Here is a 547,044-nt window from a genome sequence, read left to right as displayed (position 1 = left end):
AGTTAGTTTCAGGTGTAACAGCAAAGTGATTCGTTTATATTGATATTAATACATATACATTTGTCTGTTCTTTTTCAAATTTTTTTAGCATTTACATTATTGCAGATTATTGAGTAGAGTTCCCTGTGCTGTACAGTAGGCTGTTGTTGGCTATCTGTTGTAAATACGGTAGTGTGTAGGCGTTAATCCCAAACTTCTAATTTATCCTTCCCATGTCCCATCTTTCCTCTGTTGGTAAGCATAAGTTTCTTTTTGAAGTCTGCAAGTCTGTTTCTGTTATGTAAATAAGCTCACTTATATCATTTTTAAGATTTCACATAGGAAGTGAATGGTTTTCTTTCTTTGACTTCACTTAGTATGGTAATCTCTAGGTTCATCCATGTTGCCAAGATGGCATTATTTTATTCTTCTTTATGACTGAGTAGTATTCCATTGTATGTATATACTACTCTTCTTTAACCATTCCTGTATTGATAGACATTTAGGCTGCTTCCTTGTCTTGGCTGTTGTAAATAGTGCTGCAATTAACATTAGGGTGCATGTATTTTTTGAATTTGAATTTTGTCCAGTATATGCCTGGGAGCAGGATTGTTGGGTTATATGTTAGCTCAGTTTTTAGTTGTTCAGTGGTCATTTATAGTATATCGCTGAAACAATGAAAACCAGAACAGTGGCAGACCTTGTGTTTACATAGTACTTTATGATTTTCCTAGGCTTACTTTCTATGAAATTACTTATTTTGGATAGCAGTACTATTTCCAGTTTAAATGACTTGCTCCAAGTCACAGAAGTTGCCGACACCTTGATCTTGGACTTCTAGCCACCAGACCTGTCAGAGAATTAACGTCTACTTTTTCAAGCCACTGAGTTTGTGGTACAGAAGCCACAGGAAACTCTTGCAACCTTTTTTTCTGAGACAAGATACTGAAAGGAGAGAAAAAACCACCAGGGATGAAGTTAAGGGATGGGAAGCTTTCTAACAAAGTGAAGGGCCTTAGTAGGAGTAAGAAAGTTTTGAGTACATTGAAAACAGGATAAAGAGTAAAAAAAGTTGAATTAGGCAGTGACTTGGATCTCTGACCTTCTCTACAAGAAAACAAGAAAAGGAGGTTTATGAAACTGCTTTCTTGAACACTCCAGCCAGTGGGGCCAATGTGTATTTAGGGTGATAACTACACGTTGAAATCTTAAGTACAGTCTTAGAGGTGAGGCACCATCTCCTATTTATGTGAAAAAAATCATTAAAATAAAAAGAATAAGAGCTTAGAATTCAGATCAATTGCAAGTTGATAATGGTGTGAAGGGATCAATGGCCTGAAGATTAGAAGAAAACGAGAAGGTTGTCTTTAGTTCTCCTGTTCCTAGTTTCTCCTTGTTGGGGTCTCTGAGCCCCTCAGCTTTGGAATCCGATCCAGTCCCTGTTCCTGAGTCAGGAAGAGAACTGGTCTAGCCCCATAGACTTCTGGACAGGAGCTAAAGATACACCAAGAGGGAGCCCTGTGGTCTGGTGGAGATTGGCCAGGGTCACCGCTGGGTCCTGAGAAATCCTTGGTCCCTGTCCTTCTGTGCACCGGACTCTCCTCCTTCCTTTGCCTCTGGTCTCCAGGACAGAGCTTCTGCTATGAACTAAATCACAAGCTCAGGGAGAGCAGAACCCTTGTCCGTTTTGTTCATTGCTATGTCCCAGCACCTTAGACAACCTCTGATGTGTTCTAAGTGTTGATGAATATGCCTTCAGTGAATGAATGAATAAATCGGTGCATGAATCCATGACTGAATCTGGCTGAATTCAGTGCACCATTCCTGTCTCTCAGATCTTTATGACTCCCAAGCCTTCCTATCTTCCATTACTAACAACTTTGAGTCACCTATTACCTTGATAAGGAAGTCCTTGAACAAACAGTGACTAAGAGTCAGTCGGTATGTCACTAGGACTCTCCCTCTGGGTGATAATAACTTAGGGATGATTAACTCTTTTTGTATAACTGCCCTGGAAGATCTAAGACATTGAGTGAAATATCCTACTGATGAACAAATAACATCTGTCACACTTGCCTTTTCTGCTTTTCCAGTAAGCTGGAATCAAGATTGCTGGGAGAAATACCAATAACCTCAGATATTCAGATGACCCCACCCTTATGGCAGAAAGTGAAAAAGAACTAACAAGCTTCTTGATGAAAGTGAAAGAGGAGAGTGAAAAAGTTGGCTTAAAGCTCAACATTCAGAAAACTAAGATCATGGCATCCGGCCCCATCACTTCATGGCAAATAGATGGGGAAACAATGGAAACAATGGCAGACGTTATATTTTCACTTCAGTTCAGTTGCTCAGTCGTGTCCGACTCTTTGCAACCCCATGAATCGCAGCACGCCAGGCCTCCCTGTCCATCACCAACTCCCGGAGTTCACCCAGACTCACATCCATCGAGTCAGTGATGCCATACAGCCATTTCATCCTCTGTCGTCCCCTTCTCCTCCTGCCCCCAATCCCTCCCACCATCAGAGTTTTTTCCAATGAGTCAACTCTTCATATGAGGTGGCCAAAGTACTGGAGTTTCAGCTTTAGCATCATTCCTTCCAAAGAAATCCCAGGGCTGATCTCCTTCAGAATGGACTGGTTGGATCTTCTTGCAGTCCAAGGGACTCTCAAGAGTCTTCTCCAACACCACAGTGCAAAAGCATCAGTTCTTCGGTGCTCAGCCTCCTTCACAGTCCAACTTTCACATCCATACATGACCACAGGAAAAACCATAGCCTTGACTAGACAGACCTTTGTTGGCAAAGTAATGTCTCTGCTTTTGAATATGCTATCTAGGTTGGTCATAACTTTCCTTCCAAGGAATAAGTGTCTTTTAATTTCATGGCAGCAGTCATCATCTGCAGTGATTTTGGAGCCCCTCAAAATAAAGTCTGACACTGTTTCCACTGTTTCCCCATCTATTTCCCATGAAGTGATGAGACAGGATGCCATGGTCTTCGTTTTCTGAATGTTGAGCTTTAAGCCAACTTTTTCACTCTCCACTTTCACTTTCATCAAGAGGCTTTTTAGTTCCTCTTCACTTTCTGCCATAAGGGTGGTGTCATCTGCATATCTGAGGTTATTGATATTTCTCCCAGCAATCTTGATTCCAGCTTGTGTTTGTTCCAGTCCAGGATTTCTCATGATGTACTCTGCATATAAGTTAAATAAGCAGGGTGACAATATACAGCCTTGACGTCCTCCTTTCCCTATTTGGAACCAGTCTGTTGTTCCATGTCCAGTTCTAACTGTTGCTTCTTGACCCGCATACAGATTTATGAAGAGGCAGATCAGGTGGTCTGGTATTCCCATCTCTTTCAGAATTTTCCACAGTTTGTTGTGGTCCACACAATCAAAGGCTTTGGCGTAGTCAATAAAGCAGAAATAGATGTTTTTCTGGAACTCTCTTGCTTTTTCCATGATTCAGCGGATGTTGGCAATTTGATCTCTGGTTCCTCTGCCTTTTCTAAAACCGGCTTGAACATCTGGAAGTTCACGGTTCATGTATTGCTAAAGCCTGGCTTGGAGAATTTTGAGCATTACTTTACTAGCGTGTGAGATGAGTGCAATTGTGCGGTAATTTGAGCATTCTTTGGCATTGCCTTTCTTTGGGATTGGAATGAAAACTGACCTTTTCCAGTCCTGTGGCCACAGCTGAGTTTTCCAAATTGGCTGGCATATTGAGTGCAGCACTTTCATAGCATCATCTTTCAGGATTTGAAATAGTTCAACTGGAATTCCATCACTTCCACTAGCTTTGTTCGTAGTGATGCTTTCTAAGGCCCACTTGACTTCACATTTCAGGATGTCTGGCTCTAGGTGAATGATCACACCATCGTGATTATCTAAGTTGTGAAGATCTTTTTTGTACAGTTCTTCTGTGTATTCTTGCCATCTCTTCTTAATATCTTCTGCTTCTGTTAGGTCCATACCATTTCTGTCCTTTATTGAGCCCGTGGGGGCTCCAAATCACAGCAGATGATGATTGCAGCCATGAAATTAAAAGATGCTTACTCTTGGCAGGAAAGTTATGACCAACCTAGACAGTATATTAAAAAGCAGAGACATTACTTTGCCAACAGTTGTCCATTTAGTCAAGGCTATGGTTTTTTCAGTAGTCATGTATGGATGTGAGAGTTGGACTATAAAGAAAGCTTTCTAGCACCGAAGAACTAATGCTTTTGAACTGTGGTATTGGAGAAAACTCTTAAGAGTCCCTTGAACTGCAAGGAGGTCCAACCAGTCCATCCTAAAGGAAATCAGTCCTGAATATTCATTGGAAGGCCTGATGTTGAAGCTGAAACTCCAATACTTTGGCCACCTGATGTGAAGAACTGACTCATTTGAAAAGACCCTGATGCTGGGAAAGATTGAAGGCAGGAGGAGAAGGGGACGACAGAGGATAAGATGGTTGGATGGCATCACTGACTCAATGGACATGAGTTTGGGTGGACTCTGGGAGTTGGCGATGGACAGGGAGGCCTGGAGTCCTACAGTCTGCAGGGTTGCAGAGTAGGACACTACTGAGCGACTGAACTGAACTGAGTAAGCCCATCAGTTCCCACCAATGTAACCTGCCTTTATGAAATTCTAGCAGTTCAGTGGCAAAGAATCCTCCAGAGTTTGCTCAAAACTCATGTCCATTGAGCCAATGATCCCATCCAACCATCTCATCCTCTTGTCCCCTTCTCCTCCTGTCTTCAATCTTTCCCAGCATTAGGGTCTTTTCAAATGTGTCAGCTCTTCACATCAGGTTGAGGAAGTATTGGAGCTTCGGCTTCAGCATCAGTCCTTCCAATGAATATTCAGAACTGACTTTCTTTAAGATTGACTGGTTTGATCTCCTTGCTGTCGAAGGGACTCTCAAGAGTCTTCTCTAACACCACAGTTCAAAAGCATCAATTCATCAGAACTCAGCCCTGTTATGGTCCAACTCTCACATCCATACATGACTACTGCAAAAGCCATAGCTTTGACCATAAGAACCTTTGTCAGCAAAGTAATGTCTCTGCTATTCATTATGCTATCTAGGTTTGCCATAGCTTTCCTTCCAAGGAGCAAGCGTCTTTTAATTTCATGGCTGCAGTCACCAACTGCAGTGATTTTGGAGCCCCCCAAAATAAAGTCTCTCAGTGTTTCCATTGTTTCCCCATCTATTTGCTGTGAAGTGATGGGACCGGATGCCATGATCTTAAGTTTTTTGAATGTTGAGTTTTAAGCCAGCTTTTTCACTCTCCTCTTTCACATAAGAGAACACTTAAATGTGTCAGAAACATGATACAACAAATACAGGAGTTAAAGTGAGATAGCAACATATTCTTCCCTGGCAAAACACTCAGGGAAGATGGTCCAAAGTGGGTTTGATGGCTCAGTGATGTTGGGACTTAGGCTCAATTGTCAATAAATCCGTCCCTGAGGTATGTCCCTCCCCCAGGCTATTTCCCTGCTGCTCAGGGATATTCCTCAACCTCTTCTATCTCTTGCTCTCTCCAAATCCATCTGGAACTGAAACTGTGGATTCTAGCTCTGAAATTTCCCTAACACTCAGTCTCTTCTTCTGATTCTTACTGATCTAACAGGGACGAGCACCATAGCATCAGCCAGATAATTTCCAATCAGGTGCTCTCCCTCTGACACCTTCCTTTCAGTCAGTACTACACCAGACAGCCCAATGTGCTGTGCTTCCTCACCTGTTGGTCTGGTTATGTTATTCCCCTGCTCTGCTCGCTCTCTCTCTCTCTCTCTCTCTTTTTTTTTAGTATAGTTGCTTTCCAATGTTGTTTTAGCTTCTTCTGTACAGCAAAGTGAATCAGTTGTACCTATACATATATCTTTTTTTTTTTTTTTGCATTTCCTTCCCATTCAGGTCACCACAGAGCATTGAGTGGAGTCCCCTGAGCTCTACAGTCGGTTCTCATTAGTTATCTCTTTTATACACAGGGTATACATGCCAATCCGGATCTCCCAATCCCTCCCTCCCTCTGTCCCCACCTTGGTGGTGGTGGGTTAGTTGTTAAGTCGTGTCCAACTCTTGTAACCCCATGGACTGTAGCCTCCAAGGCTTCTTTGCCCATGGGATTCCCTAGGCAAGAATACTGGAGTGGGTTGCCCTTTCCTTCTCCAGGGGATCTTCCAGACCTAGGGATCGAACCCTCATCTTGAGCCCTCATCTCCTGCATTGCAAGCAGATTCTTTACCACTGAGTCACCAGCGTAGCTCCTACCCCCTTGAGAGCCAAACGTTTGTTTTCTATGTCTGTGTCTCTATTTCTGCTTTGCACATAAGTTAATCTATACCATTTCCCTAGATTCCATATAGTTGTGCTAATATATGATATGCACTGCTCTTGTTGCTGTTCCGTCACTAAGTCTGACTCTTTTTGACCCCATGGACTGCAGCACACTAGTCTTGCCTGTCTTTCACCACCTCCTGGAGTTTGCTCAGACTCATGTCTGTTGAGTTGGTGATGCCATCCAACTAGCTTATCCTCTGCCAGCCTCTTCTCCTTCTGCCCTCAGTCTTTCCCAGTCTTTTCCAATGAGTCAACTCTTCACATTAGGTGGCCAAAGTATTGGAGCACTGCTCTTAAAATGAAATCTAAACAGCTTGGCATGACTTTTGTTTGCACTGCCAGCCTCCTCTCCCACTAACCCTTCCACCTACCCCATGAGCCTCAAGGTCCAGCCAAGAGTAGGGAAAGACAGAGAGGAGTAAATTGAAATGCACTGAGGGCTTTCTGAATCATCGTTGCTATGGTCTGAGTGTCTGTGTAACCCCCAGATTCATTCGCCGAAACCCAGTCCCCCATGAGATAGTATTTGGAGGTGGGCGACTTAGGAGGTAATTGAGTCATGAGAGCTCGGCTATTTTGCACACAGTCCTTATAGTAGCCTCACTGGATCTCTGAGCCGACTCCTGGATCTTAATTCCTGGGCTGTAATGGTCAGTATTGCCTGTTTCTCCCCAGAGACACTAAAGTTCCTTACGGTCCCGGAGAGTCCCCTTCCACCGAGCCTCCTTGGGTGAAGGGAGCACCAGGATCTTTTACAGGGGTCGCAGGCAGGCACTTGCAGGCTGGGGAGGCTGAGGTTGAAATGGGCTCCACCAGTTCTGTGGGTATCAGGATCCTGGCTGGCTGATTGCAAGATGATCCCTTCCTTCCCAAAGGTTTCCAGAAGAGGCAGCCAGGCCTGGTCTGTGGCTGTGCTTACTGAGTCATGGACTTATTAGGAACCGAAGCTGCAGGTGGTCCTCAGAGGGCACAAACGCCAGGGCTGGTGAATGGGGCCTGGCCAGTGTCGCTGCACTGAACTCGGAAGGCTCTCGGTAGATTTCAAGGCCTGGATCTGTTCACACCATGTGGATTCGAGCCTTCCTGCTGAGCTCTTCCAAAGGGCTCTGAGTTCTCTCCTGGGGACCCAAGCATCTTTCAGGGTCAATGGGACCCAGGGTCTCTGTGAATACCAACTCCAGGGGGCTGAGATACCCCTCGGCTCTACTGGGGAAGGAGCTGCTTTCCAGGGTCAGATTATAGAGCCCTGGGACAGAAGAAGTGATGAAAAGAAGTTCGGGCTTTGCCAATCACCATGGTGTCTTAAATAGGGCCTTTCACTTCCAATGCCAGAGTTTCTCCCATAAAACAGAGATAATGCCACCTGTCTCATCAACTACACATATCCTGGAAGGGTTATTCCCCCTGTCTCCTTTCCCTCCCCTCTTCCTCCCATCCAGAGCTGTGTGTCAGGTGCCTGCCATGTGCTAGCCCCAGTTTTAGGCAACTTGGGATACATTAATGAACAAAATTGATAGATATCTCAGCCCTCATGAAGTTTATGTAAGAGCAAGGAAATACACATGACAAATAAGAAGCATAACAAGGAAGTGAAGTGTTTAGTAATTAAAATGACCTTAAGTGCAGAACTTGCCTGATGGTCCACTGGTTAAGACTCTGGGCTTCCAGGGCAGGGGGCACAGGTTTGATCCCTGGTCAGAGAACTGAGATCCCACATGTGGGGCAGCCAAAAATATATAAATAAATAAAATGACCATAAGTCCATGATTGGTAAAGAGAAAAGAAAGGACTACAAGGCAAGGAAACCCGAATTATGAGTGACAAAGGACCATTAAGATCTAGTGCATTGGGTGTCAAATCTTCTTATCTCAGGATACCTCTACATTCTAAAATTTCTCATTTATGTGGATCCTATACATTTTTGCCACATTAAAAATCAAAGCAGAAAAGTGTTGAAAATATTTATTTTAAAATGACAATAAACCTATTATATGATCATTTGAATAACAATTCTTAATAAAAGGTGACTCTATCTTCTAAAACAACAAAAAATTAGTATGAAACATGCAATTGTTTTACACTTTTGAGAATCTTCTCAATGTCTGGCTTAACGGAAGACAGTTGGACTTTCTCATCTGCTTCTGAATTCAAACCCTTACAATATCACGTGTCATGAAGCCTCTGAAAAGCTCTACTAGACATTTGTGAAAGATTGAGAGTGAAACAATTATTTATGTAAATTTTGACTTCACAGATGCCAGGGAAAAGGCTCAGGGACCCATAGCCACCCTGGAACACACTTTGAGAACCACCACTCAGGTGTATTCCAGTCTCATTTCAAATGAGAAAACAGGGTCCCAGTGTGAGTTTCTGAGGTCTCACAGCTGATCAGTAACTCTTACTGAGGACTGGATGCACAACTTCTTACCTTAGCCCAAGATTCTGTCCCCAGCAGAAGGTTTATTTGTTGCTTGATCATTTTGATGAAATGCAAAAGCCTAGGTACTTAATCACACTCAAAATGAAGGCACAACTTTTGAAATAAATAAGGTACCAATGCAATGGCCACCCACAGTGCAAGGTAAGCCATCCAGGCCCTCGGAGCACAGCTGTCACAGCTGTTTACTAGGCCATCCGTCTCACTGGGCTCTGGTTTGCACAATGTTCTTTTGTGCTTTCTGAAAAGCCTGTGTATTTTAGGTGTAGCCTTGTGTACAGTAAGAGGAGTCATTACATTAACAGTAATTATTCCCTTTGATGAATGGAACAGAGGTGGTTTAAGCCGAATCTTGATGGAAGGAGGAGAGGTAATGAGCTGCTCTGTGTCAGCTGGTCACACTTAGAAGAGCATCTTATGTCCTGGACAGGTGTATTTGACACACCTCGACTTCGGTCCCAGGAGGCCCCAAGTCGGCTTAATGGATCAGCCCCTCTCATTCAGGGACTGTGGGGACATAGCTGCTAATTGCCACCATTTGATTTCAATTCCTGGAAGGACAGGCCCTTGGAGGGAGTGTGGTCTGAACAAACAGTGCCCTCTCTGAGCTCCCCAGGTGTTGTAGGCATTAGTCATCTAGGTGTTATCAAGATGTAGAAAGTCCTGACTGCGTTGGGAGTGAGTCACTGGACTCCATCAGAGACCGATGACACAAACAGAGACGAAACAGAAAAGTCCATATGGTGTCCTTCACTTGATGAGCCAGGGATTGTGCAAGCAAAGACTTCACCACCTGGAGGGGAAGGTGGTGTCCCCACAGCCCCCAACCCCTGCACCAGCTGATTGGGGTCCAGGGAATTGTTGGGCATCCCTAAGCTGGTGCACAAGACCTGTTATGTTCATCCACAGCCTCTCTGATCTCTCACGGTGGTCTGTCCCCATTTTAGACTGTAAAAATGTAAAATCAGCCACATGGGGACAAGGTACAGGGGCTTCTGGGGACAAGGGAAGGGGGCTCTGCAAGAGAAATAAATGAGTTGTTATTGGAATTAGGAAGAGTAGCTCCAGAGATTTGAAGTTTATTCTTTCAACAAACAGCTTTAACTAAAGGACCTTTATTTTAAGATTTGAGTTCCTTGTTTCTCTTTGGACATTTTTTGATATCATAAAATAATTTGGTTGATAAGGCTTTTATGGCCATCATAAATTTGAATTGTTAAATATTTTACCATGCTTACTGAGACTTTGGAGTAAGTTTAAGGTAACATTTAATGCACTGTATTCTACAAAATAACTCATTTTCACATTTCCCTTTTCAGATTTTCAACACTTCGCTTGTAAAAGATTAAACTGAAAAAACTAAATTTAGTCACTCAGTCGTGTCTTTGTGACCCATTGGACTGTAGCCCGCCAGGCTCCTCTGTCCATGGGATTCTCCAGGAAAGAATACTAGAGTGGGTTGTCATTTCCTCCTCCAGGGGATCTTCCCAACCTGAATCTCTTGTGTCTCCTGTGATTGCAGGTGGATTCCTTACCCTACTGAGCCATCGGGGAAGCTTGCTTTTAAAGCTGTGCTATAATTAAGCATAGATGGAAAAAAAAAAAAAAAAAAAACCTGAGCCTGTAATTACTGTCTCGTGAGAGGGCTCAATATGAATGACAACTTAAAAAAAAAAAAAAGTCATTGCTATAAAATCTAGAGCAATGACCTAGCTGAAAGTTAGAATACATAACTAATTTTACACTGTTTAATGCTAATGTTAAATATTGGTGGTTGAAAGAACTATTGACTTATTTCTATTGAAATGGCCTTTACATAGGCTTATGTCTCTGGACTTGTTTCTGGCTGAGATGGGTCTTCACTGTGGCTCTGGGCTTTCTCTAGTTGTGGCTTAAAGTCTTCTCTTGCTGTGGTTCATGGGCTCCAGAGCCCGTGGGTTCAACAGTCGTGACGTGTAGGCTTGGTTGCGCCACTGCAAGTGGGATCTTAGCTCTCTGACCAGGAATTGAACCAGCACCCACTGCATTGGATGGCAGATTCTTAACCACTGGACAATCAGGGAAGCCCCCAAGAACTGGACATTCTCACAGGTGACATTCCCTCATCTGTATCACTTACAATTGGGGACAGTCACTCATCTAATACCCTGATGTCAGGCTTTCTGCACCGGGTCAGTATTGTGGGGATATGTAATATGAGAAGCTTTGCTTTTGTTTTTGTCTGATCAAGTTAATGCCCATCTTCCGTGTATCCTAAGGGCTCAGACCACATACTGAATTTAGCATTTTCATAAGAGCATTCTAGATCTACCAAGTCAGATACACTATGTTTTTCCCAGTGGTATAATACGGTGAATGAGAACATGTAGGCTTCTTAATGATGCTTGTTCTGTTTCTCCTTACGTCAATTCACTCATTGGGTGTGTGCGTGCTAAATCACTTTAGTTGTTTCTGACTCTTTTCAACATCATGGACTGTAGCCCATCAGGCTCCTCTGTCTGTGGGATTCTCCAGGCAAGAATATTGGAGTGAGTTGTCACTTCCTTCTCCACAGCAGGTAGTAGATGGTCAATAAGTATTTACTCTGGGGCTTCCCAGGTGGCCCTAAGCAGTAAAGAATCTGCCTGCCAATGCAAGAAAAGGAAGAGACGCGGGTTCAATATCTGGTTCAGGAAGATCTGGGTCAGCAATAAGTGGTAACCCACTCCTGTATTCTTGCCTGGAAAACTCCATGGACAGAGAAGCCTGGCGGGCTGCAGTCCACTAGGCCACAAAGAGGCGGAAAAGACTGAGCGACTGTGCTCATACATACAGACACATAAATATTTACTGAATGAATGTCAGGGACAGGTTGCAGTAGAAAAAATAATGTATTACAAAGTCAGTAAACCATAAAGTTTATAAGAAAATTCCCATCTTGATAAAAGTTTTTTTTTTTTTTTTTAATGGTTGCTTAGTGGTGGACACGCAGGATGAGCAGGAATTTCAGGAAAAACTTTGGGAAAGTTAGGCAGAGACTATAACCCGGCTGTGCTCCCAGGCATCTGGCTTGGCCCTCACAGGGGAAGATAACGTGAGTCCCCCTGGAACCTCCAAACCCCTCGCTGGGAGGGCCAAGCTGACCACTGATCTCTGCAGCTTTTGGAATTGTTGACATGACCAGGCCCCAAATGGAAATGCTCTGGCCCTGGGGGGACCATGTCAGCACGTGGAAACAGATAAACCTGGTGACCTTTACATGCACTGCTTGACCAGAAACACGGTGTCTCAAGTCGGCCACTCCCCAGCGCCAAGCCTGCACTGGGTTCTTCTACACTCAGGCCCTTGGCTTTTATCCGTTATTATGTACAAGCCTCCTGCCTTCTGCCCCATTTTGTCATTTTCCTAATGTAGACCGTCCGTTTCACAAAGGGTTAAGCAGGTTTGCTCGTATCACCTAAGTTATCTTCTTTTCCTTTTTTTTTTTTAATTTCATGGGAGTGTAGCTGCTTTACGATGTTGTGTTGGTTTCTGCTGTACAGCAAAGTGAATCAGCCATAGGTATATACACATATCCCCTCTTTTTCTGGATTTCCTTCCCATTTAGGTCACTGCAGAGCATTGAGTCGAGTTTCCTGAGCTACACAGTAGGTTCTCATTAGTTACCTATTTTATACATAATATCAATAAGAGTATGAGCTTCCCTGTTGTCTCAGCTGTAAAGACTCTGCCTACCAATGTAGGAGACACCAGTTTGATTCCTGGGTGGGGATGATTCCCTGGAGAAGGGAATGGCAACCCACTCAGTATTTTTGCCTGGGAAATCCCATGGACAGAGGAGCCTGGTGGGCTACAGTCCACCAGGGGTCATAAAGAGTCAGACACAGCTGAAGCCACCGAGCATGAACATCAATACTGTATATATGTCCATCCCAATCTCCCAATTCCTCCCCCATCTTCCTCCAAAACTGTCTCTTTAATCATTTTTTAACATGTGCCTTTAGGGCCCATTGAAAGATGAAATAAGGCACACTAAATTTTTTTTTTTTTTTTAGTTTCTTTAAGCAAAAATCTATTCAAATTGGGCAGGACCAAACTGGAAACGGTTAGCAGCCCTTCACCCACAGGCCCCAGAGAAGAAACATACATACATAGACAGTACATGTGGAGGCAGAGATGGGGAATCATTGGTTGGTTGTAGCGAGAGGCAAAGTTGACTGTTTCTGATTGGTTGTCCTTAGCTTTAGATTTCAGAACCTTGAGGCATCTACGGGCTGAGATTCTAGTTTACTTATGAAGTTGCCATTTCATGAAGGTATATGAGACTGATGGCTTCCTTGTTTAACTCATTAATTGAACAGGCTTAAACTGCCACACAGAGAAGGCAATGGCACCCCACTCCAGTACTCTTGCCTGGAAAACCCCATGGATGAAGGAACCTGGTAGGCTGCAGTCCATGGGGTCGCTAAGAGTCGGATACAACTGAGCGACTTCACTTTGACTTTTCACTTTCATGCATTGGAGAAGGAAATGGCAACCCACTCCAGTGTTCTTGTCTGGAGAATCCCAGGGACGGGGGAGCCTGGTAGGCTGCCGTCTATGGGGTTACACAGAGTCGGACACGACTGAAGCGACTTAGCAGCAGCAGCAGCAGCAGACTGTAGTTCAACTTGGTAGCAATCCAGTACCTCTTCCCATGATACAAAGCATGAGTTCTGTTTTGGGTATATCTTGAGAGGGAACCAGACAACATGGAATAGATCCTGCCCTGGATCAGATCTTAGTTCTGTCTTTTCCTAATGGTGTGAACTTAGGCTGGGTGCTGACCCTCCCTGGGTCTTAGCTAAAGCATGGAGATCATAGCACCTATCTCAGTGGTGTTGTGCAGGTTGGTAGCCACCCTGACCATTGATATCTATCATCTATCCACCTACCTATCAATCACCAAGTCTATAGACCAGGCTACAGTGTTTTGGCACAGTCTGTGCAGGAAACACAAATGCTTTCATTGACGACACTGCATCTAAAAATGATGTGATTTGATGCTTTTCTCCCTCTCTCTCTTTTTAATTGAAGTATAGTTGGGAGTTCCTTGGTGGCTCAGATGGTAAGGAGTCTGCCTGCAATATGGGAGACTTGGGCTTGATCCCTGAGTCGGGAAGATTCCCTGGAGGAGGGCACGGCAACCCACTCAGGTATTCTTGCCTGGAGAATACCATGGACAGAGGAGCCTGGCGGGCTACAGTTCATGGGGGTTGCAAACAGTCGAACATGACTGAGTGACTAACACACACACACACACACACACACACACACACACACACACGAGTTGATTTACGATGTGTCAGTGTCAGGCGTCCAGCTCAGTGATTCAATGATAAATATATGAATACAAACATCTATTTTTTTCAGATTCTTTGCACTTATAGGTTATTATAAAATATTAAGTATAGTTCCTTGTGCTATATGGTACATTCTTCTTGGTTATCTGTTTTACATCTAGAAGTGTGTATACATTAATCCCAAGCTCCTAATTTATCCCTACCCACTTCAACCTTCTCCTTTAGTAACTGTGTTTGTATTCTATGTCTATGAGCTTTTTTCGTTTTGTAAATAAATTCATTTGTCTATTTAAAAAAAAATATTCCACATACAAGCAATATCATATGATGTTTGTGTTTCTCTTTCATGCCAAAAACTCAGCTTCTGTGCACTGGTGTCAAATAGAATCTCAGAGACAGAGTGTTAGGTGAAGTGGAGAGGAATAGCTTATTTGCTTTGCCAGACAAAGGGGGACACAACAGGCTTGCACACCTCTAAATCGTGCATCCTACCTGGGAGGATTTGGTGACCAGTTTTGCAGCAATGGTTCGAGGTTGTTGATAAGATTAGGGTGTGTGCAGATCCTGCACTCCTTAAAGTGAAGTCGCTCAGTTGTGTCTAGCTCTTTGCGACCCCATGGACTGTTGCCTAATAGGCTCTTCAGTCTATGGGATTTTTGAGGCAAGAATACTGGAGTGGGTTGCCATTTCCTTCTCCAGGGGATCTTCCTGACCCAGGTATTGAACCCGGGTCTCCCGCATTGTAGGCAGACACTTTACCGTCTGAGCTACCAGGGAAGCCCTGCACTCCTTAATCTGACCTCAAATAATCCCTTGATGAGTTTCTCTAGTTCCTTTACTCTGGTTTCAGGTGCTCTTCTCTGGAACAAAGAATGCTACATCTTTAATTTGTTGTGGGGTCTAGATATGTAAAGACCTCAAAGATATCATTATGTGTATCCCTTGGGGTAGAATCAGGACCTGCCCCAAGTCTACACTGTTGACTCTTGGTTGCTTCTCCCTTGTTTCTCCATACCCTCTCTTCCCTGATTAGGAACTGTTGAAATCTGCCCTTCAGAACTCAGGGAAGGTCATGGAGGCTGGAATCTGTTCCCTACAAACAAGGAATGGAAGACACAGGAAGGCTTCTGTGCCCAGGAGCCCCACAGGGTCCTGCTCGGTTTCATCTGTGTGACCCACTTCACTGTGATAATCTCTAGGTCCATTCCTGTTGCTGCAAATGGCATTCTTTCATTCTTTTTTATGGTTGAGTAATAATCCATTGTATACATGTACCACATCTTTTTCCGTTCATGTGTTGATGGACATTTAGGTTGCTTCCATGTATTGTAAATAATGCTGCAATGACCATTGGGGTGCATGTATCTTTCCAAATTATGATTTTCTCCAGATATATGTCCAATGATGGTAGGACCATTCAGTAACCCTACTTTGAGTGTCTTAAGGAACTGCACCAATTTACAATTTCCGCCAACAGCAGGAGGGCTCCTTTATCCCCACACAGTATCCAGCATTTATCATCTGTAGACTTTTTGATGTTGGTCTTTCTTGTTGAGGGAGGTGATACCTCATTGTGATTTATGTTTTTGTAGGATTTTATGCTTTTGTAGGACTGTTTCATTCTCTAATTTGAGAACTTATTAGATTGACAGAAATTTGAAAATCTAGTAGGACACAATAAAAATGGAAAACTGAGAAGAAACCATAAGGTATTATTTTCTGGTCTTTGTTCTGTCCTACACAGAAATGATTTTTTAAGTGTTTGGTTTAATTGTATTAGACAATGGTATGAATCAGCCTACTGTTTTCAATGAGAGATTACAGCCCCCAGGCTATGGGTAGCCAGTTGGGCACTCAGCCTGTTTCTTACTTATAAAAAGAAACTCTGAGCTTCCCTTTACTGTCCTGGGGAAGATTAATGAGACGATGTTTGCTCAGAGCCGGCTGGAGCGAATACTTTGAACAAAGCCTGTTTCATCCTTCTCGGAAGGCGTTCTTGAAGTTGTGTAAATAGAAACTATTTTGATTTAACCTGCTGCTTGGTTAGCAATGAGTGATGTTTCTGGCATGCGCAATGTAAACCACGAGGTGAAAATGAATTACAGTCCTGAAAGCCTTCCTCTCTGATAAGGACTTGATTGGGCCGATAACTTCCACAGAGAAATTCCTCCCTCTCTCTTTTTTCTGGAGAACCAAATATGACTAATGCACACTCAAGTTAATATGCCAAATTAATCCTTTACCTTTAAAAGTTTTCTATCTACGATTTCAGACATGAAGTGGTAGACCAGAACCCTGCAGCCATTCAGTCAGTAAAGCTGGAGATCCTGGACAAGAGTTTTCCTTTCTAACTGGGACCCTTCCTTCAGGCCTCACTCTTAGTGTCACCTCAGAGGGAGGATCTTCCTGACCTCAGTGAGTGTGTGTGCTAAGTCACAAACTTAGCAGAAGTCTGACTCTTCTGCTACCATATGGACTGTAGCCCACTAGGCTCCTCTGTCCATGGGATTCTCCAGGCAAGAATACTGGTGTGAGTTGCCATGCCCTACTCCAGGGGATCTTCCTGACTCAGGGATCAAACCTTCATCTCTTATGTCTCCTGCATTGGCAGACAGGTTCTTTACTCCTGGTGCCAGCTGGGAAGCCCCCTGACCTCAGACAAGGTTACATTCCGAGCAAAGTGACCCAGGAAGGCTTCTGGCAGTGGGTGGTGAAAGAGATGCTCAGGGTAGCTACAACAGCAGAAAGGAAATGTCACAAATTTCAAGATCACCTTGCTCCATCCCCATTCTTCCCCTAACCAGTGTAAGTGCCACCAGCATGTTCTGAATATTAGTTCCTCTTCCTACAGGCAGATTCTTCATCCTGGCTTTTTCCCCAGATGCATGAGCAATGCCCATTGACAGGCCACCTCCCCGGGGAGGTCTGACTTTGGTTACACTGTGACATCTTTCTTCGAATTCCCATCATGTCAGATTTTGGGAACCAAGGAGGTGGATCTGAACCCCAGCACTTGGCCCAGCACTCCATTCCTGGCTTCAAATGATACCATCAACTGTTATGCAGAAACAATCATGATCCTGTTAACTTCACCCTTTATGAAGCTTTCACTTTTCTCTTGAGAATTAATGCAGATTTATACACAATGCAATAAAATTCATGTAGACTTAGCTGTTGTCTCCAAAGTACACAGTAAGAAGTTCAGAGGTGGGGACTGGGCTGGAGGTGGTGGGTCAAGGCAGTGAGGTGAGAAAATTCTCATTCTAGGAACATCTTTGTGGCCACTGTGTAGAGAACAGGTGAAGAGGGGACTCCTGTTCCCATGAGGCCAGGTTAGAAGAGGGCTGTGAGGTAAGGGGAGTGGAGATGCAAGGAGGCTTTGCTGAGTTGAGAGCGAATTCTTAATTGTGGAAATCAGTGAGGGAAAAAAAACCATCAAATGAGAAATAGCAGGCTACATTACATGTTAAAAAACAACAAAAGTGGTGATTAAAATAACCAAAACAGCTAAACATGTGTGGAAATAAACAAAGACTGTCAAAGTGAGAAAAGCAAAGACTATTTCTAGCTGGCAAGGGAGTTGGCCCCTCTTGAGTCTCTTTGCCTGACCCAACAGGTATAGAAGGACCACAAATCTGAAACCATTCCCCTCAGACTGGGACTTGAACCCACGGTGCTTGGATTCAAACCCAGCCAAAACCCACAGTCTTCCAACTGAGATCACACACTTAGTATCAGGACTTAATGAAGCTTGGTTTCTAGATGTCTCATCAGAGAAAGAATTCAGTGAGAGGCAAAGTGATAGATAAGAAGTGGATTTATTTAGACAGAGACACACTCCACAGACAGAATGTGGAGTGCATCTCAGAAGGCAAGTGCAGCCTTGAAATATGGCATGATTAGCTTTTACTGGCTGAATAACTTTACAGGCTAATGAATGGCTATGGTCTAGTCAAGGCTATGGCTTTTCCAGTAGTCGTGTATGGATGTGAGAGTTGGACTATAAAGAAAGCTGAGCTCCAAAGAATTGATGCTTTTGAACTGTGGTGTTGGAAGAGACTCTTGAGAGTCCCTTGGACTGCAAGGAGATCCAACCAGTCCATCCTAAAGGACATCAGTCCTGGGTGTTCATTGGAAGGACTGATGCTGAAGCTGAAACAGCTCCAACACTTTGGCCACCTGATGGGAAGAACTGACTCATTTGAAAAGACCCTGATGCTGGAAAAGATTGCGGGCAGGAGGAGAAAAGGATGATAGGATGAAATGGTTGGATGGTATTGCCAACTCAATGGACATGAGTGTGAGTAAACTCTGGAAGTTGGTGATGGATGGGGAGGCCTGGCGTGCTGCAGTCCGTGGGGTCTCAAAGAGTTGGAGATGACTGAGCAACTGGATTGGACTGAACTGAACTGAATGAATGGGAGGATTACTCCAATTATATTGGGGAGGGGTCAGAGATTTCCAAGAGTTGGGCTTCTGCCCACTTTTTGGTCTTTGATGGTCAGCCTTGGAAGTGTCATGGTACTTGGGGGAGTGTTGTTTAGCTTGCTGATGTTATGATAAGCATATATTAAGGCTCAAGTTCTAGTGAAAGTCGGACTCATCCTTCATCTTGGACCCATTTGGTTCTAATCAGTTTATGTTGAGTCCTCTGGCTGTGCCATTCTTTTAAATGTTGTGCCCTGCTCCCTTCCTTCTTGTTTCAAAACCATGACTATATAGATTTACCTTTTTGTCAAGCACACATGGAATATTTACCTCAATGTGCACATACTAGGCTAAAAACCTTAACCAATTTCAAATGATTGTTAAAGTGCAGACCACATTTTCTGACCACAGTAGAAATCAACAACAAAAAGGGAACTAGAAGCAAACCCATGTGATTGGAGTTGAAGAAACACAGTTATACATGATTTATAGATGCCCAGAGGTGATTCAGATGGAAAAAAAAATCTCTCTGCTATGCAGGAGACCTGGGTTCTATCCCTAGGTTGGGAAGATCTCCTGGAAAAGGAAATGGGAACCCAGTCCAGTATTTTTGCCTGGGAGAGCCTATGGATGGAGGAGCCTGGTGGAATACAGTCCTTGGGGTCACAAATGGGGTCATGACTGACTGACTAACAATCCTAAGATTAAAGATGGTGTTCTTATCTGCTATGGTTTTCACCACAAACTCAGTGGCTTAAACATCAAAAATTTATCCTTTCCTACACCCTTCCATTGGACAGTTAGTTTTATCAATATATATTCTCTTTTATTTATATATATAATCTTGTGTGTCAACTTGGCTGGGCGAAGGAATACCTAGATAGCTGATAAAACATTATTTCTGAGTGGGTCTGTGAGGGTGTTTCTGGAAGAGATTAACATTGATTCAGCAGAGTGATCAAGGTTCTCCCTCACCACTATGGGCAGGCATTATCCAATCCACTAAGGGCCCTGATGGAACCAACAGAGGGAGGGGAAATTCTCTCTATCTTTTTGAGCTGGCACATCCATCTCTCCTACCCTTGGACATCAGAACTTTTGGACTTCAGACCAAATTATACCACAGGCTTTTCTGTTTTGTCAACTTGCAGATGATATACTGTGGGACTTCTCAGCCCATATGAATTGGGAATATAGGAACTGTGTGAGTCAATTCCCATAATAGATCTCCTCTTATAACTTATAACTATATATCCTAATGGTTTTGCTTCTCCAGAAAACCCTGACTACTACACGCATTATTTTGCTTGAGGTACCCAGAGTTGATTTTGCTACTGGCAATCCTAGAACTTCAACTAACTTAGACTTTCACCTCTGCTTCACCACTTACTAGGCATATGACCCCATTGTTCAGTCGCTAAGTCTTGCCCGACTCTGCAACCCCATGAACTGCAGCACGCCAGACTTCCCTGTCCTTCACTGTCTCCCAGAGTTTGCTCAGATTCATGTCCACTGAGTCAGTGATGCCATCGAACCATCTCATCCTCTGTTGTCCCCTTCTCCTCTTTCCCTCAATCTTTCCCACCATCAGGGTCTTTTCCAAAGTCGACTCTTCGCATTAGGTGGCCAAAGTACTGGAGCTTCAGCTTCAACATCAGTCCTTCCAATGAATATTTAAGGTTGATAAGGAACTTAACTTTTCTGAGCTTTACGTTTCTCATAAAAAGTACAATAATAAAAAAAAATGTAAACATGTTAAGATTAAATTAGATAACACATATAAGTATATAGAAGATCCTTCCTTATGTCTTTAAAGGGAGCTGTAGTTCAATACAGCAGAGGAATAATTGTTATTATTTAGAATGAGCGCCATGATTCTAAGCTAGATTTCATATTGAATATCAACAAAAATAGCTGACTATATTTTCCTTCAGAACTGCCAGAAAGGAGAGACGACAACTTCTCCTGGCATTAATTTGAAGAATTCACAACTTTTCTTCCTAGAAGCTCGTATAACCCTCTTGTTATGACCTAATTCTCAAGAAGAACAAAGCAGTTAGTTACTGCTCCTACTCAGTCAAAATCCTGAATATATTTGAGTACATGGGATAAAAGTCCTTATCTTCCTACGCTTGTTGCCATTTCTTTTTAAACTTCCCCATGGGCTTCAGCCTACTGCTGCCATCTTTGTTAGCTGTTCTCTTTGTATCAGTTGTCATAACTATATTTGTTTGAACTTGATGGGAGGGGAATTCTGCTTCAGAATGTCACAGTTTATTAATAGTATGATTCCTGTTGCTAGAACTGCTTTCTATACAATTGGTGTTACTTTTCCTGTTAGTGTTGTTCCGGTGTTATTTCTAGCAGTTCCTTAGCTTTCTTAAACTAAAAAAAGAAACCCAAACAACAGCAATGATTTATTTTGTAACAATTCTGAAGGCCAGAAGTCCAACATCAACGTGTTGGCAAGTTTGGTGTTTCCTGACAACTTTTCCCAGTATAATTATAAGTCAGCCATACCATAAGATTTGATTGACCTACTTAGAATTTCGGTTCTTCTAAACATTCATTAAACTTGCAAACTAAGTTAAGAAAGAAAAAGGACACCAGCCAGATTGAATTAAGGACCGCCCTATTGACCCTATTTTTTAAATTTATTTTCAATTGGAGGATAATCGCTTTACAGTGTCGTGTAATAGTTTCTGCTGTACAACACATGAGGATACATACACTGCCTCCCTCTTGAACCTCCTTCCCACCTGCCCCCATCCCACCCCCTAGGTCATGTTAGAGCATGAGCTAAATTCTCTGTGTCATAAGCGGCTTCCCACTAGCTCTCTGTTTTATTCGTGGTAGTATGTGCGTTTCAGCACCACTCTCTTTTCAGTTCATCCCATCCTCTCCTTTCCCCCATGTTCTCAAGTCTGTTTTCTATGTCTGAGATAACGACTCTCAGCTCAGCTCAGTTCAGTTCACTCCAGGCGCTGTCATGTCCGACTCTTTGTGACTCAATGCACTGCAGCACGCCAGGCCTCCCTGTCCATCACCAACTCCTGGAGTCCACCCAAACCCATGTCCATTGAGTCAGTGATGCATCCAACCATCTCATCCTCTATCATCCCCTTCTCCTCCTGCCCTCAATCTTTCCCAGAATCAGGGTCTTTTCAAAAAATAATGACCCTATTTTAACCCAATTACCTCTTTAGAGAATCTACCTCCAAAATGAGGTGCTAAAGGTCAGGGTTTCAACATATGAATTTGAAGGCACACAATTCAGCCCAGATAGTTAACCAGAAATTCCTTGCCATTTCTCCCAACCAGAGGCAGGGTCTGTGTCCCTTCCAGTGAATCTGGGATGTCTCTGGGGCTGCTTTGAGCCACAGAATATGGCTGAGGTGGTGCTGTGCCAGATCCCAGGTCTGAACCTTAGACCAGCAGCTTCCCCGGTCCTGCATCATTCTTTCTAGGACCCTGAGCCCACTTGAATTAGTCCAGACATCCCAAGAGTACTGTGTGATGCCACGTGTGCACACACCAGCCAACAGTCTCATCCAAGCCTACCCATCCCTCTCAAGAGGCAAAACATGTGAGGGAGGCTGTCTTGGACCTTCCAGATAAGTCCATTTACTGCCCGAATATCACCAGTTACCTCAGTCAACACTTAGGGGAGCAAAAGAATCATCTAGCTAAAAGTTGCCCAAATTTATAACCCACAAACTCATGAGAGAAAATAAAATGATTGCTGTTTTAAGCTGCTCAACTTTTTATTTCAGTGCAGCACTAGATAACCAAATCAAAAGGTCACGGAAGAAATCATAATGAAAGTTAGAAAATATTTACAATTGAATGATGAGGAATAGACTAAAGATTAAAACATTGGGGATGCAGCTAAAGCAGAACTTAGAAACACAGTCACAGCTTTAGGTGCTCATATTTGCGGGGGGTGGGGGAAGGCTGAAAATGAATGAATTAAATATCTATCTTAATATACAAGAGAAAAAACAGCAAAATAAACTTGGGATCCCAGTTTGCAGATTAAATCTTCAAAGAAATCAGTGGGACCCCTGACCCTGCAAAATTTTGTGTGCATGTGGGAGAGAGTCTACATATTTCAACATATTTGCAAATTTTCTCTGGCTGGTCACACAGATTTTTCGACTTTATTTCAGTTCAGTTCAGTTCAGTTGCTCAGTCGTGTCCGACTCTTTGCAACCCCATGAATTGCAGCTCGCCAGGCCTCCCTGTCTATCACCAACTCCTGGAGTTCACTCAGACTCATGTGCATCGAGTCAGTGATGCCATCCAGCCATCTCATCCTCTATCGTCCCTTTCTCCTCCTGCCCCCAATCACTCCCAGGGTCTTTTCCAATAAGTAAACTCTTTGCATGAGGTGGCCAAAGTACTGGAGTTTCAGCTTTAGCATCATTCCTTCCAAAGAAATCCCAGGGCTGATCTTCAGAATGGACTGGTTGGATCTTCTTGCAGTCCAAGGGACTCTCAAGAGTCTTCTTCAACACTACAGTTCAAAAGCATCAGTTCTTCGGCGCTCAGCCTTCTTCACAGTCCAACTCTCACATCCATACATGATCACTGGAAAAACCATAGCCTTGACTAGACCAACCTTTGTTGGCCAAGTAATGTCTCTGCTTTTGAATATGCTGTCTAGGTTGGTCATAACTTTTCTTCCAAGGAGTAAGCGTCTTTTAATTTCATGGCTGCAGTCACCATCTGCAGTGATGTTGGAGCCCAGAAAAATAAAGTCTGACACTGTTTCCACTGTTTCCCCATCTATTTCCCATGAAGTGATGGGACCGGATGCCATGATCTTAGTTTTTTGAATGTTGAGCTTTAAGCCAACTTTTTCACTCTCCACTTTCACTTTCATCAAGAGGCTTTTTAGTTCCTCTTCACTTTCTGCCGTAAGGGTGGTGTCATCTGCATATCTGAGGTTATTGATATTTCTCCCGGCAATCTTGATTCCAGCTTGTGCTTCTTCCAGCCCAGCATTTCTCATGGTGTACTCTGCATATAAGTTAAATAAGCAGGGTGACAATATACAGCCTTGACATACTCCTTTTCCTATTTGGAACCAGTCTGTTGTTCCATGTCCAGTTCTAACTGTTGCTTCCTGACCTGCATACAAATTTAGTTGCCTTAATTGCTGCAGCCACTATGGCTGTGACTATGGGGGCTACTGTTGCTTTTTTTTATATTTGTCCGTGTGTTTGCACCATCATTCATGTCTCTTTTGCAGTAAGACTGTTAATCTAATCATTAAAGCTACGTAGGAAGCCCGTGGTGCTGCTCATTTTTCTCAGGTCTGTTCCCTAATGTGGGTTCTTGAACCTGGCCCTTCTTGGCCACCACTATTACTCAAGTCCCTAAAGGACCCTAATGACATGTCCTGGCTACATTGTCCTTAAAACTCATCTAACCCTGGCTACCTGGCTTTGAGTACCACCTTGACATTGAGCATGCTCCAGGATCTGTTCCCCCATCCATATTTGCCCTGCTCCATTCAGGACACACCGGGGCACCTCAGATACTTGCCAGCCTTTCCTTCCAGTCCTGCCCTGCACATGACTCATGAGCTCCTCCCACGGTACTCTGTCTCTTGTGTACTGATAAGAAAGAGTCTCAGGGGAGTGGAAGGGCAGGAGCCCTAGACTCAGGCTGATCCAAGTTTAAATTACGGCCTTACGTCTTACTGGGGTGTGATCTTGAGCATGTGATCATACCTATTTCCAGTTCTTTATATTGCTATTGTGAAGGTGAAAGGAATCATTCTTCAAACAGTTAAATAAAGAGTTACTGGTTATTAACCAGCAATTCCAATCCTAGGCATGGACCCAGAGGAATGAAAAGGTACATCTACACAGAGACATGAACATGAAGGTTTATAGCAAACGTTACTCATCATAGTCAAAAAATGAACACAGCCCAAATGTTCATTAACAGATGATAAACTGTGATGTATGCACACAGTGGAATATCATGCAGTCATAAAAAGGAATGAAGTACTACAACGTAGATGAACTTTGGAAATATTATGTTAAGTGAAAGAACCAGTCACAAAAGATCCCATATTGCATGATTTTATTTATTTGAAATGTCCAGAATAGGCAATTGTATAGAGGCAGAATATAGCCTAGTGGTTGCTTAAGACTGGGGGGGACTGGAGGGATAATGAGGTGATAAATAATAGGAACCAAGTTTTGCTGAGGTGATGAAAATACAGTTGACCATGGAACAACATGGAGGTTAAGGGGGCTGACCCCCTGTGGACTTGAAAATTCAAGTGTAATTTATAGTTGGCCTTCTTTATATGATGTTATTCATATCTATGGTTCCCTGTTACCCACATTTCTACATCCATGCATTAAACTGACCAAGGATCTGTGGCACTCTAGTATTTATGGGTGAAAAAAAACTTTTGGTATAATTGGATCTGCACAGTTCAAATCCCTGTTGTTTTTATTGTAAAAAAGAAGCCAGACACAAAAGGTCACATATTGTATGATTTTCTTCCTATGAAATGTCTAGAAGCGGTGAATGCAGACAGAAAGAGAGCAATCAGTGGTTACTGGGTGGTGGGGGGAGAGGTGAAGGGGGAGTTATCATTTGATGGTATTTTTCTGGGGTGATGAAAAAGACTTGAAACTAGAGACAGGTGGTGATAGCTCAACATTTAGTGAATGTATTCAATGCCACTGTGTTGTAGACTTTAAAATGGCTAATTTATGTTATGTGAATATCAAGTCACTTTTTTTTAAAGATGAAAGGAATCAATGGCACATGATAAGTGGCGATGATCATTATTAATAATCCACAGTTATTATTACCAGTGTCCTTATTCTGTCAGCCATACTGTTATTCCTTTCTGCCCTATAACCAGCAGACTGGTTTTATGTTTTGTTTCACATTTATCTTTATTTTTTATTGAAGTGTAGTTGATTTTCAGGTGCACAGCAAAGTGATTCAGTTACACACACACACACACATATGTATGTATTTATATGTATATTCTTTTTCAGATTCGTTTCTATTATAGGTTATTATAAGGTATTGAATATAGTTCCCTGTGCTACACAGTAGGTCCTTTTTTATCTACCAGCAGACCAGTTTTAACAGTCTCCCTCCCAGAGGAGCCTGGTAGACTGCCGTCTATGGGGTTGCACAGAGTCGGACACGACTGACGTGACTTAGCAGAAGCAGTCCCTTTTGAAGAAATCGCAATGCATTGTATCACTTGTATTAAAATGCACCTATTTTGCATCTTAAACGTTTCTTGAATGTAAAATAACTTGAGAAGAATTCTTAAAAATAACATTGCTTTCAAAATGAGTTGGCTACAAGTAGCTAATCTATCGTGCATACTTAAGAATTCTGAATTCTGGAAAACTGAGAAAATCAACCTTACAAATTATTTTAAACGTAGTGGAATTTGTACCTACTTAAATATCCAACAATTGATGAATTGAGATAGATTACAGTTTGCAGTCATTCAGCAAAGACATTTTGATTTCCTAATTTCTTACCCAGGCTTTCAAACATTTTCATAGGCCCCTCTAAAAGTTATGGGCTAAATGTACAAACTCCAGATGCCAAGTTCCCTTATGGCTTCTGGCCTATTCTTTGCAAATAATCCTGACAGAGTCCAAGTGGTGTTTTTGATGGGTAAGGCCAAGTGTGGATGTCTGCACAGTCTTGAAGGTTTGGCAGGCATCTCAACCTGGGAGGAAGCTTGACTATGAAATAAGGATTAAGGAACAATGGCTTAGGGTGAATATGAATGGCAAAATGAGGGTTTTAAAATAGGATACTCAAAAGAGCCTTGGAGAATAAATAATCATTGATACCATCTATTAAAGTGTTGAATAGGTTGATGTTTATTTAAATGGATTTTTCTGGGAAGCTCCGGATAAAGTTAGTAACTTACTTTCTGGGGTACAGTGGGATGGTATAGTCATGTTAGGGAGGGCAGACAAACACTGAAGCCATATCCTTGCAGATAGGAACTGAGTGGGTGCGGATATTTCAGCTCCTGGGGACAATCTGAGGCCACATCATAGGGTGCTTTAAATAATATTTGAAATTTTAATTTTTTTTTTGTTTTTTAAAACTTTTTATTTTGTATTGGGGTATAGCCAGTTAACAATGTCATGACGGTTTCGGGTGGCCAACGAAGGGACTCAGCCATACACATGTACGCATTCTCCCTCACACTCCCCTCCCATCCAGGCTGCTGCGTAGCACTGAACAGAGCTCCATATGTTATACAGCAGGCCCTGTTGGTTATCCATTTTAAATACAGCAGTGTGTCCATGTCCAGCCCAAACTCCCTAACTATCCCCTCCCCTCTGTCCTTCCCCCTGCCCCCCTCCTTGGCAACCATAAGCTCATTCTCTAAGTCTGCGAGTCTCTGAAAGAATTTAAATTTTATTTGAATGAAAACGACAGGGCCAGAACTTGTACTGGAGGGTCCGCATGGTGGCAGGCTGGGATGGAAACAAGATCAAAGGCCAAGTGACTGCCGAGGTGGATGGTGAAACAGTTCAGGCAGGAGGGCATGAGAACTTCCTAGAGAATCTGTAGCCTTTACTATCTATGTGGTCACCACCGAAAAAACCCCAGGTTTCATTTGTGCGCAGGTCCTGTCCTCCACATGGGTGTGCCTGGGGACCAGTGCAGGCAAGGACCTGTTTTTGTGGTGCTTACAGAGACCTCCTGTGAGGTACATGTGTAGGATAATGATGTCACACCTTCCAAGCCCAAGATTCTGATTGGTTTCCAGGTTAAAGTCTCACTAGCCTCAAATTTAAAGTCCGTGTATCCATTTCCCACAGCTAGTGTAAAAAAGTACCACAAACTAAGTGGCTCAAAACAACACACATCTATTCTTTCACAGTTCCAGAGGTCAGAAGACCTAAAGTCAGGGCGTCTGCAGGGCTGCCTTCCTAGTAGAGGCTCCAGCAGAGAATCTATTTCTTGGCTTTTATTCAGCTTCTATAGGTCACCCACATTCCCTGACTAATGATCCCTCCCCTGTCTTCAAAACACAGCACCATAGCAGAGCACCTTGAATTCTCTTTCTCTGACTTGTCTCTTGCTATGATATGTCCTTCTCTGAGTCAGAGATTCCCGCCTACCTCTTACAAAGACTTTTGTGATTGCATTTAGATTCCACCTGGTTAATCTAGCATAATCTCTGCATTTCAAGGTCTTTAACTTAATCACTTTTATAAGAGTCCCTTTTATAAGGTAACATTCATAATTTTGGGGATTAGGACTTGGACACCCTTGAAGACATTACTTTGCTGACAAAGGTCCGTATAGTCAAAGCTATGGTTTTTCCAGTCATCATGTATGGATGTGAGAGTTGGACCATAAAGAAGACTGAGCACCAAAGAATTTATGCTTTTGAACTGTGGTGCGGGAGAAGACTCTTGAGAGTCCCTTGGACTGCAAGGAGATCAAACCAGTCAATTCAAAAGGAAATCAACCCTGAATATTCAGTGGAGGGACTGATGCTGAAGCTGAAGCTCCAATATTTTAGCCGCGTGGTATGAGGAGCCAGCTTATTGGAAAAGACCCTGATGCTGGGAAATATTGAGAGCAGGAAGAGAAGGGGATGACAGAGGATGAGATGGTTGGATGGTATCACCAACTCAATGGACATGAATTTGAGCAAGCTCTGGGAGACGGTGAAGGACAGGGAACCGTGGCATGCTGCAGTCCATGGGGTCACAAAGAGTCAGACACAACTGATCAGCTGAACTACAACAACCCTTGTGGGGGCCATTGTTCTACCAACCACACCTTCCAAGACCAGATCTCATTTTTCTTTCCCTTGAGCCTCTTCCCTGCTCCCAGTGCAAGTTTCCACTCCAGCTGACCTGGGGTTCTCACAATCTCACCCTATGCTCATCCTGGCCTCCAAATTTTCTCGTAATGTCCTTACCCTTGTCTTGACTTTTCCATGTTCTCACCATCTTTTCGGGCCTCTGGAAGCCCACCTCTTTGGGGAGGGAGATTGTAGCCCATCTTTTCTTCCTTGTCAGATTCCTCTCACTCATTGTTAACATAACGATGTTGTTGTTCAGTCACTAAGTTGTGTCTGACTTTTTATGACCCCATGGACTATAGCATGCCAGGCTTCCCTGTTCTCCACTCTATCCTGGAGTTTGTTAAAATTCATGTCCATTAAGTCAGTTATTTTATCTAACCATCTCATCCTCTGTTGTCCCCTTCTCCCACCTTCAGTCTTTCCCAACATCAGGCTCTTTTACAATGAGTCAGCTCTTCTCATCAGGTGGCCAAAGTATTGGAGCTTCAGCTTCAGCATCAGTCCTTCCAATGAATATTCAGAGTTGAAAGAGGAGAGTGAAAAATCTGCTTAAAACTTGACATTCAAGAAACTAAGATCATAGCATTGGGTCCCATCATTTCATGGCAAACAGAAGAGGACAAAGCAGAAGCAGTGCCAGGAGGCATAATAAGACCCTGCCAGCTCTTTTGTGTATCTGTCTTATCTCCTTGAGGGCAGAGACTGAGCTTCAATCATTGGCTTGTTGGATTCAATAAATTTCAGACCAACACATTATTCTACCTAGTGAGGAAAGAGCCACGAGGCATTTATGTGATGTCAGGAAGCAAAGAAATGAAGACATACAGTGTGGAAACTGAGCAGCAGGCTGCCCCTCATTGAACAGAATGAATGGGAACAAGGCATGGCCGCCAACAGGCTTGGGTCAGCTCTTAAGAAGAATCCCCTGGTCCCCGAGTTTTGAGTCACCGGATTACTAGGGTGGGCCGTGGACGCTCAGGCTTGGCTTCGTTTAGGAATAGGTTAACAGACTGGCCCTCAAGGGTGACCAGGATGTAATTGTGCTTAGAATCAGGGAATGAACCGAATGACCCTTTTGTTCTAGGAATTTATGTGAATTGGGTCTGGAGTAAGCATCACCTCACTCTGTTCACTTTCTATTCTCTTCCTCTTCCCATCTGGGATCCTTTGGGACTGAGTTGAACCACACGCCTGATCAGGAAAAAAATCTGAAAAAGAAGTTACCTGTAAGCACACTGCTGGGCAGCATCTGTCTATGCTTCCTAGATTTAGATGCAAGCATCAGGATAATAAATGCTATCAATGAATGCTAGCTGCTGTAAGCATCTCCAAACCTCAGTGTCTTAACATCATAAAGATCTCTTTTCCCTCCTCCACAGTCAAATGCCACCTGGGAAGCCCTCCTGGGACCTGTCCTCCAAGTGGGAGCCCAGGGATCCAGTCTCCTTACATCCTCTGAAACCATCATCTTCACGCATGACCTCCAGGGTCATGATGGAAAAGGAGTGTGCATCAGAGACCACGCAGGGTGTGAATGGCCAAGCCCACAGGTAACTCTCAGACCTTCTGCCCACTTTCCACTGGCCAGAACCCAGTAGAATGGCCAACCTGACTTCAAGGGTGGCTGGGAAATGTGTCCTCCTGAGGACATGGACTCTGACCGTCTCGCCTTGTCCACTTGTACTACAGCACGTCTGCACGGACCAGACATCGCCTGTGGCCACATCTGAAAGTTTGACTAATATGACAGTTCATCCTGATACTCACAGATGTCTGGGGACAAGGGGACCAAATCTTGTTCACTTGACCAGGCCACTGACTGGTGATGCTATCGTATCAACGCAGCAAAGATGTTCCTGCAACTCCTGACAACCTGTCCAGCCTGTGCACACAACCTAGAGGTAATTTTCTATAAATACTAATGCCCGGTCAAAGACCCAAGTAGATGTATCCCTAAAGAAGACATACAGATAGCCAACAGACACACAAAAAGATGCTCAGAGAACTGCAAATCAAAAGTACCGTGAGGTATCACCTCACTCTGATCAGAATGGCCATCATTCAAAAGTTGACAAACAATAAATGCTGGAGAAGGTGTGGAGAAAAGGGAAGCCTCCTACATGCTGGTGGGCATGCCAATTGGTGAAGTCTCTACGGAAAATAGAACTGAAAATAGAACTACCATATGATCCAATAATCCCACTCGGGCATATAGCTGAACAAGATTCACTGCAGCACAATTTAAAACAGCCAAGGTATGAAAGCAACCTAAATGTCCATTGACAGAGGAATGGATAAAGAAAATGTGGTACATATATACAATGGAGGGTTTCCCAGGTGCCACTAGCGGTAAAGAACCTGCATGCCAACGCAGAAGACATAAGAGACATGGGTTCAATCCCTGGGTCAGGAAGATCCCCTGGAGAAGGACGTGGCAACCCACTCCAGCATTCTTGCCTGGAGAATCCCACGGACAGAGAAATCTGGTAGGCTACAGTCCATAGAGTCACAAAGAGTCAGACATACATATCCTAAGTATATGTGAGTTAGGATGGATATACAATGAAAGTGAAAGTGAAGTCGCTCAGTCGTGTCCGACTCTTTGCGACCCCGTGGACTGTAGCCCACCAGGCTCCTCTGCCCATGGGATTCTCCAGGCAAGAATACTGGAGTGGGTTGCCATTTCCTTCTCCAGGGGATCTTCCCGACCCAGGGATTGAACCCAGGTCTCCCGCATTGCAGGCAGATGCTTTAACCTCTGAGCCACCAGGGAAGCCCCTGGATATACAATGGAATATTATAAATATACAATGGAATATTATAAATACAATGGAATATTACTCAGCCATAAAAAGAATAAAATAATGCCATTTGCAGCAATACGGATGGCCCTAGAGATGATCATACTAAGTAAGGTAAGTCAGAGAGAAACACACCTCAGATCAACTGAGTCACATTTGGTCTTTTTATGGCTGAGTAATATTCCACTGTATATATGTACCACACTTCTTTATCCATTCATGGGAAGGAGGCTCAAGAAGGAAGATACATATATATATATATATATATATATATATATATACACACACACACATATATATATATCAGCCATGAGACATATATATATGTTTATATATATATATATATATGTTGTAGTACAGCAGAAACCAACACAACTTTGTAAAAAAAATTATCCTCCAATTAAAAATAAATTAAAAAAACAAATGTGTGATATCACTTATATGTGAAATCTAAAATATGATACAAATAAACTTGTACACAAAACAAAAACAGGCTCACAGACATAGAAAGCAAACTTATGGTTACTAAAATGGAAGGAAGGGATGGATAACTTAGGAGTTTGGGAACTCCGGGAGTTGATGATGGACAGGGAGGCCTGGCGTGCTGCAATTCATGGGGTCGCAAACAGTCGGACACGACTGAGCGACGGAACTGAACTGATATATGAAATACATAACCAACAAGGACCTACTGTATAAAACAGGGAACTATATTCAGTACCCTATAATAAGATGTAATGGAAAAGAATCTGAAAAAGAATATCCATACCTAGGAACTGGGACTTTGTTTTGTCTTTCTTTTCTTACAGTTTAACTAAGAACCAAGTTCCAGGTCATTTGGTTTCATGACAAAGGAAACAAAAGTGGGCCTTTTCAACCTTAAACCTCAGTCAGCCAGAGTGACCACACCTGCATGAGGTCAGCAAGGCTGCCAGGCCCTGAAGGCACCAACCGTCCCTCCCGTGTCCACTGGCTGGGCGGGCAGGGGCTTGCCAAAGATGACCTGCGGGCAGCTTTCCAGGCTGTTTCACCCCTAGCCCTCCCATCTCAGTCCTCACCCCCCTACAAAGCAGTCACAGCTTCCGTCAGCGGGGGAAGCTCCAAAGGCAACAATCTTTGCCACACGCTTCTGCAAGAAAGGGAACCTGCTTTGCAAAGTCCGATAGCATTTTTTTTTTTACCATATAAAGGGTAGTATGGTCAAAATCCACACTTTTCCCTGTCTCTAATTCTTTCAGAGTTTTAAATGCTTTACTGCATTGCTTACATTCAGCGAGGAAATGAATGCATGTGAAAATGCTTCCAAGCACCATGCCTGACACGCAAAAAATGTGAATTGCTCTATTTATAAATGACCTTTTCTGCCTGGTTTTAGTTGTCTTCATAGTCTCACTGAGACTGTTCCCCTCCCCACTGAAACGGGAATTCCGGTATCAGTGTCCGGATCTTGGGTTCTTGCTGTGAGAGGAGAAGAGGCGGGTCTCTTCCCAGGAAGAACTGTGGTCCTATGGCCGCTCTGACTTCAGAATCCTGCCGGCAACCTACCTTCTTCCCCAAATTTCCAATGACTTATTCCCAACGCCTCCTGCCTAGTGCTCCCTGAAATAACATTCTGAGGCAGTCTGCGTCCAGGAGGCCTCTGGAATGTTCTTCAAGTAAATACCATAAGAATGTGTAAGAACTTACCAGGACACGGGCTATTGGATGCTCGTCTTGACCGTATGCTGTTCACACGTCTCTTTCGGTGGCACAAGACAAAAGATTCTCTCTTCCATACCTTTGCTGAAATAGCCTGTTGAAGATTCACCTCCTGGGGGAAAACAGATGGAAGCCTAGATGCCTTTGAACTTAACCGTTTTATGTGTTTTCTTAACATTTTGGGCTGGGACATCTGTCTTTGCTTAAAAGCACATCTATTTATATCAGCAACCGTTTACATTGAGTCCCGGGAGGCTGATTCACACAGATGTTGTATTATGTGGGTTTTTAAATACAATTCACTTTGAAAAAATGTGGCATTCATTTCTACTCCACTCCTTCCCCCACTCAAGTTGAAGCCTAGAAATCTACAAACCTTAGATTTCTGGGTAGGCAGCATACACCATACGTCCTTTGGGCTTGCGTAACACGTGACTCAGGTTATTGCGTGATGGATGAACGGATGAATCAGTTTTTTAGGAGGAGGCCTGGAGGACAGTGCTTCTGGAGGAGCTGGCTTGCTTAGAAGACTGGAACGAGGTGACTCATTCAAACAGAGACCAGCGCGGAGGCTGGGAGCCGCACACCCAGTGATGTTTACATAGCCACTGCCCTGGCACGGAGCACGGGGCCTGGGTAGCTTGGAAGTGGGTGGGAAAGGCTGAGGCTGGTGTTTTAGAGGGCAGTGATGCCAACAAGGCAGAGGCTGATGGGGATCTGGAGGAGAGACCCAGGGTGAAACCACACTCCGCTCATCTGAAAGCTGTGCTCGGGCAGTGAGATTTCTTAGGCGTGGTGGATTCTTCTGGTCTCTTCTCCATAGGTCTGTGCTGGCTCCAGGTGGTGGGGGTGGGGTGGGGGTTTGGGGTGGAGGGGTGCTTCCGGCTTTCAGGGGCCCCAGGAGGTCTGCATTGCCTTTAGGGGAACAGATCCACTAACAGAACCCTGTTGTGTTTGTCTATTTGATTGTCCTTCTTGCTGGCTTCTCTCTCTCTCTCTCCTTTTTCTTTTTAAAAATATTTATTTGGCCACACTGGGTCTTCGTTGTGGCATGCAAACTCTTGGCTGCGGCCCATGGGGGCTAGCTTCCTGACCGGGGGTCAAACTGGGCCCCCTCCTGCATTAGGAGCACAGAGTCTCAGCCACTGGACTCCAGGGAAGCCCGTCACTGCCTTCTCTTCATCTTGCCCAGATCCATCACACTCATCAGTGGCACACAGGAAATTTACTCCCATTCAACTCACATTTGCCTTGGATTTGTACCTGTAGAGAGTTCTTACTGATGGGATGGAATTTGTGAAGCCATTTCGTCCTTATTCTGTGAAGTGACATGTGTGAGCATATATACACAATGGCTTCTTTTATTGAAGGATACTTTCTGCTGACTCAAGGCCGCTTAAAATGAACTTAGGATGATGAACGTGATTTCGTAAAACCAGTGGAAGAAAAATGACAGCTGGGACATCTGGACATTGAAAATAAAACTTCAGGGACTTCCCTGGCAGTCCAGTGGTTAAGACTTTCCCTGCAAGGGCTTGGGTTTGATCCCTGGTCAGGGAACTAAGAACGTGCAAGCTGTGCAGGGCAGACTTTTAAAAAATGATAAAATAAATATTTTGGGTTTTTTTTATTAATACATTTTAAATTTTAATTGCAACACCAGCCTTCACCACAAATTGAGTGATTCTAGCAGTTCCTCAGTCATGGTCTTTCACATCAGGAAACCTGTTATTCCAGGCGAGGTTTGAAGTTTCACTTTGTCGTTGACTTGCATTGTTTTTGCACTTTGTTTTCTGATGGTTTCGCTGTTTGTTTACAAGACTGATGTAGACATCAGCCCAACTTTCTGTAGGCCTGGAGTTGGGTGTTGGGGGTGGGTTTGAGTGTCAGCTCCTTCTCTAAGTGGTGGGTCCATTAGAGAATATTTAAGAAGTATGGTTACTTTGGCTTTACTATGCAATACTGTCGTAAGTTCAGAAGGAATATCCCGATAAATAGAACCCTCTTTGATACATATTAGTCTTCATTATGAGCAAGGCACTTTATTCCCATTAATTCACCTGAACCTCATAATGATTCAATAAGTTAACTGTGACTGTTCCGTTTTATAGATACAAAAATCAGAGGCTCAGAGAGGTTGAGTGACATGCCTGATGTCACACAGTAGATTCCGGAGGAGCGGAGATCCATAGTCAATTGTGCCTGATTTCAACACAGGTGGCCCCAGCCTCTCCACACCCTTCATCCAAGTCAACCGTGCTGGGTGGCCAAACATCTAAGGGTCAAATCCACCCACCCACAGTAACCAGCCGTCATTTTTCCAAATCTCTGACCTGGATTAAAAGGAACTCTCTCAATTCAATTGAAAGGTGCAACCAGTGGTGGAAGCTGGTTTAGGCCAAACCTGAAACAGGACATCATCTTAATCCTATGGGCCTCTGTTATGAGCCACTCCAATCCTCTCACTGTCTCAGAGCATCTGTCTGAACTTCAGAGCATCAGAAACATTCCCACAAGGAATAACAGTCCAAGGACAACAGAAACCCTGCCTGGCAGTGACTGTCTCTGTAGACCAGGTACACTTCGTTGCTGGATTTGAGCAAGTTGACATCCCAAGTGGCGTCAGTGGTAAAGAACCCGCCTTCCAATGCAGGAGACATAAGAGACGCAGGTTCAATTCCCCGAGTTGGGAAGATCCCCTGGAGGAGGGCATGGCAACCCACTCCAGTGTTTTTGCCTGGAGAATTCTATGGACAGAGGAGCCTAGTGGGCTACGGTCCATAGGGTTGCAAAGAGTCTGACACGACTAAAGCTACTTAGCTGAAGAAGGCACTGCAGGACCCTCATGGTTAGGACAGTTTTCTGGTGAACTTTCCAACAGTATTTTTAAAAATTTATTTATTTTTAATTGAAAGATTACTTTGCAATATTATGTTGGTTTCTGCCATATATCAACATGAATCAGCCAGAGGTATACCTATGTCCCCTCCCTCTTGAACCTCCCTCCCACCCCTCTAGGTTATCACAGAGCCCCAGTTTAAGTTCCCTGAGTCACACAGCAAATTTCCTGGCTCTCTATTTCACATATGGTAGTGTATATTCCCAACCCACTCCAGTGTTCTTGCTTAGAGAATCCTGTGGACGGAGGAGTCTGGTGGGCTGCTGTCTATGGGGGTCGCACAGAGTCGGACACGACTGAAGCGACTTAGCAGCAGCAGCAGCAGTGTGTATTTCAACAGTATTTTACAGGGTCTTTGCTGTCAACCAGTGGAACAGGCAGTCAGCAGCCTGACACTGAAGATGATTTTTACTTGTTTTTACTGTGTTCTGTCTGGAAAAGATTCTGGTGAAAATGTCAGATCCTCCGTAGATGCTAAATGTACAACGCTGACTCTGGCAGGTGGAGGGGAGCTGAGTCACCTCACCGGGTGTTTGTTTTGGTGGCCCCTGATTGGCTGCTGCGCCTGGGGCCCCGCCCACAGGGAGTGATGCTGCGTGAGGTGATGGTTCATAGCACGGAGATCAGGTCTCTAGGACAAATCGGATCTTTGCAGGTGAGCTCCCTAAGTAGGTGAACCTAAAGGCCAGCCGGAGGAGATCTTGTGCTGGCCAAATCACTGTTTCGTTCTTCAGTTTCCTCACTTCTAACATGTAAAAACAACACCACCACCACCACCAGGATCCTGGAAGTATTCTGAAATCAGATGAAATTTAGATGGATAAAGTTTGTGAGTGTGTTGTTAGCTGTAAAAAGCCGATTTCTAGGGAAGGGCTGATGAAGAGCGATTGCAGTTTGTACACAAAGTGAATTTTCTTTTTAATTTAAAATTGCTATGCTGTCACTTCAGTCGTGTCCGACTCTTGTGCGACCCCATAGATGGCAGCCCACCAGGCTCCTCCGTCCCTGGGATTCTCCAGGCAAGAACACTGGAGTGAGTTGCCATTTCCTTCTCCAATGCGTGAAAGTGAAAAGTGAAAGTGAAGTTGCTCAGTCGTGTCAGACTCTTAGCGACCCCATGGATTGCAGCCCAACAGGCTCCTCCATCCATGGGATTTTCCAAGCAAGAGTACTGGAGTGGGGTGCCATTGCCTTCTCCGAATTTAAGATTAATGCTTGTTTAATGACAATATCATATTGCCACGTTTGAAGACACTGTTTTGGAAGAAGACATCTGGGCATTCAAATCCAGAGAAAATCAAAACCAGAACATCCCAACATAGCGCTTCAAGGAAACAAAACTTCCATGAACTTGACACTGAGGACTGAACTTCTGAAGCTGATGTTAGACTGTATCCTAAATGACTCTCATTAACAACGCTCTCACCATCATAGTTACCAGAAAGGTCATTTATATGATACATTTAAGTTTGAGATACAACCACCATCCCACTGCCAACCCCCATGTAATGAACTAGATTCCAGTCCCTGTTAATCATTTGTGTAGGGTGTATATTTGGATGTGATGTATCTGCAATTAGGCTTAATTAAAACCACCCACTTCGGGCATGCTGAAAGACCAGCATTTAAAAATAGGAGCTGAATAATCAGGGTCGTTAATAGGAACTGATTATTTAGTTTATGAGAGCTTAAACGTAAATAGGGATCAGCAGCCTTCTCATTTCTGATGGAAGCAGAGGGCAGACCAAAGCTACTTGGGAGGGAATCCCTCGTGATACGCTCAGGGGTCTTTCTTGTCCTGCATTTTGCTCCACAGCGTCTTCATCAGGCTGTGGAAAGTCGAAACTGCACGCTGTGAAGTTAGAGGAAAATCCCTCTTCCTGGGGAGGAAGGAGGTCAACCAGGTGGGGGCTGGAGTCAGGTTCCTTGACCCTGGATGGAGCCCTCGAGCTGGGTCTGCGCTGCACCGCTCCAGGTGGCAGCCCTCACCCCTGCAGAGGCCTCGAGGAACGAATTCTCCGGAGTCTCTGGTACTGCGGTTCCGGCGTGGATGTCTCCAAGGCTGCTGTGAACCTATGGATGAAACTCCTAGCTCACCCACAGTCTATTACTCCCTGCCCTAAAGTAAACAGTTTATGTACGCGATGTTGCAGCTGTCTGAGACATGCACATTCTTTTGCCTCCTGGTGGGCACTGGGAGCTTCACGTGGCTTACTAAGACAATGGGGACTTGGAAAGTGGATGTGAGGCAAGGAGATACTCAGCCTGTACCAGCACCCAGGGTGACCTCAGGAGTACAAAATCCACAGCTGAGCCTGGGTGGGGTGGGGGTGGAGTGGTGACACGTTCAACTCATGCAGGGCACCAGAGGCTCATACCAGTTGGCTGGTACCCAGGGGAAAAGGGAAGATTTCTTTTTTTCCCCTTAATTTTGTGGGCTTTATTCACAGAAATCCAGAATAAGTGGTGTGTGTGTGCGTGTGTGTGTGTATTGTTAAACAATCAACCACAGAAGAGGCCAAGTTTTTCTTCCTTCCTTTTACTATGGAAATAAGTTTAAACCTTGTTCTCCAGGCTTGGAGTGTAGTTTCAAACTATGAGTAGGTTTATTGTGAGAGACCCAGATCAGCTTCATGAGAATCGGCCCTTCCCTCCAGTGTCTGAAGTCATGTCTGGCTTGCCTAGAAGTCCTGTTCTGTTTTGGGTACCACTGTTTAACCTTACTTCATAGTTTTTCAAGGGAGTATATCTCATTCACAATTTTCATTCCAGCTTTTTTGGGAGGAGGGGGAGTTCGGTAGTTGAGATTGGTTTAGATTCATAAGAAAATTATATTGTTTTTGATGTGTTTTGAAATGAACATGTTTTTGATGTGTTTATGAATTTGGTTGAGTAGGATTTTGTATCCATTATAACACAAAAAGCAATCCCTTTAGAAAAACTGTAACACAGGGCATGTCAGTCCCATCAGTTCTGACATTTTAGGCTGGGTAATTTTTCATTGTTGGTGGCTGCCCTGTACTTTGTAGAGTACTGAACAGCATCCCTGGCCTCCACCCGTTAATGCCAGAAGCACTGTCCCCCACCCTCACCCCAGGGTGACAGTCAAAGCCGCTTCCCTCGTGCTTCAGTGGTAAAGAATCCACCTGCCAATGCAGGAGTCAGAGGTTCAATCCCTGGTCGGGGAAGATCCCACACGAGTCAGAGCAACTAAGCCTGTGCACCACAACTACTGAGCCTGAGCTCTAGAGCCCAGACACAGCAACGACTGAGCCCACGCGTCCTAGAGCCTGTATTCTGCAACGGGTCACTGCAAGAGAGGCCACTGCAGTGAGGAGCTGGGCAGCCAAACTAGAGAGTAGCCCCCACCCCCAGCCACAACTAGAGGAGAGCCAGTGCAGCAACAAAGACCCAGCACCGTCAAACTTAAATAAAAAATTTAAAGTCCTTAAAGGGACATTGCCACATGTCCCCTGGGGGCAGGGGGGCTAAATGCCCTAATTGAGGACCTACTGTAATGTGATTTATCAGGGTGAGTGAAGTCGCTCAGTCACGTCCAACTCTTTGCAGCCCATGGACGGTAGCCTCCCGGGTCCTCCGTCCATGGGATTTTCCAGGCAAGAGTACTGGAGTGGGCTGCCATTTCGTTCTCCGGGGGATTTATCAGGGTAGGGAAAATTCATTCAGCCCTTATCAATGTCTAAGCTATCTTGAACTTTGTTTTTCTGTGGTTCTCAAGGAATTATTGAATCTCAAGATTGTTCATCTTCTTCAAGAAGATAAAGTCTTCTACTTTCTTAAAGACTTTTTTTGGGGCCCTGTATTTTTGTGCTTTTGCAATGTACTCTCCAAATTTTTAAGATTTAGGGATGAAATTGTACATAAAGCATCCTTGCACTATGTAAGTTAGGTCTACCTTCTACTTGACCCGAGATTAAAAAAAATATATGTTTTCCTGTGGCTTTTCCACTCCTTTCTATATACTGACAAAATGTCTAACCATCCATAACTGTTGACTCTTTCAGGAGCGTCACTGGAGACCACTTTTTCCCAGCCACGGAAGAAAAATATCGCACATACTGTGGCGGGAAGCCTTAGGGTTAACACTGGTTGGTGAATCTTTTTCCGCTTCTCCTCTTGACCGCCTTCAAATCTCTCTCCCCAGAATTTGTGATGTGCACACTCACAAGTTTCAGGTCACACCCACAGAAAGTTGTGGCATATTTCCTCAAGGCCCATTGTAAATTTATAATCACCCAGATATCTTACAGAGTTCCCCCAACTCCGATTCACAGTTCCTTTCTAAGATAAATCTCTCTTTACTTGTGTGGGAAGATGAAGACAATCTAGCAACAAATGAAAAAGGAAGTTGTTAGACGCTGTGCTTTAAAAATAAAACAAAAGGAAACAGACAGTGTGACAGCATGTCCATATGGGCAAAGGAGATTCTTCCCCTAGGCAAACCCCACACATGTTATAAATGGTAGTTCCTGGGGAGGACAGGTTTAGGGGTAAAAATCGTGGCAAAGGCGCGTCTGTTTTGACTTTTTACATACTTGTATAATTTTCGTGTTTTGTGTCACCATGCACTGATTTTATAAGTGAAATCAGTGAAACACTTTCTCTTTCACTAGACAGGTGGCACTTTTGTGTTTTCACTTCTGGCCTTTCTTTCCTCAGTTATGACGTTATCTTTCAGTTGCTGTTTGAGCGTTCATACTCAGTCGCTCAGTCATGTCTGACTCTTTGAGACCCTCTGGCCTGTAGCCCACCAGGCTCCTCTGTCCATGGGATTTTCCAAGCAAGAATACTGGAGTAGGTTGCCATTTCCTCTTCCAGGAGATCTTCCTGACCTAAGGATCAAATCTGCGTCTCCTGCATTGCAGGCGAGTTCTTTACCGCTGAGCCCCCTGGGAGGCCCCGTTTGAGTAAGAACATCATTTGTCATCAGCCAAGGACACCAGTCAAGGATACTGTACAGTGCAGGATATCCTCAGTGAGCAGTTCCCCGGCCTTAGCTTACCCCGCCTGTGTAATGGCGTGCTGGGGGTAGAATCTGCCATCATTTCTAAATATGTGCCTTTGACACGGCAGCAGAGGTGTTGGGCTCAGCAGGTTTGGCAAGGCCTCCCCGCCGCTTCCTTCCTGGCCCCCAGGACTCATGAGCTTCAGAGCTAAGATCTCCACAGTTAGAGACCCCTGCAGAGCACAGGTGGGCAGAGGCAGCTGACTAAAGCAAGCGGGGGTGTTTCTGCTGATGTTGAGTGAATGCACAAACACTCCCAGTCAACTGGGCCTGAAAGCAGTTACTATTCCTGCTGCTGCTGCTGCTAAGTCACTTCAGTCGTGTCCGACTCTGTGCGACCCCATAGACAGCAGCCTACCAGGCTCCCCCGTCCCTGGGATTCTCCAGGCAAGAACACTGGAGTGGGTTGCCATTTCCTTCTCCAATGCATGAAAGTGAAAAGTGAAAGTGAAGTCGCTCGGTCTTGTCCGACTCTTTTCCTAAGATCCGTCAAAATAAGCGCAAGGAAAAAGGCTGGAGACGGAATGGCAGCTAAACCCTAGCTTTACCGTTGTGACTTGGATACCATACGTGTGTCCTGCAGTAACAAACTTCCACGGACTAGGAGGCTTAAACAACAGAAAGCTATTCTCAAAGTTTCGGAGGCCATTAGTGAGTCAGCAGGGCCATGAGTAGTGCAAGTGGTCAGTCGTGTCCGACTCTTTGCGACCCCATGGACTGTAGCCTATCAGGCTCCTCCATCCATGGGATTTTCCAGGCAAGAGTGCTGGAGTGGGGTGCCATTGCCTTCTCCAGGGATTGGGGGGGGGGTCCACTTTAATCCAGTATGATTACTCCTGAATTTAATTATAACTGCAAATCATCAAATCAGGTCATGGTCTAGGGCCAGGGTCCCCAACCTCTGGGATCCAATGCCTGATGATCTGAGGTGGAGCTGATGCAATAATAATAATAATAGAAATAAAATGCATGATAAATGTAACGCATTTGAATCATTCTAAAACCATCTCTCACCCCCACCCCACTGCTCCATGCAGTCTGTGGGAAAATTGTCTTCCACGGAATAGGTCCCTGGTGCCAAAAAGGTTGGGGAGGCCTTGGGGATGCCCTGATGTTCCAGGGCATCAGGGGTTATGACTTGAACACATTCTGGGGGGACAAAATTCAACCCATAACAGAGTCCTCCACGGGCTTAATATTTTGGACCGTGGTCATTACCACATCTTCCTGGTCAGACCTAGGTGTGGGGGCTGGGGAGGGTTCTGAGTCCCTTTGCAAGGGGCTTTCTGCTGGCATTTCCTTTCTGCTTTCTGCTGGTTTTCCTTTCTGCTGGCATTTCACAGCCCCCTTCCCAGTTACCTGCTCAGCTCCTGAGCCATCTTCTCCCACACCTTCCTATGTCCTGCAGAAGTGACGCTGAACCCATGACTCACCTGCCGTGCATTTGGGTTCCCACTCAGCCTCCTTGAGTTTCTCCAGAAGAAATATGAGGATGTTGGTCTAAAGAGTCTCCCACTTACTTTCCTGGATTTGTTACCAAGTGTGATTAATAGAAAAGCCTGTGATCCCTACCGATTATCTCTGGAAGCAGTTTGGCTATGAATTGCTCTAGAGAGGGCATTTCAACTGAAGGGGAACGAGAATCCGATACAACACCAGTCATATATGATTTCAATTACATGAAACGTTTCCCAACAGACAAATTTAGAGACCCAGCAAGGACATTAATGGTTGCATAACTCAGTCACTATATTAAAAAACATACTTTAAAAGGATGCATTTTAAGGATACATTTTATGGTAGGTGGATTATATCTCAATTAAAAAAAAAATCCTGGGGGAAACAGAGACTGTGCCTACTGTCAACATCTTCAGAGAGATGAGAAGATTTTCAGCTATGAATCAAGAAAAGTAAAAGTGAAACTTAAACATAGCCTGCCAGGCTTCTCTGTCTATAATATTCTCCAGGCAAGAGTACTGGAGTGGGTAGTCATTCCCTTCTCCAGGGGATCTTCCCAATCCAGGGATGGAACCCGAGTCTCCTGCATTGCAGGCAGATTCTTTACCATCTGTGATACTAAAAAAAAAAAAAAAATGCTCACCCAACATTTAGAAAACAACAATATCCAAAGATGCTTTGTGGAAGTCACAACATGATGGCAGACATAGAAGACCCAGTGGATGGGTTGGAAAGTGTGGCTGAAAAGCTCTATCAGAAAGTAGAGCAAAATGACCAAGAAGGGGAGAAAATACAAGAAGGTGGAGGCCTGGTCTAGGTGGTACAGTATCCAGAAAGAAGGAACTCTAGGAGGAAGGAACAAAGATGTTCAGAAGTCTTTAAAACACAAATTAAGAAACTTCTCCAGGAATGAAGGATGCCAGTCTGCAGGTTGAAAAGGACCCCTGTGGTGGGTAAAATTAGACCCACACAAAGGCCTAGTGCTGTGAAATCTCAGAACAACCAAGGCAGAAGAAGATCCTGCAAGCTTCCAGAGTGAAGAAAAAGGCAGCCTGTAAATAATCGAGACGCAGAATGGCTGTGGCTTTCCCAGCAGCAACTCTGGAAATGAGAGATCATAGAGTGTTCTGGAGGAAAGGTGACTTTCAAGCTGAAATTCTATATCCACAGAAACTATCATTCAAGTGCAAAGGCAGAATAAAGTTACTTTCAGAAATTTGGGGCAGCAATTACAAGGAATAAGTTAGATATTCATTCTGCCACAATGATGGAGCTTAAAAATAGTCCTAAGGGAAAAGAGTCAGAGACAGTGGAGTAAGTAATAGTGGGGCTTACGGCAAACACAGTGCACCCCGCAGATGGCTGGCAAAAGAGGAGCCTGGAGCGGGTGCTGTGGTGTCTCCTTGAGACCCCTCTCCTTGGCCTGTGGATGGCTCTTTTCTCCCTGTGTCCACCCGTGGTCTACCCTCCGTGTGCATCTGTGTTCCTAAGCTCTTCTTCTTATAAGGACACCAGTCATCTTGAGTCAGGACCCACCCTGATGGCCACATTTTAACTTTTTCACATCTTTAATATAAACCCTATCTCCAAATAAGGTCCCGTTCTAAGATACCAGGGCTTCCGTGGTGGCTCAGATGGTAAAGAATATGCCTGCCATGCAGGAGACCCAGGTTCGATCGCTGGGTCAGGAAGATCCCCCGGAGAAGGGAATGGCAACCACTCCAGTATTCTTGCCTGGGAAATTCCATGGACAGAGGAGTCTGGTGGGCTATAGTTCATGGGTCACAAAGATTTAGACATGACTGAGCAACTAGCACTGGAGAAGGCAACGGCACCCCACTCCAGTACTCTTGCCTGGAAAATCCCATGGACGGAGGAGCCTGGTGGGCTGCAGTCCATGGAGTCGCTAAGAGTCAGATACGACTAAGCAACTTCACTTTCACTTTTCACTTTCATGCATTGGAGAAGGAAATGGCAACCCACTCCAGTGTTCTTGCCTGGAGAATCCCAGGGACGGGGGAGCCTGGTGGGCTGCCGTCTGTGGGGTCGCACAGAGTCAGACACGACTGAAGCGACTTAGCAGCAGCAGCAGCAGAGCGACTAGCACACGCTGAGGTAGCAGGGGCTGGGGCTTCAATGCATGAATTTGGGGAGATACCTTTTAGGCCATAGCAGCTGGACAGACACCTTTCAGACATACAGTTTTCCCACCTCTAACATATACAGAATAACAGGGCCAAGCTCCCAGAGGTACCAGGGAATCAGCTGGATACAGTGTCTAAGAGGACATTGTTCAGAGTTTGAGCAACAAACACACCTTGATAGTTATTTCTGCAGGTGAAGGACCTGTGTTTTTGTGATGTTTAATCTTAGCAAAGACAAGTTGCTGGAACTGTTCCTCTCTTGTCATCAGAAACCACATTCGCAGGGCTTTATCTTAAAATGCTTTTCCATCACGTCATCTCATGGTTTGTTGCTTTGATCTGATAGAGACCCGTCACTGGGATGGGCAGTTTCTGTCTTGTCATTGGCTGGGGACTGAGCGGGTCCAGCGCAGGGTAAGAAGACGGAGTTTGTCCCTACAGGTCTTCTCATTACCCACCTAAGAGTCTTCAGCTCCAGAAACGTGGGCTCTTTCTTTGGTATAAGCAGAAGCACAAATGAAGGTTTGAGGCTTTTTTGCAGTTTGGAAATAAGGCTCTTATTTTTGTTTTTGCCAAACTTGGCATCTTACTGTGGATGGTGAAGGGGCCCCTTTCTTCTCAGAAGTGAGGCATCTTTGCTGTCTGGCCTCCAGGGCCTCCCGTGGAACACAGTGTTTAACGATGAGTTATGGGAGTCAGAAGCTTTTGTGGGACTGTGTGGGTGGAAATCGCCTTCTAATGAGAATAGAGTCTGAGTTTGCTGGCATCACTGTGGGAGCTGTTTACATGCAAACCTGAAACCCAACCAAACTGACAGAGTGAAACCTTCCAGGCCCTAAAATGTCATTTTACAGCATCCAGCAAATACCAGATAAACACAAACAGCTGTGGGAAAGCCCCAGAGACTACCAGCCAGGCAGACGGAGGCTCCCAGACGGTATGTGTCATGTGTTGCGGGGAGAGTGATCCAGAAAATTCCAGAAGCTTCCAGAAATTGCTAGTGGGTCAGGTTAAATGAACGGAAAAGTCCTGAAAAGATTTTCTTTGGTTTAACAAAATTGTATCAGTCATGCCTAAGTGCTGTGTTAGGCCTTGTGAGCATTCAAACGTGAGGCAGATATTGTTACTGTTGTCAAGGGGTTGCCAATACGTGTGTGTGTGTGTGTGTGTGTGTGTGTGCGCACGCGTGCGTGCACGTGTGCCTGTGTGTAGCATCAAGGACAAAGCACCGTCAAGTTGGCCCTTCTGATCATAAAACAGGGCAAGATGGAATGTATAGTTGTGCTAAACATGGTACTTCCCACCCCTTCCTCCTGTCAGTCCTTACCGGGAAAGATTTACTTTGCCCTGTTTTATTTTTCTGCAGACCATATGAAACGTGGTGTTACCTTACACATTCATTTGTTTACCGTACTGCGTGTCTCCTTCCCTCCCCAGGCTGTTATTTCCACCAGGGCATGTACTTTCCTTTATTCCTACCACTTGGAACTACGCCCGGCGTATTTAGGCGCCATAAATATGTGTTGAGTGAACAAATGCAAATCAGAAGGGCAAGCACAAGGTGAGAGGGGAGGACTGACTCCCCCTGAAGTCAGGGGACACACGTTTCGAGAGTCCTACACCTACAAAAGTAGGGAAACTGAGGTTCCTAGTTCCACTAAATGGTGGAAAGCCTGGGCCAACAAATTGAAACTGTGTGCATCTTTATGTCACCCTATAACAGATGGACCGGCTATCATCCAAAGATTGTTTTCCAACTCTTTCTTGGGTGAGTGATACAAGCACACAAAAAAGTACGTTGTTGTTCATTCACTAGGTTGGGTCCCACTCATTGCAACCCATGGACTGCAGTACGCCAGGCTTCCTTGTCTCTCACTATCTCCCAGAGTCTGCTCCAAAGAAGAAATGAAACTAGTACCTAGTTTATGAGAAATAGTGCCACTAGCAATTGAGGAAATGGAAATTTAAGGAAAAAAAAACCCATTTTCAACCTATGAAATTCACAAGAAACACATAAAATGTCATGCAATTCCCCTGTACTACCAAGGATAGGGTAGACAAAATAGTCAAAGTTAGGTAAGTTAATGTGGGTTGCTTTCTGATGGTGGAATTATCGGGAATTTTTCTCTTTGTTTAGCTTTTAAAAATTGTTTCATTTTATAGGTGTATGTACATACTCATGAACACGTACAGCTTATCACTGCCTTACAGGAATTCTGATTTGGGCTATGGCAGGGCTGAAGGTCTGCTCCCCACACGGGTGAACATGAATGCTTTACAGGAATTATGCTGTACAGGAATTGTGCTTTACAGGCACAAAAACATCAGAAACCTTCTTGACAACTTCAATCTCCTCCAAAGAAATGTGGTTAGGGGAAGGCAATGAAAGAATAAGACAGAAGATTTCTGTGGCTTGTGGAATCTGTCATTATTTTGTGGGAACTCTTGGAACTTGGGCTTCTTAAATGTGTTCATGTACTTGTCAGAACATTCATGAACAGAGATGTTATCACACCATGAAGAAAGACACCACGAGGGTGCTTCCTGACAGTAACCCGGGCCTTAGGGAAAGCAGCGTGATGCCTGTAAAAGCAGATAAAACGGTTAAAGGAGATCAGATCATAAGAACAGAGCAGCGGAAGGCAGGCAGGGGGCAGGGAGGATGATGCACTGTGCTCACGTTTCTGGACATTTGGGAAAATCCATTTTCAGATTGGTCCCCAATTGGGAAGTAATTTTTTTTTTTCTTTTAGCCAAAAGGGTGGAGTTGACCACCTCCCTCCTGTTATTGACCTGTGAGAGAGATGAGGCTCAGAAGTCATCAACTTAAGGACAAGCCCTTTCTCTTACTTGCTATTGAAAAGAACAGTTTTGTGAATGAAATTGATGAAGACTTCATATTTGGAGTGAATTGCAAACAATTAGATCAGCACAATCTAAAAAAAAAAAAAATCTAGTAATAGTCAAGGTGCTAAACTAGAAATGTGAGCAATGGCATGCAGAGCAGAATGTGGAGGAAAGAGAGTAAAGCCAAAAAAGATAGAAATAGAGATCTCTATCACCTCAAAAAAAGCAGAATCTCACTTGGGCCAATTCTAGAACATTCTCATATTCTCACTAATGAAGAGTTCTTGTGGGTTCCTTAGAAAGCAGAGCCTGGCAGGGTCTGCTTTAACCCAACAGTACAGCTTCACAGTTTTTGTATGTACTTATCTTCAAGTTGATGAACAGGAAAATGGACATCGTCCTTACTTCATAACATGGATTCTATCATTGACACATTATTTTGCCACTAAAACAAGCATGCTTGCACACACACAGGGCTTCAGTTTAAGATAGGAATTTTTATATTTTAACAGTTGGCTAGGTAATTCGGGAAAGTCAGAAATTCTGGTGAAAATAATTTAAGAATTTTTCTTCCATTAACAGAGGAATGGATAAAGAAGATATGATACATAAACACAATGGAATATTACTCAGCCATGAAAAAGAATGAAATAATGCCATTTGCAGCAGCATGGAAGAACCTAGATATTGTTGCACCGAGTAAAGTAGGTCAGACAGAGAAGGACAAATACCATTTGTATTGCTTATGTGTGGAATCTTAAAAAATAGCACAAATGAACTTAACTACAAAACAGAAATAAGAGTCAGAGATGTAGAAAACAATCTTACGGTTGCTAGATGGGAGGAGGGATAAATTGGAAGACTAAGGTTGACATACACACACTGCTGCTGCTGCTGCTAAGTTGCTTCAGTCGTGTCTGACTCTGTGCGACCCCATAGAGGGCAGCCCACCAGGCTCCCCCGTCCCTGGGATCCTCCAGGCAAGAACACTGGAGTGGGTTGCCGTTTCCTTCTCCAATGGATGAAAGTGAAAAGTGAAAGTGAAGTCACTCAGCCGTGTCTGACTCTTAGAGACCCCATGGACTGCAGCCCACCAGGCTTCTCCATCCATGGGATTTTTCAGGCAAGAGTACTGGAGTGGGGTGCCATTGCCTTCTCATACACATACTGCTATACATAAAAGTGACAACTGATAAGGACCAGCTGAATAGCAGAGGGAGCTCTACTCAGTGTTCTGTAATGATTCATGTGGAGAAGAATCTAAAAAGGAGAGGATATGTGTATATGTATAACTGATTCACTTTGCTGTATAGCAGAAAGTAACACAGCATTATAAATCAACTCTATTCCAATAAAAATTTCTTTAAAATTTCCTAATATAGATTTCTTGGAATTTCCTAATAAATAAAAGCACTAATACATCTGAAAAAAACCTTTTCTTGAGAGCATAAAAAAGCCAACAACTAAACAAAAACAAAAGCCAACAACCAAAAAAAAAAAAAAGTAAAGACTTAACCAGTCAGGATGCAAGGGAGGACAAAATTCGAAAATGGATAGTCTGGATCTTAAGCTGCTTTTTCTTCTGATTCCTGAAAAGGCAGCAGAAAGGTCAAGAGGCTGAGCTTTATGGGGATGAAACTATGAAAGCCAGGGTTTGTCAAGAAGGGAGAGGAAATATTAAAGATAAGAGCAGGAATGAATGAATCATAGATCTATGTAACAAGCACTTAATAGAGCTAATTAACAAAGCTAAATAAAGTCAATTTTCTTAGAAAGATTCACGAAACCGATAAATCTCTGGCAAGACAGATTAAGGTGAAAGAAAAGACAGAAGACACAAATAATCAGTACTGAGAATTAGAAGCAAGATGAAATTGTAATTTCTACGGTAAGTGGATATAATGGCTACCTTTGTTGCAAAACATTTAAAGCATTAAGATAATAATTGACAAACTCCTAGAAAAAATACAGCCTACCAAAGTAATGGACTTCCCTAGTAACTCAGATGGTAAAGCATCCATTTGCAATGCAGGAGACTAGGGTTTGATCCCTGGGTTGAGAAGATCCCCTGGAGAAAGAAAAGGCAACCCACTCCAGTATTCTTGCCTGAAGAGTTTCATGGACAAAGGAGCCTGACAGGCTACAGTCCATGGGGTCACAAAGACTCAGACATGACTGAGCAACTAATACACACACACCAAAGTAATATTTAAAGGAAAAATTAGAATAGTTCTACAACCATTAAGACAATCGAGTCCAGAATTTAACGCTGGCTATTTAACCCTTCTACAACTATTAAGACAATCGAATCCAGAATTTAACACTGGCTATTTAACCCTACCCCACCCCCCACCAACCACAAACAGATAAATCCTTGGGATCAGAGGGAGCCTCACTAGCTAGAGAGCAAATCTAGCAAATATTTAAGGAAGGAATGTCACTAAAATTATACAAACTGTTCCACAGAATAGAAAAAGGAGCCGCTTCTCAACCATTCATAAGAGCATATCTCTGATACAAAAACCTGACAAAGACATCACAGAAAGAAAAATTACAGGCCAGTCTTATGAATGCAATATAGATGCAAAAATCTGAAACCAAATCTTAACAGATGAAATCCAATAATATAGAAAAATAGCACACGATGACCAAGTTGAATTTAATCCCAAAATACAAGATGGGAAACATTTGGGGGAAAAAAATCATTGAAAATTTACCATATTAACAGAATGCAGGAGGAAATAATAAGGTCTTCTCCGTAGATGCAGGGAAAGCATTCTATAAAATTCAACATCCATGCATGAGAAAAAGTCCTAGCATATCAGGAATGGGTAGGAATTGGCTTGATTTGTCAATTGATATCTACAGGAAACCTATAAAGAAAGAGCATCCATTATGGTACAGTGTTGAAATCAGCAAAAAGGCAAGAACATTGTTACTTTTATTCTCCACTGCACTGGAGAGCTTAGCCAGTGCAGTAAGACAGGAAAAAGAAATAAAAATAAGTGTGGTAAGGCAAGAAACAGAAACACAGATAAAAGGTTTGCAAAGGAATAAATAAAATGGTCAGTATTCCCAAATGATTTAATTATGTACATAGAGAACAAAAAATGAATTAGGATTCAGGTTAATTAGTCATATTAATAAGAAAGATTAGTGAGACTCTTTGTTATGAGGTGTATATACAAAACTCAAGTTACCCAATAGAAAAGGACAAGACCTGAAGATGCTTGACCAGGAAGGGTATTCAAATGACTGATAAATATAGGGAAAGATGCTCAACTTCATTAATAATAGAAAAAATGCAAATTAAAAACACAGAGAGATTCTACAACACATTCACCAGAGTAGCTAAAATTAAAGGGAGTGCCCACAATGAGGAGTGGTGATGTGGGGAGCAATGGAAACTCTCCCACACACTGCAGTGCTAATAACTGATGGAAGTAGCGTGGTGTGTGCTACTAAAGAGAATATGTGCATGCCTTCTTTCCTAGTAGTTGAACTTCTAGGTAGATGCACAGAAGAAAAGCATGTCTGTGTTTACCAAGGGGCTTCCCCAATAGCTCAGTTGGTAAAGACTCCACCTGCAATGCAGAAGGCCCAGGAGATGGGGGTTCAATCCCTGGGTTGGGAAGATCTTATGGAGGAAGAAATTGGCAGCCCACTCCAGTAGTCTTGCCTGAAAAATCCTATTGACAGAGGAGCCTGGAGGGTATTTACCAAGAGACTTAACAAGAATCTTCACAGCAGCTTTATTCATAGCACCCCACTCCAGTACTCTTGCCTGAAAAATCCCATGGACAGAGGAGCCTGGTGGGCTGCAGTCCATGGGGTCACTAGGAGTCGGACACAACTGAGAGACTTCACTTTCACTTTACACTTTCATGCATTGGAGAAGGAAATGGCAACCCACTCCAGTGTTCTTGCCTGGAGAATCCCAGGGACGGGGGAGCCTGGTGGGCTGCCATCTCTGGGGTCGCACAGAGTCAGACACGACTGAAGCAACTTAGCAGCAGCAGCAGCAACCTACCTATCTATCAACAATGGAATCGACTTATGAAAATATTTTCATATAATAAACTGCTCTAAAGCAGTAAAAATAACTGAACTCTAGTCACATGAACATGAATGGCTCTCAAATATAATAATGAGCAAAAGAAGCCAGATACTCAAGAAAATCCATGGTAGAACTCCACTGACACAGAGTTTTTAAAAAACAGGCAGGAGTTAATGGTGTTAAAGGAGCCCTGCTTAGGAGGTAAAATTATAGAAGAGCAAGAAAATGTTTAGCAAGAGTCAGGAAAGTGGTTTGCCTGGTGGCTCATAAGGTAAGGAATCTGCCTGCAATGTGGGAGACCCTGGTTCGATCCCTGGGTTGGGAAGATCCTCTGGAGAAGGGCATGGCGACCCACTCCAGTATTCTGGCCTGGAAAGTGCCACAGACAGAGGAGTCTGGGGGGCTGCAGTCCGTGGGATCACAAAGAGTCAGACATGACTGAGTGAATGACACACACAGGAAAGTGTAACTTTTGTGTTTGGAGGTGGGAAGGGAAAAGTACCAGGAGGATACACTGGGGTCCCAGGTGCTACCAATGTTCTTTTTCTTGACCCACAGCACTGTTACGCCCGTGTGTGTGTGTGTTCGTGTGAGAGAGAGAGAGAGAGAGACAGAACGATATTCACTGAGCTGCTCATTTTTCTCTTGCACACTTTTCTGTATGTGAAGTATATGTAACATGAAAAGTCATAGCACAACCTCTCTACATTTAAAAAAAAATATAAAGTTATTTGGGTTTACTACTGATGATGTTTAGATGCCCATAGTGAGGAAAATCAGATAATCTATACTAGGGTGCCTTGATGAGTCTCGGTTCCACCTGTGTGTCTTAGCAGTTACATAGCCAGGGTATGAAAGAGCACATTGGTCAGAATGGGGGAGAACACTAATCATTATGATTCTTACGTGTGCACAGCACTTCTGGGGGTATTAAATGAGAAAGGAAGGTCAGAGATCAAATTTTTTTCAACATGCTTTAAAATTTCACCCAGTCTAAAGAAAAAGCAGCACTACTGGGAAAATAGGATGACAGCCGAGGGGGCCTGTGAGTTGTTGCCAAGGCTAACACACAAAAGCCGTACATCACCTGAGTCACTGAACCCACACAATGGGAGCCCAGTATACAACCACTGTGGCATATGGCGAGTCTAGATTCAAAGTAAATCCACGCGGGGTTTTCTTGCACATGGGGGGTCTACAGATCCCAGGAGAAAAAGTGCTCCTATTGCAGTCTTGGGGACAATAGATCAGGATGACGAAGCTGAAAAAAACTGCAACCCGTGCAGTCCTCTGCCTCACAGGAGTCGTGGGCCAGGTGGTTCCTTACGATAAGCTTTCATAAGAATAAGCTATGTGTGTGGTGCTTTGTGGTCTACAAAAGTTGTCTGTGTACATCGGTTTCATTTTCTTTTAACTCTACAGAGTAGGGAGATCTGCTATCATTACTCCCATCTGCCACAAAAGGAAACCAAGACTTGGGGAAATCACGTGAGTTTGCTCAGGGTTCCATAGCGTGTAATAGGATCAAGTCTTCAGTGTTTCAATTTATCACTCACCCCCTTGCATCAGTGATTCTCTTAGGGATGGCCTCTGGAGTGACTCCTAGGAGTTCAGAAACCCATAAGGGTGATAAAATAATAACATACACATATGCCACCATTTTTTACATCTATGTATTCATTGTGTGTGATAAAAGACAAAATCTTTCAATGCTGTTGGTGAATTCACAGTGAGTTTTGTCATTAGAATCCTTCGTTAATTAAGTAGCTCTACAAACATTTATTGAGCATCTACTATGTGTCAGATGCTTTTCTAGAAACTGGGGATACAGAAGTGTATAAGAGAGAAAAATTTCCTGTTTCCTTGGAGTTTATTTTCTTGTCAGGAAAGAAAGACCATGCAAGAGTCAAGGGCCGGTATAGTTGAGAGAGTGTTAAGTGTTATGAAGAAAATAAAGCGGCTTAAGGGGAGAGTATGATTCTGGTAGAGGTGAGGATGGCCGCGGAGAATAACCCCCTCCAGAAAGCTGAGAATACTCCAAAGTACAAAGTACAAAGTGAAGTTGCTCAGTCATGTCCGACTGTTTGTGATCCCATAGACCATAGCCTACCAGGCTCCTCCGTCCATGGAATTTTCCAGGCAAGTGTACTGGAGTGGGTTGCCATTTTCTTCTCCAGGGGATCTTCCCAACCCAGGGATTGAACCCGGGTCTCCCACATTGCAGGCAGACGCTTTACCATCTGAGCTACCAGGGAATATCCCAGCCCTCCACGAATCCTGCCCCATCAGCAAAGGATGCGGGAAGATCATTTTATAAAGTCAACATCCATTCATGAGATGTTGGACCTCCACAAGTCCTGGCCGGCAGGAGGGAGGGAAACAATTTTGTTCAAAGAAAGTGATTTTTAAAAAAGTTACAGAAAACATTTTTTTCCCTCGAGGGAACGGGAACATTTTTATAGCCTGAAGAGATTGGGGACAAAGAGGGGGCGGTTTATGGCATAACATCACAATGCTTTTAAGTCATAGATGGCTCTCAAAAAGAATTAGCTTGGATGCTGTTAACAATAACCGATTTTAGGGACAAAATGTCATAGTTCTAAATTTACGACTCTGCGTGTGGGTTTTTTGTTGTTGTTGTTTTTAAACCTACTTATAAAAACGTCAGCACTTAAAATATTTGACTTTCTTGCCCAAGAAACTCTCACTTGGCCATCATCATGATTATGTGTGCAACGCCCAACTCTGCAAGTTTCACGTGGCAGGCTAAAAGAGGAACTATCTTCCACCAAGATATCACTGAAGCAACAGATACATTTTCATTTTATTTAAGAACAATTAAGGACAGATCATCCTGGCTTTCAGCTAAAGATTTCTCCTGGCCAGAATTTTCTCCAATTACAAAATAAATAATGGATGTCTCATACTTCAGATTATTTCCACATTTGTTGTACAAGCTATAGCTTGCTCTCAAACGTAAAGCACATTCAGCTGTAAACTGGGAATGGAATGTTCTTAAGACTTGGAAACACTGTGTACTTTGCTTTCGTCTTTTTTTTTTTTTAAATACTATAGAGCTTGTCTAAACAAATTTAGCCCAGACTTTAACCAAACCTAGTTAGGACAGGAAATGATAAGGTAGGTACAACATTAAAAAGACTTGAGAAAGAGAGTCAAAGGGATGAGATGATATTACATTTAAAAATTAATTTTTATTGGAGTATAGTTGGTTTACAATGTTGTGTCAGTTTCTGCTGTACAGCAAAATGAATATTATACATATACATTTCTCCACTCTTTTTTTCTGCTTTATGGACTATGCCAAAGCCTTTGACTGTGTGGACCACAACAAACCTTCGAAAATTCTGAAAGAGATGGGAATACCAGACCACCTGACCTGCCTCTTGAGAAACCTGTATGCAGGTCAGGAAGCAACAGTTAGAACTGGACATGGAACAACAGACTGGTTCCAAATAGGAAAAGGAGTACGTCAAGGCTGCTGCTTATTTAACTTACATGCAGAGTACATCATGAGAAATGCTGGGCTGGAAGAAGCACAAGCTGGAATCAAGATTGCCAGGAGAAATATCAATAACCTCAGATATGCAGATGACACCACCCTTATGGCAGAAAGTGAAGAGGAACTAAAAAGGCCCTTGATGAAAGTGAAAGAGGAGACTGAAAAAGTTGGCTTAAAACTCAACAGTCAGAAAACTAAGATCATGGCATCTGGTCCCATCATTTCATGGCAAATAGATGGGGAAACAGTGGAAACAGTGTCAGACTTTATTTTTTTGGGCTCCAAAATCACTGTAGATGGTGACTGCAGCTGTGAAATTAAAAGATGCTTGCTCCTTGGAAGAAAGGTTATGACCAACCTAGACAGCAAATTAAAAAGCAGACACATTATTTTGCCAACAAAGGTCAGTCTAGTCAAACCTATGGCTTTTCCAGTAGTCATGTATGGATGTGAGAGTTGGACTATAAAGAAAGCTGAGCGCTGAAGAATTGATACTTTTGAACAGTGGTATTGAAGGAGATTCTTGAGAGTCCCTTGGACTGCAAGGAGATCCAACCAGTCCATCCTAAAGGAAATCAGTCCTGAATATTCATTGGAAGGACTGATGCTGAAGCTGAAACTCCAATCCTTTGGCCACCTGATGTGAAGAACTGACTCACTTGAAAAGCCCCTGATGTTGGGAAAGATTGAAGGCAGGAGGGATGACAGAGGATAAAATTGTTGGATGGCATCATCGACTCAATGGACATGAGTTTTATTCAACTACAGAAGTTGGTGATAGACAGGGAGGCCTGGTGTGCTGCAGTCCAGGGGGTTGCAAAGAGTTGGACATGACTGAACTGAACCAAACTGAACTCTTTTTTGGATTCTTTTCCCCTGTGTAGGTCAGAGTACTGAGTAGAGTTCCCTGTGCTATACAGTAGGTTCTTATTGGAAAGTGAAAGTGAGTGAAATGAAAGTGAAAGTCACTCAGTCTTGTCTGACTCCTTGCAAGGCCATGAACTATAGCCTACCAGGCTCCTCTGTCCACGGAATTCTCCAGGCCAGAACACTGGAGTAGGTAGCCATTCCCTTCTCCAGGGGATCTTCACAACCCAGGGATCAAACCCAGGCCTTCCACACTACAGGCAGATTCTTTACCATCTAAGCCATCAGGGAAGCCGCAGGAAGAATAATAGGTTCTTATTAGTGATCTATTTTGTACATAGTCATGTATATATGTTAATCCCAATCTCCCAACTTATCCCTCCCTTTCTTTGCCCCTGGCAACTGTCAGTGTGTTTTCTATATCATGACTCTGTTTCTGTTTTGTAAAGAAGTGCATTTATGTCGTATTTTGGGGGTTCCACATATAAGCAACATCAGGTGATACTTGTCTTTCTCTGTCTGACTGACGTCACTCAGCATGACTATCTCTCGGACCAGCCATGTTACTGCAAGACATTTCATTTTTTAGGAAAATCAACCTGATTTTTCCCTCCAGAGTTTTTGGAAACTGTGCACTGCAGCAGAGGCAGAGATGGATAAAGTCAGCATCTCCGTTTCCTGAAGACGTGGTGTGAGCTGCCTTGCGTGGCTGTGGGCCCACCTCTCACCCACTTGCTGTCCACTCTCACCAGAGTGCCACTGCCAGTCTCGCTGCCCATCAGCTTTTTCAAAAACAAATTATTTTCTTTCCCCCAGAGGTAGAAGCAGCAGGATAGCTGTAGGGAGCAGAGTCCCCCATGGCCCACCGAATGGAGAATTTTGGCATGGTCTCCCGTTTTGCCCCTGGGGCCAGGTTGTCACTGGGATCTCTGGGAAAGTGGCCCCTCATCGGGGAGGTGGAGGTTTGCCCAGGCCCATCTCGTGGGTCAGTGGTGTCCTGTCCTGGGAAATCAAGCCGATCTATCCTTTCTGTCTTACTGGGGTGACAGCAGGGACCCAGAGGCGATGGTCCTGGGAGTAAGGAGGGCCACTTGGTGGGAGGCGCTTCTCCCTGCTGGCACTGGCCGGGGGCGGGGAGGGCGCTTATCTGTGCAGCACAGGAGGAAGCCCCCCTGGGCTCTGTGGCGGGGGTGGGGACGATGTGGCCTCCTGACCCCCGGGAGAGGAAGGAGATCCCCAAGAGGCTGTTTGGAGTCCAGAGTCTCCGGATCACTTATACATGTGATGTCCTTTCCCCCTTCCTGTGACTCCACCAGTGGGTCCAGCCGGTGGAATATGTTGGAAAGCGCAAGCTCCTACCCTTCTCACCTTCCCTAAACAGCCCTCTGTGGCTTGATGGGGTCTGAAGTGGCTCGCAACGGGGTACCTTTCTCTCCCTGACATGAGAGGAAGCTGGAAATGCAAAGAACATGGCAACTTAATTCCTGCCAGTGATCAGTGTCCAATCTGGGAGCTTTCTCCCCAAGAGTCATTTTCAAAGATGCCTGACGGGATGGAGAGATGCCTTTCTGTTCATGCGCAGGGCAGGGCTCAGTGGGGAGCAGGGGATAGCAGGCGCGGAGAGAACCTTGGGAGGTCAGGGGCAATGTTGGCTCCCACCTGCAACACACGGCCCTTCTCTACCCAGTCCTTGGGGACTGACTTTTGTTCTGAGACGTGGTCCAGGGAGGGATGCCATGGTATGAGACGCTCGTGTCTTGGCAGAGGGAGACTGACATGGTGTCTTTGATCTGCCGCTTCCACAAGGTGAAAACTCCCTTCCCTGGCTTGTGTCTCCATAGGTGTGCGTTAGTGTCCAGACCTCCTTCAGGTCTTGCTGCTGCTGCTGCTGCTAAGTCACTTCAGTCGTGTCTGACTCTGTGCGACCCTATGGACAGCAGCCCACTAGGCTCCTCTGTCCACAGGATTCTCTAGGCAAGAATATGGAAGGGGTTGCCATTTCCTTCTCCTTCGGGTCTTACAGTGGTTCTTTCCATGGTCGTGGGAGGGGTGTGAAGAGAAGGCATGAGAGGACATGACCGAGTAGAACTGAGTTTGGTTAACTGGCGGGGACTTGAAAAAGTGCAACAGAGCAAAGCAAGCCCCTAGTTCCAGGGTTCCCTCATCTGGTTCTTACCCAGCCAGGGATCCCCACTCACCCTGCAGTGAGTTCCTGTGCTTGTTAAGCTAGCAGATATGGAAGCTCACCATGTCCGGATTGCTCCTACAGGCACGTGTTCGTGGACTCATTGCTTCGTTGGTGGCCTCATGGTTCCTCTGGGGGTTTGGGGGGTTGTCAGTCCTGTGTGATTCTGAGGGTCTTCCTTGGGGGTCCATCCAATGTTCTGTAAACAAGAGTCCCTGTTTTCTAACTCCCTGCCGTGTGACTCACCTACAGTAGTTCCTGACCTGAGCATCCAAGCACTCCATGTTCTCAGACGGCATCTAATGTGTTCTCCCCCATGATGGGCTGAATCAGTCCCTCCCCTGCCCCCCACCCCCGCCCACATGGTGAAGCTCTCACCTCCAGTCCAAGCGTGACTGTATTCGGAGGCAAGTTCTTTAAAGAGGTACATGAGGTCGTTACAGTGGGTCTGATCCAGTCCTCATAAAAAGAAGATAGGGAATGCACACACACACACACACAGGAAAGACCATGTGAAGACACAGGAAGAAGATACCATCTAAAACCCAATGCTGTGTATATGCTAGTCACTCAGTGTCTGACTCTTTGCAACCCTGTGAACTATAGCCTGTTGGGCTCCTCTCTCCATGGGATTCTCCAGGCAAGGATACTGGAGTGGGCTGCCATTCCCTTCTTCAGGGGATCTTTCCAACCCAGGGATTGAACCCAGGTCTCCTGCATTGCAGGCAGGTTTTATACCGGCTAAGCCACCACAGAAGCCCATAGAGCCTCAAAGAAACCAACTCTGATGACACCTCAATCTGGGATTTCCAGCCTCCATAGCTGTGAGAAGATAAGTGTCTGCCGGGTGAGCCTCCCAGTCTGCGCCACCTGTTGAGACAGCCCCAGAGGACTAACACTGCCACCCTCACTTTGCCTCAACTCCACTGGCATCTTCGTGGCTCCACAGGCATAGAGACAAGCTCCTGCCTCAGGACCTTTGCACTGGCTCTTCTCTCTGCCTGGAATGCCCATCCCCCACACTCCTCACAGCTCACCTGCTTCAGGTCCCCACTCAGAGGCCACCCTCCCTGACCTCTCAGATGAAAGCGGGAAGCCCCCAACTCTCCCGATGCCTTCCCCATTAACTTCTTTCCTTAGCGCTGAGCACCCCTGAGCACGGTCCCTCTTCTGCTTCTCCAGCTTGTCATCTGTCTCCCTAGGCCAAAGGAGGCTCCCTGAAGGCACGGTGCTGGTACATGTATTTCTCATACAAACGAATGTGCTGCATGCTCTCCGAGTGCCACACAGTAACTCCATCCTCACAAACAGCCCCTGTGCTCAGTCACTCAGTCGTGTCTGACTCTTTGCGACCCCATGGACTGTAGCCCGCCAGGCTCCTCTGTCCATGGGATTCTCCAGGCAAGAATACTGGAGTGGATTGCCATGCCCTCTTCCAGGAGATCTTCCCAACCCAGGGATCGAACCCAGGTCTCTGGCATTGAAGGTAGATTTTTTAGTGTCTGAGCCACCAGGGAAGCCAAACAGCCCCTAGAAGTAGGCTACTTGTCATCTCCAACTGAGAGCATAAAAGTTAAGTGACGCACCTGAGGTTGCATTCTGTGTTGGCAGGAGAATGGGGATTTGAACCCAGGCAGCCTGTCTCCAGTGTCTTGGCCTTGGACCAGAGGTTAACTGTCCTGTGCAGAAGTACAGCTGGGGCTGTGGTGTGTTTGGCAGGGGAGGAGGGGTGGTCCCAAGCAGGGAGCTGGAAATGCAAATCCAGGGCCTGGGTGTGGGGACCAGTTTGGGATAATCTATAAATGAGTGATGTTTGAAACCCAGGTCCAGGGTGAGACAAAACCGTGTCAAGTTCTCAAGTTGTCTTTTTTTTTTTTAAAGGAGGAGACCCCTGCCTACATCAAATCATACATTTTAAAATGTAGTCACATCTCAATTCGTATACACATGCATTTGGCTATAAAATAGTTTGAAAGATTTTTTAATACATTTATTTAAAAAAATGAGTTGTTTCATGCTTGGCTAAGATGTCTAGGCAGTCACTCTGTGTACTTAGGGAAGCTTTCAAGTCATAAAATCAAACCTACACTTAAAAAAAGACAAGGTACTTTTTGAACACCAAATTTAGTTATTTTTAAAGTCAATAAATGCTGTGTTGTGTGCACAGTTAATTAAGTGGATTGATTTTGAAAGAGGAGATGGAGTGGAGTCAGGAGTAGGGGATTGGAAGGGGGTACCACAATGGAGGGGACGTGGAAGGGAGAGCTTATGATACAGGAAGGATCCCTTCTGAAGATGGGCCCCAGTCCAAGCCACACTGATAAGTGGGAACAGGGATATGAAGAGTGTGGGAGGAGTACGCTTTCATATAGCGCCGTGGTCCATTTGGGAAGAAATGAACCACGTCACATGTATAGACATTTAACATATACAGCATTTGCACATTCCTTCAGGACCAGAAAAAGCAATCACACACTTTACAAAGCGATCTTAATAATCAATGGGGAAGATTTCACTTGTCCTATGACCTTAGAACAATTTTATCAGCAATTAAGAGTTGTCTTAATACCAGTTATAAATACACAGGGAAACAAAAAAAAATTGTGCAGCTAATGTTTATATCATACATTGTGATTTAAACATTAGAAGCATGGAGAATCAGCATGTTTTCTTTGCAAAGAACTCATTGGGAGTAGTTTGAATAACGCTTGTCTTCTTCTCATCATAGAGCTTACGATATTGAGTGAGCATCATTCCTTTGCCTTGGAAAATTGCCGCGCTCCACTCTAAGTTTGGATCAGCTTCCCACATTTTAGCTTTGGTGCTTTCGATGTTGTGAAATATCTATGAGTCCCTTCAATGACAAGATGTTTACTTCCTCTGGGACACTGTCATCCTTTATCCGCAACCACTGAGCTCATTCATGTCATTCAGCAGCTTTCACTTGGTTCCTCTGGCTGCATGTTAGAAGTTTCTGGAACAGCAGCAGTGTTGGCAATCCACGATCAGCTCTTTCTTCTATAAAACTCCATGAACACTTGATTCAAATTTAGCTTCAACATTATCAATTTTTTTTTCCCCTCTGATGTACTCTCTTGGGGCCAATTCCCTTTTTCAATTGTCCATTTTTGTAAAATGTCGTGTGAGCTTATCAGTGGGATACAAGGAAGCAACACAGCTTCACACTTTGCTGCCTGTGTGCGAGCTGAATCACAGATGTGCAGTGACCAGTCAACCACAGACTGAAAGAAGTGACAGGATTATTATTTGGGCAGTGATTCGGGCTTTCCGTTGGCTCAGACGGTAAAGATTCTGCCTGCAATGTGGGAGACCCACGTTTGATCCCTGGGTTGGGAACATCCCCTGGAGAAGGGAATGACAACCCACTTCTGCATTCTTGCCTGGAGAATTCCATGGACAGAGGAGCCTGGCAGGCTACAGTTCTTGGGATCGCAAAGAGTCGGACACGACTGAGCAACTAACACATAATTGGGATGCTCCAAGGACCTAACATGTAAACTTCAGAAGGAAGCCTCATGTGTTTAGGGTATGGAGACTCCAGGGTCAAGATCAGGGTGTCTACCCATTTGTCGATATTTCCCTGTTCCCTGTGAGTGCTCTGTCATGTTCAACTTGAGGAGTGAAGGGCCAGCATGAAGGTTTGTACCTTATGCAATTACTCAGTTAATAGACCCTGGAAGCTGAAATTTGAACCATGATGAGTGAAATTTGTGTGAGACCACAGGCTTTAATTTTCTAACACCAATGACTCTGCTTTCTGGAATGTGATTAACTGGGGTTCCCAGTGCTGTTTCCTTGCTCTGGAGATCACCTTTCTTTTCTGCTGAAGATGATCTAAGTTTCTATAGCACGCTTCTGGAGTAAGGGGTTTGTGCCCAGCCTACTTGTCGGCTGTGTCCAAACCCTCTGTGCTCTACGTCCTCTGTGGGGATGGAATTAGTGACACCTGTGTGTGTGTGTGTGTGTGTGTGTGTGTGTGTGTGTGCACGCACACATGTGCTCAGTTGTGTCTGACTCTTTGCAAACCCATGGACTGTAGCCCATCATGTTCCTTTGTCCATGGGATTTTCCAGGCAAGAATACTGGAGTGGGTTGCCATTTCCTCCTCCAGGGGATCCCCCTACCCAGGGATCAAACCTGGATCTTCTGCGCCTCCTGCGTTCCACTGAGCCACTCGGGAAGCCCTTACTAACACCGATTTGCAAGGAGTCACAAAGAGTCAGACACAACCGAGCAACCGAACAACTCACAAGGCAATTTTGAGGGTTAAAAAAGATAATGTGCATAAAACAATGGCAACAGAGCCTGGGTCATACTATGATCATACAATGACAACAGCCTGGGTCGTACTATGAGTGTGACTTATTATTTTTATTCTTTAAAATAGCTAATACGGGGTCATTTCCTTAGTTCAGAGGCAGTGCTCAGAAAACTACAGGTATCGCCTTCTCACGTCCCAGTAATAGTACAGGAAGAAGGTTCCAGAATGCCCATTTTACAGATGAGGAGACTGAGGTTTTGAGAGATAATAACATTACCATGGCCACATTGGACTCAAACTGTCCAACTCCAAAAGCAAAACTTATATTTCTTCAATCATCAAAACTTTGATGATATCTGGTTGATAACCTTTCTCATATACACAGGTAACATGCACATACATCAAGTTAGTGTAATAATCTAGCTTATTTTTCGGTCAGGTCATATCCATATATGTCCTTATATTGTTATCAGGGTCACAAGGACTCTTTGTATCCTAAAAAATAGATTTCTGCCTTCTGGCTTATTCTTCAAGATTTACATAAATTTAGGTCCTGGAACAGATCTACTCAGCCCAAAATTTGGGGCTCACCACCTAAAATGATGGAAATAACTTAGTTTTGTAGTAATTTCCGGGCAACTTCAGATTAAATTTCTTTCAATCTACAAAGAGGTGTAAATATTTCTCCTGGGGAACAATTGGTTTTGGTTTTCTAATTTGATTTCGAAAAAAAGGAAGTGGAATCTCTGTGTTTTGCAGAGAGCAAGGCATTTCAGTGCATTTGGGAGATGTTCAGATATCCGTGTGGGTGTTTTTAATAAGTTAGTTCACCTAATTGTATTTCCTCTCTACTAAAGAAGAAGCATCCTACCCTAATGGGTTTAATCTTCCTAAATTATTTTCTGGTTTTAATTGTGCTCTTTCCCACAAGCACCTAATTTCATTATAAGATTGTAATGCTTTGCTGTGAAAAGCTTGCTTGCACATTAGGAATGCTGGGATTCAAATGTTTACAGGGGATAAAAATGCAAACTTACTCACTTTCTCAAGAGGGAGCAGCAAAGTACTTGAATGCCCACCTGCCCCAGTCCTTGGGGTCTTTGGGAGGTGCAGAATGGGAGGGGCCTGACTCGCTCAGGGGCTGAGAAAGATGCCCAACCTGTCTCAAGACAAGCTGGGTTGTCACTAAAGACTCACAGTCCAAAGTCTAGGCTGATGGTCCACAGCCAGGAAGAGCTTCACTTCTATACGCATTTGTAGATTTCCCTGGTGGTCCAGTGGCCCGGATTTCGCCTTCCAGTTCCGGGGTGGGGCGGGGGCATGTGGGTCCAACCCCTGGCTGTGGAGCCAGCATCCCACATGCTTCGCAGCCAAAAAGCCAAAACATAAAACAGAAGCAATATTGTAACAAACTCAATACAGACTTTTAAGCAAAAACAAAAATCCATTTGCTTTCACTGAAATAGCAAAGTGACTACTGACCTATAACCCGGCCAGGGATTCAGAAAGTACATCCCACTGAAGAGTTCATGCCTGGAGTGAGAGTGAGCAGTTATCTCTGTAACATTTTTTGGAAAATGTTACACTCCATGCCAAATAAAGGACGAAGCAGAGGAGAAGCACATTTTTTCAGGTGGGAGAAAGCTGCATTTTTTGAGCGTGAAGTCTTCAGCTGCAGGCTTTTGGTTTGTGAGATGCTGAATTGGCCCTATATTTGCAAAATCTACGAGTCCCCTTCCCAGCTTTATCTTCCTCCAAGGACAGCAGGGTCCAGAGGGGTGTCCTGCCCCAACACCTCAATTGTGAACTTGAAAGAAACTGCCTAAGTTGCTCAAAGCTCATATGAGTTCTGGAGCCAGAGACAGGCTGGGGAGCAAAGCAGGTACTTAAGAGGGTACCCGTGGCAGACAGCAGTGGCTGGCACTCTGGACAATGCCCACCACGGGGCAAGACGGAGAGGGCCACCCAGAGGAGACAGACACAAGGCCCCCTAATGATTCTGCCCTGGCGATTCCTAAGGGTCTTGAGCATCTGAAGCAGCAGTGTGGAGCCATGTACCCAGACACCAGATCTATTTTCTTGGTAAACTAGCTGCTATACTGGGAGAAGGGGAAGAAGGAAGGATTATTTATAAATGTGGGACGTCAACTCTGCTGCTTTAATTGGGAAATTAATGGCCTAACAGCTGAGCCAAGGACAAGGATTGACCCCCTGGCCTTTCCCTGGACCACAGAGCCTGTTAGAGACTAAGCGATTCCCTGCCCCCTTCCTGACTCTTATGTTGAAGTCCTGACCCTGATGTGACTGTATTCAGAGACGGGGCCTTGAAAGCTGCAATTAAGATGAAATGAGGTCACAGGGGACCGGTGTCCTTAAAGGAAGAAAAAAAGACAAGAGGGAGCTCTTGCTCTGCACCTTCAGAAGGAAGACTTTGTAAAGAATTTGCTGGTACCTTGATCTCAGACATCTGGTCTCTAGAACTGGGAGTGAATAAATGCCTGTTGGTTAAGTCACTCAGTTCAGTTCAGTAGCTCAGTCGTGTCCAACTCTTCGTGATTCCATGGACTGTAGCATGCCAGGCCTCCCTGCCCATCACCAACTCCCGGAGTTTTCTCAAACTCATCTCCATTGAGTTGGTGACGCCATTCAACCATCTCATTCTCTGTTGTCCCCTTCTCTTCCTGCCTTCAATCTTTCCCAGCATCAGGATCTTTTCAATATGAGTCAGCTCTTTGCATCAGGTGGCCAAAGTATTGGAGTTTTAGCTTTAGCATCAGTCCTTCCAATGAACACTCAGGACTGATCTCCTTTAGGATGGACTGGTTGGAGCTCCTTGCAGTCCAAGGGGTTCTCAGGAGTCTTCTCCAACACCACAATTCAAAAGCATCAATTCTTCAGTGCTCAGCTTTCTCCACAGTCCAACTCTCACATCCATACATGACTACTGGAAAAACCATAGCCTTGACTGGATGGACCTTTCTTGGTAAAGTAATGTCTCTGCTTTTTAATATGCTGTCTAGGTTGGTCATAACTTGCTTCCAAGGAGTACGCATCGTTTAATTTCATGGCTGCAATCACAAACTGCAGTGATTTTGGAGCCCCCAAAAATAAAGTCAGCCACTGTTTCCCCATCTATTTGCCATAAAGTGATGGGACCAGATGCCATGATCTTAGTTTTTTGAATGTTGAGCTTTAAACCAACTTTTCCACTCTCCTCTTTCTCATCAAGAGGCTCTTTAGTTCTTCTTCAATTTCTGCCATAAGGGTGGTGTCATCTGCATATCTGAGGTTATTGATATTTCTCCCAGAAATCTTGATTCCAGCTTGTGCTTCATCCAGCCAGGCATTTTGCATGACTCCATATAAGTTAAATAATCAGGGTGACAATATATAGCCTTGACGTACTCCTTTTCCTATTTGAAACCAGTCTCTTGTTCCGTGTCCAGTTCTAACTGTTGCTTCCTGACCTACTTACAGATTTCTCAAGAGGCAAGTCAGGTGGTCTGGTATTTCCATCTCTTTCAGAATTTTCCACATTTTAATGTGATCCACACCGTCAAAAGCTTTGGCATAGTCAATAAAGCAGAAATGGAAGTTTTTCTGGAGCTCTTGCTTTTTCAATGATCCAGTGGATGTTGGCAGTTTGATCTCTGGTTCCTCTGCCTTTTCTAAGCCACTCAGTCTATCGTATTTGGTTAAGGCAGCCAAGATACAGCTGGTGTTTAGGAACCAAGGGTCAATGGGGAAAGGCCCGGGTAGCTAAGACATGAGGGGAGGGGTGCCGGATGTGGCCACTGTGTCTAGTTGCTCAGTTTCTGTCCTCCTCTTTGTAACCCCCCTGGACATAGCCCGCCAGGCTCCTCTGTCCATGGGAGTCTCCAGCAAGCATGCTGGAGTGGGTTGCCATGCCCTCCTCCAGGGGATCTTCCTGACCCAGTGATCGAACACACGTCTCTTTTGTCTCCTGTATAGGTAGGCAGGTTATTTATCACTGTCCCACCTGGGACGCGTGGCTCCGGGGGCCCCTTGAGGATAGTCCTGGAGAGAGAGGAATGACTAGCAAGGGAGGAAGTCCAGGAACCATGTTAAGTGCCTCTTCCTTTGATTATAAAGGGAAGAAGAGCCGAAAACTCTGTAAGGAAATCCCAGGTAGATGAAAAATCATGGATTTCTGGCCATCACAGGGAAAGGGAAGTGGAGGAAACCAGCATCACAGTTTCAAAACGATTCATCTCTTTGTGCTTCTGATTTCAAGATGAGCTGGTAAGGGTACCCCAGTGGGATGTTATGAATCTTAATCGAGCTGATCTCTGTAACGAGCTTCTAAAAATGTGCGTTTCTACAAACTCATAGACACAGAGATCAAACTTGTGGTTGCCAGGGGTGGGCGAGGGAGGGACAGACTTGGGGTTTGGGTTTAGCAGATAGCAAACTGTTATATATAGAATGGATAGCTGAATCACTTTGCTGTATACCAGAAGCTAACACAGTTGTAAATCAACCGTACCTCATTGTTACATAGAAAGTGTGTTTATGAAATAAAATAAGATAAAACGGAATAAAATAGACAGGAGCTAGCATTTATTGAGCATTTACTAAGTGTGGGCACCATGCTAGGGTTTTTAGACACTATGTCTCATTTAAGAGTCAGGAAACTAACATTTCAGAGTTCCTGGTACAAGCTGTGATGTATTTCAATTACATGCATGAAAAAGCACAGCTACAAGGTTGTAGTATTAGCTTTATTTGTTAGCTCCCCTGCTAAAGACTTTCTCCCCTAACAGCTCGAGGCAAAGGAGGTACATATTGCACAGATGTAAACACAAATCATATACATATTGATTCCACTGATAAAAGCCAATCAACACTTTTGGTTTCATAGAATTAAGAGAGATATACTGATATTGTCCATTTGGTTTTTCTAAGCAGTACAATCAGTCATCACATCTCAAATCAGAAATATCAAGAGGTTTTGTTTCAGTTCAGTTCAGTCGCTCAGTCATGTCTGACTCTTTGTGGACTCCCCATGGACTACAGCATGCCAGGCTTCCCTGTCCATCACCAACTCCTGGAGTTTACTCAAATTCATTTCCATTGAGTCGGTGATGCCATCCCACCATCTCATCCTCTGTCATCCCCTTCTCCTCCTGCCTTCAATCTTTCCCAGCATCAGGGTCTTTTCCAATGAGTCAGTTCTTTGGCATCAGATGGCCAAAGTATTGGAGTTTCAGCTTCAGCATCAGTCCTTCCAATGCATATTCGGGGACTGATTTCCTTTAGGATGGACTGGTTGGATCTCCTTGCTATCCAAGGGACTCTCAAGAATCTTCTCCAACACCACTGGGAATGCATATCTCAATTACCTCTCAACATCCTCTATGGCTGTGATTTAGGAACCCCAAGGGATGCCTTCCTGGAGATGCAAAGGTCTTGATGTCATGATTTTTGTGGTTTAGAGAAATGCAAAGCAAAACTATAATGAGGTACCAGCTCACACTGGTCTGAATGGTCATAACTAAAAGGACTATAAGTAACAAATTAAGGGAATGGTGTGGAGAAAATGGAATCCTCCTACGCTGCTGGTGGGAATGTAATTGGTACAACCACTATGGAGCACAGTATGGAAGTTCTTTAAAAAACTAAAAATAGAGCTACCAAATGATCCAGCAATCCCACTCCTGGACAATTATGTGGAGAAAAGTAGAATTCAAAAAGGTATATGCACCCAGATACATGTATATGTTTAGCTGATTCATCTTGCTGTACAGTAGAAACTAACACAATATCATAAAGCAACTATACTCCAAGAAAAATTAATTTTAAAAAAGATACATACACTCCGGTGTTCCTTGCTGTTGTTATCATTGTTGTTCAGTTGCCAAGTCATGTCTGACTCTTTACGACCCCATGGACTGCAGTACCCCAGGCTTTCCTGTCTGTCACTATCCCCAGGAGTTTGCTCAAACTCATGTCCATTGAGTTGGTGATGCCAATGGTGCCCATGTTCACAGAAGCATGATTAACAATGGTCAAAGCAGGCTAAATGAAAATAATCGAAATGTCCACTGATGGATGGATGGATAAAAAAGGTGTGGTGCATGTACGCAATGGAATGCTACTCAACTGTTAAAAAAAAATGATGAAATTATGTCATTTGCAGCAACACAGATGAACCTAGGGATTATCATACTAAGTGACATAAGTCAGAAAGAGAAAGGCAAATACCATATGACATCACTTATATGTGGACTCTAAAGAAAAAAAAAAAAAACAAATGAAATTACTTGCAAAATAGGAACAGACTCACAGACATGGAACACAAACATTGTTACCAAGGGTGAAAGAGGATGGAAGAGGGATAAATTAAGAGTTTTGGATTAGCAGATACAAACTATTATATACAAAATAGACTAACAAAAGGGCATAGCACAAGGAACTATATTCAATATCCTGTAATAAACCACAGTGGAAAAGAATATGAAAAAATATTTATATACACACATATGTACGTGTGTTTGCATATGCAAATCACTGAATCACTCTGCTGTACTCCAGAAACTAACAAAACTTGTTTTTGAAGATTTATTTATTTATTTATGGCTGTGCTGGGTCTTTCTTGCTTCGTGTGGGTCTTCCTCAGTTATGGGGAGCAGGGGCTACTGTCTAGGTGCAGTGCATGGGCCTCTCACTGCAGCGGTTTCGCTTGTGGCAGAGCCTGGGCTCTGGGTGCCTGGGCTTCGGGAGTTGTGGCACATGGGCTCAATAGTTGCAGCTCAAGGGCTCCAGAGCACTGGCTCAGTAGTTGAGGACTTAGTAGTCCCACAGCATGTGGCATCTTCCTGGACCAGGAATCAAACCCATGTCCTCTGCATTGGCAGATGGATTCTTTACCACTGAGCCACCAGGGAAGCCCCACTAACACATTTAAAATCAATATAGTTCAATAAAAAAGAAAAGAAGGGCAGAAGAAAAAGAAATGCCAAAATCTTAACTGTGATGGGATTACAATTTTTTTCTCTTAATTTTATAATTCTAAAATAATTTTCAATGATGATACCTATGCATCATTGCATGTTTGCGTTGAGGAGAGAGAGAGAGAGGACATGTAACAGAAAGATAGCTGTTTTGACTGATGAAGATGATATTCTTAGTTGAAGTAAATTTTAAAACAATTTACTAAGAGAAAAAAAGCACAAGATACAAGAATGAATTCTGGGATCTTCCATAGCAGGTGAACAAACCTGGACAACATCATAGTTTTGCTATTTTTTCCCTAAAGCAGTGTTCTTGAGAACTTCCTAAAGGATCTGTTCTTTAGAACAATTGTCTCAAGACGTGTTCCGTGAAAAAAAAAAAAAAAAAGATTCCAGGATTAGATGACTTTAGGAAGTGATCATCTGTTGGCAAATCCTCTATTTACTTATTTAATATATATTTGTTGAGATCTTACTATGTTTGAGACATTGTCCAAGACACAGAATATTTAAGAAGACTCAGTCTTTGCCTTCCTGGTGCTTGTACTGTAGACAAAAGAAGGAGAGAGGGTACCCAGGGGTAGGACCAATGTAGCTGCTGTTGACACAGACAGACACCCATTCCTGAGGTGCTAGATCAAGGACTCTGACCCATTTTGTGGTCAAGAAGTCTACTTCATTTCTCTTCATCCCATCTTGCCAAACTCTTCTGCATAACATGGGCTGGCGTCTCTCTAAACATCCACAGTCCACACTTGGGGAAATTCTGCCCTTTAATAAACCTGACGATTCAGCTGAAGTTGACCTCCAACTTCTCTAAAACAATTACAAGGAAGCTCTTGTAATTGGACCGTTAGGGACCACAGTGGTTTTTTTGTTTGTTTGTTTTTTCGTTTTTTTGCATAAGTGAGGTAGGGCAGCTCTCTTGGTTCCCCTTCCTTCCTCAAATGATTGGGATCCTGAACATTTATTGCAGAGGCCAAACCTCCTGTGCTACAATGAAAAATGAGACATAAAGAACAAGTTGCAGATGTGACTGAGATACAAACAATGTGAAATACATTCAATATGCTAGTGGGAGATACTGTAAGTGGCGCAGAAGGTACATCTTTGTCTAGGGAGAAGAAGATGGATACTGTGGTGGGGAGATGCTGGGAGCCTTGGAGTTTGCAGATGAAAGCTGCACTAGACTTGCTTGTATGTGGTTGATCTTTGCACTCAGAACAAAACCCACACTAGCCGTGCATTTTCCAAGGCCATGCAGGAACTGGCCCTTCCTGTCTCAGGATGTCATCTTGTGTTCATTTCCGCTAAGCTCCAGCTGCTTAGATTAGAAAGCACCTTTCTAATCTGGGACTTACAAACAAGGCTCTCTGTGGCCTTGGCCATGTACACTTACCCCTCAAGCTGGCTCCTTCACTCCTTCAGGTCTCCTCCTTAATGTCCCCTCCTGTAAGGTACACCCCTCACTTCCTCTAAGAGCACTCCCCTTTTCCTTCTCGGAACCAGGAGTATATGGAGCAATCTATGAGTCTGCATGCTCCCCTGTTTCCTATGAATTTCCTTCTTCAGAGAGTCACCTCATTGCGGGAACATTCTGTTTTGTCCCCACTGGACACTCAAGCTTCACAGGTCCAGCCACAGAAGATTAGGCTCTGAAATATTTGTTGGATAAATGAATGGCTCACTGGCTTTCATCTGGTTGCTGGAAGGATGGAAGGACTGGCAAATAATAGGTAGTATGAAATGTTTGGTCATGCATTCCCAATGTTGTTGTTCAGTCACTCAGTCATGTCCGACTGTTTGCAAACCATGGACTGCAGCATGCCAGGCTTCCTTGTCCTTCACCATCTACCATCACCATTTGAGCTTGCTCAAATCCAAGTCCATTGAGTCAGTGATGCCATCCAACCATCTTGTCCTCTGTCATATCCTTCTCCTCCTGCCTTCAATTTTCCCAGCATCAGGGTTTTTTCTGATGAATTGGCTCTTCCCATCAGGTGGCCAAAGTATTGGAATGTCAATTTCAGCATCAGTCCTTCCACTGAATAGTCAGGGTTGATTGCCTTGAGGATTGATGGGTTTGCTCTCCTTGCAGTCCAAGGGACTCTCAAGAATCTTCTCCAATATCACAGTTCAAAAGCATCAATTCTTCAGCACTCAGTTTTCTTTATGGTCCAACTCTCACATCCATACATGACTACTGGAAAAGCCATAGCTTGACTAGATGGACCTTCATCAGCAATATTCAGTTCAGTTCAGTCACTCCAACTTTTTGCAACCCCATGGACTGCAGCATGCCAGGCTTCCCTGTCCATCACCAACTCCTAGAGCTTGCTCAAACTCATGTCCATTGAGTCAGTGATACCATCCAACCATCTCATCCTCTGTCATCTCTTTCTCTTCCCACCTTCAATCTTTCCCAGCATCAGGGCCTTTTTAAATGGGTCAGTTCTTTGCACCAGGTAGCCAAAGTATTGGAGCTTCAGCTTCAGCATCAGTCCTCCCAATGAATATTCAGGGCTGATTTCCTTTAGGATGGACTGGTTGGATCTCCTTGCAGCCCAAGGTCTCTCAAGATTCTTCTCCAACATCACAGTTCAAAAGCATTAGTTCTTCAGTGGTCCAGTTCTCACATCCATATATGACTACTGAAAAAACCATAGCTTTGACTAGATGGACCTTTGTTGGCAAAGTAATGTCTTTGATTTTTAATATGCTGTCTAGGTTGGTCATAGCTTTTTTTTCAAGTTTTTTAATTTCATGGCTGTAGTCACTATCTGCAGTGATTTTGGAGCCCAAGAAAATCAAGTCTGTCACTGTTTCCATTGTTTCCCCATCTATTTGCCATGAAGTGATGGGAACAGATGCCACGATCTTTGTTTTTGAAATGTTGAATTTTAAGCCAGCTTTTTCATTCTATTCTTTCACTTTCATCAGGAGGTTCTTCAGTTCCTCTTTGGTTTCTGCCATAAGGGTGATGTTACCTGCATATCTGAGGTTATTAATATTTCTCTCAGCAATCTCGATTCCAGCTTGTGCTTCATCCAGCCAGGCATTTCGCATGACTCCATATAAGTTAAATAAGCAGGGTGACAATATACAGCCTTGATGTACTCCTTTGCCAATTTGGAATCAGTCTGTTGTTCCACGTACAGTTCTAACTGTTGCTTCTTGACCTGCATACAGATTTCTCAGGAGGCAGGTTAGGTGGTCTAGTATTCCTATCTCTTTCAGATTTTCCACAGATTGTTGTGATCCACATAGTCAAAAGCTTTGGCATAGTCAATAAAGCAGAAGTAGATGTTTTTCTGGAAATCTCTTGCTTTTTCTATGATCCAATGGATGTTGGCAATTTGATCTCTGGTTCCTCTGTCTTTTCTAAATCCAACTGGTACTTCTGGAAGGTCTCGGTTCACAGAATGTTTTAGCTGCGCTTGGAGAATTTTGAGCATTACTTTCCCAGCATGTGAGATGAGTGAAATTGTGCAATAATTTGAATATTCTTTGGCATTGCCTGTCTTTGGGATTGAAATGAAAACTGACCTTTTCCAGTCCTGTGGCCACTGGAGTTTTCAAAATTTGCTGGTATATTGAGCGCAGCACTTTCACAGCATCCTCTTTTAGGATTTGAAATAGCTCAGCTGGAGTTCCATCACCTCCACTAGCTTTGTAGTGATGTTTCCTAAGGCCCACTTGACTTTGGACTCCAGGATGTCTGTCTCTAGATGAGTGATCACACCATCATGATTATCTGGGTCATTAAGATCTTTTTTGTATAGTTCTGTGTATCCTTGCCACCTCTTCTTAATGTCTTCTGCTTCTGTTAGGTCCATACCATTTCTGTCTTTTATCGAGCCCATCTTTGCATGAAAAGTTCCCTTGGTATCTCTAATTTTCTTGAAGACATCTCTGTCTTTCCCATTCTGTTGCTTTCTTTAGCAATATTAAGTTCTTTGATTTCTTGCCTGGGACTCTAAGGGGATACTGAAAAACCCCAAGAGAAGAGTCAGAGCTGGTGATGGCGGGTGGCTTCCAGTTCCATCCCTCAGGAGGGTAACTTCGGCTCAAGCGTGATCAAGAGAAGCCCTGAGTAGAGGCACCAAGAGTGTCCTTTAGAACTTGGTGGGGTGAGAAGGACAAAGGTCTTCCACAGAGCTCAGTAAACTCCATGGAGAAAGGCCGTTTCACTGCCTCCTGGCATTTCACCATTCTTTCTTAGAACCACAATGTGAGAACAAGGAGGAGCCTTGGAGGGACTCCGGTTCAATCTCTCTTTTATTTCAGGTACGGAATCAGAGGCTTGAGAGGTGAAGGGTCATCCTCCTTACCACCCGAGTTCAGGACCGTGAACTTCCTTGAACCCTGGAAATTCCAGGTCCCAGGGACGCACCAATCACTTTTTGCTTCCTGGGGTCTAGACACATCTCCTAAAGATTCTTTCTTAGACACAAATTGTGCTCAAACCTGTTGCAATATGTCAGTTTCAAAGGCCTATCTTAAAAAGAAAGAAAGACTTTTTCACACCTCAAGACAACCACTTTTGATCTGCCAAACAGGAATATTTTAGAATTTAGGGGCCATTTCCTGGGCAGATCTCCATGTGCATACTGCTTACAGAGAGATGAAAGTGTTCTACTTTCCTGTTTCCTGGTAAGACTGGGGGACAAAAGCCACCCCTTAGTTTAATTTTAAAGGCTAGAAGGAAGTCAGTTTTAAGGGTAAGAAAGCTTCTTTGATTAACGGTAATGGAATGAACTCCAATGGTTTCCTTTTAGAAATCATGATATTATGCAATTGTAGGATGGCCATTGTAATCTGATTAAACAAACAGTAAAACAAAAACAAAAAAAAACAGGGAAAGCAGGAGGATGTGGTTTTATGCCAAGTTTGAGCCCATGAGGGTGTGTCCTGCTTTCAAGTCTTATGTGGTGTGTCAATTCTCCAAAGTTCACCACTTGGGTGATGCTGCTTGCTTGTTTTAGGTTTACTGCTGGCTCACTGATGAATAAATGAGCATCTGTCATCTTTCCCAGAATCTTTCATTAGTTCTGTTGCTCGTTTCCACCTCCCAGCACCATCCAAGCCCTTGTCCACCGTTTTCATCATTTACCAACATGCTGTCAAGGAGAAGTCTTTATGTTCGCTTCTTTGAAAGGAAGCTTTGTCCAGAGTTGACACTGCATAGTTCAGCATGTTCTTCGTGTTCTGTTTCTTGAGATCCAAACATCTGTAATCCTTAACCTCAAACTCCTGGACTGAGCAGGCATCTCAGAAGGATTGGCCAACTCTTTTAAATCTTAGAAATGTGACTGGCACAGTAGAAGACAGCCGATAAATATTTGTTGAGTGAAAACATTTGAATGTCAGTTAATGGGGTGAATGACCTTGGTCATTGTAATCTGTCACCTCCCATAATACTAGGATCTTGAATCATCAACTCTTTTTATAGATCAATGGAACAAAATAGAAAGCCCAGAGATAAACCCACGCACCTATGGACACCTTATCTTTGACAAAGGAAGCAAGAATATACAATGGAGAAAAGACAATCTCTTTAACAAGTGGTGCTGGGAAAACTGGTTAACCACTTGTAAAAGAATGAAACTAGAACACTTTCTAACACCATACACAAAAATAAACTCAAAATGGATTAAAGATCTAAACGTAAGACCAGAAACTATAAAACTCTTAGAGGAGAACATAGGCAAAATACTCTCCGACATACATCACAGCAGGATCCTCTATGACCCACCTCCCAGAATATTGGAAATAAAAGCAAAAATAAACAAATGGGACCTAATTAACCTTAAAAGCTTCTGCACAACAAAAGAAACTATAAGCAAGGTGAAAAGACAGCCTTCAGAATGGGAGAAAATAATAGCAAATGAAGCAACTGACAAACAACTAATCTCAAAAATATACAAGCAACTCCTGCAGCTCAGTTCCAGAAAAATAAATGACCCAATCAAAAAATGGGCCAAAGAACTAAATAGACATTTCTCCAAAGAAGACATACAGATGGCTAACAAACACATGAAAAGATGCTCAACATCACTCATTATCAGAAAAATGCAAATCAAAACCACAATGAGATACCATTTCATGCCAGTCAGAATGGCTGTGATCCAAAAGTCTACAAGCAATAAATCCTGGAGAGGGTGTGGAGAAAAGGGAACCCTCTTACACTGTTGGTGGGAATGCAAACTAGTACAGCCACTATGGAGAACAGTGTGGAGATTCCTTTAAAAACTGGAAATAGAACTGCCTTATGACCCAGCAATCCCACTGCTGGGCACACACACCAAGGAAACCAGAATTGAAAGAGACACGTCTACCCCAATGTTCATCACAGCACTGTTTATAATAGCCAGGACATGGAAGCAACTTAGATGTACATTAGCAGATGAATGGATAAGAAAGCTGTGGTACATTGTGGTACACAATGGAGTATTACTCAGCCATTAAAAAGAATACATTTGAATCAGTTCTAATGAGGTGGATGAAACTGGAGCCTATTATACAGAGTGAAGTAAGCCAGAAAGAAAAACACCAATACAGTATACTAACGCATATATATGGAATTTAGAAAGATGGTAACAATAACCCTGTATACGAGACAGCAAAAGAGACACAGATGTATAGAACAGTCTTTTGGACTCTGTAGGAGAGGGAGAGGGTGGGATGATTTGGGAAAATGGCATTGTAACATGTATCGCCACTCCAGGTTCAGTGCAGGATACAGGATGCTTGGGGCTGGTCCACTGGGATGACTCTGCTAGTAAAGTAACATGCATTTTTGAAAACCTTACAAAACATGATGTATTAGACACAGGATTACTGAGACGTGGTGGAAGTGAAGCCTTTCATCTCTGTGTTGGGAAACATGTCTTTCCTATGAGAAATAGTAGAAGAGTGAAATTCATTGAGCACCTTGTATGTTCTTGCCCCAGAACCTGTCTCAAATGCTTTACATGTATTAACTTGAACCTTGTAGCCACCTAAGAATGGTGGTTATTTCCATTTAGCAGATGAAAACACTGAGGCACTGTAAGTTTAAATCACTTGCCTATGCCGCTGCTGCTGCTGCTGCTAAGTGGCTTCAGTTGTGTCCCACTCTATGCGACTCCAGAGACGACGGCAGCCAACCAGGCTCCCCTGTCCCTGGGATTCTCCAGGCAAGAACACTGGAGTGGGTTGCCATTTCCTTCTCCAATGCATGAAAGTGAAAAGTGAAAGGGAAGTCGCTCAGTCGTGTCCGACTCTTCGAGACCCATGGACGGCAGCCTACCAGGCTCCTCCGTCCATGGAATTTTCCAGGCAAGAGTACTGGAGTGGAGTGCCATCGCCTTCTCCACACTTGCCTCTGGGCACCACTCTAATAATTTGCAGACATGGGATTCAAATCCAGGAAACCTACCTCCAGAAATTGCATTCCCAGCCACTTAATCTTTTATGTAGGGGTTTTATTCTGGATATTTAATCAAGAACTCTGTACTGCTGTTTCCCTTCCATTATTCTTTACCAGGAAGAAAAAAAAATAGGTCAAGGATATTTTGGTAAACTGATACTTTTTCTGCTTATAGGGGCCAAAGCTTAGACAAGCTTTCACATAATGAATTATTTAGGCATTTGGTTTTCTGAACTCTAATTTAGTACTGGATCAAAATATCAGTGGTTGCTTCCCACCCTATTTTAAATTGGGTTATGGTATAACTTTGAGAAAATGACTACATTGTTTTCAAATAAGCATTTCTCTTTTTTTACTGACCATGACCTTGTAATTCACAGAAGTGTACATCTCCTGTAAGGAATGTTTGCAGCTGGAAAAAACAGAGATTGGAGTGTCTTTCTTGTGCAGTCCTTATCCAATCAGCCACCCGGAAAACATTTAAACAACACATTTTCCATTTTTCTGTCTCCTCCAAATTGCGTGATGAATAGCTCATAACACAACATCTGCATACACTCTTGGGGGTTATACGAGAATTGTTTGGGGAGAGAAACCACACGCACAAATATATTCAAAGGGTGTTTCCTGGGGGAAAGGAGTCTGTTTTTCATTCTTAGCTTTTCATATAGTACTTGACTCCTCCCAGAACAGAGAGCCCTTGTGGGTTTGAAAGTAAAGTCACAGAGAATTTTCAAAAGACAAAATGAAACAGAAAACTAGGAAATGACACTGCAGAGGATCTTGTTCTCTTCTTTCACTGCAAAATCTTTCTTGAACTTGAGTGTTTCTGGGTGAGGTGTATGATACTCTACTCAATTTGTTTCATGATTCAGCCTCATAAAACGTGGTTCTTGCCCTGGAGGATCCTGGCTTTTTCTTCTGATTGCACCATTTTGAGCCACAGGGCTTTCTTTTTGTCCTTCCCTAAATTTTCAAGGAATGGAATGAAGTTCTTACAACTATGACTCCAATTACAGATTATTCAGAATTTAGAAAGGAATCCAAATGAACATTTCTAGATAGTTTATTTTATTCTTAAAAAGGGCATATGCTTTGTTTATTGAAAAGACTAGAAAATTCTGGGACATTTCATTTTAGAAGTCTTCTCTTGAAAAAATGTGCAGACTTAAGCTAAATGTACAGTCCTAGCTTTTAGGAGCACTTCCTTCCTCAAATTGAACTTTTTTGCCTATGTGCTCCTTTTTTTTTTTTTTTTTTTTGGTTTGTTTAAATAGAGACAAGAATCACCCATATTTAAACAGCGATCTGAAGGACAGGTCTTGTTACCGTACTTACAAAAGGTGGTCGTAATTTTGCAAGGTAATAAGACACGGGGGAGGGGCGGGGTAAAACAATCACTTTGAATTCATTTGCGTGTGAAAGGAGAACTAACTAACTTGACAAGTCCTCCCATGACATCTGAAAAGGGGAAATAGGGGTTAATTCTGAAATGCTGAATCCCAGTAAGACTCTCTAAGATTTGGTTTCGGTTCGCACTTTTACCTGCACAGCCTGGTTTAGGATGCATACCGGGCCGAAGCTGCTGGGTGCTCCCAGAGACCATGCCAAGCGCCCCCTTCCTCGCACAGGAGGGCCTGGGGTTCCCTCCGCCGAACGGCAGTGGTTTTCACACAATTCGTTTCTGTTCGCACAGCTACACCAGGTGCTGCGCGGGGTCCAGGCTACTCCGGCGCCTCCTCTTACCCAGTGGCCAGATCTCCCTTTGGGCTGCCCCACTCCTTTTGGGTCTTTTTCTTCGGCTTTATGCAGAGCCATGTCTTCTGGGCACACTTTCCAGACGCTTATCCCATTCACCCCAAAGCGATGTTTCCGACCGTCTCAAGTCCTCTCTGACGGTCCTGTTTGGATAGCGCTTTCAGGATCAGCGCTTCCAGGCCAATTGAGAAGCAGCGTTTGCCTCGAGCGTCACCACCTGGTAGAATCGGGAATGACCGCCGCTTGTTGCTGAGGATCAAAATGGAAAATGACTGAGGTGGCATTTCTAGTTTTTGTATTCTAAACATGGGAAAAAACCAAGATCATGGCACCTGGTCCCATCACTTCATGGCAAGTAGAAGGGGAAAATGTAGACGCAGTGACAGATTCACTGCTGACAATGGTTGCAGCCATGAAATTAGAAGACACTTGCTCCTTGGAAGGAAAGCTATGACAAACCCAGACAGCGTATGAAAAAGCAGACCCATCACTTTGCCTACAAAAGTTCGTGTAGTCAAAGCTATGGCTTTTCCAGGAGTTGCGTATGGATGTGAGAACTGCACCGTAAAGAAGGCTGAGCACCAAAGAATTTGCTTTCAGACTGTGGTGCTAGAGAAGACTTGATTGTCCCTGGGGCTGCAAGACTGTACCAGTCCATCCTAAAGGAAATCAACCCTGAGTATTCATTGGAATGACTGATGCTGAAGCTGAAGCTCCAATCCTTTGGCCACTTGATGTGAAGAGCCAACTCTTTGGAAAAAAAACTGATGCTGGGAAAAATTGAGGGCAGGAGGAGAAGGGGACTACAGAGGATGAGATGGTTGTATGGCCTCATCAATCCAATGGACATGAATTTGAGCAAGCTCCAGGAGATAGTGAAGGACAGGGAAGCCTGACGTGCTGCAGTCCATGGGGGTCACAAAAAGTTAGACATGACAGCAACTGAACAACAACAAATTTACAAGATATTAAGAGTGCGAGTTAAGAAATGATTTACTGGAGACTTCTCTGGTGATTCAGTGGTTAAAAGTACAGCCTTCCATTGCAGAGGGCACAGGGTTGATTGCTAATATCTAAGATCCTGCATGCTGCATGTCATGGCCAAAAAAAAAGAAAGGAATGTTTTACTGATAGAAGTTTGTGACCAAAATGCATTTAAATATCTAAAAAGATGCATTAAACTTAGGGACGTTCTCAACATTAGTCCTAATTGGCATTGCCAGGCAACATAGTAGATATCCAGACAGTTGGAGTAGGGACAGGCTTGCAGGAAATCTAGTTGGGCTCTCTCTCTGGGTGGGGGACCAGGACTGGATTAGACTCAGGGGGGAATTCTAAACCTGCCTCTGACAGTGTTATTACGAAACCTGGGTAAATCATTTCACATCCGTGAGCTTTATCCTTTGCTTAACAAATGTGTAAAGCGAATCAGCTAAGTGCTGGACACCAGATGGGGAAGTGTGTTGAGATAATAGGTGACAGGAGGTTGAGCTTATCATGAGGAGTTCACAGTCAAGGCTGACTTTTGAAAAATTGCATGAAATTTCAAAATAAAAGTATAAGCAAATGTAAAAGGGAAAGATCTAAAATACCTAAAAGAAGATGAATGCTAGAGGCCTCTTAAGCTCTTGAAGAGTCTGCCTCTGCTTGCAGAAGTTTAGTGCCTTCTAAGCAGATGATCCTTACCAACTGAAAAGAAATGAGAATGGAGAGAGCACTAATTTGAAAAGACACACGCACCTGAATATTCACAGCAGCACTGTTTTTAGCAGCCAAGATGTGGAAGCAGCCTAAGTGTCCACTGACAGATGAATGGATAAAGATGTGTGTAGACACCCACACACAGACACACACACACACACACACACAATGCAATATTACTCAGCCATAAAAAAAGAATGCATATGCGTAGTCACTTCAACCAGGTCTGACTCTTTGCGACTGTGGTCCATCAGGCTCCTCTGTCCATGGGATTCTCCAGGCAAGACCATTGAAGTGGGTTGCTGTGCCCTCCTCCATAGGATCTTCCCCACCCAGGAATCAAATCTGTGTCTCTTATGTCTCCTGCATTGGCAGGCATGTTCTTTACCACTGGTGTCACTTGGGGAGCCCTAAAAAAAAAAAAAGGATGACATAATCTAGTTTCAGCACCATGGATCGACCTAGACATGATCATACTAAGTGAAGTAAGTCAGACAGAGAAAGACAAATACCACATGAGACCGCTTATATGTGGAATCTAAAATGTGACACAAATGAGCAGACACAGACTCTCAGACATAGAAGGCAAACTTATGGTTACCAAAGGAGAAAGAGGGTGAAGAGAGATAAAGTGAGAGTTAGGGATAATGAAAGTGTTAATTGCTCACTCTTTGAGACCCCATGGACTGTAACTTACCACGCTCCTCTGTCCATGGGATTTCCTGGCAAGAATACTGGCGTGGGTAGCCATTCCCTTCTCCAGGAGTCTTCCCAACCCAGGGATTGAACCTGGGTTTCCTGCATTGCAGACAGCTGTTTTACTATCTGAGCCATCAGGGCAGGCCAGGATACACACTGCCATATTGTTTGTTGTTCGGTCGCTAAGTCATGTCCAACTCTGTGCGATCCCACGGACTTCAGTATGCCAGACTTCCCTGTCCTTCACCGTCTCCTGGAGCTTGCTCAAACTCATGTCCATTGAGCTGGGGACGATATCCAACCACCTCATTCTCTGTCACCCCCTTCTCTTCCTGCCTTCACTCTTTCTCAGCATTAGGGTAATTTCATGACTGCAGTCACCAACACTACTATATATAAAACAGGCAAACAACAAGGCCCTGCTGTATGCTACAGAGAACCACACTCCTCCTTATCCGGCAACAATCTGGAAAAGAATGTGAAAAAAATAATATACACACATATGATATAAATATGTATAAAACTGAATTACTTTGCTATATACTCAAAACTAACACAACATCAAAAATTAAACTATACTTCAATAAAAATAAAACAGTAACACACACATAAAAGTGAGAACCTTGTATATTAGATCTGCATTATATCTGTCTTTGAATATATCTGTTTTTCCCAAAGTGGATGGAGAAAACAAAATTAAAGGTCCAAGGGCTGAATTGCCTTTTTTCAAAGATCATTTTTGATATGTGTTTGGATAAAGAAACCAGAAACTCCAGTTTTAAAAGGAGAAGTGGGAACATTTTAATATGCAGCCCTGGCCTTGGAATGGGGATATAAATTCTTCTTCAAGTGACAGCTTTGACTGAACTCTGAAACCTGTATGATCCCACCGATGTGACCTAAAGCACTGTAGGTGACAGAAATCTTGTCTTGTTTTAGGAGAAAGGCAAAAGACAAAGGCCTATGTTTTTCGTTTACCTATGACTTGCTGACAGCTGTCAAATTTATTATTATTTTTGTTCTAGATTCGAAAATAGAGGTTTCCCTTTGAACAGCTTGAGGCCAGGACATTTTATTGGTGTTGGATCTTGTCTGCAGTGAATAGCAAATTCCTCCTCGAATGGGTCATTTGGTGACTGTGTGGGTGAGGGAAATCATAATTCGACCATGATTTGGAAATGTTCTGGCATTTTCCAAGAGGTGCAGTTTCTGGAATCACTGAAGACACAGAGTGTTATTTGCTTTGCAAGAGAGTCTGTGGGTGGTCAAAAGTTGACAGATGGAGGGGTAACATCGCAGGCTGGGGAATCTCTGCTTGGTGGGTATCACCTGGTTCTTTGTCTATCTTCTATATTTGAGGAGATGCTGTTTGTTGTTCCTGAAATCCGCTGGAGAAGGAAATGACAACCCACTCCAGTATTCTTGCCTGGAGGATTCCATGGACAGAGGAGCCTGGCGGGCTACAGTCTATGCAGTTGCCGAGTCAGACACAACTGAGTAACTAACACTTTTTCTTCTGGGCAAGGCACCCAACTGAACTGGGCCCTCTTTCTTCATCTGTAAAATCTGAGTTTGGGTGCATTGGGAGGGCAGCATGATTGAGCCAAGAAACCTCTAGCAAAGGGCGTTGGGATTTTATCTGCCCTGGTGGGAATGAATATTAGTCAGGCCTCTTGGGATCACCATTTGGAAGTAGGCCTTGTTAGCCACATCCACGCTTTCTGACCCAGCAGTCTTGCCTCTAAGAATTGATCCTAAGGAAATCGTCCAGTGATGGAGACAGAGACTCATGGACACACTCATTTACTCCCTAAATTTTAAGACTAGCTAAATGTGTAAGAGTAAGGGCATTTCTAAATAAACTAAGGCAATTTGTTTAATGGAACACTGTGTAGACATTACACATTACATTTTCAAAGCAAATGTTCATTGTATAATATTAGATTGAGAGATCGGGATTGATACATATATATTATTGACTCTATATAGAAAATAGATAACTAATGAGAACATACTTAATACACAGAGGACTCTACCTAGTGCTCTGTGACCTAAATGTGTGTGTGCGTGTGTACTAGTTACTCTAATACTGACTGTTTGTGACTCCATGGACTGTAGCCCACCAGAGTCCTCTGTCCATGGGATTCTCCAGGCAAGAATACTGGGGTGGGTTGGCATTTCCTTCTCCAGGGGTTCTCCTGACCCAGGGATCGAACCCGGGTCTGCTGCACTGCAGGTAAGTTCTTTACTGTCTGAGCCACCAGGGAAGCCCCACGTAAATGGGAAGGAAGCCCCAAAGGGAGGGGTTTTATATATATGTATGGCTGATACATTTTGCTATATCGCAGAAACTAACACAGCATCATAAAGCAACTATACTCCAGTAAAAAATTAATTTTAAAAAAGATTGTAAAAGGCAAAGCAGAGTGTTGAATTGCATGATACTAATTTCACATCAAATATTTGAGACATACATTGGCCTGCAAAAAGCCTGGGATAAAAACAACCACATGTGAACAGTGCTCTTCAGTGATCTAATAGTCTAATTTCCCCCCTGGATTTCCAATTTTTCTTCAATATGTATCTTTTTATAATTGGAAAAAACCTAAAGTTCCAAACTCGAACCACATGGAGTTTGTGGTCTGATCACCTTTGTGACTAGTGTGATTGTGGACGTTTCTGAGACTCAGAGGGAGAGCTGCAAAGGGCTGTAGACCACAGACTTAGGAACCAGACTACTTGGGTTTGAATCCTGGCTGTTCTTCATCTTGTTTGCATGGCTGGTGATCCCCTTAGCCTCTCTGTGCCTCGGTTTCTTCAACTGTGAAGGGAAGATAGCCCTGGTACCTACCTGGAGAGAGTTACGGGTCAGCATAAATAAATCTCTGGCCCGTCTCAAGCACTCAGTGAGAGCTAGCTATTAGCATTGCATGCATGCTCAGTGCTTGTCACTTCACTCGTGTCTGACTCTGCAACCCGATGGACTATAGCCTACCAGGCTCCTCTGTCCATGGGATTCTCCAGGCAAGAATACTGCAGTGGGTTGCCATGCCCTCCACCAGGGGATCTTCCCAACCCCGTGATCAAACTTGTGTCTTTTGTATCACAGGCAGATTCATTACCCACTGAGTCACCTGGACACCCAGCTGTTATCATTAACATCTGTAAAATGGAAAAACTAATATTAATTCAATAACTGTTTACTGAGCACTTACTCTGTGCCTGGCACTGCCCTAGGTGCTGGGCACGCCACCATTCAGGAGTGATCAATGTTGGCGATGACTCTGCTCTCAAGGAGCTGTATTTTAGTGGAAGACAGCAACAAATAAGCAGGGCAGTTAAAGTGTTAAGAGAAAGAGAAAGAATGGGAGAGGTGTGCTTGTCAGGGAGGCACTGGATAAAGTAACACTGGAGTACAGACATAAGTGACCATGGGGTGAACCAATCAGGTATGTGGAAGAAGAGCACTGAGGCAGAGTGAAGCGTCAGTGCAAAGGTCCTGAGGTGTGCTTGGATTGTTTAAGGAACAGTAAGGAAATAATGGGGAAACAGTGGAAACAGTGTCAGACTTTATTTTGGGGGGCTCCAAAATCACAGCAGATGGTGATTGCAGCCATGAAATTAAAAGACGCTTACTCCTTTGAAGGAGGGTTATGACCAACCTAGATAGCATATTCAAAAGCAGAGACATTACTTTGCCAACAAAGGTCCATCTAGTCAAGGCTATGGTTTTTCCAGTGGTCATGTATGGATGTGAGAGTTGGACTGTGAAGAAAGCTGAGCGCCAAAGAATTGATGCTTTTGAACTGTGGTGTAGGAGAAGACTCTTGAGAGTCTCTTGAACTGCAAGGAGATCCAACTAGTCCATTCTAAAGGAGATCAGCCCTGGGTGTTCTTTGGAAGGAATGATGCTAAAGCTGAAACTCCAGTACTTTGGCCACCTCATGTGAAGAGTTGACTCACTGGAAAAGACTCTGATGCTGGGAGGGATTGGGGCCAGGAGGAGAAGGGGACGATGGAGGATGAGATGGCTGGATGGCATCACCAACTTGATGGACGTGCATTTGAGTGAACTCCGGGAGTTGGTGATGGACAGGGAGGCCTGGAGTGCTGCAATTCATGGGGATGCAAAGAGTCGGACACGACTGAGCGACTGAACTGAATGGAAGGAAATAATGGGCTTCCCAGGTGGCACTAGTGGTAAAGAATCCACCTGCCAATGCAGGAGACGTAAGAGATGTGGGTTCGATCCCAGGGTCAGGAGGATCCCCTGGAGGAGGGCATGACAACCCACTCCAGTATTCTTGCCTGGAAAATTCTATGGCCAGAGGAGCCTGTCAAGCTACAGTCCATAGGATCACAAAGAGTCAGACCCACCCAAGCAACTTAGCACACACAAGCATGCAGATAATGAAGCTATGTAAGCAGACTCAGAGACAAAGATTCAAGTGCAAGTAAACTGCTTGGAAAGTGATCCCAGAAAGTATAGACAAGTGGAGAAGGGAGCGTGGGAAGGAAGGGACATGAATGAGGGAGCCATCCCTGGGGCCAGCTGCCCAGGACAACAGAGGGTGATGTCTCATCTGAGGCATGAGGAAACAGATGAGATTACTATTTAAATAAGCAGACTTTGAGTAAAGCATATTGCCCTACATAAAGTCGGTAGGATTCATCCAACTAGTTCCTTAATAGAAAAAAGACAGGCTTCCTCCAGAGAAGAACCTTCAGACTCTAACTAAAACCCCAGTTCTTTTCTGGGTCTCCAACTTGCTAGTTTATCATGCAGATTTTGGACTTGCTAGCTTCCATAATAGTGTGAGCCAATTTCTCAAAATTAATCTACCTATTTATCTCTCTATCATCTGTCAAGAGATTTATTGGTTCTGTTCTTTTGGAAACTGATACAACATCTCTGAGTTTTTTTGTTTTTTGTTTTTTTTAACAATTTATTTTACTCTGGCTGCCAAAACTTTGCCTGTATGGCTATCTCAAAAATGTTCTGTGCATTATATATATTTGGTTTCAGACTACTCCATGTACCGAAACCACACACATAGTTCATTTTGAGATATTCATCTCTCAGTGTACTTACTGGTATTATAGGCATCTCAGGCTGAACTTGCACCCCTCCCTTAGGCTTTCTAAATGTCTTTTTGTCCAACTAAGAAAGTATATCAGACTTCACCTTAATTCTTACAAAATCTGCTTAATTTGGTCTTTACTCAGAGGTCAGGTCTTACTGGAGGTGTCATGGGATTAACCATTGTTGCCAGGCTGTATGCTGATTTGAAAATGTTTTGCTACCCAGAAAGGATGGTAAATGAGACACACTTATTTTCTAACTCAGCGAGTTCTGAATTCCTATGTTCCCTCCCAATTCTGCTTGTAGACTGGCCAGTTCTTTTCTGATCCCGTCTCTTCATTGAAGTAACTCATCATATGTGCTAAAAGTAACCAGCTCACATTTTTGGTGTTTTGCCTGCGGATCTCTTTGTCCAGGTTCACAAGTTCATCAGGTACATTGTCCATATTTTACTCTCACCATCAGTTCAGTTCAGTCACTCAGTCGTGTCCAACTCTTTGGCGACCCCATGGACTGCAACATGCCAGGCTTCCCTGTCTATCACCAACTCCCAGAGTTTATTCCAACTCATGTCCATTGAATCAGTGATGCCATCCAACCATCTCATCCTCTGTCATCCCCTTCTCCTCCCACCTTCGATCTTTCCCAGCATCAGGGTCTTTTCAAATAAGTCAGTTCTTTGCATCAGGTGGCCAAAGTATTGGAGTTTCAGCTTCAACGTCAGTCCTTCCAATGAATACCCAGACTGATCTCCTTTAGGATGGACTGGTTGGATCTCCTTGCAGTCCAAGGGACTCTCAAGAGTCTTCTCCAACACCATAGTTCAAAAGCATCAATTCTTTTGTTCTCAGCTTTCTTTATAGTCCAACTTTCACATCCATACATGACTACTGGAAAAACCATAGCTTTGACTAGGTGACCTTTGTTTGTCTCTGCTTTTTAATATGCTGTCTAGGTTGGTCATAGCTTTTCTTCCAAGGAACAAGTGTCTTTTAATTTCATGGCTGCAGTCACCATCCACACTGATTTTGGAACCCCTCAAAATAAAATCTGTCACTGTTTCCATTGTTTCCCCATCTATTTGCTATGAACTGATGGGGAGGTGATGGAATTCCAGTTGAGCTATTTCAAATCCTGAAAGATGATGCTGTGAAAGTGCTGCACTCAATATGCCAGCAAATTTGGAAAACTCAGCAGTGGCCACAGGACTGGAAAAGGTCAGTTTTCATTCCAAGCCCAAAGAAAGGCAATGCCAAAGAATGCTCAAACTACCGCACAATTGCACTCATCTCACACGCTAGTAAAGTAATGCTCAAAATTCTCCAAGCCAGGCTTCAGCAATACGTGAACCGTGAACTTCCAGATGTTCAAGCTGGTTTTAGAAAAGGCAGAGGAACCAGATATCAAATTGCCAACATCTGCTGGATCATAGAAAAAGCAAGAGAGTTCCAGAAAAACATCTATTTCTGCTTTATTGACTATGCCAAAGCCTTTAACTGTGTGGATCACAATAAACTGTGGAAAATTCTGAAAGAGATGGGAATACCAGACCACCTGACCTGCCTCTTGAGAAATTTGTATGCAGGTCAGGAAACAACAGTCAGAACTGGACATGGAACAACAGACTGGTTCCAAATAGGAAAAGGAGTTCGTCAAGGCTGTATATTGCCACCCTGTTTATTTAACTTCTATGCAGAGTACATCATGAGAAACACTGGAATGGAAGAAACACAAGCTGGAATCAAGATTGCTGGGAGAAATATCAATAACCTCAGATATGCAGATGACACCACCCTTATGGCAGAAAGTGAAGAGGAACTCAAAAGCCTCTTGATGAAAGTGAAAGAGGAGAGTGAAAAAGTTGGCTTAAAGCTCAACATTCAGAAAACGAAGATCATGGCATCCGGTCCCATCACTTCATGGCAAATAGATGGGGAAACAGTGGAAACAGTGTCAGACTTTATTTTTCTGAGCTCCAAAATCACTACAGATGGTGACTGTAGCCATGAAATTAAAAGACGCTTACTCCTTGGAAGGAAAGTTATAACCAACCTAGACAGCATATTCAAAAGCAGAGACATTACTTTGCCAACAAAGGTTGGTCTAGTCAAGGCTATGGTTTTTCCTGTGGTCATGTATGGATGTGAGAGTTGGACTGTGAAGAAGGCTGAGGGCTGAAGAATTGATGCTTTTGAATTGTGGTGTTGGAGAAGACTCTTGAGAGTCCCTTGGACTACAAGGAGATCCAACCAGTCCATTCTGAAGGAGATCAGCCCTGGGATTTCTTTGGAAGGAATGATGCTAAAGCTGAAACTCCAGTACTTTGGCCACCTCATGGGAAGAGTTGACTCATTGGAAAAGACTCTGATGCTGGGAGGGATTGGGGGCAAGAGGAGAAGGGGACGACAGAGGATGAGATGGCTGGGTGGCATCACTGACTCGATGGACGTGAGTCTGAGTGAACTCCGGGAGTTGGTGATGGACAGGGAGGCCTGGTGTGCTGCGATTCAGGGGGTCGCAAAGAGTCGGACACAACTGAATGACTGAACTGAGCTGATGGGACAAAATGCCATGATCTTAGTTCTCTGAACGTTGAGTTTTAAGCCAACTTTTTCACTCTCCTCTTTCACTTTCATCAAGAGGCTCTTTAGTTCCTCTTCACTTTCTGCCATAAGGGTGGTGTCATCTGCATATCTGAGGTTATTGATATTTCTCCCAGCAATCTTGATTCCAGCTTGTGCTTCTTCCAGTCCAGCATTTTTCATGATGTACTCTGCATACAAGTTAAATAAGCAGGGTGACAATATATAGCCTTGAGGCACTCCTTTCCTTATTTGAAACCAGTCTGTTGTTCCGTGTCCAGTTCTAACTGTTGCTTCTTGACCTGTATGCAGATTTCTCAAGAGGCAGGTCAGGTGTTCTGATATTCCCATCTCTTTAAGAATTTTTCACAGTTTGTTGTGATCCACACAATCAAAGGCATAGTCAATATCACAGAAGATGTTTTTCTGGAACTTTCTTGCTTTTTCAATGATACAATGGATGTTGGCAATTTGATTTGTGGTTCCTCTGCCTTTTCTAAAGCCAGCTTGAACATCTGGAAGTTCATGGTTCATGTACTGTTGAAGCCGGGCTTGGAAAATTTTGAGCATTACTTTGCTAGCATGTGAGATGAGTGCAATTGTGTGGTAGTTTGAGCATTCTTTGGCATTGCCGTTCTTTGGGATTGGAATGAAAACTGACCTTTTCCAATCTTGTGGCCATTGCTGAGTTTTCTAAATTGGCTGGCATATTGAGTGCAGCACTTTTACAGCATCATCTTTTAGGATTTGAAATAGCTCAACTGAAATTCCATTGCCTCCACTAGCTTGGTTCATAGTGATTGCTTCGTAAGGCCCACTTGACTTTGCATTCCAAGATGTTTTAGGTGAGTGATCACACCATCCTGATTATCTGGGTCATGAAGATCTTTTTTGTATAGTTCTTCTGTGTATTGTTACCACCTCTTCTTAATATCTTCTGCTTCTGTTAGGTCCATACCACTTCTGTCCTTTATTGAGCCCATCTTTGCATGAAATGTTCCCTTGGTATCTCTAATTTTCTTGAAGAGATCTCTCATCTTTCCCATTCTATTGCTTTCCTCTGTTTCTTTGCTTTGAGCACTGATGAAGGCTTTTTTATCTCTCCTTGCTGTTCTTTGGAACTCTGCATTAAATGGGTTTATCTTTCCTTTTCTCCTTTACCTTTTCTCGTCTTTTCTTTTCTCAGCTATTTGTAAGGCCTCCTCAGACAACCATTTTGCCTTTTTGCACTTCTTTTTCTTAGGGATGGTCTTGATCACTGCCTCCTGTACAATGTCACGAACCTCTGTCCATAGTTCTTTGGGCACTCTGTCTATCAGATATAGTCCCTTAAATCTATTTCTCACTTCCACTGTATAATCATAAGGGATTTTATTTAGGTCATACCTGAATGGTCTAGTGGTTTTCCCTACTTCCTTCAACTTAAGTCTGAATTTGGCAATAAGGAGTCATGATCTGAGCCTCAGTCAGCTCCTGGTCTTGTTTTTGCTGACTGTATAGAGCTTCTCCATCTTTGGCTGCAAAGAATATAATCAGTCTGGTTTCTGTATTGACCATCTGGATTATCACAATTTCAGCCCCTATAACTGTCTCCTCCCCATTTTCTCAGCTCCTTTAAGTTTCTCAACATCCTGCCATTCATCTCCCAAACCAATTCAATATACCTTGGGTTTCATTAGAACAGCACTCCAATCCTGGTACCAGTTTTAATTCTGGTTCTGTGTGGCCAGTGATGCTGTGTAAGACATAACCACAACATCTCCCTAGCTTTCAACAGTAAGCATTTATTTAACTCATTCATCTCGGAGTCTGCTGGGGGTCAGTTATTCTAGACTGGGCTTGGCCAGGCAGGTTTGACAATTTTATCCAGATTTACTCACAGGTGGTGCTAGAAGTAAAGAACCCACCTGCCAATGCAGGAGATGTAAGAGATGTTTGATCCCTGAGTCTGAAAGATTCCCAGAAGCATCTCCTGGAGCAGGAAATGGCAACCTGCTCCAGTATTCTTGCCTGAAAAATTCCTTGGACAGAGGAGCCTGGGGGGTTGTGGTCAATGGGGCCGCCAAGAGTTGGACACGACTGAGCGACGGAGCTCAGTCACACATCTGGGAGTCATCCTGTGATGAGCTGACCTGTGTCTGGTCCATCTGGGGGTGATTCAGTTCTGCTCCACGTGTCTCTCGTCCTCCCCCTCTGCCAACAGTCCAGCCTAGCAGTCTAGTCTCCTGCCAGTGGCGGGAGTAAAGGAGGGTGAGTTGAAATACGTAAAATCTCTTAAGGCTGAGGCTCCCGATTGTACTCATTTCTCCTGATTCCAATGACAAAAGGCATATGAAAAACTTAAAGCCAAGGGATAGGAAATATTCTCCACCCTTTAGGAGAAAGATGGAGAGTGAATACTTCTGAGCAATAATCTGACCTTCCCACTCTCCTATCCTTCCAGCGATGCTGTGTTTCTATATAATGTTTCACCAGAACCTCCAAGTTGAATGAAATGGAGTACATCTGAGTGAGAGTGAACCAGGGGAAAAAAATGTGTGTGATACTTGAAAGGCAGTGAAGCAGTGGCCCCTCCTCTTTGAGGTCTTTGGAGCGTCTGGATGGTGGTGGGTAGACACAGAGTCTGGGGGGTTTTGGTTATTTTCTCCCTTCTCTGCTCCCCACTGCTCTGAATCCTGACTCGGGGCTTTCTCAGGCTACAGATCCTCAGAGGTGATAGCCACCTTCTCTTCAGATCTACCTCTGTGTTCTCATATGAGCAGCTTGCAGTGATTGACCTTCAAGTTGATGGGCTGAAAGTGATGGGCTGGGGGTCTCCAGCACTGAGCCTCTCCCGGTCCTTCTGGACATCTGCTTCCTCAGTTTCTCCCACAGTCGTGGAAGTTCTAATTCTTGCAATTCCTCTATCCTGTGACACTCACTGTGACCTTGCTCCTTGGCCTGAGTGCCACGCAGCTGAAACAGCCCCCAAGTTATCCCCAACCCTACGCTCCCATCATCCCCATGACTCAGCCTTGGACCCCGAGTCCTTGTTCTGCCTCTTAACTGCCCAAAAGCTCAATGCCTAAGTCTGAAATGCTCCCTCCTTGCCTGAAGCGATCCTTCCCAGCATCCCTTTATCTTTTTAAATTAAATTAAAGAATATTTATTGAAGTATAGTGGATTTACAATGTTGTATTCATTTCAGGTGTACAGCAAAGTGATTCAGTTATGTGTGTGTATATATATATGCTGCTGCTGCTAAGTCACTTCAGTCGTGTCCAACTCTGTGTGACCCCAGAGATGGCAGCCCACCAGGCTGCCCCGTCCCTGGGATTCTCCAGGCAAGAACACTGGAGTGGGTTGCCATTTCCTTCTCCAATGCATGAAAGTGAAAAGTGAAAGTGAAGTCACTCAGTTGTGTCCAACTCCTAGCAACCCCATGGACTGCAGCCCACCAGGCTCCTCCGTCCATAGGATTTTCCAGGCAAGAGTACTGGAGTGGGGTGCCATTGCCTTCTCCGAGTATATATATATATGTGTGTGTGTGTGTCAGATTCTTTCCACTTTTACGTTATTATAAAATATTGAGTACATTCCCCTGAGCTATACAGTGGGTTCTTGTTAGTTACGTCTTTTACATATGGCCAAAGTACTGGAGCCTCAGCTTCAGCATCAGTCCTTCCAGTGAATATTCAGGGTTGATTTCCTTTAGGGATTGACTAGTATATGTCCATATATGTCTCCAGTATATGTCCATCCCAAACTGATAATTTATCCCTTTCACCCTGCCCCAAGTCCCTTTAAATAGGCTCCTGCTGTCTACTCCCCATCGTTTACCTAACCAAGGTAATACCCAGATCGTGCTGCTGCTGCTGCTAAGTTGAGTCAGTCATGTCCAACTCTATTCGACCCTGTAGACCGCAGCCCAACAGACTCCCCTGTCTCTGGGATTCTCCAGGCAAGAATACTGGAGTGGGTTGCCATTTCCTTCTCCAATGCAGGAAAGTGAAAAGTGAAAGTGAAGTCGCTCAGTCGTGTCCAACTCTTCGCGACCCCATGGACTGCAACCCACCAGGCTCCTCCATCCTTGGGATTTTCCAGGCAAGAGTACTGGAGTGGGGTGCCATTGCCTTCTCCCTTCCTTCTCCTGGTGGGTTTCAAAGTGTTACCAGGTCACTTCCTCGTTTTACATCGCTATCTTTCAGCAGGACCTCTGGGTACAATGACAACCCAGCGCAGTGACAGTGTGAGTTTCAGGCTCTGTGAGTCACGACGAAGCTACTCGGGCACCAGCCAGGACCTTGCAGAGTCCCCTCAGGACAAGCGGGTCTCGGTGGTTCCTCAGATACTGGGTTGGAGCTGAATTAAACCCACTCTCTTGCTTCTTTGCCTAAATAAATTTTGCTTTTCCTTTGAATAGCAGGGAAATTCCCTTGTGACCTCCTTCATCACCAAGGTGGGGGATTATATAATCCAGACACTTTAAAAACAAATCAACGTATTAGAACTAATATAAACAGAGCTTTTCGAAGTAGCCACCTTGTAAGCTTACATGCTTACTCATAGGAAGTCTTTCAGCCAGTCTCAATACCTTTTTGTAGGCCTAGTTCAGATTCTATGAATAATACCGTTAATAATAAGAAGTAACAACTGATTGCACCTAAAGATAAGCTCAATCTTTTGAAGCAACCAGAAGTTGGTTAGTGATCTACTTGATGAATAAAGGGAGTTGTCAAGGTAAGTGCAATTATTATATAAAAAATTAACAAAAAGGTGGTGGTTCAGTGGTTAAAACTCCATACTTCCAGTGTGGGAGGCATGGGTTCGACCCCTGGTTGGAAAACTAAGATCCCACATGCTGTGAGCACAGCAAAAAAAAAAAAAAAAAAAAAAGGTGGTTCTGAAAAGCCACAGCAAAGAGATTCTTGACGTCAAAGAGGTTAACCCTGGTAAAAAGTCACAGTCTTCCAAAGAGACGTCTTTAAAGACAGATGATTGAATTTAGAGGTTACATCTTGGTATTTGAAATCATCTGGGTTTTCTCAAGCCTAACACCTCTAATGTCTTTTTATTAGTGGCTCTTGTTAATTAAATATTATTGGGAATTCTTATATATAAAACTAATACTCCTTTCACTTCTGAGCTAACACACTGCTCCTGACAGATACTATTTCCTTTCCTAGCAGAGTTTAAACAAGGCTGATATATCCTGGAGGGAATTAAAGGATATTAGCCCACAATATCCTAAACAAATTAGCACACACTGAACTGAAAATGGATGGTTTTGCCTCTTCCAACTTCAGAAGTGACTTGCATCTTTGTTGGCCAATCTCTCCAGCAGGCAGATTTTCTGTGTTTTTTTGGAGATGAGCTCAATCAGTGCATCACTGGGAGCCCCATCATGGAAACAGAAGTTAGAAACTGCCTTTGCAGGCACAGAATGGACCAATATTGGTGATTTAATATGGTTAACCTAGTATTTCCACTAGTTTCCTGCCAGTGATCCCCAGGCAAACCCAGATGGAACACAGTGCGTGGGGGAGACCAACCTGAAGGGCTGAGCGGGAAAAGGGGGCTGAGGCAGGAAACTTGGAAGAAATGTCCAGAGCGTCCAGGACAGATGAAGACCATCTAGGCTTCGACAAGAAGAGCTTCTCCTGTGACAGGACTACAGTGTCGTCAAAGCACTGTTGCCGGTAGATTTCATCTCTTATCCATTTCATCTCTTGTCCATCTGTCCGAAAAGCCATTTCTCTAAGTCCTGGTGGCTGCAGGCGCTGGAATAGCAGGTCCACTGGGACCACATGACTCTGGGGAGCAGAGAACTATGTGGACATAGCAGTAGGGGTAGATCTTTTGTTATCCTCACAAACAGCCTGCAGAGGTTTGACATCTTAAGTGTAATTTTACATATTTCTTATGTCTCACCTGTATGATCGAGGGGCTGTTTACAGAGTGTGATTTGAGGAGGTCCTATGGCTTGAATTGTGTCCACCGATTCAACCCATAGTGAAGCTCTAACCTCCACCACACCCCCTACCTGTGAGATTTACCTGATTCAGCAACAGGGTCTTGGCAGGTGTCTTCACATTAAGATGAGGCTGTACTGGGTTGGGATGGGTACTAGTCCAATAACTGGTGTTCCTAAAAGAAGAAGAAAATTTAGACACAGAGAGACACAGACACCCAGGAGACTCCATGTGAAGACAGAGGCCCAGATGTGAGTGATCTGTCTACAAACTAAGACCATCGAGGACTGCTGGCAGGCTGCCAGGAGCTGGAAGAGGCAGGAAGGACCCTCCCCTGGATTCTTCAGAGAGCGCTCAGCCCCACGAATACCTGATGTTGGACTTCTGGCCTCCAGAACTGGGAGGGACCACACCTCTGTTGTTTTAAGCCGGTAATCTGTAGTCATTTGCTATGGTGGCCCTGGAGGGGTGGGGGCTCATCCAGGGGGTATGCAACCGAGGTGGCTGTCTGAGAGAATTGATATGTGGGTAGTTCTGGGCTTGCCTTTCCGTTTCCACATTCATCCCTCTGCTCCTCTCCTCTGGGGTCACCCATGTCTGAAACAAGTGCTACCAACAGAGCTTTCCATTCCAGAGTGCAGATGGCAGGCTCATTAGAAGTTTCCTGTGGTCAGAAAAACTCCACAGGGAAAAAATACTTCAACCTTACACCCCAAAGAACTGAAAATTCGTGGACACACATGTTCATAGCAGCGTTATTCCCAGTAGTCAAAAGGTGGAAACAACCTAGATGTTCGTCAGTGAATGAATGTGGTATATCTACACAATGTAATATTACCTAGCCATAAAAGGAATGGAATATGGACGCAAGCTCCTACATGAATGAACCTCGTAAACTTACTAAACGAGAGAATCCAGACACTAAAGGACACATGCTGTATGATCCCTTTTTTTTAATGTAATATCCAGAAAAGGAATAAAACACACAGAGGTGGTTGCTCACATCTGGAGGCAAGGGAAATGGAGGAGAAACTGATTAATGTGTTAAGGGCTTTATTTTGGAGCAGTTGTTGTTGTTTAGTCACTAAGTCACGTCTTACTCTTTGGGCTTACTCAATGGACTGCAGCACGCCAGGCTTCCCTGTCCTTAACCATCTCCCGGAGTTTACTCAAACCCATGTCCATTGAGTCGGTGATGCCATCCAACCATCTCATCCTCTGTCACCCGCTTCTCCTCCTGCCCTCAACCTTTCCCAGCATCTGGGTCTTTTCCAATGAGTCGGCTCTTCACATCAGGTGGCCAAAGTATTGGAGCTTCAGCTTCAGCATCAGTCCTTCCAATGAATATTCAGTGTTGATTTCCTTTAGGATTCACTGGTTTGATCCTCTTGCTGTCCAGGGGACTCTCAAGAGTCTTCTCCAGTCCACAGTTTGAAAGTGTCAATTCTTCAACACTCAGCCTTCTTCATAGTCCAACTCTCACATCTGTACATGACTACTGGAAAAACCACAGCTTCGACTGTACCTTTGTAACTGGAGTGTTTTGGTATGAGATGGTGTCTGTACAACACTGTGGAGGTACGGAATGCCCCTGAATAGTTCCCTTTGAAATATGCTGTGTGAATTTTATCTGAATAAATTAAAAAGAAAAGAAAAAAAGATCCACAGGGTATTTTAAAGAAAGTCAAGAAAAGGAATGTTTCCTTTCCTTCTTCTTTTTCTCTTATTTTTTGCTCCTGGCTGGATTTTGAACAAGAAGAGGGAAGAGTCCTTTTGCTCCTCTCCTCCTTCCTCCCTTCATTTCTTCCTTCCTGCCTTTTGTAAACTTCCTCCCTTGTGTGTGCATATGCTGTGCACAGTCATGAGCACAGCTCTGCAACCTCATGCACGGTGGCCCGCCAGGCTCCTCTGTCCATGGGATTCCCCAGGCAAGAATACTGGAGTGGGTTGCCATTTCCTCCTCCAGGGCATCTTCCCGATTCAGGCATCGAACCCACATCTTCTGTATCTCCGGCGTTGGCAGGCGGATTCCTTACCACTGAGCCGCCAAACTTCCTCTCTTACGTGTATGTTATTTGTTGGCAGAGGTGTTAGACAGACATTAGGAAGCAGGTTGTTCAGACTCTGGATTGATCCTTAAACCTTTAAGGGTTTATAGTATATGTGCCTTCTGGGAGTAGGAAAACACACCACAATCCCCTTTCCTTCCTTTTGGAATGTGTCTCTGTTACTTTATGACAGAATGTTCTAACTGGGCTGGGCTGATTTTATGCTCCTTTCAACACTGTGCAAAAAATGTGAAGAATGGATGGGAACTGAGCCCCACCTGGTCTGAATTATTGGCTGTCCTCTTTTCTTCTGAAAGCTGCTGTTGGACATCTTTACAGAAAGCAACACCTAGGTGTTTCTGTGTATCTCTGTCTCCTACGTGTATCTCTCGAGAGCCATCGGGCTAAGTAAAGGAAAACCCACTCCAAATTAGCCAAGACTGGATGGAGTAGAAGCCGGTTGGTCTCAGTCAGCATTCCTTAAGGGGGCTCTTCTGCTTGTGGACTGAGACATTTCTTGCTGAAGCATCATCTCAAGTATGTTCTCAGCCAGTTAATACAGGTAAAAGAGAAAGTGTCCATCACTCAGTCATGTCCGGCTCTTTGCGACCCTATGGACTGAGCCGGTAGCCCACCAGGCTCCTTTGTCCATGGGATTCTCCAGGCAAAATACTGGAGCAGACAGCCATTTGCTTCTCCAGGGGATTTTCCTGACCCAGGGATTGAGCTCAGTTCTCCTGCATTGCAGGCAGATTCTTTACTATCTGAGCCACCAGGGAAGCCCAAATACAGGTAGGCACCCCCAATTATTGTGGCAAGCAAAATCCACCTCCTACATGCACACTTATCCCCAAAAGTTGTTTGTCACAGATGTTGGGTGTCCCTGGATGTCATCTATGACACAGATGGCTCCTGAGTGTGAACACGTGAGACTTTCTGCCTGCAGGCTTGTTGCCGGATGATCACAGAGCACACTCAGATGTGTAGAAGAGCCGGAAACTCTGGAGTGTTCACCCTACTCATCGTGGGACTTCCACTCAAAGACGAAGCAGTGAGTGCTGGAAAGGCCAATAACAAATGTCAACTACACTATCTTTTCTTTCTTCTCTTTCACTCCCTTCCCAAGCCTGCTGCATGTGGGTCAATGCAAGTATAACACAGGACGGCTGAGCAGGTCTTAGGCAGTGCTCAGTGAATGCATTTATTTCACAGATTTCAAAACTGCGTGCTCAGGTGCTTCAGTCACGTCCGACTCTTTGTGACCCCATGGACTGTAGCTAGCCAGGCTCCTCTATCCGTGGGATTTTCCAGGCAAGAATACTGAGTGGGTTGCCACTTCTTCCTCCAGGGGGTCTTCCTGTCCCAGGGATCAAATCCAAGTCTCCTGTGTCTCCTGCACTGCAGATGGATTCTTTACCTGCTGAGCCACTGGGGAAGCCCCAACAAAAGCCAGGAATTGCTGTTGGCTATACACCAGCGTTGTCAGTCTTTCTGAGAATATCTGTGTCCTGATTCTAGACCCTGGGTCCTGTCCACCACAGTCTGACCTCTCCCAGACTGCAGACTTTTGTAGCTTAGGTCAGTTTTGTATTAAAATAGATACAATTAGGATGATAGTGGTAGTTATGTCTCTTAGTAATTCATGTTTGTTTGTGTTTATTTGTTTGCTTTTATCCCTACCCCCAGTTCACTTTTGTGGTAGGGTGCACACACAGGTAGCATGGTGTAGAAGCAAATTGAAACGTGCATTCAGCAGACCACACGGAAGATAGTCAGTGTGCCTTGTAATACTGATGTGATGGCTCATTGCACATGACACTCAAGAAATGTGGTGGTGACGATTAATAACAAGTGACATTAACAAGGAACATGTCTTACAACTTCAAAATCTGCAGCCCATTAGATATCCATGTGGGGATGGAGAACCTCCTTTGGAACCCTTAGATGATCAGATTTTTTCCCAAGAATTAACCCCAGGAAATAGAGATCCATTCCCTCCTTGCATCATCTATAATATGCATGACAAATTCACAAAGCAAAGTTTTGAGAGAAAAGTTACTCCTCTCTCTGAAAGATGCCACTTAGAGTTAGAGCAGCTGTAAATCAATTCAGTGTTTCTTGGGCTCAGTTCTGCATGGACTTCTCTCCCATCCCGAGTGTTCTCTGGAGTCTCTGCTATTTGGTTATCTCCTTTAAGTCACTCAGTGCAGGTGGAGGTGGCTCAGTGGCAAAGAATCCGCCTGCAGTGCAGCAGACCCAGGTTCGATCCCTGGGTTGGGAAGATCCCCTGGAGAAGGAAATGGCAACCCTCTCGAGTATTCTTGCCTGGGAAATCCCCTGGACAGAGGAGCCTGGCGAGCTACAGTCCATGGGGTCACACAGAGTCGACACTGAGCAACTAACTTTCGCCCACTCATTGTGTCTCAGTCTTAATTTTAGGTGAGACTTTCAGCCAACTGTTTTTCTTGAACTGCTTTCTTTGAAACAAAAATGAAAATAGAAAGCAAAAGCGGAAACGTCTTTCCATTCAGCATCTTTGAAATAACCTGCAGAATCCTGGGGGTGGGGGTGAGAGAGTGTGAAACCGTGGGTACGCACACTTTCGGCTGGCTGTGTGAACGCACACGGAACATTGACCAGTGACGGCTGGAAGTCAGTTCCCCCCCCCTGCTTTCCAAATGACAAACACCACCGTCGGCAGAGAGAGATTGCACTCTGAGCCGGCAGAGTGGAGGTGTGCAGAGATTGGTCCATCAGACCTTGGTCTGGACCTGGGGTGTTGGCGTGGTGGGGAAGGTAGGTGACCAAGTGGGAAAATATGTAATTTTGATCCTATTTCCCTTCTGTTTTATCATCTTCAGGTTGGTTGAACATAAAACACATAAATGCAGCAGAGTATTTTCTCTCTTTCTTTTTTGTTTTTTGTATTTACTTCTAGGCCAGTTGCAGCCCAACATAGGAAGAGAGAATATGAACAAACTGCATTGTTTAATGTAACAGAACAATTACGATTGGAAGGAGAGGTGTGGGAACCTAGAAATCTTTAGGCCTTGGAGGGCTTTTTTGTTTTGTTTTGATTTTTGTCCTTTGCTGCGTCTTTGTGGCTTCATGGGCTTTTCTCCAGTTGTGGTGAGTAGGGGCTACTCTTTAGCTGTGGTGCATAAGCTTCTCACTGTGCTGGCTTCTCGTGTTGGGGAGCATCGGCTCAGTAGCTGTGGTGCACGGGCTTAGTCGCCCTGTGGCATGTGGGACTACCCGGATCAGGGATCAAACCCTCGTCTCCTGCATTGGCAGGCGGATTCTTTACCTCTGAGCTACCAGGGAAGCCCCAGGCCTTAGGGTTTGAATCTTTAAAATGAAAAAGTTGATCAGGGCTGTCTCTCAGCTCCAGCATTTTAGAATTCGTTGGCATAGGTTCCTGTGTTACCACTGTCAGAATCTTCTGCCTCAGGTGATGCTGAATTGGTGGCTCGGTGGGAAAGAGCCTGCCTGCCAGTGCCGGAGGCACAAGAGGCTTGGGTTTGATCCCTGGGTTGGGAAGATCCCCTGAAGGAAGAAAAGGCAACCTGTTCCAGTACTCTTGCTTGGAGAATCCCGTGGACAGAAGGAGCCTGATGGGCTGTAGTTCATGGGGCTGCAAAGAGTGGAACATGACTGAGCGTCTAACCACATATGACCAACAAATACCCTCAAGGTAGCTCATTGGGAGGTGATGGAAAGGACCAGTTGTCTAGAAGGAGTGGACCCTCCCACCTGTGTCCAATTGTCATACAGCATTTGACACCTGTTTTTATTTGTCAGTGTGGCCGCCACTGAGAAATGAAGTCATTGGCAGATTTGAAATATAGAGGCCTTATCGTGCTTAACCTTCTTTCACATCTATAATTCCTAAGACTGAAGAGGAAGTGAGGGGAAGAAAAACACTTGGAAATGGCCGTGTTTTCATGAAGCAAGCTTTGTTGAGTTCCCTTAAAGATAGTGTATATTTTGTTTGGTTTTTATGCAGTTAAAATGTTCAGGGAAGCAAGAAAGGCCCATTTAAGAAACGCCTGTCAAAATTCCATGGTATACTGGAGGAACCATTCAGAAAGCGAAAGTGGTCCTTCTAGATGAATCAAAATTACAGGGACAGGGGAGGGAGTCCTGGGTCTGTATTTTGAGACTTCTTTAAGAAGCCATGACGTGTGCATGCCTGTGTACACACAAACACACACACACATACACAAACTCACATACACAGGAACAAGGCAGGGTGTGGCACATCAAAGATACAAATTGTTTCTCCTGGTAAAAGATAAAGAGCCAGCAGTGGGTTAAGGGTGATTTCACAGCTCTCCACTGATGAGCTGCTGGGCTCTCAGCGATGAACCCACAGGCCCCAGGGGGCTTTGTCTGCATCTCTGCAGGCTTGTCTGTGAGACAGATGAGGGGAGTCTCCCGGGCTGAAGAAAGGAGAGCCTAATACAAGGAAACAGGGCTGAAAACTGTGATAGTTAGCCAGTATCTAGGAGTTTGTACTCATTTTGAGAAAGATTGGGACCCAGGGCCTGGACCATTTGCTGTAGTGCTTGAAAGTTAAGGTGGTAGTCACTCAGTTGTGTCTAACTCTGTAGCCCACCAGACTTCTCTGTCCATGAAATTTTCCAGGTAAGAATACTGGAGTGGGTAGCCTTTCCTTTTTCCAGGGGGTCTTCCCTGGAAAGCAACAAAATACAAAGAAACTATGAGGGACTAAAAAAACCTTCCGTGCATGAGTGATTGAAAATTATGAACAACAAGATAGAAAAAGCCCCGCCCCCCAACATATGTATCCTGTCACTTCTTAAGAACCAGGAGCGAAAACAGGGTGTCTGAAGCAAAAGCAGGGTACTGCGCATGCCTCCTGCCCTCAACACAACCAAAGGGGTGGGCAAACCACCTAAATGACCCCTCCAGTCCAACCTGTGGACACACCCCCACCCTCACCCCTTACAAGGAACACGCTGTCCCTAGCCTGCCAACACTGGTGAGTAGGCAAGGGACCCTGTTACTTGCTTCTGCTCCCTGCTGTTGTAATAGGGTTCCTAATAAAGCCTTGCCTGAACCTCTATGAATTTCTATTAATTCAGTCAGTCAGTCAGTTCAGTCACTCAGTCATGTCCAACTCTTTGCGACCCCATGAATCGCAGCATGCCAGGCCTCCCTGTCCATCACCATCTCCTGGAGTTCATGCAAACTCAAGTCCATCGAGTCAGTGATGCCATCCAGCCACCTCATCCTCTGTTGTCCCCTTCTCCTCCTGCCCTCAATCCCTCCCAGCATCAGAGTCTTTTCCAATGAGTCAACTCTTCACATAAATTGGGAAAGGCCAAAAACCTTGCTTGGTAACAATTCTACTACTTGCTGTAAAATAATTTGGAAGAAGAGATTTCAATAAGGAGGATTCTGGATAGCATGGTTGTGTATATTTGCAGCAGGTGCTGCCAGCAGCTCACCCCAAATCCATGTTTCCCCCTTTCTTTCTTACTAATAAAACCTTCATATGGCTTGGAAACCCAACCACTAGCTAGGGAAAACCCAACCACAGGCTTCTTTTCTGTTGAAGGAGCCACGGGTGTGACATAGCATGGAGAAGTAGCTGATGGCCTTAGGATGGGCAGCCCCTCGTGATTCAGAAGCAATCAGTTTTTTGCCTTTCACCTGGTTACCCTTTTTTCTTTTTCCCGCTTGATGAAGATCATGTGAATTGTGAGTGAAGCCGTGTTTTTGTAAGAAGCACATTTCATTGAAGAAATATGGCAAATGTGTTTAGATGTCATGGGCTGAAAAAGGAACAGTGGCTTCCAATGAGGCAAAGAGTCATATGGAGATTGCCTTGAAAATGCATACATTGGTTTGTGATCCAGCTGCCTGTCACGTGGTTAACCTATGTAGCACAGGCTAAGGGGATTATCAACAATTTTATTTATTTAGTGGTAGTAAATACTTCTAAGAACTACTGGGAAGGCTGGCTGATGTTTCACAATCAGAAAGAAGCTTATAGTGGTTGTGTACAAAAGACAAGACTATGACTATTGGCTAACCCAACATTCATTTTCAAACTCCTTCTACTTTTGCCCATCTCTATTACAGAAGCTCAAAAAACAGATCATTTTCTCCCAGCCTCTTGAGTGTCGTAATTGAATGAGACAGAAGCATGGATCTTCATGGGAAGGTTTTTGGGAAGGAACAGGTATGGCTGCCTTGTCCTTCTCCCTTTGATTCTGTCTTGAATGAAGATGTGATGTTGGATCTGGGGCAGCCATCTTGCCACGACAAGTATGAGGCCACGAGATTGGCAGACATGCTGTCGTTGACACTACTGAGCTTCCGAACCAAAAATGACAGCCAATTTCTGCAAAACTCTAAAGAAAACCTCTATTTGTTTCCATTATTGTAAGTCAGATTTTTCTCTTACTTGCATCTCTGAGTATTCCTGATGAATACTATGTGAAAAATAAGAAACACAAATGGCCGATAGAATATGAAAAAATTCAGCCTCAGTAGTAATTAAATAAGTTAAATTTGACCAAGATTTTGAAGTACTGATCACATTTAGTGGTTGGGAGGCTGCTGCAAGATGTGTTCTCAGCCCCTACAGGTTGCATTACCAGCAGGTATGAATTTTCGCAGAAGATGTGTATGAATTTATGAAGAGCCTTCAAAGATTTTCTACCTTTTGACCAAATAATTTCACTTTTGAGAACTTATCCAAAGGAAATAAAATAAGAACCCAGATTTGCATGTCTTATGATCCACATTTTGTAAGGAAAAAAAAAATATCTTCATAGATGTAAACTGTTGCCAAAATGCTAGGAACTATATCTGGTTTTCAGTGGCTTTCCCCTCCAGTGTTTAGGGAAGGAACATGTATTTATTTGGAATTAGGAATATACAACAGAAGTCATTTAAAAGAATAATACCACTGAGTGCTCAAGTCTCTGTCCTCAGAATCCCCTGTTTGTGTGGAAATAAGAGTGAACCACCTTCACAGGTCTTTGATCTCAAGTCTTTCTTTTCATTTATTTTAAAATTTGTTACCGAGATAATGAAGTTACTAAACAGAATCATAATATATAAAAAAAACTCTAGATATGATTGCACATATTCATATACTCACTTGAACTTGAAGATGGATCTGGGAGTTAGAAAAGGATGTTATTATTCTCATTTTACTTTTTGGAAAAGGAAAAAAAAAGGGGACCAAGTATTTTTATGAAGGTTAGTCTGCCTGTGAGAGGCAGACCCAGGACCTGACCTGAGTGGCCTGATTATACCTTGAGTTCCATCTTTAAAAAATGTGTTTTTTAAAACTGGAATATAATTGCTTTACAATGTTGTGTTAGTGTCTGCTGTATAAGAATATGAATTATTTATGTGTATATGTATATCTGATATGTGTATACATATGTGTATACGTATACACTGGGCTGGAAGAAGCACAAGCTGGAATCAAGATTGTCGGGAGAAATATCAATCACCTCAGATATGCAGATGACACCACCCTTATGGAAAAAAATTAAGAGGAACTAAAAAGCCCCTTGATGAAAGTGTAAGTGGACAGTGAAAAAGTTGTCTTAAAGCTCAACATTCAGAAAACAAAGATCATGGCATCTGGTCCCATCACTTCATGGGAAATAGATGGGGAAACAGTGGAAACAGTGTCAGACTTTATTTTTCTGGCCTCCAAAATCACTACAGATGGTGACTGCAGCCATGAAATTAAAAGACGCTTACTCCTTGGAAGGAAAGTTACGACCAACCTAGATAGAATATTGAAAAGCAGAGACATTCCTTTGCCAACAAAGGTCCATCTAGTCAAGGCTATGGTTTTTCCAGTGGTCATGTATGGATGTGAGAGTTGGACTGTGAAGAAAGCTGAGCGCCGAAGAATTGATGCTTTTGAACTGTGGTGTTGGAGAAGACTCTTGAGAGTCCCTTGGACTGCAAGGAGATCCAACCAGTCCATTCTGAAGGAGATCAGCCCTGGGATTTCTTTGGAAGGAATGATGTAAAAGCTGAAACTTCAGTACTTTGGCCACCTCATGCGAAGAGTTGACTCATTGGAAAAGACTCTGATGCTGGGAGGGATTGGGGGCAGGAGGAGAAGGGGATGACAGAGGATGAGATGGCTGGATGGCATCACTGACTCGATGGAAGTGAGTCTGAGTGAACTCCGGGAGTTGGTGATGGACAGGGAGGCCTGGTGTGCTGCGATTCATGGGGTCGCGAAGAGTCGGACATGACTGAGCGACTGAACTGAACTGAACTGAACTGATACATGTATCCCCTCCCTCTTGAGATTTCCTCCCACCCACCCCATCCCACCCTCTAGGTCATCACAGAGCACTGAGCTGAGCTCCCTGTGCTAGATAGCAGCTTCCCACTAACTACCTGTTTACACACGGTAGTGTTCAGCTCAGTCAGTTCAGCCACTCAGTTCAGTTCAGTCACTTAGTCGTGGCTGACTCTGTGAGCCCATGGACTGTAGCAGGCCAGGCCTCCCTGTGCATCACCAACTCCTGGAGTTTACTCAAACTCATGTCTATTGAGTCAGTGATGCTATCCAACCATCTCATCCTCTGTCATCCCCTTCTCCTCCTGCCTTCAACCTTTGTCAGCATCAGGGTCTTTTCCAATGAGACAGTTCTTTGCATCCAGTGGCCAAAGTATTAGAGCTTGAGCTTCAGCATCAGTCCTTCCAATGAACACTCAGGACCCATCTCTTTTAGGATGGACTGGTTGGATCACCTTGCAGTCCAAGGGACTCTCAAGAGTCTTCTCCAACACCACAGTTCAAAAGCATCAATTCTTCAGCACTCAGCTTTCTTCACAGTCCAACTCTCACATCCATACATGACCACAGGAAAAACCATAGCCTTGACTAGACGGACCTTTGTTGGCAAAGTAACGTCTCTACTTTTTAGTGCACTGTCTAGGTTGGTCGTAGCTTCTCTTCCAAGGAGCGAGCGTCCTTTAATCTCATGGCTGCATCACCGTCCACTATGCACAGTGGTGTGTATATCTCATTGCTACTCTCCCGCCTGTCCCAGCCTCTCCTTCCCTGACTGTGTCCCCAAGTCCATTCCCTCCGTGTTGAGCTCCATTTTGACGACAGGATTTCTATCCTGCATGGGTGAAGCATACACCCAGTGAGAGTCATAACTGAAGTTCCGTGTAATTGCAAAAGAGACCGAGGAGAGACACTTGGTTTCTATCCAGATAGGAAAAGTGTGAGGGAGGCAGCTGCGAGCCGCATAGATTATACACACTCTGAATGCTTATTTACACAAACCCCTCCACCCACGTCTATGACATAATATGCAAAACGAACATCTATTTTTGAGCTAAATACCAAATCAATCATTGTTAAAAGAGAATAAACTACAAGTATGTTAAATTATTTAGGCCTCCATCAGAGGCTTTGGAAGAGTGTAGGAACTGAAATTATGTGTATGTACTACAGAAGACCTGTAGACACGCGTTTGTGTAAATGATGGACACAGTTAATTCAAGTGGCCATATTTGCATTAATTTCCATTCTCTCCATGTACCTGGTGTGCTACAACTAAACTTTTCATTCTGGACATTAAATTTTCCTTTACAAATAGGTGTGACTGAAAAGACTGTGGGTTAGAATATTCTTTTCTTGACCCCCAGAATTCTATTTTTTTTATTCTTGATTTTTATTGGAGTACGACTGATTTACAATATTGTGTTAGTTTCTGCTGTATAGCAAAGTGAATCGGTGACGATTAATACGTATAGATATACCCACTCTCTTTTAGTAGAATATTCTTAAATCATGTCATGGGTAAGACAAAGGTGCTTAAATTGCAAGGGACAATATAATACTATCTTACTCTATTCTGTGCCCTGTGGTGACCTAAATGAGAAGAAAATCCAAAAAAGAGGGGATATTTGTATATATATAACTGATTCGCTTTGCTGTACAGCAGAAACACAACATTGTGTTTCTACACACCAATAAAAATTTTTTAAAAATTGAGATTTCTACCAAAAAAAATTGAGATTCTACCCATAATACTATCTAATTTATCGTTGTTTTTGGCTGCATGGCGCATCCTGTGGGATGCTAGTTCCCTAAGCAAGGATTGAACCTGTGCCCCTAGTGAAAGCTAGGAGTCTCGACCGCTAGACTGCCAGGGAAGTCCCAGTGTTATCTGACTTTTAAGAGAGATGACCATACATGCCAAAGTGTGAAGCAGCAGTGATGAAGTCTTTGCTGGTCATGAGCAATAGTTAGCAGGGTTATTTAAAACTGAACCATACCTGAAGGAAAGCCACAAATTCCTTCTAAAAGTAACCAGGCACTACAGACGTATCCTCTGTGTGTCACGTTTGCATGCTCCAGCCTCCCTGCCCCCCTTCCTGCACGAGCCTGGGCTCCTGGACCCCACACTTGCCCTAATCAACTAGGTGGCTCTTCTCTCTCAGCAAATGCCAATGCAGAGCACATTCAGAGACATTAGAAGCAGGTGAGGATATATTACATTTCGTTATGGACTGCTGCCTGACTTTCGTTCAGCTCACTCAGATTTATTTTATACTCTGGACACTTGAGTTAGTGCTTATTTTTAAGTTGTCAAGGGATACCTCCAGAAATGAAAAAAAAACACGGCCTCTCTATTTACATAGACCTTTTCGTTCTCTGTTCACTTTGAGTTCCTTTCCCCCTGTTTTTAATTTATGACTTTTTAAGTATCCTTTAAGTAGCAGATGTTTAAACACTTTTTAATCGGGGAAACTGCAAAGTGTAATTGCTGGGTTTGGCAGACGGCCGTCTGGGAGCCCCTGGCCGGCTGATAAACGTGTTCTGGATGCAGCGCCATCTCCCCGCAGAAGCAGGGAGACCGTATCACAGCCTCCAGGCGTCTTTCTACAGGGTTGGGAGGAGTTCTTCAATTAATCAGTCGATCTGGCTGAACTTGAAGGGATGTGTTAGGGAAACCTCAGCTCCCTCTGTCATAGGGGGATAAGGTGGAGGCGGTGACGTGCTCCCTGAGTTAAAGTAAAGACCCTCTGCTTTCTAGGGGCAGGGCGCTCAGCTGCTCAGTGTTGTCTGACTTTTGGGGACCCCATGGACTGTAGCCCACCAGGCTCCTCTGTCCACGGGAATCTCCAAGCAAGAATACTGGAGTGCATTGTCATGCCCTTCTCCAGGGGATCTTCCCAACTTAGGGATCGAACCCACATCTCTTGCTTTGCAGGTGGATTCTTTACCACTGGGCCACCTGTGGGTGGCGGGGGGCAGGGGAACTAAAAGCTAAACAGGGTGTTTGTCTGTTGGGCTGATCGAAAAAGCAAAGATGGAATCAATTAAGGCGCCAAACCATGTGTCCAGTGAATTGTCATGTGCGTTTCTGGTTAGCTGCTCTCCGTCTGTGAGTCTGCACAGGGCAGGCCAGGGAAGCAGCGTGGAGGAAGATAAATACCAATTCCCTACCCTTGTCATTTCTCTGTTCCCTGCAGAGAGTCTAAGCAGAGAGTGGACATTTCACAGTGAACACATGCGGGCGTTCTTCTTTCAGAACGATAATCCAAGGGGAAACGTCATGACTCGGTCTCAGGGACTCACTCGCGTTTGATGTTTTTCTGCTCTCTGCCGTGGTCCCTAGATGTGTGTGCTGGTACCTACACCTCTGTCCCTGGACAGATGTACAGCAGCATGCCTGGATGTGGTCCAGCAGGACCCCCTTCCAGAAGGTTCCTCTGAGCAGACTGTAAGATCCACTGTGCCTCCATCATGACCCACACCTGGTCCACGGGAAACGGCCACCAGTGGGCGTGACCTCATGCCCCCTGTGTCCCCTTCCCTTCTCCCTGCACTGTTGCTGCCACAGACCCACAGCCCGCAGCCTCTCATCCCTGGGTTCTCTGCACAGATGTCAGACATCAGTCCATCAGGCCTCCCAGAGTCCAGGGCACACAGAGTGCCATCTCCAGTCCACCTTGCCAAAGCTGGTCCCCGGATCTGAAACAGACAAAGGCACACATACCGCCCTAATGGGGGTGTCTCATAGTTTTCTCCAAGGAAATCCTTTTCACAAACCGTCTGTCTCCCAAGCCTGACCTCTTTATAACCTTGATGTGGATGAGTTCTCAAATTAGTTCTTGACTATTTATAATATTTACATTGAGGCTGATTCCACCATTGACTTGTAATCTGGAATCTACTACTCCAGGTTGCCTTGGGGAAAACAGTGTTCCATGTAATAATATCCCGTATAATATCTGTATGGGCAATACTTTGGCAGTGCACTGACCACAGAGTAAAGGGTGGAGTCTGGGCCCCACGGCAGCTCCTCAGGGGAGAAAGGGTATCAGGGTTCTAGAATGACGACCACAGTCATTAGATTCCATGACTCACTCTAATGGCTGAGATTTCAGCCTGGCCAAGCTGCCTTCCAGTCATCTAATAATTTGTCTTCTTCAGTGTATCTGCCTGAGTTGGGGAGAGGGGAGAGGCTCTACTCAACCACTTGATGGTGATGTTTCTCCTTGCAATTATTAATGCATCAATATCATGCCATGCTTTCACTCAACAAACCTCTAGAAAGAGCCGGAAACCTATGTGCCACAGCTTGGTAAGGGCCACATTCCCACCAAGAGGCTCCTTTCACCTTGCAGCCCCGGCCGCGCAGCATCCGGCTTTGCAAACTTGTTGTAACATGCTCCCTCCATTTTCTTGGGATGTCTTTCCTTCTCCTCTACCCCAAGCATTCCCCGCTCATCAACAGTCTTCTGGTCTCTGTCACTAGGTCATCAGTGACTCAGTGCCACAAAAGGCACCTTGTTAGACTCAACTGTTCTAGGACTGCCCAGAGCTCAGACCGGGGCTTAGTTTGGACCGAGGCTTAGTTTAGGTTGGTGCTTATGAACATGTGCTGAGAGGAATCGGGTTGGAGACTTCCCTGGTGGTCAAGAATCCACCTGCAAGTCCAGGGGATGCAAGTTTGATTCCTGGTCTGGGAAGATTTCACATGTCACAGGGCAGCTACGGCCAGGTGCCACAACTGCAGCCACGCACGTGCCTAGAGCCCTTGCCCCGCAGCAAGGGCAGCCACCGCACTGAGAAGCCTGCTTGCCATCACTAGAGAAAGCCTGCGTGCAGTGGCAAAGAACCAGTGCAGCCAAAAATAAAGGTAAATGAAGTTAAACAAACAAAAAGAATCAAGTTGGATGTTTCCAGCAGTTCTGACCATGAGAAATATCCTTGGAAGGGCAGAAGCAGTACATAATTTGACTTTATCTGGTTTTAATTTATAAGCTAGACGGTGATTAAAAATCAGAGACATCACTTTGCTGACAAAGGCACATAGAATCAAAGCTATGGTTTTTCCAGTAGTGATGTACTGATGAGAGAGTTGGGCCATAAAGAAGACTGTGCCTGCACACTCTGTCACATCCAACTCTTTGCGACCCCATAGTCTGCAGGTCTGCATAGTCTACAGGCTCCTCTGTCCCTGGGATTCTCCAGCCAAGAATTCTGAAGATTCTTGGGACCTTCTCCAGGGATCTTTCTGACCCAGGGATCGAACCTGAGTCTCCTGCATTGCAGGCAGATTCTTTACCGTCAGAGCCACCAGGAAAGGCCCAAGGACAAAATCCTCAGGTTAAGCCAGAACTGGCCTATGCTGTCTCAGAATTCTGCCTCTTGGTGGTTCTAATCAGTGTTTTCCAAAGAAGGCTGAGCATCAAAGAATTGATGCTTTTGAACTGTGGTGCTGGAGAAGACTCTTGAGCATCCCTTGAACAGCAAGAATATCAAACCAGTAAATCCACAAAGAAATCAACCCTGAATATTCATTGGAAGAACTGATGCTGAAACTGACGCTCCAATCCTTTGGCCACCTGATACAAAAAGCTGACTCTTTGGAAAAGACCCCGATTCTGGGAAAGATTGAGGGCAAGAGAAGGGGGTGACAGAGCATGAGATGGGAGGCATCACTGACACAATGGATATGAGTTTGACCAGACTCCAGGAGATAGTGAAGGACTGGGAAGCCTGGCATGCTGCAGTCCATGGGGTCGCAGAGTCGGACATGACTGAGATACTGAACAGCAACAGCTGTGTTGGGTCAGGCAAGACCTGAACACCTTCCATGAATTTGCAGTTCCCCTTTTCCAAGAAATCTAGGCAGTGGGTACTCTCACTGGGACCTACTGCACAGATGCAGGTCTGGCAATGTTAGGATCTTTCTCAAGGTCATACAGATCAAGAGTGGTGGAGCTGAAATTTAAACTGAAAGTCCTACTCCTGAGCCCACCCTACAGTACAGATCACCATATTGTGTTTCAATGGCTTTGCAGCCTGAGGTCAGAACAAACCCTGTTCTTGCTACTCGCCAGCTCTGTTATTTGGGACCAAGGACTTGATATATTTGAGACTCTGCTTCCAAACTGATAATGAGCACAAGGCTCAGTTGACTGTGAAGGTGAAATGAGAGAGAAGGACGAGCTGCTGGAAGAGGCTCTATCCCACCTTCTCCCCTCCATCCCACCACACACACACGATGGTGTCTCGTTCACACTGGTCAAAGATAAGGCGAGATGCACTGGGATGGTGTTGGAGGTGAGGTCCCCGGTTGAGGGTGCATCACCATGACACGAGGCTGCATCTTCCAGAAAAGGAACATCATCTGAAGAGCCCCTCGTGTGTGTAGCTGGGAGCTGGGAGTCTAGGGCAGATGAATGCCTGACGTTGGTAGGCGCGCCTGGGGACAGTGGTGAGGCTCCCGTGGGGGCTCCCCATGGTCTTCCACACCCACTCCATCACGTTCATCTTTCAATTGCATTCCCTCCTTTTCACTGACTGCTGTACTTTTCCCCCTTAAAAATAGCTTTTTATTGATTATTCTTCTTTAAAAAGGGATGTAGGCTCTTGAGGGAACTTTTTGAAAGCAGAAGTAAGCAAAAGTGAAAGCCTTAACGTCACATACAGGTTCGCCTTGCATTTACCAGGACTGCTTTCCCCCAGCCAGCCTCCTCGCCTCTAGCCTTACTCTCCTTGAACGAATGCCTTCTCTGCGCTGAAGCCGCCGGTCCTTTTAAAACACAAGTTTCTACCATAGAGCATAGGGAACTGTATTGAATATCCTGTGACAAATCACAGTGGAAAAGGATATAAAAAAGAATGTATGTATTCAATTCACGTGTATAACTGAGTCACTTTGCTGTATGGCAGTAATTAACATCGCAAATCAACTATACTCCAATAAAAATTTTAAATAAGTGAATAAATGCAAAGCCGATCCCATCACTCTCCCACCAAAAGCCATCCATCGTGCCCCTGTGCCCTGCCTCCAGGCCTTGACCTTAGACCCACAGGTCTCCGAATTTCTGTCTCTGACCTTTGCACTCTGCTCATTTTGCCTGGAAAACCGCCCTTTGCACTCTTGCCCCCCACCTGTATGTAAGCCTCAGGATCCTACAGGTCTCAGAGTGCACACCAGCTTCATGATTCCCACTGGTTGATGTCAGGGAGTTCTGCTCTGCACCCCAAGTCCCAGAACCCTCTCCCCTCAATATAACACAGTTCATGCACGCTCTGCATAATGCCCTCAATGTCACTGTGCACAGTGTCTCTGGGCTGAGTTTTTTTTTTTTAATTAATTTTTTAATCAAAGGAAAATTGCTTTACAGTGTTGTGTTGGTTTCTGCCCTAAGAGGGGATCTTGGCAGCTCTTAGAGCAAGACTCAGACTCAGGGCTTCTCCTGACTTTGACCTCTAAGTGCTGAAATGCCTGGAATCCCATCTGAGGCCTCGTTTCTTCCCCATCAACACTCTTGACCCAGGTAATATCATCCTTTTTTATAGCTTTAATGACATTGGCGTGACCAACGATTGTGGTTTGTTTGGGACTGAGGGGTTTCACGGAATGTGGGAGTTTAAGCGCTGAAAACCAGCGAAGTCCAAGACAAACTGGGATGAGCTGATTGCCCTAAGTCCCACCCAGTGCTGGAAACTCCACAGATTCATATCTGCAGCCCCAGTCTCTCCCCTGAGCTCCAGACATGAGGATTCTGATTCTAATTCCGCCCTGACGTGTCACGGGATTCTCCAAGCTGAGGTGGCCCAGTCAAGGCTCCCTGTGGTCTAGACTCAGCCCCAGGTCCCGTCACCCCTCACCCCACACCCACCCTGAATCACTGGACTCCATCCACCCTCAAACACTCTTGTCACTTCCCACCCCAGGACCTTTGCACCTGCTGTTTTTCCTGCAGGGGACGCCCTCCCCTCCTCGTCTCTGCTACCTGCTGTTCCTCTCTCCAGTTTCTCCCTAACACTTACTCCCTCCTGGAGCCCTTTCCAGATCGAGAGAAGCCCCTTATCATTTCCTGCATCGTGTCACCTGGCTTACATCTCTGCTGACACCACAGCCAGAAAGCACCTTACTCACAGCACTGCTCCTGTTTGCTGCTGTTCTCCCACCCTCCTGCCTGCTCCCACTCAAACGTAAACCCTCGAAGGTGGGGATTGTGTCCTGTTTATCTACAACAGTGCAGGGCACGAAATGGGCTCAAGACTTTTGATGAATGAAAGAATTAATCAATAGATTGGAATAAGAATGTGCTGGAGTTGGCGATGGACAGGGAGGCCTGGTGTGCTGCAGTCCATGGGGTTGCAAAGAGTCAGACACAACTGAGCGACTGAACTGACCTGAACTGAACTGGAGAGGCAAAACAGAATGATTTTCCTAAAATAGGTTCAACATCAGAGGGTATTATTCACAGATAAACTGTTATCACTTTTCCATCATTTTACCGAACTGTGTGTCCTGTCTCCCCATGTTTTGATAGGGCAGTTGATGGAGCATGTTAAATCATTTCAGTCATGTCTGATTCTTTGCAACTCTGTGGACTGTAGCCTGCCAGGCTCCTCTGTCCGTGGGATTCTCCAGGCAAGAATCCTGGAGTGGGTTGTCATTTCCTCCTCCAGGGGAATCTTCCTGACCCAGGGATCAAACCCACGTGTCTCACGTCTCCTGCATTGGCAAGCAGGGTCTTTACCACTAGTGCCTCCTGGGAAGCTTGGAACACAGCACTTCCTACCGAGTGTTGATGCAGAGAGCAATTTGAAAGAAAAATCTGTCATTAGCCCTGGAAGATATCATTTAACTTTTTACTGGATGACTTGATTCATTGATTTTTTTTTTTAAGACAATTTTTGTGTTCATAGCAAAATTGAGGGGGAAGTACAGGAAGTTCCCATAGGCCTCCTGCTTCCACATACGGTCAACATTCCCCTCCTCCGCTCTGGGGAGGGGGCATTTGTCATAACTGATAAACCTGCATTGACACGTCATCATCACTTTTCCATAGTTTACATCAGGCTCACTCTTGGTGCTTCACACCCCATGGGTTTGCACAAATGTGCGAAGACAAGGGTCCATCATTAGGGTGTCACACAGAGTGATTTCATCGCCCACCCAAAGTTCCCTGAGCTCTGCCTCACCTCCCCCTGCATACCCAGCAACACGGATTTTTTTTACTGCCTCCGTATGTTGCCTTTGGAGAAAGTTGTGTAGATGGGGTCATACAGTCTGTTCTGTTTTCCAACTGGCTTCCTTCACTTAGCAATATGCATTTAGGGTTCTTCTACATCTCCTCACAGCTTGATAACTCATTCCCTTTTAGCAGTGATTGCTGTTCCATGGTCTGGATGTACCTATCTGCTCATCTACAAAGTTTTCAATTCTCACCAGCAATGAATGGGAGTTCCTGCTGCCCCACATCATTGCCAGCACTTCATATTGTCAGTGTTCCAGATTCTGGCCATTCTAATAGGTGTTGTAGGTTCCTTACCTTTTAAAATAAGAAAAGCATGAAAAGCAAAGAACAGAACATTTTCCATAATGTCTCCAGACATGGATATCATTGTTAAAGTTCACCAGTTGTTCTTCAGGACTTTTTTTTCCCGCTAATACAGGCAGCCCTCATTTTATTGTGCTTTGCAGATACTGTGTTTTTCATCTTTGTTTTTACAGAAGTGAAGGTTTGTGGCAACCCTGCCTCGAGCAAGTCTGTTGGCATCATTTTGTAAATGATTGCTCACTTTGCATCTCTGTGTCCCATTTCCTGACAATACTTCAAACATTTTCATCATTATATCTGCTACGGAGATCTGTGATGCTCACACTGTAGTTGTTTGGGGACCACACAAGCCATGCCCACGTAAGACACATAATCAGTAAATGAGCTGAATCAGCAAATGTTCTGTGTGTTCTGACTGCTTCACAGACCGGCTGTTCCCAATCTCTCTCCCTGTCCCTGGGTGCCTCTATTTCCTGAGATACAACAAAATTGAAATTAAGTCACTTAATAACCCTACAATGGCCTGTAAGTGTTCGAGTGAAAGAGTCAATGAGTGCAGTAAACTTCACTGTGTTTTATTTTAGGTAATTGGCACGGCCACCCCAACCTTCCCCACCGCCGCTCTGATCAGTCAGCAGCCACCATAAACAAGGCAAGAACCTCCACCATGAAAGATGATAATTCCTGAAGGCTCAGATGACAGGTAGCATGCAGTATTTTTAAGTTAAGGTGTGTATGTGCATTGTTTTTTTAGACATAATGCCTTGTACACATAATAGGCTTTAGGACAGTGTAAGCGTAACTTTTATATGCGCTGGGAAACCAGGTCTGCCCTATTGAGCTGATCTGGAACCAAACCTCTAATATCTTTGTAGTTATCTCCAGATATATTCTGACTTTTTTTTTTTTTTACACAACTGATGTAATAATGCTTTTTTTTGGTAGTCATTTAAATTTTTCCTTGATAATACGCCATGACAATATTTATACATCACTTTTAATAGCTGCATGAGATTCCATTATATACACATCTTCAATTTATGTAACCGATTCCCTATTATTGGAAAATGAGATTGCTTCCAAATTTTTACTATTACAAACAAAACTGAGGCAAACATGCCAGTAAATATATCTCTGCCTAGATTTCTTTTTGTTGTTAATCCCTCTGAATAAATTCCTTGAAGTGAAATTAGGGAGCTACAAAGTTTTAAATTTTTTGATATTTGTAACCAAATGGGTCTATGGAAAAATTAAATAAGGTCATATCTCCCAGCCTAAGAGAGTATGCTCAAACTTCCACAGTATTAATTTGGTAAGTTTCTTTTTTTTAATCTTTGCCAATTTGAATTATACTTTAAAGTGAAAAGTGAAGTTGCTCAGTCATGTCCGACTCTTTTCGACCCCATGGACTGTAGCCCACCAGGCTCCTCCAGGAGCCTGTAGCCCACCAGGCTCTTGCCCCGGGATTCTCCAGGCAAGAATACTGGAGTGGGTTGCCATTTCCTTCTCCAGGAGATCTTCCAGACCCAGGGATTAAACCTGAGTCTTCTGCATTTCAGGCAGACTCTTTACCGTCTGAGCCACCAGGGAAGTCCAATTTTTGCCATGTTGAGGATGGGAAACATGGCTTTTGGCATTACCTTCTGGAAGAGAGAGCAGGATTTTTTTTTTTCTCTAGACTTTCCTAGGGGTCAAGAAGGAGTAAGCAGCATGCTGGGTGCAGGGGGTGTGTGGGATGGGGCGGGTCTGAGGGGCCGCCAGTGCTGAAGGTGGCCAACTGAAAGAGGGCAGGACCACTGCTTGCAGGGCAGAGATGGCATCCCAGAGAAAGGCTTCTTTCATCCCAGTTTTTAGCATCATCCATCACACCTTGCATAGCACTTGGAGTGGATATCCTGCTCTTGTGGCTAAGCCTTTGGGGCAGAATAGTTTCTCTGAATACTTGAGGACTTACCACGGGCACGAGGATCTCAAGGTCAGACTAGATGGAGATCCACAGGGCCCAGTTCAGCCAGAGCTTTGCAAAAGAGATCGGTTCGTGTATTGTCAACATCTCCAGCTTCAGAAGGTGGACCAGGACTTCCCACTGGTGCTTTCCGTAGATGGTGTGCCAGGTGGGCTGAGGCTGACAGTGGTGGGGGGGCAACCCAGGGGAGGGTGGCAAACCGATGAGCATCCTCTAGGATGAGGACCCAGAGAAGAGGGCTCTCTACCTGCAGGCAACAGTGAACACCAACCTCCTCTATCATTACTCAATGCTTTGGTCACCAAGCAGCTTGCCAGAGGCGCCCTGTGGTTAAATCTAAAAGCTGTGCCTTGTAACTGTGCTGACTGCCATTCTGCAAGGTCCCAGGGTTCTTGAGGCTCCGGTGTGGTCCTCTGTAGGACACCCTGTGTGCGTGCATGCTAAGTCTCTTCAGTCACATCTAACTCTTTGCGACCCGATTGACTCCAGCCTGCCAGGCTCCTCTATCCATGGGATTTTCCAGCCAAGATTACTGGAGGGGGTTGCCATGCTCTCCTCCAGGGGATCTTCCCAACCCAAGGATCGAACCCATGTCTCTTACGTTTCCTGTGTAAGCAGGTGGGTGCTTTACCGCTAGAGCTACCTGGGAAGCCCATCAGACACCCAATGCCTTTGCAAAGGGGACCAGTGTCTGTTATGTTCTAGTCTTTAAAAAAAAGGAAAGAAAGGAGAACAATTCTGCAGTTCTGTAAATGTTTTTCTTTGGAATTTTCACAAGATTCCAATGTTTTGTCTAATTTGAACTGTCTGTTGTTCTTCTTGGTTTGAAATTTTGGGAGGTGCATGGAAATGCAGTTCCATGGACTCTCTCAAAACTGGACTTTCCAAATGTTTAATGCTTAACTTGGCCAAATGGCTTGCACACCCAGAATCTATTTCCAGAGCTGTGGAGGGATTCGTCCCTCCTTCCCTGTTTGTCTGGGCGTGGACACCTGGCGAGTGGTGGTGGGTGGTATTCACCCCAAGAGCAAACTTTCTGAATGAGCTGGTCACCAGTACAGCCCGGAGGAGCATTTGGGTCCCTTTATTTTTTATTGTTGATCCTCACTGATTCCTAAAATCACACGTGATGGGTATTTGGTGCTCTGAACAGAAGCAGGGGGGCCAGCAACCTTTCTGGAAAGGCGTTTTTATGCAGGTGTGCTGAATGAATGTCCAGTTAAGCAATAGCACGTTTGATCTGGAGATGTCAAAGCTCTGCTTTTACTTAGATCTTCTTGTACCAACAGAGTGCTGAACTATGTGTATTTTTTGTACCAGGCAGAGTGCAGAAAGAGTTTCCCTTCGTGCTCATTGACAACGGTTCAGTGTAAATGAATTCTAATCTTCCTGGATTTTAGACACGTCATCTCCTCAGAAGGAAGTGGGGAATGGTTAGAGGGGGCAGCGTTCTCCACAGTCAATTTTCCAGATGATTAATACTTTCATTCAGTTATTTATTCTCCAAATATTTATTTAACACCATTCATGTGCAGGGCCTGGGCTTATTGTTAAGGAAAAGATGAAAAGGGCGAAGTCAAATGGAAATGCCAAGGCAGGAAGATGGACTCTTTTGAAGACTAAAAGGGCGGACGTCTTCATGGAGGAGGTGTCTCAAGTGTTTTTATTGAAGTATAGTTGGTTTATAATGTTGTGTAAGTTTCAGGTGTACAGCACAGTGAGTCAGATACTGAATCTAGCTCCCTGTGCTACATATAGGTGGTCCTTGCTGTTTATCTATTTTATATACAGTAGTGTGTAACTGTTAAGCCCAAACGCCTAATTTATTCCTCCCTTCCGCTTTACCCTTTGGGGATCATAAGTTTGTTTTCTATGTCTGTGAGTCTATTTCTGTTTCGTAAATAAGTTTATTTGTATCACTTTTTAAAGATTCCCACACATAAGTGGTATCATATGATATTTATCTTTCTGTCTCTGAATTGCCTCACTGAACGTGATCATCTCTAGGTCCATCCATGTCGCTGCAAAACGGCATGACTTTGGAATGGTGTCTTGAAGGAGGCCTCGAAGCACAGCAGTACTTGATATAAGACTGAGGAATGCCTACTGCATAAGCATCACTCGGCTTTTAAAATATTTTCTTCAGTCCAACTTTTGTTTGTTCTTAACTGAAGTATAGTTGATGTGGGAATTCCCAAGTGGTGCAGTGGTAAAGAATTCTCCTCCAATGCGTGAGACCTGGGCTCATGCAAGTCTGATCCTTGGATCTGGAAGATCCCCTGGAGCAGGAAATGGCAACACACTCCAGTATGCTTGCCTGGGAAATCCCACAGACAGAGGAGCCTGGAGGGCTACCGTCCACGGGGTTCTCAAAGAGTTGGACACGACTGAATCACTCAACAGCAGCAATGAATAGTTGATGTACTTTCCTCAGTGATTTTTTTTCAATGTATTCTTTTCAAAAATAATTTTTATTTACATATTTATTTTCATTTTTGGCTGTGCTGGGTCTTTGTTGCTGCACAGGCTATTCTCCAGTTGGTGCAAGGGCTTTCTCCTTGCAGCGGCCTCTCTTGCTTTCGAGCTCTAGGCGAGTAGGCTTCAGTAGTTCTGGCTCCTCCGGGCTCTGTTGCTCCACAGCATGTGGGATCCTTCTGGACCAGGGATCGAACCCTGGTCTCCTGCACTGGCAGGCAGATTCTTTGCCACTGAGTCACCAGGGAAAACCTCCCTGTATTCTTGACACCATGGCTAGAGTTAACAAACTTGATCACACCATCCTGTATTTTTTTTTTGGCCATGTGGTGTCTTCCTCAGCCAGGGTCTGAACCAGTGTCCCCTGAAGGGGAACTGTGGAGTCCCAACCACTGGACCACCAGGGAAGTCCCCTCTCATTCCGCTTTTTGAAAAGGTTATTCCTCAAGAGAATGTTTTCAATGTGTGCTCTTGGTGTTCTCCTTAGTGGAGAAAAGTGGATGGCACGAGAAAACACAGGGCACTTCCCATGACCCTAATCAGACGGCCAGGAAGCGCTAAAGCGTGTGTCCATTCCAGTAGTGCTGTGAGTATCCACTCTTTGCTTTTATCCAACACCAACTGTTATTCTGTCTCTCTTTAAAGGTAATTAATAGATATTTTTAGATAGCCTATATACTGTTTTAATTTTTCTCTTGAAATGTTTCTTTGCTTTGAGTTTTTAAAGGAAGAATATTTAGCAATGACAGTAACAGAAGTAGTAGATCTTTATAAAGTTTGTGCAATGACTAGGTATAGCTGCACTTTAAAGGGGAGTTTTAAAATTTTCTAGGTACCTTGGGGCTTCCCTCTCAGCTTAGTGGTAAAGAATCCACCCGCAAATGGAGGAGACACGGGTTTGATCTCTGGGTCAGGAAGATCCCCTGGAGAAGGAAATGGCAACCCACTCCAGTATTCTTGCCTGTAGAATCCTACAATCCATGGGGTCACTGAGAGTTGGACATGACTGAGCAACAACAAAAGGAGATATCATCTCTCCTCTAGTAAGGGTCACAGAGATAAGTAGTGGGGTCAGGCAATTCGAGGTATAATGGGAAGCCTCTGGGGGTTCTGATAGAAGGAGGAACTTGATTCTATTTACATTTTAAGAGCAGTGCGGAGGCCGAGATCAGAGGCTCTTCCAGTGGTTCAGGAAGGGCTCAGATTCAGGATGTATTGTAAAGCTGAGGGTAGCAGGATTCGCTGATGGAGTGTGTTACCAACCAGGGTTCTTGGCCTGCTGAATCAATAGAATTGACTACAGGCCAGACAAGCACTCGAGCCAGGGCTTCGTTGGGGTCCCTGCTGCAGCAGTGTGCAGAGAGAACAAACAACAGATCCCCTTGCTGGCTTGTTCCCCAGCAGGGGGCCAGCTTGTTCCTTATGGGGGGCAGTGAGGGTAGGAGTGTGTCCAAGGGTCGGGCCAGAGGGGTGGCTTAGGTGTTTTGCCCATCCCTTAGTTGGTGTTGTGTGCAAGGGGCAAGTACCTGCTTTTGCTCTAGGCTCTTAAAGCTCAACATTCAGAAAACTAAGATCATGGCATCTGGTGCCATCACTTCATGGCAAGTAGATGGGGAAACAGTGGAAACAGTGGCAGACTTTATTTTTTTGGGTTTCATAATCACTGCAGATGGTGACTGCAGCCATGAAATTAAAAGACACTTACTCCTTGGAAGAAAAGTTATGACCAATCTAGACAATATATTCAAAAGCAGAGACATTACTTTGCCAACAAAGTTCTGTCTCTTCAAGGCTATGGTTTTTCCAGTTGTCATGTATGGATGTGAAAGTTGGACTATAAAGAAAGTTGAGTGCCAAAGAATTGGTGCATTTCAACTGTGGTGTTGGAGAAGACTCTTGAGAGTCCCTTGGACTGCAAGGAGCTCCAACCAGTCCATCCTAAAGGAGATCAGTCCTGGGTGTTCATTGGAAGGACTGATGTTGAAGCTGAAACTCCAATCCTTTGGCCACCTGATGCAAAGAGCTGACTCAATTTGAAAAGACTCTGATGCTGGTAGAGATTGAGGGCAGGAGGAGAAGGAGAGGATGAGATGGTTGGATGGCATCACCAACTCAATGGACATGAGTTTGAGTAAACTCTGGGAGTTGGTGATGGACAGGGAGGCCTGGCATGCTGTGGTCCAAGGGGTCACAAAGAGTTGGACATGACTGAGCGACTGAACTGAACTGAACAGTTTGGGTGGATTTTTTTTTTAATCCCTTATAGTTACTTCATATTCTGTTGCTCCAGGAGAGGTGTGTCCACGTGCAAGCATTGCAAACATGGGGGCAAAGGGTCCTGGGTTCCAGCCTGTCTTGATTGGATCTGGAACATGAGAGGAAGAAAGGAAACAGGGACAGAGTCTAGGTCTCTGCACTGAGCAACAGGTCACAGGTGTCGTCCGGGGCTGTGAGGAGGATCCAGGGGTCATGGCAGACACGTGGGAGGAGTTGGTCAGTAGCACAACAGTTTGGGCTGTTGAGTGGGAAATGCTTTTCTTAGATTGGGGTTCCTGGAAGCAAGGCCTGAGCTGGGGATTCTTGGGCAAGTGATTTATGGAGGAGGAGCTCTCCAGAGAAAGTGGTGGAGGATAAGGCAGAAGAACCAGCTGGGCAAAGATGTAGTTGCAGCCGGACTCTCTTCTCAGCCTGATCCCACAGTGGGACTCTGGGCTGTGAAAGGCACCATGGAGTTGTCTCTCTTGGATACAAGGAGGCTGGGCTTCGGTGACAGCCAGTCATTGGCTAGGCTTCCCATTTACCCTTCCTAGGGTATTATCTTCCCAACGTTTCTGGGTGAGAAGTTTTTTTTTTTTTTTTTTTTAATCATCTTGAGCATCTTTGATCAGCCAAGGCAAGGCTCCAGAAAGGCTGCAGCTGAGTGCTGGTAGCAGCCAGCAGGCCCTGGGGGAGGGACACACTGGCCTGATGAAGGTCTAGGAGCCCACCTAGCAAGGCCACCCAGGAGAAGTGCAGAGGGAACAGCTGGGGATGCACAGTTATGGACTGGCGGAGTGTATTGTGATGATTAAAGCCATGAGACCAGCCGAGGTCAAGTCAGGAGGAAATGTGGATAAAACATGAGAAGAGCCTCAAGATCTGAGGCCTCGGGGCACCTCAACTTTAGGGCTTGGAAGAGGAGACAGAGGAGGAAGAAGCTAGTGAGATAAGAGGACAACCTGAGAAGCAGGGTTCTCAGAACACACTGGAAAGAGGGTGGCTGAGTAAGAGGAGAAGGACTGCATGGAGATTCCTGAATGAGAACAGTCAGATCGGTGATGGGAACCAAAGCCGGGTCAGAGTGGACTCCCCAGAGAACGCTTCTGAAATAGCAGAGCAGGTTGCAGGAACTGGAGATGGTTTGCCCTCGCTGGAATGAAGCGTGCAAGGGGGCAGCGGTGAAAGACAGTGTTGGTATGCAGGCAGAGGGGAAGGGGCTAGCTCATCCAAGTCTTGTGGGTGCCATGTCAAAAAAGCTGGGATTTTAGGCTGTGGGAAGGAAGCACTGAAGGACTTTAAGGTGGGATTTGTGTGGTGGGATTTGTATCTTCTTCTGGAAACATTTCATGCCCATGTTTGTGCCCTAGACTGTACACCCTTTGTAAGTCTACGGGCAATCTTCACAAGGGTGTGTCTCTGTAACCGTGGTTCCGTTGTGTTTTCCTGCAGTTCCAAACAGGTTCCGCCTTTCAAAGTCTCCAGCCAGTTCAGATGCCCACTTTCAATTTCTTTCAACTTTTTAATTTTTTTTTTTTTGAGCTAACGATGCTAGAAAATGATGCATCAATGAGAAAAATTGGGAAATTATTAAAAATATACCCCCATGAGCTTTAAAAGTTTCATCAGCATGTTCTTCCTGATGAACCCAAGGAGATTTTTCTTTGCAAAATAGGTTAAGCATTGTTGTCAGATAGCCCTAAGAGTTTGACGTGTACAATTTTACCCAGATTTGGGCTCGCTGAGTTCAAAACAAGAACCATAATTTCCTGGAAACATCTGGCTCTCTAACCACCATCTGGCATCATCTTGGTAACTCTTAACTGTTATTTTGTGCCATTTTATCGACCTTTATTTATTTTACATTATTCATTCATCTTGGAAATGAGTCCTTAATGCTTATCAGAAAACCCTTATTTCTAGTCTCCTTCCTTGTAAAAACAGTACAGCTAACTCTTCCTTTTGTTCTAAGAAAGCAAAAAATGTGTGGTACTTAAGCTTTCAGGCCATAAAGACAGGGCAGAGAAGAGTTTTCTTTGGTATATATGTATTGCCTGAGGGAGCATTAGACTTTTTTGTTAACCAAATCTTATTGACTTTCTGACTGCTGGTGGGAATATAAATTTGTGCAACTGCTTTGGAAAGTTACTTGGCAGGACCTATTAATACTAAATCTGATAATCCACAGACCCTATAACCTAGCAATTTCATTCCTAGGTGTGTGCCAAACAGGAATGCCTATGTATGTTCGCAAATAGACAAATACAAGAATATTCATGGTAGTACAACTCATAATAGCCCCAAACAGGAGCCTGTCCAAATGCCCTTCAGTTGTAGAATGGATGCGCTGGTGTATTCACGCCACGAAATATTACACAGCAATAAGGATGAGTAAAATACAAGCAGTACAATCTTTGCCACAATATCACTGAGTCTGTCGAGCATGGTGTTGGATGAGGTCTGTACTGTAAGAGTCTATCTGTATTGTTGTTGCTGTTCAGTCACTAAGCCGTGTCCAGCTCTTTGAGACACCATAGACTGCAGAATGCTCAGCTTCCCTGTCCTTCACTATCTCTTCGAACTTGTTCAAATTCATGTCCATTGAGTCAGTAATGCCATCCAAGCATCTTATCTTCTGTCACCCACAAAGTTCAAGAATAGGCAAAATGCATCTATGGAGTTAGAAGCTGTGTTCGTGATTACCTTCGGAGAGAGTTAGTGGCTAGAAAGGTCCCAAAGGGGAAATTCTTAGATGGTGGTCACATTTAGTTTCTTGATCTGAGTGCTGGTTCCTCAGGTGCATTCACTCTATGAAAACCCTTCAAATGTACATTTTTTTATTTGTTAATTTTTCTGTACTTAAACTTTAATGAAAGGTCAAGAAAAAACAACCCAGAAAATATACAAAGAAATTTAAAAATTGTAAACATCTCACTAAAAGCAAATGAGATAAATTTAGCCATAAAAGGAAAACACTGAAAAAAAAAAAAACCCAAATACAGATGATTGTGCCTATATGTCAGACAAAGCTAGACTTGCTTACTGACTTCATACCAATGCAAAAGATACTAAATTTCACAACCCTGGTTGTATTCTCATCCTTGGTTTAGGTCTAAAACATAGGGCACCCTGACCTCCTTTTCCTTTTTGAAGAAACTTCTATAAGAGAGGTGTCAAGAATGGTTCGCATGAGTTATCACCTTTGAACATTGATCAGCTTGTCTCCCACATGATGTCTTCCCAGACTTCTCAGACATCATTGGTTGCCATCTTTTTCTTGGCTCTCGGCAGACCAGGTCCACTCCTCATGGCCTGTCTCCTTGCATCCTTGCTCTGTCCCCATCCTTTCCTCTTGGCTCCAGGGATTCTGTCAGTGCACCTCCTGCCTAAGAGGGAAAACTCCTGGAGGACCAGAGTCATTGCTCCTTCATCTGTGTGGGCATTGGCCCCACAGCCAAAGTCTTGATGGACGCTTGGCAAATGGTTTTTTTGGTGGGATTCCCTGGTGGATTGTTGAATGGTATTCCCTGAATGGCAGTGCTGTGGATCACACTATTGAATGATCTATTGAAAGATCACACATCATAGCTCTTAAGGACATCTTTCTAAAACAGAATCTATGCAACCTGAATACCTTTACTTTGATGAGTTCTACCCATAAACATGGCAGTTGAGTTTAAGGATTGGTTTTCTAGTATTTAAAAAATTTGTCTCACTTTATTACCTGGAGACCTTCCCACTGTGGAGAACTGTGATTGCTGCTCAGACACTCAGAGTCACCTCTTGATTGCAGTCAGAGGGATAGGATTTGAATGAAGATTCGTGCTCTTGACTACTGTACCTACAGGGGAGGAAAGTCGTGTCAGATCCTTTTTCTTTTTAACCATCAAACTCTCAATTACTCGTGACAAAGTGACATGTTCTCAGCTGCCACCCTAATTAGACCATCTCACATTTTCTCATTTCCCATTTTGAGCTTCATTTTCCTTCTAGAATCCAGTTTTTTGGAACATTAGCTTTTATAAACTCACAATATGCTGCATATTCAGCATATTAATCCCATTGTTATCAAGCTTTCTGAAGACTGAATGAGACTGAATCATTTTCTGATTTAGATAAGATTTTCTTTCTTCCCCCTATAGTGCTACATCATTTGACAGACTTCCTTTTGAATGTCAAGGGTGCAGAGTTCACATTTGGCATGATTATGCTTCATCCAGGAGAAAGAATTTCCCAGATGGTTTAGAAGGCTGAAGGGCAATACTTGGAGACTAGGAAAACCTCCCAGCATAAAATTGATTGGAAATGCCTACTCAGTCCTTTTTTTTTTTGAACCCACATACATTTTTTTTTTTTTAACTTTCACCTTTGTTCCCTTCTGGGTTTTCTGAAGCTTCTCTTCATGGGGTCTAAATTCCTTTCTCTTGGGAGCAAGTTTTAGCACTTTTTAGTACTAGGGGGACAGTATTTCTAAGACAGTTTGAATATTAGATAGAACCATGAAACTGCCATGTTTTGGTAGGTCAAAAATCATCAAACATTAGCAATTTCAGGTGGCTTAATCTCAATATCTGTTCTTGCTATTGTATCCATTCATCAAATAATTGTTCACCACATATCACACATGTGTCCGACACAGTGCTAGACTGGGAAGATACAACAAGGAATGAGTCCTTGCCTTCTGAGACCCTGCTGGGGAGCAGCCTTACAGACAGGTAATAACAGCAGAGGCGCCATGGTGGGCCGATGAGGCCAGTGCGGGGGCAATCCTGAGAGAAAGCAGTGCCCTGCAGAATAAGCGGAAGTTGGCCAACTGAAGGAGGAACAGGAATTGTAAGAATAGCACTTCCGTTCTGGAATGTTCCTAGGGCTGGGGTGGTTTACGGGAAATAGAACATACTGGGCTACGGTGGAGAGAGTGGAATAGGGCTTCTGGGGAGTTCTGAGGCCATGAAGATGGGTAGGGGCGTGTAAACTTTGATATGGCTTTGGAAAGCATTCCAGGAGTAACAGAGAAGAGAGTTTTAAACTGAAGCACGGTTTATGCCTGGCTTCCCTGGTGGCTCAGATGGTAAAGAATCTGCCTGTGATGCAGGAGGTTCAGGTTCGATCCCTGAGTCAGGAAGATCCCCCGGAGAAGGAAATGGCAACCCACTCTAGTATTCTTGCCTGGAGAATCCCATGGCAGAGGAGCCTGGAGGGCTACAGTCCCTGGGGCAGTGAAGAATCAGAGATGACTGAGCGACTAGCACTTTCACAGCGTATGCCCTTCTGCATCCAGATTGAGGACTAGAAGGAGGGATAACAGTAGTCCCAGGGAGGGCCACTGGGGTGGAGCCCTGCGCACATGTTTCCTTTGTTGTGTTGTCTGTTCTTGGTGGGGGCGGGGGGGGGGGTGGGTCCCATTATTAAATTTTTGTGTGAAGGCAGAAGAAAAGGAACTTTGATCATGTTCAGGAGAGAGTTCAGGAAGGGGAGTTGTTCTAGGGTAGTTGTGGGGGAAAAAGGCAGAAGAAATGGCCTTAGAGCTGCAAGTGACCCAGTCCACCGCCTGGGGAGAGAGCCATCCAGAGCGGGCAGGAGGGAGGACCTCAACGGACAGCAGGGTTTCTTGGAGTAGCTGTGTAGGGCAGCAGTGGGGCAGCTTGTCTAGCCACCAGCCGAGGCAGATGGCAGATGTTCTGAACGTGGCAAGGATGGCAAGCCGTTTCCTCGAGCTTGGAAGCCACACAAAAATACCAAGACCCATGCCAGCATCCCCAAGGCAAAGTCCCTCTTAATTATATAAGGGAGCCATAGAAATACACAGAAACGCGAAGGGGAGAGAGTTACCTGTGGCTGTAGCAGAACATCTTATACTTAAAAATTGTCCCGACCCTTTTCTGAAGAGGGGAGGGATAGGACACAGAGGGACCTGCTTAAACACTTAGCCTGACTGTTGCTTTCACTTATAATTTAATATTAAAATTCAAGTCTCTAAACACATAAATTTATCTGATCCTGCACAGTGCTTTGGCTCCCTCCCCGAGCCCCCTGTTATTTTTCCAAGCTGGTCTAAATTTTCCAGGTTGTTGGAAACGCTGGTTATCCTGTGGCCTTCAAGAACATCTTACATTAAAGCCAGTCACACTGAGTTATGGTTTTTCCATCAACTAAACCTTTTCACCAAATTGCCCACGGCTGAAACTATTTTCTGATAGATAAATATTTTCAAAGTTCCACTGTCAAACCCAGTTTAAAAATGTCAAGTTTGTAATAAGTGTACCCACTGGTGTCTCTTCTTTCTTATGGTGCTATTTTTTTTCTTTTTTTTTTTTTCAGAACAACAAATCTGGGGGAAAAAATGTAGAGATCCACATATTAAAATGATATTAGTGAGGAAAGAAACAATGACTTCTTTGTGATAATTTATAGTTATTCAGAGGAGAAATAGCTTCATACCCTTATATTTAAAATCACGCCTACTCTTGTGCTCAGACTCAGCTCTGACATGAATGTTATAACTTATTATGAACAATACAGGGCAGTAAGAGATACTGTTGAAACTCTGCAGGAAAGAGGAGTGTCGTCTAAAAAAATTTGAGGACATCACTTGCAAAAATTGGAAGATATTCATCCTGTTCAGCAAAGGTTAAAGAAGGGATAAAGACAGACTTTCTATCAGAAACTGCAAGCCAGATTATTTCAGGACTGGCATAAAGCTGAGCACACATGAAAAGCAGTGTATTCTCGATGTGGGATGTGTCACACGACATTTTCTTATTTCTTTGTGGGTTTATTTGTCTGTCCCCTGCCCCAGGGAGGTATCTCCCTGAGGGGCCGCTGCTTGCTCACTGCTATAATCCAGCACCTGGTATGTAGAAACTTCAGTGAACAGGCATTAAAGAAACAAATAACACGTGAATGAACGGAGAATCACAGAGGTCCAGGAAAGTGCTTTTTTATGTGACTGTTCGGGATGAAGCAGTTGCGTCTCTCAACACCCCACCCTCTCCTGTTCTTGTGTTAAAGCTCCAGTTCCCAATGTGGCAGTGTTTGGGGCGCTGAAGAAGGTTGTTGCTGTGTTGTTCAGCTGCCAAGTTGTGTCCAACTCTTGGCTGTCCCATGGACTGCAGCACGCCAGGCCTCCTCGTCCCTCTCCATCTCCCAGAGTTTGCCCAAGTTCATGGCCTTCGAGTCGGTGATGCCATCCAACCATCTCATCCTCTGTTGCCCTCTTTTCCCTCTGCCTTCAATCTTTCCCAGCATCAGAGAAAGTAATTAAGATTCAGTTCAGTTCAGTTCATTTCAGTCACTCAGTTGTGTCCGACTCTTTGCGACCCCATGAACTGCAGCACACCAGGCCTCCCTGTCCATCACCAACTCCTGGAGCTTACTCAAACTCATGTCCATTGATTAGGTGATTCCATCCAACCATCTCATCCTCTGTCATCCCCTTTTCCTCCTGCCCTCAATCTTTCCCAGCATCAAGGTCTTTTCAAATTAGCCAGCTCTTCGCATCAGGTGGCCAAAGGATTGGAGTTTCAGCTTCAACATCAGTCCTTCCAATGAACACTCAGGACTGATCTCCTTTAGGATGGACTGGTTGGATCTCCTTGCAGTCCAAGGGACTCTCAAGAGTCTTCTCCAACACCACAGCTCAAAAGCATCAGTTCTTCCACGCTCAGCTTTCTTTATAGTCCAACTCTCACATCCATACATGACAACTGGAAAAACCATAGCCTTGACTAGACAGACCTTTGTTAATTAAAGTTAAATGAGGTCAAAGGGTGGGCCCTGATGCCATAGGATTAATGTCTTTATAAGAAGAGATGCTGGAGAGCTCACTGCCTGTCTCTCTGCAAGGAAAGGCTGCAAGAAGATGCAGTAAGAAGGCTGCCGTGTGTGAGGAGGAAAAGAGCCCTCAACGGGAGCCCAGGCCTGCTGGAGTCTTGATCTAGACTCTGTGCTCTCTGGACCTGTGAGACAACACACTTCCACTGTGTAAGCCTCCCTGGCTATGGTGTTCTGCAGCCCAAGCAGACTGCACACATCCCAGACTTCAGGTGGAATGTGGACTCTAGAACTGGCTCTCCTTGGCCTCCGTCAGCTGGCTGGCTTGCCCCTGGTGAGAACTTCTCAGTTCATTTTATACATGAATGATGAGAAGTTCTCTCTTATTGGCAAAGCTGATGTTCCAGGCAGAAGAGGGCTGTGGTCTCAGGGCTGGAGGAGAAGGACCGTTGTCCTTCCCTTAGATGAAGTCACGCTTAGGGCCAGAAAACTTCCAGGTAACTTGGGAAAACGAAAATATCCTTTTAGTCCTTGGAATCAAAACAAAACTGTTTCGCACAGCCCTCTTGGCAGGTGGGGGTGGGGTGCTGCACTCCAAGTTCACGTGCTGAGCAGTTTAATATTCTGACAGCAGCAATAATGAAGATCGTTCACATTTTTAAAATTAAAGAGGTCAGAGGTGAGGATGGGTCTGCCTTGTGAAAATGACGAGAATAGCGATTATATTCTCAGAATGAAAATATCGCCTCATGAATTTGTGTTTATTTTGCCAGTCTGTACAGTTTGTTTTTTGACAAGTCCCTCTTGGCCTGTTTCTCCGATGGAAGGGCTCTGTGACCCACTCTGACCTGCCTGGGCCCGGGTTGCTGATGGCGGAGATGGCCTCAGGGGCCCAGAGGACAGGAAGGTGTCAGAGTCCCACAGGTCACATCAGCTTCCTGCAGCTCCTTGGTTTTGCTCCTGTCTCTGTGGTCTGGCTCCTCGTGGTGGCCTCCCATTGCGGAGCTCTGCAAAAACTCAGTGATTCAAAGCCAGCTCAGCTTATGTCCCAGCGTGGGAAAGGGGCAGAGCAGGGACGGGCAGCCCTAAGGTGTTTGCGTGACGCTGGGCACCCTGGACACAGGGAGAACAAAGGAGCATTTCATGGTCGCGTGCAGGGGACCTGGGCTGCTCTTGAACCCATGACCTAGTGGAGAAAGTTGCTATCCAATTAAAAAGTCATCCAGGGAACTTGAGAGAACAAGCAGATGAAGTGTGAAGCTGCCAGCAAGTCATTCTGAGGTTTGCCTGAGACTTGTGGCCCAGAGAGGCCCCGAGGGAGCTGCAAACACCTGCCCTGGGGAGTTGCCAAACTTGGTTCCCATGCAAGGACAGTTGCATCTGCTACAACCTGCTGACCTGGGCACTCCAAGCAAGTTCTCTAGCCCACAGCCCTTGCCTTCAAAGATTTTGCAATCTGAGATGGAGCTGAAATGATGACCTGAAACGGACACCTCAGGTCTGAGCAGAGTCAAGCAGTGTCTGCTGCCCACTGGACTTAGTATATGGAGAAAATATCCCATGAATAGGTCCTCATTTTTCAAATATGAAGAGCATATGAGTGTGATGAAAACCCAGTTAACACCATGATTCAAGATGAACGAGACAGAGCAAATGTTAGCATCCAAACCAAAGTTTCTAATGCTATTTGAAAATTCCTTGTCATGAGACACATCCCAGATACAATCTCCTTAACAAGGGTTTCATGAGGCCTTATACTTCCTCTGAAAGGCAGTTGCCCTCTCATGCGTATTTACCAGAGGTGCACTTGCTGATGAGTTAATTACTATGAGGATGAAAAATAAGATCCCCAGTCTCTGTGTTTATAGCCTGCAAATCCGAGCCACTATTCCACACTGGAGAGATTTCCATAACTGTTCTCCTTCAAGCAGAGGACTGGATTTGCCTTCAGCACAAAGTAGAAGGGAACCTGTAGTTCAGGAAATGGTTCTCGAAGTAAAGAGGTAACATCACACTATGTGTTTTCAATCCCAGTTTCAGCAACATGGGCTTCCCTGGTGGCTCAGACGGTAAAGCATCTGCCTGTAATGTGGGAGACCCAGGTTTGATCCCTGGATCAGGAAGATCCCCTGGAGAAGGAAATGGCAACCCACTCCAGTATTCTTGCCTGAAAAGTTCCATGGACATAAGACCCAGGTAGGCTATGCCATGGGGTCTCAAAGAGCCAGACACAACTGAATGACTTCACTTACACTTTCAGCAACTTTTCCCTGGTATCTCAGTGGTAAAGAACCCACCTGTCAATGCAGAAGATGCAGGCTTGATCCCTGGGTCTAGAAGATTCCCTGGAGAAGGAAGTGGAAACCCAATCCAGTATTCGTTCTGGAGAATCTCATGGACAGAGAAGCCTGGTGGGCTACAGTCCATGGGTTGAAAGAGTCGGACATGACTTAGCAACTGAGCGCATCTCCTCTGGCAACATTCAGGGAAGGCTCATCGGCTACTGCCTAGAGCTCTACTAAGCCAGCAAATCAGAGACACGGCTCTGAGCCTCAAACAGCTAAAGAGAGATGCCGCCAGGGCTGCTGCTGGAAAGGCACCGAAGGAGGTCGGGGGACAGGAGGCTGTTTAATAGGAGGTGTTGTCGTCTTCCTATCCTGGCTCCTAGGAGAGCTGTTCTTAGCTCCTCTCAAAGCAAAAAAACGACCCTGTCTACGACCAGTGGCTTCAACTCTCACCACCACCCCTTAGCCAGAGCAAGGAAAAGTCCTGATCCTACAGGAGATGATGAAGGGAAGCCAAGACCTGGAGGCTGTCTTCTCTTACAGTGCAATTGGAGCAACACTTTTCTGGAAATCAGTTGGAGAAGATGCAGGGCTGTGTTTGGACAAGTAGGTCAGTACGGACCAAACACTGGAGAAGACTCTTCAGAGCCCCTTGGACTGCAAGGAGATCCAACCAGTCCATCCTAAAGGAAATCAGTGCGAATATTCACTGGAAGGACTGATGCTGAAGCTGCAGTTCCAATACTTTGACCACCTGATACAAAGAACTGCCTCATTGGAAAAGGCTCTGATGCTGGGCAAGGTTGAAGGCAGGAGGAGAAGGGGACGACAGAGGATGAGATGGTTGGATGGCATCACCAACTCTATGGATATGAGTTTGAGTAAGCTCTGGGAGTTGGTGATGGACAGGGAGGCCTGGTGTGCTGCAGTCCGTGGGGTCGCAAAGAGTCGGACATGACTGAGCAACTGAACTGACTGACTGATGTATATACAGATAAAAAGTTGTAGAACAGAGAAAAACATTTATCTTGTTGGAGTTTATAAGAATATCCTTACCTAAATGGACAGCTGCAAGAACAAAGGATTCTGATGTCAAGAAGTTTGCAACCACCAAACACGGACCTCCCTCACCTTGCCTTTAAAAATACTTAACTGAAACCCTTTGGGGAGTTTGGCATTTTGGGGAGCATGAGCCACCCCCTCTCATTGCATGGCCCTGCAATAAGCCCCGCTGTCCTCCAAACCCCGACGTTTTGGTATCGCTTGGCCTTACTATGCGCTGGGCACACGAACTTGCCTTTGGTAACAGGAGGAGCACCTGGTCTCTGATTATTGGTGTTTGCAGCGTGCAGGTCAGGGAGCAGCACCTCTTCCAGAATTCAGTGTTGGCTTTCCTCTCTCTGCATCTATGTGGGGGATAAACGTGGTAGCAGAGAGCCTTGAGGGATTAGATGGATATTTAATGTCTGAGAAATCCTGGTATGTGTTGAAATCACAACATAACAGAGACATTCAATTCTTACTTGGACTTTTTATCTGTAACGAACTGAATTGTGGTCCCTCTCCTTCCCACCTCGAATTTATACGGTGAAGTCCTGACCCCGGTACCCCAGAATCTGACCTTTTTAGGAGACAGAGCCTTTGCAGAGGAAACTGAGTTTGCTGTTGTTCAGTCACTAGGTCATGTCTGACTCTGAGACCCCATGGACTGCAGCCTGCCAGGCTCATACTTTGAGTCAAAGACTTTAGTGTAGTCAATGAGGCAGAAGTAGATGTTTTCCTGGAACTCCCTTGCTTTCTCCATGATCCAATGAGTGTTGGCAAGTTGATCTCTGGTTCTTTTGCCTCTTCAAAACCTCGATTGTACATCTGGAAGTTTTTGGTTCATGTGGTGTTGAATCCTTGCTTAAAAGGATTTTGAGCCTAACCTTAGCAGCATGTGAAATGAGCACAGTTGTATGGTAGTTTGAGCATTCTTTGGCATTGCCTTTCTTTGGGACTGGAATGAAAACTGACCTTTTCCAGTCCTGCGGCCACTGCTGAGTTTTCCGAATTTGCTGAAATATTTAATACAGCATATTAATAGCATTATCTTTCAGGATTTGAAATAGCTCAGGTGGAATTCCATCACCTCCTCTAGCTTTGTTTGTAGTGATGCTTCCTAAGGCCCACTTGACATCACACTCTAGAATGTCCAGCTCTAGGTGAGTGACCATACCATGGTGATTATCTGGGTCATTAAGACCTTTCTTGCATAGTTCCTCTGTGTATTCTTGCCTCCTCTTCTTAGTATCTTCTGCTTCTGTTGGGTCCTTACCTTTTCTGCCCTTTATTGTGCCCATCTTTGCATGAAACGTTCTCTTGGTATCTCTAATTTTCTTGAAGAGATCTCTAGTCTTTCCCATTCCATTGTTTCCCTCTATTTCTTTGCATTGTTCATTGAAGAAGGCCTTCTTATCTCTCCTTGCTATTCTCTGGAACTCTGCATTCAGCTGGGTGTATCTTTCCTTTTCTCCTTTGCCTGTTGTTTCTCTTCTTCCGTCAGTTATTTGAAGGCAAAGATAATCACTTTGCCTTCTTGGATTTATTTTCCCTTGAGATGGTTTTGGTCACTATCTCCTGTACAATGTTACAATCCTCTGTCCATAGTTCTTCAGGCACTCTGTCTACCAGATCTCATCCCTTCAATCTTTTCATCACTTCCACTGTATATAAGGGATTTGATATAGGTCATACCTGAATGACCTAATGGTTTTCCACACTTTGTTCAATTTAAGCCTGAGTTTTATAATAAGGAATTCTTGATCTGAGCCACAGTCATCTCCAGGTGTTGTTTTTGCTGACTATATAGAGCTTCTCTATCTTTGGCTGCAAAGAACATAATCAATCTGATTTTGGTGTTGACCATCTGGTGATGTGCACATGTAGAGTCATCTCTTGTGTTGTTGGAAGAGGATGTTTGCTGTGAGCAGTGTGTTCTCTTGGCAAAACTCTGCCAGCCTTTGCCCTGCTTCATTTTGTACTCCAAGGCCAAACTTGCCTGTTACTCAAGGTATCTCTTGACTGCCTACTTTTGCATTCCAGTCCCCTATGATGAAAAAGACACCTTTTTTTTTTTTTTTTGGTGTCAGTTCTAGAAGGTCTTATAGATCTTCATAGAACTGGTCAACTTTAGCTTCTTCAGCATCAGTGATTGGACACAGACTTGGATTACTATGATGTTGAATGGTTTGCCTTAGAAACGAACCAAGATCATTCTGTTGCTTTTGAGGTTGCACTCAAGCACTGTATTTTGAACTCTTTTGTTGACTATGATGGCTACTCCATTTCTTCTAAGGGATTCTTGCCCACAGTAGTAGATATAGTGAATTAAATTTGCCCATTCTCATCCATCTTAGTTCATCAATTTCTAATATGTTGGTATTTAATCTTAACCTTAATCCTGCTTGACCACGTCCAATTTACCTTGACTCATGCGCCTAACATCCCAGGTTCCTATGCAATACTGTTCTTTGTAGCATCAGACTTTACTTTTACCACCCGACACATCCATATCCGAGTGCCATTTCCACCTTAGCCCACCCTCTTCATTCTTTCTGGAGTTGTTAGTATTAATAACTGTTCTCTGCTCTTCCCTAGTAGCATATTGGACACCTTCTGACCTGGGTGGCTCATCTTCTGGTGTCGTATCCTTTTGCCTTTTCATACTGTCCATGGGGTTCTCCAGGCAAGAATATTGGAGTGGGTTGCCATTTCCTCCTCCAGTGGACCACGTTTCATCAGAACTCTGCACTATGACCCATCTGTCTTGGGTAGTCCTGCATGGCATGGCTCATAGCTTCACTGAGTTAATGCAAGCCCCTTCGCCACTACAAGGCTGTGACCCATGAAGGGGAAAATTATTAAGATAGAATGAGATAATTCAGATGGGTCCTGATCCAGTAGGACTGGTTTCCCTCTCAGAAGAGAGATTTGGGCACAGGCGCATGCAGAGGGGAGATGGTATGAAGACACGGAGAGATTACACCTCTACAAGCTCACACCTTGACCTTGGGCTTCTGACCTCTTCAACTGTGAGAAAATAAGTTTCTGCTGTTTTACACTCCCCCCGCCCCCCATCTGTGACCTGTGGTATTTGCTATGGCAGCCCTAGCTAACGAATACACCAGCTCATTCTTTGTTAGAGTGAAATGCTCCTTTTATTATGCAAGCATCTCTTCATGAATCATCTCACGCTTCTTGTCTAATTATTCACAGATTTTGTATAAATGATGATGCATATTTGAAGTGAAGGAAATAGCACTGATAAAGGACAGATTTTCTAAAGTCATCTCAACTGGTGGCTGGAGTATTTTGAGTAATTTACTGCACTATAGACACTATGAAAGTTGGGCAGCTGTTTTGCTTTAAACATTAGTTGCTTCCATAGGGAGTGGAAAACTACTCCAAGAAGTGATTCTAAAATGCTGTTTCTTGTTTTTTGGCCAAATTCTCCAAAAGAAGTTACAAAAAAGATTGTCTTTATCTGGGGGAATTTTTTGAACCGCTGCCTCCTTGCTGGCTCAGTTCTGCCCATTTATGTCTCCACCTCCACCTTATCCTATTGGGTACTCGTTAAACAAATAACATACACGCCCAGGGTTGGATTTATGATTTTTATGCCGATAGTCAAAAATAGCACAACTGTGGGCAGAGGAGCGACCACGGGAAGTGATTCACTTCCTCTGGTCAGCTTCTCTGACACCTACCAAGACCAGAGAAGTACGAATAATGCAAGAATTCATGTTGGAGAGTCATGGCCCTATCTCTTGATTTCTATTTCTGCCAGTGACTAACCCAGTGTAGGATGCGTTTCTACTTGCCACCTGGGCTGTGTGTCTTTGAAGTCTTGGATCACGCTTCACGTCCACTCCATGAACCTGATTCTTCCCTCTAACCCGTCTGTTGTGCAGTTGATAGAAATGGACTTTAACTGCAGCAGAGACACTTGCCCCTTTGCCCTTGGGGAGACAGTGGGGGCTCCTGTTGCTGGTGTGGGTTCCCATCGGTGGCCCTCAGTCTGCTTCAGTCCAGCTTCAGCAGGTCTTTCGAAATGGTCCAAACCACTTTACCTGGTATTGGTCGTAGACTGCATTTGTTTCTCTTAGATGATGGTATGACTGGACGAGTATAATCATGACCATCTTGAGCCTTGTCTGGTGTTTATAGATTGTGTTTTCTCCAACATGGTCTTGTTAGTGTGAACCAGTTATGGAAGGTCATTGGTGATTTGATATCTGGGTGATGGACAAGGGTTCAAAGACCTTCACTGGATTTGATATCTGGGTAATGAAATGGGGTTCAAAGAGCCATGGGCTGATGGTGGCTTTATCCAGGGCATTAAAAGTATGTAAGCTGTAGATGAACTCTTATAGGATGCGTCTGGGCCCTTGGAAGCCTTCAGTTCCCCTTCTTTATTCTTATTCTCAGTAGAGGATGTCATACACTGTTGTTCTGCTAAATCATTAAGTCTCGAGTGAAGAATAGTTTTGTTCTTAATTTTTTAATTGAAGGATAACTACAATACTGTGTTGGTTTCCGTCATACATCAATGTGGATCAGCTGTAGGTAGGCATACATCCCCTGCGTCTTGAGCCTCCCTCCCACCTCCCACCCCATCCCACTCCTCTAGGTTGTCACAGAGTCCCAGTTTGAGTTCCCTGAGCCTGTTGTAGCAAATTCCCCCTGGCTATCTATTTTACGTCTGTTAGTGTATGTGTTTCCATGCCACTCTCTCCATTTGTCTCACCTTCTCCTTCCTACCCTCCGCCCGTGTTCATAAGTCTGTTCTCTATATCTGGGTCTCTGTTGCTGCCTTGCAAATAAGTTCATCAAAACCGTCTTTCTAGATTCCACATATAAGCATTAATAAACAACATTCGTTTTTCTCTTTCTGACTGAAGAATAGTTTTTTGAAAGATGTAAATATAGATTTTAAAAAATCACCTGATGAACATTTTGAAAAAGATGGTTTAAAAATAGACAAGCAGTCAAATCATAATAGTTTTTTAAAAAAAATCCATCCAGGGTAATTAAGGGGGAAAACCTCTTAAATCACTGAAGGTGTTTTGGGAAAATAATTTTTAAAAGTTAAAATATTACAAGCATTGTTTTTAATCCAATATACAAAAATGAAGTTTTCATCCCACATTCTGGTTACTACAGAGTTTAGGGGAGGAAGATAAAAGGGAAAAAAGGAAGAGACTTGGAGGGGGTGGTGGTGGGAGGGATACAGAATGGAAGAAGTGTGGAATGCAGAGAACGTAGAGACAAGCTGGGGGACTGCTCCACGACAAGGCGGCAGCACCCATAGGTAAGTCAGAGAAGCATAGCATAAGGAGTGCGGCGGAACCAAAAGTCCAGGAGCTTTCTGAAAGGCTTGTAAATTGTGCTTCTTGCAGGCTGGTCCCTGGCCCTGCAAGAAAGCAAAGAGGAATTAAAGAACTTCTTGATGAAGGTGAAAAAGGAGAGTGAAAAAAACCTGGGCTTAAAACTCAACATTCAAAAAATGAATTTCATGGCATCCAGTCCCATCACTTCACTTCGCACTCCATGAGAGCTGGACGGTAAAAAAGGCTGAGTACCAAAGAATGGATGCTTTTGAACTCTGGTGCTGGAAAAGACTCTTGAGAATCCCTTGGGCAGCAAGGAGATCAAACCAGACCAACCTAAAGGAAATCCACCCTGAATATTCACTGGAAGGACTGATGCTGAAGCTGAAGCTCCAATACTTTGGCCACCTAACTTGAAGAGCTAACTCATTGGGAAAGACCCTGATTCTGGGAAAGATTGAAGGCGGGAGGAGGAGGGGACGACAGAGGATGAGATGGTTGGATGGCATCACCGACTCAATGGACATGAGTTTGAGCAAACTCCAGGAGATGGTGAAGGACAGGGGGGCCTGGTGAACTGCAGTCCATGGGGTCACAAAGAGTCAGACAGGACTGAGCAACTGAACAACAACCATGGGCCCATAGGCCTTCCCTGGCTCCATTCTTTGCCTGTGACTGCCGTTTAAAATGCGGAGAAGGCAATGGCACCCCACTCCAGTACTCTTGCCTCTAAAATCCCATGGACGGAGGAGCCTGGTAGGCTGCAGTCCATGGGGTCGTGAAGAGTTGGACACGACTGAGTGACTTCACTTTCACTTTTCACTTTCATGCATTGGAGAAGGATATGGCAACCCACTCCCATGTTCTTGCCTGGAGAATCCCAGGGACGGTGGAGCCTGGTGGGCTGCCGTCTCTGGGGTTGCACAGAGTCGGCCACGACTGAAGCGACTTAGCAGCAGCAGGAGCAGCAGCAGCCATTTAAAATGCAAATTGGCTGGTCACCTGATGTTTGGAAGTTTTCCTTGGCTCTTATCCACAAGCAAGCCATTTGAAACTGGCATTTGCAATGGATGGTTTCAGACATCACAGTGGGTCCAGTGGGTCAGAGTAATAACCTTCAAGGTTTGGAAGAAGAGGGACAGAAAGACAGCTGGCCCTCCGGTGTGTAGGTACCCCAGGCAGTGTGAAATGAAAATATCTCTGCCGTACCAACACACAAGAAATGTTATAGACTTCAGTGATTTCTGGCCTCCAAATATGAAGGAGGGCTCCCCAAACTGGGATCCAGCAGATGCTACCACCCCCTAGGGTGATTGCTGAGGAGCTGGGTTGGCAAGAAGCAGTCATCTGCCACTCCTTAGAGATGAGCAAGGAAACAGGATTGGCCCCAGATAGCTGAGGTGCATATGAAAGGAACAAATTCAGTGAGCCCAGAGGCTTGCATCTTCCCCTACAAAGAACACGAAATTCCTCAACTTGCTATCTGATCTTTGATGTTGAGACTGCCTGCTCCCTGTGTTGGAGAAGGCGATGGCACCCCACTCCAGTACTCTTGCCTGGAAAATCCCATGGACGGAGGAGCCTGGTGGGCTGCAGTCCATGGGGTCGAGAAGAGTAGGACGTGACTGAGCGACTTTACTTTCACTTTTCACTTTCATGCATGGGAGAAGGAAATGGCAACCCACTCCAGTGTTCTTGCCTGGAGAATCCCAGGGACGGGGGGAGCCTGGTGGGCTGCTGTCTATGGGGTCGCACAGAGTCAGACACGACTGAAGCGACTTGGCAGCAGCTCCCTGTGTTGCAAACTTGTATAGAGCCTGACTTCCCCTTCTGTCCCCCTTGGAGCAGTTTTCTCTAGCTACTGAGATGCTGTCTCCAAGGCTTGGAGTCCTAAACACTCTCCTCAAATAAAATAAGTCTCTCCTGTCAGGCTATGACTATAGTCTTTAGCTGACAGCAGCATGCTAGAGGTTCTTAAGCCGTACGAACCCCCAGACACAATTTCCCGAACGGTAAGGGTTCAGGTACTGAATGTTTTCCCGGGAGAGGGGGCTTTCTCTTCCGCAAAGGCTCCCTGTGTCAGATTTTGCCCAGCGAGCGTGGGGCTGCCCAGCAATGAGACAAGGCTCCTTCCAGCAGGAAGAGAAGAAGGGAATAATCCCAAAGCAGATTCACTGCCATCCCATCATTGCTTCCAACTCTAACAGCCTCTGATTCTCACAGAACGATCAAGTCACAATAATTAAAAAAAAAAAAAAAAAATCCACCAAGGGCCGTTAGAGAAAAAATTCTTAAATCACCGAAGATGTTTTGGGAAAGTGATTTTTAAAAGTTGAGAAACCACAAGCGTTGTTTTTAAATCCAATATACAAAAATCAGTGCTTTCATCCCACATTCTGGTTTGTGAAGAGACTTAAAAATGATTCACAACCTAAAAGCTGGGTTATGTTTGACAACACAAAAGTTAGTTACGTCTTATTCGATGCGAATTTTTAGGACGTCAAGCCCAGGAGGCAGCATTTCAAGTAACCCTGAGAGATCTGCTTCTTCGAGGAGGCGAGGGGAAAACCTGGGTCAGATAGAAGTTTGACCACAAAAGGCAAGTAGTCGGAACATCGAAAGATGATTGTTAATCAAAGAAAATCTGATACCCCAAGTTAGGGAATTTAGTGTCTTTCCACGCAAGGGAAGATGCAAGAGTCTGGGCCCGCTAAAGCGTTCCTTCCACACACATCTTAGCTATCGGGGGCCAGCATCTTGGGTTTTCCACATCCTGAGCGCCCTTGGGGCTCACCTGGGGAGTGGCCTCAGTCTGATGGATGCTAAATGCTAAACTGCAGGGATTCCTCTCCTTCCTGAGTCCTCTAGGTCTTGGGACCTCACACTGGAGGGCTGCAATCGCTGATAAACTGTGACATCCCTGTTTACCTGTTTACCAACAGGCAGGAAATATTCTATTTCTCAGTTTCAGTTCAGTTCAGTTCAGTCGCTCAGTCGTGTCCGACTCTTTGCAACCCCATGAATCACAGCACGCCAGGCCTCCCTGTCCATCACCAATTCCCGGAGTTCACCCAGACCCACGTCCGTCAAGTCAGCGATGCCATCCAACCATCTCATCCTCTGTCGTCCCCTTCTCCTCCTGCCCCCAAGCCCTCCCAGCATCAGAGTCTTTTCCAATGAGTCAACTCTTTGCATGAGGTGGCCAAAGTACTGGAGTTTCAGCTTCAGCATCATTTCCTCCGAAGAAATCCCAGGGCTGATCTCCTTCAGAATGGACAGTCTCAGTAGCTATCATCAAAATTTTTTTTAAATTATAAAATTCAGACATGTAAAGAAAACTACCAATTCAGAAGTTGTGTAAAAAATAGAGGAAAATACCACCTTTAATCTCATTCCTGGATGATAATCATAATCCAACGTTTGGGATATATCCATTCATCTACCCATGTTAAAAAAAAATGCATAGTTAAACATGTGAAAAATACCACCATAAATATAGATGATGTCTTTTGTGTGCAACTCATTAATCTTTTATTTGCCATCTCACAGAAAATAGTGGATACCTTGTCACGTCAGTACTTAACATCAATTTCATTCTTTCTTTTTTTTTTTTTGATTTGGAATTATGGCCCCTCAGGTGGCTCAGACGATAAAGAATCTGCCTGCAATGCAGGAGACACGGGTTTGATCCCTGGGTAGGGAAGATCCCTGGAGAAGGAAATGGCAACCCGCTCCAGTATTCTTGCCTGGAGAATCCCATGGCCAGAGGAGCCTGGTGGATTCTGAGCCATAGAGTCGCAAACAGTCGGACACGACTGAAGCAACTAAGCACGCATGCATGCACGCCACTGGAATTAAAATAGCACAAGAAAAACCCTGATTGGTCCTAGAAGTTCAGCCTTGTTCAGATTTGCTGGGCCACTGGGTTATTTCTGGTTAAGCCCACCAGCTTCCCCCTGGCCAGCTTGGACTTTTCAGCAGACGTCCGAAAGTGCAGCCCTGGGGTGGTCTCTCAAGCTGCTGGGGCTCGTGTTCTCCCAGGCACCACGTCAACTCAGCTGAGCTGACAGTCTGTTTCCATGATGCTCTTGCCCCTCCTGCCCAAGGCCCTGAGTGATCCCATCTCTGACACTCTTGGACGTGAAAATCTGCTTGTGGGAAAGGCCTGGAATGTCGCCTCACTCTCGCCATGTCTGCCTGTAAGTGACAACCGTGGAAACCCAAGTTCTGGCTCTTGGACAGCACACGTCTGGATGGATCACAGGGAGTGAATTTTCCATCATCATCACAAAAGCTGCTCTTGGGAAACTTCTACTGCTGTCCTGGGGTTTTACTTCTTATCACCTCTGATTTTCAGAACCCCTAGGAGGAGGGTATGACTATCTCCATTTTATGGAAAAGGAGAATCAAGTGCAGAGAGCTGAAGGAACTGGCCCCACGTTGCACAGCTTCATGGTAGGGGCAGAATTCTGTTTGCGGGTCTCCGTGTACCCTTCACATTGCACCCTGCCAACCTAGTGAAGGGGACATTGCCCTCTGTGTGGCCTTAAGGCAGCTGTCTGGCTACATCCAAGCTTGCCAGTGGTCACTTAGAAAGTGGAGCCCCCAGCTGGGGCAGGAGGCTGGAGGCCTGTGTTCAAGGGGTCATGACCTCCAAACCCATCCTGGATGCCCTCGCTAGCCCACTGGACCTCTGGTCTTGAAATAGAAACATTGACCCATTGATGCCTTAAACACTTGGGCCCTGAGTTTGGCATCTAAGCCAGGGTTTTGGTGTCAGAATCTTCTGATAACCTGGATTGTCTATTGAAGGTCTCACTACCAGTGTCTTTCACTGTAAACGATTTCAAACTTTCTTTAAACGTCAAAGTGAAGTCGCTCAGTCATATCCGACTTTTTGCGACCCCATGGACTGTAGCCCACCAGGCTCTTCTGTCCATGGGATTTTCCAGGCAACAGTACTGGCATGGGTTGCCATTTCCTTCTCCAGGGGATCTTCCTGACCCAGCAATTGAACCCGGGTCTCCTGCATTGCAGGCACATTCTTTACTGTCTGAACCATCAGGGAAGCCCTGCTGTACAGGGGTGTAGGAAAATTGGATAGAATTCAGAAAAGAGCAGAAGTAATGACTCTAAGGATGGAAAGCAGGGCTGCTTGGACAAGGGATTAAGGAAATTATTTTGTCTCCTGGAGGGAAGTGGAGGGATGATTATCAGTCTTAGGGTCCTGGTTGGCTTCTGACCACTGATTGGCAGTTCCTAACTCCACAGAAAAACAGCCTCCAAGCCCTCCTAGGGGGCCCTCTGGCCAGACGTGGCTAGCACTCACTGGTGCAGGCTCCTGGCACTCTTCAGAGCCCTCTGGGTTCTCGGAATTGCTTTGTGAGGGAGGTCGAGGATGGTCTCAGCTCTGCCACTTATTCTCTTTTCAGACATGACTGAATCCCATGAACTTTCTGTGCCTCCCGTTCCGTACCAGCAACATGAAGCTGTTAATTGTGTCTATCTGGTGATTAGCTGCATTCATCTATGCAGATATTTAGAATAGTGGTGGTCACATTACAAAGATCATGCAAGTGTTGAAATCAGAAACAGAGAACCGAGGGAACTCAGAACCTTGTACAAGGCTTGGTCTAGATTTATAATTAAGTTCCATACGTAGGAACCTTCGAGTTGCTAACTTTGGCAGATGCAAACGTACCCCTGAGTGCCACTGCACTGTACTCTGTGCTTTTTCAAGGTACCGTACTGTAAGATTAAAATGCTTTATTGTTTATGTTTGTTTGTTTTTAATGTATTATTTGTGTTGTATGAGGGCCTCCCAGGTGGCCCTGGTGGTAAAGAACCCTCTTGTCAATGCAGGAGGCATGAGAGAAGCGGGTTTGATCCCTGGGTGGGGAAGATCCCCTGGAGGAGGGCATAGCAACCCACTCCAGTGTTCTTGCCTGGAAAATTCTATGGACAGAGGAGCTTGGTGGGCTCTGGTCCAGGGGTCCACAGAGTCAGGGACTAAAGTGACTTAGCACGCATGCTCGTGTTGTTTGAGAAGCATTGTGAACCTATTACAGTACTCTGCCGTAGAACTGATTCTGTTAGTTGGACACCTAGGCTAACCGTGTTGGGCTTACGAACAAACTGGACTTAGAGACTCGCTTTTGGAATGAAACTCGGTGTGTTGGGGACTTACTGTAATTTTTTTAATTAATCACTTTGCTACTTATTAATGGTTAGTGGAGTATGATTTGTATAGACAAAAATGAAGCTTGCACGGCTGGATGAATTTTGACCGGTTCAGCACCTGTGTGGGTATCAGCCCCACCCCGTGTGTTTCTGGAGATGGCACCCTGTGTGGTCAATGAAAGGTCCTCCCCACTGTGCTCGACAGTCCTTACTGAAGGGCGCACAGACTCTAAGGGTAGAAGGGGCTCCTCATCTTCCGTGTTCTGGTGTTGCTGCCATCACTATCGCCCCTGGGTCCTGGCTGGATGGCAGAGTCAGCACCGAATCAGAGTCAGGCAGGTGTCTCTAGACTGTCCTCCTTCTGGTCCAGACTCGCCAACTCCGTCAGCAGCCTCCTTCTTGGTAAGCCACCTGCTCCCCAAAGTCCCCGGGGAGCCTTCTGCACCATGACTCAGCCCCGGAGCCCAGAGCCCCTGGCACCTGGACCACTGCTGGGGAGGCTCCGCCCTTGCTGGCTCCCTGTCTTTCTCCAAATCTGCCACATGTGATGCCCTCCTAAAATAACTCCCTGCCACCCTCCCTGCCTTCCTTCCTTCAGCATCTGTGCAACAGTCCCTTGACCCAAGGCCCTCCCGGATCCCTGCCCCCGTGTGGCTTTGCTACCCCTCACCCGCCTCACCCAGCATCTCCACACGAGTTTATCACTCTGCGATCTGTCTTCCCTCTGCCCACTGTGGAAGGCATGCTCTGCAAGAGCCAAGACTTATTTTCTTCTTTGCTGGTTACCAAAGGGGAAACGGGGAGGGGGGGCAATAAATTAGGAATTTGGGATGGACAGATAAATACTACTCTACGCAAAATAACCAACAAGGACCTGCTGTGGATCGCTAAGCTGCTCAGTCACTTGGTCGCATCGGACGCTTTGAGACCCCAAGGGCTGCAGGCCTCCAGGCTCCTCTGTCCATGGGATTCTCCAGGCAAGAATACGAGAGTGGGTGGCCATTTCCTCCTCCAGGGGATCTTCCAGACTCAGGGACTGAACTTGCATCTCCTGCATCGCAGGCAGATTCTTTTGTGCTGAGCCACTGGGGACGCCCTCAGGGAACTGTACTCAATATTGTGTAATTGCCTATGGCGGAAAGGAAGTATATGTGTATGGATAATGGAATCACTTTGCTGTACACCTGAAACACTGTAAACCAGCTAGACTTCCAGTAGGAAAAACAAAGAAAGCCATCCAAACCTGAAAGTGAGGGTGTCCCCTTGGGCCTCAAGGTGAGGCTGTGACTCTCTGTTGTCCCCTCCCGGGAGAGTAAAAATCCTTGGCTATTACTCCAAGGATTTTTAGAAGAGCTCTCCTAAGTCTTGATGAGTAGCTTGATGTTGGTGAACTTGGGTGAGAAAAAAAAAATAGTCTCCATTTCTGCAATGGCCTCACTGATATTTAGCATTTTGTTGACTTACGCATGAAGTGAACTCTCCCCATGATTAGTAGCGGGACTTTTGATTTTGTCAATTCGCACACTTTCATGGCGCATTATCATTGTTGCAGATGTCTTGGGGTCTGTTTTTGACTCAACATGACATTGATATTATAAGTGTATGAGGTGCCAACAGGTCATTTTATTTAATGAATTAATAAAGAAACATGTAGACTGCAAATTTATTTTGTGATATTTTGTTGAAGCTGAAGCTCCAATACTTTGGCCACCTGATGCAAAGAGCCGACTCATTTGAAAAGACCCTGATGCTGCGAGAGATGGAAGGCGGGAGGAGAAGGGGATGACAGAGGATGAGATGGTTGGATGGCATCACCGACTCAATGGACATGAATTTTCGTAAACTCTGGGAGTTGGTGATGGACAGGGAGGCCTGGCGTGCTGCAATCCATGGAGTCACAAAGAGTCGGACACGACTGAGTGACTGAACTGAACTGGACTGATATCAATATCATTGATTTGCTTTGCGATCCTATATATTCTATTTGGTGAATTTAGAAAAGATTTTCCGAGAAGCAGTCTCCATGGGTTCATCAGAGAGCCCAGGTGATCCATGGCATTCAGAAGAAGAGGTTCTTGTCTATGGGGTTGAGGGTACCACTGAGGAAGAAGATGGAACCTTGGTGTGGTGAGCAGAAATCCTCCTACAGACCAGGAGCCCCAGCCCCTCCTTCTCAACCTTGTTCCAGGTAGGGCCCAGGACCTGGGCCAAGGATGACCTTGGTTTTGACATGAGGGAGGTAAACCGTCTCCATATCCAGGTCCCTCTGTCAGCTCTCCCATCCCTTCTCTCTAATTCTGCTTCCTTTTCAGCCCCAACTTTTCCCACTAAAGACCATGAAAGTCCTTTTATCCTCCCAGGAGTTGCTGCTGTCATAGAGGGAGACACGTGACCTTGATCTTCCCTGGTTGTCAAGGTGGGGACACCTGCGTGGAAGAGGCTGTGAAGCCAGGTGCCTCTCCTGGGCCCCCAAGTTCCCTAGTCTAGACAGAGCCTTCCTATTTTGGACAAACCCTTAAGTTCATAAAGACAGACGATCCAGTCTTCCTATCAGGTACCAACAGAACATCGAACAAAAGAGTTTCGATGTGCAGAGCAAAGATTTGCAGAGAGGATGCTGGTGGTGGGCAGGAGAAAATTGCAGAAAGAGTGAAGACAAGGTGCAGATGTAGGCAGATCATGTGTCCTGTTATTCTCCTGAAATCCCGCGTTCTGTTCAGTTTCCTTTGGGAAGGCTGGAGAACGTGAAGGAGACTATAGTGAGTGGCAGTCGCTCAGTCGTGTCCGACTCTTTGCGACCCTATGGACCATAGCCAGCCAGGCTCCTCTGTCCATGGAATTCTCCAGGCAAGTAGAGTGGAGTGGGGTGCCATTTCCTATAGGAATTACTTTATCTTGGTCTTAACCATAAAGGCCACTGTCAAAACTTGGGCAAGTCATTACAATGTTCCTATTTTACAAACCAGTCATTTCTCTCTCTCTGTCTGCCTCTCTCTTTTCCTCTGTGTCTCCACCTCTGTCCCTCCGTCTCTCTGTGTCTCTGACTGCCTTTCTTTCACACACACACACGCATGCACGCACGCACCATTAGTTAAGGATAGAGTGGACATCCCTCCCCACCCTTTTTCATTTCTCTGCATCAAGAGATTCCATGGCAGCAAGGCCTGCACGCACCACCCTCTGCAGATTCAGCTCCTGGCTGCAGCCCCATCTCCTTTCTCAGGTCCCAGGAATATTATGTGACCAAGTGTTAATATCTGAAAAATGCTTTGAAGTTTTGGGAAAATACACTATATTAAAGGCTTCTTAAAAAAAAAAAAATCCTTCTCCTGCCTAAAATGTAGAACGAGGCCAAGCCAGAAAGCTGTGATTGAGGGAGCAGGCCAAGCTGATGATTTAGAAGTTATCATTGTAACAACACATCAACTCAAACCATAAATTAGATCTTAAAATAAGCCTTCGGACCTCAGAGTCTTCATCTTACTCTTGGGCAAGGCTTTATGATAGAAATGTGTCTGATTTCATCATCACACATATAACCTACTTTCCCGTCTAGATATGCTTCATAGAATGCGACCATTTGTCAAATTTAGAACACACTATAAACATTTTTTCCTTTTTGGAGATCTGACATGGATCCTGATGTCCCTGAAAAAAAAAATCACGTTGCAAAATGCAAGGAGTACGATATCCCGCGTCCAGAATATATACTACTGGTTCAGCCACCCTAGCCCAAAGCTCCATCTGAGCATCTATTTTTCCAAGCAGTTGAGAGGAGTGATGTGTACATTTTTCACGTGTAATTAGGCAGTGTAAGGCGATCCCCACCGCCGAAGGGCTGCTGCTGCCCTCGCTGGGTGAATGGCTTCCAGATTTCACCCCCATCTCTTCTGTCTAGACTCTACGTTGCTACTTTTTTTTTTTCCCTCCTCGCTTAAAACAGACTCCAATATAAAATGCCCAAAACAGAAGTTTTGTCCCTCTTTCTCATAAAGATGTGGGACACAGCTCTCTCTGCCAGACAAGCAGGGGCCCCAGACTTTCATAAGACACGTGTCGTCTGAAGCTGGCATTAAAGATTGTCCAGGCGTTTCAGCGGGTCAGGCAGACGGATTTTTTTTTTTTTTTAAATATGGTTTTCATTAAAAAAGCGAGTATTTCTAGAGAGGTGTGGTTCAGTTCAGAGGCGAGGCAGGGAAGGCTGCCTCCTGCGTTTTCCAACAACGCTGTTATTGATGCCGCTTTTGAAATGTACATTGTCTTCTAAAATGGCTTTGGGGAGAGAAAAAATTATCTCATTCTATTACCAGGGGCATAGCTTGTTGAGTGTGCTGATAATTCAGGTTAGAAGCTAGTCACTTAATAAAAGAAAATGGTGAAATTCTTATGACACTAATGTCGTTTATTAATTGTAGGAATTTTTATATATCCTGTCCTTGCAGGGAGGTGGGTAAGAAGTCAAGTTTTAAAAACTTAGATTAAAAAAACAAACACTATTACTACTGAGTTTATTTAATAAGATGAGATGCTAGGAAGATGAGACAGGTAGTTGAAGGTCCATGTGATTTGACTAACAAGGGCTGGGGTAGATTCAGGTTTCGGTTATTTAAAGCCACTTTGTTGGTTGTCTTGTTACTCAGCTACTAAGTCTTGTCTGACTCTTTGCGACCCCATGGACTGCAGCATGCCAGGCTTCCCTATCCTCCACTCTCTCCTGGAATTTGCTCAAACTCATGTCCGTTGAGTCAGTGATGCTGTCTAACTATGTCATCCTCTACCACCCTCTTCTCCTCCTGCACTCAATCTTTCCCAGCATCAGGGTCTTTTCCAATGACTCAACTCTTCACATCAGGTGGCCAAAGTATTGGAGCTGCAGCTTCAGCTGCCTTGTTTAATTTCATCCAAAACTTCTACAGTTTCTATGGAAATGAAGCTCATAGCCTGTTTGTTTACCAGGTTGCTTCTATATGTGATTAATAAAGATAATAATATAGAAATTTAATTTTTAAAGAAAAAGAAGAATAAAATAGTGCTGTTTACTGGATATCAAAAACCGAATATTTCCTCAGAAAGCTGAAAATGGGTTTCAATTTTCACTGAAACAAAGCAAAGCAGAAGTGGGTGAACACTCAGTACAAAAATAAGCTTCAAATAAGCAAACGCTAAGAAAATTCAAATACAAATTCAAATATATATTTTATTTTTCTGCCTCCCTCTCTAATAGCCCATTTCAAAATATAGCCTACAAGGTGGTACACATGGTCCTGTTAACTAGAGGTTTAAAACCTGAGAACCCAGTTGCAGATGTATTTATCATCTCTTTAGGGGTCACGGTTAGCCTTTTACTAAAAATATCCAAAAATCATCCTTATAGCGTTGGGGTAGACTTTTCAGCTCTTCAGGATTGGTTAATTTGCTGACCAACTTTTTAAAAAGGAAAAATAGTTGTATTTACTGATTTCTGGCTGCGCTGGGTCTCGGTTCCTGATTGTGGAGGACAGGGCTCTTCTCCAGTTGCCGCACTCAGGCTTCTCATTGCTGTGGCTTCTCCTGTTTTGGTGTGTGGGCTCCAGGGCACTCAGGCTTCAGTAGTCCTGGCTCCTGGGCCCCAGAGGACAGGCTCGATAGAGGTGACTCATGGTCTCAGTTGCTCTACAGCATGTTGGATCTTCCTGGATCAGGGGTCGAACTTGTGTCTCCTGCATTGGCAGGAGGATTCTTAACCCCAGGGAAGCCCTTGCTGACAATTTCAAACAATCTACTCTATACATTGGTACTATTCTTTACCAGCTGAGCCACAAGGGGGAAATCCAGGAACACTGGAGAAGGTAGCCTATCCCTTCTCCAGGGGATCTTCCCAACCGAAGAATCGAAGCACGGGGTCTCCTGCATTGCAGGCAGATTCTTTACCAACTGAGCTATCAAGGAAGCATAGAAAATCAACTGTATCTTACTTGTTTCATAAGGGATTCAGCAACAACTGAACTGAAACAAATAATCCCGCAATACTGTTAAAACTTCCTGCGTTTAAAGTCAAATCGAATTCCTGTAATTGAAATTCTCAGAAGAGTCAAGAGCTGGAAAAAGAGGGTGAATTGGCTGGATTTTGAAAAGCCCTCAACCTCAGTGAAAAGACCAGGCACCCTTAGAGCTGAGAAATGATTCATGTAGGGAGGTAATAAAACGTCGGTTGTAGGAGGCAGAAAGAGACAGGCAGTGAGAGAAGAAGGGGGTCTCTGACACCTTGAATAAGAGATGTTTTGTGGGCTAAGGTCCGGGAAGGCTCCACAACATAATTTCACTTTTGAATTTATAACTGATTTTCTTAATGGTGTTAGTCAGACCCCAGCAGTAAATGTCTCCTTAAAAACATCATAAAGTCTAGAAGGCGTTGCTAGCCTTTGACGGAAGATATGCAAAGTCATGCTTAGATTACAGAAGTAGGGTTGAATTCCCGAGTCTTGAATCAATAAGCTCAACAAGTGTCCTAATGTGTGCCAAATACGTTGTGTCTTTTACTCCCAATTTAAAAATGTGTATGTTTATCTTATTAGGATGACCATATGTCTACAAAGCAGGGTTTAACGGTAATCTATGGAATTTGTATACCAAGATTTATCTTTGAGTCCTGCTCATTCACACAGTGGGTTTACTTGTAATTTTGGGGTCAGTGGGCATCATTGGCCTTGCTGTGACTTTGCTTGGGCATCTAAGTACAGCTTCCTGGACCAACATAGCTTGCGTCTACTGAACATCTCCATCTCTGTATTGCATTTGGGCTGACCTGAGTGACTCTTGTGAACTGAGCCAGTTTCTCTCGTTACACTTATCTCAGCCCTCTGCAAGGATGAGTTTGCATACCCTTCTCCCCCACCAGATCCTGAGTTCCTGGAGGGCAGAGGGCATATCATCTTTCCATTGTCAGTGCCTGGCACGATGCATACACTAGGTGCTCAATGTGTGCACACTGAATGCATAAATGGATGCGTGCTTCTCTAGCCGGTGCCTGATCCACTTTCAGGAGAATAAAGAAAAGTACAGAGGAAACACACTCCAGCTTGAACCGCTTACAGGAAGACCACCTTGGTTTCTGGGGTCAGGAAGGATTTTGCCTGCAGCTGAACTCTGTAATGGTCCTCTGCTCACTTCGATAGCCTTCGTTTTACATATCCTTTACGTAGATTCCTGTGTAGAGGTCATGACTTCCTCATAAGGAAGCGAGCTTGGGAAAACTGAGATCTTTAGTTCTATATCTTGGTACCTCGCATGGCTCCAGGCACAGGAAAGCATGTGTTGTGGGTGAGGAGTAATAATTTCTCAGATCTCTCCTTGACGGCTGTCGAGGGCATCACAAGTGGATGAGAAGCCGATCATCTCATTCAGTGTTTCTCTATGAGTACCTGGAGAAGGGGATGACAACCCACTCCAGGATTCTTGCCTGCAGAATCCCATGGACAGAGGAGCCTGGCGGGCTACGGTCCTTGGGGTCACAAAAAGGGTCGGACATGACTGAGCGACTGAACAGCAACGACTGTGCTCAGGGCCCAGGGAGTACGGAGAGTTCTCTGAGATGGTTTGGGGTTTCTCCGCTTTAGGTCTCGGAAGCATCCAAAGCTCTATTCTGTTTTTACACGTCTTTGTCTGTCAGATGACCACTGTGATTCTTCTGGAAGTGAGAGGGCATTTTGGCCAAACAGAGGCTGAGCCACCTGGCTCCTTGCTGTCGCTCAGACTCTGATGTATCCATTTAAGAGGACGAGAAACGCAACCCCAGGGAAATCTGATGATGGGTTTAACCGTAATAGAATTTAGAGATCTCCACACGGCAAAACTAGAGGTCCAGTTTGCCAAAGGGCGGGCGTGGAGCCCTTCTCAGTGCCAGTCATGGAAACACTTCTGCCAAGACAGGAACAACAGCCCATGGTGCAAAGCGTGCCGTCTGCATGGGCTCAAATTCTGCACGTTGGTGCATAATTTTTTTTTTTTCTGTTCACATCGGAGAACACAGGGTTGGAGTTGTTTTCCGAAGACTTAGTAGCTCTCATTTAAATTATTCAAAAGTTGTGTTTGGCTGAATGTTGAATTTCATTCCTTCTTAAACTGGGATCATTTCCAAGGATTGTTAAAAAAAAAAAATCCCAGTGACTTTAGCAGTGAAAGAATGTAACTACTCTGGTGACAGACCCCATAGAAACAGACAGCTAACTCAACAGACATGGTCTGGTCTGGGGTGAGGTGGCCTGCCCTGGGACTTGGGGGCTGGCAGGCTCTGCTGGAGCTCATGAAAGGGGTTCAGTCCCCGGAGTGGCCGCAGAGGTGGTGGGAAATGACAGGAGTGGGGGGCGGCAGCGGGGCCATGGGGGGTTTATACGGGGCTGGGGAGGGGGTGGATCATAAAACGTATGTAACTTTAATCTGGATTGCCAAGAGTAAACGGACAGCTGAAGCCGTCTATTCATTAGCAGACTGGGTCTCGTGTGCGCCCAGGAACAATAGGCAAAGGGAAAACGGCTCTCTAGAACTGAAAGCTTTGGAGAACATGTTTGTATTTTCTTTTCTTTGGAACTGGATTGTGGCGCCCTGGGTTCTGAGGCTGTGTTTCCACAGTGATGACTTGGAATCGTCTGTTAAGCCTCGTCATCAAGGAACAGAGCTCTGAACCTGATTGATTAGTGGAGTGAGCACAAATTGGTTGGCCTCAACTCAGACCCAATTGGAAGAGAGCGTATGTGTGTGTGTTTCCACATAAGTGTATATTCTTTCCCTATCTGTCATCTATCTTTCTACCTATCTGTTCTATCCCTTACTATATCGATCTGTTCTATCATGTATTCTGTCTCTCATGTATTATCTATCGATCATCTGTTATCTCTCTGTCAATCAATCACCTATTATCTACCTATGTATCCATGTATCTCTCATCTATTTCTCGAACAACGCACACAAATCACATTATGCTTTGTTCTTCGCTCCAGTGTATTTTAATCCAAGCCTAAGCAGATCCAATTTAATTCCTTTCAAACTGATTTAAAAAACATTTATTCAGGATCTGCCGTGTGCCAGGCTCTGAGAGCACCAAGATAAAGAGGACACACGCAGCCATCAGGGGGCCCGCGGTCTGGCGGGAGACAGGGGCAGACGGCCGCCGCGTCCTGGGCTGAGTTCCATCACAGACGAGCCTGTGAACCAGGGTGGACTCAGTGAAAGCCGGGCTGTGGGAGGAACAGCGTGAGGAACAGCCAGCACTGCCCCGGGGATGCTCTCCGATGTCCACAGAGAGCTGAGTGCCTGTATCCTCAGAGTGCGGCGGGTACGGGAGGCCCCGTAAGTTGCCATCTGTGCTGAGTCGGGCTGGATTCTTCTGACGCCACAGGCCATGTGGTCCTGGCCACCCCTGGGCGAAGCAGGTAACACCATGTGTGTTTTGCTCTGACTTCCCGGGACTTCTTTCTGGGCCAGGGGAGGGTTGTGCTGTTTGTCTTGGTGGTAGCCGTTGGCAGGGCGAGTTTTTCCTGGAGAACAGGAAGCTTGGGGCATTTTTAGACAGAGGCAGAGCCATCAGCTTCTTTGCCACTAGCTGCCTTGCCAGTCCCACTGCAAGACGGCAAGTCCCCAAATCTCTCCAGGTCTACTTCTCCACCGAGGTCTCGTTCTAGCTCATCCTGGGTTCTAGAGCCTCCTGCAGGCCATACCACCTGGGCCTTGATCCACCCCTGGACTGCGTCCACGGGTCAACTCTGCACTGCAAAGGCAGGGCACCCATGGACAACAAATGGCTCCTTGATGATGAGAATGGTGTTCTGTACGGTTCCCATGAGAAGTAGACCTGAGGCAGGGGTTTGGGTTCAAGAAGCTTAACTGGTGAGTGATCCCAGGAAGAGAGAAAGGGAAAGTGAGGGGAGAGGGATGGGGGCATCAACCAGCAGAAAGGATGCGTTCTGGAGATGGTTACTGCGCCCAGGGGCGGCTGGGGCCCAGGTCCATGGACACACTCTGGGGAGCTGTGTGGAATGTGCTTCAGAGCTGTGTCCGTGTGTCTCTGAGCTGAGACATTGGCCCAGCACCTGCCGCCCCCGGGGTTGAGGGGTGGGTCTTCCTGTCTCCCAGCAGTCCTGGGCTGCCTTGCACAAGGGCTAAGCCAGCTCCAGGCACCCCAGAGAAGGCTTCTCCGAGCAGCCAGGGATGCTCAAACAGAAACTGGGGGCGCAGGAGGAAACGGCCCGCTGCACTGTGGGTGAGCTCGAGGGGCCAGTGGGGTCCAGGGCAGGGCGTTGCCTGCCTCGATTGGATTTAGGTACCAGGAGGTGAGTTAAGTCACAACTATGTGAGATTCAGGATGTGATGCTAAGGGTTTGTGAATCTATAGACACTTGTCAGATAGATTGTCTTTCCAATGCTGTGACTGATGCTATGAAAATGAAAATGGCAGGCTGTGTACAGTGAACATGAGTTTGAGTAAACTCCAGGAGATGGTGATGGAAGGGAAGCCTGGCGTGCTGCAGTCCATGGGGTTGCAAAGAGTCGGACATGACTGAGTGACTGAACAACAGTATATGGTTCAAAAAGAGAGGAGAGGAAGCTGCGTATATTGAGATTCATGTAAGAAACAATGGGTGTTATATCAGAAAGAAAACCTGGACCCAAATTGTGGGTCAATATCTACGTAAAATATATCCCTCTGTCCAGGAGTCACAAATTTCAATTCACACCACAATTTACATGTGCAGAGAAAGGTGATTTCTTCAGCACTCTGAGCTTCTTCCTCCATTCCACTTGCTTGTTGGTAGGAAAAATATTTGCTTTATGAGCTGGTCTGGCTTAGAACTTTTAGTCTGACCCAATCAATTACACAGTATCTCTAGACAGAGTGAAGTCTCCCTGGTCTTCCCCAAAGGCTGTCCAGGTGTGTGGGCTTGGGAAGGTTGCAGCATCTCTCCAACTCTCCACAGTCAAAGACAAGTTTCAGTTTTATCACATTAAAAAATGCCTCAATATGTTAGTAGTGTATATTTCAGTTCAGTTCAGTCACTCAGTCGTGTCCGACTCTTTGCGACCCCATGGACTGCAGCAAGCCAGGTCTCCCTGGCCATCACCAGCTCCCAGAGTTTACTCAAACTCATGTCCACCAAGTTGGTGATGCCATCCAACCATCTCATCCTCTGTCGTCCCCTTCTCCATTTAGCAACACATAAAAATAAGTTACTAGGAAAATGAAAAGAATGACATCAAATGAAATGAAAGGAAGACACCAAATCTAAGTTCAAAATTTTCTAATTAGATTGAGCAGGTGTAAAATTGCTATAGAAACTTGGAGATGCTCACAGTCAATATCTGGATATACCACGATGGGCAGAAAGCTCAGGAACTGGTACCCATCCCGGGGGCCACACTTGGAGTAGCACTGTCTTCTGGAAGAGATGAGGCATCCCCAGGATTTATTTTTTTGAGGGGGTCCCTCATTCTCCTGATTGCCACTCACCCCACTGGCAGCCTAGAGACTGGAGCCTGCAGCTGGTGGGACCCATGGTCCAGACCCCCTCTTGGCACCTCTGAGGCTCAGCAGCCTGTGACCCTGAGTTTGATTCCCAGTGGTGACAGTGATCTTACCTCACCACATGGGCTCCCGGGATCTCAGCTCAGGGTCCACAGCATGATGGGGTGGGTGGGGGGACACATGGGTCCCACTCTGTCATCCCAGGCTCTGGGTCGTGGGAGCTTCCACATCTCTCATTAGGAATTGGGGTCCAGAACCCCGTTTTCCCCATGCTTGGCCTTATCTCCATGCATCTTTGTGCAGAAGGCAATGGGGACCCAGACTTTCTCATCTATGACTCCTCCATTTGTCTCTCATTAATCAGAGAGGGCCTCAGAAGGGAGGTAGGCTTTCCCTTATATTATGCTTTGCCCTTCTGAACCCAAGTGCGTGTTAGTTGTTCAATTGTGCCCAGCTCTTTGCAACCCCATGGACTGTATCTCGCCAGGCTCCTCTGTCCATGGGATTCTCCAGGCAAGAACCCACTGGAGTGGGTTGCCATTCCCTTCTCTAGGGGATCTTCCTGACCCAGGGGTTGAACCCTGGTCTCCTGCATTGCAGGTGGATTCTTTACCACCGAGCCACTAAAGAAGCCCCTGGAACTCAAATGCCCTGTGAAGTCCTGATGACAAATAGGACTCTAGCCTCTGGCACCATGGGAGGACTCCCAAGAGGGGTGCTCCAGGCCTGTGCAGTGCACGAAAGTGCTGAGACTCTTTGAAAAGACCTGGAGACTAGAAAAGACTTCTAAGACTTTAGAAAAGACTTAGTAGACTTAGAAGAGACTCCTGTCCTGCTCCTTAAGCTCACTTGCATGTTGGAATCTTCCACGTTTAGTGTCTTCTGCAATAAATAAATCCTAGTCTGCTTCTCTCCATGCAAGTAAGCAGATATAGAGGTGAAGAGCTTGCCCTTCGTCAGGTGTGTTCATGATTTTCAAATTCTCACCTGGACCTGGTGACATCTAGAAATGCATTTGAAATCTACCCAGTGGGCAAGTTGGGCTCCTGAAGCTTCCTGAAGCCAGCTGTGGTATGAGGAGGCGAAGGCTCTTTGGCTAGATGGTACTCAGTATAGTGCCAAGGAATAGATCAGCAGTTAGGACACAGCTCTAGTGGCCAGATGCTATAAAACCTCGAGCGAGAGGCCTGGACCCTGGGCACAGACAAAGCCGATGTCCATGGAAGCTGTTATGACTCAGTGTGGCCCATGATAACTTTAGCTATGGGCCAGGTGATGGGCAGGTTCGACGATCGATTCTTCTTAAGTATTTCTTACTGAGTTTCAATGTGTGAATGATGCAATTACAAGAAATCGGTGCTGTCCCAGGGTTGGGAAGGCCTGCCATAGGGGAAGAATTAGATTAGGCTCAGGTCTAGCCAAGACAAATTCAGAATGAGACTTTGAATAAAGAATGGTGATAAGCTGGTCACAGCATGAAAACTCCCAAGATCTGGGTCTGAGTCTTGATTCACTTTGGAGCCCTTTGAACTTGGAGTGTCTCCAGACTTGTTACTACTACCCAAATAACTGAAAGGTACCTGTATAATAAACATGTCTGTAAGAGCTTAGTAAATGCTAGACCGCAATGAAGATGGGAAGGACATTCCAGGAAATGGGGACAAAATGAGGACGAAATCGCAATGTTCTTGGCTTTGGGGGCTGAGTGAAGATTGACACTCAACACAGAGAGAGGTCAGTCTGACCAGACAACTGTTCTGGGGGACAAAGTTCATCTTTGAAGTGTGTTTTCTAGAATTATTTCAGTAGAGTGAGATTCTGGATTTCCTGCCTTATCCGTGGAATGACTGTCATTTCAACAGCTGTCATCGTCAACCCTGGAGGTCCACACCAACAACCTGGGGTGACTCAAACATCGTCTCAGTCCACAGACCTGCCTGTCGTCCAAGATTCTGATTCACTTGGTCTGAGCTGCAGTCCGAAGGATGGAGTTATTTTTGAAGCTGCCAGGTGAGTTTGACAGTGGAAGCAGGACTCTGATCACTGCTGTAGAGACTTCATTTTTCTGCCCACACCAGGACTCATGATTAAGGAAACCTCTGCCCAGAGGGTGGTGCTCTCACAGCATGGGTGCATGGGGGAGAAGAAGGAGATGTGTGCATAGGGCTTATTGAAGAGAGATGTGATTTCTAATAGGTGTCTTCAATCAATTAATTAATCAGTCACAATGCTTTCAAACTGTGGTGCTGGAGAAGACTCTTGGGAGTCCCTTGGACTGCAAGGAGATCCAACCAGTCAATCCCTAAAGGAAATCAAACCTGACTATTCTTTGGAAGGATGGATGCTGAATCTGAAGCTCCAGTACTTTGGCCACCTGCTGTAAAGAACTGACTCATCTGAAAAGACCCTGATGCTGGGAAAGACTGAAGGCAGGAGGAGAAGTGGACAACAGAGGATGAGATGATTGGATGGCATCATTGTCTCAATAGACGCAAGTTTGTTCAAATTTTGGGAGACAGTGAAGGACAGGGAAGTCTCGCGTGCTGCAGTCCTTGGGGTCACAAAGAGTCAGACACAACTGAGTGACTGAACAATAGCCACAGCAATGTTAAAAAGCAGGGAAATAAAAATGAATAACCCAGATTCTTCCCTCGGAGGTCCTGTGTTTAGCCTATTTGGGAATCATCCACTCCAATAGCCTCAGTTGATAGATAATAACATTTGAGGCTTCAGTCAAGAGACCGTGACTTGCCCAAGGTCATAAGGCTGACAAGTGCTGGATTCCTGTTCTCACACAATTGTCTGTGCATTTTATCTGAAACAGACTGTATATCCATTTAAAGTATATCAGGTCACCCATAACCACAAAATAATCAGTTACTATCCTGGAATGCAAAGCAAAGTCATTAAGATAATGGTTTTATTTGCATCGAGGCACTGTTATGCCAAGGTCTTTGTCGTTGTTACTGTTCAGGCACTAAGTCGTGTCCAATTCTTTGCTATCCCATGGACTGCAGCACGCCAGGCTTCCCTGTCCCCCTCTATCTCCCAGAGTTTGCCCAAGTTCATGACCATTGAATCAGTGATGCCATCCAACCATCTCATCCTCTGTTGCCCTCTTCTCCTATGGTCTTTATCAAGATACAGAAAAATCACCGAGATACTGTATGGCACGTGGAGCTCGGCTCAATGTTACGGGGCGGGCTGGACGGGAGGGGAGCTTGGGGGAGAATGGATACACATATTGGAGAAGGAAATTGCAGCCCACTCCAGTATTCTTGTCTGGGAAATCTCATGGACAGAGGAGCCTGGCGGGCTACAGTCCGTGGTGTCGCAGAGTCAGACAGGACTTAGCAGCTGAAGAACAAGAGTCCATGTATACGTATGGCTGAGTCCCTTTGCAGACCACCTGAACTAGCACAACATCACTAATCAGCTATACCCCAATCCAAAATAAAAAGTTTAAAAACAAGCGAACAAAAATAAAACGATTTCCTGGATCCTCAAAAAAAAAAAAAAATCACTGAGAAGAAATTATGTCAGTTTTCTAAACATACAACTATTTTCACACCCATGAGTCAATCACATTGATGAAAACGTATGACAAAAGCATGCATTGATGGAGGGAGTGTCATGGCAGGTATGTGAAGCTCACAAGCAGATCAGTTTAATCATCAGAAGAGCCGCGGCAGATCTCCTGACGCGCTCTGTGTAACTCCATTGAAGAAATGCAAATACAGCGTCCCGATCCATTTCGTATAACCTTTGTCACCAGTGTTCACTGACAGATGTACAATGTGTTTCCCATCAAGTCATCGTGTGCATTATGCAAGTTGATAGGAATTATGCATTATGCAATTTTACGGAGCAGTTTGTGGTCACCACGTGTGATTAAGAACTGCTGTGCGCACTGCAGACTCTAACTGCATCCGACAGCGATCGAAAAAGCGCTTCACAGGGTAAGAGTGTTGCAGGAGATTCGTCCGTCGGGAAGGGCCAAGGACGAGTGAAACTGACTGCTTAGCGGCTGATGATAAAAATCAGGATAAGGACCGGCGTGCTTCTGTGGTGGGCTGAAGACTCTCTCAAGAGAATCTCCACCTCTGTCCTTCCGTGTTCACTTATGATCAGCAAGGGGAGTCCGGGAACAGGATGAGGACCGTGGTGGGGAGAGGGGCCAGGGGAAGCTACGTGTAGAACCCCAACTTGAGTTCTTACCCCTGTTCTCCTCCCTGTCCTAGCTCAGACTGGCTCCAGGGGAATGAGAGGAGCCTCATCCGATCCACCTCCAGGATGAACAGGAGGTCCCAGTTGATCGAGTGGAGGCTGTGGGAGAGGGGTTCAGGGCAGCCCGAGAAACACTGAAGGTGCTCAGGGCATGAACACCAGGCAGTGGCCAGGAGCTGAACCATGCGGGCTGTGTGTTCTCCCAAACGGAGGCTGTCCTTCAGAGGGGCTTTCTGCCGGGTCTGAGCTCACCCAAGGCATGGAAAGTGTCAGTGCGGGGGAACCTCCCTCCAGCACCTCCTTTAAAACCGAATCTGAGGCTTCCTCCCCTGTGAGTCCTTCCAGAGGAGGGGCACCCTCCCCTTTCCACATATAATGCGCAGAACTGCTAAGCCATAAAGTGAGCTCAAAGACGCTCCCTGCAAAGACTACAAAAACCAGACCTACAAAATGATAACCAGGAGTTTATAACTCATAACTCCACGCACGTGATCTTGAACAGGGAAGGCTTTTTGAACTGCAACCTTTACATCCCAATCCAATAGTTCTTTCGGCTTTGAAATGTCCACAATCTGAATTTTATAGGGATTACTTTTTATTATAGGTAGAGCAATTAAATCTCCATATTGAAGGATGTAAACCTTTTAAGGCCCTTCTCCAAGTATCAAAAGAAAAGGAGGCTTATATTTAACAGGTGTGACAACCCAATGCAGGACATTTCATTGACCAAGAGCTTGACGTTCTCCAGTAACAAATACTTAAATTAATCCGAGACATCTTTCAGATAAAAGGGATTTCAGAAAGAATTAAGTCGACCACAAAACTTTATACAGAAAGATCATCTCATGTATGAAATACTTAAAAATGCTAATTCTTGAGGAATGTGTCAAGGGGTGTTTTTATAAAATCTTTCCTTTTAAATTATATTTTATGAACTTTAAATGATCGTATTTCCTATCCGTCCCATAGCATAGATAATGAACGTGTCTTCATTACTTGTATCCTGTTGACCTTTCAAATTAATTAACTGGTGGAAATTGCCCTTGACCTTGATTATGGCCCAGACTGAAGGGAGTGCTCTGGTAGAGGGTAAGATTATATCATATGAGAGAAAAAATTTCCTAACTGCAACTGCAAGATACAATCAGTTGGAGGAGATGGTGTCCTAACTTTGCAAAACTCTGAGATTCTTGGTTCTAAGATTTTTCACTGTTAATAGACTCAGCTTTGAAAGTGGTCTCAGTATGAGGTTTTGTTTTTTACAAAACAATTCTCTCCCCCTTCTCCTCCCCTCTCCCCGCTCCTCTGGAAAATGTGTGAGGTGGGCATGTTTGTGATGCCTTTCTCTGTGGGGTGTATTTTGAGGAAGGGGAGAAAAGTATCAAAAGGGAGCCACAGATAACATTGGTTCAAATATTGTGTTTTTTCTGAACTCATGTTTTTTTCTGTTCTCAACAGTGGCAACCTGGATTGTTGAAGTCATGCTTGGCTATTAAAGTACAGTTCTTTATTCATAAAGCAGGCTCCCCTGTTAGCAGTATTACTAACATACTAACATAGTATATTACTTCCAGTATTGTTCTATCCTATCAGAGTACTTGGTCCTACTGATGATGTTGAAGGAACTTGCTAGGGTCATGTTGTATTATGAAGCAGAGTCATTGCTAGGGGGTCCTGATCTCAGTGGTCAGGGGGAGAAATGATTCACTTTAAAGCACTCCCCTAAATCATAAAGGTGGCTTCTCGGGTGACTCAGTGGTGAAGATCACCAGCAATGCAGATGTGGGTTTGACCCCTGGGTCGGGAAGACCCCTTGGAGAAGGAAATGGCAATCCATCCCAGTATTCTTGGCTGGGAAACCCCATGGCAGAGGAGAGTCCATGGGGTCTTGAAGAACTGGACGTGACTTAGCCACCAAACAACAGAATCTTAAGGGCTCCCTGTGGCGTGTTGGATGTGAATGGCCAAGAGCAAGATTTCTAAATACAGCCAGGTTGCTTGGATGCGGGGCTTCTTTGGAGAATAGCTCTAAAGAAAAGAAACCAAAATATGCAATTAAGGGGGAAGGCAGGTTGGATATTTTTTAAGATCTCGTGAAGGGCAGTGACACTTCTGTGTTCCTACTGTTCTGTGTTACTACTACCGACGGAGCAGTTCAAAGGAGTCAGTCAATTTTGCAAATGACGATTCTAGCACAGACTGTAAAAACTGATATGGTCCTATTACTGAGATGCACGTTTCAGTATGCATTCTGCTTTTTGTACCAGGACCTCGGAGAGAAAAGGACTGCATGCTTCTCAGAAACTTGGTCTGTTTTCGATATTTCCTTTTTATTGGTATCTTCTGCCCACCTATGGAGAGGTGGGCTTGTGTCCCATATGCAGTGGTGTGCCTGTTTGTCCAAGAAATTTCCTAGGAATGCATTTGTAGCTTGTGAGGCTTGTCTGTTTAAAAGAGAAACACTTCCTCGGAGAGGGTGGAGTGGTAGATTTTCGTATCAATGATCTCATTTTGGCATCTGTAGGGTTAAAGAACCTCTCAGAATCTATAGGTCCTAGAGAAGGCGGTTTCTAAACTCCGCTGCTGCTTAGACTCATCCTATTTCCCCCCTCAGCAAACAGGAACTAGAGCACTAAAGGGCTTTTTTTTTTTTTTTTTAAATTGGAACGTGTGTAGGGAGGGGGCATACTCTTGATGCCCACTTACAACCCTGAGCCTGACCCAGACTTGGGGGTCTCCGTGTGTTTTTTCTTCCCTCTCTCTCTCTCTCTTTTTTTCTATTATTTTGGCAGACTTTTTGGAATGTCTGGGAGCTAAGGGCTTTGCTTCATGGAGCAGAATTCTGAAGCAAGAGAAAGAGAAAGTTATAGACTAAACCACAGAAATGTAAACACGTCTACAGCTAAAATAACTCCACTTTCATTGAAAACACTCCTCCTTCACAATCAGACTTCTGTGTGCTATGGTCAATAAAACGGCATGTTAATAGCGACCAATTAATAGATTATGTTGCCCGGCCTTAAAAGTTGAGGGAGTTTTAATTATTATTTTTCAAATTAAAGGAGTGCTTATTTCGCTCCCTTCCCTTGGGGTTGCGGCGGGGGTGGTGGGGGGGCGCGACTTAGCTTTCTTTCTGGCTGTTTGCTGAAATTCTTGGCTGTTAAAAAGTTTGGAGAGGGAGAGACACGAGTAGTTTTCACTTGGTTGGAAGGGGAGAGCCTGCAAGGGAAGGGTCTGGGATGAATTCCTAGCTATCACGCTGGACAGTCGTGAAGGTGCCCGCGGGACATGGTCGAAGAGAGGCAGCACCCAGGTAAGCGCGGTTTTGAAGTCAGAATTCCTTTAAAAGCTGTAACATCTGGAGGGCTTCAGAGCCGCCGGACCGGAGGAGCCAAACCTCGCGCGCGGCTCCCCCTTTCGGAGGCGGCGTCTTGGGGACACCCTGCTGCCGAGGGCTGCTGTCCCTGCGTCTGTCGGGCCCGCCCGGCGGTCTCCCGGACGGCTCGGCATCCTAGCGGCTGCGCCCCGCGCCTCCGGAGCCCCTCCACCCTGGCCCCAGGCTCTCAGGACGCGCACCAGGTAGTGACTCCAGGTGTGACCGAAGCCGGTGGCACCCGGCATCGCCGTCTCTTAATTTGAGGGCGACGTTTATGTCAATTCTCAGCAGCATCCGTGGCAGCCCCAGAGGTCATTTTCACCTTCTTCCGACACAACCGGTTTGAACTTTTATTATTTGTAATGTGTGTAACGGTTGAGGCGGGGGGAAAAAATCACTTCTAAGTTCCGAGGAGGAAGCACTTCCGCGGCATCTCCCACCGCTCGGCCCTCGCCTGCCCCAGCCTGTGCTCGGCTTCTCGCTCCTCTCCGCTCCTGGACGCGCGTCCTGGTTCTCCTCCCGCCGCCGCCCGGGCCGGGACTCTGGCTCTCCGGTCCCAGGCTCCGCTCCTCCCCTTTCTCCCCCTCCTCCTCGCCGTCCTCCTCCTCTTCCTCCTCGGAGCCGCCCGCCGCGTCCCCAAAGCCCGGCAGTGTCCGGACCTGCCCACGCCGCCGCGCTCCTTGGCCCCAGGGCGCGCCCCCCGGACACGCGCGCTGGGCTACCCACGCGCCCCCTGGACACGCGCGCGCGCCGCGTCCACGCGCCCCCCGGACGCGCACGCACAGAATCCACGAGCCCCTGGACACGCGCGCGCGCGCGGATACCCAGGCGCACCTGGACACGCGCGCTCGCGCCCCGCGCGCCGCCCCCCCCGCCCCCGCCCCGCCCCGCCCCGCCCCCGGCGCGCACTCCCGGATCTGGAGCCGCGCGTCGGGGCGGCAGCCCTGCTCGGCGATTGGCGGGAGCCCGGGCCTCCGGGAGGCCGGCGCCCACACCATGGGCTGAGCCCGGCGGCGCCCAGGGACTCAGTGCCGCCCGGCTCGGCGGCGGCCCCAGTCAGGCACGCGCGCCGGCACACGCGGGCGCGGACACGCGCGGACACCCACGTGCGCAGCGCGCCCTCCCCCGACGGCGGCGCTCGCTTCTCGGTAAGTCCCGCGCCCCGCGCGTCTTGCCCGGCTCCCGCGGCGGGGACGGTGGCGGCCGGGTGACCCAGCTCTTCCGACGGCGCCGGGACGGATGGGGTGTGTGACGCCGGGAGGGCCGGTCCGTCGTTGCCCGGGTCCTGGGGAGGCGCGCGCGCCCCGGCTACCCGCGAGGGCTGGGGAAGCCGAGCGCGGGAGCTTCGTCTGGGCTCTCAGCGAGCGATGATTTGTTGTTGTCTGGAGTGGAAATAAGGCTTGAATGAAAGCCCACGCTCGGCTGAGAGTCGATACCAGGTGTGGGCTTGGCTGTCGCTGCCCGTTCAGTCCTTCCGTGGGTGGAATCTCCCTCCGACGGCATCCTCACCGCGCTCTCCCGGACCTCAGCTTCCTCTCTTTTCTCTGCATCTCTGTCTTTTCCCCTTCTGACACCTCGGCCTGCAGCTGTTACGTTTATGTGCTCCCCCGTTTACCGCTTACTGGGGACACTTGGCATATTTAAAAATTATACGTGTATCTCTCAGCAAGCCTTGTTGGTTTCTGTCTGAAATACGACGTCCTTGGACCACAGCTATATGTTGTCTAGGTATTTTACAAAAGGTACCACGTAGAATTATTTTTAACATTTTAAAGGATTTAGATGCTATTGTTAACAGCAGACTACACTGCCTCATAAATGGATAAACAGTTTTAATGCAGGTGTGAATGTAATGCACTTCTTCGTTAGGATGATGGTAGTTTCGTTATCCTTTCCAAAGAAACGTATTCCTAAGTGCCACAGCTTTCCCACCATGCGTGTTTCTGGAGCTTCTGTAGTTCAGAAAACTTTCAGTGTGACTTAAACAATTTTAGTCTTTCCCTAGTGACATACACGGGGCATAGAGGTTATTTATTTTTTTCAGCATTTTCAGTTCTCTGCAAATAGCTTAGAGCCCTTGACCGGCCTCAGCTACCCTCACCTTATCACCGGGAGGACTGTCACAGTCCTGGGGTTAACCCTTGCTGTGCTGGCTGCACCTCGCACTGGCTCTCTCAGTGGGAAGAGTGAGCAATAGAAGTTGTATGAAAACCCTAGCCAGATGAATTAATTCATCGTATGTCAAATTATGAATGAGCTAACCATGCCATTGAAATGGCAGTTCTAGGGGAAACAGGATGAACTGTGCAAACCTGTGGCTACTACTGCAAAGTTTTCTAATTCTGAAGAAAGGCTTTGTTGAGTGCTAGACACATCACAGATCCTCTCGTGGTCTGGTAACCCAGGCTTCCATTTGAATCAATAACTTGCATAGTACACTAAACTAGCAAACGGGTTTTATGTCTCTTTGAATTATTTGTTTAAGGATATATAATTCCAGCTACACTTAAAATGTTGGTTTCCCTTCTATCACTGTATAGTTATTTTCCTGTTAAAAATGAGGGGTAGCATTGTGATATGTTGTTTTCCATGTATCTATTCTCTTATGATGAGTTCTTGGTTATTTAGTCTAAAGTGCCTTCTTTAGGTAAATTTTTGAAAATTCTTGGTTGCCATTTGATTATGTAATGGGGCTGCATGTACACGTCTTTATAAGCTTTGCCCCCGGCCACTTCTTAGGTTTTGTTTTGGTATTAAGAATCTTATTGCGTTTCTAATCTCATAAGATCAGCTCATTTATTTGTGGTAGAGGCTGAGACCCCAGTGGGGTGCCAGATATATAAATAAGAAGTAAAGCCTGTTTGAAAGATGTCAACTTTGATTTTGAACTTAAGTACTATTCTAAAATTTTATGCATTGTGCATATATGGAATATATCATATTTTATAAGTAGGTAATGGGAGACTTTCAACTTTTTTTCTAACATTAATATCAGGTCTAGTTTTTCCTTGTTACCTGTCCTTAAACACAACAAAAATAAATAAAAGGAGGATTTGTTTCTTCACAAGACAGAGGAACTAATGTTCCAAAGATCTTTTCCTATTCCCCAGTGAAAAACTGGAGCAGGTCAGTGTCAATCATATGATACGGAGGGTGGGGAGACAGTGTCATGTTGAATAAATGTTGGTGCCGCCTGCTCTTTCATAGAGCTCGGTTCAGGAAGTGTCGACAGAGAGATACCCCCCCTTCTAAGGAGGCTGCTGGGGCCTAGGACCTGAGATGTGGTCCCTGTAACTGAGATCAGAAGGAAGTCATTATGAGCAGAGTCCTGGCCTTGTGGCGCTGAGAGGCAGGTTTGTGTTTCAAGTGGGCGCTGGTCTCTCTAAACGCAGGTCTCTTTCCACCTCCTGGCTTGGTCACCCTTTGCATCTCAGGGCCAAGATTTTCCAGGCGAGGAGGAGAATTCCATTTTCTTTCCCCAAAGGGTAAGGACACGTGGGCATTCCCAGGATATATCATCCTTTAAAATACAACTTTTCTTTTATCATATGCCTGTACCTTGAATTTGAAACTCTTCAAACCTTTGGAGTTGCAAAGGTTCAAGTGTTTTGGGATATAAGAGGGATTCAAGTGTTTTGGACATGGTTGCAGCAGATTTTGATACCTGGTGGAAGCAGTGGGTGTTCGAGTTTGGTAACCGTGTCTGTTAAAGTCCCTGGGGGGACTTTGAAAGTCCCTGAAGTAGCTGGTGACCCTTAGCCACGAGGTCTCCTAGATTTCCCTGTATTGTTGACGTCATGAGGGCATCCTCCTTGGTCCTGTTTGTGCCCTCACTCGGCTCAGGAGCAGTTCATTGGCTGGACATTGTGCATGGTCAGTATACATCTTCTCACATTCATAGATTCAAGGCCGTCATTCTGTGGATAAAAACAACAGAAGTCTCCAGTGGTTGGGCTATCATCCACCCCAATTTTTCAAAATGACCAGGGGGAAATGTTGCCCTCTTAACTTTTTACCTTTTTTACTTTCAAACATTTGAGTATTTAAAAGAGAGAGGATTTGGTGCTTTGCTTTGGCAGCACTGCAGATCCAGTGAAGGTAGTGAAGTGATCTAAAGGCAAGTGGTCTAAAATTACTTTGCTAAATTTAAGTGTAAGTGAGATGTCGACAGCACCAAGTAATTAAAGGGTGCACCTAAAAATGGAATGCTGGGTCTGAGTTTTAGATTTAAAGTAACTTTTAAGTTCTTCTATTTTGACAGTGGCATGTCATCATCTGGAAGACCCTGATTGTGTATGAGAAACCGTAATTTAACAATGAAAGTAGGGGGTTCAGTTACCTTGACTCGGTGCATGGTCAGAAGCCTGAGCAAAGGAAGTTGAGTTCTGTGCCTTTTTTTTTTTTTTTCTGTTTCAGAATGACCGTGAGTGAAGCTGGAAATATCCTTAAAGTGTGTAAAATAGACCTTTTGAGTTAATTTATCACCTCTGAAAATCATAACCCTGGAGAAGTTGATGGGAGATCTGATCTAGCATAAACCATTAGCATGTCTAAGGGCTTTGAAAAACCAAGTGTTGTAGCTGCTTCCTGTTTGAGCATACCATCTAATTTTGAACTGTTTTAGTGGGAATGAGATGTTCACACGTCGGTGTCTCACATGGGATTCCTTATAGTGCTACTGTTATTTCAATAACTGTTCCCCCAGGAAAACCTACTCTGGGACAGAAAAGCAGCCCTCTGATAGGAAGGAAAACATAAATCATAAAAAAGAAAAAAAGAAAACATAAAGAATGGTTAAAAGAAAAAAAAAAAAAGGGAAAAGAAAAACAGGCACATTTACGGTGATTTTTCAAAACCAAGAAACCCTTACTTTCGCTTGATGAAGGGCTTGGCAGAGGTTCCCAAACCTTCATTTAAAAGCGAAGAAGGGTGTTTGCCCCGCAGTCTGAGTGCAGGGATGAACCCGCCTTGTCGTATTTCCACCGAACGGTTCTCCGTTCCCGGTGGGGAGATTCGTTCTCTCCGTGACGGAGTGGAAATGTGGGTTATGGATTTTTGGGAGCTTTACAAAAGTAGTCAAGCTGGGAAGTAAAAGACGTGTGTGCACATTTTTCTTGTGCTCTGGGCTGGGAGGTTTGTGTTGCCACCTTTGGGGCAGGAGCACTTTTGTGAACAGTCGTCAGCAGCCTTGTGGAGGTGGATTCGGGCTGTGGGCTGTGCCTTTCTGCGTGAACTGAGCTGCATGTCAGGCTATGTGTCTTCTGAACCGTGGGGCAAACCCAGGATCTTATAGTGTCTGTTAACGACCTGTTGCCTTCATGGAATCGATGGATTGGATCAGGCAATGGAAAAGCGCTGTTCCCTTCCCTCTGTGCTGCCCCTGCTTGGCGTTCTGCGCCTGCTGAAGCCAGTAGGATTCTCAGGCTTTTGAGAAGAGATTGAAAGAAGCTGTAATGAGGAGCCTGGAGGGAGGGAGGGGACCTTGGTGATACCTTGGGAGCCTGGGAGTCTTACATGGAACCTACCAAGAACTAAGCTAGATGTAAATAATATTTGAAGTCTGTGCTAGTAATGTGAAATGTTTGGAAACACAAACCATGCACACTTACCATCTCAACATAAAACCTGAAATTAAATATTAGAAAGTTGAGATTTCTTTTATTGGGAAACAAGGTAAAAAAGCATTTTGAAAGGATATCAATGGGTGACTTAGGAACATTTTAAGAAGACCTCGTTTGAAGAAGAATGGAGTCTCATTAAAATCACATGCAACCTCACAAAGCTGATGCGAGCCCTCTGCAGGATTTACAAATTTGAGTCTATGATTGCCTCAAATTCAAACATGTCTTGTGCAAGGCTGGCTCTTTTTGGAGTGCAAGTTACTGCAGCAAGAAGACAGAATAAGCAAAAATGGAGGAAAAAAAAATTTGCTTCTTCAGTATCCAAAAGTACTTCCTAGTCTGTTTGATCCTGGCAGGAAATTTTACTTCACTCCAGGGTTTTACAACAGAAATAATGACAATGAGGATCAGACCCAGGGAATATGGTGAGTCTTTTCTGGAGAAAGGGGTGTTAGGTCTGCATATTACCTGTGTTTAGGTTCTGAAACTCCACCCCAAACCCTGCCATTCAAACAGAAAAGCGATTGTTGCTTGCTGCTTTCTGGGTCAAACAGAGAGGGTTTTAACAGCTGGAATGGGATCAGGTCTGAAAGCAGTTTATAATCCTATTTCATGATAGACTTCGAGGGATTTTTGCAGCTTTGTAAGACTTGTAAATATAGATGATTAAACAGAACACTCTTAAGAGCAGTTTCTCCTGTGTAATGTACACCCAAATTGAAAACTGGAGGTAAGTCCAGAAAATCACCCTATAAGCATGTAGAAGCCACAGTCAACTACCAGGAGGCAGAAAGGGGTTATGTCTGTGTAAAGGCTAAGATTGCATTTGCAGTTACGTTTTGCAATTATGTTTTTCTCTGCAAACGTGAAGTACTATACCATGTTGAATTTTGTTTATTACATTTAAACAACCTGGAAACACATTTCCCCATCAGAATTTATTGATTACCTATTAAATGAGAGCACAGTCCTAAGAGATGGGAACGTGGATCACAGAGAGACTAAGACACTGGACATACCTACAGATTAGAAAAACAACTGCAAATGTAATGGAAAAGCCACAACATTCCAGAGCTCGCCTGTCCGCCGACTCTGGCTGCTGGTGTCCTGCCTGGGTTATTCTTTGCTCAACTAGTTGTACGGACAACATGCAAACAAAATTGTAGCCTCTTTCACTCCAAATAGCTAATGGCATTCACCCTGAACGCAGCATGCCTGGGATAAATGTCCACGGGTGGAAATTCACACAGGAAAGTCAGGGAGTGCTGAGAGGGCAGAGGCGTGTTCGAGGTCAGATTTGACCTAGGCTTGGAAGGTTCAGGATTCTGGCAGAGGAGGGGCATTCTGAGTCAAGGCAGGTGCCAGGAAGAGAGGAGGCGGGCAGGCTGACCTTTCAGTGCACAGCCCTGTGGGGAAGCCTCAGGTCAGGCCTTCAGGAGCTGAAATCTACGAAGGTGCATGCGCTGTGGAATCTAGAAGGGCGATGAAGGCTCAGGCCACATGTCTAGAGAGAGGTGGATGCACCGCCATAGAGACTAGAAAGGGGTGAGCGCACAGGCCGTGGGATCTAGAAAGGGGTGAGCGCACAGGCCGTGGGGTCTAGAAAGGGGTGGATGCACAGCCATAGAATCTAGAAAGGGGTGAATGCACAGGCCGTGGGGTCTAGAAAGGGGTGAACGCACAGGCTGTGGGTTCTATAAAGGGGTGAATGCATAGGCCGTGGGATCTAGAAAGGGGTGAGCGCACAGGCCATGGGTGGGGTCTAGAAAGGGATGAACACACAGGCCGTGGGGTCTAGAAAGAGGTGGATGCACAGCCATAGAATCTAGAAAGGGGTGAACGCACAGGCCGTGGGTTCTAGAAAGGGGTGAGTGCACAGGCCGTGGGGTCTAGAAAGGGGTGAACACACAGGCCGTGGGTTCTAGAAAGGAGTGAGCGCACAGGCCGTGGGTGGGTTCTAGAAAGGGGTGAGCGCACAGGCCATGGTTGGGGTCTAGAAAGGGATGAATGCACAGGCCATGGGGTCTAGAAAGAGGTGAGCATACAGGCCGATGCCAGTGTTGGGTTCAGCAGAGCCGCCTGCTTGAATGAGACCAGTGTGACAGTGAGCCAGGGCGCTGGGCTCTGCAGTGTGGGGGGCAGTGGTCCCTAGGGGGTGCTCAGGTGCTCTGTGGGCCCCATCAGAGGCCACCCTCGCACCTGCTGTGGGTCAGTGCTGGGGAAGTTTGTATCTCGTCCACAGGTCCTTCTCTCTCACAGCCTTTGGGGAGAGCTTCGTTTTTCGTCTCAGCTTCAGGAGCAGCTGTGTGAGTTGGGTGCCGGCCAGCGTGGAGGCCTGCGTGTGCCCAGCTCCGGCCTGGGTGCAGGACCCCGTGGCCTGCGTGGTGGACAGCTGAGTTCTGAGCAACTCCTCCTGTTCTTTCCCTTGATTCCCTTTAGTCTCAGCTCTGCTGTTTACTTAGCATCTACTTCAGAATTTAAAGCAAAACAAAACAAATCCTTGTCATATCATGTGTATCCTTGTGGATCGCTTTCTGTCCTTCTACAGGACAGGGTAGGGTATAAATAAAATAATAAACTAATCCCCATCATTAGAGTCAGACAAAAAGTAATCTCGACCATGCCAGAGGAAGATCAGAAAACACTTCCCAAAGGTCGGGCTGCACCAGGGCAGATCATAGCTCTGGTGGGCCGGATGGGGGTGAGGGCCTCCCGCCCCCATCATGGGTGGCTGCCTGGGGCCACCCCCAGGCTTGGGGTGTGGGATGTGCCATCTGGGAACTGGCTGACACCTTGGTGGGTGCTGGAAAGGCCCGACCTCTGGCATTGGAAGGACTGATATAAACGCCTCTGGCAGGAACCCAAGTGTGAATTAAAAGGTAGCGAGTGGGGCTTCCCAGGTGGCCCAGTGGTTGAGCATCTGCCTGCCAGTGCAGGGGACACCAGGTTGATCCCGGGTCTGGGGAGGATCCCACCTGCTGCTGAGGAACTCAGCCCAAGAGCCTCAGCTGCTGAGCCCGAGCCCACGCGCTGTGACACCACGCGCTGTGACAACCACGCGCCGTGACAGTCACATGCTGTGACACCATGCGCCGTGACAACCACGCGCCGTGACAACCACGCGCCCCCCAGAGCCTGTGCTCTGCAGCCAGAGATGCCGCCGCAGTGAGCAGCCCACGCGCTGCTGTGCAGAGTAGCTCCTGCTCACTGCATCGAGAGAACCTGTGTGCAGCAACCAGTGCAACCAAAAATAAATAAATCTTAAAAACAACAAAAAGAAGTAGGGAATAAAGGAATCCTGCCAAAGGGGAGGGAGATGTGATGTTTGTTTGGAGCATGCTCGCTGACCTGGACTGCCCACCAGATGGTGCAGACGTGGGAGCCCTGTTGCTCTGGGGTGTCCTCACCACGGCTCTGTGAGGGCGGGGGCTTTATTGACCCCATCTTCCAGAGTAGCAGAGTGAGGCTCCCGAGTGATCGGCGTGGCCAGAGTTACCCAGATGGTCAGAGCCAAGGCAGAGGCAGAACACAGCTGGGGGATCGGCTTTGGATCTCCGGTGCCGCCAGGAGTTCTCTGGGTCAGAGCAGAGGGTCCACTTCCAGAAGTGACGACGGGAAGCGGGCAGGTGACGTGGGGACTGGGAGGATGGGAGGTCAGAGGGTGCCGGGTGGGGGGAGTAGAACGCGAATCTCACGTGTAGCTTGTAGCTTTCAGCTTTCTAGTGGCCACGTTACAAAAGGAAAGAGAGACAGATGAAATTCATTCTAATAATCTCTTTTATGTAATGCGCTGTGTCCAAAATATTATCACTTCAAGTGTCATTTATATAAAAATGTGGATGAACTCTTTTACTTTTTTACCTATATTAAATTTCAAAATCCGATGTGTCGTTTACACAGGTGTTTAGTTACATAGGTGGTTTAGTTGCTCAGTCGTATCCGACTATTTTTTGACCCCCCCATGGACTGTAGCCCGCCAAGCTCCTCTGTCCATGGGGATTTCCTGGGCAAGAATGTTGGGTTACCATGTCCTTCTCCAGGGGATCTTCCCGACCCAAGGATCAAACCTGCGTCTCCTGCATCTCCTGCTTTGCGGGCTGTCTCTTTCCCCACTGAGCCACCAGGGAAGCCCAGTTTACATACAGCACATCTCAGTTTTGGACTGGCCGTGTGTCACATACCTAATAGCCACACGAGTGGCTCCTGAATTGGACTGTGCAGGTCGGGAATATTCAGCAGCGGAATTCAGATTTAATATAATTAGTGGCCGTGAAGTCTATTGTATAACTTGATCACAGGAATAGAATTTTTGTGACTTGATGTCCCTCTTGGCAGTATTATCCAGTACCTCATGCTAGAGCCAGAAATGATAGCAGTTAAAAAGGGAACGTTAGCATGGTATGTACAGCATCAGATCTGCAGTTTTCAAGTTGGAGGGATCACGAATATATGATTTCTTGTCAACTCGCTTCATGCTTTTCAAAGCCAAAACCAAATATCTGCTTTCACACTGAAACTTTGTATGCCCGGTGATGCATAGTTTTTGTTAGAATCGTCTTCTGACAACCTCAGGTGTAAACATCTTGAGTATTCCCTGTTTAATGCTGATGTCGACAGATGACATATGTCATTTTTTTGCACGCGGACAGTATGTTGAGAATAATGCTATTGGTCATTTTGAGGAACAGCATTCATGAGGTGCTGGAGCCCCAGAGAAAGAAAGGATAACCGTCGGATGGATTGCTATGGAATTAGCTCCCAAGACCACATGTTCGTTCACGGGTTCCATGAAGGCAGAGCACATCCAGCGCAGACCTTTCTGTGGTGCTGAGCACTGAGTTTCACGGCACGTCTTACAAAGTCAGTCGCCTCGCTCGCATGCCGCTTCTGATTACCGATGTACCTTGTGTAATGTAGTCGTGGAGCAACTCAGCCCTTTTACCGTGTGAATGGTTTTGTTGTTGTTCCGTTGCTTAGGCGTGTCCAACTCTGAGACCCCATGGACTGCAGCACGCCAGCCTCTCCTGCCCTTCACTGTCTCCCAGAGTTTCCCCTGAATGAGAGGTTTGTGTAGGATTCAGGACCTGCTCTGGGTAGTTCTGTGCTCATCCCCACCCGAGCTGGAGGGAACGTCCTTCCCTTGTTCTGGTTTGTTTTCCTCATGGGCGGTGCTTACCGCAAACTTAGCAAGACTGCGTTAAATAAAATGCGTGCCTTTTCTCAACTCTAATTTGCTGCACAGAATCTTAACGCCTAATTCAGGGCAACTGAACACAGAGAGAAAGGATATTGCGATTTATTAAAAGGAAAAAAAAAAAAAAAAGAGCCAGAAAACACACAACTCCCAAACAGGGCTTTGTGTGCTGGTCTGCATGTGACGAATCTCTTATTGTCCGATGCTTCATTTTGGATCGGCCGAGGAGGATAAGTCAGAACGTGAGGATGTTTGTGGTCTGTGAGGCGTGTGGTGGGGCTCGGTGCTTTCAAAGGCAGGCAACACGTTTAAACCTTGTAGCTCAGTCCTGATTCATTTGACCCGGAGCATCAGCTGCCAGGGGAGAGGCCGTCGGGGTACCTGCAGTTCTGTTCCGAGACCTACTGCACGTCCACTGGATGCCCTGCGGGTAGCTCCACACTCTTTTCCCCCACGGGAGTGCAAATTCAATTTTAAAGTCTCAATTGTATTTGAGAAGTCTGAAGCACATTAAGCCTTCTTAAATAATTCACTCGGGGTTACGTTCAGTGAACATGTGTAAATATGAGAACGTGCGAGGCAAGTGGTCTAAACACAGAGGGAATGTGAGACCACAGTGATGGGAGCCACGTGTGTGTAAGCCCTCGGAGGAAAAACCGTGTCATCGCTGGCACCCCGCGCCTCCGATGGGCAGCGTGGCTCGGAAGGGGAGATTGAAGTCCGGTTACTTCTACCCGGGATCCTCACAGTTTACTGCTTCTTGAGTAAGACCCTGGAGACAAACTCCTGAATGACTGATCGCTCATGGTGGCAGCTCTGGGCTGGGGCACAGAGCAGGTGATGGGGTCCCCTACCCCAGCCCCATATGGATCCCCCACCGGCTTCTCCAGCTGGGTGTTTGCGGGTGTGCGATGGCTGAAGTGTGCTCTTGCAAACTGCTCTGTTTAGTCAAATTTGGATTGAACGTGTCAGCTGTGGAGGTTCTTTTTCCCCTTTCCAGGCTAAACAGCTATCATGGGCTTTAGGGATGTGTGGGCGGGTTCAATGACAGGACCCGTCTCACCCAGCAGAGTCACCTTGTAAAGGCATTGCTAAGCGTTTCCACGTCCCGGTGACCTCTGCACTCACAGATCGCCCGTCTCTGCCACCAGAGCCCCTGTCGCTCCTGCAAGGGGTCTTATTTCCTTAAGTGCCCAGACAGCATGGCTTTGAAGGTCAATGTCAGCAAAGTGTCACCTGCAGTGAGCACTCACAGGGGCTAACAGAACCACGCCAGCGAGTCTAATGAAACCAGGCTGCAGAAGTGAGGCGATGTTGGAATATCCTGCCCCTGATTGCTGTCCCGTGTCTGGTTTTCATGGAAATTTGTGTCTGGGAATGAGGGGGAATCGGAATGGATTTGCTGGAGGCAGGTGCCTGCGTTCTTTGGCCATGGCCGTCAGGACTCTGGTCCAGGATCTCCGAGGAGGGGAGGGAGTCAGAGCCACTGGAGATTCGATGAGCACTGTGCAATCTTTTTAAGACATGGAGGGTTTTCACGGACTTCCTGATGTTTGAAAATTATTCATAAAAGTCTGCCCCAGTCCGGGAGTTTTGAGGCAGAAAACATTCCCCACTTACTGTTTGTTCTCCATAAATTTACACTTTGAGGTCATCGCAGAGTTCCATCTGTATTCTGTGATGCTGGTGTATGTAATCTTCGAGATTGTGAGTAAAAAGGACTCTCTTTCTCTCTCCAGCCAGGGCACAGCCAGTTTAGGTCAGAAAATCATGCCGCATTGGGATTGGCCCTGTTAGACATATAGGGTACCTCTCCAAAAGGCTAGGAATAAACTCTGACCCAACCAACCCAGGTGAAAGAAGATTCAACAAGTGGAAATGAGGATGAGAATTTGTTACATGGCCCTGGCAAAGGAAGCAGGATTAAACGCTGTTTCTAAGCTTTTGCTCCAAGCAAGTAAAAATAAGAATCACACATCTTGTATTTGAGAAAGTTGAATGTATTCTTTCTTTTGGGAATAAGCAAGATTCTTAGTAGACTAAGGCAGGAAGACGTTGTTTGCTATATTGAATACTTAATACAGAATGAAAAGATACTCTGGGAGATCTTTATAGTTTGTAGACATTGAAAAATAATAGGTCATTGTTTTCAAACAAGTACAGTCATCTGCTTCATTTGCATCAGAGTATTAGGTCTTTGTTTCTTTCCATTTCTATATTTTGGTTAGTCTTTGGTTTTGTTTCTTGTGCTCAATACCCACCGGCTTCTAAAACGTAAGAGGAGACATAAGAGGAGACCTGTAGGTGAATTGTTGCCTAGAGTATCTCCTTTGAAAAAGACCCTGCTGCTGGGAAGGATTGAGGGCAGGAGGAGAAGGGGACGACAGAGGACGAGATGGTTGGATGGCATCACCGACTCGATGGACATGAGTGTGAGCAAGCTCCGGGAGTTGGCGATGGACAGGGAGGCCTGGTGTGCTGCCGTCCATGGGGTGGAAAACAGTCGGACACGACTGAGCGACTGAACAGCAACAGCAGTGTAGTATAATTCTTTCAGTTTCCAATTTACAAAGAAATGATTTTGAGGACTCCTAAACAGACTGCAGTAAATGCAGACAGGATGTATTTATCACTGAAACACCTGTGCCAAATATATCAAGAAGTAACGAGATTTTGTGATACAGTTAACCCTTTGGTTTAAATTAGTCTTTTTCAACCTTTTCTGAAGAGTCTTTCCAACCTTTTCAAGAACCTTTTCAAACAGTTTTCCCTCTAATCACTCCTCTCCCACATGAATATTTAATGCCCCGGATATATAGCATATTGGTTTAGGAATTTTGCATTAGACATATACATGAATATGTGCATTTGCATGTATCTGTGCTTTATACATGAAAGAGTGAGATATTTTTTTCATCCTTCAAGAACAGATTTTAGCCCCTTTGGGAACACATGGCTTCACTTTGAGAGATGCTGATTGTTTAAGAGAAAAGAGGACAGATACTAGTCCACAGACTTAGAAAGGACTGGAAGAGGGGAGCCACTCGGGAGAGTCAGGACGTTATGCTGGGGGATTGTGTGAGCCCTTGAGTCCACAGTAGCCTGAAACTCATGATAGTAAAGCAAAGGCAACTTTTAATTGTATTTTTTATTGAAGTATGTAGTTGATTTACAATGTTGTGTTAATTTCAAGCAAAGGCAGTCGGCAGCTCCAAGGGCTTCATTGACCTTGTGCTGCTACTGCTGACCATATACTCTCCGCAGGAGAACAGGTGGTGGGGTGTTTATCAGACTTAGGGTGTGTGTGATCAGTGGGTCTGCAGAAACTCATGAGTTGCAAAAGCAAGACCCCCAGGAATAGGGATCCTAAGACCTCCTAGAGGCCAGGAGCCCTTTTCGTGTAGCCTCTACCTCCCCATCTGGGCAGGGTCAGCCCCGGTTGGCTTCTGCAGACAGCACGTCCCCGTCGTCATGAATGTAGAAACAGAGGTCGTGCACCCGATGGATACAGCTGGATCCCATTGGCACTAACGTTGTTTCCCCTCCAGTAAAAATGGAAATATATTAAACAACAAACAACCCCAAAGACACTCTGAGCTGAAACCAAAAATCAATCAGAAAGAGAAAAACACTTGGGTTGGTGTCAAGAGAAACAAACCCACGCCAGCACAGACTTTTATGAAAATGGTCACCGAATAGTATTTCCATGAACAGGCAGCTGACTCAGAGGTGGAGGGTGAGTGTTCTGAGCACTGTCTGAGCGGCCCGCCCACGCCTGGAGCTGACGGGACGCTTACTCGAAGGGACCCAGGGATGCCGAAAATAGGAAAAACTGCACGAAGGAAAAAGAAAAAAAAAACAGATTCTTAGGAAGGGAGGGGTGGGCATGCTGTGAAACCAGAGGGGTTTGGGAAGAAGCTCAGAGTGTGTTTGAGTTTCCCCTCGTTACCAGCAGTCCTGACAGATCTCTGGTTCTCAAAGCCAGTGCAAGTATCCAGCATCCCTTCTCCTCTAGAAAAAAATCACACGATGAATACATCTCTGTGAGAGCAGAAGGCCCAAAGGTGAAGTTTTGTTTTTTCTTCAGCTAAGACAGTTTGAAAGAGACAGTTCATTGTACATGTTACATTCAGCCACGACTGAGAACAGAACTGGTCTATCCAGGGCAGAGGACCCAGAGGGACCGTTCTGATGCGAGAAGGTGGATCTCTCAAAGGGGTCGAGGCAATCAGCCTAGCCATCGATGTTTCAGATCCAGCGAGACATATCTAGATGGCAGGCTTACTGTCCAGCACTCTGTCCCCGCGTCCCTGGCCTCTGGCTCCTCTTGTTTCTGCTTCTGTGGCTTCCCTGGGTGCGCAGGGCTCCTGGGACCCCTCCCTGCCTCATCTTCTGTCTTCGGAGCTTCAGCCCGTGCTCTCGCTTCCTTCACTTTGCTCTCGAGGCGCGGAGGTGTCTCAGAAGATGGTGCTAGGGCCAGGAGGAGGCGAGGTGGTTTCCAGTGCTTCCCTCCAGCTCGTGGTATTCGGAGGAGTCATGGTATTTTCTGGGAGTTTGCTTCTTCCTGGAACATGGCTGGGAGATTTGCTTCCGTTGAGATAGGAGGTCCGGGTGGTCCTGGGCCTCTCCGACCCCTTGACGTGATGCAGAGCCTGGCTGTTCCTTCTACCCCGCCTCTGATGCTGTCTGTGCTGTGCATTTGGAAGGTAGAAGGTGCGCTTCCGTGGATTCTTTCTGTCTCTGTTGTCTGCATTTTAAGAGATGCTTCACTCCAAGCTTCCCTTCCCTAGTGGCTCAGATGCTAAAGAATCTGCCTGAATGCAGGAGACCCGGGTTCAATCCCTGGCTGGGGAAGATCCCCTGGAGAAGGAAATGGTAACCTCCTCCCGTATTCTTGCCTGGAGAAACCCATGGACAGAGGAGCCTGGTGGGCTACAGACTAAGAAGTCACAAAAAGTGGGACATGACTGAGTGACTAACACTTTCATTTTAACTCCAAGCAGGGCTTCCCAGGTGGCCCTAGTGTTAAAGAACCCACCTGCCAAGGTAGGAGACATAAGAGCTGCTGCTGCTGCTGCTGCTAAGTCGCTTCAGTCGTGTCCGACTCTGTGCGACCCCAGAGATGGCAGCCCACCTGGCTCTGCCGTCCCTGGGATTCTCCAGGCAAGAACACTGGAGTGGGTTGCCATTTCCTTCTCCAATGCATGAAAGTGAAAAGTGAAAGTGAAGTTGCTCAGTCGTGTCCAACTCTTAGCGACCCCATGGACTGCAGCCTACCAGGCTCCTCCGTCCATGGGATGTTCCAGGCAAGAGTACTGGAGTGGGTTGCCATTCCCTTCCGGTTCAATCCATGGGTTGGGAAGATCCCCTGGAGGAGGACATGGCAACCCACTCCAGTATTCTTGCCTGGTGAATCCCATGCTCAGAGGAGCCTGGTGGGCTGCAGTCCATGGGGTCACAAAGAGTTGGACGTGACTGAAGCAACTTAGGGTAGCATAGCATAACTCCTAGCAAGTAGCATTTAGTTACCAAAGCCCCCTCTCCTTGGCATTCCTCCTTCTCTTCTTTACATGGGACTTCTGTTTAATTCCTTACAGATAAGCGTTAGTTTGAGTCAGCAGTGATCCACAGTCAGAATTTTGAAAGCCAAGCATGAGAACTGACCAAATGCTGTGTTGTGGTCGCATGAAGACCAGATGTGGGAGTTGATGAATCTGTGCCCTTTAAAATCACCCAGAATGGCTCTCCAGACTGTGACTGCTCTCACAGTGCATGCTGTGGCAAAATATCATTATTTTATAATCATCATATCATATCATATATGATATATCATATCATTTTATAATGATCACATCAATCAAAATATCATATCATTATTGACTTTTTTTAGGTAATAGGATCCGATTAGATGACATACCAGAATGTATGCCTATAAATGCTTACATTTCAAGCTCTGTACGCCATCTTCCTCAGCTAGAGTTGACGCTTCATTTTGCCTTTCCTGGGAATTTCCTTTGAACTTAATATTCGAGAGTGCTGACGTGAAACAGTCTCTCTGTGTGTGTGCATGTGCTAAGTTGCCTCAGTCGTATCCGACTCTTTGCAACCCCATGGAATGTAGCCCTCCAGGCTCCTCTGTCCATGGGATTCTCCAGGCCAGAATACTGGAGTGGGTTGCCATGCCCTCCTCCAGGGGATCTTCCCAAACCCAGGGACTGAACTCACGCCTCCTGCAACGAAGGCGGATTCTTTACAACTGAGCCACCAGGGAAGCCCACATATATATAAAATCTAGTACATGGATTTTATGCATACTGTATGTATGATCTATTGCATATATTATGGTGGTATGATAATCCTGTCAGTATGGTGATAACCCTTTACCCAGAGCCTAGAATCAGGATAAGCTGCCTCTTCTTAGACCACAGTCAGAGAAGTCCCTGGAGGACCCCAGTCTTACTGACAGTCTCTTGCCAGTTACTCAGGTAGAAAATGACCACGTTCAGTGTGATCTCCTTCTCCGGGGGTCCCTGTGGGCCAAGGGACCTGCAGCTCGTGTAGGCTGCACACCTCGACAGAAGCCTTCACGAGACCAGCGGAACCTGCGAAAGGCGCTTCTGACATTGGAGGGTTGAATCCCCTTGCGCCTAGGCGCTCAGTCGTGTCCAACTCCTTCCAGCTCTGCACTGTGGCCTTCCAGGCTCCTTGGTCCCTGGGATTGTCCAGGCAGGAATACTGCAGTGGCTTGCCATTTCTTCTCCTTGAGTCTCCTTTAAAAATATATGATTTAAAAATATATATATATTTATTATTTTATTTTTATTTTTGGCTTCGCCGGGTCTTCGTTGCCATGTGTGGTCTTTCTCTAGTTGCAGCACGAAGGCTTAGCTGCTCTGTGGCCAGTGGGGTCTTTTAGTTCCCTGGCCAGGGATCAGACCTGCGTCCTGTGCATCGGAAGGCAGACTCTCAACCACTGTACGCCAAGGAAGTCCCCAAATGTAAGATTTCTAAAAGCAAAGGTATCTTCCCATCATGTTTGTTGTAATACGTAGAAAAATCTTTTGAAAGGAAGTATTCCGCTGAGTATAAATAGCATCACACTGGATTGCAGGTCAGATGCCATCCTAATAAATGGAACCCCACTTTTCCCTGAAGTCAGAAAGATAGTCAGAACCCTTCTCTTTCCTCCCTACTTCATGCCTTGGCCTTGATTCAGGCTGGTGATCCAGAGTGGACCCATAGGTGCTGACCAGAGTGTGTGGCTGGAAAGATCCTTCTAGGGAGTGCAGACAACTCCACTCGTGTTTGCTGAGCCAATGGGACAGAAAGAGAGAAAGGTGATGGAGTGTTGTGGTCACGCAGATGCCGGGGGACCCAGCCTCTGTCAGTGGCTGGTCTCTGGGTGCTGGACTGAGTCATCCCCTACAGGGGAGGGCTTGTTACCTCCATTGCCTGCCAATGTTCCAATCAAGGCCTTGGGGCATTTCTTCTCCCAATGACTTGAAACCCCTCTGAACCCATGGGTTTACATAAGCACACAATGTCATGATTCTCTACCTTGACCCAAAGTGGAACTGGGAACATTTTCAGATGATCCTGCCAGCACTGAAAACGGTTGAGTTGAATCTAGCCTTTGACCTCTTGAGTGTTGTTTTCCTGGGTTGTGCTATTTCAGGAGCATGTGTGTGTGCGAAGTCCCTTCAGTGGTATCCTTGTTTTTTTTTTTTTTTAATTTTAATTGGAGGCTAATTACTTTACAATATTGTGGTGGTTTTTGCCATGCATTCACATGAATCAGCCGTGGGTGTACATGTGTCCCCCATCCTGAAACCCCCTCCCACCTCCCTCCCCATCCCATCCCTCAGGGTCATCCCAGTGCACTGGCCCTGAGTGCCCTGTCTCTTCCATTGAACCTGGACTGGCAATCTGTTTCACATATGATAATATACATGTTTCAATGCTATTCTCTCAAATCATCCCACCCTCACCTTCTCCCACAGAGTGGTTTCCTCGTCTTTGCGACCCCGTAGACTGTAGCCCACCAGGCTCCTTGGTCCATGGGGATTCTCCAGGTAAGGATCCTGGAGTGGGGTGCCATGCCCTCCCCCAGGGATCTTCCCCGACCCAAGGACTGAATCCTTATCTCTTACATCTCCTGCATTGGCAGGCGGGTTCTTTATCCCTCCTGCCACCTGGGAAGCCCCATTTTTCAGGAGAGGGCTGGTCACTTTTGTTTTTGCAGAGCCACCTGAGTTTCTTTGTGGCCTGAACACCTGTTGTACCATAAGAAAGCATTTTGCCCCTTAAATAAAGGGACCAGAGACTACCGGACTCCTGGCTCTGGGATGTGTCGGGGTTAGAACTGCTGCCTAGCTCTGTGTCTCCCTGCAGGCTTGCAGGTTCAGGGCCTGTTGGGTGGGAGGCTCGTGGAGTGCATGCGTGCTCACTAGGTATGTCCAGAAAGATGTTTTTGTTTCCCACTTGGGGTTTTATCCCTGAGACTGCCAATTAAACCATCCCATAAATCCTCCGCTATAGGTAGTAAAACCTAATTTTAGATTTCCTGCTTGCTCCAGTGTCCTGCTTGCTTGCTACTTGCTGGCGAAAGGCTGGCCCTGGGCGGCAGGCACTTAGTTCACGCTGCACCACGTGTTCAAGCCTTTTTCTCACATCTTTGGGGTTGGGTCTGAATTCACTGATTGCTTTTACCTTGAGTTTCAAGACCTTCTGAGGATCGTGATTTGCAGAACTCTGCAGCGTACTTGGTTCTTTTTGGTGAACAACTTTGATGCAAGAGAATGAGGGCAGGGGGCAACAAGAAGGGGGTGGATCAATGAAGAAGGGTGAAAACCTCTGCAGTTTTTGTTCAGAATATGAGATCTGTCCCCTGCAGGTCGTTCATGCTCCGTGATCTGTAATTCAGACCCGTCCTACTGCTGGAAACTTCTCAGGAAGACACATGTGAATGCCTATTAGAAACCCGTTCTTCCTAAATCTCCCAACACCTTCCACCAATTATCCTAAATGTTACTGAGTCCAAGCTCGCACTGCCCGTCTCATGACAGGCAAGTTGTTGGGAAAAGGGATAGGGATTTTATTCGGAATGCCAGCTGACCGAGAAGCAGTAGACCAGTGTCCCAAAGAACCATCTTCCCCAAGTTAGAATCCAGGCTTCTTTTACAACTAAAAAGGAACTTTCCTGGTGGCTCAGTCAGTGAAGAATCTCCTGTAGTTCAGGAGACCCAGGTTCGGGCCCTGGGTTTGGGAAGATCCCCTGGAGGAGGAAATGGTAACTCACTCCTGGATTCTTGCCTGAGAAATCCCATGGACAGAGGAGCCTGGCAGGCTATGGTCCGTGGGGTCACAAGAGTTGGACAAGACTTAGTGACTAAACCACCAGGACCACCACCACACACTAAAATGCGTGGGGGTGGGGGGTGTAGGTTGTTGCAGACTTCTTGGTGCCAGATCCTTTGTTCTTGCAGCTGTCCATGTAGGTCTGATCAGGATGTTCCTGTAAACCTCCAGCAAGACTAATGGTATCTTCTGTTCTGCAACTTCGTCTCTGTGTGAATGGAAAAATGTTACACCTTTAAAGGTCAGAGCTCTGAGCAAGGGCTCTCCTGTATTATTTCAGGCTATAGGCAACATTCTTGTAGCAAAAGCAATAGAAGGCAAAGGTTAAAGTAAAAGAAGCAGATCTGATGGGGAGTCAGATTTGTTCTTTGTTACACTGATGATTTATGGAAGCTGAAAGCTGGGAGGTTGGAAGACGTGCTTGCGACTTCCCATTGTCTTTCTGAGTCACAAATCCAGTCTCTGGTTTCCTGGTATTATTACAGTAATAACAGCTCCTGTTATTACTCATCCCTTGAGTTTATAAGTGGGTGTAAGGAGGTTAACAAGGATATTCTGCGTTTTGAGGCAGCCAAAACTTATTGCCTAGGAAGGAGAGGTGAAACTCATGGGAACATTGTTCTCTCACCCTGGAGACTTGGCAGGGAGCAGTGTACCCCAAAAGACTCACCTAAGAGTTTTGGTGTGTCTGTGTGTATAGATTTATTGGTTCCGGCCCTGGGGGGATGTGAAGTGAAATCTATGTGAACAGTGTTAATATGTTCAAAACTTACAAAGGACTTGTCTAAGCGTTTTTGAACTTTGGAGGGTGGTATGTGTAACAGGCAGTCTGTATATAGTATTTTCTTCCCATGGTGGAGATATTAGTACATACAGATAGACAAAATATTTAAATTTAATCTTTTCACACTTATTGTCAGTTTTGGCTACTGACAGTGTTGCATTTATCTCCAGAGGAGTGGCAATTTTTTTTTTATACACGTTTTTTCCTAAGTGGGTCACATCACACACACACACACACATATGTATATGTCTATATGTATTATATATTTAAAGAAGGCAGGTTTTAATTATTTTTGTTTTGATTCTTTTTTGATGCGGACCATTTTTAAAGTCTTTATTGAATTTGTTACAATATTGCTTCTGTTTTATGTTTTGGTGTTTTGGCCACCAGGCTTGTAGGATTTTAGCTTCCCTACCAGGGATGGAACTCGATTGCCCTGCATTGAAAAGTGAAGTCTCAGCCACTGGATCACCAGGGGAGTCCCTGCATGTATTTTTAGAACCTGTGTTTTTATTTAACATTGTGTCTGTCCATGTCAGTAAATACGCTTCATGAAACATCTTTCCTTCTTCATGAAACATCTTTCCTTCTGTCACACTATTTTAAGGCTGAAATGGCAACCCACTGCAGCATTCTTGCCTGGAAAATCACATGGATGGAGGAGCCTGGTGGGCAAAACCCCATGGGGTCACAAAGAGTCGGACAGGACTGAGTGACTAACGCACACAAAGAGGACTCACTCAGGCCGTTCTGAGTGTTTAGCCTGTTTCCAGTTTTCTTTATTATGAACCCAGAGTTCTCTATCTTGGCTGCCGGATACAGATGCCCAGGTCCCATCACAGACCAATTAAGTCAGGCTGTCTTGAGGGCAAGGCCCAGGAATCAGTATGCTGACATCCTCTTAGGGTTTAAGATCACTGTTGCAAACCATGCTGTCGAGTTACAGATTGGGATACATTCTTGGAAATAGAATTGTGGGGACGAAGGTATGGGTCAATTTGGACACCACGAATTTTCTACAAAAGAGGAGGAGAATTTTCTCTTCCCCTCCCATCCCCTGCTCCCATCCCCTGTTCCTCCATCCTTCCAAGGAGTTAAACTATGACATTGGTTATACTAACGATCACTTCTAATATGATTATTACTATGTAACTGTTACTACAGGTGAGCTGTGTGGTGTGCTCAGTTCAGTGCAGTCGCTCAGTCGTGTCCGACTCTTTGTGACCCCATGGACCGCAGCATGCCAGGCTGCCCTGTCCATCACCATATCCTGGAGTTTACCCAAACTCATGTTCATCGAGTCGGTGATGCCATCCAGCCATCTCATCCTCTGTCGTCCCCTTCTCCTCCTGCCCTCAATCTTTCCCAGCATCAGGGTCTTTTCCAATGAGTCAGCTCTTTGCATCAGGTGGCCAAACTATTGGAGTTTCAGCTTCAACATCAGTCCTTCCAATGAATATTCAGGGCTGATTTCCTTTAGGATGGACTGGTTGGATCTCCTTGCCGTCCAAGGGACTCTCAAGAGTCTTCTCCAACACCACAGTTGTGGTGCTGTGGTTGTGGTGTGCTGTGATTGTCTTTTTGTGGTGCATTTCTGGTTGTAATACCTGGGGTTTCAGTGTTCTCCCTTAGTTTTTCTACTTGCTTATCAATCAGATGCCAGTCAGCTTCCCAGCAGGACTAGCATCTCCTGCTGGGGTGGGAAGATGTGTTCGGTACCCTCTCAGGTGTTTGCAGGGAGGGAAGAGGATGCCTTGAGAGCCCCGTGTTCCCAGGTTCCTGCTGAATCGGCCGCTCCCAGGTAGGGGGATTCCTCGCGCTAGGCTCCCTGTCCATCTGTTTTCTCATCCTTCTCGTTCTCAGGGTAGCCCTCAGCTTGGCCATTTGGCCAGGCATTCAGTTCTGTTTAAAAAGCGTTTTCTGCACGATTTTGAACGTGATGCTTCATTGACTCTCTTGTTTCCTGTTCCCCTTTTTTTAAATTGAAGTAGAGTTGATGTTCAATGTTCTATATAAGTTACAGGTGCACAGTGCAGTGAATCACAATTTTTAAAGGTTATAGGGTTCCTGTTTATTTTCTCTGAATGCTTCCAGATTTTTCTGCGTATTCTTGGTGTCCTGAATTTTCACAGCGATGTACCTCAGTGAGATTTTGCTTCCTTTTATTTTGTGAGGTGCTCAAGGGGGCTCTATCTGTCTAGAGATTCATGCCTTTCTGTTTTTAGGAAGTTTTGCTGTATTACTACTTTTATAATTTTCCTTCCGTTTTAAACTTGTGGGCTTTCCTTAGAGCTCTTATTAATTAGGAATTGACTCTCTTCTCTGATTTGTTATTTTCGCATCTTTTTTTTTTTTTTTAATGGAGGCAGCGTGTGTTCTTATTGCTGAACATCTTAATGATGGTTTTATAAGGTTTTTTTTTTTTTCTGCTTCCTGTCATCTCTTTACGCTTTTCGCTTTTTTGCTTCTTTCTATTTGTTGGTCTCTGTCCGATGTCTCTCACGTTGGAGGCTTTTCTCCTCTGGTGCTGTCTGGATGCTTGTTCTGATCAAGAGCCAGTCTCCAGGATCCTGACCGTGAGCCCAGGGTGGGGGTGTTGGCTGTCGTGTGTGCCATGGTGGTGGGGGTGGGGGGTGCTGACCTTGACCTTGGGGAACGGGTGGCTGTCTCGGGGCTTTTCCTTTAGGGCTGGTGGTATCTCCAGAGAGGATCCTGCAGACTTCCACCTGAGGGAGGGCAGTGGAGTGAGGCCTGGGGTTGCAAGAGCCTGGCTGCAGAGCACTGAGAGTCTGGCAGAGAGAAGGTCCTTGGAGGGGAGAGTCTCACCCTTTGCTTAATTCTCCTCATTCCCACACTCTGAAGGGCCTGGGATCCTACCCATCTCTGGAGAGGGACCTCCAATTACCTGCCAGGGTATGGATCAACACTTATGTGGCCTCAGTTCCGTTAGTTCAGTCGCTCAGTCACGCCCGACTCTTTGCGATCCCATGGACTGCAGCGTGCCAGGCCTCCCTGCCCATCACCAACTCCTAGAGTTTGCTCAAACTCGTGTCCATCAAGTCGGTGATGCCATCCAACCTTCTCATCCTGTCGTCCCCTTCTCCTCCTGCCCTCAGTCTTTCCCAGCATCAGGGCCTCAGGGGCTTGGAAGGGGAACCAGGAGGGGGGTCCTTGAATTGCTCCTTACGCCAGGTTTCACATACTCACACTTTGGCCCCTCCTGTTCCCTTCCGTCAGGTGCGTGGCCCTCAGATATCTGAATCTTTCTGAGGTTCCATGGTAGGAATTGTCCTTTCCTTTCCCTGGCCTTCTCCTCCATGGGCACAGAGGTCCCCTCCATCAGCTTCCACTTAACCATTTGCTTCTGCTCTGCTTGACTTTGAGGGAATCTCCCATAGGCTCAGACCGTGGCTCAGACAGTAAAGCGTCTGCCTGCAATGCGGGAGACCCAGGTTCAATCCCTGGGTCAGGAAGATCCCCTGGAGAAGGGAATGGCAACCCACTACAGTATTCTGGCCTGGAGAGTCCCATGGATGGAGGAGCCTGGTGGGCTACAGTCCACAGGGTTGCAAAGAGTTGGACAGGACTGAGCGACTTTACTTTCACTTTCCCATTAGGCTGACATCTCCTCTTTGGTTTCTGCGTATGCCTGGGTTTCTACTTTTTGTGATAGTATTCTGAAGGCAAGCCCATGGATTCCATATACACACAAATGGATTTTTATCTATGTCCTGCCGGCAGGTCTTGAATGGGGCTTGAGAGGCCGCTTCTCTTTTCTTTCGTTTACTTAGGCTGTGCTGGTCTTCACTGCTGCTGGAGACTTCCTCCAGTCGCAGGGAGGGAGCCGCTCTCCAGTAGCGGTGTGGGGTCTTCTCATCACAGGGACATCTCTCGTTTCAGGGGGTGGGCTCTAGAGCACAGGCTCAGCAGTCGTGGCGCTCGGGCTTGGTTACTCCCTGGCATGTGGGATCTTCCTGGGTTAGGGCTCGAACCTGTGTCTCCAGCATTGGGCAGGCGGACTCTTCACCACTGAGTCATTGGGGGAGCCCCGCGTGCCATTTTAAAAAGGGACTCGCTACGTTTAAGGGATGAAGTAGCTGCAGATGTTCACGGATGACGGCTGCGTTTTATCCCGGGCCGCAGCAGCTGTGCGTGGCGAGTATTCGATCCATGGAAAAAGAATTCATGATCCTCATAAAGCCCACATTTAGAAAGCGCTGATTGCGGCAGGTGTCACCAGAATGAATTCACTCTCAATCCTCACAGCCCAGTGGTGGAAGGCCTGGTCTCTCCGGCTCACAGAGGAGGGCCTTGGGACTTGAAGTCTCCGGGTGATTTGCCCAGGGTTCCTTGGGGAGAGGTGTCTGAGCTGGGTATCAGACCAAGGCTGCTTCATCCAGGGACTGAGGCCTGGAACACCGCACTGTCCTTCAGGAGGGAGGGTGTTTCTTGCAGCCTCTCTGAACCCTCCTCCCCACACTGGGGACAGTCTCAGATTCCACATGAGCCTCTCTCTTTGATGAGTCCCATGAGCCACAGCCCCTCCCTGGATGTGTGTGCCCTGTCCCATCCCTTGGCATTTAGACCTTGGTTTTCTCTGATCTGCCCACTCAGTATGTTCATGGATATGGAGGTCGTGAGAACGTTCCTGGCCTTGAATTCATTCAGCTGATATTTTTTGCAGGACTGAATGTCTTGTTTTTATTGCTATACAGATTCCAGGGGAAAACTCTTAAAGGGAAAATGGGAATCCTATTGAAACACTTCTGTGTGTACATACACACAAATACACACTCACAGACACATCAAACCCCTGAAAGGACTTGGCATAAAGCTGACAAATAACACCACATATTAAAACAAGACAGGCAGAGAATATGACTGAGCACAAGTCAGTACGATATTATATTAGGTTGATAGAACAATGAGTTAAAAACAGTGAAGTTATTTAAGAATCTTTATTATTATTAATAGCTTTTAACATTAAAGTCATTAATCATATTAACATAATGGTAGCTGCTACTTCTTGGGCCCCTTGTATATACTAGCTCATTGTCACGGCAGCCTTGCAAGATGGACATTTTAATCCTCATTCAAAATTGAGTCACTGAAGCTCGGAGATGTTAAGTCACTTCCTGCAGATGTCTAATTAGTAGTGCAGGGTCTGTTCCAATGTGTGGGTTCTTTCCACTACCCTATGGTATCCTTCAAGAAATTGAGTCCAAATAAAGACTGTTTTGAATGTTCAAGTTGTACTGCAGTGAGAAATCCAAATGGTTGTTTCTTAAGCTCTCAGTCCAGTCTCTCCTCACTCAGTTGGGTTGCATTTGCTGGTTTGCAGGCAGGTTGCTTTCTTTCGTGTGCTTCCACAGAAAGGCACATGGATACTCAAGGACAGGCACACAGATGTGAATGCATAGACACGCACACACGCCTTTCAGGAGACTGTGATGTCCAGGGAGGCAAAACACTTGAGATGCTTTTCACCCTGACCAGCAGACGCAGAGGGGCTGGACGGAGCCTGAGCAGAGGGATCTTTACCTAGATCTCTGCTTAGAAGACATCATCATGGGCAGGACCAGCTTTGGATCCCAGTTTCTACCACCTTTTCTGTAACATTTCACAGCACTTTTCTCCTCTGTGGCTTTATTTCCTTCCTCATTTAAAGTCTCTTAAGAGTTCATGATTCTTACATGTAAACTATAATGGGTGTTTGTCTTTTTCCTTTCTGATGGTTTGTCTTATTATTTAAGAAATGCTTTGGAATAAACAGTGGCTTCCCTCTAAGTGGGCTTCTCAGGTGGTTCAGTGGTCAAGAGATACAGGAGATCACTGGGGTCCGATCCCTGGGTCAGGAAAGATCCCCTGGAGAAGGAAATGGCAACCCACTCTAGTATTCTTGCCTGGGAAATCCCATGGACACAGGAACCTGGCATTCTGTGGTTCACGGGTTCTCAAAGAGTTGGACTCGACTGAGCAACTGAGCACGCATGCCCTCTTAAGTAGGGCAAACACTCAGATACTACTCACTTGTTCCTCCATGTTTCAGGTAGAGTCTTCCTCAGTTTAGGCTGTTGGAATGGGAGAGGAATTCTTTGGATAGCATTCTATAGAACTGCAGCAGCGGGCCAAGGTGGGAGATGAGATGCTGGATGACTATAGGAGCCAGAGTACATTCTGCCTTCGATAATCCCCTTCGAAATGAAAAAAGTGGCCCCCTCGAGTTTTTATATTTCCAGCTTTCATCTGCTCCTCACCCACAGGTGCTTTGCTCCTTGGCGTGAGCAAATACCTTCAGGGAAAAGGAACCAGATGTCTCTTTTAATTTTTTTTTTTTAATAGTGGAGGAGGCTTTTGTTCAAATAAAATTGTACACAAAAGCTCAGTAAGTAAAACCTGCCCTAAGAGAGTGGAACTCTTTTGCTGGAAGCCAGTCCCCTCTTGCCCCTTCCAACCCTGCCACCACCCCCGACCCCCCCAATCCACTCAGATCCTCTTTCACTGGAGACCAGTTGTCCAAAACTGCTGGCTGGTCTGTTCACGTCATCTTCTTTTTGAAAGTAAATTGTATTTCTTTATTTATTTTTGCCTGCACTACATGGCACATGGGATCTTCATTCTCCAACCAGAGATCAAACCTGTGCCCCTGCAGTGAAAGTGCAGAGTCTTAACCACTGGATCGCTGGGGAAGTCTCTCTCGTGTGAGAAAGTAGACACCTGTCATATTCAGCTGCCCATTATTGCAGAACTAGTGATCGGCAAAGTGGGGTCCCTGCCCAGTGACGTATTTCCTGCATCTCATTGCACTCTTGGTCATGCTGGGGTCAACCACGATGGAACGTGTGTGGTCACAGCCAGAGGGGACCTCTGTTCACTAGACCCCAAACGTGTACGGCTCAGCCTTCAGGTTTTCAGCTGACCTCACCTAGACTCAGAAAGTTATTGCAAAGCTGTGTGATGTCAGTTGCATTCTATACTGAAATTGTGTGCATGCGCACGCTCAGTCGTGTCTGACTCTTTGTGACTCTTTGGACTGTAGCCCGTCAGGCTCCTCTGTCCATGGGGTTTCCCAGGCAAGAATACTGGAGTGGGATGCCATTTTGTCCTCCAGGGGATCTTGCCAACCCAGGGATCGAACCCATATCTGTTTTGTCTCCTGCACTGGCAGATGGGTTCTTTACCACTAGCACCACCTTCAGGCTCCTCCACCGGGTCTTTCTGTAGCTTGATAGTTCATTTCTTTTTTATTGCTGAATAATATTCCACAGCATGGATATACCATGGCTGGTTTATCCATTCACCTACTGAAGGGCATCTTGATTGCTTCCAGGTTTTAGTAGATATCTTCTTGATTGTTTTCAAAGTTGGAATGAAATTTACAAGGAAAGGATACTACCCCTGGGTGGACTGCTGTGTTATTGTAATTTACATTGAGATTTTAGTAATGAATCATCAGTACTCACCTAGGCTTCCCAGGTGACCCAGTGGTAAAGAATCCACCTGTCAGTCCAGGAGAGAGGAGACACAGGTTTGATCCCTGAATTGGGAAGATGCCCTAGAGGAGGAAATGGCAACCTGTTCCAGGATCCTTGCCTGGGAAATTCCATGGACAGAGCAGCCTGGGGTCGCAAACAGTCAGTCATAACTGAGTGTGCGTGCACACACACACACACAATATGCACCCATACAAAGACACATGGTCACATTTGATATAATACATTTTGCAAACTTAGTCTAGGTCTGCATCATTTTAGGTCTCTGATCAGGTTGTCACTGGAAGTGAGCAGTGAAGCTCTTCTAAGCTTTCTATCCAGAGGTCCCTGTGAATGTACCTGCAGTCTCCCCACTCAGCGTGTTTTACAACTGGACTTCACAGAGTTTCCGGTTGGAGGAGGGGTAGACTGTTACCCTGTACGACGTTTGTTGAGAACCTAGTGTAGAAGTTTCTTGACGTTCTTAATGCCCATATTGCCTCTGCCTGCATAGTCCCTGGCATGGGGAGCTCACTCCTTCAGCAAGTTGCTTTTCCCTTTGTAGGGCTTCCTTGGCGACTCAGATGGTAAAGAATCTGCCTGCAATGCAGGACACCCAGTTTCAGTCCCTGGGTTGGGAAGATCCCCTGGAGAAGGGAATGGCTACCCACTCCAGTATTCTTACCTGGAGAATCCCATGGACAGAGGAGCCTGATGGGCTACAGTTCATGTGATTGCAGAGAGTCCCGCACAACTGAGCGACTGACACATTGCAAGACAGCTGTTTATCAGTACATGCTTCCTCAGACTGCCCTCAGATTTTCTCCTTCATCCTGCCTACTTTTACCTTCTAGAATAGCATAATTCACTGGCTGTTTTTGCTTACGATTGGTACCATTAACACCTAGCATACTGCCTGGTTCTTAAAAATCTTACAGTAAATATCTACCTGATAGTCTCAAAACTAAACTAGTGAACACCTCATAATTTGACTGACCTTCATATATTTCAAAGCTGTTTCCTTAAACTTCTCTTTTTCAAATAAAACACAAGTAATTTCTTCAACCTCTATTCCATATATTGGATTTCCTTGGGATTCTCCTGGCAAGAATACTGGTGTGGGTTGCTGTTTCCTTCTCCAGGGAGTCTTCCTGACCCAGGGATTGAACCTTGGTCTTCTGCATTGCAGGCAGATTGTTTTACTGACTCAGCTACAAGGGAGGTTCTTCCCTGGTAGATCAGATGGTAAAGAATCGGCCTGCAGTATGGGAGACCTGGTTTTGATACCTGGATTGGGAACATCCCTTGGAGAAGGAAATGGCAACCCACTCCAGTATTCTTGCCTGGAGAACTCCATGGACAGAGTAGCCTGGTGGGCTACAGCCCATGGGCTCACAGAGTCGGACATGACTGAGCAACTAACACATGCATTTCATATACTGCTCTTTTTAGAGCTATCATATATTGGTTTTATTTTTCTGGATATATTATTTTTTAAATAAATGTTCTTAAAAATTCATGCCCAGAATTGTTGTTTAGTTGTTGTGTCTGACTCCTTGTGACCCCATGGACTGTAGCCTATCAGATTCCTCTGTCCATGGGATTTCTCAGGCAAGAATACTGGAATGGGTTGCCATTTCCTGCTCCAGGGGATCTTCCTAACACAGGGATTGAACTTGAGTCTCCTGCTTGCAGGAGTTCATCGGGTAAAGAATCTGCCTGCAATGCAGGAGACCCCGGTTTAATACCTGGGTTGGAAAGATCCCCTGGAGAAGGGAATGGCTACTCATTCCAGTATTCTTGCCTGGAGAATCCCATGGACAGAGGAGGCTGGCAGGCTACAGTCCATGGGGTCACAAAGAGTCAGCAGGACTGAGAGACTTCTGCTTTCTTTCATTCCTGCTTGCAGGGAGATTCTTTACCAGTGAGCCACAGGGGAAGCTCTAGTAGTCCTGAGAACTCTGGGACCATTTGTGATCTGGGCTTCGTGCTTCTGTCTGTGTTCGTTCTTGGTCAGCCCCATCGTAGTGCCCTTGAAAACAACCACGTCTCTTTTTGATCAATTGCTGCCAAGTCCACAGTAAATAGGAAAGCCTTCAAGAAGTCTAAGCAAAGAAAATAACCCAAACTTAAAATTATATTTTTTGAAATTGAAAAACTGGCAGCTAATCTTTTCTTAAAAATTTGTATTATGCTTTTTATTATCCTAATAATGAATAATTTTAAAATAGAAAGTGTGACGCTTCTAAAACAGTTGGCCTTTAGAATGCCATAAGAAATGACAAGGCAAAGAGAAGTAAGAAAACGAAACCCCAAACAAATAAAAAAGATGCCAAAGCAAACCTGAAATGACTCACATACATTGATGTAGTGTGGAACAAAATGAATGAATCTACTGATGAAGATGACATTTGTGACACATTCAGTCTGTGCCATTCAGTGGTCTGAGCTTCACACGAGTGAGCTGACTTCATCCATCCGACAGCCCTATGGGGAGGCACATTTTTATAATTGTTTCATCTGTGTGGTTAAAAAAGCACATAGTATAAAATTTACCATTTTAACTACTTTTAAGTCTACAGTCGGTTGTTTAGTCTCTCAGTCGTGTCCCACTCTTTGTGACCTCATGGATGGTAGCCCACACCAGGCTCCTCTGTCCATGGGATTTCCCAGGCAAGAACAGCAGAGTGGGTTTCCATGTCCTTCCCCAGGTGAATCTTCCCAACCCAGGGATTGAACCTGAGTCTCTTGCATTGGCAGCAGAGTCTTTACTGCTGACCCCCGGGTGCTCAGCAGGGTTAGGTGCACTAGCGTTGTTTCAGAGCTCATTGGCAGAGCTGTGTCAATTCTCACATCTGTAACTCTTGTCCCCATCAAGCCCTCCCTCCCCATTCTGCTTCCCACCCCTGGTAACCACCATCCATACTACACACCTGGCTGTTGTAAATCCTCACATACGTGGAATCATACAATATTTGTCCTTCTGTGATGAACTTATTTCACCAAGCATAATGTCCATAAGGGCTTCCCTTGTGGCTCAGTTGGTAAAGAATCTGCCTGCAATGTGGGAGACCTGGATTTGATCCTTGGATTGGAAAGATCCCCTGGAGAAGGGAAAGGCTACCCACTCCAGTATTCTGGCCTGGAGAATTCCATGGACGTGTAGAGTCACTGGGGTCACAAAGAGTCGGACACGACTGAGTGACTTTTACTTTCAAGGTCCACAAGGTTCATCCCTGTTACAGCATGTGACCCAGTTCCCTCCTTTTTAAAGGCTGAATAATACTCCATTGTGTGTGTGTAGACCACATTTTCTCTATGCATTTGTCGGTTGATGGACACTTGGGTTGTTCCCGCCTCTTGGCCAATGAAAAAGGCTGCTATGAACATGGCTGTTCGGATGGCTCTTCAAGACTCGGAAGGGAGTCTTGTGTTCCTTTGAGTAAATAACCCAGAAGTGGAATCACCGGATCGTATGGGTTTTTATTTTTATGTTTAACTTTTTCAGGAACGTCGTAGTGTTTTCCAGAGCAGTTGCACTATTTAAAACTCACACCAACAGTGTGCAAGGGTTCTACTTTCCCTGTATTCTGGTCTCTATATCCCGTGTTCTTTTCTTTTTTTCTTTCATAGTAGTCATCCTGATGAGTATTGCAGTTGGATCTCACTATGTTTTTTTGATTTGCACTTTTCTGATGACTAGTGATACCGAGCATCTTTTTGTGCACGTGCTGGTCGTTTGTATGTGGAGAGTCGTCTTCAGTACACCCGCATTTTCAGAATAAGAGAGTGGAGGCGATGAAAGTTCAGTCAGCTTGTTCAAAGGCATATAGATAGTGAATTATGGAATTAGAATTTGAATCTGGACAGGCAGCCAGAGTCTTTAACTTTTCATCCACTGTGATATATCCCTCCCTTTGAGGGGAGAATGCGACTCTTTCAAGTAATTTTTTCTAACACTCTTTCTTCTACTGGGCTCACACCTGGACTTTGAGGAGGAGGAGGAGAGAGTCACTCACACCATCTCTCCCTCCGTCCTTCCCTTCCCTCCTTTCTTTCAGTAGGTATCGATTTGTATTCCAAAGAGTCTGCTTGCATATGCAAAGAGTCGGACACAGCTGAGTGACTGAACTGATACTGATCATTGTATTCCACCTGGGTCAGCTGCTGTATGAAGGGACGCTCCTTGGAGAATGGAAAGGTTACTCTCTCCCGTGATCAAAAAAGTGACACACACATCAGAGAGATTGGTCATGTGTCCATATAATTTTTCTTCCAAACTCAAAGTGAAAGAAGATACAATGGATAATTATATTGATGGGCTTCCCTGGTGCCTCAGTGGTAAAGAATCCGCCCGCCAGTGCAGGAGATGTGGGTTCCATCCCTGAGGTGGGAAGATTCCACCCACCATGGGTCCATTAAGCCCTTGTGCACCACAGCTGCTGAGCCTGTGCTCTTTAGCCCAGGACCCACAATGACTGAGCCCGCGAGCCACAACTCATGAAGTCCCCGTGCCCTAGAGCCTGTGCTATGGGACAAGAGAAGCCATCACAATGAGCAGCCTGTGCCCTGCAGCGAAGGGTAGTCCTTGGTTCCGACAACTAGAGAAAAGCCCGTGTAGCAACAGAGACCCAGCACAGCCAAAGATGAATAAATAAATACATAAAATTATTTTTAAAAAACGGTTATATTGACAACAAGCTAAACTTGAATTGCCTTGGGCGAACGAGAATGTGTGATTGCCTTAGACATAAGACAGATATGATAAGTCATAATATGAGATGGATCATAAATGCTCGGAATAAAAGGGAAGCCTTCTAAAAACTCAGGAGATGAATTTCTTCAGTGGTGATGGTGATGGAGCCATGATTCAACCAGAAGCCATGGAAGCTGGGCTTCCGCAGCTAAGCACACCCTCTGGAATGGTCTGTGGGATTTTGTTTGCCGGCCTTGGGTCTGAAGTGCTTCCTGCTTGAACGGTGGCAGGGCACAGGTAATACCAGGAGGCCTGAGAAGGGATAAGGGTTGTGGTTGCCAGCACGGGGGTATTGGGGAGCTTTTGACCTCTCTGTAGAGACAGATCTCTTCCAAAACAGGGGCTGGAAAAGGCGTGGGAATCAGGTGTGCATACAGTCACCCCGAGTTGCCCTAGTATTCTGGAGGATTTATGTGGATTTTGTCCAAAGGAAAGGAAAGTAGAGAAAGCAGGGTCAAAACTGGGACCGTGCCATCCCTTAAAAAGGATGAGAAGGCTATAAAAGCCTTCCCAGGCTGTTAGTTATTTCGTCTCTGCTGAAAACGACATATATAGCAGCAACAGAATGTTAGGTTACCACTAAAAGCAAAATTTCCCCCCGTGCGCTTTAAAGAGATGAGACATGTAGGCGTTTAGTGTTACTGATTCTTCCTGATGCCATTTTTTTTTTTTCCTGAAACCAAATTTTCTATGACTCATAAGAACTCTAATTCTGTCTCTCTCTCAACTGTGCAAATACGGGAGACCCTGTACTTGGCCTCTGAAATGTTCAACCAGAGACAGCCTCGATGGGAAACAAAAGTGTAGTCGAGGGGGCGGCCGGAAGGTGCTGAACCTCTCTCCAGGAGGGCAGGAGGCGTCAGAGTTGAGGGAGGCGGTGCCCTGGAAATGGCGCATGTCTGTCGCCCACCTGAAATGGCACAGATGTACCAGTGGGTGTTTCCTGGTCTCTGCCAAAGCTGCATGCAGCCCAGGTTATAAGAGCTTTTCTTTGATTTCAGTGATTGCGGGTGCTTGGCGTTCTACAGAATGGAGGGGGTAACCCCTTAGCTTCAGCTTTTACTTTTACTTTTCTCTGTCTCCCTCCCTCCCTCCCTGCCTGCCTTCCTTCTCTCTCTCCCCCTCCATCCCTCTTTCTCGCATTTGTTTACTTTTTCTTTTTGCTTGCTTGCTTCTAATTGCTTCTCAGTCTAACTGTAGTTATTCCTTGGACTACATGGTGAATAACAGCTTTTGGATTGCACATCCTTATAAGGGTCCAGATTCCTTGTATGTTGCCAAGTGAGCTTACTGAAGAAGGAAGTACTGTTTCTTCACAGGACTTCACAGCTGTTTCTTAAAGCTCCCCCCTTCCGTGTGTGATCCTAGGAAATCTTGAAGATTTGTAGCTTTGTGCCAAAACACATTTACAAGGTGATCTTCAACTTGTGCAGAGATGGCTTATGGTCAGTCCTCATCCTTCCCTTCTTCCTCAGGGATAGAACTCCTGAATGTTAGCTGAGAAGATGCATGCCCAGCATGAAGGTCACATTTCCCAGCTTCCTTTGCAGCTGAGTGCAGCCATGTGATGAGCAAAAGGGCTGTGTACAACTTACAGGAAGTTGACCATCCAGGTGGAATCCTTAAAGGGAAAGGTGTGCCCTTCTCCTTTGCTTTCCTCACTGTAGTTGCTGGGTTGCTGATGTGATGACTGGAGTTGGAGCAGCTGTCTTGTTATCAGAAGTAAGCTGCGCATTGAGGTAGTAGAACCTCAAAAAAGAAGGAATTGGATCCACAATACACATAACAGCCTTTTTTTGTCTGTTTTGGTGTGATTTAAGTATTGACTGTCCGAAGACTCTCTGAGAGTCCCTTGGACTTCAAGGAAATCAAACCAGTAAATCCTAAAGGCAACCAGCCCTGAATATTCATTGGAAGGACTGGATGCCGAAGCTGAGGCTCCAATACTTTGGCCACTTGGTGCAAAGAGCTGACTCATTGGAAAAGACCCTGATGCTGGGAAAGATTGAGGGCAGGAGCAGAAGGGGACGACAGAGGATGAGATGGTTGGATGGCATCGCTGACTCGTTGGACATGAGTTTGAGCAAACTCTGGGAGATGGTGGACAGGGAAGCCTGGCGTTGTGCAGTCGATGGGGTTGCAAGGAGTCAGACACGACTGAGTGACTGAACGACAGCAAGCCACTGTTGACAAAACTATGTAATGAAACCCACCATGGTCACCATTTTTAAGTGTGCAATTCAGTGGTATGAAGTACACTCACACTGTTGTGTAACCATTACCACTGTGCATTTCCAGAACTTTTTGTATCATCATGACTACAAACTCTGCACCCATTAAACTAACGCCCTTAGCTCACCTGTGAGAAAATCACAGGCTATATGTCTTAAGCAACATATATTTCTTAACAGTTCTGGGGTTCGGGAAGTCCAACATCAGGGTCCCAGCATGGTCAGGTTCTGCTGAGATGCTCTTCCTGCTTGAGGCAGCTGCCTTCCTGCTATGCTCTCACATGGCAGAAACAGAGAGAAACTTTCTCTTGTCTCTTATAAGGACACTAACCCAGTCATTGAAGGTGACTCCTCTGACTTCTGAAAGGCCCCATCTCCAAACACCATCACGTTGGCAGTTAGGGCTTCAACATAGAATTTTAGGTGAGCATAAACATTCAGTCCATAATACAGTTCATTCCTCTATGCCCCCAGGCCCTGGTGGCCTCTGTCCTATTTCTTGTCTTTATGAATTTGACTACTTTAGGGGCCTTACATAGGTGAAGCTGAAGTGTTAGTTGCTCAGTCCTGTCTGACTCTGCCATTCCTTGAACTGTAGCCTGCCAGGAATTCCTCTGTCCATGGGATTTCCCAGGCAAGAATACTGGAATGGACTGCTATTCCCTCTTCCAGGGGATCTTCTCAACCGAGGAATCGAACCCAGGTCTCCTGAGTTGCAGGCAGGTTCTTTGCCACCTGAGCCACGTGGGAAGCCCTTATGTAAGTGGAATGATACAATTTTTGTCTGTTTGTGTCTGGCCTCTTTCATTTAGCATAATGTCTTCAAGACTCATCCATATTGCAGCATGTTCCAGATTTTAATTTTTTTAAGGCTGAATAATACAGAATTTTATTTACACAACTTTTTGAGGAACTGCCATATACTCTTCCACAGTTCAGTTCAGTTCAGTCGCTCGGTCATATCTGATTCTTTGCGACCCCATGCACCACAGCATGCCAGGCCTCCCTGTCCATCACCAATTCCCAGAGTCCACCCAAACCCATGTCCATTGAGTCAGTGATGCCATACCACCATCTCATCCTCTGTCGTCCCCTTCTCCTCCTGCCTTCAACCTTTCCCAGCATCAGGGTCTTTTCCAATGAGTCAACTCTTTCCATCAGGTGGCCAAAGTATTGGAGTTTCAGCTTCAACATCAGTCCTTCCAATGAACACCCAGGACTGATCTCCTTCAGAATGGACTGGTTGGATCTCCTTGCAGTCCAAGGGACTCTCAAGAGCCTTCTCCAACACCACAGTTCAAAAGCATCAATTCTTTGGTGCTCAGCGTTCTTTATAGTCCAACTCTCACATCCATACATGACCACTGGAAAAACCATAGCCTTGACTAGACAGACCTTTGTTGGCCAAGTAATCTCTCTGCTTTTTAATATGCTATCTAGGTTGGTCATAACCTTCCTTCCAAGGAGTAAGCGTCTTTTAATTTGATGGCTGCATTCACCATCTGCAGAGATTTTGGAGCCCCGGAAAATAAATACTTCCATAGTAGCTGCAGTATATATTTTTATCAGTAATGCCCAAGATTTCCAATTTCTTCACAATCTCACCAACCCTATTTTCTGTTATTTTGATAGAAGTTGAAGTGGTATGTTGGTGTGGTCTGGATTTACAGCTTATTAGTGATTGGTGATATTGAACACCTCTTCATGAGCTTATTGACCAGTCTGCATCTCTTATTGGAGAACTGTCTGTTCAAGTCCTTTGTCCATTTTTACATTTAGTTGCTTTTTTTGGAAAAGTCACTGTTTTCCTCAGTGTTGTCTCTGCCGCTCACAACTGAAATGAATCCTACCTGATACACTGATCTGTTGCTCTGCTTGTGGTGAGAACGTCCTGGGAGGGGAGGTCACAGGGTCCTGATACGCCTGTCCTGGAGGTGAGTTACCATGGCCTCTGGCCCAGGGCTGAGAGAATGGGTGCTTTGCCTCAGGTTCCCTGTGGGGATGGGGAGACTTAGGTTTCCTTTCTTCTATTCCCAGGGTTTACATCTCACTGTCCCACTGAAGGGGCCCACAGGCAGGCCTCTCTGAGCTGCATGTCCTTGGCTCAGGGCTGCAGGATGCTGTGAACTGTGCAGTCAGCACAGGGAACGTCACCAGTGAACAGTAAATGTTATCCTGCCTAAAAGCAGACCATGTCTAGGCATCAGTAACAGCAGCACATGTGCTCTGATAATCAGTTGTGTCTGACTCTGCGACCCTTTGGACCCCGCCACGCTCCTCTGTCCATGGGATTTCCCAGCAAGAATACTGGAGTGGGATGCAATTTCCTCGTTCAGGGCATCTTGCCAACCCAGGGATTGAACCCAGTACATCTCCTGCATTGGCAGGCAGATTCTTTACCAGTGCCACCTGGGAAGCCCAATAATAGTGATGTAAATTGCAGTAATATTAATGATATTATTTAGTTTAGGGTATTTTGGTGGAAGGAGGGGGACACTTTGGAGGACCCTAGTTATTCATAAGCAAAATCTGTGTATTGCTGGTCTCTTTATCTCATGATAAAAGAGAAAACAGTTAATAATGCAGTTATCATGAGCAGTGATTTTTATGAGAAATTGTGTAAAAATACTCGCCTTACATTTTTTGCAGAAGTAGGACAAATTTCACAATTCATATGGAAACACAAAAGACCCAGAGCAGCCACACCAAACCAAAATGGAAAAAGACACATGTCACCCAATGTTTATTGCTGCGCTATTTACAGTAGCTAGAACATGGAAGCAACCTAGATGTCCATCAAGAAATGAACGGATAAAGAAACTGTAGTACATTTATACAATGGAATATTACTCAGCCCTAGAAAGGAACACATTTGAGTCAGTTCTAATGAAGTGGATGAACCTCGAGCCTGTCATACAGAGTGAAGTAAGTCGGAAAGAGAAAGGTAAATTTCATACACTGACACATACATATATGGAATCTAGAAAGATGGCACTGATGGATTTATTTTCAGGGCAGCAATTAAGAAACAGACCTATGGACACAGCAGGAGGGGGGTAGAAGGTGTCTGGAGAGAGTAACAGGGAAACTTCCATTACCATTTGTAAATAGATGGCCAACAGGAATTTGCTGTATGACTCAGGGAACTCAAACAGGGGCTCTGTGACCATCTATAAAGCAATTATCCTTCAATTAAAAAATAAAGTGGCAAAAAATGCTTGCTTTAGCCTGATTGGCTCTGAGATCTTGGAGCAGGTGGATGAAAGAGGTGGAAGTTTTGACAGGAAGGAAAGTGGGGCAGAGGAGTGGAGGTGCTGTGCCCCCAACCCTGGGAAGGAGGCCACCGGGTAAACTGCTGAGCTGCCCAACCGGCAGACTTGACTCTGTTCCCAGTTCTGTTGTGATGGACGTGTGGCAGAATGCATGGGCTGACATGCTTTGCCCAGTGACTGGAGGTGGGAAGTTGTGTGTTTTAATTGACTCTTCCTCAAGCTCGGGCTGAGGCCATCACACCCACACTTGATGTGTTTGTGGTTCGGGTATTGTGTGGGGCCCATGAATGATTGACAGCTCACACGATCCCTCAGATAGGAAAAGTCTTGAAGTCTTTTTAAATGGCTGAACTCATGTCAACCTCTTATGACCCTGTGGTCTTTGGTTCTTATGGCGTGAGTATAATTCAAGGTTCAGTTCAGTCGCTCAGTCGTGTCCAACTCTTTGCGACCCTATGGACTGCAGCCCACTGGGCTTTCCTGTCCATCACCAACTCCCGGAGCTTATAGTTCAGTGTATAAGATTATAAATACCGAGAAGCAAAAGGAAGAAAAACTCTCTGTAATGTCCCTGAAGAGTTATCCACTATTGTTATTCTGTTTTATATAGTTCCAGACTCTTCTATGCATATTTGTATAAAGATATGCAATACATTGTAAAAAACATTGCATCCCTTCTTTGACTAGGAATATTATGATATTTATGGGCTTTGCAGGTGGCTCAGTGGTAAAGAATCTACCTGCCAGTGCAGGAAATGAAGAGACCTGGGTTCACTCCCTGGGTCATAAAGATCCCCTGGGGGAGGTAATGGCCACCCCGTCCAGTACTCTTGCCTGGAGAATCCCATGGACAGAGGAGCCTGGCGGGCTACAATCCATGGGGTCACAAAGAGTTGGACACGACTGAGCATGCACACCTCTCCAAGTGACTTAAAATGTTTTTAGCAGTTCTCCGTTGATTATGGCTCTGAAACTGAATGTGTTTGGCCTATGAGGGTTCATACCAACGTCGCGTAGCTGGCTGCTGGCAGAGCTCAGATTCAAACCCAGGTTGTTAAACGAAGATGGAGAGAGACAGGTGTTCTAGGAGGACCCCAAGAAGTGTTGTTTTACCAAGACCATCTGGGGGTCAAGGATGGCAGCTCAGAAGAGCCGGTGCATGTATGATGTCTCAAGGGTGGACACGAGTCAGCTGGACTGAGGAGGGAGGCAGTTTCCAGGAAGTGTGCCAGAGCATGCCTGGCGCTCCTCTGGAGACAGTCAGCGGTTCACCGAGACTGGACCGTAGGATGTATGGCAAGGAATGGCCAGAGGTAATCCAGAAGGTGGGAGTGAGAACCTCCAAGTCCCATGGTTGGCTTAGCTCAGAGCTTTGCTCTGTCTTCAAACATAGCCTGAAGGGTAAAGCAAGCTGAGGTTATTTAATAGTTATACTCTTCAAAATGAAAAGCATCTGAAGAATGTTTTTATTTGATGTGTGATGACTATGACTCTGAGAGCTTTAAAACTTCTGTTGTGAAAAAAATTTGCTAGGGAAGAAGTGGTTCACTTGAACTGCATTTTAGCCAAGACAGAGCCTGTATGTCCTTTAAGAAATGGAAACGCTGAATGTTAGGAATTGCCTCGTTTCATTGTGGAAGGTTTTGTGTGTGTCACAGTCAAAGGGGCGCAAGTGTATAGACTCATTTCAAGTTCTGTTCCTCCTGGACAGATGATCACCTACGCCTCAGTTATAGGTTAGCTGTCAGTGCAAAAAGCAACACGTGTGCTTCATTTGTGTGGGGAAGATCACACCTGAGTCTAGGACCTTCCTCTCCTGCTGCACTGATGTACGAAACAAGCTCACATGTGTGCAAGCTCTGTTGCACTGTGATGCTACGAAACAGGCTAGTGTTGTACAGGTGATGAAACCCCAGACACTGCCTGACAGGTGAAGAGAAAAGCGAAATCATATTTTGAGCATGACGAAGATTTCAGAGATAATGTATAAGGATCTTGCATTTGTCTGGTCTTCTCTAAGTTTGAATCTAATCTGTACTGCAAGAAAGATGACTCAGGGTTTTTTATTTGCTTTCTCTTTACTTCATGCAAACTGTGTGTGTGTGTGTGTGTGTGTGTATGTGTGTATTTGTGTGTGTGTGAGTTATTTGATATTGAAAGAGACCGAGGAAACCTTTCATTCAGGAAAGATTCTCCTACCTAGACGTCATCCAGCCTTCAGTCTCCTCCACTGATGGGGTGAATGCAAAAAGGAATGCTCTTTGGTGAGTTACATTGACTGTGGAGAATGAAAAGCCCAGACAGATTAGGGTCAGAGTGAGAGCATATCCCAGCTTCCCCGGTAGCTCAGCGGGTTAAGAATCCACCTGGAATGCAGGAGACTCTGGTTGGATCCCTGGGTCGGGAAGATCTCCTGGAAAAGGGTTAGGCTACCCACTCCAGTGTTCTTGGGCTTTCCGGGTGGCTCAGATGGTAAAGAATCCACCTGCAATGTGGGAGACCTGGGCTCAATCCCTGGGTTGGGAAGATCCCCTGGAGACGGGAAAGGCTACCCACTCCAGTATTCTTGCCTGGAGAATCCCCATGGACAGAGGAATCTGGCGGGCTACAGTCCATGGGGTCACAAAGAGTCAGGCATGACTGACTGACTAGGCATAGCACAGCACAAGAGCACATCCAGTTCCCCTCCTGAGCAGAAGGCCTGTGACAGTTGTGTCCTGATGCGGTGAATCTGGGGTGGTGATATCCTGGGGCTCCCCAGAGTTCCTGCAGGTAGCCTGGCATAGCTGGGGGCTGCACCTGAGCAGTGCATGTGACCCAGAGCCCCACAGGTCAGCTGGGTCAGGCTGCCTTCCAGAGCAGTCGCTTACTTGTCTACCCTCAGATTCAAGGTGGTCTGTGGCCTCTGCATTTGAAAGTTTGCTGCTGTGAACTGTGAATGACTGGGATTCTTGGCCTTCCGAGGAGAAGAATTCGATCCGGGGCCAGTGATGAGGCTTGATCGCTCAGAGCTTTTGTGTAATAAAGTTTTATTAAAGTATAAAGGAGATAGAGGGAGCTTCTGACATAGACGTCTTAGAAGGGGGCAGAAAGAGTGCCCACCTGCTAGTCTTTAGCCAGATGTTATATATCTAATTTCATGGACTGTATAGTCCATGGGGTCACAAAGAGTCAGACAGGACTGAGCAACTTGCACTTCACTTCACTTATATACCTATCAGCAAGCTGTTAATTAGAGAAAGGAGATGTCTCAAAACTCAGAGAGTGGCACCAGGCCCCTCACCCACGGCATGCATTTTGAGATAACATCGGCATCAGGTGAGTCATCCCGGGCCATAAAACAATTGACATGAATCTTGAAGAAAGGAAGATTTTCAGGCAAATACGTAGTCTCATTAACATAGCTTAAGAGAACATGTCCAGAGTAAAACATACTGGTTTGTTGAGCCATTATGGGTTCTGAGTCTTAGGAGGAAACGACTTGAAGAAAGACAGAGTCTAAGGTAAATACATAGCTCATTAACATAGCTTAAGAAAAATATTTCCATAAGGAAAAAAAAAAGCATTGGTTAGCTCAGGGTTTGAGAAAAGTTAAGTTCAGGTGGAACCAGGTGTCATCATGGCAACACAGAATTTTAAAAGAAAAGAAAGAGAAGTCACTTCAGTTGTGTCCGACTCTTTTGAGACTCCATGGATTGTAGCCCACCAGACTCCTCCATCCATGGGATTCTCCAGGCAAGAATACTGGAGTGAGTTGCCATTTCCTCCTCCAGGGGATCTTCCCAACTCAGGGATGGAACCTGGGTCTCCCACATGCCAGGCAGATGCTTTACCATCTGAGCCACCTCCTTTTAATTTTGTATAGAGAAGGGGGAAAAAACAGTCTGACACTTGCGGTTTGTTTCCTCCTGCTGATTAAGAGAGAAAAAAAAGTCTGATACTTGCAGCCTATTTCCTCCGCTTGGGGACCCCTCGCCTTCCTGCCTGTTACCCTCTCATTCCCCGCTTTGATTTTAGGAGAGTTATGTTGCCTAGGGAAAGGGGCGTCGTTCTCCTTCTGTAACTGCTTCTGCTGATAAGGGCGTCGTCCCTAAGTTGGTGGGGCAACGTATTCTCCTAAGGCTGTCCTGCCTGTCACCCTCTCGCATTCCTCAATCTTTTGTACTCAGTGAGCAGACTGGATGTCAGCCCACCAAAGGCCCCGGTTGTCTCATGTTCATCGTCGTACGTAAGCAACTCTGCTGGCTCATAAATCTTGTAGCTGTTTGTTGAACTGAGCTGCCACAGTGACTCATGTCAGAATCTTTCTTCAGGGCAGGTTTTCCCTTCCCAGGAGAGGCACCGGTGGGGAGTGTGTGGAAATAACCCACGGTGGGAAGTCTGGACATTCCGATGGTACACATGGACCATTTCATCATCTGCCCCTGTGCTGGCCTTACACGGCTCCCCGGAACATTCTCAGGCTTGGGGGCCTGGCATCATTGAGGCAGACTGATGCTTTTGAATTGGGCTGCTAGTGAAGACTCTTGAGAGTTCCTTGGACTGCATGGGAATCAAACCAGTCTATGCTGAATATTCATTAGAAGGTTTGACACTTCTAAAAGTGAAGCTCCAATACTTTGACCACCTGATGTGAAGAGATGACTCATTGGAAAAGACCCTGATGCTGGGAAAGATTGGAGCAAAAGGAGAAGATGGTAGCAGAGGGTGAGATGGTCAGATGGCATCACCAACTCAGTGGACATGAATTTGAGCAAACTCTGGGAGATAATGGAGGACGGTGTGGCCTGGCATATGTAGTCCATGGGGTTGCAAAGAGTCAGGCATAGCTTAGTAACTGAAGAACAACAACAACAAACCTACTTTGGGGAAAGTATTTACTGGGGATGATAAGTTTCATTTATGTATCAGCTTTTGCTGCAGTAACAGATAGCCCTAAAACTCTCAATGGCTTCTCACAACAGATCATTATTTCCGACTCAGAAGACTTCAGGTCAGACATGGCTCTCCTGGGCTCTGTTTTGGGTCCCAGATGGAAGGGGCAGAAGCTGATGGTGGAGCTGAATCCTATGATTTCCTCTCAGAGTTGCCCCGTGGAATGGGCACCCTTTCACTTTTGCACACATTTATCGGTCGAAGTAAAATGCACAGGCAAGACCAAAGTGAAGGGGGAGCTGAGTGTCCTGTGCCCACACACAAGCCAGGACAGGTCACAGACAGAGTGTGGGGCTGCATTATCCTGTTACAGGAGGGACGGAAGATGAGTTGGGAGAGTCATCGACAGTAATCTCCCGTAATTCCTTTATCACAGGTGCCATCCATCTCCCTGAGTGGCCTCAGTAATCCCCCATAATTCCTTTATCACAGGCGCTGTCCGTCTCCCTGAGTGGCCTCATCTTGTCCCTCTGGACTTCTGGCAGCACTCATGGGCCAGTGACTCCCAGACATCCCCATGCCTGTTGGCTCCGCCTTACACTCAAATTCCTGTATCCAGCTGTTGGCTTGACATCTTACTCACATACCTAGTGGACATCTTTAAAATTGTTCCTCCAGTAGTCTGCTCTTCTCTTTTTTTAGAAAATACTTTTGTTTTCTCTTTTTTAACAGTGATTTTGTTTGTTTGTGTATGGCTGTGACGGGTCTTCATTGCTGCACGGGCTTTTCTCTAGCTGTGCTGAGGGGGGCCACCCTCTAGTTATGGTTCAGGGACTTCTCATTGCAAGGCCTTCACTTGTCATGGAGCGTGGGCTGTAGGGTGTGTGGACTTCCGTAGCTGCAGCACATGGGCTCTTGAGCACAGGCTCAGAAGTTGAGGCCCACGGGCTTAGATGCTCTGCAGCACGTGAGATCTTCCTGGACCAGGGATCGAGCCTGTGTCTCCCACACTGGCAGGTGGATTCTTGACCACTGAGCCACCAGGGAAGCCCTGTGCTCTTTTATTAAATGGTGAAAACCCTTGGCGTTATCCTCAGCTCTTTCCCCGGAGGCCAGGGGTGAAGGGTGTTAGAGGGTATTTAAGGTTCCTTCCTTGCTTTTGAACTGTGGTGTTGGAGAAGACTCTTGACAGTCCCTTGGACTGCAAGGAGATCCAACCAGTCCATCCTAAAGGAGATTAGTCCTGGGTGTTCATTGGAAGGACTGATGCTGAAGCTGAAACTCCAATACTTTGGCCACCTGATGCAAAGAGCTGAGTCGTTTGAAAATACCCTGATGCTGGGAAGGATTGAAGGCGGGAGGAGAAGGGGACGACAGAGGATGAGATGGTGGGATGGCATCACCGACTCAATGGGTGTGGGTTTGGGTGAACTCTGGGAGTTGGTGATGGATAGGGAGGCCTGGCGTGCTAAGGTTCATAGAGTCACAAAGAGTCGGACACGACTGAGTGGGTGAACTGAACTGAACTGAAGGTCCTTCTACTTGGACAAGTCTCTGTGTTGTTGAGTGTGTGGGAATGGTTCTAAGGGGATTCTACTTTCCAAGCTCCTCAGACCAAATGTACCAGCCTGTTGCTGCCCACCCCCTGCACACCCCGCTGCTGAGCCACGTCTATAGTGGGAAACTCCATTTAGCTCTGGACTAGGGGGCAGGTAAAGTCCTGTCCTTGGGTAAAAGTTAATGGTGGCACGCATATTCGAATCCACGTTTTTCTGTCTCCTGAATCCATGCTTTTTCCTCTACACAGATGTCGTTGAGAAAGTCTGCTGCTGTGGCATTCTTAAAATCTTAGTGATGGGAACATTTTCATGGCTCAGAATCTCTTTATTTTTTAATTTTTTGAAAAATGTCTGTTCTTTACGCATGAAACAATGTAACCTGTGTTTGAAAAATAAATAAAACCAGTGTTCTCTTTCGTGGGTCATTTTCAAATTCCGGTATTGTTCCTCCCTAAGCCGACAAGCTGGCTGCAGGGCTGCAGAAGGCATTGGGGATTTTGTGGCCAGAAGTCAGAGGTTCGTTTGGCTATTCCACATGGCCAGGAGAGTCGGCTTGGCATGGCTTTTAGTCCTTGGAGTAATGATCGGGAACAAAAGAACAGGTCGTAGCTTTTCAGCTGCACAGCCTCTCCAACCCACAAACCAAACCAAACCCACAGCCGACCACATAAAACCCGACCAGCCCAAACAGCCGAGTAACAGAAGATCCTTGCTGAAGACACCAGATCATGTGGAAGGAATATAATCCTGATTTATGGAGTCTCTTTATCTAACACTTAAAATGCTGATTTGGAGAGGGAACCCAGCCCAGATACCTCAGCAGAACGAGGCTCTACTGCTTGGCGGGCGTTCTGCGGGTTGTCAATGGTCTCTTCACCACGTATTTTCCCATTCAAGTGTAAAGCTTTTTGAGTTGAAATAACACTTAGCACATTCAAAAAATCATGCACAGACGGCAAACTTTTATCAAGTATCTCCTTTCCTTTTGGGATTGATTCAGGCAATTAGACCGTAACCTACATATTTTTCTTCCTCTTGTGTTTATGTTGGTCTTCTCATAATAGCTGAGATGAATTACATCCCAGGGTAAAATTAATGCTCACAGTACTGGGAGGCGGTGGCAATGATGCTATGCAAAGGCAGCGTACTGTACACTCACGGCTTCCACAGTGCACTGAGAGGGGGCGATGGCTTGACTTGCTAATTTATGAAGCCGTGAGGCTGGTGATAAATTCTGGCCCCACAGACTGTGTCAGGTCGTGTAGATTGAAGTATAATAGATTCACCTGGAGCACTGTGGGGGCCTCCTGCGCTGTCCCCGTGAGTTATAATCTCAGAGAGGTGATGCTCTGAGGTTTGCTCAGAGAGCTCGTGTGCCGTTTTGTTCCTCCCCATGGAAGACTGAGGACCACGGTGGTAATGAGCTGTGAGGCGGTAGGCTGGGATTGCAGGGAGGCTGAGTGACAGAGGGAGAGAAACGGGGGAAAAAAGAAGGAGAAGGGGGAGGCGGAGAAGGAGGACGTATCACGTCTCGGGGGGAGACATGGAGATGTGCCCGAGGCTCCTCGCTGGTGTTCAGGATCCCAGGTCTTGGACCACAGTTCCAGGCCCCCCTGGCTCATGAAGCCGGCGTCCTTGAAATACTGTCAGCTCAGAGTCCCGACTGGCTCGGGTTTGAGGAAGAGAGAGGGTCTACCGCTGGAGTCGGTCACTGGAGCCGTCCTGGTTAATTCAGCGGAGGACGGCAGCAGCGCCCAGTCGGTCTGGTTGGGTCAGAGACGGCGGCGGCGCCCGGCGGGCCTGGTGGACACGATCACCTTCCCAGGTGAACCAGTTTCACACGACCCTTTTCCATGACGTCTCCTTAATGTTTCAGGTTTTTCTTCAGTTCGTTGCTTAGTCACTGGCTTTGATATATTAAGTAAATTTTTGGAACTGGGTTCCAATCTCTTAATGCAGATATCTCTTTGAGATAACACAGAGCCACTCATTTTGTGGTCCCCACAGTCCAGGGGGCTTGGGATACCTTTATTCTCCTCCCATCTGCTGGTGAAACTGGGGCGCAGAGTGGTGAGCTGATGGGTGCCATGCTGCTAGGGAGTGCTGGAAGGGGCTGGGGACACCCCGCAGCGGTGCTGTCCCCTGTTGCGGGGCCGAGGCACTGCTCTTTCAGGACAGGAGGCTCTGCTGACTGGTCCTGAACGTCCCCACGTGATGGGGAGATGGAGCCCTTACTGTGTTCTGGTGACAGAGGAACTGCGCCACCAGCAGGCATGGCCTTTGTCCAGAGGAGTCTTCTGAAGGGCTCAGGATGACCTGTTTTTATTGGAGTGATGATGTTTTAAAGTTTAAAAACATTTTTATTTCTTTCCTTTTTCCCCCCCCAAGGAAGGTTATTTGATCATTTGTGCTAACCTTTTAGTTTTGGCGATTTAAAATGTTGCCAACCAGGCTTCTTGCTTTTGGGGCCAAAGAACGTCTTTGAGGTTCAACCTGATCTTAGTTAGTTTCTGATGATCATTCCGTGTTACCTTTTCCTTGCCAACTGTGACTTTTAAGGGCACTGTATATAAATGTCTACAACTTACGTATCCTGGTGTTTGCTCTTTCCACTTCTGTCACCTCCTGTGTGAGTCTGTTTCTTCTAAGCCTCTCTTTCAGCCCTGGTTTTGCACAGGCTCCAAGGCCACTTTCCCTCTTGAAAGTATCTTATATGATGGAGACTTACTCCAGCATGGCTTCCAACTTCTGCGGGGCTGGGAGCTGGGTTGCCGCAGGTGGTTCTGCCAGTTTCCCACCGGTGGCTTTGCCTTGATTGTCTGTGTCCTCTTGCTTTCTGATCTGATTGCTGATGGTCTGGGCGCCCCAATCCCCTGCCCGCCCCCCAACCCATCCTCCCGTAGATGAGCAGAGGTTGTGCCTGGCACATGGGGCCTCATCCCACGCCTCCTTCATCCCTTCAACCACTGTTCCAGCCTGTCCCCTCTCCCCTTGCAGCTGCTGCCGGCTGACCCAGGGCCACCACGTGCTCCCCTCTCTGCCTACTGTCCCCTGTGAGAGCATCTCTACCAGGTAAAGAGGGTCTTCCTCGCCTCTCTGCTCTGAAGACTGACTTGTCCTGGGGCTTTGTCAGCAGCAGACTCTCAGCAAGCCATTTGGGAATCAAAGGACACTCAGTTTCAGTCGGAACGTGTCACATCAAACGTTTATGGTGAAATGCAGATTATACAGAAACTGAAAGACGTCTCCATCCCACCTCCATGAAAATAGAAACATTATGATACAGCGAATCCCCGTATGGAACAGAAATGAGCTCGGAACTTAGCCCCGTCTCCCCTGGTCAGTGAATACTGACATGAGCTGAAGAGGTCAGGAAGGAGCTGAAGCAGACAGCGTGCCCCACTGTACTTATTTCTTCCTTCAAAACTCCATCAAGGCCATTTAAAACAAAGCCAGAGGGATATCTTGCAAGACAGCTCTAAATCTGTTCAATAAAGTGTTCTCGTAATTGTCAGTGGGGGCCGATGGTCTTTGGAGAGTTCACTGCCTTGGGCAGGCGATCCACCTGCCCTTTCCAATTGGCTTGGAGAAGGGGAGAGGCTGAATGTGGGGCTGTTTGCAGGTCTGCTGTGGCTGGAAGAAGGGGCTGGAAGGGCACAGGTGCTCTGTGCCTGAGGTGTATTCCCGAGTTTCCCCATGAACAGCTCAATTTTTCATTAAATCTCTCTGTTTAAGACATATTTATGGTTAACACTCTTAGAACTGGAAGATCCTTAAAGCCATCTCTGCCAGAATCCAGGAGGGGAAAAGATGACATTTACCCAGCACGCAGCAGTGTTATTCAGTACGACTCTCTTGCCCCCAGGTGGAGTCCATTTGGAAACTGGGCTTATGTAAGCAGAATGTGATGGGACCCCTTAGGCCTCCTTGCTAGAAATCCAGGCAGGTAATTTGATGATATTCTGTCTCTCTTCAGTATATTCTGATGGATGGATCAGCCTTGGGTTTATCCATATCTCCTTGTTTGCTATGGGACTCTCCTGGAAATTTCTTGGTTTTCTGAATCTTTTGGCTCCAAGAACATTTCAGAAATCGATATCTTATGTTGATAACGAATGTAGACGGGCAGAGAGGGTGGGAAAGTGGCGTCCTTCCTCAGTGTGGCCCAGAGCTGACTGTGGACAGCAACCCAAGATCCTAAACAGCTCCCTTCCCTGATCTCATAGTCATCAAAACACTTTTTTTTTTTTTCCTGAGTCCCAGTTCAAATTATGGCAAATGATTAAGAGGTGGAAAATAGTGGAGGGCCTGAATGTTTGTGAGCTTCCCAGGTGGCTCAGTGGTAGAGAATCTGCCTGCCATTGCAGGAGACCCAGGAGGCACAGGTTTAATCCCTGGGTTGGGAAGAGCCCCTGGAGGAGGGCATGGCAACCCACTCCAGTATTCTTGCCTGGAAGATTCTATGGACAGAGGAGCCTGGCGGGCTACAGTCCATGGGGTCACCAAGAGTCAGACATGACTGAGCGTGCTCACACGGAATGATAATAATCAACTATCGGTCTACTCACTCAACGTCGCTTAATGCCCACATGCCAGGTCTCTGCCACACACTCGGGAACCCGCAGTGAACGTGGCCGTCACTCTTGGGCTGGACGGCTCTTACCATCAGTGGCGAGCTGATGCTGGCCGGCTCTTACCATCCTGAGAGCTAACAGGATGCTTATCTTCCCAAGTCTGCTCACTGACATCACAGTAGTAGCTGGAAGTTGGCCCCAGTGGGAGTACTTGCACCGTGGGAATTGGTAATGGCTACAATTTGGGGCTTTTTTTTCCCCTAAGAAACAAACAACATTTTGACCAGCACATCCCTGCCTCAAACTTACATCCTGATTATCAACCATTGTGTGTTGTGAGTATTATTACAGGCAGACCTCATTTTATTGCACTTTGTTATTTTTCTCTTCTGTGTTTCACTCATGTTTTTTTTTTTTTTTTTTAATTGAACGTTTGTGGCAACCCCGCATTGACCAAGTCTGTCGGGGCCATTTTTTTCAACAGCGTTTGTTCACTTCATGTCTCTGTTGTGTTTTGGTAGTTCTCGCAGCATTGCAGATTTTTTTTTTTTATTGTGATATTTGTTGTGATGATCTGTGATCAGTGATCTTTGATGTTTCCATTGAAATTGCTGAAGAGCCACATTAACTGCTCGTATAAGATGGCAAACATAGTAAAGGTGTGTGTTCTGACTGCTCCACGGGTCTGCTGTTCTTCTCTCTCCCACTCCCCCAGCCTCCCTGTTCCTTGAGACACAATAATATAACAAGACTGAAATGAAGCCACTCCAGTGGTGCTGGTGGTAAAGAACCTGCCTGCCGGTGCAGGAGATGTGACACGTGGGTTCGATCCCTGTTCGATCGAGAAGATCCCCTGGAGGAAGAAATGGCAACACACTCCAGTATTCTTGCTGGAGAATCCCATGGTCAGAGGAGCCTGGCGGGTTACAGTCCATGGGGTCACAAAGAGTCAGACATGACTGAAGCAACTTAGCACACACAATAACCCACAATGGCCAAGTGTTCAAGTGAAAGGAAGAAACTGTGAGACCAGTTCAAGTGGTCTGTCAGCAGCCACAAACACGGAGGCAAGACCCTCCCCCTGCAAAAATTCATGACTCGCTGAATACTAAAATGTAGCATTTTTAGCAACAAACATTTTTAAATTAAGGTGTATACAATTTTTAGGTATCATGCTATTGCACACTTAAAAGACCACAGTCTCATGTAAATGTAACTTCTATATGCATGGAGTGACCCAAAAATTCGTGTAACCCACTTTATTGTGGTGTCTGGAACCAAACTCGCAGTGTCTCTGAGGTGTGGCTGTATTTAATAGCATTATTATCATTTACATATATAAGCCATTTACTCACCTGGTTTTCTGCACGCCGGATGCTTTACTGGCCTTGTCTCAATATCTTTACAGCCACCTATGAGATGCTTTCTGTCGATTAGGAAACTGAGGCTTGGGAATATTGGGAGTTTAACTGTGTGTGTGCGCACACGCGTGTGCTCAGTCGGGTCTGACTCTTGGTGACCCCATGGACTGTAGCCCGCCAGGCTCCTCTGTCCATGGAATCTTCCAGGCAAGAGTACTGGAGTGGGTGGCCTCAGGTCCCACCAATACAGTCAGGCCCTTGCATAGAAATGAATTCTATCCCAAGAGCGTGTTCTTAAGTTCAGTTTTTTCATAAGTCAAACACAGATAGCCTAGGTACCCAACTAATACATTCAGTTATGTAACTTATACTGTAATAAGTTGATAATATTCACACAAATAGTACTTAGAAAACAATAAAACATTTTTAATCTTACAGTAGAGGACCTTGAAAAGTACGGTAGTGCGATACAACAGCTGGTGCTTCTTAGCAATGCCCCCTGTATCCCTGCTGCTTTTGGCTTGCTTCTGGGCATCCTGGGCTTGAAATAAAGATACATGCTACAGTGCTCTCTGCAGTCCTAAAGCACACAGAAGCACAGCCCCTTGTAGAAGATGCATGAATGGGACAGTATACACCAGACACGTGAGCTAACTTACGTGATTGGACACGTGGACGTGTGTGTGCATCTGTGGAGGTCCACAACTTGAAGGTTCGTATGTTGGGGACTTACTGTAGTAAACCTCAGACCCAGAAGCAGAATTGAACTTGACCTCAAAGCCCCCAGCTATGCTCTGCCGCCTCCTTCCAGGAGACCTTTCCAAAGAACCGCAAGGGGATGTTAACAGGTGCTGTCCTCACACACAGTGTCTCCACCTTGGCAGGGGAACAGGGGGACTTCTAGCCTTCACATCAGTTCAGTCTGGACGTTCTGTTCAGATAATCGTTCTACTCAGCCAGATGGGGGCTTCCCTCAAAGCTCAGTTGGTAAAGAATCTGCCTGCAATGCAGGAGACCCTGGTTCAGTTCCTGAGTTGGGAAGATCCACTGGCGAAGGGATAGGCTACCTGCTCCAGTATTCTGGCCTGGAGAATTCCATGGACTGTATAGTTCATGGGGTTGCAAAGGGTCAGACACGACTGGGCGACTTTCCCTTTCAGTTTTCAGCCAGATGATTCAGCGCTTCTCAAGTTTAATTTGTATCATCCAGCATTGTATCTACCGACGAGCTAGCGGCGGGTTGTGTGAGTAGCACTGGTATTTCCCATTAAATTCTGCAGGCAGGTTGTTTGCTTTAGTGAAATGCAGAATTAACAGGGAATCCCGGATTTCATGGCAGCTCTCTGCTTCCTAATGGGAAGGAATGGAGCGTCACCCTCGCTGTTTCACCTGCAGGATCGTCTGTCTGCTGGAGAGGGAGTTGGTGGGAACGGATTGAAGGAGAAAGAGGAAAGGGACGAGGCGCTGTGCCTTGCTTGTCCCAGCGGGGAATAGTGAAGAGCCTGGTCTGCAGCTGTGTTGGCTGCTGCTGTTTGCCGACGGCAGCGCTTTGGGGACGGTGTGTGTGGGAGACCATTCTTTTGTTCTCGTGATAATGATGGACCGTCCACTGCTACAGGGAAGAGAGGGAATCGGTGTTCTCCATGAGAACCGTGTTTCATCTTCATTGGAAGGTGGTCGTGTGTGCTTTAGTGACTTGGCTTCATGAATCCACCCAGCAACTCTGATGAGACTGCGACCATCAGATTTTATAGTTTGGTCACTTCTAGAACATACATCAGCAATAGACTAGAAGGTAGCTACTGCTTATGCTAGTTTTAATTTTGGAAACTAAGTCTGACTAGGGGCTTCCCTGGTAGCTCAGCTGGTAAAGAATCTGCCTGCAATGTGGGAGACCTGGGTTCAATCCTTGGATTGGGAAGATCCCCTGGAGAAGGGAAAGGCTATCCACTCCAGTATTGTGGCCTGGAGAGTTCCATGGACAGAGGAGTCTGGCAGGCTACAGCCCATGGGGTTGCAAAGAGCAAGACACGACTGAGCAACTAACATTTTTCGCTTTCACTTTTCATGGGAGGTTTCCGTCCCTGGTGGCTCAGGTGGTAAAGAATCCGCCTGCAATGCGGGAGACCTGGGTTTGATTCCTGGGTTGGGAAGGTCCCCTGGAGAAGGGATAGGCTACCTGCTCCAGTATTCTGGCCTGGAGAGTTCCATGGACAGAGAAGTCTGGCAGGCTATAGTCCCTGGGGTCCAACGAGTCAGACACAACTGAGCGACTTTCACAAGTCTGACTAGAGGCTGGGGATTTTTAAACTCATGGCAGTTTAGCATCTTGTGAACTCATTTGTGAGTTTACTAAATAGTCTTAAGTAAGATGACCCATGTGTCCCTGGCTGTTCTGAGTGGACACTTTCAGAGTCCCTGGTACACCAGTTTCTGTTGTGTGCTTGAAATAGAGTTGACGAGGGGAATATTTTGTTCATGCTGATAAGAACCAGTGAGGGAACTCAGATAAACTGGGAATTTGAGGGTTGTCCTTGTTCAGATTTGTACATCTTTTACAGATAGTTGACATGGTTTGTGAATAATCTGCTGCTCATTTTTTAAAAGGGTTGTTTTTTTTTTTTTTTTGATGTGGATCACTTTTAAAGTCTTTATTGCTACAGTATTGCTTCTGTTTTATGCTTTGGCTTTTTGGCCATGAGGCATGTAGGATCCCAGCTTCCTGGTGAGGGATCAGACCCTTACCTCTTGCCTTGGAAGGTGAATTCTTAACCGCTGGACCACCAGGGGAGTCCCTAATCTGTTGCTTAGAAATGTCAAAGCAAAAAACTATAATGGGACCTGGTGGCTGTGTTTTATTTCTTCATCTTTTTATTCATGAGGATTTAAATAATTTCTCTGGTTGAAATGGAAGGTGGAGGAAGGCAAGGGAAGATTTCTTAAAGGAACATACAGGATTTAATATGTGCAGATGCTCTTGATGTAAAAGGCATCTATTGATGACACTTGGTTTTAGCCTTATGAAAAATAAACATTCTATAAAGAAGGCACCATGTATAGTGATGGAAATCAGAAAACATTTTATAACCAAATAAAATATCAACATTTTACTAACATGCTTTAACCAAAACGCTACTCCTATTTTGCTATTTCTAAAAAAAGAAAACGAAACGAGAAATTAATTCCAGTCAATCACATTTTCAAGAAACTATTTTTGAGCAAAATCTTAAGGTCCCACTTAAATAGTGTTTTCAGCTTTTCTAAATATTTTATGACTGTGATTTTGTAAAGTGGAGTTCTTCAGTGTAGGACCCTCAGGACGATTTATGTTTTATATTCACTGCGTTTGCTGCAGTCTTGGGAACGTCGCCCACATTCTTCCTGTTCATAAGCTGGAGTACATATAACTGACTTGACAAAATGGATTTAAAATGTCTCTGACTAAATTTAGTTTATGTAAAAATCAAAGGCATTAACATTTTGACTCAGGAAAGAAGGATTACACAGAACACCTTTTTTTTTTTCCTGCCTCACATGAATTTCATAAACTAGAAAATAGAAGCCTGCCCTCCCATCCTCTACTATTTTGTAACAGACTCACGGTATAATTCAGTTCCCAGATATTTGTTGCTCACGACCTATATGCCAGGCGCTATTCTAGGTTCTGAGGACACAGCCCAGACCATAGCTGCCTTAGGGAGTATTCATTCTCCCCCTGGGGAGACAGTAAGAAAAATAGAGGTAAACAGCAAAATGCCTGATTGGGTAGAAATTAATGCTAAGGAAGAAAAGCAGGAACAAGGGAATACGTAATGTAGAGGGTTGCTGCTGCTACTGCTGCTAAGTCACTTCAGTTGTGTCCGCTCTGTGTGACCCCATAGACGGCAGCCCACCAGGCTCCCCCATCCCTGGGATTCTCCAGGCAAGAACACTGGAGTGGGTTGCCATTTCTTTCTCCAATGCAGAAAAGTGAAAAGTGAAAGTGAAGTTGCTCAGTTGTGTCCGACTCTTCGAGACTCCATGGACTGCAGCCTACCAGGCTCCTCCATCCATGGGATTTTCCAGGCGAGAGTACTGGAGTGGGTTGCCATTGCCTTCTCCTAATGTAGAGGGTTAGGATTTTTTAAAATTATTTTGTTTTTAATTGGAGGATAATTACTTTATGATATTGATGCTTGGGCTTTGCTGGTGACTTATTGGTAAAGAATCTGCCTGCAATACAGGAGACATGTGTTCCATCCCTGGATTGGGAAGATCTCCTGGAGGAGGAAATAGCAACCCACTCCAATATTCTTGCCTGGAGAATCCCATGGATGGAGGAGCCTCATGGGCTACAGTCCACGGGGTGGCAGAGGCACACACAACTGAGTGTGTGCCTGACTAAGTGTAACTGACTAAGCAACAACAACAATATTATGAGGGTTTCTGCCATGGTCACCATGAATCAGCCATATGTAAGTGTCAGTCGCTCCAGGCGTGTCCGACTCTTTGTGCCCGCACGGACTGTAGCCCACCAGGCTCCTCCGTCCATGGGATTTCCCAGGCAAGAATACTGGAGTGGGTACCCATTCCCTTCTCCAGGGGATCTTCCTGACCCAGGGATCGAACCTGTGTCTCCCGTAGCAGGTGGATTCTTTACCGTCTGAGCCGCCAGGAATCAGTCAGAGGTACACCCATGGCCCCCTCCCTGCCACCTCCCACCCCATCCCACTCCTCTAGGCTCTCAGAGCACAGGCTTTGGTTCCCCGCATCACACAACGAATTCCCACCGGCTCTATTGAACCCATGGTAACGTGTGTTTCAGTGCAGTGATTAGTGATGGAAGGAGTGATGTTTGAGTGACTGGCCTGAAGGAGGGGTGGGGGGTCAGCGTCAACCACCTGGCAAGGAATCTTCCAGACGAAGGGAGGAACCAGTGCCTTGTGAGTCTAAGGAGCAGTGAGGAGGCCAGCGTGGGGGGAAGGGAAGGCTGGGGACGAGTGGAGGTGAGGTCAGAGATGCGAGGGGGACGGCTGCGGATGCAGGACGCTGAGCGGCCGCCATAAGGACGTGAGTCTTCGCTTTTCTCATCTGCATGGGATAGGAGTCCCGCCTGAGGGTTTTGAGCAGTGGGAGGGACATACAGTCATGTGTGTTTCTACGAGGTCATGCTGGTTCCTCTGTGGACAGTAGGCTTGAAGCGGGAAACACGGGAAGGTCTGGGAATAATCCAGATGAGAAATGATAGTGCTTTGGCCGTCGTGGTTTCCCCGGCAGTCGGGGGTGGGGTGGGGGCGGGTGGGTCACGTTGGGGTTGTGGTTTGGGAGCTAAAGGAAGGGAGGATGAGCTGATGTTTTGGGGGTCTCAGCCAGTGGCGGGGAGGGGGTTCACGTCTGTGTCCCATCTTCTGTTGTCTCGGTGGTCCTTGGGCAAGAGGAGGTTTTGGTGGCAGCACAGTGGGGAATGGGGTGTGTTTGCGTGCTAAGTTTCTTCGGTCGTGTCTGACTCTGCGACCCCGTGGACTATAGCCCGCCAGGCTCCTCCATCCACGGGGAACGGTGCGAGGAGCTTTTTCTTTGGGCCATCTTACACGGAAGCTTCTCTCCCTCTTGTGAGGCACTTCCTTCCTTCTTCAGCCTCTCGGTGGAGCTCCCCTGCTCCTCTGGCTTTGTACTCAGGACCAACCGATGGCCCGGGAGAGGCTGCCCGGATGCGCCTTGCTTGCTGTGTGGTCACGGGGAGGCGGGTGTCATTCCTGAGGTTTCCTTTCTGACACCGCAGAGCAGAATGATTGCTCGGATCAGAAGTTCACTGTCCTGAAGCGCCAGTACAATTGCAATTCAATATCTCCCGCCTTAGTCTGCATGCTGTGTTTTCATGGAAACTTCGAGGAATCCAGCCCCCTCCCGCTGGCGCGCACACTGACCGCGGGGGTCGGGTTTAAGACAGGGACGGGGAAGGTGGAAGGTGGAGGTGCAGGTCAGCCTGGTGCAGAAGGGAGTCCCCCAGGCGTGGACGGGCTGATTTTGAGTTGTGACCTTTGTCCGGTTGAAGAAGGAGGCCTGGCCGGAGCTGCCACAGCTTTAAAGCTGTATCCCTCACCCCTCCAGGGTCTGAATGTGGAGCCCATTTACCAGAACTTTTCAGTTCTCATTCCTTCCCCAGAAGCTTTGCTTTTGTGGCTGGGGGAATACCTGGTTGGGGAACTAAGATCCCAGGTGCCTCATGGCATGTAGCTAAAAAAAAAAAAGATAATTCTGCAGGAATGTTAAAAAGAAATTAAAAAATTTTACATTGTCTCAATTCTACCATTCTTATTCAGCTATTTTCCTTTTGCATTTTATATCAAATTTATGAGTATCTTCCTTTTGTTGTTGTTGTTTTTCAGTCACTAATTCGTGTCTGACTCTTTGCAAACCCATGAACTGCACTACGCCAGGCCTCCCTGTCCATCACCAACTCCTGGAGTGTATCCAAACTCATGTCCATTGTGTTGGTGATGCCATCCAACGATCTCATCCTCTGTAGGCTCCTTCTTCTTCTGCCTTCAATCTTTCCCAGCACCAGGGTCTTATCCAGTGAGTTTCAGCTTTTCACATCAGGTTGTAATCATTCTGTATATGGTAGTAATGTTTTGTATTTTCTTCCGTTTATTTTGTGAAAGATGTTTTCAGGTATCTGATTAAATTATCATAATGTTGCAGACATTTTAGAGTAGAAATTTGTAATTAAGACATGGGACTAGTAAAATAAAAAAGAAGGGGAATCAGGGTTTCCAATTTGTTTTTTTTTGTTTTTTTTTTGTCAAGTAAGGAAGCAAAAAACAGAAAGCAAAAAACCAAGAAAAAAAATCCTATTGTGCAGTTTCACAGCATTTCTAAAGGACATTTTAACACCGAGGGAAAAAAGGATATTATCTCAAAGGAAAGTGCCTTCAGTTCCTTTAGTTTAGCTTTATGAATAAAATTTATCTTCTTCCACTTTCCCCCCTGTTTCTCCAAAGATGCTTGAAAACTTTATGAGGGGACTTCCTGATCCAGAAACAGGGTCAAGGATTCCCTGGACCTGGTTAGTGACTGGAGGATCTTACCAATGTCTGCATTTGTGACTTTGCTTGCAAAATAGCTGACTGATTGAGTGAAAACCAGTGAGAAAGCTGGGTGTTTCAAGTGGCCGACCCCAAATCCATCGCTTTTCACACAGGTGAAAATGAAAGTCAACGCTAAATCGTGTCGGACTCTTTTGTAACTCCATGGATTGTAACCCACCAGGATCCTCCATCCGTGGGATTCTCCAGGCAAGAATCCTAGAGTGGGTTGCCATTCCCCTCTCCAGAGGATCTTCCCCGCTCAGGGATCGAACCCAGGTCTCCTGCACGGCAGGCAGATTCTTTACCGTCTGAGCCACCAGGGAAGAAGCCACAAAGGTGGAGCTTCTCAAAAGTCCCAGAACAGAGAGCCCCCAAAGATGGCTCTGATATTTGTCTACTTTAGTGCAATCTTGTCTGAAAATCTTGAAAACTGTTCAGTTAAGAGAACATTGACATTGGAGACCCTGACATTTTTATGTACATTTTTGGTGAAGGAGGATCTGATCTGGACACGTTTCAGATCTCTTCCCGTGGCAGAGGTACCCTCTCAAAGAAAAGCTTTTTAGGTAATTGGCGTATAAATTAAAAGTGTAACACTAGACCCTGATGCAGGGAAAGATTGAAGACGGAGGAGAAGGGGACAACAGAGGATGAGATGGTTGGATGGTATCACCAACTTGATGGCCATGAGTTTGAGCAAGCTCCAGAAGTTGGTAATAGACAGGGAAGCCTGGTGTGCTGCAGTCCATGGGGTCACAGAGAGTCGGACATGACTGAGCGACTGAACTGAACTGAACTGAACACTGTTGAACCAGCTCAGTTTGACACGAGTGTGTGTTCCTGGTATCCTGGGCTGGACAGGTTTTCAGTGTCACCTGGTCTGTGCTCCTTCCTGTAATAAGTCTGGGTCCCCTGCCTCTTTGGCTCAGTTGGGCTCCTGCCCCAGCCATGGCCAAGCTCACCGGTTCTCAGCAGAGACAGAAAGCGCTTCAGTACCTTTTTGTTTTGGTGTGGTTTATCTTTCACTTCTCAGGAGGAAATTCCTTCCAACTGGATCATAATTTTCTGAGGACTTTCACCAGATCTTAGAGTTTCAGGAATGAAAGGCTCATGTGTTTTATTCAGGAAACTTCCAGTTGCTGAAAGGACTTGAATGTTGAGTATCAGATCCCTGTGAGGTGTGCAAAGATACTCTTCAAAAGGGCTTGAGAGAAAAAGGACAAAGCCCACACACATCAATGTCTTATTAAGCATTATTTTCAGTGCTGTTTCTCTGTGCCACTAGTGACTGAATGCAGAAAGATTTTTGACCATAATTTTGTATAATATATGATAATTTAATGAAACACTCTAATGATAAGGGTGGATTTAAATTACTATAAATACATGGGTTACTGCCTTTTCAGTCCCCACCACCTCTACCCCCTGTTTAAAGTCAATATTTATCAAAAATTGTTTGATTTTCAAATGTCTGATGTTTGCACAGCTGTTTTGCTTTCCTTTTTTTTTTTTCAAAGTTCCTACATTTGCAATGAAAGTGTCAAAAGTTAAAGGCTGAAATTAAATCAAGAAGTAGGAGGTTTATGCCCAGCGCAAATAACAGGATGCGGCGGTGCAATCAGAAAAGACAATGGGGATGGCTCTGAAGACCTTCAAAGTCTTCCTGAGCTCAAAACACTCTTCATGAAGTAGCTTCCTTTTTCAGAAGTGCTCATGAGGCTTTGACTTCTGCTTCTTTTGATTTTTTTATGCCTATGAATTTAAGTTGCTTCTCTTATTATTCTAGGAGAAGACTGTTACCGTCTCTCCTTAAGGTGGTGACTGGAAGTGCTCACAGAAATAAGAGGATCAGTGAAAATAGGAGCAGGAGTTGAATGCTCACGGCAGCAAGCCAAGGGGGTGAGAAACCTGGGCGGTCAGGCCATCTGAGAGCAGAGGTGGGAGGAGTTCCTCTGCTGGGTATGGGGACAGTGTTTAGTCATTATTCGGACCTCCCCCCAGCTCCTGTAACCGTCCCGAGTTTCCTGGTTAGCCTTTGGCAATTTAAGCAGAAAACAATATTGATATCTAACTGTCTAGCGTTTGTGTCTGTCTGTCTCTCTCTGTGTCTTTCTACTGTGTATTCACCAATCATCCTCTACCTTTCTTTTATCTATCTTTCCATCTCTCTATCTGTCTGTCCGTCTCTCTGATTTTCTCTTCTGATGCATGACTAGCACAATCGTTCCATAAACTAACTTAGAGATTTGCTTTGATTTCCTTTAGGCTTTACCAGACTTTGTAAATCTTTCGGGACCACACCACCTTCACAACTGAGCCTTCCCTTCACTTGTGTTCTTTAAATATTAGTTTGGATTCCCACCTCGTATGGCTCTTCTGTTTTAGGCTCTGTCATCTGAATCACTGGGAGTGGGGCGTGAGGGGTGGGAATCCCGGGACCAATTATGGAATCTGATGATTCTCTGAATCATGTGACATCCATCAGTTTCAGTAACACAAGCTGGTGAACCCTGTGTCCTTTGGGTAGAGACGATACTTCTGGTTGTCTGTTGTTCCCCTGTAGACCTGATTGTTGTAGCCAGAAATGGGGAAAAAAAATTAATGGTGACAATGTGGGCATCTCAGAGCTAAGGATTTCCAGGTGGGGCTAGACGCATGGACATGTTGGAATTGGAGAGTTGCCTTTTCATTTCCCATGAGCTCTATCAGAATTTAAAGATTGCCTGAAGTCTCAAGCTGTTTTATTGTGGCTCACCTATCAGAATTTAAAGATTGCCTGAAGTCTCAAGCTGTTTTATTGCGGCTCACCTATAGAAGATACTCGATGTTAGTTATTGGTTGTCTGGAAAAACTAAAACATAAACCAAGAAACAAAACCAAAACCTCTTGGCATATTTCAACAGGAAATGTCTCTTAATTGTTTAATTCTGTTTTTGACTAGTCGTGTGATTTCATGCTTATTAAGATTTTCTTATTATTGCGTTTCTTGGTCAAGTCAGATGGAACTTCTCGTCCCTGCCCTTAACTCCTCTCAAGAGCAGGCAGGGGTGGCTGGTAGGATTGAGGAAGTCCTAGAGTCCGGGCAGGAGACGGGCTGCCACCTGGGGTGGGGTCACGCCAGTGCCCCCTCTGGGCCCTGCATTGTCCGCTTCTGTGCTGCCTTCTATGGAGCAGGGGTGGAGGGCTCCCCGTGACACTGCCCTGGAGCTGTTCTGAGTCCTGTCTTTAGGGGGACACTTTCTTTCTCACCCACCCTTCCCTGTGGGGACGTGCAAACCCAACCGTGAAGTTTATTTTTTTACTTTTTAATTAATTAATTAATTTTTGTGTTTGGAAGTTTTCTCCTTATTTTAATTGAACTATAAAAAGTGAAATCCCTTATGATTATACAGCAGAAGTGACAAATAGATTCAAGGGATTAGATCTGGTAAGAGTACGTGAAGAACTGCAGATGGATGTTCCTAACATTGTACAGGAGGCAGTGATCAAAACCATTTCTAAGAGAAAGAAATGCAAAAAGGTGAAATGGTTGTCTGAGGCGGCTTACAAATAGCTGAGAAAAGAAGAGAAGCAAAAGGCAAAAGAGAAAAGGAAAGATTTATCCATCTGAATGCAGAGTTCCAGAAAATAGCGGGGAGAGACAAGAAAGCATTTTTAGGTGAACAATGCAAAGAAATAGAGGAAAACCACAGAGTAGGAAAGACTAGAAATCTCTTCAAGAAAATTAGAGATACCAAGGGAACATTTCATGCAAAGATAGGCACAATAAAGGACAGAAACAGTATGAACCTAACAGAAGCAGAAGATATTAAGAAGAGGTGGCAAGAATACACAGAAGAACCATGCAAAAAAGATCTTCATGACCCAGATAATCACGATGGTGTGATCACTCACCAAGCCAGACATCATGAAGTGTGAAGTCAAGTGGGCCTTGGGAAGAATCATTAGAAAAAGCTGGTGGAAGTGATGAAATTCCAGCTGCTGTTGATGTTTGTTTAGTTGCTCAGTCATGTCTGACTCTTTGCGACCCATGGACTGCAGCACCCCAGGATTCCCTGTCCTTCACTGGCTCCCAGAGTTTGCTGAAACTCATGTCCATCGAGTTGGTGATGCCATCCAAATGTCTCATCCTCTGTTGTCCCCTTCTCTTCCTACCTTCAGTCTTTCTCAGCATGAGTCTTTTCTAATGAGTCTGCTCTTTAAATCAAGTGGCCAGAGTCTTGGAGCTTCAGTTTCAGCATCAGTCCTTCCAGTGAATATTCAGCGTTGATTTCCTTTAGGATTGACTGGTTTGATCTCCTTGCTGTCCAGGGGACTCTCAAGAATGTTCTCCAACACCACAGTTCAAAAGCATCAAGTTTTTGGTGCTCAGACTTCTTTATGGTCCAACTCTCACATCCATACATGACTACTGGAAAAACCATAGCCTTGGCTAGACAGACCTTTGTTGGCAAAGTAATGTCTTTGCTTCTTAATATGCTGCTTAGGTTTGTCATAGCTTTTATTCCAAGGAAAAAGTGTCTTAATTTCATGGCTGCAGTCACCATCTGTAGTGATTTTGGAGCCCAAGAAAATAAAGTCTGTCACTGTTTCCACTGTTTCCCCATCTATTTTCCATGAAGTGATGGAATGGGATGCCATGATCTTTGTTTTTTAAATGTTGAGTTTTAAGCCAGCTTTTTCACTCTCCTCTTTCACCTTCATAAAGAGGCTCTTTAGTTCCTCTTTGCTTCTGCCATAAGAGTGGTGTCATCTGCATATCTGAGGTTATTGATATTTCTCCCAGCAATCTTGATTCCAGCTTATATTTCATCCAGCCTGGCATTTTGCATGAGGTACTCTGTTTATAAGTTAAATAAGCAGGATGACAATATACAGTCTTGATATACTCCTTTCCCAATTTGAAACCAGTACATTGTTACATGTGGGGTCTAACTGTTGCTTCTTGACCTGTGTACAGGTTTCACAGGAGGCAGGTAAGGTTGTCTGGTGTTCCCATCTATTTAAGAATTTTCCACAGTTTGTTGTGATCCACACAGTCAAAGGCTTTAGTGTAGTCAGTGAAGCTTTCTGGAATTCTCTTGTTTTTCAATGATCTGACGGATGTTGGCAATTTGATCTCTGGTTCCTCTGCCTTTTCTAAATCCAGCTTGAACACCTGGAAGTTCTCGGTTCATGTACTCTTGAAGCCTAGTTTTGAGAATTTTGAGCATTTCTTTGCTAGCATGTGAGATGAGTGCAGTTGTGCAGTAGTTTGAACATTCTTTGGCATTGCCTTTCTTTGGGATTGGACTGAAAACTGACCTTTTCCAGTCTTGTGGCCCCTGCTAAGTTTTCCAAATTTGCTGGCATACTGAGTGCAGCACTTTCACAGCATCATCTTTTAGGATTTGAAATAGCTCAGCTGGAATTCCATCACCTCCACTAGCTTTGTTCGTAGTGGTGCTTCCTAAAGCTGGCTTGACTTCGCACTCCAAGATGTGTGGCTCTAGATGGGTGATCACACCATCGTGGTTATCTGTGTTATTAAGATGTTTTTTGTATAGCTCTTCTGTGTATTCTTGCCACCTGTTCTTAATATCTTCTGTTAGGTCCAATTGAGCTACTTCAAATCCTACTTGATTTGAAATAGTTGATTTGTAATGTTTCAAGTATACAACAAAGTGATGCAGACATATATTTTCTTTTTCATATCCTTTCCATTGTTTGTTACTGTTGCTCATTCACTAAGTCCTGTTCAACCCCCTGCAGCCTAATGGACTGCAGCACGCCAGGCTTCCCTGTCTTTCACTGTCTCCTGGAGTTTGCTCAGATTAATGTCTGTTGAGTCAGTATGCTTATCTAATGATCTCACCCTGTATCACCCCCTTTGCCTGCAATTTTCCCCAACATCAGGATCTTTTCCAATGAGCCAGCTCTTCCCATCAGGTGGCCAAAGTATTGGAGTTTCAGCCTCAGCATCAGTCCTTCCAATGAATATTCAGGACTGATCTCCTTTAGGATGGACTGGTTGGATCTCCTTGCTGTCCAAGGGACTCTCAGAGTCTTCTCCAACACCACAGTTCAAAAGCATCAATTCTTTGGCGCTCAGCCTTCTTTACGGTTGATCCCATTACAGGTTATTACAAGATACTGATGATAGTTCCCTGTGCTATGCAGTAGGGACTTGTTTATCTACTATACACACAGCAGTATATATCTGTTAATCCCATATTCCCTATTTATCCTCCCGCACCGTTTTCGCTTTGGGGACCCTAAGTTTGTTTTCTATGCCTGTGAGTCTCTTTCTGTTTTGTAAAAGAGTTCATTTGTGTCATTTGTAGGCTCTGCGTCCAGGTGATACCACACGGTATTTGTCCTTTTCGAAACCCTAGGGTGGGAGCAACGGGATGTCTCTTCCAGCCCCTGTTCTGTATCAGGCAGGTGCTTCTGACTGTGCTGTGATCAGAACTTCAGTGCTCAGCTGTTCTTTGAGTCGGGTGTTCACACTCATTGCTGTGCAGTCCCAGGTGAGCCAAAGCTGTGGGTGGGTGGAGGGGTGATGGGTCTGTTACCAGCCTGAGCCCCTCTAGACCCTTCTGCCTCTTGGAGTTTATCCCGGGGTCCATGTTGCTTTCGTCCCTGTGCCCAAGCTCGGTCCCCACCGCTCCCTGATTCCGTGTCTTTCTGTCTCCCCATTTCTTGCACAGTCCACATGGGCTGTTGCTCACTCTTGGCTCATGTGCCTACTCCCACCTGGTTTGGTTCAAGGTTTTCCTCCTGTGGCCTCAGCCACACCTGTGAGAAGCTGGGCACCTGTGTTTCACAGGTGCTGGGCTGAGTGGAAGGCATTGCCGGATAAAGTTTATTTCCCCCCAAGTTCACGGTTTGAGTCTGCATGTCTCACCCTCACCCCAGTCTCTTTCCCCAGCACTTCTGGGGACTCAGGGGCAGTCTTAATTTTCAAGCACTGAGAAGCCCAGGTTAGTCTAATCAGTGCAAGCCTGTCTTCCAGTCCATTTAAAGATCCTTTGCATGTTCAGCCTGTCTCAGAATCAGCAAGTCCAGGGCCCATGGGCGGTCCCTGTCCTGGCCCTGCTGTTCCTCTCCTTCTCCCCCTCTGCCTCTGTCCTCCATGACTGCAGCAGGAGTGGAGGGTGGCCAGAGGCTGTTGGAAGCCCTCTTCCCAGGGCACTGTGCTTTGTTAGGCTCTCAGCACTGGCAACAAGGAGATCCAACCAGTCCATCCTAAAGGAAATCAGTCCTGGTGTTCATTGGAAGGACTGATGCTGAAGCTGAAACTCCAATACTTTGGCCACCTGATGCGAAGAGCTGACTCATTTGAAAAGAGCCTGATGCTGGGAAAGATTGAGGGCAGGAGCAGAAGGGGCCGACAGAGGATAAGATGTTGGATGGCATCACTGACTCAATGGACATGAGTTTGAGTAAACCGGGAGTTGGTGACGGACAGGGAGGCCTGGCGTGCTGCAGTCCATGGGGTTGCAAAAAATCGGACATGACTGAGCAACTGAACTGAACTGAAGTGAAGCACTGGATGTCTTCCATGGGGCAAGTTGCAAGGTTCTCAAGGCTTTAAAGGGACCATAGCCCTCTGTGTTGTGGTGATTCCCCCAGGCTTATCTGCTTCTGATCCCCCCTTCCTGGTTTCTGTGCCCCTGGGATGCCTGCAGCTGCCTTCTCTCAGGTGTGACTCGGTCCTGAGGGCCGGCATCCCACCTTGCAGAGGATGCCCAGGCCATTGCCAGCAGCTCTCCGTGCTCCCACCAGGCCTCCCCGGCCTGTCTGCTCTTGGGTGGCTCCAGGCTACTCCTCTGAAGGATTCTTCCTCTGGAAGTCAGTCCCTAGACCCTAGCTGCTTGGAACCTGGGGGCCCCTGGGAGGCTTCCCGAATGGTTCTTCTGAAACTTCACTCACCTGCTTTGAGCAGAGTGTGCGCTTATGCATGTAAGTGATATAATTTCATATTTATTCCTGTCTCTCTGACAAAAGATGATGATGTTAGCAAGAGAAGCTGCACTCTTCTCCCTGGCCTGATCAATAGGTGTTTTCTCAGCTTTCCTCCTAAAGGAAATCAGTCCTGAATGTTCATTGGAAGGACTGATGTTGAAGCTGAAACTCCGTACTTTGGCCACCTGATGTGAAGAGCTGACTCATTGGAAAAGACCCTGATGCTGGGAAAGATTGAGAGCAGGAGGAGAAGGAGACGACAGACAATGAGATGGTTGGATGGCATCATTGACTCGATGGGCATGAGTTTGAGTAATCTCTCCGGGAGTTGGCAATGGACAGGGAGGCCTGGCATTCTGCAGCCCATGGGGTTGCAAAGAGTCAGACACGACTGACAAAATGAACTGAACTGAACAGCTTTCCTCTGCAAGGGCCTCAAGGTGTGTTTGACTGTCTGCCTTGTGTTTTTAGTAAGCATGGATAGACACAACGGGATGGAGAGTGGTTGGTGTGATGTCTGGGCCCACGCCACGTCTGAAGCACCAGTGAGGGAAACTCCTCGTGGGAGGGTCCACACGACCTGGCCCTGCCTGAAATGCTACTCTTGACCTTCCCAGGAAGGCCACAGTGGCTGGCTGAGATTTGAGGACGTTGATTCAGACAATGGATTGCCAGAATTTAGCATTTTGGAGACATCTAGTAAACTAAGGGACTCTTCAGAGAAGACTGGGAGGGCGTTAAGGCAAAGATTGGCTTGCATGCGTCTGTCCGAGTGGATTTTTGTCTTTGGGGTATGAGTTGGTTCTGAGCAATCAGTGTAACAGCGTTCAGCTTTTTAAAGCAGGGGTACCCAACCTCTAGGCCACAGACCGGTTATCTGTCTGTGGTCTGTTAGAAATTGGGCCGCACAGCAGGAGGCGAGCAGTAGAAGAAAACAAAACCACTCCCCTCCCGCCGCCTATCATGGAGAAATTGTCTTCCATGAAGCCAGCCCCTGGTGCCAAAAAGGTTGCTCACGACTCCCCTAAGGGACATCATTTCACTCATCCTGTTGTTGTCCAGTGGCTCAGTCATGTCCGACTCTTTGTGACCTCATGGACTGCAGCACACCAGGCTTCCCTGTCCATCACCATCTCCCAGAGCTTGCTCAAACTCATGTCCATTGAGTCGGTGATGCCATCCAACCATCTCATCCTCTGTCATTCCCTTCTTCTCCCGCCCTCAATCTTTCCCAGCATCAGAGTCTTTTCCAATGAGTCGACTCTTCACGTCAGGTGGCCAGAGTATTGGAGCTTCACCTTGAGCATCAGTCCTTCCAGTGAATATTTGGGACCGATATCCTTTAGGATGGACTGGTTGTATCTTCTTGCAGTCCAAAGGACTCTCAAGAGTCTTCTCCAACACTGCAGTTCAAAAGCATCAATTCTTTGGCACTCAGCTTTCTTCACGGTCCAACTCTCACATCCATACATGACCACAGGAAAAACCATAGCCTTGACTAGACGGACCTTTGTTGGCAAAGTAATGTCTCTGCTTCTGAATATGCTGTCTAGGTTGGTCATAACCTTCCTTCCAAGGAGTAAGCATCTTTTCATTTCATGGCTGCAATCACCATCTGCAGTGATTTTGGAGCCCAGAAAAATAAAGTCTGACACTGTTTCTACTGTTTCCCCATCTATTTGCCATGAAGTGATGGGACCAGATGCCATGATTTTCATTTTCTGAATGTTGAGCTTTAAGCCAACTTTTTCATTCTCCTCTTTCACTTTCATCAAGAGGCTTTTTAATTCCTCTTCACTTTCTGCCGTAAGGATGGTGTCATCTGCATATCTGAGGTTATTGATATTTCTCCCGGCAATCTTGATTCCAGTTTGTGCTTCTTCCAGCTCAGCGTTTTGCATTAGCTTCATATAAAACTCAGCAGAGATCTCAGGTGCTCACCCCCTGAACAGAGCAGAGCGCGAGTTCAGCAGGAGAGAACATGGTGAGAGAGGGTCAGGCTCTGCTCCCCAGGAGGGCGGAGAGCCCCTTCCCTGCAGCCCCTCTCTTAGCTCCCATCTTGGCCCCTGCCTGATGGAGGTCTCTGCAGTGCTCTGGGGCTCCGAGAAGCTATAGACCAAGCCCTGGAGCTCCGTTCCACCATGCCCAGCTCCACCGCTCGGGGCCTGAGGATGCTGTTGGACGTCCCTGGACTGGATCAGGGCGCCCCATCTTCCCCTAGAGCCCCCCCTCCCCACTTGCCATCCCCTCTTCTCTCTCCTGAGGGCCCCCCGAGTCTTGGCATGTCCTCTGCCCTCCGCCCTGCTCCCGGCTCTTTGGCTGCCTTGCCTTCACTACCAGCTGGACCATTCCAGCAGCTTGCTCTCTGTGGTCAGCCACCTCGGGGATCTTCCCTGAAGCCTGTATGGGACGCTCCCCTCTGCAGAGGCGCAAGCACCCCCCATTGCTGTTTGCAGAGCAAGGGTCGCACTTTAGAGCCTTTCCCTCTGGGCCCTCCCTCTGGCTCCGTCTAACCGTCTCCCATCCGCACAAGCCTTCCTGCTGGGTCCAGTGAGGTGTCCACAATCCCACCGCGGGTTCTGTTACTTCTCCATTATTCTGGAACGTCTGAGGAACTGAGCCGGCTTCTTTGGGCCCCTTTGCTCTGCCTTGAAAGTCCTCCTTGACTGCCGCAGGGGAGGGCAAAGATGATTTAGATGTTGTCATGCTGTTGGCGACTTCTCTGCTGCTCAGTCAGTAGAGAATCCGCTTGCAATGCAGGAGACCAGGGTTCAATCCCCTGATTGGGAAGATCTAGTTTAGAAGGAAATGGCAACCCCCTCCAGTATTCTTGCCTGGAGAATCCAATGGTCAGAGGAGCCTGGGGGGCTACAGTCCATAGGGTGGCAAGAGTTGGACACGACTGAGCGACTAAACCACCACCACCATGCTGTTGGCAGAGGCTTTTACTCACACGCAGCAGTGACTGTGCTGTGTCTCCTTTGGAGACATGTCTTCTGCAGTCGTGTCCCACGTCTATGTCACTTACTCGAGCTGCCCGGACTGCCCCCCTCCTCCAGATCTTTATAAGTTCTTCCTATTTTTCATCAGCTAATTTAAATCCTACTACCCAAAGCTGAAGCTCTCTCTTCCTCATCCCTGAGCTGTCCCAGTGCTTGTTATCTTACTTGCTATGTTGCCCTCTGGGCTGCCCTGGCGCCTCAGATGGTAAAGAATCTGCCTGCAATGTGGGAGACCCAGGTTTGACCCCTGGGTCAGTAAGATCCCCTGGAAAAGGGAATGACAAGCAACTCCACTATTCTTGCCTGGAGTATTCGATGGACAGAGGACCCTGGCGGGCTCCTTCCTTCAGTCCATGGGGTCAACAAAGAGCCGAACAGGACTGAGCAACTAACGTGCACACACGTCGCCCTTTATTCTATATCATAAAACATCAGGCCACAAGGTAAGTAACTTTCCCTCAAGGCATGAGAGACACAGCGTGGAACTCCTTTGTCTGGCCTCACCCCTGTGCCTGCCTCTTTGGGTGCTGTCCTCAGTTAGCACTTACTGAAGAACTGATGCTTTTGAACTGTGGTGTTGGAGAAGGCTCTTGAGAGTCCCTTGGACTGCAAGGAGATCCAACCAGTCCATCCTAAAGGAAATCAACCCTGAATATTCATTGGAAAGACTGATGCTGAAGCTGAAACTCTAATACTTTGGCCACCTGATGTGAAGCGCTGACTCATTTGAAAAGACCCTGATGCTGGGAAAGATTGAAGGCAGGAGGAGAAGGGGATGACAGAGGATGAGATGGTTGGATGGCATCACCGACTCAATGGACATGAGTTTGAGTAAACTCTGGGAGTTGGTGATGGACAGGGAGGCCTGGCGTGCTGCAGTCCATAGGGTAGCAAAGAGTCGGACAGGACTGAGCGACTGGACTGAACTGAACTGCAGGGCTCCCTGATGGTGGATTTCATGGAGGGTTCTGTGCGGAGGGAGTGCACAGCCTTGCAGTCAGAGGCGCATTATAAACCTCACGTCCCGAGTGTCAGTGAAGGGTGTTTGTGTTGACACAATTTCTGTTTAAATACATGAGAAGTTTTAACGATCTGTCTTTCCAAAGTGTGTCCTGTACCTAGGAGGCAATTTGAATGCGGTTCTCTTAAACGAGTCAAAAGTCAAGCAGAAACGGAAAAGCTGGCTTCCGTGCTCCTGGTAGTGAAAAATGCCATCACCAGGGAGCCAGGGTGTCTCAGCCAAGCCAGCGGGCATAGACTGACCTTCAGGACAAGTTCCGGGTTCTTTGAATTTCCTCCCTATTTCAGAGCACAAGGAAAGCTTTCCCGCTTGATACTCTCTAAGCGTTTGGTGATATGTTGTTTTTTAACTGTGGGGCAGTAAAGACAGATAATGTAATGAATTATCTGCGTTATTAGAAAGTCTCAGTGTTTTTTTCTTTCTACCTTTATCAAATTGATTTTTCTTAGGAACACTTGACTCTTGATCTGTCTCTTCAAAGTCTATTCAAAATAAAGACATCTGAGGATGCTGATAGAAGGAATTTCATCTGAAAATGTTGCTCTGTAATATCCCTACATGTAATCTCTCTGTTAATGTACATTTCTTTCCTTTTGCTCTGTTAAAAATCCTCTTGCCACTCAGGAAGTTCACATTTCTCATTTATGATACTGAGATGGTAATTACAATAGCAGTTAACTTGGCAATTAGTTATTTTATATGCTACCTCTAAAGTAATTATGCATTGTTGTTATTTAGGTGCTATAAGCAGTATCTGACTTTTTGTGACCCCCAAGGACTATATAGCCTGTCAGACTCCTCTGTCCATGGGATTTCCCAGGCAAGAATACTGGAGTGGGAAAAAAAAAAATACTGGAGTGGATTTCCATTTCTTTCTTCAGGGGATCTTCCTGACCCATGGATCAAACCCACGTCTCCTACATTGACAAGCAGATTCTTTGCCACTGAGCCACCAGGGAAGCCCAATTATACATTTATAATGTTTTAATTTTTTTTATGCCCAGTGTTGTTAGTTTAAAAATATGACACAAACAAATAATGAAATAAAAATGTGAAACAGACCTCATTGTTCACAAAGATGGCTATCGATACACTTACTATCTCTTAAGATGTGATGTTGTGATTACATCAAGATAGATTCATTTTGAAGGCCAAGATTTGCTTCTAAAACAGACTTTGGGATTCTGTTCCCAAAGATATATTTTGTTTGATGGACTTTCTTAGAAATACATCATGTTCCTTTAATCTGTGGCCTGCTTGTCAGTTGTCTGCCGTTATGAAATGACTAAATATTTATGTTTTTCCAGTTGAGCTTAGGGGGGAAAAAAAAAACCCGACTCTGTTAAATGTGTTTCCTATAACAGAAGGCTCAGTGTAAAACAGGAGAGAAGTTGTATTTATAGTTGTTTTCCTTTTTCTAGATGTCACCCGCCTTTCAAATCTAGCCTGTTTTCTTTCAGATGTCTCATTTTTCCTGGGGACCTCGAGGCCGACCATGGCCCCCAGCCCGAGGGGCTGTGGAGCTGTTTGGGGGCTGGTGGGAGGGGCGGCCACTGCTCCCTCTGTGCAGTCAGCTTGATCAGCTTTCACATGCACATGTCCAGGCCTAGGGGAGAGAAAGACCCAGTGTTGACTCCTTGTAGAATATCTCGGGCTCCAAAAGAATATTACTGTCTAAATTCATTTTGTTCCCTTCTCAGGAATAATAATTAAAAAAAAAAACAAAACCAAGAAGTGATGGGTAGGGGATGAATTGGGAGATTGGGATTGACATATATATATATATATATATATATATATATATATATATAAAATATATAATATACGTATTATACATATATATACACTACGGGCTTCCCTGGTGGCTCAGACAGTAAAGAATTTGCCTGCAATGCGGGACACCCGGGTTTGACCCCTGGATTGGGAAGATGCCCTGGAGAAGGGAACGGCAACCCACTCCAGTATTCTTGCCTGGAGAAGTCCGTGGACAGAAGAGCCTGGTGGGCTACAGTCCTTGGGGTCACAAAGAGCTGGACACAGCCGAGTGACTGAGCGACAACAGCAAACGATTTGGATACCGGGCAGATTCAGGGAGCAGCAGAGCTGATGCAGACGCCGTTTCAGAGCGCTGAGGCGTCTGCTAGCTCTGCACCCCAGCGTCCCGAGTGTCTGCCCTGCCCACAGAGACAGGTTACTGGGGCTCAGCTGCTGGCAGAGCAGCTGTCTGGCTGATCTTCACAGATTTCCTCGCCGTCACCTCGTGACTTGCCAATAGCGTCAGGGCCCTCCGTCTCTGCTGGGCTTCTGGTCCGCCAAGGCTGGTGCCAGCAGACTTGCTGGAAAGATGGCCTGTATCTCTGTTCAGCTCTGCACCTGGGAATTCTGTTAGTTTTTGAAATTGCCCACGATGGGAATAGATAACTTCACGTGTGTGCGCATGGGCTTCCCTGGTGGCTCAGACAGTAAAGCGTCTGTCTGTAACGCGCGAGACCTGGGTTCGATCCCTGGGTCGGGAAGATTCCCTGGAAAAGGGAATGGCAACCCACTCCAGTACTCTTGCCTGGGAAATCCTATGGATGGAGGAGCCTGGTTGGCTACAGTCCATGGCATCGCAAAGAATCGGACACGACTGAGCAACTTCACTGGCTCACTGGTGTGTGTATGCTCAGTTGCTAAGTGTGTCTCACCCTTTTGTGACCCCGTGACTTCCTCTGAAAGAGGCAGAGGAAAGGCCTCTGTCTTCCTCTTCTTCCTCTGTCTCTAGAATCTGTGTCTGCTTTTATGCCTTTCCCTCCATCCTACCTGTAAACACACCCCCTTTTCTCATCCTTAACAAACCAGCCAGACAAACGAGATAAACCGTCTTCTAATTAGATTGTAATCTAATCGAGGGCACGACTGAGTCTTGTGCACTCTAGCTGTTGGCCATTTCTTCTTTTTCCTCGTTATTATTTTGTTTATTACATTTTTTTGCCATGATGTGTGGCATGAAGGATCGCAGTTCACCAACCAGGGACTGAAGCCTCGCCCCCTGTAGTGGAAGCTCGGAGTCTGAACCATGGGGCCAACCCTGGCTGCTGGCAATTTCTCACACGCGGTAGGCATGCAACAAATGTTGAATTGGTGAGCACAGTAGTGCTTCTTCCCTTGAGCTTTCTTCCCCTTGTCTCCCTGTCCATCAGCGTCTTTCATGAATAGCCTGTGTTGACCTTCACATAACCTCCCAACCTTCTGCTAGTGAGCCTTTGGAAACTGGCCACGTTGTTGGAGATCACCCAGAGGTTGTTGACTTGCCACATCTAGTACCATTTGTTCATGTGTGGTTGGGTGATTGACTTGCTCATTTTTATTCAGCTTTCTGCAGATCGATGCTGTGAACTGTTTCTGCCTTACTGAAGGTCCTTCCTCGGCATCCAGGGCTGGGACCTTTTCTGACGTTCTCCTAATTCTCTGACGGCTTCTGCCTCTGCTTGGCCGTCCAGTTTTCCTCTGTCAGTTTCTCAAGTAGTTCAGATGCTGTGCTCAATTGGATCTGCCTCACTCCCTTGTGGGAGATTTTCTGCAGCTGGTGGGGGGTCAAGCCAGGTGTTGGGGGTGTTGGAATTTGTGATTGTGCCTATACAACCTTGTGCTTCCCACTCGACCCTGAAGTCATGGCAAAGCCCACCTCTAGGCAGGGCTCAGTTCAGTGATTGAACGTGGAGGAAGCTGACTTAATGCCTGTTGATAAGTGGATGGATGGAAGACGCATAATGTGTGGTGGGTGGATGGATGGAGGAATACTTGAATGAATGGATGGATTTGAAGGGCAGGTTGAACTTAGATTGTGGAAAGAGACATACACCAATGTGATTTCTTAGCTATAGGGGTAAGTCACTCAACATCCCTGAACTGTTCTTGTAGCCAGAGAGCCTCTCCCGTGTGCCTCCCTTTCACACCCATGCTTTTGCTCATCTGGCTGCTCTACCTTGCATACTTTCCCTTTCCATTCCCACCTATGGAATACCACCAAGTGCCCATGATATATCACCCCTTTGAAGAGGCATTGCCACTCCATGATGCTAGGTGGAATTGCTGCCCCGTCTGTCCTCCTCTCATGACCTGATCACATTCTGCCTCCAAATCAGTCGTTTAACTAGAAGCATAATCCCCTCATCAAACCCTTTGTTTAATGAGGGCACTGTTCTGTGTCCCCTCCGGTACCTGGACACTCAGTACATACGTAGGCTGAGATGGATCACTTACCTTGAAAACAGTTATTTCTCAAGTCTGAGATATAACATTGTATTCAGGGAGATTTATGGGCTGGACTAATTCCGCAGCAGATGATTGTATTTAAAAATCACAATGGAAAAGAGTATTCAGCATGTCTGAGTTGCATACAGATAATCAAAGAGAGGAAGGTGGTTCTTCTGAACACAGACCCTGCTGTATTCCTAGCAGAGACATTTGAACATAGACACAAGGCGCCGATGCTTTCTGCCTAATCCTGTTTTCTGCATCCTGAGCAGAATCCCGAGGTTTGCCTTCGCCTTTTCCCAGAGTGCATGGTTTTATCCCCAGGTCCCCTCCTCTCATGGTCCTGAGATGGCTCAAGGGTCATACAGACAGGACAGTAGCAGATGACCTTTCTTTGTTGGCCAGGAGACTTTCTCCAGAAGTCTTCCTGTCACTTCCCCTGGGGTTGAATTGGCTAAAATGATATCACATGCTCCGTTTTAAGTCAACCAGTGGCAAGAGGAATAGGTGATAGGAGTTGCCCAGTGATAGAAGTTGCCTCTGAAGCTGGGGCAGGGTCAGCCCTTCCCAGGGTGTTTTGGGGGTTGGGCTACACACCCAAGTGGCATTGGGTTTCCTCTCTTAGGAGAGGCGGGCACCATTGTGTCCGCTGCTTTTGCCATTTACGTGGAAAGTGAAAGTGTTAGTTGCTCAGTCGTGTCCAACTCTTTGCAACACATGGACTGTAGCCCACCAGGCTCTCCTATCCATGGAATTCTCCAGGCAAGGATACTGGAGCGGGTTGCCATTCCCTTCTCCAGGGGATCTCCCCAACCCAGGGATTCAACCCGGGTCTCCAGCATTGCAGGCAGATTCTTTCCCATCTGAGCCACCTGGGAACCCCACCTATGGGGACGGGGCTGTAATCGGATGAATGGGGTCCTCTGTGACAGTGTCAGTGTCCCTGGTGTTGCTGGTGGGTATGGTGCCTTTTCACCAATGATGGCTGTTGTTCAGTCAAGGTCCAGGGTTTTTTTGACGAGAAGGCAACTCTCTGGGATAGCTGGTTGTCTATCTTCCCAGAGGTTAAGCTTATGATGCATTCACTGTTGCTGACATAGATGGCCAGGAAAATCTCTGTGTAGGAGGCGACCTCTGGTCCAGCGTGTTTGGGGAACGAGAAGGTTGCAGTTCTCTGAACACGAGACGCTTGTGTCTGTCTGCATGGCACGGCCACAAACAACTGTCCATTGCAGTTGGGCAGTCTCCTGGCTGCTGATGGTCAGTACCAACCTGGCTCCAAGTCAGGGTCTCTCTGTGTGCCATGGCTGCTTTGCAGATTAAACTCTGCCCTTGAGATGCTCAACCGTGTCTGGCTTAGACCATTTCCGAGGAGAATTTTCCACTGACGATGATCACGTGTGTTCCTCTACCTGTCACTGTGCAGAACGCCGGGCTCACCCCGTCTGGGAGGTACCAGGGTTCCTACCACTTGCCCTTGACAGGGTTGGGCGCTGTGTTCCTTGTTATCTGCTTTCTGTGGGACCAGGGGCTCTATTCAGCTGGCTTGAGCAGCTTGCTCTCATAGCAAAGTTCTCAAATGGCTATGTTTTTTGAGTTCCTGAGTCTGGTTTGCATAATTGTCTGACGTTTCTGCTTTGATTGGGCCGGCTGTTAACCTCACGCGGCTGGTAGCGTGCCTTTCTCTGGCAAAGCTTCTCTCTCCCCAGACTTCGTGACATGTCTTTGGATCCTTTGAGGCCGCTCAGCTGGCTTACGGGTAATTTACCTTGTCAGATAAAGTGCCCTCTGGGTAGATGAGATTTTAACAACATTATCATGCTAATTGAAAAATACCCATTGCACATATTTAATAGAATCGTCTCTGGCCTTTGCGCTTGTCTTTAAATCGAGCCCACCAATATTCCATCAGAAATCAAGTGTTTCTTTTGGCAGAGAAGAGGTTTGAGCACAAAAGTGTACTATCAGTCCTTCCAATGAATATTCAGGACTGATCTCCTTTAGGATGGACTAGTTGGATCTCCTTGCAGTCCAAGGGACTCTCAAGAGTCTTCTCCAACACTAATACAGTATTGGAATCAGACTATACATATGGTTTTGTATCATAATTTTCCCAATTTTCCCCTAAGAATTTGGATTTTCCATGTCCTACCAAGCCCTTTGCCCCACCAGTTGGGCCGTTTGCATTCAGTGTCTCAATGCACAGGCCCAAGCCTCCAGGTGGAGCTGGTGGGGGGCCTCTGGGGTGGAGTGGGAGGCTTGGCTGGCTGGTGAAACCATCTATAAATAATATCGCCCATTGCAAATATTGATTTTGATGCACTACTTAAGGCATTTTCTAATTTGAAAATATTTTCAACTGAAAAAGCTGTCATTTGCAATTCGTCATGTTATGAGGATCCTGTCTTAAATATTTTGGGATTGGTTATTTGACTTGGAAAGTTGCAGAAGCACAGAAATTCCTGTATCTCCAAAAAATAAGAGAATGGATATTAGAGCCACTCTGACAGGCATATTCTAAGAAAGACTTTTTTTTTTTCAGTATTGCTCTCATCTTAAAAGTTTTTTTAATAGTTTTGCAAGTTCTATGCTTGCAAAAAATATGGATCCTTGTGGCATCTACACATTATAAAGACTGTTTCTTTCATGTGACTGAGAAAGGTGTCTAATTACGGTTCTCAGGATGCTGAATAAATCCCATCACTCTTTGGAGCAGAGAGCAGTGCTGAAGTACTGATCTGGGGAAACCATTATTACTAAAACTGGGAGCTGGGAGGAAAGGACAAGATTTTCAAAATATTTTCTTTGCAAAAGCATACGTGGACCTCAGTACGTCCATTACAGTTTGGCCTTTATCTCGTTCCTAATTTTTGCTTTATGATGCTGAACTTTTATTTGAAGAAGTGCTGCCATAACTCTGGCCCCTTACTTTTTTTTAGAAGGAAGAATTTTAAGTTCATCCCTCTTTTAAGATACTTTAAAATAATATTTTAGCAGTGGGTTTGTCACTAAATGTACAGTTGATCCTTGGTTTTAACATTTGGGAAAAAACCCAAAGTTTACTATATTGAAATTCTCTTTCAGGTTGTTCCAAGATCTTTGAAGATCCAAGAAGAAGCCGTGTTGACCAAAAGCAAGACAAATGACTTACAGAGAAAAAAGATGGGGGAGCCAAGGGCGATTCAAGGTAAAACAAAAAGCCCCAGAAAAGTCCTGCCTTTCAAAAGTTTTTAGAAAAATGTGAATGTAAAGATTTTGTTTCTTCAGTATTTGGTATTTGGGGGACCCAAACCTCCAAAGACCTTACCTGGGGTCCTTTAATGTACTTTGAGGAGCCTAGGCTGGTTCCCTAGATTCTCCCCCCAACACACAAAATGCCCTTGACCCAGTACCGCCTGTTCCTGCCTTCAACACTGTGGGGTTTTTAAAATCACCACTTTGTAAGTTCTGTATTCATCGCAACTCCTCCTTTCTCCACTGCCTTCTACTTTCTCCTGCTCCATCCAGAAGAGACAGCCAAGAACAATGTCTACAGACTGTGCTTTTTTTTTTTTTTTTGCTTGCCATCTCTCTTTATTCAAGCTATTTGTTGACATGGAAATTGTTGGTTCACGAGGATCCCTTCATGGCAAAGTACAAGGTGAAAATAAGCAGCAGTTCTTGTGCTGAGCGAGGAGGTAGAAGGGTTCTGTCTTGGGCTGATAATTTAGATAATTTATGTGATTCTCTGCTCAGTTCCTATTTTCTGAATAATTATGTAAAACCTTATTTTAGGATTATCCATCCATATACCTAGAAGACTTTGTGTTTCTGAGTTTCCAGTGGCATCAGTGTAATAAGCAAAAATGAGAAATCTATTTTTTATTTATTTTTAATTAAAGGATAATTGCAGTATTGATTCGAGAAATCTATTTTTAAAGGAGCGGGATAGTTTGGAAGAAAAAGTTCGTCAAGAGTAGAAAAATTTCCCAATAAAGTGAAATTACAACGCTGTTGTTTTTTACTCGCTAAGTTGTACCTGACTCTTTGCAACTTCATGGACTGTAGCCCACCAGGCTCCCCTGTCCATGGGATTCCCCAGGCAAGAATACTGGAGTGCGTTGCCATTGCCTCCTCCAGGGCATCTTCCCGACCCAGGGGCTCAACCCGCGTCTCTTCTGTCTCCTGCATTGTCATGCAGATTCTTTACCACTGCGCCACCTGAGAAGCCCGTTGCAGTTCTAGAAGAATGTATTATAAACATGTATTCTACTGCACCATTTTATTCAGTAGATAGTTTTAATATTGACTATATTTCCAAGATCCTTATGTACTATTTTAACGGGTGGTATTATATAGTATAAAATTATAGGAAGCAATGCTTTTGAAGAATTGTGGTAAGAACAGAAACTAAGTAATAAAACAGTGTATCTGTTACTGAAGGGATGCAAATCAGTATGATGCCTTCTTGAATGTGCTTTTATGATAGCTATATTTTTCTGTCCTATTACTGGGTTTGGTTAGTGGTTATTTTACCTGAATTCAATTGCAACCTCATTTTGAGAGGTCCACACAGGGATTGAGTCTTTGCCTTCATTAGCTATGCAAAAAATAAAATAAAAATAAACTTGGAGAATTTCAGCAACTTATCTACAAAACACGCCCCTTGTTTCTTCAGGACTGTCAAGCTTTTCTCAAAAAAAAAAAAGCATTCCAGAGGTCAAAGAGATTATGGTGGGGCTGGTGTAACACTGACTTATGCCTCGAACTTAAGAGTCTGTCCTCTCCTGATGTGAAGGCGGGAGTGATGAGTAGATGGTTCAACAGTTCGTGGTGCCCAGGACGGGCTTGGAGCAGAGTTTGTGTCCAGTAAGAAACTGCAGTTACATTGGACATAGTTCCTGAGGCCACACCCCCATCAGGGCCTGTCCTCTTCATCAGTTAAAAGATGGAAAATAAAGATGTGTCCATTTGCAGGGATGCTGGGACAAAGTACCACAGACTTGGGGGGTGCTTAGACAGCGGAAGTTTGTTCTCTCCCAGCTCTGGAGTTCAGGGTGAGGACAGGCCTGGTTCCTCCTGTCTGTCCATCTCTGTGGCTTATAGATGGTCGTATTCTCCCTCTGTCTTCTGCTTATGCAAATCTGTTTAGAAATTTCCCCCCTTTTTTTTAACTAAGGACACCAGTCATATTGAGTTAGGGCCTACCCTAATGACCCCACTTTAGCTTCATGACCTGCAGAAAGACTCTGTCTCCTAATAAGGTCACATTCTCAGATGCTGGGGGTTTGGGAGCTGAAAAATTGATGCTTTTGAACTGTGGTGCTGGAGAAGACTCTTGAGAGTCCCTTGGACAGCAACCTGTCCATCTTAAAGGAAATCAGTCCTGAATATTCATTGGAAGGACAGATGCTAAAACTGATGTTCCAGTTCTTTGGCCACCTGATGCAAAGAGCGGACTCACTGGAAAAGACCCTGATGTTGGGAAAGGTTGAAGGCGGGAGGAGAAGGGGACGATAGAGGATGAGATGGTTGGATGGCATCACTGACTCCTTGCACATGAGTCTGAGTGAACTCCGGGAGTTGGTGATGGACAGGGAGGCCTGGTATGCTGCGGTCCCTGGGGTCACAGAGAGTCAGACATGACCGGGCAACTGAGCAACATTACCATAACGGGGTGTGTGAGGGAAACAGTTCAACCTATTGCAGTACTTATTTATATCTGTTGGAATGATAAAGCCCTGTTGTACCGAAGGAGTTCAGTTTCTTATTTTTAGACGAACGTAGAGGTGCATTTGGTTTCTCATATTTCCACCTCCCACTGATCTTTGCTTACTTTAGGGAGAGCAGGCGCCCGAGCTGGGGCCAGGTTGAGCCGAGGGAGGCACCAGTTTCAAGGAGATGCTCCCTCTCGAGTGCTGATTCTGTTCCTGCCGGAGCTGAGAAGGGGTGCCTCCTGAAATTGTGGGCCTCAGGTGGACGTCTCGCTGACCTCCCGCTCCATTTAGGAGACCACTGCCCGGGGGGGAGAGTCAGACCTGTGCAGTTCTTAGGGTACGTTTTGCTATTAATAGTGAGAAACTGACGTACCTAATGTCCACTCATCCGGAATCAGTGAATCTGATGACCGGTTCTTGCAGTGAATGGATCTGTTATGATGAGTTTGCTCAGAGACCTTTTACCTAACGGGTCTGCACTTAATGACTAGTTAGCCTAAAATTTAAAATTCCGTTTTAAAATTAAGGACAAAGGGCCTTTATGAAAAGCCAGCAGCTTATTTTTTGGGAATTATTTTTTCACAAAGTTGCAGGATTTTATACAGTATCGGCTTGCTTGCTTTCTTTCCAGTATTCAGTTCAGGTCAGTTCAGTCTCTCAATCGTGTCTGACTCTTTGTGACCCCGTGTATTTCCAGTATTGATGGCCACTTATCAAGTGCTTGAAGGAAAAATGAAAGTGTTAGTCACTCAGTGAGTAGTCTGACTCTTTGTGATGCCACAGAGCCTGCCAGGCTCCTCTGTCCACGGAACTCTCTGGGCAAGAAGACTGGTGTGGGTTGCCTTTCCCTTCTCCAGGGGATCTTCCTGACCCAGGGGTCGAACCTGAGTCTCCCAAATTGCGGGTAGATTCTTTACTGTCTGAGCCGCCAGGGAAGCCCTATGAAGTGCTCACTCTGTGCCTAGCCCTGTGAGGGGTTTCAGGAGCATGATTCAATCTAAGACTCCCAAAGGCCTTCGGTTGTAGGCAGAGGAGATTCACCAAACAGTGCTTCTACTGGGGGACTGACCAGTTAGACACCGGCCAAATTTTCTGTCACACCTGTGTGAATTCAGTTCAGTTCAGTTCAGTCTCTCAGTCATGTCTGACTCTTTGTGACCTCATGGACTGCAGCACATCAGGCCTCCCTGTCCATCACCAACTCCTGGAGCTTACTCAAACTCATGTCCATTGAGTCGGTGATGCCATCCAACCATCTCCTCCTCTGTCATCCCCTTCTCCCCCTGCCTTCATCTTTCCCAGCATCAGGGTCTTTTCCAATGAGTTGGTTCTTCCCATCAGGTGGCCAAAGTGTTGGAGTTTCAGCTTTAGCATCAGTCCTTCCAATGAATATTCAGGACTGATTTCCTTTAGGATGGACTGGTTTGATCTCTTGGCAGTCCAGGGGACTCTCAAGAGTCTTCTCCAACACCGCAAATTCAAAAACATCAATTCTTTGGCGCTCAGCTTTCTTTACAGTCCAACTCTCACATCCATACATGACCACTGGAAAAACCATAGCTTTGACTAGATGGACCTTTGTTGGCAAAGTAATGTCTCTGCTTTTTAATATATTGTCTAGGTTGGTCATAGCTTTTCTTCCAAGGTGCGGGTGTCTTTTACTTTCATGAGTGAATTGCAGAGCATCAATTTGGAGTGGTAATTGAGGGTCATTTTTCCTCCTGACATCAAATAGGTGTTGTCTTTTCCAGCTCCATCAGCCAGTTCTCCAGCTCTCTAATACCAACTGAGCATCCTACAATTTGATTTAATTCTGAGACCTCCCAGAGTTAGTACCAGACACCACAGGCTAAAGGCTCAGTCCCACAAGACTGTTCCCCACTGCAGAGACCAGTGGAGAGCATCAGGTCCCCAGGTTACCCATCCTTCTGTCCAGCTGGGCTACAGTTAGTGGTTCCCACAACCTCTCTCCAGGATTCAGTAATGTTTTTAAAATTAGAGGATAATTATTTAACAATATTGTGATGGTTTTTGCCACACATCAACATGAATCAGCCACAGGTATACATATGTCCCCTCCCTCTTGAACCCCCCTCCCACTGCCCACCCCATCCCACCCCTCTGGGTTGTCATAGAGTACAACCCAGCAGTCCCACTACTGGGCATATACCCTGAGGAAACCAGAACTGAAAAAGACACATGTACCCCAAAGTTCACTGCAGCACTATTTACAGTCACTAGGACATGGAAGCAACCTAGATGTCCATCAGCAGATGAATGGACAAGGAAAGTGTGGTACATATACACAGTGGAGTATTACTCAGCCACAAAAGGAGCACATTTAACTCATTTCTAACGAGGTGGGTGAACCTAGAGCCTATTATACTGAGTGAAGTAAGTCAGAAAGAGAATGACGAATGTAATTCGTAATTTGTAATTAACGCATATATATGGGATCTAGAAAAACGGCATTGATGAACCTATTTGCAGGGCAACAGAGGAAACACAGGTGGCTTCGCTGGTGGCTCAGATGGTAGAGAGTCTGCCTGCAGTGTGGGAGACCCAGGTTCATTCCCTGGGTTGGGAAGATCCGCTGGAGAAGGAAATGGCAGCCCACTCCAGTGTCTTGCCTGGAGGACTCCGTGGACAGAGGAGCCTGGCAGGCTACAGTCCCTGGGGTCACAAAGAGTCAGACACGACCGAGTGACGAACAGTTTCACTTTCAAAGGAGACACATCTAGAGAACAGACTTATGGACACAGTGGGGATAATTTGAGAGAAGAGCCTTGAAACATATACATTACATATGTAAAATCGATAGCCAGGGGAGTTTGCTTTATGACGCAGGATTCAGTGATTCGAGAGAAGGAGCCGCAGAAGTCAGGACAGTGCTGTACTTCCTATGACAAGTTTTTTACAAAGGGCACAAATGAACAGATGGATGGGAGTTTGTAGGACGGAGGTCCAGAAGGGTCCCGAGCATAGGGACCTCATCTCCAAGGAGCGGGGGACGTGGGGATTGCTCACCAACTAGGAAACTCTCTGAATCCTGTCGTTTAGGGGTTTTATGAACATTTCATCACATAGGCAAGACTGGTTACAGATTCAGTCTCCAGCTCTTCCTCTCTCTCCAGAGGGAAGGGGTGGGGCTGAATGTTCCAGGTCTCCTATCAAGGCTCTGAGCTTCTGAGACTAGCCTGAATCCATCAATGGGTCCATCACAAGTCACTTCATTAGAACAAAACATGGTCTTGGGACTCCTGGTGGTTCAGTGGATGGGGCTCCCTGCTCCCAATATGGAAGGTTGGGGTTCCCTGGTGGGGAAACCTGATTTACTGGAGAAGACCCTGATGCTGGGAAAGACTGAAGGCAGGAGGAGAAGGGGACGACAGAGGATGAGATGGTTGGTTGGCATCAGCAACTTGATGGACACAAGTTTGAGTAAACTCCGGGAGTTGATGATGGACAGGGAGGCCTGGCGTGCTGTGGTTCATGGGGTGTCAGAGAGTCAGACATGACTGAGCAACTGAACTGAACTGAGGTGGAGAACCGGATCTGGCTTCCATCCTGCATCTGACTCTGCCCCTCTGCTCAGATGCACTACCATTTGAGGGAGCCCTGCCCCCAGGCCTTCTCGGGCCTTCTCTTGCCCATCCCCCAGTCCACACAGCACCTGAAGTGCCTGGGAGCCCAGAGCTCCTGCCCAAACTGTCCCGAGCATCTTTGGGGCCGACGCAGGCTCCTTCCTTGAAATCCATCCCCGTGGCAGGTCCTGTGTGTGCCTTTCTAGACCTGACAGGCGGCCATCAGGGCCGTGTAGACTGGAATGTCCCCATGATTGTGTCGGGGGCCAGAGCCGGGTTGGGAAGAGAAGCAGGGAGGGAGTGTCCTTTTTCTGTTCTGGCCCCAGCCCCGCAGATATCCAGGCCTTCTCTTAACCATTTGACCGCATTGCCTCCGTAATTACACAGCGCTTATTTTCCTTTTGGCCCTGTGTGCCAGTCCGCACTTGATGCAGTTTTATCTAACGCAACCCAAATCAAATATTTGTTTCTGTGTAGTAAGCTTTGGCGTTTTCAAAACAGGGATGAAGAAGGGATCGTTTCAGTTTTCAAGATACCCAATAATAAAAGAACACTGGGTTGTGAAATCCAAAGTCATAAACATATACATTACCCAAGGAATTTATTGCAAGAAGTATGTAGTCGAGAAAGGTTTTTTAGATGACACAGATCCAAGTTTTGCAAGGGTTCAAGGGCAAGTAAAGGAGAAAATAAAAGGCTCCTACAGGGATATCAGTGCATCAGGTCATTCAACAATGACCAAATATTTGAGAAATGCTCACTGGAAACACAAAAGTGAATTAGAAGAGCTTTTAAAAAAGCCTCTTTTTTAAAAAGCTTTTAAAAAAGACGAAGAACAGACACCAAAGGACTGCAAAGACAGTTGAGGGTGTTTGTGAAGGGGAGAGACAGTGGGGAAGGTGCCAGAGCCGTCACCTCCTGGGCTTTAGGGCTGCCCCTGCTTAGCTGATGTGGTCTGGAGGATGACAGCACCATTCACATTATCGTTGTTTAGTTGCTAAGTTGTGTCTGACTCTGCGACCCTGTGGACTTCAGCACGCCAGGCTTCTCTGCCTCCACTGTCTCCCTGAGTTTGCTCAAATTTGTGTCCGTTGAGTTGGTGATGTTATCCAACCATCTTATCCTCTGCTGCCCACTTCTCCTCCTGCCCCCCATCTTTGCCAGCAAAAGGGTCTTTTCCAGTGAGTCAGCTCTTCACATCAGGTGGCCAAAATACTGGAGCTTCAGCTCCATCAGTCCTTCCAATGACTATTCCTTTAGAATGGACTGGTTGGATCTCCTTGCAGTCCAACGGGCTCTCAAGGGTCTTCTCCAGCACCACAGTTCAAAAGCATCAGTTGTTTGGTGCTCATTGACATTGACTGGTCCATATGTTCCTTGAGTTGATGGTGATCCTGGTGGTGGTGGAGGTGGTTAGTATCATATACCCTGGCTCCCTAGTGGGAGGGATGGGAGGAGCACTGGTTCCCCGTTTCCCTGCCTTCCTGCCAGTCCGCGTGCCTCTTGCTCTTAAAGGCTTCATGGTGGCACCTCTGTGACTCTCTCCCTCCTCTGGGTACTCTCCATGTCCCTTACCAGGCAGTGTCCCTGGCTGCCTGCTGTCATGACTGAACTCTGAGTATCTGTATCAATTGTTTCCCCTTCTCCATCCCTTGAAGGGCGTGGCTATATTGCATCTGGAATCTATATATCCCCTTCCCCACAGCTTCATCCTTATGCCTTGAAAGTACCCCAGACTTCCTCATAAAAGACATGAGACATAAACAGTCGTTATTAAGTTTATGTCTTACTGGGTTACAGATCGAATGGCCTTTGTGACTTCTGTGATGCATCTGTGGTCTTGGATATCCAGAATGTTGATCCTGTTTCACTGTGCTTAGAAACCCCAGCAGGCTGGCAGAGTCCCATCATGGGAAGTGAGGATTCAGCTTGGAGGGAAGGGCTCCGAGAATCCCAGAGTCTTCTGGTTGAAGTTTCTCAGTTCCTCTTCAGTTTCCCAGCTCATTTTGAGGGTGGGTCAAGGTTTTAGATCATGTCTGGTAGCTCAGACAGACTGGAAAGAATCTCCCTGCAATGCAGGAGACCTGGATTTGATCCCTGGGTTGGGAAGATCCCCTGGAGAAGGGAATGGCAACCCACTCCAGTATTCTTGCCTGGAGAATTCCCTGGATAGAAGAGCCTGGCAGGCTACAGTCCATGGGGTCGTAAAGTCAGACATGGCTGAGTGACTAACACTTTCGTTCTTAGATGAATGGAAATGCTTTATTTGTAGGTTGAGGCGAAGTCAGTTTCTTTTGAAATTCCTATTGGAGTCACCTTTTATCTCTCTAGTTGGGAAAGTCTTGAGGGGCATCTAGGTAACCTGGTTATTAAAAGCATATAGTGTATATTGGTAATTGCCACAAAAATGCCATGGAACACTGTATCTCCAGTCTCAGTGGTTTAAAACAAGGAGCATTTTTTCTGCTCATGAGCCTGTGGGTCTGCCATTCACGTTAACCTTCCTGAGAAGTTTTGGTTTTGTAGTTTCCCTCACGTGCCCCAGGTTTGATGGGCTCTCAGATGGATGATCAGTGGTCTTGGCTGGAGAGATTGGATGACTGGGCTTTTTCCACATGCCTCACATTTGCAAAGCACTAGCCCCGGCAGGTTCCCATGGGGCTAGAGAGTTTCAAGTGGAGACGCTTGGTGTCTCTTGAGACCTGGGCTCTCCTCCTGTGTTCTGTTGGATGAAGCAAGGCCCAGGGGCAGGCCAAGAACCGGGCTTGGGGAAGCAGACCCTACTTAGCAAGAGGAACCCCTGTCACGGGCGGAAGGCACGGACCTGGAGAGGCATGGAGAACTGACGCCCTCTGCCCTCTTTTAACCCACCATAGCATGACAGGAAAGTGTGAGCCTGCTAGCCCCCGCCTTCTCTGTGCATCTCCAGCACGTGCAGGGCACTTTGGTTTCCTATGTGGGCCGTGAGCCAGTCCCACGCTGAGCAGCCTCACACAACAGCCTACTTGGTGTTTCCCATAATCCCGTACCAGGCTGGACAGTTCTCCTCTCCCGATGTTGCCAGGGGCTGTGGTCATCTGAGACATGATCATGCTGGAGTGTCCAGGGTGGCTCCTCTGTGGGCCTGGCACGTGGGCCGGGTCCCAGCCATGTACCTACCTTGGGCCCCCGCCACATTGCTGTGCCGCCCTGGGGCACGGGGACTGGGTTCCCACAGGTGGGAAGGGAGAACTGTGCTCAGGGCCCCCCAGAGCCTCCTTCTGCAGCGTTTCAGGACCAGAGGTGGTTGCTAAGTCTCCTGGGCTTTGAGGGTAGGGGACAGGCTTGTGGTGTGTGTGTGCAGGGGGGAGGGGTAGTGTGGGGCGAGCTTCCTAGGGGGGATGCTGAAGCCTACAAAAAGAACCCTTGTTCCTGAGCATGGGGTTCTGCAGCGGTTGGGTGGGTGGGGGCTTCCTATTGTCTGGAAGCCCTGAGGAGGCTGTCCTGGGGGAGTCGAAGGAATTCCCCCACTCCCCAGGGGAGCCAGTTCCGAGAGATCTCTGGCCAGGCCCCCGTGCTCTGTCCTCTTCCCCCTAGTTTGCCAAGAACGTGGGTTAGCTTCAACCATTCCCCAAGTCAATTTCAAGACCTTGCTTCATTCCTTTTGCATATTTAGCAACTATTATCCCCCAGAGGACTTACTTTTGACTTGAAGGGGGAATTGCATATTTCCCAGGATCAAGAAATTTGGCTTTAGGAAAAAATAATGTCTGAGGTTCCAAGTTTGTTATCTTCCTGAACAACCAAGCTCCCTCTGTTCTTGGGACTTACAGCCACCTGGGGGATAGACTCCACCCCACCCACCCCACCCCCAAGCATTAGGGCTTCCCTGGTGGCTCAGAGGTCAAGACTCCACCTACCAATCCATTGAGACCCTGGAGACACGGGTGTAATCCCTGGGTCTGGAAGATCTCCTGAAGAAGGAAACAGCAGCCCATTCCAGTGTTCTTGCCTGGGAAATCCCATGGACAGAAGAGCCTGGCAGGCTGCAGTCCGTGGGGTCACAGAGAGTTAGACACGACTGAGTGATGAACACGCACACACCCCCAAGCATGCAGACCTGAAGATGAAGGCATCCCATGAGAGGCCGAGCTGTGTCAAAAGTGGATGTGTTTGTACCTCGAGAGGGTCAGAAAGCCTGGATTACAGATGTACTCCCGTGAGAGCCCCAGCAGACCCCCCCGGAGTGATGTGTTTACAAGCAAACTTGGAAGTCCGCGTTTGTGTCTGTCTTCCTGTCATCAAGTTGCTTGTTTTCATTCTGAAGTTTACTACTGCTCAGAGTCAGAGGCCTGATTTACGAAAAAGAAAACACACAACAGTAACTGTTAAACAAAAAGTGATCCCACCTAAGAACATAAATTAGAAAAAGTTGTTTTCAGTGCCAGAAAGCAACCGATGGCTAAGACCTACAGAAGCCCAGGGCTGATTGGGGAAACGGTGCCTGGAGCCCTGAGAAAGGGTCCTGAGGATGGGAGAGGTTCCCCCTGGGGTCAGCTTTGGCTGGACTATGGCCAGGAATGGAGCGGGCCTGCAGTGGGTGGTGGGTAGCTGCGGGGAAGAAGTACCACTGCCCTTCTCTCCTCCCGCCCCCCTGAGCAGCAGACAGTGTCCCATTGGTCGGACTTGATCGGGCCCAGAAGGCAAGGGCACTCAGCTGAGGTCGTCTGTAGGGGTCAACTCTGGGGGGCACTGGCAGGCTGTGGGGGGTGGAAAGTGGAGACTGGTTCTGGGGTGGGAAGGCAGAAAAGAACCGCAGCATGCTGGTTTGTAACCTGAAGAAAGGAGTATCCTGGGTGAAGTCTTTATCCCTAGAATACTGGTATCATAACATTTAATTCATGTGGGTTTAAATTGTCAGTACATTAAATTATCTTCACAGTACAGGGTGAAACCTGTTAATTATGTGAAACCGAAGATCCTTTTGGGTCTTGGTGTCAGGCCAGTCTGACCTGAATCCCGGCACTGTTTCTTATTAAGCATGTGATCTTGGAGAAGTTAGTGACTTGCCTGGGTGTCCACAGGCTTCCCCGGTGGCACAGTGGTAAAGAATCTGCCTGCCAGTGCAGGAGATGCAAGAGACAAGGGGTTCGATCCCTGGGTTGGGAAGATCCCCGGGAGGGGAGCATGAAAACCCACTCTGGTATTCTTGCCTGGAGAATCCCATGGACAGAGGAGCCTGGTGGGCTACAGTCTGTCCATAGAGTTTCGAAGAGTCAGACATGACTGAGCACTTGAGCAATCATGAAGCGTACAGATGTGTGTTGCTGTTCAGTTGCTCAGTCACATCTGACTGTTTGTGACCCCATGGACTGCAGCACGCCAGGCTTCCTTGTCCTTCACCATCTTCTGGAGCTTGCTTAAACTCCTGTCTTTGAGTCAATGATGCATCCAATCATCTCATCCTCTGTCACCCCCTTCTCCTCCTGTCTTCAATCTTTCCCAACATCAGGGTCTTTTCCAGTGAGTTGACTCTTTGCATAAGGTGGCCAAAGTACAGATATATAGATGATATTAGTTTGGGTAGAAATATCAGAGTCCAATTCTATCAATACAATAGTAATTATCATTTTGGGGGGTCTCATTTCTTCCTTTGAATGATTGCTCATAGATGCTGCTCATGTAAAATGATGTGTATCAACTGAATTTGACTTGAATTTTGGGGAGCTTGACATCTTACGGTTTTGGGGATTAAAACTAAATGTTATTCCCGACATAAGAGAAGTCAGGTTTCTGGTCACTTCATTCACTGTCCATATCTAAAGGCAAACATCTGAGGAGACCTTCACTGTTCACCTAAAACTGTCACAACATTGTTAATCATTATATGTGCTCAGTCGTGTCCGACTCTTCGCGGCCCCGTGGACTGTAGCCTGCCAGGCTCCCCTTGGGAATATTCCAGCAAGAATACTGGAGTGGGAAGCCATTTCCTCCTCCAGGGGACCTTTCCGACCCAGGGATCGAACTCATGTCTCCTGCGTCTCCAGATTCTTTACCAGCTGGGAAGCCCCGTTAATTGGCTATTGCTGTTGTTGTTCAGTGGCTTAGTTGCGTCTGACTCTTGGCGACCCTGTGGACTGCAGCACACGAGGCTTCCCTGTCCTTCCTCATCGGTTATACTCCAATGCAAAATAATTTTTTTTTTTAAAGGCAAACATTTAATGCAGGGCTGGGATTTCTTTACTGTTGTGTGTGTGTGCTGTGTTCAGTCCTGATGGAACACAGAACACAGATTCGTGGCTGCTTACGGCTGTTTATGACACCCCTTTGTGTCTCCTAGCTGCCTGGGATGCTGAGTGAATGGTAGCCGCGCTCGCCTCCTGAAGGTCATGATTCAGACTGTCCCAGACCCAGCAGCTCATATCAAGGTAGGTTCCATCCTGGCCACAAAACTGCCCTGACTTCCTCCTTGACTGGATTTTCAGACCTCTGCCCACCTCTCAGTGAGTACCAGGGTCAGCCGTCTACAGCTGTGAGCCAAACCCAGTCCACTGTCTGTTTTTCCACAGCTCAGGAGCTAAGAAAATGCCTTTCACATTTTTAAATGGTTGAAAAAAAAAATCAAAAGCATATTTCGCAGTGCATGTAAATGATGGAAATTTAGATTTCATTGTGCAGAAGGAGTGTTCTCCTGGGCTCTAGCCATGCTCATTTCCATGCCGTCAGGGGCTGCTTCCACGCTGTCATGGCAGAGTTGAGCCCTTCCAACTTGGGAGACCATATGGGCTGCAAAGCTGACGGTATTTACTATCTGATTCTTTGCAGGGAAGGAGAGCTGACCCCTGAGTTAGCATCGAAAACCACATCCAAACTCTCTGACTTCTGTTCTAATTCCATCTCTTTGACGCTTCCCGAGGTTACCTAGGGAGAGACGGGAGGGGTGGAGGCCCGGGTTTCCAGCGCTCAGCTGCCGTGTTATCGGGGCACCCCGACACTTCAGCAGCTCGTCACCCACACCTGCCCCCCTCCTCTGCCCACTGACAGCTCTTCTGCGGGCTCTGGAGGTGAGAGAACTGAGGGGCTGAGACTCGAGCCAAGGCAAGTCCCTGCAAGGAAGCCGGCCCGTTCCTTTTAGGGCTCCGCGTCCACGTGGTTGCAGCCACCGGGAGGAAATGAAGTGATGGTTTTCATATACTTGACCCAAATAAAAGTTACAGAAAACGTTGGGGCTTGAGCTACATCAGCCAGATAGGCTGTCTGCACCTGCCCTGGTTGGTTCAGCTGTCTGCATTGGCCCAACTCGCTCACTGCCTTGCCAGTTCCTGACTTTCCCCATATAAATTCATTTCCCCAAGTGGCCTGGTCGGTTTTTTTTTTTTTTTTTTTCCTAATTTTTACTTTTTACCTGAAACATTTATTGAAAATTGAAAATGGCTTATAAAGGAGAAAGTTTATGGTATTGAACGATTTTACCATTTTGGGGGGGTTACTAAAACATAAAACACCCTCCGAAGTGACATGTACACACGCATTTACATACACGTGTGCATTTTAAAATCAGTGTATTTGGAAAAGTGTTGTGTACCATGTGCAACTCACGTTCACACACATTTGATTTCTTTGAGAATGGAATTAGAAGTAATGAGTTTTAAGTGTGTGTGTGTGTGTTTTTTTTTTATAGCTTTTTGGGTGTTCTTGCAAGTGTGAGAAATACAGGGAGTCCAAAGGGTGTGGAGGATGCTAGATTTCTTCCAGGGACTGAGAGGAGAGGACCTTCTGGCAGACACTATCGTCTGATTTCTGTGTGACGGTTTATTGGGGTATGGCTGCTATGTCTACAGAAACACAAGTGGGAAAACTCTTGTGGCGGTGATAAGGTTTCTTCAGAAATATCTGGAACGTGTTTGGTGAGTGTGTTTGTGCTACACCCAGATGGAGGAGGGGACCTTTTTTCTTTTCAGTCTCTGTTAATCACGAAGCCACAGGTTGCAAAGAGAAGCTCTCGGAGAAGGAAAGTGACACAAGAAATATCTTCTGAAGCTCAGAGTATGAGCAGCAACAACTGAAATTCATTTTGACTGGCGTTTTATTTGTAACCAACCAGAAGGAAAAGATGAGGTCAGCAAGAAATTATTGCAGATTTTTAAAGTTAATTTATCCAGTCCAAACAGACAACTCTGAGAAACACGATCCCTGTAAATGTCTTCAGGAGAAACATTCTGTATTTGATCTCAGAAGTAAGCTATGTTTTCAGCTCTGATTTATCTTATTATCTTCATATTGCTTAATGTAAATGTAAGTGAAGGATAATTTTGAGAAATGGTAACCTTGAGAGTTTCTTAGAAACAAATTTCAACTCAAATTGCTTCTGTGTCTTTGAAGATGAACTGGCAATTTAGAGAGGCAGATAGTAATAGCCGATGTTGGCTCTGAGATAGAATTCTATTAAAGCCATTTGCTTCTCTTGTAAATCTATCAAATTCCACCTACTGAAATTTTAATAATTATTCCTGGAGTTCCTTTTTTTTCCATATATGGAATTGGTGTCCTTGACAACAGTCAGGAAAATAAGACTGCTTTCTACTGTTTCCTTAAAATACCCAGTTTGGGGAGTTTACTCAGTAAAATTTTCTGTGCTGAGATGTTTCTGGTTCTGGACTAAGGGACACAGCTCTTATTTCTCGGAGAGGAAGTTCTTATAAATGACACATGACAAGGTTCACTTGATATGTTAATGCAGAGAGTGGAAGAGTTTGTTTTTGGCTCACTGCTCCAGAAATGTTTTTCTCATCTGAAAAGTACTTGAATTCTCCTCAGAATTGACTTCACATGGCAGTTGTGCTGGGAGACAGCCATAAAGACTTTATGCATCCTTCGTACCCCTGCATAGGCTGATCTGGAGGAGAGAAATGATCCTTTTTTATTTAGGAAATGTATCCCACATAGCTTCCTATAGTTCTTTCCTGCCAGAGCAAATTACTCTTATCCTTTCTATATTGAAAGAGCTGGAAATGATTTTACAAAGGAGGGATGGTAAATAATTATGAAATGTTAGTCTTGACTTACATAATGGGACGGTCGTGGCAGTTAGTTTACAAGGAAAGTGAACCGAACTTTAAATGTATTTTTAGCCTATTCTTCATTGACGAGAATAGTAAGTTATTAAGCACGTTTTATTTGTCTTTCTTTTCCGGCCCTTCCAAGCACATTTTTGGAGAAGGAAATGGCAGCCCACTCCAGTATTCTTGCCTAGAGAATCCCGTGGACAGAGGAGCCTAGTGGGCTGCCGTCTGTGGGGTCGCACAGAGTCGGATGTGACTGAAGAGACTGAACACAGATGCATGCATTGGAGAAGGAAATGGCAACCCACTCCAGTGTTCTTGCCTGGAGAATCCCAGTGACGGAGGAGCCTGGTGGGCTGCCGTCTATGCGGTCGCACAGAGTTGGACACGACTGAAGTGAGTTAGCAGCAGCAGCCAAGCACTTTTTATTTATTTATTTATGTCTGCGCTGGGTGTCCGTTGCTGCGAGCACGCTTTCTCTAGTCGCACAGTCTTCACCGCAGCACGGGGGCCTCTCCTTACCGTGGTTTTTTGTTGTTGTTGCAGAGCACAGGCTCTAGAGACCTAACTCAGGAGTTGTGACACATGGGCTTGGGTTTAGTTGTCCTTCAGCATGTGGGATCTTTGCGGACCAGAGATGGAGCCTGTGTCCCCTGCATTGGCAGGTCAATTCTTAACCACTGGACCACCAGGGAAGGCTCAAGCACATTCTTGTGATAAAAATTACGGTGTCACAACAGTATGCACTTAGCTGGTTAGGTCATGTGACCTTTCTGTTGCTCTGCTAACGGGTAGCACCTTTTACCACCAAAGATGGATCCGGACTCTTTTCCCTGTTAACCGCAGCCAAACTCATACTGCTTGCTGCATGACAGGCTAATAAATTCAGAGATAAGTGGTGAGTTGTTGGAGCAATTAATAGTGCTTTAATTCAGAAAGCCAGCAGATGGAGAAGATGGTGGACTAGTGTCCTAAAGAACTCGGGCCTCTTTTTTTCTAAAAAAAAAGTGGGGGGAGGTGGTGAGGCTCATTGTTGTAAACTTGTTGGTGCAGGAATCCTTTGTTCTTGCAGCTGCCTGCCTAGGTCTTGTAACAGTGTTCCTATAAACTTCCAATGAGACAATTGTTGCTTTCTGCTCTGAACTTTTTATCTCTGCGAATGGATAAGTGCTGTACCTTCAAAGGTTAGAGGCTTGAGAATGGGCTTTTCTGTATGTTTCAGGCTAAATTTTTACAAAGGTGCTGGCCAGCATGACTAAGCACAGGCCACAAAGTCCAATGTGGAGTTGTTTCCTATTTCCTGTTACATCCTGAGCAGGGAAAAAAGACTAGAAAATCCATTTTATTAGGATTTGGCGATGATTTCGGTAATGGATTTTCATTCTGATAAAGGAGTTCCCCATGTATGGTGTTGCATTTCCTCATAAGAGCTCTGTTTTAATATTTCCTTTTACTAACATCGGATGAAGAGGATGGGCAGAGTAGTGAAGTTTATGACTTTAAAGAGATGTCCGATTGGTACCTTTTGTTATCGTTTCCTTTGCCATTCACCAGCTACCCACTTGGAATACTATACAGTTTTGAACCGGCCAAAGGAGGATGGGACTGAGAGGGAAAGGGTCTGAATTTTAGTTCTACCCTGTGGATCACAGGGTGTGTGACCTCACAATGCTGGTTCCTGAAACTCCCTGAGCCGTGTGTTTTTGGCAAAGTTCATGACGTGGGTCCTGGCCTCCTAGGACCTGATTTAATTCCCTCTCTATCATTGTGAACTCGGTGATGTTGAACGACTTCCTTAATCTCTCTGCTTGGTTTCCTCTTTTCTGAAGCGGAAGTGCCTACTTTGGGGATTAGTGTGAGGATTTAGTGATCTGTTATTACAAGTAATGCACCTAGATCCCGCCAGGAGCTCCTGTGGTTGGTAAAATGAGGGTACCATATCCATATTGAAGAATTCACAGTGTCATCGTGTCTGATTTACATAGAGCCACGTGGATACCTCTTAGAAAATACTGAGTGAAAAAAAAAAAATCTAAAACAGGATGAGCTCAGTGGCACAGTACTATTTATGTAGAGGGAAGCACACGCATTTCCCAAACATGTACTTTTCATGGATACGTGTGGACCTGAAACATCGTGACCACATCCAAGGGAATGAGTGCATGTATGGGACATGTTGGCTAGTTGGCTAAATGACTAGTTGGCTAGTTACTCTGAGAGGTGGTTGAGGGATAAGGGATAGATATAACGTCAATTATATTACATATAATGTCAATTACTGGCATAGAGCTATGGAAGTGGTACAGAGAGTCCTTCCCTCCACACTGGTGCCAAGCTGGTATAATACCAACTGTACTTTGTTACTAGTTTGGCGTTGCCTATGTAAGCTAATCATGCTCCAGCAGGTCCGCCCTAGTGTATGCCCTATTGCACACGGGTGCCAGGAAACATGCATAAGCAAACAACTAGAACCACCCAAATGCCCACCAGGAGAAAGGATAAATGAATTATAGTCTGCCCCCCAAGGAATACTACACAGCGGCGAAGAATAAACTACAAGCATTTAGCTGTGTCTGTGTATCCGTGTGTGTGATTCTCAAGGTTGGGTGAAAAAAAAAGTCACAGCAGAATAAATAGAGTATGATTCCGCATATAAAGATCAAAAAGAGGAGAAACTACAAAACATATGTTGTTCAGAGACACACACATATGTGGCAAAAAGAAGAACAGAGGCGCAACATGCATATAATAATTCAGGACAGAAAAACATGCCTTGTCAGGGAGGGCAAGGCTTGGGGGAGGGACTCGGGTTGGGGGGAGTTCTGAGGTCTTGGCGTTGCCTGTGCCGGCTGAGTTCAAGTGAGAATGTTTGCTCCGCATTCTTTAACTTGCACAGTGTCACATATCCTGTTTGTGTAAGAGTGATATTTACAGTAAAGAAGGTAAGATGCTGAAAGAGGAGGATGGGAAGATGGAGGTGGGTGGCTCAGGATGGCATCACGTTTGGGAAGACACTTTCTAATTGTAAACCCTTGATGCTCGCCGTAGCAGAGAGAGACCGCTTGGTCCATCGCTGGTCTGGCTGCTGAGGAGGGTAGGAGCCAGCTCTGGTTACGTGGCGTCTGGGCAGGGGACCGTGGTGACGGGCTGTGCCAGCCCCGAACCTGAGCGTGGGGCTCTCCAGGCTCTTTGCTCTGCTCTTTTGTTTTTAAATTAGACAATAGTTGATTTGCAGGGTATGTTAATGTCTGCTATATGGCACCGTGATTCAGTTATCCATGTACATACACATTCTTTTCTCGCTTCTTTTCCATTATTGTATATCACTGGTCCTTGAATAGAGTTCCCTGTGCTACACAGTGGGACTTCTTAGTTTACCCATTCTCTGTATAACAGTTTGCATCTGCTAACCCCAGACTCCCAATGCCCCCCTCCTTTAGCCACCACCCGCCCCCCCCGCTGCCCCCGGCAACTAAATGTCTGTTCAGTCCATTGGTCATTTCCAAGTTGAGTGAGTCCACCCGCCTTTAGCTCTTTGAGTGACTTCATTGCATCCTTTTGCAACAAGGAATCTCTCTCTGATTCACTTGTTCATTCATTCAAACATTTTTTATCAAAGCCTTCCGTGTACTTGAAATGGGTTGGGGGTGTAGGTTAGGGTTAGGTGTAGGTGGCTCAGTCATATCTGGCTCTTTGTGACCCCATGACTGTAGCCCACCAGGCTCCTCTGCCCATGGGATTCTCGGGCAGGGTACTGGAGTGGGTTGCCATGCCCTTCTCCAGGGGATATTCCCAACCCAGGGGTTGCACCCGGGTCTCCTGCATGGCAGGCAGATTCTTTACCATCTGAGCCACCAGGGAAGCCTGGATATGGGAATAAGAGACCATAAAGACACAGTGTCTGCAGTCCGGGGCAGAAGATACGTGTTCCCCAAACACATGTTCTGGGACACGGCCCAGGGCAGAGGCTGGACCTCCCCCCACCACCTCACCCATCCCAGCTGGTCCTGAGGCAAGCCCTGTGCTGGGCCAGTGTGGCTTCTGCCTGGGGACAGACAGCCTGGCGGTCTTCCTGGGGGTTCCACCGTGCTGGTCCAGGTGGAGCGTCAGGGGCTTCAGACTGTGCCCCACTTGATAGCTCCCAGGTCGGGCCCACGAGCTGCCTCGTCTAGAAATGCCTGGAGCCTGTTCCTGCTCTGTGGTCCAGAGGAGCACGCCGGGCTCAGGCCTGGGGTCCACGGCCAGCGAGCCTCCAGCTCCTGCTCCCAGGGTTTCGTGTGAGGATCAGTCGCAGACAGTTGAACACAGGGTAGTCTGCTCTGCTTTCTAGTTGCTTCCACATGTGGAGAAGGATTGAAAAATCGACTTTCTCCGGATTTGTTTCTAATTATCATTTTTTTCCCTTTCCTGTTCCTTTCCCCTTTAACGTTTATATATTTTTTGGCCCATTTTTTAGAAGTGGGTTGGGGCCAGATGGTCTAGGTTTGAAGCCTGGCACTATTACTTAATCGTAAAGAAGGCTGTGTGCTGAAGAATGGATGCTTTCGAATTGTGGTGTTGGAGAAGACTCTTGAGAGTCCCTTGGACAGAAAGGAGATCCAACAAGTCCATCCTAAAGGAAATCAGTCCTGAATGTTCATTGGAAGGACTTATGCTGAAGCTGAAAATCCAATACTTTGGCCACCTGATGCGAAGAACTGACGCATTGGAAAAGACCCTGATGGTGGGAAAGACTGAAGACGAGAGGAGAAGGGGACGGCAGAGGATGAGATGGTTGGATGGCATCACCAACTTGATGGATGTGAGTTTGAGCAACCTCTGGGAGATGAAGGACAGGGAAGCCTGGTGTGCTACAGTAAATGGGGTTGCAAAGAGTCAGACACAACTTAGCGACTGAACAACAGACAACACTTATCAGTTGCCGCAGTTGTAACTTGGGGATAGATAGTGTACCTACCTCATAGGATCATGAGGATTAAATTAGTTAATGTTAATGCTTTTCAAGCACTCAGAACAGTGCTTGGCTCCCATTAAACACTTATTATAACATCACATGGTCTTCGCTTATAGCCCAGCTGGTAAAGAATCTGCCTGCAATGCGGGAGACCTGGGTTCAATCCCTGAGCTGGGAAGATTCCCTGGAGAAGGGAAAGGCTACCCACTCCAGGATTCTGGCCTGGAGAATTCCAAGGACTGTATAGTCCATGGGGTGGCAAAGTGTCTGACACGACTGATCAACTTTCACTTTTATAACATCACACATTATTATCAATATATTGCAATATCATTAATATCCTTAATTATATAATGTATTATTAATATATGATGCAGTATATTATATATTGTTGAGTTTTATAGTAATTGTATAATATATTTTTATATTGTTTATATATATTACTGATAAGCCTGATAATATATTATTAACACTTTATTACCCAGGTGGCACAGTGATAAACAATCTGCCTGTAACGCAGAAGATACAAAAGACACGGGTTTGATCTCTGGGTTGGGAAGATCCACTGGAGAAGGAAATGGCAACCCACTCCAGTATTCTTGCCTGGGAAATCCCATGGACGGAGGAGCCTGGTGGGCTACAGTCCACCACGAGGTTGGAAAGAGTTGGACACAATTGAGCGACTTAGTACACACATATATAATTAATATGTTATTAATGTGTTATACATTAATATATTAACTGTCGCCAATAACATCACAGTATATTATTATTAAAAACTAAAGCAGTTGTATATTATTATATTATTAATGTATAATATTATAAATATATTGGCATACACTTACAGAGTGATAGTAAGAGGGGAGAATGAAAAAGGGAATATTCTGGAAATAGCTGTAAAGATAACAGGGTCAGTAGTTGCCAGGAAGTCCACTGCTGGACTGCCTTCTTTCCCAGATGACTCCATGGCTGCCTCTCTGGAAGCAATGCTAAATATTTCTGACCATAAAAGATGCTAAACTTAAACCCTGTTTGCATTTCATAGAAGGAAGGGTCTGAAAGAGATTTAAGAAGTAGCCAGCATTAAGCACAAGGTCACTGGGAGGCCTGAGAACCCAGCCGATGAGCAGGATGCTTTTAAAGTAACACGAAGCAGATGCAGAAAGTGCCCCAGTCTGCATCTGAGTTAGCGACTGGATGCCTTCTGTGACTTGTCCCGTCACCCTGGAGAAGAGACAAGGGCTCCCAGGTGGGAGCACCCTACCCAGCTCCTACCTGACCCATGGAGGACCCCCTGAACCGTGAGCCTTTTGCACTTCTTTGCAAATCTAATTCATAGTGACTTTGCTTCCCAGGAGGGTGGACTGGTTATCTGTTCGATGACATGCTCAACAGAGGCCCAGAGCTTTCCTCCCTGAATCTGTGTCCTGGGAAGATGATGCGAGCTTTTGACAGGCTACCTGTGTTTTCCTCAGTAAATGAGCTTTGATCACATGCCAATGGGGTTATTTAGCACATCCCTCGACAAACCTGGCTACTCTGGCTGTTTATCACTGCAAGTTCATTTTTGTGTGCTTTCATCTTTCTCTGGGACGGTGGCACTTAATGAAACACAGAAAAGCAAATCTTTGATATTCCCACAATGAATGGAGATGATTTGTGTAACCAGAAGGTAACACTGTTTAAAAATATCAAGATATTCGATACGGCAAAACTGTAGAGGCTTTAACATCCAAAGTCTTACCTGCACATATTCTGGGTGAAGTTCGCTGGAGCAGGGCTGACTTTGTCTCTTGCTACTGACTTCCTGCTCCTCCTTGGGGCTGAGCTCCATCTCTTGGTGGGCGCTGTGCTCAGGGGAAATTCTGGGGGGCTTAATGGCGTGCTCTCCTCCAAACTGGCAACTTCTCATTAAGCTTCAGTGACACTGACTTTCAGGGAGGGCTCCGGCTTTACCAGGGTTATAAATGGGGGTTGGAGGATGTTCACATCATATGCCTGGAGAATGATTTGTGCATTGTTCATGCTAGGTTTCTCGCAGAAGTGGTTCTCAGAAGATAGCCCAGAGATCTAATCAAAATGCAGATTCCTGGGCTCTTTGAGAAAGCTCCATCTCCAGTAAGTTTGGGCTGGACTTAGAGATCTGCATTTTAACAAGCACCTGACGTGTTTCTGTGGACCTTGCTTAGATAATGAATAATTATTAATGATTAACCTCGTCTTACTGGGCTGCGCTCAGACGGTAGAGAATCTGCCTGCAATGCAGGAGACCCAGTGTCAAGATCAGGAAGATTCCCTGGAGAAGGGAATGGCAACCCACTTTAGTATTCTTACCTGGAGAATCCCATGGACGGAGGAGCCTGGTGGGCCACCGTCATGGGGTCGCAAAGAGTCAAACATGACTGAGAGACTAACACTCATTTTTCAGTCTAGTATGATCGTAAGCATTTATCAAAGCAATTGAGGTTTTTTCTTTTTCTTTTTACACTGATGGCTTCATTGTTTTGCACTACTGCTCTGAATGTCCTCAGTTCAGTTCAGTTCACTTCAGTCGCTCAGTCGTGTCCGACTCTTTGCAACCCCATGAATCACAGCACGCCAGGTCTCCCTGTTCATCACCAACTCCTGGAGTTCACTCAGACTCACGTCCATCAAGTCAGTGATGCCATCCAGCCATCTCATCCTCTGTCATCCCCTTCTCCTCCTGCCCCCAATCCGTCCCAGCATCAGAGTCTTTTCCAATGAGTCAACTCTTCCCATGAGGTGGCCAAAGTACTGGAGTTTCAGCTTTCGCATCATTCCTTCCAAAGAAATCCCAGGGCTGATCTCCTTCAGAATGGACTGGTTGGATCTCCTTGCAGTCCAAGGGACTCTCAAGAGTCTTCTCCAACACCACAGTTCAAAAGCATCAGTTCTTCGGTGCTCAGCCTTCTTCACAGTCCAACTCTCACATCCATACATGACCACAGGAAAAACCATAGCCTTGACTAGACAGACCTTTGTTGGCAAAGTAATGTCTCTGCTTTTGAATATGCTATCTAGGTTGGTCATAGCTTTCCTTCCAAGGAGTAAGCATCTTTTAATTTCATGGTTTCAGTCACCATCTGTAGTGATTTTGGAGCCCAGAAAAATAAAGTCTGACACTGTTTCCACTGTTTCCCCATCTATTTCCCATGAAGTGGTGGGACCGGATGCCATGATCTTCGTTTTCTGAATGTTGAGCTTTAAGCCAACTTTTTCACTCTCCACTTTCACTTTCATCAAGAGGCTTTTTAGTTCCTCTTCACTTTCTGCCAAAAGGGTGGTGTCATCTGCATATCTGAGGTTATTGATATTTCTCCCAGCAATCTTGATTCCAACTTGTGTTTCTCCCAGTCCAGCGTTTCTCATGATGTACTCTGCATATAAGTTAAATAAGCAGGGTGACAATATACAGCCTTGACAAACTCCTTTTCCTATTTAGAACCAGTCTGTTGTTCCATGTCCAGTTCTAACTGTTGCTTCCTGACCTGCATACAAATTTCTCAAGAGGCAGGTCAGGTGGTCTGGTATTCCCATCTCTTTCAGAATTTTCCACAGTTGATTGTGATCCACACAGTCAAAGGCCAGACCATCAGGGAAGGGCCCAAATCTTAGAACTCTTTAAGAATTTGGTAAATGCTATGTATTCCTCCATTTCCCCACCACCCAGAATAAGTACAGACATACACGCACATACACACTCTTATATGCTCACAGATCTGTTGCAACCAATTCAGCACCCCCACCCCCCAGCCTCTGGGAGACCCTGGGATCCCAGGTTATAAGCCCTGTGCTGTTTGTTAATGGAAGCCCTATGGGGTGCAGTTGATAAAGCAGAAAATACATTTCATTTGCACCTAACTCCTGCCAGAAAGACGTGTTGCCTCTTGAAGTCAGTGGAATGACAGAGCTCCTTTGAACAATGCTGGTTTAGAGGCACGTTCTTTGTCTAAATTCAGTTCAGATGACAGATCCTCTTCTGCAGTCTTGTGTTCTAGAGCAAAGCTGCTCAAACGTGAATGTCCACACGCATCACCTGGAGACTGGCGTGGACGGGCCTTGGGATTCTGCCCTTCAGACAAGGCCCCTGCTGGCGCTGCTGGCCCGAGCACCGGTCTCTTTCACAGCATGGCCTGGAAGCCCTGGTTTTCAAACTGCAGGTCACGACCCCTGTGGACGTGAGTCAAAGCTGGTATTGACAAAAGGAAATGGAATGAAATGGGAAAGGGTGGAAGTGTTCAGGGTGCATCGCATACAGCAAGAAAAAGTACTCTTGGAGGATGTTTTAGTTACACATGTGTAGGTGTGTACAGCGGCTTGTGTTACATAACATGATTTCTTACCCTGGATCCATTTGGAAAACAGTCCTCAAAATTTCTGTGGAGTAAGAAATGAGGAAGAAGCACCTCCCCAGTCGTTTTACCCGAAAAAATAGTGGGTTTGCAGGCATAAAATTGCACATGTGTCTCTGTGGATTTTGCTGCTGACTCTGGTATCCAGATGTTGGGATTTTTCCCAAAGCAGGAACTGTAAATAGCAGAGAATTTTTTTTTTTTTTTTTAATTTTAAAGATCAGATTCCAGGGTTAACAGAAAATCCTGCTTGTGTTTGCCTTAATTGAGAGAATCCATGTTACTTCTGAGAATATGCTTTAGAAAAGTAAACAAACTGAACCAAAGCACGGCTGTTAATTTTTTAGTGATTCTTTGTGGATTTTCTGAAAAGTACCGTTCATTCGCATTCTGCATGAACTGCTAATAGGCTGCTATTATCAGCATCCCAAAATAAACAATAATACCAATTTATATGGACCTCCAGATTAGCCCCATAAAAGTTTACAATAATGGTATTATTGCGCCAACTGAGTTTGAGTCTGATGGAAATATAGACCTCTAAGCATATGATTCTCATATCCTTTGTTTTAAAATCCAAGTTTAATCTGTCTTTATGTTGAAGTTTATCATCGCAGATTAAAAGGGTATGCCCAAAGTAACAGTCAGAAATAAAATTTTTTGTGACTTAATCGTTGTTTGAAAAGTCTGCAATTCAAATTTTTACTTTCCATTATTATTTGAAAAAATAAAAGTTTATATAAATTTACCTATTTTGTTACACATTACAAAAGGGATCTAGAACCTGCCAGTGAGACAAGAGGTGATGGGTGGGTTTCCTATTTGGCTTTCAGAGGAGGGTTGACCTAGAAGAATTAGACAGAAAATAGGCAATGGACATGAGTTTGAGTAAACTCCTGGAGTTGGTGATGGACAGGGGGGCCTGGCATGGTGCAGTCCATGGGGTCGCAGAGTCGGACACAACTGAGTGACTGAACTGAACTAAAAGGCAATATTAGCCATGAACAAAAGCATCAATAAAGAAAACAGACCCAAAGAGAGAGGACATTTTTCTCTTTTGAATAATTTAAACAATATGCCGTTGTTCTTATTCCTTAGTCTGTAGGAATGGAAAATTCACACGTATTCAGTAAAAGGATGTGAAAGCCCCTTTAGTTTATTCCTCAAAAGTGAAATTAGAAAAATATAAAAAAACAACAAAGATTTGCTGTATAGCAGAGGGAGCTATATTCAGTATTTTATAATAACCTATGATGGAAAAGAATCTAAAAAAAAATATGTGTAACTGAACCACTTTGCTGTATACTTGAAACTAACACTCTTGTAAATCAACTGCACTTCAATTTTTTTTTTTTTTTAAGTAGATCAGTGCTCTGCGGCTACTTAGTTTATCAAGTTTACAGTCATTTTGTAAAAAGCTTATAGTCATTTTTGCAATTTTTTAAAATTTTAGTCAGGGCTGTTGAAATACAATGCACTGATAATTAATAAGACAAGACAGAACAAAACAAAAAGCCTTAGGTGACATAAGGCATGCCTGGTGAAGAGATGTGGCTACGAATAAGAAACAAATGACACAACTTTCTTTGTGTGTTGGTTTTTCTCCCCAGCTTTATTGAGGTAAAGTTGGGACGTACCATTGTTTAAGGTTATAAGGTGAGGATTTGCTCCGTGTATGTTGTGAAGTGATTGCTATAATAGGGTTAGTTGATGTCTCCACACCTCACATAATTATCTTTTTCCTTGGGGATGAGAACATTGCAGATCTTAGGAAGCTTCTGGTATACAGTACAGGATTGGGTTAGTCATGCTGTTCATTCGATCCCAGAATTTATTCATCTTGTGACTGCAAATTTATACTCTTTGACCAGTATCTTCCCATTTCCCTTGCCCTGAGCCCCTGGGTTACCACCACTTCACTCTCAATTTCTATGAGTTGGCTTTTTTAGATTACACGTTTAAGTGAAATCGTATAGTATTTGTCTTTCTCTGATTGATTTCACTTCACATAATATCCTGCCAGTTTTTTTCTAAAACACACTCATTAAAATGTATATGTCTTAGAAAACCTTTTGATTGATACAGTATAAATCACTTGAATGATTTATTACATATCTGATGTTACTTTTGCATCACATAAAATTATTTAGATTTGCCCTAAAATATAAATAGTAGCATGTTATATACAGTCCTAATTCTTTTGTGTCATCATGACGATAAAGACATTTCAGTTCTCGGTTCACTCACTGACAGTTAAAGTTAAGATGCTCGTTTATTCCCTTTGATATGGCCCAATAACATGGTTAATTGGAATTGCATGAAATTCAGTTTTTTTGGTATGAAATGATTTTTTAAAATCAACGTCTGGTTGATTTACAGTGTTGTGTTAATTTCTGCTGTCCAGCAAAGTGATTCACTTGTATATACATTTTTTTTCATATTCTTTTCCATTATCATTTATCCCAAGAGACTGGATATAGTTCCCTGCGCTATACAGAAGAGCCTTGTTGTTTATCCATTCTGTGTGCAATATCTAGTTTGCAGCACAACATTTTAATTTCTGGAACGTTGATCTTCAGACTGGGGTGTGGAAAGCCACTTTGCGCTAGCACAGCACCGGTTTTTAGAGCACTGTGTTAGTTGGGTTCCCTGGGAAGCAGATGTTGGAGCAGAATTAGGAATGCAGGAGGATTATTTGCGGGGGAGGGGTCCTCCCGTGAAGGATACAGCAGGGATAGCCGTGGCCAGATGCAGATGGGATCCTCTGACCGACCAGCAACCAGCGGGGAGCCCTGGAGCAGACGGTGCCTCTGGAGTGGTCCAGCGATGGGCAGAAGTGGCCAGGCGCTCGCGCCCTGCTGGGTTCCGTTATGAGTCTGAGACGAGGTGGAGGGGCTGTGAGCACCTGGAGGCTCGGTTCAGGTGAATGCTGGGCTGTCTCCTGAAGGGAGACCTGAGGGGCCCGCCTCTGGGGCTGTCAGGGGCATCTGCAGAAACAAGAACAGCAAGTAGCCACCTCCTGGGAACAGCCCGACAGGGCCATCATTTGCTGGACACTGTTACTCCGTCCTTTATTAAGAGGGGGTTGCAAATTTACCATCTGTAGGACTGTCTTCTGCTGAATAGCAAGTGCCTTGCTGACTGAGTGAGTGAGTGAGTGAAGTGGCTCAGTCGTGTCCGACTCTGCAACCCCATGGACTGTAGCCCACTGGGCTCCTCTGTCCATGGGATTTTCCAGGCAAGAATCCTGGAGTGGATTGCTGTTCCCTTCTCCAGGGGATCTTCCCAAAGTAGGGATGGAACCCAGCTCTCCTGTTTTATCTTCCTTTAGTTTCGCTTCTTTTTGGTCTTTACCCTCCTGGGGTCTTTGGGAACTGTGCGAATGGGTAACAGCACCTACCATACCTCTTCGTTTTCCCTTAGGCTGGATTTGGAGAGCCAGAACAGAAGAACACTTAAGGAGACCTGAGAGTCTCACAGAGAAATAAATCAGAGCTGCTGTTTCTTTTAGCTTTGCTTTCCTGTTCTTTATTATTTATTTATTTATTTTAAAATGTAATCTCTCCTTTTATCAACCTTAGTCATCTCATACTGTAAGAAAGTGAAATCACTAAAGGCAGATAACCTTATTGATCTGCTGAGTGTGACCAGAGAAAGGGCCATGGTATAGATGAATGAATTAGGAGGGAGGCACCTAACTCTAGGGGTTTACAGTTGCTAAAAACTTAGGCTTTGTTGGACAATAAGTATCATGTGTTACTCGTGATGGGTACTGATTGCTTGCAGTGACACAAGCAAATCAAGGATAAATGTAACAAGAAAAAAGCAATATGGAAAAATTCAGAAATGTCCAACGATTGCTATTTCTTGGGGGAAACTCTTAGTTGGGCTCCCCTACAAAATGTGAGAACAAGAGAATTTTAGAAAGCAGCAATTTTAAAGAAAGGGAAGCTATGCAAAATGCATTGCAGTCCTTCACTGTATAGTTCATAAGTATGAAAAAATAATTCTAGGCTGTTAACTAATTCATAATTCTGGAAAATGCTTTTCCATGCAGTGAATGTGTAACAGTAACTGTTACACAGTCTCTCTCCCTCGCTGTCTTTATGAGAGACCCGTATCACCAAGTCTTCCCTGGAGAGGCTCTGAGCCACCATTTGCTTCCAGTTGCTTCACAAGCCACTCTTCACCCACCCCTGGGAACTATGTATGAGATCATTTAATGTGTGCTAATGATGAGAGCGTTTATACATCTAACCGGTATATATTTAACCAAGATCATCCTTTAAACCATGCTCATGTGAGAAATTAACATTATATCAACACTGCAGACAACTGTTTTTCCCATGAACTACAATTTTCCCAACAGGGTTAGCCTCTTGTCCTTACTACTTAGATTGGGGCCCTTCACTGTTGAGAATTTCCACCGTTTATCCAGTACCACCGTTATGGAAAATCAGAATCCTTAAAAAAAAAAAAAAAACAACAAAAGATGATTTTAAAAAATCCTTTTAGATTATTGATGCTACTGTTCGGATGTTTCTTGGTTTTAGACCTGTGGATATACGATTTTTTTCCTCTATTTGTTATATTATTTGCCTCTAGTTACAATTCAGAATTCACAGTAAATTTCTCTTAGGGCTTTTGGTTAAGGCTTTATTGGTTCCTCAGATTTCAAGTCTAAACACCCAAATCATGTTGGTCACTCTGTCAACGCTTGCTGCCCCCAGCATTAAGTCCAGTAGTGAGGCTTTATGCGAATCCTGTCTTGGGCCTGGGTTGCCCAACTGTGACCTTTAGTGCTTGAAATGACTTGAGATTCAAGGAGAGGGAATTGATTACCTATCAGATATGGTGCTAGAAAGCAGAAAGGCCCCCTCGTATGTAGAGAAGGGAGCCCTCCTATCCCGTTGGTGGAATGTGAATTGGTGCAGCCACTATGGAGAACATTATGGAGGTTCCTTAAAAAGCGAACACTAGAGTTGCCATGTGATCAAGCGACCCCAGTCCCACTCCTGGGTGTGTCTCCAGAGAAAACTGTGATACATGAAGATGTATGCAGCTCAGTGTTCATAGCAGCACCATCTGCAGTAAGTAAGACATGGAAAGGAGCTAAATGTCCATCACAGATAAACAGATAAAGAAGATAGGAGATACATATAATGGGATATTACTCAGCTATAAAAAAGATTAAAATAATGACATTTGCAGAACATGGGTGGACCTAGAGATTATCATAGTAGGTGAAGTAAATCAGAAAGAGAAGGACAAATATCATATGATATCACTTACATGTGAAATCTAAAAAAAAAAAAAATACAAATGAATTTATTTACAAAACAGAAATAGACTCACAGATGTAGAAAACAAATTTACGGTCATCAAGGGGGAAAGAGGGGAGGGATAAATTAGGAGTTTGGGAGTAACATATATATATATATATATATATATATATATATATATATATATACTGCTATATATAAAATGGGCTTTCCCGGTGGCTTAGTGGTAAAGAATCTGCCTGCCAAGGTAGGGCACATGGGTTTGATCCCTGGATGGGAAAGATCCCCTGGAGGAGAAAATGGCAACCCACTCCAGTATTACTGCTGGGAAAATCCCATGGACAGAAGAGCCTGGTGGGCTACAGTCCATGGGATTGCAAAGAGTGGGACATGGCTGAGCCACTGAGCATATACACACTTATATAAAGTAGATAACCAACAAAGACCTACTGTATAGCACAGGGAATTATACTCAGCAATTTGTAATTTCCCTAGAAGGGAAAAGAATCAGAAAGAGAATATATCTGTATGTCTGTTACACACACACACACACACACACACACACACTATATATATACTTAAATCATTGTGCTGTATACATGAAATTAACATGATATTGTGACTCAGCTATTCTTCAATTAGAAAAGAAAGCTCCTCTCATGTGGGTCACCAGGAGGCAACTCCACCCATGCTTCAGCCATGCTTCTGCTCCAACATTTTGCTTCTACCAGATTTGGGAATTTTGGGACCGTAAAAAATTGAGGGGGGTACTCTCATGGGTTTCCTGTTATACTCAGGATATGTCCACACCAGGCTCCTTCTAGGCTTCCTCAAGCTGGGTCTGTGGCTTCAGTGCCGGGCAAAGCTTTCTCTCCACTCTGGGGCTCAATAGACAGCTTTCCTCCATGCGACACCTCTTCACTTTGTCCTGTGTCCCCAAAGGAGACTGCGTCTTGATCTCGCTTGTCGTTCTTGACTCTCTGATATTGTCTCTACATTACGATTATCTGGTCAGTGACTTCCTTTGGTGTTATTTTACATGTTCCCTTCCATGTTGATGAACGCCCTTATCCATTTCACACCTTTCCCTGTATTGACGCTTCAGGCGCTTACAAATACTGCCATCATGACCTCATTTCTTTTTAAATGTGTCTGCATGTTTTTAGTTTATTCCTTGGGGCTGTTTATTTTCCCCTTCATCTTGCAGTACAATTTTTGTCACCTCTGTGTGTGGTAAGTATACCTGGCAGGTTTCTTCACATCTTCCTTTTGAGTGACTTAAAGCCACTTTCTTTATTGATACAGGATGGAAAGAAAGCTCCCAAAGAAGAGCTATTCCAGGCTGTGGAATGCGGGGGCGACATTAAACACCACGTGTATTTCCATGCCATCACTATTTACCGTTTGAGGATTTGGAGAGGGATGGAAAATTATGTCTTATTTGAAGCACACTCGCTGTAATCTTTTCCTTTGGACGAGAAATTTTTAACGCGTTTAGAAAAATAGAATGCCTCATGGGACCCGATAGGATTATGATTTACTCTTTCTGGAAGACTAAAATTTAAAACTGGTACCAACATGAGTTTTACATAGTTGTCCTCATTTCATGGACTGACAGCATACATGTATGTAACCATTTTACTGAATGAGCTGGACTCAGTAAAGTGCACATAGAGCCTTACTTTCCTTACGACTTCTCCTTCACACCTGCTTAAGGCTGAATGTTGTCTTCATCTCTCAAACAGTATTTCAGATCCATCGAGAGTTTTCTATGGTCACTTATAATTGTTTACATACAGTTTTATTTTCATGTGCTCAGAAACCCAGTTAATTGTTTTCTTTTAAAAGCTGTTTATTTACTTACCTTTGATTGCACTGGGTCTTCGTTGCGGCACGTGGGCTTTCTCTAGTTGCGGCGAGCAGGGCCTCCTCTCTAGTCGTGATGTGGGGGCTTCTCTTTGTGAAGCACGGGCTCCAGGTGCTCAGGCTTCCATAGTTGCAGCACATGGACTCAGGAATTGTGGGTCCTGGGCTCTGGAGCAGAGGCTCAATAGTCGTGGGACATGGGCTTAGTTGCTCCAAGGCACGTTGGATCTTCCCGGGTCAGGGATCACACCCATGACCCCTGCATTGGCAGGTGGATTCTTAACCACTGGACCACCAGGGAAGTCTTCAATCGCCTGTTCAGTTTTCAGTTTGTTACCGCCCACCATTCTGACCTGTTTCAGGATGAGAAACTTCAGAGTGGGAGAGTGGTGTGGTTAGCCCCCTCTTGTCACATCTAACTTGCCCATTTTCCCCTTCGTCTCCTTCCTTTTCCTGTGCCCTTGAAATCAGTGTCGGGCTGAGTTCACCAGACCAGGTTTAGGGCAACTCTTAAACATGTTCTACCTCAGTAGTCTGGTCTCTGCCTTTAGAATGAGGACCCCTGCTGAACGCCTGAGCCCAAAAGTCTTACGTTCTGCCAAGAACTTAAGGTCCTGTTCCAGTTAAGAGAAAAAGTGGTAAAATTAAATATAAAATGCCAGTTGCCAACAGCATATGTTAAACAGTAAAATACTTCCAAGTCAGAGAGGATTTTTAAAAATTTCATTCAGTTGCTGACACATAAGGAAAACCTCGTACGTCTCCCCAATTTCAGTTATTTCTGTATCTTTACGCGCAGAGAACAAAGGTAAATATGCAGATGGTGCGGAGGTGTGTGTCTTTGTGGAACAGTCACTCTAAAGACATAATTTAGAACATCCTGAGAGTCCTCTGAGGAAACAAGGGAAGTTGTCCACAACACATGCTGTTCCCCCTATGTGGTTAGGCCTTAATCTGCACCTTGAGGAGACGTGAAAAAGCTCTGTTCACTCTGTGGGTCTGGTTAGTTGAAGCCCCAAGACTTCTAAGGTGTTCAAGATTTAACCTATCTTGCTTTTAAATATATTAGCTTCTTCTTAAGATGATAAATCTTTGCTCTTTGATGTTCATAGATCCTTAAAACCCCCAGAGCAGCCCTAGAAATCTGGGAGATGTCTCTTACTAGCACATGGCACAAAGTCTTGCTTAATCCACTTATAACTTGCATCCTGGAGGCGCACATCCCAGTGAAAAAACAGTGAGGATGATATAACTTTGCAGCTCTTTATGTACCGGATCTTTTAATTTTATTCTCAAACAGCATATTGCACTATTGAAATTCAATATGGAAATATTTCTTTTGGTTTTAAATACGTGTTCAGAAATGCATATGTTAGCAACTAAAAATAAAGTCCCAAATTTCTCGTTTTTTCATAGTTAGCGGAGAGAGTTAACACTTTTCTTGGCACTCTAAGGAATGTCATCCATGATATCATGGGTACCAGTTCACAGCAACAGAACCTTCTTTTCATGAGCACCTGTAGCTTTAAGTCTGAATACATGTGCTGGTGAGTGTCTTAAGTGCAGAGTCTCATGAAGTATGGGATGCGGTCCTGGGGCAGATACAGGAAGATCCCATAATTCCAAGTTGCTTTACGTGGGCTGCTCTGCTGGGGTGCTGGGTAGGAGTGAGGGGCTACTTCACAGTTAATCAAGGAAGACTAAAATCTCTTCAGCCAGCTCTTTTGCAACCTCATGGACTGTAGCCGGCCTGGCTCCTCTGTCCATGGGATTTCCTGGGCAAGAATACTGGAGTGGGTTGCCATTCCCTTCTCCAGGGATCTTCCCAATGCAGGGATCGAACCTGTGTCTCCTGCACTGGCAGATGGTGGATTCTTTACCATGTGGGGAGCCCACTAATAGCTCTGACAAAGCACCGAATTTCGGGGGATCCAACAAAAGCAGTTTATTTCTCACTCAGTTCAAGGCAGGGGTTCCTGGTGTGGTGGTTCTTCTGGCGTCTTTCTTGTAAGCAGTGACTCAGGAATCCAGTCTCCTTCCCGCCCAGCCTCTGCCTAGACTTTGCTGTTCTGTGTGTCCTCAGAAGTCTTTCCATTCTCAGCCACTGGGTGGGGAAGAGAATGGGTAATTGGAGTATACAAGTGTTTCATAGACCATCCTGGCTTCCACCCACTTCCCATTGGCCAGAATTCAGTCACATGACCACACTGACGGCAAGGGGTGCTGGGAAATGTAGTCTCCCTGAGTACCTAGGAGGAAAAAGGACATTATCAAAGACTCCTGTGCCCACAGAGTGCTGTGGAAACCTGACTGAGTCACAGAGGAGCTGCAGGTCCGTCATTTCACATTCCTCTCTCTGTCTGTGACTTTTCTTCCTCTGTCTCCTTCTATGACTATAAAATAAAAGTCTTTTTGTTCTTTTCTCTAATGACAAACTCTATATGTCATTGTGAACAGCTGAACAAAAATTAAAATCATTATGTAAAGCCTCACTGACTCAGATAACCACAATCAATGTTTTGATGGACATCGTTCCAGTCTATGTTTTCATGAACAAAATGACATATAATTATTTTTACCAAAAAGGTGCATTTAATAAATATTTTTGGAACTGCCCTTGTATCATCGATAAATATTGCATCTCCTGAACACTGTTTAGTGACCTCATGGAATCGTGTCCTATATATATTCCATAAATTTTGGACTAAATATTTATTGATGCATTTTTCAGTTCATTTCAATTGTTCAGTCGTGTCCGACTCTTTGCAACCCCATGAGCTGCAGCACGCCAGGCCTCCCTGTCCAACACCAACTCCCGGAGCCCACCCAAACTCATGTCCATTGAGTCAGTGATGTCATCCAACCATCTCATCCTCTGTCATCCCCTTCTCCTCCTGCCCTCAATCTTACCCAGCATTTTTAGATGACTTCAGATATTGGCTGTAACCTGTACTGTGTTGAATAATCTTTGTTTCGACCTATGGCAACTTTTTAAAGTTATAATCATAGAAGTGGAATTGCTAAGTCAAAAAATAGGCAAAATTCTAATATTTTACATGAATTTCCAAGTTTCCATTCGAAGACTTGTACCAACTTAAGCATTCATCAGTATATGGGTACTTTTTTCCCCCAGTGCTTGCCAATATTTATTGTCATATGTTTCTGACTGGACAGTGTAAATGGCAAAAAGTTGATATGCCATTTTATTTGCACTTCATTGAATATTAATTTTTCTAAAAAGTTTATTAGCTATTCATACTTTTTTTCATATTCTTTGCCCATTTTCCCTTGTAGTCTTGAATATGTTTTATGCAGTGTCTCAAAAATGTCTTGTCAGTGTGAGACACAGTACTTTCTATGCTATAGCCAGGCAATGAACATTTATTAAAGAAACAGAGGGAAGTGGGAAGGTTTTTTATTTTATGTTAAGGATGTTAAAATTCTGTTCAAAGGTAGTTCAAATGTTTTCTCCAGATGGTTGAAATTTTTCTTTCTTTTTTTTCTTTTTACAAAGAATATATATATTTTCTGTCATTGAGAATGAACAAACTATTTGCTTTTTAATTTTGCTTATATTCTTTTTTTAACATATAGAGTATCTTATTTTAAATGTAGCTTAGTCTATCAGTATTTTCCTTTATGGACTCTAAGTTCACCATGACAGAGGCTGTACCATGCTAAATTATACAAACATATATCTTTGAAAATTTTCTTTCTTTGTGGCTTAGTTTTTGGTATTTATACCTCTCATCAATTTGGATTTTTTAGATATATAAGATAGCTTTTTAAAAAAATAAATGCTCTGTATTGAATAACTCATTTTAACATAGCATGTGTGAAAATGTGCCCTTTCATCCTGAATTATGTATACACAGGTATATCTCGAGATTGTCTAGCCTGCTTCATCAAACTGTTAGTTTTCTGTTGCTCCTGGCTGGCTGCCCTTGCTGAGTTGTCTGCCTCCTATTTCTTGCGCCACAAACCTTGTGCGAGATTGAGCCCCGCTTCCATTGGCCCGTCTGTGGGCAGCATTAGTCGCAGTCTCTGTTTTCTCAGTTCTGGGAGTCGCCGCTCACACGCAAGCAGTGGAGCAGAGTTTGAGCGTGAGGACCTCCGTGGCCTCCCCGTCCGCTCTCTCCCAGACCCTCGGCTCCTCGTCTGCCTCCGTAGCCAAGTCCCCGACCGGCTCCTCCGGCTTCCCTTGCCTGGGCTGGCCGATCACCCGCCCCACACATCCCAGCCTTACTGCCTGTGGCCGCCAACCCAGCAGGAGGGCTTGCGGATTCTCTTGCTACGTCTGCCCTTGGATGAGGCCCCCTGCACCGGCCTTGGCATCTGACTCTGGGAGCGGTCACCTCTGGGGCCGGACAGCATCACCCAGGGTAGAGGGTGAATTCTGATCAGTGACCCAGAGGACTCAGGAGTAACACAGGCAGCTGAGGTCCCTCTTCTCCTTGCCTCCGTGTAGCAGTGAGGCGAGGCTTCTGCAGCCTTCTGGAAGGCATCTGTGGGTCTCTGTAGAGGGCCGCCTCTCCATCTGTGGCTTGTCCTGGAGCGGCAGCCTGCAGGCTTGCTCCCCAGGCCTCCCTCCCCCTCACTCTCACCGCCCTGGGTTTGCATCTCTCAAACGAAGAAACGGCTCTTGGGCTTAGCATCAGGATACGCTTTCTAAGAAACCCAGGCCTGAGACACCCCGTATGAGCAAAGGTTATTGCTGGCGTGTTGTGTCTCAATTCTTTCTTTTTTCCACGCAAATAAATACATGCATACAAACTAGCCTTTGTTTTGCGAATGGCATCTCCCGTGACATGGTCCAGTTATGCAACTAAAGAAGTCGTGAGTGTGAAACGATTCCTAGCAGACATTCCACTGTGCTTTACTGTGTGGGTGTGTGTGTGGGTGTGAGAGAGAGAGAGAGACAGAGTTTTTTTTTACATTTTATTTATTTATTTTTGGCTGGGCTGGGTCTTCGTTGCCGCGTGATCTTTTCTCCGGCTGGGGCTCGTTGAGGTGCTCCCGCTGGGGCTCGTTGCGGTGCTCCGGCTGGGGCTCGTTGCGGTGCTCCGGCTGGGGCTCGTTGCGGTGCTCCGGCTGGGGCTCGTTGCGGTGCTCCGGCTGGGGCTCGTTGCGGTGCTCGGGCTTCTCATCACTGTGGCTTCCCTTGCTGTGGAGCGCACCCGACAGCCTCGCTGCGTGAACGTGCATGGCCTCGACGCGTGCAGCCTGTGAGCTCAGTACTTGCGGCTTCCAGGGTCTGGAGCACAGGCTCGGTAGTTGTGGCCCGCGAGCTTGGCTGCTCTGTGGCACATGAGACCTTCCCAGACCAGGAATGGAACCTGCGTCTCTTGTACTGGCAGATGGAGTCCTTTACCACCGAGTCACCAGGGAAGCCCAGAGACAGACACCTTCTTGTCAAATCACAGAAAAGCATGTTGAACACCTTGGCTAGGGGAGCCTGAGCTTTCCTAGGTAGACACTTCCAGTTGTAGATTTTTGTGGAGTGGCTAAACTAGCTGCTTGGATACGTCCCTGTGTTGTCTGCACAGCTGGGTGGTGTCAGGCTGTGCAGCAGAGCGTCATCTTAATTGAGAGCTTCTCTAATCCTCTGGACTTCCCTGGTGGCTTAGATGGTAAAGCGTCTGCCTACAGTGCGGGAGACCTGGGTTCGATCCCGAGGTTGGGAAGATCCTCTGGAGAAGGAAATGGCAACCCACTGGAGTACTCTTGCCTGGAAAATCCCACAGATGGTGGAGCGTGGTAGGTTACAGTCTATATAACCTATCACGACGCGCAAAGAGTCGGACACGACTGAGCGACATCACTTTACTAATCCTCTAAACAGCTAGCACGTGCTTTTACACATTGGCTGACAACCCGCGATGCCTATGAATCATCCAGGGAGCCTTAAAAAAGGCCCGTGTCTGGTTCTCACCCCCAGAAATTCTAATTTGATTGATAACAGATTGGCTTGTCTATCGGTTAAAAAAATGCCTCCAGGTGATTCTAATGTGCTTCCAGAAATTTACACACAACTGTTGTAAACAATAACAAAAAGTACTACCCAAAAGTCAGAGTACGTAGGGTTTTTAAAAATTATCACTTCAGTTCAGCTCAGTCGCTCGGTTGTGTCTGACTCTTTGTGACCCCATGAATCGAAGCATGCCAGGCTTCCCTGTCCAACATCAACTCCCAAAGTTTACCCAAACCCATGTCCATCGAGTTGGTGATGCCATCCAGCCATCTCGTCCTCTGTCGTCCCCTTCTCCTCCTGCCCCCAATCCCTCCCAGCATCAGGGTCTGTTCAAATGAATCAGCTCTCTGCATCAGGTGGCCAAAGTATTGGAGTTTCAGCTTCAACATCAGTCCCACCAATGAACACCCAGGACTGATCTTCTTTAGGATGGACTGGTTGGATCTCCTTGCAGTCCAAGGGACTCTCAAGAGTCTTCTCCAACACCACAGTTCAATAGCATCAGTTCTTCGGTGCTCAGCTTTCTTCATAGTCCAACTCTCACATCCATACATGACCACTGGAAAAACCATAGCCTTGACTAGACGGACCTTTGTTGGCAAAGTAATGTCTCTGCTTTTCAATATGCTATCTAGGTTGGTCATAACTTTCCTTCCAAGAGTAAGCATCTCTTAATTTCATGGCTGCAGCCACCATCTGCAGTGATTTTGGAACCCCCCAAAATAAAGTCTGACACTGTTTCCACTGTTTCCCCATCTATTTCCCGAAAATTATTACTTAGTCTCCCTTTAAAAAAAAATTCATTTAAAATGGTCCCTGTTCGTGGTGCATTGTCAGTCCTGTCTGACTCTTTGCAACACTTTGGATGATAGCGGGCCGGGCTCTGCTGTCCATGGGATTCTCTAGGCAAGAACACTGGAGTGGGTAGCCATTCCCTTCTCCGGGGGATCTTCCCCACCCAGGGATCGAACCTGGATCTTCTACATTGTAGGTGGATTCTTTTCTGTCTGAGCCACCAGAGGATGGTCCCTGTTCAGGGGAAACGTATTTAGGATCTCAAAATGGTTGCCTGTATTGGTTTAAGAGGCCTTATTTTTTTAAACATAATTTTAAAAATTAAATGGATAATGAATAACTATCAACTTACGTATGGTGCCACAATTTTTATTTTCTAAGATGTTTTTGGTGTGGACCATTTTTAGTCTTGTAGCTCAGTTGGTAAAGAATCTGCCTGCAATGCAGGAGACCCGGGTTCGATTCCTGGGTTGGGAAGAGCCCCTGGAGAAGGAAATGGCAACCCATTCCAGTATTCTTGCCTGGAGAATTCCATGGGCAGAAGAGCTTGGTGTGCTATAGTCCCTGGGGTCGCAAGAGTCGGACATGACTGAGCGACGAAACCACCACCACCACCACCATTTTTAGTCTTTACTGAATTTGTTAGAATCGTGTTTCTGCCTTGTTTTTTGGGGGGTTTGAAGCATATGGGATCTTCACTTCCCAATGAGGGATCAAACCCACACAACCCCACATTGGAAGGTGAAATCTTAACTGCTGGGCCACCAGGGAAGTCTTCACCATTTTTAAAATAAGCAGTCTTAGGTCTCTTTGTTGCTTGAGTCCAAAGCCTGGTTCTTGGGGTGGGCTCTGATCGTGACTCAGATAATCAGAGGTTGCAGAGGGAGATAGGAGGGGTATCTTTGCTAGTTTTTGCTTTCGCTGAGTTGCTAAGAGGTGCGATTTGTGTCTCTGTGGCTCTGTGTCATCATACATCTCACCAAAGTCTTTCTGATGTAAAACAGCGATGACTGTGTAATTTCCGGTATGTTAGCTACTTTCCTGCTTAGCATCTATGTGTTAAATTAGACAGGGAGGAAAGGATTATGTTATGTTTTATGCATTTTTTACTTTTTATTGCATGTGATTATACCTTAAAATTTAAATACTGCTTCAAAATAAATAATGATGCTGCAGTCTTACAGGAGATGCTGGCTGGGGTAGCTAAGTTCTGGTGTTGGACTATTCTTGGCCTGTTAGATTCATGGAAATATTAATATTTCAGGGGCAAAGAGTGTACCCCAGTGGGCCGAGGGTGCTGTGTTATCTCACTTTCATAGATGTAGCTGGTGATGTGCTGTGTGCTTAGTTGCTCAGTCGTGTCCGACTCGTGACCCCCTGGACTGTGTAGCCCACCAGGCTCCTCTGTCCATGGAATTCTCCAGTCAGTAATACTGGAGTGGGTTGCCATTCCCTTCCCCAGGGGATCTTTCTGACCCAGAAATCAAACCTGGGTCTCCTGCGTTGCAAGCAGATTCTTTACTGTCTGAGACACCAGGTTTTACCTATGGAAGGCAAATCAGTTTCCACAGAGTAAATAAAACAAACAAAGCAAGACAAAAAGCATTCGTGAGCCAGCATCATCTGAGTGGCATCTTGGTACTAAGGGCAGGTGTCATCCGGGCCTGGCTGCTGCCTTTTCAGAGTTCAGTGTTCACTGCTCACCTTGCCTTCTTTCTTGTGTGCTCTTAGGAGAATCACTTCCAGAGGCCCTCTTTTATTTTTTTTTTTAAGTTTGATAACCTCTTCATTTTAATGCATTGGTAGTGGGATATATAAACATCACTTGCAAACATGTACCCACGGTCAGCAAGGCTGGTCCTGCTGTGGGTGCAGAATATACCCTCTTCCATCACTAACTCAATTCCAAATACTTTAGCAAGAATAAACCCGTGGTCACCTACAATGGAAGCTGGACATTAATTCCAAATTAGGACACTGAGGGTCAAGAAGATGGCAGAACATCCACCTCTCTTCACTTAACTGTGTGAACTGGCTCTCAGGTTATCCAGCACAGACTCAACCAAGCAGATGGAAAATGCCCTGGGTCTCTGTTAGGTTCTTCCTTCTCACATCCCAGCTCTCATGGTCCCAACTCCACGGAAATTACGAGAAACAGTTCTCCAGACAGGGAGACCCCGTGCAGACAGGTACAGTCACCTTCAAGGCTTAGGAGAGGAGTACTGTTCCTAATGCTTGTCAGCTGGGTTGAGAACCACTTCATGTGGCCACGCAAACAAGAAATAAATGATCACTGATTCATTTTGCTTGGCACTTAGACGTGTTTGGATTGATATGGACACTTTTTTTTCTCTTTAATTCTTTTTGGCCACACTGCATGGCTGATCGGATCCTAGTTCCCTGGCCAAAGGGGCTTCCCTGGTGGCTCAAAGGGTGAAGAATTGGTCTGTGAATCAGGAGCCTTGGGTTGCATCCCCAGGTCAGGAAGATCCCCTGGCGAAGGGAATGGTGACCCACTCTAGTATTCTTGCCTGGGAAATCTCATGGACAGAGGAGCCTGGTGGGCTACAGTCCATGGGGTCACAAAGAGTTCGACATGACTGAGCGCCTCCTCCTCCTCTCCCCTGACCAGGGATCAAACCTATGTCCCCTTGCAGTGTAAGCATGGAGTCTTAAATGCTGGACTGCTGGAGAAGTCCCTAACCTAAACACCTGTCTTATTCTGAAGAAATGTCCAGCTGAGGGAAGGAGCTTGGCAAGGGGACATAACCAAGGTCAGCGGGTAACTTGACCTTGGCATTCTGTGCTGTCCACTCTGAAGTTTCCCCAGGAGACGTGCGGTGGTTTCTGGACGTCGAGGCCAGGGATAAACATCTTCCCAGCATCTCTCTGGGGACTGTGGGCTGTGGGCTGGACCAGGCTGTGTCTTGGTGCCACCCACCTCTAGCTTCCTGTCCATTGTGTTTCTTTTGATGAGGGCACATAGATTAGGAAGAAGAAGGCCTTGGCCCCGGAGTAGAGCTTGACCACTGCATAACACAAAGAAGGAGACATGTGTTCTCTTGGGGGTGTGGGCACTTGTGCCCAGCACCTTAAAATGAGCTGGTATCACACTGTCGTGATGGTGGCAACGATGGGCTGCATAGTAAGCAGTGACTGAGATGGTGTCACACGGGCCCACCTGAGTAAGGACATGTAAAACCAGGACTGGAGGAAGCCCTGGACAGCCCCTGTGCGTGTAGATGTGTGGTGGGTGGGAAAAGGAACCAGAACAGGGCGCCTGTAATTGGAGCACTTCTGTGTGAGTAAAGGAAGGCTAAACATAGCATCTGTCTCTCTCTTTAGTCGCTAAGTCCTGTCTGACTCTTGCGACCCCATGGACTGTAGCCCGCCAGGCTCCTCTGTCCATGAGATTCTCCAGGCAAGAGTACTGGAGTGGGCTGCCATCTCCTTCTCCAGGGGACCTTCCTGACCCAGGGATCAAGCCTGGATCTCCCACACTGCAGGCAGATTCTTTACCGACTGAGCTACCAGGGAAGCTAGTTCTAATATGCGTGGATGGGGTAACAGGAAAAAAATTAAAACTTCTATGGGATTTTAAGCAGGAGGGTTGCCACTCACATCTAGGGTAGAAAAAGGCTTTGGTGATAAAGGGACACTATGTGGGCATGGAGGATGGAGTTGGGTGTTGGCGATGAGGTGTTCCGTGCATAGCTTGTTGTTATTTAGTCACTGAGTCATGCCCAACTCTTCTGCAACACCATGGACTGTAGCCCACCAGGCTCCCCTGTCTATGGAATTCTCCAGTCAAGAATACTGGGGTGGGTTGCCGTTTCCTTCTCCAGGGGAATCTTCCTGGGTCTCCTCTGTTTCAGGCAGATTCTTCACTGTCTGAACCACCAGGGAAGCGAAGGAAGGAGTTAAAGATGACTGGAGGCTGGACCTGAACGTCCAGGAGACAGGGAGGCCATTTCTAGGAATGGGAAGGTTCATGAGGAAGGAAAAATGGAATTGGATGGAAGAGAGGAGGGAGGAGAACTTTGGAGAATTTGGTTTCTGACCTTTGGCTTGCAAGGGTTGAGTGGAGCTCTTGCACAGGAAGTGGATTGGAGCTAATGAGACAGCTCCGAGCTGGAGGATTTTAAACATCGATGAGGAGGGAGAATGGGAATGGGTTTGTTTACCCCATGGAAGCTCTCTTGGGGTTTACTCACAGCCATCTTACAAGTAAGTACAGAGAAAGTGGGCAGAGCAGCAAGGAGTGCTGACTCTTCTTTCTTTTGAGAAATACAGGAGCGAAGGCCAGAATCCCGTCATGTTTGTCTTTGTGTCTGAGAATCATAGCGCCTTCCTGGCTTTATTAGCTTTTGTTGAAACAAGGGAAAGTGAGATATTGAATGTTGGCTCAAGTGGAATCAAGAGATGTTTTGGATTATTTTTTTTAGGATAGAAGAAATTTCTCTTGCACAGAGAAAACACCCATTGCAGAAAGAAGGATGGAAGATACAAAAAGGAATAGACAGTCGATAAGACTGCAAGCTAGCAAACCTTGGCAGGTCCGTTTCGAGGGCACAGAAGGAGGGGTTGAATTGGGAAAGGCACAAGGGGGATTTTTTTTCTCTGAGTCAGGAAAAAAGGGGGAGGAGATGGGTGAAGCTCCTGAGAAGCCTTGAGAGTGAGAGGCTCTTACTGTAAGCACTTACTTTATGTGGCTTCATTCTTCTCAACAAAGTGAAAAGGCAAGATCATCTCTGAGTGAGCTGAGGGCAGGGTTGGGTTAGTGAAGTGAAAGTTGCTCAGTTGTGTCTGACTCTTTGTGACACCACAGATTATTCAGTCCATGGAATTCTCCAGGCCAGGATTCTGGAGTGGGTAGCCTTTCACTTTTCCAGGGGATCTTCCCAAATCAGGGATGAAACCTGGGTCTCCTGCATTGTGGGAAGATTCTTTACCAGCTGAACTACCAGGGAAGCCCAAGAATACTGGGGCGGGTAGCTTATCCCTTCTCCAGCACATCTTCCTGACCCAGGAATCGAACCAGGGTCTCCTGCACTGCAGGTGAATTCTTCCTCAGCTGAGCTAGCAGGGAAGCCCCTAAGTTTGGGTTAAGAGACAGAAAAATAGAGGGCTTCCCTGCTGGCTCAGTGGATAAAATATCCACCTCTAATGCAGGAGACACAGGAGATGCAGATTTGATCCCTGTTGGGAAGATCCCCTGGAGAAGAGAATGGCAACCCACTCCAGTATTCTTGCCTGGAGAATCCCGTGGACAGAGGAGCCTGGCGGGCTACAGTCCACAGGGTTGAAAAGAGATGGACGTGACTGAGCAGCTAAGAAGAATGCAAACAAATAGAAGGCTTCCAATAGCTGTGTTGGGTATGATGTAGGAGGTGAATTAGAAGTGAAAAAAAAAAAAAAGTTACGGAGCAGTAGTAAATTCCAAATGAACTTTAAAAAGTTATAGAATTTGTGGTCAACCCATCCAATATAGTTTCATGGTTTCTCCAGCAATGCTTAGTGTCTGGAATCGGGGTGAAGAAGGAAGTGGGGGCACCCGGCCTGTTGGTTAGTAAGGAGATGAGAGGTTTCCAGGGACCAGGAGGATAATCATGAGCTGACCACGAGGAGGTTAAGTGAAGCTGGGAGCTGATAAGGGATCTGGGAAAACAGAGACCAGACCCAGGAGGGGAAACTTACCAAGGGGCGTTTCAGCAAGAGGGAGGGTGGAGCAAGAATGCAGAGAGGAGACTGTGGTTCGTGGGAGGCGTTTGCTTAGAGATGCTCGTGCCCTCGCCAAGGCAGACCCCACGTGGGCTGTGTGCCTCGTGTAATCACTCTCATCACACTGACTGGCTCGCCCGTAGGGTTTCAGTGTCTGTGAGAATCGGATACCCTGGGAAAGGATACGTAAAATCGCCTCTCCTGCCACGGTGAGACCGCATTTGGAGTGTGGGGTTTCGTTCCAGCACTCCTTTTTAACTGTGTCTGCTTCACGAATCCTGTCGTCTGAACCCTGGAAAGCCAGGACAGGACCGCTTCTCTGTTGCCGTCCTTGGGGTTTGGGTCGTCGTCATCCTGTGCCTGGACCGTGACTTGGCTCTCCTTCCCGGTCAGTCTCCTCTTCTCCCCTGGGTCTGTCCTCCAGGCAGCTGAAGTGACCTGTTGAAACACTCCATGGACCAGGTCACTCCATGGCTGCAGACCTGGCATCTGCCCGGGAGTAAAGGCCTCCATCTTCACGCAGGTCCACGAGCCGCTGCACCCTCTGACCTCGTCTACAACGGCCTGACCTTTGGTTCCCTCCACTCCAGCCACACAGGCTTCCCAGGTGTTTCTTGAGCATCCCAGGCATGCGCCTAACCCAGGGCCTTTGCAGATGCTGCTTCTTCAGTCTGCAAGGTTCTGCCCCCATCGAGTGGCTTGTCCCCTCACTTCCTTTAGTGTTAGTCACTCAGTTCAGTTCAGTTCAGTTGCTCAGTCGTGTCCGACTCTTTGCGACCCCGTGAACCACAGCACGCCAGGCCTTCCTGTCCATCACCAACTTCCGGGGTTCATCCAAACCCATATCCATTGAGTCGGTGATGCCATCCAACCATCTCATCCTCTGTCCTCCCCTTCTGCCCTCAATCTTTCCCAACATCTGGGTCTTTTCAAATGAGTCAGCTCTTCGCATCAGGTGGCCAAAGTATTGGAGTTTCAGCAACAACATCAGTCCTTCCAATGAACACCCAGCCTGATCTCATTTAGGATGGACTGGTTGGATCTCCTTGCAGTCCAAGGAACTCTCAAGAGTCTTCTCCAACACCACAGTTCAAAAGCATCAATTCTTCAGTGCTCAGCCTTCTTCACAGTCCAACTCTCACATCCATACATGACCACTGGAAAAACCATAGCCTTGACTAGATGGACCTTTGTTGACAAAGTAATGTCTCTGCTTTTGAATATGCTATCTAGGTTGGTCATAACTTTCCTTCCAAGGAGTAAGCGTCTTTTAATTTCATGGCTGCAGTCACCATCTGCAGTGATTTTGGAGCCCAGAAAAATAAAGTCAGCCACTGTTTCCACTGTTTCCTGATCTATTTACCATGAAGTCATGTCCAACTCTTTATGACTCCTTGGACTGCAACCCGCCAGGCTCCTCTGTCCATGGGGTTCTCCAGGCAAGAATACTGGAGTGGGTTACTATTCCCTTCTCCAGGGGACCTTCCCAACCCAGGGATTGAGCCTGGCTTTCCTGCATTGCAGGTAGATTCTTTACCATCTGAGCCAACAGAGAAGCCCTCACTCCCTTTAGGCCTTTGCCACCTTCCTTCAGGGAAGAAAAGTCTTCCCTGCCCAGCCTACTGCTTCACCCCTGCTCTCCTTCTCAATTTTATGTCACCTTCGAACATGCTGGTAATTTTACTTTTTTTTTTTTGAACTGCATGTCTCCTTCACTGAGAAGTAAGTTCACAAGGGCAGAGGTTTTCATTTAACTTGTTTGTGACTATATCCTCACTTCAGGGGACAGTTCCTGGCGCATGATGGGTGCTCAGTAATGATCTTTGAATGAATGAGTATTGAATTCGTTGGTTGCAGAAATCACATATGCCCTTGGCAGAAGGTTGAGAAAATACAGAGAAGCATAAAGAAGAAAATAAAAATAGCCCATAATTCTGTATAAGAAATAATCTCCACTCATACTTTGGTGTAATCTCTCTTTTTTAAACCTATTCATATGTAGTTGATATATTAATAGAGATGTTGGTAAATAGAATGTAATGACAGGAATCTGACCAGGAGGATTAAGATCTGAAATCAGATCATCTGAAGGATGGTGAGGGATTGAGGGATGTTTGGTCTGGAGATTATAGAAGGCCTTGGGGAATAGGAATGCTTTAGATATTATGATGCCTAAGACCAATTATGGAGAAGGCAATGGCACCCCACTCCAGTACTCTTGCCTGGAAAATCCCATGGACAGAGGAGCCTGGTGGGCTACGGTCCATGGGGTCACTAGGAGTCGGACACGACTGAGCGACTTACCTTTCGCTTTTCACTTTCATGCATTGGAGAAGGAAATGGCAACCCACTCCAGTGCTCTTGCCTGGAGAATCCCAGGGACGGGGGAGCCTGGTGGGCTGCCGTCTATGGGGTTGCACAGAGTTGGACATGACTGAAGTGACTTAGTAGTAGTAGTAAGACCAATTATACTTATTCTGTATAGAGCTAGACTGAGCAGAACCTGCTTTCATGGTGAAAGCTACAGAAAGGATGATTTCAGCTCCATAGAAAGATCGAGTCTGTCTAATTTGATCACACACCAGTGGGATTAAATTCTGAAATATAAACCTTTCCGTCCCTGGAAGTTCAGATAGTAAGTCTATGGCCACAGGCTTGATGTGTTCTACTTGAGTGCTTACATCTGAAGACTCTTGGGTAGCTGCAAAACAAATTAAAAAAACTTAATTTTAAACTGGTAACAGTAAATTTGCATGCAGTAATAGGACATTTCTTATACTTCTATGAATATTTTTCCCTTTCTATAAAATATCCTAGTTATTTCTTACAAAGTAATGACTTGGATGAAATGCCTACTTAATGTTTACTTACTTATTTTTCTGTGGTAGACCCCTCTGTATTCACAGTTTATAGATCACATTATCTGTGATGAATAGGAATTAGTTCTTTATCAGGTAGATTAATTGATTTTCTTTTGACAAAACTCTCTCTTGATTTTTAGAAATCTATTATTCCAGACACATCAGGAACACATTAAGCTGCATAACAACTGTGATTTTAAAGCCATGTTTTGAAGACCCTCTAAACCAATTGGTATAAACACGGCTCAGCTTGTCATGGTGATGATGTCATTTGTTCTGTAAACATCTTTTAGCCTTCGGGAATCATAGCAAACCAATCAGTAGAATTCATAAACAAACCAAAATATATACAAAGAAAAGTCAGTAATTTGAGTAATTTAATTGGGAAACGCACAGGGCATCGTGATGGATTTACAAATGAGGTGGTAGAACTCACAGTATATGGTATTTTTCCTTTGAGGCTGTTGATATTTTCAGATTATCTATTTTTAAGAACGATGACATGATCTCTGCTTGAGTCACTCTGGTTAGTACATTGCAGATTGTATGTTTTATTCAATATAGATTTTAAGTCAGTTTGAAATAAAACTTTTTTTGCAGTAAAACTGATGGCATTTTCATCTCAGTCATTCACACTAAGTTTCAGCTAGTTTGATTCTGTTTAAGCCTGACGTATTGCCTTAAAAATGCATACTGTGGTTGCTTTTTTCAGTTAATGTTAGTGATAGATCAGCCGTGTGAGGCTTGTGTACTGCTACAGCAAGCAGCGATCTATGGTGTAAAATAAGTCCTTCCCCTTATTATAAATGAAGTGTAAGTAAGAGTGTTATAATAATGCAAAGTGAAATGGGAGACAAAGCTTTTTTTTTTTTTTTTTAGCTGGAGCTATCCAGAGCAGCCCACCTTCATGCTCTGAATTTATATTTGGATTACCAGGATGATTGAGGGGATTTTTACTCGGGTCTCTGTGGCTGGGTAATCTGGACTTTTCTTCAGATTTCATTTGAATGAAGCGCCTTAAACAGAAACATCTGGGCACGTAAAAGCCAGCATCAGAATGCTTACAAGGCAATAAAAAGAGGAATAAGAATTTATAATTGGATGACATCTTTCATCCAGATGGGTTCGACAGTATTTTTAAAAGCCTCATTCAGAAAGGCAGGACAGATGCACGGTGGTGTGCTCAGCGCTCTCAGTTGTGGTCCGGCTCAGCAGACCTTGAAACATACACACACTCCATCCTGGCCCCAGACCTCTTAGAAGCACTGCAGTGCTGAAGCGACTGCTAGAGAAAGGGCCTCTAGCCCGGGGGCCTTGACAGCCAGCCCTTCCTTTGTGAATTCTGGATCGGGGGACAGGTCCAGGCATGGCCTCTGTCATCCTTCCTATCGTCCTCCACCCCTGTCATCACCAAGAGTCTTCTCCCTTAGGTCTTGGAGGTTGGCTCGTCAGCTGGCACGTGGCAGATATTTTAATGGGGGCCGACTGAGACATTTCAACACCTGGGAGAGCCCGATTCCTTGAAGGATTAGGTGGAGAGGACAGGGGATGTTGGGAAGCTCCCCAAGGCAAAGTCTGAGGTTTGCCTGTGTGTTGATGAGTCATGGGGTCTTGGGGACCTGACCCCTGGCTGGACCTTGCTCCGTGGAGGGGGTTTCATTCCCGTGACGTTGGGGGGATGGAGATACTTGTTCTCGTCCGACTCTTCCATTGTGTTCTAGGCGACTTACTCCGGGTCAGGATGTTGAGAGATACTAGATGATTCACTCACCGTGGGCTTGCGGTTTATTGATCATCTAAGTAAAATTGTTAGCTCCCTGTGCTTAAGAGAAGACTCAGTTGCTTAAGGACAAATCAGCTGGGCTCAGGACAGTAGAGCTGGAGGGAGGGAACGGGAAGCAGGTGTCCTTTGGGGGTGACGGAGGTGCTTTGGAACCACATGGAATCGGTGGCGCCACATGTCGTCAACGTGCTTGATGCTGCGGAGTTGTTTAAAATGGTTAATTTCATGGTATGTGAATTTCACTTCAATTTAAAAAATGGCAAGAGAAAACAAAGATTTTTTTTTTAAATTAAACGATACATTTATTTTTGTGCTTATTTTTGGCTGTGCTCAGGCTTTCTCTTACTTGCCATGAACAGGGGCTACTCTCTAGTCGAGGCGTGCCGGCTTCTCACTGCGGCGGCTTTTCTTACTGTGGAGCGTGGACTTGAGGGCACACGGGCGTCGGTGGTTGTGGCATGTGGGCTCAGGAGTTGTGACGCCTGGGCCTAAGTTGCCCCACGGCACATGGGATCTTCCTGGACCAGGGATCGAACCCATGTCCCCCACACTGGCAGGTGGATCCTTAACCCCTGGATCACCAGGGCAGTCCAAGAAAACAAAAACAGTTCTGAATGATGTTAAAAAATCAGGTGAACCAGGCACTGGTTTTGCACATCAGACCTGGAGTCAAAGAAGAACTGGACAAGTGCTGCTCCCTCTGATACCCAGTGGGGTTAGAGTTGTGCCTGAGCTCCTGGAGAGCGTGCTTACCGCATGCAGGGCAGGTCCTAGGATTGTTCTCAAGTGCTGCTCCCTCTGATACCCAGTGGAATTAGAGTTGTGCCTGAGTTCCTGGTGAGCGTGCTTACCGCACGCAGGGCAGGTCCTAGGATTGTTCTTGCTCGAGTCAGTGTGCACATGAGTTGGACTCATTAGCAAAAAGGAATCTGGGGAGGGGGGAAGTCAGGCAGTTAGTGTTCTAGTGGTCAGGAATAAGCTCTAAAATTACTGCTTCAAAAAATATAGTCATGGTTGCTAAGTGTCTCTGATTTTCAACTCTTTGACTTCTTCCTATGCTCTCATGCTTAAAAATAACTCAAAAGTTATATTTAGCAGTCTGGAAAAGTGAAAGTGAAGTCGCTCAGTCGTGTCCAACTCTTTGTGACCCCATGGACTGTAGCTTACCAGGATCCTCCATCCATAGGATTTTTCAGGCAAGAATTCTGGGGTGGGTTGCCATTTCCTTCTCCAGAGGATCTTCCCAACCCAGGGACTGAACCCGGGTCTCCCACACTGGAGGCAGATGCATTACCGTCTGAGCCACCTGGGAAGGTATTTATCAGTCTAGAGCAGTGCTCTCCAGCAGAAATAAGAATGCGAGCCTTGTATGTAATTTTCCATTTGCCAGTAGCCAAAATAATAATAATAATAAAAGTAGAAGTAAAAAGAAACAGGTGAAATGAATTTTAATCACATATTTTCTTTAAATACTTTCCTTCAGTACTGTGTCAATATCTGCCTTGAGGGACTTTGCAGGTGGCTCAGTGGTAAAGAATTGGCCTGCGAATGTAGGAGATGCAGGAGACTTGGATTCAATCCCTGGGTCCTGAAGATCCCCTGGTGGAAGAAATGGCCACCCCCTCCAGTATTCTTGCCTGGAGAATCCCATGGACAGAGGAGCCTGGTGGGCTACAGTCCATGGGGTCACAAAGAGTCAGACACGACTGAGTGACTTTCATTTTATACTTACAGTGCGTCTTAGTCTGGACTGTCTAACTTTCAAGTGCTCCGAAGCCACACATGCCTCGTGGACACCTTAGGGGGCACAGATTTAGAAGTTACTATTTTTATTGGGCTCCAGAGATGCTCGGCAGGTGAAGATGACCATCACTCTGCACGTTAGAGCTTCAGCATCAGTGTCATTCAAGTGCCTTTATGGGTAGGGCAGCTTCTGACCTCACATTTTTGTGAGTGAGGTGAAAGAAGCACTATTCTTTTCCATCTTGTATGTAGGTGAGAAACCTGGGATTCTGATGTCTTAAGGAAGCCCGTTTACTCCTTCCTAGGAAGACTGAACTGCTGCTCTGGCTTCATAGCAGTCCTGGATAGACTCCAGGAAGTCTCTGTTCCTGGGGGAAAGGATTTATGCCACCGCGAAAGACACCCAGTCTCGTTTTACAGACTTAGAGAGTGAATCTCAGAGCAGTAGAAGAGCTGTCCTGGCGGTCAGAGGAGAGTCCACAGTGGACCTTGAACAAGAACCACATGGAGAGTTCCTTGGACTTGCAGGTTACACCCAGGAAACTGGGGCACTCCCTGTCCCTGTCTCCTGGTCAGTACCACTCACGTTTGACCACGAGGCTGAAAGCAAAGGGCCCTGGTACATTGTGAAATGGCCCCACTCTGTTGAAACCATGGAAACCGGCAGAATACCTCACCGACTTAGCCACTTAGCCCTAGGACAAGTGCTGGCCAGACATCAGTTCCAGAAATCTGGAATTGCCCCCTAGCCAATTTGGGGTAGTAAAGGTGGGTAGTGAAGTGGTTAGTTTCTGGACGGGAGCCCAGTTCTCATTAGACCCCTGCCTCGTGTTGGATGTATTTCTATCTTTGTGGTCCAAGAGCTGTGAAGGAAAGAGGACTTACTGGGTCCAGAAACACTCAAGGACACATTTAATTGTTTCCCTTCCATAGCACTAACTGTTGAGATTTGTTTGGCTCAAAAAAAAAAAAAAAAAACAATGCGTCTATTAAATGTATCAAGAAAAACCTTTTTTTGGTGGAGGGGTGGGTTAAGCTAAGACTTCCCTTGCAAAAAGAAATTTGGGGGTTGAAATACTTTCAGGCAGCTGAGCTTGCATTTCTAAGTACAGATGGATCATGGCTAACTGGACAACTTTCAGCTAGTGTGTTGAACAGCGAGTACTGATGCTCTTCCTTGGTGTGTTCAAGCATCCTTTTATCCACATGCATAGTCTCAGGCCCTGTGTTGGGCTCTGGACATTCAAACGTGTGGTCTGTTGCCTGCAAATGTAGTAATGGCCACAGCTGTACACACAGAGGCTTTGACAGAGGATGTACAAAGTGCTTGCCTGGGGAAGCCCTTGGATCGAGGAGCCTGGCAGGCTGCAGTCCGTGGGGTCACTAAAAGTCGGACATGACTGAGCACAGCACAGAACAAAAGTACAAAGTGGTGGGGACACTGGAAAGGGTTGATGTTTCAGGAGAAGCCTTCACTTAGGAGGAAAGGCTCCATCGGGTACGGAAGGATGGCAAGGAGGTCTCAAGGTAGATTAAAAAGAAGAAAGAGAATTTTAGACCTGGGAGTGAATGCCTGCTCTGTTGTTCAGTCACTACTGCTACTGCTACTGCTAAGTCACTTCAGTCGTGTCCGACTCTGTGCGACCCCATAGACGGCAGCCCACTAGGCTCCTCTATCCCTGGGATTCTCCAGGCAAGAACACTGGAGTGGGTTGCCATTTCCTTCTCCAATGCATGAAAGTGAAAAGTGAAAGTGAAGTCGCTCAGTCGTGCCTGACTCCCAGCGACCCCATGGACTGCAGCCTACCAGGCTCCTCTGCCCACGGGATTTTCCAGGCAAGAGTACTGGAGTGGGGTGCTATGTGATGTCGAACTCTTTGCGACCCCATGGACTACAGTATACCAGGCTTCCTTGCCCTTCACCATCTCCCAGAGTTTGCTCAGATTTGTGTCCATTGAGTCGGTGATGCCATCCAACCATCTCATCCTCTGCCACCCCCTTCTCCTTTTACCTTCAGTCCATCATGGTCTTTTCCAGTGAGTCAGTTGTTTGCCTCAGGTAGCCAAAGTATTGGAGCTTCAGCTTCTGCTTCAGCCCTAGAAACCACAGTTATTTGGTGTGGGCTACTTCTCCCTGTGGCTAACCCTTGGCATTGCCCGGCCAGCTTTCCAGCTTGTGCCCTGGATAGAGGTGTTACTACAGCTCTGGTGGCTCCCAGAGCCCTGTGTATAGGTTGGTTTTGGTGGGAGACGACCTCAGTGTCTACCTGGAGAGTTCAATTTCCAGGCTAACTTACCAACAAGATATTTAACCCTGGTCTGGTGGAGGTCCTCATGTAAGCTCCATTCCTAGGGGGCAGAGGAACTGATGGCTGCTCCCCTGATGGCTCTCGGTCCATATAAGCTTGTGATCAGGTATGCTGCTGCTGCTGCTAAGTCACTTCAGTCGTTTTCAACTCTGTGCAACCCCATAGATGACAGCTCACCAGGCTCCCCCATCCCTGGGATTCTCCAGGCAAGAACACTGGAGTGGGTTGCCATTTCCTTCTCCAATACATGAAAGTGAAAAGTGAAAGTGAAGTTGCTCAGTCATGTCCGACCCTTAGCGAGCCCATGGACTGCAGCCCACCAGGCTCCTCCATCCATGGGATTCTCCAGGCGAGAGCACTGGAGTGGGGTGCCATTGCCTTCTCCAGTGATCAGGTATAATCACCTAGAATTGGGTCTAGAGACAGCTTGTGTGAGCAGGGCAGGGCAGCTGAGAGGATGAGCTGTAATAAGCACCAAGAAAATAGTGCTGGTTTTGTAGTTGTTTAGTGGCTCAGCCCTGTCCGACTCTTTTCGACCCCACAGACAGTAGCCTGCCAGCCTCCTCCATCCGTGGGATTTTCTAACCAAGAATACTGGAGTGGGTTGCCAGTTCCCACTCCAGGGGGTCTTACTGACCCAGGGATCGAACCTGTGTCTCCTGATTGGCAGGCAGATTCTTTACCACTGAGCCACCAGGGAAGCCCATTGATTAAAAGCCCATTGATTAAAAGATTAAAAGAACCCAAAACAATTGTGTGTGTGTTTCCCAGTGGTTGAAAACGTGGATTTAACGGGAAGTTCTTTCTACCCCTGGAATCCTTTAGCATTTTATCTGTATCCTTCCAATGAAAAGGGAAGTTGTGTCAAAATCGAGTATGTTAATTTGTAAACAGTAGTGAACTTATGGGGCCAGCACGGCAGAATATATGAAATTGTTATCAGATTGAAAAAAATCTAGGAAACACAGCAGCTTTCAGTACTGAACGCATTCTAACTTGTATTTATGTCCCTGTAGTATCTTGAAATGTAGGCCACACTTGTGATTCATCTTTGGGTCTCTCAGGTTGAATAGCTGATAGATGTACGCATTGTGAGTTATCTAATACCAGATATGCACAGGTAGGAATGAGTGTCTGGGGAGAGGTGCCCTGAACATCATGAAATGGTTACCAGTGTTGGAAATCAAATGGTTTTTGTCCACAGTAGGTGCTGAAGAATCTTTTACTTTCAATTTTAGTAAGATATGCATAACAAAGTTTACCATCTTAAGCATTTTTAATTGTACAGTTTAGCAATATAAATAATATTCATATGGGTGTTCAGTTCAGTTGCTTAGTCGTCTCTGACTCTTTGCGACCCCACGGACCACAGCATGCCAGGCCTCCCTGTCCATCACCAACTCCTGGAGTTTACCCAAATTCGTGTCCACTGTGTTGGTGATGCCATCCAACCATCTCATCCTCTGTTGTCTCCTTCTCCTTTTGCCTTCAGTCTTTCCCAGCATCAGGGTCTTTTTTGTGCAGCCGATCTGTAGAACTTTTCATCTGATAAAGCTGAAACTCTGTGCCCATTAACAGCAACTTCCCATTTGCTACTCTCTTGAGCCCCTGGCAACTGCCAATTCTGCATTCTGCTTCTATGAATTTGATTATTCTAGTCCAATAGACTAGCTCGTATTAACAGTATCTGCCTTTTTGTGCCTGATTCATTTCACTGAGCATAATGTCTTCAGGATCCATCCATGTTGCAATATGTGTCAGAATTTGCTTCTTTTTTAAGGCTGGGTAGTATTCCATTTGGAGAAGGCAATGGCAACCCACTCCAGTACTCTTGCCTGGAAAATCCCATGAATGGAGGAGCCTGGTAGGCTACAGTCCATGGGGTCGGGAGGAGTCAGACACGACTGAGCAACTTCACTTTCACTTTTCACTTTCATGCATTGGAGAAAGAAATGGCAACCCACTCCAGTATTCTTGCCTGGAGAATCCCAGGGACAGGGGAGCCTGGTGAACTGCCGCCTATGGGGCCGCACAGAGTCAGACACGACTGACTCGACTTAGCAGGAATATTCCATTATATGGATAAGCCACATTTGTTTATTCATCTGTTGATGGACATTTGGGTTCCTTCTAGCTTTTTGCTGTTGTGAATGAGGATGCAGTGAACATTCATGTACAAATATTTCTTGAAGATCTTGCTTTCAGTTCTTTTGGGTATGTATCCTGAATTGGAATTGCTGTATCATAGGGTAATTCTATTTTTAGTTTTTGGAGGACTTGCCACACTGTTTTCCGTGGCAGCTGTACCGTTTTACACTCCCATGTACAGTGCCCCGAGGGTCCCAATTTCTCCACATCCTTGCCAGTGCTTGCTATTTTTCGCTTTTGTTTTTGTTTTCATAGTAGCCATCCTTATGGGTGTGAGGTGCAAAACTCTTTTTTTAAGATTAGTAAATGAAGCTATTGAGTGCCACCTGCTTGCCTTCCGTCAGTCAGTGCCTTTTAAGAAATTCTTCTTCAGAGGAGACGATGTTTTGGAGTCATAGGCTTCCACGTGTGACTTCTGGGAACTGTTTGAGTCGAGTGTTGTTTTGCTGGTGCCAACTTTGATGAAACATTCAAAATAACCTCTTCTCCCCAACCTTTAAGAACAGTAGAAGTTGTTTTTTTGAAAAATCTCAACTTGGTCTTCTGTCAACAGTGATTTTCATGTCCCTCCAAAGAAGAAGGGCTTCCCAGGTGGCGCTAGTGGTAAAGAACCCATTACCAATGCAGGTAGACACAAGAGAGACAGGCTCGATCCCTGGGTCGGGAAGATCCCCGGAAGGATGGCATGGCAACCCACTCCAGTATTCTTGCCTGGAGAATCCCATGGACAGAGAAGAGCCTGGCGGGCTGCAGTCCATGGGGTCGCACAGAGTCAGACACGACTGAAGCAACTTAGCATGCACGCCAAAGCTTCAGATTAGTACCTAAGTCATTCCAGGATTGAACTCAGAGGACGGAGATCAGAGTGGATCTTCTGGTATTGTCTGTCTTGGGAAATGCGTGGGTGAAGGAGCTGTCCAGCAGGAGAGAGGCAAGTTACAAAGGTTTTATTTGCACAGAATGTACTACAACTTTTTGTTGCACTACAAGTAGAAGTGAAATGTTTGGATGTGTTCTTGTGTGCGCTTCCATGTGTGTGTGTGTGTGTGTGTGTGTGTGTGGCCAGGGGAGAGGGGGTGTTTCTTGGGTAGGAAAGAAAATAGCTCTGTTTACTTCTTAACCTCCCCTTGCTTACTATATGAGAAAAATATATATATACTTGCCAAAGGCAGGCAGTTTTAAGAGCATGAATCCCGTGACATCATCCGGCAGAGTGAAATATCAGTGGAGCGGCTGGTGTAAGAGTGGTTTGCCATGAGTTACGAGGCTCTGAAACTTTCCGAGTGAGTTTTCGTGCGCTCTCTGTGGCGCGATATGAAGACTTTCGTTCGGCTGAAGTGTTTGTTTTAATGAGGTATTGCCATGTAGCGCACAGATGAAAACCACATGATGTACCCCGGGCAAGAGCGAAGCAATAACTCTACAGATTTTTGAAGAAGACTAGTCATACCACAGGCTACCATTATAACAGAAAAAATAACAAGAATTTTAATATAGTTGTCTGGCCAAATATATTAATTTAAACTGAATGCCTTTTAAAAAATATTATAGCTGTGAGGCAGGACGTTCCATTGGCAAGCATCTTCAAAACCTTCATTTCAGAGGATTCATTGAAAATTATTGAAGGGGGGCAGCCCTTGCCCGTCTGCGTATTTGGAGGAACCACGGAAAAGTCTTTGATCATTTATATGAGGCTTCTTTGAGTTTGACACAAAGACGCTCAAATAAGAAGAGACGCATTTTTAAGCGGGTTGACGTCTTTGCATTTCGTGAGGGCGTGGCCAGTGTACTGACAGCAGACACACGATGGGGAATTCTGTTGTAAGAACACGGCCTTGTGCTTTGCAGGTCCTGTTCCACTGCCCGGACCGAGTGCGGCCCAAGTTCACATTCGGTCCTTCGTCAGATTTCCATGTTTGGAAATTTAGAAAAAAATTAGTAGAGCACTTTTCGAAACACCAATACAGTATACTAACGCATATATATGGAATTTAGAAAGATGGTAACAATAACCCTGTGTACGAGACAGCAAAAGAGACACTGATGTATAGAACAGTCTTATGGACTCTGTTAGAGAGGGAGAGGGTGGGAAGATTTGGGAGAGTGGCATTGAAACATGTATAATATCATGTATGCAATGAATTGCCAGTCCAGGTTTGATGCATGATACTGGATGCTTGGGGCTGGTGCACTGGGATGACCCAGAGGGATGGTACGGGGAGGGAGGAGGGAGGAGGGTTCAGGATGGGGAACACATGTATACCTGTGGTGGATTCATTTTGATATTTGGCAAAACTAATACAATATTGTAAAGTTAAAAAAAAAGTGTTCTGGTAACCTTGCTTGGGTTTTATTCCTGGGTTCTAATAATCCTTGTCTGAAAAAATTTTTTATTTTTATATATCCTTTAATTTAGAAATCTGAAATCTCAAAGTGCTCTATTACATTTTCATCCAAAAAGCATTTTGTTGACTTTCAGCTTTGGGAAACACAGACCAAAAAGAAATAGTGCCCTGGGGTAGTTCTGTAGCTTACTAAGCAGTTAATTTTTTACCAGAAGTCTCTTAAGTCAGCTGATGACTGCTACAGCACTGGGAAGTTTGTTGGGTCAGATGATGTAATTTTCTTATTTGATTTCTTTATATTTTTTGGAGTCTGTTGTTGTTTAGTCATGTCCGACTCTTCTGCGACCCCATGAACTGTAGCCGTCCAGGATCACCTGTCCATGGAATTTTCCAGGCAAGAATACTGGAGTGGTTTGGACATTTCTTTCTCCAGGGGGTTTTCCTGACCCAGAGATTGAACAGGAGTCTCTTGCGTCTCCTGCATTCATAGGCAGATGTTTTACCATTGTGCCACCTGGGCATCCCTAACACAAAAGCACCAATGAGAATGTCCAGGTTAACATGCCTTCTATATACGTGTGCTAAGTTGCGCTAGTCGTGTCTGACTCTTTGCAACCCTGTGAACTGCAGCCTGTCAGGCTCCTTTGTCCATGGGATTCTCCAGGCAAGAATACTGGAGTGGGTTGCCGTGCTCTCCTCCAGGGGATCTTCCCGACGTAGGGATCAAACCCGTGCCTCTTTTGTCTCATGCATTGGCAGGTGGGTTCTGTACCACTGGCATCACCTGGAATCCCTGGTTCGAGGAGTTGGTGGGGGGTAGCTGAGAGTGTGTGTTGAAGACGATGTTATCGAAGCTTCCTTTTCATCACAATAATCTGAGATGACAAATGGTCTGTTCTCATCTTGAACACACCCTAACATCAGAACTAACTTCAGAAATCTTGACTTTCAGCTGTTTTCCTCACTTCAGTCCCGGAAGCTCCTCTTAATCCTCATAGCCTTTTACCATGAAACTCCTCTACAAAGAGTCACCTTTTCTGAACTAGAATCGCTCTAGATGAAGGGAGAACACAGGTGTGGAGGCTGCATTCAGTTCTGTGAAATAACCTTTAGAAGTGACTTCAGGAACTTTGTCCCATCAATTGTAGTGGAAGCCCACAGACCTGTTTCCCTCGTACACACTCTCTCCATCTCCAGCTACTGTATCCTTCCCCCGTGTAGCTCAAAAGAAGCTAGAAATAAACACCTTTGACTCACCCATTAACGGTTCCATCTTGTCAAAACTTTCCCGTGTCCAGTTATCATCTGCCTGTGTCTGTGATTAATGGGAGGACGTCCCCCAGTGTGTTAGCTTGCCTGGGCAACACTTGAGCTTTTTCATGCTTCTTCTCTTTGCTCCTTACTATTGTTTTAAAAGCACCCAAGAAAATACAAAATATTAGTTCTTACACTGATGCGCCTAGGCTGGCTTTGTATTGAGAGGAGAAAGAGAGAAATCATATGATAATATTTTTCTTTTCTTTTTTTTTTTTTAACATATTTTTCTCTTTAATGAACTGAAGTGTCTATGTGGTTGTTTCAAATGAAAGAGTGACTCTGGGAATCTTTCTCTGGATCAGGTTCTGCTTAACACCCCGCACGTTGGTTCTGTCTGAACATGTGTAATTGGAAACATGCAGACTCACAGCGGTCCTTCGCTCTGAAGACTGGGGACGGACGTTTTCCCCAGCTTTGTTCATTCTCATTTTGTCCCTGTGCCATGATTTTTTTTTTAATTGAATTCAAATTTGCAGCTTTTAAAAGCAAACCACAAGAACATGGTTTTTAATCCCTGGAGATTTGTTTGCCCCTGTTCTACATATAAAAGAGCAATTGTCTTAATATAGCCATGCCAGACTTCTAGAACAATTAAAAATGGCATCTCTTTATTCATTTAGGATTTTTTTTCCTTTTTTAATCTTTTACCGAATGAAAGCAGAGGCTTTCCCTCTGGCCCGTCCCAGGAGCGAGGGTAGATTTTCACATGGATCCTTCTTCAGAAGTGTCAAGGAAGGGTCAATCCTTGCTTTAAGTGGTAATTTTAGCCGGCCGCCAGATTCCAGCCTTGGGAGGGGGGATGTCCTGGAAAAACCGTATGGCCACATGTCGAGTGATGTCACCGGATGGGGGAGGGTACCCAGAGAAGATGGAGAATCTTATGGCTTATTTTATTTGTGAACTGTTTCTGATTATCCCGACTAGCTTCCGGGTGGTGGTGGTGGGGGAGTCACTTTGAATAGTGACGCCTTGACATCCCTTCTCTTGGGGAATCCACACCACTGGGCACCAGATGTGTTAGGGCAAATGCCTCAAACTTTCCAACCCATCCTGTTCAGATAGAACTCTCCATTTACCTCTATTGAAGGAAAGTCAAAGCCAAAACCCTCTCTCCTGTGCAATTAAATAAATATTTATTAATGTTAATATTCATATTCATATCTTGGGCTCAGTCATTGTTCTTTGGGCATGACTGTAGCTCAGTGGCTGCCCACGTGTGACTCTCTAGGTCCTGGTGTGTGTGTGTGTGTGTGTGTGTGTGTGTGTGTGTGTATGCTCAGTAGCTCAGTTGTGTCCGACTCTTTTGCAGCCCCATGGACTGCAGCCCACGTAGCTCCTCCGCCCGTGGGATTTTCCAGACAAGAATGCTGGAGTGGTTTGTCATTTCCTATTCCAGGACATCTTCCTGACCCAAGGGTCTAACCCGTGTCTCCTGCATTGGCAGGTGGGTTCCTTACTGCTGAGCCACTTAGGAAGCAAGGTCTTGTTGAACCCAATACTAAATACTGTGAGCATTTTCAGATAGAGAAATTTTTATGTTGAGTGCGTGCATGCGTGTGTGCTCAGTCGCTTCAGTCGTGTCTGACTCTTTGCAATGCTATGGGCTATAGCCCGCCAAGCTCCCCTGTGCATGGAATTTTCCCGGCAAGAATACTGGAGTGGGTTGCCACTTTCTTCACCAGGGGGTCTTCCCGACCCAGGGGTTGAACCTGAGTCTCCTGCATTACAGGCAGATTCCTTACTGCTGAGCCATCAGGGGAGCACTTATGTTTAGATGTAACTACAAAGTCCTAGATTGTAGACCTTTGAAGACCACCATTCTTGCAGATCTTTCCACGTTGAACTTTGCTATTAGAATCTTGAAAACTATGAAATGATGTCCACTGAAGTCAGGTTCACTACCTAGAAAAAGCTGGCTTTGTAGCCTCTGTCGCTGTCATCGGGAAAAGCCACATGCTACTTGAATGTGTAACTGTCCCTGTGTGAGAAATGCAGGGAAATGAAGATGTCTCCTCTTTTCAAGAAACCTGATGCTGTGGATCCTGGACTGAGAGAAATTTAGATCTGTACCTGCCATCCCTCACCCAGTGGAGGAATCTCCCCTGCAGAATCCTGAAAAGTGGTTTGCCACCTTTTCTTCCCTTTTGGGAAAGTTCACCCCTTGTTCTTCAGTTCAGTTCAGTTGCCCAGTCATGTCCAACTCTTTGCGACCCCATGGACTGCAGCACGCCAGGCGTCCCTGTCCATCACCAACTCCCGGAGTTCACCCAAACTTATGTCCATTGAGTCAGTGATGCCATCCAGCCATCTCATCCTCTGTCGCCCCCTTCTTCTCATGCCTTCAGTCTTTCCCAGCATCAGGGTCTTTTCAAATGAGTCAGCTCTTCCCATCAGGTGGCCAAAGTTTTGGAGCTTCAGCTTCAGCATCAGTCCTTCCAATGAATATTCAGGACTGATTTCCTTTAGGATGGGCTGGTTGGATCTGCTTACAGTCCAAGGGACTCTCAAGAGTCTTCTCCAACACCATAGTTCAAAAGCATAGCATAGCACAGGTGTATCTGTGTATCTAAATCAGCTGATCTAAAAAGACCAAGTACTTAATGTGGTGATGTGTATATTGACAGAGGGGATAAAGATGCCCATCAGGACCTTGGGCTTCCCTTGTGGCTCATATGGTAAAGAATCCGCCCTGGGTTAGGAAGATCCCTTGGAGGCGGGAATGGCGACCCACTCCAGTATTCTTGCCTGGAAAAGCTCATGGACAGAGGACCCTGGTGGGCTACAGCCCATGGGGTCACAAAAGAGATGGACGTGACTTAACAACTAAATAGCAACAACCCAGTGGCTTAAGCTGACAAACTCCCACACAGTCCTCAGGCCGATGGAAGTTTCACCGTCTTATGACTTAGTCATATCAACACACGGCTTCCAAGGCCATCATAGCAGGGAAAAGAGACACTTAGAACTTACAACAGATCTGTGTGATCCCTGGAGCACTGGTGACATTCTTGCCTTGTGTTTACATTCCAGTGGCCTGAGTCTCTCACGTAGTCCCAATAACTGCAAGGGCTGGGAATCTTCCAGACTGTCCTGGAAATTACTATGAAATTCAATAAGCTAAAGGACTTGGACTTTTAGAAAAGCTAATAGCCAGAAATATGAAGATGGCTGAGCTGAACGATAACAGAAGAAAGGCAGTTTGTTTGTAATATCATATTACCAAAGATGAATCATCTTTGCACAGTTTTAGGGAACACACCCACATAAATGGCTGGAAGATGAGATTGATGAGGTCCCATCTGTAAAGCAGGGGAAAATCTAGTTTGGACTCAAACTGTAAATTTTGGATATCCTTGGTCCTAGCAACTCCAATGCACTGGCATCATTTTGACAAATTAGTTTGGATACATTTACAATTTATATGTAAACCATGTTTAATGCATAGAATATATATGGTTAGTATATGCTGCTGCTGCTAAGTCACTTCAGTCGTGTCCCACTCTGTGTGACCCCATAGATGGCAGCCCATCAGGCTTCACCATCCCTGGGATTCTCCAGGCAAGAACACTGGAGCGGGTTGGCATTTCCTTCTCCAATGCATGAAAGTGAAAAGTGAGAGTGAAGTCACTCAGTCGCATATAGACCACCTCCAAATGGCTTGCATAATAATTTGCTTATCAGTACACCTGAAAGGATGTGCACAAAATTTCATTAACAGTAGATACTGTAGACAGAGGGCTTCCCTGGTGGCTCAGATGGTAAAGAATTTTCCCGAAATGCTGTGAGACCTGGGTTTGATCCCTGGGTTGGGAAAGTCCCCTGCAGAAGAAGATGGCACCCCACTCCAGTATTCTGGCCTGGAGAATTCCATGGACAGAGGAGCCTGGCGGGTTACAGTCCATGGGGTTGCACAGAGTCAGACACAACTGAGTGACTTTAACTTTCATTTTCCACCATAGACAGAGGTGGCATAATTAGAGGAGGAGAAAAGGCATATAAGAAGTGAATATTATGTGAATCAAATCTCCCAATTCATCCTACCCACCCCCCCCATACTCCCCTGGTCCATACATTTGTTCTCTGCATCTGTGTATCTCTGCTTTGCAGACAGGTTCCATCTGTGACATTTTTCTAGGTTCCACATATATGCATTATTATATGATACTTGTTTTTCTCTTTTTGACTTACTTCCCTCTACACGACAGCCTCTAGGTCCATCCATGTCTTGTAAATTACATGATTTCATTTGTTTTAATGACTGAGTAATATTCCATTGTATGTATGTCCAAGTCTTCTTCAGCCATTCCTCAGCTGATAGACATTTAGGGTATTTCCATGTCTGGCTGTTGTAAATAGTGCTGCAGTGAACGCTGGAGTTCATGCATCCTTTCAAATCATGGTTTTTTCCAGATATATGCCCAGGAGTAGGATTGCTGGGTCATATGGTAGCTCTTGTTTTAATTTTTTTAAGGAAAAAAATTAAAACTCTGTGCTGTTCTCCAATTTACTTTCCTACCAACAGTGTAGGAGTGTCCCCTTTTTTCTACAACCCTCTCCAGCATCTACTGTTGGTAGGTTTTTTGATGATGGCCATTCTGACCAGTATGAGCGGATACCTCGGTGTAGCTTTGATCTGCATTTCTCTAATAATTAGTGATGTTGAGTATCTTTTCATGTATTTGTTGGTCATCTGTATGTCTTCTTTGAAGAAATGCCTCTTTGTGTTTTTTGATTGGGTTCTTTGGTTTTTATTTTTTATTTATGTTGAGCTGCATGAGCTGTTTGTGTATTTGGGAGATTAAGCCCTTGCTTCATTTGGAAGTCCTAGTCTTGAAAATGAAGTTGCTTCATTTGCAAATATTTTCTCCCACCCTGAGGCCTGTCTTTTCCTTTGTTTATGGTTTCCTTTTCTGTGCAAAAGCTTTTAAGTTTAATTAGGTCTTGTTCATTTGTTTTTATTTTCTTTATGCTAGGCAGTCAGTCAAAAAATGATCTTGCTGAGATTTATGTCAAAGAATGTTTTGCATATATTTTCATCTCAGAGTTTTATAGTACCCAGCCTTACCTTTAGGTCTTTAATTCATTTTGAGTTCATTTTTGTGTGTGGTATTAGAGAGTGTTCTAATTTCTTTTTGTTTTTTTGTCACATGTAGCTGTCCAGTTTTCCCAGCACTACTTACTGAAGAGACTGTCTTTTCTCAGTTGTATATTCTTGCCTCCTTTGTGATAGATCAAATGACCCTAGGTGGGTGGGTTTATCTCTGGACTTTCCTGTTCCATTTATCTATATTCCTGTTTCTGTTCTTCCAGCACTATACTGGTTTGGTTACTGCTGCTTTGTAGTATGGTCTGAAGTCAGGGAGCCAGTCCAGCTCTGTTCTTTCTCAATATTGCTTTTGCTACTTGAGGTCTTTTGTGTTTACATACAAAGTGCAATTTTTTTTTTGTTCTAGTTCTGTGAAAAAATGCCCTTGGTAACTTGATAGGGATTGTGTTGAATCTGTAGATTGCTTTGCATCAGAGATCAGATCAGTCGCTCAGTCGTGTCCGACTCTTTGTGACCCCATGAATCGCAGCACGCCAGGCCTCCCTGTCCATCACCAACTCCTGGAGTTCACTCAGACTCACGTCCATCGAGTCAATGATGCCATCCAGCCATCTCATCCTCTGTCATCCCCTTCTCCTCTTGCCCCCAATCTCTTCCAGCATCAGAGTCTTTTCCAATGAGTCAACTCTTCACATGAGGTGCCAAAGTACTGGAGTTTCAGCTTTAGCATCATTCCTTCCAAAGAAATCCCAGGGCTGATCTCCTTTAGAATGGACTCGTTGGATCTCCTTGCAGTCCAAGGGACTCTCAAGAGTCTTCTCCAACACCACAGTTCAAAAGCATCAATTCTTCGGCACTCAGCCTTCTGCACAGTCCAACTCTCACATCCATACATGACCACTGGAAAAACCATAGCCTTGACTAGACAGACCTTTGTTGGCAAAGTAATGTCTCTGCTTTTGAATATGCTATCTAGGTTGGTCATAACTTTCCTTCCAAGGAGTAAGTGTCTTTTAATTTCCTGGCTGCAGTCACCATCTGAAGTGATTTTGGAGGCCAGAAAAATAAAGTCTGACACTGTTTCCACTGTTTCCCCATCTATTTCCCATGAAGTGATGGGACCAGATGCCATGATCTTCGTTTTCTGAAAGTTGAGCTTTAAGCCAACTTTTTCACTCTCCACTTTCACTTTCATCAAGAGGCTTTTGAGTTCCTCTTCACTTTCTGCCATAAGGGTGGTGTCATCTGCATATCTGAGTTATTGATATTTCTCCTGGCAGTCTTGATTCCAGCTTGTGTTTCTTCCAGTCCAGCATTTCTCATGATGTACTCTGCATATAAGTTAAATAAACAGGGTGACAATATACAGCCTTGATGAACTCCATTTCCTATTTGGAACCAGTCTGTTGTTCCATGTCCAGTTCTAACTGTTGCTTCCTGACCTGCATACAGATTTCTCAAGAGGCAGATCAGGTGGTCTGGTATTCCCATCTCTTTCAGAATTTTCCACAGTTTCTTGTGATCCACACAGTCAAAGGCTTTGGCATAGTCAATAAAGCAGAAATAGATGTCCCTCTGGAACTCTCTTGCTTTTTCCATCATCCAGCGTATGTTGGCAGTTTGATCTCTGGTTCCTCTGCCTTTTCTAAAACCAGCTTGAACATCTGGAAGTTCACGGTTCACATATTGCTGAAGCCTGGTTTGGAGAATTTTGAGCATTACTTTACTAGCATGTGAGATGAGTGCAATTGTGCGGTAGTTTGAGCATTCTTTGGCATTGCCTTTCTTTGGGATTAGAATGAAAACTGACCTTTTCCAGTCCTGTGGCCACTGCTGAGTTTTCCAAATTTGCTGGCATATTGAGTGCAGCACTTTCATAGCATCATCTTTCAGGATTTGGAATAGCTCAACTGGAATTCCATCACCTCCACTAGCTTTGTTCGTAGTGATGCTTTCTAAGGCACACTTGACTTCACATTCCAGGATGTCTGGCTCTAGGTCAGTGGTCACACCGTCGTGATTATCTGGGTTGTGAAGATCTTTTTTGTACAGTTCTTCTGTGTATTCTTGCCATCTCTTCTTAATATCTTCTGCTTCTGTTAGGTCCATACCATTTCTGTCCTTTATCAAGCCCATCTTTGCATGAAATGTTCCCTTGGTATCTCTGATTTTCTTGAAGAGATCCCTAGTCTTTCCCATTCTGTTGTTTTCCTCTATTTCTTTGCATTGATCGCTGAAAAAGGCTTTCTTATCTCTTCTTGCTATTCTTTGGAACTCTGCATTCAGATGTTTATATCTTTCCTTTTCTCCTTTGCTTTTCGCTTCTCTTTTTACAGCTATTTTTCAGGCCTCCCCAGACAGCCATTTTGCTTTTTTGCATTTCTTTTCCATGGGGATGGTCTTGATCCCCGTCTCCTGTACAATGTCACGAACCTCATTCCATAGTTCATCAGGCACTCTATCTATCAGATCTAGGCCGTTAAATCTATTTCTCACTTCCACTGTATAATCATAAGGGATTTGATTTAGGTCATACCTGAATGGTCTAGTGGTTTTCCCTACTTTCTTCAATTTAAGTCTGAATTTGGCAATAAGGAGTTCATGGTCTGAGCCACAGTCAGCTCCTGGTCTTGTTTTTGCTGACTGTATAGAGCTTCTCCATCTTTGGCTGCAAAGAATATAATCAGTCTGATTTCTGTGTTGACTATCTGGTGATGTCCATGTATAGTGTCTTCTCTTGTGTTGTTGGAAGAGGGTGTTTGTTATGACCAGTGCGTTTTCTTGGCAAAACTCTATTAGTCTTTGCCCTGCTTCATTCCGTATTCCAAGGCCAAATTTGCCTGTTACTCCAGGTGTTTCTTGACTGCCTACTTTTGCATTCTAGTCCCCTATAATGAAAAGGACATCTTTTGGGTGTTAGTTCTAAAAGGTCTTGTAGGTCTTCATAGAACCATTCAACTTCAGCTTCTTCAGCATTACTGGTTGGGGCATAGACTTGGATTACTGTGATATTGAATGGTTTGCCTTGCTTTGCATAGTATAGTCATTTTCACAATACTGATTCTTCCAATCCATCAACATGGTATTTCTCTTTATCTTTTTGTGTCATCTTGGATTTCCTTCATCAGTATCTTATAGTTTTCTGAATATAGATCTTTTGCCTCATTAGATAAGTTTATCCCTAGGTATTTTATTCCTTTTGATGCAGTTGTCAGTAGGATTGTTTCCTTAATCTCTCTTTGTTTTGCGTTGTTAGTGTATAGGAATGCAAGGGATTTCTGTGTATTAATTTTGTATCCTGTAACTTTACCAACTTCTTTGATGAGGTCTAGTGGTTCTCTGCTATCATCTTTAGAATTTCCTGTGTATAGCATCATGTCATCTGCAAACAGTGACAGTTTTAGTTCTTCTTTTCCAATTTGGACTACTTTTATTTCTTTTTCTACTCTGATAGCTGTGGCTAGGACTTCCAAAACTATACTGAATAAAAGTGGTGAGCTTGGACATCATTGTCTTGTTCCTGATCTTAAAGGAAATGTTTTCAGCTTTTCATCATTGAGTATAATATTAGCAGTAGGTTTCTCGTATGTGGCCTTTATTATGTTGAGGCAGGTTCCCTCTAAGCCCACTTTCTGGAGAATTTTTGTCATAAATGGATGTTGAATTTTTTTCATAAATGGATATTGAACTTTGAATAGATATCTAGCTTTTAGACATCTATTTTTGTCATCTATTGATATGATTGATTGCATCTTTTTCTGTATCTATTGATATGATCATATTCTTCAGTTTATGGTATATCACATTGATTTGTATACAGTGAAGAATTTTAGCATCCTTGGGATAAATCCCACTTGATCAGGGTGTATGATTCTTTTAATTGTTATTGGATTTGGTTTGCTAGTGTTTTGTTGAGGATTTTTGTGTCTATGTTCATCAGTGATATTGGCTTGTAATTTTCTTTTTTTGTGATATCTTTGTCCCTTTTGGTATCAGGAGTGTTCCATTCTCTGCAACTTTTTGGAAGAGCAATCCTTTATAAAAAGATAATAATAGTAAATAAATAAATGGTTAAAAAAAAAGATTACTGAAGAAATTCATTAAGCTTAAAAACTTTAATAAAAGACAGTAGTAAAAAATAAAATAAATAAAAAAGATTACTAAGAAATTTGCTAAGCTTAAAATGTTTTCTTAAATAAAATGAGTGGTATTAAAGGTTATTAAGAAATTAATTAAAATTCTTAGTAACTTCCTACAAGTAGCTTATTTCCTAAACAAACACTTGAATGACTGAAAGTTTTAGTGCTAATCCCTGAATTGAGATCTAAATGCTAGCCAAAGACACTGATTTGTCTGTACATAGGATGAATAAGGGCTTCATAACCACAGGATTCTAATTGTGACCTAGTCTTGCCTCTGTTTACATGATGTGTGATTAATTATATTAAGCTCAACAAAGATTCCTTGAAAACAATTTTTTTTCAATTCATAACTTCTAAAGCATATAACTTGGGTTGGCCCCAAATATTGGAAAAAGGTTTAACTCCTTGGATATCATCCCCATAGGGTGGGTCGAATCCATGTTATTATAATAAAAATGTTTGCTTCTGGAAACTGATTGTCAGGCCCATTCATCTGTTGTATTAAAACTCAACATCTGATTTCTCGTCAGTGAATCTCAGATAACAGTGTCTCAGTGACGTTTCTAACCTCAAGAAGGGATAGATTTATAGGATGAATTATTATATCATTAACTACTGTTAGATTATAGGGGTGATTTAAACATGGTCATGTATCTGAAAATAATTTATAAAGTATAAGCTTGGTAGTACAGTGTCAGGTATGCATTTGGCACCATCATAGAAATTTTCAAAATGTGTGTATCTTTGACTTAATATCTAGAATTTTTTCATGAGTGAATGCAGTTTTAAAAATAATTTTGTTCTTAACATTGAAATGTTGGAAGCAATCTAATTTTCTACTACTAAGTAGGTGGTTCAGTCATTCATTCAGTGGTTTTTCTTTAAGTCTGTGCTATATGCTGAGCACTGTTCTTAACCAAACCCAAAGGATGAAATCACTCGTCTCTGAGAGCCGTCATTCTGGTGGGGAAGATATTTTATAAGGTATTTAAGTAAAATAGGGAGCAGGAGATAAGTACATTGGGAAAAAAAAAAAAAAAAAACAAATGAAGAAGAACAGGAGGTCTTGGGAAAAGGGAAGTGGACGGAGCTTGATAGTCTAAGGAGTGCAGTAGGGAGTCGCTCCTTGGTGGTCATGTAGTGCCATCCCTTTGTGAGTGAGCAGGAAGTTGCCTACCACACGGGTTTTCAAACTGGAGGATGTGTTAAAATGATTTCCTGGCCGACCTCAAAAATGCTGACTTGGGAATCTGCTGAGGAACTCCTGCCTTTCTTTTCCTTCCAGCCCCAGGTGATGCTGATGGTCTGGAGACCATGTTGGGACCCCCTCTGGTTTCCCAGGACTGGACCTTGTTCTTGTCCCTGGGGAGTTTTCTTCTCCCATCCTCACTTGAATCTTATGCCCTTGAATTTTACCAAGACCCAGTGTGGGACAGACCACGCTTGTGGTGTCTGTGGCCATTTCAGAGAAGTCCTGTCAAGGGTTTTGCTCATTTTGTGTCTGGATGTCCCTCATGGAAAATTACCCTCAAGTTTGAGAGTGCAGATAAATCAACCCTCTTTTTATAAACTGGTAAACTTCTTGCTGCTGCTAAGTCACAACAGTCGTGTCCAACTCTGTGCGACCCCATAGACGGCAGCCCACCAGGCTCCCCCGTCCCTGGGATTCTCCAGGCAAAAACACTGGAGTGGGTGGTGAACTTCTTAGTAGATGGCAAAATTAAGAGTTTGGGCTTAAAATAATCACACTCACTTCAGTTCAGTCTCTCAGTTGTGTCTGACTCTTTGTGACTCCATGGACTGCAGCACGCCAGGCCTTCCTGTCCATCACCAACTCCCAGAGTCCACCCAAACTCATGTCCATTGAGTTGCTGATGCCATCCAACCATCTCATCCTCTCTCACCCCCTTCTCCTCCTGCCCTCAATCTTTCCTAGCATCAGGGTCTTTTCAAATGAGTCAGCTCTTCATATCAGGTGGCCAAAGTATTGGAGTTTCAGCTTCAACATCAGTCCTTCCAATGAACACCCAGGACTGATCTCTTTCAGAATGGACTGGTTGGATTTCCTTGCAGTCCAAGGGACTCTCAAAAGTCTTCTCCAACACCACAGTTCAAAAGCACCAATTCTTCGGTGCTCAGCTTTCTTTATAGTCCAACTCTCACATCCATACATGACCACAGGAAAAACCATAGCCTTGACTAGATGGACCTTTGTTGAAAGTAATATCTCTGCTTTTTAGTATGCTGTCTAGGTTGGTCATAACTTTCCTTCCAAGGAGTAAGTGTCTTTTAATTTCATGGCAGCAGTCACCATCTACAGTGATTTTGGAGCCCCCAAAAATAAAGTCAGCCAGTGTTTCCACTGTTTCCCCATCTGTTTGCCATGAAGTGATGGGACCGGATGCCATGATCTTAGTTTTCTGAATGTTGAGCTTTAGCCAACTTTTTCACTCTACTTTTTCACCTTCATCAAGAGGCTCTTTAGTTCTTCTTCACTTTCTACCATAAGGGTGGTGTCATCTGCATATATGCAGTTATTGATATTTCTCCTGGCCATCTTGATTCCAGCTTGTGCTTCATCCAGGGTTTCTCATGATGTACTCTGCATAAAAGTTAAATAAGCAGGGTGACAGTATACAGCCTTGACATACTCCTTTTCCTATTTGGAACCCGTCTGTTGTTCCATGTCCAGTTCTAACTATTGCTTCCTTACCTGCATACAGGTTTCTCAAGAGGCAGATCAGGTGGCCTGGTATTCCCATGTCTTTCTGAATTTTCCACAGTTTATTGTGATCCACACAGTCAAAGGCTTTGGCATAGTCAATAACACAGAAATGGATGTTTTTCTGGAATTCTCTTTCTTTTTTGATGATCCAACAGATGTTGGCAATTTGATCTCTGGTTCCTCTGCCTTTTCTAAAACCAGCTTGAACATCTGGAAGTTCACGGTTCATGTATTGCTGAAGCCTGGCTTAGAGAATTTTGAGCATTACTTTACTAGTGTGTGAGATGAGTGCAATTGTGCAGTAGTTTGAGCATTCTTTGGCATTGCCTTTCTTAGGGATTGGAATGAAAACTGACCTTTTCCAGTCCTGTGGCCACTGCTGAGTTTTCCAAATTTGCTGACATATTGAGTGCAGCACTTTCACAGCATCTTCTTTCAGAATTTGAAATAGCTCATCTGGAATTCCATCACCTCCACTAGCTTTGTTCATAGTGATGCTTCCTAAGGCCCACTTGACTTCACATTCCAGGATGTCTGGCTCACACCATCGTGATAATATACACACTACTAAATATAAAATAGCTAACCAACAAGGACCTACTATATAGCATAGGGAACTATACTCAATATGTTGTTATAATGAAAAGGAATTGAAAAAATATACACAGACACACACACATATATATGACTGTATAATGAATCACTTAGCTGTTCACCTGAAACTACCAGTCCATCTTAAAGGCAATCAGTCCTGAATATTCATTGGAAGGACTTATGCTTAAGCTGAAGCTCCAATCCTTTGGGCACATGATTCGAAGAGCTGACTCATTGGAAAAGACCCTGATGCTGGGAAAGATTGAAGGCACGAGGAGAAGGGGATGACAGAGGATGAGATGGTTGGATGGCATCACCGACTAAATGGACATGAGTTTGAGTAAACTCAGGGAGTTGGTGATGGACAGGGAGGCCTGGTGTGCTGCAGTCCATGGGTTGCAAAGGGTCGGACACAACTGAGCGACTGCACTGAACTGAAACTAACACAAGATTGTAAATCAACTATATTTCAATTTAAAAAATTCTGTAAGTCATCCTGTTTCTCTTATTACTGTGTCTTATTAGATGCTCAGAAATATGATTTTTCTCAACTGCTGCAGCTTCACTCAGACAGAATTCCTAATGTAATTTTCCAATTCTTATGATAATTTTTTGTGCTGCATAATTTTGTTCTGTCATATGTCCTAATAATATTTGTATAACTGTACCTCTTTTCTTGAAAAAGTAACATTTTTGTTATAAAGTTAATAATGGTAGATAGTTTCGTAAGTACAGTTAGTGAAAAGAGAAATAAAACTTTCCCAGCCCCATTACTCAGAAAGAGTATCTATTCTTTTTCAGTAATAGTCTTCTGCTGCTGTTGCTATTAAATTGCTTCAGTTGTGTCTGACTCTGTGCGACCCTGTAGATGGCAGCCCACCAGGCTCCCCCATCCCTGGGATTCTCCAGGCAAGAACACTGGAGTGGGTTGCCATTTCCTTCTCCAATGCATGAAAGTGAAAAGGGAAAGTGAAGTTGCTCAGTCGTGTCCAACCCTTTGCAAGCCCATGGACTGCAGCCTACCAGGCTCCTCCATCCATGGGGTTTTCCAGGCAAGACTACTGGAGTGGGGTGCCATCGCTTTCTCCAGTAGTCTTCTAGTTAATAGATAAAAGCCTTTTAATTCAATTATATGCCTTTATATAAGAATATAACATAAGTTTATTTTAAAAAATAAAATCCAATGCTTTAAATTACTACAATTAAAAATATTTAACTTAAGAGTTTTGTTAATTGCTCTCCCAGGTGGGGCTTAGTGGTGAAGAACCCACCTGCCAATGCAAGAGACATAAGAGTCGGGTATTCACTTCCTGGGTTGGCAGATCCCCTGGAGGAGGAAATGGTAGCTCACTCCAGTATTCTTGCCTGGAGAATCCCATGGACAGAGGAGTTTAGTGGGCTGCAGTCCACAGGATCACAAAGAGTCGGACACCACTGAGGGGACTCAGCAGGCACTGTTTATCAGTAAATTCATAAGTATCAGCTTCTGTTGTGACATAGTCTCCTGTGACATAGTAAAGTGTTTAAAATTGTTAGTTGCTCAGTCATGTCCAATTCGTTTGTAACCCCATGGACTGTCCATGGGATTCTACAGGCAAGAATACTGGCGTGGGTGAGCCATTCCCTTCTCCAGGGGATCTTCCCAACCCATGGATTGAACCCAGGTCTTCTGCATTGGCCAGCAGATTCTTTACCACTGAGCCACCTGGGCAGCCATAGTAAAGACTCCCATATATTCTTAGAGTCCAACTTTGACTCTTTTCGGTATTTTCTGGTTTTTCCCTATCACAGACAAAATCGTGGTTAATATGATGATGAAAAGTGAAAATGTTAGTCTCTCAGTTGTGTCCAGCTCTTTGTGACCCCATGGACTGTAGCCCGCTGCCGGGCTCCTCCTTCCATGGGATTCTCCAGGCAAGAATACTGGAGTCAGTTGCCATTTCCTCCTCTAGGGGATCTTCCTGACCCAGGAAGATCCTGGTCTCCCGCATTGCAGGCCGATTCTTTACCATCTGAGCCTTAATATTACAGTAATTACATCTAATTCATTCAGTATAAGATTCTAGAAGTGGATTAATTTGATGGGAGGGTGAGAAGGCAAGAAAGCAAGAGAAGAAACAGAGATACAGAGACAGAGACTGAGAGATGTAGAGCAGAGCTCACATTTTTTTCCTACTCATCTCTGGCTCCGGCTTCCTGCTTCCAGGGAGTTTGCTCCATTCGTGGATTAGTTTACTTTCCTTGACACTCAATCCCTGTCCTCCAACCCTGCCCCGCAGGAGACTCCTTTCCTTGCGTTTCCCCAGCATCTCCCTCATGCACAGCATCCGTGTGTTTACCAGACCACATCCTCTCTTTAAGACTCCTTTATACAATTCCACCCTTCTTTAAATTCACATCTCCCCACCCTAGAGTTACCGTTCCCCCACAATAATCGAAATAGCATTCTATTTTTTTTTTAAACGGGTTCCTTGGGTATCCCTGTTAATGTTCTTGCCTTACAGGAAAAATAAGCTTGAGGTTTTGCTCAGCCCCTCATCGACTCACTTGGCTTCCAGTTGACTTTTCGAAACCCACATACCCCTGTCTCAACCGAGACTGTGGTTGCTCCGGACAGGTGAAGATGGTGATTTCTGTCTTGATTTCTCCCTGCCTTCTGCCGGTTCTGGGATCTGACGGGAAGTGTGCAGGGATCCATTTTCCCACTGATGTAAATATGCCTCTTCTCCCCCCATAGGAAGTGGTCCCGGCTCAAGTCAGTTAAATAGCAGCATATAGGAGGTACAGTCAGTGGGGTCTTGGGGGTGGATTGGACGATGCAGAAGACACAGCGTGCTGGCTCTCCAGTGACCCCTGTATCTTGGCTTGGGGGACCTGGAGGGAGGAGAAACGTTGGAGGGGGAGCACCGAGGAGACCCCCTGCACTTAGTGGGGATCCAGTTTCATTGAAGGGCTCATGTTCATCCGGGTGAGGCTCTGGCAGGCCTGTGGATGTTGAGATCCTCATCAAGAGTGGGGCAGAGCTTGGGTAGCTGCGAAGGCGTCAGTCTAAGAGGAGGGTGTGGACCTGGCCTTTCACAGAGGACGTGGGCAGGGTCCTGGTGGAGGACCGATGCCCAGCGGAGGCGGTGGAACAGGAGCCAGAAAGGAGACGTGAGTGGTGTCACCTCCTCCGCCCTAGTCCTCACATCACACCGGCAGAGGTGGGTCCTGGGACTCCTCTCAAGTTGTCTTGACTCGTTTTCTTGGAATATCCAAAACATATCCGCCTTTTACTTTTGCAAGTTCGTTTGCTGATCTGCTTCTGTGACCACGAATACTGTGAATTCCCGTGTCGGTCTCCACCCCTTCCCGCAGTGCTTTCATGTGGAAAGCAGCACGCGTAGCTTCTGTGATGGATCAACCCTTGGTTTATGGCCATTGGTCTCATTGTTTGGCATTTGCCTGGGCTTTGTGTTTGGCGTTAATTCTGTACTTCCCTTGGAAAGAATTTCAAATAGAGGAGTCTTGCAGGAGCAATTTCAGAAGTGCTCAGGCTAAGCTGGGTGATCGCTCTTTAGACTTTTAAATATTTCCCAAGTAGAGGATGCACATTTCTGGTTCTGGAATTTCTTGCTTTGGGGACTTATACAGAGAAGCGGTTTGTGTCTTCTCCACTTCACTAAAGAAAGCCTAAGCTCTTTTCACCTCCTCTGTATTTTGGAGTTTCTCGTAACAGAATACTCTGTTATCAAGGACCCTTTTGTGCGTTATATTTTAAACGTGCAATGATGTTTCTAAAAATGGGCTGAAAGAGAGCAGGAAGAGTCATCGGCAGCTTTGTCCAGGCTCTGCCAGCGTGAGCGGCTGAGGCCGAGGGATTTCAGGGCTGTAGCTTGCGTAGTTTTGCACTGGTTCTGTTGATTAGTCATTTGAAATGATCAGCCAGCAGTCATGTATATGAAGACGCTGGCTCTGTTTCCAGCCAGCAGTGGTTGCATAAGTCTTCCTGGTCCAGTGATGACCGAGTTGCTGCCACTTTGTGACATATTGAAATTTATTCTTTGTTTATAGAAATGCAAGCCAGAAAGACTCACAGTTTTGGCCGTTGATGAAAGCCATTTAAGGTAGATTTTTGACACTATAATTAAATCTGAGCACAAGTCAAATAATGCTGCCATATTCCTGACAGTGGGGAGGGCCCCGGAGTTGGCAGAGGGTTCCTGTCTAGGTTGGGTTAGGTCTCCCGAATTCCAAAGAAAGCTTTGATTTGTAAACGGTTGGGCTGAACAGGGCCTTCCAAAATATATCTTTTAGAAGTATGAACTAAGAAAATAAATGAAAGAAAATTGGATTAATTTTAATAATTCTGATGCTTTGATTCCAGATCCTTGAACACCTACAAAAACAGAATGCCCCTTAAAAGCACAGCTTTGCCTTTGGAGACTGTGTCTCTGTGTTTCTGTTTATGAGCGGGCGGAGCCAGACATGTATTTTTAGATGGATGGAGACATCCAAAGGGGAGTGAAGGTAGCTAAGAAGCCCTTCCAGGGTGCTGCTCAGAGCTCACTGGGCTCCTTGGAGCTTTCGGAGTGAATTCCTTTCAAATTATGTTTTTGAAACCGGATCCAGGTCCTTTCTGTTATTGATTGTTTTCATATGAAATACCATTGAAATCCAGTAGCAAATTGGGCTAGATGTGGATGAGTATTCCACATGGGTTACGGGGATGTTATTGATAATGATGATAATGAATGGAGTGAGACTCAGACGCAGAACATTAGCTGGGGTGGCAGCCCAGAGGAGCAGGTCAGGACGACCACCAGTTCCGTGGCCAGAGAGTTCTTCGTTGCAGTTCTGATCCTGCCTCTTACTTTCTGAACCTTGGAGAAAGGACTTAACCCTGTCTAAGCCTGTCACCCCACTCCAGTACTCTTGCCTGGCAAATCCCATGGACGGAGGAGCCTGGTGGGCTGCAGTCCATGAGGTTGCGAAGTCGGACATGACTGAGCGACTTCCCTTTCACTTTTCACTTTCATGCATTGGAGAAGGAAATGGCAACCCACTCCAGTGTTCTTGCCTGGAGACTCCCAGCGACGGGGGAGCCTGGTGGGCTGCCGTCTGTGGGGTCGCACAGAGTCTGACACGACTAAAGCGACAGCAGCAGCAGCAGCAGCAGCAAGTCTTCGTTTCTTCACCTGTGAAATGGGACGAATGGCATCTCATTCATAGGACTACGGTTAAGAATTAGTGACTTAGGATTAATGTACGTAAAGCGTTTATAGGGGCGTGTGGCATGTGATAAGTTACTGTTTGTCTTTATTTTTTTTTTTAACAACCAATACCACTGTTTAGATGAAATAGGAAAGAGATGTTTATCCTAGAAAATTTTTTCTGACTATTTTTGGGGTGATGTCAGTGACAGGTACTCGTTAGAATGTTTGTTATAAATACAGACTTGGTGTTACATAAGGTATAGCAGCAATGCCAGTATTATGGCTTCTATGAAAAGGTGCAGGGAAAAGGTCTGCAATAGACAGCCATGGATAGGATATAAGCTTTAACCCACATGACTTTTCCCCTGCCCCCTCTGCCACCTGTGTGTGTTTCTTAAGAACTATAAGCCCTATTTCAGGAGGGAACCTGGAAGCCTGGGATCCAGTGGCGTTTTTTGAAATGGTTTTGAGTGGACAACTCAGCTCCCCCGAACACAAAGCCTCCTTTGATAAAACCATTTTGCGAAGCCAAAGTTGCTCCCACGTAAGAAATAAGGGCCCTGGCTCATGGAACAACTCATTTCTTCCCTAAACACATTTTACATCCAAGAAAAATAGTCTAATAGAGCTTATACCTTCTTTTCTTTTTTTTTTACTTTATTTCCATCATATCGTATCTAAACAGATGGTCAAAGCCAAGATTGCCCAGATTTTTACTGGAAATTCACATGAGAATAACAACTCTTGTCTTTGGGATTGGCTTGGAAAATACTGAAACAAACAAGAATTTGCTTCTTCCTTTTGTCTAGTCTGAAATTGATGTATGAGACAGGACTGCTATTGAACTTTGATAAATACCTTGGAAATACCTGATTGAACTTTCACAGTGTAGAGTTAAGCCACATGTAGATAATTGCTTGATTAAAATGAAATATTTTGACATTTTTGATCTGCACTGTACACTGATAATTAAAGCAGTTGGGGTGTTTTTGAACATTGCTGTTAGAATGCTTATGGCCAAATCCACTTTCTAATATTCAGGCAGCTTTTATTGATTGGGACTTTACACGATCGTTTGTCATATTGCAAATAAGAGAATACAGTTCATGTATAGAGTTTTAATTTATGATATCCTCTCCTTGTGATGCCAGTGTAATCCATCTTTTCAAATGTTACTAAGTCAAGACAAAACCTTTTATTAGTAAATTTATAGATACTAAGAAAAAGGAAACCCAAAGTGCATATTTTGTAAAGCCCATTACTTCAGAAGTAAATCTTTCTGAGATTGAGAAAAAGTCCATACCTTATTTTACATCTTTTAACTTAATTAACTATATTTAAACAATTTATATATGAAGCAGGCTATACTTATACCATTTCCTAAAAAGCAAACCTTCCCTGCCCCCCACCACTGCTTATCCTTAAGGAGGGAACCACATATTATGAAAAATTATTGCTACTTCAGGTTTATATTTAAGCAGTTCTTTCCATAATAGAAAACCCTCCATTTTCATAGGTAATACTTGTAGTTGGGTACAAAACATGAATTATAACCTTTCATAGTGAGAACTTTTACCCAGAGATAATTGAATTTCATTCACATTGTACTTTTAATATTCAGGTCACAAATTGCAAATATGATCAAAAGTATCAGCAAATAAGGGAGGCTGGGCCTGAAAATGTACCCCAGGGCACCTTTAATGCCTGTCGGGTCATAATTGCCAGGTTGAGTCCATTTCTTTGTGGCCCCAGGAGTTCTTACTCAGTGGGCTTGGAAGAGCTTTGTCATCATCCTACTCACTTTGAGCTGCAAATGGCTAACACCTTGTTTAAGTGACTCCCCATTTTATCTCAGCTTCCAAAATTCAAACCCTGAATTAAGGCTTCTTGCAAACAAATTCAGTGAACTTCACTAACATCATTTTCTTCTCTCATTTTATCCATCACACTGTAATGAACCATATCGCATTTCTCTGGAGGAATGCCTTTCCCAAGAGCCCTGAATATTGTTTTTTTTTTTTATTTTTAAATATTGTGGGTTTTCTTTTTTTCTTTCTTTCTTGCTGTGTGCAGGCTTTCTCTAGTTGCCTCAAACGGGCTCTACTCTAGCCCGCGGTGCGCAGGTGTGACAGGCACGTTCCTTAACGTCTCTGGCTCTCTGCACCGTCATCTGTAAAATTCAGCTAAGAACAGACACGCCTGCTAAGGTTCTGTGATGCCTGGCTCCGGCTTGGTCCCTTTCATTCACTCTGAGCTGCTGCGCGTTGCCCGAGAAGATGCACAGTACCGTGCTGGCAGCTCTCACTCAGCATTTGTGACCACAAATCTCCGACGGGCACTCGAGGCTGCATGGAAACCCTCATGCACCGACCTGAGTCATAGGCTGGCTCTATTTTTCTCTGCTCAGCATCTAAGTGATGGACAGTCCCAAGGCTCGGCTTTAACCCCTTTGTTTATACTTACCTCCCTGTTAAAAATATGGTCCCCATTAAAAATGTAAAAATCACATGGTTCGACTCCCCTCCCCCACCACTAATTTCAGTGATTCCCAATCTTACCTCCCTGTTTATAAGTCTCTTAATTACTATCTCAACATGCATATCCATACAGCACTTTGACTTTTTAAGTACAAATCCTGATCTGTCTTCCCCAGAACTTGTATTCCCCCAGTCCCCACAGCTCTGTAAAGTGGAAACCCTGTCCTTCCGGTTGCTAAGGCCACGCAAGGTAAACAAAACAACATCCAGAAACCGCAAATCATCTCTGATTCTTTTCTTCCCTCTCTGCTTCCCGTGTATCAGCCAGCCCTGTCAACGCTTCCTCCAGGGGCTCCCGCTCCATCGTTCTTCACCCGGGCTCTCCCAGCTTCCCTTCCTGCATGTTGACAGTCCTTTATTTAGGATCGAGAGCTGCTTTAGAGCGTGTGCGTCAGATCATCCCATGTCTGTTTCATCTCCAGCCCCAGGGGCTTCCTGCCACGTTGGGAATACGGCCACCCTCCTCAGTATGAATTGGGTTTCTCCCGCTTTTCAGATGCCAGATGCTATTACTTGGCTTGGCTCATGGTGCTTCAATATTCTGTTTCTCTAATTTGCCAAACAGCCTGACTCAGGAACATGGAAGTGGCTGTCTCTCACCTGGATGCTGCATCTCTGCTTCTGTTCGTTCAGTTTGGTTCATGATTACACACACCGACTCCTTGCGACCCCATGGACCGTAGCACGCCAGGCCTCCCTGTCCATCACCAACTCCCGGAGTTTACTCAAACTCACGTTCATTGTGTCGGTGATGCCATCCAACCATCTCATCCTCTGTTGTCCCCTTCTCCTCCCACCTTCAGTCTTTCCCAGCATCAGGGGCTTTTCAAATGCTGCTTCTGTAAATGGCTCCTATCTGTTGTGTCGACTTTAACTTAATGCCACCTATTATATGAGGGCCCCTTCTCCCTGGGGGCCAGTCCCTCTCACCAGAGTGTGTCCCTGCCATGGAGGAGTTTCAGGGGTCAGGAGAAGTGTTCATGATGCTTCACGTTACTGATCTCCACTTCCTGGACAAGAAGAGTTGGCATGTTACTGCAGGTCGCGATCATCCCCTTTTCACTGCTGATATCTGTATTTAATCGGGCTGCCATAAAAGCATTACCTACGTGACAACTTTTGATGTGATGACCTCAGAAGAAGAGGTAGCCCTGGAGGTGTCTCCCTCTGTCCCTTCCTCCTTTCTTTTTCTTTCTTTTTTCTTGAAGGGGGATTATGCAAAAAGTCTTTGAAATAAATGGTTTTCTGTGACCTGCCTGAGCTACCCTTATGAGTGAGTTCCATGCACTCAGTCGTGTCTGACTGCCGCGACACCATGGACTGTAACCTGCCAGGCTCCTCTGTCCATGGGATTTCCCAGTCAAGAATACTGGAGTGGGCTGCCATTTCCTTCTCCAGGGGATCTTCCTGACGCAGGGATCGAACCCACATCTCCTGTGTCTCCTGCATTGCAGGTGGATTCTTTACCTGATGAGCCATCCGGGAAGCCCTTCTCTTTTTTGGAAGCTAATTGGTGGCAAGGTGCTTCTCAGTTGCCCCTTTCTCCCAGCTCAGGGTCTCTGCCCTCATTTACATCTTAGCCTTGTGTGGATAGCTGTTATAAGTCCAGGCTTGTACTACCACAGACAGGCCGAGTACAATTTGTTGGGGCAAGAAACAGCAACTTTATTCAGAAAGACAGCAGACTGAGAGATTGGTGGACCAGTGTCCCAAAGATTTCATCTTCCCGAGTTACAATTCAGGCTTCTTTTACACTAAAGGAGAGTGGGTGAAGTCCCGGTTCTAGCCAGACTCCAGAGGTATTCATTTCTTATTGCCTGCAGCCATTCACAGGTGGGCCTGATCAGCTTGTTTCCTGAGAGTTAAACAAAGGTATTTTATTTTAGTTCTTTTCACATTTATGTTTTGTTGGGTTTGTTTTATACAATTTCAGCTTTTTATTTTATATTGAAATATAGCAGATTAACAATGTTATGATAGTTACAGGTGGACAGCACATGGACTCAGCCGTACATATCAGGGCATCCGTGGTGGCTCAGCTGGTAAAGAATCCGCCTGCAATGCGGGAGACCTGGGCTCGATCCCTGGGTTGGGAAGATCCCCTGGAGAAGGGAATAGCTACCCACTCCAGTATTCTTGCCTGGAAAATTCCACGGACAGAGGAGCCTGGTGGGCTATAGTCCATGGGGTTGCAAAGAGTCAGACATGACTGAGCCACTTTCATACATATACATGTATCCATTCTCCCCTAAACATCGCTCCCATCCAGGCTGCCATGTAACCTAGAGCAGAGTTCCTTGTGCTGTGCAGTAGGACCTTGTTGACTATCCATTTTAAATATAGCAATATGTATAAAACAAAGGTATTTTAGCCTACTGCTCATTATCGGGGAGGCAGAATTCCCAGAGATGGGCCATTATTGTACAATTTTAAGTTTATAGGCAACATCCCTTTAGTGATTAACTTGTAATAGAATACAAGTGTTCTTCCTTATGACATAGCCTAATACAGGGTTTGAAAGAGCCAGAGAATGCATTCCTAACATCTAATATTTCATGATTACACACACCTTTTTATTAATTTTTTTAAGGATTTGAAGCATAACACATACAGAAAAGTCCCTGAAAGGTAAAATGTGCCCTATGATTAACTGTAAGAGCAGAAACGGCCCCTTAACGCATGCTACCATGAGCACGAGGGTTGGACTGCCTCCCCTTCCTCCTGGACCGCAGGATCATCCTCTAGTTTTCACTCCGTTCTGCCTTTGACTTTGAACACTTTCTTCATTCAGTTCAGTTCAGTCGCTCAGTCGTGTCCGACTCTTTGCAACCCCATGAACTGCAGCACACCAGGCCTCCCTGTCCATCACCAACTCCCGGACCCCACCCAGACTCATGTCCATCAAGTCGGTGATGCCATCCAACCATCTCATCCTCTATTGTCCCCTTCTCCCCCTGCCTCCAACCCCTCCCAGCATCAGAGTCTTTTCCAATGAGTCAACTCTTCGCATGAGTTGGCCAAAGAACTGGAGTTTCAGCTTTACCATCAGTCCTTCCAAAGAAATCCCAGGGCTGATCTCCTTCAGAATGGACTGGTTGGATTTCCTTGCAGTCCAAGGGACTCTCAAGAGTCTTCTCCCACACCACAGTTCAAAAGCATCAATTCTTTGGCACTCAGCTTTCTTTATAGTCCAACTCTCACATCCATACATGACCACAGGAAAAACCATAGTCTTGACTAGATGGACCTTTGTTGGCAAAGTAATGTCTCTGCTTTTTAATATACTGTCTAGGTTGGTCATAACCTTCCTTCCAAGGAGTAAGCGTCTTTTAATTTCATGGCTGCAGTCACCATCTGCAGTGATTTTGGAGCCCCAAAATATAAAGTCAGCCACTGTTGTCCCCATGTATTTGCCATGAAGTGATGGGACTGGATGCCAAGATCTTAGTTTCCTGAATATTGAGCTTTAAGCCAACTTTTCCACTCTCCTCTTTCACTTTCATCAAAAGGCTTTTTAGTTCTTCATTTTCTGCCATAAAGGTGGTGTCATCTGCGTATCTGAGGTTATCTATATTTCTCCCAGAAATCTTAATTCCAGCTTGTGGTTCCTCCAGCCCAGAGTTTCTCATGATGTACTCTGTGTATAAGTTAAATAAGCAGGGTGACAATATACAGCCTTGACGAACTCCTTTTCCTATTTGAACCAGTCTGTTGTTCCATGTCTAGTTCTAACTGTTGCTTCCTGACCTGCATACAGGTTTCTCAAGAGGCAGGTCAGGTGGTCTGGTATTCCCATCTCTTTCAGAATTTTCCACAGTTTATTGTGATCCACACAGTGAAAGTGCTTTGGCATAGTCAATAAAGCAGAAATAGATGTTTTTCTGGAACTCTCTTGCTTTTTCCATGATCCAGGGGGTGTTGACAGTTTGATCTCTGGTTCCTCTGCCTTTTCTAAAACCAGCTTGAACATATGGAAGTTCACGGTTCACATATTGCTGAAGCCTGGCTTGGAGAATTTTGAGCATTACTAGTTTGTGAGATGAGCACAATTGTGCCGTAGTTTGAGCATTCTTTGGCATTGCCTTTCTTAGGGATTGGAATAAAAACTGACCTTTTCCAGTCCTGTGGCCACTGCTGAGTTCTCCAAATTTGCTGGCATATTCAGTGCAGCACTTTCACAGCATCATCTTTCAGAATTTGAAATAGCTCAACTTGAATTCCATCACCTCCACTAGCTTTGTTCATAGTGATGCTTCCTAAGGCCCACTTGACTTCACATTCCAGGATGTCTGGCTCTAGGTGAGTGATCACACCATCATGATTATCTGGGTCATGAAGATCTTTTTTGTACAGTTCTTCTGTGTATTCTTGCCACCTCTTCTTAATACCTTCTGCTTCTGTTAGGTCCATACCATTTCTGTCCTTTATCAAGCCCATCTTTGCATGAAATGTTCCCTTGGTATCTCTGATTTTCTTGAAGAGAGCTCTAGCCTTTTCCATTCTATTGTTTTCCTCTATTTCTTTGCACTGATCACCGAGGAAGCCTTTCTTATCTCTCCTTGCTATTCTTTGGAACTCTGCATTCAGATGCTTATATCTTTCCTTTCTCCTTTGCTTTTTGCTTCTCTTCTTTTCACAGCTATTTGTAAGACCTCCTCAGACAGCCATTTTGCTTTTTTGCATTTCTTTTTCTTGGAGATGGTCTCAATCCCTGTCTCCTGTACAGTGTCACAAACCTCCGTCCATAATTTCTTCATTAAACTCTCTTTAGTTATAACTCTTTGAATATGCTGTTTCCTATAGGAACTCTGACTCATAAATAATAGTTTAGGGTTCTTGTTGCTCCGCATTCTTGGCCCAAAATGTTGTCATTTCTCTTCATTCTCAACATCCTGATGTGTATCTTGTGTTATCTCAATGTACTTTTCATTAGCATTTCCTGGGTTACTAATGAAATAGAAGAGTTTTTCCTATATTCAGTGGAGATTTGATAGCCTCTTTTATGAATTGTCTGTTCAACTTCTTTTTTTTTTTTTTTTACTTTGGATTGCATGTCTTCTTATTGATTTATAGGGGTTCTTTACATATTCTGGATATGAATAGTAAGTTACGTATGTTAAAAATATTCTCATCTACTCCATGACTTGGCTTTTTAATTCTTTTAACAGTATCTTTTGATGAAAAAGTCTTAAAATTGTCTTAATTTTAATATAGTCTACTTATCAGTCTATCATTTTACATTTAATGTTTTTGTGCCTTATTTACAAAATCTTCCCCATTGCAAAATTATGAAGATATTGTGTGTTTCAGGATTTTTACTGTTTTGCCTGTCACATTTATATCTACAGTTCACCTGGAGTTGATTTTTGTAATGGTGTGCGTTAGTCAGTTTTGTTTTCCCTGTATGCATATTACATTTCATTAGCACCATTTTCTTCTCTCTTCTTCACTGCTCTGCACCACACCCTTTAAAAAAATCAAGTGTGTCCATATATGCGTGAATCAGTTTCTGGGCTTTGTTTTCTTTTCCTTTGTTTTGTTTGTTTATACCTGCATGAATATCACTCTGAAGCAAGTTGTCCTACCTCATTCTTCTTCTTTTTTTTTGATTGTGCTACTTGTTATGTGGAGTCTTGATTCCCCCACCAGGGATGGAATCCCACCCTCTGCATTGCAAATGTGGGGTCTTAACCTCTGGACCATCGAGGACGTCCCCTTACCTCGTTTTCTGTAAGAGTGTCTTGTGTTTTTGACCTTTGCATGTTCATACACGTTTTAGAATCCATTTGTCAAGTGCTACAGAAATCTTGTTGCAGTTTTGATTGGATCTACATTGAACCTGTTAATCAGTTTGAAGAGAATGGACATCTTGTTAAGTCTTCCAATCTATGAATGTGGCATAGCTATCCATTTATTTGGGTCTTCTTTCAATAATACTTTGTAGTTTTCTGTGTAAAGATGCTGCACATCTTATATGAAGTTATTCCCATATTTTTAAGATTTTTTGATGCTAATGAAAAAGTATCATTTAAAAATTTTAATTTCTGTTGATAGTGATACATAGAAATAAAACTGAATTTTCTATATTGATGTAACTAGCCAAGTTCCCAAACTTATTAATTCTAATGATTCATTTCTAAATTCTCTTGGATCTTCTATGTAAAAAACGATTATCATCTGCAAATAGTTAAAGTTTTGTCTATTTTCTCCCAATTCCTTGGAATTTTATTTCATTTTCTTGCTTATGTACTGACTAGGACCCCAAACACAGTTTATGACGGGTTGTGATTAAGCCTCTTCATCTTTTTTCCCAGCTTAAAGAAATGAGATTTCAATGTTTCACCATTAAAGTATGAAGCTTACTGTAGGTTTGACAGATGCCCTTTTTGATTGGTAATGTTCCTTTTTATTTCTAATTTGTTAAGAATTTTTATCATGAATAGATACTGAATCTCATCAAATGCCTTTTCCTCTTTTACTTGGGATTATCATATTTTATTCTTTACAATGTAAATTTGATCACTGATATTGGTTGAAATAACCTTTCATTCTTAGGATAAACTCAGCTTGATCATGGTACATACTATTATGTTTTATATACTGTTGATTTGGTTTTCTGGAATTTTTTTTTCAAGTTTTTTGCATATGCACTTATGTGTGAGATGAGTCTAATTTTCCTTTCTTATAATGTCCTAGACACGTTGAAATCAAGTTTTCCTCTTTTTTTATTATCTGGACAATGTATAAGACTGACATTAATTCCTGTTTAGTCTGAATGTGCTGATAAAGCAATCTGGGTTTGGAAGTTTTCTTCATTTTTCTGAAGATTTCTTTTAAGAAGTTTTTATTCAATGTCTTTAATCACTACAGGAGTTCACATTTGTATTTCTTTGGAAATTTTGATAAATTACATTTTTAAGAATTTTATCAATTTCAGCTAAATTTTCGCATTTATTGATAGGAAATTGTTTTTAATGTGCTGTTATAATTTTCCTAATGTCCGTAGGATATATAGTAACATCCCCCTTTTCATTCTTGACTTTATTTCAATCTTTCCTCTTTTCTCCTTATTTATCCTTATCAAGGATTTATAAATAATCTTACCAAAGAACTAGACTGGGTTTTAATTTTCTCAACTGTTTGGTCATTTTCTGTTTTATAAATTTTGTCCTTATCATTTTTATTTTTCTCCTTTTTTCTTTGTTTTTTTTCTAACTTCTTAAGATTAGTAACTTTACCTGTTTCCCATGAGCAATTAACTGCAGAAACAGTAACGTTGTTGTCGAATCCATTTCACATTTACTCTTCTTTATTTACAGAACCTAACCTACCTCAAGTTAGGGCATAAATAATCGCTACAGCCATCACTTCATACCATGTTTTAAAATTTGTTTTAATTAGAAGTATTTTATGTCACATGTCCTTTAAATTATTCTTGTCAATTCTCGTTGCCCAAATGAGTCGATAACAACTGTCTGTAGATGCCAAGATATTTCCTTATTTTGATATATTTCTTAGAATTACCTTACCTGCACGTTCTTTGTTCTTTCATGTTGAGTCAACTCCTTTACCAGAGTTTTGAAATTTCTTTTTTTTATTTAAACATTTTGACATTTCCCCCCATGATCTGAACACATTCTAATCCTGTGGGACTCAGCTAAAATTTCATTTTCCCCAAGAGTCTTGTATTAATGAGTCTCACATTATTCTACCAACATTAATTTATTAATTAATTTATTTTTTTTACCAACATTAATTTAATAAACTAGATGCTCAAATATTTCTGGGATAAGTGAATAAACTTGTACTTTTTTGTATCTATATGAACGTGCATTATTTATGTTATTTATGTATTTTATGAAGTGTAATCTGTAGCCTATTACATTTTTACTAGTAGATTTATTAATACACTCAAATTCTGTGACATTTTAATATTTCTATGCCAGAATATGCTTTGAATTTTTTTCTGATTACATAAACAATACGTGTTCTAGCTCAACTTTGCCCAAATGTTTGACTTAAAAAGAGGGAGTTATCCTGCATCCCAGCCACTATACTGAGTTTTATTCCTCAGGATGTTTTCTCTGTGTTTACTAAAATAGATCTGGTAATTTTTAAAACGTATGATACCTTGAACAATTTCTATACAGTGAATCTAAATCTCATTCTTCTTAACAGTATATAGTCTATTTAGTCTCTGATAGAATTCAACTTATTCTCATTTTTTATGATTAATAAAAGGTGATTATTCTTGCACCTGTCTTTGTTGTGAATATCTCTAAAAGGTGGATTTGTCAGATAGAAATTGCTGAGTCAAAGGAAAAATTACTTTCTGATACGGTATTAATCTATATTCCTAATAAATGAGAATGGGAGTGCTCTTTCTTCCACATTCTTGCCAATGTTGCAAAAATTAAAGGTTTTTTTTCACTTTTGAAAATATTAAATATGGACAGGCCCAAAATACTGTGCTTTTGATTTTCTTTAATTTCTTCCTCATTTTGATTTTCTTTAATTTAATATAAATAGTGAAATATTATGATAGCAACTCACCTCATCAATGTTATTTAACTTTATTAATTTAAAAAATTATTGCCTGTATCTATGTAATTGACATATAACAATGTATTATAACAATTATATAATTGACAGTCTATATAATTGACATATAATAATGTGTTAGTCTTAGATGTACAACATAATGATTTGATATATATACTAATATAGGAAATGGCAACCCACTCCAGTGTTCTTGCCTGGAGAATCCCAGGGATGGGGGAGCCTGGTGGGCTGCCGTCTATAGGGTCGCACAGAGTCGGACACGACTGAAGTGACTTAGCACAGCATATACTAATATTATGAAATGGTTATCACAGTAAGTCTAGTTAACATCCATCACCACACCGTTTTCTTGTAATGAGAACTTTTAAAATTCACTCTCTTGGCAGCTCTCAAATATACAACATTGTACTGTTACTATAGTCATCATGTACATTACCTTCTCACCCACCCCTCTCCTCCTGCCTCTGGCAATCAACAACCTGTTCTCGGTGTTCATGAATTCCCTCTTCTTATTACTATTATTCCACATATGAGATCATGCGGTATTTGTCTCTGTGTCACTTACTTTACTTAGCATAATGCCCTCAAGGTCCATCCATGCTGTTGAAAATGGCATAATTTTATTCTTCTTTATAACCGGTATTCCATTTTATCTGTGAACCACACTTCTTATCCATTCATCCATTGATGGGCACTTAGGTTGCTTCCTTGTCTTGACTGTTGTTATTAATAATAATGCTTCAGTGGACACAAGGATGCAGATATCTTTTTGAGATAGCGATTTCATTTCCTTGGGATTCCTATCCACAAGTAGAATTGCTGGTTCATACGAGTTGGACACGACTGAAGCGACTTAGCAGCAGCAGCAGCATGGTAGTTACATTTTTATTATATTTTTATTTTTTGAGGAACTTCCATACTGTTTTCCATAGTGCCTGCACCAATTTACATTCCTACCAACAGTGTGGAAATGTTCCTTTTTCTCCACATCCTCGCCAATACTTGCTATTCTCCTTTCTGTTTTTGATAATAGCAGTTCTAACAGGTATGCGGTGACATTGCATTATGGTTTTAATTTGCGTTTCCCAACCAGTCCATTCTAAAGGAGATCAGTCCTGGGTGTCCTTTGGAAGGAATGATACTAAAGCTGAAAGTCCAGTACTTTGGCCACCTCATGCAAAGAGTTGACTCATTGGAAAAGACTCTGATGCTGGGAGGGATTGGGGGCAGGAGGAGAAGGGGACAACAGAGGATGAGATGGCTGGATGGCATCACTGACTTGATGGACGTGAGTTTGAGTGAACTCCAGGAGTTGGTGATGGACAGGAAGGCCTGGCGTGCTGCAATTCACGGGGTTGCAGAGTTGGACACAACTGAGGACTGAACTGAACTGAACTGATTGGTGGGTGATCCTGCTGCTGCTGCTGCTGCCAAGTCGCTTCAGTTGTGTCTGATTCTGTGTGACCCTATAGACGGCAGCCCACCAGGCTCCTCCGTCCCTGGGATTCTCCAGGCAAGAACACGGGAGTGGGTTGCCATTTCCTTCTCCAATGCATGAAAGTGAAAAGTGAAAGTGAAGTCACTCAGTTGTGTTCGACTCCTAGAGCACTTCTCAAAGCCATTTATATCCCATTGGTTTGGCTGCCCAGCAGGCACTTTTATCCATGCAGCAACTGTTTGCTTATGTAATGCTTTTTAGGTCAGTGCATCTCATCTAACAATATACTACAGTTGACTTTCCCATTTGCCATTTATACATAGACTAAATTATACTATGAAGCTGATCAAACTGAATTGCTCGGTCCCAGTGTTTTCCAGCTGGGGTGATTTTGGCTCCACTCTCAGGGATATTTGGCAGTGTCTGAAGACGTTTGGGTTGTCATAATGGAGGCTAAGGAAGATGCTCCTAGCATCTAGTGGGTGGAGACCATACACGCTAACATCCTACAATGCCCAGGGCAGCCTCCCAATGACAAAAAGTTACCCAGCCGCAAAGTACTGTTAGTGCAAAGGTTGAGAAACCCTACAGCCTGTTCCGAATAACACTTTAGTGCGTTCATGATTTTTTCTTCTCTCAGTATGCCACATTACATCTGTGCTAAGGCACTTACTGGTTTTCAGAAGTCGGGATGTGTCTACAGTTGATGGATAAGGAAGTATTGTGGCTGATTTTGTTGGGCCAAGTGATTCTTTTCTTTCCTAGTGATATATTAAGTCATGGGGTGCTTTCCATGTTACCATCCACAGTCTTCCATGGATGAAATATGATTATGACTCTGTCTTATCCTTTCTTTTATGTATACATATGCATCATTCTAATTTCAGCATAGGACTAGAAGTCCTACGTGGCATGACAGTGTAAGTGCCATAGTTATAGACATTCGAAATCAATCTGTGTCTGGCCTTGTATCTAGTCATTCCACTCCGTGCCTGCTTTAAGGTAAAAAGCAATATTCAATATCTGAAACAATTTTGTATTTGATTTTGTATTAAAATAGCTCCTCTTGGATTTGGTAAAATAAACAACATTGATAGAATGCTCCAATTTGGTTCAGATGACGGATTTCTCCATTTGGGAGGTTCCGAATCGTTCCAGCTTCTCTTGATCTTTCTCCTCCACTTATATTCATTACTCTTAAAATTCAGGCAAATGATTGGGAATTCAAATGATTTCCACGTTAGGCAGGAACATTTTAGATCGCTAGATATTTCACCTTAAACCTATTTTCTTAAATTTGCAAGCACTTTGACTTATTCAAGGAACTCCACACCTAACAAGTCTTGGGAAAAGGTAACAACAGAAATATTTCGTTTTCAGGATAAATTCTTTCAGATCATGTTTTGTGAAAGGTGTTGATCACTGAAGTGGAACCTAGCCAGATCACAGCATCGTGGTCTAGGGGAATGAGCTTTTGCTCTGGGCTCTTACTGAAGGAAATCTGTGTGTGCTCAGAGGGAAATGGGTTTTAATGTGTCCTGTCAATTCTTTTTTGCATTTATAAGTGAGGGAAAAAAAAAAAAACTAAGATAGTTAAAGGGTGGCAGTTTTGAGTTATTAAGAATGATTTGGATTAGCCTCAGCTTCTCTGGGTCAGTACAAGGTAGCCGCTGATATTCCACATCTGGTTTTGGTTTGCAGCAAGTAACAAAGAAGCCCAAGGCATGTGTAGCCCCATTGTTAGGGGTCTCTGCGCTCTTTTAAAGACAACGGGCTTCCCGCTCCAAAGGTCCTGAAATACTTTTAACTCCAATTTACAGATTAGGCGAAACCTCTTAGGTTAAGGGTCATTTAAGGCAGTTGAACAATTTCTTTGTGAACTTCCCAGTTTTCTGGCTGTTAAAAGAAAATAATAAAAGAAAAAGTACTCCCCCAGCACAAGAATTCCATAAAACGGAGAGACGTGTGAGACACATTAATGGTTTCCATTCCCGATGAAAAGCTCGCAACAGCTTTAAGTAATATGGAATCAAATGTCTCAAACCCTAGCTCAGTCTGGGAGGTGAGGTTTGGGTGCTCCGGCTGTCCAGGAGGGGAACCGTGATCCTTCATCTCCAAGAAGCATTTGGGGGTTTAAAAGCAGAATAGCTGACCTTTGAACAACGAAATCTCAGACCTTCAGGGAGAATTCCACTCACGACTGCACTTTTTTCTTGTCCACTTTTGGGGATGAGCGCACGCAACTGTGGTTTTTGGAAACAGAGACCTACTGTGTGTCTCTTTGCTCACCCTAAAGCTCTCATATGGTGCGTGGCCAGAATCCACCATTGCCTTCTTCCAGATGGCTCTCATTACAGTCAAAACTTGACCGATGGCAGCCCCCAAGGCGTGCTGGAAACCTTCGAGACAGCCATAAGGACACAGGGCTCCTGATTTCTAGGAGCTAATGTTTCAGGAAAAATAATAACAATGCCTTCTAAACACTAGGGCTTTTCTTTTTCGTAACCTGAGGTAATGAATCCTCTCCTTCTGCTTCTCATCTCTCACCCCTCTTTTCTGTGAAGTTGCAGAGGGGGAAATTAAAGTTTTCCCACGTCTCCGTGGGAGAGTCACCTGGGGTTGATGGGCAGAGAAGTTTCTAGAAAACGGAAGCAGGGGCACGGGCAGTATGAAGCCTGGGGAGCCGCTGGCATTGGGTGTGGACTGAGGGTGAAGGTCAGGAGTGGAGCAGCAGGGGTTCCACCTGGGGGGGTCCAGGGACCCCGAGGCACTTACGCGTTTAACGAGCAGAGGCCGGGAGGGCGCAGAGACGAGAGCTCTCACATTCACATCTTTTGTCCTCGCTCTGGTTGAGATACTGTTGTGATCTTGCCGTCTTTCTCTCTCCGGCTAACATGGGGGTCTTTTGGTTCGTTTGTGTCTTCAGTGGCTGACACAAAGCCGAGCGTATAATGGGTGCCAGTAAAGGTTTGATGAGTGGATAAATAATCACATAGAAAAAAGGTTGTTCTTCTAAAACAATGAGGCAGAAAGTAAAAGGTCTTCTGATGGGATCCTGCTTCATCGCTGCGGCTGACCTCGTGGCTTCAAATCATAATGATCATCTGATCATTGATCACAGCAATCACTTGGTCATTGTAATCTGATATTACTACTCCTCATTGGTTCCGGGGCTGGGAGAGGCAGTTTTCACTCGGGGTCTCTCAGGGGGTTGCAGTCAGTGGGCATCTGGGGCTGGGGCCATCTTGAACGTTGCCTCACTTGCACCGCCGAGGGTTGGTGCTGCCCGGCAGGCCAGGTTGATTGCCTACAAATGGCCTCTCCATGTGCCTCAGGCTTCTTCTCAGGGTGGTGGTTGAGACCTAAGGGGGCCTGCTCCCCAGAAAACCAAGGGGAAGCTGTATCACCTTCACAGGTCACCTTGGAAGTCATGTAGCTGAACTTACCCTGCAGACACCAGCCCACCAGCTTGGATGGGACCCGTGTCAGCGTCACCTTGTAAAATGGGCTCGTGTGACAGGACGTCTGACTGGGGCATCTCCAGAAATATAATTGCCACGGGTGAGACCGAAAATGCCTGGAAACACAGTGAATCTGTCCTTCAGTGCCCGTGAAGCCACCCCGGTTGCTGAGATAGTTTAGCTGGAAATAATCTTCATCACAGTTCCCTTTGGAAAATGACCAGGGTCGTGGGGTGTATGAAGTGGGAATGACAGCCTTTGTTTTATTTTGTGACTCAGGTAGGTCTGCTGTAAACACAGCGAGATGCAGGCATAATAAAGGGCATGTGCTCATTCACTTGTTCAGTGTTTTCTTTTTTCCCCTTGCTCAGTCATTCCATGTTTATTTATGATTGAGTCTCCATTCCCTGCCAGGTACTGTGGGTCAGTTATTGAGATGGGAATCCCATAACGCACAGAGCAGAAGATCTCTTAGGGACCACGTGCCTCCTTTACTTCTCAGCACCTTGACCTGGGGGGGGGACTTGCTCAAGAAAGTCACCTCTGAAGTTACCCCGGGCAGGTGGCCTGGATGCTTGGGAGAGGGGTTGGCAGACTGCTGGGGGAGCGGGCATCACGGTGGGGTGGGGGCAGAGAGCCAATCTCTTTATTCTTCTCTGCGTCAGGGTGCTGTCATCTGTCTGTCGTCTGTCTTCACCATTACCATCATCGTGTGTGTGTGTGAGACAAGGAGAAAGGGGAAGGAAGTGGAAGCAGAAATGGGAAGGCTGTGGATGGCTCACAATTTAAGCAGCAGCTTTCATCTTCATTTCAAGTGAAAATCTTGGGACTCGTCCATCAAGCCGTTGAAAACCAGCTGAACAGCACAGATGCTGGGCATGGTCCCTTCAGACTTGAGGGAAGAGATAGTGGTCTGGTCACCACTCTTGCAGGTTTCCCTCATAGCTTAGAGGCTTCCCTTGTAGCTCAGACGGTAAAGAATCTGCCTGCAGTGCAGGAGACCCGGGTTCGATCCCTAGGTCGGGAAGATCCCCTGGAGAAGGGAAAGGCGACCCACTCCAGTATTCTGGCCTGGAGTATCCCAAGGACAGGGGAGCCTGGCGGACGACAGTCCATGGAGGTCACAAAGAGTTGGACAGGACTTCGGGACTAAACCACCATGCCATCGCCCTTCAGGGGCACCACCATGGCTGGACCTGTCACAAGGCTGTCACCGTCAATCTCACCACCCATCCCCATAGAGTCTCGAGTTCACGTTAAACTGTGGTCCCCTAAAGGCCCCTCCCCGGGCTGCCCATTAGCACAGCACATGCTGCCCTTCCCAGGGCTCCTGGGCCCTTTCATTCATTCATTCACTCATTCATTCATTCCTCCAGCCTTTGCTGGCTGAGCACCAGCCCTGTGACGGAGCCCTGGGGGCCCCTGGGGACCGCTCTTCTCACTCTTCAGGATGCGGGAAGGGTGGCCCAGAGCAGCATGCGTAATACCTGCTAATTCCTTCTTTGAACAGGCCTACAGACATACTAATGGATGGGTGGGGGGAAGTCTGCCCAGGTGAGTTAGATGACTCATTCAGTCCCCAAGCAGATGAGGACAAGGCCAGGCTGAGACCCCGCTGCCCTGAGCCACGGCCCCTGAGATTGTGGTGCTGCCATGGGCTCGGGCCCCCTCGGGGTGCCCTGGGCTCCCCCTGCAGCCTGAGTGTGTCAATTTCACCTCTGGACCTATGCAGTAGGCCTGCCCTCACAGCCTCAGTTTCCCACTGAACCAGCTTAGAGTAGGTAGTCAGGGTTGTGGGTGGGCTTCCCTGCTGGCTCAGCTGGTAAGGAATCTGCCTGCAATGCAGGAGGCCCGGGTTCCATCCCGGGATCGGGAAGATCCCCTGGAGAAGGGAAAGGCTACCCACTCCAGCATCCTTGCCTGGAGAATCCCATGAACAGGGGAGCCTGGCGGGCTGTCGTCCATGGGGCTGCAGAGTTGGACACAACTGAGTGACTGGCACACACACACAGGGCTGTGGGTGCCGGCTGGGTTGTTCTTTTGCAGACAATGTCCTTTATCTAGAGCCGGATCAGGGCAAAGCTGGGCAAGGAGCCCCCTGCTCTTAATGGTCTCCAATGCCTCAAGCTGCTCCTCTGTACCATTTACGTGCCCAAGCTTGTTTCCCTTTAGAAATCACAGATGGACAGAAGAAATACTGCCTTAATTTTCCTTCTCTAGAATACGCTGCACACGAACCTCTGCTCCATTGGCAGACCGAGGGGAAAAATCCGTCGTCAATCGCAGTTACCGGGGGGCCCTTCAGATGTTGGTGGGAGCCCCCCCCCCCGACAGCCAGAAGCGCAAACAGCCCTCACCCACTGACCTCACTCTTCTTGGTACACGAACCGAAGTGAAAGGAAAACAGTGAAATACACAGATATGTTCAAGTACAAGCGAAGACAAAAAAGAGAAAAGTTGCAAAATCAATTAACTTTTTCTGTTTTGCAAATATTTCCAAGGCACTGAATTTTGCTTTAAGTGTATAGCCTGTTGATGACCTTCAAAGTCAGTGTAATTGCATAATAGGATGATTCTCAAGAAGACTCCTGTATTTAGTTTTAAGGCTCATTTTATTCAACTCTATTTATATATACCTCCATATTGTGTATCGTTTTGATGTGTTGCATTATAAGCAGTTGAGAGACTACAGGAAGAGAGGACAAAGTCTCTTTCACATTTTACAGTATAATCCGTATCCCTCAGTCCTCAAGTCTGGAAAGAATATCTGACTTTAGGTAAAGTGTTAGCCCTGAAAACAGAAAATAAATGCATTCAAAATTTACCATTTATTTGATGGAACTTGCACTGGGGGCTTACTGAACCCTTTAGAATTATCATGAAATAGGATATTTTTCAGGGTTTGAAATTATTCACAGTGATGTAGAACAATTATACAATTTCCATGGTCAGATCTCACCCAGAAGAATGACTTAGTCTTATGTGCAGATCTGTTTATATTTATTTTTTATTATTTATGTTTCTTTATGTCCCATGATATTGAAAAATGTTTAATTTTCAAAAAAATTCCTACATTTTGAATATTGGACTTTGAATTTAATGGATTAAAATGAGATAATTTCATATTGTTATAATACCAATTCAAGAAATGTAAGAGGCAAGAATTAGGCATACTCATCTCCCCTCTAAAAAAATGTCAGGCACGACTGAGCGACTGAATTGAACTGAACTGATCTCCCCTCTGAAGACCTTTTAGAGGGACACTTAGCGCCCTCTAGTGACCACAGCCCAAGGCATTCAAAAGGAAATTCCCGGCGAAGCTTCTGGTTTCCAACTAGCAAATAAAGCAATGTAGTTCGTTGGACAGTAGGCGGTTGCTTCCCCAAGTTCATGAGGCAGAATTCTTTTTGTAGCTGTTATAAAGGGTAAAATAGTATCCACTAGGCAAACCGCGGCTTCTCTGGCCGCCTACTGACAATACATTCAGAAGGAACATTTCCACTTGTCCCCGCTGGATACTGAAGCTTTCCCTGATGATATGCTGGTGTATGCACAGCACAGATCAGAAGCAAACTGTGAATTCATCTACCTCCTAGTTTCCAATCAGCTGAGTGCATTTCAGTAGAATTAAGCAAGTTTTCTTTTCGTGAGGGTGAAGTAGGAAAAAAAAAAAAAGTTGGCCTGTGCTCCGCACCTTCCGAAAGAGAAAGTTTCCTTGCTTCTCTTTGCAGAGGGAGAGGGTGTGGTCCAGAGAGGGTGCAGGTGGAGGGGATGCCCTGCAGAGGAGGGGCCTGATGCAGAGAGGGGCAGCGCAGGGAGAAGACAGCCTGGTGGGGGTGCCAGAGTGGGGCAGACCCTGTTTGCCTCCCCCGCCTTCAAGTGCGGGCCTAGGACTCAGTTAAGTCAGCAGGTTGCCTGTTGACACCCATGCAAATCTAAATGCACTGTTTATGGCACAGCGCGTGGTTCTGTGGCTTCCTTTCTGATTCCATTTGCGATAGAAATAAATCAGCAAAAGCATAAACAAATTGTTGTTGTTGTTCATTTGCCAAGTCATATCCGGCTCTTTGCGACCCCGTGGACTACAGCACGCCAGGCTCCCCTGTCCTTCATTATCTCCCAGAGGTTGCTCAGATTCCTGCCCTTTGAATTGGTGATACCATCTAACCATCTCGAGCTCTGTCTCCCCCATTCTCCTTTTACCTTCAGTCTTTCCGAGTATCAGAGTCTTTTCTAATGAGTCGGCTCTTCGCATTAAGTGGCTGAAGTGTTGGAGCTTCAGCATCAGTCCTTCCAGTGAATAGTCAGGGTTGATTGCCTTTAGGATGGACTGGTTTGATCTCCTCGCAGTCCGAGGAACTCTCAAGAGTCTCCTCTAGCACCAGTTTGAAAGCATCAATTCTTTGGCGCTCAGCCTTCTTTATGGTCCAGCTCTCACATCAAATTGAGTGACGTGGAAAGAAAAGTCGTCTCAGTCTGAGACTAAAACAGCCTTTATAAGCAAGGGGAGCAGTTGTGGACAGCAGGCTTCTCTGTAAATTTCCATTAACTGAGTGACATTATGCTGCAATGTAAATGATCTTTCTTTGAGCAATAGTGTATCATTTCTTTAAGGGATAATTTACAAAATCATTATAGATTAAGACAAAAATAAATGCTGATGTTCAGTATCTTATAAGTGAGACTGACACATTTAAAAAAAAAATTAGAAGTATAACAAGTGTTCAAAATCTAAGTTAATTTCAACAGCCCCAGATACCTTCTTGGAGTGGCTGGGGGGAAGGACTGAGGACATGACTCAGACAGACAACCCTAGGTCTGAGAAGCAGGTGGCGGGGCAGGACAGCCTTATGGTGGATGGCCACGTACCTTTTTGAGCCCTCTAGTTATGGGTGGTGACCAGTGGCAATCCGATGACTGTAACATTGATACTTGTTTATGCCCGATTACATGAATGAAGACCTTGAAAGGCGCTTAATGGTTCATAAATTGTATATAGAAGCGTGATCTTTTAAACAGGAAATTTGAATGCTCCTTTAAATGAGTGTGTCAAAATAATTATTCTTGTTTCTTTTGTTTTTGCTTTTTAATTAAAAAAAATGTTGTGTCATTTCTTGTTAGATTCTGCATATAGGGGGTCTCATACGAACCTGCTGTGTAGCACAGGAAACTCTGCTCCATGTCACGTGGCAGCCTGGATGGGGGCGGGTCTGGGGGAGAATGGATGCACGTCTGTGTGTGGCTGAGTCGCTCTGCTGTGCACCTGAACTATACACCAATATAAAATTTAAAAAAAATGTTTTTCAGCCTTAAGTATTAAATTGACATATTTAGGGTTCCTGGTACGGGTTTTAATACTCTGGCGTTTTTAGAACCATTGGGTAAGAGGCAAAGTTGGCAAAACGTGAGGATATAGGTGATGCTTGTGAAATCGTGTCCACTGAAATCATTGCTCCATCTGGGCCTAAAGAACTGAACTTGACACATGCTTCAAAATGAAGGAAATTGCAGCCTGGTGTTGAGAAGTTGAGGATTTACTGTGTGATAACAATTTCCTTGGTTTAGATTAGTTCAAATCCACCAAGACGCTAAAGAATGCATTAACCACTTAGAGAAACCTGTTGAAACATTAGTTATTTAAATGGAAATTGGATTATTTCTTCATGTGTGGCTGGAGGGCATGCCACATACCATCTTACCTAATGAAACTGTACTCGTGAGGTCTGCTTCGAATGGAAAAGTGGTCCTTGCCGAGTAGACGATGGGTGACCTTGGGGCTAAGAGTGCCTTATGCTGCCTGTGTTCTCAGGCAAATCCTCCAATTGATAGAGACGGAAAAGTTCCACTGAATGATGTAGTTTTCCATTGTGGGGGCTGCTCCAGAGGACTGATCCTTATCTACAATCTCAGGCATGTCCCTGCCAAAAATCCGTGGGACATCCTTCTTGCCGGGCTCTCTTGAATAATCCAAATATTATACATTTTAAGGTTCATGTGTCATCCTAGGAACAATAAATATTCGGCACTTTGGTCCTATTGTTTTGTCCATAAAGAGTCTGTTTTATGGATTGATCCCAAGCTCTGTGTATGAGGAATTTGAGTCGCTGAACAGAGGCTTCCTGAACGCTGAGAACCCAGGCGCTGGATCAAGTCCTGTCGTCTTTGCTCCTTAGCGCCCACCGGAGCGCCAGGCATGGACAAGGCACTCACTGACTGGAGGGAGTAAAGCTGGAGAGATGACCGTCACAAAGCACACAAGTGTCTGATTTGGTTTCCTTACTGAAATGAATCAGAAAGCTACTTTATACTTGTTATTTTTTAGTCGCTAAGTCTTGTCCGATTCTTTTGCGACCCCATGGACTGTAGCCTCTGTCCCTGGGATTTCTCAGACAAGAATACTAGAGTGCGTAGCCTTTCCCTTCTCCAGGGAATCTTCCCAACCCAAGGATCAAACCCAGATCTCCCAGTTTGCGGGCGGATTCTTTACCAGCTGATCTGTGTAGTGTTGGTCGCTCAGTCGTGTCAGACTCTTTGCGACCCCATGGACTGTAGCCCACCAGGGTCTTCTGACCGTGAGGATTTTCCAGACATGGATACTGGAGTGGGTTGCCCTTTCCTTCTCCAGGGCTCTTCCTGACCCGGGGAGTGAACTCAGGTCTCCTGCATTGCAGATGGATTCTTTACTATATGAGCTACCTGGGAAGCCCTACCCTATTTTTGTGGAAGTCTATAAAAAATTTTGGTCCATACATGTATAGAGTTTGACAAACGGATATCCTGTGCTACATGTTATACAGATATTTACAAAAGAAATTGAACGTTGCATGTTGCTTACGTAGGTTTCTTACTACAGTGTAACTTATGTTTATTGTAACATTTTTAAAGAAAGAAATCTATTAGAACTTTTTATTTAGCACTATATTATAAAAATTTTGTAACTCAAGGAATAGAGCAAATAGTACAATGAATACTCATATAAGTTATGATTGAGGTTTGGCAATTGTATAATTTTGTCATATTCACATTGTTATTTTTCATGATTTTACATAAGTTGCATAAGTTACTGACTTTTCATCTTCAGTACTTCAGAATGCAGCTGTAAATAGTAAGGCAGTTTTTCTACAAAGCATTATTAAAGCTTTTAATGTAAATAGTTAATAAATTCTGTAATATGATGCAGCAATCATCATATATTCGAATTTATCTGGCAGCTCCAGAAAAGTCTTCGACGTCAAATTTGTTGACCAGTATCTAATTGTAGACCAGAATTTAGATTTGGGCTTTGAGCGTCTTAAATTCCATTTAATCTAGAACTTTTCTCTCGTGTTCCTCACCTTGTTTTTTTCATGGTATTGACTTGCTAAACATACAAAGCAATATATTCTGCATTTTTATAGAATAGTTGAGCAACCTTCATTCTGTTTTATTATTTACTTGTTTATCTGTTTTTTTTTGAAATGATTATAACTGTTTTGAAAATATAGGTAAACCAAAAAGGAAAGGAGGAAAAACAAAAAAATGAAAGATCCTCTATTACTATTGTATGTGGCCTACTGATGTTTCTACTTGGCCTTTTTATTTTTAACAAAGTGAGTCTGTGATATAATTCTCCATTATAACCTGACTTTTAACTTACCAGACACCGTACTGTAATTTTCTGTATCACTAAGTATTCATCTTCTGCATCGTTTTCCTGCAGTATTTCCAGTAACGATAAGTCTGTCATGGTATGGATGTCGAATACGGGGATCAAGCTGTCAGTCATGAGTGAGTCTTCTGTTTCGTCTCCAACTAAGATTCTGGCTCGTCATCTCCTTGCTACGCTCATACGTCATTTTCAGAACTGTGTTGCCCTTGCTCCAAGTGTTCTCAACCCTTGACCTTCCCGTGTAGATCCCACGCAGAGAAGTTTGTAGGAGAACAAGGATGGGAATTTGATGACTCTTTAGAAAATGGGAAGATGTGGTTTTAGGGTAATAAATGGCAGTGCTCCTTTTATAGTTACGGTAATTGTAGGTTCTATTTTACACTCTTTCCTTTTTCATTTGGAGTAGGATATGAATGGGCTTCCCAGGTGGCAAGGTGGTAAAGAATCTGCCTGCCAATGTAGGAGATGCAGGAAACGTGGGTTTGATCCCTGAGTTGGGAAGATCCCCTGGAGTAGGAAGCAGCAACACAGTCTAGTGTTCTTGCCTAGAGTATCCCGTGGACAGAGGAACCTGGTGGGCTACAGTCCATGTGGTTGCAAAGAGTCCGGACACGCAGGATACGAACAGGCTGATGAAAGGTTTTGGTAACTTTATGGTCAGTGGGTCCATGATGGATAAATACAGAGTGGAAGTGTGCAGTTTATTCACATGGATGCTGGGGGAGCCTCAGCGTGCCACCACGGTGCTTACTGTGAACCAAGCAGGGCAGAAGATGACCCTGGCTTGAGAGATTCGTGGAAGGATGACCCATACGGAGGCTCCCTAAGATTGTCCCTGAAAGAGGCCTGCACAGTGACCGCAGGGTGGCTTTCTTGAAGAAGCAGTGGTGTCGCACTGGAAGGCAGCTCAGTCCTTAGGCTGCCGAGTGATCTCATGTTGAGTCCGTTTGGTGGCAGAGGCTTGGGTGGGTGTAATGGGAGCGTCGGAGAAGGCGATGGCACTCGACTCCAGTACTTTTGCCTGGAAAATCCCATGGACAGAGGAGCCTGGTGGGCTGCAGTCCATGGTGTTGCTAAGAGTCGGAGACGACTGAGCAACTTCACTTTCACTTTTCACTTCCATGCATTGGAGCAGGAAATGGCAACCCACTCCAGTATTCTTGCCTGGAGAATCCCAGGGATGGGGGAACCTGGTGGGCTGCCTTCTCTGGGGTCACACAGAGTCGGACACGACTGAAGCAACTTAGCAGCAGCAGCAGCAATGGGAGCACCAAGTGATACATCTGTCTTTAGATGACTTCCGCCTAGAATAATGTTTGGGAAATGGTTTCTGTATTACTATATTCTAATTAATAGATATGCCTTATGCTGTCAAAAGTCAATTGAAGTTCCCTTTTTTTTCCCCCTAAGAATTTTGCATTAAATAGAGAATCCTGGGCTGGGATGCTATTATGCTGTTTTAGACATCCAGAATAATTCTCTTGGAAGATAACAGGAATCAGTCAACTTTTGTCCTTAGAAATGAGGAAGATCTGCTGTTTTAATTTTGTAACTGAATTTATAGCTCATTATCTCAAAATGGGATTTTTGTTCCATCATTTTCTATAGTATATGCATTTTTAAAATAAGACAAAAGGAAACTTATGGGTGGAATCTTCAGGAACTAGATCAAAGAGTGTCACTGGGTTTTCTGTATGTAAGTTCCAAGCAAATACATTAGTCTAATAAAATTTTATTAAATAATAAAATCTGTATATATATATATGTATATATATATGCAAGAGAGGGAGAGAGCAAAGCAGATATAAATTACTAAAGCTGGAGGAGCTGGTAAAAAGGATATTAGAAGTTCTTTAAGTTACGTTGTAGCTTTTCTCTAAGTTTGACATTATTTCGTTTTCTTAAAATGTCATGGGTGTAAAGTTGATTTACGATGTCGTGTTCATTTCTGCTGTCCAGCAAAGTGACTCGGTTATACATAGATAGATTCTTTCTCGTATTCTTTTCCATGAGGGTTTATCACGGGGCAGTGAGTCTAGTTCCCGGTGCTGCACAGTAGGACCTTGCTGTTTATCCATTTTTATATATAATAGTTTGCAAGGCTGCATTTGCGAACTCCAGACACCCAGTCATCCCTCTCCCGCCCCCACCGCCCCCTTGGCAACCACAGATCTCCTCTGTGTGCCTGGAGGCCTGTTTCTGTTTCCTCCATAGCTTCATTTGTGTCATATTTTATTTCTTTTTAAAAAATTAACGTGAGCATTATGGGCGTGTCATATTTTATATTCCTCACATACATGATATCCTGTGGCATTTGAAGTTTGACGTTATTCCTGAATGAAGATTTAGACATTTTCACTGTTCACTCTTTGATTGAGTTAGACAAGAACCAAGGAGTTCAGGGCAAGACCCCTCAAGGAAGAATTAGATCTCCATAAAAATGCTGCTGCTTTCCTGCTGCAGGGAACCAGGGCTGGGCTAGAACCCAGGCTGCAGTGGGGCAGGGGTGACATGGGGCCAGGCAGAACTTTCTTCCCTGGCTTTTTTGGTTTTTTTAAGCACAGTGGGCACCCTACTTAAGGCTGCTCTTTGGAAAATCCATAATAGAATTCTGCTGATTAGGGTGCCACCATTCACATTTAAAAAATGGATGCTTCTTAGCAGAGTAAAAAACAAGAATCTCAGTGGAGCCGAAAGAGCGTTTTTTTCCCCCCAGTGCTCCTGAATCCTTGTGGAAGCTGCCCAGATAAAACAACTCAGTACTTTGAAATTTTAGGGGAAACACAATTTTAATCAGCCTGCCATCTCATTTATTGTTTGGAGATGAAAAGAGCGGAAATCAGCGTCCCCTCGAAATGCAGATGCTGAGCACTGGTCAGGGTCTGATTTTTACACTGAATGAAACTTCTTACACCTTCTCTTTGCTGCTGCTTTCTTTCTTCTCCTTCATTCTTTCTTGCTTCCCCTTCTCTCTTTTTCTTTCTTTTCCTTCCTTCTTTCTTCCTTCCCCTCCTTCTCCCCATCCCTCCCTTTTCCTTTCTTTCCTTCTCCCTCCTCCCATCCCTCCTCCTCCTCGGGTTCCCTTCTCCTGCTGTTCTAAGCCAAGGGGGAAATCGTGGGATCAGTAAAATCTGTAGGCACGCGGGCTCATTTCTGGAGCTCTGACACAGGCAGGCCTGAAGTCTGTGTGAAGTCAGCTCAGTGACCGTCGGCCTCTGAGACCTCGCGCTGCGGGATGACTCAGGGTTGGGGCTATTGTGTTCTGTGGGTCCCCTCTGGAGACCACACCTCTTTTCTGGCCCAGCTTTCGTGTGGCTCCATTCAAAGCAAAATGTTGTTTCTTCCAGAGAACAAGTAATTTCCTGCAAGTGAGTAATTAAAAGGCCTGAAACCCTCTAAGGAATGTTCAGGCCTGCGTTAGCTGCACTTCCTCCGAGTGGAAAACAGACGTGTGGCCCTGAACTTGCAGTTCGGATTTTAAAACACTTAATGAGGATATGGCATCCCTCTGTAGCCAGGGGTTCTCTCAGGGTCTGCTGTCTGCAGCCTGGACACTTGTCAGGGTGGGGTCAGTTTGATATTTTCAGCTAGAAAACATGTGTTATTGTTTAAGTTCTTTGGGTTTTAAGTAAACATTTGAAAACGACCATTTGACAGGTTTATTTTCTTCTTTATTTTCTTAGTCACTCTCACCCTAGAGGCTTTGCACTTTTCAACCAATTTCTTGTGTTCAGTCGTTTCTGACTCTTTGTGACCCCATGGCCTGTAGCCCGCCAGGCTCCTCTGTCCATGGGATTCTCCAGGCAAGGATACTGGAGTGGGTTGCCATGCCCTGCTCCAAGGGGATCTTCCCGACCCAGGAATCGAACCTGCATTTCCTACATCTCCTGCATTGACAGGCAGGTTCTTGACTGCTGAGCCACCAGGGAAGCCTGGTTTATTATGGAGGCAATAGCAATTCTCTATGTTTGGAAGGAGAAAACGAAACTACTCTGGAACATTGACTCTGAGATGCTGAACCAACGAAGCTTAAAAATCAGCAGGCGAAAGAATGACTGTTATTAAGCATCCTATGATTAAACATCCTCTCCTATTAGCAAGAAATAAGCACCACCTGCAGAGTTTCCTCTGGGGAGGATGGAGCAGGGACTGTGGGGCCAGCAGCCGCAGGTCCCGTGTCCCGGGCACGCGGTGGATCCGGGGAGACGTGGGCCCAGGAGGCCTGCCCCGCTGCTGCAGGGCGCCCTCCATGCCCAGGGGCCCTGGGTGCTCGCCGCCCACGTGAAGGCATGCGGAGTCCCGCCACATCTGTATCCTGCCCTCCCCGAGCGGCGTGTCACACGGCGGCATACCGGGTCACACCTGCTGTGGCCATCCCAGGCCAGGCAATTGATGTCTTTTTTTTTTTTTTAATTAAAAAAAAAAATCTCCTGGCTGCATATCATCAAGAAAAACAACATTGTTTTCAGGGTCTCTTATCTCTCCACTCCCAAATATCCTGTTTCTTCGGGCTGGGCAGCCAGGACCAATAGAAACCTCTTCCTGCCATTGGCTGACTTCATTTCCCAGACTTAGCACAATCTCATCCGCTCTAAACAACCTCATCAAAACTACTTTCTGGTCAGAGAGAAGCAATAATTATTATTAACATTTATTAACGATCAATAAACTTGATTGCATTATGGCCAGCACTATTAAGGTAAGGAGAGGGGTCCTTTTCGTTTGACCAAATCTTGTGCTTGTTACTTTTTTCTTTGGTTTCCTTTATCAAGGCAGATAAGTTAGCATTGGGCAACACCCCCACTACCACAATAGAGGACAACAAGATTTCCTTTGCACTGCCTAGTAAATTTCCTTTTTCCTACTCCAACCATCCGCAAGGCTTAAAAACTTCAAACTCAGAAAAAAGTTGGGGTTTCTAAATTCACGGTTGAGGGCTGTGGATGACTTTTGCAAAAGCTTTTCAGCACGCGTCCGAATTTTCCTATTCTTTTAACTGTCTGTAGCGGTGCCCGGAGGTGCCTCCGCTGGAAGGCAATGGACTTGGCGAGGTTGGAGGGCAGGGTCGGAGGAAAAGATGGGCTTGGAAATGTTGAACTTTCGGATGTTCTCGAAGGCCTCCATAGCGTCAGGGATGCCAGCCGGTCCCTGTGGAAGTGAAGCAAGTGGCTGTCTGTCGGTCATGGGACCTGCCAGTGTTGCCTTGATTTTGTGGAACCTTCAGGCTGAGCGCGGGGCGTTCTCATAACTCGCATGGTGGTAATTCGGTGTGTTCGGTTATGTATTTATCTTTAATAAAGTACCTACTTCTCGGAGCACTGTGAGTAGACTGTCTTCCCTGTGATGGTTGCCTTGTGGGAACTGCCTGTCTGTTCTTTGTGCGCTGGGGCGTGTGGTCTGATGTGTTGTTTTTCTTGCAGACGTTTCTGGTAAGTAGCATAGAGAGATGAAGGTGAAGGTGAATCTGTGGAGGTGAAAATACAAATGTGGCCTCATTCCTGGTGGTGAAGCCAATTGGACGCTTAGTCGGCAGCATGAGAGTCCACGAAGTGGCCTGTTAACAGTATTTTCAAGGCCAGATTGGTGACATGTGTAGAAATGAGAAAAAAAATGAGCAGCAAAATCAGATACTGAAAAGAGGAAAAAGAAAGTTTTCTTGGTTGTGTGTCTTTAGTTTCGCTGCATGAAGGTGAAAAGCATTTGGCTGTGTTTTCATCAAGGGTTATAGTTAATTGGAAAGCTCATGAATATGGAGGTTGCTCAGAATTGGACCATGACAATGTTTAAAAATCCTTCTTGATTTGGAATTTGAAATGCGTGTGTGAGAGGATTTAATTAATACTTACTGTATACACTGTGTTTCAGAAGTTTTGTTCAGTCTTTATTTCTCAAGATATGTTTCGTTTTTCAAGGTATGGTCAATTATATATGAAAAATTAATCATCAATGTATGATTCAAAGACTTTAATTTTATAGAGATTTTTCTTTCTTTGGCTATAAGGATTGAAAGTCTCCTGAAATATAATGATGTAGAAAGAAATCTTAAGATCTAGGGTTTGACATGCTCTACTTTCAGCAATATGAGCAGAAATTGTTTGATTTTATAACCTCAAATGCTACCTTTTTAATTCTTATTTTCACCCTTTTTCATGTCCATATTTCATAGCAGCTGAGTCTAATGTTCTTTGTAAATTTTGAATAGATTGGGTACAGTTATGTGTGTGTTTCAGAAAATCAGTGTATCAAAGGACATTGAAGTAACAGTCCATCTTTTAGAGTGGGGTGTGTTTTGCATACAATACAAATGTGTGATTGTTTAAAGTATACATTTCTAAGAGATGAAGATATTTTCAAAGCTTCAATGTCTTTGTGATTTTTCACAATGAATTTTGGCAACAGTTACACTTATCCAGGACATTCTGCTTATTTTAACGTTTGATTACACTGCATTCTCTTTATATTGTCTATAGCTTAAGTAAACTTTCAAAATGACTTCGAGTGGACCCTTTTTAATTCTCTGTTAAAATAAAATAGACCCTCTTTATAGGTAACTTCCTTTAAGACATGTTCTGCTAGGCTTCCTGGGTAAAGTAATGAGATGATTTTACAGACTTGTTTATAGAGTGGAAAAAAGGCGGCCCGAGTCTGTTGACTACAGTTTTAATTATGTTAGCGCAAAGCTCAAATTAGCATAGGGAACATTACGGCCGTGGCTGTCTGTTGGAATTAGGAAACAGTTTGTCATATGGGCAATTGCCAGTCCCAAATGCTCTCTGCTTTTTGTTGTTTCAGTAAATAAAATCAATTAGTTGATCAGGTATCAGATGCACAGAATTGAAGTTGTTCCTCTGTGTCTGAGTGGATTTCTTTTTTATTTTTTTGTTCTTGAATAAGACCCTATGAGGCACTTTGAAAAGCTCAGTGTTTGTGTCCTGTCTTTATGATCCTCAGCCCCACTTTCCCTTCATATTTTGGAAATGGGAACAGAGTGTTTCCATGGGAATTTTAAAAGAATTTTGGGAGTTTATGTGAATGTATCCATTTCTGCTTAAAGGTCCGGGAATTTTAAGATCAGATTAAGAGCTCTAATAGAAACGTATAGAAGCATCAAAACTGAAGCCCTTACATGCAATTCCTCAGTCAGTTTTGGTGCTTCCAGGGCTTCTGAGCCACCTGACAATACTGGGGGTCCTTAACACCCCCTTCCTGCCTTCTCTACAAGACAGCACTGCCTTTGCTTACTGACTCCAAGGAGCTAGTTGTTAGCCTTGGAACTTGATTTTGCTTCAGTTAGGATTTTTTAATCCAGTCTCCCAAAGACTTTGCTGATCCTTTGTTATGTCTTGGGCCACTGGGGAGTCCGATGAAGCCTGCAGTGGCTTCTCAGGATAATGCTTTTAAGTGCAGGAAAGGCCATACACAGAGTGACAGGGGAAGCAATTCTATTGTAATCTACTTCTGTCCTTGGGTGGTCCAGGGAGCCACAGGTTACAGCCCCCGATCCTAGAGTGTAAAGGTCTTTAGTCTTTCAGGAGGAGTTGTGGGGGCTTTCCTTTATCACCCGTGTGGCAACTAGTGGCCCAGTTTCAGCTGTGAGTGGAGAGCATCTTGGAACCAGACAGGAGATGGAAAGTTCCTAGCAAGGCTTGTGGAGGGAGAAGGTGACTCCTGTCCCTGTGAGTTGTTTCCAGAAGTTCCTTTCTTTGATTTGACAGAAGTTGGGGTTTTGGATGATCACTGTGGTATCACTTGTATGTGGACTCTAAAGAATGCAACAGACTAGTGAAGGTAACGACAGGAACAAGCGAAAAAGCAAACTCACAGGCGGAGAGAGCAAACTGATGGTTCCCAGTGGGGAAAGGAGGGGAGGGGTACCAGAGGAGCGCGGTGAAGAGGGTAAGCTATTCCACATAAAACAAACTGCAAGGCCATGTGCATACCCCTAGGGTTATAGCCAGTATTTTCTAATAACTGCAGTTGGAGTTGGTGTGTAGTTGCTCAGTCATGTCTGGTTTCTTTTGCGACCCCATGGACTGTAGCCCACCTGGCTCCTCTGCCCATGGGATTCTCCAGGCAAGGATCCTGGAGTGGGTTGTCATTCCCTTCTCCAGGGGATCTTCCCAGGGACTGAGTCTTCTACATTGGCAGGCAGAATCCTTTACCACTGAGCCACCTGGGAAGCCCTGGAAATGTAATAGAACCTTTAAACATTGGGAATCACTATATTGTACTCTAGTAACTTACAATAGTGTACATCAACTGTACTTCAGTTAAAAAAAGAAAAAAGAAAGTTTAAAAGCATAAAACTTCTTCTGTGTATTTTGTGCCTTGCGCAGAGCAGGCATTTGCTGAGTATTTGCTATCAGGTGTGAAGCAAACTTGTGTAAAACCTCGGGGTCATACGAAGGAAGCTGGTCTCCTTCATATATAGTATTTTGAGGGATATGACGAAGGAGTTGAACAGCCCTGGGGCATCTGACTTTTCAACAGTTCATTGGCTTAAGTGAAATTTGAATTGTTTTATCTCTTGCTACTTTAGCAGTCAGTGACAATGGAAGTATTAGAAAGTAAAATACTGCTGCCCCACTAAGTCAAGGTTGTATTCCCAGAGCACTGGCCTGAAAGTAGAATTACCGGCCGTGATCTTAAAAAGAGCTGGTTGGATGGCGTCACCAGCTGAATGGACATGAGTTTAAACAAACTCCAGGAGGTGGTAGAGGACGGGGGAGCCTGGCGTGCTTGCAGTCCACGGGGTCGCAAAGAGTCAGACATGACTTAACAATGACTGAACAATCTTAAAATGACTTGTGCTCGTGTCCGTGCGTGGCTCAGGACACTGTTTGCCCTCCTGGGCATGCTGCCTCAGTGGCCATGGGAAAGGGAATTGGAAAGGATAGAATTTGGGGGTTATTCTTCTCATGATCCCCTTTATGGGGGACTGCAGTGCTCTCAGAGAACATTCTGGAAGTCTGCACCGTTTCTTTGTTGTTGTTCAGTCTCCCGAACCATTTCTTAATTATCCATCTTTTCTTTAAAGTGATTCTTTCTTTCTTTTTTTTTTTTTTACAAAACCGATCTTTGTTTAAATCTCTCCCCCCCCCCTTACACATACACTTGTTTATATCTCTTAAAAAACCATGTGTGTGTGTGTTAGTTGCTCAGTCATGTCTGACTCTTTGTGACCCCATGGACTGTAGCCCCACCAGGCTTCTTTGTCCATGGGGATTCTCCAGGCAAGAATACTGGAGTGGGTAATAACCATTCCCTTCTCCAAGGGATCTTCCCAACCCTGGGATTGAACCCGGGTCTCCTACGTTGCAGGCAGGTTCTTTACCATCTGAGCCACCAGGAAAGTTGAAAAACTGTTCGTACAAATACGAATAAAATAAATAAGTGAAACAGCATCCCCGGTACTTTCAGGAAAAGATGACTTCTGTGTTTAGACCTCCAGAGTAAGGCTCCTTATGTAGGAAGGAGAGACCCAAAGCTGTACGTCTTGGACCCCTTGGCACCCCAGTAACTTGGCAGATGGATTGCTCTAACAGCTGGCACGGAAGAGCATCACGGTACAAGAGGCTGTGGGAAAGCCAGAATGAGAGCTTCTCTGACTGTAAGACCTTCCGAGAAGAGGGCCTGACCAAGACTGTCTTCAGGCCTTCCCAGTGGTGAGGGCACGTCCGCTCCGGCGGGATCTTTTCTTGGGCTAAGGGACGGCCTCAAATGCATCGGGGACCCCAAATGCATGGGGAACAGCTCTTCTCTTCACTGGGGACTCTGTCAGATTGCCCCTGAGGTTTCTGATGCTTTGTGGCCACAGACACCCCTGCCTTTGAGTCCCTCCCAGTCCCGTGACCCTGCGCCAGGGCCCTGAGCTCCGCTTCCTCCCCTGTAAGGTGGGATTGTAACGTGGAATCCTAATGCCTGTTCTAATGTGAGTCCAGGACAGCAGAGCTCCAGTAACTGCTCAGGCAGATGCTATGAGGTGATCTACGTCTCAGCTTTGCTGGTGAACTTGCCTTGTCTTTCTGGCGCTGCTCTGAAGTATGTTTACCCCATTGCCCGGCTCCAGTTGTGAACTCCAGAGGCCCACCAAGACAAGGAAAAGGGCGGGTCGCTTCCACAGGTCACTGTTCCAGCCTCCCAGGCAGGGAAGGGCACATGGGAGCCGGAGGAGACAGGCCAGGGGAGCTCTAGGAGTCCTTGGATATAAGGGTGCAACCAGGCAGGTTCCAAACACCAGGGCAGAGAGAATGTCCGGGGGTCCCTCACGGCCTGGCTGTTCAGAGGCTTGAGTTAGTCCTGCTCTGAGGGTGGAGGCTGTTTGCTCCGTGGCTGAGGAGGGCGGAGGCCTGCAGAGCCTCTCGCTTCTGACCGTTGCATCCTTCCATTGTTGTTTCCCTTAAATTATTTTCATTTATTTTGAAAAACACATGTCTTGTTTTGTGCAAATTACGGTCATAAAACAGCTTCACTATAGAGAAAATGAAAAAAGGAATCGTTGCAAAATCAGTATAAATCGCTCCTGGGCCCAGCCAGCCAGGGAAGATCCCCAGCATTCGGTGTGTCTTCCTACTCTGTTTCTGTCTGTCCTTCCATCTCCCTGACCGTCCTGCTTCTCTCAGTGAACGTCGTTTGACACACATTTCCCCACGTCACAAACATCTTTTGGAAAGTGTAATTTGTATGCTTAGTTATATTCCATCTAAAATAAGTATTATGGTTTGTATAACCAGTATCCTGCCGTGTGCTGCGTGCTTAGTCACTCAGTCATGTCCAGCTCCTATGTGACCCCGTGCATTGCAGCCTGCCAGGCTTCTGTGTCCATGGGGATTCTCCAGGCAAGAACACTGGAGTGGGCTGTCATAACCTCCTTCAGGGGATCTCCCCAACCCAGGGATTGAACCCAGATCTCCTGCTTGGCAGGTGGATTCTTTACTGTCTGAGCCACCAGGGAAGCCCGAGAATACTGAAGTAGGTAGCCTATTCCTTCTCCAGGGGAATTTCCTGACCCATCCTATTGTAGGAAATAATATTGCTTTCAGTTTTTCACTACTTACATTGCAATGCACTCTCTATATAATTTTTTAAAATTTATTTTATTACTATTAGTGCTTAGAAAAGGACTTATTGAACCAAGTGATATGTGTGTATATGTGTATATATATATGTATGTGTGTGTGTGTGTGTGTGTGTGTATATATATTTAAAGGCTCTGCCACAGTTGTTAAAAAATGACCACTTCATTCTCTAAAAGGGTTGTGCCAGTTCCCACTTACGGTCATATATGAGACTATTTCCACTGCACTCAGAACAACTCTGAATATTTCGCTCTTTGAAGCTTTGCCATTGTAACAGGCAAAAATGGAATCTCATTTTAATTCCAGTAATAAGGGTGTTTCATCACACTTCTTTTGCTATGAACCTGTTTCAAGCAATGACCCCTGTGACCTCTGGGTCTTCTTCTTGTTCACGCTTTCCTTCCCTGTCGCACGCAGCTGAGGTGTGTCGTATAAAGCCAAAGATCATTCCTCATTCTGTCTCCTCTCTCCTGCCTCATTTTCTCTCTTGCCAGCATGCCTCCCAGCTCTGCTTGTGTTTGGGAGTGTGACTCTGTGTCTACCTATGTAAACCACAGAACCTTCTTTTTGTGATCTGTCTGCCCATCTCTTTTTTTGTAGGGGTTCAGTCAATGTTTGTTGAAAAAATAAATATTGATTAAAATCCTTTAAGGTCATAAAGAGAGAGTTAAAGTATCAGGAAGATAATCATTGTTGCAGATTTTAAATAGATGTATTGCTATAAAGATATTTTTCCTAGTTTAAATACAAATTAAATAGAATTTGTGTTGAAAAAAGCGTAGAAAAGACACTTAAATTATGCTTGTCAGGGGAGAAGAATGGGGGAAGGGATCATTAGGGAGTGTGGGGTGGATATGTACCCACTTCTATATTACGGATAACCAACAAGGATCTACTGTGTAGCACAGGGAACTCTGTTCAGTGTTATGTGGCAGCCTGGATGGTAGTGGGGTTTGGGTGAGAATGGATACATTTATATGTATGGCTGAGTCCCTCCACTGTCCTTCTGAAACTACCACAACATTCATCAGCTATACTCTGATATAAAATAAAAAGTTAAAAAAGAGTTTTTCAAAGGTAGGTGTTGTATCTGGAATTCATAATCCAGATTAATATCATCCTTATGACAGCTATGCTGGGCGCTCACATTATCTCATGAGATGCTCACTGCAGCCTGCATCCTGGTGCTTTTTGTCCAGATAAGGATGGAGGATTAGAGAGAGGCTGGGAAACGTGCTCCAGGCATACAAATCTGTTTCCCCTCTATTTATCACCATATGATCTTTTTTTTTTTCCCCTAGTGTTTGCCTTAGCTCTTAACGTTAAATTACTTTGCAGGAAAAAAACACAATATATGAAAGGATATAGTGATATGTCTCCTGTAAATATATCACACTTTCATAAAATTTAAAAATAAAAAAGAAAGAGAAAAAAAGGATATACGTTAAATAATGAAAATTACCATAGTTGGCTCATTTATGTTACCAGTCTTGAGTGAGAAAACCCCATAGGCGACAGTTATTATGCTCTTGTTGGCTGATTAAGATAAAGGACTAGCAAATCCAAGAGCTAAAACTCTAACACCCAATTCTGTGCTTGGTGACAAGAATTCTTTCCATATTTGGCGACATCCAAGGGGCCGTGGTTCCAGATTCCAGATCGTTTCCTCACCCCAAGTATCAACTTCCTCGCCTGCGTCTCCTGAGTTTTCCATCAGGCCTTACCAAGTCTTTCCATAGGGGAGTTCATGGAATTGGACTCTGGGAAGAAAAAAACGTAATCTGCTGTTCAGCACAGATAAGTGCTGAGACATTTAGAAAAGAAATGCCAAGGCCAAGCGAAATTATTTATTTTTAAAGCCACATCATAATCCAATCATAACATGAACATCAGGGCTGTTACTTCAAGTGACTTTGTTCAAGACAATGCATGTCAGTTTCTGGAGTGTAAAACAAAGAGCGTTTCTAGTACATCCTGCAAAGAATTTGCACTCCTGAGTCTTAACACAATGGCTTTTAAATCATTCAACCTTGAAGATTTAACATCTCTCCTCCTGTTATAAAATTATAGGATAGCACATCAATTTTTTTTTCCATTTAACAAGGATAGAAATAGAGTCCAAAACCAAAGAGCTTTCCCTCCCAACCACCTCCCTCCACAGGCCCCCAAGTTCATTAATTCAAATCCTAGGCCAGTAGCAGCTTCACCATCCTAGTCCCTCTGAATCCCATTGGACCCTGTTGAGTTTTAGTTTTTCAAGTTAACTGGAGGCGTGCGATGCTCACCTTTGAGGAAGAGGAAGCTGTTGAAACAACACTTGAGAATTTGTCAACATAATTAGTTTATGTCTCAACGTGAGGTAGATTTCCCAAGACGTTGCTCCAAGTTAAAAAAATATATAAATTTTATATATATATAAATTACTATGTGGTTTTATACTGCGAAGTCCCCCTGGGATCTGTGTTGTCAGGAGGTGTCACCTTCTGTTCACAGGAGCGTCAGCGGCGTGAAGGTGAATGGAGCCGACCCGTGCTTATCTTACGCCCAGGGAGGCCCCTGATACTCTCATTTCTTCATTCTTAAAATAGACTCTGTGGGGAAAGGATTGGTCTTATCGCGCGGACAAGGAAAGGGAGGCATCGCTGTGAAGGCTGGCGAGGGAAGTGGAGAGAGGCCGGCCTGGGGGGGCGCTGCGGGGCCTCCGCAGGGAAGGCGCCTGGCCCGGAGTCCGCCCCTTCTCGGGAGCACAGGAGTGGGCTCTGGGCGTTTCTCCCTGGACAGGTCCCTCCCCTCACCTCCTCTGGGTGCCTCCCTCCGTCAGAGGGAGCCACCAGGCTTTCCACTTCACAGGGCTCCTGCCGAGATGAACCGAGCTGGAATGGTCCTTGAGGCCCCTACTGCTTGTTAGCTAGTTTCATTCTTCACTAGAGTCACATCAGTTTTCCTTCTAGGACCAAACTCAGGAAATCCATAAAGATTTTTTTGTTTTCCAATTTATAACAGGTAGTGAATTCTTTTTTTTTTTCCTTAATGTGGCCAGTTTTCCTCTGATGCATGTGTTCTTTTCATTTGATTAAGAAATAAAGACTCTTCCAGGGCAGTGGGCGCTCAGTTATTCCCAGTACTTTGCGTCGGAGCGGGACCTAAAACGATGCCAGGAGGCGCTTGCTGTGGAGGCGGCCGGAGCCTCTGTGCGTCTGGCTGGCCCTGGAGACCCCTGCTCGGGGGTCTTGCTGCCCTCTGCTTCTCTCAGTCCATCTCACACTCAACGCTCCTTCTGTCCTCTTTCTTCCTCTCTGCTCTTGTTAACAACCCAACAGGTGCTTTTTAAAACATTAAGCAGTAACCGTGGAGAGGACCTCCCCCCAAAACATCTTCAGTGCTCAGGGGTTCTCCCTGGACCTGCTTCCATTTACCCAGGCTTGTCTGTCATCCCAGGAAACCTGGGACAGTGCAGGCTCTCAAGCTTTTCATCCGGGGTAAACAAATAGAGACACGGTTGACCAGGTGATCAAAAGCCGCAGCCGTGTGTCCACATTTGAGTTCTGCCTTTAACTTCTTCTTATGTGACCTCCTAGCGCTAGAAGCATATTCATATCCACATATAAAATAAGAGGGCTTCCCAGGTGGCACTAGTGGTAAAGATCCTGCCTACCTCGCTGGGTTGGGAAGATCCCCTGCAGGAGGAAATGGTAACCCTCTCCAGTTTTCTTGTCTGGAGAATCCCATGGACAGAGGAGCCTGGTGGGCTACAGGCCATGGGCTGCAGAGTCGGACACGACTGAAGCAATTTAGCATGCGTGTAAAAGAAGAATGTGGCCCAATGTCAAATACAAGTGACATTTTAATTTTTGAAGATGTTATGTCTGTCATTCTGTTTTTAATTGTGCATAATTGCTTGACGATGTTGCGTTACTTGCTGTGCACAGCAAAGTGGATCAGCTATGAAAGTGTTAGTGAAAGTGTTAATCGCTCAGTCGTGTCTGACTCTTTGCGACCCCATGGACTGTAGCCTGCCAGGCCCCTCTGTCCATGGAACTCTCCAGGCGGGAATCAGCTATATGTTTACATATCCTCTCTTCTCTTGACCCTCCCTCCTGCTTCACCCCCTGCTCCACGCCTCTGGGTCATCAGAGAGCCCCGAGCTCAGCTCCCTGTGCTATAAAGCAGAATTCCCACTAGTTATCTGTTTTACACATGACTTTATGGGTTATCCATCCTGCCAGTTTGAGTTAACATGGAAAGTCTTGTTGATTTTACCTGTTCAGCCAAAGACCCTGACTCTCTTCAGCCTGTGTTAAGCCTGGAAGAAGAGAAATAAAATCGACTTTGCTAGAGTAGCATCTCAGGGAAGAAAACCAGGCTGTGTTTTGGGGGGCTCCCTGAGAGTGAAGCTTCTGTTCTACCCCCAAGGCTGTTCCCACCGACTCCCTGGCTCTTGGGAACACGGTCTTATTGTCAGCGGTTTTGATAAGAAGCTGGTTATGAAATAAACACACACATACATATATATTTTTTTAAGCCTTGTTCTTTGGAGATGGAAAACATCTTTTTTTAGATCGCATGTTTACTGCTTTGGTAAACAGTAAAATGCTGCTGTGGCAATTACCTTGAGGATAAAGGGTTTGTAGACAGATACTTCCTGCGTCCACTTCCTACACAGATAGCCAGCCCGACCAGAGACTCAGCGACGCAGAAAGAGCTCCGGATGGAAACTTCCTCTGCGAAGGCGTGGGTGTTGTGCATTCTCTCTCCTCCATGGAGGGGTGAGCCTCTTGCTGCAGGTTTGTGGTCAGAATCCAGTGTCGTGAAGTGGGCGAAAATGTGATGTTTCCAAGGTGATGGCTTTAGGCCCTTCTTCTCATCCTTGGTCTTGTCTGTTTCCCAGATTTTACAAAGAGGTGTGTAGCTAGGTTAGACATTTCTATGAGTAGGACTCCTGCTCTGTGGGGTCTTGGGTCCCCTTGAAATTATAGATTATGATGCATGAGTCTGTTTTTTTTTTTTTAACCTTTTATTTTGTATTGGAGTACAGCCAATTAACAATGTTATGATAACTTCAGGTGAGTAGCAAGGGACTCAGTCATCCACATGTATCCATTCTCCCCCCAGACTCCCGTCCCATCCAGGCTGCCACAAAACACTGAGCAGAGTTCCCTGTGCTATACAGTAGGTCCTGGTTGGTTATCCATTTTAAAAATAGCGGTGTGTACATGTCCATCCCAAACCCTCTAACGCTCCCTACCCCCCAGCAACTGTAAGTTTGTCCTCTCAGGCTATGAGTCCATGAGTCTGTATTTGTATTTGTTGACAAATAAGCCTCTTTGAGATTCAATTGGAAGTTTTATTTTGGGTGGATATTTAGATGTAAATGTCATTTTAGATTCCTCTTTCTTCAGTCAAGCAGAGATCACCCGATTTGGGTTCAGAAATCTCAGCGCACAGATTGTCCTCTGTGCTGAATTGACACCAGTTACTAAATTCCAGTGAATGCATTGTTTAGGTCCTTTGAACCAAAGCAAATAAAACCACAACACACAAACACTGAACAATAGGGAATCATCCATTTTCCACCTACAGGATATGTCCCTGTAGCTTGGCCCCTTTGCGGGGAAAAAATATATCAAGTCAACAAACAGAAACACTGAACAATAAACTAGACAAAATAAACAGCACCTGAAAGCCACTCAGCTCGAGCCTTGGCAAAACCCCAGAGAGTGCTGTTTACACACTCCAAGCTTGGAAACCCGCAGCTCCACCCTGATCTCCTACAGGGCTCCGAAGTCATCAGAAAACCGAGCTGCTGTTAACTGTTGGGTCCATTCATGCTGCAGTGCCTCCTTGGATGATCAGAAGGGGCCTGTGAGCCCTGGGTTGAAATGGACAAGAGGACAGTGTCCAGTAGAGTCTGCGTCCAGTGTGTATTCCGTAGATGTTTGTGTCTGTCCAGGGAGAGGCAGAGACTTTGTCTGATGACTTTGAGAAGCTTCGAGACGTGGTTACATGTAGTCCAGTTTCATGAAGATGCCAGTATATGAACATCAGTTCCGTTCAGTTCAGTTCAGTTCAGTCACTCAGTCGTGTCCGACTCTTTGCGACCCCATGGACTGCAGCACACCAGGCCTCCCTGTCCATCACCAACTCCCGGAGTTTACTCAAACTCTTGTCCATTGAGTCAGTGATGCCATCCAACCACCTCATCCTCTGTCGTCCCCTTCTCCTCCCACCTTCAATCTTTCCAAGCATCAGGGTCTTTTCCAATGAGTCAGTTCTTCGCATAAGGTGGCCAAAGTATTGGAGTTTCAGCTTCAACATCAGTCCTTCCAATGAATATTCAGGACTGATTTCCTTTAGGATGGACTGGTTGGATCTCCTTGCAGTCCAGGGGACTCTCAAGAGTCTTCTGCAACACCACAGTTCAAAAGCATCAGTTCTTTGGTGCTCAGCGTACTCCAGTGATTTTATTCACACAGTCACTCAATACTCATATTTTGCTGGGATTGACGTGAAATTGCCCCCAGTGATATTTTTCTTTTCGAGACCCCCTTGTTTGTGTGCTTTTGCTCATCTTGTTGGACGACGTGGTTACTGTCTCAGGAACCTCCTGTCTGAATGAAGATCTTTCTTCCTCTGCATTTGTTCCCCCTCCACCCTCACTGTGAAGTTTTGTTGCCTTTTAGTGAAACTCCCAGACGCATCTCCCAACGTGTTTCCTTCCAGTTGCTGCCTCCCTGCCACTTCTGCTTATTTTTTACAAAATGACTTCTCCGAGCTCCTGAGTCTGTGTTGGTTCCGGCACCATGGGAATCGTGGTTGTGTGGTGCTGGTGCAGAGCTGGTAGACTCATCCTTCACCTCCTCTCTGACAGTCACCACTGCCTGCCTGACAGTGGCGGTTGGTTCTCTTTTGCTTTCTTCAGCCTGAATACAGGTGTAATAGACCCACTGCATAACATATCTTTTAAACAACACAATAATGATAAAAGCCTTCGTTCTTTTTCCCCATTTCCAAAGCAATCACTGGAGGAGTTTAGAAAAGGAGGTTAAATTCATCGCATCAGTCATGTCCAACTCTGTGTGACCCCATGGACTGTAGCCCGCCAGGCTCCTCTGTCCATGGGCTTCTCCAAGCAAGAATACCGGAGTGGGTTCCCATTTGTTTCTCCAGAGGAATCTTCCTGACCCAGGGATCGAACCTGGGTTTCCCCCATTGCAGGCAGATTCTTTACTGTCCGAGCCACCAGGGAAGACCTGCTGTTACGCATCAGGGGTCTTTTGAAGATTTTTTTTCTTTTTTGTCTTCTTTTGTCTTTTTTCCATGCACACAGACATATTCTTTAAAACTAATAACGAATTAGAGAAATTAAACTCATTTAAATAGTCCTTTTTACCCTCCCTCTTTTATCCAGGTTAGTGAAGAAAAGAGGATTAGCGGCTGAATCCCCTCCTAGAGGTTAAAGCCCCATATCCCTTCCTGAGGACCCAGTGTCTTATTACAAAGCAGAGCCAGACGGCCGGGGCACACCCTTGTTCCAGTATGCCTTAGCAAGGGCACACCACGTTCCTGTGCCTCAGTTTCCGTATCTGTAGAGTGGATTCAGCAGTGCTGGAAACACCCTTCTTGGTGCTGGTTCGAGGATCCAACAGCTTAATACGGTCATGCTTCTCAGGTGGCGCTAGTGGTCAAGAACCCGCCCGCCAGTCCTGGAGACTAAGAGATGTAGGTTCAATCCCTGGGTCAGGAAGATTCCCCTGGAGGAGGGCATGGCAACTCACTCCAGTATTCTTGCCTGGAGAATCCCCATGGACAGAGGGGCCTGGCGGGCTACAGTCCATGGAGTCACAAAGAGTCAGACACGACTACAGTAGCTTAGCTTGTGTTTGAACGGTGTGTTTTGTGTGCAAATCGGTGTGAGCTCTTTTTGGTTATTAATCCTAGTCTCATTCTTATTATTTAGTGTATTGTTGTATCTTGCTTTGTTTGAAGTAATCAGTTCTTGATTATGTTTGTGCTGTTCATCTTTGAATATTTGTAGCTTCTTCTGAAGAGGTGAAAGTACTTCCCTCCCTGTTATCGGTTTCTTTCTCATACCATTCCTTTGAGGACAGTAGAATAAATATAATAGAGTCACTGTTGTCAGTCCATTTAGGAGTACAAGCAAAATATTAACCAATCTTTCAGCAGCTGAACTCAGAAGTTCAGTAGTTTTGAGGATCCAAAGAGAAAACCACGCTGGAGGGCTATAAGATGCTACTGTCTCCTCCCTCTCCTTTCCTCTGGCCTGTGCCAGTGAACGAATGGTTGAATGAATGAGTGTTTCTGTAGTGAGGGGCCACAGCTGGTCTCTGGAGTGGTCCTAGTGTGAAAGGAGTCCAGTGCTCTTTCAAAACCGACTGCTTTGGCTGACATTCTTTAGAGGAAAGTAGACATCTACTGATTGGAGAAGGAAATGGCAACCCACTCCAGTGTTCTTGCTTGGAGAATCCCAGGGACGGGGAAGCCTGGTGGGCTGCCGTCTATGGGGTCGCACAGAGTTGGACATGACTGAAGCGACTTAGCAGCAGCAGCAGCAGCAGACATCTACTGAATTGCCAGTTGGTGTTCATGATTAGGAATCTATGGAACCTCATTGAAGAACAGAAACCCTCAAACTCTGCTTGTTAAAGTTTGGCCCTCTGTACCCTAAGTTACATGGCTGGTGCCGTGTAATCTTTTATCTGTGCGGACCGTGCCTGGTAATAATGTCTGTTGAATAAGTAAATGAATATCTGCCTGGATGATAAATGCATGAATGCGTGCATTAATTAGTGAGGTGATAACGCCATAGAGGATTAATTCATTTAATTCAGTGAGCAGTTATTGGCTTCCCTGGTGGCTCAGTTGTAAAGAGTCAGCTGGCCAATGCAGGAGATGTAGGAGATGAGGGTTTGATTCCTGGGTCGGGAAGAGCCCCTGAAGAAGGAAATGGCAACGCACTGCAGTATTCTTGCCTAGGAAACCCCATGGGCAGAGGAACCTAGCAGGCTACAGTCCATAGCGTCCCAAAGAGTCTGATCCGAATACAAAGCATTGTGTTAATTGCCTCCTAGAGGTTAGGAAACAAGTTGTACCTCTTGATCAGAAGACAACATTATTACTATGTCTTGGGACCAATGCCTTGCATACTCCTGTGTCCAGTTTGAATGCCTGATGTTAGACAATAAGCGTGTATTATCTTAAGGAACCTTCTTGGGCTTGGGAAGGTGGGAAGATTATGTGGGTTGCCCAGGACATAGTGGGATTTTGAATATTTGTGAGCACATGTCCTTTAAATGCATGTGTCTGTTCCGGGGCATGGTTGGAGGTGCTTCCAAGTGAAAACTGGAAGCAGAAATACAGTTCCCAGATCCTGCATTTTGTTACATGACGCTGGTCTGATTAAGGCAAAACCAAGCAGCAATTTCACTTTTGCTGAGTGGCAGCACCTACTGGTGTCTCTCCAAGGTTTGCACCAGCTCATCTACATGTTCAGTTCTTACAATCTACTGGGCAAATACCCCTCCTGGGCACACAGTCGTAGAAAGTTGTGTTTAATGGATTAGGATGGGCACCATTTGTTTTTCTTCTTCTGTTAACTACAGTTACTCTTTAGAGATTTCGTTGAAGCTGTAACTTGATTCCTTAAACAGGTGTGCTGATTTCCTATGTACGGTTCATACTAAGTGTTTTAAGTGTTAGTTGCTCAATCGTGCCTGACTCCTTGCGACCCCATGGACTGCCGCCCACCAGGCTCCTGTGTCCATGAGATTTTCCAAGCAAGAATACTGGAGTGGGTTGCCATTTCTTTCTCCAGGGGATCTTGCCTGACCCAGGGATCGAACCCGGGTCTCCTGCACTGCAGGTAGATTCTTAACCCACTGAGCTACGACGGTTCATACTAAGGGTTTCCATATTCATTGATGAGTCAGGTAGTTCTTCCAGTACTGTAATTATTATATACTTGACCTGTGCAATGGATATGATGTGGGGAAAATTTTCATAAATAGCTAATAAGTTCTTTGTATTCAATTGCAAGATAATCTGCTTTACGAGAAAGATTAACTTTAATACCAATTAACAACCAGTTTATCTAAGCCAGGTAATAAAGTTGGATTCCATACTGAAATTTCAAGTTTAGCTAATGTATTCTTAATGTGATGAGCTTTACAGGTCCAAGTATTATATGTAAGCCAAAGAAAATTTGATCTTTCCTAGAACGTACAGAATTTGGTTATCTTGGTAAGATTTTTAAAATGAACTTCCAACCTAGTAATTTTTCCATCTTAAGAATTTGGCTCACTGCTGTTTCTCGACTGTCTAGCACATAAAGTACTGACTCATAAATATTTTCTGAATGAATGAACACAAGAATAAATGACCAAGGGGGTGCTAAAATCCTTCCCTGAGGGCAGCATGTCTTTGGCAGTTTACATGATTAGAAGAGGTCTGGCTTGGTCTCTGTCCTAGCAAACACTACAGTCTAGTTTTGAAGAGAAGGAAACAGCTTTTATTTTGAAGTTCAGAATGTTGGAAGAAACTTGATTGACCAGTGAGGAGTCCAGTGTTTCTCAACCCATTTATCCATTGGGTCAGGAAATTCCTCATTGTCTTTAGGATAATTGAAAGGAATGCCAAAGAGAACTAGGATTTTGTTTGTAAAAGAGTATATATCAAGTGGCTTCCCAGGTGGCTCAGCGGTAAAGAATCCGCCTGCCAAAGCAGGAGACACAGGAGGCGCAGGTTTGATCCCTGGGTTGGGAAGATGCCCTGGAGTAGGAAATGACAACCCACTCCAGTGTTCTTGCCTGGAGAATCCCACGGACAGAGAAGCCTGGCGGGCTACAGTTTATGGGTCACAAAGGGTCGCACATGACTGAGCAGCTAAGCACAGCACAGAGTATATAAAACAGATAAAACAGCAAAGATAAACAACAAAGATCTAATCTGTTGCTTGGGGAACTATATTCAATATCTTGTAATGGAAAAGAATCTGAAAAAGAATAGTAGGTGGATGTATACATGTACAACTGAATCACTTTGCTGTGCATCTGACACTAACACAGCATTGGAAATCACTCTACTTCTATCATAACTTGACAAATTTGCCCATAAATGTTGGCTGGAAAAACATACTAAAGAAATTAGGTTTTAATTTACCTAATTAAATTAAATTTTTTCTGTTTTTTTTTTTTTCTTCAACTTGTAACTTTCTTTTCAAACAAATATTGAGAGATTTAAAGATGTTTGTTAAAACACGCCCTGCCCCCCGTATCATCAAGACTTGAATTAAAATGTAAATCAGACATTTTCCCCGCAAGTGGTACAAGAGACACATTTTCCCAAGCATGAAAATCAGGGCATGGTCAGACAAAGGAGTTTATATGGAAAATTTTGCAAAAGTAATTTTGTTCTGAAAAATTTAAGCTGTCTGGTTGCTGCAAGCTGGGAGTTAACCTTGAAGCCCTTTTGGAAGCTGTCCTAACCCTATAAGGCAATTAATGGGCGGTGTAACACCTTGAAATGGCAAAAAGTTTGTTAAAAACAGTATCTACATGTAGTGTGTTAGTGTTCTAGGGTTTCCATGGAAATAACCACAAACTAGGGACTCTTGCCTGGAAAATCCCATGGACGGAGGAGCCTGGTGGGCCACGGTCCATGGGGTCGCTAAGAGTCGGACACGACTGAGCACCTTCACTTTCACTTTTCACTTTCATGCATTGGAGGAGGAAATGGCAACCCACTCCAGTGTTCTTGCCTGGAGTATCCCAGGGACGGAGGAGCCTGGTGGGCTGCCGTCTATGGGGTCGCACAGAGTCGGACACGACTGAAGCGACTTAGCAGCAGCAGCAGCAAGGGTTTAAAATACAGAAATGTATTGTCTTGGAGTTTAGGAGACCTGAAGTCCAAAATCAAGATGTCCCAGGGCTGGTTCTGAGAGCTCTGTGAAAGAATCCATTCCATGCCTCTGATCCAGCTCTGGGCGGTCGTCCACAATCCTTACCTTCCTGGAAATATAGCTATGTCACGTTCATCTCTGCCTCTGTCTTGACATCACCTTATTTGAGTCTCTGTCTGTACTTCTTGGTCTCCTTGGATTTAGGGTCTTTGCTAATCTAGTCCAATCTCATCTGTATCCTTACTTATATCTGGAAAGATCCTATTTCCCAATAAGATCACATTATGAAGTTCAGGCAGGTTTGGGGGCCACTCTTTAGGTAGGAAGGCGACAAATCAGGTTTCAAGGTGGATCTTCTCTTCTGCATGTTGCCTGCCTACCAGGAGAGGTTTACTCAGTGGTAAAGCCTACAACTGAAGCGCTGGGATTCTTACATTCATGCTTAGGTAGAAATCAGTCAAGTGTCCATACCAGTTTGGAATGGGTAAATGCAATTTGTTTCACTGAAAAAAATATACGACTCCACAGCATGGATGTCAATCGCCCCGTGGTTCAATCAAGTCTGATGATCAAAACAAAAATCACTGTCAGGCAAGTGTTTACTCTGTTTCAGTTTCACAAGATACCGGGTTTGAAGTTGTGGTTTCCCTGATCTCATCGTTTTACTTGGTAAATGTCAAGAAATGTGCCAAGGTTAGGGCAGCCCACGCCAGCCATCAGCGTCACGTGGGCACTGAGTTAGCCAGTCACCCTCATCCTGCCTATCCAGTCTAGACTGATGGATGAGTGTGCTGTTTGCATCTTAGAAAAAAATGATTCATGTGGCTTTTGTCATATGTCCTTGAGTTGAACCTGCCCTCCTCTAAGACATAAAATGGCATCATAAGCTGACTCTCAGGTGCTATGGTTTCTTTTCTGTCTTCTGTCTATCTGCTGAGGTTATATACGTAAAGGATTTGGAACCAGAAGCAAGATCTACCCTCTGAATATCCTGCTGTTACATCATATGAAACGGATCTTACCCTAAGTGAAACTGAGCTTCATCTTATCATGGACATTGAAGGCTCTTGCAAGATTTTCTTGGGAAAGAAATGAGAATTTAAATCAAGACCAATTGGGAGACTTAGGTCATGCTGTTAGTGTGTGACCTGGTCTACTTCAAGTACACAGAGTGGTTACTCCGGGCTGAAAAGCTGACCAGCTCAAGTGACTGTAGCCCATCTCCACCTTGCCAGAAGCTCCCAGAGTGGCTGGGAGAATTGGACAATGGGATCCCCTGCTGGCATCAACTTGGCTGCAAATACAGGGATGGTCTGCATCCCTGCGATGCAGGAGTTGGTGTGCTTGCTTTCCTCACTCCTCCTGCCCTGTGATCTTACCCACTCATGGCAGGTGAAGGCAATGTGTGAAGCAAGTAAGTGCAAAGCCTGAAGGCAAGACCCTGAGGCCAGGACGTTTTGTCCTCCTTGCAGTGACTTCCTTGTATGACGTGTACCCTCTACCGTGTCCCTCTCTCATGCTGTTACTAGAGACCAGCGTGAGCGAGATACACCCTGGAGGTACAGCCTTGCTGGGTACATGCAGACCCAACCCTGAGGCCTGGCACTTGTGACCTACCTTCTGGAAAAAAGAGAAACTTGGTTCAAAGGAGAGATAGGATGCCCTGTTAGGGTGAACTATTCTGAGAGCTGTCTTTGGTCACATGAAGACTGGATGAAAATCTTGGGGGAGATAAGTTTACTTAGAACATGCTAAGTGAATCTTTTCCTTTTTTCCTTTTCTTTTTCACTTAAAAAAAAGTCTGAGTTACAGTCACACTAGTGGAGAGGTTGGGCTTCCCAGGTGGCACTAGTGGTAAAGCACCCCCTGCCAGTGCAAGAGATGTAAGAGACTTGGGGTCGATCCCTGGGTTGGGAAGATCCCCTGGAGAAGGACATGGCAACCCACTCCAATATCCTTGCCTGGAGCATTTCATGGGCAGAGGAGCCCGGTGGGCTTCAGTCCGTAAGGTTGAAAAGAGACATGACTGAAATAACTTGGCACAGTGGAGGGGTTAGTTACATAGAACATCTGTCCTTCCTACTACTTAATATATGCACTTAAATATTTTCCTTCTTTAAATGCCATATGTGGGGTATATGATGCATCCAGGTTGGTTTGTCATCGGTTCTAAGATTCAGAGGGCTTCTCCTTTGTCTGTTCATTGTTATTGTCTTGGATATAGATAACCCAATGGCTCTGTATAAACTGATGCTAAAGAGGGCTATGGGCTGAGCAATAAGTTAAATGACCTCGGAGTGTGTCTTGAAAGTGTCGTGAAAGTTATTTTCAGTTGTAGGTGGTTAATGTCCAGAATTGAAGGGAAATTGTTAGTTGCTCAATTGTGTCCGACTCTTTGTGAGCCCATGGACTATAGCCCGCCAGGCTGCTCTGTCCTTGGGATTCTCCAGGCAAGAATACTGGAGTGGGTAGCCATTCCCTTCTCCAGGGGATCTTTCCAAGACAGGGATTGAAACCAGGTCTCCTGCATTGGTAGGTGGATTTTTTAGCCATCTGAGCCACCTCAACCACTCACGGATTTACGTGGGGCAGCTTGGTTAACTCAATCGGTTACAGCATTTGCTGATAAAGGCAAGATCACAGGTTTGCTCCACATGAAAGCTAATAACTTCTCAGAGATAAAAAGAAAAATCTCCTTTCAGTGACCACAAGCTGCCTCTCTCATGCAAATGCCCGCCGTGGTTGGAAGGGAGGAACTGACTGCAAGACAGCAGCCAGCTCTGTGCACCTATCCCTCCTGTTGAATAAAAGAAATAGAAAAGCGCGAGACAAGAAAATACTCAAGTTGTGTTTCTACTAGCAGCGTGTGTGTTCCTGACTGAAATCAACTCTCTCCAACTTCCCTCTAGCTAGTAATTTTATTGAAAATTGTCCCAAATGATGTTTCACGCTAATAACCTCCATTTGAGCAAACCAAGGCCAAAGTTAATTACCTGAGTTATCGGCACAGCCGTGACCCACCTGCCCCCCGCCCCCCCTGCCCCAGACTTCGTCATCACCACACATCTGCAGAAAAGAGGCCGTTTAGGTGGATTTCAAATCTGGTTGTTTAGTCTACGAGGAGGGGGGAAGGACTCTGTCTCTTTAATGTTTATAACGGTTGGCCAGAGCTTGCCGGGTGAAGGTTAATAGCTCTCCAGTTGAAGCAGTTGTGTGCCCAGATGGGTTATCAGGGCTGAACACTCGTTACAAGATTAATCTCATTTCCGACAAGACTTCCCTTTCCTTCAACTGATTTTTGCCCAGCCATTGGAGCTGTCATCGGCCGTTAAAAGAAGGGTGGATTGCCCTGGGATATTCGTGCTGGTATGCGCTGAAACAATGCAGAGTGGTGTCCTATCTCAGGGAACATCTTTAGGAGAACGCATTTTGGGGGTGTTACGAAGGCCAAGCGCTCAGAAACACTGGGGACCGTCGGACCCCTTACGCTGATGCAAAGGCGCAAAGCCCTTGCAGCTGTTCCCTCCTGGCAGGCCCTTGCTCCTAAGATGCCCAGTGACACTTAGGGCTTTGTTCACTGCCAGAGATGTAAAAAACAATGGTATGGTGATCACATCTGCATTCTTCAGCCCCACCTAGGCGATGAGGGGTTCTGTTTGTGGTGTCCACGCTGAATTCTCTGGCACTGGACACTTTAATTCCTGTGCACATCTCAAGCTTCTGTTTAATTTCTGAGAGTCCGCAGGTACCGTCCTCACGTGTGTGCCTAAAAGCAGTAGGCAGGCTTTTGTTTTATTGTGACAAGTAGCTTCAGGGCCATTTGGTTTGTCCGGAGAGATTCCACGAAGAGCATGGCAAGAGGACGTAGTCTTCTTATCCCTTTGGGTTTGGCTGGTGAGAATCAACTTTTCCGTGTATCCTGATGAGCCGCTGAGCCGTGGAGTGTGGATGCTCGGGGTGCAGGACGCAGGACGGGCAGGCTCTCGTGGAGTTCTCTGTCCAGTGGGGCTGGGGGGTGGCCTGGCAGGTAGGGCAGTGCAGGACAGTGATGGTGCGGCTGCAGAGGGGAGGGGGCGACACACAGGGGAGAGTGCGTGGTGGCAGGGCTGGGGGGCTCCGGTCTGGACGAGACGTTGGGGGAGGCTGTCGGGCAGAGATCCGAAGGCAGTGTGAGGACAAGGCTGGCTGTCCCAGGGAAGTGTCGTGGGCTGAGCGTGGGCGAAGACCCTGGGGCAGAGCCAGGCTTGGCGCTCTGAAGGTCGCGACCCTACTTGTGCAGCTAGGGGGCAGAGAGCCTCGTACCCACAGTGGCTGGTTCTCCCTGGGGTGAGCTGTGGAAAGGCTGACTCTTGTGATTTCTCCGAGAAAGAGAAACATTCTGCCTAAAGGAGAGGTCCACCTGCTTCAGCTGAGGTCAGGTTCAGTCTTGTCCCAGGTCCCTCTGTGTTAGGTGTGAAGAGATGGGAATGCCTTGGCCATGGTGTGAAAGTCGCTCAGTTGTGTCCGACTCTTGGAGACCGCCATGGAATATATACAGTCTGTGCCATTCTCCAGGCCAGAATCCTGCAATGGGTAGCCTTTCCCTTCTCCAGGGGATTTTCCCAACCCGGGGATCGAACCCAGGTCTCCTGCATTGCAGGCAGATTCTTAACCCGCTGAGCCACAGGGGAAGCCCGCCTTGGCTTCCAGTGAAATGGGGATGACACCCTTTTCAGGAGTCCAGAGTTACAGGTGTGGAGAGAAAGTTAAATGATGTAGGTTGCCTTCCCTTCTTACATCACATCTCTGATACACTGGCCGTTTTCACGGGCTGGGTTGGTTTTTAATACTTTTCCATTGCCTGCATTTCACGATGCCTTTGGAGCTACTTCAGTTCTAGGCTGTTTGATTATGTTCAGTGGTCATAACCCGTGCCCTTGGGGTCTGGCGGCTGCGTTAGAATTCTGGTGTTTACTGGCAGTGGGCTCTAGGCAGCTTCTTTCATTAGCTGAGCCTCAGTGTCTACATCTTTGGAATGGGATTGTGATAGCTCCTGCCTAAGAGGGTGGCATGCAGGTTAGATGCATGGATTCACACAGGCACCTGTTGTAAGTGACAGCCACCTTCTGATCTTGCCATTCAGGTTGTTGAGATCCTACATCGCCTATTTGTTGTTCAGTCGCTCAGTCACGTCTGACTCTTTGCGACCCCCATGGACTGCAGCACCCCAGGCTTCCCTGTCCTTCACCATCCCCTGGGGCTTGCTCAATAAATAGTATTTACCAATACATTGCCTGTAGTATTTACCTGACTTAAAGCCATTCATTTCACTGAGAAAAGAGAGCATAAATTATCATTGTCTACAGATATTTTTGTTGGTTGGAGACTTTGTGTCACAAAGTTTTCTCCAGGGGAAAAAAAAAAAAAACTGTTGAGCTAAGTTTTTGATTTCACCAAGTTTTAATTTTTATTCTGAAAATAAGGGCTGCATACTTACCACCTTCCCCACAGGCAGGAATCCCATTGTTTTCAGTGGTCCTTTAAGGGTAACTGCTTTATCTGCCCCACAAACCGCCACGTGGCTTAAAGAGATTTTTTCAACCCACAAGAAGCACATGGTTTCAGGGCGAAAAGCTGAGGCAGAGAAGAGATGGACGTTTGAGTTGTTGGTGCGGTGTCTCTTTGGGGCCCCTGCAGGGACTCAGCAGGCTCTGATGCTGAAGGTCACCTGATGTAAAAAGAAGATACAGGATCCAGAGATGCTTGGCCAACAGCCTGCCTTCTCTGAACACCCAGGAAGATCGCACTGGAGTGGAATTCAACTTTGTGTGTCCTGTCCTATTTCTTGGCCTTTCCTCCTGAGAACTTCCTCATTTTCCCTTCGAGACTTCTTCTCAGGAATACACAGGGCTTCCCTGGTAGCTCAGTTGATAAAGAATCCACCCGCAATGCAGGAGACCCCGGTTCGATTCCTGGGTCGGACACACCGTTCAATTCCTGTGTCCAATACGCAAGCCGTGAGTGCCTTGAGGGAGGTGGGGTTGAGCAGACCAACAGGAAATTCTCAGGCATGACCATTTTTGTGAGTGAATTCCAAGACCAAAAATGGGGCTTAGCTCTTACAGTTAATCCGTGGATGACTCACATGTGGGCAAGAATTGCCCCTCCCAGGATTCTCTGCTGTTTATCGGAAGGAAATACTCCTTAAAAGATAGATTTGTTCATGAGTAAACTTTTAGCCATTTTTCTTTAGCTCCACACTCATGTCAGTCTGAGAAAAAAACAATCCCTGGGCTTATTTTTTCCAGCTTATTTCCTCCTCTGATGTTGTACGTATATATGAGTATTCGTCGTCGTTGCTTAGTTGCTAAGTCGTGTCCAACTCTTTGCGACCCCATGGACTGTAGCCCCCCAGGCTCCTCTGTCCATGGGATTTCCCAGGCAAGAGTACTGGAGTGGGCTGCCATTTCCTCCTCGAGGGGGTCTTCCCGACCCAGGGATCAATCACACGTCTCCTGCATTGATGGGTGGATTCCCTATAGTCTGAACCACTAGGGAAGCCTGTATATATATGAGGCTGTTGTCGTTCAGTCCCTCGGGCATGTCTGACTCTTTGCAACCCCATGGACTTCAGCACACCAGGCTTCCCTGTCCTTTACAAAATCCTGGAGCTTGCTCAAACTCATGTCCATCGAGTCGCTGATGCCCTCTGATCATCTCATCCTCTGTCGTCCCCTTCTCCTCCTGCCTTCAGTCTTTCCAAGCATCAGGGTCTTTTCTATATATGAGTATAAATAAACATAAGTAAAATATTTATACCTGTTTAGATCCAAACTCATTCACTTTACATACGTGGAATGTAAGTGAACTTTAAAATAGTATCTGTACCATATGTTTAAATATGTCATTTCAGAAAGTAATAATATTCCCACACCACATCTCCCTCACCTACCCTATTTTCTCCCACTCACAAAGTGAGAGATATTTCCTCCTTGGCATTTATAAATGCTCCTGAATTTTTGGCACTCCCAAACTTGCGTCAGTTTCCCATATGTCAAGATAGGATTGAGTTTCAATCATTACAATTTCACTCCTCTCTGGTATCTAAAATAACTGTTTTCTTATTTAAAATACTCTCTGAAAAAAGAGAGAACAATTTATAGAATTAAGTGTAGTAGGATCACGTTAAAATAAAAAAAAAAAATGTGCTCAGTGTCCTGAAGGACAGTGAGCAAGATGAATCAAGGGCTATACTAAAGAAAAATGACCTCACTCAGCCCTTGACCTTCCTGGACAATTGAGTGATACCAAGATGGGGCTGAACTGATCGGAAGGCAAATTTGGGAAGTTGCTCAGGGTGGGCGTGTGCTCATGGCGCTTGTGCTGTGCTCATGGCAATGAAGACTGAGTCATGAACTTAACATTTTAGAGGTGACCAGAACCTCCTTACTCACCCTGAGAAGCCTGGGGTGCACACAGAGGGAGGAAACTCAGCTTCCTGGAGGTGTCAAATCATGGGTTCAGAGCTCCCCCTGAAATGGCTGCAGTTAAGTTCCAGGATCAGGACCTCCATCCTTACCACTGAGAGAGTCCGAGACCTGCATCTTCCACCGCTGCTCCTGGAAATTCATGATGAAGCCCACAGCCGGTCCTCCCAGACCCTCACGATGGGGCCATACCCTCACGATAGGGCCCACAGCCGGTCCTCCCAGACCCTCACGATGGGGCCCACAGCTGGTCCTCCTGGTTCCCAGGCATGGCAGGTGCCCTGCAGTGGATCCACCTGCCCTTTTGGTGTCATCGTTCTGAAACACAGACTTGGGTACTCACCTGCAGGAGATCCTTCCCCAGCTCCCCATCGCATATGACAAAGGCCACGCTGACCGTGGCAGACGGGTCCATTCCAGTCTCAGCCCAAGGGCCCTCTGTGTCCCGCCACCCACTACCCTGGGGCCGTGGTTAGAATGCTCCAACGTGGTGGGGACTTCTTCTGGGCTTTATTCATGTGTGATCACGAAGACCTCCACATCCTCCAAGGCCATCCTCCCAGCTTCAAGATCATTTCACTGTGAGGTTGCTTGCTTTATTCGTAACAGATCTGCCTAAGACTGTGCTTAAAGAAAGGGTCCTGTGACTATAGGATGGTTTTAATGCCACCATCACAGAAGGAGCAGCGCCCAGTGGTATGAACCCCAGTCCTGTTGTTCTTTTCATATACTCTGACAAAGCACTTCTCATCTTTATTAGGAGGGATTTGGAGTGGAAGATGGGGAACTTGTTCAGTTTGTTATTCTGGGTTCTTGAAAGTAGAACTATGGCCCAGGTTTCAATGGGATCTGTCCAGCCATTAAATTAAAAAAAAAAATTGTTTTTGTTGATTTACAGCGTGTTAAATTTCTGCAGTACAGCAAAGTAATTCAGTTATATATACACCTTCTTTTTCATGTTCTTTTCCATTATGTTTATCACAAGATATTGAGTATAGATCCCTGTGCTGTATAGAAGGACCTTGCTGCATATCCATCCTAGATGTAACAGTTTGCATCTTCTAACCCCAAACTCCCCATCCTTCCTTCTTCCCAGCTCCCTCCAACCCACCCTGGCGACCACAAGTCTGCTTTCTATGTCTGTGAGTCCGTTTCTGTTTTGTAGACAGATTCATGCCATATTGTATACTCCACATACAAGTGGTATCACATAGTATTTGTCTTTGTCCCTCTGACTTACTTTATTTAGTGTGAATATCTCTAGATCCATCCATGTTGCTGCACATGTCATTACTTCATCCCCCAGGGCCGAGTTTTGTATGAGAGTTTTACTGGAATATTTGTTGTTTAGTCGCTAAGCTGTGTCCGACTCTTCACGGACTGTAGTCCGTCAGGCTCCTCAGTCCATGAGATTTTCGAGGCAAGAATACTAGAGTGAGTCTAGTTCTCCAGGGAATCTTCCTGACACAGGGATCAAACCTGTGTCTCCTGCATTGGCAAGCAGGTTCTTTACCGCTGAGGCACCAGGAAAGCCCTAAGCACAGGTTAAAAGGAGTGATATTATTCAAATATAACCATGACCATTTGCTGCTGTGTTGTCTTAGACCAGTTTTGCACTTCAGAGGCGGGGGTAAGTAGTTTTGAAGTTGACCAAATGGCCTACAAAGAGAAAACTTTTACTATTTGCTTCTTTATAGAAAAAATTACTACCTCCTGCTTTTAAATAAACAACACACTTTATTCATGTTCTACCAATTTTCCATGGACTGCAGCACATCAGACATACCCTGTCCTTCACCAACTCCCGGCACCTGCTCAAACTCATGTCCATTGCTTCGGTGATGCCATGCAACCAGCTCATCCTCTGTCTTCCCCTTTTCCTGCCTTCAGTCTTTCCCAGCATTAGAGTCTTCCTATGAGTCAGGTCTCCATATCAGATGGCCAAAGTACTGGGGCTTCAGCTTCAGCATCAGTCCTTGCAACGAAGGTTCAGGGTAGATATCTTTTAGGATTGACTGGCTTTATCTCTTTGCAGTCCAAGGGACTCTCAAGAGTCTTCTCCAACACTGCAGTTTGAAAGCAACAATTCTTCAGTGTTCAGCCTTCTTTACGGTCTAACTCTCACATCTGTACATGGCTACTGGAAAACCATAGAGGTGTTTTGCACAGTGTCTCTCATTGAAGGTTCGTCATGCCAAGGCAGGGGTTTAGATTCTTAGAAAGAAAATACTGCGGAGATGATGCACCCATCTCATGGCATCGTGGCATGGCATTGCTGTGTCTTCTTGCTGTTGGTATTGACCTGGATCCCTTGGTGAAGGTGATGTCTGCCAGTTTTCCTGACTCCAAGGACACTGCTCTCCCCTCTTCTATGCTTTATTTCTTAGAACCGAGTAACTAAGTACAAATCCCTTATAATTATACAGTGGGAATAAGAAATAGATTCCAGGGATTAGATCTGATAGACAGAGTGCCTGAAGAACTATGCACAGAGGTTGATGACATTGTACAGGATGCAGGGATCAAGATCATCCACCAGAAAAAGGAGTGCAAAAAGGCAAAATGGTTGCCTGAGGAGGCCTTACAAATAGCTGAGGTTCAAGAGAAGCGAAAGGTAAAGAAGAAAAGGAAAGATATACCCATTTGAATGCAGAGTTCCAAAGAATAGCACAGAGAGATAAGAAAGCCTTCCTCAGTGATCAGTGCAAAGAAATAGAGGAAAACAATAGACTAGGGAAAACTAGAGATCTCTTCAAGAAAATCAGAGATACCAAGGGAACATTTCATGCAAAGATGGGCACAGTAAAGGACAGAAACGGTATGGACCTAACAGAAGCAGAAGATATTACGAAGAGGTGGCAAGAATACACAGAAGAACTGTACAAAAAAGATCTTCACGACCCAGATAATCACAATGGTGTGATCACTCACCTAGAGCCAGACATCCTGGATTGAGAAGTCAGTGGTCCTTAGGAAGCACCACTACGAACAGAGCTAGTGGAAGTGATGGAATTCCAGCTGAGCTACTTCAAGTCCTAAAAGATGATGCTGTTAAAGTGCTGTACTCAATATGCCAGCAATTTGGAAAGGTCAGCAGTGGTCACAGGACTGGAAAAGGTCAGTTTTCATTCCAATCTTAAAGAAAGGCAATGCCAAAGAATGTTCAAACTACTGCACAATTGCACTCAGCTCACACGCTAGCAAAGTAATGGTCAAAATTCTCCAAGCCAGGCTTCAGCAATATGTGAACCGAGAACTTACAGATGTTCAAACTGGATTTAGAAAAGGCAGAGGAGCCAGAAATCAAATTGCCAACATCTGTTGGATTATCAAAAAAGCAAGAGAGTTCCAGAAAAACATCTACTTCTGTTCTATTGACTACATCAAAGCCTTTGACTGTGTTGATCACAACAGAGTGTGGAAAATTCTTCAAGAGATGCAAACACCAGACCACCTTACCTGCCTCCTGAGAAATCTGTATGCAGGTCAAGAAGCAACAGTTAGAACTGAACATGGAACAACAGATTGATTCCAAATCAGGAAAGGAGTACATCAAGGTTGTATATTGTCACCCTGTTTATTTCACTTATATGCAGAGTATATCATGTGAAATGCTGGGCTAGATGAAGCACAAGCTGGAATCAAGATTGCTGAGAGAAATATCAATAACCTAAGATATGCAGATGACACCACCTTATGGCAGAAAGTAAAAAGGAACTGAAGAACCTCTTGATAAAAGTGAAAGAGGAGAGTGAAAATGTTGTGTTAAAACTCAACATTCAGAAAACTAATATCATGGCATCTGGTCCCATCACTTCATGCCAAATAGATGGGAAACAATGGAAACAGTGAGAGACTTTATTTTGGGGGGCTCCAAAATCACTGCAGATGGTGACTGCAGTCATGAAAGTAAAAGACACTTGCTCCTTGGAAGAAAAGCTGTGACCAACCTAGACAGAGGCATTACTTTGCCAACAAAGGTCCATCTAGTCAAGGCTATGGTTTTTCCAGTAGTCATGTATGGATGTGAGAGTTGGACCATAAAGAAAGCTGAGCACTGAAGAATTGATGCTTTTGAACTGTGGTATTGGAGAAGACTCTTGAGAGTCCCCTGGACTGAAAGGAGATCCAATCAGTCCATCCTAAAGAAAATCAGTTCTGAATATTCATTGGAAGAACTGATGCTGAAGCTGAAGCTCCAATACTTTGGCCACGTGATTGGAAGAACTGACTCATTGGAAAAGACCCTGATGCTTCAAAAGATTGAAAGCAGGAGGAGAAGGGGACGACAGAGGATGAGATGGTTGGATGGCATCACTGACTCGATGGACATGAGTTTGAGCAAGCTCCGGGAGTTAGTAAAAGACAGGGAAGCCTGGCATGCTGCAGTCTGTGGGGTCACAAAGAGTCAGACACGACTGAGCGACTGAACTGAACTGAACTAAGTTCAGGACACACTCAAGGGGAAGAGAATTAAGTAAGCTCCATCTCCTGGAAGGTGTAGTACCAAAGTTTTGTGACCATAAGAACAATTACTAATAAGTTATTTTGAAGGAGATACTTTGAGGGCATTTGAATATCCTGTTTCACCTTAAAGTGGTTGTTCTTGTTCAGTCATTAAATCGTGTCTGACTCTTTGCAACCTCATGGACTGCAGCATGACAGGCTCCCCTGTCCTCTACTATCTCCTGGAATTTGCCCAAACTCATGTCCATTACATGCAGAGTACATCATGAGAAACGCTGGGCCAGAGGAAGCACAAGCTGGAATAAAGATTTCCGAGAGAAACATCAATAACCTCAGATATGCAGATGACACCACCCTTATGGCAGAAAGTGAAGAAGAACTAAAGAGCCTCTTGATGAAAGTGAAAGAGGAGAGTGAGAAAGTTGGCTTAAAGCTCAACATTCAGAAAACTAAGATCATGGCATCCGGTCCCAACACTTCATGGCAAATAGATGGGGAAACAGTGGAAACAGTGGCTGACTTTATTTTTCTGGGCTCCAAAATCACTGCAGATGGTGATTGCAGCCATGAAATTAAAAGACGCTTGCTCCTTAGAAGGAAAGTTATGACCAAGCTAGACAGCATATTAAAAAGCAGAGACATTATTTTGCCAACAAAGATCCATCTAGTCAAGGCTGTAGTTTTTCCAGTGGTCATGTATGGATGTGAGAGTTGAACTATAAAGAAAGCTGAGTGCCGAAGAATTGATGCTTTTGATTTGTGGTGTTGGAGAAGACTCTTGAGAGTCCCTTGGACTGCAAGGAGATCCAACCAGTCCATCCTAAAGGAGATCAGTCCTGGGTGTTCATTGGTAGGACTGATGTTGAAGCTGATACTCCAATACTTTGGCCACCTGATGCGAAGAGCTGACTCATTGGAAAAGACCCTGATGCTGGGAAAGATTGAGGTCAGGAGGAGAAGGGGACAACAGAGTATGAGATGCTTGGATGGCATCACCGACTCAATGGACATGGGTTTAGGTGGACTCCGGGAGTTGGTGATGGACGGGGAGGCCACACAACAGGTGTGGCCTGTTGTGGTTCATGGGGTCGCAAAGAGTGGGACATGATTGAGCGACTGAACTGAACTGAACATGTCCCTTAAGTCAGTGATGCCATCCAACCATCTCATCCTCTGTCATCCCCTTCTTCTTAAAGTATGGCCCAGTAATTAGAGCTCCATCAGTATGTCTTGCCCACAGCAATTAAGACTGTGGGATTCTGAGGGTGAGTTTCTGTTTCACTCACTCCTTCTATATTTAGTATTTGGGATTCTTCTGTGAAGAGAAGCTGTCTCTTTTTGCCCATGTATTTACTTATTTCCATCCCTTTTTTATATCAGTATAGTCATTTGATATTTGTCAGATTCTTTGGGGTATAAACCACCACTCTCATTATATATTTTGTTGCTGAACTTGTCCAAGCTTTGGCTTTTGGAAACCTTATCTCCTTCTCTCTGTCTCTCTCTCTCTTAATTGTGCGCTCATTAGTTCCTCTGTTGTTTTGACGTATCTTGGTCTCTTTCTTTGTACTTGGCTGAGAACTTCCTTTACTTCTCTTTGCAGTCCATTTTGTAGACTGTACTGTGTTCTGGAAACACACACCACTTCAGGGTCCCACCTCGGAAAGGAGGAGACAGGTGTGCAGGTCCTGGGCAAGCCCCTCTTCTGTGGCCACTGTCTGCCTCATGCTGGGTCTGCAGGCAGGGAGCTGAGGGTCAGCGTGAGGAGCCAAGTGCAAGGGTGAAGATGCAGCTACAGAGCATTTCCCGTGAGCTCCAGTGAACACGAAAGTCAAAGTCACTCAGTCATGCCCGACTCATTGTGGATTCTCCAGGCCAGAATACTGGAGTGGGTAGCCTTTCCCTTCTCCAGGGGATCTTCCCAACCCAGGGATCTAACCCAGGCCTCCCGCATTGCAGGTGGTTTCTCTACCAGCTGAGCCACAAGGGAAGCCCTAGAATACTGGAGTGGGTAGCCTGTCCCTTCTCCAGCGGATCGAGCTTAAAGGGAGCTCTTCAAAATGGAAGCCCAGTTAACACCAAGACCCGGCAGAGAAACTTACACCATATTGCGGGTCAGACTTTAAAACTGGCCCACAGTCAGTCATTTCCTTTTCCGTGAAAAAGAGAATTGAACTTAGGATCTGTGACTTATTTCCTCCCCCTCCCACTGTGATTTAGGAATGCCTTTTTGCAGACATACGTTTTCTTTCTTTTCCCTCCTGAGTCTCAGAGCTCCATCTCCTGCAACTTAGGACTCCTGTTCTCTGAGGAACCCTGCGCAGTCTGCTTAGCTCAGTGCAGGTACCAGATGGCAGCATCTTATGTGGGTCCCTCACCAAACTCACATCTCTGTGGGCAGGTCAGAGCATTAAAGTTCACAGATAACACTGTATGTTGCGTGCTCAGTCATGTCGGACTCTTTGTGACTCCATGGACTGTAGCCCGCCAGGTTCCTCTGTCCATAGGATTCTCCAGGCAAGAATACTGGAGTGGGTTGCCATTTCTTACTCCTGGGGCTCTTGCGAACCCAGGGATCGAACCCTCGTCTCTGGTGTCTGCTGCGTTGCAGGTGGATTCTTTACCATTGAGCCACCTGAGAAGCCCTGCAGATTACAGACTCACAAACAGACTTTTGCAACAACAACAACCCATGTATTTATCTCCGCAACTGGATATCATAAAATCTCCTGCGAAATAGGGAGTGGTTAAGAGGATTGAAGGGGCTTCCAGGGTAGCTCAGCAGTAAAGAATCCACTTGTAATGCAGGAGCCACAAGGGGATTCGTTTCGATCCCTCTGTCAGGAAGATTCCCTGGAGAAGGGCATGACAACCCACTCCAGTATTCTTGGCTGGAGAACTGCATGGACAGTGGAACCTGGCACACTACAGTCCATGGGGTCCCAAAGTGTCAGACACGACTGAAGCGACTTAGCACACACGCGCGCTCTCACACACACACACACACACACACGAGACTCAAATGAGATGATGATCAAAATCTGGTTATGAAATTGTCAAGCTCTCAGCATATAATCCAGCAAGTGATTGTGTATAATGCCTAATTCATTTCATAGATCGTTAGAGCGTCACGTGTTACATGAGCTCCTGAGGGTGGCCTGTGATAGCGCCTCGTGCCGTTCATTCCTTCATTCTACAAGTATTCAGTGCCTGCCTTTTACTGAGAGTAACTCAGATTCTGGGAAAACCAGTCTCTGCTCTCTTGGGTTTTACCTTCTTGTGTGTCTGGTGTTTCAGATGCAATCAAATGCACACGTATACGTTATGCACTGATCATGCACGCTGTGCAGTGAAAGGTGGGCAAAAGAGGCAGATGGGGAGAAGAGTGGTTTTGGAAGAAGAATCCAGTGATCTGTTCTGAACCTATTAGGTACTTTTTTTCTTTTCTCTTTTTCTGTTTTGTCTTTTTTAAACTGAAGTGTAGTTGATTGACAAGGTTGTGTTGGTTGCAGTTGTCCTCACAGTGGTTCTTTTTCAAATTCTTTTCCCTTTTAAGTTTTCATAAAATGTTGAATATAGTTCCCTGTGCTTTACCATAGAGCATACAAATGAAACTCATTTAAAAAGATGCATGCACCTCAGTGTTCATAGCAGCTGTGTTTACAATAGCCGAGTCATGGAAGCAACCTAAAGTCCATCAACAGATGACTGCATAAAGAAGATGTCACACACACACACACACACACACACACACACACACACACACACACACACAGTGGATATTACTAAGCCATAAAAAAAGAATGAAATAATGCCATTTGCAGCAACATAAATGGACCTAGAGATTACCATGCTTAAGTGAAGTAAGCCAGACAGAGACAAATATCATATGATACTGCTTTTATGAGGTGCTTTTTAGACATTCAGAAGAAGTAGTCCAATCCCTCTTTTCCATAATAGGTTTACTGAATACTGCGGTTTTCAAGGGTAATCAGAAAAGGATTTGCTTTTCTTCATTAACAGATAGATGGGACTCTGAATTATGTTCACTCTTTTAGGCAAATGAATTCTCAGATTTTTTTTTAACTCTTAACATTTCAAATTCAGGAAAGGGAGGAATTAAATATACAATGAGCTGAACTCTTTTTTTAACTTGTAGAATAATTATAGTTTAGTCATCAAGTAATTTTATTAACAGCTTAGGATCTTTAATTAGGTTTAATGCTCATGATGAATGTGTGGCCAGTTTACTTAAAGGATTACACATGCGATAACCATAAATGCTTAAGTGATTGGTTATATCCAGAAAGAATGAGACTTTGGTCTCTAATGGTTCCAGAAATTTGTCATCCTTTGATGAGCTCTGCAGGTCTTGCCCTTCTTGACAGGGGCAAGAGGCACCTTTGGAATTTGGGGCCAGTAGTTTTCTCTGATTATGTAGAATTAAACTGTATTGTGAAGATGTCCTCGATTCTGCCCACTGACAGCCAGATGCTCCCTCCCTGTCCTCCAGCCCCAAAGGCCCCACATAATCCCAAACACCCTCCTGCTTGGGTGTCAAGAGCCATTTGCCTTTAGTTGAAAAACCAAGATGCAAACATTTCTATAAGAGCTTTCTTTGCTTTTCCTTATTCTAATATTTAAATTACATGACAGAACTGTTACCCACTTTCATCACTGAATTTCAAAATCTAATTTTAGTCTTTGTACAGATTAACATTTTTGAAAGTCTCTAATTTTTATGTATCATTCACTGGCATCCACCATGGTGAACTAAGCTACAATATATAAAGCAGAATATACAAACTGATTATAAGTTTATAATATATACCCTGAATACATAAAGCAGAGAGCTGATGCCATGTAGACTACCTGGAGGACACAGAAGCAGCGTCGGTTTCTGCAGTTTGTCAAGAGCATCACCTTGACCCTTCCTTCCTTCGCTTATCGTCCAGTCTTATGAAAAAAGTTGCAAAGTGTTTTCCATGTTGGCTTTTCGTGTTAATATTTGGTGTACACTCAACAAGCACAACGATTACTCAATCGTCTGCTATCACTGTGGGGATCTTTAGTAGACTCTTAGAAAAAGAAATAAATAGAATTTGGTGGTGCTGAAGTTGATTATAAGTTTCATTTTTCCTTTTTCATGTTCTGAAGTCTGAGTTTATTTCACTTGGCTCCTGGTACAAGGTTTTGCTTAGGAAGCTGTTGGACACATGTACTTATGATATATAAACACCGCTGCAGAGTGAGGCCAGGTTTTACTATCCCTGCATCCCCTCAGCCACCCAGTATGCCCAGTGTGTATTGAGGAAGTGTGAAAGTGAAAGTAGCTCAGTCGTGTCCGACTCTTTGTGACCCCATGGACTATACAGTCCACGGAATTCTCCAGGCCAGAATACTGGAGTAGATAGCCTTTCCCTTCTCCAGTTGATCTTCCCAACCTTGGGATAGAACCCAGGTCTCCCATGTTGCAGGCAGATTCTTTACCAGCTGAGCCACAAGGGAAGCCCGAGAATACTGGAGTGGGTAGCCTATATCCCTTCTCCAGTGGATCTTCCTGGCCCACGAATCGAACCAGGGTCTCCTGCATTGTGGGCGGATTCTTTACCAACTGAGCTACTAGGGAAGCCCTGTGTATTGAGTAAAGTCATTGGAATTAAGACAGGAAAAAAAAATACAGATAATCCTTACAAGTAAATTTTTGTGTTTTTTACTGTACAAGTAGAGATAATTTTGAAAAAAAAAAAAAATCCTACAGCTTTGTCTGGGAAAATTACAAATTACTGGGGAAATCTTTGCGACAAATATTTCAAGTGTTAACACTCACAATGTATAAAGGTTATATTGGATCCAAATGAGATTGTGTATGTATGCCTACTCTGCACAGCAGGAGGGCATATAAGGAGTTATAAGCCTTATTAACAAACATAAGGGTTTCCGAGGTGGCTCAGTGGTAAAGAATCTGCCTGCAATGCAGGAGACCCAGGTTCAATCCCTGGGTCAGGAAGATCCCTTGGAGAAGGAAATGGCAGCCCACTCCAGTATTCTTGCCTGGGAAATCCCATGGACAGGGGAGCCTGGTCAAGTACAGTCCATGGGGTTGCAAACAGTCAGACACGACTAAACAACTAAAAAAAAAAAAAAAAAAACCAAATAAAACATAAGCCTATACACTGATTTCTTTTCCTTTGTAAAAGCAAAACATACAGGCTGCCTATAAATTCAGTTTTTCACTTAGTTTATTTGAAAGTAAAAATGAAAAACAATTTGTCATAGGATGTGTCTGTTACAAATTAACATTACCTAAAAGAAAACAAAAGGAAACATTTCCATCAAGGCAATAAAACAAAATTATTCTAAGGAGAGGATGCAATTAATTGTATCCATATGATTCATTCATTTTTCTAAGAAGCAATATCTTCCAAAGCAATAGAGCCTGGCTCACGGAGATGATGTGTATGAGCATTTATGGCTGATTTTTTAATAAGATAATGAGAGAACCATCAGATCTTCTCATAAGAGATGTTGAAATCGTATCACAGTGCATGGCACATTGTAATGAGTCAGTATATGTTTGACAAGTAACTCAATGAGTTCATGATTGATGAGTATAATATAAAAACAAGTATGTACAAAGTCTGAACAAGTTAAACTTCAGCACAGATTTCTCAGGTTCTCTGAATGAAACTGTTCTTGGTAGAAATGCTTCTATAATGGAAACTTTAGTCCCTATGGGCTTCCCTGATAGCTCAGTTGGTAAAGAATCCACCTGCAATGCAGGAGACCCCGGTTCCATTCCTGGGTCAGGAAGATCACACTCCAGTGTTCTTGGGCTTCCCTTGTGGCTCAGCTGGTAAAGAATTTGCCTGCAATGCAGGAGACCTGGGTTCGATCCCTGGGTTAGGAAGATCCCCTAGAGAAGGGAAAGGCTACCCCCTGGAGAATCCCATTGACTGTATAATCCATGGGGCCGCAAAGAGCTGAGTGACTCTCACTTTCACTTTTAGTTCCTAAGGGGTCTCAGGAGCTACCATCTAATTGGACAAGAGGCTCGGGGCATGGTTTTCAGGTCACATTTTCTTTGTGAGGACACATTTGTCCAGATCGCTGGTTTATTTGGGGGGGGGGGGGTGCATGCAGTGTAGAGTGAACTCTGCAAGGCTCCCTTTGAGTTGCAGTTGTCAAAGGGGAATTTAGAATGTCATACATTTTAGCATCATTAACTGCTGAGTAGGCAGCCAGAATTTCAGTTATTCCATGATTCTTGTAAAAAAAAAATCTTTAGGAACTGAGGCCAATGCTATAGGAACTTTGCAAATCTTTGCTTGTCTCAAGTTTAATTTTTGCTTTTTTGTTGTTGCTGTTCAGTCACTAAGGCACGTCTGACTCTTTGTGACCCCATGGACTGCAGCACACCAGGCTTCCCTGTCCTTCACCATCTCCTGAAGTTTTCTGAAATTCATGTCCCTTGAGTCGGTGATGCCATCCAACCATCTCATCCTCTGTTGTCCCCTTCTCCTCCCGCCTTCAGTCTTTCCCAGCATCACGGTCTTTTCCAGTGAGTCAGCTCTTCATGTCAGGTGGCCAAGTTGGAGCTTCAGCTTCAGCATCCATCCTTTCAATGAATGTTCAGGGTTGATTTCCTTTAGGATTGATTGGTTGGATCTCCTTGCAGTCCAAAGGACTCTCAAGAGTCTTCTTCAGCAGCACATTGTTTGCTTTTAGGAACAAGTTCACCGTATGTATCCTTGCCATATTAACCCCAATATCTGCCTCCCTCCATATCCATGGAAGCAGGTGGACCATCCCAGCTAGGACAGAAGCACTGTTGATGAACTGACCTCTGCGGGACGAGGGAGGTACAGATCCCTGTAAAGCACAAATCTCATCCACACACAGGCTTTCCCTGACTGTCCGCCACAAACCTTTGCCCCAGAGCACTAATAAACCCTGATGTGGACAGAGAGGAATTTCACCTTTTCTCCCTTTCTGCACTCAGCTGCAGATCATTGGCTGATGGCCAGTGAGATCTTTGAAGATGGCAGGAAGCTGGAGGGAGGAAGACAAAGGTTCCAGTACCTCCCAGAGTGGGTGACAGGCCACGGCCTGACTGACCCCTGTTGAGTGTGCATGTGGCCCAGGGTCACGGATGACACATTGAAACACACACACACGGCAAGTGTACTTGACGCTTTGTTAACCAGGCTGAATCGACACGATGTGCCAGGAAAGCAAACTTTTTTTGGTGTGCAGATTTCACTTGACATTGACCAGTTGATCGTGTGAGTCGCATATTTATTGCTTTTCCTGTCTTTTGAACCCTGAGGTGTAACTACTGAATAATTCTTGGAAGCCCCAATGTCAAGGTGCAAATTAGTGTATTTCTATCTGACCTCAGATCCAAACCCTTTGAAGCTGGCGATTTGATGAGAGCACATTGACAGTTACAAAACCCGTTCTCTGCGTGTCTGTTGCTGTTCCTCCTTATTTTCATGCCTCGGATCTCAACACACTTCCTCCTGAACTCCTTTCTCTCCTGCCCCTCCAACCACACAGACACACCTGCCCTCTCTGTACCTAACTTGCTAGTACTGATACAATACACTTGTCCTTTGAAAATGTGTGTTTCTGATATCACACTTTCGTGTCCAGCTGCTTTTGGGGAAATTATATCATGACTTGGGTTCAATCCCTGGGTGAGGAAGATCCCCTGGAGAAGGAATGGCAACCCACTCCAGTATCCTTGCCTGGGAAATCCCATGGACAGAGGAGCCTGGCTGGCTATAGTCCACAGGATCACAAAGAGTTGGACACAACTGAGCAGCTAAGCAACAACAGCATCATCTGCTGAAGATCTGGGGCCAGATGGGAGGAGAGAGGGTTGTTTGGGAACACAGAGCAAGAACTGCATTCAGTCCCTCCAGTGTACATGCCAGGAGTGTCCTTATTTCCTTGGACACACTTGCAGCACAGGAATTTTACAGTGACGTGTTATTGCTCATGAACTTGAACACGAACTTGATTCTGCTTTCATTTATTGAGTCTTTCTCTGAACTGTTAATACAAAGTGGGACCTCATCCACATAAGAACAAGGTCCTTAACTCGGTGACTTGAATCCCAGTATTAGATCCTGAGTCCCAGCAGCCCATCCAAATAGTCCTTGAATTAGTAGAGTAGGAGGATGTTCCCGCAAAGTCAAAATGATGGAGGTCATAACTCACCAGGTTAACCTGTCTCTTCTGGTGTATTGAAAGTTATCTTCACTGTTCAGGTCACTAACAAGTGGCTGCAGGAATAGTTAACAAGAATAACAAGCTCTAGAACCCACTTTGTAGGATTTATGGGTTTCTAGGGGCTGGAACATGTTGGGAAATTGGATTCTATTTTAGGGTAAGAGAGTGACATGATAGGATTTGCATTTCCATGGAGAAAAGAAGAGTATCCCTCTCTCTCTTTCTTCCTCCTTCTTTCCTTCCTTCCTTCTTTCTTTCCTTCCTTCCTTCCTCCCTCCTTCTTTTCTTCCCTCCCTCCCTCCATCCTCCAAGCAGTAGACAAACTTGGCACTACACAAAGCACCTGCACACTAAGAGTTCGTGCAGTAGACATTCCCTGTGTGTGCATCACGTGAGGACACTTCTCCAGACTCTAAAAACATCACTGAAGAAAACACTCTGCCCTCAAGGAGCCTCTATCCCACCCGTGCCCCCCACCCCAGTGCTGAGGAATCTTCCCCTCTTTTTTCCCCAATGTTTTGTCCTTCTGTTAAAGTGATAACAGTCTGTCTAGAATAATAGACTTTGGGGAGAATTCACCTTTATATCCAGAGAAGGAAATGGCACCCCACTCCAGTACTCTTGCCTGGAAAATCCCATGGATGGAGGAGCCTGGTAGGCTGCAGTCCATGGGGTCGCTAAGAGTTGGACAAGACTGAGCAACTTCCCTTTCACTTTTCACTTTCATGCATTGGAGAAGGAAATGGCAACCCACTCCAGTGTTCTTGCCCGGAGAATCCCAGGGATGGGAGAGCCTGGTAGGCTGCCATCTATGGGGTCGCACAGAGTCAGACACGACTGAAGCGGCTTAGCAGCAGCAGCAGCAGCATCTTTATATCATTGCCACCAGTGTGCGCACTCTGGTTACTTTGCACATGGTCGGGGTCAAGTGCTTGTCATTCGAATCAGATACCTTTGCGAATCGGTTTTAAAATGAGACACCTACATATCATCCCTAGCAGGGATATTAAAGAGAGAGGATATTCCAAGTAAAAGAGACAGATTTAAAAATGAAAACCCTCTGGTCATTTAAAAAAAGAGAAAGATGTTTTTAGCATTAATTGGAGCTAGTGGTAAAGGATCTGCCTGCCAATTTAGGAGATGCAAGAGATGAAGGTATAATCCCTAGGTGAAGAAAATCCCCTGGAGGAGGGCATGGCAACCCACTCTAGTATTCTTGCCTGGAGAATCCCATGGGCAGAGGAGCCTGGTGGGCTACAGTGCGTGGGGTTGCAAAGAGTCAGACACGACTGAGAATCTGAGCACACAGCAAATAGCCTTAACTGGAGAGTGGCACGTGCCCATCCAGAGATGCACGGCGTGAACCAGAATGGACCTGTAGGGTATGAGCAGGGAGTCTGTGCCTGGGCCTTGCAGCCTCTCGGCCCCGGACCAGTTTCTCAAGAGGGCTCAGACCCAGGGCACAGCCAGCTAAGCAGTGCGCGGGTGGTCTGTAGCCTCTGAACGTTTCCTGCTCGTCTGGGGTCTCCCATGGACCCCCTCTTATTTTGCCAAAAGACAGATGGCTTTCAAGAAGGCTCAGCTGGAGTAAGAGGGGCGTAGGTAGTTTGTGTCTAGCAGGGGTTGGAGGAGTGGGCAGGCAACCTGCTTCTTTAGTAAATTATGTCCAGTCTTAGGGAGTTTGAGGGCCAGCAATCAGCTGAGCAGTTGGCGTACAAATGGTGCCTGTCCACCTGACTCTTCGTGTTTTAAGTTCTTATGTTTCAAAGTGAACACATCACTTAGTGCTGTCTTGGGAGACTTCAGATTGCCTTTTATTTATTTTTTCTTAATGAGAACCCTCTGTTGTCAGCCTAAAGAGATGGCCAACAAACTTGCTTTTTTTGTGGCACTTAGCCACTAAAAATATGTGCTTCATAGAACATCTTATCACCCTTAGACTGTGGGTTACTTAAGAGAAGACAGGCCATGTCCTACGCGTTTACATCCCTGAGCAGTAGTTCTCAATCCTGGGGTCTCAGGACCCCAACATCCCTAAAAATGCCTGAGGTCACTAAAAGTAGTGCCGAATATGGGTTATATCTGTTGATGTTTCCTGAATGAGAAATAAAAGTTGAGACATTCTTGGAACATTGATTTATGAATTCATTTAAAAATAATAATAAACCCCTTATAGGACCTTCCCAGGTGGCCCTAGTAATAAAGAATCCACCTGCCAATGCAGGAGACACAAGAGATGTGGGTTCGATCTCTGGGTTGGGAAGATCACTTAGAGGAGGGCATGGTAACCCACTCCAGTATTCTTGCCTTGGACAGAGTAGCCTGGTGGGTTACAGTCCATGGGGTCACAAAAGAGTCAGACACCACTGAGCACAGCACTGGACTTAAAAATACTCTGGGTGTTGCTGTTGGTGGCTGGAGTGGAGTCACAGCCGGCAGCTGGGTTCTCGTATCTGCCTCTGCAGTCAGCCCGTTCTGCTCTCACACGTCCTGTGGCCTCTGGAAAACCTTACCATACACGTGTCAGAAGATAAGTGGATAAGATACAAATAACGTCCTTGTGTGTCATGGAAACTGAAGGGTCTTGGAACCCCAGGGGGTTCTTGGAACACACTTTGAGAACCACTGGCCTACAGTTCTTATTCTGGTACCTGACGTGGCACTAGGCAGTGAATTAAGCAGACACACTTTCTTGGGATTCCCTGGAGGTCCAGTGGTTAGGATTCCATATTTTTACTGGCTGGAGCCTTGGGATTCAATCACTGGGTGGACAACAAAGATCTTGCAATCCCCTTCCCCACCTACAAGTGAACACATTCTCTGTCCTCTTATGAGTTGAATTGTGTCCCTGTAAATTCATCTATTGGAGTCCCAATCCCCAGAACATCAGCCTCTGATCCTACTGGGATCAGGTCTTTACAAAGGTCATCAAGTTAAGATGAGGACATCAGTTTGCTGACAAAGGTCCATAGAGTCAAAGCTATGGTTTTTCTGGTAGTCATGTAAGCCCGTGAGAGTTGGACCATAAAGAAGGCTTAGTGCCAAAGAATTGGTATTTTCAAATTGTGCTGGAGAAGACTCTTGAGAGTCCATTGGACTGCAAGGAGATCAAACCAGTCAGTTCTAAAGAAAATCAGTCTTGAACATTCATTGGAAGGACTGATGCTGAAGTTGAAGCTCCAATACTTTGGCCACCTGATGGGAAGAGTCGACTCACTGGAAAAGACCCTGATGCTGAGAAAGATTGAAAGCGGGAGGAGAAGAGGGCAGCAGAGGATGCTATGGTTAGATAGTATCACCGACTCAATAGATAGGAGTTTGAGCAAACTCTGGGAGATGGTGAGGGACAGGGAAGCCTGGTGTGCTGCAGTCCATGGGGTTGCAGAGTTGGACACGACTTAATAGCAACTGAGCAACAACATAAGGTGGAGCCTGAATCCCAAATGGCTGTGTTCTTTAAACAAGGGAACTCGGATGTAGACATAGACATGCATAGAGGAAAGACCTTCCTAGGGCCCTGGGAGATGACAGCTGTCTACAAGCCACCGAGAGGGGGCCTGGGGCAGCTCATGGTCCTCAGGAGGAACCAGCTACGCCTGTGCTTTGATTTTGGATTTCTGGCCTCTGGAACTAAGAAAGAAGGAGCCTCTACTGGTTAAGCCCCCTGATCTGCGGTACTTGCTTTCTCAGCCCTAGAAAACCAATGGTGGTGGTTTAGTCACCTCAGTCGTGTCCGACTCTTGCAGCCCCATGGACTGTAGCCCGCCAGGCTCCTCCATCCATGGGAGTCTCTAGGCAAGCATACTGGAGTGGATTGCCATTTCCTTCTCCAGGGGATCTTCCCGACCCAGGAATCGAACCCAGGTCTCCCACGTTGCAGGCAGATTCTTTACCGACTGAGCTATGAGGAAACCAATACGCAGACTCTACATTGAATGTTGACACTGAATTCAGAGGTAGCCACAAGGCCCATGTTGACAATGTATAGACAGTTCAGCAGCAGAAGAGGACCCACGCTTTATGAACAAGGAAGTGCATTCTCCCAGCTAGAGCTCGGAGAATTAGGGTCCTCCACCCCCAAGCACAATACCCACTGCTTCTGAATGCCTCCTCCTTGAGGCCAAGCTTATCGTTGTGTTTAAAGAGGAAATGGTTGGTCATCTGCATCCTTGCTCCAGCCCTGAAACTTTCAGTCCTGCCTGAGGCAGGCAGCATGATGTTCTGGCCTGTCATCTGCCAGAGCTTCCAGAACCTGCGAGCCCCACGCTGGCTGATTTGGGGGTGGGGATCACTTGGGTGCTGTGTTTCCTCTTGATTTCAGAGGTAGGTCTCCCCAAGGCTGCCCCTTAGAGCAGAGCCTCAGTGGCGTGTTCCCTGTGTGTGCAAAAGCCTTTCAACAGTGGTCATGCCCATCGACAGGCTCTCTGAATGAGAAGCACGTCTTCTGAATCCCTACAGTTTTCTGTGCACGATGACTAATAGGAGTTCCCATTGTCCTGGGGACAAAGGATGGCTGTAACATCTTGTGAGGCGTGGCTTTTGGTGTCAGCTTGGTGTGTGTAATACATTCATGTAGGTCATGCTGAGCTTTGAAAGTGATCAAACTAAGCAGATAGAAAGTATTTTCCTTGCAGAGCCCTTCGGAGGTGGAAAATGTTGGTGTGTCTTGGGAAAGAAGACACTCCCTGGGCTTTGAGCCAAGACGTCTAGAGAGGTCCCCATCTCACTCCCAGTACCACCCAGGTCTGGCCACGACCCCCAGCCTCACGTGGCCCACCTCCTCACCCGGGGCTGGTACTTCCCGTCCCTCCTCTCCTGAGATAACACTTCCTCCCTGGCTGCTGCTGATCGCTGTGCCCCACCCTCAAACCCCGGTGCCCACCTCTGGCTTTGTTCTGCTATTGCCTCAGCCTCCTTTAAGTTCTTGGGCTGCCCAGGTGGCTTAGTGGTAAAGAATCTTCCTGCCAGTGCAGGAGACGGGGCTTAAATCTCTGGGTTTGGGAAGATCCCCTGGAGAAAAACAGGAATGGTAATCCACTCCAGTATTCTTGCTTGGAAGATCCCACTGACAGAGGGGTCTGGTGGGCTGTGGTCCATAGGGTGGCAAAGAGTCGCACGTGATTTAGAAACTAAGCAACAACCTTGAACTTTGCTGAGGCCTAGCCTCCTCCATGCAGACCTTCCTGACCACTCTTAATTAAACACAGCAGTCTGCCCTCTCCTCCTAACCCAGCCCCGCCTCTTCTTTCTTTGGGAGAACTTACCACTTTCTCACCCAGTTCTCAGCACAACGTGCCTGCCTTCCCCCGTGTGAATCTTGTTAAGTCAGGATCTGAGTCAGTCGCTCTGGGCTGGGGCCCGAGGTTCTGTGCATCTGACAAAGTCCCAGGGGATGCTGCGGCTGCTGCGGGTCCAAGGCTCAGACTTTGAAAAGCAAGGTTCTAATTCACAGGTCTTTACAGACTTCAGTCTTAGTTTTGAAATTACTTTATAGAGTGTCCCTCTGCTTACACATAGTGGTCAGTGCAAGTCTACCAGACTGGGAGACAGGAAGGCAAGTCATCTTTTGTACTATGTCAGTTCCCCTTATGGGCTTCCCAGATGGCTTAGTGGTAAAGAATCTGCCTGCCAATGCAGGAGATACGGGTTCGATCCCTGGGTTGTGAAGATCCCCTGGAGGAGGAAATGGCATCCCACTTCAGTTTCTTGTCTGGAGAATCCCATGGACAGAGGAGCCTGGCGGGCTACAGTCCACAGAGTCACAAAGAATCAGGACACAACTTAGCGACTAAATAGCAACAACAAGTTGCCTTTTTAGATAGACTTGGCTCAATGCGACCCCACCCCCGCAAGGCTCCTTATGCAAATTAAATGGGTGGGTGGCTTAGGGAACTCCACCCTCTTGGAAAGGAGTTATCTCTACACAGACCTCTCTTTGTGCCCGTATGGTATGCACAACAGGGCACACAATTCTTAGCCCTGGAAACTTCCTTTCTTTCCTGGAAAATGTGGGAACACATAGACATCCCTGACTCTGCTTCTTCCATGGGGATTCAGCGTAATAAGAGTCCCAAGTAAGGAGGCAATCTAAAAAGCAACACTGAGATCCTTGGATAGACATTCTGAAGATTTTTAGGCCACTAAACTGTTCTGCAGGATAGAGTGATTTTGGTAAGAATGGCTCTACAGATTTTTAAAGAGACCGGTTTAAAGAAGGGCTCAGGAGAGCCTCGTTGGGTATGATCGAGTATGCATGGTTTGAAATCATTGGACAAGTTCACAATAAATAATTCAAACGCACTAGGTATTGAGATCAACACTCTCAGAGTCGTAAAAATCAAGTTTTGCTGGCAACTGGCTTGTTGGTGCATGAACAGTGTTCCATTGACCGGTCCTCCCTGGTGCCGTGAGCTAGATCACGGGCGGCGAATGAGCTCAGCGTGGAGCAGGAACAAAGGTCATGATACCCTGGCTCCTTGGTCTCCTTCCTGTGCAGATTTATGCGCTGGAAAATCTGGTGCAAAGCACAGGCTTGGCCTCCCGGCCCTGGGGACGGCCGGAGGCGTCATCACTCCCAGGGCCTAAGCGAGAGCTTGGCCGTGACGGGCCTTCACCGTGGGGGGCCCTTGGCTGTTGCCACAATGGGAGCTGGCGCCTATGAAAAAGAAAATGAGTTTGTGTTTATGTCTGCTCTATCCGTTGTGCTGTGCGGCCCTTGACAGTAGTTAATTGGGAATGAGCATGGAAAGGAAAGGGAGGAATTCCTTGGAACACCTCGGGAAAAGTGGGGCTTCCTACCTAGGCCCCCTGTCTGCAACCCCCCTACCCTACCCCGCCTCGTGAGAGCCTCAGTCTCTGTAAGACTTTCTGTTAGCAGAACCGTATTTTACCATTACCCGTGTGTGATGTGTTTTATGGAGAACGCCAGAGTTCCCGTCCAGGAGCTTAGGTCCTAATTGCGCTTGAAGACTTGAAATGAGCTCTCAGAGTCTGGACTACTTTCCCACGAGCACAGAAGAAGTTATCCCATTGTTGTTTGGTCATTCAGTCGTGTCTGACTCTTTGCAACCCCATGGACTGCAGCACGCCAGGCTTCCCTGTCCTTCACTAGCTCCCAGAATTTGCTCAGATTCATGTCCCCTGAGTCAGTGATGCTATCTAACTGTCTCATCCTTTGTTGTCCCCTTCTCCTCCTGCCTTCAGTCTTTCCGAACATCAGGGTCTTCTCCAGTGAGTCGGCTCTGCACATCAGGTGGCCTGTGTGTTGGAGCTTCAGCATCAGTTCTTCCAATGAACAGTCAGAGGACTTGGCAAATTAAAACCCAGGGCAGCCTGAGAAGCGCCCACAGTTCTCTTTGAACTTGAACTTGCAGGAGCGTCTGGCAGCTCCCCAGAGGATGGATTTCCCCCCACCCCCACCCCCAGGCATATATCTGCTCAAAGATGGAGAAATTGGGGCCTGTAGTTAGGCCCTGGCAGGAAGAGAACGTCAGTAGTTAAATACAATAGATTTCATTTTAGAGTGTGGAGGGACCTCAGGAAACATCAGGACACCAGATCCTAGTTGAACAGATGAGGAGGCCGTGGCCCCAGGGCAAGCGGCTGCTTCTCACACTAGTCACTCCGTGTTCCTGCCGCTCCTTTTAAATTCCCATGTGTCCATCCGGACACTTGCAGAGTGCATCTGGAGTGATGCAACCGTTGGGGGAATGGCATCCCTTATAAAGATTAAGGGTGTTACGTGCCCCCCTTTAATGGGAAATTTGGGGTTGGAATTTTGCAGGGGTGGGGTAGGTACCTGATGGAAAGGTGCTGAAGCGGTGACAGGTGTGTGTGTGTGTGTGTGTGTGTGTGTGCGTGCGTGTGTGTGTGCGTGTGTGTAGGCCAGGACATCTGCGGCCCCTCACGCTTGCCAGCATTTCCCGTTGTGCCAGAATTTTCTCATGAATAAAATTCTTGGAATTTTCTCGAAAACAATGAATCCATGTGTCAGAGATTCATGGATGAGACACATTCCAGATGTGCGGCGTGCTGTGTTTTTAGCGTCTGGGTGTGTGTTTGGAAAAAGCCAAGCCTAGAGCTGCCTGTTTTCATGGAGCTTCTGGGGAGGAGAGGATGAGATGCCTCCTTTGGGACTCAGAGAAGGGCTGCTCCAACGGAGGAGAGCTGCAGACAGCTCTGTCACCCCTGTGGGCATGGGGTGCTCTTCTCAGGGGCCACTGTGCCTCATAGAACCCTAATTGCTTGCAGCCTCACGTGTGTGAGAGCGGCTTCAGAAACCAGAAGGGTAGAAGAGTCCCGTGAGCCTCTTGGCAAGACTGCCGCAGAATCACTTCCTTGTCCCATTGTGTTAGGAACCCCATGAGGTTTCAGGGAAAGTTAGGATGAGGAGCATCATGAATCCCACATCCTGGAAGAGAAGAGTTTTGCAGAGAAATTTGAGGACTTCCCTGGTGGCTCAGACGGTAAAGCATCTGCCTACGATGCAGGAGACCTGGGTTCAATCCCTGGGTCGGAAAGATAACCCTGGAGAAGGAAATGGCAACCCACTCTAGTACTCTTGCTTGGAAAATCCCATGGACGGAGGATCCTGGTAGGCTATGGTCCATGGGGTCGCAAAGAGTCCGACACGACTGAGCCACTTCACTTTCACTTTGAGGAACATCAGCTGGGCTTCCCTGGTGGCTTAGACAGTAAAGAGTCTGCCTCCAATGCAGGAGACCCAACTTCAGTCCCTGGGTGGGGAAGATCCCCTGGAGGAGGGCATGGCAACCCACTCCAGTATTCTTGCCTGGAAAACCCCACGGACAGAGAAGCCTGGCAGGCTACAGTCCATGGGATCGCAAAAGAGTCAGACATGACTGAAGTGATTTAGCAAGCAAGCACACGCAGTTCTAGGGAAATTAATGGGAATTATGAGAACGTGGTGTATTACTGATTCACTCATCTGTTCATCCCTACATCCACTCCTTGTACAGAGAACTACAGCAGTGTGCCAGAGAATGTCCCAGTTGTTGCATGCATGCTTGCCAAGTCAGCTTTTTGCAACCCCATGAACTGTAGCCCCTTCGGGCTCCTCCGTCTGTGGGATTTTCCAGGCAAGAATCCTGGAGTGGATTTCCATTTCCTCCTCCAGGGGATCTTCCTGACCCAGGGGTCGAACCCACGTCTCCCATGTCTCCTGCAGTGGCAGGCGGGTTTTGTTTTTGTTTTTAACCACTGGCGCCACCTGGGAAGCCCCAGCCAGTTGTTGAGGCTACAGTTGCCAACAGGAAATCTGGATTCCACGCAAAACTTAGAGTTAATCGACATTCAACAAACTAATGTAGAATTGCAACCGAAAACCCACATAAGAACTGGACCAAGGACTATAAAGGCTAAATCACATGAGACTGAGTGCTCTTGACCATAAGACATGTCAGCTCATCCTTCTCCCCATCTTAGATAAAGATACCTGACTTTTAAAGTTGGTCCATGACAGAGAAAGAGTGACTTAATGGCATGCAAGAGATGATGCACTTTTCCTGGTTCCTGATGAATATGACTTGAGACGGATATTCCAAACTCTTGTCTTGAATGACATGAAGAATTTGGGTCAGTCACATCAACTTTTTTTGGATCATAGTTGGGATGCAGTACTAAGGTTTATAAAACTTGTCCCGTACGCTAACTCACCTGGCCCACTGGGAGCCCTGGTTGGGAGCGGGATCACTGTTATCAACATCAGCTTTATAGTTGGAGAAATTGAGACTCACACAAGGATAAGGTGTTGCTTCAGTCGGGCCCAGTTCTTTGTGACACTGTGCACTGTGTAGCCCGCCAGGCTCCTCCGTCCTTGGGATTCTCCAGGCAGGAATACCAGAGTGGGTTGCTATTTCCTCCTCCAGGGGATCTTCCCCACCCAGGGATCAAACCTGGTTCTCTTATGACGCCTGCATTGGCAGCTGGGGTCTTTACCATTAGTGCCACCCAAGAAGCGCAAAGGATGAGGCAGTAGGACTTACAGGTGAATATGCAGTATCCAGGTTTACCTGGGGACGATGTTATAAAATGGATTCTGCTTCAGGAGGGCTGGGGACAACGCAGCCTCCAGATCTGCAGTGATCCCACAGCAGCTCACTGTGGGACTAAACTTGGAGCAGGACAGGGTTGAGGAAGTTTCCGGGGTGACCCAGGGATCAAGGGAGCCTGCGGCTCTTAGCATCGCCAGCTCCCTGCCACCATGCTGCCTCCAACATTCTGGAGCACCTCCGTCATGCAGCCTAAATGTGGTGGTCGAAAGTGAAATGCAGACCATCTTTTCATCCCAAGTCAATTATTTCAAATCAGAGGAAAGTAAGATGCAGGCTTTTGATGAATGTTCTCTGAGTGTCATGTCATGACAATGCTTAGAGAAACAAGCACACGTATGCAAAGTCAGGAGTGGAATCCACTCCACACAGAACCAAGAGGGCGCGGAAGGCCCCGAAAGGGTCCGGAGCACATTCTTTGCTCTCATTCTGATGCAGACCCCACAAACAGGATGTTTCCACACATGTTTTTACACTTTTTGTTCATCTCTAAAGAAGGAAAGAAGCCTATGGGGTAAAAAAATGTGTTTCTTTGTAGGAGAACAAAGGAGCCGTTAACATCACTTAAACACACTGTTGCCTTTGTTTTTTAAAACCCAATTTACTGGGGCCTGATGGATATACTAAAAGCTGCAAGGTATTCAATGGTTACAACTTACTGCGTTTGGAGATAAGCAGCCATAAACATATCCATCACTTCCCAAAGAAAGTTTCCTCCTTCCCTCTTATTTATTTTTATGTTTTGTGATAAGAACACTTAGCATAAGATCTCCCCTCTGAGCCAAGTTTGTGCCTGGAGGACACATGGTTCGTTAACCGTGGCGTGCTGCTGTGCGGTAGAACCCTGGACCGTTACTGCTGCCCCTGCACACCTGTGCCCTCGTGCCCTCGGATGGCCAGGCCAAGTATGCCCACCTCATCCTCCTTTCTCCATTGTCTCACACAGCATCTGCACAGAAGTGAGAAAGTAAACAGGAGAGTTGTTTTAAAGTTATGTTTGTGGGGTTTCGAATGTTTGGAGGTTCATTTAAATCTAGTTCTCATTAGGTGGACCCAAACTCTTCTCTGTTGACATTTTTCTCCACTGTGCCAGTCTTCTAGGGTTTCAGCTGCCCCATTGACTGCTTGTCTTCTTGCTTTGCTAATGCTAGTCTTCATTTTCTAGTAAGTCTTCCTGATTTCCTATGTGGTCTAGCGCCATAGACTCTCTCGTTTAAGCCTACGTAGATTTCAGTCATCAACCCTGCAAGTCATATGCTCCAGGATCACATGACTGAGGATGTAGTGCCAAAGGCAGTTCGTTTCCAAACTCCTAGTCCCTGACTGCACAGTCAGTCTCACAAGTGTATATTCCCTTCTGTTGATGTGAAAAAAGGTTTCAGACTACAGATCTATCGTGGGGTTTTCGTAGAATTTCATGACTTAGTTCTATGATTAATAGAAGTATCAAAAGACTTGTTATGTTATGAAGCTATTTGATCGCTAGAAACACACAAACAGACACAAACACACACACACACACGATCCTGCCCTGAAAATGCCTGTATCTTAATAAAGGCAGCAGTTGGAGAATATGTGAGCAAAGAGAATCCCCAGGGCTGGCGAGGCAGCTCACAGCTGAGGAGAAAGCTGGTAAGTTTAGAGCAGGGAAATTCATCAGAAGGTCATGGGGAGACTAGTTTCCAGCTCTTTTCTAAAGGGCTTTGCTTAGGGGAGAGAAAATACCTTTGAGTTTGAGAAAGAAACAAATCAAGGTTAAAGGGGAGAAATCTGGTTCTTTATCCTTTAAGCAACAGTTGCCCCAAAGGGATTCCCCAATAAGGACGGTGGCCAGGTTCTCTACAGTGCTCGATGAGCAAAGATAGTAAGGATGAGAGACAGATGGGTGTGTGTGTGTGTGTTAGATGCATGTGTGTGGAAATACATATGTGTGTGTGCATTAACATGCACCTGTGAATAAACATGCATGCATGTGTATATGAATGTGCATGCATGTGTGCACCTACGTTACGTGAGTCTATGTTGTATATTTATGTATTTTTGTGTGTACATGTATGTATATGAATATGCATGTGTGTAAGTATGAATATATTGCATTGGGCAAAAAAGTTTGTTCAGTTAGTGGATAAAGTGTTCGACAAAGTTCTTCAAAGAAAATGAAAAATATCTTATTTTGACTTAAAACCAAACAAACTTTTTGGCCCGCCCAATATTTATGTGTATGTGTATGGATATGGAAGTGCATGTGTGTGTGTATGAACATGTGTATGTATGAATGTCTATGTGTATGCATATGAATATGGAGGTATGGATGTGTATGTGTGTGGATATATGTGTGTATGAATATGCACAGTGTGAATGCATGTATGTGTATTGTGTATACAAATATATTTGTCTGCATGTATCTCCACACATAATATGGAGGTATGGATATGTACGTGCGTGGATATATGTGTGTATGAATATGCACAGTGTGAATTCATGTATCTGAATGTGTGTGTATAAATATATTTGCCTGCACGTATCTCCTCACAGTCCTGGGTCTCATTCTTCTAGCGCCAGGCTGGTATTGCAGTTGTAAATGTGTTTGATACGAAGCGATACCACATTGGAGAAATAAGCTCTTAAATGGACCTCATTTGCTTACATACATCTTTCCTTTGAGGTTTATCCAAGATTTTTTATATTTGGGGGGGGATTAAAATAGCAATGTGTTAAATGAGAAAAACGTGAGATCAAAGCTAGACGCTGCCTTCAGTATATGATTTTAATGTTTCCTCTGTTGAAGAATTAAGGAAAGAAAATAATATCAAGAAGGGGTAAAATGATTCCCACGCATACTGACGAGACAACTTCAACTCACAGTGTTTGGCTTTTTTGTCGTAGTTAAAAGTGTTGTAGTTAAAAGGCACTGGTCAGATGAGGTTTCTCATCTCATGAGATGTTGGCAATATATGAATGCAAAGCTGCTCGTGCTGAGAATAAAATGACTGAAGGCCTGGCCTGTTGTTGGGCAAATGGAGTGGCAGTCTTTCCTAGGTGCCTTGTCTATTTTATTTGTGTTGCTTTTTTCTCCTCTAAATGAGATAAGAGTAGCATCTACTGCATGCACTCTGCCTTGAAGAGAAGTTATGAACAGCTGGGCTTGAGACAACCCAATAAATCATCTTCCAGTATTGCTAGGTCTGCCTCCGTGTGGCTCTCGCTGGAGCATATCGATAAGTGTTCCTACCTGCCCACTTCTTCCTGTGCCATATGGATTGCATCCACCTGCAGTGAACACATCACTGATGGCCATCAGTGTGGGTCTGAATTATCTGATTAACCAGTGAAAAGAACAGGTTTGTTGATTCAAACTATTGTTGTTCGGTCACTCAGTCACGTCCGACTCTTTGCAACCCCATGGACTGCAGCACACCAGGCTTCCTTGTCCATCATCATCTCTTAGAGCTTACTCAACCTCAGGTCCATTGAGTCAGGGATGCCATCCAACCATCTCATCCTCTGTCGTCCCCTTCTCCTCCTGCCCTCAATCTTTCCCAACATCAGGGTCTTTTCCAGTGAGTCAGCTCTTTGCATCAGGTGGCCAAAGTATTGGAGTTTCAGCTTCAGCATTGGAAGGATTTCCAATGAATATTCAGGGTTGATTTCCTTTAGGAAAACTAGTAAGAAAAGCTGATTAAGTGTACCTGGGACCCATTGCTGCATAACTTTTAAGACCATAGGAGAGCTTGTTGTACTGAATACTTAGAAGATTCCTTCCTAGTCTCCAGCCAACTTATCTACTTGCTCTCCTGACCCCTTACTTCCATCCTCAGTGCTGGGACTCTGGGCGTGTATCCCCTTACCCTTCTCCCGGCCCTCCTCCCCACCAGCATGTCTCTTTCTGGGTGGTTCTATCTCTTGTCTGCGCTGTCAGGGCTGCTCTTTGCTCAGCTGTGATGAGGCCCTGGGGAAACACTGTGCTTCTGGCCAGTCTCTTCTTTCTGCTTGCCACATCCAGAGCGGTGAGTGTCCATCCATGGACCCCGCTGCTGCCTCATCCTCATCCTGACGTCACTCTTCTTCCCAGCCCCTCCCAGTTCTCATCTGTGGGCAGGAAGGCTTCCTGACCTCACCGTGCTATCATCAGGACTGAATGACCAGAGTCATCTCCTTCTTCACGCTTGCGTGTTCAGTCCTGTCTGACTTTGCAGCCCCACGGACTGTAGCCCAAGTAGCCTCTTGGTCCATGGGATTCTCCAAAAATACTGGAGTGGGTTGCTATTTCCTCCTCCAGGGGTTCTTCCCCACCCAGGGATCAAACCCATGTCTCTTGTGGCAAATGCATTGGCAGGCAGATTCTTTTACCACTTGAGCCACATGGGAAGTCTTGGCATGGGATACAAAGTTGAGCACCTAACTGACTCTTTGCAAACCCATGGACTGCAGCCTGCCAGGCTCCTCTGTTCATGGAATTCTCCAGGCCAGAATACTGGAGTGGGTGGCCATTCCCTCCTCCAGGGTCTCTTCCCAACCCAGGGATTGAACCCATGTCTCCCTTATTGCAGATAGATTCTTTACCATCTGAGCCACTAGGGATGACCATAGTTCATAAAATGTAAGATGTCATTGATGATAAAATGAATCATAATTTTTCCAGCCATAAAAGGAGAAGAAATGCTGTCAATAACCCATGACATGCCATCAATGGTGAGAGGCATCCAGATTTCAGAGCTGGTAAAATGTGGAGTATGGCATATCCTAAAGAAAAAAAAAAAACAGTGAAATAGAATTTAAAGGGATGCTCAAATGAGCTGCTTACCAGTGTAAACTGGTTTATTAAGTGATGGATCAGCTGTTTCTGAGTCAAGAGAAGGTATTGATGTCGTAAAGGTGTTGGCTAAAATATGTCGTTTTCATAGCAATGGAAGCAGTTACGTGATGTACCAGATTCTGGTTGGTTATGCGTGGGAGAAAAGGCGAACTGTGGAGTTTGGATGGCCTTGGCTTCCTAAAGTGGAAGTTGTATTGCGATAGCAAGGGCTTCTATAAGAATTTTTTTTTCTAAGTGTGACCATAATCTTAACATGCTTATTCCACTTGGTTTTCCATTTGTTTTTCATAAATTTGAGGCACGTAAGACTTGAGGAATCTGAGGGTTGCCTTGGGAATCCTGTCTTTTGGACATCTAGTTCTGGCCATTTTCTGGGTTTTTGAAAACCATGTAAGGACCATTTCCCTCTGTATGGTCTCCTGGCTCCAGCTGTGAAAGAGAGCCGATCATTCTTTAAGACTTTGTTAGTTTCAACACTTTACCACACCCAGATTTTCATGAAAATTTAAGTATGTTGTGTTCTGTGTATTGACATTTCAGTGTTTTTATGAACCATGGGGATCAAAAGTTAGAAGCCAAATTGAGTCCAGACCCTTATTTTATAATTCTTCTGCTGGAACCATAGGAGCCTCTCAAAATATTCATCTGTTACAGAAAAAAATTCATGTGCTACAGGACCTCTGAAATCTTTTGCTGGAAATGTCAGTATGCTTAAATGTGCATTCAACTCTTTTTTTTAATATAAGCATTGTGGGTCCTTTGTTGTACCCAAATCTAGTTACCTAAAAACAGAATAATATTTTAGTCTTATGTTTGAAATATAATCTAGTTGAGTTCTCTTCACTTTCTGGAACTATTGGTCAACTGCTATGACCAAAGTCCAAAGGAATGGTCCTCATATGTTGTTGATGTATTCAGCATTTAAATAATAAACAACACTATGTACTAACACAGCGGTCCCATTTCTTTGGGGGGCCATTTGCTTAGAATTTATGCGTTTCTCCTAAGTTCATAAAAACGGCATTGGTCGCCTGCCACCGGCCACATCAGAATATTCCAGCTTTCTGAAGCTACAGAAAAACACCCCTGCACACCAGCACACACCAATCTAAAGTTCACGTCTTTTTATAGTAACATAGAGGCAGGCATATTAAATTATTATGCCACGTTTCTGCCAGGTTTGGACTTCTTTTTTTTTTTTCTTTTAATTCTCTGTTATAAAGCAACCAAAACAGTTCCCGAGTCCCCGAGGCTGGCCGAAGGTTCTGAGGGAATAAGCCATACATGTTAACTAAGGCATCTGCCCACACCTTTGGCAGGTAGGCAGGTAGGTAGGTGAGATGGCTGTGGATGAGGAGGGAAGCCAGGTGTCAGGGGAGCACGGAGAGCACCCGTCGAGGCCAAGAACAGTCAGTTGCAGAGCTGGAGACAAGGGCCTCACGTGGTCCTGGTTACCAGGCCCTGTGCAGCGGTCCATTCTGGTTTTAATCCCACTGGGCTCGCTCGTTTCCCAGCTTTGAAGTCCCAGGGCCGCTGGGGTGGGAGAATCCTATGCCTCAGCCTTTGTCATTCATCCTGGGACCAAAGGGATGATGAAACCTGCAGGCAGTAGGCAAAGTCACGTGGGTGAACAAAGGCTTGCTGTTGGTGTATGGCCTTCCTTTTCTTCTAAAGAACAGCCGTCAGCTTTAGGGAGCCTCCTCGTTTGAAGCAGGTCTCTGAAAGCCACCCTTAGTTTCTTTCTACCCCTTCATTGTTCTGATGTGCTGAGTTGGTGTGTGTGTGTGTGAGTGTGTGTGTATCTGATTCCATTTATTATTTATTTTTTCCTCACTTGTACTAAGTCCTAGATGTTTGGCTGCTTTGGCTTACTTAGCATCCCTCCTGGGCACGCTCTCTTGTCTTTCCAGAATACGGACCACACGTCACCCCTTTTGAAATGAAACGTTTTATCCTAAAGCTGTCTCATTTTTAGACAACTTCTCCTCTAGCGAAGAAAAGCAACTTTTGCTCTTCCGAAGGCTATGGCCGTCCTCATGAAGGATTCATGCAGAGGAGAGTTTTTCAGATGTGCAGGAAAGCTGTGTGCCCCCCGTATCTCTAGCTTTTATCAATTTCTTCCCCTAAATCGATCTCCGTTAACTTTGATTTCTTTCTTTAGAAGACCATGTGGTGAAATAATGCTATGCCAGATGTGAGGATAGGTTCCTCCCGCCCCAAACACACACTGAAGCGTTGTTTCAGTTCTCGTAAGCTGGTCCAGTGTCTAAATCCTATACTGCGTTTACATCTTTGGTCATTGGGTGTGTTTGCCAGAATATCCTGCTTTATCTAGGGGATACACTCCTATTTTCACATCGTTACTCTTTGTGCTGTGAAAGCCGCCTTCTTACTCATTCATGATGTGAAGTCTGTCCCTCGCATTTAGCCCATTTCTGCCAGTTTATTCGTGTTTCTCTTAAGCCAGTGAGCCAATGCTAACATTACATAGTATGTTATTCCCCTCTGAGGCTTGGTGGGGTCTGCAGGACCAGGCAGGAGAGCCTTGTTTTCTTTGTCCTGAGTGTGTAAAAAGCATTCTCTCCAGTGCTGCTATGGGAAGGCAGACCCTGTTTTGCAAACTTTATTGAAGAAGCTCTAATTTTGCCTTTGTGGATTAGCAGGACTGCACTAAGTCCGTGGTGCCAATTTGATTTTTAACCCAGCATCTGTGAGTTGAGACTCCTTACATCCGCTTGCTCCGTTTGTGATCTGTCCAGGGAGCCCCTAGATTCAGGTTCCCCCCTCAACCTCCCGCCCCACTCCCCATCTGCCATGCCCGTTTCTCAGATTGGTGCTGTTTGCTGATGTGTTTGCTTTTGCTGGGTGGTCAAGATGCCTGCTTTGTGTTCTTTTTGTCTTTCCTGTGCCTGCTTCGGGCTCTCCGGTTGGCCCAGCACACGGTTTTGTAGAGTTCGTGTTACTGTTTAAATCCTCAGCTCACTGTTTCCCCAAACATCACAGGGCTCTGGTTCTAAGGGATTTTAGCCATGTCAGTGGGGAGCGGGGGCTGTTACCTCCGCACAGTACCCTGAGTGGCTACCACTCAGATCCAGAGCATTGAGTTTGTTCTTGTGATTTTCCCCACTCACTGATTCATAGCACACTGTGCCCCGCTGGCTGTGAAGTTCATGCACTTGGAGAGTGATGAAGTTGCTCCCTGGGTAGGTGGGGGGAGGTATAATGGGAGGGGGTACACACTGGATTGGGGGGTGCTTTGTGAAAATGCGTGTGCTCCCTAAAGATTCAGATACTTCTTTGTATCTGTAGGGAGGGAGGTTTCTCTTTTAGAAAGGCTGCTTTGAAGAGCTTTATTATTAATATTAACAACTGGGGTGAAGAAGAGCATCCTGACTTAAGTATCAATTCAAACAAGAACGGAGTGCTAACGCAGACCCACATCCCAAACTGAGAAATGTTTAAGAAGAACGTCCTAGGCTCTGGGGGCAGGAGGGAGCTGATGATAAAACACTCATTGGAGTCCTCATGAATTCCCTGTTTGATCTTGGGTTGCTCACTTCCAGGTGAGATCTAGACCTTTCCGGATCTCAGATTCTCCCCTCTGGGGGATGAGAAGTCCAGACCAGAAGGTTGCCATAGTTTTCCATTTTTAAAAAAATGTGTGATGCAAACGGCATTTGCTTCTCCAAAGCTAATAGCAGTACCAAGGTGTTTAAGAAATGAAATAAACGTGGATTCCCATACGGACTTTTTTTTTTTTAACTATAGAAAGCAGAATTGGATTGCGTTGTATTCTGTGTAGCTGCTGCATGAGGTATCATTCAAGCAGCTGAGAGTTCCCAGTCATATTTGGCTTTGTGGATTTGGCTATAGAATGTCAGCCTGGCCATAGGCTAACCACTTGTTTGACTTAAAGCCTCAGAAGAATGGTTCAACAATGGCACATTGCTGTTTCTTTTCAACAAATCATGCAAAATGAGCAGAGATAGGAATAGAAATCGAGGGTGAAAAAGAGCTATTCACTGGTATAGGTATTTTAAACATCCTAGAGGCCTCTGGTTAATTCACAGCTTTTTTTTTTTTTTTTGGTTCATTTATCATCCAGATGTTCGCCATCATGGAAGCACCACTTGAAACTCTATCTCAGCTAATAACTTAGAAATGGAAAAATTCGTATCTTTGTCTGTCTGTCCTTTGGTGCCCCATTTCCCCCACACTCTTCTTCTAAGTAGCTCTTCTTTAAAATCTCCTGGGAATGTGGCAGTTTTGCCAGATGCTTAGGTGTTAGTGGGCACATGTCTGCTTTTTAATCTTCGTGACCATGCTGTACCCTGTCTGGTTGAATTATAGATTGCATTTGTCAAATAATGACACATGCAATTGGATGTCTTCTAAGACCTTTGAAATTCAACTTCCTTGAGTCGAGATTAAAGTGGATATTATCTGCACGGCTGCAGTCAGGCCTGGGATGTTTGGGGACCTGCAGGAAAGTTTTTCTGGGTCTGCCAGTTCCAACTTTTACCTTCTTTGGGAAAGAAAGCCAGCTCCTTTTTTCTTCTGAAAGGTAGAAACAGACACCAGAAAAGGTACCTAAACAGTGGGGTCCCAGTTAGAGATGACTCTGACGTTAGCGACTTTCTGCAGCACGGCTGTTCCTTGGCATGTCCTGAAGGTGTGTCTCTCTGGGCGTTTAGGAAGCGTTATCAGTCGTGAGCGAGGACCAGTCACTGTTTGAGTGCGCCTACGGCACGCCGCACCTGCCCAAGACGGACATGACCGCGTCCTCCTCCGGCGACTATGGACAGACATCCAAGATGAGCCCGCGCGTCCCTCAGCAGGACTGGCTGTCTCAACCCCCAGCCAGGGTCACCATCAAGATGGAATGTAACCCTAACCAGGTGAACGGCTCAAGGTAAGGAGACCGCGGGCTCGGATCCTCCCGGTTGCCTGGGTCCCCGTCCCCTGAAAAGGCCGAGTAAAAATGGATGGCATTGCCCCCAAGACATTGCACAGGAACCCTGGGCAAGGCTGCGAAAATGTGTTCGCCAGTGGTTTGCGCGGAGGATAGAGGTTGTGAAGAACCGGTAGTCTATTTACCGAGAACTCGCTTTGAAGAGGAGATGTGCAGTTCTAATTTCCCAGGCATGAGGGCGGCGTGGGAAGGGGGGCCTTGCCCACATATGGCAGAACTCATCTCGGAGGGTTTTCTTGCCTGGAAAGTAAAACTGTCTTCAGTTTAAACGGTGGGAGAGTGTCAGCCCGTGGGCCGGCGGCACAGCGCACGTCTGCCCCACGTGATGCTGCGGATGGATCCGCTGCCTGTGTCCGCCTGCCCCTCCCCCGTCACCGTCTCTGAATGCGTGCTTTTCCCTCTCCTCTTTACTTAACACTGAAAACCAAGCACCAGCGTCACTCCTAAGTGTTAACTCTTCTGAGTGTGTCATGCCGCTGTCACCTAAATGCAGCGAATTAGCGAACGTGTTATCCCGGGCACTTAAAAGCATTTCATCAGACGCCGTTTTGAAAAGTAAAACTGATTTCAGTTATGATATAATGGGTGCATGCATGCTAAGTCGCTTCAGCCGTGTCCAACTCTGCAACCCTATGGACTCTAGCCTGCCAGGCTCCTCTGACCGTGGCATTCTCCAGGCACGAATGCTGGAGTGGGTTGCCATGCCCTTCTCCAGGGGATCTTCCCAACCCAGGGATCGAACCTTGAGTCTCTTCTGTCTCCTGCATTGGCAGGGAGGTTCTTTACCACTAGTGCCACCTGGGAAGCCCTGTGATGGAATATCCCATATACATTCAGGAAGAATCATTTAAATTCCCAGGACAAAGAGAATTTCATTTAAATTTGCATAATCTGCCTAGAGTCACAAGAACAGCTCACCTTTTCTGGTGCTTTACTTCATAGAAAGCCCTTTTGTATGCATCCAGTGGCCACTCCAGTACTCTTGCCTAGAAAATCCCATGGACAGAGGAGCCTGGTGGGCTGCAGTCCATGGGGTCGCTAAGAGTCGGACACGACTGAGCAACTTCACTTTCACTTTTCACTTTCATGCATTGGAGAAGGAAATGGCAACCCACTCCAGTGTTCTTGCCTGGAGAATCCCAGGGACGGGGAAGCCTGGTGGGCTGCCGTCTGTGGGGTCGCACAGAGTCCGACACGACTGAAGCAACTTAGCAACAGCAGCAGCAATGGCCTGTCAGTCTTCTAAGCAGCCCTGAGAGGAATGCTCGTCCCCATTTGGTGGATGAGGAAACGGAGACCCAGGCATTTTCTGGCTAACCCAAAGCATCACTTCAAGCAACTAGGAGATTGGCTCCAAACCAAGGGTGTTTGATTCCACACCCAGTGCACTTTTCCACTCTGTTGCAGCTACAGGGGACCCTTTTTGCTACTTACATATTTTAATGCTCAATATGTTTTTAAATAAGTGTTGTGTTTTATACATGCTGGAGACCATCGAGTCAACTTCTAGCGTGGTGTCGGTGAAGGTGCCAAATCAGAGTCCCCAGAGGGAATGTCACCCATGAGGCTGGAGGTGCCAGACACAGAGATGGGAGGTGCTAAGGTTTACCGGGGCTCCAGGGAGTCGTTCACTTCCGTGCATCTCGTTTCTTCTCGGAAGCGGGATGTTGCCTCTCTGCTGTGATGCTGGTCCCTGAAGTGGATTCTAGCCAAGGTGGGCTCATCCTGGACCTCATCGAGGGAAAACTCCTAGACTTCGGAAAGGACCTGGGTGGGATTGCAGTCATAGAGTCCAGCAGGTTCCTCTTTACATATGCTGCTACTGCTAAGTCGCTTCAGTCGTGTCCGACTCTGTGCGACCCCATAGACGGCAGCCCGCCAGGCTCCCCTGTCCCTGGGATTCTTCAGGCAAGAACACTGGAGTGGGTTGCCATTTCCTTCTCCAGTGCATAAAAGTGAAAAGTGAAAGTGAAGTCGCTCAGTTGTGTCTGACTCTTCACGACCCCATGGACTGCAGCCCACCAGGCTCCTCCATCCATGGGATTTTCCAGGCAAGAGTACTGGAGTGGGGTGCCATTGCCTTCTCTGCTCTTTACATATAATACGCATAAATATGTCATAGGTGAATCCTGTCCATCTAATAGAATGTTTCCACTGACCGTTCACTGCATTTGCTCCTGAGACTTGCTCTGTTCTGAAGAATGTAGCTGTGTTTATTTAGTAGGGTCGCTGTGCTGCCAGCCCTCTAAACAGTAATGGATTCTCTTTTTTTGTTGTTGTTTAATTTTTTTTAACTTTACTTTGTATCAGGGTACAGCCAATTAACAAACAATGTTGTGATAGTTTGGGGTCAACAGCAAAGGGACTGAGCCATCCATCTAGATGGATCCACTCTCTCCCCAAAATCCTCTCCCATCCAGGCTGCCACGTAGCACTGAGCAGAGTGGTGGATTCTGTTTCTAATGGAGTCACGTGATCCCATACACGCCAGGATAGTCACGATGGGGTGGGGTGCGTTTCTAAAGAGGTCTTCTTCCAAGGCTCGTCTCTACCTGTGGGAAATACATCAGCATGGGTGTCGCACACGTGTGTGTGTGTCTGTGCACGAGCGTGTGTGAGAGAGACAGAGACAGATGGAGATGGAGGGGGAGAAGGAGAAAGAATCAGAGAAAGCACTTCGGGCAAAGGGCACCAACGTGGCTTCCAGCTGGCAGTTAGCAGGGGGATCTGTGCCCTGGCCCTTTTTGCCAAGTCTGGCCTCAGGCCAGCTCTCGGAGTGCCAGTCTGGATTTAGAAAGGCTCAGAAAGGAGCCTGAGCCAGGAGGTGAGAACGATGTTGCAGAAGTGAGACTTTCCTTCTGGCCAGATTTAAATGAATGAACAAATAAGCAAACAGAGGAATAGATAAATAAGGGAGGCGCTTGAATACCGTTTCCTCCGATGTAGGTCTGTGCTTTTCCTCAGGAGACCACGTCCACCTGCCCTCCTGGCTGGACCATGGGGGCCACCTTCCCAGCCCAAGGTTGGTCACCCCAGGAATTTGGGATGGAGTGGGCTGGGGGGGGGTGTTGCTCAAGGCAGCCTTGAACTTGGCCTTGAGGCGTCAAGTCCCTAAGAAAGACATGACCCCTGGGAAGCTACTCCTGTGTTCCTGGCTTACTGGGGAACTTGTCTTGGCAGTTGCAAAGCGGTGGCTCAGGCAAGGGTCTCTTTCCTGGGAAATGAAACCATGTGTGGAGGAACTGGACCGTTTTCTTGTAGGGGAGTAACAGTAGGGAAGCATCAGTCATTTCTTCTCCCAGGCTCTCATGGAGCTCTGCAATGCTCAGAGGTGTCCCATCAGAGGCTCTTTAAAGGCAGTTCCAGCTTTGGGAGAAAACCGGGAAGTGCTTTGGTGGCGGCTTCCGAGGGAGGCCACCTTGTCAGCATCTCCGTCTTCTTCCTGGATGCATTGTGGTGCCTGCCCAGTGGGCACTGCCCGGGACGAGCACATGGCTGACCCACATGGCCTGTGAGCCAGAGCTGAGGATGTCCTGGATGGGGAATGGTGAAGCTGCTGTGGACTGGTGCAGGGGAGGAAGCTCAGTTCGGCGGGTCTGAGCTATGACACAGATGTCAACCGGTCCCCCAGTGCCGTTCCCTCTCATCCAGAATGTTCTAGAAACACAGGAGGGTGGCATGTGTTGGTCCTCTCTGGAGAAGACGCTTTTGCCCGTTCTTCCTGAGCTCAGCGTCCACGGGAGTCCAGTGTGGTGGGGCCTGGCCTTGCCGTGTCAGTCGGGTTCTCCAGAGACAGGACCAGTAAGGTACCTGCTGAAGAGATTTGGTGTAAGAAGTTGGCTCATGCAGTTGCAGAGGCTGTCAAATCTGACATCTGTTGGGCATGCAGTGGCAGGCTGGACACTCAAGCAGGCGTAGATGCAACGGTCTTGAGGCAGAATTCCTTCCTTTTCAGGCAAAGCTCAGGTTTTGCTTCCGACCTTCAGCTGATGAGACGAGGCCCACCGGCATTATCAAGGATAATCACCTCTCTTTAAAATCAAAGGGTGGTTGATGTTAACCACACCTTTGAAATACCTTCAGACCAATGCCTCGATTGGCATTGGATTTAAGTCACTGAGTGTGGTGGCCTGGCCAGGAAGACTCAGAAAACTGACCACACGCGGGGCTCCTGGCTGCTTGGCTGGTCAGTGGTCAGTGGAGCTGTTCCTTTCAGACTTCCAGACCAGCGTTTGTTGGTGCAGCCACTTCCCTGTCCCGGAAGGACTCAGCCTGGCTGAGTGGGAAGTGTTGGAAGGAGGTTCATACAGCAAATTGATGTCACCAGGCCACACCAGGACCAGCCTTCAGCTGTGACCAGTGCAATATTGCAAGGTGGACATGAGGCATAATCTGCGCTTCAGAATGTAAGGGGCTTCCCCTGAAGGGGAGTGAAAATAAAAGTGTTAATCACTAGGTCGTGTCCGACTCTTTGCAACCTCAAGGGCTGCAGCCCTCCAGGCTCCTCTGTCCATGGGATCTCCCAGACAAGAATTCTAGAGTGGGTTGCCATGCCCTCCTCCAGGGGATCTTCCCGACCCAGGGATCGAACCCAGGTCTCTAACATCGAAGGCAGATTTTTTGCCATCTGAGCCACCAGGGGAAGCCATGGAGGAAGGGAAAACTCAAAACTCAATCAGTGGACCTAAGGCCCATTTCCTCTAGAGGATTCGAAGAGGCAGCACGTAGACAGAGGGACCTCTCAGGATCAAATCCACAGATGCTGCTGACTCGCTGCATGATCTTTACACGTGTCAGTTCTGGCTCCATAGACGGGAGCATGGACGTGCGTTGACTCCACCTTCATTATGGAAACCCCCAGTGAACACCTGGCTGTTCCATCTCTGCCCCGGAGTGTCAGGGGACAGAGGCTGAGGTCGTGGAGACGGGGATCCTCCCGGGAGGGGCTCGTGGCAGGGACACAGTGGAGGTGTGGTTCTGTTTCGTCTGAGCACCAGGGCCCAGGATGCAGCCCCTGAACATGCCTCCTCGCTGCATCTTTCTGGAGAGGGTGGATGTATCACCCACTGCCTGGAAGCCCCAGGCCAGGGGTGCCCAGGAGTCAGGGGCTGCAGCCGGAAATGAAGTGCATCTCCAGCTCCTTCTCGTTGTCCTTGCTCTGAGCTCTGGTGCAGTGGACTTCCCTGCAGCACACTTGCTTCTGGAAGTCAAGTTCAGGGGGAATCGACGAAAGTCACAGATTGGACTTGGGCCAGAATGTGTGGGTTGTTACCTCTGTGGCCCCTCCTTGCTCTTTTGCAAACATCCCCCGGGGGGAGGAGATCCCTCTGTAGGCTGGGTGATGCCAGAATACCACCCCACTCCTACTGCTTTAGAGTCCAGTCCCTGAGAATGGAGTGTGCTTCCCCAGTGGCTCAGTGGCAAGATATCCATCTGCAATACGGAAGACTCAGGAGATGCAGGTTCGATCCCTGCATCAGGAAGATCCCCTGGAGGAGGAAATGACAACCCACTCCATTATTGCCTGCAAAATCCCATGGACAGAGGAGCCAGGTGGGCTCCAGTCCCCGGCATCGCCAAAGAGTCGAACGCAACTGAGCATGCACGCAGCATGCACACATGAGCCCTGGGAATGGTCTTCTCGATTCCTATCCATCCGTCACCCTCAGAGGGAAAGGCTAAGGCTGGAGAAGGGAGGGACTGAGTTTCCCAGGCAAGTGATGAAATTCTACAAAACCTCAGCCCCAACGCGCCCACAGGCTCCTGAAGTGAAATACAAGCGGTGAAGTGAGATCTGCTTCCATTCTAAAGGAGCCCTATAAAAAATAATAAAAGGAAAACAGGAGAGAAAGGCACCTTGAGCCAACAGGGATGTAATTGTGGGTTTAGCTTGGCAGCGGCAGCACCAGATCACACAATTCTTGCAGACACGAGCCTCCCCGCACACCGTGTAGACACAGGACATCGCTTCTCAGTGGTCCCTGGCCACCATGCCTTCCCCCTTCTTCACTCCAGCCTCACATACGAGAAACCCTCAGATGTCTGCACAGTGGAGACATGTGAGCACAGCCCACCTAGCACAGCTGGTGCACACAGAGGCCCTGCTGGGGCTTCAGGGCCGCCCAGCCTCCGGCGAGCTCCCAGCTGATGGCCTTAACTCTGTGTGTGGTTCCTAAGCCACACGCCACTGTAGACCTGCAGGACAGGTCAAGAAAGACACGCGCCAGCACATGCGGTGCACAGGGGGATCGCCTTCCCTTACAGGTGGGCAGTATTGTGTGCAAAGCAGGCTGCTTGACTCTGGCTCAGCATCCCTGTTTTGGACACTCTGCTGGTTGCATGTCCAGGTTGCACTGAGCGTCCTTCATCCTTCCACAGGCAAGGATGCCTCCTCCATGCTGCCCACCTGGAGGCTCACTGCAGCTGGAGCGGAAGGGCTCTGTGTGCCGCGCCGTGAGTCCGGCTCCCAGCCCAGAGCCCAGGCCGCCTGGAGCCATTAACTTATTGTTTGAGTCTGTTGGGCGAGTGCGGACAGGGGGAGCGTCCCCAGCTGTCCTGGTTCTCAAAGCAGGTGCCCTGAGAGCCTCAGCACCACCTGGGAGCTTGTTAGTGATGTGGCTTCTCAGCCCCGCCCAGACCGGCTGAAGCAGAAACTCTGGGGCCGGGGCCTCGCCCTCCAGGTTTCAGCAAGTCCCCCTCCTCACCAGGGATTCTGGTGCTCACTGGTCTAGCCCTACTGCAGGTTCCAGGGAGATGAAAACAGAGAATCCCTGGAGCTGAATAGAAGTGGTCTGAGAGTGGAGAGCCGGGAGAAGGGATGTGCAGAGGAGGGTTTGCGCCCAGGAAGTCTGCCTGGATGGAAGGGGAACCCCCCACCACCAACCTCCCACTGCAGTAGCTTTTGTCTGCCTGAGTCTTTGTGGTGAGGGACTGAGCCTTGCCTTTCTCTGTGGTCTGGGAGACAGATTCACTGTGTGTTGTGAAGAACTCTAGCTTAGGGTCAGACGGCAGGATGCTTTTGATGTGGTATTTAAAAAGCATGGTGCAGGAGTGTGATTAAGGTGACAGAAAAGGGGGCTTCCTGATTGGTCCATCTTGGTCCCAGACATCCCAGCTATGCCTGCAGTCGTTCCTTTTCCCAAGTCTTTATTGAGCACCTACTGTGTGCAGTCGCTGTTACAGGTACTTGCCATGCAGTCATGAAGCATACATGAAAATATTGCCTCTCTAAGTTCACTTTCTAATGGGAAAGACAGCCATTGAGCCGGATAGCTTACTAAAGGCTAGCAGGTTAGATCATAGTAAATGCTAAGGAAAAAAAAAATAAAGGGAACCAGGAGTGGTAGTTCTACAAAGGACAGCCTGAAAACATCACCTCTAAGAACATGACAATTGAGTAAAGTCCCAAAGTCAGTGAGGGGGTAGGTCTTACGGTTAACCAGCAGAAGAACTTTGCAAGTAAAAGGAGTGGTAAGTGCAAAGGTCCTGAGGTCAGTCTGAAGTGTTGGGGGACAACTGAGGCTGATGTTTAGTGACTAAGGGGAAGAGTAATAGGGGTTGAGATGGAGTGATTACGGGGCCAGTGAGGGACTTTGATCTTCACTCTGAGTGAGCTAGGAGGCTCCTGGGGGCTGTTATCAAAGGAGGACATGATGGCTCTCAAATTAAGCAGGATGTCCTTGGCTCCTGTGTTAAAGCTGAAACCCACTAGGAGGCCCCTGCAGGAATTCAGGTAAGAGACAGTGAGACCTGCATGAGGGTGGTAGCAATGCAGGGGTGGGAGAAGTGGTTACATCCTGGACATATGCAGAAGGTAGAACTGATACGTTTTGCTGGTAGGTAAGAAGGATTTCCCTGATGGCTCCGTGGATAAAGAATCCACCTGCAATGCAGGAGACACAGGAAATGTAGGTTCAATCCCTGAGTCGGGAAGATCCTCTGGGGAAGGAAATGGCAACCCACTCTAGTATTCTTACCTGGAGAGTCCCGTGGAGAGAAGGAGTCTGGTGGGCTACAGTCCATGGGGTCACAGAGAATCAGACACAACTGAGCAACTAAGCACGCCCACAAGGAGGGACGAAGAAGGAATTGAGGCTGAGCCCCAGGTTTGGGGACCGCACCCTGGAATGAGGGGTGGACAAGCCAAAGCTGGAAATCCTCCTGAGAACTGAGCCTCGGCCCCTCTGAGTATCAGCCCAGACACCGGGAAGTGAAAAGCGAATGTGTCGGTCACTCAGTCATGTCTGACTCTGCAACCCCATGGACCATAGCACAACAGGCTTCCTTGTCCTTCACTATCTCCCGGGGTTTGCTCAAACTCTTCTCCATTGAGTAGATGATACCATCCAACCATCTCATACTCTGTCATCCCCTTCTCTTCCTGCCTTCAGTCTATCCCAGCATCAGAGTCTTCCCCAATGAGCTGGCTCTTTGCATCAAGGTGGCCAAAGTTTTGGAGCTTCAGCTTCAGCATCAGTCCTTCCAATGAATATTCAGGGTTGATTTCTTCTAGGATTGATTGGTTTGATCTCCTTGCTGTTCAAGGAACTCTCAAGAGTCTTCTCCAGCACCACAGTTCAAAAGCATCAATTCTTTGGCACTCTGCTTTCTTTATGGTACCTTCATGAGGTGATTCCAAACAGAACCACATTTTAAAAAATATTAGCATGATGAGGAGACCTGCTGTCTGAGCCCAGCAGGCTCAGTGGGCTGAAATTAAAAATAAAAAACTCTCAGTTTTACGATGGTGACTGTTCAAATTCCCTACATGTCATTGTGTGGGAAGAGGTGCTTTGCCCAACCCCTGCCTACAGAACAAGATCTTGGCTAAAGGTCTTTTAACATCAGGTTTTCTCATTTTATGTGAAACATTCAATATTTGACCTTTGAAAGTGGCTCCCCGGGACTGGTCTATCTCACATCTTTCTGCTTTGACACATGGAGATTTGACTCCATGTATGTTTTCTGACATTTTCTCGAAGATTTTATGTCCTCTTTTAGGATAGTGAAATTTGCAGTTCTGATGACATTGGTTGCTCTCTGCCTCAGGGTTCTGAATCCGATTGGCATGAAAGATGTCTCCTAGTTAAGCTCGACCGCCTTGCAAACCTTCCAAGCCGTGGGCAGCTCAGTGTCGGAGACTGGAAAATGAGTGTTTTTCCCAACTGTGCTAGTGAAGTCGGGTAGGAATAGCTTGTCCTGCTTACGAGGGACCTTGGGTCTTCACAGACGTCAGTTCACTGGGCCGCGGGGCTGAGGCATGGATTGAGAGGGCTTCGTTTGGGGAAAAGTTAGTGAGGGAGAGGTTACATCCTGGTTCCTGCTCCGTTCTGCTCCGTTCCTCATTTCTCCTCTTGGTGTCACTCAGGACCGTCTTTGCCGTCTCTCGGGATATCGGACGGATGGGTGCCACTTTGTGGAAGAGCCATGCTCTTCCCTGTGATGTGAACGAGTCCCATCAGGTCTCTGTGGATGCTTCCATCAGGGACAAGGGGAAATGCTTGGCATTTTCTCTCCTGTAAAGGAAAATCATCTTGGCTAACCAGGATTTACATAGCCTGTTAGGAAAATGAAACACTGAAGCACCATCACGGCTATCTGCCTTCATTCTTTGCTCTCTGGAAGTGTCTCAAGAAAAACGAAACTCGGGAGATGGAAAGGATGCCACCTCTTCGTCAGGTAAACTCTCTGCAGAGAAGGATCTCATTCTACAGAACATCGTGGTTCCAAAGGATGAATTCGTCAAAGCTGCATTTCCTCCCCAGTTTTCAAGATCCGAGTGTGACGTTGTCTTGCCAATCCCCATTTTCAGCTGCTAAAAGAAACACAGCCTGAAATCATGAAACCTTCTCAGGGAAACGTCAACCCCCTTTTGGGGACAAAGAGCTAACTGTTGGTGGTGACTCTTTAATTAACTTTGTCTTCAACTGCTTCGGAGAAGGGGAACGGGTCTGGTGGGAAGAGGCTGACGTTCCAGGTGTAAGAGAATATTTAGTAAGAGTAAAAATAACACCCAGCTGTGAAGACAAACATCTCCAGTTTCAGTCTGAGCCCCGAGCGCTCCATGAATCACTGCTGAGCTCCACCCGCCGCTCGGCCGCGGGCTCTCTGAAGCAGCTTTTCCACTGCCTCTGAGTCAGAAATAAAACAGACCCACAAATTACCCCAGAGCGCTCCAGACAATCTCCTCCTTGTCTGGGGTCCTAAAAATACCTTTTGTGGTGACTACCTCCATTCATGGCGCATAACCCGATTAGGAGCTCGTTGGGTCGATTAGGACTAAGTCTGTGCTTTTCGAATTCTTAGGAGGAGAATCGCCAGAGGAGGGGGTTGGTTCCGACTCAGGTTTGAGGCTGCCTGGGATGAACGCCCAGGCCAGCATCGTTAGGGCCCTCTCGTGGGGTTGGCCTCTTCGGACTCCTGGAGTGGCCCAAGGAGACCTGTGAGGCCCTCCCAGGGAGTTCCCTCATCAAGTGCTTAACATGAAATCACCTCGTGAACCCAGAAGGACACTCGGGAAGACAGCGCCCTTCGGATGAACTGTGGGATGAGCTGAAGACTGCTTTGCCAGTAAACGTTTGCCTGCTCACCCACAGAAGGGTCGGAGGGGGAGTGGACCGTGGGCTTCAAGGGCAGAGTATGGGGAGCTGGGGAGAGGGGCTTCACCCCTCGGACGTGGGCACCATGGAAACAGGGGCACGGCTGTATCCCCAGCACCTGGGACAGTGCCTGGTATAGAGACTTTCTCTATAAATGTTTGTTAAATGGATGAAGGGATAAAGAATATACATACATATATATATATATATATATATACACACACACACACACATATGTATTATATGTATACACATACATACAAACAATGGAATGTTCTTACTGTTCAGTCATTAAGTCTTGTCCAACTCTCTGCGATGCCATGGACGGCAGCACGCCAGCCTTCCCTGTCCTTCACTATCTCCGGGAGTTTGCTCAAACTCATGTCCGTTGAGTTGGTGATGCTATCTAGCCATCTCATCCTCAGCTGCCACCATCTCCTTTTGCCTTCAATTTTCCCCAGCATCGAGATCCTTTCCAGTAAGTCAGCTCTTTGCATCAGCTGGCCAAAGCATTGGAGCTTCAGCTTCAGCATCAGTCCTTCCAATGAATGTTCAGGGCTGACTTCCTGTAGGATTGGCTGGTTTGATCTCCTGGCTGTCCAAGGGACTCTCAAGAGTCTTCTCCAGCACCACAGTTTGAAAGCATCAATTCTTTGGCACTCAGCCTTCTTTATGGTCCAACTCTCACAACCATACATAACTATTGGCAAAACCGTAGCTTTAACAATACAGACTGTTGGCAAAGTGAAGGCCCTGGTTTATAATACACTGTCGAGGTTTGTCATAGCTTTTCTTTCAAGGACTGAGTGTCTTTTAATTTCATGGCTGCAGTCACCATCTATAGTGATTTTGGAACCCATGAAAATAAAATCTGTCATTGTTTCCGCTTTTTCCCCATCTACTGTATATAAAATAGGTAAATAACAAGGACCTACTGTATAATACAAGAAACTTTACTCAATACTCTGTAATAACCAGTGTGGGAATAGAATCTAAAAAAGAGTGGTTATATGTGTATGTATAACTGATTCACTTTTCTATACTCCTGAAACTAACACAGTATATTGTACATCAACTATACTCCAATAAAAGATTTTTTTAAAATTTGCATTTTAGATGTGAACAAAAGTATTCTACCAGGATGTGGTGGAGAGCAAGCAAGGCAGAGAACAGCCGTCTCCAAGTGCAAGACAAACTCCAGAACAGGAAGCGGGGTGGGCCCTGGAAAACGGGTAGATTTTGAGAAGGTTGACGGGTTTGCCTCCACCCACTGGAAGAAGTTATATCCATTGCCCAGCTTCAATTTCGACCTACCACAGGGGCTTTCTCAAGCCTGAGGGGCCTCCACTCAGCGTTATGACGTGAGGGTGGACCCCAGTTTTAACGTGGCTGGTGAGCTTGAGTCTGTGGCTTGGGGCTGTGTTCAGGGACCTTCTTGCATAGGTCCCCTCATACTCAGCAAGAAGAACAGCATCTGTGCAGTTTCACTGAGGGCTCTTTCTGTGATGGAATCTGCCCGAGTGTAAGTAGGTTCTGATTCAAGAAAACCAATGTCAGATGCCAAGTTTTATTTTGTGTTTCAAAAAACCAAAGCTCTTAATTTTAATTTCTCGGTACATTCTTATAGGCATGATGTGCGTGCGTGCTAAGTCACTCAGTTGTGTCCTATTCTTTGTGACCCCATGAGCTGTAGCGCACCAGCCGCCTCTGTCCATGAGGGTCTCCAGGCAAGAATACTGAAGTGGGTTGCCATGCCTCCCTCCAGGGCATCTTCCCAACCCAGGGATCAAACGTGTGTCTCTTACGTTTCCTGCCTTGAGAGGCGGGTCCTTTACCACCAGCACCACCTGGGAAGGCATGAAACCCCTTTTCAAAAAGAAGAGGTTATGTATGGAAACAGCTAAAAAAAAAAGTTTTTTCTTGAATTGGGTTCCTTTTCATCTTTTTTAGAAAATATTATTTTATTTGTTTATTTATTTGGCTGCATGGAGTCTTCATTTTAACATGCGGGATCTTTAATTGCAGCATGCAAACTCTTAGTTGAAGCATATGGGCTCTAGTTCCCTGACTCGGGATGGAACCTGGGCCCCCTGCATTGGGAATGTGGAGGCCCGGCCACTGGGCCCAGAGAAGTCCCTTCCCCGTCCACTTTTTCTTAAACAGCAACATTGCCTGCTTCCCGAATGGTCCAGTTTCTGCCCTGGCCCTCAGGTCTGTCTGCTTAGACCCACGATCTGGGTCACAGTCCTTCCCGCTCTGCTTTCTGAGCCCAGAAACTTCTCATCTGACTGCCTCACACTCAGGAATGTTCACCATCCATCTCTGCAGAGCTTGCACCCTGCTGAGCACCTCTAGGAGGTTTGGGGGAGGAACAAATGACATTCCACTGTAAATCGGGAAGGTCAACTTTTTTTTTATGAACCAGACATCACATTTCCTATCTCTGTCCAAATAAGCCTTGCCATACTTAGTGTCTCCCGGGAGGCTCTGCCTTCATCTGCATGGGGCTGCCCCTGTTCAGCTCTCATCGCCTTCTCCTTGACTGGCTTCAGGATTTTCTTCAGAAAGTACCGACCAGTGATGAAGCTGAGTCTTCTGAGGGTCCATCCCATAATGTGTTATGTCTGGGAAAGAGACCGCTCGTGTGGAGTTACCAGGGGAGGTCCTATAGCGTGGTGGTCAAGTGCTTGGACTCAGGTCCCTAACTGTCTTAAGTTCAAATCCCAGCCCCTCCACTGATGGTAACATGACCTTAGACACAACCTGTACCCCGAGTCTCTGCACATCACCTGTATCGTTGCTGCTGCTTATTGGTGTTTGACCTTGTGGGTGAGATAAATAGCAACAGCTAACACATACCATTTGTTGTGTGTTAGGTGCCATTTGGAATGTCTCACCCCTGAATTTGCTATAATAAGAATACATAAGAGTTTGGAGCCATCTCTAGCATGAGTAAGCAGTCCAGTACGGGATAAATGAACCAGATAAGATCTATCAATGTTTGTTCGCCCACCATGCATTAGATCAATTTCCCAGAGGCAAATTTGGTTTTAAAACATATAAGTTAGGACTTCGCTGGTGGTCCAGTGGTTAGGAATCTGCCTGCTGATGCAGGTGATATGGGTTTGATCCCTAGTCTGGGAAAATTCCACATGCTGCTGGACAACTAAGCCCGTACACTGCAAAGATAGAAGCGCTCACTCCAGAGCTTGTGCTCTGCAAGAAGAGAAGCACTGCAGGGAGGAGCCTGCACACCACGTCTGGGGAGCAGCTTCCGCTTGCAGCAAAGACCCAGTGCAGCCATAAATAAATAATAAAAAATTTAAAAATAAAAATAGAAATTAGAAGATTGTGGAAACTGGACTATATGTATATAACATTCCATCTCTCAAGATCTTGTCATTGTTTAATCATCCATTTCTTATATTTTTGCACTCATTTTCCTGATTCTTTCCAAAACAATGTCAATAGGTTCATCTGTACCATTTTTCTAGATTCCACATATGTGCACTAGTATACAATATCTGTTTTTCTATTTCTGACTTAAACTTCACCCTGTCTGACAGTCTCTAGGTCCAGCCATGTCTGCAAATGGCACAATTTTGTTCCCGATTAATGCCTGAGCAATAGTCCATTGTGCATTTATACATATGTACCACATCTTCTTTATCTCTTCTTCTGTTGATGGACATTTAGGCTGCTTCCATGTCCTGGCTATTGTAAATAGTGCTACAGTGAACATAGGAGTGCATGTATCTAACTATTACTCCAATAAAAAGGACACAAGTAAATTATAACAAAAACAATGTCAAGAGACAGGAAGTGTGGAGCCCTGGCTGAGGACACACAGTCCCGGGGTTCCTGCACCTGCGGCGGCTGAGAGCTGAGTGCTCCGAGCACCTGCTGTGCATGTGGGGTGTTCTCAGGTCTGCTGGCGGGTGGTGGGAAGGATTCTGCCTGCTGCACCACCCAGGTCTCTGAAGGAGAAGCCACAAGAGAAACTTCTCTCAAGGTTCAGCTCAGGAAAAGCTTCTCTTCTGCTGAATAACTTGGTCCGTGGGTATTTTTTTTGACATCTTGAATGGTCACAGGATATACTTCCTTTTTTGCTTTGGCGAGTAGAAAGTTCAGAGATAAATTGATGTTCTACCTTGAGCAACTATAAATAGTAAGCTTTCTCAATGCGCTGATTTTATCTCTTGATTAATTGCTTTTCTGCCCTTATATAACATTCACTTCCATTCCTTTGATCATTTATGTTATTTTTGTCTTGTGCGCATTTTTGCAATCTACCTCAAGTGGCACATAGTTTGAGGAAGAGCAGGGAAATAAAATATATTAAGAAGCACCGCACATACACATAAATATCACTCTGGAGTTGCAGATGAAAATAATGGAATCTTCTCCTCAGAAAAATGTTAATAGAAGCTAAACGCTTGTTCTTCCGAGTAACTTCTGAAGCGTCCCTCTTGACTACTCATCAGAACCATATTGTTATTTTTCAGTCACTAAGTCGTGTCCGACTCTTTGCAACCCTGTGACCTGTAGCACGCCAGGCCTCCCTGTCCATTACCAACTCCCAGAGCTTACCCAAACTCATGTCCATTGAGTCGGTGATGCCATCCAACCATCTTATCCTCTGTTGCCCACTTCTCCTCTTGCCCTCAATCTTTCCCAGCATCAGGGTCTTTTCCAATGAGTCAGCTCTTTGCATCAAGTGGCCAAAGTATTGGAACTTCAAGAACCCAATCTGGTTTTTCAGCGTGTCTGAGTTTCAGCTTAATTTAAATTGAGTAAACTTTCCAGTTTATTTGATATTCTTTGCTATGTTCTTTCACCATTAATTCATAGTACTAGCATGTTTTGAGAAGTCAGTGCTCATGATCTCAACTCACCTTAATTGAGACTCAGGCCACGTTATCCAGCCATGTGTTCTTAGTTATCAGAGGACAGGCACCAACATTCCATCTTATTCATCATGAAGGTTGAAGGATCTTTCTACATTATTTCTGTATTTCCTAGAGTAAGCTTCCCTGGTAGCTCAGATGGTAAGGAATCTGCCTGCAATGCAGGAGACCTGGGTTTGATCCCTGGGTCAGGAAGATCCCCTGGAGAAGGGAATGGCAACCCACTCCGGTATTCTTGTCTGGAGAATCCCATGGATGGAGGAGCCTGGTGGGCTACAGTCCATGGGGTTGCAAAGAGTCGGACACGACGGAGTCACTAACACTGTGACTTCCGGAGTGGCCACAGTTATGCACAAGTGACGTGGAAGTCTGTGAGATTGCTATAGAGATGAAACTCCTAAAATTGGCCTCAAGGAAGTTTTAAGGGACTTGGGGGAGTGATACACCCAACTTTTTGCCCTCCAGATGTTGTCCAGTGCCTTCCTGGAACTCTTCAGTCTGAACCTGCCTCCCCCCTGTCAGGATGACCCCAAGACAATGTGGGATTTCTCCTGCTGTGAGTGGGGGCGACCAGCTGTATTCCTGCCTCGTGTCTCCTCTCCCTGCTGCTGCGTATTGTTTGGGGTTGTGGTTATAAATAGAACTCAGACCTGAAAATGTGAACTTGAGAAAATGGTTCAGACACAATAATTTTTTTATTGTATTTTATTGTGGTAAGAATAGTTAACATGAGATCCGGCTTTTAAACAGAAAAATTTTTTTTAATATTTTTTAATGTGGCCAATTTTTAAGCCTGCCTTTAGTGCTGTTTCTGTTTTCTGTTTTGGTTTTTTGACCACAAAGCATGTGGGATCTTCGTTCCCTGACCAGGGATTGGACCCTGTATGGGAAGGTGAAGTCTTAACCACTGGATTGCCAGGGATGTCTGTAAACAAATTCTTAAGTGTCCATTACTGTTGAGCAGAGGTACAAGGTTGTACAGCAGGTATCCAGAGCTTTCTCATTCTACTTGACTGCAACGTTATGCTTACTGATTAATAACTCCCCATTTGTTCCCTCCTCTGGCTGCTGGCAGCCAACACTTCACTCTTTTTCTGAATCTGACTTTTAAAAATAGCTTATATAGGGGGAATCATGCAGTATTTGTGTTTCTGTGACTGACTTTTTCCACTTAGTATTAATATAATGTCTTCAAGATTCATCCATGCTGTAATGTATGTCTGATTTCTTTATTTTTAAGGAGAATAGTATTCTGTTGCATGCATGTACCCCATTTTCTTTATCTATTCTCCATCCATGGACATTTAGGTCCATCCTGGCTATTGTGAATAGTATATAGTGAACATGGAAGTGCTCATATCTCTTGGAGATCCTGATTTTAATTCTTTTAATTCTTTTCGATAGATATGCATAAGTGGGATTGTTGGCTCATATGATTGTTCTTTTTAAAAAATGTTTCAAGGGATCACCATACTATTTTCCAGGGCAGCTGTACCCTTCTGCATTCCCACCAAGAGTATGCAAGGGTGGCAGTTTCTCCGCATCCTCTCCAGCACTTGTTGCTGCTGCTTAATTACTTCAGTCATGTCTGACTCTGTGCGACCCCATAGACGGCAGCCCACCAGGCTCCCCCATCCCTGGGATTCTCCAGGCAAGAACACTGGAGTGGGTTGCCATTTCCTTCTCCAATGCAGGAAAGTGAAAAGTGAAAGTGAAGTCACTCAGTCATGTCCGACTCTTTGCGACCCCATGGACTGCAGCCTACTAGGCTCCTCTGTCCATGGGATTTTCCAGGCAAGAGTACTGGAGTGGGTTGCCGTAAGTTTTGCTTTTTGTCTTTATCATAGCCATCTTGACAGGTGTGAGGTGATACCTCATTGTGGTTTGACTTGCATAATAGCTTTTCCATGCCCTTGAAAGATAGAGTCTTTGAGAGAAATATCTTGAACCATGCTTATTTGCAATTAAGAAATTCATGCCTAAAATAATAAGACAGAAATTTCATATTCACCAGTTGATTACCCATTTAGAAAGCATCTAAAAAATGCCTTAAAGCTTTCATAGGGACTGTTAAAGAGCACATAGATGAATATTAAGAATATCATATTTAAAGGGATGCTCTTTGCTTTGTGCGTTTCAGAGCAAGAATGCCCAAATCCTTACCATGTTAGAGTAGAAAACTTGGGATCCTCTGTTTTAGGCTCAGTGCAGATGGAATACTAAGCTGTTTGTGGGAAGTTTCTTCCTGTGTCTTCTAAGAATGCACACTGAAGGTGGAGCTTATTAAGCACAGTAAGCGTGGACAGGTTTCCATGTGGATCTTTTCTTATCACAGCTGGGCAAAGACTGAAAATGCATTTATTGGGAGAATTTTCAGTATACAATTTTCTGAACCACAATAAGATGTATTTTTCTTAATAAAAAAAAAAACAAAACACGTCCCTGAAAAAACGAAATCTTCGGGAATTCCATCTCTCTTTTAAAAAAAAATTATTTAGTTATTATTTGTTTTATTTTTGGCTGTGCTGGGTCTTCACTGCTGTGCAGGCTTTTCTCTCGTTGCGGCCAGTGGGACTGTGCTTCCTAGTGGTTCTCGGGCTTCTTTCTCATTGTGACGCCTTCTCTGTTGCAGAGCATAGCCTCTATGTTGCAGAGCAAGGCTCGAGCACTTGTGGCTCCCAGGCTGTAGAGCACGGGCTCAGTAGTTGTGGCACGCGGGTTGAGTTGTTCCGCAGCATATGGGATCTTCCCGACCCAGGGATCAAAGCTGTGTCCCCTGTGTTGGCAGGCAGATTCTCATCCCCTGCACTGCCAGGGAAGCCCCCCTCCCTTTTTAACTTCCGTCTGTTTAGACGTGTTCTGGTTGCGTCACGCAGCTGCTGTGCTGGGAATGAAGAGAAGGGGGTCAAGGATGGTGGTCTAGACTGGACACTGTCCATGTACTGCAGCACAGAGCTTAAACCAGAGTAACGTGGGGGCTGGGCCTTCTTGATGCCTTTCTGAAATGAAGATCAGTTTCACCGCTTGAGAGGCTGTCTTCCCAGCCATCTTATTTTTACTGAGGGGGGCCATCTGGAAGCGTAGACAGTGAGTAGAAGCTGCCCAGCTTCAAGCCTCGGTTCTGCCTCCTCCCGACTCAGACCCGGAGCAAGCCCCTTCTCTTTTGTGTTCTCAGTCTGCACCTCTGAGAAATGGAGCTGATTCCAGGCTGTTGTGAGGACTGATAACAGTTAAGCTCTCAGAACATGATGACGTGTATACGTGCTACTACTTTGCTATTAAAATTTCCAAGAGAATAGTTAAGGGGAAAAGGCTGAACAATGAGACTAGAACAGCCGAGGCCCCTTTAATCAGTGTTACTTGAACACCCGGCTTGAGTTCTGTATGTCAGTGGCCCTATTGGGGTGACCCTCTTCCCACACTGAGGTTGGAGTTCCCTTAGAGTTATTACAGAAACTATTTGAAATGAACATAAACATGGTCCCCTTCTGTCTTCCTCTGAAGCTAAAACAAAATACAGTGGGGAAAAAAAATATTTAAAAAAATGTCCTGAATGTACAGCTTTTGAAAATAGCATGTCATGTTGCTTTTTTTCCCCTAATGTTGAAAGCTGGCTGGAAAAGCTTAATAAAGTGAATTATGTCTTCTGGTTATAAGATGAAGACATAAACTAACCTGGTTGAAGATTATGCCTGTTTTAAATACGTACACATATTTTTATAAAATTCCAATAAAATGCAATTTATTTTTATTTTTTAATGATTTTTATTGTGGTAAAAATCACATAATATAAAGCGTACTATTTTAACCACTTCTAACTGGATAGTTCTTAGTGTACTTAGTGGCACTAAGTACAGTCACATTGTTGTCCATCTCTCACTGTCATCCGTCTCCCGAGTCGTTCACTTTCCTAAACTGAAACTCTGTCCCCACTAAACACTAACTCTCCTTCCCCCTCACCCTGCACCCCTGGCATCTATCATCGTACCTTCTGGCTCTATGGACTTGACTATTTTCGGTGTCTCATATAAGTGGAGTCAAACAGTATTTGTCTGCCCTAATGTGTATTGGTTGGAGAAGGAAATGGCAACCCACTCCAGTGTTGTTGCATGGAGAATCCCAGGGACGGGGGGGCCTGGTGGGCTGCAGTCCACGGGGTCACTGAGGGTCAGACATGACTGGGCAACTTCACTTTCACTTTTCACTTTCCTGCATTGGAGAAGGTAATGGCAACCCACTCCAGTGTTGTTGCCTGGAGAATCCCAGGGATGGGGGGGCCTGGTGGGCTGCCATCTATGGGGTCACACAGAGTCGGACACGACTGAAGTGACTTAGCAGCAGCAGCAGCAGTGTGTATTGGAATACACAGAACGCAGTTTAATAGCTCATCATATCTCCGGATTTGATGAGGGATCTCTTTTAATGCCATGGGAAAGCTGACGTGATCTGTTCCTAGAGCTTAGTCCTCAGAGATGGAAATTGAACAGTAGGGTTGTAAGAAAATGACAGAGTTCGTCTGAAGGGTCCATAATCCCCAGTGACCCTTCTTCCTGTAATTCTGTACATCTCCTTGGCCTTTCACTTTTTAAATGGCTAACTGCCTTGCTGGAGAAGAAAGAATTTTGTAGTGCCTGGTATACAGCAAGTACTCAATAAAAAAATGCTCTAAATGAGGAGTGAATGACTGCATCTGAACAGCACTTATCCTAGAGTGACAGTCATCACCTACGTAGCATCTAAAGTCTTTTTTCCTAAAGAACCAAACTCCTTTAACTCTCTTCCCTAGTAACTTCTCTCCTTGAGACGAATAGACCAAAACACACACACTCTACTCAATGGATGGAATTTTCCAAGGGGATAGGAAACTTAAGTCTCAAGTGAAGACATTCAATGTTTTGATATTAGGATGGGTCTTTTAGAGATAAATGTTGGAAGCCAGGAAAAATAGCATCAAGAGGAAATAATGCATGTGTAGGCAGCGTCAGAAATATAGAGGGTTCACACCATGGGAACTCTGACCGCTATTATTTTTGAATTTCCTTCATGTTAGTACAGCTGTGCGGATGCCATGAAGCAGGGTTATGTATTTCCCGGCCCACGGTATGGGCTCAGTCCGGGCGACCCCAGCTATGACCTCCATCCACAGACGTACCTGCTCCATCCTCATCGTTAGCCCTGAGCTCCCTCCATCAGCACCTGTACAAAGGATGCTGAGAATGAATCTGTAGTTTCAAAGTACCCAGATGCTGAATGAACTCTTTCCAGGGCCTATGGTCCGTCCTTCCTGTCCACTCTCCTGCCACAACTCTTGGGTCCAGAATGACTTTCTCCATTGCATCTCAGTCCTGCCCCACCCAGAGAGTGCCCTTCTGCTTTGATAGCTCCTTAGGCTTGAAGGCCGCATCCATGCCAGGCCTCTAGTTCCAAGATTCTGCAGACTGGCTGCAGAGTTCCAGCTGACATGGTATGGAGACAAAGGAAGACCCACTAGGGTGGAGCCCACAACCATCAGGGCCTCAGACATTGGGATGGAAGTCTAAAATCCAGTAGATTGTATAGATTGCCAAGAGTACAAAAAACCCTGTGTTGGGTAACGCTCACGAGGACATTTTCAGAAATCTGCCTTAGATGACATAACTCAACTCTCAGGATCCTTCAGCTACAGGGATCTTGTGTTAGTGATCTCTGACTTAACCATCTAAGAAGGCATTGACACGTTCTTCTGTTCCCTGGTTAAACCAGAGTTTTCTGTTTGGAGTTTACCTGTTACATATGGGAATGATGGAGGGCGGAAGGAGAAGAGGGTGACAGAGGATAAAAAGGTTGAATGGCATCACCGATTCAATGGACACGAACTTGGGCAAACTCCGGGAGGTGGTGAGGGATAGGGAAGCCTGGCATTCTTCAGTCCATAGGGTCACAGAGAGTTGGACACGACTTGGCAACTGAACAATAGCAATCTCATCACATCCAGTCACTTTTAGATCTTACATTAAGAAACATGTATTCTTTTTTTCTTCTCTTTTTCCAGAAAGGTAAGTTTGTCTTTATCCAAGGGTCCATGGCTGCCTTTACTAACAGCAACCCTCTGAGCTGTTCCCCAATGCCCAGCAGCTGACCCCTGGCACACAGCTGGCTTCACTCCCTGATCCCAGTCCTCCAAGGCTGCTGGGGTCCCCTGTCCTGCTGCTTCCTGCAGGGCCATTCCTGCTCCCCTTTCTGCCCTTCCTGCCCACACCTAAGCCAGGAGCACTGCTGCTAAGTCACTTCAGTTGTGTCCAACTCTGTGCAACCCCATAGACAGCCTCCTACCAGGCTCCCCCGTCCCTGGGATTCTCCAGGCAAGAACACTGGAGTGGGTTACCATTTCCTTCTCCAATGCATGAAAGTGAAAAGTGAAAGTGAAATTGCTCAGTCGTGTCTGACTCTTAGTGACCTCATGGACTGCAACCCACCAGGCTCCTCCATCCATGGGATTTTCCAGGCAAGAGTACTGGAGTGGGGTGCCATTGCCTTCTGCAAGGAGCACTGGCAGCCTTCAAATTCCATGTCTAACAATCGGCTGCAGGGATTTGAAAGTGAACACAAAGGTTTCCTTCTGAGGTTTGAAGAGGCATGTCACTCTAGAATAAACCTGGCCGAGTGTCACCTCTCACCGTCTGTGTGCGTGGCCTGTTTTCAGGGAGAACAAGTACCCTTCCAGTGTTCCTGCGCACGTTTCCAATCAGCTGGCACAGATGGGGCTTTTAACCGACAGCTGCAGAAGGAGCTGGCTGGAGGGATAGGAACCAGACACATGGGGCTTTCACACGACAGCTGCAGAAGGAGCTGGCTGGAGGAATAGGAACCAGGGGCTTTTACCCGACAGCTGCAGAAGGAGCTGGCTGGAGGGATAGGAACCAGGTGGTAGCACTGGTTCCCATATGCCTGTGCTCTGCTTCCAGCGAGCATGGGCACTGTCTTAGTCTCATAGTCCACCTGTCGCAAGATGCCATGGGCCAGGGGTCTTAAACAACCGGACTTCTTTTCTCATGGTTCTCGAGATTGAAGTCCAAGATCAAGGTGCTGGGGAGGAGGGTGGTTGGTGTTGGGTGAGACCTCTGTCCTTGGCTGGAGGATGACTACCTTCTCACTGTAAACTCAGTGGCAGAGAGAGAGAAAGAGAGGAGTCTGGTCTCTTCCTCTTCTTAAAAGGGCACTAATCCCATCATAAGGGCCTCAGCCTCATGACCTCATGTGAACTTTCTTCTCTCCCAAAGGCCCCACCTCCACATGCCTTCATGCTGGGACTGGGGCTTCAGTATGTGAATCTGGAGGAGGCACGGTCATTCAGCACATCACAGATGACTGCATTTGTCTTTTCAGTCTCCTCCTCCAACCCATTCCTTCCCCTCCACCTTGCCCATCCTGGCTCCTCTCTGTGCACCATGGAAAGGCAGGGAGGCAGGTTCTGGGGGACCACAGTAATGGAAGGCTGTGTCTTCTTCTCCTCCAGGAACTCCCCTGATGAGTGCAGCATGGCCAAAGGTGGGAAGATGGTGGGCAGCCCGGACACTGTCGGGATGAACTACAGCAGCTACATGGAGGAGAAGCACATGCCACCCCCAAACATGACCACCAACGAGCGCCGTGTCATCGTCCCTGCAGGTCAGAGGCTTGGTCAGCGGCCCGGGCCTTCCTCGGGCTCCGCTCAACTCTCTCTTCCTGCCCTTGGCATTGGTCACCCTCAGCTGCCTACAGTAACGGTTGCGGATGGACCAGCAGATACTGGTCCACCGTGGTGAAGTGCTCACCGCTATGTGTGCACACGCGTGTGTGTGTGCGCGCGTGTGTGCACATGTGCGTGTGTGTGAGAGAGAATCCATGCCGAGTGACCTTTCCCAGGAGGACTTGCCTTTTCTCTGAGCTTATTTGGTGTTAAATATCCTTCCTTTTATGAAGTGCTTCTTATAATAGAAGGTAGGATTTACATTTTTTTCTTACCTAGCATAATTAAAAATTGGGAGGCCTGTATTGTTGGTTGTCAAAACTTGAAATTCCAGCCCTCACTGGCTTATGAAAGAGACTCTGAGAGCCTGAGTCATTCTTTTCCAGAAGGAATTCTAAACATAATCCAAAACAGTAACTCTGGATTTGAGAACCATGCCAGGGATTTATTTATTTAGCAAAACTAAAAGTAATCGGAAGGATGCCTTAAAACTCCTCAGAGGAAGTGTGCTACATAAAACCAAAAATACCCACCACAGCAATAGCAATGGTGACCACCGGTGGGTCCTGACTGAGGTATTCAGTGAGCAATGCACATACACTGAATTTTTGGTGTCATGAACTCTCAAGCAATACGTAGCGTGGTTCGTCACGAGTGCCCTGATGAGGACAGTGATGCTCGGAGAGGTCGGCCTGCAGTTAGTAAGAGGCGAGTGAGAACTTCCCAGGTGTCACACTTGTAAAGAACCCCACGGGCCAGTGCAGGAGATGTGAGTTCAGTCCCTGGGGTGGGAAGATCCCCTGGAGAAGGAAATGGCAGCCCCCTCCAGTGTTCTTGCCTGGGAATTTCCCTGGATAGAAGAGACTGGCGGGCTCCACAGGGTGGCACAGAGTTGGATACATCTTAGCAACTAAGCGTAAGTTAGAACTCAGACAAGTCACCCCGAATCCTTCATTCTCAAGCTCCTTTCTGTAGCCCCTGGGGGCTCCCTCCATCACCCCCTGTGGCCATCTGGGCCCCTCACCCTCTGCTTCTGGGACTGAACTTGCTGTCACTTTAGCCTGAAACCCTTGGTTCCAGGGAGTTCTGTCGTTCCTCCGGGTTCTCTAGCCACCCCGTCCAGAGGTGCCCCTCAGCTCCTCCACCCAGTGACCCTAACCCCTGCCTGCCTGCCTTCCTTTTGTTGCTTTTATTCTCCTCTGTCACTGCAGTGGGCTTTTATGTGAAAGTCCTCTTCTCATCTTCCTCCCTCAGTCGAGTGTAAGACCCACAAAGGCCCTGCCTCCATGGCCAAGTCCAGTGCCTGATGTCCCTTAGGTTCTCCGTGAATGTTAACTGAGGGAAGAATGGACGAAAGGGTGCCTGACCCCCAGGTGGTCCTGCCCAGGACTCTGCTTATTGCTGGAGTCGTAAGAGTTGAGAATGGGTGAAACCGGTGCAGACTTAATTCTCCCTTGCCCCGGAGGTGGTGTGTGCATGCTCAGTCACTTTAGTCATGTCTGACTCTTTGCGACCCTGTGGACTATAGCCCGTCAGGCTCCTCTGTCCATGGGGTTCTCCAGGCAGGAATAACTGGAGTGGGTTGTCATGCCCTCCTCCAGGGGATCTTGCCCACCCAGGGATTGAACCGAGTCTCCTGTGTCCCCCGCATTGCAGGTGTTGTTTACCACTGGGCCACCAGGGAAGCCCTGTGTCTCTGGTAGGGTGACCTGAATCTCGACATCTATAGGATATTAGTCCTTCCATGATCTTGTATTTACTGGGTTGCTTGAGCTCTCCATCATTCTGGACCACTGAGTGGGAAGTACTAACAGGGCCCCAGGGACCCCCTTGTGCTACAAGCATCGTTCTCCTGCTCCGTATAGTGCAGCAGTTGTACAATTTCCCTCCAGAGTTAAGACCAGTCCTTCTAGCTGATAATTCTCTTCTGGCAGCTGGGTCAGGAGCCAGAAGAGGTCAAGGGGACCGTCTCCACTGCCAGTTTGAAAGTGAAAGGGTTAGTCACTTAGTCGTGTTGGATTCTTTGTGACCCCCAAGGACTGTAGCCTGTCAGGCTCTTCTGTCCATGGGATTTCTCCAGGCAAGAACACTGGAGTGGGTTGCCATTTCCTTCTCCAGCGGATCTTCCTGACCCAGGGATCGAATCCACGTGTCATGTCTTCTGCCTTGGCAGGTGGGTTCTTTACCATTAATGCCACCTGGGAGTTCACCTCTGTGAGGTTTGAGGACAAATGAGATCAAATCCCGTCCATGGCACGCTTCCCATCCCCAGGCCTTAGTCTGCACCAGACCGCCTCCAGCGGACTTCTGTTTCTACCACCTTCCAAGCAAGAAAGTTCAGAGTGCAAAACACCCGGTTTGGGCTCACGGACTGGGCTTCTCTTCAGAATGGTCACTGCGCAGCTTTCAGGAAACTTTAGGAAGCTAGTTGGAAGCAGTGCGGTATGAAGGGCTCATCCATCCCTGCTCCTGAAGCACACATAAGGCTTTCACAGGGGACAGTGGAGTGAGTCTCGCGTGTGCCTTATGGGAAGGACAAAGCTGCTTTTGATGTTTCCGGAAAGGAAGTAGACGTTTACGCCGAAGGCATGCATTTGGTTTGGTCATGGCAACTAAGCTACACTCCTGAGAACCATCACTTCTTGTTGTGACTTAGAACCGGAGGCATTTCCGGTTGAGTGGGAAAAAAGTATGGAAAGGCGAATGTCCAAGGGGCGCGTCCTGGACGCGTGGTACCTAAAGGGGTTGGGAGCAGATGTGTGCCTGAGGAGGGCGGGTCGGGCAGGGGTGCTGTTGGCTTGGACGCTGGCTGGGGCGGAACGGGATGAGATGAAACCCAGAGGATGTCTGCCCAAGCCCGTCTCACACTTTGCCTTTCTCCTTGAGAATGGGATTTCCTCAGTTTACATGAAACAGAGCCTTTAGTTCTCTAAGATGAGAGGCTCGCTCTGAGGAAGGGCTTACATTAAAGGCACTTATCTGAGATCCACATGGAATCACAGACCCGGGAGCTAAGCCTGGTGCCATGACATCCTTTCGTCTGACGGGGCCCTATTTCTGTCACGCCAGCAGCAGGCTTTGATGTTGTCAATATCATTTCTAGTAGGACCAGAGTAGCTTCCTATGTCAAATCTTTTTAGAAAACAAGAGAGCCATTTTCATGGGAAAGAGGCAAAGAAGCAATTTAAACAAGTCAGGACATCCACCCTTTGTGATTTGTGCAGTTGTTGTTCAGTCACTAAGTCGTGTCCACCTCCCTGTGACCACGCTTTGTGATTTGTGCAGTTGTTTAGTTGCTAAGTCCAGCTCTTTGCAACCCCGTGGACCGTGGCCTGCCAGGCTTCCCTGTCCTTCACTATCTCCTGGAGTTTGCTCATATTTATATCCATTGAGTCAGTGATGCTATTTATCTCATCCTCTGTCGTCCCCTTCTCCTCCTGCCTTCAATCTTTCCCAGAATCAGGGTCTTTTCTAGTGAGTCGGCTCTTTGCATCAGGTGGCCGGAGTACTGGAGCTTCAGCTTCAGCATTAGTCCTTCCAATGAGTATTCAGAGTTGATTTCCTTTAGGATGGACTGGTTTGTTCTCCTTGCGGTCCAAGTGACTCTCAAGAGTCTTCTCCAGCTCCACAGTTCGAAAACATCAGTCCTTCGGTGCTCAGCCTTCTTTATGGTCCATCTCTCACATCCATACCTGACTACTGGACAAGCCATAGCCTTGACTGGATGGACCTTTGCTGGCTAAGTGCTGTCTCTGTGTAGTGCTGTCTCGGTGCTCATTAACTGCCAGCCATTTGGCTGGAAGCCTGGTTGCACAGATTGGCTCATATCAAGCTTTTGTGTAAAGGCTGTTTCATCCCCTGAAGGAAGCCCTCTTTCAGCTGTCCCCTCCTTTGGTTGCTTCACGCCAAGGCGAGGACAGTTATTCAGTTAATCGGGTTTGTAAGAGAGCTCACTGCGGCTGCTTTTGCAAGTTGTGAGTCTTGCAGTTATTGGTCAAGCCTCAGGTATGTGTGCTCACACGCAGACACACAGATGAACACACAGACACACAGCTGTATTGCACAATCCAGAAAATCCCCCAGTGTAAAGACAGCAGGACCTGGGCATGGCTGAATCGCTGACCCCTCCATGCCTTCGGCCCCAGCTCTGCGATCCAGGCCCCTCGCTAGGACACCTTTTGGGTGTAGAGAGCTCTGCATACTTAGGTAGAATTCTCCAAACCTGGTTACGACTGATTCATGTAGTTCCTACTATTTAAGCACATTCATTGGCCCTTCTAAATGCAAATCAGAAAGACAACCCCACCCCCCAAATCCATTATTTATTCCTAAGCACTTGCAGTAGCAACCAGCTACATACTGACATTCATGTCCTAGACCTGAAAATGGTCCTGAGAAACACTGACCAAGAGGATAGGTGTGTAGACAGAAGACACAGAAAAAGACACGGTCTTCTGGACTCCTGGCCTGGATTCCTCACTTCTAGACGTCCCTGGTTTTGAGACTCACTGTCTCTAACTCAGGCTTCCCAGCTGGCTCTGGGGGTGAAGAACCCACCTGCCAATGCAGGTTAGATGTAAGAGACCTGGGTTCCATCCCCGGGTCGGGAAGATCCCTTGGAGGAGGGCATGGAAACCCACTCTAGTATTCTTGTCTGGAGAATCCCAAGGACAGAGTAGCCTGGCAGGCTGCATCTGTAAGGTTGCACAGAGTCGGACACGACTGAAGCAACTCAGCACACATGTGCATGCACATGTGTGCATGGGTGCACGCACACACACACACACACACACGTCTAACTCAGGAGCTTTATAAAAACTCGTCAGATATCCCTAATGAATAAAAATACTTTCACTGAATATATTTATACTCCTTCTTTCAGAATGGATTTAAGAAAGATCACACAAATATAAGTAAAAACAAAAAGACAGAATTTGTTTTCAAAGTAAATGGATAGAGAACATGGGCTAAAGTAAGAACTTAACAGGCAGTGAAACCAGGGGTGAGGTTTGTATGTCGATGTATATATTTGGAGAAGGAACTGGCAACCCACTCCAGTATTCTTGACTGGAGAATCCCATGGGCAGAGGAGCCTGGGGGCTTTAGTGCATGGGGTTGCAAAGAGTCAGACACGATTGAAGCGACTTAGCACATATGTATATATTAACGCAAACTTTATATCCTGCACAGTTGCAAACAGTGGGTCCAAGGTGTCAGCAGGCTGTGTGAAGGCGATGCCTTAATCAATACATGCCCCAGTGTCGCCAGGATTAAAAGAAAACATGTGGGAAAGATGGCCCAGCTCTTAATTTTGAGTCTAGAGAAAAATGTGTCTCTTCGTTTGTCATCGGAAGGTAACAGGGAAGTCACATGAAAGCACTCAGCCAGTAAGGCCACCAGATACCCTTGGAAGCCCTGACTTCCACCTGTTGTCCTGGAAACGCCACTGGCTATGCTTCTCCTTCTCAAGGTGTAGAGATTAGACAATACATCACATGTGCTCTGTCTACCATCTGTATATAACTGTCACGTATCATCTATGTTTCCATCTGTCTGTCTATGAATCTGTTGTCTATCTACCTCTCATTTATCACCTATCATCTGTATCTATCTTTCCAGCTCTGTATTTATCTACCTACCTGCCTCTCATTTATCTATCATCTCTCCCTCTGTCATTGGTATCTATCTTTCCATCTGTCTATCCATCATCTGTCTACCTATTATCTGTCTTATTTGGTGTGAATAGCTGTATATCTAGGTCTGCATCTCACAGGGTTGGACTGTTTCTTATGTTCATGGTTGCAGGTCAAAGTATCATTCAGTGGTGTCACTCTTAACAAGATGAGCCCCAGACAGGGGACCCAGTTCAATGGCTCTTGTTGGCTCAGCTTAATTTGGAGGTTGACTGGGAGATGTTTCTCCAAGTATGATCAGAACCACCTGCATCAGGGTCATCTGGGAGACTTAGGATGTAAAAGTGCCCACCTCCAAATTTTCTGAATCCAGGTATGGAGTGGAGGATTCTACATTGTTAGCACATTTTTGGGGGTGATTTTCATGCATTATAGGGTTTGAGGAGTTCTAGACTATATAGAAGATACTAAATAAATTTTGAGCTTCCCAGGTGGCGTAGTGGTAAAGAATCCACCTGCCAATGCAAGAGACACAGGTTCAATCCCTGGTTTGGAGAGATCCCCTGGAATATGAAATGGCAGTCCACTCCAGTACTCTTCCCTGGAGAATTCCATGGACAGAGGAGCCTGGTGGGCTACAGTTCATGGAGTCGCAAAGAGTTGGACGTGACTGAGTAAGTGAACACGTATACACACAAATAATTTTGCTTTAATACACTTTCATTTTTTTTTAAATAAAGACATCATTTGGGAAAGGGAGTTGGCAAAAGAAAGAATTGTCCTAAAGCTTTTCCCTTCAGATGTGTTTTGGGAGTGGTGGTTGGCCCGTGTCATTGGTTGACATGATAAATTCTGTAAAGGTCTTGGGTGAAGGCGTTCACTGGGAAATCCAGGGCCACTCAAGGCACAGAGTGCGATGTGAGAGCTGAGGAAGAAGCCCCGCAGCCCTGTTCGTTGGTGACAGCCCCGAGCTCCATTCAGACCAGTCAGATCAAGTGCGGTACTTGCCTGTGCTTTACTGTGTTCCCATCGACAGCATCGACAGCTCGGGGACAGCCCGGGAATCTTGGCTCCTGGGTGTTTCCGGTTCTGCTGCACCGAGGCTGTGACCACAGATGGATGTTCAAAAGCAATGGGTTCTCTCGCACACTGGAACTGGTGTGCTCTGGGGAACATAGGTTCCGTGCTGTCTGATGAAGCCTCAGCATCAGGATACTGTCCTTGCGTGTGCCGAGTGGCCTCCCGCGGTCACGGTTTAGGTTTTGACAGTGTCCTTGGCGACGTGCTAAGCAAGAGGGCTGGCAAAGAGGAAGGCACGGTCTTTACCCACTTTTCTTCAAAGTTGCAAAATGCAACAGAACCTCTGGTTTCAGCAGCTTACATCATTTTGAGAAGATTTCCTCCTTTTTTTTGTTGTTGTTTTTAGTCCCCAAAATGGGTGCTGAAGCCTGGGGCTTTTCAAACACTTCTGTTTTCATTGTCTAAATATTCACCTTGAGCACAAATGCTCATGGGGGTCAGAAGTCTCAGAGGGAAATAGTTGCCACATTGGTCTTTGTTTCCCCTGTTTGCTTTTTAAATTTCATTTTTAATTGGAGTATAATTGCGTAACATTACTGTGTCAGCTTCTGCTCTACATATGAATCAGCTGTATGTATACATATATTCCCCTCCCTCCTGAGCCTCCCCACCACCCCACCCCACCCCATCCCACACCTGTAGGTCATCACAGAGCACCGAGCTGAGTTATTCACCTTTTAACAAAGTTCGCTCTCTGTACTCATTCATTTATTCATTCACTGAGCACGTGGAATATTCCAGTCACCAAGAATAAAAGCTCTTAGGAGATTTAAAACCCCCAGTCCCTGGTCCCCAGACACACGTGGCTGGAGCTTCTCCCATCGTGTCGTGCTCAGGCCCTCCTTGCCGGGTGACTTCTACTCAGCGTGTGAGGTATCCACCGAGTACTTGTTACTGTTGTACTAGTCACAGAGGAAATGACCGAAGCCTGTGAGAAGCAGATAAGACCCGGCCGCATGAGGTTAAGTCATTCGTGGAGGGGAGAGCATGATTAAGAGCTCAGATGAGTGATTCAGACACGTGTTTCCAAATAGCTGGGGAACAAGATGACCGTAAGCATGACCGTGAGGAACAGCTTCCTTTGTCCCCTCGTGATGCGCTTTCCGAAGCCCCGCCACCTCCACCGTTTCCCTCCGCCCTAGCCCTTCCCCCAGTCGTATCTTTCTACTCCTGTGCTGCGTTGTCATCTGTGTCCTCTCCCAGGCGGTTCCCTCCAATGGAATGTCCTCCTGCTCCCCTGCTAACAAGTCCTTCTCGCTTTCCAAGGCACCTTTGAAACCCACCCTCTCTAAGAAACCACCCTGGATCTTCAGGCACCTTCATTGCTTCTCTGACGACGTCTTAGCAATCCCTACATCACACTTTATGTGTTTTTGTATTATAGTCTATAATGCATGTGTATACTAGATATAGTGTTTAATTCCATGAAGGATTTGACATGCCTTGCAGACCAAACTACTGATCATCACGTGAGCCAAACTACTGATCAGTTAGAAACTGGGGACCGAAACTAAGGCAGTTGGGCTTCTCAGGCGGCTCAGTTTGATAGAGAATCCACCTGCCAATGCAGAAGACTTGGGTTCAGTCCCTGGGTCAGGAAGATCTCCTGTAGGAGGAAGGAAATGGTGACCTACTCCAATATTTTGGCCTGGAGAATCCCATGACAGAGGAGCCTGGCAGGCTACAGTCCATGGAGTTGCAAAAGAGCTGGGCAAGACTTTGCAACTCAACAGCCACAGCTAAGGCAATTATGAATATTAATGGAAAACCAAGGTCACATGAAGGAACAATGTAGCTCTTTTGGCCACAAGTTTGGCCAAGATGCTGTGGCTTAGTTTCTAGAATAGCATTGAGCTTCCTGGTGGCCAACAAAAAAGATCCATAGGGGAAATAATATCTTTTATCAGAAATAAATTTCACAGGGAAGGGAATGTTTTTCCTGGTGCAGAATCCTAAAAGCAGAATCTCTGGATATTATATTTGGGCTTAACTCAGACATGGGAGAAGGCAATGGCACCCCACTCCAGTACTCTTGCCTGGAAAATCCTATGGATGGAGGAGCCTGGAAGGCTGCAGTCCATGGAGTCACTGAGGGTCGGACACGACTGAGCGACTTCACTTTCACTTTTCACTTTCATGCATTGGAGAAGGAAATGGCAACCCACTCCAGTGTTCTTGCCTGGAGAATCCCAGGGACAGGGCATCCTGGTGGGCTGCCGTCTATAGGGTCACACAGAGTCGGACACAACTGAAGTGACTCAGCAGCAGCAACTCAGACATGAGCACCTTCCTTGTGACATCCTCTATGGACAGAGGGAGTTATGTTAGCAAACAGCTCAGTGCAGACAGAAGGCATATGCCAGTGTGAGTCTTTGCTAGTCTGGTTTCTTAGAAAGTCAGGATTTTGATTTCTCAAAGTAGCAGAAAGTTCCTATGGCTTGCACAAGACCTTTTCTAAAGATGACATCTCCAAGCTCAGGTTGAAAGTAGATGAATAACAAGCAATGGAAGAAAATACTCTCCAAGTCCAAATGGCCAACGTTTTATTACAGTGTACTCAGCCATGAAATTAAAAGATGCTTTCTCCTTGGAAGAAAATCTATGACAAACCTAGGCAGTGTATTAAAAAACAGAGACATCACTTTGCCAACAAAGGTCTGTATAGTCAAAGCTATGCTTTTTCCAGTAGTCATGTACAGATGTGAGAGCTGGACCATAAAGAAGGCTAAGTGCTGAAGAATTGATGCTTTCAAAATGTGATGTTGGAGGAGACTCTTGAGAGTCCCTTGGACAGCAAGGAGATCAAACCAGTCAGTCCTAAAGAAAACCAAGCCTGAATAGTCATTGGAAGGACTGATGCTGAAGCTGAAGCTCCAATACTTTGGCCACCTGATGCAAAGAGCCAACTCATTGGAAAACACTCTGGTGTTGGGAAAGATTGAAGGCAGGAGGGGAAGGGGACGACAGAGGACAAGATGCTTGGGTGGCATCACTGACTCAATGGGCACGAGTTTGAACAAACTCTGGGAAATAGTGAAGGAAGGGAAGCCTGGTGTGCTACAGTCCATGGGGTCAGACACAACTTAGCAACTGAACAGCAACAATCTTTTTAAAGGTGGTTATTTATAAGCCTGTGTGTTCTATTAGATTGAGAGCATCGTGAGTTGGTGATAATGTCTTTTGCATTCTTCACCACCAGACAAAGCAGCAAACTCGTGGCCCACATGCAGAAGTCAGTAAGCATGCATCAGTCGAGGTAGTGGGAATCCACCTTTAGTTAGTTGGAATCAGAGGATCACAGGGGATGCATTTGCAAGATTCTTGCTGATCTTCATTCAGCTCTTTATTAGTCAGGGTTCTTCAAAGAAGCAGAACCAGTCTCTCTCTCTTTCTCTCTCTTACCCTCTCCCAGTCTTTACTCAATCTCACAGTTCAAAGGCCGGCATCTTTTGGAAGCACCCTTGCAGATTAGCCCAGAAATAATGTTTAATGAAATATCTAGACATTCCACAATCCAGTCAAATGGACACATACTCTTAACTATCATTGAAAGTGAAAGTCACTCAGTCATGTCTCTCTCTTTGTGACCCTGTGGACTATACAGTCCATGGAAGTCTCCAGGCCAGAATACAGGACTGGATAGCCTTTCCCTTCTCCAAGGGATCTTCCCAACCCAGGGATCAAACTCAGGTCTCCCGCATTGAGGGCAGATTCTTTACCAGCTGAGCCACCAGGGAAGCCCAAGAATACTGAGGCGGGTAGCCTATTCCTTCTCCAGTGGGTCTTCCCAACCCAGGAATCAAACCAGGGTCTCCAGCATCCCAGGCGGATTCTTTACCAGCTGAGCCACAACGGAAGCCCTATCATTAAACTCTTTTAAAATGTATGTATTTGTCTTTTTTTTTGGCTGTGCTGGGTCTTTGATGTTGCATGTTGGCTTTCCCTAGTTGCTGCAAGCAGGGGCTACTTATAGTTTCAGTATGTGGACTTCTCACTGGAGTGGCTTCTCTTACTGCAGAGCGCAGACTCTAGGCACGCGTGTCTCAGTAATTGTAGCCCTTGGGCTCAGTTGCTCTGCGGCACATGGACTATTCCAAGACCAGGGATCAACCTGTCTCCTGCACTGGCAGGCGGATTCTTTAGCCCTGAGCCGTGAAGGAAGTCCCATAAAACTCTTAAATGTGAGAAAATTGGGCCCTGGGGAAGTGAAATAACTTTGCCAAGGATACATGTACAGATGGGTGAGATCAGAGCCAATCCTCAGGCCTGTACTCAGTGATTAAGTATCTGTTGGTGAAGCAGTTCTTTTTTAAAATTAAAGTATTATGGGGCCTCGCTGGTGGCTCAGACAGTGAAGAATCTGCCTCCAATGCGGGAGATCCAGGTTCAATCCCAGAGTTGGGCAGATTCCCTGGAAAAGGAAATGGCAACCCACTCCAGTATTCTTGCCTGGGAAATCCCATGGACAGAGGAGCCTGGTGGGCTACAGCTCATGGGGTTGCAAAGAGTCAAACGTGACTGAGTGACTAATACTTTGACTTTTTCCTAGTCAGTTTACAATACTGTGTTTGTTTTAGGCATGCAGCATAGTGGCTCAGTATTTTTACAGGTTGTGCTCCATGATTAGATTATTATAAGATAATGAGTATTATTCCCTATGCTATACAGTATATCCTTGTTGCTTATCTACTTATATATGCTAGTTTGTATGTGCTAATCCCACAGCACTAATTTGTCCCCCCCTTCCCTCTCCCATTTGTTAACCACGCATTTGTTTTCAATAAACTACACGTTTTTCTGCTTTACTTTGTCATGCCTCCAAACACTCCCAAAGATCTCTCCCATTATGTCTGCATTATGGAATGTGTTTCTATAAGCTTCTGGTTACAATTTTTTATGCTAAGTCAAGCAACTATAACCCAACCAACTAAAATTTAAATCCTAAGGTCCCAGTTAATATATGTTTAAACTGCGAGCTGAATTGAGGCAACTGTCATTGGGTTCTATGCGGCTGAAATAATAAAAAACAGAAATGGTGACCGTCTGCCAAGGGCACACCGCTGTCAGCCGCTTGGCCGTGTTCTTTGTTGAAAATGTATTATCTCATTTAATGGTGGAGATAACAGGAAAGATGGTAAAGGACAGCAAAGCCTGGCGTGCTGCAGTCCATGGGGTTGGTTGCTAAAAGTCGCACATGCCTGAGCCACTGAACAACAACAATCTCATCTGAATTCCACAAAAATCCTATGGTGTAGGAACTATTTATTATTCTCACTTTATAGATAAACAAACTAAAACTAGGGAAGTAAGATGGTTGCCCAAGATGTCCCAGCCGATGATGTGGAAAGCCAGAATTCTGACCCAGTTCTGTCTGAATCCACAGTCTGAGCTCTTACTCGGACACTATTAATACATGATCAAAAGTGTCCAGGAAGAACACAAGAAAGTAGAATGATGGAATAAATTTGTTAAATTGTTGTAGATTCTGAAATGGCCTTTTCAAAGATGTAAGTAGTAAGTCATGGAGTAAAGTTGATATTCAGGATTGTCTATGATGTTGCTCAGCTCTGAACCTTTACATTTCCATGATGATAATGATTTACCTGTTGTTGTTTTTTTAAACCAAGAGAAGAATCTAATTAAAAATAGCTTTGATTTAGCAAAAATAGCTGGGTGGATGTTCGTAAATGTAGAAAAAAAGTAAGACAGATGATGTCCTTTGGGCTTCCCAGCTGGTGCTCGTGGTAAAGGATCTGCCTGCCAGTGCTGGAGGTGTGGGTTCCATCCCTAGGTTGGGAAGATTCCCAGGAGGAGGAAATGGCAACCCATTCCAGGTTTCTTGCTTGGAAAATCCCATGGACAGAGGAGCCTGGAGGGCTATAGTCCATGTGGTTTCAAAGAGTTGGACATGACTGAGCAACTGAGCGTGCACACGCGATGTTCGTTTGATTCATTGTACTTAGGATACCCATGGGATACCTACAAGGCAGTTCAGTGTGTCCTGTGGAGCATAGCGTTAAAGTCCTTTATCAAGGATCATACATTTCATACATTTGAGTTCTAAACTATGCCTTTTCTAGCTCTGGAAAGTCATTTAATCTTGCTGAGCCTTAGTTTCTGTGCCATCAAAATAAAGATGGTAGTTTGGATTAAATAAGACGCATGTGTGAAGTGTATAAACAGTGCTTGGGATATGGTAATGCTTCCAAAAATTGCAGCTCTTCTTTTCATATTTCTTCAGGCATTTGGGAGACAGCCCTACATTCAAAAGATAAGCATTTATTATGGGTTGAATTTTGCCCCTACCAAAAAAAAAAAAAAGATACATTTACATCCTAACTTCCAGTGCCTTGGAACGTGACCTGATTTGGAAATAGAGTATTTTCAGATTTGATCAAGTTAGGATGAGGTCACAAGGGTGGGCCTGATAGAATGACTGGTGCTCTTATCTGAAGGGGGCATCTGGACCCAGACATACACAGAGGGAAGGTGATGTGAGGATGCAGGGAGAAGCCTATGTAAGGATGGGGGTAGAGATTAGAAGGGTGCAGCTGTAAGGAACCCCGAGGAGTGCCACCCACCCCCAGAAGATGGGATGGGAAATAAGGATTCTGTTCAGAGTCCCAGAGTGAGCTTAGCCCTCCTGACAGCTAGATTTCAGACTTGTAGCCCCCAGAACTATGAGGAAACACATTCCTATTGTTTTAAGCCAGTTGGTGTGTGGTTCTCTTGTGGCACCCCTTGAAAACCAATACAGCATGCACGCTGTAGTTGGAACACGAGAGTCTAGATGGCCAGGGGATATCTATGGAGTGAGGAGAGTGGAGGACAAAACTCCCGGGATACCAGCATTTAAAGAGGAGCAAAGAGAGACAGCCCAAGCAGGGAGAGACTTTTAAGTGGAACAGGTCACGCCATTTCTAAAACATGATGAGCATATGCAGTGTTTTCATGGAGTACTAATTAAGAGGAGGAAACAGGAAAAAAAAAAAGAAAAACAAAATCTCCAAGCTAGATAACCCACTTTAGGAAGAGCTGAGAATGACTATCCCATTGAAATATTTTGGCATGTCTGAATGTCAAAGATATCTTTAGAGCCCAACAAAAATAATGTAGTCATGTATTTTTTGAATAAAATATATGATGGAATTTTTGATTCGCAGTGAGCTGAAAGTAGGCACACCTTTTTTTTTTTTTTTTTTACAGTTCTTTGTGCTCTTCCCTAGGGTATTGAACAATCCATATGTACAGTTAATTTTTGACAGTCGATTATTTAATCCACGAAGGAAGTGGAGCATAGTGTGAGCTAGGTTGATGGCTGCAGTGAAAAGGGAAAAGTTTGAAGGTAGATGAATAAAATTTGTGCAGAGAAGACTCTTGGTTCTAGTAAACCATTGAACTTAAAAGGGCCTCTCGCAGAGTCCCTGGAAATGATGCATAAAATCTAACAGCCTTTTGAATGCACAGCTGAACTGGGAAGAAAGTCAGCAAGTTCCTTATGGACTAAAGACAAGGCAAAAACTGAGAACAGGGCAGTCTATTCGTCCCATTTGTCTCCTGTTATCTTAGGTGCTTTGGGTGGGGGTGGGGTTCTCATGTCTATAATACAGTTATTTGGGTTCTAAAGATCAATTAGGGACAGGAGATTACATCTTGGACTTGCAAAAGCAGGAGTTGGACCTCCTAACTCATGCATACGACTGTCCCCAGTCTGAGAAATTAACCATTGAAAAGTGGTTATGGGCTAGAAATAAAGACAAAATCTGGCTTGAGAAGCTCGCCTTCAATTCAAGCTTGACAGAATTCCTACAGATAAAGGCCTGCAAAAGATGATGCTGCAAACCTAAATTATGAAAACAGGAAGCATCTATCAAGACCAAGATTCAGCAGAAAGAACAGACAACGTGATTCAGTTCAGTTCAGTTCAGTTGCTCAGTCGTGTCCGACTCTTTGCGACCCCATGAATCGCAGCACGCCAAACTCACGTCCATTGAGTCGGTGATGTCATCCAGCCATCTCATCCTCTGTCGTCCCCTTTTCCTCCTGCCCGCAATCCCTCCCAGCATCAGAGGCTTTTCCAACGAGTCAACTCTTCACATGAGGTGGCCAAAGTACTGGAGTTTCAACTTTAGCATCATTCCTTCCAAAGAACACCCAGGACTGATCTCCTTTAGAATGGACTGGTTGGATCTCCTTGCAGTCTAAGGTACTCTCAAGGGTCTTCTCCAACACCACAGTTCAAAAGCATCAATTCTTGGGTGCTCAGCTTTCTTCACAGTTGAACTCTCACATCCATACATACCACTGGAAAAACCATAGCCTTGACTAGACAGACCTTTGTTGGCAAAGTAATGTCTCTGCTTTTGAATATGCTATCTAGGTTGGTCATAACTTTTCTTCCAAGGAGTAAGTGTCTTTTAATTTCATGGCTGCAGTCACCATCTGCAGTGATTTTGGAGCCCCCCAAAATAAAGTCTGACACTGTTTCCACTATTTCCCTATCTATTTCCCATGAAGTGATGGGACCAGATGCCATGATCTTCGTTTTCTGAAGGTTGAGCTTTAAGCCAACTTTTCCACTCTCCTCTTTCACTTTCATCAAGAGGCTTTTTAGTTCCTCTTCACTTTCTGCCATAAGGGTGGTATCATCTGCATATCTGAGGTTATTAATATTTCTCCCATGATTAAACCCTCAGTAATGTTAGATAATTAAAGTATGATATAGAGAATATAGAGTAAGTAGATTTAAAAAGTGACTAGATACCTAAAGGGCTTCACTGGTGTCTCAGAGGAAGAGAATCTGGCTGCCAATGCAAGAGATGCAGGAGACAGGATTCAGTCCCCAGGTTTGGAAGATTCCCCTGGAGAAGGAAATGGCAACCCACTCTAGTATTCTTGCCTGGGGAATCCCATAAACAGAGGAGCCTGGCAGGCTGTAGATCATGAAGTCACATGAGCTGGACATGGCTTAATTTCTAAACAACAGATACATAAAAGAGGGAATAAGCAAAGAGAGGAAAAAGATTATGGAAAAGAATGGATGAAGGAGAAATAGAATTCCTAGAAACACAGGAGAGTATTCAAAATTCAGATCAGAGAATATAAAAAACTCAGTAGATGGATTAAACAGTTGATATGAAAAGACTGAGAAGCGAATTAAAGATTGTTTTCAGAGTGTCGCACAGGGACAAAAAGGGGACGTTTAAGAAGAAAAGTCAACGGTTGGGAAGCACTCAGCGTAGACCTATTAGGAGTTCTGGAAAGAGGGAATAAAGAGAATGGATGAGATGCAATACTTGAAGAGATAAACAGCTAAGAGTTTCCCAAAATCGATGAATAAAACCATTCTCCAAATATAGGAAACACCGTCTAGAGAAGGATGAAGAAGAATTCATCTTCTCTAATCACATTACCGTGAGACTGCAGAACACCAGAGACAACTTTAGAGGCAAATAATGAGAGACAGGGACTTTCGCTGTGGTCCAGTGGTTAGGACTCTGTTTTGAGGCTCTGAGTTCCATCCCTGGTCAAAGATCTGAGATGCCACATGCCACTCGATGTGGCAAAAAAAAAAAGACCACTTAGCGAACTCACTAATTACCCCTCTATAAAAAGAAAGAAGACAGACTATCGGAAAATAATGCCAGTTATAAGGACAGCAAACCTCTCAATAGCCAAACAGGGCACAGAGGACAATAGAAGGAGATTTCCAGGAACTGGGAGAAACTGAGAAAGCTCTAGGTCTATTCTGATCTCTTAACATCCTTTTTCCTGCCACAGACTCTACTGAATAAAAATATTGACTGACATTACTATATAAGCATAGCGATGAATGACTGGTGTTAAAGGTTCCTAAATACCTTACGTTCTCTGGGCAAAGGACATTTGGGGATTAAATTTTTATTTTGTATAAAGATTAAGAAGTGAAGAAATTGGAGTAGAATGTTAAACACCCAACCAGTAGAGAAACAAACAAAAAAGAGCAAAGAAAAATAGATGAACTCAATCAGATACTTGAAAGGAGAAACAACAGATACGGCAGTCACAGAAAGCGTGAAGTGTTAGAGGTCAGATATACCAGTAACAATAAATGTATGTAGATCAAACTTGTCATTAAAGACCGAGAATGATAAAATGGATTTTTTCAAAGTACTCCAGAGTTAGCTATGTACTATTTACAGAAACATCTGACACAGACAAGGAATCCCAGTAAACAGATGGGAAAAGATACACTAGCCAAATTGCAGTCAAAATAAAGCTGGCAAGAATGGAAACAGAAAGCATTACTGGAGAAAACTGATAGTCACCACATGATAAAAAGTGTTTACATTTATGAAGAATGTACAGTAATAAAGCTGAATGTACCTAATAACATAGCCTCAAAATACATAAAGAACTACACAGAGAAATAGACCAGTTCATTTTAGTGAGAGATTTTAATTTGCCTTTCTCAGCTTTTGATAGATCAGTGACATGGCAATTATGTGTGAATTACTAATTTTGATCTAGTGGTTATTTATAGAAACCTGTACTCAATGATTAGAAGCCTTCTTTCTAAGCACTCGAAGGGCATTTGCAGAAATGGACCATGCCATAGGAGTAACAACCATTATTCAAAAAATCAGTATCATATACACCTTATTCACTGACAAAAGTACAATAAAACTAGAAATCAGTAATTATCAAAACAGTGACTGAACCACATTCATCGTTTGGAAATGAAAAGATTCAGAAGTAACCTTAACTGTAGGCTCTTTTCTTAAGCTCAAATTTCAATTTCTTGAGGCTCAAATTTGAGCCAGTTCTCTTTTTCAGGCTTCTTTATAAATGTAAGATTTGTTCTGATGAGGCGGCAAAATACTAAATCTTATTTTTGCAGGCTTCTGAGTGTCTAGAACAGCAGACTGGCAGCCTCGCCAGGGTCTGGTTTTATAAACAAAGACCTCACAGGCTTGTGATATGACTTAGAAATGTAATTTATTTTTGTTGGTATTTTTTCATGACCATGGGTGATTTTTCTTTCTGGAAGCCAGTATTTTACATTGATACTGTTCAAGAAAAATGACACTCAGGACTTATCACCAATTTGGTTCATTGTCGGGTGGGGCAAGTGTCTCAGAAACAGGATGCTTGCCTATATGAGGTATTTTGTTTCAAGAAGGCACCGTGTGTCTTCAGCAATGCAGTATCCTTTTGCTTAATTTAAATATCTACTTAATATTTTCCTGGCAGCAGTGGAATTCTATTAAGTCAGAATCCAGTTTCAGGGAAATGTAAAAAAAAAATTTTCAACCCTAATCCTACCCACTGCTTGTCATCCCCTCACCCCTCACCACTCCCGCCTAAACAGTGCAAATCTGCTTTGCTTTTATTTATTGTTTTAATCTCCGCTTACTGAAATAACATTTGTAAAACTTTTGTATATTAACTGTGTCATCTAAAATACAAATAAGAGGCTGCAGAGAGAGAGATGACTTTCTTTTTTAACCCTGTACCACAGGGATTTACCAGTTTGATGTCCACGCGTTGTGGAGACTAGACATAGATGTTTTCAAAACAATTGAACTGGAGGACTGAAAACAAGGCAACTTATCTCTAGCGGCTCGTGGTTCCTCTGCCAGAAGTACCTCCTAAAGCTTCTTAAAATGAAGTGATAAATCAGACTTTTGTGTTGAAAGGAAGAGGCTTCCCCTGTGATAATAGACTGTTTATTTCAATTTAGCAGAGTTTGCAGTGCAGAATCCAGTGCGTGGATGCATTATTGGTCTGTAATGTGTTATTGTTGGCAAAGTGCTTGCACATACATTATCTCATTGACTTTTCTCTTCCCCTAACATTTCACTTAATTACCCACAGAAAAAAAGAAAACCTCTAGAGAGGTTGACTTTTGCATCTAAGAAATGGTTGAATCAGAACCCAAATATGAGTGTTCTGGCTCCTGATAAAACCTTTTATTTGATCACCAAATTTGCTATGCTGGATGTGAATTAAGACATTCTTTGATTCTTCAGGTATTTTCAGTGACTCTGGAATTCCTAGATCATAAAGTCCAACCTTCTTAGCAAGATCTTCAAGGTTCTCTTTGAAAGAAAGAGAAAGTGAAGTGGCTCAGCTGTGTCCAACTCTTTGCAACCTCATGGACTGTAGCCCACCAAGCTCCTCTGCCCCTGGGATTTTCTAGGCAAGAATACTGGAGTGGGTTGCCATTCCCTTCTCCATCTGTCATCGTACTGCGGTCAAAATCCTTTTTGTTCATGCAGGCTCAAGCCAAACCCTTCTGGTGAAACTCCCCCTCTGCCCGCTTTTTTTTTTTTTTTCCTGTCCCCTGATTGGGATGAATTGCTGCTTCTCTGTACTTCCACATCCTGCTTGGATAACACAGATTTCATTCCATTTTGGGGTCATCTTCATGGCTACCTCCCTCGGTAGATTGTCGGCATCTTTGTCTTGGCCACCTCTGAATCCCTGCAGTACTTGTGTATATCGTAAATGCTTAGTTAAATTCAGCTTAGTCTAAGGACTAAGACTGTTGGTCTTAAGACGAAAGTCCTATTGGTCTGTGGAATGTACACATTGTTTTATAAATGTCTACCGACAGTTGACTAGTAGTAAAGAAGGGTAAGGAAGATGTGGTACATACATGCAATGGAATACTGCTCAGCCATGAACAGGGCAAAATCATGCCATTTGTAGCAACAGGAATTCAACTAGAGAATGATTATACTAAGTGAAGTAAGAATGATAAACATCATATCACTTATATATGGAATCTGAAATATGACACGAGTGACTCTATCTAGGAAACAGAATCAGGGACATGGAGAACAGACTGGCGGTGCCATGGGGCGGACAGGTTAGGGTGGACTGGGGGTTTGGGATTAGCAGATGCAAACTGGTATATACAGAGTGGGTAAGCAACAAGCTCCTACTCTGTCGCACAGGGAGCTATATTCAATATCCTGTGATAAACCATAATGGAAAAGAATATATGTGTGTAGAACTGAATCACTGTGCTATGCAGCGGAAATTAACACAACCTGGTAAGTCAACAAGACTCCAATTAAGAAAACAATGCCATTATAAAAAAAAGAAAAGAAACCCCAGGCTCAGTGATGAGGTTAGGAGACAGGTTCTGAGCTGCACCACTCCCTGGGGGGCAGAGGGTGTGCGATCCACCCCTGAACAGAGGCAGAGGTGACCCTGGGTTGGGGCTCATCCTGTGACCCCTCCCCTTTCTCCTTCATACGCATAGTTGGGGGTCAGGGAAAGAGGGAAGACCTGTTGAATCTTGTGGGACCTTGCGAGCTCCCTTCTGTGATGGCAGGGTGGGGCGGAAATAAGAAAACATGGCTGATCCATCATGGGCCATGGAGGAGACCTGGAAGCCTCTCTCCTGGGTGCTCTGTGGAGCTGAAGGGTGAGCTGAGACCCCACACACTGACTTGAACCCTAAAAAAATACCCTTTTACAAGAGCAGCATCCATGTCTGGCCCAGGGAGCTTGGGGAAGCCCAGGGTGGGCCCTGCCGTGGGCAGGGACAGCGCCTCCCGTCTTGTCCTCACTTCCCTGCCCAGGGAGTCACTATCAGCTCCTAAACCTCAGGCGTGTGGAGGACAGATACCCAAAGGAGGTGGTGAGTGTGGGCGAGGGTGCAAGAAAGACGAGTCTTCAACCGGCGGGAGGTGTGTGGGCACAGACGGGGTGTGGGTTCACGACATGACAGCTGGGTGTGTGGAGATGGCAGGTCTGGGGGAAGGAAAAGCTGGGAGCGATGCTTAGGAAAACCATGGGGCCTGGGAACCTGGGGCCGTGTGCTTGACTGAAGAGTTCGGACTTGATCCTTGCAAACAGTTCTCTGTAGAACACCCATAGAGGCAGTCTAGAGTAACGGCGCCCCAGAGACAGGTTGGAAAGGAGTGTCCTCATTTACTCTATCAAGCGGTCATATTTTCATATTTTGTTTTTAATATTCTTGGCTTCTAAATGTATAGGGCAGAGGTGTGGAGATCTAATTCCAAAAGTATATAGAAGTAACCTGACTTGGTGTAATTTTGTTCTTTTCCAATGAAACAACTCCCATTAATGAACTGGATAAAAAATGTAGTATTAAAATTTTATGAAAATGTCACAAAAACATTTTAGCAAATGTAAATGTGCAGTCCTTTATGGGACCTTGTTTTGATTTTGAAACACAGAGTATATATATATATATATTTTATACGTAACTGTTTAACCAAAGTATCACATGTTCATTGTAGAAAAAAAGAGAAGATAATGTTGAGTGAAAAGAAAAAAAATTTAAATCTCCATTGCCTTTTGCTCAGATGCAATAATTGCCATATCAATGCCTATCTCTTGAAAATTCTTTCCAAGGATATATTTGTATTTCTTTGAAGAATATAATTATACGACCATAATGTTTTCAAAAATTTTAATCTATTTTGAACATTTTTTATATCAGTAACTACATTCAGCCGTGTAATTTTTAGTCTCTAAATATCACAAGAATGTTCCTAAATGTACAGCAACTTAACTCGTTCTTTTTTGTGTGGGACATTTAGGGTGTTTCCAATGTTTGGCTATTATAAACAGCACTACAAAGAACATCCTTGAAAATAAATCATTACGTACTTCCTCTATGATTTCCTAAGGATGAATTTCTAGAAGTGGAATTTTTAGTTCAGAGAATACACACAGTTTTTAAAAGGCATCTGAAAAGTACTGCCTAACTGATGACTGGGAAGGTTGTAGGAATTTATGCTCATGCCAGCAGGACAAGAGAAGGGCCATTTGACCAATCCGAAGCCAGAATTTTAGCGGTAATTGTGCAGATCAAAGAGAAATTGGCCTCCGGGGTCTTGCATGAGATTCCCTTAAAAGGAAAATTGAAAGAGCCATCGCAACCTTGAGCTTAGCGAGGGAAACCCATTAACAGGCACACCAAGGGGTGCTGCAGAGAGATTGGCCTTCTTCTGGCTGTCTTCCTGAGGTGTCACCTGGCCATGGTAAGGTGAAGCCAGCCACTTTCAGGAAGGTATTTATGTATCATTTTCAGAATGTGTTTCCACTATTAAGAGAAGAAAATGCCTTCCCAGAGTGAACTGATTCCTAGGAAGTAGTTACACCAAAGCATAGTCCTTCCATGTGTTCTAACCCAGTGGTGGAATTTACAGGAAATGACTTGGGGACCCTGTGGAAGGGAGGACCTTCTTTCCCAGAGGGCTTCCTCTGCATAGAACTAAGGAAAGAGGGCTTGGATTCAGAGCATCCTGAGACCAATATATGATTTGTTTCTATATGATGAGGAGTCATGACATACCATGAGAAAAAGGGAGGGAAAAAAAAAACTTTCTGTGGAAACAGTCTGAAGTTTTGAACGTTCTGTCCGTGAAAGCAGAGTTCTGACCTCATGGCAGAGAGCCATCTGAACTTCAGTGACTTGGATGGAGTTAACATTCAGTTTTCACAGGCTAGCAAAATGTTTCCATGTGGTTGGATTACAAACGCATAGGCGTACCTTTCTGTCAACGCTGCCATTTGAGCTTTTGTAGATATTCTGTGCTTTGTAGCAGAACCAGAGATCTTAGTTAGGCATGGGTCCTGTGACCATGGATTCTGCATGGAGGTACTCACCTAGGCCAGCACTTCCGCAGGCTTCGTGTGGACACAGGTCAGCTGAGAATCCTATGAAAATAGACTCAGATTCAGCAGGCCTGCATGGCGCCTGGGGATTCTGCGTTTCTAATTAGGTCCCAGGGAATGTAGAGGCTTCCAGGTCCTGTGATCACACTCTTAAGGAGTGAAACCCAGGAGTAGATGGTCTGAACCACATTAGAATTACCTGGACAGCTTTTAACAACTGATACCCAGGTTGCCCTCCAGCAGATTTCATTCAGCATCTCTGTGAGTGAGAGTGGGCATCTGTAGTTTTTGGTGTTTTTTTCTGTCTCCCCATGACTCTCATGTGGAGCCTAGGGCATGGACCAATGCAGATTCCTTCACATGTGGGTGGGGAGGGGGATGCAGGGGTCTTCACTGATAAGTAAATTGGGTATATTCATGGGGAGGGGGTGTGCAAGAGCTGCTTGAATGATGAACTGTACCTCCATGGATGGACTTGAACACATCCTGAAAATACAGTGCCGAGTGCCAAAAGCAAACTAGATGTCGTTTATATTAAGTTGCAAGGCACACAACAATATGTTAGTGGATACAGCAAGACTATTCAGATATGCACAGGGGCAATGGATGCAACATTTCAGGATAGTGGTCTCTCTGGGGTGTCCAGGAGGGCAATGGGCTGGGGATGAATTCTATTGGAGTCGAAATAATTCGTTTTTACTAAGAAACATGTGAAACCGTAGGGAAGAAACAAAAGAAGGGAGGGAGGGGGAGACAGGAGAGCGAGAAAGAAAAGGAAAGAAGGAGGGAAGGCGCCATGTGACTGGCTGTTTCTCACGGTTACTCTGTTGTTTCTGGAATACAGAGTGTATTCCAACAGCACATCGATGCCCATGCTTGAGCAGCCTCAAACATTAGTAAGAGCAAACGGGATTCAGAACTATTAGGGTAGAAAGCGATGAAAGGGTGGTCTCTTCCCACAGCAGATGTTTCCACTCACGATGATCTGCCCTCTCCCAGCCTGTCCAGAGACCCCCAGACCTAGGTTTTCATTCCACAAGGGAAGCAGACACAGAGGAGAGAAGCAGTCTCCGGGGGTCACAGCACTGAGAGACCCGGGGGTTAGACGAACTCTGGCCTTTTGTTCTCGGTCCCGATGTCTCCTGGTGCTCAGGGACCCCAGGGAGGAGTCGCATCTCCCAGCGAGGCATACGGGGTACCCTCCACCCAGGCTGTTTGCGTGGGGTGCGCTCAACTTGTGTTTCTGTTGAGGGGATCACCTGCCCCTTCTCCCCAGGGCCCTGGCCTCCTAGTCCTCAGGGGTCGCCTTCCGTACACGGCGGCCGAGCGTGACGACGCTGCCTGCATCCTGTGGGTATTTGTGCCTGGGTTGTGGAATGTGAACGCCCCCAGACAGCTTGCCTCCTGCAGGTGTGAGTGAGTTGCCAGACCAGCTTCTCTGCAGGAAGAGCGTGTAACTGATGCCTTTTGCCTAGAAACACTTGCTTCCTGGGGGGTGCTAGGGTTCAGGTTGACCTTCATGTTATTTCCAATTCTGTGGTCAATATTTTCCAGTATTTCATACAAATATTGTATGTTTTTTTGTTAATATGTAATTAACATCTTCCTGATATATGTTCTTTTTTTCATATAAAGACACCAGTATTTTTTAAGAAAAGTTTTCATTGGTTCTTATTCATTTTTTCCTCATTGTTTTTTAAAATTTATTTTTTCTAAATTTTATTTATTTTATGGGTGTGCCGTGCAGCATGTGAGATTAGGTATCAAACCCAGGCTCCCTGCATTAGAAGCGGAGAGTCTAACCACTGGACTGCCAGGGAAGTCCCTCCCATTTTTTTTTTTTTAATTGAAGTTTGGTTGATTTTCAGTGTTAGGTTAGTTTCAGTGTAGAGCAAAATGATTCAGATATTCTTTATTCAGATGAATAAATGAATAAGTAAAAAGAAATGAATAAGAAGAAAACCTTATCCCTCCAGGAAACTTCAGGTTAATTGAGCAACAAAGAAGCAAGTGGTATGATGAATCCTAAACTTCCAGGATAATTCCCTTTAAACTTTTTTTTTTTTTTGTCCTTGCAGTTTTATTTATTTTTGTTTCTTTTCTTTTTTTTTTTTTAAATTTTATTTTATTTTTAAACTTTACAATATTGTATTAGTTTTGCCAAATATCGAAATGAATCCGCCACAGGTATACCCGCATTCCCCATCCTAAACCCTCCTCCCTCCTCCCTCCCCTCCCCTCCCTCTGGGTCGTCCCAGTACACCAGCCCCAAGCATCCAGTACCGTGCATCAAACCTGGACTGGCGACTCGTTTCATACATGATATTATACATGTTTCAATGCTATTCTCCCAAATCTCCCCACCCTATCCCTCTCCCACAGAGTCCATAAGACTGATCTATACATCGGTGTCTCTTTTGCAGTCTCGTACACAGGGTTATTATTACCATCTTTCTAAATTCCATATATATGCGTTAGTATACTGTATTGGTGTTTTTCTTTCTGGCTTACTTCACTCTGTATAATAGGTTCCAGTTTCATCCATCTCATTAGAACTGATTCAAATGTATTCTTTTTAATGGCTGAGTAATACTCCATTGTGTATATGTACCACAGCTTTCTTATCCATTCATCTGCTGATGGACATCTAGGTTGCTTCCATGTCCTGGCTATTATAAACAGTGCTGCGATGAACATTGGGGTACACGTGTCTCTTTCCCTTCTGGTTTCCTCAGTGTGTATGCCCAGCAGTGGGATTGCTGGATCATAAGGCAGTTCTATTTCCAGTTTTTTAAGGAATCTCCACACTGTTCTCCATAGTGGCTGTACTAGTTTGCATTCCCACCAACAGTGTAAGAGAGTTCCCTTTTCTCCACACCCTCTCCAGCATTTATTGCTTGTAGACTTTTGGATGGCAGCCATTCTGACTGGTGTGAAATGGTATTGAGATCAGTGTTGTTTTTGACTGACCAGCATCCCTTCCATCCCTTTGGATCAACTCCTTGATGTTTCCTGGAGCCCCCTCTCTCTGTTGTCAGTCCATGTGGATCAGTCTGACTTAAACTTAGGTTTCCTGGGTGGACGTGGAATTCAGACCTGATGAATCGGCACAGCCCACCTCCTTGACCATAGTGATTGGTTCAGGAATGGCCATGGGATTCAAGTTGGTCCAGTGATTCTCAATCCTAAAGAGTTTTAGTGAACTGTGGAAAGAGGCTCAGAAGCTCTTTACGGAAGTTGTTTAGCTCTTTAGGATGGAAAACTCAAACCAACAGGGCCCAGCGTATCAAAGGAACCAGTCAGAGAATGAAGCCAGTACAGAGGAAAGAGAGGCCAATGATGGAGAGACTTGAGTCTCGTGACAGTGTTTGTGCTCTGGACCAAACCGTGCCTGAAGCTAGTATATCCCCTGGACTTTTCAGTTATGTGAATCAATAAATACCCTTCTTTGCTTAAACAAAAACAAAAAAGCTTACTGTAAAAACAGTAGTCTCTGAGCATAAGTCAGTTGTTCTTCTTCGGATATTCTCCTTGGACTGGTCCCTGAGCCTGGCTTGAAAATTCTGGAAGAGTGGCAGATGATGCTCTGGAAAGCTGTGGCTAGTGGGAGATCCCACCTGGGATATGGCTCTGCCCCAGGAGTTTGTCTTCAGGCGTTGATCAAATATTCTTCCATCCCCTTTCAGATCCCACGCTATGGAGTACAGACCATGTCCGGCAGTGGCTGGAGTGGGCAGTCAAAGAATACGGGCTTCCGGACGTTGACATCTTATTATTCCAGAATATCGACGGGAAGGAGCTGTGCAAGATGACCAAAGATGACTTCCAGAGGCTCACCCCGAGCTACAACGCTGACATCCTTCTGTCGCACCTCCACTACCTCAGAGAGAGTAAGGCGGTCCCCAGTCCCCATGAAGACCACTGTCTGAGGTCCTTCTTAACCTCAGATGCAGAGGATTCAGCCCTCTTGCTGCCCTAACCTGATTCCCATTAGGATCTGAGAGAATGCTCAGAAGGTGATGACTTAGCCAGATGCGGAGTGAAAGTGGCTCTTTTATAAGAAGCAGCAAAGTCACCTCCAGTGTTCCGTTGCTCCTCCAGGGTTCCCCTGACCGAGAAGATCATGTATCAGAGGGAAACAGAGCTTTACCCGGTCACACGTTAGTTCATCTCCATGAGGTCCAAACAGGAGAGACATTACCGTAGGGCTCCTACTTGATGGGAAGTATGGCATTCATCTTCCTGAGAGCCAAACCAAACTCCCTTGCATACCCCACTGGAGCACAAAATGAGGAGCGTTTTTGCTTGGTACCTTGAGATGTGGCTTAGCCTGTCAGAATGGGAATGGCATCTTGGCAATGAGAGGCATGAATCTACAGAGTCTGCTGCATGCTTTAACATTTCAGAGGTCAAGCACAATCAGAAGGAGCTAGTCGAGATAGTGCTACAGTGGGTGGTGTGAACTCTCTGGTGTAAATGCTTTGCCTGGCATCCCTGGATTCAATATAGGCCCCCATCTAGGTTTTAACATGCTAACTGGTAGCAGAGCCATGGAGAGATTTCCAAGCAGCCCATGATATTTAGGGTGGGGAGTGTTGGGGGCGGGAGGAGGGGCAGATATTTTCTTTCTTCTTCTTTTTTTTTTTTTAATTTTTCAAGGAAGGTAATTCTCTCTCTCTTTTTTTCATTTGGATGTTGCCTTTTTGTTTTGTTTTGTAGCACCTCTTCCACATTTGACTTCAGATGATGTTGATAAAGCCTTACAAAACTCTCCACGGTTAATGCATGCTAGAAACACAGGTAATGCTGGCCCCGCCCCTTGCCCCCAGGACAAGCGTAGGCTTTTGTTCACAGGTCACATGCTTTCCAGGTAGAACATGGGACAGCCAGTGCGTCAGGAAGGCAGATGGCAGAGGTGGATGGTGGTGGGGTCCTTGGTAGATCAGGGCTCTGTGTTGGCGCTTCCGCAGCCTCTTTGGTCTCTGAGTACTCCCCTGCTTTCCTTGCCAGTCAGAGGATTTCTTTCAGCCAAGAGATGTGCGGGATTAGCTTCTAGCCATAGCCTCAGCTCACTTTGCTGGGTCACTGTCTGCTGCTCTGAGTGCTCCAATATGCCCTGTGCTGACTGTAGAAACTAAAAGCATGTCCTGTGTAAAGGGGCCCTTCGCATCCTCCTTTTTCTCCTTTGAAAATTAAAGGCTGAGAACTCAACACTTTTATTTTATTTATTTATTTTTTTAATTCTTAAAGGAGCATTTACTAGGACAAGCAGGGATTATACTTTTCCCTTTTTGGTAAAGTTTTAGGCCATTGGACTTGACTTGCATCTTCTTGCACAGACCTTGTACTTTTGCAAGAGGCAGTAGGAGGGAATGTTGGTTGCCTCTGGGGAGCTTTTGTTGCGAGGGAGGCTATGTTTTGATTTTGAAAGATTTGAAATTAGTGACTAACCAAATACCTGCTATTCCATATCTTAACTATTGATTCTACATCTTATTAATATTTATTTATCTTATTTTTTTTGGCCTGAGCCTGATAGAGTTTAACATGATGCTTCTTCCTGGCTAACCCTTCTCCCTCCCCTCCCAGTAAAGGCTGAGAGTAGAGGCTGGGCTTTCTGTGGATGAATGTGGTCCTGGTGGCATCCCTTTTCTCCATTGTGATGGAGACACTGTGTAAGCCTGACCACAGGCTGCCAACCCCACTGTATCATTTTCCCGGGACCCTCTGCCACTCCCAGGCTAGGGAGAAAACCATCGAGTGTTGGAAGGACCAAGTAACCCCTCATAAGCAAGCCAGCCAATTCATGGTCAACCCACACAGAGAAATGCAGCCATTTCCCAAATATTTGCTGTGTTATTTTTAAACATACAATATGAGTGAGTCCAAGCTTGAGTAGAGCAGGGATTGCTAGTTGATTCTTGAGCTGGCCCTCAATGTTCAGAACGTTATGTTTTTAATCTGAAGTTTAAAAATTGCTTTGAATTGATCCTACACTTTTCTGATGTAGGTTACACAATAAGCTTTTTAATAACCTCGTGGCCAGAAATAGCAAGCACCTTAGACAAAGTAATTCCCCTTCCTTAGGAAATGCTTTGAAAAGACACACTTTCAGATAACTTCATAGTCATTTAAAAATTCTTTTTAGCAGGGAATGAAAGTGTCAAGGAAGCTCTGATTTCATTATTTTTGTCTTTGCTAAACATAGAAGCAATCGAAAAGCAGGGTAGCACATTCCAAATGGACTGAGCTGGAAAAAAGGGAATTTTGTCCGTTAGCAAGTTGAGCATTGATTGAGAGAGAGAAAGGGAAGACAGGCATATGAAAAGAGATGTGAATTCATTTTTAATTAGATCCATATATTCTTTGGCAAAATAGTTATAATTTTTTGGTACTACTTTCCAAGGGCTCCGTAAAAATGTTTTATGGATTTTTATACAATTTGAAAATGAAAACACCCAGCATGGAATTGTTCTAATAAAGCTAGCTTGTGGGAGGATGGAGAAACACAGGAAGGGGCTTCAGGAGGAAGCTGAATAATCCAAACCCAAGACCCTGTATGCCAAGTGGAGCATCCCTTCCAGCTTCAGCAAAGGTTTCTGACTCGCGTCCTTGCCCCTGCTGCCCAGATCAGGTGTGGCTGGTTCCAGAAGGCTGCCTGCCTCGGTTGTCAGGGGGAGAGTAGGCTAGGCACTGTTGCTAAGATGGACGACCACGGCAGCAAGACCTTCACGTTTTCTGTCTTTCCTTTTGTCTGCAGGGGGTGCAGCTTTTATTTTCCCAAATACTTCAGTATATCCCGAAGCTACGCAAAGAATTACAACTAGGCCAGGTACGAAAACACCCCTGTGTCATCTGTTTTTTTTTTTTTTTTTGAGAGACATCCCAGGATGTCCTGTGAGATGCGTGACCTACGTCACGTGACACAGCTGATCTTGGATGGGAGCCCTAAACAGTCTGCCTCTGCCTCTGTGGATCTGGAGCCTAGAATCAGTCAGACCTTTCCGCTCAGAGATCACAGGGACAGTCCCTCCCTGAACTGCAGGCTGAAAAGCGGGTCAGCCCGTTCACCAACTGATCTCAGACACAGACGGGCCGAGAAGTCATTCCCAACGCCTGTCCGATTTCGAGTTTACAGAAGGATGTAGTATCGTCCATCCATCCTAATTGCATAACCTGGAACCAGTGGCGCTCCCCTAACACAAGTGACCAGTTCCCAGCTGTCACGAGAGCCAGACTTTCAGAGCAGAAGCGTGTAATCGATCCTATTTACACCTGAAGCTTTATGTCTTTCCTGATGACTTAATTAGCTTATTAATTTATGTGTCATTCGTGAAAAAAAATATCAGTAGTTATCAAGGGCCAATTCATGTTAGATGCTGGGGATCTAAAGATCAGCCAGACTTCAGAGCCTCCTGTTTTCAGAAAACTGACCTGGATATTCCCCAGGTGCCCACCCACCCTCCTGAGTGCCAGCCACGGGATGCAGTGGGGAACGAGCCCACAGCACACAGCATAAAGCTCTAGATGTTTCAGTAAAGCCACCTAGAGCCAGAACAGACTTACACGCATAATATTTAACCTTACGAGTGAGGTGCCTGGAGCTGGAGGGGCAGAAATGGATGTTTAATCTAAAGCACTGATCTTGTAGTAGAAGCACCACCTCTGACAATAGCGGCTGTGGGAGCAGGAAGGGAGAAGAATTCCTCCCTAAATTCCTCCCTCCAGGAAAGGGATGGGCCATGTGCGCTGCAATGGAAGGGCCATGTACAAGAGGAGGATGCAGTGTTGCCAGGTAGAGAAGTGCAGGGGGGTGGCCTTGGGCAAGCACGGTCCCATCACCTAAGCCCTCACTGGGATGTGCAACCCCACCAGCTGGATGGCATGAGCAAGCCTCATAGCTGAGGAATCGCGACTCAGGGCTGTGGGATGGTTTCTGCCTCTTCACACATGGATACAGAACTCCCATCTTCCTTCCTAGACCCAAGCTGTCGCTCTTCAGCTTCTGGCATCTGTCCAGGCTGCCCAAGTCCCAGTGTGACCGGTCCCAGGCACCAAGCTTGGGGTTTCTGTCTCTCCCCATCGAAAAAGATGGGGGACCAGTGAGCTGACTAGCACAGGGAAAGATACTTCTCTGGGTGAGGACCGCTCTGGTACTGCAACTGAGCTGGCGATTTTGTCCTCTGACCTCATAAAGTTTTCTCCCCTGTCCCTCCTGCAAAGCACAGCAGAAAAGCTCAGCCAACGTGCTTTGTTATCTCTGACACAGACCATGTACGTAATTGTGGACAAGACTCAGGGTCTGCAGTGATCTAGACTGGCTCCAGAGGAACCCCCCACCTGTACTGGAAAAGGAGCATCACAGTGCACGTGTCATGCTAGGTCTAGACGTGCCTGAGCTAACTGCTAGTAAATGCACCTTTGGGAGGTCACGGAAAGTATAGGAAAATCATACTGATTTCCCAAGTGTTTTAAAGAAGTTCCCACCCATACTCACAGAAGCAGAAGCTGCCTGTAAACTGTAGCCTACTATGCTCCTCCGTCCATGGGATTTTCCAGGCAAGAGTACTGGAGTGGGGTGCCACTGCCTTCTCCAGAGGATCTTCCTGACCCAGGGATCGAACCCAGGTCTCCTGCACTGGAGGCAGACCCTTTACCCTCTGAGCCACCAGGGAAGTCCATAAACCTTTGGCCAAGGGTTGCTCATTTGTTTGTCTGAAGAGATTTCGTGGATGTGTCTGAGTCTCAAAAGCTGAGGATTGTGAGCTGGGGTTGGGATCATGGGGGCACACGAGTTGGTTTAGTGTGATGATCAGGGCTACATGCTGCTTCACAGACGGAACAGTAGGTCTTTTGACTTCCCTGGGGGTCTGGTGGTCAGACTCTGTGCTTCCAGTGCAGGGGGCAAGGGTCTGATCCCTGATTGGGGAGCTAAGACCCCACGTGCCACTTGACTCAAAAAGAGAAAACCGTGGGCCCTAGAGTTTCTTTTTACCCTATTTGAGGATGTGGTGGGTTTGGAAGAGGTCCTTTTCTTAATATTATAAAGTTTTATTCATATTTTTTATATCCTCTTTTTAAATTTGTTTTTAACTGGAGGATAATCGCTTTGCACTAATGGGTTGGTTTCTGCCATGCATCAACATGAATCAGCCACGGGTGTACACATGTCCCCTCCCTCCTGAACCACCGTCCCACCGCCCACCCCATCCCACCCCTCTAGGTTGTCACAGAGCCCCGGGTTCTGACTCCCTGCGTCAGGCAGCAAATCCCCGCTGGCTGCCTGGGGTACACATGGTGATGCATCTGTTTCAGCGCTGCTGTCTCAGCCCGTCCAACCCTCTCCTTCCCTCGCTGTGTGCACATGTCTCTTCTCCGTGTCCGAGTCTCCACTGCTGCCCTGCATGTAGGTTCATCAGCACCATCTGGAGCGTCCAGGTGTCAGAGAGGAGAGTGGCTGGGAGGACCATGCTGGGACACCCCAGGGAGACACAAGGGTGGCTAACGCTCATTCACCTGGTGAAACCCTGATCACGCACTTTCCTTCCATCTGTCATCCGAATGTGACTTGGAAGAGACTCAGATTTGTACCAAAATACCTGTTTTGAGGATTGCCGCTGTGATTCTGAAAGGAGATGTAAATATTGGTGTCTGAGATATCTACGAAGAATTCAAATCAGAGCGAACGGGCCAGAGAACTGTTTGCTGTCAGACAGACTGAGAGATTTGAACCTGGGGAGAGTAGACTTGTTTGTACACTTGGGGTGGACCCATGATCAGCCTTTCAGGGATGATGATGTAGTGGTGCAGTTGCAGAAGGTCGTGATGGCTTGGGAGGGGTTGGGGAGGGGCCGACGGGTGGTGCAGGGGTCCCTGGGAGAAGGGGTCTCTGGGAATCTGACCGTGTGCCTGTGGTCAGTGGGTTTCTTTCAGAAGAGGTGGTTGCTGACTCTTTCTGGGGAGAGGTCCTTGGGGATAGAGGCCTGAGTTCCCATTGCCGTGCACCCTTGGCTTGCAGCGTCTGTCCATGTCTCTGATCTCACACTCACGGAGACAGAGGACTCCTGCCTCCCATCCAGCTGTCCTGCCACGTCCACCGTCCTGATGCTCCCTCGCACCTGCTTCCTTTCCTTCCTTCTTCAGCACCCAGCCCTTGGCTGCCTGCCCCACCTTCCCTTCCCTCTTGTCACGGTCCGTCTCCCCGAGTCGATCCTGTATTCCGGAGTTCCTTTGCGGCCTGCCCTGTCCAGTGGCTGCATGCTTTCAGTTCCCCCGACAATCAGCCGGGACCACCCGGTGACCTTACAAGATAACACACGATGGACGACATACTCCTTTGTTCAAGCTTCAGCCCCTCTTCCCGTGCTTGTTCCTATTCATCCATTTCCAAACTGTCCTGATTCAGAATGCACCCTCCTTCGTGATCCCTTTGTTGAATTAGCATGTCGATGAGTCTGTCCACTCCTCTTGGAAAATCCTAGCACATGGGCAGATCCGTTTACATTCTTTTTTTGTGATCGCATTTCATGGCATCACATGCGTTTCTCTGAGAGTCAGTTATTATTACCAGAAGTCCTTTCCCCATCTTCCCCAGAGGCACCCTCCTCCTTTTTTGCTGAGTGCATGCCTTTGGGGGACGATGGCCCCTTGAGGCCTCAAGGGGCATAGAGACAAGTCTGACTGGGGGAAACTTGCAGGCTGGCTTTTGACCTCGCGTAAGCCCTGCCTGGTACCTTGGGCACAGTGTACGTGAAAGCTCTGGTGTAAGCCCAGGACGATCTGTAACCCTACCCGCTCCTCCGTCCCCATGGCAACCCATGCACCGTGATACACATCTAGGATGTTGTTGAAAGAGAGTAGAGTCTTGGGTCTGCAAGCGCAGCCTTGACTTTGGCTTTTGAGCTGGTGCTCTTCAAGCGTGTCTCGGAATCTGCAACGATTCCTCCTTCAGGGTTTGCAGCACAGTGCCCGCCAGCATCTCCAGTCACAGCAAGACCACACAGCTGATGCCCTGTCTCCTCAGATGAGCCTGCAGCACATGGCTGAAAATGCATTCTTCCCTTTGCCCTGACTCTGCTGTAACCACAGACCTGCAAACCTGGTTGAGAAGGGAAGGTGAAATGCAGCCCCTCCACCCCCCGGCCACCTGCCGCCAGATCGCCATGCCTTTGACAGAGGAGTTTAGAAGACTGTAGGGAGAGCTGGAGGAGAACGAGAGAGGGTAATTTCATCATGGTAGTAGGCTTTACTGTAAAAATCCCATGCATTAAGTGGGAGTTTAGAGATTAGTTTTGGGCCACAGCTCTTGGTCTTTGTGTCTTTGCCGTAAGCATCCAAGCTCATTGCGAGCTGGCAGAATCCATCCTTTCACATCCAGCACAGCCTGGGACCTCCAGAGTTGCTTCGTACATGTGGCATGGGTCCTGCAGAGGGAGGGTAAGCCCTCTCACGAGCCAAGTTCTGGTCCTTTAAAGTGGCGGGTGGACTTGAAGAGGGCTAGTGGGGCTATTCAGTGATCCTGATGAAAAGAGAACATAAAACTTGGTGAACCTAATCTTGCAAGAAGGACAGCAAGGATGCTGTCTTACATCGTTGATGTCTAGAGGAGGGAGCAACGGTGGGGAGGAGTCTCATTCAGAATCAGGAACTGATCTTGTTGCTGTTCAGTCACTAAGTCATGTGCGACTCTTTGCGACCCCATGGACTGCCGTATACCAGGCTCTTCTGTCCTCCACTATCTCCCAGAGTTTGCTCAAATTTATGTCCATTGAGTCAGTGATGCCATCCAACCATCTCATCCTCTGCTGCCCCCTTCTCCTTTGGCCTTCAATCTTTCCAAGAATCAGGGTCTTTTCCAACGAGTCAGCTCTTCGCATCAGGTGGCTAAAGTATTGGGGCTTCAGCTTCAGCTTCAGTATCAGTCCTTCCAATGAATGTTCAGGGTTGATTTCCTTTAGCATTGACTGGTTTGATCTCCTTGCAGTCCAAGGGACTCTCAAGAGTCTGCTCCAGCACGACAGTTATCCTAACTCCCAGGACATAAGCAAAGATGCTGGGGGGAAGGAGCCAGCAGTAGTCACAGTCCTTCTTTGTAGCTTCATGGTTTTTGGTCTAAATCATGGCAGAGAACATACTTCTTTGGTACCTTCAGCTGCCTCTGGAATGGTTCTTAAAAAACTCAGTTTTAAAACAGAGTCTGTTAAAGAAATAAAAAGAGCAGAACCCATGCCAGAAAGCAGCCTTTCCTGGCACAGACCTTCTGCCAAGTTTATGAGTTAATGGCCTTGAAGATCAAAATGGAAGAGAAATGAAGGGTGGGTTGAAATGACCACCAGAAGTGACATGTAAACTGTGTTCTTACTCGAAGTCTTATGATCCACTAATCCATCAGGGGCAAATAGCAAATGTACACGGTGTCATAATTTTTCAAGCAGCCAAGGAACAGAACTGCTCAAAACTGGCTCTGCTTTGAGGTGGTGTAGCTGCTGGCGAGGTCACTGAAATGGTCGTCTTCCGTCTCAGCCAGGCTTGGTTCAACATTCCCCAGTGTCATATCCCACAGGAGGGGGCTCGGGGCCCCCACGGCACATGATCAGTAGCTGATAAGACAGCCCCAGGGCAGAATTTCATGAACAAAAACAAAGCTCCACTTATCTTCCGTGGCAATATGCTCACGAGCACATTAATCATTGTTCATGTAAACATCTCAAGTTCTTGGCTAAGAATCAGGCTTGGAGTTGTTTAGGTCCTGACTGATTTTCGAGGCAGGATGGGACATGGTTGTGCATGCTAAGAAGGACTTCACGAAGACAGAGTCTTAAAATATTTTTCTATTCGTGGCTTGGTGCTTGATTTCTTCCAGGTCCATTTCACGGGCAGTCTTATGTTTAAGATAGTAGCAGACTCACCGACGGACACTGGCTACTAATTGCATTCATGTGCTCATATTTCAGGCAAAAGCATTCAATCTAGAACTTGGTCCTCTCATTATTGGCATTCACAGACTCAGATAGCGTTTCTGAAATAATTATCTGGAGGAACACAGGTTTGTAGAAAAGAAAAATGGAAACTGTCTAGAACAGGCTTTCTCAAACTTCAGCGTACAGCCAAGTCAAGAGAGATCTTGTTTTGAAATTGAAGTATCGTTGATTTAGAATGTCATGATATTTTCTGGTTTACAGAAAAAAGTGATTCAGTTATATATATATATATGTGTGTGTGTGTGTGTGTGTGTGTGTGTGTGTGTATACATATATATACCTACATATATATTATTTTTCTGATTCTTTTCTCCTATAAGTTTTTACAAAATACTGAGTATAGTTCCCTGTGCTGTACAGTAGGTCCTTGTTGGTTCTCTGTTTTATTTTTAGTGATGTGTATATGTTAATCTCCTAATTTATCCCTCCCCCACCTTAGGAAACCATAAGCTTGTTTTCTATGTCTGTGGGTCTATTTCTATTTTGTATATAAGCTCCTTTGTATCATTTTTTTTAAGATTCCATATGTAAGTGATATCATATATTTGCCTTTCTCTGTCTGCTGCTAAGTCGCTTCAGTCGTGTCCGACTCCGTGCGACCCCACAGGCGGCAGCCCACCAGGCTCCTCCGTCCCTGGGATTCTCCGTCTGGCTTACTTCAGTAGAGTGCTAATCCCTAGGTCCTTCTATGTTACTGCAAATGGCATAATTTAATCCTTTTTTATTGCTGAGTAATATTCCATTGTGTGTTTCCCTGGTGGCTCGGTGGTACAGAATCCACCTGCCAATGCAGGAGACGCAGGCTTGATCCCTGGGTCAGAAAGATCCCCTAGAGAAGAAAATGGAAATCCACTCCAGTGTTCTTGCCTGGGAAATCCCATGGACAGAGGAGCCTGGCGGGCTATGGTCCACAGGGTTGCAAAAGAGTCAGACACGACTTAGCAACTAAGCAGCATCCATACTGCATCACACACGTGCACCACGTCTTCTGTATCCATTTGTCAGTCACTGGACATTTAGGCTGCTTCCGTGTCTTGGCTGTTGTGAGTAGTGCTGCTAAGAACTGTGGAGTGCACGTATCTTTTTTAATTATGGTTTTCTCCCGACATATCCCCAGGAGTGGGATTGCAGGGTCATATCTGGTAAAATGCAGATTCTAATTCAGTAGATCTAGACTGAGATTCTGCATTTATAACAAGCTCCCAGATGTTACCAGTACTGCTGGTCTGTGGAGAAACGAGGACCTGGAACATATTTCTGGATTCTCTTGCTTTTTCACTCCTGTTAGAAGTGAAAGGGCTTCCAGATAGAAGCCCTGTTGTCGGTGTGACTTTCTGCTCCTGTAGTGGGCTAAGATACTGTTACAATTGCCCTCCTAGATTTTTCTTTCTGAGACAGTTCTCAAATTGCAACTCTGGCTAACCATTATCTAGACCAAATGCAACTCACTGAGAATCTGTGTGCAAATACCCCCAGCGACGTAAGTTGAAATTTAGTGGTAAATTGATAGCAGCTGAAGATTTAACTCCCCTGTGTAATCCCAGCATCATAAAAATGAGAATCCAAGGCACTGGGTGGGAACCGCTTCCAGTCCCAAAATACAAAAATGCCAGTGGAGAGGGAGTGGTGCGCAGCAGCAGAGAAAGTGATCAAGCTCAACCAAAGCTCTGGAGAGTAGGATTTCACAGACCACACCAGTCGAGATGGTCGTAGCCAAACAGACCAAATGAATTAAGGCAATTCTGTGTTGGATTTCACGTTGCATTTCACTGCTTGTCTCTCTGGGACAGGAAAATGGAAAGAGACATGTCTTTTGAAACATAATCAAGCTTTTTGAAGACGGACCCACCAAATGGCCAATTGTGAACCAAGTTTAAAATCTCTCCATGTGAGAGTTTATAGCCATCTCCAGGTGTCTGGAGCAGGACACCTGCTCCAGGACGTGGGTATGGCTTTCAGCTGGCCCAGTGACACATGGCATTGAACCGAGACCTACCAATCCAGGAAGATGTAGATGTGAAATGGCTCTGTCATAAGACTGCATACACCAATAGCTTTACATAGGCACAGTCAGTAAGAGCATGCATAATAACATTTCTGGAATATATTTTAAAGGAAACTTGAAACGACTTACAGTCATAATCATAATAGAGCTTGCACGGAGGGTGCTGAAATATAATTATTCGATTTACATATGCAAAGTGTGATGAAGGTTTATGGGACAAGTGACAATACATTATAAATACAAAAAAAAATCATTGGCATATACTTCAGTTCTATGATCACTGCTAATATGTTGTGGGGGCAATACTATTTCAGTCTTACCGATGACTTCATGCGATTCCTTTTAGGGAAATACTAAATTCATTTGGAGCAGGAGAAAAAGTAGACATTTGCACAGAAAAAGAGCTAGTCCCTTAAGACTGATTGAATAAAAGTGGATGAGGGGGATTGAGGGGTGGCTGAGAGAGGCAGGTGGCAAATAAAGAAGGCAGTACTCGTTTCCGAGGAAGAAGAGGAAGGAACACGAATGCCATTTGGTGGATTTAGGGTCCGGCCTCGAGCAGGTATCAGTTCGTTCATCCATACCGCAGGCTGTGTTTCAGACGGGTCATGCATGTAATAACAGGGTGATGGACTTCAGTCAGCTCAAGCTGGAAGCAAAACTAATAGATGGTAAGAAACTTGATACAGTCTTGACTGTGACTGTAGTGAGTTATCTTAGGGGAGTCCACCAGCTCCGAGAGAATCTGTCCATGGGAGTTCTCAGATTAATGGGTGAAAATGGGTTAGATCGATAAAAGACACAGAGTTATCTTTTGTAAATGAAACATAAATCTCATGAAACCCAGGTTGAATGTTTCTTTGGATCACTGGGTTTTCTCACTTCTTCTAATAAACACAAACTTTAAAAAGCATACAAAATAGCTATTATCAAGCCACATCATTGATCTTTTAGTCATTTTATTTGTCTTTACAGATTTACCTTACGAACCACCCAGGAGATCTGCCTGGACCAGCCATGGCCACCCCGCCCCCCAGTCGAAAGGTACGGTGTTGGTTCCTGCTGCCTTGAACCCTCTCATCACCAGGCAGTGGGTAACTCTTGATGGAGTACATGATCATTTCTTTAGCCAGTTTGTGCTTTTTCAACATACAACATATGTGTCCCTTTGGCCCCAAAGTGCAACTGATCTTTAAATGCAATGATTCATTCTCTTCAGGGGTTAGACGTATTTCTAGAACAGAAAGAAGTGAACAATGTGATGTATTTCCACATGAACAAATACATGTCTCATGGGATGCTTTGAGTACAGATTCAACGCAAGGTCATTTCCCAATCTTGGCCATGTTTAAAGTATTCCTTGCTTTATTTTATTTTCCTAGTAATTTCCTTTTATCTATTTATTTTAGAGGGCGATTCATTTTCATTTGTTTTGTAAACCATCTCAAATTTTCTTTTTAGTTTTGGAAAAAACGGGGCACAAATAAAATTTTAAAATAAGTTAGAGGGCCTTTGTTTTGCTACTACGTTTACATTTGATTTTGTTTTTGGAAAAATTTTCCTTACCCTAAGATGCTTCTTATCATAAGAATAGGACTCTTTTGTTCATAACTAAGATAACTGGTAGAATGATGAACAGCAGCACCAAAATCTAGTAGTCAAACACAAGTTATGGCTAATTGTCTCTTTCATTTTTGGATTTTCAGCTGCTCAGCCGTCTCCTTCCACAGTGCCCAAAACCGAAGACCAGCGTCCTCAGCTAGGTATGTTTCAGGGAGCCTCATTATGGTCATAAAAGAAGAAATGGTCTGGCAGCATCTTTCTAAAATGTGTCACTTTCTAAATGAAATTAATGTTCCTTTGTCTTCTTTGGGACTGTTCCATATGTAAAACGGGCAGCAAACTACCATTCTACTCAATTGGAAATGATTGAGTTTTTGCTAAACCATTTACAAAATCCATGCAGTAAATATGGAAAATACATTCCGTCTGCACCCAGCTTCTTTGTGTCCTGGGAATTATTTGACTTTTACCTTCCAGACCACATACAACAACATCAGCCCAGAAATGCAGTGGAATGTTTCTGCTGCCAGCACGCTGAGCAACGCAGCCAGTATTGTCCTGGGGACCGTGGGGGACTGAGGACATTTGTCCTGTTTATGTTCTGGGATGGAGAGAGGCCTGGACTGGATGTCAGGAACCCCAGACCAAATCTGAGCTCAGCCACCAGCTAGGAGTTTACCTCGAAGCCTGTCTCAGATCCGTGTGGCATCGTCTCTAATACAGGAAGTGGTGCTGGGGAACTTTGGTGTGAGAGGCATTGTCAGCTCTAAAATCTGAAAACACCAGCAGGTCAGCATCATTCTTGCAGTTACATGCCACCTACTCCCAACCATGTCTTTTCTTTTTGCTGCAGATCCTTACCAGATTCTTGGACCCACAAGTAGCCGCCTTGCGAATCCAGGTGAGACACTGCTCATGGTTTTGCTCTTACAAAGTTATCTTTTGGGCAGGAGCGATATTGAACGTTGAACCTGAGTAGGCAAAGAAATCCCTTCCACTGAACAAATTTAAGTTGTAAGTTTCACTGGATTACTTGCCTAAATGGCAAATAAAAGGGTTGGGTTATAAACTTTAAGATTTAGCTTCAGGGAAGAGCATCCTTACTTAATCCAAGTTGTTTCAGATTCCTGGGGCTGCTCTGACCAAGTACTACAGGCTGGGGGCTTAGACATCAGACATTTATTGTTTCCTGGTTCTAGAGGCTTGCATGTGCGCTAAGTCCCTTTAGTTGTGTCTGACTCTTTGAGACCCACCAGGCTCCTCTGTCCGAGGGGATTCTCCAGGCAAGAATGCTGGGGTGGGTTGCCATGCCCTCCTCCAGGGGATCTTCTCAACCCAGGGATCTAACCCAAGTCTCGTACGTCTCCCCATCTGCAGGCAGGTTCTTTACCACTAGCGCCACCTGGGAAGTACTAGAGGCCTGAAGTCCAAAATCAAGTTGTCAGGGTTCTTTCCCTCTGTGGGCCATGGAGAAGAATCTGTTCAAGACTTCTCCTTGGCTTGCAGATGGCCATCTTTGCCTGTATCTCCTTACTTCTGTATGTTATCTCTGTGCCCAAACTCCCATTTCTACCAGGACCCTAGTCAACCTGGATTAGAGCCCATGCAAATGACATTACTTTAACTTGATTACCCCTCTAAAGATCCTAGTCCCAATGATGTCACATTCCAAGGTACTGAGCAAACCCGACATATGAATTAGCGGGGAGGAGGACCACACTTCAGCCCATCACACAGCAGATAAAATAATATCTTAAAAAAAAAAGAACCTAATGACAACCATAAGACTTCAAACTTAGGCTCGTGGTCATTGAATGGCCTGTGTCTGAACTCAGATGCCAGAAGAAAGCACAGATCCTTAATCGCCCAGTTGTAGCCCGTCCCTTGCCAAGGGCTGTCACCTGGCACCATGCCTTGGTGCCAGCCAGGTTGTTTGATTTGTTTGTGTTCGGGTCAGAACCAGCTGTGCTGGCATCCACTTCAGAAGTGCACAGCATATGCTGCATATTCTCAACAGCAACTTCAGATGCCAAGATGTCACAGGCATGTTGGAAATCCCAGCTGGAATGTGTATTGCCTAAACGTTGAGGCCAAAACAGGGTTAGAAACGGGAAAATGTAGATTCTGTGTAAATCCCCACAAGGGAATCTATAGTTTGGAAAACATAAAATATCATTATTGGGAGTTCTGCATCTTTGACGCTGAAGTTTAGTTAATGGTAACTAGTGCAGTAAATGTTTTTTAAACAGCAGAGAATTGAACGGGTCTGTTTTGTTTATTGCATTAAATCCAGGCATAGCCCAGGTGCTCAAAAATTATTTGCCAAATAACTGAATTCAAGGAGTAACAAGATACTCTCCTTGACTCTCAAGGAGCTTCCACGGACACAGGTCTCCTCGGCATCCACCTGGTGGCTGCGTCCCCTGGGTCTGTTCCACAGACACAGGTTTCCTTGGCATCCACCTGGTGGCTGCGTCCCCTGGGTCTGTTCCACGGGCACAGGTTTCCTTGGCATCCACCTGGTGGCTGCGTCCCCTGGGTCTGTTCCACGGACACAGGTCTCCTCGGCATCCACCTGGTGACTGCGTCTCCTGGGTTGGTTCTTACACCTGTGCGCAGCTTCTGTTTGCAGCTGCCTCCATTGTTGTTCAGTCACTCAGTCCTGTCTGACTCTGCGACCCCATGGACTGCAGCACACCAGGCTTCCTTGTTCTTCACTGTCTCCCAGAGCTTACTCAAACTCATGTCCATTGAGCTGATGATGCCATCCGACCATCTCATCCTCTGTCATCCCCTTCTCCTCCTACCTTCAATCTTTACCAGCATCAGGGTCTCTTCCAATGAGTCAGTTCTTCACATCAGGTGGCCAAATTATTGGAGCTTCAGCTTCAGCATCAGTCCTTCCAATGGATATACAGGATTGATTTCCTTTAGGATGGACTGGTTGGATATCCTTGAAGTCCAAGGGACTCTCAAGAGTCTTCTCCAACACCACAGTTCAAAAGCATCAATTCTTTGGTGCTCAGCCTTCTTTATGGTCCAACTCTCACATCCATACTTGACTACTGGAAAAACCGTAGCTTTGACTACATGGACCTTTGTCAGCAGAGTGATGTCCCTGCTTTTTATTATGCTGTCTAGGTTTATCATATCTTTTCTTCCAAGAAGAAAGCGTCTTTTAATTTCATAGCTTCAGTCACCATCTGCAGTGACTTTGGAGCCCAAGAAAAGAAAGTCCACTGTTTCTATTTTTTACCCATCTATTTGCCATGAAGTGATGTGACTGGATGCCATGATCTTAGCTTTTTGTGTGTTGTGTTTTAAGCCAGCTATTTCACTCTCCTCTTCCACCTTCATCCATAACCAGTCACATAAAAACCATTACTGTGTTTTGAGATGATGATTATCAGTCAGGTTTCAGGAAGACTAATCTGGCATGAGCGTTCAGGAGAGATTAGAAAGGGGGAAAGGGCGGAAGCTGGAACGCTCTGGGAACGTTCATACAATAATGTGAAATAACAATCCAATAGCTCCCCTTCCCCCCCGGCCGTATCACGCCTGGGCAAATGCTTGTCTCGGAACACCATGGTCTTCCTCCTGCAGAAGGGGAATCAGAGGTCCCGATGAATGAGCTAACTTCTCCTGGGTCATGCAGCCCACCAGAAGAGAGGCCAGATTTGAACCCCAACTCTCTGCCTCCAAAATCTGCTTTAATATTTTCCGGCCCCTCCACTGCCACTGAGCGAGCATGGAAGAGGGAGCTCTTGGAGAATGAGGACCCAGAGAAAAGAAAGGAAGGATTGCCATTCAAACAGCTGCTTCGGGGCTTGGGATGGGGCTGCAGTCAAGGATAGAGGGCAGGAACCTGTCCAGCAGCATAAACAAGACCAGTCCGGCCCTTTCACCCCCCAAGATGGGTTAAGTGAAGTGTATATAGGTCTGTGCCCATGGTGTCACAGATAAAGGTGGCGCTTGGTTGGTGACTTGAGGCCAAAGAAAGCTGTGGCCCCTTAGCAGAGGGCTTAGTGCCTGGGGATGCCCACAGTGCATAGAGGGACTTGTAGGCAGAGCCCTCACTGGCCTGGGGAAATGGAAGATGTCCTGGTACCTAATAGCAACGCTGGCATCGTAAGCCAAGGCTGCACTTTATTCCACTAAGACTGTGTCTGCTGGGTCTGGGGAAAGTGGCAACATCCAACTTTTTTTTTAAGATTTTTTTTTTTTTTAATGTGGCCATTGTAAAGTCCTTTTTGAATTTGTTACAATATTCCTTCTGTTTTATGTTTTGGGGTGGGTTTTTTTGGCCTCGAGGCATATGGAGTCTTAGCTCCCTGGCCAGGGATTGAACCTGCAGTCTCCCTGCATTAGAAGGCGAAATCTTAACCACCAGACTGCTAGGGAAATCCCAACGTCCAACTTCTGACTTGAAGATAAAGACTTCTCTTACTTAGTTTATAATGAATTGGGCTTCCCTGGTGGCTCAGATGATAAGGAATCATCCTGCAATGCAGGTGACTCGCAGGAAACCCAGGTTTGATCCCTGGGTGGGGAAGATCCAATGAAGAAGAGAATGGCAACCCACTCCAATATTCTTGCCTAGGAAATCCCACGGGCAGAGGAGCCTGGCGGGCTTCGATCCATGGGGTCGCAAAGAGTTGCACACGAATGACCCAGGTTTGATCCCTGGGTGGGGAAGATCCAATGAAGAAGAGAATGGCAACCCACTCCAATATTCTTGCCTAGGAAATCCCACGGGCAGAGGAGCCTGGCGGGCTTCGGTCCATGGGGTCGCAAGGAGTCGCACACGAATGAGCGACTTTTCTCCGTCTCTCCTTAGGCTGTATGTCAGTTACATTCATGGGGCGCCCTGCTCCTAAAACAAGAATGTCTTTTACCCTGCTGTAAATGAGAATGTTTCTTCCTGTTTGGTTCTGGTTGCCCGGTCTCTGATAAATAAATCCTTCACCACTTGAGACTGCTGCCTCTGCTCTCCACACAATGCAGACTTTAAAAACCATTTTAAATGAAAAGATGACCTCACGTGATGTGAATGCCCAAAATGATAACCGCATCTCCACATCTCCCTCCCAAATATGCATTTGGTGTGCAGTGTGGACCACATTTCTCCTGCTGGGACGAGTGTGTCCTTGCACTATGGAATCCTGGATCAGATATTAGCAACACCGCCCCTTTACACCCCATCAGAGTGGCTGAGTGTTTCCCACGGCTCCTGTGATGAACAGAAATTGCCTGTCCGGGAAAGTGTTTCCTTGGGAACAAGAGTTCACTGGCTCCCTTGGGGCTCACTGGGGAGTCTTTAATGGTGAGCGTGAAAGTGGAACCTGCTCCAGGCAGGGCCAGAGACCAGTGTTAGGGATGTTTTGGCATCGGATAGGAGGTGGGAGTGTCCAGTCTTCTACTGAGACTTACCAACCGCAGGTTCAGGGAGGGGACAAAGGACCCGAAGGGCTTGTGGAGGTGTGTGCAGAACCCAGGCCTCAAAGCAAGACTGGAGTCCAGGTTCCAACCCTTGCTGACCTCCAGCAAGATCAGTCACTCTGCCTCTTGGGCTCTGATTCCTCATCCCTGCTGTGGGGTGTCACATAGTTCTGGGAAGCAAGGGATTAAATAAACACATGGAAAGTCTTCAGAATGATGCCTGGTACTAGTCAGCTTCCAGGGACACTGGCCAGCCCTGAGAACACCACCATTCCCAGCTTCTGTCCTGCCAGCCTGCGATTTTTTGGGAGGAAGGAGGGTGGTTGGTTTCCTTTGGTGTCTCCTGTTTGTGGGCAAGGGAGGTACCTTTCGTTAAACCCTGGTTTCCACCTCAGACAGATCATGATCCGAGCACTTATGCGCTGAGTTTATCTTCATAGTGATCCTGCAAGGTAGTATTATAATACTACCATGTTGATAGTATTGCATCTCCCCATTCTGCAGACAGGGACACTGAGGCACAGACAGCCGGGCGAGCCACCCCAAGTCCCGTTAAGAGGCAGAGCCAGGATTCAGCTGAGACGGTGCTGATTCCAAAGGGGTGCTTCCAGCCCCTCTGCTTCCCTGTCCCCCCACCCACCCCCCACCAGTCCTGTCTGAGCCACCCTGAGCCCTGACAAAGCCTTCCACCTGGGACACACGCCTGCCGCCCTGATCTTGACGTGGTGGTGGGGGGTCCAGGCTGTGCACTTGGGTTTTTCTGCAGCACCTCCAGCTACTGCAGAAAGCCCGAAGGTCGGCCCCTGCGGTGCCTGCTGGGCCCCCCTCTGCTTTATTTACGGCTCTCTCCCTCCATCAGCTGGGGGCCGAGGGTCCTCCTTGGGACCCCCCCTCCTGTTTGCCCCATGGCTGCTGAGTCACTCCCAGCTGTGCTTTTCTCTGTGGTTTATAAACCGTTTAGATGTTTTGCCCTTTTCTGTTGCCCAGTCTGTACCTCTGTGCTATGGTGTTTCTCTTCTTTTCTTTTTAATTTATTTTTTTTATTGAAGGATAGCTGCTTTGCAGAATTTTGTTGTTTTCTGCCAAACCTCAACATGAATCAGCTATATAAATATATATATATATATATATATATATATACACACACATACATACATATATCCCCTCCCTTTTGAACCTCTGTCTTCTTTTCTTTGAATCGGAGATGACAGTCCTCTCCCAGAATTAAAGGCTTGCCTTTTGTCTTCTTCGAAGCCACACTCCAGGCCCCTTCATCCCACTGGGCCTTCCTGTAAGTGGGCAGCCAACAGGCTTGGATTCCCTCTTTCCCCAATCTTGCCTTTTAGTTAATTACCCTGGACAAACCTAGGACAAAAGTAGCTACTCTTTACTGATGTTTCAAAGGAGGTTATCAGGATAGAAGAGAAAAGAGATGTAAAGAGTTTTTTTTTTTTTTTCCAAAGAAGGTGATTCTTGAGGTGCAGATGATGAGGCTGTTGGATGGACAATTGGTCTTAAAAGAGCTTCTGCTTTTACTTGTTGGTTTGGCCGGTGAGATACCCACTCTTAGACTACCTAAATCTTAGGTATTCGTGTTTTGGAATCTCTATTCTATCTTCTAATACACACTTTTAGCACACAGTCTCACTATTTTGACAGTAAAAGAAGAGTTTAATAAACGGCTTTTGAAATTCTGCAGCCATGAATAACTTGTTTAATTTACCATCGACTAACTCCTCAGCAAATATTGTGCCCCCTTGAGCAGTCAAGCAGAGCAAGCAGATCTGCTATAGACTGTGAAGGCAGTGTGTGTTGTTACATCACGTTGAACAGTTAATGAGCTTGACATAATGCTGCACTTGATAGCGTCTGCTTAAACAGCGGGGCTTCCTGGTGGCTCAGTGGTAAAGAACTCACCTGCCAATTCAGGAGACGGGGATTCCATCCCTGGTGCAGGAAGATCCCTGGAGAAGGAAATGGCAACCCACTCCGGAATTCTTGCCTGGGAAATATCTTGGATAGAGGAGCCTGGAGGGCTGCAGTCCATGAGGTTGCAAAAAGCCAGACATGACTTAGTGACTAAAGAACAACGACTGAAACATTAATTGATTTATATTTATGGCTGTTATTTTTTGGTAAGGAAGAAGATGAATTTTATTTTGAAGATGTCTTATTCCCACATGCCCTTGAAAGGCTCAGAGGTCAAGCCCCTGTGTCTTAAGGGCTGATGGTAAAATAGTCAAAGGAGACATCCCTCGTCCATCCTTTGACCCTTCAGTTTCTGGCAAGGAACTTAGGCCCCCGACTTACTATTTCTTTAGAAACAGGAGAGGTGAGAAAGCACTTTTCTCTGCCATTTTTCTCTTACACACGTTTATAAAAGAAGTGAGTGAGCGACAGATTCCCAAGAGACAACGCCAAGGTTTGAAGAGATGATAAATATAATTTTGGCTGTTTAGGAAAGTCTGTGTATTTTATACAAAATCTGTGGGATTGCTCTCTCTCTGGGAGGAGGTTGACAGTGAATATCTATTTTCAAACAACTCTGTGTTTATATTGAAACATATGTTAGATTGTTTAAATCAAAAATCCATGTTTTTCCCTATTCCCAAGTCATATATGAAATTTTTTTTCAAGTAGTAATCCTTTAGTTACAATATGTATACTAAAACCATATGGTTTTCTCAAACAGCTCTTTGTATTTTTAAAAATGCATATTAATGAAATGTTGGGGGCAGCAAAAGTTGATTGAGAACAGTTTGAATATGTGGCCCCCAAAAAGCAAAGACTTTACATTGCGGTGAACTACAAGCTGTTAATACATTTCAAATGTGTTGCTAGAGTGAAAAAATGCTAATTTTCCAGAACGTATTCAGAAAAGGCTGACCTTTCTCATGATGCTATCGTAGGGATAGATTCACAGACATATCCACTGCATACAGCCAATGTGGAAACAAAGATTTATGAGCTGGGCCATTTATCTGGGGAGCTTGTGGACAGGATTTAGAGAAAGCAAATTTATAATTGATTTTTACGTTTCATCAATTCCCTGAAGAGTTGGCAGAGTTCCTTTAATCATTTTATCATATCTGTTGGTATTTACTCATAGTGTAACAAAAGGTCATCTCTTTGGTAACAAGCCCAAGGTGGTATCTGGGAACTGGGTAGGAAAGACCTGCCTCTTACCTGTTTTCAAAACTTCTAAAACCTGCTTAAAGCATCTTAGCTTCTCCTGATCACAGTCTGATTGTTGGTATTTGCATGCTTCTCTCTCTAAGGGAGCCATCAGTCATCCTGAAGTATTGTAATGTAGAGGTTAGAATGATGTGCCTGGATGTTTCTCTGAATTTAATAAAACCTAAAAGCCGCATCGCTAGACCCCCAGTGGGATCAAGAGAGCTGTGTGGACACCCAGTCAAATGAGATCTTGTTGACTCAGTTGCAGCCTCATTCTGCTCCCAGGAGGACTCGCACTCACTCATGGTTGCAGCGTTTTCATCTGAAAACTCTGCTTAACCCAACTGGCGTTGCAACGCAGGGGCAACACGTGGATTTCCGTTACAATGCATTTGCCTAAATACTGGAAATGGGTGATCTGGTTTGAGACATAGCCAACTTTTTTTTCTGAACTTCCTCATTTTGAGTGGGTTAATTCTGTTCTAGGAAAAGTTTTGACAGAATGGCTTTCTGCGTGCCAGCCCCGTGTTATGTTAGAAATAACGGTGTTTACTTCCATTCTCTACTTTTTCCATAAACTTTTCGACGTTCATTTCCTAAATCTGACTTTTATTATTCGACTTGACCTAGCCAACATAAATGGTACTAAGTCATTATTGCCAGCTACATAATGGCACTTTCTGTCTCACAAAAGAGGAAAATTAAGTCTTCCCAGCCCCAAAACACAAAGTTGACCTGGCTGCTCTTCTAAGGAAGACAGAAATGAAGGAAACTGACTTGAACTCTGCCCCTTTCGGGAATTCTTTGCATTCCCGAAAGGACTTGGATCAGCCTCTAGATCTGCCTGGTCATCACCAAGGATCATCATCTTAGGCCAGTTCCTTAGATGCGGAGCTTGGGCTAAGCATACTTGGGCAGGTGATTCATGAAGGGTACATTCTCGAGGGAGAGGATGCCGGAGACCTCAGGGGAGAGATTAAGGAAGCTTGTGGCCTTAGCTGGGCTTACCAGGTGGCACTAGTCGTAAAGGGTCCACCTGCCAATGGAGGAGACATAAGAGACGTGGGTTTGATCCCTGGATCGGGAAGATGCCCTGAAGGAGAGCATGGCAACCCACTCCAGTATTCTCGCCTGGAGAATCCCCTGGACAGAGGAGCCTGGCGGGCTGCAGTCCATGGGGTCACAGAGAGTCGGACACGACTGAGCCACTGAGTGTGCATGCATGTGACCTTAGCTGGAACCTTGCTTCAGTCTGACCCCATCCATGCTAAGTCCCGGGCATGACCAGCATCACAGAATCAGTCCCTCTTTGAGGCCAGGGGGCTGACCTCTGGAGTTCTTTGTCAGTCCATCAGGCCGTGGGCTACCTGAGGGGGTGGGAGGGAAGGGTTTGAGGCAGCTCCAGTTTCGGCCAAGGGCAGTTCTCTGGAGAAGGGGGTGGTGGTGCTGGGGGACAAGAGCAGCCAATGCCCCCAGCCCAGAAGGATGGGCACACAGCCTGCTAAAGGAACTCTGCGTGGGGTTTTCCAGGTGGCACTAGTGGTAAAGAACCCACCTGCCAGTGCAGGAGACACAAGGGATGCTGGTTCAAACCCTGGGTCGGGGAGATCCCCTAGAGAAGGGATGACTACCCACTGCAGTATTCTTGGGCTTTCCTGGTGGCTCAGATGGTCTAAAGAATCTGCCTGCAATGTGGGAGACCTAGGTTCAGAACCTAGGTGCCCTGGTGGAGGAGGGCATGGCAACCCCACTCCAGTATTCTTGCCTGGAGAACCCCATGGACAGAGGGGCCTTGGCGGGCTGCAGTCGCTGGGGCCGCAAAGAGTCGGACCCGGCTGTGCACACGGTGTTCTCACAGATGTTCCGTTTCCTTTCCCCACCTCCTCAGGGAGCGGGCAGATCCAGCTTTGGCAGTTCCTGCTGGAGCTTCTGTCTGACAGCTCCAATTCCAACTGCATCACCTGGGAAGGCACCAACGGGGAGTTCAAGATGACCGACCCGGACGAGGTGGCGCGGCGCTGGGGGGAGCGGAAGAGCAAGCCCAACATGAACTATGACAAGCTCAGCCGGGCCCTCCGCTACTACTACGACAAGAACATCATGACCAAAGTCCACGGGAAGCGCTACGCCTACAAGTTCGACTTCCACGGGATCGCCCAGGCCCTGCAGCCCCACCCCCCGGAGTCCTCTCTGTACAAGTACCCCTCGGACCTCCCCTACATGGGCTCCTATCACGCCCACCCGCAGAAGATGAACTTTGTCGCCCCCCACCCTCCGGCCCTCCCTGTGACGTCATCCAGTTTTTTCGCCGCCCCGAACCCATACTGGAATTCACCCACGGGAGGGATCTACCCCAGCGCTAGGCTCCCAGCCAGCCATATGCCTTCGCATCTGGGCACTTACTACTAAAGCCCCTGAGAGAGGCCTTTCCCAGCACCTGTGTAGAGACCCATCCATTACTACAAACTCTTATCCGAGACCACGAATCAGAAGTGCCTCAAGGGAAATGCGAAAGCCCGACTGGGGCAGGGGGAGAGATCCAGAGACTCTGAGTGGGAGGGACTTACTAAACCATGACTACAGAGATAAAAAGGATGCTACCTGTGTACGCAGACAGGTAATCTGTGGACCGACCTTGTAAAAGACATTGCAAGTACAAGCGTGACGTCATAAGGACAAAGTGCCAAAGAAAACGTTCAGAAGACGTGTATAAACCTTTAGAATAGTCTTTGGGAATCCTGCTAGTGCATTAAGCGAGGATTAAACTCAAGCAATAGATACCACACAGTCTGGACCTAACATGCCATTTCTAACGTCATTGGAATGAAAACTACCTGTATTTAAAAAGAGAAACATATCAAACACAGGAAAGAGAGGAGAGGGAGACTATGGTAGCCCATCGATGGACACTGTTAACGGAACTCATCAGCATCTGCTGTCCTGGGTGAAACCAGATTCTTAGAACAACCCGAGGCTTCCAACTCCTTGACGATAAGACAGGAACTCTGTGTCACAGGGCGGGACTGAGCATGTGTGTGGAGAGAGGGCACGTGGGTGTGGATGGAGGAGGCGGGAGAGGAAGAAACGGGGGAAGGAGGAGGGAAGGACTGGGAAGGGAGCTTCTTGAGCCGTGAAGACTGGACTTGGGATGGTGTTGGTTCTTCGGAGAGCTGAGCCGAGGAGATGTGAGGCTTCGTGCGGTCAGTGTTGTACCAAATCCAGTGTTAGGAAGACGGACACAGCGTGATGGGGGCGGGGCACGGATGGTAGGAGAACGCAGAAACAAAATCATGCATCTCTTTTTGTCTTGTTTTGTTTGTTTATCAAAAGAAAAACTGTAACTGGAATTGTCTGATATTTAAAAAGAAACATTCAGGACCTCATCCTTAGGCGGGGGTGCTCTGCTCTCCACGGGGTCAGGTAAGCGCTAGCCTTCTCGGCTACCCCAGTCTGAAATCGCCTGGGTGTCGGGGGCGAGGCAGCCTCCAGTTTTCCTTTTGAGTCGCGAACGCTGTGCGTTTGTCAGAATGAAGTATGCAAGTCAGTGGTTTGTTTTTTTGTTTTTTGTTTTTTTCCTTTTTATATAATAATTATATAACTTATGCATTTATACACTACGAGTTGATCTCGGCCAGCCAAAGATACACAACACAAGAGACAATCAATGATCTAATGTGGCCTTGAACTTTAACTCTGTATGCTTAATGTTTACAATATGAAGTTACTAGTTCTTAGAATGCAGAATGTATGTAATAAAATAAGCTTGGCCTAGCATGGCAAATCAGATTTACACAGGAGTCTGCCTTCGCACTTTTTTATTTTAAAGTGACTCAGATTGTTTAATAGAAACTTGTGCTGCGTGGGGGTGGGTTTGGTATTAGAGGTTTCCTTTGTCTGGGAACTAGTGCAAGGGAGTGCCAAGGACTTAGCACATTTGGCACCTGAATGGTGTGGGCCTCTCCGGGGCCTTCTTGCCAGCTCGCCCTGTCTAGAGCAGGAGGACCAAAGGTTTAGCCTGGGAGCCTCCAGACTCAGGCCCAGAGTGGAAAGAGGCCTCTGAAGCTGGGGTGGTCATTGATAAACTCCAGATCCTCATCCAGTCACAAATCACCCTTCCTTCCTGCATTAAAGCGTCTATTGCATGGTGAACACACGCTTGTTCCCTGCACAAACTGTGTTGTTGTTGGTAAATAAAGCATCACAGCAGCAGTGTCTCCCTTGAACGAGACCAGGGACGGCTTCTAAATTCACCATCTGGCTTCTCTGTCAGAGGCTCTCACTGGGTAGCCTGTGGCCTTGACCTTCCCACACCAGGATAATCTGGGTACCCTGGTCTGGGATTTTTACCAGTCCTGAGCCTGACGTGTGATCAGATACTGTTTATGTCTCTGATCTGAAGTCCATCACCCTTGACATCTTTTCTCTCCTGAGGATGGAGCCTCAGCCAGGGTGAAGGTGGTTAGGTGAAGCCTTAGCCGAGGTGAAGGAGAGCCGGGATGCAGGGCCATGTGAGAGGGAGCAAGCCTCAGCAGCTCCCCAGCCCTAGTCGGTTTCTGAATTGGCCCATCTCCGAGCTGTCTGGGGGCTTATTTTGCACTCTGTAATCCTTTTGCGATGATTAAATGACGTTGCCAAACCTCTGAGCTCTGAATATTTTGGCAGTGGTCTCTAAAGCTGGTAGGATCCGATTACCAAAGCTGCAGACATTCGGCATTACTTGAATTAAAAGAAATCCAACTATTCATCAATTACGGCAGCTTGGGAAAGGCCTGCAAAGTGCCTGTGCCTCCTTGGGGAAGATAAATAAGTAAAAGCATAAAAGCTGGCAGCCGGGGGTGACCCACACTGTTTTAATGGAAAAGATCACTCATTTTTATTTTGGAATGCAAAGTTGAAGCACACCTACGTTCTGCATACAAATAGCCATTTACTCCGATAATCACTCAGTTCCCCTCTTTCAGGATCGTGTCATGAGCAAAATAATAAAAACAAGGCAGGCTTCTCATATTCAACTTTAACAGATGTTCTCATTTATGGTTCCCCCACCTCTCTCTCCCACCCACCCCCCATTCAAATTATTAGCAAACTTTATGACCAGCATGAGCAACTGGGATCATTTTAGATAACATAATAATGCTGAGTTCTCCCAAATAATTCCTCAATGATATCCTAAAATAACATTCACTCTCTGCTCCTGTAGAACTGAAATCCAAAGCAGTCTCCAGTTGGTATTCATGATGACATCAAGAGTGTCTTCCCTCTGCTGCCCCCATCTCTTGATTTGCTCTGAGGTACACACACGATTCCTACAGAATTTCCCTTCTGTTGGCAAGAGATAGGACCCTTGTTTCCTGTTTTAAATGTCAGCCTTTTGGGATTTGTGTATGATGGAATCTCTGCGGATTCCCAGATCTCAGTCAAGACTTCATTTTTGCTCCCGGTTGGATGTCCTTGCTGTGTGTCAGAAGGGTTCATGATGAAGTGATCTGTCAGGACTGGTACAGGTAGAGCGCTTTCCACTCCTTCAAAGCTCTTCAGCACTGCTGCAGCTCCTGCCACCTGGGTCCAAGGGTCTCGAGCAGCGTCCCATGGATGGACGATGCTGCAGGGACTGCTGACACCTGGGACGCGGGCAGTGATTGCAGATGGGGAGAGCATAGAGGCCCCACGGGCCACTGCACTGACCTTTAACCTGTTTAAGGGAAGCATCATTTTTACCTGTCTTCCACCATGCCGCCCAAATAGAGGTTCTGAGATGACGACTCGGAGAGTGAAAAGCACTTTGGGTTACTCCAAGGTATATCACATTTCCATTCCTTCTTTTTTATCTTAACCTGGGTTTAAAAAATATTGGTGAAATGTTTTCATGTCAAATGGGGAAATGGCTATAGAAATCAAGTATTAAAAATAACTAGAAGGTCTTCATCTTAGCATAGAGCAGCAGTGCTCTAAGTGGGGTCCCAGGGGGCTGCAGGAGCCTCACCTGGAACTTGTTAGAAAAGCAAATTTTCAGGTCCCACCACAGACATGCTGAATAGGAAACTCTGGTGGTGAGGCTCAGCCATTAGGTCTCACACACCTTACAGGTGATTTGGAAGCATGTTGAAGTTTGGGAGTCACTGCAACAGAAAAAAGATAATCTGTGTCTATGTGTGGGGATGGTCAGTGTGAAATCTCAATGTCATAACTGTTTTTTGTTTTTTTTTTTTTCCTGTGGCCACATGAAAAGCAGCCATCAGGGAAACCAGTTTACTCTGAAAGTGTCATTCAGAGTTATGCTCCCTCTGAACAACTCTCCTTCCTACTGTTAACTCACCCATGTGTATTAGTTATCTCCTGTGAGTAACTGCTGCTGCTACTGCTAAGTCGCTTCAGTCGTGTCCGACTCTGTGCGACCCCATAGATGGCAGCCCACCAGGCTCTGCTGTCCCTGGGATTCTCCAGGCAAGAACACTGGAGTGGGTTGCCATTGCCTTCTCCATTGTGTGAAAGTGAAAAGTGAAAGTGAAGTCGCTCAGTCGCATCCTACTTGTAGCGACCCCATGGACTGCAGCCTACCAGGCTCCTCCATCCATGGGATTTTCTAGGCAAGAGTACTGGAGTGGCTTGCCATTGCCTTCTCTGCCTGTAAGTAACAAATTACCACAAATTCAGCAGTTGGAAACAACACACGTCTATTATCTTCACAGTTTCTATGGGTCAGGCATGCAAGCATAGCCTAGCTGGGTCTTCCACTCAGGGTCTCAACAGGTTGAAATCAAGGAGTCAGCCAGGACTGTGATCTTCTCTGGGGATGGGGTCCTTTTCCAAGCTCACTGGTTGCTAGCAGAATTTAGTTCCTTGCAGTTGTAGAACTGAAGTCCTGTTTCCTTACTGGCCATCACCAGGGACCACACTTCAGTTTTAGAAACCACTTGAGGATCTTGCCACATGGCCCTCTCCACAAGGCAGTTGCTTCTTCAAGGCCAGCATGAGAACCTCTCTCACTTCAAAGCTCTCTGGCTTTTAAGTGCTCAACTTGACTAGATCAGGCCCACCCAGGAGAATCTCCATTTTTACTAACTCGAAGTCTACTGATTAGGGGTCTTAGTTATATCTTCAAAACTCCTTTTGCAATAGATGTAACCTAATCAAGGGAGTGATAACTGATCATGTTCACAGGTCCTGTTCACAGTAGAGTGGATTCTACAAGGCATGTATACCAGGAGTTGGGAATCTTAGGAGCTGTCTTAGAATTTGGCTTAAAACCGTAGATATTCTGCCTATCTTCTAGCATTTTCTAAAATCCTTTGGCCAATCAAACCTCTCAAAAACACACATTGCTCAAAAGGCCAACCCCCTCTCAGCAGCACTATGTGCCTGAAGCCATGGGCACCGTGGCAGCTTCTCCCACTGGCAATACAGACTTCATGGAATAAGTCTGTAGATCTTAATCTGGCCAGTCTGAAAACATTTATGTTGAAAATGTAGGGGCATATACTAATTTTTTCATAGTATTTACATATTCTTTTGATTCTATTGAAAAAGCAGCCCAATACCATCCTGTATGGAAATCACTGTGCAAACTCTCCTAACTTATAATTTTTATCTTAATTTTATAAAATGAAATGGCTTCATCTGTTTTCTTATAAAAGATTTTGACAAATATTATGTTTTTTTAAAGCAGGTCATAATATTAATTGATTATCATTTGTGTCAGATCTTGTTGAATTAAAAGACTTACATGCAGTAAGCATGTTAAATGTAAGAACTTTATGGAAAAAGAGATAGGAATTTTTCATGACTCATGGATAGATACACATAGCATGTTGCCTGAAGAAAATAATACAAAAATGGTAGCTAGGATTTCATTAGGAGAGGACTTCATAAAACGGTTTTGAGGTTTTACAAGGTCATGACTGGTTGAGCACAGTCAAAGAGTACTGATTAAAAGATCAATACCCATCTGGAGGATAGGTCATGGGGACAGGCTCCAGGCCTCTGCCCTTGACTTTATTCATACCTTACTAAGGCGAAGAGTTGACTCATTGGAAAAGGCTCTGATGCTGGGAGGGATTGGGGGCAGGAGGAAAAGGGGACGACAGAGGATGAGATGGCTGGATGGCATCACCGACTCGATGGACGTGAGTCTGAGTGAACTCCAGGAGTTGGTGATGGACAGGGAGGCCTGGTGTGCTGTGATTCATGGGGTCACAAAGAGTCAGACACGACTGAGCGACTGAACTGACTGACTGACTGAAGGTGAAGATATAGGGGGTACGCCAAGGACCACTCCAAATGCCATGGGCCAAAAGGAACATAGGTCTCATGACCATTTCAGGATCCAAAGAGCTGACTGAAGGGATCGGCCAAGTTTGACATATTCTGTGTGAGTGTATGCTCAATCATGTCCAACTCTTCGTGACCCCATGAACTGTGGCCCACCAGGCTCCTCTGTCCATAGGATTTTCTAGGCAAGAATACTGGAGCAGGTTGCCATTTCCTCCTCCAGGGGATCTTCCTGACCCAGGAATTAAGCCCACATCTCCTGCATTGGCAGGCAGATTCTTTACCATTGGGCCACCAGGGAAGCCCTTAATAGACTTACTGGAGCTTAATGATGTTAGGAGCTGCATCATTCAAGACACCTGAGAGTTGGACTGAACAGAAGCACATGTGGAAAACATCTGGGTTTTGAAGATGATGACAATGATGTGTGGAATATACAATATTTAATGAGCAAGCGGCAAGGCAAACACCGCATTGAGCATTTCAAAATCATTGTCTCATTACCCCTTCTGGTTGTCCTCATGATAACAAAAATAAAAAAATCCTGACACTTAGATTAAGCAATTTATCCAGCTTACCCAAGGTAAGAGCATGAACTGATGCTTGTCCTAGCACTGACTCCCAAACCTCTATTAATGATAAGATATGTTGTCCATATTGATGGACATGGGAAAGACAAGTGACTATCCAAAAGTAAGTTGCTTTTTTCAGAATGATTGTGACAGGTAACTTATTTATACTGTTCTGAACTGATTTCAACATCAGTTCTGGATATAATATTGCAGAGGTACATAGACCAGCTAGAGCTAGCCTAATAGAGATGAGGGGGACGAGGGAACCCAAGATTATGGCATGGAAGAATAGCTGAAGGGCCTGTCCAGTGTTCCTGCTGGAAGTAGGATCACATTCACTGTCAATTCAGCCCCCAACACGGTGAATGCAGCACTGAGCTGTCAGTAAATTTCTTCAGCTGTGAGGACAAATGTGGGCATGCATGTTAAGTCGCTTCAGTCATGTCTGACTCTTTGCGACCCCGTGGACTGTAGCCCACCAGGCTCCTCTGTCCATGGAATTCTCTCATCAAGAACACTGGAGTGGGCTGCCATTTCCTTCTCCAGGGGATCTTCCCAACCTGGGGATTGAACCCATGTCCCCTGGGGTTCCTGAATTGGCAAGCAGATTCCTTACCCCTGAGCCACCTAGGAAACCTGTGAGTATGAATGAACATTCAAAAAGATAACTGTTTGGACTAAAAGTGGACTCAGTGTGGATGCCCATTGGCCAGACTCAGTGAAGAACTCTTTAACAGAGGCACTCTGTATGGAATGGCCAATCCTTTGTCGAGCAGTTGCTGGATGTTGGGTGCTCAGGTATAGACCATGTGACTATTCACCAGATATTTAGCAGCAGTCAGTAGGTGGACTACTTAGCTATGTAGATCTTTTTCCAGTTCTTTGCAATCTGCGTTTTGGAAAATGATGAAATGTCATACAGATGTACCTAGAAGATCAGGCAAAAGGATCTGAAATGCACAGATGGCTTGAAAGCCTCACTTTTGATCAGTATCACTCAGTCCCAAGGGTAGGAGCTCATTTTGGGGTTAAATATGTAGACGCTGGAATCCCCCCAAATTTGCTTGTCCTGTGTCTTTGATCTCCAGATTGACTTGAGCCCACTTTGCTTGGAGGTTAAAATGCATCGTGTCTGTTCCACACTGCTGGGTTCTGGGGACTGGGAAGAGGCAGCTGGCTGGGGGGAACCACTGAAGGTCCCTCCACATTTTCTCACTTAAGAAGAAAAACACCCCACTGCAACACTCTTCCATAAAGGCATGCATCGTGGAGGTTGTTGGTCACAGCCTGCTCAGCATCAGTCATGGCTCAGCTGAAAGAGTATATGGAAGCCCCAGTGAGCCTCACCCCTACCCAGCTCCAGACTAAAAGCGTTTCCACCTCCCAGCAGGCATCAGAGGCTGGGACAAGGGTGACTTTCCACTTCATATGCTAAGGAGAGATGGGAGCAGAGGTTAAATACGAAAGAAAGGTATGAAGAGATTGAGGGCATGAGGAAAAGGGGGCGGCAGAGGATGAGATGGTTGGATGGCAGCATCGACTCAATGGACATGAGTTTGAGCAAGCTCCGGGAGATGGTGAAGGACAGGGAAGCCTGGTGTGCTGCAGTACATGGGGTTACAGAATAAGACTCGACTGAGCGACTGAACAACAACCACAATGTAAGAAAGAGTTTGGGCTAGAAGTTATGAAGCCATTTGGTAAGGTCTCTTGTTTAGAAGGCCAGGATATTCCAACAAGTTGGCAGAAAGTGAGCAGAGAACAAAGCAACCTGCCTTCTTCACAAAAGGTGATACCCAGGGAAAGAACAATCTGAATCATTTTCCAGCAGGATAAGCCCCACCTCTTCTTGTGGGAGAGACTGGAAGGGGTGGGGAGAGAGCAAGACTAACTTTGGGGAAGGCCCTCACAAGGAAACATGTAGTGGGGAATAATGGTTCCTCCCTAACAATGGGACTTGTCTCAGATTGGTCAATACAACAGTTCTCCTTACAAGAAATCCTTGCTCTCATCATATTTCTTAACCTGAGATTTTGCATCCAACTATGTTTCTTCTATTCACAATTATATGGCATATTTTGAAGTGGGATTATGCAAAGGTCATTGGCTTTCAAACCTACACTGTCTGGTCCATGCTCAATATAGCAGCCTTATTCCAGTTAAGAAGGAAATGCTAACAGACGTCCTGTATCATTCACTCATTGAAGACTGGGCACTTGTTAAGGTCATTTTATCCAAGTTCATGTTGCTGTTTAAGTGGCAGGGACAGGATTTGAATTAGGGTCGAACTCCAAAGTTTCTGTGTCTAGCCACTATGCTGTTCTACCTCTTGGAGAAAGCTGAATTAAGAGTAAGACCATAGGATGGGTAAGTAAATTATCACTCATATGATGGCAGGAATATGGGTGAGGCAGGAAGAAGCCAGTAGGAGGGGAAGACAGTTGGAGAAACGCTGAACTGAATGTTAGCATGCAATGCCCAGTTCTGTGTGTAGGGGGGTGGTCAGCAGGAGACTGGAATACAGTGATTACTGGAGGCAAACATGTATGAGTCATTTGTTTAAAAATCTTCATTTAGAGGCCAATTAGGCAAATCTCAGCACATTTAAAGGATTACAATGACACAGTCCCTTCTCTGACCCAATGCAACGCTAGAACTCAAAAGCAAAGCAAAAAAAAATTGTATTCAAGAAACATACTAGCATTTCCAAATAAAGAAATTATGATTGAAGCTGAAACATGTCTGCAAGGAGATCAAACCAGTCAATCCTAAAGGAAATCAGTCCTGAATATTCATTGGAAGGACTGATGCTGAAGCTGAAATTCCAATCCTTTGGCCACCTGATGTGAAGAACTGACTCATTGGAAAAGACCCTGATGCTGAGAAAGATTGAAGGCAGGAGGAGAAGGGGAGGACAGAGGATGAGATGGTTGGATTGTACCACTAACTTGATGGACATGAGTGGTTGAACAAGCTCCAGGAGTTGGTGATGGACAGGGAAGCCTGGCATGCTGCAGTCCATGGGCTTTCAAAAAGTTGGACACAACTGAGCGACTGAACTTAGTCGCTGACAACATATTTATGACTTAGCAAAATAAGGAGCCTGGCAAGCTACAGTCCAAAGGGTTGCAAAGAGTCAGATAAGACTGAGCAACTGATCACACACACAGGAAATAATAATACATACCAAAATTTGTGACATGTAGTTAGAACAGAGAGCAAAGTTTATGGTCTTAAATGTTTATATTGAAATAGAAAAATGAATAGAAGTTAGTGAAGTAAGGCTTATTTTTTAAAAATTGTACAAGAACAGCAAAACAAACAAAAAAGCAAAGTTGAAAGTGGGACATTATAAACATGAAAGCAGAAATTAGTGAGTTGAAAAGCAGATTTAAAATATAAAGCATTAACAATAGAAGTTGGTTCTTTCGAAAAGATTAATAAGATTGACAAATCTCTAGTAAAATTGGTAATAAAGAGAGAGGAGCCACAAAAAAATAATATTAAGAATGGAAACAGGGATAAAACTATGGCTGTAGAGAATTTTTTAAAAGTTAGAAGTTATCGCAAACCAATTTATGCTGATTCATTTGAAAATTAGATTAAGTTGACAAATACTTGGGCAATATAAAACTGATCACATATGACTCAAGAAGAAATAGAAAGCTCAAATAGTCTACAATCATTAAAGAAATTGAACAAGTAGTAAAAAAAATATCTTCCCACAAAGTCAGATGGCTTCCACTACAAGTCAGATGGCTTCATCAGTGAAAGTGAAAGTCACTCAGTCCTGTCCGACTCTTTGTGACCCCAGGGACTATGCAGTCCATGGGATTCTCCAGACCAGAGTCCTGGAGCAGGTAGCCTTTCCCTTCTCCAGGGGCTCTTCCCAACCCAAGGATTGAACCCAGGTCTCTTGCATTGCAGGCGGATTCTTTACCAGGTGAGCCGCAAGGGAAGCCCAACCAACTTCATCGGTGAGGTCAACCAGATATTCAAGGTACGAACAGTTCCACAGTTACCCAAAGTACTGTGGAGAATGGGCTTCCCAGGTGGCGATGGTGGTAAAGAACCCACCTGCCAATGCAGGAGACATAGAGACATGGGCTGGATTGCTGGGTCGGGAAGATCCCCTGGAGGAGGGAATGACAACCCACTCCAGTATTCTTGCCTGGGGAATCCCACGGTCAGAAGAGCCTGGCAGGCTACAGTCCATGGGTTCGCAAAGAGTTGGACACAACTGAGGCGACTTAACACTCACACAAGCACTGTGGAGAATATAAAAAGAAGAAACAGTCCCCAATACAATCTGTAATGGTAACATAACAAATTGCACGAAATAGCAAAAGCTAACAAAGGTAGTACAAAAAGGACAATTACGCTTATGAATGTGAGATGCAAATATATTAAACAAAATACTAGCTAATAGAATTTAGCCATGTATAAGAAAGTACTTATAACCAGGTTGGACTTATCAATATAATGCAAAGTTGGGTTAATATTGGAAAATCAATTAGTGTAACTCCCACATGAGCATACTATAGAAGCAAAACGTGATCATCTGATAGACACAAAATTTATTTAATATAATAAAATAGGTATATATTATTAAGTATTAGCAAATTAAGAATAGAAAGCATATCTATTAAAGTCTATCTATAAAAACATACAGCAAATGTCAGACTGAAAGGTTTAAAGTTGAAAGCCTTTTCTTGATGTCCAAAATAAGATAAAGATGCCTACAATTACCATTTATATTCAACATAATTTTGGGTTCTCACCAGAACACTAAGGCAAGAAAAAAGAAATGAAAGTTATAATATTGGAAAGAAAAAAAACAAGTATTTCATTCATCACAAAAAATATGGCTGTTTATGTAGAAAATCCAAATTAATTCTAAAGGTTGTTTGACTTTATGAAAGTCTTAGCAAAAGTGTTGAAATAAAAAGTCCATGGCATTCTACATACTAACAATTACACTTAGAAAAATAAACCTTAAAATATTATTTGAAAGTGAAAGTGAAGTCGCTCAGTCATGTCCAACTCTTTGCAACCCCATGGACTGTAGCCTACCAGGCTCCTCTGTCCATGGGATTTTCCAGGCAAGAGTACTGGAGTGGATTGCCATGTAGTATCTTAAGAATAAATCTACTAAAGATATGCAGAATCTCTATAGGAAAGTAATAATGCTTCATTCAGTTCAGTTCAGTTCAGTTCAGTCGCTTAGTCATGTCTGACTCTCTGAGACCAATGCTTCATTGAGAGATATCAAAGATCTAAATAAATAAAAAGATGAATCATGTTCATGGAGTTGATTCAGTGTTATAAAGATGTCTGTTAATTTGGAAAATTACTGCACTTTGGAATAATTTGGAAAATCTGGATATTCACTGCACTCCCTATCAAAAACTCCCAAGTTTTTTTTTTTCCTTTTAATTGTACAAGCTGATTTTAGAATTTATGTAGAAGGCCCGATTAACCAAGACACTCTTGAAGAAAAATAGTCTATGTTTTATGGTTTTCATCCTTCCAGATACTGAATCTTATGAAGTATAGTAATTAAAAACCACAGTGTGAGATGGCTCAAAAAGAGACAAATAGATCAATGGAATAGAAGTCCATGAACAAATTCAACATATATGAATATCTGATATAATCATAAATGATACTGAAGATCAGTGCAGAGAGAATAGACTTTTTAATAAGTAAGCTAAAACAATTAGAAATCTATATTTGGAAAAATATGATAGAGTGTTATATAATATCACACAAAAATCAATGAAATGTGGTTAAGGACTAACTAAGATTTAAAATGCAAAAGTATAAACATTTTCAGAGATCCTCCAGAAAAATATCTTCATGATCTTGAGGTACAAAACAATTTTTAAATGCAACAACAACAAAAACTACAACAGCTAAAGAAATATTGATAAAGTTTTTTTGTATTAAGAACTTTTCGTAATAGACATCATTAAAGAAAGTGAAGAGACAAACTACACTCTGGAAGAAGACACCTGTAAGCCACATCACCTGCAAATTATTTAGTATCTAGATTGCATAACAATTGTAAATCAGTAAGAAAAAAGCAATAGAATAGGCTTCCCTGGTGGCTCAGACAGTAAAAGCAATAGAATAATATGTAAAAAAGATTGAATAGCTCACTTCTTAAGAGTGGAAATTTGATGAACAATAAATGCATAGACAGTGATGAAGCGCATGGTAATCAAGAACATGCAAATTAAAACCAAAATGATATCCATTTTATACCCACCATATTGGCCAACATTAAAAAGTCCAGTCAAGAGCATGATGGTTATAACGAAACAAAGGGAGCTCTCATGCACTATTGGTAGGAGCAGAGATTGGTAACAATTTCACTGGAAAACAGTTTGGCATTCTTTGGCATTCACAGTAGAACAGATAAAGTGTATACCCAAAACCCTGCTAGGGAAATTCCAAAGGAAACCGGGAGCCCTCCACAAGTCCCCTGGGATACATGAACCACAGTGTCCCTACAAATATGCTTGTAATAATAACAACTGGAAACAACCCAGGAATCCATCCATGTTAGAGTAGATAAGCCAATTTTAGTACATCCACATCATGGAAATACAGACGACCATGAATGAAACTCATAAATTTAATATTGAGCCAAAGAAATAAATATCAGGAAAACATATACAATGTGGTTTCATTTATTTAGATTTCAAAAGCAGGCAAAGACAAACAACATATTGTTCAGAGGTCATGCAAAAGTTTTCTAAAGAAGTAGGAACAAAAGCAAGGGGCTGATCATCTCAGAGCCGAGACAGTGATTACCTCTCAATGGGGAGAAGAGAGATGGGGTCAAGGAGGGATGCTCAGGTGTTTTAAGGACATGTTCTTTTTTTTCCATCGTGGGAGCTATTTCTTTTCTTGCTCTGTATGTTCATGTCACACACTCTTCTGTACCAATGCAAATGTCTTTTAAGGGCTATGGATAAACACATAGGAAGCCATGGTTCCCCGCCTGCCAGCAGCATGCTGTGGGAGCAGCGTTCAGCAGCATTGCAAAATGCGCTGCCCTCCAACTGCTCCCTGTAGAGGATGCCCTGTTTCCTCTTGCAGGGGCGCTGAAGGTTCACTTTCAGTCCAGCGGGTTTCGGTATTCCCCAGGTTTGACTTCCTCTGCCAAAGGCTCTCTGTTGGTTAGTTATTGTTGAATGTCTCTGTATCCTTCTGCCTGTCACTCACACGAGTCTCCTGTGGGCACTCTCCTTTCAAGAGATAGCATTTAATTCCCCACCCTCTGAGTGTAGGCTGAACTCAGTGAATCAGTAGAAAGTTGTAGAGGTGACAGTGTGTGATTTCTCAGATTAGGTGGTAAACAGCCTGGTGACCTTCTCCTTGCCTTCTCCCTGGAATAACTCAATCCAGGGAAAGCCAACTGTGTGCCGGGAAAACACTCAAATGACCCAGTGGTAGGGCCGTGGGGTGAGGAATTGAGAATTCCCACCCATAACCAATCCTCCAGCCTCAGTCAAGCCATCAGATGAGCCCATTCCTGGTCAACATTTTGCCTCCAATCTCACGACCCTGTCTCAGAACCATCCAGCTAAGCCCCTTCTGAATTCCTGACCCACAGAAACTGTGCAGTAAAAAATGTGTGTTGTTCTAAGCCCGGGAAATTGATTATACTGCAATAGATAATGAATACAACTTGGGGCTCAGATGGTAAAGAGCCTGCCTGCAACACAGGAAACCCAGATTCGACCTCTGAGTCAGGAAGATCCCCTGGAGAAGGGCATGGCAACCCAGCATTCTGGCCTGGAGAATCCCATGGACAGAGGATCCTGGTGGGCTACAGTCCATGGGGCTGCAAAGAGTCAGACACGACTGAGCGACTAACACTTTGACTTTCTCAACATTGCCGCCTATGGGTTCTGTCTGACCTACCATATCGCCTTAGACTGTGAGAATGGCTGAGCTGGTTTAGTTGAAGCTGACCTCAGATCTAGTGACCCCTCTGCTTCTGAAATATCTTTGGCTGGCTCTTCTGTCATTATGTTGACAAATTATGGGTCCCCTCATAGGCTTTCTGGATTAAATAATATCACTTAAAGAAATACTTTTCCCACAGATATAAAAAGGGTTATTTGTTGTTGATCAGTTGCTCAGTCATGTCGGACTCTTTGTGACCCCATGGACGGCAGCACGCCAGGCTCACCTGTCCTTCACCATCTCCCTGAGTTTGCTCAAACTTCTGTCCATTGAGTCGGTGATGCCATCCAACCATCTCATCCTCTGTCGCCCCTTTCTCCTTTATCCTTCTTTTGTATGGCCCAACTCTCCCATCTGTACACGACTACTGGAAAACCATAGCTTAGCACACAGAAACTTAAGAGTCTGGGTTTTGCAGGTTGTAGTTGAAAGAGTGTGGGTTTCCAGCTCTCTGGGCATACAGAGTCCTACCGTTTCCTGGCTGTTTGAACTTGGTTATAGAATTTAGTGTCTCAGAAGTTGTCTTTCCTTCTCTATTGGTTAAATGAAAGTCACTTATAATTGACTATAGGAGAAGAAAAACAATGGTTTAACCAAAGGAGAAGTTTGTGTCTCTTCCATGTCAAACTCCAAAGGTGGGAAGATAGTCTGGGGCTGGTGTGGCATCCATGGTATCAGGATATTCAGCATCCTCGTCTCATATCGTTCCACTATGTGTGTTTATTCTGGTCAAAGGGAGATGCTCTAACTCCAGAGTATTCATTGCAAAGCAACATTGGACTTGGGCTACGAATCAGTCAGGATTCTACCATAAAACAGAATTAGAATGTACCAATGGCCCTTGAGCCAAAGCAAGTCACATGGTCAAGTGCAATGTCAACAGGGTGGGGGAGTTTACTCTGCAAGGGGGAGGCAGGTAAGCCCAGAAAGGAAACTCCTGGGACAGTAAAGGGACAGTAACACAATCTACCATCTCTCCAAACCCATCTCCCTATTTCTAGTCTCCCCAACCTCTCTGCAATTTCATTCTTAACTCAGTGGCTAGAAAAGTCCTTTTAAAACCTCCATCCAATCACATCGCTCTTCTGTTCAAATCTCCCAATGCTGCCTGGTCCTCTTGGAGTAAGAGTGAAAACCAGCTTCCTCATAGTGACCAGCAAGGCCCTGGAGAACCTGACCACCAGCCTCGACCGCTTCTGAGACTTCCTCACCCACCACCCCTTCATTCACTCCACTCCAGGGAAAACTGACCACCCTGCCGATCCTCAGAACACACCCTCGCCTCAGGGCCTTTGAACATGCTGTTCTCTCTGCCTGAGTATCTTCAAAGCTCCAGTCCCTCACTTCAGGGCTGTCCTCAAATACCAACTCCTTCAGGTGTACCCTGCTAAAACCTGCACCACCCCCACCCATGACCCCTGACCCCACAGCCTGCCCGGTTGCTCCGTCCATCGCACAAGTCACCTTCACTGCGTTTACTTGTTTGCATGTTCACCGTGCCTCCCTCGCCCCAAGGGAAGCGCATCCAGGGAAGAGACTCCCTTGCTTGCAATTCCCACCTGATGGGAGGCCTGGAGCAAGTTTTAGGCTTTCCCCCCTGCCTTGATTTGTTCTCTTGTTTAATTCATTTTATCTCAACTTTTGCATAAGTAACAGGATCTCCTGTTTGGCATTTGAAAATACCAAATATCACACAGTATTTCTCACTCTGGTCTCCTCCTTCCCAGCCTTCCCTCAACATATAACGACTATTGTTCAATTGTGTATCTTTCTACAGTTTAAAAAATGCATATATAAGACAACATGAATAGAAACACCTACATTCTTCCCTTTCGATGGGAACGATGGCAGGGTATGTTCCCTGCGCACTGCTGTCTACCTTGCTTTTTTTCACTTAAAAATGCACCCCGGAGACTTTCCACATCCTTTCAGAGAAAACTTCCTGGTTCGTTTCTCATAGCTGCGTGGTGGTTTCTGTTGCTTGGATGTGCCATTTATATTTGACTTGTTCCCTGAGGAAGGAATTATGGCTGTTTTCAACCTGTTTTCATGCACATAACAGTGAGTGAGCAATCACAGACACACAGAGGAGAATTGACAGAAGCCAGAGGTGGTCAACGGACTCATGCAAAAGGAATAGCTCTAAAAATACCTAGAAGAGCAAGTTCTACCCTCGATGCAAACGAAATCAACTCAGAGCATCTACAAGTGAGTCATCGTGAGACCTAACTTCCGGAAATTCAGATTTCAGTCATCTGATGTGGGGACCAGGGGTTGGTCCTTTAAAAAGGTTTTTCCTTTGTAATTTTATTGAAGTATGGTTACTTTACAATGTCGTGTTAATTTCTGATGTATAGCAAAAGGACTCAGTTATAAATACATATGTTGGAATATACATGTATGCATATATTTTATAAGAATATAAAAAGGTTTTTTTAGGTGCATGTAACGGGCAGCCAGGGGTGGGAACTATGAGCCTGAGTGGGGAGTGCTAAGAAAGGGCAATAATATTTTTGGAGGCGTTTTTCGGGGACAGAAGTGAGGCTGAAGAGAGAGGAGGAGTTTGGGACAGCTGCCCACCATCCAGGACTTCAGCAAGGTGAGTAAAGCTCGGTCTCTTGGTTTGTTTTAGTAATTTCAGCTGTGTTGTGCTTTCTGTGGCTCTGCCTCACCACCTCCCTTCTAATGACGATCAGTAAAGACCCACACGTGAATTTTCAAAGAAAGTGGATTCAACTCCAGGTCTTTTAGATAGATCACCATGAAGGGCCACTCTAAAAGGAGAAGCCACTCTTCTTCAAGTAAACACCTACTGTTGACTAATTGGGTCTCCATCCCGAGGCTCACACTGTCAGAATCTTCACTTTATGGTTGAGGAAGCTGTGGCTCAGAGAGGTGAAGTGGTTCTGCCCAAGGTCACACAGCTCAGAAGCCCTGAGATTCACAGCCTGGGCTGAAGAGCCGAGGTTTCCGGCCAGGAGGGAGCCCGGTTTCCTCCCCTGCAGCTGCCAGGACTCGCAGGCTTTTGGCTCTTTCTGCCTGTTTGTTTGTTCCTTCCTCGTCTCTAAATCCTCTTTCCCTGGCAGCTTGGAACTTAACTTTGCATCGGCTCCCGCAGGGCAGCCGTGTGTCTCCTGGAGCGCAGGTCATCACTGACTTTCTCTTTTTCTCCCCAGGGAAGGTGCTGGGAGCCTCTGAGTTGTGTTATCAGCTCCTGATTCACCAACCCTCCCCAGGAAAGTCTCCACCACCTGGCGGGCCCACAGCCCTGGAGAGAGGGTGGGTGGTGGGTGACCCGAGCCCCGGGCTGTTGGTCACCCTGGTTAGGGCCAGCGATCAGGGCGTGTAGAGAGTAAACCCTCACTGCCTCGCCCCCACCCCAGGATTCCTGGTTTGTTCCATTGTTCCCTGGGAGGCCCAGACCTGCATTCTTATCTGGGCTTGGCAGAAAGTGAGACTTAAAAAAAACACCCACAACAGGGGCAGGCCCTTGATTAGGCAGCTTCGGCCACCAGGGGCCACGGGGTTGGACAGTGCCTCCTCCCACTGGGATGGAGTGGGATCCGCGGAGGTGGTGTGCTGCAGGCGGGCGGTGCTGCAGAGACGCGGGGCCCTGATGTTGTGGGCACGCGCTCCTTTTGAACCTCCATGCCTGTGCGTGTCCCTGTATTTGTGTGACTGTGTGTGTAGGTGTGTGTGTCCCTGTGTGTTTTTCCAGGCGTATGTCTGCGTGTCTGTGTGTCTGTGTGCATTGTGTGTCCCTGTGTGTGTGTGTTCCCGTGTGTATATGTCTATGTCAGCATGTGTCTCTTTGTGTGTCTGTGTGTGTGTCTGTGTGTATTTGTGTGTTTCTTTGTGTATTCCTGTGTGTGTCTCCATGTGTTTCTGTGTGTGTCCCTGTGTGTGTCTGTCTGCATGTGTGTCCCTGTGTGTATGTCTCTGTGTGTGTCCTCATGTCTGTGTGTTTGTGTTTGCTTGTGTCTCTGTGTGTGTCCCTGTGTGTGTTTTGCATGTGTCTCTGTGTGTGTCTGTGTGTATATCTGTATGTGTTTGTGTATCTATGCGTGTGTCTATGTGTCCGCATGTGTCTCTTTGCGTGTGCATATGTATGTCTGTGTGTCTCTGTGTGTCCCTGTGTGTGTGTCCCTGTGAGTGTCCCTGTGTCTGTGTGTCTCTACGTGTGTCTCTGTGTGTGTGTGTATCCCTGTATGTGTGTCCCTGTGTGTCTGTGTGTCCCTGTCTCTGTGTGTGTCCCTGTGTCTGTGTGTCTCTACGTGTGTCCCTGTGTGTGTGTGTCCCTGTGTGTATGTGTATCCCTGTGTGTATGTGTGTCCCTGGCTGTGTCCCTGTGTGTGTGTCCCTGTGTCTGTGTGTCACTACGTGTGTCCCTGTTTGTGTGTCCCTGTGTGTGTCCCTGTGTGTGTCTCTGTGTATCCTTGCATGGGTGTGCTCTGCACACTGCCGTCTCAGAGCTCCAATCCCTTTGAGCCCTCTTTTCTGTTCACAGTGATGTGGAGAAGTTTGCAGTCGCTCCCCTCTTGACTGGAGGGGGCCCCAAAGGAGACCAGTGTTAGAAGTATTTCTGGAACATGCCGCGCGATCCCCAGGCCTGGGGAACCCGGGGCCAGGAGGGCCTCTGGCCGGGCAGGCTGGGCGGGTCAGCGAAAGCGCCGGAAGTCTCCGTGCGTCCACGAGGTGGCGCTCGGTGATCGGGAACGTGAGACCCAGGTTCTGCCCCGGGGTTCGCCTTCTGCACTTCCATCCGGGTGTTCCTCAAGCCTCACTCTTCTCTAGAGAAATTAGAGGTCAGCTGTGAGGTCACCTCGATCGTGCTTCGAGCCGGTTTTCCCCTGCAAGCCTGGGAAGGACTCGGGGAGAGATCTCAAGATTGAATCAAGTCAGCACATACTTCTCCTTTTAAAAGTCCTCGTGTGTGTGTGTGTGTGTGTGTGTGTGTGTGTTCTGTGGGCTGCACACTCAGAGCTCTTCCCACATCCGCTCAGCTTATCACTGCCTCCTGATGGGGAGAATACTGGAGCTGGTCCCCAAGAGAAGAGCCAGCTTTGGAAGGTTCGGGTCAGCAGAGCAGACCCTCGGGTGAGGGAACATCAGAGTCAACCTCCCCTGGGGCCTCCCGCAGACTCTGGCCTGGCTCTGACTTTCAAAACCCGGGCATGGTCCTCTTGGGAGCCTCTGAGCCCCTTCCATCACCCCTGTGTTCCACAGCATCTCAGGGTGAGGGGTCAGCTGCCAAGGGCAGAGCCAGCCAGGCCAGGGGTGCAGGGTGACGGCTGCAGTCCTGTTCTCGAATGAAGACAGAGCAGTCTTCCCTCCTATGAATCTTTGGTAAGAGCACAGACACACTCCCCCTCCCCGCCCCCAGTGTAACTGCTTGCAAGTCCTTCACAAAAATCGAGGTGTTCGTAACTCAATGACGGACACGACTGAGCGGTTGAACTGACTGTCACACACCCGGGAAGGGAGGCTTTGATGTTTCCTCCTCTCCGTCTGATGTCCTGAAGTTTAAAGATGTGTTTGGTGGTTCATGCGCCAGGGAAAGAGCATCCCTTTGTAGAAAAGCATCGTTAAATTCCGAGCCAGACGCCCTGTCATTCTCACCAATAATCTGTTTTTACATATTTGTGTCCTGAGAGACTCATTTATTATTTCACCTACTTTCCAGGTAACGTTCATAAAAACAGCTCAGATCTAAGAGGGAGCATGTGTTCACATGTGTTCTATTTTTAAAAATTTATTTTAAAATGTATTTTGTTTACGTATTTTGGCCGTGCGGCATGTGGCATCTTAGTTCCCAGACCAGAGATCGAACCCTTGCCCACATGAAGGGTAAGTGGGGGAATCCTAACCACTGAACCGTCAGGAAAGCCCCCTTGTGTGTGTTCTGAACGGAGAACACAAAAGGCGGACTCAGACTCTAAAGGGCTCTGAGATGTCCTGTTGTTTTAACTCAGTATTGAGTCGGTCTGGCATTTGTTCATTCCAAAACCAGTTAGCAGAAGAGATGGAGAAGGAAGCTGCCGTGAGCGGAGAGTCCGAGGGGCCAGGTGTGCACTCTACACAGGTGTGGGGGTGGTGGGGAGGCCGATGATGGAGCGGTCACTGCCTAGGGCTCAGGTGAGTCCACCTGGCAGACCACCTGCACGGGAATCCCCGTGTCTGTGTGCTAATGATGTCTGGCCCAGACATAATCTGCTTGCACACATGCTCTGCAGAAACACTGGCCTGGAACTCACATCCCAGTGTGGTAAATACTGCACGAATAGCCCTGAAACCAAGATTGGCAAACGCCCAGCTCCTTGCCATCAGCAGTCCTAAAGCAGCGCTTTGCGTGTTAACTCACTTAATGCTAGAACAGGCATTCCAGGTGGGTTCTGCAGCCCGCGTCAGGTTCCACACAAGGCTCGGCGGCACCGAGAGGGTCAGGAAGTGGCCCAAGGTCACAGGAGAGAGGGCTGAGCTGGGGCGGGGGTCTAACGCTGCCTGACGCTGGCAGTCCAGCGGCAGAGCCTGGGGTGGGAACTGCGATGCCTCTGCTAAGACGGAAGCAGGAAGGCTCTCTGTGTTGAGAGGATAAACCTAATCCTTTTAGAGAAGTCCTTCTTTGAAGGTTTGGACTGATGTATATATTTAGGAACTAGGACGGCAGCTTGGAGATTCCCGTCAAATGTCCAGTGAAACGAGAGCAAAAGAAATGTTGGGATGGAAGAGAGGAGAATAAAGATACGCAAGATTCTTCCTAAGAAATAATGAAGAACGCATCTCTGGGAAAAAGCCCTGGGTTTCTAATTAGAAACCAAAGCTGAGGGAATGAAAAGGACTCGCCAAACCCAGAAGACTCTTGAGAGTCCCTTGGACTGCAAGGAGATCCAACCAGTCCATCCTAAAGGACTCAGTCCTGAGTGTTCATTGGAAGGACTCACGCTGAAGCTGAAGCTCCAATACTTTGGCTACCTGATATGAAGAACTAACTCTTCTGAAAAGACCCTGATGCTGGGGAAAATTGAAGATAGGAAGAGAGGCGGACGACAGAGGATGAGGTGGTTGGATGGCATCACCGACTCAATGGACATGAGTTTGAGTAAACTCCGGGAGTTAGTGATGGACAGGGAGGCCTGGCGTGCTGCAGTCCATGGGGTCGCAAAGAGTCGGACACGACTGAGCGACGGAACGGAACTGAACTGAAACCCACCAGGGACTCGCGCCAATCCCGCCCTCGGCCAGCAGATGGCGGGGGTGCTTCGTAAAAGAGACCCAGCGCATCTCACCTCTACTTTCCACGCAAGGCTGCCCCTCCTGTCTGCAGGCTCCTCTTTTGTCTGTCTGGTTGCTTCAAAACATGGGAGACCTTGACTGGGATTCCCCACGGTGGGAAGCACCCGGCTCTGCTGGTGTTAGCCAGACCACAGCCAGCAGGTCCTAATCAAAGCTTTCTTAGCTTCGTGCAGGGCTCTGAGGCCGCGGGGCCAGCCCAGGGCTCCCCTTTGTGTTGGACAAGGGCTACTCTATGCAGGGATGAAGGCAGGGAACCCAGTCCTGGCCCGGAGGGGATGAAGGGTGTGAAAAATAGATATCCACGTTTAAAATATTGACAGTATGTACAGTGCTCTCAATAACAGCAAATATTAGTGAGGCGATTTTCATGAAAAAGCCCTGATGCTGGGAAAGATTCAGGGCAGGAGGAGAGGCGGATGATGGAGGATGAGACGGTTGGATGGCATCACCAACTCAACAGGCATGAGTTTGGGTAAACTCCGGGAGTTGGTGATGGACAGGGAGGCCTGGCATGCTGCAGTCCATGGGGTCGCAAAGAGTTGAACATGACTGAGCAACTGAACTGAACTGAACTGAATTTTCACAGTTTGGTTGTTCAGCTTAAATTTGAAACGTGGCTTGTTTTACACATGTAGTTGAGGTACACTGTTTCTAATTTTTTGTATATATTTATACATATATACATACACATATATATGGATATGCATTTGTGCCTGCTAAGTCGCTTTAGTCGTGTCTGACTCTTTGTGACCCTACGGGCTGTAGTGTGCCAGGCTCCTCTGTCCATGGGATTCTCCAGACCAGAATACTAGAGTGGGTTGCCATGCCCTCCTCTAGGGGATCTTCCTGACCCAGGGATCGAACCCGTGTCTCTTGCATCTCCTGCATTGGCAGACGAGTTCTTTACCACTAGCACCACCTGGGAAGCATGTATATATGGCTCAGCAATAAAGAATCTGCCTGCAATGAGGGAGACTCGGGTTCAATGATCCCTGTGTCAGGAAGATCCCATGGAAGAGGCAATTCTTTTTTGTTTTAAATTTTTTATTGGAGGATAATTGCTTTACAGTATTGTGCTGGTTTCTGCCATACAGCAACATGAAATCAGCCATAGGTGTACATATGTCCCCTCCCTCTTGAAACTCCCTCCCACCTCCCACCCCATCTCACCCCTCTAGGTTGTCACAGAGCCCCAGTTTGGGCTCCCTGAGTCACACAGCAAATTCCCACTGGCTGTCTTCTTACCTGGGAAATCCCATGGACAGAGGAGCCTGGCAGGCTGCAGTCCATGGGGTCACAAAGAATCAAATGTGACTCAACCACACACACCACACATTTTAGAAAAGACAGAGAACCTATTCCTATTGAGAAGCTTACAGGTAAGCAGTCCCACAAGCGCCTGATCCCCTGGACAATGACCCCACTGAATAGGTTTTTTAAATTTTTAATCCCCAAAGCACAGGCCTGGGGAGCTGAGCTAACTCACCAGGCTGACGCAGCCTATGCAGGGTGGTGCTGGGGCGCCAACCCTGCTTCACTGCCAACTCCCTCCCAACCACCCATCTCAGAGGATAACCGGAGCGGGTGGTGCCTGCCTGTGCAGAGAGAAGGAAAGATTAATCCCAGGTGCTGCTTTGTTTTCTCAGTATTTGCTTTTCTCTTAAAGGTGGAAGCTAATCCGATTAATTGAGGGTTTCAATTAGCTACGTGCAGACAAGCTCTGGGTTTAATGTACTTCCTGCTCCAAATGGCTGTGTGATGAATCAGCCATAATCCACGTGGTTTAATATCTCTTACAGGAATGGGGACCACGGCCTCCCTTGTTAGGAATGGAAGGCAAATACAAGAGGTCTTTGATTCCAGCGTTCTTAAAATCCTCACCGTCTGGTCCTACTCAGCACCAACAAAGCTCACATGAGGAAACATAAAGGTGTGCCCTGCAGCTGGGCTGATATTAAGAGGCCGGCTCTAATGATGTCACTGACTCAAGGGCCCCTGGAGTCAAAGCCATGGTTTTTTCCAGTGGTTAGTCATGTAGGTGGCAGTCTATGGGGTCACGCAGAGTCGGACACGACTGAGCGACTTCACTTTAACTTTTCACTTTCATGCATTGGAGAAGGAAATGGCAACCCACTCCAGTATTCTTGCCTGGAGAACCCCAGGGACGGGGAAGCCTGGTGGGCTGCTGTCTTTGGGGTCGCACAGAGTCAAACACGACTGAAGTGACTTAGCAGCAGCAGCAGTCATGTACGGATGTGAGAGGTGAAAGTTGCTCAGTCATGTCCCACTCTTCGAAACCCCATGGATTGTAGTCCATGGAACTCTCCAGGCCAGAATACTGGAGTGGGTAGCCTTTCCCTTCTCTAGGGGATCTTCCCAACCAGGAAGCAAACTCAGGTCTCCTGCATTATGGGCAGATTCTTTACCAGCTGAGCCACAGGGAAGCCCAACGAATGTGAGTGTTGAACCATAAAGAAGACTGACATAGAATTGATGTTTTTGAACTGTAGTTCCGGTTAAGACTCTTCCCTGGTGGCTCAGATGGTAAAGCATCTGCCTGCAACATGGGAGACCTGGGTTCAATCCCTGAGTTGGAATGATCCCCTGGGGAAGGAAATTGCAACCCACTCCAGTACTCTTGCCTGGAAAATTCCATGGACTGAGGAGCCTGGTAGGCTACAGTCCATGGGGTCGCAAAGAGTTGGACACAACTGAGCGACTTCACCTCACTTTCTGGTTAAGATGCTTGACAGTCCCTTGGACTGCGAGGAGACCAAACCAGTCCGTCCTAAAGGAAATCAACCCTGAATATTCATGGGAAGGGCTGATGTTGAAGCTGAAACTCCAGTACTTTGACCACCTGATGTGAAGAGCCGACTCATTTGAAAAGATCCTGATGCTGGGAAAGATTGAAGGCGGGAGGAGAAGGGGACGACAGAGGATGAGATGGTTGGATGGGATCATTGACTCAATGGAGATGAGTTTGAGCAAGCTCCAGGGGTTGGTGATGGACAGGGGAGTGACTGAGCAGCAACAAATGATTCTAAACCTCTCTCTCCCTTCCTTTATGTCCCCTCTCTCTATTCATCCCTCCCAACCACTCAGTCTCCTCCTTCCCTCCCTCCCCTCCTTTCCTTGCTTTATTCTCTCCTTCCCCTCTCTCACCTCCCTTCTCTTTCTCTTCTTTCTTTATCTTAGGTAGGGGCTTGGGGAGAGGAATGTACAGACAGCAGAGGAGACAGAAACCAGAGCTTCTCAAACTCTGATATGCACGCAGCACAGATATATCACTTCGGGATCTTGTGAAAATACAGACTCCAAGTCCTGGGAGGAGGGTGAGCCCGAGATTGTCTGTTTCCAACAGGATCTCAGCATGAGTGTGGGTGAACGTGAAGTCACTCAGTCGTGTCTGACTCTTCGACCCTGTGGGCTATAGCCCACCAGGCTCCTCTGTCCATGGAATTTTTCAGGCAAGAGTAATGGAGTGGGTTGCCATTTCCTTCTCCAGGGGATCTTCCCGACCCAGGGATCGAACCTGGGTCTCCCGCCTTGTAGGCAGACGCTTTACCATCTAAGCCACCATGGAAGCTCAGAAGCCTCTACTGAATGATGCTCTAGATAGCAAGGCATGAGGAGGTGTCAACATTTAACATGCCCGTGCCCTAGCCAAGTCTCAAAGCTCTGATGAAGGCCCAGTGAGGGCTGCTGACTGAGGGTGATGAGGTCTGACAAGCGTGAAGCAGTTGGTGGCAGCTGAACAGCAGCCCCTGGGCCATCTCAGTCCAGCTGCTCTGAAATCTGTAGCTTCTTGTTTGGGCTGTTGGGATCTTCTGAGTTCAACAGGCTCTCGTCCCATCCTGGGGAGATGGACTGGTGGAAAAAGAGAGCCCCAGAAGTTGTGGCCTCTTGGAGGGGGTCACCTCTCTAGAGAGTTGGGGGTGTGTCCCTTTGAGGCTGGACACCAGCTCAGCCCCTCTGGGCTTCAGATTCCTCCCAACACTCCAGATGTGAGATGAGCGTTTCACACAGTGTTGTGCAGTGGGAAAGGAACCGCAAATTGCTGTTGTCATTCAGTTGCTCAGTTGTGTCCGACTCTTTGTGACCCCGTGGACTGCAGCACACCAGGCTTCCCTGTTCTTCACCATCTCCCGGAGCTTGTTCAAACTCATGTCCACTGAGTCGATGATGCCATCCAACCATCTTATCCTCTGTCGTCCCCTTCTCCTCCCACCTTCAATCTTTCTCAGCATCAGGGTCTTTTCCAATGAGTCGGCTCGTTCCATCAGGTAGCTGAAGGATTGAGCTTCAGCTTTAGCATCAGTTCTTCCAATGAATGTTCAGAGTTGATCTCCGCAGGCTGAGGGACTCTCAAGAGTCTTCTCCAGCACCAAAATTTGAAAGCATCAGTTCTTGGGTGCTCAACTTTCTTTTTGGTCCAACTTACATCTGTACATGACTACTGGAAAAACCATCCCTTTGACTCTACAGACCTTTGCTGTGACTATACAAAGTGGTATCTCTGCTTTTTTAATACATTGTCCAGGTTTTTCACAGTTTTCTTTCCAGGGATGGCTGATTGATCTCTTAACACATTGCCCAGGGATTCTGAACTGCACTCAAGTTTGAGAACCAGCATCACCAAGGTCAACCCTGGCTCTGAAACTTTCTTTTTTCCCAATCAGTCAAGTTCTCCTCCCTACAGTGTCTCCACTGGCTCACAGGAGAGGCTTCTGTACGGAAGGCTGAGATTCCTCCTATCTCTTGCCTTCACTTTGGAGGAACTGATGGCTGGATACATTACATCTTGGTGGCCCTCCTGTCGAGTGCAGAGCCAGGACTAAGCCCAGGGGTGTGCATCCCTGGTCTAAAGCCCTCCCCCCAGCCCCGCAATCCTCACTCAGAGCCACCTCTTCTTTCCCTCTGCCCATGATGCTCCCCTTGGCTCCTCACTGCTTCTCTCTAGGATTCCTGCTCTGGCCCGTCTCTCATCCCTGCATTTCTCATCTACCTCTTTAGTCCTTTACACTGACAGCAGACTACACTTTCTCCCCAGATCCTTAATTTTTTTTTCTGCTCCTACTCACACATTTTCTGTGGTTCCCAGCTGCTACAAAAAAAAAAAATCCAAACTCCAGCCTACTGTGTTTTGTCATCCGCTCATTTGTCGTCACTTCATCTGGCATCTTCAGGTGCCGATGAAGAAGGTCACCTACCTTATCAGAAACAAGGAATGTTGAAGCCATCAAGCCATCAGCCAATGAAACCACCCCCAGCTGTGCACCCTGCGGGGATTCAGGAGGGCAAAAAAGGATCCTGGCGCCAGAGAGTTAGGATGTATGTCCGAGGAATCACTGCAGTGGGCCCATACTCTGGCCCCTTCCCATACATAGAAGAGCACTAAATTCTCCACCTTGAGATGATGTCTGGATTTCTTTAATTAACAGCAATATTTCGGTGTTTCGATGACCTGGTTTTTGTTGTAAAAATTCCTGTATATCCTGGCTTCTCCCAGATGTCTTCAGAAGCAGTCCATCAGAGCCTCCTGAGAGGCCGTCTCCTGGGCTTAAGTCCTTAGCAAGTTGGCCAAATTAAACATTCTCAAGTTTTAGGTTGTAATTTTTTTTTTTTTTTCAGTCCACACTGGCAACTGTCATTTTGATCACTCAGTCTTTCTCATTTCTTCCTTCCTTAGTTTGCTCAAACTTGGAAAATCATCTACCTACAGCCTCTTAAAAGCCCTTTCTTTCTCCCTGCCAAAATGCTTCCCATCCTTTTAGGCAGGCTGACAGCGACACTCTCCCTTTCTGGGGATGTCTCTGAGAAGTAACCATGCCCTCCCCTGGCTTCCCATGGTGTTAGCATGTTGCTGTGTCCCTGGAAAGTTCTTTGTATTCAAGGTGGGGTCAGGATTCTGCAGGTACGGACCACGTGTTGATAGGCTGAGGGAATGCATGAATTCTTGAACAAATGACCACATATAAATGACTGAACTGGCATGTGAGCACCATGATCTAGAAATTTAGGACCTTTCACTGATTACTGAAGATAGTTAGGTAGAATTTTTGAATCTTTAATTCCAAATGTAAGGTCAAGTGTAACACTACTCTAGTTTATCTTTCCCTAAATAGTGGGTAAGAGACACATAACACCATAACGGGTAAACACAAAGATACATCAAAGAGAAAGAACTAATTCTGATGGTCAAGCAACCAAAATCGTCTGCTTTCTAGAATTATTATTATTTATCGGGTTAATGCAGAGCAATGGAAGCTGTTCAAATGTAAGCAGATAATGGTAGGGGATTCCTGAAGAAAGAGAACCAGGCGTGGCTTTCTTGACATAAGAGAAGCCATTTTTGGCTTAACCTATTTTATCTCAGCCTGGCCACAGTGCTTGCCCTTGAACAGGTCTCAGAAGTTAGTGGTCTTAAGGGAACAAAGTAAGCAGGAAGAGAGAAAAGGCAGGCAAACAGCAGTGCAATGAAAAAGCCAAGTCCTGGTTCCTCCTCAAGGTATATGCATGATAAAATGTCTTTGAGAGTCTTCCTGGGTGGCTCAGTGATAAATAATCCAATGCAGGAGACACAGGAGATGTGGGTTCAGTCTCTGGGTCTGGAAGATCCCCTGGAGGAGGGCATGGCAACCCACTCCAGTGTTCTTGCCTGGGAAATCCCACGGACAGAGGAGCCACGTGGGCTACAGTCCATGGGGTCACAAAGAGTTGGACACAACTTAGCGACTCAACCACAACATGTCTTTGAGTTCTGCTGAAACTAAGGCTCCCACCTGGGTGGAGGATGGTAGAATGTTTACCCTCCTGGCATCAATCAACTATAGCTTGGACTCTGTCAACTTTTGCCCCAATTCAACTTGCATTCTCCTCTGCTCAAACCCTTCATGAATAGGCATGTACCCTGAGCTTAAAATATCCCCAGTTGTGATGCTGGGGCACACATTGCTTTGGGAAAGATCCTTAGTATTCTCCTTAATTGCTGCAAATAATAGTAAGTCCTTCCTTCTTCTCATCTCTGGCTTGGTTATGTCTGTTGGCTTGACACCCACCAAGAGGTTAACCCAGCTTTTGGGTAACATTCATGCATTTATACTGTGGGCTGTAATTGCCTAAAACTATCTCCAAGGTCAAGTCAAACAGTTTAGACTTTGGTTAATGTGTCATAAACTGACATTAAAAGGACATGAAAATGGGTCCTTTGAGGTTCCTGAAGGGGAGACATCAGAGAGCCGAGCTGTGCCTTCTCTGGGGAGTGTAGACCACAGATCACATGAAGTAGATTTTCTTATTCCGTTTCACAGTCTAGCCAGGCTCCAGAAATCAGAAGCTTCTTGCCCTCCACTTAAATAAGTAAACACATGTTCTGGCTACAGAATTTTCTGGGTAACTGACACAGAAGATGCTTTCCTGGGCCCCACCTCCGTCAGTGGCCCATCCCGCTCACGTCCCCGGGTGATTTTCGCCCACTGTCTCGTGTCGCTTCCTATAGCTACACCAGTGGCATGCAGGGCCGTGGAGAGAGTCATTATTTCCATAACTGTCCACGAGCAATTTTCGTACTTAAACCACATCTCTCCGACCCTCCTCTCAGAAAACAACCCAAACCGAGGGTGTGTTTTCTTAACAAACCTCAGTCGAATATCTTGGCTGGTTTGCCATTTTCTTTTAGTAGATTCCAGGAAACAAGGATGCAGGGGTGCCTTCTGAAGCCCCAGCTTTTGAGATTCCAGACATGACCCTCCCATCCTGGGAAAGGGGACCCAGGGGTCAGGTGTACTTTTTCTTTCTCCTTCTCCTTCCCCTCATCTTCCTCTCCTTTCTTCCTTTTCCTCTTCGTCTCCTGTCTTCTCTTCTTAGTACACGCGAAAGTATGAGTTTAGTCTTTTTTGCTTGTTTTTCTTTTCTCTTAAGAAAACAATTGTCTCTTATTAAAAAAAATAAAACTGTGCTCACATGAGTTTTTCCTCTCTCTTAGCATCGATGGCAATAATTGCTGGGAAACTTAGCTACTTATTTGTAACACAAACAGTGACAGAATCTCAAGGCATCTTAGCCAAGACACCGCATGCCTTCTCTGTGGGTTGCTGGTGCCATGGGCTGCAGAGAAGAAGGCAAGATCTGTCTGTAGAAGCCACCCTTTCCAGAAGAAATCCTGTCTCCAAATCAGGCATGACTGTGCCCCACAAGTGTTCATACACAGAGACCTCTCCCCCTCAGGATCTGCAGTACCTGGGAACCCTATTTCCTCCAAACATCAGACTGTGAATTCAAGGTCTAAAGGGCTTTTGCCGTTCAGTCGCTAAGCCATGTCTGACTCTTCACAACACCATGGACTGCAGCACTCCAGGCCTCCCTGTCCATCACCATCTCCCAGAGCTTGCTCAAACTCATGTCCATTGAGCCGGTGATATCATCCAACCATTTCATCCTCTGTCGTCCCCTTCTCCTCCCGCCTTCAATCTTTCCCAGCATCACGGTCTTCTCCAATGAATCAGCTCTTTGCATGAAGTGCCCAAACTATTGGAACTTAGCTGCCCCCTTTCTTGTCTTACCCTTGGGATGAGGGCTGGTCCATGTCCTGAGTGGCTATAGAGTGTGTAGCTCAGTTGCCTGTTTTGCAATCACCCCACGAGAGGCCGCGGCATGTGGGACCCACCACCTTCTGAGTCAGGTGGTGTTTTGGGAGGCCTCAGTGAAGAAAGCTCCTAAGTGGAGGCAAGCCATCACTTCTGCCTGTATCTCAAGAAGAGGCTCGTCAAGGGTCACAGAGAGTGCAGACATTTTCTTTTCTTTGAAACCAATCATGAGAAAAAGAGAAGGATTTATTACAAAGAGAATTGCTCCATCCATCACTCATGTGTAAAAACCCTACCTTTAGGTTTCCAAGTCTTCAGATAAGCTCCTTTTCCTGTCCCCTCCCTCCCGCTCTCACTAAGCAAACTTCATAGGTGGGGCTTCCTTCTCGTGCCAGGAAACAAATGGCAAACATTGCTGCAGCTAAACAGGAACAAAACGTCTCTGAGATGCATGAGAAGACATTTCGGCACTGCCCTCATAATTCACAACCACGCTCCATGCAAGACAGGCCTCAGGATGACAAGAGTAAGGATGGGAGTAATTGGAGGGGGCGGATTCCTACGGTTCCAGGATTCAAGCTCTGTTGCATGAAAATCCTCTGTGACTGCCTCCAGAGATTATAATTGTTACCACTACTTGGCTGCTGCATGTCAGCTTCCGGTCTCTCTATTTTGTTGTTCAGTCACTCAGTTGTGTCTGACTCTCTGCGACCCCATGGACTTCAGCACACCAGGCCTCCCTGTCCATCACCAACTCCCAGAGTTTACTCAAACTCATGTCCATCGAGTCAGTGATGCCATCCAACCATCTCATCCTCTGTCCTCTCCTTCTCCTCCTGCCCTCAATCTTTCCCAGCATCGGAGTCTTTTCAAATAAGTCAGCTCTTCCCATCAGGTGGCCGAAGTATTGGAGTTTCAGCTTCAGCATCAGTCCTTCCAATGAACAACCAGGACTGATTTCCTTTAGGATTGACTGGTTTAATCCTAAAGGATTGCCATCCAAGGGACTCTCAAGGGTCTTCTTCAGCACCCAGTTCAAAGGCATTGATTCTCTCTATATATGTCTTACACATATTTTCTCATTGCATTCCCCCAGTAACCGTACCTTACAGGTAGAAAACCTGAACTTTAGAGAGATTAATGAATTTTGCAAAGACATGATCTAAGCTCACGAATGATGTAACCTAGAATATATGTTGAAGCCCTAAGTCCCCAGAGTGACTGTCTGCAGACGTATGGCCTTTGGGGAGGTGATTAAGGTTGAATGAGACCTAAAGGAAAAGCCCTAAACTGATAGGGATTGTGTCCTTATAAAAACAGGAAGAGACAGTAGAGATTTTCTTCTTTCCATGATGCACACAGAGAAAAGTCCACATGAGGACATATTGAGAAGACAGCCATCTATGAGCCAGAAAGAGAGAGCTCACCAGAAACTGACCACAAAGTCACCCTGGTCTTGGGCTTTTAGCTTCCAACACTGTCAGAAAGCAAATATTTATTGTTTAAGCCACCTGGTCTTTCGTATTTTGCCATGGCTGGCTGAGGGCTTCCCAGGTGGCACAGTGGTAAAGAATCTACCCGCCAGTGTAGGAGACTCTGGTTCAATCCCTGAGTAGGGAAGATCCTCTGGAGTAGAAAATGGCAACCCACTCCAGTTTTCTTGCCTGGAAAATCCCATGGACAGAGGAGCCTGGTGAGTTGCAGTTCAGTCAGTGAGTGAGTGAGTCAGTTGTCACTCAGCTATGTCCTAATCTTTGCGACCCCATGGACTGCAGCACAGCAGGCTTCCCTGTCCATCACCAACTCCCAGAGCTTGTTCAAACCCATGTCCATCAAGTTGGTAATGCCATCCAACCATCTCATCCTCTGTCATCCCCTTCTCCTCCCACCTTCAATCTTTCCCAGCATCAGGGTCTTTACCAATGAGTCAGCTCTTTGCATCAGGTGGCCAAAGTAGTGGAGTTTCAGCTTCAGCATCAGACCTTTCAATGAATATTCAGGACCGATTTCCTTTAGAATGGCCTGATTTGATCTCCTTGTGGTTCATGGGACTCTCCAGAGTCTTCTCCAACACCACAGTTCAAAAGCATCAATTCCTCAGCACTCAGGTTGAATAGAGGTTCGTGAAACTGTATAGGAGGCAGTGATCGAGACCATCCCCAAGAAAAAGGAATGCAAAAAGGCAAAATGTTTGTCTGAGGAGGCCTTACAAATAGCTGAGAAAAGAAGAGAAGTGAAAGGCAAAGGAGGAAAGGAGAGACATACCCATTTGAATGCAGTTTCAAAGAATAACAAGGAGAGTTGCAGTTCATGGGTTGCAAAGAGTCAGACATGACTGAGTGACTGAGATGCACACATGCATGGCTGGCTAAAAGGACTGTTATTACAGCATCTGACTTAAAGTCTATGCTCCTTAAAAGAAATAGTTTTTTAAAAATAAATAAACTTAATTAAAGGGTTTCCCTGGTGGCTCAGTTGGTAAAGAATCTGCCTGCAATGTGGGAGACCTGGGTTCAGTCCCTGGGCTGGGAAGATCCCCTGGAGAAGGGATCAGGCTACCCACTACAGTATTCTGGCCTGCAGAACGCCATGGACTTTAAGAGTCAGACATGACTGCGAGACTTTCGCTTTCACCTTTCAAAGCCACACAGATGACAATCTATGCTCTTAACTATCCCTCATACTTGCCTGTCCTCATGGTAGATGCTTTTTGCTTTAGAGGACGATTTGGTGCTGATTCCAGGCCTGAGGAGGGAGGGATGGGGGACTTGCTGGCCTCTGGAAAGAGACTTTAAGGGAGGTAGTGGCCCTTTCCCCTGTGTTCTCATGAGGTATATTGTGTTAACAAGTGCATGTATCAGATGGATCAGAACCAAGTAGAAAGAGCTGCAGTCTCCTGGGAGGACAGAGCAATATCTCCTTCCAAGAATTCAATACAACCCAGTATGTCACCAAGGCATCTCGGTACTCTCCAGATCCAAGTGGACTCATGCTGTCCACAGCCTCTTGCCCCAGCCAGGAAACATGTAACCCTAGTTCTCTTCCAGTGCCCACATCTCAGTGAGTGGTACCCCTTTCTTGCTTCTGCCATCCCTGAGGCCATCTCCCCCACATTCAATGACCAATTTACAATAGATTCTGCCTTGTCTTTTAATTTCCTATGTATCTTCAGAAATACATCCATTCCTTCCCAGCTTCACTGCTATCACCTAAATTAGGTTACTGAAATAACCAACCATCTGGTCTACCCCTAGTGTAGTACTGTGTAGTTGTTAAGTGTATGGTTTTTCAGCTACACAGCTTGGTTGGGATCCTGGTTGTTTTTTTCTGGGCTTTAGTTTCTTCCTAGTTAAAATGAGGATCACCAGAGTACCTGTCTTACTGGGTGCCTGTACTTCATTTAAATGTGAAACTGTGCCAGGTACATAGTAACTCAATCAGTACAAGCTGTCATTAATAGTATCTATTCCTTCCTCCCTCCCATCTTTCATTCCCTCTGCAGCCTGAGTAATCATCTGATTGCTCTACCTAGAGACCATCATGGTTCCCTATTGCACTTAAGATAAAGATGGTGGCCTTTAATCTATCTGCCAGGAATTGATCGCTGTGGCCCTCACCTGCCTCTGTAACCCTCTCCAACCCCCACTCCCCTGACTCTCCAGGTGTCACCCTCAAGCTTCCAGGCCTTGTGTCCACTGATCACAAGTGAACACGGGGGCCTCTTTGCACTTGCATTTTCTCAGATTTCAGAATCACCTTCCCTTTCTCTTTATTGACATAAATCCTACCCATCATACATTTCTCAATTCAAGCATCACTTCCTTGGGCAGGCCTTCTCTGACAACTCTTACTTGGCTCATTTCCCTGTGGGAGGTTTTACTTCTTTGTGGGATGTTTTTAGGGATTTTTTTAGTCAATGTGCATGATACCCCCCCCCCTATATTGTGAGCCCCTTGAAGACAGGGACTGGCATGGTGCTTGTTGTGTAACTCAATGTTACCTGCTGTATGAGGGTTTATGAGACATGTTCCTTCTTCCATCACTTCTGGCTCTTAACTCTTCCCTGCGATCTCTCCACCAGCCTGCAGATAGAGGAGTCAAGTAGAAACTCTTCCTTTCAGGCTGCTGTTTTCAAGCTACCACTGGCTCTCCAAGCTTTGGTTGGAGGGGAGAGAAGTGATCAGTAACAGATGGCATTTTATGGCTTCCTGTTCACAACCATTATCTTCATAGACCTTCATGATGATCAGGTAGCATCATTGGTCTCCCCATTTGCCAATGAGAAAACAGGGCCCCTGGCAGGTTGATTTATCTTAATCATATAAGTAATGACTGGCCAAGCCCAGACGAGAAGGAGGCCCTAGGAACCTAACTCCTGTATTCTTTCCACTCTGCCTTGGCATCTTGTCCCAGCAGAAACCCAGACCAGGAAAAGTGATGGCAGTATGAAAGAAGGCACATTGGTCTTTTGTCTTTTCATTCTCACTCTTTGTTGGGGAATTTCTCCTGTTCTATTTCCTAGTTGCCACACATTGGGTCCCCGGGGGGGCAGACTCTGAAATGGAGTTTAAAGTATAGGATGTTTACTAATGAGTACCCTGGAGATTGACACCTGTCAAGGGTCAAGAAGAAACGCATGTGTGGGATGACGGGAGACAGCATCAGTTGACCTTATGGGGACGCTGGGGGTTAAAATGGCCAAATGCTAGGCTTCCGTATTCCCTCCTCCACCTGTCATTGGTGGTGGGAACCCTGGTCAGACCTGTCTCTGCATCTGAGGCCACCTGAGAAGGGGCTGGTGGCCCTCCTGGCAGCTGGGGCAAAGTGTCCTTCATTAGAAGTGTGGGCAGGTAGCATTGTATCTACCAAGCTCCTCTGGGCCACCTGCTTTCCTTGCCGAGCTGATGATGGCTCCTCCCTTGTGCCTACCTCTTCCCTGATTATTAGATCATGGGCTTAGTCGCTCAGTCATGTCTGACTCTTTTGTGACCCCATGGACAGTAGCCCACCAGGCTCCTCCGTCTATGTGATTGCCCAGGCAAGAATACTAGAGTGTGTTGCCATTTCCTCCTCCAGGGGATCCTCCCAATTCAGGGATTGAATCTGCGTCTCCTGCATCTCCTGCCTTGGCAGGTGGATTCTTCACCACCAAGCCACCTAGATCTCTGAGCAGTCAGGAAGGTCTTTTCCGAAATGGGTCTCTAGTGTTATGTAGCCAAACAATCCAGAAGAGCTGTGCATTTGGGGGTGTGGAATTCATCATCCGTGATACCTTTTGGCACTAGAGTGATTGTGGGGCCTAAGTAATTAAAAATCAAAAGCAAAGGTCAAAGGAATTGCCTCAGCCTTTTCCACTAGAATCGTTCTTCTTCCAACCTACAATTCCTATTCCGTTAAGTCTCATTTTCACACAGCTGAATGACTGCATAATGCAAATCCTTGCAAAAGACCCAGCAGTGATAGGAACCACACCCCCAGGGACCTGGCTTCTCTTCTGCACCTGGTCCTTCTCAGAGGGCTTCCCCACCTGCTTGAGCTCTCCTATCAGGGTGGGCTCAGCAGGTAGCAATACCTTCCTGGACCAAAGAGGCCACACAGAGGTCAGCGCCATGCTCAAGGCCATGGTGCCAACTCACCGCAGAGCTGGAGGAAAACACAAGCTTCTCAACACCCAGGTCTTTTCACTCCTCTGGTTTTTAAGAAGGTCAGTCATTCAAGGAGATTCACCTTTGGTGTGATGGCTTAACTTTGGTGTATATATCTAGATTCTCTTTATGGTCCAGTTAGATTACTCAGGCTATAAAACTCGAGATAATTTGCTTTCTTTTTGGGGTTAGAAGGGGCAAGAATCTATTTTTGCCATATTACTCCTGTGAACCTCAAGGAAGTATCAGCACCAGCAGAAGTGAGCAAACAGCTCAGTGGATGTTCATTTAATGTACTATCATTATAATAATAACAATAATTATGATTATGATCACCTTTATTATTATTATTTGCTGCTCTAGAAAGATGGGCTCTCATCTTAACAAGTACTTCCCAGGTGGCTTAGTGGTAAAGAATCTGCTTGCCAATGCAGGAGACCCGGGTTCAATCCCTGGGTCAGGATGATCCCCTGGAGGAGGAAATGGCAACCCAACCCAGTATTCTTGCCTGGAAAATTCCAGGACAAAGGAGCCTTTTGGGGCTACAGTCCATGGGGTCACAAGAGTCAGATATGACGAGTGACTAAACAGCAAGCAACAGCAACAACAAAAGTCTCAACTGGGTGAAGCTTTAAATTGGCTCTTGTTTTTACTCCACTCCTCTCTGCTTTCCTGGGCTCCCCATCTAAAAGGTTGAGTATATCTCCACACCCCAGTCCATGGTTTTCAGACAGTCAGAGGATTATGTCAAGTGGACTCAAGACTGGACTCGAAAAGATTTTCATTTTCTGCAAATAGACACAGCTCCCATCAGCTGGGCAGCCTCTGTGAGTCAGGCTGTTCTCTGAGTCTCAGCATTCCTGCCAGCAGGCTCCTAATCTCTCCTGTAATCAGGGTTCAGTCTCTCGCTGGGAGACCCGCACCAGTGGACACCATTCAACCACAGTGACCCCGAGACAGACTCAGCATAAACAGGGGTGAGTCCAGCTCCTGGGAGAAGTGAGCCAGGACTGGGCTGAAAACCGGAAGTGGGTATTGTTTCAGAACCGTCACCTGCTCTTCAGCACGCTCTGTAGCCCGGAGCTGGTGGGGTTGTGGAGTGTGTGCGGGGTCCAGAACTACACAGAGGCCAACAGCTTATCAACACTCACCAGCCAAGTAAACACTTGATTCACTGACTTTTTCCTGGCTTCGCTCTACTTGATAACACAGCAGAGGAAGTGTGCTGGGGAGAGAGGGTCACTGCAATGTCAGCAGAAATCACCGCTCTAGTGTCAGGGGTGGTGGGTTTCCAGCTCGCTCCTGGGTTTGCCTGCACAGACAATGCCACAAGGGCATTGCTCCCCTGAGTCAATGGCAGCCTTTGCCTCATGTGAAGCTGTTGAGTTTGACTTCATGGAGGCTGAGGACTATTTGATTGTTATGAAGTGGGAAAGCCTGAACAAAACGATTGTCTCACAGTTCCAGTTATTGAGGCCATCAGATGAAAGGGACTGCTTCTTTCAACTTCACACCATTCCTGCCATTCTCAGAAGACCTACTTCTCTCTAGCCTACTGTAAGGCTTTGGGGGCATTTGAAGGGTCAGCATCTCTGAAGAAAATGCAAGACCAAAACTCTATAGTTATACATATGATTATGAATATGTTATATTGACAGCCTGGGTGCTTCAGAGACCTTTTTTTAAAAAAAAAAAAAAACTGGGCTATAGCTTCTTTGGGCTTCCCCAATGGCTCAGTGGGTGAAGAATCTGCCTATAATGGAAGAGTCACTGGAGATGCGGGTTTGATCCCTGGGTCAGGAAGATCCCCTGGAGAAGGAAGTGACAAACCACTGGGTGAAGCTTTAATTTGGCTTCACCAAATTTGACCTGTCTCAAGGTCACTTTGGTTGGGTGGTGTCCACTGGTGCGGGTCCCCCAGCAGGAGACTGAATGCTGATTACAGGAGAGATTTGGAGACTGCTGGCAGGAAAACTGAGACTCAGAAAACAGTGTGAGTCACAGAGGCTGCCAGGTGCCCAGCTGATAGGAGCTGTGTCTACTTGCGGAAAATGAAGATCAGTCTCAAGTCCAGTTGACATAATCTTCTGACTGTCTGAAAACCATGGACTGGGGCTTGAATATATATGCAGACTTTCAGATTGGGAGCCCAGGAGAGCAGAGAGGAGCGGAGTAAAAACAAGAGCAAATTTAAAGCTTCCCCAGTTGAGATCCCCTGGAGAAGGAAGTGAAAATCCCATTGTCAGAGGAGCCTGGAGGGTCACACAGAGCTGAACACCACTGAGCGATTAAGTACACACACAGGTGCTTTACAATGTTGTGTTAGTTTCTGCAGAGCCCTTTTAACCCTCAATTATGGTTCTTTTCTACAGTTGTTTCAGGGAAGTGAGGAGGTTGAAGGGAGAGGAATGAAAAGGAATTTGAGCAGATGGTTACGGAGGTATTTTTTGCTCCTTACCAGCTTAGGGGTTCTGGGGCTGAACCTCTCCCCATACTCCTATTCACACTTGGAGATCAACTGGCGAAGATACTAGAAAAGCTCCCACCATGTGCTACAATTGGATATGAGAGAGTGAGTTGGTTAATGAGTAGTGTACTCAGAGACCCAACTCTTGGTGGTAAAGATTTAAAGTTTTCTCTTTGGATGAAGACCTGGTACCATTTGCTCTTGGAGGTATTCTGAGGCTGGCCTGGCAGAACATAGGGGGCAGTTAGAAAGAAAAAATTTCAGTTCAGTTGCTCAGTCGTGTCCTACTCTTTGAGACCCCATAGATTGCAGCACGCCAGGCCTCCCTGTCCATCACCAACTCCCAGAGTTTACTCAAACTCATGTCCATTGAGTCAGTGTTGCCACCCAACCATCTCATCCTTTGTCATCCCCTTCTCCTCCTGCCTTCAATCTTTCCCAGCATCAGGGTCTTTTCCAATGAGTCAGTCCTTCACATCAGGTGGCCAAAGGATTGGAGTTTCAGCTTTAGCATCAGTCCTTCCAATGAATATTCAGGACTGATTTCCTTTAGGATGGACTCGTTGGATCTTCTTGCAGTCCAAGGGACTCTCAAAAGTCTCCTCCAACACCACAGTTCAAAGAATGAGTATAAGTTCATCCTTTCATGAACCTAGTAGAAGTAGGTTTACCTAGTGGGGTGTGGGATTTTCTAATCCTCCTGGTCTACCTGACCTTGAAAAGAGTCTTCTTTTAGAAGCATTGGACAGCACAAGTGCCTGGGATGAAAGGTAATATAGGTGAGTTGGATGAAGGTGACCCCTTTATCCTGTTGGGGTGGTGATGAAGTCCTGCAAAGAAATCTCTGCAAACTCTGAAAAGTTAGAGCAAAAGGGGTCATCATCAATGATTTTTTGTGTTTGATGGTGTAAAAGCTTGATAAATGCCCTTTCAAATCAGACTGATTATTCATTCCATCAGTATTTGTTTAGGTATCAGCAGTGTGATCTATGCATCAGGGATAAAACAGGGATGTCCTTGCCTTCACTGAATTAAAATGCTATTCCCTGGAACAACACGGCAAAAATTAATTGAAGACATGGCTACCACAGACAACGGTATGCATTTTCCCAGAACTCTATCAGGCTTCATACCTTTTGATATAGAATATATGAGATCTCAGCATGAAACGTCTCACACTTCAATATTTGTATAACCTCAAGGATGAAGATACATGGATGAAGGCTCAACAGAGAAAATGTCCATTTAAGCCTCCCGACTTCTCCAAGGCTGAGACACTTGACTTTGCTGTATCAAGGGAGTGAGAACTCTTGGTCACCCCGGGGAGAGCACAGGCTCTACCAAGGGTGTGTCTGGAGCCTCAGAAGTCACTGGAGATGACTTCACATCTCTGTTTTTGCCTGGGGCTTGTTGTCTTGGCCCTCAGTCTAGGCTCTGCCCACATGTGTCCTCTGGCTGAAGTTCTGGTGATCACACGAGGGACTTTTCTCAGAGGCAAAACAAGGTTGTTGGTTAGTTAAGAAAGTGGGCTGATGGCCCACAGGCAAGGATGCTGGTTGTGACTCAGAGGCACCAGGAGTGGGCCAGGAAAACCCTCCTTTATGAAAACAGATAGGGTCCTTGGGGAGAAAGAATGGAGACTTGCAGTGGGGAATCTGCAACTCTGGGCAAAAATAAACCTGAAAGGAAAGCGAAGGCGTGACTGCCAGGAACCAGGTCTGCTGGGAACTGCCAGGGAAAGGGCCAGCCAGGAGCACCTGGCCAGGAAGTCAAGGACACTGCAGCCTCTGTGCTTCGAGGCTCTGTAGGTTGTGCAAGAAGGTGTTTGTTTCCATGCTCCTCCCCCAAAGAGGACAAGTTATCTGACTGCCCTACATGCTAATCTAAGGATAACAGATCAGAGTATTGGGATCTGGAGTCTACCCAGAAAAATCTAAATTATGTAGCTGTCATGTCTGAGGGGAGGTGATGCTTCTTCTCTGCCCCATGTGGAGGGATATTCATTGCACAATTTGACCTCCTATTTGTCTTTATTTACTAAAGGCTTGAGAACATGGGAACCTATGAGTGGTATTATTTTTTTCTATTGATAGTTACACTTATATTGTTCATATACATCTTTAAAAAAGGATGAGAAATCTTTCTACTCCATGTATGTGTTTTATAAGTTAGCATCTAAATGTTTTCATCATAAACTTGAAAAAGTCTATTTCTTGGTAATAAATAAGAATATACAATATTCTATATGATGAAATTAGGTGTTGATGGATGGTAATTAGAATAAATGTGATGTGACTTGATAAGTGTTAACCACAAAAAGTTGTGAGTATAACACACAAACTCTAAAAGGAATCTCATAAAAATTTTACACGCACACTTTGCACACTGTATCTTGAGGAATTCAATAATCACAAAGCATTCTGTTTACATTTAGAAGAACAAGTAACAAGGACCTAAACTACTTTAACTCCTCTATATCCAAAACATCACAATATAGGTCCAGATACACTATTTCTAATACCAAGATTCATCAGGTAACAGGAAATTCTATCAGATAGGGAAAGACAGGAAGCCTATGGTTCAATGTCTCTGTTTAACCAAAAAAAATAGGATTTTTGTGCAATGCGGAAGACCTGAGTTCAATCCCTGGGTGGGGAAGATCCCCTGGGGAAGAAAATGGCAACCCACTCCAGTGTTCTTGCCTGGAGAATCCCATGGACAGATGATCCTGGTGGTCTACAGTCCATGGGATCACAAAGAGTTGGACATGACTGAGTGACTAACATATATGTGTGTGTGTGTATGTGTGTGTGTGTGTGTGTGTGTGTGTATGTATGGAGAGAGAGAGAGAGAGAGGAGGTAGGTAATTAGGTCATGAGAGTGTAGCGTTCGTGAATGGAATTAGTGCCCTTGTAACAGAGACCTCATATTGCTTTCAGCACTTTTCCACCATGTGGGGGCACAGAGAGAAGGTATTGGCCGTCTGCAACCTGGAAGAGGACTCTTATCAGAACCCGGCCATTTGGCAACCTTGTCTTGGACTTTCAACCTCCGTAAGTGTGAAAAATTAATTTCTATTGTTTATAAATCACCTCATCTAAGGTTTTCTGTTATTGTTGCTGTTCAGTCACTCACTCATATGTGCCTCTTTGAGACCTCATGGACTGTAATACACCACTCTTCTCTGTCCTTCATTATCTCCCAGAATTTACTCTAACTCATGTCCATCGAGTCAGTGATGCCATCCAACCATCTCATTCTCTGTTGCCCCCTTCTCCTCCTGCCCTCAGTCTTTCCCAGCATCAGGGTCTTTTCCAGTGAGTCGGATCTTCTCATCAGGTGGCCAAAGATTTGAGCTTCAGCATCAGTTCTTCAGGGTTGATTTCCTTTAGGATGTACTGGTTTGATCTCCTTGCAGTCCAAGGGACTCTCCAGAGTCTTCTCCAGCACCACAGTTCAAAAGCATCAATTCTTTGGCGCTCAGACTTCTTTCTGGTCCAGGTCTCACATCTGTACATGACTACTGGAAAAACCATAGCTTTGACACTATGGACCTTTGTCAACAAAATGATGTCTCTGTTTTTTAATATGCTGTCTTTTTAATACCATTTTTAATTTTTTACATTTTTAATGCCGTTTGTCATATCTCAAATGGACTAAGACCATCATTACCCCTTGTGCTGTCCAGATCTACTTTCTTCTTACAGTAAGTTTGCCCAGAGTGGGAAAAACTTTCACAGGATTCTGTGTGTTCTGTTTTCTGGGCAATTACATGAGAAGCACTTTCAGAACCATTAGCATTTCTGCTGCTTCAGCTGGTCTTGAATTCATACTTGTCATCCCCCCTATCAACTATCCTGTATTGATTACCTTATCCTTGGCCCATCTCTGCAGGTAGGGGCATTCAGTCTGATAGGCTGATGCAAACTCTTATCTATGAGGAATTTGAGTCCCTGTTTCCAACACCCTTTTAAGCTATGCTTACTTTCATTGTTTGGTTTGGGCATGAGAGCATGAAGAGCTGCCCAAGCCTTTTCCCAAGTGTCAAACATATTCTATCCTGTGTCCTTGATGTAGCAGCAGCTTGACCACCTTCCAAAGATCAAGCCACTCACCACTGACAGCGTGGCCACCCCCTTCCTCACCCACAAGTCTCTTGGGCATAAGGAGCCTGAAGCTACTGGAAGACAGCTGTTGCACAAATTCCAATGTGACTCGATCTTCTCTCCCTGGGAGAAGCACTTCCCCACTCTGGGAACTAGGAACTTCTAGAGTTGCTTGCTCCTTGGAAGAAAGGCTATGACAAACCTAGACAGCATATGGACTGACGAACTTGGTGGGCTACAGTCCATAAAGTTGCAAAGAGTCAGACATGACTGAAGCGACTGAGCACGCATGCACGCATACCAAACACATCATCTAAAATCTATTCCCAATCACACACTGTCTTAAGAGACGATACTGCATGAGACTTGCATATGTAGATATCTCCAAGTATTGGAAACAATACCCTGGGTGCTGCCTGCTGAATAGATTTAAAATCCCAGGACCATTAAAAGCTGGTATTGATGCAGGGCTCTTGGTGCACAAGCACATAGTTTGGTGGAGGGAAGGTAGGGGCAGACTGAGCTCAAAGATCTCAGTTGTCTGCTCTTTTAACCAGAAACTCCTATCTTCACACCACTCTGTGTGCCAGTGAGATGGAGAAGACATGAAAAAACAAAGATCAGGCTGGTACTTTCTGAGCCCTCTTTCTAGAAGTAGAAAGAAGCTGAGATTCTGGCTTCATGGGTTCCTGGCTGTGCAGTCTTGGGCAGTATTCCCATTAACCACCCTAAGCCCCTGTTACTATCTCTCTAACATATGGATTGTAAGACTACAAATAGTAATAATAGCAGTATAGTCAAAGCTATGGTTTTTGCAGTAGTCATGTACAGATGTGAGAGTTGGACGATAAAAAAGGCTGAGCACTGAAAAATTGATGTTTTGAATTGTGGAGATTGAGAAGACTCTTGAGAGTCCTTTGGACAGCAAGGAGATCAAACCAGTCCATCCTAAAGGAAATCAGTCCTGAGTATTCACTGGAAGAACTGAAGCTGAAGCTCCAATCCTTTGGCCATCTGATGTGAAGATCTGACTCATTGGAAAAGACCCTGATGCTGGGAAAGACTGAAGGCAGGAGGAGAAGGGGATGACAGAGGATGAGATGGTTGGATGGCATCGCCAACTCAATGGGCATGAGTTTGAGTAAACTCCAGGAGTTGGTGGTAGACAGGGAGGCCTGGCGTGCTGCAGTTCATGGGGTCACAGAGAGTCAGACACTATTTAGTGACTAAACAGCAGCAGCAATAATAACTTCAAGAAAATTAATTCAATGCGTGTAGGTATAACCTTGTCAGGGTGCTCAGCACCCAGTTTCTCTGTGGGTGGGAGGGGTGGTTGTAGGGTGGTTGGCATAGGCAGGTGACAGGTGTACAGGCAGGCTGGTGAATGGCAGCAGGGCAGGCTTTGAGCATGTGGCAGGGCTGGGGCACAGTGCTGGGACAAAGGGACTGATTGATTCTGGTCCATGGACCATTGGATCAAGGTTTAGCTGAGAGCCCCCAAGTGGCTCCAGAAATCCTGGTGTGCATGAATCCCTGTATTTTGTGTTGAACTCAGCCTCCATAGACCCTCATGTTTCCTCCTAATTCCTGTCTTATTGTAAACCAAGCTCAGTGTGATTTGATTGAACCACGAAACATTGAGGGTGACCTTGGGATTGTAATCATCTCTGGAACCTGGGAAGCAGGTGTGGGTTGTGGGCTTGAAGCAGGAGTAGAGGCCTGATGGCCATGCTGCTGGGATGTCAGGAATGACATTTCATGAGTACAGAGAGAAGGTCTGGGTGTGATGTCAATGCAAATCTACTGGCTGGGAAGTGGACTTGCAGAAACACACCTGGAAGTTATGGGCTCCTCCTCAAAGTACGGTCTGTGCACCATCTGCAGCATGGGGATCCCCTGGGAGCTTTCTGAAATGCAGAGACTCAGGCCTCCATGGCTGTGTCAGCAGCTCTGGGGTTCCTCTTATGGTTGAAAGACGCCTTCTCTGGTTTCAAGATTCATGTTCTCCCAGGCCACGATAGAACCCAGGGAGCAGGAGATGGTATATCCATCCTACCAACTGCCATGACAAAGGAGAACAGATCGGGGGCTTAAACACAGAAATGAATGGTCTTACAACTCTGGAGGCTGCGAGTCCAAGCAATAAGATGTGGGCAGGGTTGGTTTTTCTGAAGCGTCTCCTCTTGGCTTGTAGATGACCATCTTTTCCGTGTGTCCTCCTGTAGTCTTCTGTCTCTGCATGTCTGTGTCCTCATCTCCTCTTATTTATTTAGTTTTATTTGGGTATAATTGCTTTACAATGTTGTATTTGTTTCTGCTGTACAATGACATGAATCAGCTCTAAGTATACATATATCCCCTCCCTCTGGAACCTCCCTCCCACGCCCACATCCCACCCCTCTGCCTCATCACAGAGCACTGAGCTGAGCCCCCTGTGCTATGCAGCAGCTTCCCACTTCCCATTTTACATAAGATAGTGTATACATGGCAATGCTACACAATGGAATATATCAGCCATAAAAAAGGAATGAACTGGGCCATTTGTAGAGATGTGGATGGACCTAGAGTCTGTCATACAGAATGAGGTAAGTCAGAAAGAGAAAAATATCACATATTAATGCATGTGTATGGAATGCTAATCTCTTATAAAGACACCAGTCATGTTAGACTTCGGCTCACCCTGGTGATTTCATTTTAACCTAATTAACCCTTTAAAAGCTGAATTTCCAAGTACCGTCATATTCCAAAGTATGGGGTGGTTAAGACTTCAACATCTGGGGGGACACAATTCAGCCCATAACAGATGGGCTGGGGAAACAATAGAGCTCTCTTTGCTTTCCTCTTCCCTCTGTCAGGAGGAAAAGTCTTTCCCAGATTCTCCCCAGCAGAGTTCTTCATGGCACAACATCTGGAAATGGGTCATACAGTCACCTTAACTGCAAAGGACATTGAAAAAGAGAGTGTCTGGCTTCTTTGACCCTTAGAGCAGAGGGGAGTGTGGGAGGAGGGTGTCAGTAAAGAGTAAGGAAGGGACTCAAGTAAACTTTGCTCCAACCAGTGTTGTGACCTTGGGGATGCCACTTAGCTTTAGTTTCTTTAACTGTGAAATCTGGGGGTTGAATTGGATGATATATAAGGTGTCCTTCAGTGCAAAGGCAATTATTCTAGAACTCCAGTCCCCATTGGCATACCCAGCATGCATGTGCAGGAGGGTAACTAATTTGGGGTTGTCTGGGCTTGGGATTTTGAAGCACCTGGGAGCTACATGATCTGCTTGGATGGGTTCTTTCCTCTGGACTGTGTAATCAGAGAGCTTTCCTGGTGGCTCAGCTGGTAAAGAATCTGCTTGCAATGCAGGAGACCTGAGTTCGATCCCTGGTTGGGAAGATCTCCAGGAGAAGGGAACAGCTGCCCACTCCAGTATTCTGGCCTGGAGAATTTCATGGACTGTATAGTGGGGTGTAATTAGAAATATGTCTGGACTGGCTGGGTTTGTAGACATTTCAGGGACCACAGATTAAAGTACAAGATTGGATATCAGAGGCAGAGCCTGGCTGCTAGTGGTCAGTGGGACTGTGTTATTAACATGTTTGCCTTGGGAGAAGGTTGAGTGGAACTCAGATAGTCAAGTGATAAACCATGAAAGTAACCATGCTTGTTTAACTGAGGTTTCTGTCTATGGGGATGAGGTGTATTTGCTGATCTCCTTAATTTCTTTCTCTTCCCCTCTCCTAGTTCATTTCTAAGATGGATTGTTACATCTGTCCTGGAAGCCATGGTTTATGGAGTTAAGTTCTGGGATTAGCAAGCCCAGATTTGAATACCAGCTCCGTCACTTACTACCTGGCCAACACTGAACTAGACACTAGTGCTTTTAGCCTTGAATCCACCATATGTAAAATGCTATGGTAATATTCCATAAGAGTGTTTTGATGATGAAGTTAGTTAGTTAATTTAACTAAAATTCAGTAATAAGTTAGACCTAAAATTAAGACTCAATATTTTGTCTTCCTTAAAGAGCCTCTTGATGAGGGTAGAGTAGAGTGAAAAAACTGTCTTGAACTCAACATTATAAAGACTAAGATCATGGCATCCAGTCCCATCACTTCACGGCAAATAGAAAGGGGAAAAGTGGAATCAGTGACCAATCCTATTTCTTGGGCTTCAAAATCACCATGGGTGCTGATTGCAGCCATGAAATTCAAAGGTGCTTGCTCCTTGGAAGGAAAGCTATGACAAACCTAGACAGTGTATTAAAAAGCAGAGATATCAATTGGCCAACAAAGGTCCATATCATCAAAGCTATGGTTTTTCCAGTAGTCATGTACGGATGTGAGAGTTGAACCATAAAGAAGGCTGAGCATGAAAGAATTGGTGCTTTTGAACTGTCATGTTGGAGAAGACTCTTGAGAGTCCCTTGCACTGCAAGGAGATCAAACCAGTCAATTCTGAAGGAAATCAACACTGAATATTCATTGGAAGGACTGATGCTTAAGCTGAAGCTCCAACACTTTGGCCACCTAATGAGAAGAGCCAATTCATTGGAAAAGACCCTGATGCTGGGAAAGATTGAAGGCAAAAGGAAAAGGGGATAACAGAGGATGAGATGGTTAGATAGCATCACTGACTCAACGGACAAGAATTTGAGCAAGCCCTGGGAGATAATGAAGGACAGGGGAACCTGGTGTGCTGCAGTCCATGGGGTCGTAAAGAGTCAAACACAACTTAGTGACTGAAAAACAACAACAGATGATGTCTATTCTCATCAGAAGGGCCCCAAATGGCCTAGCCTCTGGTTTTAGTTCCCTTTGAATGTTGCTGCTGCAGTTAAGCAACCCCCATAGCCAAGCAACCCTCCTTATCAAACAGACCAAGTGTAGTTCTTGCTCTTCCTTGAGTAGTGGGTTTTATTCAGTTCCCTGCCAGCCTACAGAATTATTCAAGCAAGCTGATCACATCCTCAGACCTATAGGAACCAGGGGTTACCCTACCCTCTTGTTACTACAAAGCCAGTTTGTTCCCTCTGTGCCCCAGTTCAAGCCCTATCTTCCTCCACTGGGAGATAATGAAGGACAGGGGATGAGCATATATGAGTGTATATATTTGATAAACTGCTGTTGGTCTCATTTTCCAACTGTTGAATTTTCTGTGTTTGGCCATTCCCATAACTCTAGGGTAGGATCCCTCCCTTATCATACTTTTTGTCCATTCATCTATTGATGGACACTTAGATAATTTTCAAAACTTAGCTGTTGTATATGTTACTTCAATAAACATGGAGGTGCATATATCTCCATGTGACAACATGGATGCACCTCAAGGACATATGCTAACTAAAATAAGTCATACAAAGAAAGACAAATATTGTATGATCTCTATTACATGTGGAATCTAAAAAAAAAAAAAAAGAAAGAAAAGAAAAGAAGCTCATAGGTACAGAGAAGAGACTGATGGTTTCCAGAGGTGGGGATGAGGAGATGAGAGAAATGGATGAAGAAGATTGAAAGGTAAAAAAGTAAAAATAAAAAGAAGTTGATGTAAAACAGACATAGAAATTTTGAATCATATTCAAAATGTTTATATATGTGTATATTAAGAACAAAAATAAATGGAATTTATAAGTGAATGATCGAATGAATAGATGGATAGATGAATAAATAAACCAAAACCTTTTTTCAACAACCTGTTAGAATCTCTAGCTATTCAGATCCCTCTCTGGTCTTCTTTAGAGCATAACTTCTTGAAAGTGTTGTCTATAATCATTGGTTCCATTTCCTAACCTGAATTTTCTACTCAACCCACCCCACCCATCAATTTCTTCATCAGCACTGTTCTCCCATGATCCTCAGTAAATTCCATAACAGTGAACTCAAAGGGCACATTTTGTCTTCATTTTTTTTTTTTTCAGTTCCATTTGCTAACCCTGACCTTGGCTTCTGTGACATTCACTATATTTTTTTTCTCCTCTTGGTGTCCAAAATAAAATTAAAAAATAAATAAAAGTCCTTTTTAAGTTAGAGTAAAGCTGTAACTCAGTGGGGGTGTCCTACTTCACCCAGAAGCCACACCCAGATGAGAAGGAGGTTGACCCCTCCCCTGGCTCCCTACCTGTATGTTTCTGGCAGGCTGCTGTGACATGCTCACCTTGACCACACTTTCCAGCCGTCTCCGCTGGCTGCTTTCTATGGATGATGAAGCAAGAAGTATGGTGTCTGCTTCCTGAAACATCACCCGCCTGAGACTCTGTGGCTTGACTGAGCCTTCATCTCTGACCATTGCTCTGCGTCTTGGCATAGGTCCCACCAGGGGCTCAGGCGTGAATTGGACTGGACCCTGATAGACCTTTTCCTCAGGGTGCCAGCCTGTCATCACCGTGACAGGGATGGAAGTTTCTAGCATCAGAAACCTGACAAATCTTGAATTCCCACCACCCTCTAGTTCTGCTACCTTCTCTTGCATGGTATTGATTCACCCAATAAATTAAAGAAAATTATTCAGTAAGGAGTTTATTGTATAAGCATACAATAACTTTCATAGACACTATGGAAACAGGAGAAAAAACATCCCAGGCCTCAGAGCCAATATTGACGGTGCTATTGCCATTTCCTGAAATTTGGCTTAAATCAAGATCCACTTCATCTGCCCACTGTGTCTTATACAGAGGGAAGAGTTTCTCTCTTTTCCATTTTATCCGATTTTATCCTATTGTTGTTGTACAGTTGCTAACTTGTGTCTCACTCTTTGAGACCTCATGGGCTACAACTTCCCTGCCCTTCACCATCTCCTGGAATTTGCTCAAACTCATGTCCATTGAGTCAATGATGCCATCTAACTGTATCATCCTCTTTCTCCTTTCTCCTCTAGTCCTCAATCTTGCCTGAGGTCAAGGTCTTTTCCATTGAGTTGGCGCTTCGCATCAGGTGCCCAAAGTATTGGAGCTTCAACTTCAGCATCAGTTCTTCCAGCGAATATTCAGGGTTGATTTCCTTTAGAATGGATTGGTTGGATCTCCTTGCAGTCCAAGGGACTCTCAAGAGTCTTCTCCAACACTCCATTCAAAAGCATCAATTCTTTGGCTCTTAGCCTTCTTTATGGTCCAACTCCTATCCTTCTATGCAAATACCCAGAGTGTGTACCAGCAATTGGCATGCTGTGCCACCTGGGCAAACCAGGAGGTCGGCAGGTGGTGGTTGCATCAGAGGAGGATGCTGCATCTCCACCTACACAGCCAGGGCCCCTGTTTCATGAGGATAAATTTCCTCTGCTTCGTGTAGAAAGCTGCCTGCAACTTACTGCAGTAAATGACCTGGAAAGCATGAAGGCTTTCATGCTCACCTTGCCATCTCAGTATGCAGCTTTAGGACAGGGGTCTGGTCCACATAGTTTGAATAGAACAGGTTAGGCTCCTTTTACTCGTTCATGAGACCAGGGAGGATTGTAAGAACGGAGCAATTATATCATTACACTCCATCAGCCTGCTCTGTGAAGGATCATTGAAGCCCCTCTTTCCAATCTTAGGTGCAATCAATCATTCCATCCCCATCAGCTTCCTACAAGCCTGCTCTGGAGTAATAGTGTGATTTGAAATGCACCCACAAATTCTATGATACTCTCTTGAAAGTCAATCCCCCCTGCCTTGAATTTAGTGACTTACTAATAATAAACAGGGGGAAAAAAGCAGAAGTGACACAGTGCAACAGCAGAAGCTAAGCAAGAGAAGGCACGGTGGATTCCTGCTTGCTTTCTCTCTTGGATCACTCTCTCTGGAAGATTCTGGCTTTCATATCATGAGAATGACTATGGAGAGGCCCATGTGGTGAAGACTGAAAACTCTAGCCAATAACCAGTGAGAAATCAAGTCTACCTATTATCAGTGGATTCTCCAGCCCCGAACAAGCCTTCAAATGACTAAGGGTCCTGCCAACACCTTGCTTGCATATCATAAAGATGCTGAATCAGAACCACCTAACTAAGCCACTCCCACATTCCTGACCATCAAAACACCAAGATAAGAAATGCTTGTTGCTATAAACCAGCACTTTCCAAGATCAGTTTTTATGCAATAATAAGATAACCAATACAAGGTATCATTACAGTCTCAGAAACTTCAAAGAGTCTAGCCTAAAATCATCAGTTTTATTACTATCAGAGCATCACAATGATGTGTTTTAAATCAGCAACTCAAGGTTTACAGTGTGTGTTAATCGGGCTGGTTACCACTGGCTAGTGTCATAAACAAGCTTCCCTCCACCCACAAATTCCAGCTGCTTAACAGAGTAGAGGTTTAGTTCTTCTTTGAACTCTGTTGGCCAGAACCAATCACACGTCCTCAGCCTAACTACAAAGGAGACTGGGCAATGTCAGGTTTCCAAGGAATATTGGTCATTGCTATTGTCACTGTTCCTACAATGGCCCTACTTTAGTCTTCTACTTTCAAAGCCAGAAATTTTTATCAAAATTAACAGTTAAATCCGTAGTTCTAAAGAGATGTGTAACCTATGTTACACCAGCCTGGGGATTAAAATGGAGAATATACTAATCATAATAAACCCTATTCTATTGTTGCTTCCTGCATAAACTTCCCACTACAAATTGTTTTCCTGGGAATTCCCAGGGTATGTCTCCTAGGCACCTGAGACAAACTTGATCAGATTCCCAAAGAGTCCACCATTTCCTTCTTTTCTCCTGCTGGGCAGTGTCCCTTGCTCCACCAACTCCCCATCCCACTCTGCACAGAAGCGGGGCCATTAGTGATGAGTTTTGTGCTTCCTGAACAAGGCAAACAGACTGTCCCAGGGTTGGGGACAACTGCTGCTTTCCTGTTTGTGGCTTACTTTGTGCCCTGGAACTTCGGGATGACCTTTAAGTGAAAACGGTTCTTTGGAACTCACGAAGGAATCTGTGCTCTGAGCCACACCTCTGAAACAAAGATGGCCCCGAGGGTTCCCCCGCCCCACATACGCCCACCTCCTGCAACACATTTCTTCTACCCTCTCTGATTATGAAGCATTCCACAGCAGCTCCTTCATCATACATCTTATAAAAAGTAGAGATACATGGAGATATGGAGATTCATGCTGGCAGATGATGCTAGGGTGCTATAATTCTCCCCCACGTTTCAGTGGCTACTAGAGTTCCTCTGCCTGAGATAGATGAGAAAATCTGGACCATGTATTTAAAACGATGTTGTATTTTCCAGATTTCCCCCAAGCCTATCCTTATTGAAAGGACCCATCTTTCCCTCACTTTTCAAGAGATTTTCAAATACATTCCTTTAGCACATTTTTGACTGCATACCTCATATGTATGTAATTCTGGGCCTTAAACCCCACATTTTCTGGCATATACAATTTTCAACCTTCTCCATTGTTTTCTTTCCCTAAATGAAAAAGATTGAAAAAGGTTATAAAATATTTCTCACCCTTCCAGGAAATTGCATTAAACATCTTGATAAGTGAGGTGTAAAGAAGTTGAAATAGGCAGATCAAATTCCCTTTAAAGAACGTGAAGCCTCATACAAATGAGGGGACATGTGCTTTGCAGAACACTGGTTTTGGATTTTCTGAACCAAAAGCACTTGGGGAAAAAAAAGAGTTGGAGACTTTCAGCAATTCCAAACTGTGGCTGGGCTCACCCATCCCTAATTTCAAGGGAAATTAAATCCATGTGTTTCTCATTCATTTACACTCAGTTCATCAAAATATGATTCGGTAAGAGCAATGGGCTGCCCAGGAAGCTGCCCAGGCTGCTTTCAGCCGTGTTTTCCTCAGCTGGGAAGTGGGCTTGGCCAATGGCCATCAGCTTCACGGGCGGTTGATCTTCAACATGAAACCCACAGAGTCCTAACCGACTCGACACTGCTTGAGGTAGGCTCACAGACATGTGTGGGCCCAGAAAGGTCAATGGTCCAGCCCCTGCCTCGGGGCAGGTCTGCGTTGAGAGCCCTGATTACTCCTGTTTAGCTCTGTTTTCTTTGTTAATCCATTCTTGTCATCAACAACGCTTCCTTTCAGGAAGTACCTCCTTCTAGCCACCCTGGAAGGCTTGTATACCTTTCTGGACACTGTTCGTGCACTACTCAGAGATCCTTGGATATCTTTTTTTTAATTGAAGTGCAGTTCATTCACAATATTGTGTTAGTTTCAAGTGTACAGCAAAGTGATTCAGATACACACACACACTGGATTTCCCAGGCGGTGCTAGTGGTAAAGAACCTGCCTGCCAGTGCAAGAGACATAAGAGATGTGCGTTCAATCCCTGGGTTGGGAAGACCCCCTGGAGGAAGGCATGGAAACCCACTTCAGTATTCTTTCTCAGAGAATCCAAAGGACAAAGGAGTCTGGCAGGCTATAGTCCATGGGGTTGCAAAGACTCAGACATGACTGAAGCGACTTAGCATAGCACATATGTACACCTACATATATGCAGTGTAGGTTCCTGTTTATCTATTTTATATATGTATCTGTTAATCCCAAACTCCTATTTTACCCCTTCCCTGTCCCCTTTGGTGACCATAGATTTATTTTATATGTCTATGCACCTATTTCTATTTTGTAAGTTCACTTGTTTGAAAATCCCACAGATGGAGGAGCCTGGTAGGCTGCAGTCCATGGGATCACTGAGAGTCGGACACAACTGAGTGACTTCCCTTTCACTTTTCACTTTCATGCATTGGAGAAGGAAATGGCAACCCACTCCAGCGTTCTTGCCTGGAGAATCCCAGGGATGGGGGAGCCTGATGGGCTGCCATCTATGGGGTCGCACAGAGTCGGACACGACTGAAGTGACTTAGCAGCAGCAGCAGCAGAAGTGATATCATACGATATTTGTCTTTTTTGTCTGACTTATTTTACTTAATATGATAATCTCTAGCTCCATCTACATTGCTGCAAATTTCATTATAAAATTTGACTTCCTGACCATACCTAGTCACCTGAATGGGATGCTCACAGCCTGTTCATGGGGATGCTGAGGCCACTGGAAAACAGGAAGATTTAAACTTTGCCCCACCAGTGTCCTCTTGGAGGCTGGATGATGAACCCAGGGTACCAGCTGTCTCCCCACAGACTGACTGAAGGGAATGTTTGACGGGCTAATAGGATGGAATGCCAAAGTCACTTCTGCCCTAAGAGTCTCAATGAATTTCTGCAAGTTGCAGGGATATCTGAACAATACTCCATTCCTTTGGGAGCCAGAGACTGAAATGGCAGCCCAAGTCCCCAGAGGCTTATGGCATGCATCGCTCATGGTGGGGGTTCTCTGATTTGAGGAGACACCAGGGCAAAGTGTGGGGCTGGTTCTGCTGGAACAGGACACCTTGAACAGAGGAGGGTGTAGGGAGCACCAGTCTGCATTCTTGGTAAACAGACACTGCTTGGATGCTGGGAAAGGTGGCTCAGATGGTAAAGAATCTGCCTGCAATGCAGGAGACCTGGGTTCGATCCCTGGTTTGGGAAGATCCCCTGGAGGAAAGCATGGCAACCCACTCCAGAATTCTTGCCTGGAGAATCCCCATGGACAGAGGAGCCTGGTGGGCTACAGACCATGGGGTCACAAAGAGTCAGACACGACTGAGTGACTAAGCACACAGCACAGTATGTAATCAGGAGAACACAAAGAGCTGGCCCATCTTGTGGACAAGGCCTGATACAGAGCAAGTGCTGAATACATATTGAATGTTAAAACAGTCAAGTCCTCCATAAAGAACAGCAAAGTTGGAAGATTCTTGGACACAGATTAGTGGTTCTGAATTCAGGGCCAGAACCCGCCACATTTGGAGCATGACGATTGCTCTGAAGAGAAGCCAAAGAGCACAATGGTTAAGTGTGTGATGCTTGGGATTGAATCTGCCTCTTCTTGATTTCAATCATGACCTTGGGCAAGTCCTTTAAATTTTCTGTGCTTGGTTTTCGATGTTTGCTAAAATAGTAGGGATAAATAGTACTACCTGCCTTTGCATTGAGGATTAAATCAATAAATTCATACTCAGCTGTGAGAACAATGCCCAACACTCATGTGTATTTAATAAATGCCAGATGTGATGGTTATCATCCTTAGAAGTCTCGTGGCTGGATAACACTGTAGAGGAAGTTATGAGACATGACACAGCTCTATAAGAATGAGACCAGTGATGCTAATCACACATGGAGAGAGAATTTAGAAAATGCTCTTCGGCTGTATCTTATCTAGATTGAATAGTTGAGTATTAGGCTCCTTTAAGGCAGTGGCTGGAGAAGGCAATGGCACCCCACTCCAGTACCCTTGCCTGGAGAATCCCAGGGATGGAGGAGGCTGGTAGGCTGCAGTCCATGGGGTTGCTAAGAGTCGGACACGACTGAGCGACTTCACTTTCACTTTTCACTTTCATGCATTGGAGAAGGAAATGGCAAGCCACTCCAGTGTTCTTGCCTGGAGAATCCCAGGGACGGGGGAGCCTGATGGGTTGCTGTCTATGGGGTCGCACAGAGTCAGACACGACTGAAGCGACTTAGCAGCAGCAGCAGCAGCAGCAAGGCAGTGGCACCCCACTCCAGTACTCTTGCCTGGAGAATCCAATGGATGGAGGAGCCTGGTGGGCTGCAGTCCATGGGGTCGCTAAGAGTCGGACACGACTGAGCGACTTCACTTTCACTTTTCACTTTCATGCATGGGAGAAGGAAATGGCAACCCACTTCAGTATTCTTGCCTGGAGAATTCTGGGGACCAGGGAGCCTGGTGGGCTGCCGTCTATGGGGTCGCACAGAGTCGGACACGACTGAAGTGACTTAGCAGCAGCAGCAGCAGGAGGCTCCTTTAAATGTGGAACTTAGACCATCTCTTGGGTGTCACTGGAAGCTTGTACAAAATACAGAATCTCAAGGGGTAGCCCAAATTTAATGAACTAGACCCTTCATTTTAACTAGCTCCTTGGTGATTACCACTTATATCAATTATTTAATCCAATTTTATTATGTTATATTAAGAAATAATAACTGTGTGTTTAGATGATCCTGATTGGTGTTTAGCTTATTGAGGTATAATTGATATACAAAATTGCACACACATTAATGTACACATCTTGATAAGTACACATTGATATGCCATCACCACAACCAAGTACTAAAACTACCAGTCACTTCCAGAAATGTCCTTATGTTCTATTGTGTAATTGTGCAGGGTATGTTTGGAAAATCACCTGGCATGAGATTTATTCTCTTAACGTAGTTGAAAGTGCACTGTACTGTATTGTTAACTATAGCTACCCAGGTCTCCCACATTGCAGGTGGATTTTTTACCAGCTGAGTCACAAAGGAAGCCCAAGAATACTGCAGTGGGTAGCCTATCCCTTCTCCAGCGGATCTTCCCAACCAAGGAATTAAACTAGGGTCTCCTGCATTGCAGGTACATTCTTTACCAACTGAGCTCTCAGGGAAGCCCATATCACAGAGCAGATCTCTAGAATTCAGTTTTGTGATATATAGACCTGTGAGCCATCATCATAATAAAAATTAACATGATCTCCAATCACTTTGATTCTAGGAAAGATTGAGGACAGGAGGAGAAGAGGACGATAGATGAGGTGATTGGATGGCACCATCAACTCACTGGACATGAATTTGATTAAACTCCAGGAGATACTAAAAGACAGAGAAGCCTGGCATGCTGCACTCCATGGGGTTGCAAAGGTTGGACATGACTTAGCAACTGAACAACAACCATCACTCTCAAGAGATTTCTCATGCCTTTTTGTGGTCCATTTCTCTTTCCATCCCTGAATCCAGTGAACTGATGATTAGTATTCTGTTACTGTAGATTTTTTAGAATATTTTAGAATTTTATATGAATGAAATCATGCAGTATGCACTCTTTTATTTTAGCTTCTTTTACTTATATTTTTTGTTTGTTTGTTTGTTTTAAGATTCACCTGCATTGTCTTCATTAACTAATACTATATCATTAATTTTTATTTATTCCATTGTGTGGGTAAATCTGCTGTCTGTTGTCACCCTGTTTTCTTAATTTATACACAGAGCACATCATGAGAAATGCCCCACTGGATGAGTTACAAGCTGGAAGAAAAATAGGTGGGAGAAACATCAACAACCTCAGATATGCAGATGATATCACTCTAATGGCAGAAAGCAAAGAAGAACTAAAGAACTTCTTGATGAGGGTGAAGGAGGAGAGTGAAAAAGCCAGCTTAAAACCTAGAGTGAAATAAGCCAGAAAGAAAAACACCAATACAGTATACTAACATATATATGGAATTTAGAAGGACAGTAATGATAACCCTGTAAGTGAGACAGCAAAAGAGACACAGATGTATAGAACAGTCTTTTGGACTCTGTGGGAGAGGGAGAGGGTGGGATGATTTGGGAGAATGGCATTGAAACATGTATAATATCATATATGAAATGAATCCCCAGTCCAGGTTCAATGCATAATACTGGATGCTTGGGGCTGGTGCACTGGGATGACCCAGAGGGATGGTACGGGGAGGGAGGTGGGAGGAGGGTTCAGGATGGGAAACACGTATATACCCGTGGTGGATTCATGTTGATGTATGGCAAAACCAATACAATATTGTAAAGTAATTAGCCTCCAATTAAAATAAATAAATTTATATTAAAAATTTTTTTGAATTAAACAAAAACAAATTAAAAAATTAAGATCAGGGCATCCGGCCCCATTCAGTTTAGTTCAGTTCAGTTGCTCAGTTGTGTCTGACTCTTTGTGACCCCATGAATCGCAGCATGCCAGGCCTCCCTGTCCATCACCATCTCCCAGAGTTCACTCAAACTCACATCCATCTAGTCGGTGATGCCAGCCAGCCATCTCATCCTCTGTTGTCCCCTTCTCCTCCTGCCCTCAATCCCTCCCAGCATCAGAGTCTTTTCCAATGAGTCAACTCTTCAAATGAGGTGGCCAAAGTATTGGAGCTTCAGCTTTAGCATCAGTCCTTCCAAAGAACACCCAGGGCTGATCTCTTTTAGAATGGACTGGTTGGATCTCCTTGAAGTCCAAGGGACTCTCAAGAGTCTTCTCCAACACCACAGTTCAAAAAGCATCAATTCTTCAGCTCTGGGCTTTCTTCACAGTCCAACTCTTGCATCCATACATGACCACTGGAAAAACCATAGCCTTGACTAGATGGACCTTTGTTGGCAAAGTAATGTCTCTGCTTTTCAATATGCTATCTAGGTTGGTCATAACTTTTCTTCCAAGGAGTAAGCGTCTTTTAATTTCATAGCTGCAGTCACCATCTGCTGTGATTTTGGAGCCCCCCAAAATAAAGTCTGACACTGTTTCCACTGTTTCCCCATCTATTTTCCATGAAGTGACCCATTACTTCATGGCAAATAGAAAGGGAGAAGGTGGAAGTAGTGACAGATTTCCTCTTCTTTGGCTCTGAAATCACTGCAGATGGTGACTGTAGCCATAAAATCAGCAGGCGATTGCTTCTTGAAAGGAAAGCTATGACAAACCTAGACACAGTATGTTGAAAATCAGAGATATCACTCTGCCAACAAAGGTCCATAGAGTCAAGGCTATGATCTTCCCAGTGGTCATGTACGGCTGTGAGAGCTGGACCGTAAAGAGGGCAGAGCCCCAGTGAATTGATGCCCCTGAACTATGGTCCTGGAGAAAACTCTTGAGAGTCCTTTGAAGAGCGAGGTGATCAAACCAGTCAATCTTAAAGGAAATCAACCCTGAATACTCATTGGAAGGACTGATGCTGAAGCTGAAGCTCCAGTATTTTGGTCACCTGATACGAACAGCTGACTCATTGGGAAAGTCCCTGATGCTGGGAAAGACTGAGGGCAGAAGAAGAGGGTGTCAGAGGATGAAATGACTGGGTGGCATCACTGACACACAATAGACATGAACTTGGGCAAATCCTGGGAGATGTGAGGGACAGAGAGGCCTGTTGTGCTGTAGTCCATGGGGTCACAAAGACTCAGACATGACTGGGTGACTGAATGACAGAAACAATGGGTAGATCAGATTTTCTCATCCATTTGCCTACTGATGAACATTTTGGCTGTTCATAGATTTACTGGCTATTACGAATCAAACTTCCATGAACAGTTAAGAATAAGCCTTTGAGTGGACATATGTTTTCATTTCACTTGGATAATTCCTAAGAATGGAATGGCTGTTTCTCAGCTTAATTGTGCATTATATATTTGACATTATTCTGCAGATCCCTGGGACTTATTACCTTTCTGAAGTCTTTTTTTCTTTTTCTTCTTTAGTTTGGATAACTCTGCTGATATATATTCAAGTTCACTCACCCTTTCCTTTTCATATCCATTGTCCTATTCAACCTATCTAGTGAATTTTTAAATTTCAGATATTTCATTTTTCAGTTCCAAAATTTCTTCTCAGTCCTGATTTATATGTTATATGCCTGTAGTAAGGTTTATCTTTTTTTTTTTTTTCATTCATTGTCGTATTTTCTCTACCTCATTGACCATAGTTTTAGCAATTGTCATCTTAGGGTTGGCCCCTGTTAATTGTCTTTTCTCTTGAGACTAGGTCACATTTTCTTGGTTCTTCATATGTCATTTAATTTGGAATTGTATCCTAAACATTTTCTAAGTCAAGTTGTAGATAATCTGAATTCTGTTCTCTTCTTACACAGTGTGCTAATGTTTTTTTTTTTTTTTTTTTCTTTTTCTTTGAGCAGGCAATCAACTTGTTCAGAGTTAAAATTCAAACTTGATTTCACCTGTGGTTATTTAGTAGCTATGTTCTCAATTTAGACTTTGCAGTCTGCCCTACATGTGTATGGTTCAGTGGTCACCCACAGACTTTTCTGGAGTTTATGTACAGACAGGATTCACAGTATGTGCTCTTTTCTTTCTTGGATTGATCCCACCCTCCAGTAGCTCTGATTGCCCTGGGCACCTTCCCTTTTCTCCTGAGCCAGAAACTTACTAACTTTCCATTGGTGTTTTAGTTGACCCATGAAACACCACAGTTGCAATTTTCCTTTGGGCAAAGCTGGAAAGATGGGGATATTCCCCCCTTCTCACTGCTTCCTACGAGTTTCAACTTTCCTCAAATGTTTCCTTGCCTTTGTTCACTCCAAAGAGTTGAGTAGTTGATTTAATATGTTTCCCAGCCCCACCCAGCTGTTATCTGTGGAGGATAAGTTTGTTACCAGAAGGAAAATTGTTATATATGGATTTTTCTATTTCATTGTTCTTTATAATTCATCTTGAATTCAGTTTTGTTTTTAAAACTTCTTGAAGCTAGAGCTTAAATCATTGATTTTTAGGACAGGTGACCTTTATTTTGAAGGATAAGGTTTTAAGTGAGAAAATCATATAATTGGATTTTAATATGATGAATTTTAGCATGGGCACAATGTGATGGAGTGGGAGGGAGAAAGACTAGAGGTGGTACAGCCAAGTGTAAAACTTTTCAAAGACACAGATAACAGAGGATGGTGGCCTGAGCTAAGGGAGGAACAATTAGAATGAGAGCAAAGAAACTGATTTGAGAGCCATTTCAGGGGTAGTAAAGACAGGGGTCTTCTATGAAGACCTATAAGACCTTTTAGAATGAACACCCCAAAAAGATGTCCTTTTCATTATAGGGAATGGGAATGCAAAAGTAGGAAGTCAAGAATCACCTGGAATAACAGGCAAATTTGGCCTTGGAATACAGAATGAAGCAGGGCAAAGACTAATAGAGCTTTGCCAAGAAAATGCACTCGTCATAGCAAACACCCTCTTCCAACATCACAAGAGAAGACTCTACACATGGACATCACCAGATAGTCAACACCAAAATCAGATTGATTATATTCTTTGCAGCTAAAGATGGAAAAGCTCTATACAGTCAACAAAAACAAGACCAGGAGCTGACTATAGCTCAGATCATGAACTCCTTATTGCCAAATTCAGACTTAAATTGAAGAAAGCAGGGAAAACTGCTAGACCATTCAGGTATGACCTAAATCAAATCCTTTATGATTATACAGTGGAAGTGAGAAATAGATTTAAGGGCCTAGATCTGATAGATAGAGTGCCTGATGAACTATGGAATGAGGTTTGTGACATTGTACAGGAGACAAGGATCAAGACCATCCCCATGGAAAAGAAATGTAAAAAAGCAAAATGGCTGTCTGGGGAGCCTTTACAAATAGCTGTGAAAAGAAGAGAAGTGAAAACCAAAGGAGAAAAGGAAAGATATAAGCACCTGAATGCAGAGTTCCAAAGAATAGCAAGAAGAGATAAAAAAGCCTTCTTCAGTGATCAATGCAAAGAAATAGAGGAAAACAACAGAATGGGAAAGATTAGAGATCTCTTCAAGAAAATTAGAGATACCAAGGGAACATTTCATGCAAAGATGGGCTCGATAAAGGACAGAAATGGTATGGACCTAATGGAAGCAGAAGATATTAAGAAGAGGTGGCAAGAATACACAGAAGAACTGTACAAAAAAGATCTTCACGACCCAGATAATCACGATGGTGTGATCACTCACTCACCTAGAGCCAGACATCCTGGAATGTGAAGTCAAGTGGGCCTTAGAAAGCATCACTACGAACAAAGCTAGTGGAAGTGATGGAATTCCAGTTGCGCTATTTCAAATCCTCAAAGACGTTGCTGTGAAAGTGCTGCACTCAATATGCCAGCAAATTTGGAAAACTCAGCATTGGCCATAGGACTGGAAAAGGTCAGTTTTCATTCCAATCCCAAAGAAAGGCAATGCCAAAGAATGCTCAAACTACCGCACAATTGCACTCATCTCACACTCTAGTAAAGTAATGCTCAAAATTCTCCAAGCCAGGCCTAAGCAATATGTGAACCGTGAACTTCCAGATGTTCAAGCTGGTTTTAGAAAAGGCAGAGGAACCAGAGACCAAATTGCCAACATCTGCTGGATCATGGAAAGAGCAAGAGAGTTACAGAAAAACATCTATTTTTGCTTTATTGATTATGCCAAAGCCTTTGACTGTGTGGATCTCAATAAACTGTGGAAAATTCTGAAAGAGATGGGAATACCAGACCACCTGACCTGCCTCTTGAGAAATTCGTATGCAGGTCAGGAATCAACAGTTAGTTAGAACTGGACATGGAACAACAGACTGGTTCCAAATAGGAAAAGGAGTACGTCAAGGCTGCATATTGTCACTCTGCTTATTTAACTTCTACGCAGAGTACATCATGAGAAACTCTGGGCTGGAAGAAGCACAAGCTGGAATCAAGATTGCCAGGAGAAATATCAATAACCTCAGATATGCAGATGACACCACCCTTATGGCAGAAAGTGAAGAGGAACTAAAAAGCCTCTTGATGAAGGTGAAAGAGGAGAGTGAAAAAGTTGGCTTAAAATTCAACATTCAGAAAACGAAGATCATGGCATCTGGTCCCATCACTTCATGGGAAATAGATGGGAAAACAGTGGAAACAGTGTCAGACTTTATTTTTTGGGGCTCCAAAATCACTGCACATGGTGACTGCAGCCATGAAATTAAAAGACGTTTACTCCTTGGAAGGAAAGTTATGTCCAACCTAGATAGCATATTCAAAAGCAGAGATGTTATTTTGCCAACAAAGGTCCATCTAGTCAAGGCTATGGTTTTTCCTGTGGTCATGTATGGATGTGAGAGTTGAACTGTGAAGAAAGCTGAGCGCCAAAGAATTGATGCTTTTGAACTGTGGTGTTGGAGAAGACACTTGAGAGTCCCTTGGACTGCCAGGAGATCCAACCAGTCCATTCTGAAGGAGATCGGCCCTGGGATTTCTTTGGAAGGAATGATGCTAAAGCTGAAACTCCAGTACTTTGGCCACCTCATGCGAAGAGTTGACTCATTGGAAAAGAGTCTGATGCTGGGAGGGATTGGGGGCAGGAGGAGAACGGGATGACAGAAGATGAGATGGCTGGATGGCATCACTGACTCAATGGACGTGAGTTTGAGTGAACTCCGGGAATTGGCGATGGACAGGGAGGCCTGGCATGCTGCGATTCATGGGGTTGCAAAGAGTCGGACATGACTGAGCAACTGAACTAAACCGAACTGAACTGAAAGACAGGGGTGGGTAATGCTTTAGATACTGGTGATGAGGGAGCAGGAGAAGACAAGTGAGGGTCTCAGGTTTCCTGCGCTGGAGGAGGAGATGCTTTGGGCAAGATAACAGGATATAAGAGCATTGTTCCCTGAATGACATGGTGCTATCTGATTCAGCAGCATGAAGCAAGCATGGGCGAACTCCAGGATACTACAGCATGTGAACTGGCAATGGCTACAGAGCCATCTCCAAGAAGCATGTCTTGGTTGAAGGAAGGGTTTTTAGTAATCTCTGCAGGAGGAGACATGAAATGCCCCAGAATGACAGACACAGAATTATGAAATGCATTTAAAAGTCAAGTACTTTCATGTCTTGGGAAATCAGCAAACTCTTGGTGGATAGCACTTGGAAGAGGAAGCCCAGTGTATGATTAACTCGTGGAAGCTAAAACTAGCCTCTGACTATTTGAAAACCAGGGTTAAAAAGTCTTCCTGTGTACAGAAATAGTGGACAGAACATCCGAGGAAGAAGACATTTTGTTCTCTACACTGAGAACGGAAAGCCCTCTCAGCAGTATCTAAAAGCATCCACTGGCATAGCTTTTAACAACAGAGCATCTGCTGCAAGTTTGCTTTGCCTGTCTATTCTGAAGAACTGGGGAACCAAGGACAATCACCATCACCAGAGGGACCCTTCATCTCTTTCAGGGGGAATGAAAGGAGGCTGAGCATAACCAAGCTGGTGAGGAAGCAGAAAGGAAAGAAAAGTGTTATAGATTGAATTGTGTCCCCTCAAAGAAACACAAGGAAGTCCCAATTCCTAGTGCCTTGGAATGGGACCTAATTTGGAAATAAATTTCTTACAAAGATAAAATGAACTCATTGAGAGGTCCCTCATCTAACTTTTGTCCTTATAAAAACAAAAAGGAGGAAATTTGAACACAGAGACAGACACACAGAGAGAGCAGACAGTGTGAAGACAAGGGGAAAAGACCATGGGAACATGGAGGCAGAGGTTGGCATGATGCTGCCTCAAGCTAAGGAGCTTCTGGGGATACCAGAAGCTGGAGGAGGCTAGGAAGAACCCCATCCTACAGGTCTCAGAGGGCCACAACCCTGCCTATGCTGACTTCAGACTTCTTGCCTCCAGAACTTTAAGTTAACAAATTTCCACTATTTTAAATCATCAAGTTTGTAATCTGTCACAGCAGCCCTAGGGAAAGAATACAAATAGCATGGCCCTCCCAGGAATCTGCTTTTATCCTCTAATGCAATAACAGTGACTGCAGCCATGAAATTTAATGAGGCTTGCTCCTTGGAAGGAAAGCCATGATAAACCTAGACAGTGTATTAAAAAGCAGAGATATCCCTTTGCCAACAAAAGTCTGTAGAGTGAAAGCTATGGTTTATCTAGTAGTCATGTACAGATGTGAGAGTTGGACCATAAGGAAGGCTGGGCACCAAAAAACTGATGCTTTCAAATTGTGGTGTTGGAGAAGACTCTGAGAGTCTCTCCGACAACAAGATCAAATCAGTCAATCCTAAAGGAAATCAACCCTGAATCTTCATTGGAAGAAATGATGCTGATGCTGATGCTGAAGCTCCAATACTTTGGCCACCTGATGCGAAGAGCTGATTCATTGGAAAAGACCCTGATGCTGGGGAAAATGGAGAGCAGAAGGCGAAGGGGGCGGCAGAGGATGAGATGGTTACATAGCATCACCACCTCAATGGACATGAATTTGAGCAAACTTCAGAAGATAGTAGAGGACAGAGGAGGCTGGCATGCTATAGTCCATGGGGTCACAAAATGTCAGACACAACTGAGTGAGCAGCAACTCCTGTTGTGGTCAGCCTTTTTATGCCTGACTTCCAGCCTTAGATTTTAGACCCAGAAACAAGGTTTTGCTTGTTTCCTTTCTTCACTGACTCTTCCTGGGAGTTGGGTCCTGTCTCTGATTTGCCTGCCGTGGGTTTGGGTCCTGAAGTTCACTCCCTTGATCTCCCCTCTTTGTGGTGGATTTATTCACTATGTCTCTCTCACTTGCTCCTCTCTTTACCCACCTGTGTGTGAAATAGGGAGATTTTCAGCTCGGTCTTCCTGAGCATCAGGACATATCTGTCAGAACTTCACTCCACAGTCAACTTCCCTGGCATGTTTGCCCTGTGTTTCTAGCTTTTCTTGGTGTCTGGGTTCTGAGCCTGCCTGCTTAACCCTGGTCATTATGGTAGCAGTGACTGCATCTTCCAGGGCCACTCACTTGTCCCCACTAGGTCACCTACACTCAGGATCAAATTCTAGGGTATCTATCGGTTCTGTAGTGATTGCTCATCTCTACACAGCACTCTTTGTCTCTCCATCAGCCAAGATCTTAAAATGATCTCCAAATATCTCTTGGAGGTTCTCTGAAAAGCCCAGTATAAATTCTTGCAAGTCAGGTTTTCAGAACTCAGCAAAATAACCCCTTGGAAACTTACCACTCTAATGGTATTGGCAGCACTTGGACAAACCCCTTATTATTTGCCTTGCTGCTCTTCAGTATTAGTTTAGCTTCCAGGGGTCAGGTTTGTGGCAACATAGCAACTCAACTGTGGTTTGTTTTCACTTGACAAAAACACATGAAAGCTGAACAATGACTTCTTTGTTCCAAGAACATCAACTACCAAATCCTCCAGGCTCCTTTGTTCCAAGAATATCAACCACCAAATCCTCTAGGCTCCTTTGTAGGAAAAGAGCTTAGGAAGGAAGATGGACTTTCACTTTGGTCAGTCCTGGGTTTTCCTCCCAGCTCTGTCACTTCTTAGCTATGTGACTTTAGCCAAGTTGTTTAACTTCTCTGAACTTCAGTTTTATCACCTATAAAATGGGGATCGTGACACACTTGCTTCCATGGTAGCTCGGTGGTAAAGAATCCACCTGCTAATGCAGGAGATGTGGGTTCAATCCCCGGGTTGGGAAGATCCCCAGGAGAAGGAAATGGCCACCTGCTCCACTCTTCTTGCCTGGGGAATCCCATGGACAGAAGAGCCTCACGGGCTATAGTCCATAGGGTCATGAAAGAGTCAAACATGGTTTAGTGACTTAACAGCAACAACAACAATGCTTACCTGATTTAAGGAGATACAACTCAATCATAATGGATGTAAGGAACTTAGAAGCGAACTAGCTACATACACTTGGCCACCAAGATCTTCCTCTGGAATTTCTTAATTCTGGTTACCACTCTGTCGATTCTTCGGCCAACTGTTCATCCCTACTCAGATAAACAGTCGGTTTGTTGGCTTTGTTTAAATCTTAGTGAGCAGTGTTCATATTCCTGTGCTCTTTTCTTTCACCTGATGGATTAATATCATTTCTACCTTCTGAATACTTATCCCATATGCTCAGCCTCTGAGTAACAGACCCCTGGTAGCATTCAGGACCTCCATATAATTATTCCAGGCTCCCAGATTCATGCTTTCCCTGGTTGATCTATTCTATCATCACCAAGCTCTGGTTTTGACCCATCACATGGAGAAACCAGCTCCATGGTGAAATTCCCATGTTGTAAATCTAGGGGATGGACTATTAGACCAGAAGGGAGAGACCTACATCACTGCACTGGTTTGTTGGGTGACACGGGATGAGACATTGAACCTCAGTTCGCTGTAGGGTCTTCTGTAAAGTACAGAAACTAGACATGCTACACTTCCTTCATTGGCTATAAAATGGACCAGTAAGTGTTTTGAAGTGGCTTAAAGCATTAAGAACCTATGAGTGTGTGTCTTATTTGCTCTCTGCAAATCCAAGTTGAGACTGGAAGGCTTGGGGATTGTGTGCATGTGTGTGTGTGTGTGTGTGTGGCTTATATAAGTAGAAGAGGCATGTTGCAACAGAACACGCTACAACATGCTTCCCATGTACCAGGTCAGCCCGATTGATGGTGGGAATGAAGGTTAGGAAAACCACATATAGTTCCATGTTGGTGCAGAATGGGGTGTCTGTTGCTTACAGCAGACTTATGGCAGATCTCTAAATCACATGCAGATCTTCAAACCACATATAAACTGAGATCTGACAGATTAATAGAGGTAAACAAGAAAGATACAGAAAACAGCTCTAGAGGCTGGTGCGAACACATGTGGGACATTCAAATACGAGATTCCCTGGTGGTTCAGTAAGAATCTGCCTGTCAATGCAGGAGACACAGGTTTGATCCCTGGGTCGAGAAGATTCCCTGAAGAAAGAAATGGCAACCCCCTCCAGTATTCTTACCTGGAAAATCCCATGGACAGAGGAGGCTGGTGGGCTACTTAGTCCATGGGGTCACAAAGAGTCAGATGTGACTTAGCGACTGACCAAAAGCATGAGGTACTATAGAGGAAGTGTAAAATTCAAGTAAAGGGATAGAAAATTTGGGGACTAAAACCTCAAATTAGGTAGAAGTTTCTGGAAAGAATATGGACTTTTGCATTAAAAATTAAACCACAAAGCTTGTTTATCTGAAATCAAGGATTTCTGAGAAGAGAAATTATGGCTGCCAGGATGCTGTGTTTCCAGCCCAGAGCAAAGCTCCCGTGCTGCTGTGACAACGCCCCATACATTCACCGCCACAAAGACATGGTGTGGTGGAGGCAAACCTCTTTCATGTCTTGAACATAGACAGCTCAGTTCTTGGCCAAGGTCATCCCACGAGGGCAAGCAGATGCTTGAGATAATGGAATAGATGATATGTGTCTGAGAAATTTCATGCAAATTGAAATTAATAAAATGTCCTCCAAACTGATGAGCCTTATTACTGTATTCCAGATTACTGTGCACTTTCTGGAAAACTTTTTTTTTTTTTGGCCCAAACAGCATCCTCCAATTTGACTTCCTACCATATGCACCAGCCTTTTATATTTCCACCTATCACATGCTCACTAAAAGAAACTTATCTTGCCATCACTGAAAATACCACAATGAATCACCCAAGATTTCAAAAGAGCAGTTCCAAGAAACACCTGTAGAAAGTTTGGAGCTGTGGCAGCCACTTTGTTGTGTGTGTGTGTGTGTGTGGTGTCCCCATAGGAGGACCGTGGCTGTCTCTTGGGTACAAATCTCTACAGTGTGGATCTTAAACAGCTGTGCTGCTTTGCGGTCACACCCATACTGATACCTTTAAGGCTTATATAATTATGTGCTTTCTTTTTACCCATAAAAGTAAAAAGGCAATGGAGTACAAGAAACTTTAGTAAGAAATAAGGTGCAGAAAGGATGTTGTTAAATTGTTAACTTGATCTTTAATCATTGACTAAAATAAAATGAGCAAGTAGAACATCACGGCAAAAGAAAGACATAAGGTAGAAATTTCATATTCTTTTCTTTGATTAGAAAAGAAACAAAATACATTCCTTTAGGCCCTGGTAGAAAATACCATCTTAAAAAGTACCTGCTTATCCCCAAATTATTGTAATTACCATCATCAGAAAAAGATGTTTCAAATGAGAATTTTCTTCTGAGCTCTCTAGGAAAATATTAAATCCTTGTCCATCAAAGCATGAACTATAACATCATAACCCTTCCAATAAAATGAGAAGAAACTCAAGACTTCAAAATTAGCTTTATTGTATTTGCTATTATTTTACAGATGAGAGTGATTCTATATATATAATTAAAGACAGGTGATAGAGTTACATATAAAAACAAGAAATGGTTTGATAAATAGAGGGATGAATCCATAGAAAGTTAAAAGACCTATTTAAAGCTGATTGGTCATTGGGTTCAGTAGTGACTGAGTACACACACGTTAATTTGAGATTTCTAAAATGTACCAAATAGTAGCTCAACCTTGAGAAGCAGGAGTCACTGCTACGCTAAGACAAATTTAAGACTAGTTAAAAATCAGAAGAAAGCAAGGACATGCATCTTGCCGCATGGTATAGCGATCAGATCAGATGGAGTGCTATATATAGCAAGAGAGCATGGTGTGACGGAGATTTTGGTAAATGCACACTGCCAGGATTTACAAAAAGTAGGACTGTTCGCTTGTAAAGTCTGCCTGTCATTTGGGATTTCCATCTTCATAACATTCCCGTGAATTTCATTAAGTGGTATTTTGGAGTGAGTCCTTTTGGAATGGAGAAGACTGTTTACCAAAGCATTCTTTTTTGTAACTTACAATTCCATGACACTCTACAGAAATAATTCTTCAAAAATAGATCCAAGTTGGCTGTCATCCTGCCTTCCTCTCCTGACTGCTGTTAAATACTTTCTGTCAGCACACAAACACAGCTTCCTCTTGTGATCTGGAAGTTTGTTTTTGTAAAAAGTCCCTGATACCGTCATACTTCCTGTAATGATTTTATTTCATGCAACATCCTTAGTCTTAAGATTTGATTGCAGATGAAAGAATATGGTTACCTTATAGTAAACGGACAAAAAAAAAAAAAGTCATTCCTTTGAACTCCCATCCAATCATGCTCTTGGAACTCTTTACTTTTTCAGCAATATTAAAGACATTAGCAATAATAACAATCATAGGAATAATAAGCTAAAAGGTCATACATCTTAGCTCGAAATCAACAGCTTCTGATTTTTTTTCTAAGAGAATGTGTACTATGCAATCAATTGTAGTAGCCCCCTTAGAGTCTAAATTTGAGTAGGTTCTATGTCTAACATGAATATTTTTGAGGGGTGAAATTAGATATCTTAGATTGTTGTGAAGGCATGTATAGTAGATAAGATTTAGCCTTGAGGAAAGATAAGATCATAGCTAAGTACATCACAAGGTTGGAGCTGTTAAACAAAAAACGTGGTAATGGGCTTTTAGGCAGATGCCTTTATCTTTGGTTTTACCCATCTAGTGGTGGTTAGTAATACAAAATGATGTGCCCATTGTTCCCAGCCTTTCTGTGATAAACAAAGAGCATGCCCAGAATTTACCCAAAGTCCCTGCATTTGGCTGAAATTATCTTTACTAGGGGGCTTTCTAGGTGGCACAGAGGTAAAGAATCTGCCTACCAATGCAGGAGACATGGGTTCAATCCCTGAGTTGTGAAGATCCCCTGAAGGAGGAAATGCAACCCACTCCAGTATTCTTGTCTGGAGCAAGACAAGAATCCCATGGACAGAGGAGGGCAGTGGGCTACAGTCCTTGGGGTCACAAAGAGCTGGACACGACTGAGCTCGCATGCGCTGCACTACCTTTACTAGTCACATGGCCTTTATCCACATATATGACACCTTTGGCATTTATGCTCATGTGCCAATTACACCTTTTGACTTCCATAATCAATTCTTGTAATTTTATTAGGAATTAACTATCCACTCCAATCAACACT

General features: G+C 45.4%; 1 protein-coding gene and 1 long non-coding RNA gene across 7 annotated transcripts; both read left to right on the top strand.

Moving 5' to 3' along the window:
* Nucleotides 1-28,933: 28,933 nt before the first annotated feature.
* Nucleotides 28,934-33,133, top strand: LOC113899260. Its single transcript, XR_003512883.1, has 3 exons — nt 28,934-29,893; nt 30,033-30,244; nt 31,954-33,133. It is a non-coding gene; the product is annotated as an uncharacterized LOC113899260 (long non-coding RNA).
* Nucleotides 33,134-162,459: 129,326 nt separating this feature from the next.
* ERG (ETS transcription factor ERG) lies at nt 162,460-478,608 on the top strand. Of its 6 annotated transcripts, none has more exons than XM_027548950.1 (12): nt 162,460-162,530; nt 240,013-240,115; nt 252,528-252,615; nt 403,809-404,026; nt 427,087-427,238; nt 453,341-453,544; nt 454,374-454,454; nt 456,415-456,486; nt 465,615-465,683; nt 466,346-466,402; nt 467,056-467,103; nt 476,707-478,608. In XM_027548950.1, the coding sequence occupies exons 3-12, from the start codon at nt 252,577-252,579 to the stop codon at nt 477,225-477,227; spliced, it is 1,461 nt and encodes a 486-aa protein (XP_027404751.1). In that variant the 5' UTR covers nt 162,460-162,530; nt 240,013-240,115; nt 252,528-252,576; the 3' UTR covers nt 477,228-478,608. The 6 variants fall into 6 exon arrangements, with proteins under 6 accessions (XP_027404751.1, XP_027404775.1, XP_027404757.1 ...); XM_027548956.1 differs by lacking the exon at nt 162,460-162,530 and adding an exon at nt 163,683-163,741; XM_027548974.1 differs by lacking the exon at nt 456,415-456,486 and having other exon boundaries at nt 162,461-162,530.
* Nucleotides 478,609-547,044: the final 68,436 nt, after the last annotated feature.

The sequence above is a fragment of the Bos indicus x Bos taurus genome, chromosome 1, assembly GCF_003369695.1.
Source record: "Bos indicus x Bos taurus breed Angus x Brahman F1 hybrid chromosome 1, Bos_hybrid_MaternalHap_v2.0, whole genome shotgun sequence".
Classification (NCBI taxonomy): domain Eukaryota; kingdom Metazoa; phylum Chordata; class Mammalia; order Artiodactyla; family Bovidae; genus Bos; species Bos indicus x Bos taurus.
Note: the sequence above shows the minus strand (reverse complement) of the source record. Positions and strands in the feature narration are given on the sequence as shown.

Bases quoted from the DNA above. Each gene is read 5' to 3' on its own strand.
- ERG (XM_027548950.1), top strand. From the start codon at position 252,577: ATGATTCAGACTGTCCCAGACCCAGCAGCTCATATCAAG. The intron at 427,239-453,340 runs GTCAGAGGCTTG...ATCCCCTTTCAG, and splicing joins CCGTGTCATCGTCCCTGCAG to ATCCCACGCTATGGAGTACA. The intron at 466,403-467,055 runs GTATGTTTCAGG...TTTTTGCTGCAG, and splicing joins AGACCAGCGTCCTCAGCTAG to ATCCTTACCAGATTCTTGGA.